The following is a 576,716-nucleotide window of genomic DNA, read 5'->3' as shown; positions in this document are numbered from 1 at the left end:
CCTGCAAGCAGTGGCGTTTGGTTATAGAAAGAGCAAGTAGGGCATTTCTTTACAATCTCCTTAGCTTGTTGCCATGTAATTGAAAACTCTTTCTTCAAACCTTTGCTATTAACATGATGTTTTTTATGAAATTCAGAGGCTTGTAGCACACTGCCAATCAATAATTGATCAATTTCTGCATTACCTTGTGCTAGAGGACCTGGCACACCCGTATGGGATCGGATGTGTGTTATGTACATAGGGCAAAGCCTGTTCCTGATCAAATCTTGAACTTGGAGAAACAATAAGGTTAGTTCAGTATCATCAGGTATAAATTCAGCAGCTTCAATATGTAAAATAACTCTTTCTGCGTATTGTGAATCAGTGACTATATTAATATGTTCTTTAAAATCCCTTAGCACTATAAGAATGGCATATAATTCCGCCTTCTGGACAGAATCATACGGACTTTGTTCCACCTTACCAAGTCTTCTGATTTGTAACCTGCCTTCCCTGATTTGTTGGCATCAGTATAGAATGTACGGGCTCCAGTTATTGGAGCATCATGGACGATTCGAGGAAGAATCCAAGAAGTTCTCTTTATGAAGTTAAGCCTCTTGCTTTTTGGATAGTTGTTATTAATGTCTCCCAAAAAATTAGCACAAGCTCTTTGCCATGGTTCATTATATTCCCATAATTTCTTTAGTTCATCAGCAGTGAAAGGCACTATAATTTCTGCTGGGTCTATGCCTGCTAGTTGACGAAGTCTCAGCTTGCCTTTTATAATTAACTCAGAGACCTTTTTCCACATAAGTTTTCAGTTTCTTACTTGGTTTATGTGGTAAAAAAGATCCATTCCAAAATAATATCATCTCTCTGCATTAAAATTCCTGTAGGAGAAATTTTTGATGGAAGTATGACAAGAATACAATTGAGCTCTGGATTCACCCTGTCCACATGTGCCTGTTGTAATTTTTTCTCAATCATTTTCAGTTCCTTTTCTGCTTCAGCTGTTAATTTTCTGGGACTGTTTAAATCTTTATCACCATCCAAGGTTTTGTTCAAATGAAATATTAGATCAGGCGTTATTCCAATAGCTGGTCGTAGACTGGAAATGTCTCCTAACAGTCTTTGAAAGTCATTAAGAGTCCGTAGGAGATCTCTTCTAATTTGTGCTTTTTGTGTCTTAATTTTTTGCAAACCTATTTTATAACCTAAATAATTAACAGAATCTCCCTTCTGAATCTTTTCAGGAGCAATTTGCAATCCCCATTTAGGTAAAAGTATCTTTATTTCTTCAAACAGTCTGTTCAAGGTATCCATGTTTGAATCGGATAACAAAATGTCGTCCATGTAATGGTATAGTATAGATTTGGGAAATTTCTTGCATATTATTTGCAATGGTTGGTTCACAAAATATTGGCACAGGGAGGGGCTATTTAACATACCCTGGGGGAGGACGGTCCAGTGGTACCTCCTCAAAGGTTGAGAATTATTATAAGTAGGCACTGTGAAGGCAAATTTTTCTCTATCTTCTTTTTGCAAAGGTATAGTGAAAAAACAATCCTTTAAATCAATACCTATGAGAGGCCATCCTTTTGGTAATAAAGAGGGCAAAGGAATTCCAGATTGCAGAGGGCCCATAGGTTGAATAACCTTGTTGATGGCCCTGAGATCTGTCACCATTCTCCATTTACCTGATTTTTTCTTAACCACAAATACAGGAGAATTCCAAGGGCTGGTAGATTCTTCTATGTGTCCAGCATCTAATTGTTCTTGTACCAGCTGTTCTAAAGCCTGTAACTTTTCCTCAGCTAAAGGCCATTGCTTTATCCATATTGGTTTCTCAGTCAACCATTTTAGAGGCAAGGCTGTTGGTATCTCTGAAGGGACATCAACTGCTTGTTCTTGTACAGCCCGAATGGCCGGTTTTCTCCATTTGTAATATCTTTTAATATTATTCTCGGAAATATAGGCTCTAGAAGTAGCAGGAATGTTAATTTCGGTATTCCATTGTTGTAATAGGTCACGACCCCATAAATTCTTTGCAATATTGGCTACATATGGCTTTAATTTTCCTATTTGTCCCTCTGGCCCTATACATTCAACCCATCTCATACTCTGCCTTACTCGAGATAGGGTTCCAATTCCCAGGAGCTGAACATTTACATTCTAAAGAGGCCAATACGGATGCCAAGATTCTGGGGTAATGATACTTACATCAGCACCTGTGTCCAGCAGGCCAGTAATAAAAATGCCATTTACACACACTCTCAGTTTAGGTCTTTGATCATTTATAGAAGTTTGCCAAAGCACACGTAACTTATCTTTCTGATCATTATTGCTTGTAACAGTAGGCATGGGGCTTCCTAATTGTCCTGATGAGGCACGTTCTCTGCAGAAACTGGAAATGACTGAACCATGTTTGCCATGGGGCCTGTGAGGTCCCCCCCCCTCACGTTTCCCGACTGTATCAGGTTGCCTTGTCTATCTCTTGTAGACCTGCATTCATTCATCCAATGTCTGCCTTTTCTACATCTTCTACATAAACCTGAAGGCTGAGTCCTCCTATTTCTGTTATTTCTAGAAGATTCATTATTATTATTATTTCTGAAAGATGCATCATCATTATTATTATTATTATTATTATTTCTGAAAACCTGTTGTCTACAATTCCTTTTCATATGACCCATTTTGCCACAATTAAAACATTTGGTATTCTGGTGTCTCCTTTTACCATTGGAAATTGCTTCTTCTACCCATGCTTCAGTGCCATAATCAAATGTATCAACATTGAGTGTATGCAAGACCCATTCTTACAAGGGCGCTGATCTGAGCTTTAAAGACCCCAAAATCCTTTTGCATTCCACATTTGCATTTTCATAAGCCAAAGACTCAATCATTCTACGTCTTGCTTCTGGGTCACATATCCCTATTTGTACAGCCTTAGTTAATCTTTGTAAAAAGTCACTAAAGGGTTCTCTCTGACCCTGTTTAACTCTGACAAATGATTCCATTCTCTGTCCTGGGTCTTGTACCCTGTCCCAAGCCCTTAAGGCTGCTGTAGTACACATGGAGAGTGTGTTTTCATCCAAATTAGCTTCTTCCTGAGGGTCGGAAAAGAGCCCTTCACCTAGAATTTTATCTAGGGAATGTCAATTCCCTTCACTTTTTCCTGCTGTTCTAAGAGTCTAGCCTCTTGCCTGAATAAGCATTTCCATTTCAATTGCGGTCCACTCTCAAGTACCGCAGAGCTCAGCTGGAGCCAGTCTGAGGGGGTTGCTCTGCTTGTCGTGGCCCAAGATCTTAGCATCTCTTTAACAAAAGAGGCTTGCATCCCAAAAGTCATGACAGCCTGTTTAATTTCCTTGAGGTCATTCATACGGACAGGCTCCCATGTATCCTCCTTGATGACCCTAGGGTTTCTGGAACCAATCACCGTCTCTGTTGTTATTACTGGAAAGGCAGGTAAAGCTGTAGGTAGAGCTTTGTGGAAATTGTCCTGGAGAGATTTACCCACAGATGGAGTTAAAATTTGCCTTTCTACCCTTTGCTCTTCTTCATCAGAATTTAGACATTCCTCAATCTTTTCAATTCTATTCACTATTGCCTTCTGCAATGCCTGAATCTCCTGTCCATATTATGTTCCAAAGCCTTCATTGAGGATTCTAAAGTTTGAAGTTTGTCCATTAGAGGTAACATCTCATCTTTGGACATAGTTTTTATGGCATAAACCATGCCTTGTTGTATTGACAATCTTTCCGTCAATCTGTCATAAGGTTTAGACAAAATCCGATTGTCACATTCATCAGTTTTGATTCTCTCAGTTTCATTTCCTACAGAAAGGGACTGAATCTTATGGTCCAAATCAGCTGTTCCCTCTTCCATAGTAATGAATTTCTCCTTAATATCAGCCACTAATGTTTCAGTTCCTACAGAAAGGGACTGAAGCTTACAATCCAGATCAGCTGTCCCCTCTTCCATAGTAATGAATTTCTCCTTAACATCAGCCTGGAGAACTTCAAACTGATTCTTGAGAAGATTGTTATCAGCCTGGAGAACTTCAAACAGATTCTTGAGAAGACTGTTGTCATTCTCAATTGTTTTTAAGCGTTCAATCTCTGCCTTAAGAATCCTGGATTCGTCTCATAAAGACTTTATCATATTTCTATTATCAAACCATTTGGTGCCAATGAAAACTACGAATCCCAGAAGGATCCATAGATGTGGGGTGATAGACACCTCTTGTAAAATCTCCCACATGGTACAATTAAAAAAACTGTTAAATTCTTGAATACTAACGTGTTCAGACATTTTATTTATAAAAGAAAATTTTTTTTACCTGCAATGATCGGTTCCTGCCAGTGATGGTCTCTGTGTTTTTGGAGCCTGTCCTGGAACTAGCTCTTGTAGACCAGGCTGGCCTCGAACTCACAGAGATCTGCCTGTGTCTGCCTCCCAAGTGCTAGGATTAAAGGTGTGCGCTACCACTGCCTGGCCGGCCTCAAACTCACAGAGATCCACCTGCCTCTGCTTCCCAAGTGCTGGGATTAAAGGCGTGTGCTACCACTGCTGGCCGGCCTCAAACTCACAGAGATCCGCCTGCCTTTGCCTCCCAAGTGCTGGTATCAAAGGCGTGTGCCACCACTGCCTGGCCAAGTCACTTTGTATCAGACCAAATCTTCTGCTGTGGCAGCTTTTGTTGCAAAACCGCAGGTACTTGAGCTTCTGCTAATTCAGGCAGTGGGGTTCCACTGCAAACTTAGCCAAGGCAGGCAGAATGGGCCTGTGTGGCCGAGTATGTCTCTGACTCAGCACTGGGGCCAGAGTCACGAACTAAAAAACAGCACCCGGGAGGGTGCTGTGTTAGCTAGTGGGCTACCCGCTTGAGTTGGGCCAAAATAGCCCATGTTGGACGCCAAAATGTAACGGCATAAACGAATGCAGACAGATTGTAAAAATATATATAGCTTTAATGGTGAAATAGACTTACAGAACCACCATTCCAGCAGAGACCAGGAAAGCAGAAAAGGGACGGCTGGGAGCATGCTTGCCAAATTTATAGGCAAACATTAGCCCGAGGCGAACACGCCCCCTAAGGGGCGGGACTTATCCCTACAATCATATGGTTTTTTTCTTTCAGTTTATTTATATGGTGGGTTACATTGATAGATTTTCGTATGTTGAACCAGACCGGTATCTCTTGGATGAAGCCTACTTGATCATGATGGATAATTTTTTTGATGTGTTCTTGGATTCGGTTTGCCAGTATTTTATTTAGTATTTTTGTATCAATGTTCATGAGTGGGATTGTTCTGTAATTCTCTTTCTTGGTTGAGTCTTTGTGCAGTTTTGGTATCAGCATCTTAAAAAGTGTTTGGCAGTGAGCCTTCTGTTTTTATTATGTGGAACACTTTGAGAAGTTTAGATATTAGCTCTTCTTGAAAGTTCTGGTAGACATAAGCACTAAAACCATCTGGCCCTGGGCTTTTTTTGGTTGGGAGGTTTTCGATGACAGCTTCTATCTCCTCGTGGCTTAGGGGTCTATTTAAATTGCTCAACTGGTCTTGATTTAATTTTGGTATGTGGTATCTATCTAAGAAATTGTCCAATTTTTTTTTACATTTTCCAGTTTTGTGGAGTACATATTTTTGTAGTAAGACCTAATGATTCTCTGAATTTCCTCAGTATCCATTGTTATGTCCCCCTTTTCATTTCTGATTTTGTTAATTTGGATGTTCTCTCTCTGCCTTTTGATTAGTTTGGATAGGGGTTTGTCAGTCTTGCTGATTTTCTCAAGGAACCACCTCTTTGTTTCATTGATTCTTTGCATTGTTTTCTGTGTTTCTATTTTGTTGATTTCAGCCCTCAACTTGATTATTTCTTGTCTTCTTCTCCTTTTGGGTGAGTCTGCTTCTCTTTTTTTCTAGAGTTTTCAGGCATGCTATTAGGTCATTGATGTGAGCTTTCTCCATTTTCCTTATATTGGCACTTAGTGCTATGAACTTTCCTCTTAGCACTGGTTTCATAGTGTCCCATATGTTTGGATATATTGTGCCTTCATTTTCACTGAATTCAAGGAAGATTTTAATTTTTTTCTTTATTTCTTCCTAGACCCAGGAGTGGTTCACTAGTTGACTGTTCAGTTTGCATGAGTTTGTAGGCTTTCTGGGCTTAGTATTGTTGTTGAATTCTAACTTTACTCCATGGTGATCTGATAAGACACAGTGAATTACTTAAATTTTTTTGTATCTGTGGGTGTTTGCTTTGTTACCGAGAATGTGATCAGTTTTAGAGAATGTTCCATGAGGTGCTGAGAAGAAGGCATATTCTTTCTTGTTTGGGTGGAATGTTCTATATATGTCTGTCAATTCCATTTGATTCATTACATCTGTTAGTTCTCTTATTTCTCTGTTACGTTTCTGTCTGTTTGACCTGTCCATTGTCAAGAGGGAGTGTTGAAATCTCCTACTATTAGTGTGTGGTGTTTGATGTGTGATTTGAGTTCAATTACTATTTCTTTTACATATTTGGTTGCTTTTATATTAGGGTCATAGATATTCAGGATTGAGACTTCATCTTAATGAATTGTTCCTGTTTGAGTATAAAATGTCCTTCTCCATCACTTTTGATTGATTTAATTTTGAAATTGATTTTGTTAGATATTAGAATAGCCACACCTGCTTGTTTTATAGGTTCGTTTGACTGGAAAACCTTTTATCAACCCTTTACTCTGAGGTAGTGTGTGTCTTTGAGGCTGACGTGTGTTTCTTATAAACAGAAGAATGCTGGATCCTGTTTATGTATCCATTCTCGTAGCCTGTGTCTTTTTATAGGTGAATTGAGACCATTGATATTAAGTGATATTAATGACCAGTGGTTGTTAGCTCTGGTTATCTTTCCATAGTAGTGTTTGTGTGTTTCCCTTCTTTGGCATATGCTGGTGGGAGGTTATCAGATGCCTGTGTTATTGTGGGTGTAGTTAGCTTCCTTGGGTTGTGGCTTTCCTTCTAGTACTCTCTCTAAGGCTTGGTTTGTGGATACTTACTGTTTAAATCTGTTTTTATCATTGAATATCTTGTTTTCTCCACCAATGGTGAATGAAAGTTTTGCTGGGTACAGTAGTCTGGGCTTGCATCCACAGGCTCTTAGTGTCTGCAGCACATCTATCCAGGAACTTCTCCATTTCTTTTATGGCTTCCATTGAGAAGTCAGGTGTAATTCTGATAGGTTTTTCTTTATATGTTACTTGATTTTTTTCTTTTTCAGCTTTTAATATTCTTTTTTTCTTCTGTATGTTTTGTGTTTTGATTATTATATGGTGAGGGGATTTTTTTTTGATCCAGTCTATTTGGTGTTCTGTAAGCTTCTTGTACCTTCATAGGTATATTCTTCTTTAGGTTGGGAAAGTTTTCTTCTATAATTTTGTTGAATATATTTTCTGTGCCTTTGAGCTGGAATTCTTCTCTTTCTTCTACCCCTCCCATATTATTTTCATGTTTCTTCTTTTCACGGTGTCACAGATTTCCTGAATGTTTTGTGTTAAGAATTTGTTGGATTTAGTGTTTTCTTTGACAACCGACTTTATTTCCTCAATAGAATCTTCAGCGCCTGAGATTCTTTCTTCTATCTCTTGTATACTGTTGATTATATTTGTCTCTGTAGTTCCTGTTCATTTACCGAGAATTTCCATTTCCAGAGTTCCCTCTGTTTGTGTTTTCTTTATTCCCTCTATTTTAATCTTCAAATCTTGAACTGTTTTCTTCATCTATTTGATTGCTTTTTCTTGGTTTTCTTGGGTTTCTTTGAGGGATTTATTAATTCCTTCCAGCTTTTTGTTTGTCTTCTCCTCCATTTCTTTAAGGGAGTTTTTCACTTCTTCTTTAAAGGTCTCCATCATTTTCATTAAATAACACTTAAAGTCATTCACTTCTATACCTTCTAGGTTATGATGATCAAGTCTTCCTGTTGTATGTCCACTGGGTTCTGGTGGTACCATGTTGCTTTTTAGGATGTTGGAGGAGTTCTTGCATTGACTCCTTCTCATCTCTTCCTTCAACTCTTATGTCTCTTATGTCCACCAAGAATTGGTCTTCATGGAGATCACAGGGAATGACGTGTTGGGGCAGGGTATATGGCTGTCTGGTAGACCAGCTCCCTGCTGGTGCTAGAAATGCCAAAGGCACCTGGAGAGGGGGGCCCTGGCCTTTCTCCCACATGGAGGTTTTAGGGAGTATTCTCTGGGGTCTCAGGGCCACTGTTGTCTCACCTCCTATACCCACCAAGTATTGGTTGATGTGAAAGTGTCATATATCAATCTGTTGATTTCATTGGTTAATTAATAAACTGCTTTGCCTGATAGGTTAGAACATAGGTGGGTGGAGTAAACAGGACAGAATGCTGGGAAGAAGGGAAGTGAGGCAGACTGCGGCTTCTCTCTAGGGCAGACGGGATGAAGCTCTGACCTGAGATGGACATAGACCTTCCCAAACCTGGGGGACAGGATAATTCTAACTGCTTTGTAAAATTCTCTGTTTTGCTGTCAGAGATAGACTGACTATAGCATTCCCCATCTTTTCTGACACCGTTAAATCATCTTTGTCCAAACTGTTCCCTGGAACCTCTTTGCTGACTATACCTGGTTATTGTTGGCTCTCTTCTTTCCACCTAAATTTTCCTTGGCTATTAATTCAGTTGAGTATATAATTGGCCTGATTAGCCTAGCTGTCACAACTATCATATTTTTTTCTTCACAATTATATGTCAGCTTTTACAAATTATCTGAAGTCATTACTTGGAGTATGTGGCACTCTAACATCTACTTTCTTGAAAGAGCAGATTCATGGCTTCTCTTCTAAGAGTCATTGCTATATTAGGTTGTGTTATCAATTACAGTTGGTGAAAATGTTTGAAGAACCCTTTGAAGTCTCTAAAAACAGAATCACAGCCCATGTTGACTCCTTGTCTATAGCCAGTATTTTCTAAAACCATCTCCAGACCCCTGCTCCACTGTGTCTCCATTCTGTATTATATATCTATGTCTTGCGGGGGGGAAATGTTGAGCAAGAATTTACGGAAGCACTAAATTTGCCATATAGAGTTAAATATACATTCATGTAGCTGAAATGTGATTGCTGGGAATTGGGGGTGGCAGCTCGTTCCTCCACTCACTGAATCATTTCACTGGCCCTAATTTTTACTGCCTCATAAATAGAAATATCCACTTTATCTGAGGTTTTGTTTTTCTAAGAAGTCAATCTCTGTAGTCAACTGCAATGTGAAAAAATTCCAGAAACAGATGATCCACAACTCTTAATTTTATTCCATTCTGAGTAGCATGCTGAGGTTTGGACCTGCTCGACTCCATCCATCCTGTGTGCACTGCATCCCTGCTCCATCAGCTACAAATCCCTTTTTGGTTGTCTAATCATCTGGTCATAGACATTCACAGTCAGGACTCAGGAAGAGATGAGTGCAGTTTCTGGGTTAGTATCTTTTTATGTTAGTACCCACAGGTCAGGGAAGGTGCTACACATCTCCGTTAACCATCTAAAGAATCTCACAGGTATCTCAATGACTATAGAGCTTGTCAGTATTAACTATCCAAGTTAACCCTATACCCAAATATATCACTTTAAAACCACAATCCTCCACCCTGATTCCCCAGAGGGCCACAGCAAATCCCATAATGCAAAATACGTTCAATACAACTTCAAGTCACATTTGCCAGGAAGGCGTCAAAAGTGTACTTTCTTTCCAATGCTATTTATGTATTTAGTTTATTATTGGCATCAATCTATCCAATTTTTAATATTTATTTATTTATTTATTATGTACACAGTGTTCTGCATGCATGTGTGCTTACAGGACAGAAGAAGTCACCAGATTTCATTACAGATGGTTGTGAGCCAACATGTGGTTGCTGGAATTGAACTCAGGATCTCTGGAAGAGCAGTCAGTGATCTTAACTTCTAGGCCATCTTTCCAGTCCCCATCATTTTTTTTTATATTTTGCTTATCTAATTTTGAGAGAGCACACATATGCCTTGGTACATGAAAGGAGATCAGACAATTTATGGAAGTTGCTTCTCTTCCATGTTGTGGATTCCTGGGATCAAACTCAGCTCATCAGGCTTGACAGCAAGCCTCTTTACCTGTTAAACTGTGTTGCCAGCCCTATGGCACTATTTTTCTAAATATGGATGACTCCCAATGGTTCATAATATATTGACATTCTTTGTCATATTGATGCTCAAGTTGTTCTGGATTTGTCTTGTCAGATCAGGCCAGCTCATAGGTGTCTCCATGATGTGCCACAGGAATTGTTGTTGCCGAAATGAACAGATTCTATTAGTAAGTTGGTGCTGGTAAAGGAAGAAGAAAAATGGAAAAGAATGAAGACATTTATTTTCCTGCTGGGCATGGTGAAACACACCTTTGATTCCAGAACTTGAGAGGCTGAGGCAGGTGAATCTCTGGGAGTCAGCCTAGTTTGCAGAGTGAGTTTCAGGACAGTCAGGGCTATGTAGAGAGACCCTGTCTCAAAACAAACAAACAAATGTAGTTCCGTTATTTATATTGACACTAAAGATTGAACTCAAGGCCTCATGCATGCTAAATACAAACTCCAACACTGCACTATGCTCTTAACCCAGAGGTTTCATCTACTGGACTCTTGAGAAAGTTCCCTTTGTTTTGCTTGATTTCATTGTGCAGTCGCTTTTGTTATAAAACTTTTTGAAACTTTGTGCACACGTGTATTGTGTGTGTGCATTTTCATATGTGTGAGTATTTTCATGTGAGTGTGGCATTCACTTGCACAGCATTCATATGAAGGTCACATGACAAGTTTAGGTGTTAGTCTTTGCCTTCCAACAAAGACCTTGGTTGAGAAAAAGTCCTTTTTTTAAAAAAAAAAACCTGTTTATTTTACTATTTTATATGTGAATGTTTTGGCTGCATGTATGTCTGTGCACTACATACATATAGTCTCCCAGACTGGAGTTGCAAATATTTATGAGCCACCAAGTGAATGGTGGGATTTGAACCCAGGTCCTCTGGTAGAGCAACAAGTGCTCTTAACTGTTGTACCATCTCACCATCCTGTTATAAAGTTTCTTATTTTTTATGATATGTGAAAAATTTTTAAGCCTTAATAAAGCATTCTGAATATGAAACAAAGGATGATTCAGGAACAAAGGAGATTAATGGAGTTATAAGATATGGGCTCCCTTGCATTAAGGAGTTTACAATATAGCTGTAGACAAAAAAAAACCTCTCTTAATGTTTGAATTGTAGACAAGGCAAGGCAAATATCAAGCAGTTTAACGCCACCCCATCAACCCACCCGGTGTCAACTTTGCTTTCTGAGTTCTTCCAGATACTTCTGAAAGTAAGAAACCCTAACTTCTCAGACTCTCCGCTCCCAGGGAGGATTCTGAGGACTAAAGAGTGAGTAGAAGGCAAAGCGAGACCACAGTTCACTTCCCTGAGCATGACAATATGCTTGCCTGAGGTTTGCTGTGTTCTGTGGATATATCTGTGCTGGAGGGCTGTGGTGGTTCAAGATACCTTTATGTTGGTTTAAATTATCAATCCATACAATGAAGAGCCATACTCTGTACTTAGCTCCTTCATAGTCAAAAAATGTGAAGAAAACACAATAATATACATAATCCAGACTCTCTGAATTTTCCGTCTTTACTTGGCTTATTTTTCATTATTCCTTTTAGTCTAGGACTATCTGTATTCTGTCTATTTAAAGACTTTACCCTTTTTGAAAGTGTTAATTTTATATTATGACTCTCTACACTCCTTTTCTTCTCTTTTTCAAGCCTTCATACATTTATCCAACACTATGACTCATATGGATTTGTTTTTATTGCCTATCTGTAATTCTCTACTGTCCAGGGGTGCTTTATGCTTTTAAAATGCTAAGCACTTAATCTAAGATGTGACATTACTAGGTCAAATATGGTAGATTCAGCATGTCTGACTCTGGCAGCAGCTCCATAGTGTGTCTCCCTCTGCCTTCCTTCTTCCAACATTCAGTCCAGTTTCCACACCCCCCTCCTACCAGTTATGCCCTATCAACAGGCCAAGGAAGTTTCTTTATTCATTAACCAATAAAAGCAACACATAGACAGAAGGACCTCCCACATCATCTCAGGTGATCAATCTTCTTGGTAACAGTGGATCCAAGGCTAAGATGGTTGCTCCTCAAGGTGCAGTCAGGGCCATGGTTTCAGCCACCCCACTGGTTACTCTGTTTTCATATCCAATCCTGTGCCTTTTTATAGGTGAGTTGAGCCCATTGACATTAAGTGATATTAATGACCAGTGGTTGTTAACTCCGGTCACTTTTTTAGTAGTAGGGTTTATGTGTTTCCCTTCTTTGAGTTGCGCTGGTGAAGGGTCTCTAGATGTCTGAGTTATTGAGGTCTTTGTTGGACTCCTTGGTTAGTGATTTTCCTTCTATTATTTTCTGTAAGGCTGGATTTGTGGCTACGTATTGCTTAAATTTGTTTTTATCCTGGAAAATTTTGTTTTCTCCATTTATAGTGAACGAAAGCTTGGCTGGATATAGTAGTCTGGGCTTGCATCCATGGTCTCTTAGTTCTTGCAGTACATCTATCCAGGACCTTCTGGCTTTCATGGTTTCCATAGAGAAGTCAGGTGTAAGTCTGATAGGTTTACCTTTATAAGTAAGTTGGCCTTTTTCCTTTGCGGCTCTTAATATTCTTTCTTTATTCTGTATATTTTGTGTTTTGATTATTATATGGTAAGGGGATGTTTTTTTTTTTTTTTTGATCCAGCCTATTTGGTGTTCTGTATGCCTCTTGAACCTTCATAGGTACATCCTTCTTCAGGTTGGGAAAGTTTTCTTCTATAATTTTATTAAGTATATTTTCTGGACCGTTGAGCTGCACTTCTTCTCCTTCTTCTACTCCAATTATTCTTAGGTTTGGTCTTTTTATTGTGTCCCATATTTCCTGAATGTTTTGTGATGAGAGTTTGTTGGACTTGCTGTTTTCTTTGATCAGTGCGTTTATTTTCTCTATGTTATCCTCAGAATATGAGATTCTTTCTTCTATCTCTTGTATTCTGCTGGTTATGCTTGTTTCTGTAGTCTCTATTCATTTACCTAGATTTTCCATGTCCAGCCGGCCCTCTGTTTGTGTTTTCTTCTTTGCCTCCATTTCAGTTTTCAAGTCATGAACTGTTTCCATTATCTGCTTGATTGTTTTTCCTTGCTTTCCTAGGGTATCATTCACTGATTTACTCAATTCCTCGAACTTTCTGCTATACTTCTCATCCATTTCTATAAGGGCATTTTTTATATGCTGTTTAAGGGTGTCAATCACTGTCATGAAGTCAGTTTTTTCTCCTTCTTCTTGATTAAGGTGTTCATGTTGTGAGGTCGCTGGCTTCTGGTGGTTTCGTGTTGTTTTTCAGATTGTTGGGTGAATTCTTGCATTGGCGTCTCCCCATCTCTTCCTCCCAATATTCTCCTATGGATCTTCTTTTACAGGATCAGGTCTTCTTGCCGACTGATGTACCTTCCCAGTGATGTCACTCCCCAGTGATGTTTCTCCTGGAGTCCAGTTCGGATCTCCTTGCTGCTTGGTTAGCTCACAAACAAAGGGCCCACCCTGCTTGCTGCAGGCAGGCTATGGAGACAAAGGAGCTAACGCCTTCCCCTTTGCACTCACCTTCGGGTTCAGTCCCAGCGCCCAGGCAGGCTGAGCAGGGAGGTGCTCTGTTGCCCAAGAAGGGAGGGATGGAGGGAGACAGGGGGTGGGGGGATCTGGATGTAAGCTGGATGAGATAGGAAGAGAGAGGAGGTACGGGGCAATATAGCCCCTGTAGGATGACCAGGAAGTGTAGGCGGGCTGTTCCCAGGTGCCGCAGCACTCACTCACCACAATGATGTTTCACTAGGTGCCCTGATCGAAACTCCGTGCTGCTTGGTTCGCTTGCAGACAAAGGGCCCACCCTGCTTGCTGCAGGCAGGCTATGGGGACAAAGGAGCTACCGAGCTCCCCTTTACCCTCCTCTTTGGGTTAGGACCCAGCGCCCAAGCAGCCCCACTGGTTACTCTGTGTTCTTGGAGACTGCAGTGTTCTGGGGTGGTTGCTCTACAATACATGGATGCTCCCATGGAAATAGCTTGTTTGAGGCTGTTTCTGTTGAGGTTGTTGCCTTGGGCCTGCTCTGGCACAGGTTGCTGTCTCAGGCTTGCTCAGGCAGTGGTCACTGGATCAGGCCTGCTCCAGCGAATGTTGCTGCCTCAGATCTGTTGCCTCAGAGTTCACCAATTCACACCCGGTCTGGCAGAAGTCTCTGGTTTGGGGTCTGCTTCCTCAGTGGTGTCTCCCTTGTATCTGCTCTTGTATAGTTTGCTGCCTCAGACCTTCTCTTGTGGAGGTTGCTGGCTCAGACCTCTTATTCTGGATATCAATCTTCTGTCTGATGTAGAGCTTGCAAAGATTCTCATTTTGTGAGATTTTTCTTTACTCAGTGGATTAGTTCTTTAGCTGTGCAGAAATATTTTTTTTTTTGGAGGTTCCTCTTATGAATTGTTGGCCTCACATCTTGGGCAAATAAAGTCCTCTTCAGAAAGTCCTTCCCTACACCTAATGTCTTATAGCGTACTGTCTTTGTTCTTTTCCTACAGTTTCAGTGTTTCACATTAAGATCTGTAATTCATCTTGTGCTAATTTCTGTGCAAAGTGATAGATATAGGCCTAATTTAACTGTTCAAAATGTGGACACCCTGTTTCCCCAGCACTCTTTGTTGAAGATGCTGTCTTCCCTCCAGTGCGTGGTTTTGGCACCTATGTTGAATATTATACAGCTGTAGTTCCACGTGCTTGTGTTTCTATTTCCTGTTTTATCCCAGTCATCTTCATCTACATCTGCTTTTGTGTTGGTTCTTTAGTATATTATATATCACTATGACTCTGTAATATAGCTCAAGACCTGGAGTGGTAATCCCTCCAGGATTGTCTTTACTGCTCAGGATTGTTTAGGATACCTGGTTCTATATGAACTTTAGGACAGTTTATTCTAGTTTTTTGAGAATGATATAGGGATTTTGATTGGGATTGCATTAAATCTGTAACTGGCTTTTGGTTGAATGGTTTTTTTCACATTGATTTTTCTATCAATCCATGAGCATGGGCATTTTTTCAGTTTCTAGTGTCTTTTTATATCTCTTTCTTTGGAGACTTAAAGTTTTCATTGTCGAAGTTTTTCACTGCCTCATTAAATTTTTTTTAGACATCTGTGGTAGTTTGAGTATAAGTGGCCCCCAAAATCTCATAGGGAGTGGCACTATTAAAATGTATGGCCTTGTTGGAAAAAGTGAGTCACAATGGGGGTGGGTTTTGAGATTTCCTATGCTCAGGATACTACCCACTGTCTCTGCTAACTTCCTATTATCTGTAAGATGTATCACTCTCAGCTACTTCCAGTACTGCATCTGCCTGCATGTCATCATGCTCCCTGTCATAATGATAATGGACTGAACCTCTGAAACCAAACTGAGCCACAGTTAAATGTTTCCTTTAAGAGTTGCCTTGGTTATGGTGTCTCTTCACAGCAATAAGAACCTTAACTAAGACAATATTCTTTTCTTTGAAGCCATTGTAAATGAGAATGTATCCATGATCACTTTCTCTGTATGTTTGTTGATATGTAGAAAAGGTGCTGCCTTTTGCAAGTTGATTCCATATCCTACCACTTTCCAAATATTGTTGATTGTTTCTAAAGTTGTTTGTAAGAAGCTTTGATATCTCTTAAATACAATATAATTTTATTTGCAAATAAACAATTGTATTTTAACAAGCAATGTTATGATGGAAATTCTTAAATCACATGAGTGTTGTAAGTTTGTCCATGTGTGCATGCAGATGAGCATGCACATGTATAAACCCCTGTAGATGCTGAGATGTAGATATTGAGATAATAAATCTTCTTTAATCACTCTCCACCTTGTTTATTTTAGACAGGGTCTCTCCCTGAACCTAAAGCTCACAGATTTAGGTAGGCTGGCTGCCCAATAAACTTCAAGGATCTACCAGCCACTGCCCTCTTCCACAATGGTGGGATTATAGGAATGTGCCACTGTGCCAAGATTTTTACATGGATTCTGGGGACTTGAACTCAGGTCCTCATGCTTGTACAGCATGCATCTACTGAATGACATGATGTAGGAGGGGGTCATCTGTCTATGTGTTACTTTCATTGGTTAATAAAGAAACTGCCTTGGTCTTTTGATAGGCCAGCCCTTAGGTGGGTGGAGTAGACAGAACAGAATGCTGGGAGAAAGAAGCAGACTCAGGCAGATGCCATGCTTCTCCTACCCAAGATGGATGGTAGTTAGACTCATTAGCCACAGTCAAGTGGCGATACACATTAATAGAAATGGGCTAATCAAGATGTGAGAGTTAGCCAGTAAGAGGCTAGAGCTAATGGGCCAGGCAGTGTTTAAATGAATATTTAAACAATTTGTATGCTGTTGTTTTGGGTGTAAAGCTAGCCATGCCTGCTTGCCTTCTCACCACAATGATATAACTCCCCAACCAACAATTAACATATTTCTGAACACTAGTATTTTTACAGCCCGAGGCAAGAATAAGCAAGCAAGTATGATGACCATATTAATTCGTGATAAACATGGGATAACTGCTTTCTACAATGTACTCTTCAGTTATCAGTATACATAATGATTCATTTATCTGCTTTTACCTAAAATAAATAGATAATTTAAATTTTTCCCATTGAACAGGTTTTTAGAACTTATCTTTGACCACTGAACTAGACCACGAGAAAGGCCTTAACCAAAAGGACCCACCAGTCAACCAAACAGCATGAAACCCTGCATTACTGATTTCTAAATTTTAATAGGAATTTCTCAGTCTTGTCATAATATTGAGATTTACCAGAGTCTCATTTTTACTGTCCATAATACTTCATTGTGTCTTTATTTTGAACTGAGGAAAAATAAGTTTGACCTCCCTTGATTTCCTTCTGATTAAATTCTGGAACCTTTGAGAACACTTCAGTGCTGAGGGGAGCCATGTACTGGCTGTGGCAGGCATAGAAGCTCCATCATTGCAACGTGAGATATATGGTTTTTTTTCTATATTTCTTATATCTTTATCTAGGACACCAGTGGTACAGACTGTAAGGACTTAGTCTGTATCACAGAGTGAATCTGACACAGAAGTGCCAGGGTTAAGACAAACCAGCATACTCAGCCACATTACTCACATCCATGATCTCAAATCAACATTTTACCTGTGAAGTAGGAAGCACTTTAGACTTTCCAACCAGCTAGTGGATAGAACTTATGTTCCTTGTAACCGTGCTCACCCTCTGCATGAAAGATAGGAATTTCTTTCTCTGTCCATTGATATTGTCTTTCTTTCTGTTTTTGGAAATAATAACCCAAGCCCTTTGTTATAAAATTATTAAATTAGTTACTGTCAGTTTTTATAAATTATATTCTGATGGAGGAGAGTCTTCTGGCTTGTGTTAATTTCATTGGTTAAATAAAGAGACTGCCTTGGCCCTTTAATAAGACATAAAATTAGGTAGGCGGAGTAAACAGAACAGAATACTGGGAGAAAGAAGCTGAGTCAAGGAGTTGCCATGATTCTCCCACTCCAGACAGACGCAAGTTAAGATCTTTCCTCGTAAGCCACCTCGTGGGCTACACAGATTATTGGAAATGGGCTAGTTCAGGTGTAAGAGTTAGTTGAGAGAAGGCTGGATATAATGGGCCAAGCAGTGTTTAAAAGAATATAGTTTCCATGTAATTATTTCGGGTATAAAGCTAGCTGGGTGGCGGGAAGCAGCCTGCTGCTCCTATTTCAACAATATTCATTTGAATTACTATTGTTGTCCAGAAATGGATTACAGGAATGGAAGAAAACCTCTTCCAAATTCCAATTTGTCTGTATTTTCCCATTTTCTTTATCTGCACCTTTCTTTATCTTCCTTGTGTGTGTGTGTGTCCTGTATTCTCTTGTCTGTGTCTTCTGGCTTTCCTTTGGTGTTATCCTGTCCCCTCCACTGGGACTTTTCTCATGTGCCATTGCAGAATGACACATCATAAACACAAGAATGCTGTGAATATGCTTCCTAGAATTCTTTCGATTCCAGCCAGCTCAGAGCTGGAAGCAACCAGAGACCAAAATAGAACTCAGAAGAAGGATCCACTCATAACCAGATCTGCTAATTCATGTTACTGAGTGTTTTCAGAGCCCAATATAATATGAGTTCTAAGACATCCTCAATGCTCTTCAGCATTTTAATGAAAACCAGTTTTTAGAACAGACATGATTGCACATAGCTTTAATCCTAGCACTTTGCAAGCATGTAGATTTCTGTAAGTGTGAGACCAGCCTGGTCTACATAGCAAGTTTGAGGTACTGGGGCTACACAGTGAAAATCATCCTCAAAATAAAAATAATCCATTACTTTGGGCCACTCTGTCAGAATGAAGAAATGTACACAATTTAGAAAGAAGGGGCCAATGGACCTATCAGTACCACTCCTCAGTGATGTGGTTTTTCTTTGTTCTAGCTTACTTTACATTTTCCTGACCAATGATGTACAAGTGACTCAAACTTGGACAGTTCTCTAGGATTTTTTGTTAATACTGACACACACACACACACACACACACACACAAAGAGAGAGAGAGAGGGAGAGAGAGAGAGATGATCTCTTGCCTTTAGTGACAGAAGTCTAATAGAAGTCTATCTGATTCTTTCTAATCCCACTGTTTTGTAATGGGCTCCCAGCATGGTAGAGACAGAGTATGTGCATGGAGTTGCAAGAGACCAGTAATAAGGAAAAGCCAAGAATAAATTCTAGATTTCTACTCAGTTCCCAGAAGAATGAGCTTCCATTGTTAACACTGGGACACAGACAGGTAGCACTTTGAGGTGACAATCGGGGGTTCTGTTTTGAATATATTGGTATATTCAAGAGAAGAGGGTCTATCCTTTGAGAAAGATCACACTTTGTGAAGGGGAATTTAGCAAAGGAGACTTTTATGAAGAGGTTTAGAAGGTGGGAAAAGTAAAATGGGAATAGTCATGGAATGAGGAAAGTCTCAGAAAGAGGTGGTGCTCAGCTAAGGCAAATGCTGGAAATTGGAGAAATTTGAGATCAGAGACACATTCATTGGATGTGGCAATATGGAGGTCATTGGTAAAGATAAGAAGGACATTCTAGGTCATGGGCATGAAAGCTAGTTTGTAGAAAGTTTAAAGAAATGGTGGTAACCACCAGTGTGAGTTCCTAAGGTGTTCATCATTCTGTCCTTTTGACAGAGAGACATATAGATAGTGCCCTCTCTCTCTCTCACACACACACACTAACATACATACACATGACATACAAAAGGTTACTTAAAAATTCTTCTGCCACATAGCCATCTACATAACAAGCCTCACTTGCCAGTTTAACAACCTTCATGTTCTGCCACCATTTGAAATGCATAAACAAATATGCACTAGGCAAGAGTTTCATACGGTCTTGATCCTAGATGTGGAATTAATTTTATGTGTCAACAGGACTTGTCAATGGCACATCAGATGCTTGGCTGTTCCTGTCTGTAAAGATGTTCCTGAGACTTTTCTGTTACCATTGTTAGACCTAACATTGCAGGTTATCAAGTAAGAATTTCCTACCATGCCTCCCTACCCTTAGGTGAAACATTCTGTTGTCATTGGTTTTGAATGAAAGTTGTACAAGTGACTCTCCCAGGTGTTCGAGAATTTAGAATAACACCATCAGGACCTCTGGGTCTAGCTCCTCTGTTGTAGGAGGCCACTTGTTTGTTTCCAGACTGTTCTGACTTGAAATAATCACTCAGAAACTATATTATTTAAATCACTACTTGACCAATCACTTAAGGGTATTTCTAGCTAGATCTTATATAGTTGGTTAATCCATTTTTAATCTATGTATTGCCATGTGGCTGTGACTCACCAGCAAGGTTCCTGCATGTTTGTCTCTGATGGTAGCTGCATGGCTTCTATTTGATTCCACCTACTCTCTCTATATATATCTTTTCTAGCCTGGCTATAGTCTGTTAATCCATTGGTCAAAAGCTGCTTCTTTATTCATTAACCAATAAAAGCAACACATATACAGAAGGACTTCCCACACCATTTCCCCTTAGGAATTCTACACACACACACACACACACACACACACACACACACACAGTTTAGCCACATTTTCTTTTGGCTTGCAGTATGCCACAGCTCCCTTAAGAGGGGTCTTTCTTATTCAGGAGTATCAGAAACAAACAAACAAACAAAAAACCCACACTATTTCAAACCAGTGACTTCCTGGGTTATGCTGCCAGCACAAACTGTGGCTCTTTCAGGAGACCAGACATTTAAATGTGGTTCATGAACAATGTGTTATAAACTGCTTAATAGAGTGACATAGACTGCTGCATACTTGGAACTGGGACAATGTACACGGCTTTCAGAGGCAGTGAACATGCTTCCACCATGTTGGACTGGGCAGAGTTAAAAGACAAAGCAGCCATGGCTTAGCATTTTAAGAAGCACTCCTGGACAGAATAGAATTTCAAATACACAACAGGACATATTCAGACATAAAAGACGTCTAAATGAGACACAGTGTGTCTAAAATATGTACATAGGCTTGGGAAAGAGAAGAAAAAGAGTAAGAGACAGTAAATGCAACAAAAAAAGAGTACAGACAGTCATAGACTAAAGGAGTAAAGATAACAAAATATTAAACTTGTAGAAAAACTAACAGAGTAAGAAAAATAAGCCATGTAAAGATAGAATATACACACAGTCTAGATTATGCATATCATTTTGTTTTCTTTAAATTATTTGGCTATGAAGGGGCTAAGTACAGAAAGACATTTCATTGTATGGGCTGCTAAGCTAGACCAACATACATTTTTTAAAGATATCTTGACTTCAAAATTTGGATCTTAGGTTTTGTTGCCTTGGAAAAGAGAATCTACCTTTGATTCCACAGAAGATGAGAACCTATGGATTCATGCCGGGCTAATGTGGTTTGATGGACGAAGACCCTCTGAAAGGTCACCATGAACACCCCCCAAAATTACTTTGCCCAACAAAAAGCAGTAAACAGTTTGGAGAAAACTATGCCCAAATTCCCAAATATTGTTTATAAGTGTTTGTTTACATTTAAAAGGGTATACACACACACATATATATGTGTATATATATATATATATATATATATATATATATATATATATATGCTATAGAGATTTACATTGGTATGGATCTTGATTAATTGATACAAATTTAAGGTGAATTCTGTTATATGTATATTTCTGCTCTTGATGAAGGTATTGTGTTTGTGCAGCTCATTTAAAAATGTAATATATAATTAATAAATATAGGTTAATAGATAATCATCAATAATAGTCAAGCTTTAGACATGTTAGAGTTTCTAGATGTACAGAGATACATTTCAGATGGATAGTTATTCTTCAAACCTTTCAAAGATTACAGAATATGGCATTTAAAATGTTTTAATAACTTAGGACTTTCTATGACAATGAGGCACACTGCTCCTGGAGGCACCAATCTACTTCAAGAGAATGATGGGTATCAATGAGCCACCTTATGGAGTTTGGTAGCCATTTGGGCAAGAAACTCTTCTTGCCTGGATTGCTTGATGTTATGCTGTATAAACTGGATATGCAGGACCCACAGAAAAATAACTGCTAAACTTGCCTAAAGGGGAGATGTTCCTTTAAGGTTCCCACTTCTAGAAAGAGTCTGCCAGACATTCTGCAGGACACAGAAGAAAGTAACTGACACACTGCCAATATAGCCTAAAATCTTTGAAATTTCCTGCTTAATGGGAAAGTCTGCCTGATACTATGGACCTGTGGGCTGAAGATCTTTGGGTGACTGTTCAGACAGTGAGATGTCTCTGTCAAGTCTAGAGTTTTGGAAGTTACTTACAATGCACTTCCTGTTTACTTAAGTAATATTATATCCTTCTGAAGTCTTTGATGAAGTTGAAGAATAGTTATAATTATAGTTTTCTTTAGTTATGATAAAAGATAAAGTAGATATAAATATTATAACTGTAATTCTTGCTTAATACCTGTTTTGTTATATGTAATTTTACTAAGTTAAAACCTTCCTTTTTACTTAAACAGAAAAAGGAAAATGGTGTAGGGTGTCCTTCTGTGTATGTGTTGCTTTTATTGGTTAATGAATAAAGAACCTACTTGAGCCTATGATAGAGCAAAACAGAACTGAATGATTATTTTGAGTCTGAGCAGCTGGGAATGAACAAGCTGCCTCTGACAACACTCTACCATCTACATAACTGTATGAATCAATTAGTTTTAATCTTACTTTAGATAATTGGTAGACAGACCAATAGCATTTCTTGATATAGTGTAATAAATTTTCTATTCACTTCATTTCTCTGGAGAGTCCTATTATCTGGAGTGATGCAACCTCAATTTCTTTTTAACAAAGGCTCACATATACAACAGGGATTGCTTTTTCTTTTTTGAATGTACTGTCTTGTAGATTCCTTAACATTGATCTCATGGCCAACAGCATTGTAACTCATTGTGAATAGAGCTCACTTGATATATGTGAATTCTCTATAGGTATATTGTAGCATTCTTGTGCCCAACAACCATAGACAGCATTTCAGCTCTGTGTTTTTTATGTACCACTGTTAGCAAAATCAATAAGAAGTACAGAAATATCAATAAACATAAGGATACATAGATCAAAAATGATGCTTTTTATAATATTTGATCTGGAACAAGAAGGCAGAGTATTACCTGTTCAGCCTGAGCTAGAAACATGTTCGCAAAACACCTAAAATTATTGAGGGGTTTTTGCCATCTTACATATGTAAGTAATCATGAAAGTGTCACTGTTAATTTTAGAATTACAAGCATATTTTCTCATGCAGATAATTTTGTAAATGTGAATCCATGAATGATAAAGATTGGTACCATACGCTGATGTTAAGGCAGACTCTACACCAAATCCTGCAGACACTACACCAAAAAGCAAGGTTAGACTATGACATCAGTATTTTTCCAGGTGGTAAATAAATTCATTCTCAGTATTTTGAGATTGACAGCAGAGGACAGGGATATCCTGCTAGGAAATGAGTTATTTGCTTATGCAGCTTATTTGTGTCTTGAGAACTTATTTATTTCCGAGTAGGTATCGGATGCTTCCATGTAGCAGTACTTCTGGGAACCTCAGTTATATGAAGAAGTGAAACACAAAACAATTGTTTTGTCATAGGTTTCTCAGTCCCCATAGTTATTCATGTCCCAGAGTCAAATATTTCATTTCTAAACTGGGTCTGATAGCAATAGGAGATGTTTCTAAAAATGTAAGTTGTAGATGACATAAAAATGAATGCATTTTGTTCTCAGGTCATCTACTTCCAGCTTGGCTTTTCTTTTCCCAAGTCCAAATCAAAGATGTAAATGAATGTTTCAGTTCACTCAACATTTGTGCTACAGAGAGAGACCAAAGTTCCATATAGGTAGTGTCCCAAATACACAAAAGACCTAACAGGAATCTCGCCTCTTTTTCAATAATTGTAAGTCCATGTCTTTATAGTGTTATCTTTCCACACATTAGCAGGCATGTGTCTTACTTCGGAATCCAAGGAACTTTCTAATCTCAGTTCATCCACATAGATGTCATAGAAAATGGTGGGCAAGACATATGGTAAGGATTTCAAATTTCCCCAAAATTCCATTGCATAAGCCAGGGAAAAAATAATAAGGTACCTGTCAGGCAGAATTGTCTCTGAATTTCTTTGTTACTTGAGCCACGAATATTTCATAAATATAGCAGCATCTTAGATATCTGTGATTATGCCACTTTGCTGCAGTAAAGAGATCATATTAAAAGACCAGCTGTGTTAAATTCTCTTCCTAATTAGTCTTATGATGTACATTTTTTTTAAGAATTGTCCCTTTTCTGTGGCTCTGTGGAGGAAGTATATAGGAATTAAATTGGAATAACCAACTCTACATCCTTCAAAGCTTTGGAGGATGTAAAAATTCCTACAGAGCCTCGAAAACATGCCATTGTTCTTTGAAATCTTTTACTATAAAGAAAGAATTCAAAGGGTTTTTATTTTGTCCATCTCATCACAGATATTCTTACTCCACAGGTCCGAGAGTGATGAGGATTTTTCCATTGCTGACAGTAAGACTAAAGGAAGAGGTTTGTCATAAGCTTTGTCCATCTACCTCTTTCATTCAGAATGCAAGAACCTGCTTAGATCCCTAGCAGGTTGACACTTGTTTCATTGGCAGAATTTTGCTGCTGACCCCTAAAACTGCAAAGGAGACTAAGAAATGAAGTATTCAAAATCGTCACTCCATCTAGTAGAGGGCATGGAAGGAAGCTCTGTGAATGCTACATGGTCTTCTCCCAGGTTTTCACAAGCCAGGGCCTTTTTACAGCTTGGATACTAGGACTTTTGTTCATGTCTGTTATTCTCTGGCTTGTATGAGCATTCCAGTTTATATATGTGGCCTTGTATTCTGAAAGCTTAGAGTCCTGCCAGGGGCAAACAAACACTTTGTGGAAAAAGTTTTGCTATTAAGCCATGTTTTTCTATTCTTTTACTTTATTATCTTCCTCTCAATATAAAAGGAGCAATGACTTTCTGTTATGCTTTGTCCCTGGAGGAAAGGTGGATGCAGCTCAGCACACGCAGTCATCATTCAACTCTGAGCTTCACGATGAGATTTTTAACTCCTTAGATAACACATGGTCTAAAAGACGTGCGCTTCTGATTTTCACAAAGCAGGTCTGATTAAGAAAGAAAATATACACCTTAGAAAACTACAGATTCAGAAGCTACAGGAGTGGAACATAGATTTTTATTAAAAATCAGCTCAATGAGAATAGCAACTGTTCTTCCTTCGCTTGGTGGAATAGATTTTGAAGAGATTAAAGGAGGTTTGAGGAAGTTAGGTGACCCAGGAGCACCTTCTTATCCTGCTGGTTAATTCCACCCTTCTGTAGTAAGCCTAGAAGGAGCAATAGCAATCTTCTGAGAGGTTTGGACATCCTCAGGGAGGCATTCAGGCTTGTCATTTCAAGTAGTTGGTGAGACTGCTGCTGCCTGAGTAGCTGATGGAATAAGCCTCCTGTATTGCCTCAGTAGAGGGACCTTAGAGTGGCCCCATCAAGTCCAGTGCCCTCATAGTAGATAAAGAAAGCAGGAGACAGTGGGAGAGTAAGTGCTGGGAAGAAGACGTGGAGGTACATAGTGAGGGTGTGTGGGTGGAGATAACGAGTAGATTGGGGCTGGGTTGTGTAGCTCAGCTGGTAAAGTGTTTGGCTAGATGCCAAACCAGGTTTGATTCCCTGCACGCACCCAATCTACATGTTGTGGCACATGTTTATAATCTCAGGCCTAAGGCGGAAGGGCAGGAGGAGTAGAAGTTCAGGATCATTCTCAGCTATATAGCAAGTTCTGGCCACTTTGGGATACATAAGACCCTCTCAGAAACAACAACAAAAACCAAAACCAAAAATGAGTAGACCCAGTGGTATGGCTAGAGGCCATGTCACTAATGATGTTTATCAGCAATTGATCCCAGTTCTGAATGCCTAAAGTCAGGTGGAATTGCCCTTCCCTTAAAAAGCCAGAAAGAGCCGGGCGGTGGTGGCGCACGCCTTTAATCCCAGCACTCGGGAGGCAGAGGCAGGCGGATCTCTGGGAGTTGGAGACCAGCCTGGTCTACAGAGCTAGTTCCAGGACAGGCTCCAAAGCCACAGAGAAACCCTGTCTCGAAAAACCAAAAAAAAAAAGCCAGAAAGAATCAGAGAAAACACACAACACCTCACACTCCATGCCTCAATGTAGGCTGCCAATGAGCACACACAGAAGAACAGATTAAAGAAAGAGATGGGAGTGGCAGAAAAGTGGTTAGGGTCTTAAAATTACTCAAAAAAAAAACCCCACAGGCAAAGTAGCCCCAGTGTGTGTTTCCAGATGTGTATAGGTGCTGTGGATCAGTGGCTAGGTTGAATGGGCTTTGGTTGTTGTTGCTCTTTTTGTTTGTTTTTCCTGCTTTTTTTCTTGTGCTGGGTAGAACCCAGGGTCTTGCACATGTTAAGCAAACACTCTACATCTCTAGCCATAGTTAAGTTTTATTACAAGTGGTACAAAAGTTTCCACTATATTATAAACAAATTGTGACTATTAACCTCAGGCCTTCATCATAAACATGTGAACCATTAACTACAATTAACATGAAACATGGACAGAGGGAGCATGATTAGAAAGTAGCATGAACCTAGAAAGGGAAGTCAATTTCTTTCTGGAAAAAAAGAGGAAACCATTCAAAGAGGAAATTGCATTTGAGACTCATTTTTATTTTTAGCTTAATACACAGCTTTTTATTTCTTTACTTTCTCTAATTTTGGAAGCTTTGTGATTTAGTGATAGAAGGATGATAGAGTCAGTTTTCCAGCTTAAAATACGTGCACATCAAGATCATCTCAATACTTTAATAAATTATACAAAAAGATAACGAGACAACACATGTGTACTCTTGGAACTAATGGTCAGTCCAGTCATAGCCTGACAAGGGACCTTCTCCACCCCTGAGGACACAGAGCAGTCCTTGTTTATACTAACACACCATCTTTCCAATGTAGCCAGCCTCTGTCCTTGATGGTTTCCAGCTGTGGTGAATGTGCATGGCCAGTTGTTAAAGCAGATGTTCACTTTCCTCACTCACCCACCAGCAGCTGGCCAGGGTCTTGCTGCTGATTCACAGAAACAATTCTCTGATTGTTGGTGGTGCCCCTCCCCAACTGTCATCTGAAGTCCAGACACACTTCTGTGGTTGCTCCCTTTTACACATATTGTTGAAGCAGTTTTGAAACTTATAACTATGAACTTGGCTTTTATCAGATATCAGAGATAATTTCCTTGGGGACTGACTCCAGCTCTCTGTCATTTGTCCATTGGCAAAGTTTTATGGACTTTGGGGAAAAAAAACAAATAGGCACTGTCTTAGTCACTATTCTATTACTGTGAGGAGATACCATGACCAAGGCAACTTATAAAAGGAAGCATTTAACTGGGGGTCTGCGTATACTTTCAGTGGTTTAGTCCATGAGCATCATGGTGGGGAGAAAGATGACAGGTGGGCAGGTACGCATGGTACTGGAGCAGTAGCCAAGCACAGGATGAGCACTCAGCTACTCCAATAACAAGGCCAGAGTCCCTAATCCTTTCCAAACTTTTGCCCATAAACTGGAAACCAAACATTCAAATATATGAACCTATGGGGACATTCTCATTAAAATCGTCACAGGTGCTTAGGAGTTTGGGTTGTACAAAGCATCCTTTCCAGACTAAACAATGAGTAAATCATGCTTCTTGAAACTCACTACAAAAACAAAAGCTTCAGCTGTGTAAGTTTCTTCACATCTCACATCAGTATTTAAAATTCAATGTTCATAAAATTTTCAGCCTCATCTTTTTTTTCTAGAGGTTTTAAAATTAGTTCAAGTGAGATATCAGTGACTGGAGAGATGGCTCAGTAGCTAAGAGCATTTCTTTGTTGTCCTTCCTGAAATTGTAAGTTTGGTTTTCAGAACTTATGTTGGGTGACTGTAACTCCAGCTTGGATCATCTTCTGGCCTCCATGGCCACCTGTATACTCATGGCATGTCTACACACACACACACACACACACACACACACATTAAAAATAAAAATATTTTTTAAACAAAGTAGGCTGCCCACTCATACTCTTAGAATTTTTTCATAGGATTCCTAATTTACTGTCCAAAAATTTATGGATATCAAATGTTCACCACTGAGGAGATGCATAGTTAAGCTATCTTCAGCTAGGTTCTATCTATTCATCTATCTGTCCATCTATCTGTCCATCTATCTATCTATCTATCTATCTATCTATCTATCTATCTATCTATCTATCTATCTATTTATCTATCATCTATCTTGTGGAGGCCCAAAAATGTGAGCCTATTTCTACCTTGTCTGACAGAGAGTTGGAGGTTGCTGTAAGTGGCTGACAAGAGTAGTCGCACATCCCAACTCAATATGTAATTGCTTTTGACATTAAAATAGCTCATACAAGTAGTCTAAGCAAATGTACTTCTGCTCCTTCTTTTGTAACAATGAGGTCACCTGGGGAGTGGCTGCCTTCAGGATACTTGGTCTAGGACAGCTTCACTACCTAAACAATAGAATGCTAATGATTTGATGTCTCAAAATGTTATAGTGATTAATTGTCTAATTGTCCTTTGTATCATGTTAATAAAGTCTTTTGTTACATTCTCCCTTCTCCACATTTGTATTTGGTTATAAAAACATATGGAAAAATAAATGTAGGTGATTTTAGTATTCACTCAATACTGGTATTTTCTATGGTTTCAGTTTTATTATTTTCACATGTCTCCATATTCTTTACTAATATTTCTAAATTCCCATGCCACTACCAGGGGTATTTTTGTCAAGGCTGGTTTATGGTTTGTCTTGGTCTGCTCTCTCTTAGGTCCCTTCAGTGATGAAGCAGGCTCTCAGATCCCCTCAGCACTGATGCGGGCTGTGTTGCAGGGTTCCAAGGATCTCACAGATGAAACGGCGGGCTTGAGGGCAGGGTGGGATGGGAGAAAGAAGGCCCAGTGGCAGAAACACTCCCCGCTGGCTCTCTGGTCCCATCAGTCCTGAAGCAGGCTGTTTTGAGGGTTCCAAGGACCTCCTGGAAGAAAAGGGAGGCTTGGGAGCAGGGTGGGGTGGGGTAAAAAGAAGTCAGCATCACTAACACACTGTTGTCTGAGGTTTTCTCTCCTGGCCAGTTCCCGTAATTGTTAAGTTCCAAAGAAATCACACAGAGGCCTACATTAAGTATAAACTGATTGGCCCATTAGCTCAGACTTCTTATTAACTATTATAACTTATATTAGCCCATTATTCTAGTATATGTTAGCCACATGTCTTGGTACCTTATTGAGTGAGGCAGTCACATCTTGCTTGTTCTGTGGCAGGGTTGGGAGCTGGTCAGGACAGAGAACCTCAGTTCAACAGAATGGTGCCCAACGTGTGGTCAACTACATCCACATAAATCTAAAAGAGCTCAGGAAGTAATTCTAGACATAAAATAATAGAGTTATGTATGACTTATTGATAACAGAACTTTCTCGGGTGGGCTCTGCTTGTTTCAGGTAAGCACTCTCATTTAGGAGAGGCTTCTTGACTCAACTTTACCTGTAAAACATTGCAGATCTTTTAAGAGATCCTGCTACAAAACATGTAAATGGTGTTGATGAAAAGCCTGACTGAATACTTCCTTTTGGTGGCAGGCACCTTGAAACACCATAGAGTTGTGGTAATAAACATGGCTCCAGCTGGTACCCCAGCAATGAGGCTGGAATATCAAAAAGCTAAAAAAAAATGGGCTGGATCCAGCCATCAAAACCATGGCTTTAATCCTACCCATATTGCTTAGCAAATTAAAAACTCATGTGGTAAGAGAAAAGGAGAGATATACAGTAAAGAGAGATTCAAAGACAAAGAAAACCTCTAAATGTTTTACAGTGTTTTAAAAATATATGCAAGCTTGGGAGAGTAAAGAAAGGGATTAAAGTTCTTAAAATAAAAAAAAAAGATAGTAGTTGGGTTTGCTGGTACACACCTTTAATCCCAACACTTGGGAGACAGAGACAGGCTGACCTCTGTGAGTTCAAGGCATGGTGGCATACACCCTTAATCCCAACACTTGGGAGGCAGAGGAAGGTGGATCTCTGTGAGTTCAACCACAGACTTGTCTACAGAGGAAGTTCCAGGACAGCCAAAGATACACAGAGAACCTGTCTCAAAAAGCCAAAAATTAAAAGTAAAAATAAAATAGAGCCATCTAAATATGAAAAAATACACAGACTGTATGTTATTATGCTCTCTTTGAATTTTTTGAATGCTGAGGAAGGAGCAACAGCTGTTTATTTATATTTATTTATAAATGCTGATGAATTAATCCAAGATAGGTATTTTGAAAATACTTTGACTTCAAAATTGAAGACAAAAGGTATGTTACTTTGGAGAAGAGGATTTGCTTTTGTTTCCACAGGAAATGAGAGGTTGTGGATTTATTCCGAGTCAAGAAAAATCAGGTTTGATCAAGGAAGACCACCTGAGAAATCTCTGGCAGGAACAGATGGCCCAGATGTCAGAGTTCTACATCCAGGACAGATTCAAGATGCTGCCTGAAGTGATCAAGCCTCACATGATACTCCAGTCGGGACTTGATCATAATTCTAAATTTTCTTTAGGTCTCCATAAGATTATCAGTGCCCCCAACCAACAGGAAGTAGCCTGGAAAACTATGCCCACATTCCCCCCAAAATGAACTATGGGTATTTTCCTTTGTTTAGAATGTTGGTTACAAGTTGTTATGGCTAATGGTCAGGAGAAAAGCTAAGTAAAGGAGATTAGATTAGATTCTTGTTATTTAAAATAAAAGAGGGGTAAGTGATGTGGGACAAATGTCTATATTCTATAAATTATATTTTAAATAAATGCTGGTTAGCCAGTAGTCAGGCAGGAAGTATAGGCGGAACAACCAGACAGGAAGTAGAGGACTGACAATGAGAACAGGAGAATTCTGGGAAGAAAGAAGCTCTTTCTGCAGTCAAGACCCTGCCACAGAACAAGCAAGATGTGACTGCCTCACTGAAAAAATACTGAGCCATGTGGCTAACACAGATATGAATAATGGTCTAATATAAGTTATAAGAATTAATAAGAAGCCTAAGCTAATGGGACAATCAGTTATAATTAATGTAGAACTCTGTGTGATTTCTTTGGGACTTAACAATTGTGGGAAACAGGCAGGACAGAAAACCTCAGATAACAAACACACCTCGCTGGGTGGCCAGAAAAGATTAATGAATTGTGGGGGCTAGATTCTGTCTCCCTGGTAAGGTCCCAGAGAGTGGCACTTCTGGCTGTCTGGCCATGTGGTCCGCTCAGCATGAGAGCAGGGTCTCTTGCAGGGTTCCAAGGACCCTGCAGACAAAAAGGCAGGCTTAAATCATGTGGTTTTTGTTTTTCATGTTGTTTACATGGTGGATGACATTGACAGATTTTCATATGTTGAACCATCCCTGCATCTCTGGGATGAAGCCAACTTGATCATGGTGGATGACAGTTCAGATATGCTCTTGAACTTAGTTTGCCAGTATATTTTTTGCATAAATGTTCATGAGTGAGATTGATCTGTAATTTTCTTTCTTAGTAATTTCTTTCTGTGGTTTGGGTATCAGGGTAATTGTAGCCTCATAAAAAGAGTTTGACAATGTTCTTTCTGTTTCTATTGTGTGGAATAATTTGAAGAGTATTTGTATTAGCTCTTCTTTGAAAATCTTGTAGAATTCTGAGCTGAAACCATCTGCTCCTGGGCTATTTTTGGTTAGGAGACTTTTGATGACTGATTTTATTTCTTTTTCAGTTATAGGTCTGTTTAATTTGCTTATCTGGTTTTAATTTAATTTTGGCAAATGATATTTATTCAGAAAGTTTCCATTTTTTTAAGTTTTCCAATTTTGTGGAGTACAGGTTTTTGAAATATGACCTGATGATTCTCTGTATTTTCTCTATGTCTATTGTTATGTCCCCATTTTCATTTCTGATTTTGTTAATTTGGATGTTCTCTCTCTGTCTTTTGGTTAGTTTGGATAAAGGTTTGTCTATTTTGTTGATTTTCTCAAAGAAACAACTCTTTGTCTCATTGATTCTTTGTATTGTTTTTTCTTTGATTCTATTTTGTTGATTTCAGCTCTCAATTTGATTATTTTCTGCAGTCTAGTTCTCTTGGGTGAGTTTGCTTCATTTTGTTCTAAAATTTTCAAATTTTCTGTTAATTCATTAGTGTGGGATTTTCCCAGCTTCTTTAAGTAGGCATTTAGTGCTATGAACTCTACTCTTAACACTGTTTTTATTGTGTCCCATAAATTTGGGTATGTTGTATGGTCATTTTCATTGAATTTTAGTAAGTCTTTAATTTCTCCCTTTATTTCTTCCTTTACCCATTGATGATTCAGGTGAGCATTGTTTAATTTCCATGTTTGTGGGCTTTGTGGAATTAGTATTGCTGTTGATTTCTAGTTTTAAGCCATGGTGATCTGATAAGGTACATGGGGTTATTCCAAATTTTTTTCTATCTGTTGAAGTTTGTTTTGTTTCCTAGTATGTGATCAATTTTTAGAAGGTTCCATGAGGTGCTAAGAAGAAGGTATACCCTTTTCTGTTTGGATGGAATATTCTATAGATGTCTGTTAAGTCCACTTGAGTCATAACATCTGTCAGTTCTCTTATTTCTCTGTTCATTTTTTGTCTGAATGACCTGTCCAGTGGTGAGAGTGGAGTGTTGATGTCTCTCACTATTAGTGTATAGGGTTTAATGTATAATTAAAGCTTTAGAAGTGTTTTCTTTACATATGATAGTGCCCTTGTATTGGGGGCATAGATGTTCAATATTGAGATTTCCTTTTTAATGGATTTTTCCTGTGACTAATGTGAAATGTCCTTCTTTGACTCTTGATTGATTTTAGTTTGAAGTCTATTTTGTTATATATTAGAGTAGCTACACCCTCCTGTTTCTTAGGTCCATTTAATTGGTATATTTTTTTCCCAGCCCTTTACTCTGAGACAGTGTCTGTCTCTGAAGGTGACGTGTGTTTCTTGTATGTAGAAGAAGGATGGATTCTGTTTTCATATCCAGTCTGTTAGCCTGTGCCTTTTTATAGGTGTGTTGCATCCATTTATATTAAGGGATATTAATGACCAGTGATTGCTACGTCCTGTTAATTTAGTTTTCATTGTTGGTAATGTTAATTTGAGCATTCCCCCCTTCTTTGGGATTTGGTGCTATGAGACCATCTATTGTTTGTGTTTTTGTTGATGTAGCCAACTTCCTTGAGTTGGAGTTTTCATTCTAGTATTTTTTGTAGGGCTAGGTTTGTGGCTAGGTATTTGTTAAATCCAGTTTTGTCATGGAATATCATGTTTTGTCCTTCTATGATGATTGAAAGTTTTGCTGGATATAGTAGTCTGGGCTGGCATCGATGGTCTCTTCATGTCTGCATAATGCTTGACCATCACTTTCTGCCTTTCATTGTCCCCAATGAGAAGTCAAGTGTAATTTTGTTAAGTCTGCCTTTATATGTTACTCATCCTTTTTCCTTTTCAGCTCTTAATATTTTTTCTTTACTCTGTATGTTTAGTGTTTTGGTTATTATGTGGCAAGGGGACTTTTTTTGGGATCCAGTCTGTTTGGTGTGCTAGAAACTTCTTGTATCTTCATAGACATATCTTTCTTTAGGTTGGGAAAGTTTTCTTCTATGATTTTGTTACATATATTTTCTGTGCCTTTGAGTTGAATTTCTTATCCTTCTATCCCTATTATTCTTAGGTTTGGTCTTTTCATGGTGTCTTATAATTCCTGGATATTTTGTGTTAAGCTTTTGTTAAATTTAATGTTTTTTGACTGAAGAGTCTATTTTCTCTATTGTATCTTCAGTGCTTGAGATTCTCTCTTCCATCTCTTGAATTCTGCTGTTCATGCTTGTATTTGTGGTTCCTGATCATTTTCTCACGATTTCTTCTTCTATAATTCTCTCAGCTTGTGTTTTCTTTATTGTCTCTATTTCAATTTTCAAGTCTCAAATAATTTCTTTCATATGTTTAATTTCTTTATTATGGTTCCTTTTAAGGGATTTGTCAATAGCTTCCAATTTTTTATTTCTTTTTCTTCATTTCTTTCAGGTAATTTTTCATTTCCTCTTTAAAGGCCTCAAAAATTCTCCTAAAGTTATTTTTTAGGTCATTTTATTCTGCTTCATCTATATTTGGTTGGTCAAGTCTTACTGTTATAGGATCTTTAGGTTTTACTGGTGTTATGTTGCTCTTTGAAGTGTTGAGTGTGTCTTACCTTTTCTACTCTTCTTTTCCTCTAATAGGTGTGGGTGGGGCCATCTGTGATTCTGTTAATTAATCTTCTATGTGCCAGTGAATCCAAGGCTCAGATGTTTGTTCCTTGTGGTACAGTAAGTGCCATGGTTTTAGTTACCCTGTTGGTTACTCTGTTTTCCTGGAGGATGCTCAGTGCTCCTGGGCTTTGCTCCACTCCCTTGGAGTTTGTTGTCTCAGGCCTGCTCTAGCCTAGGTTGTCAGCTCAGACCTAATTTTGTAAATGTCCCTGGACTGAATCCACTGCTGTTCCTGTGGAGCTTGCTTTCTCAGGCCTACTCTGGCCTAGGTAGCTGGTTCAGTCCCATTCCTGTAGAATTTGTTGCCTCAGACGCACTCCAGTCCAAAGTGGAATGTCTTTCCTCAGGCCTACTTTGGCCTAAGATATGGGCTTTGACCTCGTTCTGTAAACCCTGGTCTGGATCTGCTCTTGCAGAGGTCCCTGACTTGGAGTTGGTCCTGCAAAAGTCTCTGGCTTTGGTCTACTTCCTTGGAGTTCCCAGGCTTGAGTGCACCCAGACCCACAGAGGACCTCACTCAGGCCTACTCCCTCAGAAAGGTCCTAGAATTATGCTAGGACCTGAAGAGTTTTCAGGTGCCTGCCTATTCTCTTTGATGTCCCATACCAATTCCCAGACTCACAGAGGTCCTGGCTCAGGACTGCTCTCTCTGAGGTCCCAGACTCAGACCTGGACCTTCAGAGATCTCTGGTTCCTGCCTCTTCCCTCAGAGGTCCCAGATTAATTCCCAGACCCACAGAAGTCCTGGTTCAGGCCTAGTTCCTTGGAGGTCTTAGACTCATGCCCAGATCCACAGGCCTCCTGGCTTAGGTCTACTCCTTTGAATGTCCCAGATTCATATCCAGACCCTCAGTGGTCTCTGGCTCTGGCTCACTCACTTAGCAGTTGCTCCCCTTTACCTGTTCTGATAGATTTTGCTGTCTCAGGTCTGCTCTGGCCCAGGTCACTTGCTTAGTCCTCTCTTTGGAAATTTTATACATGTATACAATCTACCATCTAGTTTCATTCCATCCACCCTAACCCCCTCCCCACTTGCTCAGAATCTCTGAAAGTTTTGTGGAAGAATCCTACTGAGGCCTCATTGCTTAATATATGTAGATACCGTAACCCCTACTTGTTTCCTGTATAGTAAAGATTCTATGAATTGTCATTACAAAAAACACTGTAGTGCTCACCTATGATCAGTTCATCTTTTGTTAACTTTATAAATTTTAGGTTAATAAGATTTTATTTTAAAGATGTCTATCTTCACTGCAGCTTGACTGCAGGTGCCATAGGCTTGTGGTGTTCACAGTGGTTAGAACAGTCAGTTAGACTGGACCAGAAAGCCACTCAAATGTTCATCTCTGTCTTGGTGAATCACAAATCACCAGAGCAGATTTCAGAAGAGCTCAATAGTTCTCATGGACACTGTGACCCTCAGAATAATTAACTCCATTAAAAACACAAATAAGAAAATACTGATTCTCATAAAATTTCCAGCATAACAAAAGGAACTTTTGTCTTGCTTTGATCACACTGCCCCAGCTTGCAGCTGGCTGCCAAGCCTTCCCACCATAACTCAATTTTTGCCCTCTGGAATTGTAAACCAAAATAAACTCTTTCTACCTTAAGCTGTCTTGGTCATGGTGTTTTATCATAGTGAAAACATAGTTAATTCGGGTATGTGTCTTGTCTTTATAACAACACAATATCATATCAGTAGACCACAGTAATAACTGCATCTTTGTTCTCAAGAAAGGGCCCATACTGAAGAAAGAGCCTATACATACAGTTCACAGATTTTTCAATTGCTATGCCTTATTCTGTGGAGCCTTCTTTTCATACTAAATTATCTGGACCTGGAGAGAGAAAAAGAGTGGTTCAGGGTATTGCAGCTTTTATAGAGCCAGTGAAGGCATGGAATATGAATGGGGTTCTAATCAATGCACCTGAATCAGAATGGTATGTTGATCCACTGGAACCATTAAATGTTCTGTGTTCCACAACACTTCCCATTCTACAAGAATGCCATGGGTGTTTTTATTGTGAATAATAATGAAGAAGCACATTCTTCATATTGAGTTATATAGAGAGACACATATATGTATATATATTTACATTGATGTGAAAAAGAGAAAATGACAGTAAAAGTAGTTAAATTGGATAGAGGTGAACTAAGCAGTTGCAGAAAGATGACTGATAATAGTGTCCATTACTGCACACGTTTAACCCAGACAGATGTGTAAAACAAGAAAAAGAATGATGTTAAATATATAATTAAGAGTTCATGTTCCCCAAAAGAAGCCCTTACTTCAGAATTGGGATAACCTATGAGGTGCTTAATATGCTTAGACACTCCATAGAAACTAAATCAACATACTAAGACATTGAAGAGAAAATGCATTTTTAGACATAAGAGGACACATCTGTATTTGGGGTCTGATGATTGTCTTGAATTATTTTCAAAGTGTTTTGTCTTGGTAACATATCTGGTGTGTCCTCTTCCCCATAGCTTTCATATCCATATGTACTTAAGGGAGAAATTATTCTGTATGTTCCTCATTCAATTATACTTGACTCATCCCAGCATCACTTTGTGAAAGTAATTTGAATGCCAAGAATCTTGTGTGTTTCCTGACAAACTCTGAAAGACTTTATCCCACCCCCAGGAGCTAAGAAAATCAGTATTTTTTCACCTAAAATTCTAAGAAATTTTAAAAGAATTATGTTTACAATTATATTAGTATTTATTTACAACTTGGGATGATAAGTGTCCAAAATGATGAGGTAAATGAAGTAGCACTAAGTTTTGATGTTTTCTGATTGCCTAACTGTCCCCAAAGATAGGGATTTTAAAATGAGGTCATTGCTGGAATTAAAATCTCAGGAGTACTCTTCATGGTCTCCCACCAATTAAACATGTGAGTATAAGGATGTTCAGTCTGCTCCTTGCAGGATCGACAAGTTTTTGGACATTTGTCCCATTCTCCAGTTAAGTGCCTTCTCACTATTCATCAGGGTGGCTTCTGCCATGCATTGATTATTGAACTGGGTGGGGACTTAACTGGAATGGTGTCTTTCAGAGTCTCTTCCTGGTAGTCTGAAGTAAGAAATGGGTGATAGAAGGAGAGGAGAAGCAGGAAGGAGAGAAAGAAAGATAAAAGGAATTGTTTATGTAATTCCAAAAGTAGACATTGATGTCACTGTGTACATGACAGAGAGAAATCAATACATCAAATACAGAATAAACCAAAATGCAATGGGTGTAGTGAAAGTGAATGTTTCTGACCCATTAATGTAGTCAGTACATTCTATAAGCTGAGAAATTCATTGTGCAGTGTTACATTTGGATGCAATCACAAAAGATGTTATTTTCTCTTCAGGAAATGGAGACTAATGTAGTAGTGCTTTCTCATCGAGACTGTCAGCCTTAAATAGAGGCTTATCAAATAGAGGATTCCCCTCTGTATGCTGTGAATACCATTGGTTAATAAAGAAACTGTCTTGGGCCTACACAGGGAATAGAGGGAGGCAGGGAAAACTAAACTGAATGCTGGTAGAAAGGAGGCAGATCTTCCATGTAGCCCTGCGGGAAACAGACAGACAGAATTTTTCCTGGTAAACCACTGCCACGTGACAATGCACAGATTAATGGAGATGGGTTAAATTAATATGTAAGAGCTAGCCAGACATTCCTCAACCCCTAATCTTTCTGGTCATTCTGAAGGGGCATCTCTCCCCGGCTACTGCCTCTCTCTTCCTATCCCATCCCAGCTTGTGCCCAGGCTCCCCTTCACTTCTTTGGGGCCATAAGATCCCCCAGCTCAGCCTGTTTGGGGGCTGGGGTTGGTGGTGAGTGCAACCAAGCAGGAGTTCCTTTGTTCCACTAAACCTGAAGGCAGAAAGCTAGGCCTTTTGTCTGTGAGGTCACTAGCCAGCAAGGGGCACTGATCCTGTACCAGATGATCCAGCAGAGAGCATTTGAAAGAACAGATGGGCAGGTGCCAATGCAAGAATTCCTCCAACAATCTGAAAAACAACATGATAACCCAAGGACCCAGGGAACATACAACAGGAAGACTTGAACACCCTAATCCAGAAGAAGTAGAAAAAAATGACATTATGAAAATGATAGAGTCCCTTAAACAGGATGTGAAAAACTCCCTTAAAGAAATGGATGAGAAGAATAAAAAAATGATTGAAGAAATGAGTAAATCCGTAAAAGATACCCTAGGTAATCAAGGAGAAATAATCAAACAGATAATGGAAACAGTTCAAGACTTGAAAACTGAAATGGAGGCAATGAAAAAACACAAACTAAGGGCTGGCTGGATATAAAAAATCTAGGTAAATGAACAGAAATGACAGAGACAAGCATAACCAACAGAATACAAGAGATAGAAGAAAGAATCTCAGATGCTGAAGATACCATAGAGAAAACAAATGCACTGATCAAAGAAAACAGAAAATCCAACAAATTTTCATCACAAAGCATCCAGGAAATCTGGGACAAAATAAAAAGACCAAACCTAAGAATAATAGGGGTAGAAGAAGAAGAAGAATTACAGCTCAAAAGCCCAGAAAATATATTCAACAGAATTATAGAAGAAAACCTTCCCAACCTAAAGAAAGATATTCCTATGAAGGCGCAAGAAGCATACAGAACACTGAATAGACTGGATCAAAAAAAATCCCCTCACAATATAATAATCAAAACACAAAACATACAGAATAAAGAAAGGATATTAAGAGCTGCAAAGGAAAATGGTCAAGTAACTTATAAAGGTAAACCTATCAGACTTACACCTGACTTCTCTAAGGAAACTATGAAAGCCAGAAGGTCCTGGATAGATGTGCTGCAGAAACTAAGAGATCAAGCCCAGACAACCACACCCAGCCAAGCTTTCATTCACTATCAATAGAGAAAACAAAATATTCCAGGATAAGAACAAATTTAAACAATACGTAGCCACAAATCCAGCCTTACAGAAAGTAATAGAAGGAAAATCATGAACCAAGAAATCCAACACTGCCCACAATAACTCAGACATCTAACAACCTTTCACCAGCACAATGCAAACAAGGGAAACACACAAATTCTACTACCAAAAAAGATAATAATAACTGGATTTAACAACCACTGGTCATTAATATCACCTAATATCAATGGTCTCAATTCACCTATAAAAAGGCACAGGCTAAGAGATTGGATACGAAAACAGGATCCAACATTCTGCTGTTTACAAGAAACACACCTCAACCACAAAGACAGATATCTACTCAGAGTAAAGGGTTGGGAAAAGGTTTTTCAATCAAATGGACCTAAGAAACAAGCGGGTGTGACCATACTAATTTCTAACAAAATTGACTTCAAACTAAAATCAATTAGAAGAGACGGAGATGGACATTTTATACTCATAACAGGAACAATTCATCAGGATGAAGTCTCAATCTTGAATATCTATGCCCCTAATATAAAAGCACCCACTTACGTAAAAGAAACATTACTAGATGTCAAGGCAGCCATCAAACTGAACACACTAATAGTAGGAGACTTCAACACTCCTCTCTCACCAATGGACAGGTCAATCAGACAGAAACCTAACAGAGAAAGAAGAAATTTAATAGAGGTAATGAATCAAATGAACTTAACCGACATCTATAGAACATTCCACCCAAATAGGAAAGAATATACCTTCTTCTCAACATCTCATGGAACCTTCATGAAAACTGACCACATGCTCGGTAACAAAGCAAACTTCCACATATACAAAAGAATTTAGGAATCGCCTGTGTCTTATTGGATCACCATGGAATAAAGTTATAATTTAATGATAATTCTACTCCCAGAAAGCATAGAAACTCGTGGAAGCTGAATAGCCAACTACTGAACCACACCTGGGTCAGGGAAGAAATAAGAAAGAAATTAAAGTCTTCCTTGAATTCAATGAAAATAAAGACACAACACACCCAAACCAGTGGGACAATATGAAAGCAGTGCTAAGAGGAAAGTTCATAGCTCTAAGTGTCCACATTAAAAAATGGAGAAAGCTCACATTAGAGACTTAACAGCACACCTGAAAGCTTTAGAAAAAAAAAGAAACAGACTCACCCAGGAGGAGTAGAAGACTGGAAATAATCAAACAGAGGGCTGAAATCAACAAAATAGAAACACAGAAAATAATCCAAAGAATCAATGAAACAAAGAGCTGGTTCATTGAGAAAATCAACAAGATTGACAAACCTTTATCCAAACTAATCAAAAGGCATAGAGAGAACACGCAAATTAACAAGATCAGAAATGAAAAGGGGGACATAACAACAGACACTGAGGAAATTCAGAGAATCATTATGTCTTACTACAAAAGGTTATATGCCACAAAGTTGGAAAATGTAAAAGAAATGGACTTGTTTTTAGATAAGTACCATTTACCAAAATTGAATCAAGACCAGGTGAACAATAAAAGCTGTCATAAAGAAACCTCCTAACCAAAAAAAGCCAAGAACCTGATGAACTTCCAAGAAGAGCTGATACATACCTTTTCAATATAGTGCTTGAAGTTCTAGCAGTAGCAATAAGACAACATAAGGAGATCAAGAAGATTTGAATTGGTAAAGAAGAATTCAAACTTTCATTATTTGCAGATGATATGATAGTGTACATAAGCGACCCCAAAAACTCTACCTAAGAACTCCTACAGCTGATAAACACCTTTAGTAATGTGGCAGGATTCAAGATCAACTCCAAAAATTCAGTTGCCCTCCTATACACAAAGGACAAAGAAGCAGAGAGGGAAATCAGAGAAGCATCACCTTTCATGATAGCCACAAATAGCATAAAGTATCTCTTGGGGTAACTCTAACCAAGGAAGTGAAAGAACTATTTGACAAGAACTTTAAGTCTTTGAAGAAAGAAATTGAAGAGGATACCAGAAAATGGAAGGATCTCCCATTCTCTTGGATTGGTAAGATCAACATAGAAAAAATGGCAATTCTACCAAAAGCAATCTATAGATTCAATGCAATCCTCATCAAAATCCCAACAAAATTCTTCACAAACCTTGAGAGAACAATCATCAAATTTATATGGAAAACAAAAACCCAGGATAGCCAAAACAATCCTATACAATAAAAGTACTTCTGGAGGCATTACTTTCACTGACTTCAAATTCTATTACAGAGCTACAGTAATGAAACAGCTTGGTATTGGCACAAAAACAGAGATGTTAGCCAATGGAATCGAATGAAAGACCCAGATATTAATCCACAAACCTATGAACACCTGATTTTTGACAAAGGAGTTACAATCATACAATGGAAGAAAGAACGCATCTTTAACAATTGGTGCTGGCATAACTGGATGTCAACCTGTAGAAGAATGAAAACAGATCCATATCTATCACCATGCACAAAACTCAAGTCCAAATGGATTAAAGACCTCAATATTAATCTGACCACACTGAAACTGATAGAAGAGAAAGTCGGAAGTAGTCTACAACACTTCCTATGTAGAACCCCTGTAGCACTGACAATAAGAGCAGCAATGAATTAACGGGACCTCCTAAAACTGAGAAGCCTCTGTAAAGCAAAGGACACTGTCATTAAGACAATAAGGCAACCTACTGATTGGGAGAAGATCTTCACCAACCTCGCAACAGACAAAGGTCTGATCTCCAAAATATATAAAGAACTCAAAAAACTAGACTTTAAAATTCTAATTAACTCAATTAAAAAATGGGACACTGAACTGAACAGAGAATTCTCAACAGAAGAAGTTCAAATGGCCAAAAGACACTTAAGGTCATACTCAACCTCCTTGGCGATAAGGGAAATGCAAATCAAAACAACTTTGAGATACCATCTTACACCTGTCAGAACAGGCTTAGGCAGGTGGAAGAACATGGCGGATTCTGCCGACATATAGAGAGATGTTTTCAGACTGCACAGTGCTCTGCGTGTCAGATTTGGATGTAACTTGGATGAAAAGAGTTTCTGTGCTACATGCTCAGTCTCAGAGTTAAACTGCTTACTGCAGTGCCAATGGGGATTTGCTGTGTGCCTGGAACTGTGCTCAGCTCAGGGGCACCAAATGGCTCTGAGGCAGGAGTGGCTGCTCCATGCTGAACGGCAGGAACTACCATAATTACCATAAAAACAGCGCAGTTAAGGTTTAGACTGGGCAGGAAACAGGCTGTACCTTATTACTGTACTACCTGTACATGGTGCAACTTCAGTTTTTAGAACTGCTTAACATTTTAAGAAATGCTCCTGGATAGTAAAAAATTGCAGATTCACAATAGGATAGATTCAGACCACTAAATGAGTCACACTGTTGAATGAATGTACATAGGCTTGAGAGAGAGAAGAAAAAGAATATAGAGAATAAAGTTAATGGTTTAAAAAAAAGGTAAAGGGTAAAGTCTTTAAAGAGACAGAGTACAGATAGTTATAGATTAAAAGAAATAAAGAAAAATAAGCCACGTAAAAATGGAAAATTCACAGAGAGTCTGGATTATGTACATTGTGTTTTCTTTAAAAATCTTGACTGTGAAGGAGCTAAGTACAGAGAGACATTTCATTACATGGGCTGCCAAGCTAAACCAGAATGGATATAAGGGTATTACAATTTCAAAATTTGGGTCTAACAATATGATGCTTTGGAGAGGGTATTCTTTTGTTTTCACAGAGGACCAGACCCTGTGGATTTCTTCTATTCCAATTTGGTATGATAGACCACGCCCTCCTGAAAGGTTGTTGTGAACATCTTCAGAAAATTGCTTCGCTCAACTGCCAACTGAGATGAAACTAGCACACAGGTTATACCATGAAAGACCTAATTAATGACACCCCCATTCAGCAGGAAGCAGTTTGAAGAAAAAATCTGCACCCATGTTCCCAAATATTGTTTATAAATGTTCTTTTATATTTAAAGGGGGAAATGATATAGGTATGAATAATTTGCATTGGTATGGATTTACAGTCAATTTTGTTATATGTATATGTATTTCTGATCTTGATTAAGGTATTGTGATTGTGTAGTTCATTAAAAAATGTAATGTATAATTAAGAAATATAGGTTAATGGATAATCATCAGTAATAGTCAAGCTTGTAGTCATGTTAGTTAGATTTTCTAAATATATAGAGATACATTTCAGTTAGATAGACATTCTTCATATCTTTCAAAGACTGCAGAATATGGCATTTAATGTTTTAATAACTTAGGACTTTTCATGACAATGAGACATATCTGCTCCTGGTGGCACTAATCTACTTCAAGAGGAAGATGGGCATCGAAGATGATTCTTATGGAGTTTGATAGCCATTTGGGCAAGAAACTGCTCTTGCCTGGACTGTTGCATAAAATGGACACAGAGAACTCGCAGAGAGAGGACTGCTGAACTTGCCTAAAGGTGAGACGGTCTTTTGGGATTCATGACTCATGAAAGAGTCTGCGAGACATTCTGCAGGACACAACAGATAGTGACTGAACTATTTTTGAAATTGCCTGCTTGATGAAAATGTCTGCTGGATACTATGGGCCTGAAGGCTGAAGATGGATGCCCCAATGGTACAGAGGAACTTTGGGTGACTGTACAGGCAGCGAGATGTCTCTGTCATTTCTAGAGCTTTGGATTTCTTGTTTACTTAAGTAATATTATATCCTTCTGGAGCCTTTGATGGAGTTGAAGAATGGATAGGTAGTTATAGTTTTCCATTGTTATGATAAAAGATAAAATAGATATAAATATTGTAACTGTAATTCTTGCTTGATAACTGTTTTGCTATATGTAATTTTGCTATGTTAAAGTTAAAGCCTTCCTTTTTTTTGTTTAAACAGAAAAAGGGGAAGTGATGTGGGAGTGTCATATATCAATCTGTTGATTTCATTGGTTAAGCAATAAAGAAACTGCTAGGCCCATTTGATATGCCCACCCTTAAGTGGGTGGAGTAAACAGAACGGAAGGCTGGGAGAAAGAAGCTGAGTCAGTGAGTTGCCATGATTCCCCCACTCCAGGCAGAAGCAGGTTAAGATCATTCCTGGTAAGCCAGCTTGTGGGCTAAACAAATTATTAGAAATGGGCTAGTCCAGGTGCGAGTGTTAGCCGAGAAAAGGCTAGATATAATGGGCCAAGCAGTGTTTAAAAGAATACAGTTTCCGTGTAATTATTTCAGGTAAAGCTAGCCGTGCTGGTGGCCGGGTGTGGGGATGCAGCCCGCTGCTCCTATTTCAACAATAGCCTTTGCTGGAGAGGATGTGGAGTAAGGGGAACACTCATCCACTGTTGGTGGGAATGCAATCTTCTGCAACCACTTTGGAAATGAGTGTGGCGATTTCTCAGGAAATTCGGGATCAACCTACCCCAGGATCCAGCAATACTACTCTTGGCGATGTACCCAAGAGAAGCCCTATCATGCGACAAAAGTATTTGTTCAACTATGTTCATAGGAGCATTATTTGTAATATCCAGAACCTGAAAACAACCTAGATGCCCTTCAATGGAAGAATGGATAAAGAAAGTGTGGAATACAAACACATTAGAGTACTAATCAGCGGAAATAAAACAAAAAAAAACAATGACATCTTGAATTTTGCATGCAAATGGATGGAAATATAAAACACTATCCTGAGTGAGGTAACCCAGACCCAAAAAGATAAATATGGTATGTATTCACTCATAAGTGGATTCTAGCCATAATTAAAGGGCATTGAGCCTATAAATCATGATCCTAGAGAAGCTAAATAAGGTGAACCCCCCATAAAACATACAGTTATCTTCCTGGATATTGGAAGTAGACAAGATTTCCAGGCACAAATTCGGAGATTGTTGGTGAAGGTGAGGTGGAGGTAACTGGAGATGGGGAGAGATAAGTGAGAAGGGGAGAATGAAGAGAGCTTGGGGGAATGGGATGGTTGGGATGGAGGAAGGGTGGATATGGTAGCAGGGAAGTATATATCTTAAGGGAGCCATTTTAGGGTTTGCAAGAGACTTGATTCTAGAGGGATTCCCAGGTGTCCAAGGAAATGTCCCCAGCTTGTTCCTTGGGCAGCTGAAGAGAGGGCACCTGAACTGGCCCTATCCTATCATCTGGCAATGGAATGAGATAAAGACAGAGACCTACATGGGAGCACTGGACCGAGCTCCCAAAGTCCAAATGAAGAGCAGAAGGAGGGAGAACATGAGCAAGGAAGTCAGGACTGCGAGGAGTGAGCTCATCCACTGAGATGTTGGGGCTGATCTAATGGGAGTTCACCAAGGCCAACTGGACTGGGACTGATGGAGCATGTGATCAAACCAGACTTTCTGAACATGGCTGACAAGGAGGGCTGACTGAGAAGCCAAAAACTATGGCACTGGGTTTTGATTCTACTGCATGTACTGGTTTTATGGGAGCCTAGTCTGTTTAAATGTTCACTTTCCTAGACCTGGATGGAGCGGGGAGGACCTTGGACTTCCTATAGGGCAGGGAACCCTGACTGCTCTTTTGACTTAAGAGAGAGGGGGAGGGGGAAGGAGGAGGGAATGGGAGGAGTTGGAAATTTAAAAAAAAGTAAAAATAAAAAAGAACTAGCCAATAAGAAGCTAGAGTTAATGGGCCAAGCAGTGTTTTAAATAACATAGTTTCTGCGTGATTATTTTGGGACTGAAATCCAACAAGCAGTCTTCCTCCAGTAATTTTTAATTATGAAAGTTTGACATTTAGTTTAGCTGTGCCCAATTAGCTCTTGCAACTCAAATTAACATGCTTTGATTAATCTGCCATGTGGCTTTTACTCTTCCTCAGTATGACACATCCGACTTGGCACCGAGTCTGCTGGTGAAATTTTTTTCCTCCTCCTAGAGTACCCTCTCTCCCTGGAAGTCCCATCTATTCTTTCCTGCATATCTATTAGCCATTTAACTCTTTATTAAATCAATCAGAAGGTGCCTTAGGAAGAGACACATCTTTACAGTGTAATCAAATATTCTGCAGCAGACTAAGACTAACTCATATTGGTTTTGATGTATAAAACACAATTCGTTATAAAAGCACTTAGAGTACATCAGGATCCTTTAATTCAATGAAGGGAACAAGGTATACATAGTATGAAAATTTCAACACACACAGTCAAAAGAATGATATTCATTTGTAGAAACAAGAATAAACAAAACAAAACATCACAAACTAAGCTCAGTTAAACACAGGCTGAGCCACACCCACTGTTGTGCTTTACATGCATGACAGACAAATCTCTCTGAAATCATGAGTCCAAACAAACCCTTCACCCTTTAAAAATAAATTCTATTGATAGAATTCCATAAGGTACAAGTGGAAAAAGAAACCTGGCAAGATGAGCTTAATATTTCCCACTAAATCATCATCTTGCCAAGATCCCAATGATCATATGTCATCTGTCATCTCATCTCTCAGCATGTCACTATGGAAACTTAGCCCTGGGATGGGCTAACAGAATGACATATAATTTCTTCTTCACATTCAAATATAAAGATGGCTAAGACAGATATGAGTGAAATAAGTACTGCACATTTCTCTCATGACATTCTCCAGGAGAATGAAGGTAGATTCACCACTGTGACCAGAAGGTTTAAGCAGATTGAGGGGTAAGTCAGAGACTCATAACTTAAGGAAGTTCTAATAATTGATCATTGATTAATGATACCTCAGAGAACTGGCAGAATAATGTCCCAAGTAAGCCAGGAACATGGTGGTAAGAGGAGTAAACCAGGTAATGAACTTGCGAATGGAGACGGTAGTCAAAGGCTGCCTAATGGTGACATCATTCTGGCTCTTCCAAGCTCTTGTGTCTTCCAAGGAGTAGCTCCATACACTATCTTTCATATATACATTGTTTTTAAGCATGTGTTAATTTGAAAGCCTGAAAGAACATTTTAGGATGTCCCAAGAATATATTAACACCGAAGTCTGGATTATTAGCTATGTTGATGTATTTATTTATGTTTATTTATTTAGATCTTATCTTGCTACTTGAATTTTTTTGTTTTTTCTGATTTGAGACAGGGTCTTATGTGTCCCAGGCTGTAATGGAACTCAAGATCTTCTGCTTCCTTCACGAACATGTTTGTTAGGCTGCCATTCTCTTAGCTCAAGCAAAGATTACTATGAGGCTCACAGGTAGACTTTATGATCCTTCAGAAAAAGCATTTGTTCAATTATGTTCATATCAGTATTATTTGTAATAGCCAGAACCTGGAAACAACCGAGATGTCCTTCAATGGAAGAATGGATGAAGAAGGTGTGGAATATATACACATTAGAGTACTATGCTGTGGTAAAAAACAATAACTTCTTGAATTTTGCATGCAAATGGATGGAAATAGAAAACACTATCCTAAGTGAGGTAACCCAGACCCAAAAAGATGAACGTGGGATGTACTCACTCATAATTGGATTCTAGCCATAAATAAAGGTCATGGAGTCTATAATTGGTGATCTTAAAAAAGCTAAATAAGACGGTGAACCCAAAGAAAAACATATAGTCATCCTCCTGGCTATGGGAAGTAGACAAAATTGCCGGGGAAAAATTGGGATCTTGGGGGTGGGGTGGGATGGGGGTAAGGGGAGATGGGGAAAGAAAAATGAGAAGGGGAGGATGGGGGGAACTTGGGGAAACAGGATGATTGGGATAAAGGAAGGTTGGATAGGGGAGCAGGGAAGCACAAATCTTAGTTAAGGGAGCCACCTTAGGGTTGGCAAGAGACTTGAACCTAAAGTGGCTCCCAGGAGCCCAAGGCGATGTCCCCAGTTAGTTCCTTGGGCAGCTGAGGATAGGCAACATGAAATGACCCTATCCTATAGCAATACTGATAAATATCTTGCATATCACCATAGAACCTTCATCTGGTGATGGATGGAGATAGACAGAGACCCACACTGGCGCACCGGACTGAGCTCCCAAGGTCCCAATGAGGAGCAGAAAGAGGAAGAACATGAGCAAGAAAGTCAGGACCACGAGGGATGCACCCACCCACTGAGACAGTGGGGCTGATCTATTGGGAGCTCACCAAGGCCAGCTGGACTCTGACTGAAAAAGCATGGGATAAAACTGGACTCTCTGAACATGGCGAACAATAAGGGCTGATGGAGGAAGGTCATTGGTTAAAAAAATAAAAAAACTGCTTGGCTGGCCCTCATAGGTTAAAACATAAGTGGGAGGAGTAAACAGAACAGAATGCTGGGAGAAAGAAACTGAGTCAAGGAGTAGCCATGATTCTTCCACTCCAGGCAGACGCAGGTTAAGATCATTCCTGGTAAGCCAGCTTGTGGGCTATAGCAGATTATTAGAAATGGGCTAGTCCAGGTGCGAGAGCTAGCCTAGAAGAGGCTAGATAGAAATGGGCCAAGCGGTGTTTAAAAGAATACAGTTTCCGTGTAATTATTTCAGGTAAAGCTAGCCAGGCGGGCGGCCAGGTGCCAGGGACGCAGCCCCGCTGCTCCTAACGCAACAGAGTGGCGCCCAGATGTGATGGACTAAATCCACTTAAAAACCTGAGAAGGCTTAAAAATAAGGAAGAGAGAGTTTAACACAGATTTTTGCTGTTTGTTGGTGGCGTGCTGTAGAGAGATTTCCTGATTTGGCAACAGCAGCATAAAAAACGCTGCGTCATTTTAAAGCGCGGCTTCCTGGGGCTGTGCTGCCAGCATGAACTCTGGCTTTAAAGCATTTCAAAGGCTTTTTAGGAGACTGGATGTTTCTGTTCCCGCTTGGGATTGGAAGGAGAGTGCTCTGCTCCCCGCCTGCAACTGGGCAGCCGGCCGAATCAGGCTTAGGCAGGCGGAAGAGCATGGCGGATTCCGGCTCTGCTTGTCAGATTTAGCTGTAACTTGGATGAAAAGAGTTTCTGTGCTGCACGCTCAGTCTCAAAATTAAACTGCTGAGTGTGTCTCCAGTGTGGACTTGCTGTGTGCCTGGAACTGTGCTCTGCTCAGGGGCACCAAATGGATCTGAGGCAGGAGCGACTGCTCCCTGCTGGTCGGCAGGAACTACTGTAATTACTGTAATAACAGCGCACATAAGGTTTCGACTGGGCAGGACACAGATGGTACCGTATTACCTGTACATGGTGCAACTTCAGTTTTTAGAACTGCTTAACATTTTAAGAAATGCTCCTGGATAGTAAAAAAAATGTTACAGATTCACAATAAAACAGATTCAGAAATAAAAGACCACACTGTTGGATGAATGTACGTAGGCTTGAGAGAGAGAAGAAAAAGAATATAGAGAATAAAGTTAATGGTTTAAAAAAAAGGTAAAGTCTTTAAAGATATAGATTAAAAGAAATAAAGAAAAATAAGCCACGTAAAAATGGAAAATTCACAGAGAGTCTGGATTATGTACATTGTGTTTTCTTTAAAATTTTTGACTGTGAAGGAGCTAAGTACAGAGAGACATTTCATTACATGGGCTGCCAAGCTAAACCAGAATGGATATAAGGGTATTACGATTTCAAAATTTGGGTCTAACAATATGATGCTTTGGAGAGGGTCTTCTTTTGTTTTCACAGAGGACCAGACCCTATGGATTGCATCTATTCCGATATGGTATGATAGACCACGCCCTCCTGAAAGGTTGTTGTGAACATCTTCAGAAAATTGCTTCGCTCAACTGCCAACTGAGATGAAACTAGCACACAGGTTATACCATGAAAGACCTAATTAACGACGCCCCCATTCAGCAGGAAGCAGTGTGGAGAGAAAAAACTGTGCCCACGTTCCCAAATATGGTTTATAAATGTTCTTTTATATTTAAAGGGGGAAATGATATAGGTATGAATAATTTGCATTGGTATGGATTTTACAGTCAATTTTGTTATATGTATATGTATTTCTGATCTTGAATAAGGTGTTGTGATTGTGTAGTTCATTTTTAAAATGTAATGTATAATAGGAAATATAGGTTGCTAATGGATAATCATCGATGATAGTAAAGTTTGTAGTCATGTTACTTAGATTTTCTAGATATATAGAGATATATTTCAGATAGGCATTCTTCATATCTCTCAAAGGCTACAGAATATGGCATTTAAAATATTTTAATAGCTTAGGACTTTTCATGACAATGAGACACTCTGCTCCTGGCAGCACCAATCTACTTCAAGAAGAAGATGGGCATCAAAGAGGATCCTTATGGAGTTTGATAGCCATTTGGGCAAGAAACTGCTCTTGCCTGGACTGTTGCATAAACTGGACAAAGAGAACTCGCAGAGAGAGGACTGCTGAACTTGCCTAAAGGTGAGACGGTCTTTCGGGGTTCCTGACTCATGAAAGAGTCTGCGAGACATACTGCAGGATACAGCAGAAAGTGACTAACCTGTCTTTGGAATTTCCTGCTTGATGAAAATGTCTGCTGGATACTATGGGCCTGAAGGCTGAAGATGGATGCCCCAATGGTACAGAGGAACTTTGGGTGACTGTCCAGGCAGCGAGATGTCTTTGTCATTTATAGAGTTTGAAGTTTCTTAGTTCTTGTTTACTTAGGTAATATTATATCCTTCTGGAGTCTTTGATGGAGTTGAAGAATCGATAGATAGTTATAGTTTTCCATTGTTATGATAAAAGATAAGATAGATATAAATATTGTAGCTGGGCGATGGTGGCGCACGCCTTTAATCCCAGCACTCAGGAGGCAGAGGCAGGAGGATCTCTGTGAGTTCAAGACCAGCCTGGTCTACAGAGCTAGTTCCAGGACAGGCTCCAAAGCCACAGAGAAACCCTGTCTCGAAAAACCAAAAAAAAAAAAAAAAGATAGATATAAATATTGTAACTGTAATTCTTGCTTAATAACTGTTTTGTTATATGTAATTTTGCTATGTTAAAGTTAAAGCCTTTCCTTTTTGTTTAAACAGAAAAAGGGGAAATGATGGAGGAAGGTCATTGGTTAAAAACATAAAAAAATTGCTTGGCTGGCCCTCATAGGTTAAAACATAGGTGGGAGGAGTAAACAGAACAGAATGCTGGGAGAAAGAAACTGAGTCAAGGAGTAGCCATGATTCTTCCACTCCAGGCAGATGCAGGTTAAGATCATTCCTGGTAAGCCAGCTTGTGGGCTACAGCAGATTATTAGAAATGGGCTAGCCCAGGTGTGAGAGCTAGCCTAGAAGAGGCTAGATAGAAATGGGCCAAGCAGTGTTTAAAAGAATACAGTTTCCGTGTAATTATTTTGGGTAAAGCTAGCCAGGCGGGCGGCCAGGTGCCAGGGACGCAGCCCCGCTGCTCCTAACGCAACAAAGGGCTGATGAGAAGCCAAGGACAATGGCACAGGGTTTTGATCCTACTTCATGTTCTGGCTTTGTGTGAGACTAGCCAGTTTGGATGTTCACCTTCCTAGACATGGACGGAGGGGGAGGACCTTGGACTTTCCACAGGGCAGGGAGCCCTGACTGCTCTATGGGCTGGAGAGGGAGGGGGAGAGGAGTAAGGGGAGGGGGAGAAGGGTGGGAGGAGGGGGAGGGAAATGGGAGGCTGGGAGGAGGCTGAAACTTTTTTTTTCTTTTTCTCAATAAAAAATTAAAAAAATAGAAAAAGTTTTCCCCCTTCTAACTGCAAAAATTTTATACTTTCAAAATATGAAAATGTATTGATCTGATTATGCCTTTTACAATTGTTCTAAGTTCATTATGTTGAATCAGCTTCATTGGGTATGAACTCATTTTTTCCCCTATGCTCCTGACCCACACCTCTGAGCCACACCCATTCTGTGGATTTACATGTAGGTCCTTCCTTCAGGATTATCTGCCCCTGTATTAGTTATTGTTCTCTAGAGTCACAGAACTTACAGAATGTCTTTGTCTCTCCGTGAGTGTGTGTGTATGTGTGTGTGTGTGCATGTGTGTGAATTTATTGGAATGGCTTACAGGTTACAGTCCAACAATTGCTAGTTTGAATAGAAAGTCGAAGAGTCCAATAGTAGCTGCTCAGTCCCATGAGGATGGGTGACTCCTCTGGTCTTATGTATATTCTAGAATCCTCAAGAAGCAGGCTCCAATACCAGTACAAAATGGATGTGTTAACAAGGTGAGGGTAAGCAGAAGGACAAACCCCTTCCTTCTTCCATTGTCCTTCCAGCAGAAGGTGTGGCCAAGATTAAAGGTGTGCCTACCAGCCTCAAGGTCTGGATTAAAGGTATGTTTCACCAAGGTCTGGATTAAAGGTGTTTGACATCCAGTCTCAAGTTCCTAATCAAAGACATGCTGTTTTCTTGCCTCAAAATCCAGATCCCAAGTGTGCCTCCATTTCTTGATTATAGTTCATTCTAGAGAGAGTCAAGTTGACAACCAAGAATAACCATCACAGTCCCTAACTAAGTATCGCTCAGCTATTTTCCTCTAATTTATCAAATGCCTTCTAGGTCATTTGAAGGATGACCTGATCACTGAAGGACTACTCTAGGCTCCTAGTCTCCAGTTTAACTCACATTGGAAACAGGAAACAGTCCCTCACTTTTGCCGCTAGAGGGAGCACAGGTACTTCCCAAACAGCTTCCCCCTGTTCCAAGCCTTGTTATTTAGAGGGTTTCTTTTTGAAGCTCCAGCTGGACAGACACCATCTGTGCAGGGGGCAGTCTGTCATTCAAGCTTCCCATCTGGCAGAGGGGTAATAACAGCACACCAGCTTAATATTGTTTAATCTCCAACTGCAAATATTTTATACTTTCAAAGACAAAACAGCTTATGAGCAAGTACACTACAAGCTCTGACCTCACTTTCACTTTGTCTGCAGTTAGAGGCTAGAGGAAGATGCACACACAGAATCATTTCATTGTTGTTGTTGTTGTTACACTTCTGGAAAGAAGAGGAGGGATAGACAACAGTGGTAACTTTAAATTTCCCTAGGTGCTCTTCAGGACCCAGATCTAGAGCATTCTTGTGTTAGAGAGCCAGGGGATGCTGTGTTTTCTCAGATGCTTTACAGGAGTTGGTGAAGATAATGAGAAGACTTGCTTCTATCCCAAAAGCTGGGAAGATGTAAACTTGAGATGTCCTTAATCTGTAGTTTACAAGGAAGCAACCTGACAGAAACTCACAGACAAGAAGGAACTTGTTCCTGGCGGTGGTGGCCCATGTCTTTAATCCCAGCACCTGGGAGGCAGAGGCAGGCAGATCTCTGTGAGTTTGAGGCCAGCCTGATCTACAAGAGATAGTTCCAGAACAGGCACCAAAGCTACAGAGAAACCTTGTCTCAAGAAAAAGAAGAAGAAGAAGAAAGAGAAGGAGGAGGAAGAGGAGGAGGAGGAGGAGGAGGAGAAAAAGAAAAGAAGAAGAAGAAGAAGAAGAAGAAGAAGAAGAAGAAGAAGAAGAAGAAGAAGAAGAAGAAGAAGAAGAAGAAGAAGAAGCACAAACTTACTCTGTTTCAAAACGGTAGGCTCTTGGGTCCAGCTGGCTCTAAATATAGTACACACCTTTCTGGGAATTCTTTTCACATGGTTCTACCTCTCTGCCTGGCAAAGTAATGGCTTACTTTAGGTATATAAACAAAAGAGTGGACCAAAGTCTTATTTGGAAGTATTTTTAAACCCACTCTTCCTAAAGAGGAAAAGCAAGATGGATGAACATTGATCATGTCTGTCCTACCATCAAAGGCATGTGACCAGGCCATTCTGCTGTCCTTTGAGACCAGTTGCAGGGGAATGGCCTAGAAGATGGGTTGCAAATTCAGACTTCTGAATGGGACTTTGTGCTAGTTTCTTATTGCTGCAAGTTACTCAGGAGTGGGTGCTGCCCTCACTACCTCAACTCTGGTAACCAATTGGCCCATGCTGCCACTGAGTAATTTGCTGCATGCTGCCCACAAACCTCATTCAAGTGCTAAGCCTCTGGAAAGATCCAGAGTTAGTGTTGCCTGAACCAGGAAGTTACCATTTCTTATTCTGAGTCAGTAAACCTTTTCTTAAAGGGGCTGCGGAGCCCTTGCTTGCCATCAGCAAACAGAGCCCATCTGAAAAGAAAAATGCTGGCTACCAAGAGCCTGCACTAAACTATGTTTTGTTGTGTCTAGAATTCTTTTCCAAGCTCTCTCAGGTTTTATGTGGATGTAGTTGCCTATGTTGTGGCTCCAATCTGTAGGTGGAGGCTGCTTATTCATTTCCCAGCTGCTTAGACCTGAAATAATCACACAGAAACTCTATTATTTAAACACTGCTTAGTCTATTAGGTGTATTGCTAGCTAGCTCTTATATCTTAAATTAACCCATTTCTGTTATTTTATATATTACCACATGGCTCGTGGTTTACTGGTAAGGTTCTGGCTGGCAGCTCATGTCTTTCTCCTTTAGCAGCTACATGACATCTCCCTGACTCTACCTACTTTCTCTATATATCTCTTTCAGCCTGGTTATATTTTACCCTGTTAGAGGCCAACAAAGTTTCTTTCATAACCAATGATAATAAAATACATTCATAGCATACAGAAGAGAATCCCACATCAAGTAGGTGGAGAAGTGGATGGATGGATAGATGGATGGATGGATGGATGGATGGATGGATGGATGGATGGATGGATGGATGGAGAGGTGGATTGGTGAATAGGTGGAGAAGTAGATGGATGGATGGATGGATGGATGGATGGATGGATGGATGGATGGAGAGGTGGATTGGTGAATAGGTGGAGAAGTAGATGGATGGGTGGATAGATGAATGGATGGATGAATGTATGGATGATGTGTGGGTGGAAAGGTAGGGTGATGGGTGGTTGAGTATATCCCCCAAATAGTCTTTGTTTTCTTTGCTGATACTAGAAAAATGCTGCTTTGCATGTAATTTGTTTAGAGTCTGGTCTGCTAGACACTCCTAAAAGTTTCTTAGCATTTCAAAACTCAAGAGAACCAAACAGTTAAAGACAAAGCAGAAAGTGATTAGACATGGAGTGAAGGTCACATTTACCCATTCCCGAATAATTGTTCCAGAAGTAACAGATGTTATGTAATTCATTTTAGAATTTAAAATTGGCCTCAAAAAAAACTGAAAGAACAAAAGCCCATTTTCCAGGAAACAGACCTTATCCTTGCATGTTCATATGTGTGTACATGCATCTGCTTGTGTGCATGTCCAAACCTCTGCACATATGACAGAAGACTCTGAGGCATATAGAATTTTACCCCATGCTTTTGGAGGAACAAAATGTTCCTTCTGTGCAAAAAACTAAAAAATTCCAAGCAAACCTGGAAAAATCTGTTTTTGTCTGAAACGTCGTAGAACACTTTCTCAAGGATTTATGATGTCTGAGAAATTTTATACTTTGGGACACTTAAAGCCAAGATGGACAAAAGTTGGGAGTAGTTGGGAAAAATTCTACCTCTCTATGCCATTCTACCCCCAAATTTGTTATTTAATATGGGTCTAGGAAAATATGTTAAAAAAAAAAAAACCCCGAATTACAGCAAGGTTGCCAGCCATGGTGATGTGTCCCAACATGGAGAAGGTGCAGGCATGAAGATCACAGTGCTGTGTAACAAGAGTTTGTCTCAGAAACAAAAAAGCAGAGAGAGAGAGAGAGAGAGAGAGAGAGAGAGAGAGAGAGAGAGAGAGAGAGAGAGAGAGAGAAGAATTTGCAGCAAGGTGGTTGTACAGAAGAGAAAAATAACCTATAATGAAGCCACATATTCAGTCCAGGGACAGTAGGAAGAGAAACACATCAAGAGAAGTAGCCCTACATGACAACAGAGAACTTGATGTTTTGGAGAAAGGTCCTAGGTTCAAGTGAGCTCAGACCACCAGCTATGGTTCCTACTCTCCCTTAGTCCCCGTCTCCTGCCTTAAGATGGAATTATAACAATACACATTTTATTACAGTTGCCATGACAATTGAAAAAAATAAAAGGCGAAGACGGCGAGCGGCGCTGGGGGGCTGGCTCGGGCGGCAGCGTTGGCAGCTGCGGATGGGAGCGGGCCGGCTCGGCGCGCCTATGGAGCGCCAGGGCAGGGCTGCCGCCACCTCATCCGCAGCCGGCGAGTCGGCGTCGGCTGATGCCGAAGCGCGGAGGCGGGAGCCGCTGGGGTCCGGGGCGGCGGAGGGCGTGAGACGGGCACGGCCTGGCTCCCTCAGCGGCACCGCCTCGGTCGTCCGCCCGCGCGGCGAGGGCCTCCGGAAGAGGCGGCCGCATTTTCCATGGTTTGGCTTGGATATTGGTGGAACCCTAGTAAAGCTGGTTTATTTTGAACCTAAAGACATCACTGCTGAAGAAGAAAAGGAGGAAGTGGAGAGTCTGAAAAGCATTCGCAAGTACCTGACCTCCAATGTGGCTTATGGATCCACAGGAATCCGGGACGTGCACCTTGAGCTGAAGGACCTGACTCTGTGTGGACGCAAAGGCAATCTGCACTTTATACGCTTTCCTACTCATGACATGCCTGCTTTTATTCAAATGGGCAAAGATAAAAACTTCTCGAGTCTCCACACTGTCTTTTGTGCCACTGGAGGCGGATCATACAAATTTGAGCAGGATTTTCTCACAATAGGCGACCTTCAACTTCACAAATTGGATGAATTGGATTGCTTAATAAAAGGAATTTTGTACATTGACTCAGTTGGATTCAATAGACGGTCACAGTGCTATTATTTTGAAAATCCCGCTGATTCTGAAAAATGTCAGAAGTTACCATTTGATTTGAAAAATCCATACCCTCTGCTTCTGGTGAACATCGGTTCAGGTGTTAGCATCTTAGCAGTGTATTCCAAAGATAATTATAGGAGGGTCACAGGCACCAGTCTTGGAGGAGGAACTTTCTTTGGTCTCTGCTGTCTTCTTACTGGCTGTAGCACTTTTGAAGAAGCTCTTGAGATGGCGTCTCGTGGGGATAGCACCAAAGTGGACAAATTAGTTCAAGACATTTATGGAGGAGATTATGAAAGGTTTGGATTGCCAAAATGGGCTGTGGCTTCAAGTTTTGGAAACATGATGAGCAAGGAGAAGAGAGAAGCTGCCAGTAAGGAGGACCTCCCCAGAGCAACTTTGATCACCATCACCAACAACATTGGCTCCATAGCAAGAATGTGTGCCCTTAACGAAAACATTAACCAGGTCGTATTTGTCGGCAATTTCCTGAGAGTCAACACAATCGCCATGCGACTTCTGGCGTATGCTCTGGATTACTGCTCCAAGGGGCAGCTGAAAGCACTGTTTTCGGAGCACGAGGGTTATTTTGGAGCCGTTGGTGCACTCCTTGAACTATTGAAGATACCCTGACTGCTACTCGGAGGACTTCCTGAAACCTACCACAGGGGCATCTATGGACCTTTTTTTTCTTTTTCTTTTTAAGAGACGTTTTATCATCGTGTACTACCCAAATCAGAGCAAGAAACAAATGTATTTTTCTAAGTCATCAAGATAAAGTCTTAAAATTTTATCTAAAAATAAAAAATAAAAAAATAAAAATAAATAAAAGCAGTGCACAGAAGTGCTTTAGCATGGAGTGTCTTTTTAGATAGCATACAGAGTGCCATGGGTCTCCGCTTACATTGGCCTGAGAGGCCTAGCTTGGGCCCGTGTGTCAGAAAACTTATTTGAGCAATGCACGTCATTTAAAATATTTCTAGTAAGCCAGATATGCTCACGCCTTTGATCCCATCACTCAGGAGGCAGAGGCAGACATCTCTCCACCACATTAAGGCCAGCTTCACCTACATGGCAAGTTCCAGGCCAGGCAGAGCAAAACAGCAAAATAAATATTGTCTAGGAGCCACATTAAAACATGAACAGATGAAATTAGCTTAAAAGAATGTATTTTATTTCATTCAGTGTATCTAGATAACTATCGCCTCAGTAGATAATAAGCATGAATAACTAGCTTAGCAAAGCATTTTTGTTTGTTTCTTCCATGCTGGAGCTCGGCCCCTTACGTGTTCAGTCCATCTCAATTCAGATAGGTCACTTTTCATACAAAATCAAGGCCACCTGTGGTCAGTTACTAACGAATTGGACAATGCAGATCTCACATCTAGGCTTGCATTCTTTAGACATCCAGCAATGCACACAACTCCTTTTTGGCAATCAGTCACACAGAGTCGAGATGCAAACACCTCTACACCCAACCCCATTCTCATCTAACAACGGAAAATGCTGACATGAGGGTGAGGCATCTTCTTGTTTCTGTTCCTGGTCTGCACACACCATCTGCGGAGAATGCCTTTGCTTCATCTCAGCCTCAGGGAACCCGTTCCCATTTCATAGCATAGGAGTGTGTTGTGCATTACTCAGGAATTCTTCAAGGAGTCAGAGACAGAATTACGCTACACGGAACCAAGAGAAAATGTTTTTCCACTGGCTTCCCCAAGTTTAGATTAACTCGTCTGGGAGATTACAGAAAAAGCCGATGTTTCTTTCTCCATTAAAGGTGGGTGGGTGGATAAATGGATAATAAACACTTTCATGCATGAGTGGGTTGTTTGCTGGCTAAGTAACTTATTTTAAAATAGTTTTCTGAGAAATTACAAGAAAAGTCACCCCCCATTCCCCTACCCCCACTCCTTTGTGTTCCATTTCTTTCCCATCAATGTTGGTAGGAACCAGTAGGTGGCAGTCTGATGCTTCAGATTGTACATTCAGCCATTGGACCTGGGGAGGAACAGTTGTCAGCCCTCCACTTATAAGAAGTGTTTGGTTTGCTTGGAGTTTATAATTACAGAAGCACAGCACCATTAATGATGAAGTGTAAAGAAAACTCTACCTGCACTCACTTAAAATCTTTGCTTCTTATTTTCACTTAATTTTTTTTGAACTGCTTTTAGAATTGTTCTTCTATTTCACATTTTATTTATTTGTGTATAAGGGGGTGTTTATGTGCCACGACAGGGACAGGAGATGAGAGGATAATCAGCAGGAGCTCGTTTTCTCGTTCCTTCGTATGCATTCTAGGATTGTTGCTCACACTTACTTTGGTTTGTTTGTTTAGTTAGTTAGTTAATTAGTATCCACATGGGTGCATATGCTACAGCCCAAGTGTGGAGGACAGAGAACCTCTTGTGACAGTCAATTCTGTCTGTGCACAATATGAGCTCAGGGGAAGAAATTCAGATCCTCAGGACTGCTGGCAAATGCCTTTGCCTGCTGCTGCCTCTCACCAGCCCTCCCATTTGCTCCTCCTGCTCTGGAGATTACCCACTTGATTTGAATTGCTAATCCACACGCATAGAGAATGGTTTGTTTCCCCAGTTAGTAGCTTCCCCATCTTGTTAGCTTTCTGACAAACCGAAGGAGTGTTTCAAAAAACACTTTGAAAACTCTAAAACTTGGCTGAACCATATTATCCTCAAGGCAAGGTACATTTTAAGCAGTGCACCTACCCATGGCTTCTTCACAACTGCACTGAGATTAGTGTGGGTGAGAGACCTGCAGCCCCAGCAAGTAGTATGGATGAGAAACCTGCCCACCCATGTAGACAAAGTTTTGTTGAAACGTGCTGTCTTATTTTAACTAAATAGAATAATTAGGCAGCATCTAGAATACTGCCTGATTATATTGGTTCATTATTTTGGTTAATGGACAGGCAGATAAATTACATATGGTTCCTTAGAAAATTTCAAATAGAACTTAGAAAAACTAGGTGGAAATTAGTAAACACGATTTCTAGAAAGGTAGAGCAATGAGGGCTCCTGATCTTTATTCTTATTATATCACCAGTGAATTTCTAACTCAAGCCTTCTGTGAATTGATCATCTGCCCAGTTGCTTGCTTGCTTGATTTTGGTGAACAGCAATGTTTATTCTGTAAAAATCAATATGCAAGGCATGATGAGCAGAGGAAGATGAAGAAGGAAAGCTTTTCTCAGATTCAATGAAGAAGGCTTAATTGTCATAGCCCACATCTTAAAAGATAAAAAATGCCTGCTCTGTGATGGTTAGGGCAAATAAAGTATAGCAAACATTTTGAAATTATTCAACCACAAAAGGGAGGGGAGTCTGAAAGCAGCCACTATGTGGCTTGAAAATATTGAGTTAAGTGAAATCAGCTACTTGGATGACTTATTTCTCTGTGATGGTTAAGGTATAATTGGGAATGTTTACAGAAGAGTTTCAGGATGAGGTCAACGTTGAGTCAGTGGACTCAGTGCAGTAAGCATTTCTGCCCAATATGGAAGGACCTCATCTGTCCACTGAGAGCCTAAACAGAGAGAAGACAGAGGAAGAAGAACTATGGCAATCTTGCTTTCTGCCTGTGTGAGCTGGAACCTCAGTCTTCTGTGCTTGAACTGGGACATACTCTAAACCATCCTCTCCCTTCTCAGCTTCTAGAGTCTTTCTGGGTCTGGGTTACCTCACTCAAAATGATGTTTTCTAGCTCCATCCATTTGCCTGCAAATTTCAAGATGTCATTATTTTTTGTGCTGTGTAGCACTCCATTGTGTAAATGTACGACATTTTCATTATCTATTTTTCAGTCAAGGGGCATTTAGGTTGTTTCCAGGTTCTGACTATGACAAACAATCCTGCTATGAATATAGTTGAACACATGTTCTTGTGGCACAATTGAACATTATTTCGGTATATACCCAAAAGTTGTATTAATAGGCCTTGAGTCAAGTGGTTACCTAATTTTCTGAGAAATCACCATACTGATATCCAAAGTGGCTTTTCCAGCTTGCACACCCACCAGAAATGGAGGAGTGTTCCCTTTGTCCCACATCCTCTCCAGCATAAGTTGTCATCAGTGTTTTTTATCTTGGTCATTCTTACAGGTGTAAGATGGAATCTCAGAGTTGTTTTGATTGGCATTTCTCTGATGACTAAGGATGTTGAGCATTTCCTTAAGTGTCTTTCAGGAATTTTAGATTCCTCTGTTGAATGTTCTCTGTTTAGATCTATACTTCATTTTTTATTGGAATATTCTTGTTTTGATGACCAATTTCTCGAGTTCTTTGTACATTTTGGAGACCAGTCCCCTGTCTGATGTGGGGTTGGTGAAGATCTTTTCTCATTCTGTAGGCTGCTGTTTTGTCTTGTTGACTGTGTCCTTTGCTTTACAGAGCTTTTCAGTTTCAGGAGGTCCCATTTACTAATTGTTTCTTTTAGTGTCTGTGCTACTGGGGTTCTATTTAGGAAGTGGTCTCCTGCACCAATGCATTCAAATGTACTTCCCACTTTCTCTTCTATGAGGTTCTGTAGGAGGAGGGGGCCACTTGCTCTTGCCTGCCACCTGGCTAGCTTACACACAAAATAATCATACAGAAACTGTATTGATTAAATCGCTACTTGGCTCATTAGCTCTAGTTTCTTATTGGCTAGCTCTTATATTAATTTAACCCATTCCTATTTATCTGTATATTGTCACATGGCAGAGGCTTACTGGCAAAGATTTGGCATGTCTGATTCTGGCAGCTCCATGGTGTCTCTCTGACTCTACCTTCTTCCTCCTAGCATTCAATTTCATCTTCTCTGCCTACCTAAGTTCTGCCAAGGCCAAGGCAGTTTCTTTATTCATTAACCAACAAAAGCAACATACAGACAAAAGGACCTCCTACAACATTTCCCCTTTTCTGTTTAAACAAAAAGGAAGGCTTTAACATAATAAAATTACATATAACAAAGCAGGTATCAAGCAAGAATTATAGTTACAATATTTATATCTACTTTATCCTTTATCCTAACTAAGAAAAACTATAACTATAAATTCTTCAACTCAATCAAAGATTCCAGGAGGATGTAATAGTACCTAAGTAAAAAATAAGTTCATTGTAAGCAACTTTAAAAATTCTACAATTGACAGAGACATCTCACTACCTGGACAGTCACCCAAAGTTTTTCTGTAATGTTGGGGCATCCATCTTCAGCCTACAGGCCCATAGTATCCAGCAGACTTTTCTATGAAGCAGGAAATTTCAAAAACAGTTCAGTGACTTTCTTCTGCATCCTGCAGAATGTCTGGAAGACTCATTGATGAAGCTGGAACCCCGAAGGATCATGACATTGTTAGGCAAGTTCAGCAGTCATTTCTCTGTGGGTCCTGCATGTCCATTTCAGCAGTCCAGGCAATAGCAGTTTGTTGCCCAAATGGCTAACCAATTCCATAAGGAGTCTCTTCGATGCCTATTCTCCTCCTGAAGTAACTTGGAGCTGCCAGGAGCTGATGTGTCTCATTGTCATGAAAAGTCATACATTCTTAAAACATTTAAATGAAGGTCTCTGAAAGATTTGAAGAATACCTAACTGAAATGTATCTCTGTACATCTAGAAAATCTAACCAACATTTTTTTCTTTCTCTTTTATGAATAATAAAAGGGTTATTTATTTAAGGGGAAACTTACAAATCCCTGTCCTAGATAACAGTCCTCTGTACAAACAGAAACAGAGTCTAGCAGCTGAAAGTTGGAACCAGAAACAAGAGAGGGCAAACACATATTTACAGTTGCTTTTACAGTATAAGAGACCAAGCCCAAGTGGGCTGGTATCTTAAAAGCTATTGGCTGAAAGAGCAGAATGCGCTCCACAGCACATCCCCCATTTGTTTAAATAAGAGAGTTCCAAACCAATACAAAATTATATACACTAGAAACATATATCAAATATAATTAGAATTACAGCCAGAATAAACAAGCATATTAAGAAAGAAACATATGATAAATGTTTTAATAAACATTCTATCCTATGGAGTTTAAGACTTGAATAAGAAATGGCTTGGCTGGGTCATAAGAGTACAGTAACTATGACTATCTAACCGTCAACCCCATCGAAGGCTTAAGAAGGGAGATAATATTACTTTAAGCAGGCAAAAAGTAATATCAAGTAGCTTCCAAAGTGAGCAATATATGATGGAGCCAATTAGTTACCTGAGCAATCACCCAAAGTGTCATTTTGCAACATTGAAGCAACCAACTTTGGCTAAGGCCTAGCATAAATGACAGATCATTTTCTGAGGCAGGAAAATTTTCAAAACCATCTTACCCTGTCTTGGCAAGATTTAACAGTCCTGCTTATCCATTTCCAGAATCCACGTACCTTGTCAGTAGTTGAGGCATAGGCAGTTACTTGCCCAAAGGCTAGTTTTGCAAAGAAGTGCAAAGTCGAGTATCTTCAGTGCTCAGCATTCTCTCAGGAATAGATTGGTGCTGTTACAAGCAATCATGTCTCATGTCAACAGTACCCTAAGTTATTTACATGCCATTTTCTACAGATTCTTGAAGTGGTTGAAGATTACCTATCTAGACAGAATACAATCTCTATGTATCTAAAGAACCTATTGATCTGACTGTATGTACAGCAAACATGAACAATTATTAACCTATAATAATTAATACCTATATAACTTAAAAACTAAAGCTTCATGTCAGAATATTAAATAATCTATAAACAAATGTGCAACAAATGAGGAGACAATGACCTCAAAATGTAAACAATCTATGAGTATCTTGATCAGAGGTAGGAGTAATATATAACGCAATAGGACAGTATATCCTAAAAGTTGTATCAATATACAAATGTCCTAAACAGAGGTAAAAACATGCATTTATACAATCTGACACAATAACTTTGTGTAGGTATACAAATTATGTAAAAAATAACAAATATAACTTGAACTTTTATTAATATACAAAAACTATACCAATGTAATGTAAATTATCCATAAGTAATAGCTCACAAGTATTCACTCTATTACCCACTATTATTATCTCCCCCTTTTAAACAAACATAGTTGTTAACCCAACCCTCTATCTAATACAAATAATAATCAATAACCCCTAAACAGTGTTCCCAACTCTAAGGACAACTTGGGGATGGGGGCATCATCCTATAGAATTGCTTCCCTCTATCATGGGGTAATGTTCTCTTAGTGGGATTCTGTGAATATTAAATGGTGGTTAAGGTCCAAAATCACTTTCTAGTATAGTTGCAAACAATTTCTGAGCAGTCAATAGGGTTTTTTTTTTTAGTTCTTATTTGGAATTCTGGCCAGAAAGTCATGAGAAAGTGCACCATTTCAGCAGCTGGTACCCCCCTTCAGAAAAAAAATATGCTCTTATAGTAGTGTTGTTAGCATCACGATGTCATCTCAACTAGGTTGAATTATTGCTGTGGGGCCCCAGATGTCATCTCAACTAGGTTGAATTGTTGCTGTGGGGCCCCATCTTCTTCCTGGAAACTTCAAAGATTACTGCAGGAAAAGGATCTGTAGGAAAATCTATTGTTCATCATGGAAAATTTAAACATCATCCATACAAACAAACATTCAATGAAGAATACAATATAGACAAAATAGGCATGGAGAAAGTAAAATTTTTCCTAAAGTATTCCTTCTGTCCTATACCAAATGGGTCGTGATATGAGACAGAAACTCTGAATGTTCCTTTTAACAACAAGCTTGGATTTAAAAAAGTACTCAGACATTGTCCATCTCCAAAACCAGCTGAATATATTAATGTATGTATGTGTAAATGTAAGTGTAACCAGTACCTGGATTAATAGACCATATTCTATTTTCTAGATGCTCCTTAGTGGATAGTTATTTTTCCTTCTGTCAGCATTCAAACATCTAGGGTCTCTTTAAGCAACAAAAGCAACACACAGACAAAAGGACCTTCCACATGAAGATTCAGGGTGGCTGGCTTTATGTTGAGGTCTGTGATCCATTTGGATTTGAGTTTTGTGTATAGTGATAGATATGGATCTACTTTCATTCTTCTGCATGTTGATATCCAGTTATGCCAGCACCATTTGTTAAATATGCTTTCCTTTTTCCATCTTATAATCTTTGCTTTTTTTTCCTAAATCTGGTGTTCTTAGGTTTGTGGATTAATATCTGGGTCTTTGATTCAGTTCCATTGGTCCTCCTGTCTGTTTTTATGCCAATGCCAGGCTGTTTACAGTACTGTAGCTCTGTAGTAGAGTTTGAAGTCAGGGATTGTGATGCCTTTAGAAGTTTCATTATTATACAGGATTGTTTTGGCTATCCTGGTGGTTTGCTTTTCCATATGAAATTCAGAACTATTCTTTCAAGGTCTGTGAAAAATTCTGCTGGGATTTTGATGGGCATTGCAATGAATCTGTAGATTTCTTTGTTAAGATTGCCATTTTTACTATGTTAATTCTACCTACCTACCCAAGAGCATAGGAGACATTTCCACTTTCTGGTGTCTCCTTCAATTTCTTTCTTAAAAGATTTAAAGTTCTTGTCATACAGGTTGGTTTTCCACTTTTTTGGTTAGAGTTACTTCAAGATATTGTATGCTACTTGTAGCTACTGTGAAGGGTTATGTTATTCTAATTTCTTTCTCAGCCTATTTATCATCTGTGTATGATGGAGGAAGGTCATTGGCTAATAAAGGAACTGCCTTGGCACATTTTATTGGTTAGGACATAGGTAGGTGGAGTAAACAGAACAGAATGCCAGGAGGAAGAGGAAGTGAGCTCAGACTCCACAGCTCTCCTCTCTGGAGCAGATGCTTCAGAGAGACACCATGCCCCAGCTCCGACTTAGGCTAGAATCTTCCCGATAAGACCGGTGCTCACAGATTATTAGAGATGGGTTGATCGGTATATCAGAATTAGCCAGTAAAGGCTAGAGCTAAAGGGCCAAGCAGTGTTTAAATGAATACAGTTTGTGTGTTGTTATTTCGGGGCAAAAGCTAGCTGAGCAGGCGGCTGGGGTGTTGGGGACGCAACCCCGCTGCCCATACTACTACATGTGTAAAGGAGGGCTACTGACTTTTTGAGTTAATCTTGAATCCTGCTACATTTATTGAAAGTGTTCATGAGTTGTAGAAGTTCCCTGGTAGAATTTTGGGGTCGCTTATGTAAACTATCAGCAAATAGTGAGAGTTTTACTTTTTTCTGATGTGTATTCCCTTGATCTGCTTTTGTTGTCTTATTGTTCTATCTAGAACCTCAAGAACTATATTGCATAGATATGGAAAGAGTGGACAAGCTTGCTTTATTCCTGATTTCAGTGGGATTGCTCTCCATTTGATGTTAGCTGTTGGTTTGCTCCATATTGCCTTTGTTATGTTTACATATGTTCTTTGTAACCTGCTCTCTCCAAGACCATGAAGGAATGGTGTAATTTGTAGAAAGCATTTTTAGCATCTAATGAGATGATTATGTGGTTTTATTTTTCAGTTTGTTTATATGGTAGATTATGTTGACCAATTTTTTTATATTGAACCATTCTTGCATCTCTGGGATGAAACCAACTTAATCATGGTGGATGATGGTTCTGATGTGTTCTTGGATTCAATTTGCCAATATTTTGAGTATTTTTGCATCAATGTTCATGAGTGAGATTGGTCTGTAATTCTACTTTTTAGTGAAAGACCCTCGACGAAGACCTCTTTTCGGGAGGAGACCTCCCCAACGCCAAGGAACAGGCCGAGACCGCACGGATGCAAATCGCAAGAGGTTTATTGAGTAGACCCAGGTACCTGTGGGCAGCAAGATCTCTCAGAAGATTGCGCACCTGCAGACTGGGGGACGGGCTTTTTATAGGGAAGAGCAAAAAGCAAGTTTACAGAAGCAAAAGCATGGTTATCGGTCGACCAGAATGAGGCGGGGGCATGAATGGTTTCCTCTCTCAGCATGGGTGTCAGCAAGAAGCAAGTTTACAGAAGCAAAAGCGTGGTTATCGGAATGCGGCGGGGAGCATGAATGGTTTCCTCTCTCAGCATGGATGCCTGGCAACAATCATCCTGTTCTTATCTTATAGCTAACCTGCTATGTTGACATCTTGCCTTGCAGTCTTTCTATCTCTATCTCATAAATATCCTGCTCTCTCAAGAACATGGGATGTTTTTATGGGAGCAGGCTGGCTGCTGATCCGGAGAATTTTTTTAAAAGCAAACAGGACGTTGCCCCGGGAGCATGCTAGCTACGGGTTTTGAGGAGGAGGCCTGTAGGGTCTTTCATTAGTAAGATCTTTATGTGGTTTGGGTATCAGGGTAATTGTAGCCTAAAAAAAGAAAGTTAAAAAAAATAATGATATATGGTAAAAAAAAAAAGAGTTTAGTAATGTTTCTATTTTGAGGAATAATTTGAAGAGTATTAGTATCAGTTCTTCTTTGAAAGTCTTGTAGAATTCTGAGCTGAAACCATCTGCTCCTGGGCATTTTTTAGTTGGGAGACTTTTGATGACTGTTTCTATTTTTTTTTTTTAGCAATTATACATCTCTTTAATTTGCTTATCTGGTATTGATTTAATTTTGGTAAGTAATATTTATCCAGAAAGTTGTCCATTTCCTTTAACTTTTCCAATTTTGTGGAGTAAAAGTTTTCAAAATATGATCTCTTTATTTCCTCTGTGTCTGTTGTTATGTCCCCCTTTACATTTCTAATTTTGTTAATTTGGATATTCTCTTTCTGCCTTTTGATTAGTTTTGATAAAGGTTTGTCTATTTTGTTGACTTTCTTGAAGAACCAACTGTCTGTCTCATTGATTCTTTGTATTTTTGTTTGTTTGATTAAATTTGTTAATTTCAGCTTTCAACTTGATTTCTTACCATCTTCTTCTGCTGGGGGAGTTAGCTTCTGTTTGTTCTAAAATTTTCAATGTTCTGTTAATTCACTAGTGTGGGATTTTTCCAGCTTCTTGATGTAGACATTTAGTGTTATGAACTTTCCTCTTAACATTGCTTTCATTGTGTCTCATAAATTTGGGTATGTTGTGTAGTCATTTTCATTGAATTTTAGGAAGTCTTTAATTTCTCCCTTTATTTCTTCCTTGACCCATTGATGCTTCAGGTGAGCATTAAACAATGTGCTTGTTTGGAGTTAGTGTTGTTGTTGAATTCTAATTTTAAGCTATGGTGATCCAATAAGATACATGGGGTTATTCCAATATTTTATGTTTAGGTTTGTTTTGTTTCCTAGTATGTAGTCGATTTTTAGAAGGTTCCATGAGGTGCTGAGAAGAAGGTATATTCTTTTATGTTTGGATGGAATGTTCTATAGATGTCTTTTAAGTCCACTTGAGTCATAACATCTGTTTGTTTCCTTCTTTCTCTGTTGATTTTCTGTCTGGCAGACCTGTCCATTGGTTAGAGTGGGATTTTGAAGTCTCCCACTTTTAATGTGTGGGGTTTAATGTGTGATTTAAATTTTAGAAATGTTTCTTTTGTATATATGAGGCTGCCCTTGTTTTCGGGGCATAGATATTCAGTATTGAAAAATTTCTCTTTAATGATTTTTTCCTGTGACTAATACGAAATGTCCTTCTTTGTCTCCTTTGATTGATTTTAGTTTGAAGCCTAGGTATTGGTTAAATCTGGTTCTGTCATTGAATATCTTGTTAGATATAAGGATAGTTACACCAGCTTGTTTCTTAGGTTTATTTGATACGATTTTTTCTTCCAACCCTTTAATCTGAGGCAATGTTTGTCTGAGGTTGAGGTGTGTTTTTTGTATGCAGCAGAAGGATGGATTCTGTTTTTATATCCAATCTGTTAGCCTGTCTTTTCTAGGTGACTTGAGTTCATTTACATTAAGGGATATTAATGACTAGTGATTGCTAGTTATTGTTATTTTAGTTTTCATTGTTGATAATGTTAGTGTGTATATTTTTCTTTCTTTGGGAATCATCAATTGTCTGTGTTTTTGTTGATAGAACCAACTTCCTTGGGTTGGAGTTTCCTTCTGGTAGGTGTAGGGCTGGGTTTGTGGCTAGGTATTGGTTAAATCTGGTTCTGTCATTGAATATCTTGTTTTGTTCTTCTATAATGATTGAAAGTTTTTTGGGGGTATAGTATTCTGGGCTGGCATCCATGATCTGTCAATGTCTGCATAACATGTGACCATGACCTTCTGGCTTTCATTGTTTCCATGGAAAAGTCAGGTGTAATTCTAATAGGTCTACCTTTATCTGTTACACTGCTTTTTTTCTTTGCAGTTATTAATATTCTTAATATTCTTTCTTTATTCTGTATGTTTAGTGTTTTGGTTATTATGTGGCAAGGGGATCTTTCCTTGATCCAGTTTATTTGGTGTTCTGTAAGCTTCTTGTATCTTCATATGCCTATCTGTCTTTAGGTTGGGAAAGTTTTCTTCTATGATTTTGTTAAATATATTTTCTGTACTTTTGAGTTGAACTTTTTTTTCCTTCTATGCCTATTATTCTTAGGTTTGGTCTATTCATGGTGTACAATATTTCCTGGATACTTTGTGTTAAGCTTTTGTGAGATTTAATGTTTTCTTTGAATGATGAGTCCTTTATTGTATTTTCCACGCTTGAGATTTTCTCTTTCATCTCTTGTATTCTGCTGTTTATGCTTGCATTTGTGGTTCCTGATAATTTTCTCATGATTTCTGCTTCTATAATTCTCTCAGCTTGTGTTTCCTTTATTGTCTCTATTTCAGTTTTTAAGTCTTGAATGGTTTCTTTCATATGTTTGATTTCTTGTTCTTGGTTTTCTTTAAGGAATTTGTGGATATCTTCCAATTTTTTGTTTGTCTTTTTCTTCATTTCTTTGAGGTAATTTTTCATTTCCTCTTTAAAGGCCTCAAAAATTCTCCTAAAGTTATTTTTGAGGTAATTTTCTTCTGCTTCATCTATATTTGTTTGTTTGAGTCTTGCTGTTGTAGGGTTTCTAGTGTTTACTGCTGTCATGTTGCTCTTTGTGGTGTTGTTCTTACTTTGTCTACCCATCTTTTTATCTGATTGGTATAGTTGGGGCTGTCTCTGACTGTGGTGATCAATCTTCCAGGCAATGGTGTATCTAAGGCTCAGATGGTTGCTCCTCGTGGTGCAGTCAGGGTCATGATTCCAGTCATCCCGTTGCTTAATCCACATTCCTGAAGATCACATCTGCTCCTGGGGTTTACTCTGCTCCTGTGGAATTTCCTGTCTCAGGCCTGCTCTAGCCTAGGTCTCTGCCTTAGTCCTGCTTCTACATATGTCCCTGGTTTGAGTCCACTTCTGTGAAGGTCCATGGCTTGGGCTTGGTACTGCAAAGATCTCTGGCTGTGGTCCACTCCCTTGGAGGACTCAAACTCAAGTGTGTAGGACCCACAGAGGTACAGGCTCAGGCATACTCCCTCAGTGGTCCCAGACTCATGTTGAGACCCGGAGAAGTCAAGCATCATTTTTTAATTAAATTATTTGTTTTTTTATGTCAAGTTTCTTGAGTTTTTTGTATATTTTAAAGATAAGCTTTTGTCTGATATGGTGTTGGTAAATATCTTTTTCCATTTTTTTAGGCTGCTGTTTTGTCTTATTGACCATGTCCTTTGCCTTACAGAAGCTTCTCAGTTTCAGGAGGTCCCATTTATTAATTGTTTCTCTCAGTGCCTATGCTACTAGGGTTATATTTAGGAAGTGGAGTCCTGTGTCAATGTATTCAAGTGTACTTCCCACTTCTTTTATGAGGTTCAGTGTTTACTACCATTTATAAAATGCAACAAAAAACAAGGCTCTGAAAAGATGGTTCAGCAGTTGGTAGCACCTGTTGTTCTTCAGAGGACCTGATTTCCATTCCCAGCACCCACTTGTAGACTCACAGCCATGAGTAGCCCCAGTTCCTGAAGATAGAGTGCTTTTTTTTTTACCTCTATGGACACCAGGCACACACACGGAGCACATACACACAGGCAAAACACTCACACAAATCTCTCTCTCTCTCTCTCTCTCTCTCTCTCTCTCTCTCTCTCTCTCTCTCTCCCTTTCAAAAGATAAGAAGTAATGTCTTAAGTGTTCAATAGAGTGTTCTGAACAAAAGAAATGGTGTCACCAAAGGCTTAGGCCAAAAAAAAAAAAGTACAAGGAACTGTGAGATCACAGGAATTACCCCAGTTCCCTTATGTAAAATTTTAGTAACCTAAGGCTGACAGGGAAAAGGGCAGGTCTGGAAAGCCAGTATGAAGTGGGAATCCAGGGCCAGCATAAAAAGATAAGTACTTCAAGTCACTCTATCCTTGGGTCAGAAGGTTTTTGGGCAGGAGTCAGGGAGTTCAAGGGGGTGCATTTTCATGAACAGGGCTGTAAAATGCACTGCTAGTGTAGTGTGCTGCAGCAGTAAGGGGCTGCAGAGAGTCATGGCAGAGCTGCAGACCAAAGAATCCTTTCTAATAGGAACAGAAATGGGGGAGTTGAGTAGAGAAACAGCAAAATAAGCCCCAAAATGAGGCCACCTCTAGCCTAGAAGAGAGCCTGGCAGTGCTAACTGAGCCTCCTTCCAGATTGGATGGCTGTTAGGGTTGACAGCTTCTGAGGGCTGGTGAGCAATGCTCAGGAGTCAAGCACTCTGCCCATACTAGTGGACTTGTACCACCAATAAGGTTGAATGCCTGCAATGTGCTAAATAGACAAGAGAGAGTTGAAGACTTTTGTGTCAGCTGACCATGGGCCAGGGGTACCTGTAGCTTTGCAGTTTGCTCAGAAAGTGCACGGATTCTTGAGTCAGACAGTCTGGACTTAGATCTCACTCAGGTCAGCTGCTTCCTCTCTCTCTCTCTGAGACTCTGAGAACTCTCCTAAATTCAACTGTATCTCAAGTTTCAGTCTGTGTAAAAATGTGACCATGACATTAACAAAACCTATTGAGTTAATTCAATGAGGACTAAAAATGACTGTCCTATGTGTAACCATTTTTGATCCAGATAATTAGTCAATGTGTGAAAGATAATTTGGGGATTCTTTTTCTTTCTTTCTTTCTTTCTTTCTTTCTTTCTTTCTTTATTTCTTCTTTCTTTCTTTCTTTCTTTCTTTCTTTCTTTCTTTCTTTCTTTCTTTCTGTCTTCTCGCTCTCTCCCTTTCTTCTTTCCTTCCTTCCTCTTTTAACTCCCTCTTCATCCTCTTTTTTGGCATGGATCTATAGGGTATGCCCATATGCATGTGGGCACACATGTGTGGATTCACATGTTCATATGTACATGTATGTGGAAGACAGAGGTTGATGAAAGGTGACTTTTTTGGATCTCTACATTTGTTGAGGCAGGGCCTCTTGCTGAACCCAGGACTTGCCAGTTCTGCTAGTCTAGATAGCCAGTTTGCTTTGGCGATCTTTCTACCACCTCCCTGCACTTGACTTACAAGCAGGCTGCCACACCAGCCCAGTAGTTAGGTGGGACTTGGGGTCTGAATTCCAATCATCATACTTACATAACGAACTCATTACTCCTGCGCCACCTCTCCAGCCTCTGCTTTTTCTTCATTAGTCTTATCATCTGAAAATGCATTTATTACATATAAATATGCTATGTGTATGAATATGTTAGTATAATAAACTAATGTATCTTGGACTGACCTTGTACTACCAAAACCTCAGTGTTATGAGAATAGGGACTTTGGTGTTCAGCTGGCATTGTGTGCATACCTATAGTCCCAGAGCTTGGGAGGCTGATGCACGAAGATTATAAGTTAGAGACCAGCATGAGCTACATAGTGAAGAACCTGTTGGCAGTGGGGATGAGGAAGGCAGTAATAATTATTTAAAAATAATTAACTGCATTAACTGGTGGGAAGTTGGTTCAGAATTGAGACCATGTTCCAAAAGACAAGGAGAACAGGTAAAAAGGGAAGGGAAAGGAAGAGAAGGGGAGGAAACACAAAGGAAGGGGAGGGAAGGGAAAGGGAGAGTGGTGACCTAGAGAGAGTGCTGTGGTGGAGTATGACCAGGGGAAGAGGTGGATGAAAGCAGGAGGTAGCAAAGGTTAGGAGTTCAGGCTACGGAAACATCAACAGGACTGATTTGGATCCAGGCCAGGAAAACACATTCTCAGTCCATCTATTCCAGTTTTTCGCCTCTGCAATTGACTTTTAGAAAAGTACATTTGTCTAGGTTAGAGTATATTAAATTCAAAAAAACTATCTGTAAAAGTCTCATGTTTATTCCACTGCCTTATTTTTCTCACCATTTTTCTATCACTTGTATTATTTTTGATTAAAATTTCAGGGGTTGTTCTATATGAGATTTTTCTTATTAAATAAACCCCACTTGGATGTACTCATTCATTTAAATTATGTCCAAGAGCTGGGCATGGTGGCTTATATCTGTTATCCCAGCACTCAAGACTAAGGCAGGACTAATTCACTGTGAATTCAAGGTCAGCCTAGGATATGTAGTGAGTTCTAGGACAGTCTGGATTACAGGGTGTGATATGGTCACCAAAGAATGTTGTTGTTGATGATGATAAAATAAATAATGTCCTGTTTTCTGGCTAATGAATTGCTTACTTATAAATTATTTTCTGTCTTCTGATATCTTTTGATATTTTATTATTTCTTTTCTTCTTTCATAGGGTTCTGGGTGCTTAATAATTAAACAAAAATACAACATTTGTTGGTCATGTTCCTAGAGCCTTGATAGACAGAGAGCAAAGAAGAGGGCCAGACAGACATCCATAGCTTCCACTCTGCTTCATTTTGTAATTTAAACACAGCCTTCTTTGATTCACTCTGGTCCTTTCTCTCTCCTCATCCATGTGCATTGCCAGACTGCACTTTGGTCTGAGAGATGGGTTTCCCACCCGTGATATGCAGGCTAAAAGCTTCACAGTGACAAAATCAGGGTCACTGAAACTGTGTGACCTGGGTCCTCACCCAGGTGTCACCTCCTAGCTGAATGAGCCTTATCAGGTCATTTGGCCCAAGCCTAAGTCACACCACATACTCGATGTGGCAAGTGACATCCTCTGCTTTAAAGAGCAGCAGGACTTCATGTTGCTGTGGTCAGAGGGCCCGCCAGAAACAACTCCAGAGAAGAAGGGTTCATTTTGGCTTGTGTTTGCAGGGGGTGGAGTCATCCCAACAGGGAGGGCTTGGTGGCCTGGTTCAGTTTGTGGTGGAGGGGTGGAGACTGTTCACAACATGGCAGACCAAGAAGCTGAGAGTAGCAAGAACTCTGGGCCAGGCTATAACCTTCAATGGCCTTCACCTAATGGTCTGCTCCCCCAAAGTCCATCTCTCAGGGGTCCTAAGATGCCTAAGTATTCTCACCTGCTACGAACAAGTCTGTAAGGAACAATACAGAACCAGACCTTACTAGAATGTTCACTAATTGGACTTGTTATACGTTTTGAAGGACATTTGCCCATAGCTTTTGAACCTTACCCACATTGTGGCTTAAGTTCTATTTTTAGTTTATGAAAAGGATAATGTAGACATGAAGGTATTACATTGAATATCTGTGAAAACTTGATTTCCTCAAGCTCTGCCATATGCTTTCTTTAAGAATAAGCTACTCTTAGCAAAAATTTAGAATCCATGAGTGTTTGCTTAGACTACACAAACACCACTTACCCCTGCTGTTTTCCCACTAGAATCTTTACATATATGGTTTAATGTGTTACTCTTCCCATTCTGATTTTGTATTTTCTAAATAAATTCTTAGATTAGAAGGCCTTTAGGAAATGAGGAATAAATCTCTAAGGCTAGAAGGAGAGTGTGTAAGCACTTTCTCATTCTGTCCTGTGGAACACGGAGTAACACCAACCAGAGATGCTCATGTCTAGTCCCTGAGTTTGCAATGTCACCTTCCAGAGATATCCATGTCCTAATCCCTGAGTTTGCCATGTCACCTCCCAGAGTTGTCCATGTTTAATCCCTGAAGTTTTCCATGTCACCTCACATGTAAAACAGTCTTTACAGATGTAAATAAATTTAGGCCTTGGGATGGAGATATTATTTTTTTCTGAAAGTTTCATTAGCCATGAGCTGAAGCAAACCTTTTTTCTTTGTAAGTTTATTACCTTAGATATTTTGTTAGAGTGATGGAAAGCTGGATCACTCATGTTTATCAAGGTAAAAGTTTACACCATTATCATTTCCAGATGAAACTCCATTTCTATTCAATTCTCCCACTTGAATGTTAGGGGAAAAGTCACCCTTAATCTTTTCCTAAGCACCTGAATAATCTTCTCTTTGATTGCCATAATTTCTGTGTTTCCAAATTCTCTGCAAAATTCCCCTTTAGTCGGGTCTTATCCTTCCAGACGCTACCCCATTTCTTTTATAAAGTTGGAGCCATTCCAACACTTTGGATTTGGGTTCTTACATTAAGAGCATGCTTGAGGGGCTGGAGATGGTTCTGTGTTAAGGAGCACTTGCTACTCTTCAGAGGATCACTGTTCTGTTCTCAGTATCTACATCTGGAAGCTCACAATCACCTCTAACATCCAACTCCAGGAGTTACTATGTCCTCTGATGGCCTCTGCAGGCAATCACCTCTAACATCCAACTCCAAGGGTTATTATGTCCTCTGATGGCCTCTGCAGGCAATCACCTCTAACATCCAACTCCAAGGGTTATTATGTCCTCTGATGGCCTCTGCAGACAATCACCTCTAACATCTAACTCCAAGGGTTATTATGTCCTCTGATGGCCTCTGCAGACAATCACCTCTAACATCTAACTCCAAGGGTTATTATGTACTCTGATGGCCTCTGCAGACAATGCTCTCACATTCACATGCCCACACACAGCCACCCCCCCCACACACCTAAAAATAAATTGCACCTTTGAAAAGACAAGATCATGTCTGAGTAGATGAATTATCCAATTTTCCAATTTTCTTCACTGAAAGCAGTTTCTTCTTGTGACCTTGATTTTAGCTCTACCCATTAACTTTCCTGATTTTTAAGAATCTTTTATGATGGGAAATGCTAGGACAACCCTATCTCACTGAGACTCTTGGTGTACACTTTCTCCTGCCAGTTACTGCTTGCAAGCTATGAGCCTTTGATGATTACCACATTCATGGCTCATATGGTCTAAGCCTCCACTTGGCATGGCAATGCTTGACAAAACAGAAGAGAGAAGGGTGGCCTTTCCTGTGTGTATGCTCTGTGCATCACAGCAGGTAACAGATACCTTTTCTGAGGTCTTTACCTTTCCCCCAAGTGTTCTGAATACATATTCCAAAATACAGGTTGATTCTTGAAGACATGTGAAATACAGACCACACTTGGAATATAATGAGTGAATATTATGATGTTCTCTGGGAGTTCTTCTGTCAAGAGTAGATGATGGACAGCTACATTTGCAGGGAAAACTGAGTCTAACTTTTTTTAATCTCAGAAAAATGTAGTTTCAATATTCTTCTTTCCATCCATGCTGAGGTATCTGACTGTTCAAACAAAATAACTTGGCCTCATTGTAGGAAGCTTGTCAGTTTCAAATGGAAAATAATCAGTTCAAAAGAGGATGGGTGGGATTTTGTCTTCCTCCTTTTCATCTTAACCAGAGAAAAGTAAATTTTGGCTGAAAGATGGCTTGGCAAGAACTTTGACTCTTTGAAGTATAGCTCCTGTGAACTGCCTGGAGAGGAAAGGACCCTGGGGCATGCATCTGTACATCTGTCACAGCCTTGGCAATCGACACTGGCCTGGGGCTTATGTCACCAGAGAGTTTCCACTAGAAATGCCAGCAGAAGTCCTCTGTAATAAGCAAGCACTAGTAGTTAGCTGTGAACTTTTATAAGACTGCATCCTTTTCCTGTTCTCCATAATTCTAGGGTAATGGGAATGAATGAGAAATTTTAGGGGAGAGAAGAGAGGGAGATTAGCTAGAATATAGTATACAGTGCTTGTATGCACATGCATACTTACACATACACTATTCATGCACACTTGTACACCCACATGCACACACACATGAACAACACTTTCTTTATTCATCTATTGATGGACATCTAGTCTAGTTCCATCCATATCTTGACTTGTGAATGTTGCCACAATAACTTTGGTATCTCTGTGGCATCATGACTTGCTTTCCTTTTGGTATATTCCTAGGCATATATGGCTGAATCATTTGGTAATTCTGTTTGGTTTCTGAGGAGCCTTTACACTAATATCCAGAGTTTACATCCTCATCAAGTGTGCAAGTGTCTGCCACCATGCCAAGTCCAGCTGCTAACATCTTCCTCAGTGTTTGATTTCATGGTGGTACCCACTTTGGATAGAGTGGGGTAGAACTCAATGTAATTTCTGTTTTTCTTATTTCCCTCATGACTAAGGATGTTGAGCACTATTTTTATACGTTTATTGGCCATTATGTACTTTTTGAAGAATTGCCTATCTATTTGCTCACTTACTCACTGGGTGATTTTATTTTATAGGGTTTAATTTTTTCATTTCTTTCTTTTTCTTTTCTTTACTTTTCTTCCTTCCTTCCTTCCTTCCTTTCTTTCTTTCATTTTTTTTCTTTCTTTCTTTTTGAAACAGTATTTTGTGTAGCCAAGGCTTGCCTCAAACTCTAGACTTTTCTGCCTATGACTCAAAAGTGCTGGGATGACAAGCATACAACTTGGCATCTGACTTTAGTTCTTTATAGATTTCTGGTATTGGCCTCTGTTAATGAGTAGTTACTAAATATTCTCTCTCATTCTACGCACTTTCTCACTCGCTTTCTGTTACTGTGCAGAAGTTATCTCACTTCACATGAACCCATTTGTTAATTCCTGATGTTCTTTCCACAGGCATAGGAGGGAATAAGCCATATATAGGGAGAGGCAAGAACTTGCTCAGAAAGTCATTGCTTATCCCTATATACTGAGCTGTTTCCTGCTATTCCTCTTGTCATTTCAAAGGTTCATATTCAGAGTTTAGTTTGAGATCTTTGATTTATTCTGAATTCACTTTGTTCAGGAACCTGGTCTTTATTTGTGTGCATATGAATATCCAGTTTTCCCAAACTGCCAAATTTGGCAATACCATTTGCCAAAGAGAAAATCTCTATTCTAACATGTTTTTGGCAACTTTGTGTAAAACCAGGCATCTGTTAGCTACATGGGTTGATTTCTGGGTCTAACATTCTAATTCTTTGGTCAACATGTCTGTTTTGTTTTTATGCCAGCACCATGCTGTTTTTGTTACTATGGCTCTGTAATGTATTTTGCAATCAGTTATTGTGATAACTCCAGCATTGAGATATTCATTTATTAAGTTTCAATATGAATTTTAGGACTTAAAAAATCTGTAATGAAGGTAACAGGAATTTTGATGGTTATCACATGGAATCTGCTTTTGGTGCTGTAACTATTTTTATGATGTTGACTCTACAGATCACCGAGCAACAAAGGCATTATTAACATGTGGCACCTGCTTCAACTTCTTTTTTATTTTTTTTCATTGTAGAGTTCATTTATATCTTTTGCTAGACTTACTCTTAGGTCTTTTATTTACTGTTTTTGAAGCTGTTGTATACAAAATTGTTTTTATTATTCGGTATTATTTTTAAATTAAGGTGAAGATATATGACAGCTTTGTATTTACAGTTGAATTTGAGCATAATTTACTTAAATTTTCACCAGTTTTCTTTTTAAAATGTGAAAAAAGCAATTGTAATATCTACGAAGAATCTTTATGGGCTTCCTTAAAAATGTACATTATATAATAACTGTTAGTCTTTAAAACACGGTTAAAGCTATTTAATATATTGTGTAGATTAACTCTAAATTTCATCAATTTTTAGTTTAGAAAAATATATTGTTGTTAGAACGGAATAGTGAAATAACCTACTACTATTGCTTATAAACCTATCCGACATTTTATGTAAATTAATACATTTTTTATAAAATTGAGTGCACATATACTTATAGCAATTATATTTTCTTGAATTATTATTTTTTATTATTGTGTGATGGAATTTTATCTCCTCTGATTAATTTTGGTTTGGGGCCTAATTTCCAAATTCCCATATCAATGCTTCATGATTTTCAGCTTTCATTACCTTGAGAGATTGACTTTTCTTCTGTGACTTTGTCTCAGTCTTTGCTGGTGAACTGTCTTCCTTGGCGAGGGAATATAGGTTTTTCATTAAAATCAAGTGAAATTGTCTACTTATTTTACTTGGCGTGTTGAGACCATTTACATAATAATACTGCAAGAGCTTTGCTAGTTCCTGTGATTTTATAGACCTTTTGTTTATGGTTGCATTATTGCCTATTATTGTCCCTTCCTGAAGCCATTAAGGTTTTTTTTTGTTGTTTTGTATTGTTTTGTTTTTAAAGTATGGGATATTAGGCATTTTTTTTACTCTTTTTCTCTCTGTGATCTTTTTCTCAAAACCATTCTCTTTAGCAGATACTTACAACTGAAAATCCTCCTTATAGTGTTAAAGATTTCCTTGAGGCTACTTCTGTCAAATTAATAGAGTTTTATATTTGCCGGACAAACAATTTGGAGAGATATTTTAAAACTCAATAAGTAATAGGAGTTGTATGTGGGGATGGACAAGTAAATAAACATTTTCAAATTAAAAAAGCATTTGTAAAAATAATTGGCAAAACAAATCATGGCCACACTCTCTGGGTTAGAAGTAGTTTATTCATAATGGAGTTGGCTAGTTGTTTTACAAAGAGTATGTATTCTTATTCTTGGTGAGATCAAATTGATTCATGATAAGCTCAGTGGCATAGCAGGCATGAAGTCTGGGAATGATCTCCAGCACTGCATAGACCAGACACAAGGATACAATGCCTGTAATTATAGCATCCAGACTTGAAAGCAGGGAGGAGGGAGGGGTCAGAAATTAAGGTCATTCTTCATCACATAGCAAGGTGGATGCATTTTTTTGCTACCTGAGCTACCTGACACCTTATCTCAAAAAAAAAAAAAAAAAAAGAAGTCCTGAGTCTTTGCCTAACCCAAGGTCAGCCTGTTCCTCATGAGTTTTATTTGAATAGTTTTATAGCATATATTAGATCTAAGATGCATTTAAAAGAAATTTCTGCATGATATAAATATACATCAAAGGCTGTTTTTGGTTGTGTGTATCAAATGATTCTTGTCACTTAAAAATGTTCTTTTAAAAACACCAAATTATCTTTACATTTCACTAAAAGTCAATTAGCCTTGTGTATATGGGGATATTGTTGAATTTCATTTGGTTTTACAGATAGATAGATAGATAGATAGATAGATAGATAGATAGATAGATAGATGTACATATATATGCATGTGTGTATGTATATATATATTTATATCCATATATATATATATTAGATTCTACAGTTTTTATTTTGAAATTTATTATCACTTTCACTTTCTTCATAACACAGGTGCTAGGATGATTGCTCAATAGTTAAAGTATTTGTCACATGGCATGAGAACTAAGTTTTGGTTCCCAAAACCCATATAAATGCTGGATGGACATAGCAGTCACCCTGCAGTTCCAGTGCTCAGAAGGTGGAGATGGCATCCCTGAAGCAAGCTGGCTGGCCAGACAAAGGTCATTGGCTAGCTCTGGCTTCAGTTGAAGTTCATTATTCCCTCAATGAATAATGGGAAGAAGAATCAAGAAAGACACCTGATGTCAACCCCAGGTCTCTACATGCACTGGAACACAGGTATACTTATACACCAGACACATTGGCCCTCAGGAACTACATATACACATAGATGCGCATCACACACATGCATAGAAGGAGAAAGAAAAATATTAGACTTCTATAGATATCCTCAATCAAACTATGGGATGGTTATAATGGGATAATTTGTCTTATTGGGAATTGTTTTTACATCCCAATCAACATATAATATCCAACTACAGAGGGCTCCAAAAAGCTTAGTGGGGTGTGTGTGTGTAAGAACAAAGTGATCTTTGCAATTCTCAAAGGAATTCTGAAAAGAAAATGCTATATAATATAAAACAGTATTAATAGTAACTGCATATTACTACAGAGAATGATTTTCTTCTATTACTTCATTAAAACTTGAATGACTGAATTTACCATTGAAACTCCTTCATCATAAAAGTCAACAGGTTAAATTTTTCTTAGTCTCCATATACTTAAAATTTGTGTATCTAGAGAAAATCTCATTTTCCATGGAGTGAGACAGGAAGCAGAGAACAGTGTAGGTCATTTGGGCTGTCAGTCCTCATCAATCTCCTTGTTTGAGACAGGGTCTTTTATTGTTCACTGCTGTGTACAAAGAAGACTCTTTTGTCTCGGCTTACCTCCGGGTTCGGGAACATCCCTGAGGACAGACACTACTGCACCAGCTTTTACAAGGATTCTGGAGATTTGCACTCGTGTCATCAAGCTTGCACAAGTGTACCAAGCTTTTTCTTTTGAACCACCAGCCAGCTCCCAAATCATGACATGGAGACTTCTTATTAGTTATGAATGCCCAACCTAAGCTAAGGCTTATTTCTGGCTAGCTCTTTTAACTTAAATTAGCCTGTTTCTCTTTATCTACCTTTTGCCTCGGGGCTTTTTACTTTTCTTTCCTACTGTATATCTTTCACTGTTTCTCATGTCTGCTGGCTTGCAGCTGCCTGGCTTCTTGCCCTGGGTGTGTCCCTTCTTCTCTCCTCCCTCTCTCTCTTCTCTCTTCTATTTGTTCTTCTGCCCACCAGCCCAACCTATCCCTCTGATGCCTACCTATTGGAAATTCAGCTTTTTATTAGACCAATCAGATGCCTTAGGCAGGTAAGGTGCAAGAAATGCAATACATGCTTACATAATTAAACAAACGTATCATAAACAAAAGTAACACAACTTTACACAGCTAAGGTAATATCCCATAACATAAACAAATGTAACACATATTTAACACATAATTAAACATACATCCTGACATCATTAAACAAATGCAGCACAAACAAGTGTAACACACCTTTATACACTTAAAATGCAGTTATACAATTAAATACTCCACAGTATAAACAAGTGTAGCACATCTTTGTCTAGTTAAAGTAATATTTCACAATACACAAGTTCTGTACCCACTGAGTCATTTCCTCAGCCCTATTGTAAGAGGACTAAGGCTCATCATTGGCAACGATCATCTAAAGACATATTGCTAATAAATGATGGAGCTGACAAGTGGGCCTGGGATCACTAATCTTAAACTGAGGTTCATGAGGAGTGTGGGGAAAAAATGAAGCTAGGGAGAGAGAATAAAGTCACAATTTGAAAGAATATGCACAAAAGCATATTTTCTTCTGTACTGAATAGCTCAGGGTAGAGCAAGGATGCTAGTGTAAATAATTTATTCTTACAAAAGCTGTAGGGTGGAGTGAAATAATGGGCCAGGGAGCGCTGTAAGACAACAAGCATGGCAATGATTGACTAGAGACTGAACTCAGGCAGCCTCAATGATGGGCCATCTCAAGAGAAACTTCACTGTGTCAAAAGGTTATGGGTAGCTCATACAGTCCATAATAAAGCTCACAATGAGGCTGGGCAAATGAGTAGAAAACAAATGAAGTGCCACAGAAGGACTCTGGGCCACAGAGCAGCACACGCCTGCTCACTGGAGATGTCTCTATCTCTGGGCCACTAGCAGAAGACTCAATTCATATTCAGGCTATAGACAATTGTAGGCAGCACTTCAAGGTCCTAGTTCTGAAAGAAGAAAAGATGTCCTATAATCCTCCATGCATTTGGGAAGAACTACATGGTGGCAGACACATGTAGTGGAGGAAGCGCTCTTCACCTCATGGCAGAAAAGAAGCAGAGAAGAAAATAAAGGGAGTCATGGTGAAATAAAGCTCCACAGACAAGGTCCCATGTCCACTTCCTTTGACACCAATTTCCAATAGTGCCTTTATATTATTATTAATTAACTTAGGTATTTGTAGAGGGAGCTGTGGGCTGCATTTCTGCCACCTGGCTCCTGGCCGCCTGGCTAGCTTATGCCCCAAAATAACAACACACAAACTGTATTCATATAAACACTGCTTGGCCCATTTCTATTAATGTGTGTAACACCATGAGGGGGTGACTTACCTAACCCATATTTAGAAATCTGTGTAGCACCAGTCTTACCGGGAAAGATTCAGTATGTCTGACCTGGCGGCTGGCTGCATCGCGTCTGCCCTGGAGAGAGGGGCATGGCGTCTGAGCTCACTTCCTCTTCCTCCCAGCATTCTGTTCTGTTTACTCCACCCACCTATGTTCTAACCTATCAGGCCAAGAAGTTTCTTTATTGATTAACCAATGAAATCAACAGAGTGACATGACACTCCCACATCAGGCATTAGCTCCTATATTAGGGTAGAGCCTGAGTGACTTAATTGTCTCTGCAAATAGCCTCACAGACACACCCAGACTCCACTAATTGCTTAGGCATTCCTTCATCAAATTTTCAATCATACTTGGACTCCGGTGGGAACTCAAAGGCCATCTCCTGTGAAGACTCATTAACAGAAAGATTTCCCTAAGTCAGAAAAATATTCAAATCCTAAGAACAAGTACATAAGGCTTTCTGAGAAATTAGAAGTTAAACTAGACACATAACAGTACAGCCACTCATGGGAAATATAATTTAAAGACTTTGAAAAGTTCTAGGCTATAGCTATGGATTCATTATTGGTACACTAGATGTAATCTATAGATCAGCTATCTGAATACTTCTGTCCTACAAGACAGTTTAAATATTTGGAATGCAACTATCCTGTCCTTGAAAATAAAATTCAGTAGGGTTTTCCTTCTTCCTATTCTTATAAACCCAGGACTTTTTAACTCCTGCCTTCATCCCATATCTCTGGATTGGCATAGATACACGGTAGTCAGCAGTTATCTTCTCATTCTTCCTCAGGTTAGTGGTTTCCTCTGAATTCTTGCTCTCTGTTTTGCTCTTATCACTAAGTATAGCTCATTTGCTGTAAAATGATTTCAAAGTGTACCCTCGTTCTTTAGACAAGGAAATTAAAGATGACAAAGGCCAAAATCCTTGTCCATTGCAAGAACTCAAAATAAACTCAAGCCTTGGAACTTAGTGGTACAAAGATTAAACATTTTGAGGAAAATCAGCCAGTTGGAAATGTGCTGGGGCTGGAAGTGGGGAGGTTGAACTGCAGCTACTGGTTGTTTGCTGAAAACCCCTCATGGGAATCCTCCCAGACTCACCATTAGCAGTCCTGACTCTCGGTCAACTGACATAATTTTTGACTCCCATTGTTGTGAGTCTGAGACACATTCAGCAAAACCATACTTTAGGTTTTGGTCATTTCCTAGGCTGATGACCTGGTACATCACTCTCTTGACATGCCAAGGCAACCATGCAGTGCATTTTCCTCTGAAATAGGTAGTTCATAAATTAATTGATATGTTAAATATTTTATTATACAATATACATTGTGTTAAATAATATTTTATGTGCCGAGGAAGACATTCAACTGATGGTGTTTCTGCCTCTACCTTCTGAGTATGAGGAACTACAGACATGTACCACCATGACCAGCTTGTGTAGTGCTGGGAAGCAAATTCAGCAGAGCTACATTCCCCACCTCACTTCTGAGTTTTTGATACTCAGTTTCACCATGCAGTCTTGACTGGCCTGACAATTACTATGTAAGACAGGTTGTCCTTGAATTTTGGAGGGGTCTCCTACTCCTGCCTTTCAAGTGCTAAGACAATAGGTGTGTGTTGGCATGCTAGCATTCTCTCTCTCTCTCTCTCTCTCTCTCTCTCTCTCTCTCTCTCTCTCTCTCTCTCTCTCTCTCTCTCTCTCTGTGTGTGTGTGTGTGTGTGTATGTGGTGTATATAGGTCAGAGGTTGACTTCAAGTATCCTCTCTGTCACTATCCACCTTACTTTTTGAGACAGTCTTGTCACTGAATCTAATGCTCACTGTTTTGACTGACTGACTAGCAGCAAGCACCAGAGATCTTGTTGTCTCTGCTCCCCAACATTGGGGTCACTGGTGGTGTCTCTTGGTTTTTGTCTACTTGACACAAGAATAGACAGACTCTCAAATGAAGAATTGCCTGCATAAGATTGGCCCATAAGCAAGTCAGTCAAGCATTTTCTTGATTAATAATTGATTTGAGAGTTCCTATCCCATGGTAGGTGGTACCATCTCTGGGCTGTTGGTCCTTGGTTGAAGAAGGATGCTAAATAGAAATCCCATATTAGCTCAAAATTGAGTATAATAAAGGGTTATTTATTTAGGGGTAGAGTCACAGATCAAAGTCCTCTGCTTGAATGGGGAACAGCAACCCAATCCAGCAGCTTGAAAACAAAGAGCGAGTGTGTACTTTTCATCAGCATTTATAGTATAAGAGGTCATGCCCAAGTGGGCTGGTAACTTAAAGGTTACGGACTGAAAGAGTTTCTACAGCATCTCCCATTTCGTTTAAATAAGAGTGTTCTAAGCCTATTACAAAGTTATATACAATAAGAACAAATAACAAGTATAGAAATTAGAATTACAGCCAGCATAAACAATTTCAAGCAAGAAACATGTGATAAATGTTTCAATAATTATCCTATCATAAGGAGTCTAAGTCTTGTATTATAAATAACTTGTTGAAGTCATGGGAGAAAAGTAACTACAACTACCTAGTCTTCAACTCCAATAAGACCTGAGAAGGGAACTATTATTACTTGAGTAAACAAGAAGTGCAACAAAGCAAATTCCAAAATGTGCAATAAATGACAGAGACAACTGGCTACCTAGGCAATCACCCAAAGTTTCATTTGCAATATTGGAGCAACTAATTTTGACTAAGGCCTAGAATAACTGACAGATCATTTTCAGAGGCAGGGAAATTTTCAAAACTGTCTTGCCCCGTCTTATCAAGATTTGACTGTCTTTTGTTTTTATATCCTGCTTTTCCTGTTCAGACACCATGCATTTTATCAGTGGTCAAAGCATGGGCAGTTCCTTGCCCAAAGGCCAGTTTTTCCAAGAAGAAAACAAGCTCCAAGTGGAGTGATTTTGGTGCTCAACATTTTCTCTAGAATAGATTGATGCTGACAGCTGCAATCATGTCTCATGTCAACAGAACCTTAAGTTATTTAAATGCCATATTCTACAGTTCTTTGAAGTGGTTGAAGATTACTTATCTATGCAGAATGCAATCTCTGTGCATCTGAAGAACCTGATTAATCTAACTTTACGTATGACAAACATGGATGACTATTGACCTATAATTATTACCTATATAGCTTAAAGATTGAGACTTCATATTAGAGTATTAAACAATCTTTAAAAACTGTGCAATAAATGAGGACAATGACCTCAAAATGTAAACAATGTACAAGTATCTTGATCAGAGGTAGAAATGTACAGTATAATATGATAAATATATCTTAAAATTGTATCAATATACAAAATGTCTTAAGCAGAGGTAGAAGCATGCATGCATACAGTATGACAAAATAACTTTGCCTAGGTGTACAAATGTTGTAGACAGAAATGGGAACATATTCAATATAATTTGAATTTGTATCAACATACAAGAACCTATACCAATGTAAATTACCTATAAATAATAGCTCATAAGTATTCACTCTTACTATTATTATTGGTGTGAATAAGCTCACATTAATCTACCTATTATCCTATTCAATTTTCCTTTTTTTCAAAGAGATCCCTGAGCCTACATAATTTCCATCTGAAACTCCAACCCTATACCAATGATAATCAATCCCTAATTGATGTCCCTAACCCTTAGGACAAACTATGTTGGGAGAGGGGATGTCATCCTCTAGAATTACTTCCAGCTGTTACGAGGGCAATGTTCTTTCTATGGGATCCTGTGAAACTAAAATGGTGGTTAAATTTCAAGATTACTATCTTGTATAATTGCAAATAGTCTCTGAGTATTCAGCAGGAATTTTCTGAGGTTCCTATTTGGAGTACTGACCAGAATGTTGTAAAAAGGTGGACCATTTCAGCTAACCAATTTGGAACTATCTTGAGCAGCTGGTACCCAAAACCAGTCTTGTAGTAGTGCTTTCAGCATCATGACATCATATCAACCAGGTGGAGTCATTGTTGTGGGGCCCAATCTTCATGGAAACTTCAAAGATTACTGCAGGAAAATTCATTGTTTATAGTAAAAAACTTTGTAGTAAGGAGGTCCTCTTGTTTGTCCCAGCCACCTGACTTGCTTAGCCCCAAAATAACCACACAGAAACTGTATTAATTAAATTACTGCTTGGCCCATTAGCTCTAGCCTCTTATTGGCTAACTCTCACATCTTGATTTAACCCATTTTTATTAATTTGTATATTGCCACATGGCAGTGGCTTACTGGGAAAAATTCAGCATGTCTGACTCTGGCAGTTCCATGGCAGCTCTCTGACTCTGCTTTCTTCCTCCCAGAATTCAGTTCTGTCTTCTCTGCCTACCTAGTTCTGGCCTATCAGGCCAAGGCAGTTTCTTTATTTATTAACCAATACAAGCAACATGTAGAAAGAAAGACCTCCTACACCAAAACTTAAACATTATTTATATAGGCATATATTCAATGAAGGGTATGATAGAGACAAAAATAGTTACGGAGAAAAGTAAAATTTTTCCTAAATTCTTTCTTCTTTCTGTCCCATACCAGATGGCTCCTGACATAAGACAGAAACACTGAATTAACAACATACTTGGACATGAATAGAGAAGAATAGAGCCTTTGTCCAACTCCAAAGGCTTTTGATTTTTAAGTGAGTCATGACTAATATTCTATTAGGCAGCATATATATATAGTGATTCTTACCCTCAGATGACCTGGCCTCATAAGTCATGATTCTCTTTGCTTGGTGATCCTATGTGGATAGTTATCTTTTCCTCTTTAGGCATCTAGATGTCCAGGGTCTCTTGACTTTTTGAAGATGAGTATTTTCCTGCAAAGACAAGAACAGAACCCTGCCCTACCACTTAAGAGGTTTCCTTACCATCTATGGTTGTCACCTCTGTGGATGAGTTGTCATTTCTCTTTCTCAAGAGGTTTCTCTTTTTTTTAAACAAATCTTTATTATTTTTGAGGGTATCCACAACTTTTTTTCTTCTGTGGAAACAAGAGTGAAACCCATTCCCTAACATAACACATCTGCTGGTTTCCATTATGAGGTCAACACATCCTTGAAATACACTGCTGATTTAACTCAGAAGTGTCTCTCTGTTATTGTTGTTCCTTTCTCATTAGTGTTAAGAAAAGTCAAGGTTAATAAAGCATTATGTCATCTATCTCTGGAGGTATTTTCCATCCCTTTCTATTTGTTTAACGTATCCTTTATAGTTCAATTCTATCTTTATATAACTGTCTGACATGTAGGATTGTTTGGTATACCTGCAATATGCTTTATATTATAATAAGCAATAAACTGTTTTATTGTCTTAGAGACATATGCTGGAACATTATCTGTCTTTATTTGTGCAGGTATAGCCATGATGGCTATAATTTCTAATAAATGCATGATTCAGAATCATCCTTTTCTGAGATCAAAGTAGTTGCCCATTGAAAACTTGAATAAGTGTCAATGATGATTTGTACATATTTTAATTTTCCAAAATCCACAAAGTAGAACACATCCATATGCCAGATTTCATTTCTTTGAGTACCCTTTGAGTTATTCCATGTAGTGGTGGTGTTCAGTTATAGAAAGAGCAAGTAGGATGTCTCTTATAATTTCCTTAGCTTGTTGCCATGTAAAAGAAAACTCTTTAATTCTTTGCTATTGACATGTTTCTTATGAAATTTTGAGGATTTCAGCATACTTACCATCAATAATTGATCAATTTCTGCATTATCTATGATAGAGGACCTGGCAGACACACATGGGATCTAATGTGTGCTATGTATATGGAACAAAGCCTATTCCTGATTATATCTTGAACATGTATGAATAATGAAGTCAATTCTGTATCATCTGGTATAAATTCAGAAGTTTCAATATGCAAGAGAACTCCTTCTGCATATTGTGAATCAGTAACTATATTGAGGGGTTGTTTAAAATTTTTTACCACCATAAGAATGTCATATAATTCTGCTTTTTGAACACAATTATAAGGGTTTTGTTCTACTTTACTTAATTCTTCTGATTTGTAAACTGCCTTTCCTGATATATTTGCATCAATATAGAATGTATGGGTCCAGTTATTGGTATGCTGAAAAGGAACTAAGTACTTCTCTTTTTAAGGATAATTCTATGACATTTGGGATAATTGCTACTAATCTCTCAGAAAAAAATTAGTGCAAGCTCTTTGCCAAGGTTCATTGTCTTCCAATAATTTTCTAATTTCATCAGTAGTAAAAGGAACTATAATCTCTGCTGGGTCTATTCCTGCTAGTTGACAAAGTCTCAATTTTCCTTTTATGATTAATTCAGAGACTTTTTCCACATAAGTTTTTAGTTTTTTATTTGGTTTATGTGATAAAAAGATCCACTCTAAAATAATATCTACCCTTTTCATTAAAATTCCTGTAGGGTGTAGCGAGCTGTGTGAAGCCACATCTGATAATCAGCTCTTAATTATGCCTAAGACCTGACTTATGCTACTATCACACAATGATCATCAGTTGCTTGCATATGCGTGGGCCTATGGGCAGTGCCCACCTGGCAACCTGGGGTTTGTAGCCCATCCTACTTAAGGGCTGGAAGAGGTTTGCCCAGGAGGGGAAAGGGGAGAGAGGAGAGAAAGAGAGAGGGGAAGTGTAGTAATAGGAGCGGCGGGGCTGTGTCCCCAGCACCCTGGCCGCCTGCTAGCTTATGCCCAAAATAACAACACACAAACTGTATTCATTTAAACACTGCTTGGCCCATTTCTATCTAGCCTCTTCTAGGCTAATTCTCACATATTAATTTAGCCCATTTCTAATCATCTGTGTAGCACCGGTCTTACCGGGAAGATTCTAGCCTACGTCCATCCTGGGTCGGAGCTTCATCGCGTGCGTCTGCCTGGGAGCAGGGAGCATGGCGACTCACTGACTCAGCTTCTTTCTCCCAGCCTTCTGTTCTGTTTACTCCTCCCACCTATGTTTTAACCTATGAGGGCCAGCCAATCAGTTTCTTTATTTTTTAACCAATGACCTTCATCCATCAGGGAAGAGAGAGAGAAAGTGAATAAAGTCCTGGAATAAACTGCAGTGAGAAGAGCTCCGGTGGTCGCGTCATCCTTGCTGGACGAGGTGGGGCATGATAGTAGGGGAAATTCTGGAAGACAATATGACTAGAATGTAATTAACATTTAGATTCACTCTATCCACATGTACCTCCTGTAATTTTTCTTCAACAACAATAAGTTCCTTTTCAGCTTCAGCTGTTAATTCCCTGGGACTATTTAAGTCTTTGTCACCATCTAAGGTTTTGTTTAAATGAATTATTAGGTTACATATTATCCCAACAGCCAGTCATAGACTGGAAATGTCTCCTAACAATCTTTGAAAGTCATTAAGAGTCTGCAACTGGTCTCTCCTAATTTGTGCCTTTTATGTTATAATTTTCTGCAAATCTATTTTATAACCTAGGTAATTGACAGAATCTCCTCTCTGTATTTTTTCAGGAGCAATTTGTAATCCCCATTTAGGCAAAACTTTCTTTACTTCTTCAAACATTCTTTCTAAAGTATCTATGTTTGAATCAGATAGCAAAATGTCATCCATGTAATGGTAAATTATAGATTTAGGAAATTGTTTACATATTATTTCCAATAGTTGCCTTACAAAGTATTTGCACAGGGTGGGGCAAATGAATATTTCTTGTGGGAGGATGGCCCACTGTTATCTCTTAGTAGGCTGAGAATTATTATAAGCATGCACTGTGAAATCAAATTTTTCTCTGTCCTTTTTTTGTAAAGGTATAGTGAAGAAACAATCTTTTAAATCAATAACTATAAGAGGCCATCCTTTTGGTAATAGAGAAGGCAGAGGAATTCCAAATTGGAGAGGGCCCATAGGTTGAATTACCTTGTTGACAGCTCTTAGGTCTGTCACTCTTCACCATTTACCACATTTCTTTTCAACAACAAATATAGGAGAATTCCAAGAGCTGGTTGATTCTTCAATATGGTGAGCATCTAATTGCTCATGTACCAGCTGTTCTAAAGCCTGCAGTTTCTCATCTGTTAAATGCCACTGTTTAATCCATATTAGTTTCTCAGTTAAACATTTTGAAGGCAGGACCATTAGTACCTCTAAAGGTACTAATTCGGCATACAAGGATCATATCTAAATATAATAAAAACAATATACAGCAAGCCTACAGTTAACATCAAATTAAATGGAGAGAATCTCAAAGAGATTCCACCAAAATAAGGAACAAGACAAGGCTGTCCACTCTCTCCATATATCTTCAACATTGTTCTTAAAGTTATAGCAATAGCATTAAGACACCATAAGAAGATCAAGGGGATTCGAATTTGAAAGAAAAAAGTCAAACATTTGTTATTTGCAGATGATATGATAGTGTAGATAAGTGACCCCAAAAAACTCTACCAAAGAACTTATACAGATGATAAACACCTTCAGCGATGTGGCAGGATACAAGATCAACTCAAAAACCATCAGTAGCCCTCCTATACACAAAGGATAAAGAAGCAGAGAGGGAAATCAGAGAAACATCACCTTTCACAAATAGCATAAAGTATCTTGGGTGTAACACTAACAAAGGACATGAAAGATCTAATTTACAAGAACTTTAAGTCTTTGAAGAAAGAAATTGAAGAAGATACCAGAAAATGGAAAGATCCCCCCATGCTCTTGTATTGGTAGGATAAACACAGTAAAAATGGCAATTCTACCAAAGGCAATCAATAGATTCTATGTAATCCCCATCAAAATCCCAACAAAATTCTTCACAGACCTTGAGAGAATAATAATCAACTTTATAAGGAAAAATGAAAAACCCAGGATAGCCAAATCAATTCTATACAATAAAGGTACTTCTGGAGGCATTACCATCCCTGACATCAAACTCTATTACAGAACCACAGTAATGAAAATAAATTGGTATTGGCATAAAAACAGAGATGTTGACCAACTGGAATCAAATTGAGGACCTGGATATTAAGTGATCCAACTGCCCTCACTCTCCCTGTCTGACAGTGGCATTTCCTTGTAGTCTGTAATTGACAAGGATGTTTGTATTCTTTCTGGCCGGTGGGAAGGAGTAGAGGTATAAAAGGTTGCTGGACAAAATAAAGGTGCTGTTCTTCCACCTGAAAAGAAGCCTCCTTTTCTCAATCCTGGTACCCCCTGCCAGTCTCGGCTTTCCAGGCTGTGCTGGCTACAGCAGTTGACCAATTGGAATCAAATTGAGGACCTGGATATTAAGCCACAAACCTATGAACACCTGATTTTTGACAAAGAAGCTAAAATTATACAATGAAAGAAAAAAAAAGCATCTTCAACAAATGGAGCTGGCATAAATGCATGACAACCTGTAGAAGAATGAAAATAGAACCATATCTATCTCCATGCACAAAACTCAAGTCCAAGTGGATTAAAGACTTCAATTTAAATATGACCACACTGAACCTCATAGAAGAGAAAGTGGGAAGTAGACTGCAATACATGGGCACAGGAGACCACTTTCTACATAAAACCCCAGTAGCATAGACAATAAGAGCAAAAGTGAATAAATGGGACCTCCTGAAACTGAGAAGCTTCTGTAAAGCAAAGAACACAGTCATTAAGACAAAAAGGCAACCTACTGAATGGGAGAAGATTTTCACCAACCCCACATCAGACAAAGGTCTGATCTCCAAAATACATAAAGAACTCAAGAAACTAGACATTAAAATTCTAAATAACCCAATTTAAAAATGGGGTACTGAACTGAACAGAGAAACCTCAACAGAAATTTCAAATGGCCAAAAGATACTTAAGGACATGTTCAACTTCCTTAGCAATTAGGAAAATGCAAATCAAAACAACCTTGAGATACCATATTACACCTGTCTGAGTGGCTAAAATAAAAAACACCAATGATAGCCTATGCTAGAGAGGATGTGGAATAAGGGGAACACTCATCCATTGCTGGTAGGAATGCAAATTTGAGCAACCACTTTGGAAATCAGTGTGGTGGTTTCTCAGAAAATTGGGAGTCAACCTACCTCAAATCCAGCAATTCCACTCTTGGGAATATACCCAAGAGATGCCCAATCATACTACAAAAGCATTTGTTCAATTGTGTTCATAGCAGCATTATTTGTAATATCAAGAACCTGGAAACAACCTAGATGTCCCTCAGTGGAAGAATGGGTAAAGAAAATGTGGCACATCTACACATTAGAGTACTACATCTTGAGTTTTACATGCAAATGGATGGAAATAGAAAACACTATCCTGAGTGAGATAATCCAGACCCAAAAATATGAATATGGTATGTACTCACTCATTAGTGCATTCTAGCCATAAACAAAGGACATTGAGCCTATAGTTCGTGATCATAGGAAGCTAAGTAATAAGGTGAACCCAAAGAAAAAACATATATAGATCCTCCTGGAAAATGGGAGCAGACAAGATTACTAGGCAAAAGTTGGGAGCATAGGGGTGGAGGTGAGATGGGGTAAGGGAGTGGGGGAGAGAGAAGGGAGAAGGGAAGGATTGGGGAGAGCTTGGGGGAGTGGGATGGTTGAGATCGAGGAAGGACAGATATGGGAGCAGGGAAGAAGATATCTTAATTAAGGCTGCCATTTTGAGGTTGGCAAGAGGCTTGACTCTAGAGGAGATCCCAGGTGTCCATGTGGATGTCCCCCAGCTAAGACTCTGGACAGTGGAGGAGAGGGTGCCTGAACTGGCCTTGCCCTATAGTCAGACTGATGACTATCTCGAATATCACCATAAAACCTTCATCCAGTGACGGATGAAGATAAGAGACAGAGACCCACATCAGAGCAGAGGACTGAGCTCCCGAGGTCCAATTGAAGAGCAGAAGGAGGGAGAATATGAGCAAGGAAGTCAAGACCACGAGGGGTTGGTCCACCTACTAAGACAGTGTGCCTTATCTAATGGAAGTTCACCAAATCCACCTGGACTGGGACCGAACAAGCATGGGATCAAACTGGACCCTCTGAATGTGGTTGACAATTGGGACAGACTGAAGGGCCAATGATAATGGCACTGGTATTTGTCTCTACTGCATGTACTGGCTTTTGGGACCCTAGTCTATTTGGATGCACACCTTCCTAAGCCTGGATGGAGTGGGAAGGGCCTTGGACTTCCCAAAGGGCAGGGTACCCTGCTCTCTCTTAGGACTGGAGGGGGAGGAGGAAGGTTGAGTGGAGGAGCAGAAGGGAAATGGGAGGAGGGGAGGAAGCGGAAATTTTGTATGGTGTTATTTATAAAGTAATAAAAATTATTAAATAAAAATAAACAGATATAAAAACTGAAAATTACACAGAATGACATTAGGCCCACACATACTCAACTTTGTAAAATCTTAGTCTTTTGTCATGTTGTTGAATAAATTTTAAAAATTAAAAAAATTAATTTAATTATTTGTATATGTACATGAGTGTCCACATGTCAAGTAGAGATCAGAGAATAATTTTAAGTTCTATTTCTGCTATGTGGGTCTTAGTATTGAACTCAAGTCATCAATTTTGGGACAAGTAGTTCACCCTCTGAGCCACTTAGGTTCAATTCTATGAGATTTTACAAGACTTTGTACTATCTCAAATCACCCTAACATCAACTAAGCCTCTCTGCCGCACCGTGCCTTGGAGAGTGTTATACATGCTTTAGCCTTGAAGATGGTTTTCAATACATTTAGAAACTTACATATTTATACAAACAAACACAAAAAATTTTTTTGGCAATGTTAATAATATTTCATAAAACTATTTTAAATTTATTTGTTTTCCCTTTAGAGAACACTTCAAGCCTGTCTCCATTTGACTCCCTGTGTGATTTTACTGCACTAGGTTCTATTCTTATCTGAGGAGCCATCAGTAGTGAATTCCTGCTGGAGTTAGGGGAAAGCCACATTGTCAGGCTATTCCAGAAAATGATGCCATCCACAGGTACATACTGGCAGCAGTAACTGGGCCCAGGAAGTTATGAAGAAGAAGAAAAAGTCAGAGAAGGAGGAAGAAGAGGAAGAGGTAAAAAGGAAAAAGAGGATTAAAAACATCAATTTGGGAAGGGGCCATACAGAGGCATGGAGGGAAGTGGAGAGGGAATGATAAAAACACATCATGTGCATGTGTGAAATTCTCAAAGAACAAAAATATGTTTTTAAAAATTAAATTTTGACTAAGTATTTGACACTTCTGAGCACAAAAAATCATGTTTTTATTTTATAGTCATCAATGCTGAAAATACTGATTGATATGAATAATAGAACACAAAATGGAAGAAGAATATTTAGGGTCATTATAGAAATTATTGGGAATTCTGTACTAACCTCAAGGCAAAATTATTTTAACAGTGTGTGTGTGCTGTGTGTGTGTGTGTGTGTGTGTGTGTGTGTGTGTGTGTAGTTAGGGATGTTTCCAAGAGCTTGGGTGAGGGGTTATTTATGGCACACAAACAATATAGCAGTGGCTACACCCCTGAAGGAAAAATCTCTTCCTCCCTCAGAGCCCATTATAACATGTATGGCCTCAGGAGAGGGTGGTACCTTGTAACCCCTTCCCCATCTGAAGCATTGAGCTTTGGAAGCAAGGTCCACTATGTATCCCAAGCTGCCCTTCACTTCTCAAACCCACTGCCTCAGCCTCTCAAGTGTGGGGATTATAAAAGCTTCCTAGCTACAATCAAGGTTTTCTTTTGCTTAGTTTTCTGTGTGCTTATTTTGTTTGTTTCTTTCTTTCTTTTTTTTCTTTTCTTTTCTTTCTTTCTTTTTTTTTTTTTTGAGACAGTGTCACTGTGATGCTCTAGCTGGCCTAGGGCCTGCCATAGCCCAGAGTAGCTGGCCTCAAACTTATGGCAGCCCTCCTGCCTCTGCCTCCAGAGGCTGGAATTACAGGCAGGTGTCATCATGCCCTCTTGATTATGCTCAATATATAAAACTGGAATTTTACTCTAAACTCTTTTTAGTTGTGCTAAACCTTTGCTTTCAGTTTTTTTTTTTTGTGTGTGTGTGTGTGTGTTATCTTCAAGGTAACCTCTCTCCAGCTGCTCCCATTCCCCCAAGCCATGTGCACAAAAGATTCACTCAGTCCAAATTTTATGTGTGTATCTGAGCTTGGCTGCTAGGGAGGAAACTTCTGCTTTTCCTTCTCTCTAGATTGATTTAAAAAATTAATTCCACGTATTTTATACATGTCCCACTCTAAAAAAAAGTCTCTGGTCAAATGGAAACTGTTTCTCCAAAACTGGAAAAAATGACATTCTAAGAAATGAGATTAAATTTACTTGCACTGCCAAATTTCTACCAGACTTTAGTTACATTATTTCCCGTGTTATTCTAATTTCACAAACATATAAGTTTGCATAATGGAACATCACATAACTGCATGCAACCTTTTCCTGTTATTTCTGAATAATTTATTTGGTTGAGAATTTATAATGTGTGTGAAACAGGGTCATATAATTACAGAAATGGTATGAAATCTGTACTCTCCAGAAGGCTGGAATTCTAACACATAGGGTCGGGTTCTGCAAAGTGTCACAAGCACAGGCTTTCTGTCTGATACACATGGGCTCAGGTCTTAGATAGATTTTGGATGTTTTACACAGCACTTAAGTTGTCTGTGCTCCAGTTTCCTTAAAGCAATGAGGAAATGATAAGAACTTCCTGGCAGCGTGGCCTGAGGCCTAATGTAATCACAAACTGTAAAGTGTGCGTACAATTTAAGTGCTCAAACTGCCCCCCTTCCTACATACACACACAATATTACGATGAATTTTTCTAGCTACATCTAATAATTTCAAATAGGTTTATACGATTCATTTTCTAAAGTATTACTTAAACTATAAAACCCATATAAACTTCCAACTGTGACACAGCAACTTTAAAACACCCAAGCTTCAGAAAGATCTTTAATGATATCCTTTTTACTTTACTTTTTATCATAAATTTGGTAAGTCCAGTGAGGATAAAATGTAGTTAATGTAGGACTAAGGAGTAGAAATTAGAAGCACTGAACATAAGACCTAGTTGGAATTTTCACACTCACACACACACACACGCACGCACACACACACCCTTGAGAAGCTGACTGTGTATAGTCCTCAGATATTACCTCACTTGATTAAAGCACAGGGTTAATGATATACAGCTGTGCAGACTCCATAGTTTCTCTAAGGCTGACAGTATCCTCGTGTCTTTTTGCGGTTAGGAAGGGAGCAGGTGGAGAGGACGGGCAGTGAATCCATACCCACACTGCATTATATTCCTTTATACAGGATGGTGCAGAATATCTAATTTCTAAAACTTTAAATCCTGAAATTAGTGCCTTCAGCAATACAGAGAAATAAAATGTGAGAATGCAAGTTGTTCTGATTTTCTGTTTTAAAACAACCAATAAACTAAGAATTGACTTTTTTATTTTTTGGATGTTTTCCTTAGCTTACTTTACAGTTCCCACTGAAACTTGCTAGGATGGGGGAAGGGCATATTTGGGGAGAAATGGTTCTGTTTTGGAAAAGGCAAAGGACCAGTGGATGTGGATGATTGCAAGTCCTTTCAAGTGTTAGTGGCCCAGTCTTCAGCCCATGGTGCTTCTGAGAGGTGCTGGGGACCTAAAGAGGTTGGACTTAGCAAAACGATGATAGGAAGCTGCTGGTGGTATGTTTTTGAAGTTTTCCCTGCCCTCCCTCACTGTTCTTCATGGTGGTCATGAGGTGAGCAACTTGTCTTCCCTGTCCCACCATGGGGCATGGTGCCACAACAGGCCCAAAGCAGCAAAGCCGTGCAACCATGGACTGTAACTTCTGAAGCCACAAGTCAGAGCAAACACTTCTTAATTTTAAGTTGCCTATCGTAGGTATTTTGTCACAGTGATGACATACGTGAATACAGTGTTCACCTGCTGAGTGGCGTGGGCGAGGACTGTCATTGGAAAAGGTGGGGACAACATAGTCAAAGATCTGCATCATATTATTGTCAATTGTAAGAATATTGCCCCCCAGCCGCCCCCTGCCTCCAGTTCATTTGATTCTTTATTCCCACTGTATCTATTTAGAACTTCCACCTTCTAAACCTTTGATTTTTTTTCCTCCTCAATTTATTATATTTCTGGTTGGGCTTTGTATCTTGATTTGACTTAAATCAGTATTTTAATAATATGAGACTTATTCTCAGCTCTCTCAATTTTTCCATGTGCAGTTATTGATCCAGGAAATGTTGAACTAGTGCCCAACTGTTTCACTGATAAAACCAGGAAACCATCTGTTATGACTTAAATCTGGAATCTGACCCATTGCTTAGGTTTTTGAACACTTGGTCCCCAGATGGCTGTTAGAAGGTGGTAGAATATTAGGAGGTTAAGCCTCCTGGAGGGAGTGGTTCACTGCCTGGCCTCACTATTTGTTCTTTCTGTTTCCCGTTCTACTGAGATGCCAGGAAGCAACCAGCACTCATTCCCACCATCAGTGAACAGCTTGCCATCAGTCACCCTCTTATAGTCTAAGGGCACCTGAATGCACATATGTATACACACATAAACATAAATAAATATAAATATTTTTTAAAATGTTACATATTGTACTTGCCACATCTAGAGCTGTCATATGGTTCTTTTATTTTTTTAAGTACAATGTAGTTTTCACTTCTGTGCTGAGATTGTCCTATGTCATCTCTTACAAACATCATTCCTTTGTATCTCTTGAACATGCTTATATTAATTAATATTCATGTTGCATTAATTTGCACAGCTTCTAATTATAATGTCTTGGTCAAATGAAAATGTTTCTGACAAATTTTTTCTCTAAGGGTTATATTTATCTGTTTCTTCTTATTTATGTTAAATTATTTATTTATTTATTTACTTCTCTATGCCTTGTGCATAAGACACTTGGGAATCTCTCATATTCCCTGAAGAGAGTTGATTCTGGTTCTGGGCAGCTAAAGTGTGACTGATCAACTCCCACATGTGGATGCTTGCATATACATACATACATAGATCTGTTTCTATGTGGATGCTTGCATATACATACATACATAGATCTGTTTCTATGTGGATGCTTGCATATACATACATACATAGATCTGTTTCCTTTATTTTTAGAAATAATCTGGAGTTTTCTGCTCCTACACTAAGGCGACCCACCCAGAGCAGTGAGTGCCTGCCAACCGGGCAGGCCTCAAGGACCCCTGAAAGGGAGACCTGGCACCTTCAGCTTGTGCTCCAGGGGTGCCTGTGCGCTCCTGGATCTAGCCCCGCCTGCCCGGTTTTTCCTTTTGTCCCGGATCATCGGGCTACCAGGTGGCCCTGTTTAGGTACTGAGGAGTTCCATCTGGATGGGTGAGTGTGTGCTATCCAGGGGCGGATTGTCCCGGAAGAGAGCACAAACCCCCTCCCCCAGCTCCTTCTGCAGGGCTGTCTTTCTTACACATGAGCCCCCAAGTCTGCGTTTTCTGCTAGGTCCTTTGCTCAGGAACAGTTTTCTGCTCCTACACTAAGGCTACCCACCCAAAGTGGTGAGTGCCTATCCAACCCCCCCCCCCCCCCCGAAAGGGAGCACGCGCACCTTCAGCTTTTGCTGTAGGGTGTCCTGTGTTCTACTCGTCCCTGCCCTGCCCCCCAAGTTTTCCCTTCTGTCCGCAGGTCATTGGACTACCAGGCGTCTATGTTTCGGTGCTGAGGAGTTCCATCTGGACCAGACGGTTCCTGCTTCTACACTGAAGAGATACACCCAGAGAGTCAGTCACAGCAAAGACTGGACCAAGACACCAGGCCTCTCCTGGCTCCATTTGAAGGAAGAGATGGGAAGGCGCCAAGGCAAGAATTTCTCCAACAACCTGAAAGGCAACATGGCATCACCAGAATCCAGGGATCCCGAAATGAGAAGAATTGTACACCCTACTCTAGAAGAATTAGAAGAAATCGACTCAAAAGTGAATTATATGAAAATAATAGAAGACCTTAAACAGGAGGTGAAAAACTGCCATAAACAATTAGAGATCACAAACAAAAAAGTAGAGGAAATGAATAAATCGCTCAAAGATACCCAAGAAAACCAAGAGAAACAAGAAAAAGCAATCAAACAGGTAAGGGAAGCGGTACAAGACATGAAGAATGAAATGAAAGTAATGAAGAAAACACAAACCGAGGGAAGGATAGAGATGGACAATCTGGGTAAACAAACAGGAACTACAGAGACAAGTACTACCAACAGATTACAAGAGACAGAAGAAAGAATTTCAGACACTGAAGATACCATAGAGAAAATAAACACACTGATCAAAGAAAACAGCAAAGCCAACAAATTCTCATCACAAAACATTCAGGAAATCTGGGACACAATAAAAAGACCAAACCTAAGAATAATTGGGATAGAAGAAGTACAGCTCAATGGTCCAGAAAATATATTTAATAAAATTTTTTAAAATATTTATTTATTATGTATACAATATTCTGTTTGTGTGTATGCTTGCTGGCCAGAAGAGGGCACCAGACCTCATTACAGATGGTTATGAGCCACTATGTGGTTACTGGGAATCGAACTCAGGACCTTTGGAAGAGCAGGCAATGCTCTTAACCTCTGAGCCATCTCTCCAGCCCCTATATTTAATAAAATTATAGAAGAAAACTTTCCCAACCTAAAGAAGGATATTCCTTTTAAGGTTCAAGAAGCATACAGAACACCGAATAGACTGGACCAAAAAAAACCCATCCCCTCGCTATATAATAATCAAAACACAAAAGATACAGAATAAAGAAAGAATATTAAGAGCTGCAAAAGAAAAAGGCCAAGTTACTTATAAAGGTAAACCTATCAGACTTAAACCTGATTTCTCTATAGAAACAATGAAAGCCAAAAGGTCCTGTATAGATGTACTGCAAAAACTAAGAGACCATGGATGCAAGCCCAGACTACTATACCCAGCCAAGCTTTCGTTCACTATAAATGGAGAAAACAAAATTTTCCAGGATAAAAACAAATTTAAACAATACGTAGCCACAAATCCAGCCTTACAGAAAGTAATAGAAGGAAAATCACAAACCAAGGAGTCCAACAATGACCACAATAACTCAAACATCTAGAGACCCTTCATCAGCACAACTCAAAGAAAGGAAACACACAAACTCTACTACTAAAAAAGTGACCGGAGTTAACAACCACTGGTCATTAATATCACTTAATGTCAATGGGCTCAACTCACCTATAAAAAGGCACAGGCTAAGAGATTGGATACAAAAACAGGATCCAACATTTTACTGTTTACAAGAAACACCCCTTAACCACAAAGACAGGCACCTACTCAGAGTAAAGGGATCGGAAAAGGTTTATCAAGCAAATGGACCTAAGAAACAAGCAGGTGTGGCCATACCAATTTCTAACAAAGTTGACTTCAAACTTAAATCAATCAGAAGAGATGGAGAGGGACATTTTATACTCATAACAGGAACAATTCATCAGGATGAAGTCTCAATCCTGAATATCTATGCCCCTAATATAAAAGCACCCACATACGTAAAAGAAACATTACTAAAACTCAAGGCTGTCATCAAACCGCACACACTAATAGTAGGAGACTTCAACACTCCTCTCTCACCAATGGACAGGTCAATCAGACAGAAACCTAACAGAGAAATTAGAGAAGTAATGGAGGTAATGAATCAAATGGACTTAACAGACATCTATAGAAAATTCCATCCAAATAGGAAAGAATATACCTTCTTCTCTGCAGCTCATGGAACCTTCTCGAAAATAGACCACATACTTGGTAACAAAGCAAACTTCCACAGTTACAAAAAAATATTTGTAACCTCCTGTGTCTTATCAGATCACCATGGATTAAAGTTAGAATTCAACAACAATGCTACCCCCAGAAAGCCTACAAACTCATGGAAACTGAACAGTCAACTACTGAACCCCACCTGGATCAAGGAAGAAATAAAGAAAGAAATTAAAGTCTTCCTTGAATTCAATGAAAATAAAGAAACAACCTACTCAAACTTATGGGACACTATGAAAGCAGTCCTGAGAGGAAAGTTCATAGCACTAAGTGCCCACTTAAAGAAAACAGAGAAAGCATATATTGGAGACTTAACAGCCCACCTGAAAGCTCTAGAAAAAAAAGAAGCAGACTCACCAAGGAGGAGTAGAAGGCTGGAAATAATCAAACTGAGGGCTGAAATCAACAAAATAGAAACACAGAAAACAATCCAAAGAATCAATGAAACAGAAAGCTGGTTCCTGGAGAAAATCAACGAGATTGACAAACCCCTATCCAAACTGATCAAACGGCAGAGAGAGAATATGCAAATTAATAGGATCAGAAATGAAAAGGGGAACATAACCACAGACACAGAGGAAATTCAGAGAATCGTTAGATCTTACTACAAAAGCCTGTATGCCACAAAACTGAAAAATGTAAAAGAAATGGACACTTTTTTAGATAAATACCATATACCAAAGTTAAACCAGGACCAGGCGAACAACCTAAACAGACCTGTTAGTTGCGAAGAATTAGAAGCTGTTATCAAAAACCTCCCTACCAAAAAAAAAGCCCAGGACCAGATAGTTTCAATGCGGAATTCTACCAGAACTTCCAAGAAGACCTAATACCTATACTCCTTAATGTATTTCACAATATAGAAACAGAAGAGGCATTGCCAAATTCCTTTTATGAAGCTACAGTTACTCTGATACCAAAACTGCACGAAGACTCAACCAAGAAAGAGAATTATAGGCCAATCTCACTCATGAACATCGAAGCAAAACTCCTCAACAAAATACTAGAAATAATCTGTCAGTTCTGAGGTAGAGGGTTATTTTTCTTATAAGTCATGGCCTTTCTGGGTTTTCATAAAAACCCTGGGGTATTTATCAAGGCCTTTTAACATGCAGGTTTCAAAATTTCTAATTCTGCTTGTTCTATAATAGGCAAGAGCTGAAACTGCTCCCTGATCAGCCTTTTCAGTTTTTTTTCCCAGCTACTAATCTATTCAATGTGGGTCCAGGTTAAAACTCAGCAGAGAACTAAAGAGTATATATTCAGGTGTTGGTGCACCCTCCTTGGTGGTTTCCTCCATTCCAACATTATTTCTGTCAATATCCAGACACTCAAGTGTCTGCACATTCCATCCTCATGCAGAGTACTCCAATAAAACTAGGATTCCTTCTTGAGTTCCTGACACTCAGGAGCAGAGCAGGCAAAGAGCATAATTCTTGCATGTGCAGCCCCAGCGCAAAGGAGCAGGGACAAGAGAGCAGTCTTAAGGCAGAAGCCACATGAGTAAAGTATTCATGCAAAATAGACCTGGTTTTTGTTGCTTCTAATGCCTTTGGATTATTTCTCAAAACCATTCTGGAATCCAAATTGTTGAAATAAACATTAGAGTGTAGTAAGAGCGGCGGGCCGCTTCCCCCCTCCCAGCTCCCGGCCACCGGCTAGCTTTACATGGAAACTGTATTCTTGTCGACACTGTTTGGCCCATTAGCTCTAGCCTTTTACTCGCTAATTCTCACATCTTGATTAACCCATTTCTAATAATCTGTGTAGCACCACGAGGTGGTGGCTTACCGGGAAGGATCTTAACCTGTGTCCATCTTGGAGAGGAAAGCTAACAGTGTCTGCCCAACTATGCTTTCTTTCTCCCAGCACTCTGTTCTGTCTACTCCACCTATCTACGTTCTGACCTATCAGGCCAAGAAGTTTTTTTATTAATTAACCAATGAAAGCAAGAGATAGATAGAAGACCCTCCTCCATCATTAGAGTGATACAGGGTAGTAAAATGAGCAGAGGTGACTGGCTTACACCAGGGCTGGTAGGGTGCTTGTCATCCCAGCCACCCTACTAGCTTATGCCCAAAATAATCACATGGAGATCTGTATTAATTAAATTGCTGCCTGGCCCATTATTTCTAGCTTCTTATTGGCTAACTCTCACATATCGAATTAACTCATTTTTATTAATATGTATTTCACCACGATGTCGTGGCTTACCAAGAAAGATTCAATATGTCTGACCTAGCAACTGGTTCTATGGCAGCTCTCTCTGAACTTGCTTTCTTCCTCCCAGAATTCAGTTCTGTATTATCCACCCATCTAAGGGCTGCCCAATCAAAGGCCAAGGCAGTTTTCTTTATTCAAGCAATGAAAGCAACACATAGAAAGAAGATCCTTCTACACCAATACAGATATTCAATTACCAATATGAAACCTTTGCAACAAGTGGTCTAATTGGTGAGTGTGAGCAGATGTGTATGGTCAGTGCTGCTAAGGGGTGCAGATTGGGAAGTTATTAGCAGTGTGTCACTTCATCATCATGTCACCCTGGAGTAGAGAGAAAGTGCAACACAGAATAAAGAGTCTATGGTCACAGTAAGCTAGTCAATATCCAAAAGTTTAAGGCACACCTTCCATTATGTCCTTCTTCATGGATTGTGTCTAAATGTTGTTCAAGCTAAATAGACCTGTAAGAGAGAATCCATATATTCACTGTGAGTGCCCAGCCTTGGGCAGATGGGCCTGGGTTGGATAAGAAAGCATGTTCAGTAAGGCAGGAGGTGCGAGCCAGTAAACAGTGTTCCTCCACAGCCTCTGCCTCAATTCCTACCTCCAGGTTTCTACCTTGAGTTCTTGCCCTGACTTCCCTTCATGGAGGGCCTTAGCTTATATAATGCAGTAAAATCTTTTCTGCCCTAAGCACCTTTTAGTCATGGTCCTTATCACAACAATAGAAAGCAAACTAGAACACCTCTATCAAATGAAGTACTAGATGCTTGAGTCAAATAAGAAAACATTCATGGTTCTCAGCACAGAACAACACTGTATCCAAGGACAAAAACATCTTTGCCGATTGGCTGTAGCTTACATTGGTTTCAACAGCTCGAAGAGACAAAAGCATTTTCTTTTTCACCAGGTCAGGGATGGAGTAACCCCACACTAAATTCCACTGCTTTCCTCTTATCTTGTAAGGAGTTATGATCTAAGCTACTTTTTGTTCATGGAATTCTTCTAGATACCTTGTTGTGTTGACTACAGCCAGCGCACACACGCACACTAACATCAGTGCACAGTGACTCACTTACAAGGCAGTGTTGTGTTGACTACAGCCAGCGCACACACGCACACTAACATCAGTGCACAGTGTGCTCACTTACAAGGCAGTGCTTTGGGCATCAAAATTCCACTTGGGTCTTGACTCAAAAATCCGTGTTCTAAACATGTCCCAAGATGAACTATGATTCACCCCCTTTCACAAAAATAGAAGCCTCAGTGGAACAATTGGAGATAGATTAAACAACCCCTGTAAAGCAAGTAATTAAATGAACAAATCAAAATGAAGCCATACATTTGGCTCTTTAAAATATCATTGAATTAAAAAATATTTTCAGTTATTTGTTTTTCCAACTCTTCCTATTAACCCGTGTATGGAAGGCACAGTTTTTCCTTTGACATGCCAGGGACTGAACTCTAGTTCTTTGCACATACTAGATAAGGGTTGTGCCAGTGATTTGTAGCTGTGACCTAAAAAAGTTCCTTGTTAAGCGGAAGACAGTGTTGGCCTGCCTGGTTTTCTTTGCTGGATATATAAGAAGAAAGACAAATACTTTCCTTCTGCTAGTCTAAAGCAGCTTCCCACAGTTTGGATACAACAACAACCAAGAAAAACCTCTATGAAAAGTTGAAATCAAACCTTGCCAAATCTGGGCTGTGATGAGCTATTTTTATTCCTGGTTTAAAGCCATCTGGTTTCCCTTCGATGGTTCATGTCAGTATTTTTTTCAGCGCTGCTGGTCACATGGTCCCCTTTCCCAAGTCAAGGCTGTGACCTAGGGAGGAATGTGTCCAGACCCTCCAAGGCATCTTTGACCTCTTCATCTCCTGCTGGTGGTGGGTACTGTTGATTGGCACATTGTTGTCCCCTAGAGTTAAGTCCTGGGCTTAGTAGCCACCAGAACTTAACTCTTTCCTGTATCTGATGACAGAACTTCTCCTCTGAGGGATCTGAGAGAGCCTCACTAAGCAGGCAGAGTCTGGGGCTGGTTCACCCTTGGGTGAACCTGGTATTGACCTTTGTTGTTTGCTTTGACAGCTCCTAGCTTTGCTGCTTTTGTAAAGTGGAGTAATGTGCCAGGGGAGTGTTGAGGAATGAGTTGCTTGGAAACAGCAAAACCATGCTAGAGGCACACGGTTTTTAAAGATGTATTTATGAGGCAGACTGGGGAAGGAGTGCATCATCTGGCTCTATTCCCATAATTCCAGACACGGTTTCTCTCACAATCCTTGTCACCTGGCACTGTTGTGGAAGCCTTTCTCAAGATCTACACCCCTTTTAATGTGAAGCCTGAAATGCTGACTGTCAAGTTTTTTGACCTTATTAACACATTTCCATGCAATTAATATTTGCAGAAAGCCTGAAGGACTTCTACCACGTGGAACATTTCTGACTGTGTTCAGAAATGAGAGGAATGAAAACCAGCAGCGGCAGTCATTCTGAGCAGCCCCACTCTTCAGGGCAACAGTGGCCGTTTTCATTCTGCTGAGCTGATTTCTATCCTATGGGTCTTTTGGTGGCAGAGGCAGGACAGAAAGAAACATAGCAATATCAGTATGAGATTATAAAAATGAGAATAGGGATTTTTAACAGACTCAAGAACACTTCCACACAGTATACCACCTACCAATAGCCTTTGGTGTTCCCTTTCACAATGTCAATCACATGAGGAAAACTGTAAGTTCATGTTGCCTCAGAGGTCTAGAGGAATGAGCCCATTATGTTCTGTATAATTAACTTTATTGCTACATCCCAGAATGTTCTGTGTAAATATGTTACTAATACTAGTAGAGACCATTCTTTATTCTCTGTATTTCTGCTACCGATGTTTCTATTATTTATTTCAGTACTGCTTTCAACTGATAGTTAGTGGCCACGTGGCCAGCTCCGTGCTAAATTTTATATTATATGGCTAAGAACAGGTTTTGGGGGCTAAAAATATGGTTCAGTGGCTAAAGGTACTTGTTGCTAAGAGGGATCATTTGAGTTTGGTCCCCAGAGCTCACATGACAAAAGAAAAAAAAAACTGACTCCTACAACTTGTCCCCTGACTTCCACATGAATACCATGGCATCCATACACCCATGCACAAACACATGCATAAATAATGTACTAACTTTTTTTGAAATCGGGTCTCACTATATAGCGCTAGCTGTCCTGGAACTCACTTCGTAGACTCACAGAGATATCCCTGCCTCTGCCTCCTGAGATTACAGGTGTGCACCACCATGGCCATGGCTTTGGGGGTCAGTGAATAGAATGTTTGTTGCACAAGCATGGGATTAGCCCTCACATCCTCTATAGCCCCCTTCACAAGCATGGGATTAGCCCTCACATCCTCTCTAGCCCCTTCACAAGCATGGGATTAGCCCTCACATCCTCTCTAGCCCCCTTCATAAGCATGGGATTAGCCCTCACATCCTCTCTAGCCCCCTTCACAAGCATGGGATTAGCCCTCACACCCTCTCTAGCTCCCTTCACAAGCATGGGATTAGCCCTCACATCCTCTCTAGCCCCCTTCACAAGCATGGGATTAGCCCTCACACCCTCTCTAGCTCCATTCACAAGCATGGGATTAGCCCTCACATCCTCTCTAGCCCCCTTCACAAGCATGGGATTAGCCCTCATATCCTCTCTAGCCCCCTTCACTCTTTTCTTCTTGAATAGTGCCCTCTTCCTTTCATATCTTTTTTGAAAATGTAGATTCCATGCATTAGAAAAATCGTGTTAGATTTGTCTTTCTATGTGTTTTTTATCTTAGCTAACATCTGTAGCATACTTTCTTTTGGGTCACCAACCAGCTCCCAAATTATGATATAGAAACTTATTATTAGTTATGAATGCTCGGCCTTATTTTATACTTGCTTCTTGCTAGCTTTTTTTTAGAACTTAAATAACTTGTTTTTCTTCATTTATGTTTTGCCTCAGGGCTTTTTACCTGTCTTTCATTCTGTATGTCTTACTTTCACTGCCTACTCAGTGTCTGCTGTCTGGCTCAGTTGGCCCCAGGTGTGTCCCTTTCTTTCTCCCTCATTCTCCCCTCTCTTCTCCTGCAAGCCTAAATTCTTCTTTCTACTTATTCTCTGCCCACTAACCCTGTCTATTCATCTACTGCCTAGCTATTAGCTGTTCAGCTTTTTATTAGATCAATTAGGTGCTTGGGCAGGCAAGGTGAAACAGAAACACATCTTTACATATTTAGACAAATGCAGCATAAACAAATGTAGCACATCTTTGCCTATTTCAAGCAATGGTCCACAACAAACATCAGCATCAGCATCTGCATGAGTGCATTTTCCTACAAACAACAAAATTTTATTCTTCTTTATGGCTCACAAAAGTCTATTGTGTATATATGACACATTTTTAAAGAAACACCTTTAAATTTAAAAAAATCAGCCTACTCAAACTCCTGTGTGGCTAGAGTGTTTTAAGACTGAACATGAGAAATTGTTTTATAAGTAAAATATAGTTTTATTTTTTGAGGCAAGATATTGATATAAGATTGGACTTTAACTTGCAATCCTTTCATCTCTGTCTTTTAAATGCTAAGATAACAAGCATACATCAACACATACCACAAAGACAACAGGATATTGTAAGAGGAAATTGTTCAACCCAATGCAATAGAAAACAATAGGGCAATCACTGAATTAGAACTTTAGAACAAACACAGTGTGCTTATGAAAAACAAAGATAACAAGGATGGAGTCCACCCCAGATACACTGTTGCACCCATGAATGCATACAAACTTCTGTCTTATTTCTTAAATGCTCTCTAAAGTCTGGAAATTTACCTGGGAGGAATGGTACACACCTTTACTCTCAGCACTTAAGGAAGCAAGGGGAGCTCTGTGAATATGAGGCCAGCCTGGTCTACATAGTGAGTTCCAGGCAAGCCAGAGCTATACAGTGAGGCCTTATCTTGAACAAACAAACAAAATCCCCCAAATGAAAACACAAATGAAACAAAGTAAGATCTGAAGTTTGAAAATAAATACCTTCATTATCATATACTTTTAAACGTTTTGTCCACAGTCTGATTATATATATTTTTTTTCCTTGATACCACATACTGTAGTGGTTTGAATGAGAAATGTCCCCATCCCCCATACTCTTTGGCATTTAAATGTTCGATCCTCAGTTGGTGGTAATGTTTGAGAAGACTTAGGAGATGTGACCTTCCTGAAGGAAGTCTGTCTCTGGATGTGGGTTTTGAGAGTTAAAGACTCATGTCATTTGTAGTATACTCTTTCTGCTCTGTGCTTGTGATTCAAGATGTGAGTGCTCAGCTTGCTGCTCTCACCATGCCTGCCTGCTGTCACATTCCACATTATAACAAAGTCTAGCCCTCTGGAACCATAAGTAAAATAAACTCTTTCTTCTATAAGTTGCCTTTGTCTTGGAATTTTATCACAGCAATATATACTCATATATTCTATTTTATGCATCTGAATTTTTTTATTTTGAGACTCCATTGGATTGTGAAAGAAGACCATAACACTACTATGACTACTATTACCGAATAATAAATGTTGAGGTAAATCATGAACCAGTTATTTACAGTCATTCCTGGTACATATGTGTTTGCTATTGTCTAAAACCTTTCAGGGTGCTACAACAAAAGATTAAAAACTAGCTAGCTTATAAGCAACAGAAATGGAGCTGCAGAGAATGGCCCAGCATTTAGGAGTACTTACTACTCCTGCAGAAGACCCAGGCTCAGTTCTCAGAACCCACGTTGAGCAGGTTACAAATATCTGTAACTCCAGCTCCAGGAGCTCAGACACCCTCTTCTGGCTTATACAGCATGCATATACATGTATGTATACATGCACAGACACAAACACAGAGATACATATAAACACACACACACATACACAAAGAAGAGTAAGCAGCAGAAATTAATTTACCACAGTTTTGGAAACTAGGATGTTTAAGACTAAGGGGCCTGACAGGCTTGGGAAAGACCTGTGCCCTGGTTCATAGATGACATTTTCCAGTTGCGTGGCTGCAGGGACAAATTAATCATCCAGAGCATCTTTCAGAAGATTCCCAAGACTTATAACCTCCAAAGCATCTCTATTCCTCAATACGCTCACCTTTCATAAAATGCCAGTGTGAAAATTGGAAGGGGGACACAGACATTCATATTATAACAACTACATTACTGTTGGATCCTCATAGCTGTCTAAGAGGGAAATGCAGCCGCTATCCCAGGGAAATGGTGAAGAAGGGATTTCCTGCCTCTTTTCCTGTTTTGTTCATGGAGTATCCTCACCATCATGGTGTGAATTTACCACATTTAAATCCAAGTCCTAGTATCGCAACCCCAGGACTGATAAAGGTGGAATGTAGTGCCCTGACATTGGACCCAGCAAACCAGGCTGCTGTGGTTCCAGTACTGGAGCCAGAATTTTATTAGTTGCCTCCTGGTTATTTCATAATTTTGAAAGCAGCAGTGCTTCTCATGCTTGTGATTTATGTATGGCAAAATGAAACGCTAGTTTTGGTGGGGATTCCATGGTGGAAAAACAAGGGTAGAAGGAAACTGTGAGATCACATACAGAGGTGGGTAAACATGGGTCACCGACTTTTCCTGTTTGTGGCAGTGAGCTGCAGCTGCTATAGGCTGACGGGTTCATATCAGAGTCCCCGGTGCAGCTGAGACCAGAATCTCCTCACACTGCAGAAAAGAACTGTAGGAGGAGCCAATGAGTCAGCTTGAACCAACATTTGGATTTATCAAGGAAAAGATCTCATACAGACTTAACTATGGTGAGAGAGTGAGAGGAAGTTAGCACTGACTTCTCAGGAATGTCTTGTTTGGGTCTGTGAGGGGGCTTGGGAGTAAAGGGCTTGTCACCAGGCCTGGCAAACCGAGGTGATCCTAGGGGTCCACCAGGCCTGACAGCCTGAGGTGATCCTGGGGTTTACCTCAAGTGTTGGAAGGAGAGAGCCACCTGGCTGAGTTGTCCTGTGACCTCTACATAAATTACATACATGCTACAGCAATGCTCTCTCTCTCTCTCTCTCTCTCTCTCTCTCTCTCTCTCTCTCTCTCTGTCTTTCTCTCTTTCCACACTACATATATAAATAATTATAAAAAGTAAAAATTAAGACAAATGTCACGTTTAAGTGTCTTAAAAATAGCTATCTACATATATGATTTTGGTGGCTCTTTAGCTACAATGTTCAAAGTAACATGTTCTAGTTCCTTGTTTATCCACTGAGCTTCCATGTAGTGAATGTTCTAGTAAGGTGATTTCTGAGCTGTGACTTATATAGGTTTACAGACAGGTAAGATAAAAATTTCAAAAAGATCAAAGGACTCCTTAAATATAGGGGTTAGGACAAGGCTCAATATGGTTTGATTGTAAATGTGTTTAATGATATCATAATATTTATCAGAAAAAAATAGATTATTGTCCTGTCGTAGGTGGCTTGGAAATTCTTGCAAGAGACTCTAAACCCAGAGTAAGGAGATCTTTTCCATTTGTAGGTCCTTTTAAGCCCACACCTACCCACTCTACTCTCAGTTGATTGACATAAGTAGAATTGTATTATCATTTGAAATTCATAGTTTTTCTTTATTCATGTCTGCTGAAGGGATTTTTGCCTTTCTTAGCTTAATTTGTAGTAATAGGGCGGCGGGGCTGTGTCCCCAACACCCCAGCCGCCTGCTAGCTTATGCCCGAAATAACAACACACAAACTGTATTCATTTAAACACTGCTTGGCCCATTTCTATCTACCCTCTTCTAGGCTAACTCTAGCACCTGGAGTAGCCCATTTCTAATATTCTAGGCAGCACAGCTAGGTGTGCTTACCGGGAAGATTCTAGCCTACATCCATCCTGGGTCAGAGCTTCATCGCGTGTCTGCCCAGGAGCCGGGAGCATGGCGTCTCTCTGAGGCGTCTGCTCCCGAGAGGAGAGCTGTTGAGTCTCTGAGCTCACTTCCTCTTCCTCCCAGCGTTCTGTTCTGTTTACTCCTCCCACCTATCTTCTAACCAATGAGGGCCAAGCAGTTTCTTTTTATTTAACCAATGACCTTCCTCCATCATTAATTTTCAGGCTTTTGTAGAGCAAGAATGTGTATGCAGGAGATGCAATGGTTTGAGTGTGATCACTGAATGTGTGTGCAGGAGATGCAATGGTTTGAGTGTGATCACTGAATGTGTGTGCAGGAGATGCAATGGTTTGAGTGTGATCACTGAATGTGTGTGCAGGAGATGCAATGGTTTGAGTGTGATCACTGAATGTGTGTTCAGGAGATGCAATGGTTTGAGTGTGATCACTGTCTAGTCTTGTTTCTCATTAGGAAGCCCTTTAAAATGATCATTTCTTGTTTCATTATAAAAAATATAAAATTAAAAAACAAACTTTCAACTATTTCACTTTCAAACCCTTCCATTCTTCATTCCTTCCTTTTCTTTTCTTTTCCCTCTTCAATAAGTTAATTTTCCTAAAATGATAGCTTTCCTCTCAAGCTAAAAAATCTCCCACAGCCCATATTTCTCAACCTGCCAATGTAGGTCACCACACTGTGGTGGCCCTTCCCCACCAAAGTCTTTCCTGGTTCCTAACATCGTCACTGTCCTCTAAACACATCCAGTTCACTTTTGCCTAGAAGGTTTCATGGTCAATCCCAGAGAGAATGTCCTCTCTCAGGTACTTCCAAAAGTCTCTGTCCCAACAATTTTTCTCCCTTGAGTTCATGGCCATGTTTCACTCTCTTTCTCCAGAAACAAGAACAGACTCCCTCTTGGTGTGTGACTGGAAAGGTGGTAGTAAAGCCTTCCCTGCCTGATACAGACTAATTCCCTCTCCCGGCAACAGAGGTTGCCCAACCTCTTCAGCTTGCTCTGTGTTTCTCATCTTTGCATCACAGTGGCTGAAGGCCTGAGCCATTCCAGAGAGGAAAGATTGATTTTGTGTCAAGGTTTCAAAGAATTTCAGTCTTTCATGGCATAGAAGGCATGGCAGAATGGCCACAGTGGTGATGGAAGCTTGTGGTGTCAGCTGGTGTTTAGTGACAGACTAGGAAGCAAAAAGAGCACATCAGAGGCAGAGGTGTGACTTACAAAGGTCCACTTCTGGTGACCTTCCCTACTAGTTGGACCTTACCTCCCACAAGCACCACAATCTTCATGTCACAAGCTGTGAGGAATGAGCTGAGTGTTCACAGCAAGAGCCTGTGGTAGGTAGGGGGTGGACACTTCAGTTCAAACCTTAACCAATGTTTTCTATTTTCAGTATTTAAACTTCTGATTCTAAGTTTGAGGTCTGCCTACACTACAGAATAAAACCATGTTTCACACAGCACACACACACACAGAATTTACATTTATTCATGGCAGTCAGTATAGTATATAATAAAGCTGACTTAGGGTATTATCTTAGTTAACTTCAGCTGCCAATTGACACAGTCTAGAGTCATTTGAAAAAGTGTCAACTCAGGGGCTGCTAGATCAGATTGGTTTGTGGCCATGTCTGTGATGAACTGTGTTCACTGATAATTGACAGACTGTAGAAGGCACAATTAGATTATGGAAGGCACATTAGATGGAGGGGACAGAGGCTATGTGATATTTGGTTCTGCCTTTACTGAGTAAGGTCAGACAAGTGAGAACCTTCCCAACATATGGAAAGACAAAGTTGTGCACCTACAGGTGCTTCCATTGTCAGGAATCCTGACCTGCACCGAGAGTCCCAGTGTCCTGTCCGTCAAGCCAAGAAGAAACACCAACCAAACACCCATGGAGGACTCTTGCCTTTCGGGCACTATGCTTTGCTTTCCTATGTGGTGGGTGTCATGATCCCCTTCGTTCTGGCTGAGGAAACTGCAGTTCTAGGATTCTGCCAGGAATTGGAGTCTTTATTCCAAGATAAACAAACTAGCAATTACCATAATAGTTTGAAAGTTCCCTGTATGGGGAGAAGTATGTATGGTGAGATGTGAAGGGCTTGAGATTGCCCAAACTGCTGCTCCCCAGAGCCTGACACCCAGAGTCAGAGCCAGGGCCATGATGTGTCTGTACTGCACGGGCCCTGCTACCTTCACAGCATCACACATTTGTTCTTTTATTGCGACAAATTCCTCAAAGATGTTGGTGAAGTTTCTCATTCTAACCAAAGCAGTGCATGATAACAACCTCCAACAATGCAAATGAGATATCTTGAGGAAGGTGCCTTCCCTAAGTTGTGCTGGTTCACTCACTTCACAGGCTAGCAGAGGTCAGAGGGGCTGACACAGCTTTAAATCATTAACCCTCCCTGTTGTCTCCTATCTGCTCTGCATAGCAGTGAACACTTCAGATTTCCCCCATTTGACACAAGTTTCGTTTTGTTTTAAATAAAATGCACACTGATTAAAAGTCGTGGTGAGGATATGTGGCATCTAATTCATCTTTATAGGAAACAGTGTATAGTGTTTTTATTTCATACAATGTATAGAGATTCCCAGCCAGCCCGCAGGCTTTCTAGTTGGCAAAAGTGACTAAGATACTCTCTGGTTTTGGATGTCCAGCCTCAAGTGTGAGGAAAAAAGAATTGTCAATAAAGCCTTCTTTTTAATCTTTGTTGTCATCTGTCCACTGACTTTAGCCTGACGGTGGGGGAACAGCATAGGAGCAAACTAGATCCTCTGAATGTGGGTGATGTTGTATGGCTGGGGCAGACTGTGGGGCCACTGTCAGTGAGACCAGGATTTATCCCTACTGCTTGTACTTGCTTTTTGGGAACCCATTTTCCTTGGAGGGATACCTTGCTCAGCCTAGATAAAGTGGGGAAGACCTTGGTCTTGCCTCAAAGCAATGTGCAAGATGTTATTAATTCCCCATGGGAAGCCTTAGTCTCTCTAAGGAGTGAATGGGGTGGGAGGTGTCAAAGGGAGTGGGGGAAGCGGAGGGAGCGGGAACTGGGGAAGGAGTGGGAACTGAGATTGTTATGTAAAATGAGAAAAGACACTTTTAAAAAAACAATAGAAATTTAAAAAAAATAAGAATTAATCTTTGTTGTTTGGTTTGATTGGGTTTGAAATACACTCTTTGAAGTCAAGGTAGGCCTCCAAGGTCACACCCCTCCATCTCAGCCCCCTGTGGTGGGTCACAGGTGTGCCATCTCTGCCCCCTGTGGTGGTGTTTCAGGTGTGTCATTGCACCCCACAACCCTCTCTTCTGGTGCATTCTAAGCACCTCAGGTGCAAGGGGCCTTCAGGGTCCACAGCTCTTCTCTGTGGTAATGGCTAACCACACACACAGGCTCAGGTACAAGTGTGATCATTCGGCCTCAGACCCTTGGGCCTGATGAATTCCTCCCCAGGCTGAAGCCACAGGCTTTTCTCTGTGAGGAGATTGAATTGTGGACCTGATAGGTGCAAAGCTTGAGCAATGATGGAGCCCAGTGGTTCAGGTAGAGCATGGAAGAGGAGTGGGGACCTCACCGAGGTCTTTAGACTTCAGACCTTCCCCTGAGTCCACTTTAGTAGGCTCTCTGTAGATGTGTCTACACATTGACACACATTTTCTTCTGGCAGGATTATTCAGGTCTCCATGAATCTCTTTTCTGTCTTAAGTAGCTCACATTTCTATAGTATATTTACTAGAATCCATGGCATCAGCATTGGCACACTTTTATTAAAACCCACATGTCACTCAGATTGCCTCAGATTTCCATGACATCCCTTTTCTGTTCTAGGTTCCCATTTATGACAGACTATTTTCTTGTTATGTGTCTCTTTAGGATTCCCTTGGTTACTGTTGTCTCAGAATTTACTGCTCTTTTATGAGTTTCTTAGTTTGGAGGAGTATTGCTCTGCTGTGACTTGGTGGTGGTCTCATGACTAGACTGCGGTCATGGGTTTGAGGAGGAAGACTACATGCTGACAGCATGCCTCCTAAGCCATCCATCGAAGGTAGTGCCAGTCCAGTTTCTCACTCCGATCTTCCTCTCTGCTTCTCACCTTTCCATACTCACTCTTGAAAGTGGCCACTGCATCCTAATCGCACTTGAGGGACACAGAGAGCAGCTACAGCTACTTCAAGGTAGAAGATTTTCTATTAATACACAGAATTCTTTTTTCCATTAAAAACATATATTTCAAATTAGTGTAAGTCAGTAAACATAACTTTACATTATATATTACTTTAAAGTACGTCCTATAAGTTTTAAAAGTAAACTCTTCAAAATCATCTAGTTCAGTACACATCAAGTCCCTGTCTCAGACAAAACAAAACAGATCTAATACTGGAGGTGAAACTCAAGTATCTAGAGTGGTGACAGTAGGGTCAGGTGGTTGATGACACTGAGCCAGGCATGGTGTGTGGCAGATTGTAAGCAAATTGCAACTCTTTGGGTCACACCTGGCCCTGTCAAGTGCTGCTAAGCAGGAAGATAGGCCATCTTCCTGCTCCTACTTCAAAGCAGGCACTGGTGAGCTGGACTTTTCCATGGTTTTTGAAATGGAGACAAATGAGTTCATATGTTCACATATTTTATGCTTGTTCAGCATAATCTCTGGAGGAACGGGCTGGTAGATGAATCATTATTATCAATAAGGAGCCAGCCTCAACAATATACTGAGATATCAGATCACCCCATTGGCCTTAATGTCTAACTAGAGTGGTCACTCAGTACTCAACCTTGGTATGCCGCCCACTTTGCCTTTGTTCTAATAAAGCTAATAGTTTATATTCTTCCTTTTCTGATCTGATTTATTAGCATGTTGTGGGAGCCCATAGAAGTGAGTCCACTCCATCTTGACTTAGGGTTAGAGAGTTCAAACTTGTTTAGCTCCTTTAAGTCAAACAACAGGCCTAAGGTGAAGTTACCATATGCCTTTCCTAGATAACAGGAAGCTTGGCTTAAGGTGTAGCCACTGGATGTTTTGCTCCTCAATGTTTTGAACTCTTGTTTGTTCCTTGTATCAGGCTAAAAAAATATTTTTGCCCTCTCCTTGGGTTTAAGGTATAAAATGGTTATGAAAAATAAACTTGAGGCTGTAGTACTCGCTGACAGTTCTCATGATTCTATCCTATATTTGTTTCTTCTATGTCTCTGTTATTTCTACCTGCAATTTCTCAATCCACATGGTTCCTTTCAAGCAAGAATGAACGAGCTGGGTGGGACCCAGCAGCAGATGTCATTGCCCAGACATGCCTACAGCAGCATGGAGATGGTCAGGTAATATGTTTTAATTTGGCATTTTGTAGATGTACATAACACACCTGCTTCGCCTCCCAAGTGCTAAGATTACAGATGTGTGCGACCAGACCTAGCTTCTTTAGTCAATTTTTTAGCAACATCATGTGTATTCTACAGTCGGTATTGAATAGATATCACTATTCATTTTTGTGGCACATGGAACCATCTTAAATATTTTTGAACCTAAACTCACAAGTATCAGAAGTTTGCCCTCCCCCTGCCTTGTAGTTTTATGGCTGTTTTGCCAAGGCCAAAGTTCCCAGCCCTCTGTGTAGAGCAAGGAGGTACTTAGCTTTTAAGTGGAGAGTCAATTTGGAAGCTTCTGATGTCTAGGTCAGCATTAATTAATTAATGATGATGTAGTCAAGGCTGTTTCTGAGGAAAGCCAAATAACTCAGGAGTGACTTTGCCTGCTGTGCTCCACTGGGATCTCCAGGCCGAGAGCAGAGAGGCAACCCAGCCTAATTAAACACAAGCTCCTCATTACTTAACTCGTAAGTGCACACCTTTCCATCGGTGCCGGTCTTTCAGAGTACCAAGTCTCACCACCGTCATATGTGTTAAGATTCTATATTCCTTGTTTGGCTGTACACAGTGATTATGGCTAGCAGTGATGTGTGTTTTGGGTGACATGTGAAAGTGCTCTCAACTGTACCAGGATTTGATCTGGGCTGGTGGGCACCAGCATGTAACCCAGGGACTTCAGCATGGCAAGAATTCTGCCACTGGCATGCACCCGTAAACATCATCCTTTAGAAATTTGAGGCAGCTTAGGTAAGCTGTTCTCCTGAATATAAAGGTAGTATAGGCAGGCCTCAAACTTCCAGCCTGTAGTCTCCCAAGCCATTGGGATTATAGACCTATGCCATCAAGACATGATTTTAAGATTTTGTTGTTGTTTTATTTTTAAAGATAAATGAGATTTAAGTTTGTTTTCTGCAGACCAAGGCAATGGCTTAATCTTCAAAGTGGTTGACTGATGAACTTGGCTAAAGGTGAGACAGTACTTCAGGGATCCTGCTTCATGAAAGAGTCTGCCAGAAATTCTACAGGGCACAGAAGAGAGTGACTGACAAACTGCCAATACAGGCAGAAATGTCTTTGAAATTTCCCGTTTTATGGAAAATTCTTCTGAATACCATGGGCCTGTAGGCTAAAGATGGATGCCCCACTGTTACAGAAGAATGTGGGTGACTGTCCAGGCAGTGAGATGTCTCTGTCAATCCTAGAGTATTGGAGGTTGCTTGCAATGCAATTCCTCTTAACTTAGGTAATATATCCTTCTGGAGTCTTTGATAGAGTTGAAGAATAAATAGTTATAGTTATACTTTTTCTTAGTTGAGATAAAAGATTAAAGTAGGTATAAGTGTTTTAACTATAACCCTTGCTTGATCACTGTTTTGTTATATGTAACTTTACTATGTTAAAAGTAAAACCTTTTTATCTGAATAGGAAGGGGAAATGGTGTGGTAAGTCCTTTTGTCTATGTGCTTTTATTGGTTAATGAGTAAAACTGTTTCAAACAGTGGCTTAGCAGAATAGGGCAAGGCTGGAGTTCTAAGCAGATAGAGGAGAAAAGAGTAGGCAGAGTCAAGGAGAAGCCATGAAGCCATCGCAAGAGACAGACACTGGACAGAACCTTCCCGATAGGCCACAACTATGTGGTGATACACAGATTAATAGAAATGTGTTAACTTAAGATATAAGAGCTAGCTAGCAATACACTTAAGCCACTGGCTCAAAAGTATTGCAAATAATATAGTTTCTGTGTGATTATTTCAGGTCTGGGTGACCTGTAATGAACGAGCAGCCGCTGGCAACACGTCTGTGCTGTGTTTTAACAGGGGGAGTGCTTCACAAAGTGAAAGGTCCATGAAGAGCAGGAGTGGGAGGAGCCAGGAAAACTGAGCTTTTTTTTTTTTTTAAAGCTAACCCAGTCCTGTAATAACAGCTTAGCTCACTCCTGGCAGTGATTGTCTCCTGACCATGACCTAGTCATCTCCTACAGGTTCCCCTCCCAAGACAGTCCTATTGGCAAGGGAATTTCATCAGGACCTTCTAGCTTTCATTGTTTCCACTGAAAAGTCAGGTGTAATTCTGATAGGTCTGCCTTTATATGTTACTTGGCCTTTTTCCTTTGCAGTTCTTAAAATCTTTCTTTATTCTGTATGTTTAGTGTTTGAGTATTATATCACAAGGGGACTTTTTTTTTTGATCCAGTCTATTTGGTGTTCTGTAACCTTCTTGCATCTTCATAGGTATATTTTTCTTTAGGATGGGAAAGGTTTTTTTTTTTATTATTTTGTTGAATATATTTTCTGGACTTTTGAGTTGGACTTCTCTTTCTTCTGCTCCCACTGAGTTTACTGCCTTGGGCCTGCTTGTGGCTCAGGCCTGCTCCTTTGGAGGTTTCTGACTGGGGCCTGCTCCCCCAGCAGTGGTTCTCTTGTACCTGCTCCTGTGAAGGTTGCTGCCTCAGGTCTGCTCCAGCTGAGGTCTATCTGTATGGAGGTCACTGCTTTGGGCCTGCTCTGGAGGATGTTGCGGGCTCAAGCCTGCTCCTGTGGAGGTTGCTGCTTTGTGCTTGCTCTGGCTGAGATCACTGGCTCAGGCCTGTTCCCACAGATGTCCCTGGCTTGGGCCTGCTCCTGTGGAGTTCCCTGGCATAGTCTTGTAGAGGTCTGTGGATTAGGCCCCAGCTGTCTTTCTTAACCCCATCTTCTCAGGGCTGTTAGATGTCAGTTGACACACAGATGTCCTAACAGAAACAGCAGGTTGCAAAATGTACAATTTCTAAAGAGTTGCCAAATAGAAATAAGAATCATGAACTCCAGGGGCTGCCAAAAGTTTAGACTGATGTGTCTCATTCTCATACTATAAACAGCACAAATCTCTCAATTTAATTTGTTGGTTTTGTTTACTCTTGTTTTAAAAACAAAGTGTGGCTATGTGTCCAAGATGGCCTTAAATTTGCCATCTTCTTGCCTCTGTCTACCAAGTGCTGGTACTAAAGCCATGTGCTACTATGCTTGCTCTCAAGAACTCGTTCTTAAGGACAGTTTCCAACAGTCAAACCCTACTAGGTCAACCTAGTCTAATGTGGTCAAGTCAACAAGGGAGAGTGTGATAAAGGCACCTCCAGGGGACCTCACCAAGCAAAGAGAGGAGAGTCATGTGTTTAGACAAGGGATTGGTAAGTGCATAGAGTGGAGAAGTTGGCAAGATGGCTTAGTGGTAACAAGTTGTCTTCTGTCCTCCACTTTTGCACACACACTAAACAAACAAACAACATCTAATAAAAGTGAGGGAGAAAGCCTTGTGATAGATTCAAAGCCAAATATGGTATGTAGCTGTTTCTTCTGAATTTAAAAGTTCCCTCCTAGGAGCCAGGTCTAAGATTCAGGAAGTAAAGGAAATTTGCAAGTCCCAGGAAGCTCAGAAAGACACAACACAAGTTAGCACCTCTCTCCCCAACAGACACAATGGCTGCTGGAGTAGACTCCCTTAGATGTTGCTAGATACTCCCAACTGGAGATAGACTCTAGGGATGCAGATCGAGCTGGTGTGGGTTTTATGATGATGAAGCTGCTTTAAGTCACCTGTGCTCCAATAAGTAACTCCAATGAGCTAGTTGGTCCAGCAGACTGGACTCCAAAGAACTGTTCTCAGTGTCCTAACTGGAGTGCATAGAGCTTTATGAATGCCTCTCAGGAAGAAGCCAGGACACACAAGCCATGAGCAAAAGCTCACTAACATGTAGCATTATTTTTGTTAAAGGACAACCTACTTCCTTGGTAAATATATAAATTAAGATTGCTGTGGTTGAGCATTGTGGAACACATAATCCCACCTACTGTAGTGGCTGAGGCAGGAGGATTATTTGAGCCCAGTTCAAGATCACCAGTGGGTTACATATTAAGAGGCTTTCTCAACAAACAAAAATATACTCCCCCCCACCACAAAAAACACAAGTAAGCAAAAAACCAAGCCCAAACAAAAAGAGCTAGGTGTATTTACAGATGGAATCCCAGCACTTAGGAGTAGAGGCAGAAGATCATCCTCCGCTGCACGATGAGTTTGAGGTCAGCCTGGGCTACTACGTTTTTAAGAAACCTGTATGAAAAGAAAAAAAGGTAACTTGAATTTCTAAATAGAACATAGGTTGGCCTACCCATGTGCAGCAACCAAGACTACTTCTCTAACTCTGAGACTGACAGGCAGAGGTGTGTATTCCGTGGATCTCATACTCAAATAGCACCACACTTGAATGTGGCTTATGGGAACGAGATTTTAGCCTGTGTTCTGAAATGTTTTTAGAGACTGAAATGTTTTTAGAGATTCATATCAGCACAGCAAGATGTACATAATTCTGACTAAAACAACAAAAAGCCAAATAGATGTAAAATGCTGAAGTTGCCTGAACAAGGAACAGAAACAAACCTTGAAAGGAATGTAGTCACTTGGTGACTTTTAAACATCCTTCACTTACAATAAGACCCTGAGAGGTGGAGGAAGAGCTGTGGGGTAAAGCTGGATTTTACTCTGAAGAAGCAATGTTGTGAGTCTTCTGACTTCTATAATGTTGTCCCTAATCTCACTGGAGGGGGACATTGGTAGGACAGCAAGGGTAACTCACTGTTTAGAGTGTCTGAACCTGACCTGAGCTGTCTAAAGTTGAGAAGATGCAGGCATTGGTAGAGTGGAGAAAGAACAGAGAGAGGGCCTATAGAGGGCAGCAGGGCTGCTCTTCTGTGAAGGGAAGAAGGCATGTCTATGCTGCTTCTTGGGAACCAGAAAGAACAATCCACACAAAGTGTACTTCAGGAAAGGAGAGGCAATGCCCAGAGCCTGCGAGGTGCAGCCATGTGCACAAGTTCAGGTCTCTAAGAATGACTGAAAATACAGGAAAACATAAGCTACAGTCAACATTGGACAACTCAGAGAATAAACATTCGGGGAAACAGCACTGGGCAAATAGGAATGTGTCAATCCTGTATCTTCCTCCTCCTTCTTCTTTCTTTATGAACTGGAAAGAGGATTCTGGGGATGTAAAGTCAGATTTTCTTTCTGTCGAGGAAGACAGAGCCTGCCCAGCTGAAAAGTGTTGTGTGGGAGGTCCTTCTGCCTTTGTGTTGCTTTCATTGGTTAATACAGAAACTGCTTTGGGGCTGTTGATAGGGCAAAATTTACGCAGGCAGGGAAAACTAAATGGCATGCTGGGATAAAGGAGGCAGAATCAGAGAGACATGCCATGGATCCACCAGATATAGATGCTAGAAATTTTACCCAGTATGCCCTGCCACATGGCAATACACAGATTAATAGAAATGGGTTAAATTAATATGTAAGAATTAGTCAATAAGGAACTAGAGCTAATGGGCCAAGCAGTGATTTATTAATACAGTTTCTGCGCAGTTATTTTGGGGCTAAGCTAGCTGGGCAGCTGGGACAAACAAGCAGCCCCTCCTTGCAACAAAGTGTGGATTTTGTTTGTTTTGTTTTGCAGTGCTTGAGATCAAACCAAGGGACCCCAGACACCTAGACACACCTCCATGGAATTCCACCCCAAATCAAGGGCTTATTTTGAAGGAAGCTACTGTTGACCAAAATGTTGCTATTCACCTTTAATTGGGGAAGAAAGTGACTACAATATTTTTTATTGCTTATGAACCATCAGAAAAGTTACCAAATTGTCTCATGCTGGGTCAGATCTCTTCCTCCAAGGTTTCTGCTGAAGGGACAATGACATCCTCTGCCATCCATCCCACTAGTATTTGGTGATGTCACGATGGTCTCACTGTGTGGCAGCAGTGTATTCATTCACTCACATTCATTAAGTCTTCAAGGAGAGGTGTTCTTCAGAGAGGGAGGCCAGCTGATAGAATTGTGGAGAGCAGAGGCTTGAAACTGGGCAGGGAGGTTGGTAGGCGTCAGGAAGTCAAGCGAAGCAGATTTGCAGAGAAAGCTGGCTCCCCTCTGAGCCTTTGGTTTTGGCTTCTGGATCTCCCCATTAGTGTAAAACAAAACAAAAACAAAAACAAAAAAAAATGAGAGTTTTATCCACCTCCATTTGTTCTCACTATTATATAGTTCATCAAGCTGTTGAAAGAAATACCTAATTACCTAATTTTCTATGGCCTGTTTCAGAATTTGTGAGATTGAGAGAATTCCAGGGTGGACTATGTGTCACACCTCAGCCTGGCTGGACATGTGTGTGCATCCTTCCCATTACTTGGATTAGCCACAGGCCATTGATCCCTAACCCCCGCCCCTGCCTCCTTTGGCTTTTAATGTTCAAAGTTTGTCACATCACGGCACTCTCATTTTCTTATTTCTTCCACCAGCTGAGCTTTCCCACTCTATCACCCACAATTCTATGTCATTTTTCTTCCTTTTTGGCCAAATATTTATTAAATACAAAATTCTTTGTGTTACTGAGTACTGCTGTAATAATTCTACTTATTTTATGTGTTGCATAAGTATATCGGAAGGATAGATACACCTCAGTCATCCTGTGAACTGCTTCAAGAGACGGAAGAGTGTAGAGATTGTATTTTCCTCCATCATCGAAAAACTCACCCATTGCATATTTCCTAAGTTTATTTTCCTTCCTTATCTATTTTTCTATTTTTTTTAAAAAGTTTGTTTTATTAAAAACTAGGAAAGTAATGCCTACTTTCTATGAACACAGACAAGCATTAAGAAACTCACTTCTGCTCTCACCAAAGGTGAAAACATCCATGACTTCTTTGCTGTCTCACATCTTTCTGAATTCTATTCAGCATTTAAAATAAATCCCAGCGACCTCAATAAATTAATATGATATTGAAGATGAGATGGTATTCAACAAAAGGTCTTACAAAAAACAAGATGGTAGGAGCTCATCCCCTGCTCAGGGAACCCCACATCCAGAGAGCTCTCTTCTGAGGTTGCTAGCTTCCCCACTGCACCGCCTCCTGCTGCCAGCCACCTAGGCTTGAGAAGTCAAGGGCAAATGGAGCAGCGGGGCGGGGCGGGACGGGGCGGGAGGGGACGGAGAGGAGGAGCTACAGTGCTGCTACCAATCAGGGCTCTGTTCTGTTTGCCCTTGCCAACCAATGAGGGAGCTCTGAGAAGACCTTACCGTAGGCAGTCCTTGAGCAGTATTGACCCACAGCTTTTGCGGCTCTCGGCCGATAGGCCCATAGATCCCGCCCTTCCAAGATCCCATCCTACTAGACTCCGCCCGTCGACGCCCGCCCCCACATGACCCCGCCCCTCGAAGCTCCTCCCCTGGGCCGGGGCCGGGGCGTGAGGTGCGGGGGTGCTGTGGGCTGGTTCGTCCTGCTCTGCGGCGGCGGCGGCGGCGGCGGCGGATCGGATCAGCCTCCTGATTGTCTCAGATCTTGAGCTACGGAGCTTAGCCGAGCAGGTAAGGGGCCGGTGGACAGCGGCGCCTCTCGCGGTCCCGGCTCCTGCGGCTGCGCTCCCTGGAACCGCCGCCGGCCTCCAGGCGCCTCGCGCTAGCACCTTGCGGAGAGGCGGGCAGAGGAGGGGGTGCAGGCGCGGGCGGATCCTGGGACTGTGGGGCGCTGCGGGACGCGGCAGCTGAGCCAAGGCGGGAAGATGCGAGAGATGAGACTGCGGGGTACAAGGACCTGCTAAGTAGTAAAAAGCCTTTTTTATCTCCTTCGGCCAGAAGACGTCTTTACTTGAGTCCTGTTTAATTCAGGTTTATTAGGCTCTAGGCATTGCGAGTTCACGGAGTTCACCGCGATGTTGTTTGCTCTTTTACTTAAAGTAGCCTTTTTCCAAGAATTTGTTTGGGGACGTTTACTTAAGTGACAAGTAGACCCAGCACTGTGACTGGTGACTCACCTTTCTCTGGGCTGAAGCGGGGAGGGAAGGGTGAAAGGAATGGGGGCGGAGTGTTCAGCTGGTGCCGGTGCGGGTTCGAGAGTACTGTGGGGGTGGACCTGCCGCTGCCATGCCACGGATGGGAGTGAAATTGTGGTTTTCCCCCAAGTTCCTCCCTCCCTCCCTCTCAGTCTCTCTCCCTTTCCCTTCTTTCTTTTCCTTTTCTCCCCCTCCTTCTTCAATCAACAGCAGTGAAACAGAAAAGCCTTTTAAAAAGCAATCTGTGGACTTTAGGCTACAGGACTGCACCTGCTGCTTGAACACTTGTCAGACACATCCTAGGCAATTCAATACGTGATTAAAATGGTCTTGGAAAAAGTACCTTGAGTGACTGTTAACTTTTCTTTAGCCTGTCCAGCATGCCATCTGCCCACAGGTGAAATGATACCGCCCACTGAGGTTTAGAAGGCTAGTGTCTGTGCGCAGTGATGCCTTTAAAGTGCCTCCTCCTTGCCCAGGTGCACACAGGTTCCCTTAGGTGTGTTCATAAAGCTCACAGCACTTGCCAGTTATTTTTCCCGGGGACAACTGTGCAGAAAATGCCCGTTTTACAGTCACAAGAGCTCTTGTGACGAAAGAAACTATAGCGCGGACACTTAACTAGCACTTTATCTGAGATCTGGGTAAGACTTGAATTTATCAAGCACAGTACGGATCAGAGATGGTCATTTTCAAGAAATACCATCTTTTAGTTTTTCTAGGCAGCTACTAAGATAGTTTGAAAGTCCCCAGAAAGGTAATTTTCCACACAGGCAATGATAATAATAATAATAAAAAGAAAAAAACTGATAGTGCTTCATGAGAGTCTATTGAAATATTTTGGGGAGGGGTCTTTGCAAATCCACTAGTTTTCCACTGCATATCTAACTTAGCTGTGTCTTTCAGGAGTTTTGTGAATTGGTCTGAAAGAATGAGGATGCATTTTGATGGATATTGATTATAAGATGACTTTGAGCAAAGTTTTTACATTTATGGAAGGATTAAAAATGTAGCAATAATTTTTTTATTAGAATAATTCAAGCATAGGAATTTAGGTAGCCACTATGGGGTGATGTCATGGCTTGGGGAACTCTAGAAGATTGTTAGGTTTTGTTAAAGGAATTAAGAACATTGAAACATCTCATGAATTATTAAATGGAATTGTTCTTACGAAGTAATCCTTTTTGTGTTTTATGTAACACACTGTGCTGTATTACAGGCATACTACATTTTCTTATAACTTACTGACCTGCCCTATAGTGTCTAGGTATCACCTCGGCTGTAATGATGGGGATTTGGGAGTGGGAAGGTAAACAGGCTCCCACCCTCAGGGGAAGGAGGCTCTTGGGAGCACTGCCAGGCCCTGGGATGTGTGGGCACCGGAGGGTGAGCAGTTGTAAGTGGTAGCACAGATTAAAAGCTGCCCTGGAGTCAGCTGCATAGAGTGCATTTCCCTTTTGAAGCAGCATCCAGGCTAACCCACACTGCAGTCAGTTTAAGGCTCTCTAAGGGCCAGACTTAGGTTAGTTAGGTGTGCTCCAGTCTTTGACTATGTTTTCAGTTTTGTTTTTTCCCCTGTAGGCTCTCGCTATGTAGGTCAGCCTAGTCTCTCCAACACCAGCCTTCTTTACACTCAGCTTCAATGTTTGGAATGAGTGGAATCTTGAGCTTTCTCAAGCTAATGAGCTGGGAATGTATGCGGACAGCTTTAAGCAGTGTCCATTTGCCTATGGTGGGTGCTTGACTGTATAACTCAAAGTCTTCTTTTTGAGAAGTACATTGATGGTAGGTGAACTTTACAGGGCATGCACTTGTGCTGCTCAGGTTAGGAATGTAGACTGGTCACAGGGTTTGGCTCTGAGAAGAGCAGCAGCACTGGGGAGCTGTGAAGGGCAGGAACAGCCACATTGTTAGTTGACTCTGTGACTTAAAATCTCTTGGAAAGGGTTTTCCTGTATCTGTAGGTAGAGAAGTCTGAATGTCAAGAATCAGTTAGTTTTGAGGGTTGTGACTTCTTTTTTGGCGAATGGAAGTTTGTTATCAAGATTTGGAGTTGAACTCAGGCTTAAAAGGATTATGGAGCCATGGGCCAGATTTGCCATGCTTCCACTGACTGTATTGCTTAATTTCTTCCTAATATGTCTTCTGATGTAGTGTATTTTAAATTTAACTCGGTCCCTAGGAAAGTACAGAGTATCTGGTCTCTTTCCTGGGGACCCCCTCACCCACATTTGGTACCGATACCCCCTTAGGTACTAATCTAAGGCTGGATGCTCAAGTTCTAGGTACAAAATGACCTGTAGTTGTGTGTAGCCCGCATGCTTTGAACCATCTCTAGATGACAAGGACTGCAGATTCTTTCCTGTAATACAGCACAGAGGGCACCCGAGTAGCTGCTAGGCTTTGTTGTTTAAGGATGATGATGGAAGTCTGTTTATGCTCCTCTTCTGACCCACACTTAACTGGATCCTGAGATGGGGAGATGCACAGGTGAGAGGCATGATTGTGCCTGGCTGAGTTTTTTCCAGGGCTGCGTTGTCTTAATTTTTTAAATTACACTTGTATGTTCATCTATTGCATGTGTACATGCATGCATATACTTGCCACAGTGATTCACTGAACTCTGATTTGTCCTTTTTTTAAATTTAAAAAAAAATTTTTTTAAAATGTGCCATAGTCAAAATACAGATTAGGCCCTTTTTTCAGGTTTGGGAGAGAAGTTGATGAGAATTTGGGGCCTGTGGGTATTGAGGAAATCAATTGACATTGTTTTGAAATATTTATAGTCATTTAAACTAGGTCAGAACCCTACATTTAGGGTTTTTTCAAAATGGTGATCATTTTACCCTCAACACAAAATGTAGGCTAGTGATTCTCAAACCTTTGTGGACTGTGAAAATGTGGCCCGCTGCCCTATTCCAGAGTGTCTGATTTGATCCCTGCTTCTTGTAGTTCTGGTCATTTCCAAGTTTATGCGATGCTGCTGACATGTGAAAACTATTTTATGAATCCTAGGAGGAAATACAAGCGTCATTGTTGATACTGCCTTTGGGGCTTGAAAGGCTGATCTGAATGTAATCCTTACCCCTTCCTAAGTTAGTGCTTCAGGCAAATCACACACAAACACACACACACACACACACACACACACACACACACACACACCCCATTTGGTATTTTCATCCATGAACATAATGCGCTTAAACCATTCACATCCCCATTTCCCCTTTCTAACTTCTCTTGGCTTGCCCTCCACAACACATCCTCCTCCCAACCTCATTTCTATTTCTCCTTCCTCCTTCCTATTTAGTCCAATTAGTGCTGCCTAGATGTGCATGGGTATGAGATTATACACTGGCAACCTACCAGGGGCCATAGCCCTGAAGAAAATGGAGTCTCCCTTTAGTCTCTTGGCAGCCCTTCACCTGTCAAAAACTCCTCACTTGGGAGTGGGTCCTTGTGGGCCCCTCCCCTACTCATGGTGGAGTGCTGACTGGCTTGATCTTGGACAAGTCTTTGAGGTCCTCAGCAGCTACTGTGAGTTCATGATGCAGTGGCCCTGCCATGTCTTCTGTTATTTACCTAAAGTGTAAATGCTGGCATTACAATATTGGTATCAAATAGATTTTTATGCTCCTAGCATTGTGCTTGGCCCCGTGATAAGCATGAAATAGGGTTGGCTTGTAATCACAGAAATCAGCTAGGGTTTGAAACAGTGAGAGTCCCAAGTCTTATAAATTAAAGGGAGATCCTTACAGACAAGGGAATTTTATATTTATCCTCTGCACCACACTGGGAAATAGTATATGAACTCAATTACTGTTGTGGAATAAAGGAACAGTTTTTGAGTTGTAAAATATTTGTATTAAGGGTGCCTCTCTCCAAGGTTGAATTAATTTGTAAGAGTATTTTGGACTCTCATACTAAGCCTTGTGGTCAGTGCTTAATTCAGCAAGTTTTGTTTTATCATATTTTTTTTAAAAGTGATGGTCTCTTTATGCTTTGTGTGTTTTTGTCTGTTCATGAATACACATGTCTGTTCACGTGCTTGTGTGTATGTGTATCCAAAGGACAATCATGGGTGTGGTTCCTCAGGAGCCACACACCTTGTGTTTTGAGTGCTCTCTTACAGGTCTATGGCTTACCTAGTAGGTGGCCAGCCAGGCTATCTCCACCTGCGCCATGGAGGGCCTGCACAACTAGCTTTTTTACATGAGTGCTGGGATTGAACTCAGGACCGCATGCTTGCACAGCTCTGTCTTCAACGTCCCCACTGTTTTAATGCTGTCCTGGAATGTTCTAGCTTTATGTTCAGTTTCTTCAAATGTCGGGATCACAGGCATGTGCCACCAAGCTAGCAATAATGGGGTTTTTAAGTTTGTTCATGAGTCAAATTACGGAACGTTCCTGGTGGTCACCTCTTTGACACTGCCTACCTGTAGCAGTTTGGGACCTTGAATGCAGTTCTTAGAGCCTCCATTTGTCACATGCCTGATTCATTTCTTTCTGCAGATTTGGGCACCACCATCTCTTTAGTGATCTTCTACAAAGTAGAATCCCTTTCTTTATGACTGTCACATTCCCTTGTTTTTATTTATTTTTGACAGTTGCCATAACTCTTACTTTTGCCAAGTTGTCATGGTTTCCAGCATTAGATTGTACACTCTGAGATCAAGGATGTCACCTTTGATCCTGGGACTCCCAGCATGGGGTACAGCAACTGGTAGCTGTTGGTTAGCTGAAGAAATGGTTCCTCTTGGACTTCCCCTCCCTTCTCTGAGTTGGCACTCAGTTACTGCACGCTATCATGGCACGTCATCAGCACTGCTCATGGACTGTGTTGCTTGCTTGCTTCCTCTTCTCACCGATTCCTGGTCATGCATCTCTGTTCCCGCTAACTCGGTAGGTGAGAATGCCTTGTTTGGAAGCACTGTTGGCTTATGACCTGCCATGACTGTTCAGGCTCACTCCACATTCTTTTTTTTTTTAATTTATTTTATTTTATTTTATTTTTTTTATTGATAAAAGGAGAATAAAGAAAAAAAAACAAATTTCCACCTCCTCCCAGCCTCCCATTCCCCTCCCCCTCCTCCCACTCTTCTTCCCCTCCTCCCACTCTTCTCCCCCTCCTCCCACCCCTCTCCCCATCCCCCCACTCCTCTCACCCTCCCTCTCCAGTCCAAAGAGCAGTCAGGGTTCCCTGCCCTGTGGTAAGTCCTAGGTCCTCCCCCCTCCGTCCATATCTAGGAAGGTGAACATCCAAACTGGCTAGGCTCCCACCAAGCCAGCAGATTGCATAGGATCAAAACCGCGTGCCATTGTCTTTGGCGTCTCATCAGCCCTCATTGTTCGCCATGTTCAGAGAGTCCAGTTTTATCCCATGCTTTTTTGGTAACAGTCCAGCTGGCCTTGGTGAGCTCCCAGTAGATCAGCTCCACTGTCTCAGTGGGTGGGTGCACCCCTTGTGGTCCCGACTTCTTTGCTCATGTTCTCCCTCCTTCTGCTCCTCATTGTGACCTTGGGAGCTCAGTCCAGTGCTCCAGTGTGGGTCTCTGTCTCTATCTCCATCCATCGCCAGATGAAAGTTCTAGGATGATATGCAAGATATTCCTCAGTATTGCTCTAGGATAGGGTCATTTCAGGTTCCCTATCCTCAGCTGCCCAAGGAACTAACTGGGGACCTCAGCTTGAGCACCTGGGAGCCCCTCTAGGGTCAATTCTCCTGCCCACCCTAAAGTGGGTCCCTTAACTAAGAATTGTGGTTCCGTGCTCCCCTATCCAACCTTCCTTTATCCCGGTCCTCCTGTTTCCCCAAGTTCCCCCTCCTTCCCTTTTACCTTATCTCTCCCCATCTCCCCTTACCCCCATCCCACCCCACCCCCAAGATCCCACTTTTCTCCCCGGCAATTTTGTTTACTTCCCTTATCCAAGAGGAATATGTTTTTCCTTGGGTTCACCTTCTTACTTAGCTTCTTTAGGTTCGCCTATTGTAGACTCCGTGACCCCTATTTATGGCTAGAAACCAAGTATGAGTGAGTACATCCCATGTTCATCTTTTTGGGTCTGGGATACCTCACTCAGGATAGTGTTTTCAATTTCCATCCATTTGCATGCAAAATTCGAGAAGTCATTGTTTTTTACCGCAGCGTAGTACTCTAGTGTGTATATATTCCATACTTTCTTCATCCATTCTTCCATTGAAGGGCATCTAGGTTGTTTCCAGGTTCTGGCTATTACAAATAATACTGCTATGAACATAGTTGAACAAATGCTTTTGACGTGTGATAGAGCATCTCTTGGGTAAATTCCCAAGAGTGGTATTGCTGGGTCCAGGGGTAGGTTGATCCCGAATTTCCTGAGAAACCGAAACACTGACTTCCACAGTGGTTGCACAAGTTTGCATTCCCACCAGCAATGGATGAGGGTACCCCTTCCTCCACAGCCTCTCCAGCAAAGGCTATCCTTGGTGTTTTTGACTTTAGCCATTCTGACAGGTGTAAGATGATATCTCAAAGTTGTTTTGATTTGCATTTCCCTGATTGCTAAGGAAATTGAGCACGACCTTAAGTATCTTTTGGCCATTTGAACTTCTTATGTTGAGAATTCTCTGTTCAGTTCAGTGCCCCATTTTTTAATTGGGTTAATTAGCATTTTAAAGTCTAGTTTCTTGAGTTCTCTATATATTTTGGAGATCAGACCTTTGTCTGTTTCGGGGTTGGTGAAGATCTTCTCCCAGTCAGTAGGTTGCCTTTGTGTCTTAGTGACAGTGTCCTTTGCTTTACAGAAGCTTCTCAGTTTTAGTAGGTCCCATTTATTCAATGTTGCCCTTAATGTCTGTGCTTCTGGGGTTATACCTAAGAAGCGATCACCTGTGCCCATCTGTTGTAGGGTATTTCCCACTTTCTCTTCTATCAGGTTCAGTGTTTTCGGGCTGATATTGAGGTCTTTAATCCATTTGGACTTGAGTTTTGTGCACGGTGATAGATATGGGTCTATTTTCATTCTTCTACAGGTTGACATCCAGTTGTGCCAGCACCATTTGTTGAAGATGCTTTCTTTCTTCCATTCTATACTTTTAGCTCCTTTATCGAAAATGAGGTGTTCATAGGTTTGTGGGATAAAATCCGGGTCTTCTATACGATTCCATTGGTCGACTTCTCTGTTTTTATGCCAGTACCACCCTGTTTTCATTACTGTAGCTCTGTAATAGAGTTTGAAGTCAGGGATGGTAATGCCTCCAGAAGATCCTTTATTGTATAGGATTGTTTTGGCTATCCTGGGTTTTTTGTTTTTCCATATAAAGTTGATTATTGTCCTCTCCAGATCTGTGAAGAATTTTGATGGGATCTTGATGGGGATTGCATTGAATCTATAAATTGCCTTTGGTAGAATTGCCATTTTTACTATGTTGATCCTCCCAATCCAAGAGCAAGGGATGTCCATCCATTTTTTGGTATCCTCTTCAATTTCTTTCTTCAATGCCTTAAAGTTCTTGTCAAATAGATCTTTCACTTCCTTGGTTAGATTTACCCCAAGATATTTTATGCTGTTTGTGGCTATCGTGAATGGAGAAGCTTCTCTGATTTCCCTCTCTGCTTCCATATCCTTTGTGTATAAGAGGGCAACTGATTTTTTGGAGTTGATCTTGTATCCTGCCACATTACTAAAGCTGTTTATCAGCTGTAAAAGTTCTTTGGTGGAGTTTTGGGGGTCGCTTATGTACACTATCATATCATCTGCGAATAACGAAAGTTTAACTTCTTCCTTTCCAATTCGAATCCCCTTGATCCCATTATGTTGTCTTATTGCTATTGCTAGAACTTCCAGCACTATATTGAAGAGGTATGGCGAAAGTGGACAGCCTTGTCGTGTTCCTGAGTTAAGCGGGATGGCTTTGAGTTTCTCTCCGTTTAATTTGATGTTAGCTGTCGGCTTGCTGTATATAGCTTTTATTATATTTAGGTATGACCCTTGTATCCCTAATCTCTCCAAGACTTTTAACATAAATGGATGTTGAATTTTGTCGAATGCTTTTTCAGCATCTAATGAAATGATCATATGGTATTTTTCTTTCAGTTTATTTATATGCTGGATTACATTGATAGATTTTCGTATGTTGAACCAGCCCTGCATCTCAGGAATGAAGCCTACTTGATCATAATGGATAATTTTTCGGATGTGTTCTTGGATTTGGTTTGCCAGTATTTTGTTGAGGATTTTTGCGTCGATATTCATGAGTGAGATCGGCCTGTAATTCTCTTTCCTGGTTGAGTCTTTGTGTGGTTTTGGTATCAGAGTGACTGTAGCTTCATAAAAGGAATTTGGTAATGACTCTTCTGTTTCTATATTGTGAAATACATTAAGGAGTATAGGTATAAGCTCTTCTTGGAAGTTCTGGTAGAATTCCGCATTGAAACCATCTGGCCCTGGGCTTTTTTTGGTAGGGAGGTTTTTGATAACAGCTTCTAATTCTTCGCGACTGACAGGTCTGTTTAGATTGTTCACCTGGTCCTGGTTTAATTTTGGTAAATGGTATTTATCTAAAAAAGTGTCCATTTCTTTTACATTTTCCAGTTTAGTGGCATACAGGCTTTTGTAGTAAGATCTAATGACTCTCTGCATTTCCTCTGTGTTTGTAGTTATGTCCCCCATTTCATTTCTGATCTTATTAATTTGCAAATTTTCTCTCTGTCGTTTGACTAGTTTGGATAGGGGTTTGTCAATCTTGTTGATTTTCTCAAGGAACCAGCTTCTTGATTCATTGATTCTTTGGATTGTTTTCTGTGTTTCTATTTTGTTGATTTCAGCCCTCAGTTTGATTATTTCCAGTCTTCTACTCCTCCTTGGTGAGTCTGCTTCTTTTTTTTCCTAGGGCTTTCAGGTGGGCTGTTAGGATTCCAATATGTGCTTTCTCTGTTTTCTTTAAGTGGGCACTTAGTGCTATGAACTTTCCTCTTAGGACTGCTTTCATAGTTTCCCATAAGTTCGAGTATGTTGTTTCTTTATTTTCGTTGAATTCAAGGAAGACTTTAATTTCTTTCTTTATTTCTTCCTTGATCCAGGTGGGGTTCAGTAGTTGACTGTTCAGTTTCCATGAGTTTGTAGGCTTTCTGGGATTAGCATTGTTGTTGAATTCTAACTTTAATCCATGGTGGTCTGATAAGACACAGGTGGTTAGTAATATTTTTTTGTAGCTGTGTAAGTTAGCTTTGTTACCGAGTATGTGGTCTATTTTCGAGAAGGTTCCATGAGCTGCAGAGAAAAAGGTATATTCTTTCCTCTTTGGGTGGAATAATCTATAGATGTCTGTTAAGTCCATTTGCTTCATTACCGCCATTACTTCTCTAATTTCTCTGTTAGGTTTCTGTCTGATTGACCTGTCCATTGGTGAGAGAGGAGTGTTGAAGTCTCCTATTATTAGTGTGTGCGGTTTGATGGCTGCCTTGAATTTTAGCAATGTTTCTTTTACGTACGTGGGTGCTTTTATATTAGGGGCATAGATATTCAGGATTGAGACTTCTTCCTGATGAATTGTTCCTGTTATGAGTATAAAATGTCCCTCTCCATCTCTTCTGATTGATTCAAGCTTGAAGTCAACTTTGTTAGAAATTAGTATGGCCACACCTGCTTGTTTCTTAGGTCCATTTGCTTGATAAGCCTTTTCCCAGCCTTTTACTCTGAGTAGGTGCCTGTCTTTATGGTTGAGGTGTGTTTCTTGTAGACAGCAGAATGTTGGATCCTGTTTTTGTATCCAATCTCTTAGCCTGTGCCTTTTTATAGGTGAGTTGAGCCCATTGACATTAAGTGATATTAATGACCAGTGGTTGTTAACTCCGGTCACTTTTTTAGTAGTAGGGTTTATGTGTTTCCCTTCTTTGAGTTGTGCTGGTGAAGGGTCTCTAGATGTCTGAGTTATTGAGGTCTTTGTTGGACTCCTTGGTTAGTGATTTTCCTTCTATTACTTTCTTGTAAGGCTGGATTTGTGGCTACGTATTGCTTAAATTTGTTTTTATCCTGGAAAATTTTGTTTTCTCCATTTATAGTGAACGAAAGCTTGGCTGGATATAGTAGTCTGGGCTTGCATCCATGGTCTCTTAGTTTTTGCAGTACATCTATCCAGGACCTTCTGGCTTTCATGGTTTTCATAGAGAAGTCCCGTGTAAGTCTGATAGGTTTACCTTTATAAGTAAGTTGGCCTTTTTCCTTTGCGGCTCTTAATATTCTTTCTTTATTCTGTATATTTTGTGTTTTGATTATTATATGGCGAGGGGATGTTTTTTTTTTTGATCCAGCCTATTTGGTGTTCTGTATGCTTCTTGAACCTTCATAGGTACATCCTTCTTCAGGTTGGGAAAGTTTTCTTCTATAATTTTATTAAGTATATTTTCTGGACCGTTGAGCTGCACTTCTTCTCCTTCTTCTACTCCAATTATTCTTAGGTTTGGTCTTTTTATTGTGTCCCATATTTCCTGAATGTTTTGTGATGAGAGTTTGTTGGACTTGCTGTTTTCTTTGATCAGTGCGTTTATTTTCTCTATGTTATCCTCAGAATCTGAGATTCTTTCTTCTATCTCTTGTATTCTGCTGGTTATGCTTGTTTCTGTAGTCTCTATTCGTTTACCTAGATTTTCCATGTCCAGCCGGCCCTCTGTTTGTGTTTTCTTCTTTGCCTCCATTTCAGTTTTCAAGTCATGAACTGTTTCCATTATCTGCTTGATTGTTTTTCCTTGCTTTCCTAGGGTATCATTCACTGATTTACTCAATTCCTCGAACTTTCTGTTATCCTTCTCACCCATTTCTATAAGGGCGTTTTTTATATGCTGTTTAAGGGTGTCAATCACTGTCATGAAGTCAGTTTTTTCTCCTTCTTCTTGATTAAGGTGTTCATGTCCTCCTGTTGTGAGGTCGCTGGCTTCTGGTGGTTTCGTGTTGTTTTTCAGATTGTTGGGTGAATTCTTGCATTGGCGTCTCCCCATCTCTTCCTCCCAATATTCTCCTATGGATCTTCTTTTACAGGATCAGGTCTTCTTGCCAATTGATGTACCTTCCCAGTGATGTCACTCCCCAGTGATGTTTCTCCTGGAGTCCAGTTCGGATCTCCTTGCTGCTTGGTTAGCTCACAAACAAAGGGCCCACCCTGCTTGCTGCAGGCAGGCTATGGGGACAAAGGAGCTACCGAGCTCCCCTTTACCCTCCGCTTTGGGTTAGGCCCCAGCGCCCAAGCAGGTGGTGCTCTGCCACCAAGGAAGGGCGGAGGGAGGGAGACAGGGGGGGATCTGGGTGTAAGCTGGATGGGATAGGAAGAGAGAGGAGGTACCGGGCAGTACAGTCCCGTAGGTTGATCAGGAAGTGTAGGCGGGCTGTTCCCGGGTGCCGCAGCACTCACTCACCACAATGATGTTTCCCTAGGTGCCCTGATCGAAACTCCGTGCTGCTTGGTTCGCTTGCAGACAAAGGGCCCACCCTGCTTGCTGTAGGCAGGCTATGGGGTCAAAGGAGCTACCGAGCTCCCCTTTACCCTCCGCTTTGGGTTAGGCCCCAGCGCCCAAGCAGGCAGAGCAGGGAGGCGCTCTGCCACCAAGGAAGGGGGGGGGGAGACAGGGGGTGAGGGGGATCTGGGTGTAAGCTGGATGGGATAGGAAGAGAGAGGAGGTACCGGGCAGTACAGTCCCATAGGTTGATCAGGAAGTGTAGGCGGGCTGTTCCTGGGTGCCGCAGCACTCACTCACCACAATGATGTTTCACTAGGTGCCCTGATCGAAACTCCGTGCTGCTTGGTTCGCTCGCAGACAAAGGGCCCACCCTGCTTGCTGCAGGCAGGCTATGGGGACAAAGGAGCTACCGAGCTCCCCTTTACTCTCCGCTTTGGGTTAGGCCCCACGCCCAAGCCTCACTCCACATTCTTGCTGTAGTTTCATATTTTCTGACTTCATAATTTTTTTCCAATCCAATGCAACAGGTGGAACCATCCAGACACAGAGGGACATACTAACACTCTTGTTGCTAACAGCCATGTGTTCTATCATATGCTTGTTAACCCTGTTGGATTCCCTTCCTTCTTTTTGATTTGAGCATTTATTTATTTTTACTGATTTTTCTACAGGATTCACTGTCCTAACTTATAGAAATCACTCTCTCCTTTGATTTAGATGTTTGCAGTGTCTTTTTCCCCCTGAAGCCTGATCCGTAACACTGTCAAAAAAGTCTTATTTTACATTAAAGTTTTTTTCTTCAAAATTCTGTTCTGAACAAAATTGTCATTTTGTTACCAATCTATTTTCACTTCCTTCCATCTTGTTTAGAAAATATCTTCCCTTTAAAAAAGGCATATTTTTACATTTAAAAAAGTATCAAGATTAATTTTCTTCATTAAATTGTCTAGAGGGTGGTGATGGTAATTTTGTCCTATACTAAGAGACATTTCTCCCCCTCACCTGTCTTTGAGTTCTCTGTGTTTTTCTGCTCTGTTCCTGTTCCAATTCCACATTTTTGCTTTAAATGCTACTGCAGTTTGCGGGCGGATAGATGGCTGGAAGGATGGGTGGATGGATGATTGACAGATGATTGTAGAGAGACATCTAGAAAGGAGAATGCCTCCTGTGTTGCTTTTCACTAGGAAACTGTGCCAAACATTTTGCATTTAATTTGTTAGATGTTTGGCAGTGCTGAGTTAAAATTTCCAGTCAAGTCAGGTCAACTTGTTAATATCTCTTTATAGTTCCCCAAACACCATACCTTTTGGGAATATTTTGCTTTTGGAAAGAATTTTCAGTTGACATTATCTACTTGCTTATTTTCAGGAAGGTGAGTCCCAGTTCATGCCTGATGCTTTTTACCGGGTCATTTTGTCTGCAGGAGCTGCATTCCCAGATCTCAGAGGCCTTCTGTCTTTCACTTGCTGCTATATTCTTCACACCTGGCAGCTTGTTTTCTTTTAATTAAATATTTCTTATTTTAATTTTTATGTGTATGGGTGTTTTACTTGCATGCAAATCTGTATACCATGTATATGTCTGGTGTCCACAGAGGGCAGAAGAGGGCATTGGAGGGCATTGGATTCTCTGGAACTAGTGTTACAGGCAATTTGTGAACTATTGTGTGGTTTCTGGGAATCAAACCCATGTCCTCTGAAAGAATAGCCAGAGATCTTAAACTATTGAGCCATCTCTCTAGCCCCAAGCCTGATTTTTGTTTTTTTCATTAAATGTGTATAGCATTTGCTAGTGTGTATTATGAGCCATATATCCCTACACATATAATATATAACATTTTAATACCTAAAAAATAAGAACTGACCTAAACGTGTATATCATTAGTTATTTATTATTCACTGTGGGGATTATTACTGCAGGTTGGTAAAATACAAAATTATGTACCTAGGGTAATTCTACTTTAGTGATTAAGAGTAAGTTTATGTTTGTGTAAAATCCTTTTGGCTGTCTATAAATAGCTTTAATAAATGATTGCTCTTAATGTCCATGTTGAAATGTTGTTGAAAAGTTTTTGAAAAGCAACTTGAATAGGCATTATGATTATACATGAGTTACTTTACAATGATTGTTTCCTAAATTTTCATAACATTATAATATTTTTTAAGAAAGAAAACAGGTTTAAAAACAACTGCATAATAGCTGGGAGTGGGGAAGGAGTATCGTGTCCTGGTTAGATTTATTTATTTATTTAAGTCAACTTGACAAAAGCCAGAGTCATCTGGGAAACATCAGATTGGCCTGTATGCAAGTCTGTTGGGGCATTTCCACGATTACTTACTGATGTGGGATTGCCCAGCCCACTTTGGAATTCTCACCATTAGGTAGAGGGTTAGGAAGTCTGTTGTGAGACTGTGTCTCCTAGAAACTAAAGGAAAGCAGTACCTATGATATGGCAACAACATGGCTGACCAAAAAGAACAAAATCTCACAGGACCCCACTTGGCAAAGAACTACAGGCACCAAGGACTACTAAAAGAAGGAGAATTAGCTTTCCCCAGGCATGAGTCTCTAATTGGTTATCTAATTCCAAGTAGTCAGCCATAAGATCATATACATACAAGTAACCCTACAGATTCAACAGGTTGTATTTATATAGTTATGCATTTTCATATATATCCATAACAATTTTAAAAAGGTCATGAATTTAGAAGGAGTAGAGGGGAGGGCTATGGTAGGGGTTGGATGGAGGAAAATGATGTAATTATATTTTAATTTAAAATAAATTTAAAAAGAAGTAGGTTCAATTAGCCTTGGGGAGCCAGTCAATAAACAGTGTTCCTCCATGGTCTCTGCTTCAGGTCCTGCTTCTAGGTTTCTGCCCTGAGTCCTGCCTTGACTTCGCTCTGTGATGGGCTACAGTTGTAAGCTGAAATAAAAGCCTTTTCACTCCAAGTTTCTTTTTAGTTCTGTTGTTTGTCACAGCAATAGAAACCCAACTAGTACAGGTAGTGAACATAGATTCTGACCTGAAGATGAGTGTGTGCATGGATGCTCATTGTACTAACTGTCCCTCTGTCTTAGTGTGTTCAGATCTTTCCCCAAAGAGTACATGAACATGCAATAAGTGCAGCCAAAAAGCTGCGTGCCTCAGGTTTACTGGCTTCCCATCAATGGCCAGATCCAGAATATTTTCAGGATGCTCTGGTGGGTGGTAGTAGTACTACCTATACCAATATAGACCAATAGTCTATTATTGGTCTCAACTTGTAGTGTTTTGTTCAGAGGACAAAGCAAAGGTCAGGTCATGTCTGAAGGTTCACTGGACAAAGCATAGCCTTAACCTTGTATCTATCTTATTGGAGCCAAAGTTTTTAAATTTTGAATCAGAATCACTACACTCACAGGTATTGATTTATCTGTCTGTTGTCTATCTGCCTGTCAGGGGTAGGACACTTCTGCAAGAGTGAACCCAGGGCTTCATGCATGCTAAGCTCATGCTTCCCCACTGAGCTATACCTCCAGCTATTTATTTATTTGTTTTTTTTTTTGAGACAGGGTTTCTCTATAGTTTTGGAGTCTGTCCGGGAACTAGCACTTGTAGACCAGGTTGGCCTCGAACTCACAGAGATCCACCTGCCTGCCTCTGCCTCCTGAGTGCTGGGATTAAAGGCATGTGCCACCACCGCCCAGCTCAGCTTTTTTATTAAAATGATTTTGATATGCTGGATGTCCTGAAGTTCATAAGAATCCATATTCCTGGGCCTCTTTGGTATAAGTGGCTGATAGCATCTTTTCCAAATACAGTTTAGGGCTAGCTCCTCTTACCTGACTCCACCTCAAGTTGGTGATCCAGATCCATCCTTTCCACTAACCGCTGAAGCCTACTTTCTAGAAGCAGGGACCTGCTGCTTTTAGACACATCTCTGCTGTATATCTGCAAGGGAAATTGTTATTTTTTAGGGTGTTTGTGTATAGTGTACATGCATGTTATGTGTGGGGGATGAATGTGTATGTGGAAACCCAAGGTGACTGGGAGTTTTCCTTAATCATTCTTCACCTTGGACTCATTGAGGCAGGCTCTGTCAGTTGAACCCAGAGCTCAATGATGAGGCTAGTCTAGCTGGTCAGTTTGCTCTAGGTATCCCCTGCTTTTTACCTCCTCTGCATTGAGACTCCAGGAGGGCCACCACAAGCACCCCAGTGTTGGAAATCTGAAGTTGGTCTTCATGCTTGCTTACCCTCCAAGCTGTGTTGGCAGCTCCTGAAGGGAATTTTAATATGGCTAGAAAGACAGTGTCTCTAGACCCAGCAATGCCTGACCCATGAGATGTTGTTACCTTTGTTGATACATGTGATATCACAGTGAACTCAACCATGAACACGCTCATCTACTCACTGGAGAGCTTGGGTGGGGCAAGTCAGGTTACTCTCAGGAGCTGTGAGAAGGAAGCAAACGCCTCAGTCTGTACTCCCACACTTCTGCTCGCCTGTCTCTAGAACAGGTTTCTTTATTCTGGGTCAGACCTGTTTTCATCCCTCCCAGATTCCTTCTTATAATCTGAGTGACTGCTGAATACACAAGTGTTTTCTTCCTAGAGGAGGGCAGATTATCAGAGTGCCCTGTGCACTCTTGACCCCTTCTGGGAACAGTTGGCTGTGGCCTGCTGCTCTGGTTTTTTTTCCTTCATTTCTCTCCAGGGTGTTTCAGAACTGTGGCCTCAGAAAAGTGCTTTTTAATTATCAGAATGTGGACTGATTGCTGAACCAAAACCAGGGTTTGTTAAATGTTTTCAGCCCAGAACCTTACCCTTTGCAAATGACAGCTATAATGGTTTTGATGTGACGTATTTTCTGGATTTTTCTCTTTTCCAAGGTCTACAACTGGGTAACTAAGTACCCTATTTTTTGCATAAAGATAAAGGGCCCTTTAAGATTGTGAGTTGTAGGAAAAGATGGATAAGTTTGGATTTGGCAACAGCTGAGCAATGCTATAACAGATCAGAGCCTTAGATAGTATCTGCTGCTCATCTGTCCTGCCAGGAACTGTGGTGAGCAAACTCTGCCAGGGTATGTATTCATAATCTGTTCCCAGTTCTTTGATGTTGTCTTTTCATTTTACAAATGGAAGGATTGCATCATGAATTGTATAACTAATGGCCAGGTCAGGAGATTCAAACTTAAGTGACCCATACTCTAGGACATGAGAGACCAGAAGGTGACAATGGCACAGCTGAATTCATGTTGGAAACTCATCCCTCTCCTATCAATTTTTTAACTACTCTGTAATCTTTCCCCCGTTGGGTCCTAACCACTATCTAGACAAGTGCACAGCACACCCACATTGGCTGGTCCTTAAACTTTTTCTACCACTGTGCACAGTTTAGTGGTAGACATCCGCTCCAGAGAAACATAAAGGAGACACATAAATCACTGCAATCATGAATTTGTTCTGCAACTCATGCTTGCTGTGATAGATGGGAAATTGCTTTCCAGTATGTGAGAAGATGCGCATTTTCCTGAACTCCTACCCAGTGATCCCACTTTGTTCAGTTTGAGGTATGAATCTATAGTGCTTCATAGCAATGCCATATGAAGCGTGGGATGTACAGTGGGGTCAGATTGGCAGGAGCTCACTGGTGGTGCCCAGGTAGATAATGGTGATGGGTGGAACCGAGGAGTCAGAGGGGTGGGGTGGGGATGGGTAATGGAGTTTTGGGCAGTGTAGATTAGATGGCTGAATGTCATATCTTTGACATCTGTGTCTTCTTGGTTTCTAGCACGAGTTGCCCTGAACTGCCCCATAATTGTGGGACTTTAAGGTTTTGCTTGCTTGTTTAAATACCCTCTCTAATGTATGCCTTTGGGTCAGTTTTGATTTCTTTTTGGCATTGCCTGTTGCTTCACTGTGCTCCTAATCTGCCACTCCTCAAAATCAGAATTTTCAGTATCCTTCTTTGACTTTGAATGTCTCAGAAGTAGCATGTGTTATCTGATCTATTCTCTGCTCTCCAGCCAGTCATGGTATTTTAAGGTGTCATGCCTGTCAGGAGAAGGGAATGTTCATATGTTGACAGCAATGATTAGAGACCCAGAAGCATCCTAGAATGTCAATGGCTTTGTTGGCTTCCACAGATGTGAATCAGGTAGCCTTTCTCTGCCTCGTTGTTCCCAGTGAAGTATGCTACTGCCTGAGATAAGGCCACATAAGACGTCATGGTTCCAGTTGAATTCCCAGGAACTCTGTCTGCTGTCCCTGTTGAACAGAACGTAGGTCCTTCCAGGCCACATGCTTCACTATGAGGGGAAAGATGGGTTGCCATTCTTTTCAATAACTCTGCTTGCAGCCCCTCCTGTGTTCTGTAGGTCTGAACCACAACTTTTCATTGTGTAATCAATGTCTACTGTCCTACACCCAGTTGAAAACCTTAGGGCCACATACCCTAATCATGAGGAATGTGGACTGTAAAACTAACCCTGTAAACTCGGGTTCCTATTACAGCTCTGATGATCACTGGTCTGATGAACCTGGGCGAGTGTGGTCAGCTTTTCCTTACAGTGACAAATACTGAGTAAACCAACTTATAATTTATGAAGGTTAATTTTGCTAACAGTTTTGGATGGCCCATCCTGTGATCAGTGGGTTGCCGATTTTAGGACTGTGGAAAGACAACACTTTGTGTTGGGAGGCACAGAAGGAGTGGGAGAAAGAATGGGGTCCTGCTCTTCTCTTCAGGGGCATGCCCTTAATGACTCAAAGGCCTGTTCCTCACCCCGGCCTTACTTCTGAAGGTTTCTGTCTTCTAATAGGTCCAAATTGAAGATCATGGCTTTTACATACAGACTTTTTGGAGGGCATTTCAGACACATGTAACTGAGCATTTCCAGGACTCAGTTTTCCTCTGTGGATCAGGATGATGATTAAATTCACTTTAGATGACAGACATGAGGATGATTAAACAATATAAATCACAGCATAGCCCCTGCGTGAATCAAGGGGCCCAAATCGACAATTGTTATTTACTAAATTCTCTTCTGAAAAGGTACTTCTTTTCCCCACTTCTGTCTTGGAGTCAGTAACCAAATGACTTCTTTCTCATATTTCTTCCCCCTTCATGGTGGACAATCTTGTCTAGATTGCAGTCTGCTGCTTGCTGACCTGGAAAGCCGTATTGTGGAGTATTATTTTAAGGTGTGCTACATTTGTTGATGCTGTGAAACATTTGTTTAATGATGCAGAGATGTGATGCATTCTTTTTTTTTTTTTTTTTTGGTTTTTCGAGACAGGGTTTCTCTGTAGCTTTGGAGCCCGTCCTGGAACTCCCTTGGTAGACCAGGCTGGCCTCGAACTCACAGAGATCCGCCTGTCTCTGCCTCCCAAGTGCTGGGATTACAGGCGTGCGCCACCACCGCCCGGCCTGTGATGCATTCTTTTATGTTGTATTTATTTAACTCTGAAGCTATGTTGCTTTGCCTGTCTAAAATACCTGATTGGTGTAATAAAAAACAGCCAATAGCAAGGCAGGAGAAAGGATAGGCGGGGTTGGCAGGAAGGGAGAATAAATAGGAGAAGTCTGGGAAAGAAGAAAGATTAAGGAGCGAGAAAAGAAGGAGCCAGCCACACTGCCAGGCACAGAATAAGAAGGAAAGAAAAGATGTACAGAAATAAAGGTAACAGTTCAGAGGCAAAAGGTAGACAGAATAAGTTAAGAAAAGCTAGCTAGAAATTAGCCAAGCTAAGGCCAGGTGTTTATAAGGAAGAATAAGACGCCATGTGTGTTTATTTGAGAGCTGGGTGGTGCGACCCTAAAGAGCAAAGAGACAAAAGAGTAAAGAGAAAAAGCAACAACTACAAGCAGCCAAAGTCATCTTCCTCTTTAAAGATGGCCTTTGGATCTGCCACACAGAGTTTTAACTGCTGTGCAACTTTAAAAAGCCAACCAACCACATGGGAGTCTACCTAGCACTAATTTCTGTTACTATTTTTTCTTTTTGTTTAATTAATTTTTTTAAAAGAACATTTTGTGTGGTTCAGGGTGGCTTCAAATCCACTTTGTAGCTGAGGATGACCCTGAACTCCTAATCCGTTGGTCTCTGCTCAGCAGATGCTTGGATTGCAGGTGTACACCACTCTGCCTGTCCATTGGTCCATTCTCTTCTCTTTACACAGTGTATTAGTTACTTTCACCCTACTGTGCCCAAATGCCTGGCAGAAACAACTTAACATTGTTGTTGAAGGCCGCTTGTTTGCTATTGGCTGCTCAGACCCGAAATCATCACACAGAAATCTGTATTAATTGCAATACTGTTTGGCCAATAGCTTAAAGCATATTGCTAGCTAGCTCTTAAGTTAACCCATTTCTATTAATCTGTGTATCGCCATGTGTTTGTGGCCTGCTGGTAAGAATCCGTCTGGCATCTGTCTCCTCTGTCTGTCTCCTGCGGTGGCCCCATGACTTCTCACTGACTCTGCCTACTCTCTCCTCTTCTATCTGATTGGAACGCCCGCCTTACCCTACTAGTCTGCTAAGCCACTGGCCCGAAACAGCTTTATTCATTAACCAATAAAAGCAACACATAGACAGAAGGACTTCCCACACCATAACACGAGAAAAGCTTATTTGGCTCGTGGCTAAGAGGGATTTTAGTGGGGAAGGCATGGTGGCATGATTCAGACCATGGTGATGAGCATGGCAGCCAAACTCTTACACTGGCACCAGGGCCTGCATGTGACCTTCAGAGGCCAGCTCCGAAGTGACTTACTTCTGCCAGCTGGGCTCCTCCTCCTAACAGCTCCTCAATATTCAATGTATTGCCATAAGCTGGGGACCCATTGTTAAAAACATGAGCTCATGTGGGCATTTTAGATTTAGACACTAACATCTATATGGTAGGGTTAGCTTTCTCTGTACAAAGACGGAAGTGCACTCTGAGAAGGGAATTTTCCCACTCCTGCTGTATAAATTGGCACCGTGTATTGCTTCACTGGGTATGAGCCAATTTGTCTCTCATAGGAGCATTTTGCTCTTGTTATGTGACCTTCATTTAGTCTGAGATGACTGTGACTTTGGAAGTCACACCCTCTTCCTCTCTGGGCCCTAACTTGTCTTTAGCAGTCAAGATAGCTGAGAAGTTTTACAATTTTGTCCAGTAATCCAGAGAGTGTTGAATAATAGTCTCTTATGCATTATTCCCATTGAAATAATCTTTTTGCCTTAATATTCGAAGTTCAGTGACCCTATATTGCTGCTTTTTCACTCTAAAGTGTGAGAGTGGAGAGCACATGGACAAGAATGTTCCTCTGTTCCTATCCTTGACATATAGGGATCTTAGCAATTGTTCAGAGTCTCTGACTGGCTGGAAGGAAGTAGAATATAAAGTTACAAAGTAGCTAGCATATGTTCTTCTTTCTCTGAGCCATGTTGACTCTGGGTGGGTGATGGCCAGGTCACCTGTTGTCCTGGGTAGGTGTGATCAGGTAACCTGTTCTGGGGAAGGTGTGGCCAGGTTACCTGTTATCCTGGGTAGGTGTGGCCAGGTTACCTGTTGTCCTGGGTAGATGTGGACAGGTCACCCTGTGTTACTGAAGAACATTAGAGAAGCACAGAGCAGCCTCTGTGTCATGATGATGCCTGATTGTAATTCCATCACTCAGAAGGCAGATGCTAGAGGATTATGAGTTTAAGGCCAGCCTGTGTAAGACTGTCTCAATAAAAGAAGAGGGGGCAGGGAGTGAAGGAAGCACAGACTACCTAAGCTTTGCTTTTTTCAGCTTCCCCCTCTCACATTTGTTTCTCCATTCCTTGGCTCATGATAATGGTGGTTCTTAGGAATTATAATCATGGTGTAGTCTTGAGTTTTCTCGGGGTAATGATGAAGAGGCCTTAAAAGTAACAAATTGAGAGGAGGAAAAATAAATAGCATCTTGATAGTCAGAGAGTTTGCCTTTATTTTTCCTTAGTCCTTTTCTTGTATTCATGCTTGAGTGACTATGAATCAACAATTTTAGAAGTAATGTGTGTGTTTGTTTAGTTTGTGCAGGATTGTGTATGCCTTTGTGTGCCTGTGTGTTCCTGTGTGTGTGTGTATGCCATGGCACATATGTGGATATCAGAGGACAACTCTGGGTTCTCTCCATCACCATGTGTGTTCCCAGGATCAAACTCAGATCACAGTGCTGGTGCTCATCCCTGAGTGGTCTCGGCTCCTGCCATCTCTGCAGGAGCGTTCTCTACAGCTCAAGAATAGATGAAAGGTTCAGGAACAGCTCAGTTGAAGGGAAGCAAACTGCTGGTAGATATTTGCATGTGGATGGCTTGCAAAGGGAAGGGGTGGATTGCTTGAGTGAGGGAAAGGGCAGCGGGAGACACTGGATTTGCCCAAAATTTCTTTAGTGGCTCCTTCTCTCTGGAAGCTTCCTCCTTGAGGTAAATACATTTTCTTTTGGGTGAATGAAGGCCCTGTTGTAGATTAACTTCAGGAGGTGAAAGTAGAATTCTTGTGTGTTTGGTGGCATTGGTCTATTTCAGGAACTCTGCTCCAAGTTCAAAATAGAAGTTGGCTGCATGGTGAAGAAGGCGTGTCTCTGTCTATCCTAGAGTTACTAGGTGGGATAGCCAGATGCGGTTTTGGGATGTTGTTGTAATAGGAGCAGCGGGCTGCTTCCCGCCACCCTTCATTTGGTCTGAGATAATTACACGGAAACTGTATTCTTTTAAACACTGCCTGGCCCATTAGTTCTTATTGGCTAGCTCTTACATATTGATCTAACCCATTTCTAATAATCTGTGTAGCCCACAAGGTGGCTTATCAGGGAAGATCTTAACCTGCGTCTGTCTGGAGTGGGAGAATCATGGCGACTCCTTGATTCAGCTTCTTTCTCCCAGCATTCTGTTCTGTTTTCTCCGCCTACCTAAGGGTTGGCCTATCAAATGGGCCTAGGCAGTTTCTTTATTAATAAGAAATCACTCCCACATCATTTCCCCTTTTTCTGTTTAAACAAAAAAGAAAGGCTTTAACTTTAACATAGTAAAATTACATATAACAAAACAGTTATCAAGTAAGAATTACAGTTACAATATTTATATCTACTTTATTTTTTTATCATAACTAAGGAAAACTATAACTATCTATCCATTCTTTAACTCCATCAAAGACTCCAGAAGGATATAATATTACCTAAACAAACAAGAAATCCAAAACTCTAGAAATGACAAGAGACATCTCTCTGCCTGGACGGTCACCCAAAGTTCCTCTGTACCTTTGGGGCATCCATCTTTGGCCTACAGGCCCATAGTTACCAGCAGACATTTCCATGAAGCAGGAAAATTTCAAAGACAATTCAGTCACTTTCTACTGTGTCCTGCAGAATGTCTCGTAGACTCTTTCATGAATCAGGAACCCCAAAGATCATCTCACCTTTAGGCAAGTTCAGCAGTCCTTTCTCTGTGGGTTCTCTGTGTCCAGTTTATGCAACAGTCCAAGCAAGGGCAGTTTCTTGCCCAAATGTTTATCAAACTCCATAAGGAGTCTCTTCGATGCCCATCTTTCTCTTGAAGTAGCTGGTGCTGCCAGGAGCAGACGTATCTCATTGTCATGAAAAGCCCTAAATTATTAGAACATTAAATGCTATATTCTGTAGTCTTTGAAAGATATGAAGAATGCCTATCTAACTAAAATATATCTCTATATATCTAGAAAATCTAACTAACATGACTACAAGCTTTACTATTATCGATGATTATCCATTAGCAACCTATATTTCCTATTATACATCACATTTTAAATGAACTACACAATCACAATACCTTAATCAATATCAGAAATACATATACATATAACAAAATTGACCTTAAAATCCATACCAATGTAAATTATTCATATCTATATCATATCCCCCTTTAAATGTAAAAGAACATTTATAAACAATATTTGGGAATGTGGGCACAGTTATTTTTCTGTAGTAGGAGCTGCGGGCTGTGTTCCTGCCGCCCCAGCTCCTGGTCGCCTGGCTAGCTTATGCCCTAAAATAACAACACACAAACTGTATTCTTTTAAACACTGCTTGGCCCATTAGCTTTAGCCCTTACTGGCTATTTTGATATCCCGATCAACCCATCTCTAATAAACTGTGTAGCACCGGTCTTACCGGGAAAGATTCAGCATGTCTGACCTCGCGGCTTGCTTCATTGTGTCTGGCTCTGAGAGGAGCTGCATGATTTCTGAGCTCACTTCCTCTTCCTCCCAGCATTCTGTTCTCTTTACTCCTCCCACCTATGTTTTAACCTATGAGGGCCAAGCAGTTTCTTTATTATAATTAACCAATGACCTCCCTCCATCTATCTTCTGTGTGCCAGGTACTGTAAGAAGCACCGTGACATATCTGCAGACATTTCTATGTGTTATGTGCACACATGTACACCTGGAAAGATTTGTCTTTAATATTGTTTGTAACAAGAGAGCAGGAAGCAGATAATCATCCTGAGACTGGGTAGGAGGTTGTTTAGATAGTAGAAATCATGGTGTAGACTCACATTTTGGTGGCATTGCACATGCAGGCAGGAATGACGTGTATAGGATGTGTTAACAAGATGGCCAGACAGGGTGATTGGTTGGTGTGAGTGGTAAGGAAAGTGGGACTTACCAGTGACTCTAAGATTTGTAATTTGGTCATGCCATTGGCAGAGGGGCTTTGTGGGCAGATGAGCAGCTTTGGGAGGAAGCAGAGATGTGTTGAATTTGAAATGCTGGTGTACTAAGGGAACATGACACTTGACTAATATGCTGGGCCTGGGCTAAAGGTAGTTAGAGAAGACAGGAGATGACAGCGTGAAGGTGATAATTGTCGCTTGTTTTATTTCCTTCTTTTTCTTCTTGAGACAGGGTCTTGCCATGCTGGTCTGGAACTCACCTCGGCCTCATGAGAGCTGGTATCACAGGCTGTACCACCAACATTATCTGGTTCAACAATGCCTCAGGAGTCTGTCATGTAAACACCTTAACTGACTGATTCACCAGGATCCATTGAGTTCCTATTGTTTGAAAGACCTGGACAAATACTTACATTTTTAAGTATAACTAAATGGAAGGTAGCCAGGAGTGGACCAACCATGCAGGAGGTGAATGCTGAGGGCCGCTTATAGCTCCTGATGATGATTCTTTAGAAAGCCAGGAACAGAGGGTGGGGACTTAGTTTCCCAGGTCTTTTAGTGTCTGTTAGAGAATTATTGCTCAGGTGCCTGCTTGCAGCCTTGGTATTTCAGTGTGGGGATTGTGAGTTCTGTGTAAGCCCTGGGTCGTGTGTGTGATTGAATGATTTATAAATCTATTTTATTGGTTTTGTGGGTTATGGAAGCCAAGCAATTGAATTTATTAAAAAGCTATTAGAAAACAGGTAAAGTTTGGAATTCCTGTTATTTTGTTTCCACACTAATGTGGGAAATGCTTTTGATGGTTGAAGAATATGAGCAAAGTTCAGGGAAGACAGTAACTAGAGTGTACTTAAAATATTTAATTTATTCACTCTGTTTGTGAGTGTATGAAGTAGTGTGAAGTTGCACTTCTTCAATTAATATTATTTTTGATGTTGCTGGAGATAAAATTTACTTCCTTGTGGCACGAATCCAGTTAATTACGTGAGAGATCGTTTACGTCTGCCGATGCTGAGACCGAAGGGACAGTCCTCAGGCTGCCCAGACTGCACACTCCACTGAATTCCTGTCTCTTCCCCTTTATAGTCCTCTCTCTGCCCGTCTCCATCTTCCTAGTGCTGGCATTAAAGGTATGTGACTCCCAAACAATGAGATTAAAAAGGTGTGAGCCACTACCTCCTGGATCTGTTTCTGGATTGACTTTGTATAGCCTATGGTAGCCTTGAATTTACAGACTGCTTCTGTCTGCTTCTGTCTCCTGAGTCCTGGGATTAAAGGTGTGTGCCACCACTCCCTGACCTCTAGAGGTTTAGTTTTGCACTCTGATTCCCAGGCAAGCTTTATTTATTAGAATACAAATAAAATATCCTGGCACATACTAGGCCTGTAATCTACCACAGAGCCAAACCTCCTGCCCGAAATAATTCTTTGGAAGAAATTAAAACACAGCCACTGCAGGTTATAATAAGGTCAACGACTTTGCTTTGTAAGTGTTATTCTAGTCTAGTCCACACCACTAGCTACAGTGCTGCATTCAAAGATTCAAAAGCAGATGGTGGGGTAGCCCTACTAAGCATCCTGATGTCATTTATTGACACTAGAGGAAAAGTACCATACACTTTGTTTTAGAGGACTGTAGCTTCTTCTCTGTCACCACAGCAAAAGTGGCTCCGCTGGCAGGATCTGTGAACTCAGCAGATTTTCCAGTGTTTTTTTCTTTTTCTTTTAAACTTGTGACTGTATGATAATTTTTACACACCTTTCCTAATGAATGCAACTAAGTCCTACTGAACATTTAAACAGCAGAGCCAAGGGGGGTTGCATGTCATCAGAGCCCTGTACATAGTTAACTCATCAGATACATGTGCCGCTCCTCAGTGAACTACTAAGATGAAGTTGGAGTTGTCGTTCATAATTCTTTCTCTTATTTTTACAATTACAATAATGTTTTAAAAAACATTTAGAGCAGTGGTTCTCAACCTTCCCAATACTGTCACTCTTTAATACAATACCTCATGTTGTGGTGACCCCCAACCATAAAATTATTTTTGCTGCTACTTCACAATTGTGATTTTGCTACTGTTATGAATTATAATTTAAATATGTGTGTTTTCCAATGGTCTTAGGTGACCCCTGTGAAATCAGGACATAGGTTGATTTGGAGCTTCAGAAGCATTGGCTTCCTGAATGAATATAACCATGTTTAACATCCTAGGAACTCTTGCTAAATGAAGGTGTGGTCAGTGGTTCAGTGGGGTTGGGTTCAATGCTTCCCTTGCCTGTGTTGAAGTTCCCCTGTTTGGGACCAGCTTGATGAATTTTACCAGGAGCTGTTTACTCTTTGAAGTGTACTGCTTACCTGAGAGCCTAGTGATTTCTGTTAGCCTTAAATTACCAAATGGAGATGCTACAATGGATTTGGAGAACTCACTCTGTGATGGTGCAGGGTTTTTTTCTTCATTTTTTAAGAGAAATTTATTATTCTCTCATGTATTATACTTTGACTGCAATTTCCCCTTCCTTCCCCTCCCCTTCCCATCTCTCTCTTCAACGTCCTCTTGCCTGAGATCCACATCCCCTATCTCCCTCAGAAAAGAGAAGGCCTCCCAGGGACACCAACCAAATTAGGCATAACAAATTACATCAAGATCAGGCCCATATTCTCAGATCAAGGCTGGATGAAGCAGCCCAGTAGGAGGAAAAGAGTTCCAAAGGCAGGCAAAAGGGTTAGCGACAGTCCCCATTCCCCCTGTCAGGAGTCCCACAAGAACACCAAACTACACAGCCATATATGCAGAGGACTTAGACCAGCCCCAAACAGGCTTCCTGATCTCTGTGAATCCACATGAATCCAGGTCAGTTGATTCTGGGGGTCGTGTTCTTGAGGTGTCCTTGACTCCTCTGGCTCCCTCAGTCCCTTCTTCCCTGTCCTCTGCAGGCCTCCCCAAGCTCAGGTTGGTGAAGGAGTTGGCATCTGTCTTTTCAGTTGCTGAATGAAGTTTCTGATAAATTCTGCTAGACTCTGGTCCCAGAACTCTCTGCAGGCAGGACAAGAAGTATGTTGGAGGTTTTGTGTCTGGGGTGATGTCCCAACCCCTTGAGGCCTTGCTTGATACAGGGTACAGAAGATGGCCGGTTCAGGCTCCTTGTCCCCATTTCTAGGAATCTTTGCTAGGGTCACCCTAGTAGATTCTATAGTGTTTCCATGGCACTAGGTTTCGACCTCACCCCCAGAATGCCCCTTAATTCCAATTGTCTCTGCCAGTATTTCTCCTTCCCTCTGCCCTCACTTGATCCCTCCTGTTGCCAACCTTACCCACTCCCAAATTCCCTGAAATTTATTCTATTTTGTCTTCCCAGAGAGATCTTTGCTTTCTCTCTTAAGCCCTCCTTGTTACTTAGACTCTCTGAGCCTGTGGCTTGTAGCATGGTTCTCCTTTAGAACTAATATCCACTTATAAATGAGTACACGGTGGTGAGTTTGAAACTATCATCTCGACACACTCTAGAATCAACCACTGGGAAAAGACTGTCAATGAGGAATTGTCTAGATCAAGCAGACCCGTGGGCATGCTGTGGGTGATTGACTCAACTGTGTTAACTGATGTGGGAAGGGTAAGACAATGGTTTATATCATCCCTGGGTTTATGTCCTGGACTGTGTGTGTAGAAAAGGGGCTAACTGCATTTATCTTCTCTCTGCCCTTGATTGTGGATGTGATCATTTTCAGCTGTGAAGGCGTATTCGACCGGTGCACTAGAGTTAACCAGAAAAGCTCAAAAACAACAGATATAATTTAATAATTGGAAACGGGGAAATTCACACGACTGGGGTAAAAGTTCCAATGTCCAAAAAACGGGTCCAGCGAACACCGCACTGTTGTTCTTAATTTTAAAAATGCTCCAAGATCCCCGCGGCAGTAGGCAGCAGAAATGGCTGCTGGTCCCAGAGCGGCGGCCCGAGTGGTGGCAGTGGGCCATGTGGCGGCAGACAGTGGCTGGTCTCAGAGCAGTGGTGGCGGGCCATGTGGCAGCAGGCAGTGGGCCCCAGGCAGAGACGGCTGCTGGTCCCCGAGCAATGGCTGGTCCCAGGCAGGGAGACACATGGCAGGCGGGCAGAAGACAGAAACATGGATAGACAAGACATGCAGGGTGAGGTTGAATGTTTATTCAGGGGGTTATGGAAGGAGGAAGGGTGAAGGGAGAGAGAGAGAGAGAGAGAGAGAGAGAGAGAGAGAGAGAGAGAGAGAGAGAGAGAAGAGAGAGAGAGAGAGAGAGAGAGGGAAAGAGGAGAAAGAGACAGAGAAGGGGGGAAGCAGAGAAGTGGGGAGAGAGGCAGAAGCGAAGCTGCCTCTCCGAGAAGAAGATGGAAAAGAGAGTGAGCTCAGGCCGGAAGCTGAAGATCAGCCTGCCTCAGTGGTTGGGGAGGAGAATGAGTGTGGCTTGTCTCTTAAAGGGACCAAAACCATAACATTCCCAGGTCTTCCTTATAATAAAAAGCACGCATGTCAAGGAAGCAGAAAAGGAAGGGCCCAAGATGGCGGCGGGCAGGTCAGAGGTAATGGGAGTGGGCGTGGCTTGTCCCTTAAAGCGACAGGAAAGCACAACACGCACGAAGAAAGCAAGCACACCTGGATTTCCAGGTTTTCTTCCCTGGCCCCAGGCAGCCACACCCTAGCCAAATGTGATTGGCTGAGCTTCCCCATCACAGCTGCTTCAAATTCCTGACTTGACACTCCCCAGTAATAGGCTGTAATCTGGACTTGTAAATTTTTAAACCCTTTCTCCCCTAAATTGTCCCCCCGCCCCAGGGTATTTTATCATAGCAACAGAAATGAAACTCAACTAAACTACCTGTTTTGTAGAGAGGAAAAGGCAGAGTCCCAGGGAATGTGGGCTTAGCTAGTGCCATGTTGATACTCTTTTTGACATTGTATCTCCCAACTCTCTGTAGATCTTTTCTTTTAATCAGATTCCCTGTGTAGGTGTTAGCACTCTTCATTAGTCAAAGTTTGAACTACAATTATGTTTGTATGTGGTTTGACATACTAAATATTTTATATTTTAAATATTCAAACTTTGGAGATGGTGTTTCTGGACAGTTATTCCCTTATGTTGGTGGTGATTTAGAAAAGACCATAATCGATCTACTTCTGTGGTACTGTCTGGAGATACAGGGTCAGCATGGGAATCCAGCTTGGGCTTACAAACCTGGTCTAGACTCATAAGCAATTCATTTAAATTCAGGCATAACTGGTTGAGCATCTACTGCTATCAGTCATAGTCTGAGGCTGTGAATCAGCCCTGTGCACAGAAGCTTCCGCCAAGGTGCTTCCTGTTAAGGGAAGTGTGTGTCCTCAGCACATGCATGGAAATGATTCTCCCTTTAATGTTTATGTGGGTTTCTGGGACTGAACTCATGTCACCAGCCTTGGGCAATAATTGCCATTAACTGTTGAGCCATCTTGCTGCCCCTTCTCCTCCTTTTCTTCCTGCCCTCTCCTTTCCTTTCCTCTCCCCATCCTCCTCAGAGCTTCATGTCTAGGCCAGACTACCCTGTAACTCATGATATTTGTGCCTCGGGCTTTCAAGTGCCGTGTTGTAGGAGCTGTGGGCCTCTTCCCACAGCCCGGCTCCTGGCTGCCTGCTGGCTTATGCCCCAAAATAATTAGACGGAAACTATTCTTTTAAACACTGCCTGGCCCATTAGTTTCAGCCTCTTAACCCATTTCTAATAATCTGTGTAGCATCCCAAGGTGCGCTTACCAGGAAGATTCTAGCCTACGTCCATCTTGGGTCGGAGCTTCATTGCATCTGCCCCAGAGAGGAGAGCTATCGAGTCTGAGCTCACTTCCTCTTCCTCCCAGCATTCTGTTCTGTTTACTCCACCCACCTATGTTCTAACCTATAAAATGGGCCAAGGAAGTTTCTTTATTAGCCAATGACCTTCCTCCATCAGTGCTGGGATTATAGGTGTCTACCCCTGGGCCTAGTGTCCTTCATCTGTTCTTAGAGCTAGATCAGTAAGATTTAAATGTCCAGGGAGCCTGCTCCATCTGCCACCAGAGGTCCTAGGTCAGTCAGATGAAGAAAGTTTTATGCAAATGAAGTATTTTATAATCACAGTCTCTACGGTCTCAACTACACAGAGGAAGCACTTGACCTCCAGACAGTGCGTGGAATAATCGGGACAGAAGACATGGAATGAAGATGCCTGGCCTTCCTGAACTCCTTCTGTGTGTGTTATAATTGGTACCAGTAGCAATTTATGAAGACAAATGAGTGGGCTGGGCTCCCAAGTCCAGTTGATGAGTGGAAGAAGTGAGAATTTGAGCAAGGAGGTTAAGACCATGAAGGGTTCATCCACTGAAACAGTTTACCTGAGCTAATAGGAGCTCACCAACTCCAGCTGGACTGAGAAGGAAAAAGCATAGGACTGAACTATTCCCTCTGAATGCTGTTTACAGTTGCATGGCTGCGGCAGACTGAGGGGCCACTGACAGTGGCACTGGGATTTGTCTCTACTGCATGTACTGGCTTTTTGGGAACCTATTCTCTTTGGATGTATACCTTGCGCAGCCTAGATATAGTAGGGAGGGCCTTGGACCTTCCACAAAGCAAAGTGCCTTACCCTCTCTTAGGATTAGAGGGGAGGGGGGCTGGGAGGGTGTGTGGAAGGAATGGGAGGAAAGGAGGGAGTGGGAATTTGGATTGGCTTAAATTGGATTAAATTTGATTAGATTAAAAAATCTAATAAAAAAAAGACAAATGAGATCATCAAGGCAGAATGCCAGCCTCACATTGAGGAGATTTCAGGAGATGCTTGGTGCTGTTAACTTCTACTGTCTCATCACCATGAGTATCCGAGGAAGCAAATATCACGTGCTGAGGTTTAATTGGTCATCGTATTTCCTAACTACACAATTCTTAGGTGTTTCTGTTTTATTTTCTGTGGCAATGAGAAATTTGTGAGGATAAAAACATCCCACCAAGAATGTACTCAGGAGACAGAGAGGCCCCACCTCTCAGCAAAGCATATGTTATGGTGCACTAACCGAGGGTGTCATCACTGAGAGGGGCCGTGCCTAGGTATTAAAGCCATGGGCTGTCACTTTGAACATCTTTACTATGTCTGAATGTCAGTTTTATGAAGTAGTTATGGAGTGAGTGAGTTCATATGACTGAGGTGCTTAGAATGGTTGTGTATTTTAAGAGAGTCTCACTGTATAACCATGACTGTTCTGGAGCTCACTTTGTAGACCTTGGTGGCTTTGAACACTCAGAAATCTGTTTGCCTTTACCTCCTAAGAACTGGGATTTAAGGTAATGCTACCATGCCTAGCTCTAGAATAGGTTTTTGTTTTTTGTTTTTGTTTTCTTTTAAAGCTCTGTTACTTTATGTTTTTGAAAAATATTGACTCTCAGAGTAAATACTTTTTATTTGTAACAAAAAGTATTATTTTTTAAAAGACAAAACTCCATTTCCTTTAAAAACACCAGCCCCTTTTGTCATTTTACCCTTCTTTAGGTACCACCAGATGGAAGCATCACAAGATGCAGATTATTTGATGTGTTCTGTCGCTTAGGGAATGTCTTATGAGTCTGTGTGTTATAAAGATGGCCCAGTCTGGAACTGCGCCAGTCTCTTTTACAGTATTTGATTTGTTTGAGGAGATGAATGCTTTGTTGGCCATAGCTGTGATGTGGTAATTGATCATCCATGTACTTGGAAGGTTCAGATACTGTGGGAGAGCAGCGGATGTGATTAGAGGTGGAGCCCCTTTAGTGGTGTTATTACAACCCTGGAATATTGGGTAGCATAGATCTGATTTGCACTCTGGCCTTATATTCCCGAGTGGTGGGGAACAGCAAACCAAGCATCTCCTTTTTATCTATCAGTTAAGCCCTTCACCTACAAAATCAGAGGCCGATGTGGAGGGGGCCACCTGTGTGAATCTGAAATACGAGCTCGTAAAAATTCCTGTTTTTGTAATAAATGTATGCTTTAGAAATGTAAAAATGTGTGTTCACATTGTAAGATAACTGACGAGGTGCTCCAGCTTCATGTCGGGACCCCTGCCTACACAGAATGTTAGTCAGTGTTGCCCTCTGGCTCCTATGCTCTGGCTCCTTCTTCTCTCAGAACTTCCTCAGAGCTAGGTTCATAGTGGACCCTCTCTGCGGCCTGGCCTTGTCTCTCAGATGACTGCAGCCTCTCTTCTCCATCCTGAGTGGTTCATGCCAGGGTTATATTTCACCTTCCTGGAGAAATTCCCCATTTACCCAATGCAAGAAGATATGCCGCTCACTACTCCCAGTTGTTAGTCTCTCATAGAGAACATTCTCTTTTCCTTTATTGCTCCTCTATTTCGTAATGTTCTTTGCAGTAGCTGGTGCACAGTAAGTACTTTATGGTTGTTGACTCATTGTGTTGACACAAAGAACAGTGAGGTTCTGTAAATAAGGGGCTAGATAACAAATATATTATTCATGCTTTTAGACCTCTTGCTTCAAGTGCTCTGCTTACCACTGAAATTCAGTAGTGGCTCAGGTGGTATGTAAGTGAGTGGATACGGGTGTGTTCCAGTAAAACTTAATCACTAGAAACAGTGATTGCCATCTTGGACTTTGCTGGCCCCTGAACTAAGTAGGTGGCAGAACAGATTGTGCAGGATGTACTTTAGTCCTGACATCTCAAGTGACATTGATGGGCTTCATGACTAAGGGTTTAGGATGAAGCCAATCCAGGCAGTTATAGCAATTGCTTTAAACATTGACCTGAATGAATTGAGACAAAAACATATACTGATCATATACTACATACTACATGCTAGGTACATGAAACCAAGTACAAAGCTGGGGATAGATAAAGACTTTGGTCTTTGAATGGATCCTGCCTGTTAGGAGGTAAGCTAGCAATTAGTCACATTGCCCTTAGAGTGTATAGATAGGGTCTCAGAGAAGAGAAACCCATAAGAGAGGAACATTCTAAGAAAGTGCATTTAGAATGGAATACCAGGAGCAGAGAAGAAAGCCAGCTTTAGCTGAGGACCTTTTCTAAAATGCTATCCACGTGTTCTGTTAAAAACTTTTGTTTTGTTTTGTTTTTTCGAGACGGGGTTTCTCCGTGTAGCTTTTGGAGCCTGTCCTGGCACTAGCTCTGGTAGACCAGGCTGGCCTCGAACTCACGGAGATCCACCTGCTTCTGCCTCCTGAGTGCTGGGATTAAAGGTGTGTGCCACCACCACCCAGCCCCTGTTAAAAACTTAATGTATAACAAAACTATGCGAAGGCATTATGAAGACCCAGAGCTTAAAGGGGGAGGGGAACTTGCCTTTGAAGTTTGAATATAAACTCCTTTGACTTCACAGTCACACTCAGGTTTAGGTCCTCAGCCTACGTCTTTCTTTACAGACTTGCGTAAAGAACTTCTTACTTGAGAGGCTCTTGTGAAGGTGGATGAGGGAAGCTTCTAAGTTTCTGAGCATATAAGCACCCATGCTTGAAGGTATGCAGGAAGCTGTATTATAGAGTAAGCATTTGATTCAAATACAGGTCTGAGTAATTCAAAACTACAGTCTAATGTACGTGTCATTATCATTAAAATATTGCATGCATACATTTTTGCATTATGTGTATTACATTGGTGATAAGGTTAAAATCCACACTGTTGTGTTCCTTAGTTTGTCAACAGTAGATGCTCCATGGAGCTTGAGTGTTTGTTGGGATTTTCCTCTGCCAAATGCTCCATTGGAGAAAGAGTTTGAAGGTGGAATTAATTTTTTTAAAGATGTAAAGATGCTTGTTGTTTACCTAGTTTAAGACAGCCACAGCAACCAAGCAAACAGTACCCCTGCCGGCGCCTTCCTCTTAACAGCAGGTTTGTCTGTCCCTCAGGATGCCCAGTCCTATGTGTTCTACTTCTCTTACTACTTCACTCTGTGTCCTTGGTCACCTTTCCACCGTGTAGTCAGTCCTGCAGTGAAACTGGTGGAGAGGATGCCTTCTGGCCAGTCAGTTTTGGATTCCTAGGTACCAGCCGCACATGGTGATGCAGGCTCTGCCTCCATCCTGAGTCCCCTTCCTTCTTCAGCATCTACAGTGGTGCTGTTAAACAGATTTTCTAAGCTCTGGTTGTAATGTCTTTTCCTCACAGTCTCCATCCCACAAGTTGACCTTCAAGATCTTTGTTTTTTAGTTTTATCTTCCACCTTTACTTAAGCATTTACCATGTGTGTTGTCCCGACTATCAGAAACAGTTTCCTTGTCAGTGCTTCCCACTGGCAGTGTTCACTCAAGCTGTTGCTGTAGCATAGATTAATACCTGGTCTCCATCATACTGTTTGCGCTTTTCTTTGACAGCTGATACGATGGTGAATGCTCACTGTCAGCTTGACTGGAGTAGAAATCACTGAGGGGACACTCCTCTGGGCATGTCATCAGGAGCCTTTCCAGAGGTTCAGCTGAGAGAAGGCCTATCTTGAAACTGTGAAGTCGCTGTGGGCCCGGGTTCCAGGCTGAAAATGTCACTTGAGTGACTGCATCCTCCTGGGCTTGTTTTCTGAATTGCTCAGATGGGAGCAGATTCCTGCTGCTGACCGTGATGGCCTGTAACCTCAAATGTGGGCTGATAAGCCCTGTCGCTCAGTTGGTCAGAGTACTGAGACAAGGAACTAACATAGTTTGAAGTGACATATATATTTAGCTCCTACACCCTAGGGATTTGGGGATTCAAGGATGGTGTCTGTTTGAGTTGATCAAAGCAAACCCCAGCATTAACTGAAATCTGTGTCCTCAGGAGATTTTTCCTGGTCACCACCATCTCATCCTTCTAGCTGAGTCACTTCAGAGCTGAACTAGATTTCATGCCTGCATTATACACCAGGGAAGGTGTACTCATAGTACTACATCTGGATTCAGCCGACTGCAGATGCGAAATCTTAAGAAATAAAAGCATTTGTGTTGAACATATACAGACCTGATTCTGCTTGCTGTTATTTCCTAAAGAACACAGAAAACCCAGCTATTTTCATGGTGTTTCTCTGTCTCAGATATAAGTGACCCAGAGACAATTAGCATGCACCAGAGAGCATATGCAGGCTATGTGCAGACACTAGACCATTTGAAGAAAGTATATGAGCATGTGTGGGGTTTGTCATCCTTGGGAACTATACATCTAATCTACCTAGAGTACTGGAGCCAGCACTTGGGCCATGGCTGCTTCTTGTCCCAGGCCTTAGTTAGGATGGAACTTCTCCCCAGGTTCTTGGACTGTTGGTCTTAATTTCTCTTCTGGAGATGGAATCTTGCCTCTGACGATCGGCCCAGAGGATCCCCTTCTAGATTTCAGTAGTGTACCTACCTGCTGACGCCATGGCTTCCCACATCCCGTACTTGCTGCCCTTCCCAGCTTTACCCAGTGGCCACCTTACTCCTTCAGTCACAGGTCCTCTGCCTGACGCTAAGCTGGGTCGCCTTGTGCACTGTCTTCACCTCCCATCTTTTCCCATCTGCAGATCCCCATCTCCAGGGTCCTTCCACTTCCTTCTGATTGCTCAGGTCATGCTATATGACCAAGTTTTTGATATTTGGGTCCTGAGCCCAATTGATTGATCTTTACTATCAACATTGATAGAAAATGTAGCTCTGGGAACTTCTAAGATCCAGCAAGTAGAAGGGACACTTGAGGTTGAAGGGTTTTTTTTCCCTATAGCAGCTACCCTCTGAATCCCAAAAGAACAGTTTTCTGAATATTTGTCTCAAAACTGATGCAAGTGGCCCTGCCTTTCCTGGCCCCAGCAGATCACTTTCTACTTCCTCCACTTCAGGAGCTGTTGCAGCTGTCCGCTCAGACTGTGTTGATGCAATGCAATCTGAAGACAGAGCGCTGGAGAGTCATGGATGTTCTGTGAAATGTTTTATAATTACATCTGACGTATAGGTGCCCAGACATCCTGTAAAGCACACTCACATTTCCTTTTGTACTGGAGGTTTAGCCTTCTAAAGACACTAGAAGAAATTCTTGAGTGGATCTCTGGAGTGTGCTGAACTTGAGACCCGTGTGGATGAGGTGGAGTGCCCATCAGCCTAAAGAAGCTCGGCTACAGTGCTTATGTGTATCCCCATGAGCTGCCATTTTAAAGGGATAGAAGGCAAAGTACACATTAGTAAACATCTTTCCCTGTTTTTAAGATATCTTTTCTGAAAGGCATTGGTAGACTCAGAATATATTGCTGGTGATTGAAAACATAACAAAATTAGATCAGATTCTTCCCACTTGATCCTTATTTTAGATGTGATAACAGTAGACTCCACCTTGATCCTGGGACAGGATGATGCTGATATCATGTTCATTGGCAATCGTTGGTGACTAAATGCTGGCTGGTAGTTACTGTAGGTCAGCTATATGGAAGACATTTAATTGCAGCAGCACTATGAGAATGACATTGTCTCCGTCAAGTGCTGGTGGTGCTGCTCTGTGCCAGTCACTCCAAGAGTTGTTACATTTACCTGTTCATTTGATTCATCAGGGTAATGCTGTACTAATGAAGTTTTCCTTTGTGTTTTCAATTCTTTTTTTTTAATTTTTTTATATTTTTTTTATTGAAAAAAAATTCCGCCTCCTCCCAGCCTCCCATTTCCCTCCCCCTCCTCTCACTTATCTCCCCCTCCCTCTCAAGTCTGGAGAGCAGTCAGGGTTCCCTGCCCTGTGGAAAGTCCAAAGTCCTCCCCCTCCATCCTGGTCTAGGAAGGTGAACATCCAAACTGGCTAGGCTCCCACAAAGCCAAAACATGAAGTAGGATCAAAACCCAGTGCCATTGTCCTTGGCTTCTCAGCAGCCCTCATTGTTCGCCATATTCAGAGAGTCCGGTTTTATCCCATGCTTTTTCAGTCACAGTCCAGCTGGCCTTGGTGAGCTCCCAATAGATCAGCCCCACTGTCTCTGTGGGTGGGTGCACCCCTTGTGGTCCTGACTTCTTTGCTCATGTTCTCCCTCCTTCTGCTCCTCATTGGGACCTTGGGAGCTCAGTCCAGTGCTCCAGTGTGGGTCTCTGTCTCTATCTCCATCCATCGCCAGATGAAGGTTCTATGGTGATATGCAAGATATTCATCAGTATGGCTATAGGATCGGGTCATTTCAGGTTTCCTATTCTCAGCTGCCCCAGGAACTACTGGGGACATCGCCCTGGGCATCTGGGAGCCCCTCTAGATCCAAGTCTCTTGCCAACCCTAAGATGGATCCCTTAATTAAGATATGTGCTTCCCTGCTCCCCTATCCAACCTTCCTTTATCCCAATCATCCTGTTTCCCCAAGTTCCCCCCATCCTCCCTTTCTCATCTCTAACTGTGATTAATGATGTTTGCATCTGGTGATTTCTAGTATCTAGGTCACCTGTGAATTTATTTCCTTTCTTTTAATTAAGGATTTATTTTTATTTATGTGTATTTCTGTGTGTCTGTGCCTTCATGTTTGGGTGCCTCAGAGGCCAGGAGAAGATATTGAATTTCCTAGACCTGGAGTTGCAGGCAGTTGTGAGCCAATCAGCATGTGTGCTGGGAACCAAATCAGCCCTCTGCAAGAACAGCCAGCAAGCACTCTTTAACTGTTGAGCAATCCCTCTTCAGGCCCCTGAAGTTGTTCTTATTGTTCGTTTGTCTTCTCTTGGTTCTGTTTCTTGATACGTCTAATAACTTTAGGTCAAATATTGGACATGCTATCCTGGCGATACTTCTGTAAGATTTCTTTAGCTTCTTACACAGACCAGAGGAACCCCCTCGAGCTCAAGAGAGCTGGAGCCAGTCGGGGCTGTGTTTCAGGCCAGCTTATTTGCATTCTCCTTGTCCAGATCTCTCTACTGGGTACTTCGGTTGCATATAAAATCTGGTGGAATGTAAAGTGTCCTCAGATTTTGTTGGACCCTGGACTCCTGTATCTTCTGTCCTCATGACTCTGCTCATATAGTTCTTAGCCTTTAGTTCTCCTGGGCCTTGGTTTGCATAGGATCTGTGAGCATCTTGAGAAAATATTCCTCTAGCCACATAACCTTCCCCCAGCCCCTACCCCAGGATCATGGCCAAAGTCCTCTCTGCTTTGCTGACTCTAAACTTTAGTGGTCACCTCCTCAGCACTGTTGAGCTCTTCTCACATCTGCGTTTCCTCCTTCTTCACCTTTTTTTCTTTTCACAATGCTAGGATTTGAACCCCAGAATACGAGGTGAGTACTCCATCTCTGTGCCACATTGTAGTCCTTTTATTTTGTTTTGAGACAAACTTTCACTACCCTGGCTGGCCCAGAACCTGTGTTCCTCCTGCTTTACCCTCCAGTTTGGGCAATTTTGTGAGCTGAAAACAGCCTTTTTTTTTGTCTTTCTTATCTTCCACCATCACCACAGGTGATACAGTGATGTGGTGTTGTGTTGTGTAGGGTGTAAATTGAATTTGTTAATTTTCTTGTTACACTTTTACATGTGTTTGACATTTGATATAACAATTAGCCAGTCTGATTTTGATGGAATTTTATAGTGACATTTTCTTAAGAAAACATATTTATTTCTAAAAAGAAATTATTGAACCCAATTTAATTTGAGAATATTACCTGGTAAAGGAGGTCCTTCTATTTGTGTATTGCTTTCATTGGTTAATGAATGAAGAAACTGCCTTGGCCTAGTTGATAGGGCAGAACTTAGGTAGGCAGGGAAGACAGAACTGAATGCTGGGAGGAAGAGAGGCAAAGTAGGAGAGAGATGCCATGGAGCCGCCAGAGACAGACATGCCGAATATTTCCCCGAGCCACCAGAGACAGACATGCCGAATCTTTCCCCGTAAGCCACTGTCATGTGGCAATATACAGATTAATAGAAATGGGTTAAATCAAGATGTGAGAGTTAGCCAATAAGAGGCTAGAGCTAATGGGCCAAGCAGTGATTTAATTAATACAATTTTTGTGTGGGAGGCAGACGGACCCGGACGGCGCTAGGCAGACGGACCCGGACGGCGCAGGCGGACGGAGGACAGCCGCCGCAGCTGGCGGGGACCGGTGGCAGCAGACAATGCAGGCCGCAGGTGGCGGGGACCAGGGTGGCAGCAGATGCAGGCGGCAGGGACCGAGCGCAACACCGAGAGCAGATCGCCCCACTACAATTAAATCAAAGAGGTAGGCCTTTGGTTGGCGAGGTCCCTGGCAAAGGAGGAGCCAGGTCCTATTCCTGAAGACCCTTCTGAGGGGTGAGAAGGATCTTGGTCCCCGGCAGGAGACAGGAAACAGAGCGAGGGCATTTTGTAAGAGGAGCCCCTGGCCAGCAGGGAAACCTGAACCAGTTTTAACAGACCCCTTAGATAGCATCGATAGGAGGAGAAGGGCAGGTGCCAAGGCAAGAATTCACCCAATAATCTGAAAAACAACATGAAAACACCAGAACCCAATGATCTTACAACAGAAGGACTTCAACACCCTAGTACAGAAGAAGTGGAAAAAATTGACTTTATGAAAGCAATAGAGTCCCTTAAACAACATGTGAAAAATGCCCTTATAGAAATGGATGAGAAGTATAACCAAAAGTTTGAAGAAATGAGTAAATACATACATGATACCCTGGGAAACCAAGAAAGAACGATCAAACAGGTAATGGAAACAGTTCAAGAATTGAAAACTGAAATGGAAGCAAGGAAGAAAACACAAACTGAGGACCAGCTGGATATGGAAAATCTAGGTCAACGAGCAGAGCCTACAGAAACAAGCATAATCAATAGAATACAAGAAATAGAAGAAAGAATCTCAGATTCTGAGGACACCATAGAGAAAATAAACGCACTGATCAAAGGAAACTGCAAATCCAACAAATTCTCATTACAAAACATTTAGGAAATATGGGACACAATAAAAAGACCAAACCTACGAATAATAGGAATAGAAGAAGGAGAAGAGTCACAGCTCAAAGGCCCAGAAAATATTTTTAACAAAATTGTGGAAGAAAACTTTCCCAACATAAAGAAAGATATTCCTTTGAATAGTCAAGAAGCATACAGAACACCAAACAGAGTGGTTCAAAGAAAAACTTCCCCTCGCCATATAATAATCAAAACACAAAATATACAGGTTAAAGAAAGAATATTAAGAGCTGCAAAGGGAAAAGGGCAAGTAACTTATAAAGGTAAACCGATCAGACTTACACCTGACTTCTCTATGGAAACCATGAAAGCAAGAAGGTCCTGGATAGAAGTACTGCAGAAGCTAAGAGACCATGGATGCAAACCCAAACTACTATACCCAGCCAAGCTAATATTCACTATCAATGGAGAAAACAAGACATTCCAGGAGAAGAACAAATTTAAACAATACATAGCCACAAATCCAGCCCTACAGAAAGTAATAGAAGTAAAATCGCAACCCAAGAAATCCAACATTGCCAACACTGCCTAGAATAACTCAGGCATCTAGCAACCTTTCACCAGCACAACTCAAAGAAGGGAGAAACACAAACTCTACTACCAAAAACAATAAGAATAACCAGAGTAAACAACCACTGGTCATTAATATCGCTTAATATTAATGCTCTCAATTCACCTATAAAAAGGCACAGGCTAAGAGATTGGGTACGAAAACAGGATCCAACATTCTTCTGTTTGTGAGAAACACATCTCAACCACAAAGACAGGCATCTACTCAGAGTAAAGGGTTGGGAAAAGGTCTTTCAAGCAAATGGTCCTAAGAAAAAAGCAGGTGTGGCCATATTAATTTCTAACAAAACTGACTTCAAACTAAAATCAATCAGAAGAGATCGAGATGGACACTTTATACTCAAAACAGGAAAAATTCATCAGGATGACGTCTCAATCCTGAATATCTACGCCCCTAATATAAAGCACCCATTTATGTAAAAGAAATATTACTAAAACTCAAGGTAGACATGAAACCACACACACTAGTAGTAGGAAACTTCAACACACCTCTTTCAGCAATGGACAGGTCAATCAGACAGAAACCTAATAGAGAATTAAGACTATTGGAGGTAATGAAGCAAATGGACTTAACAGACATTTATAGAACATTCCACCCAAATAGGAAAGAATATACCTTCTTCTCTGCAGCTCATGGAACCTTCTCGAAAATTGACCACATACTTGGAAACAAAGGAAACCTCCACAGATACAAAAAAATATCAGTGTCCACCTGTGTCTTATCAGATCACCATGGATTAAAGTTAGAAGGCAACAACAATGCTAATCCCAGAAAGCTGACAAACTCATGGAAACTGAACAGTCAACTACTGAACCACACCTGGGTCAAGGAAGAAATCAAGAAAGAAATTAAAGTCTTCCTTGAATTTAATGAAATAACGGGACAACATACTCAAACTTATGGGACATTATGAAAGTAGTCCTAAGAGGAAAGTTCATAGCACTAAGTGCCCACTTAAAGAAAACAGAGAAAGCACATATTGGAATCCTAACAGCCCACCTGAAAGCCCTAGAAAAAAAAGAAGCAGACGCACCCAAGAGAAGTAGAAGACTGGAAATAATCAAACTGAGGGCTGAAATCAACAAAATAGAAACACAGAAAACAGTCCAAAGAATCAATGAAACAAAAATTTGGTTCTTGGAGAAAATCAACAAGATCGACAAACCCCTATCCAAACTAACTAAATAATAGAGAGAGAACACGCAAATAAATAAGATCAGAAATGAAAAGGGGGACATAACCACAGACACAGAGGAAATTCAGAGACTCATTAGATCTTACTACAAAAGCCTATATGCCATAAAACTAGAAAATGCAAAAGAAATGGACATTTTTTTAGATAAGTACCTTATACCAAAGCTAAACCAAGACCAGGTGAACGATCTAAATAGACCTGTTAGTCATGAAGAACTAGAAACTGTTATCAAAAATCTCCCTTCCAAAAAAAGGCCAGGACCAGATGGTTTCAATGCAGAATTCTACCAGAACTTCCAAGAAGAGCTAATACCTATACTCCTTAATGTATTTCACAATATAGAAACAGAAGAGTCATTGCCAAATTCCTTTTATGAAGCTACAGTTACGCTGATACCAAAACCACACAAAGACCCAACCAAGAAAGAGAATTACAGGCCTATCTCACTCATGAGTATCGACGCAAAAATTCTCAATAAAATACTGGCAAACCGAATCCAAGAACACATTAGAAAAATTATCCATCATGATCAAGTAGGCTTCATCCCAGAGATGCAGGGCTGGTTCAACATACGCAAATCTACCAATGTAATCCACCTTATAAATAAACTGAAAGAAAAAAAAACCATATGATCATTTCATTAGATGCTGAAAAAGCATTCGACAAAATTCAACATCCATTTATGTTAAAAGTCTTGGAGAGATTAGGGATACAAGGATCATACCTAAATATAATAAAAGCTATTTACAGCAAGCCGACAGCTAACATTAAATTAAACGGAGAAAAACTCAAAGCCATCTCACTAAAATCAGGAACACGACAAGGCTGTCCACTCTCTCCTTACCTCTTCAATATAGTGCTTGAAGTTCTAGCAATAGCAATAAGACAACATAAGGGGATCAAGGGGATTCGTATCGGGAAAGAAGAAGTTAAGCTCTCGTTATTTGCATATGATATGATATTATACATAAGCGACCCCAAAAACTCTACCAAAGAACTCCTACAGCTGATAAACACCTTTAGTAATGTGGCAGGATACAAGATCAACTCCAAAAAATCAGTTGCCTTCCTATACACTAACAATAAGGAAACAGAGAGGGAAATTAGAGACGCATCACCTTTCATGATAGCCACAAATAGCATAAAATATGTTCGGGTAACTCTGACCAAGGAAGTGAAAGATCTATTTGACAAGAACTTTAAGTCTTTGAAGAAAGAAATTGAAGAGGATACCAGAAAATGGAAGGATCTCCCTTGCTCCTGGATTGGGAGGATCAACATAGTAAAAATGGCAATTCTACCAAAGGCAATCTATAGATTCAATGCAATCCCCATCAAAATCCCATCAAAATTCTTCACAGATCTGGAGAAGACAAAAATCAACTTTATATGGAAAAACAAAAACCCAGGAAAGCCAAAACAATCTTATACAATAAAGGATCTTCTGGAGGCATTACCATCCCTGACTTCAAACTCTACTACAGAGCTACAGTATTGAAAACAGCTTGGTATTGGAATAAAAACAGAGAAGTCAACCAATGGAATCTAATAGAAGACCCTGACATTAACCCACAAACCTATGAACACCTGATTTTCGATAAAGGAGCTAAAAGTATACAATGGAAATAGAGAGCATCTTCAACAAATTGTGCTGGCAAAACTGGATGTCAACCTGTAGAAGAATGAAAATAGATCCATATCTATCACCAAGCACTAAACTCAAGTCCAAATGGATTAAAGACCTTAATATCAGTCTGAACACACTGAACCTGATAGAAGAGAAAGTGGGAAGTACTCTACAACACTTGGGCACAGGAGACCACTTCCTACATATAACCCCAGCAGCACAGACATTAAGGACCTCATTGAATAAATGGGACCTCCTGAGACTGAGAAGCTTCTGTAAAGCAAAGGACACTGTCGCTAAGACACAAAGGCAACCCACTGACTGGGAGAAGATCTTCACCAACCCCACAACTGACAATGGTCTGATCTCCAAAATATATAAAGATCTCAAGAAACTAGACTGTAAAAGGCTAATCAACCCAATTATAAAATGGGGCACTGAGCTGAACAGAGAATTCTCAACAGAAGAAGTTCAAATGGCCAAAAGACACTAAAGGTCATGCTCAACTTCCTTAGCGATCAGGGAAATGCAAATCAAGACAACTTTAAGATACCATCTTACACCTGTCAGAATGGCTAAAATCAGAAACACCAATGACAGCCTTTGCTGGAGAGGTTGTGGAGAAAGGGGTACACTCATCCATTGCTGGTGGGAATGCACACTTGTGCAACCACTTTGGAAATCAGTGTGGTGGTTTCTCAGGAAGTTCGTGATCAACTTACCCCTGGACCCAGCAATACCACTCTTGGGAATATACCCAAGAGAGGCCTTATCATACAACAAAAGTATATGCTCTACTATGTTCATAGCAGCTTTGTTTGTAATAGCCAGAACCTGCAAACAACCTAGATGCCCTTCAATGGAAGAATGGATGAAGAAAGTATGGAATATATACATATTAAGAGTACTACTCAGCGCCGGGCGATGGTGGCGCACGCCTTTAATCCCAGCACTCGGGAGGCAGAGGCAGGCGGATCTCTGTGAGTTCGAGACCAGCCTGGTCTACAGAGCTAGTTCCAGGATAGGCTCCAAAGCCACAGAGAAACCCTGTCTCGAAAAACCAAAAAAAGAAAAAAAAAAAAAGAAAAAAAAAGAGTACTACTCAGCAGTTAAAAAAAGGACTTCTCGAATTTTGCATGCAAATAGATGGAAATAGAAAACACTATTCTGAGTGAGGTAAGCCAGACCCAAAAAGAGGAACATGGGATGTACTCACTCATATTTGGTTTTTAGCCATAAACAAAGGACATTGAGCCTATAATTAGTGATCTTAGAGAAGCTAAATAAAGAGAACCCAAAGAAAAACATATAGGCATCCTCCTGAATATTAACCTTCATCAGGCGATGAAAGGAGACAGAGACAGAGACCCACATTGGAGCCCAGGACAGAAATCTCAAGGTCCAAATCAGGAGCAGAAGGAGAGAGAGCACGAGCATGGAACCCAGGACCGCAAGGGGTGCACCCACACACTGAGACAATGGGGATGTTCTATCGGGAACTCACCAAGGCCAGCTGGCCTGGGTCTGAAAAAGCATGGGATAAATCCGGACTTGCTGAACATAGCGGACAATGAGGACTACTGAGAACTCAAGAACAATGGCAATGGGTTTCTGATCCTACTGCACGTACTGGCTTTGTGGGAACCTAGGCAGTTTGGATGCTCACCTTACTAGACCTGGATGGAGGTGGGGTTCCTTGGACTTCCCACAGGGCAGGGAATGCTGATTGCTCTTTGGGCTGACAAGGGAGGGGGACTTGATTAGGGGAGGGGGAGGGAATTGGGTGGTGGGGAAGAGACAGAAATCTTTAATAAATAAATTTATAAAAAAAGAAAGAAAAGAAAAGAAAAAAACAATTTTTGTGTGGTTATTTCGGGACTAAGCTAGCCGGGCGGCTGGGAAGAACAAGTGGGCCCTCTCCCTACAACAATTACGTGTAAAGCTTTAGAAAAGTAATTTCCCGAAATATTTTTGATTGCATATGAATGTGGTTTTTAATAATTTACTACTGTTTTAGAATTCATTATGTTCAAGAAAATTTAACCCATTTTTCTTCACTTTTTGTTTTGCCTACAGTGTTTATTTTAAAGCTAAAACAAATAACAAACAAACAATTGTGTGTGTGCGTATGTGGTTGTGTGTGTGTATGTGTGTGCGTGTGTGGTTGTGTGTGTGTGTGGTTGTGCTTGTGTGTGTGTATGTGTGTGCATGTGTGGTTGTGTGTGTGTGTATGTGTTTGCGTGTGTGGTTGTGTGTGTGTGTGTATTTGTGTGCGTGTGTGGTTGTGTGTGTGTATATGTGTGGTGTGAAAACACTCATGGCAGTTGTTCTGTTCTCCTACATGTGGGTCTAATCAGGTGTCTTAAGCACCTTCTAGTCTTTATAAAAATATTATTTTTCCATGTGTATGATATGTGCACACAGTTTCCCAGCTCCATGTGACAGCACGGGTGTGAGGGTGGAGGGTGACCTTCATGCATTCTTTCTTCCGTGGTGGAGACAGCAGCTGCTCTTCCTGCTGGGCACTCTTTCGGACCCAGCCTCCCTACTCCCCATGGAACTCTTTCGCACATTCTTAAAATGAAGATAACCTAAAAATATTTGAAGCATTTATGTTGAGAAACTGTAATACTGAAAGTTTCTTAACTACTTTCTCTACTAAATGCTTTAAGGTAGACATACTTTATTTCCTGTCACAAAAAAATGTTTGTGGATTAGAACTTGAAAATAGTAGGGTAAGAAGGCAAGCCTAGAAGCCTCCAACTAAGTGTGTTGTTAATAACTGTAAGTAAAAGATGAGTTCACATGGGAATATGAGGTTGTAGTTAATTCTGTTTTCAACACATACCCTTCATTTACTTGAGATATTATTAAAAGAGGCAGTGGTACCAAGTACACACTGCAGTGCCCCAAACATGGCTATCTCATGCTATGCCCCTGAACATGACTGTCTCATGCTATGCCCCCGAACATGGTTGTATCATGCTATGCCCCCGAACATGGTTGTCTCATGCTATGCCCCTGAACATGACTGTCTCATGCTATGCCCCTGAACATGGCTGTCTCATGCTATGCCCCTGAACATGACTGTCTCATGCTATGCCCCTGAACATGGTTGTCTCATGCTATGCCCCTGAACATGACTGTCTCATGCTATGCCCCTGAACATGGTTGTCTCATGCTATGCCCCCGAACATGGTTGTCTCATGCTATGCCCCCGAACATGGTTGTCTCATGCTATGCCCCTGAACATGACTGTCTCATGCTATGCCCCTGAACATGGTTGTCTCATGCTATGCCCCTGAACATGACTGTCTCATGCTATGCCCCTGAACATGGTTGTCTCATGCTATGCCCCCGAACATGGCTGTCTCATGCTATGCCCCTGAACATGGCTGTCTCATGCTATGCATGAGATAAGTTTTTGAAGGTTGCAAGGGCAAAACAAGAATCCTTTGTAGTTACATTGTAATCATACTAAATAAATTATGAAACTGGCTGCAGGACCACATGGTCACTCTAAACCTAGGTACAGCATGGCATTCAAAATCTTGTAACTTGCCAACCTGACAAGGAACTTTGAATACTATGTTAGGAACCAGCAGTGGAGAAAGGAAAATTTAAAATGTTTTATTTATAAGATAGAGTTTTGGTTGGTCTGTTGATGGCTCTTGAGATTTAAGGGAGAAAACTCCTAGCCAGGGGATGAGTAAATCCCTGAGTTTGCTATCAAATGCATCACCAGAATGCAGTGGCTGAGGTATTTGGATAGTTATGGTGGTTTGAATGAGAATGGTCTTTATGGGTTCATATTTGGATGCTTGGTTCCCAGTTAGTTTAACTGTTTGGGAATATTAGGAGGCACAACCTTGTTGGAGAAGGCGTGTCACTGGGAATGGGCTTTGAGATTTTAAAAGCCTACACTATTCCCAGTCAGTCTCCCTACTGTTCCAATGCCACATCTGCCTGTCTACTGCCGTCCTTTCTGTTGTGATGGTCATTGACTCACTTTTTGAAACTGTAAGCCTCTGTAGACTGTCTTTTCTATAAGGTGGCTTCGTTATGCATGGTGTCTCAGCACAATAGAAAAGTAACCAAGATAAAACTGTTCCCTGGAGTCCTTGGAAGAACATTAATTATAGTCTAGTGAGTTTAGAGTTTGTCATGGTAAATGAATACTTCAAAGCAAATAAGGTGCGGAAGTACTGCACACTCCTGTATACTGATAGGGCAGCTACACTTGTAAGACATGAAGCTTATTTTGAAAAAAAAAAAAGATTCAAATCTTCCATTTTTATTTTCATTCCTGGAGAAGCTTTCATGGAATGCCAGCGAATTCTAAATCAGATCCCTTTATTTTCTGATGTCATAGAACTAACAGATTTAACATCCTCACCCTAAACATTGCTACTGACTCAGTACCCTAGTGAACTTTTAAGATTAAGGAACTGCTTAAGTTTTATTTTTAATGACTTAGTAATTCAAAGTAAAAATTCAACTTGGAAAATGCCACTTTTAAGCTGGTTCCACTAGATGTGGCAGGCATGAGGTTCTCTAAGATGAACAAAACATCTGTTTGAAGGAAAATATGTAAGACTTTATGAGTAGTTTGATCTCGTCTGTTTGCCCTACCACAAAACACATTTATTTTATTTTGAAAATGTATTACTTTGTTTAAGACAGGATTTCACATAGCTTAGTTTGACCTCACATTCACTATGTAGCTAAGGATGACATTGAACTTGTGATCGCCCTCTCTCCACTTCCCAAGTTTGGAGGATTAGATTACAAGGTACATCATTACCCACACTCCAGTTTATGGGGTGCTGGGGAACACAGAGTTTCTGTGTGCTAGGCAAGCAACTCTGCAAGCTCAGCTACACATCCATCCCTGAAACATATTTATGTTTTCATCATAAGTATCTGTGGTGAGAAACCACTGAAAAGTGAAAAAGTGTGGAAAATAGTGCTGAAAATTTTAGCCCCACTTTATCTCTGAGCTCTCCTCCGTGTTCCACTTTGCATTCACCCATGCCTTGAACCCTTGCTAGATTTGTTCCTGGTTGTCTCTACCTCTTTCCCTGCCATAAGTTTGCTTTGTAATGTTGCTTAGTAACAATGCTTACCTGTCATGCAAAGTGTGTCTCTTGTAGATAGTTCTAGAAGAAGAGAACCTGGCTGTACTCTATTTCTTCCTACATGTATTTGCATGTTACTAAGTTCTTAGATTTGCTAGAATTTCTTTTAAGGCTGAAAGTCTAAGTGGCTTGTGGGCACTGGTGGTTAACAGGGTCCTGGAAGCCACTGCTTTCTCAGTGGCTCAACCACAGCAAGAGAGGTCTGTTTTCAGGAAAGATTTCAGCCTTTGATCCTGTTTCTCCATTCAGCTCCCTGCATCACTCACTCTTCTCCCTCCACTGAAATCACCACTGCCCCCATGCCACCCTGAATAGAATGTCCTCCTGCCCAAGTTGCTCCATATTTCAAGATGCCCTTTTAGGCTAGCTGACCTGCTAGGCACAGCCCTCTGATGGTCAGAGCAAAGAAAACTGCTGTGACCTGCAGAGAGGAGCGTTTCCAAACCTTTTTGGCTCTCAAAAAAGGTTCAGTCAGAGAGCTGACTTAGAAATACAGTGTTTGTGCCTGCATGTCATGCTTATCATCTCCCTCCTCAATAACCTCTTCTTTATGGCCGCTGGCAACTTAGAGATAGCCACAGCTGCTCAAACATGTGCACAAGAGTGTTCCTGGGCCACATCTCAAGTGTATTCCACTAAGTCCTGTCGTTGGGCTTCTAGGACGAACTCAGGAAGACTTTTCTTCCGTTTTTTTTCCATCTTAAACATTGACCCCCAAAGTACTTTTGAGCACAAGAAATTTAGAGCAAATGAAAATCCAAAAATCTGGAGAGTTTCTACTTTCCATTTTACTCCCGAATAACCAGAAAAGCTGGATACATTTGTGATTATGATGTTTCCAGTGTGGTACTCCCCCACCATTCATAATCATGCTCTAAGCCATGACACAGAGCCCTGATCTGGGAGGGCTTGGTAGTTTCCCTCTTAGAGTTGGGTATGTTTTCCTTCTTGGTCCATTTGGCTCCTCTCCCTGAGGTCACCATCAGGTTGTGTGGATGTCTGGGCAGGCTGCTTGACTGCCAGCCAATTCTGCACTGTAGATGATTAAGAAGCGAGTTTCACCTTGTTTCCTGCCAGGTCTCTTGTGATTATGAGTCCTGTTTAGCACGTATATAGTACAATTAGTCAAATACAAACCACCCTTCTTACATTGAAATTATGAACCTATTTTTGTGGATCCTTGTGTAATATTTTTTATTTGCACTTGGGCTAATTCTGCCTGGTATGATTTGAGTGTGTGTCTCATCTCTTTATTTACCATTTAAGGTCTAGTAACTCTTGGGCTCCTTGCTATTAAAGGTGATAAGATCAACATTATCTCACGATGATTCAACCCCTTCATTGGCTGCAGGGCCATGCCTTGCAATGCCTTGCAACATTAATTTAATGCTCAGAGCAGAAGCATGGTGGTTCCAAGTAATTCCTTTGCCACCAATTGTGTGCCATAACATTGTCATTTCTTCCCGAATGACAATCCCACTCCCCTCTCACTAAGCAGTCTTTTCTCTGTCTTGCCTACAGTGGTTTATTTATTCTTTAGAGAACAGGTTAGATAAACACAGCCATTGGCTCAGAAAACAGTTCTGTTTAGCCTAAGATTTGGCTCTCATACAACTGTGATTTTTCCCTTAGACATCTTGGCTCAGTTGTGACATTAGTGTTCTCAGTTGTAGGAGATGGTAGAACCGTGCACCATCACACTGCTACTAGGAGATCATTATCCAATTGAAGAGAATTCCCATAGTGCCTACAGCTGCACCCCCTTTTAGTAGTTGGCAGGCAATGTGAGCAGTCCTTTTGTATAATGGTGAAACTTAAGTAAGTTTTCATTCTGAATCATCATGTAGACTTGGGAAGTGGAAGGAAGTCCCCAGTGTGTTTTTCATGGTGTGTTTGCAAGTAGTGGGGGCACAGCTTTGTTTTCATCATCTGATTAATCCAACTCCTACTCTTGGCTTTCTCCCAGTGCTGCTGAAATCAAGAGTTCTTCCCATCCTGTCCTCCCCTTCCCCTTCCCCTCATCCTTCCTCTCTTTGCAGTCTGTTTCTTATTTCAACTCAATTTCTTCATTTCTTTCCTTGTTTAGTTTCCTGATGTTTCCTCAATCTGATTACCCACATGAGCATTCTCAGCCACCTTTAAAGCTGCAATTGTAATCTCAATCACTAAGAGCATTTTGGGGCAGGGTTGGCAATCCTGTTTGCTTTGCCAATCATTCCTTCTTGTTAGCTTGGCCAAAATAAAACCCATTCTAATCTTGACAGAAATATGGAAGAGAATTTTTATGTACCAACCTAGGACTGAGGCCTTAACTAATTACTCATTATCAATAAACAATCAGGAGTCAGTTATTGGGTAAGAGCCTGAAAGATCAGAGAAGCTGGGGAGCAGCCACCAAGTCTCCTACCTATTCCATTCCTTCCTCCGAAAGGGCTGAGATCTTCTCTCAGTCCCGCTTTATTACATCCCATCTCTCATCCTCCAAACCTATATAAGCTACTTTTGGTCAGCTCCACCCTCTGACTCCAAGCAAGCTTTATTTGTCAGAACACAATCACAATATCACACAGCACAGGACAGAGTTAGAGCGACAGGAGTAGCAGTGCTTTTGCTTTTGCTTTTTGTTTTTGTCTGAAATGTGTGTGGGAAGTGAAGGCTTCCCTTTTTGGGAGGTTATTTGTTGACTGCTGTTTCTTCAATAGGTTCAGATTTGAAGCAGTCACAAGAGTCTTTGGAGTTTTCACCAGAAACTTTGTCAAGTTGGAAAGGCAAATCCTATCTGGTAGATGTTTAGTGCACCTGTCAATTCCGATAGCTCTTTCTTCATAGAACGGAACAGTGCTCCATTGCAGGATCTCTAGAAAGCGAGGACCTTGAGAGGCTGTGTGCTTGAGAGATGCCAGCTTCTTATGTAACAATTCAGGCTTTAGCAGGCCAGACATTTTACACCACCCAGGCAGCTACATTACTCCAAGGTGTTTCCATTCCTCCTCTTTTGGGTAAGGATGGAATCTAGCCATGATTAGAATGTGCACAGGGGATGCTTTGGTACAGGTGACTTGAGTCTCTAAAGTTGAGCACAAAGGCAGAATAAAAATCTGTACCCACAGAAGACCATTTTAGAGGTGGAATTGGTTTTAAAATAATGAAATCTTTGTAGTTTGATACTTCCTTCTAGATGTCTGGCATGGTGCCATGTTCATCATTAGTTTAATCATTGTTCCTTAACTATAAGCAATGCACATGGTAACTCACAAGAGAATGTGTTGGACAGTGCTGGTAAACTCCAGTCAGTTCATTGTTAGTCCTTCTTTGATCCAGCAAAACCAGCCCTGAGCAGAAAGGAGGAGCTGGCTTAGAGCACAGGAAAAGCCAGTATGTGAGTGACAAGTGGGGAAGGGAAGTTGCTTTGTCACTTCCTTGGTTGATCAAAGCACCACCCTTAAACTAGTAAGTTTTGTTGCATTCTGGTGTAGCTCCATCAACTCTTCGTTGTAGATTTACTTGATTAATTCTGGGGGTAACTTCCTTACAAGTTAAATTTTTGGGCCAGAGGGCCTAATCATATTGAGAATTTTGGTATATTATCAAGTTATTTGTTTTTCTTTTTAATTCTTAAATTGTTTGGCAGTTTCAATTATTTATGAAAGGACTGTTAGTCATTTCCGCTGCAGTCCCTCTCTCATTCACCTTCTCTCTCCCCTGGGGCCACCCTTCTCATTCGGTCCCCACTGTTTTCACATCTTCTTTGTATAAGTCTAATTAGAATTTGACTGAGTGTGTGTCGGGGTTATTTACTGGAACAAGGGCAATTTAGAAGTGGCTATGCCCCTGAATGAATGACAACCTCCTCCACAGCCCTCAACTGCCAGTAGTTCCTCAGGAAGAGGTGGGTGCCCCCTGTCCCTTCCCCAGCTCAGGGTGGAATGCTGTGGGGCCTGACCCTGTGCTTGTATCTATAGCCACAGTGCCTTCCTGAGTGAGCTGGCTGTGTTCTGCCCAGGAGACATCTTTTGTTCTATCCCTGCCCATCATCTTGCCTCTTCTGTTATTCTTTCCACTCCACAGTGTTCCCCGAGCCTAGGAATGGAGAGGTATGGGTTCTGCATGGCAGACCCCTGGTCCTCTGCAGAAGGAATCTCCTCTGATGAATGCTGGCACAGCACCAATCACAGATGCTGAGCTAGAGCTAGCCCTTGAGGACAGACACTGTGATTTCTTCCTCTGTGATTCTCCCCCCTCCCTTTTTTTTTAAATAAAAGAGATGCTTGCTCACATCAGGTCCATACTGAATAGTTATTTTAAAATTAAATTTAAAATTTACAGGTTTTAACATTTCACCTGTAGGTTGTGATATTTGCTTTCCTTAAGGGTTCACTTTCCTTTTGCTAAATAAAATCAGGGTGCCCTCTGCCGATGGAGAAAGGCATTGCTGAATGGGAGCATTCAGCTTTAGGAGCAGACAGTTTCTAGTTAAGCTTGTTTCTTACGTTTCTTCTGCTCACACTGCCTGTCATTGGGCCTACGCATGTTCATGCGTAGTTAAAGCCACCTTTCGGAATAGGCAGAGCTATAGTGACAGAGACACTGAGAAGTAGAACAGCCTAGCACACTCAGGGATGTGGGAAACACTCTGAGGGGGAGCTATCAGTGTGATATTTGAAAATGAGTTTAAACTTAGCAAAAAGATTACTTCTTAATGCATTTTAACTGTATCATGAAAGTGCTCTGGAGTCACCATCTGGTTTTACTTAGAGCAGTCATGTGACCACACGACTGTCTTCAAAAGGTGGTTCTGGCAGTGATGGACAGCTAGGGCTAGGGATGTGTTGGCCTGGTGTGAGGACTGCTCGTTAAGTTTGCCAACCAGAGCGTTGTGAGACACAGAGCTTTGAAATATAGGACACTGGGAGCCATGAGCTTTGGTTGATGTCTTTTGATTATTAGCCTGAGGAGAAGGCTCAATTGGTAAATTGCTGACACAAGTGTAAGGGCTGGAGTTGTTAAAAATACCAGGACAGTTTTAATTATAGTGCTGGTGAGGCCAATCCTCGGGGTCCCTGGAAAACAGTTTAATGTTCTTTGTGAGTCTCATGCTTGTGAGAGACCCCATCTTTAAAAAAGGAAGGTGGATGATGCTGATGCTGTCTTCTGGCCTTTACACATGCACCTTCATACACAAGTGTACCTACCAGCACATAAAAACCCACAGAATGCATAATAAAAGTATTAAGATTCAGAAATACAGGAAAGGCACTACTACTACAGGGAGCATCCATTTACCCGTGGAGACCCAGAGTGTGTGACATTTTGCCACACACTGTTCACCCAGTCTCTTTCTGCTGAAGTTTTTCTGAGTAAATTGCTATTACCATCACATGACTAAATACTTTAAAAAGCATGTCTTCAAAGAGCTTGCCTGTGGAGAGATAGGGAGTAGAGTCAGGAAGTCAGGTCCTGGATATAAAGATTGTGGTTCTATTTCTTTCAGTAAGAAAACCATATCGGCTCCCCAGCTATTAGTTTATGGTGATGTAGCATTGCCTGTTCTGAGTTCTTTGGAGACTGTTGTGTAGCAGATGCTTATTAAACTTTAAGCCAAAACTTAAAAGGCCAGGATGTCATAGTTCTTGGCAGGCAATGGCCTGGGGTCAGATAAGAAGGGGGAGCTTCTGCTTGGGAGGAGAGAAGTCTGGTTAAAGGGAGGTGGCCAGACTTCTTCCACCAGGGCTGAGGATCGAGTCCTCTCTTCAAGCCAGAACCCAGACATGTGGATGTTTTGTGAGCACTCAGGCCCGCGCTGCAGATAGGCTGTGATGTTGCACAAACAGTGACGGCACACGAGCACCAGGCAGGTTAGCTGGCTCTTGTCTGGAGGACTTAGTACTGGGAGACGGGACAGGAAGTGTCAAAGAGCAGAGGGCACAGAGGCTGACCTTGATACCTTCAATTAGTAGAGAATTTGCTTGTCATCCATTTGGTCCAGGAAATACTTTTTAGCTATGAAAGGTGGTAATGAACTGTCTTCTTCGTTTGAGCAGAACTGGAGAGGGGTGGATGGTTGGACTAGTAAGGTGAATAGTATGTCCCACACCCAATGCACATTATGTTTATGCAGCAGGGGCTCTGGCGTTCATCTGTTCATTCCATCCATTCAGCAAGTGACTCATGGGGCTGCCTCTTTGTGGGTCACAGTTAGGAGTTGAGCAGAAATGGAGCAGTGAGTAATCACAGATGGAATCCTGCCCATCTGTGATTTGTACTCCAGTAGGAAAGATGTGTAGTAAATATGATACTTGAAATAGACATGCAAATTTGCAAATTTAGAAGCAGGGAGAAGTGGGAGGTCTCAGTAAAGAGCTTGGTAAAGGAGGCCTGGAGATGCCACCTGCAGCCCGCATTGCCTTACTTATCCAGGTGCAGAAACTCCTGCTCAAAGTCGGTGTCATTTCCTATGTCTTGTGTGGGCATGTCTCCTCTCAAGAAATGTGTGGAAATGACTCACAGCTGGTTCCCATATGGGCTTAAGCATTTTTTATTACCCCCTCCCCCATTTTAGTGCAGTGCCTCTTCTGACCCTCAGATTTTCTTCTTCTTGTGCTGTTGGAATGGAGCGAAGGCTCTCGCACATGCCAGGCAAGTGCTCTACTGCTCCGTTATGTTCTCGTCCCTGGATTTCTGACATGCAGTTTGTCACACTGTCTCCTTATTCTGTCCTGTGTGTCTGTGAGTTGGCTCGGTGATTTTGTGTGGTTCTGTGAAATGTGCTTTTGGATAAATACTCCCATAGCTTTTGGACAGTGACTGGCATGTTACTTTCCGTAGCAACTTTCCATAGCAATTTTCATTCTGTTTTCACCAAATTGGAAATGTTAAGTTTTTCCTTTTCTTTTCACTTAATTCACCCTGGAAACTGAAGTGCTCTGATCTAGAGTCATGGCCTGTAAATTAAAAATTTACCGAGTAGAGTAAACAGATTGCAGCAGCTAATATGAGTGAAGGTTAAATGCTAACATTATCAAGTAAAACAGTATTAAGATATTAAGTTAAGGTTTTGTTTGCGTCTAATGGACTTTGTGAGCCTCTTCAAGATTTAAAACATGGAGTGCCAATACAAAAAAGACTACCCTTTTGCTTAGTGTTCAGTTGGGGTTTTGAGTGGTGTAATTCCATCTGCCCTCGGCTTTCAAAATCAGTGAAATATGAGCAGAATCATGGATCTATGCTTCTACAAATGGTAATAGGGTTTTTTTCCAAGTGCAAGGCTAGGTCACTGTGGAGAAAAACCAGTTAATACAAATACTCGTTATAAATAAACAATGCTTCTCGACTACATGTACCATTGCATCACTGCTTTTGATAGTCTCAAAAAACACACATGTCACAAATGGGTGTCACCATGACAATTTTGTGTTGCATTTAGTTTAACACCTTTAGAGCTGTTACTAACTTGAACATACAGTTAATTTGCCGTTAAAACATGCTAGTTTTAAAGCAAGAATTAGATTTTGGAGATCTTTATTTACTGTGTGTGTGTGTGTGTGTGTGTGTGTGTGTGTGTGTGTGTGTGTGTGTTTTACAAAAATCTCACTATGGCATGCTGGCTGGCCTAGAATTTACTGTATAGATCAGATAAGAATTACAGGCATATACCACAAACTGAGTAGAAATGTCTAATTTTTTGGTTTGGTTTTGTGTTTAGTTTTTGCATGGGTATGTGTAATGTTTGCATAGTCCTGTGTAGGTGGGCATATTTGTGTGTGGGTTGATGGTTAAGTGTGTACCCATGTGTGGAGCTCAAACTTGATGTCAGGTGCCTTCCTTGATCACTCTGCACTTTGTCTATCAGCACAGATCACTTGCTGAGTCCAGGACTTGCTATCTCCAGTGTAACATGAGGACGTGCTTGTTGGGGTTTCTGTCTGCCTAGTTCCCCAGCCATTTAGTCACAGAGAAAATCACACAGAGTTCTCCATAAGTTATAAAACTGATTGGCCCATTAGCTCAGGCTTCTTATTAGCTTTTATAACTTATATTAACCCATTATTCTTATCTATGTTAGCCACATGGCTCAGTACCTTTTTCAGCGGGGCAGGTCACATCCTGCTTCTTCCATGGTCTGGGCAGGACTGGGGAGGAATGAGCTTCCTCCTTCCCAGCATCCTCCTGTTCTCATTGCCTCACCTGTACTTCCTGTTTGGTTGTCCCACCTATACTTCCTGCTTGGAAAATCAGCATTTATTTAAAACATGATTGACAGAATACAGACAGTTCTCCGCACCACTCCAGGTCATCTTGGCCCAGAGATCCCTTGTCTCTTGCTCTCCAGAGTACTGGAGTTACAGGTGCTGCTGTGCCTGCCAGACTTTTATGTGGGTTCTGCCTGAATGAGAAGCAGCTTATCTACTGAGCCATATCCCCACCTTATAATCAGCTTATTTTTAGACTACTTATTATTTGTGTGTGTGTATATATATATATATATGTGCACACATATATGATGTATATGTGTTTGTGTGCATGCCATGATGTGCATGTGGAGGTCAGAGGACAATTGTATTAAATTGGTTTCCTTGATGTACCTATGTGTGGGTTCCAGGGATCAAACTTTTATTCAGTAAACCATTCATCAGCTCTGGAAAACTTATTTTTGACAGTTATCATATATAACTTAGGAAACCTAAAAAACTAACCAATTTGTATGATTTTGTTATAGATTGTTAAACACATAAAATCATGTTCCTAATTTTTTTAACTTTAGACTTTATTTTTGACACTATTTCATTGAGCCCCATGATCATTAATTTAAGAAATACTGTAGTATAAACATGACAAACTATTATTTATATTTATATTATTATTTATTATTTATAGTGCTGAGGCTAGAGAGATGGCTCTGTAGTTAAGAGCACTTGTTGCTCTTGTTCGGGACTAGGCTTCAGTTGTCAGTACAAGGAGGGTTCCAGGGGAGGAGCAGGGATGCCCCAACCACTGCCTGTGGAAGCCCTTGTCAGAGTGGCATGCCTTCTTGTTCAATTGTGAAGGTTTTCAGTTCCTCCCGTGGGATTTTTCCTTTCTGTTACTTTGGCCTTTGTCTCTCTTTGTGAACACTAGCAAACTTCTTTTTTTGAAGGCCCAAATAGTAAACACATGCTAGTTTCACATACTATAATAATTGATCCTTCACACCTTCTAAGTGTGGACATAGCATCAACACAAATCACATCTGCTGATGTTACCATTGACCTTCCCAGGGATGTCTAGAGTGGTTCTTAACCTATGAGTTGTGACCCCTATGGTGGGGGGTTACATATCAGATATCCTACATATCAGATATTTGCATTACAATTCATAATAGTAGCAAAATTACAGTTGTGAAGTAGCAAAAAAAATCGTTTTATGGTTGGGGTTTACCACAACATGAGGCAGTGTATTAAAGGGTCGCAGCATTAGAAAGGTTGAGAACCACTGCTCTAGAGTATCTAGGAGCCCATAGTACTCAGGTATCAACTGAGGAGAATCAGACTGTAGAATCTGAGTATCTGCAATTACTTGCTTGAAAACTCCTATTTTTTATCATTAGCAATGCATACTATTAATATTTATGATTTTTCTTGAAGTTCCAGAGTCACTTATTTTTAGGTAATTCAGTTCCCAGCATCCACATTTTAGCCCATAAGCATCTGTATCTTACAATTTCAGTGGATCTGCATCCTCTTCAGGCAACCACTGGCATTTGTCTGGATTACTATAGTTTATTTCCCACCTGCTCTTTTAAGTAAGAATGGTTCACCCTGAAAGAGTGATTGCCTCTCTTTAGAGGTGAAAGTCATTGCACAAGCGTGTTTCTGATGGCTGTGCTGTCGCTACGTAAATGGGGCTTTATACATCCCCTTTATTTTGTCACAGGTTGTTAAAAAGGTGGCCAGCCAAATCAAAATTTCAGTGCCATTCTGTATAGAGATAGAAAATTATTCTTAATTCATATGAAAACACAAAAGACCCTGAGTAGCCAAAGCAATCCTAAGCAAAAAGAATTCCACAGGAGATAGCGCCATAACCAATTTTAAGTTATAATTCAGAGCCATAATAATATAAAGAGCATGGTACTGGCCCCTGAACAGACACAGATCAGTGGAATAGAACTGAAGATCCAGATATAAGTCCATGCAACTTATACACAAAGGATAGAGAAACAGAGAGGGAATTCAGAGAAATTTCACCTTTTATGATAGCCACAAATAGCATAAAGTATCTTGGGGTAACTCTAACCAAGGAAGTGAAAGATCTATTTAACAAGAACTTTAAGACATTGAAGAAAGAAATTGAAGAGGACGCCAGAAAATGGAAAGACCTCCCATGCTCTTGGATTGGGAGGATCAACATAGTAAAAATGGCAATTCTACCAAAGGCAATCTATAAATTCAATGCAATCCCCATTAAAATCCCAACAAAATTCTTCACAGACCTGGAGAGAACAATAATCAACTTTATATGGAAAAGCAAAAAACCCAGGATAGTCCAAACAATCTTATACAATAAAGAAATTTCTGAAGGCATTACCATCCCTAACTTCAAACTCTATTACAGAGCTGCAGTAATGAAAACAGGGTGGTACTGGCATAAAAACAGAGAAGTCAACCAATGGAATCAAATAGAAGACCCAGATATTAACCCACAAACCTATGAACACCTGATTCTCGACAAAGGAGCTAAAAGTATACAATGGAAGAAAGAAAGCATCTTCAACAAGTGCTGGCAGAACTGGATGTCAACCTGTAGAAGAATGAAAATAGATCCATATCTATCACCATGCACAAAACTCAAGTCCAAATGGATTAAAGACCTCAATATCAATCTGAACATACTGAACCTGATAGAAGGATGCTTAACATACACTTTGGAGAATATACACCATTTTCAACAAATAGTGCTGAGCAGGTGTTTGGAGTCCATATGTAGAAGGGATGAAATGAGATTCTTATCGCTCACACTGCACAAAAATCAAATCTAAATTAATCAAAGACCTCAACCTAAAACCTGACTAACGGAGTAAAAGGTAGGAATGCGAGTATGTGACAAGATGCAGACATGGGCAAGGACTCTCTAAGTAGCACTCCGGCTGCTCAGGAAATAAGGCAACAGTTGGCAACAGGACCTTATGAAGTTCGTTTAGCAAAGGAAACTCAATCAGGTGAAGAGGCAGCCTACGTGATAGGAGAAAGCCTTTACCAGCTAGTTATATATCTGACAGTGAGTTAGTATTTAGAATACATAAAGAACTCAAGGCACTATCAACATGAAAACAAACAACCCAATCAAAAATGAACTATGAATCTGAACAGAGATATCTTTAAGGAAGAGATACAAGTGGCTAACAAACATTTATTCATTTATTTTCTAAATATTTATTTTGTGTATAAGTGTTTGCCTGTGGAGTGTGCAGATCCCTGAATTGTAGTTACAGATGGTTGTAAGCTGCTACATGGGTGCTGGGAATTGAACCTCGGTCCTCTGCAAGAACAATTAGTACTCATAACCACTGAACCATTTCTCTAGCCCTTATAATAAACATTTAAAAATATTCAGTATGATTAGCTATAGGGAAATGGAAATTAAAACTACTTTGATTTTCATCTTGAGATATGCCAGTCAAAAAGGCTATTATGAACTAGCCCAGATCCCACGGTTAGTGCCCAGGCCTGCTCTTGCCACCCACACCTTTTAGCAGTTGACTTCTAGGCTTCCCCAGGGTCCTGCATCTCATATTCCAGCCTAGTTCCACCACCTTCTTCTCCACTGTAGCCAATACCTAGGCTTCCTCTGGGACCCGCCCAGCCTGCATCCACTTACAGGACCCTGTGTGCTGCCTGTAACCCTACTCCATACTCATATATACCAAGACTTCCTCCAGGGTTGAGTTTGGTGAATACCCATGACCTTTTCAACCATGCATTTTTATAATCTACCAGATTTAGCCTGGGCTCAGCAGTAAAGAGCTCTAGTCTTGAGTTAGGATCCTCCCTACCTAACTGTCATACCACAGGCCACTCCCAAGTCATAGCATATCTAAATGTCCTATTGTGACCTATCTACCCCCATACTCCAGGCTTGGACCAGGAGACACATCCTGTATTCCAGCCCAGCCCCTCTCTGCCCACCTTACTCATTGCACCTAATGCATTCCTAATCTCTAGACCCAACCTGTCACACATCTTCCCATCTCCCCCACATTGCTCCATTCATAACAGACTCAAAACTAAAAAAGGAAATTGTAGGAATACCAACAATATGAACAATCAAGCCAATATTTTCTTTACAAAACCTGTAGAATAGCTTGCCAGTGAGAATTACTCAGGTGATCCCAGGACACAGAAATTTAAAGGAAAAATCATAAACTGCCTCAAAGGATTTAAGGAGTTTAAAGAAGACAGGATGAAATACCTCAATGAAACCAACGAGAAAGAGCCGAAAGAAGATAAGTACCCAAGCGATGCCTGAGAAAATACAAACATGAGGCTGATGGGAATGATGGAGACAATCTAAGAGTTGAGAATAGAATTCAATCAGGACATAAGAACACTGAGAAGGACTCAAGCTGAAATCAAGACGGAACTGAAAAACCTAATAGCCCAACTAGAAACCTTGAAGGAAAAAGCCTTCCATGGATAATGAATCAAGTAAAGACTCAATATCAGGTCTTGTCTTGAAGGTAAAATAGAAGATCCAGACTAAATAAACAAGGAACATGAAAAAAAAAAAACATAGGAAAGGAATACAAAGGAAATGTAGAACCCCAGGGAAAAGAAAAAAGAAAAAACCCTTGGAATTATCCACATGGATGAGGGAGAAGACTCCCAAATCAATCACATAGACCAGATCTTCAACAAGATCATAGAAGGAAATGTATCCAAATTATGGAAAGACATATATATGGGAATAAATTATGGAAACACACACACACACATATATGAAGCATACAGAATACCAAATAGACAAAACCAGAAATAAAATCCCCAATTGAGTATCATAGTTACAACACTAAGTGTACATAACAAAGAAAGTATGGAAATCTGCAAAAAAGAAAAAAATGGAAGTCACATATAAAGGAAAGCCCATCAGAACAACAGCTGAGTTTTCAATGGAAACTTTGAAAGCTAGAGGAGCCTGGAGCTGTGCATTCCACATCTTAAAGGATGTGTCAGCCAACCTGAAATAATATAACCAGCAAAACCATCTGCTATAACTGAAGGAGAAATAATTTTTTCCATGACTTAAGCAGCCTAAAAATTTTATAAACAACAAAACAAACCTTATTTCAGGCTGAAGAAAGGAAGGAACATAGCAGAGAGCATGCGGTAATAAATATGAAACCACAATTATCAAAACACAAAATACCACTGAGAATACAAACAATACCACAAAAAATCAACAACACAATGACCACAATTAACATATACTCTTCAGTAATAACTTTAAACATCAGAGGCATCAATTCTTCAGTCAAAAGACACAGGCTGACTGCATCAAGAAACAAATCTCATCTATCTGCTGCCTATAAGAAACACATTTTAGTTTTAAAGATAGAGTAAAATGATGGACAGAAGTACCCAATCAAATAGTAAATGTCACCATTCTCTTATGACATAGACTGTAAACTAATCAGAAGAGATAAAGAGGGACACTTTATTCTTATCAAGGGAATAGTTAATCAGGAAGTCAATACTATCTTAAATATATCATTCAACAAACCCAGGGGTGCCCAGTTTAGTAAACAATAAACTATTGGAATTAATAACACAGAGTAACATTAATCCATTAATAGTAGGTGATTTCACTACTCTATTTTCTTCAATAGATAGGTTATCTGGACAAAAACTAAAGAGAGAAACATCAGAATTGACATCATTCATCAAATGGACTGAACAGATATCCACAGAATTTTTCTATCCAAACACCAATCAAAAGATTATACATTATGACCAACTTGGCTTTATCCCTGAAATTCATGGATGGTCTAACATATGGAAGCCAATAAACTATATAAATGTGCAAAAATCACATGATCATCTCAACAGCTGTAGAGAAAGCCTTTGTCAAAATCCAATATACCTTCATAATGAAAGTCCTAGAGAATATAGGATTAAAGGGACATACTCCAGCATAAAAAAAAAAAACGCTATGCACAGGAAACCCACAGCCATATTATCCTAAATGGAGAAGAGCTTGAAGCAATCCATTTGAAGTCAGGAATGAATGAGACAGGGCTGTCTACTGTCTCCACTCCCTTTCAGTATTGTCCTCTAAGTACTAGCTGGAGCAATAAAACAAGAAAAGGAAATTAAAGGGATAGAACTAGGAAAAGAGGTCCAACTATTCCTATTTGCAGATGGCACGATACTATACATTAGAAATCCAAAAACATCTGTCAGAAAACTTCTAAAAATGATATCAAATTCATCAGTGTTGCAAGATACAGAATCTACTTGCATAAATGTAGTAATAGGGCAGCGGCAGGGCTGTGTCCCCAACACCCCAGCCGCCTGCTCGGCTAGCTTATGCCCCGAAATAATTACAAGGACACTGTATTCTTTTAAACACTGCTTGGCTCATTTCTACCTAGCCTCTTCTAGGCTAACTCTCGCACCTGGACTAGCCCATTTCTTATCATCTGTATAGCACCGGTCTTACTGGGAAGATTCTAGCCTAAGTCCATCCTGGGTCGGAGCTTCATAGCGTGCATCTTCCCTGGAGCAGGGAGCATGGCGTCTATCTGAGGCGTCTGCTCCAGAGAGGAGAGCTGTCGAGTCTGAGCTCACTTCCTCTTCCTCCCAGCGTTTTGTTCTATCTACTCCTCCCACCTATCTTCTAACCAATGAAATGGGCCAAGGCAGTTCCTTTATTAGCCAATGACCTTCCTCCATCATTTGACCTTCCTCCATCACATAAATAAATAACAGCTTTTCTAAACGTGAACAACAAACATATAGGGAGGGAGGTGATGGACAACAGTCACATTCACAATAACACAAAGAAAATATCTTGGAATAAACCTAACCAAGGAAGTGAAGGGTCTCTACAATGAAAACTTTAAACATCTGAAGAAATAAATGAGAAAGGTACTAGGAAATGGAAGGACCTCCCATGCTGCTGGATTGGTAGAACTAACATTGGGAAAACGACCATTCTACCAAAAGCTGTTTACAGACTCAGTACCATCCCAATCAAATTTCTCATCTCATTCATTGTGGAAATAGAAAAAAAAAACTATCCTAAAATTTATATGGAACCACAACATACCCCAGAAAGCCAAAATAATCTGGAAAAGAAAAAAGAACAATGCTGTATGATTATAATTCCACATCTTAATATAATACATCTTAATAATATAGAGTCATAGTAATGAAAACAATATATAGTACTGGCACAAAAATAGACATGTAGACTAATAGAACAAAATCGAAGACCCAAACATTCGTACAAGTAATTTCAGAGCCTTAATAATGGATGATGTTGTTAACAACTATGCTGGTAAAAAGAAAGCATTCTCAACAGATGGTGCTGGGAAAACTGGATGAGAACATGCAGAAGAATAGGGTTAAACCTGTATCTGTCACTGTGCACAAAACCTAAACCCAAATGGATCAAAGATTTAAAACTGAAACCCGAAACACTGAAAATACTAGAAGAAACAGGAGTGCCCTACAAGATATAGGTGAAGGAAGGACTTCTGAGTAAGACTCCATTTGTTCAAGAATTAAGACCAGTAACTGGCAATGGGACTCTGTGAAACTAAAAAAATTAACATAGCAAAAGAAATAACTAACTGGGTAAAAGTGAGGCCCTTTGAATGGGCAAGGATCTTTGCCAGCTATATATCTGACAGGTTTAATACAGAATATACAAAGAACTTAAAATACAGAGTCAAAAAACAAAAAAGTAATCTGGCCCATTTAAAAAATGGGTCTGGGTTTTGAATAGACTCATTCAAATTTATGAGACCAGAGCAATAGTTCTCAAAAGACAAAAACAAACGAATAACAAACAAACAAACAAAAAATCCTGAAAGCTAAAAAAGATCTCAAAAAAGGTTCATCATCCCTATCAACGAGGGAAATGAGATCTTTAAAACAACTTTGAGATTTCATCTTACCCCAGTCAGAATGACAAAGATTAGTGGAACAACCAATAGCAAATGCTGGAGGAGATGCGGGGCAAAGGGAACTGTCCTTCACTGTTGATGGAATTGCTATCTATGCAGCCACTATGGAAATCAGTGTGGAGACTTTTCAATAGCTAAAAATAAATCTACCATATGACGCAACTATACCACTCCAAGCGAATTAATATCCTACCCCAAAGATACTTGCACAGCCATGTTCATTGCCACGGCATTTACAATAGGTAGGAAATGGAAACAACCTGAATGTCCTAGAACTGAAAAATAGATATTGAGAACATGGTACATATATACTACGGGACAGTATTTAGTGATAAAACAAGACTATGAACTTTGCAGTTAAATGAATGGAACTAGGAAAGGTCATACTGAATGAGGGTAACCCAGGCCCAGAAAGACAAATGTCACACATTCTCTCCTATTGAAGGCTTTTAGCTCCAAATCTTTAGATGTGAGTACATAGTTGGTAGTAGCTACAGAGACCAGGAAAGTAAACTGGAACCATTGTCTGGATTCGGGGAGGGGGCGAGTTAGAAACAATAGGGAGGAGAATACCAGGGTGAAAATATTCATAGGGAAATGATGAAGAGGGGCTTAACTGGTGACATAGCTCAACAAGTGAGTATGCTTGCTGTGTAAGCCTGAGCAACTGGATCAACAAGTGAGTGTGCTTGCTGTGTAAGCCCGAGCAACTGGATCAGATTCCCATAACTCATGGTGAAAGGAGAGAATATCTCCAACATTTCCCTAGGAGAGAATATCTCCAACATTTCCCTAGGAGAGAATATCTCCAACATTTCCCTGGGACTGCCAAGTGGCTGTTGTAACATTCCTGTTTCTTTTTTATTTTTATTGAAAGAAAAAAAAAAGGAATTCCGGCCGGCCTCCTCCCAGCCTTCCATTTCCCTCCCCCTCCTCCCACTCTTCTCCTCCTCCCCTCACTCCTCTCCCCCTCCCTCTCCAGTCCAAAGAGCAGTTAGGGTTCCCTGCCCTGTGGAAAGTCCAAGGTCCTCCCCCCTCCATCCATGTCTAGGAAGGTGAACATCCATACTGATAGGCTCCCACAAAGCCAAAACAGGAAGTAGGATCAAAACCCAGTGCCATTGTCGTTGGCTTCTCATCAGCCCTCATTGTCCGCCATGTTCAAAGAGTCCGGTTTTATCCCATGCTTTTTCAGTCACAGTCCAGCTGGCCTTGATGAGCTCACAATAGATCAGCCCCACTGTCACACTGGGTGGGTGCACCCCTCGTGGTCCTTACTTCCTCATGTTCTCTCTCCTTCTGCTCCTCATTGGGACCTTGGGAGCTCAGTCCGGTGCTCCAGTGTGGGTCTCTGTCTCTATCTCCATCCATCGCCAGATGAAGGTTCTATGGTGATATGAAGATATTCATCAGTATGGCTATAGGATAGGGTCATTTCATGTTGCCTATCCTCAGCTGCCCAAGGAGCTAACTGGGGACATCGCCCTGGGCACCTGGGAGCCACTCTATGTTCAAGTCTCTTGCCAACCCTAAGATGGCTCCCTTAATTAAGTTATGTGATTCCCTGCTCCTCTATCCAACCTTACTTTCTCCCAATCATCCCGTTTCTCCAAGTTCACCCCATTCTCCCCTTCTTAGTTTTCTCTCCCCATCTCCCCTTACCCCTGTGCCACCCCTCCCCCAAGTTCCTAATTTTTTGCCCGGCAATCTTGTCTACTTCTTATACCCAGGATAACAACTATATGTTTTTCTTTGGGTTCACCTTCTTATTTAGCTTCTTTAGGATCACAGATTATAGACTCAATGACCATTATTTGTGGCTAGAAACCAATTGTGAGTGAGTACATCCCATGTTCCTCTTTTTGGGTCTGGGATACCTCACTCAGGATAGTGTTTTCTATTTCCATCCATTTGCATGCAAAATTCGAGAAGTCATTGTTTTTTACCGCTGAGTAGTACTCTTAATATGTATATATTCCACACTTTCTTCATCCATTCTTCTATTGAAGGACATCTAGGTTGTTTCCAGGTTCTGGCTATAACAAATAAGGCTGCTATGAACATAGTTGAACAAATGCTTTTGTCATATGATAGGGTATCTCTTGAGTATATTCCCAAGAGTGGTATTGCTGGGTCCAGGGGTAGGTTGATCCTGAATTTCCTGAGAAACCGCCACACTGATTTCCAAAGTGGTTGCACAAGTTTGCATTCCCACCAGCAATGGATGAGGGTACCCCTTCCTCCACAACCTCTCCAGCAAAGGCTATCATTGATGTTTTTGATTTTAGCCATTCTGACAGGTGTAAGATGATATCTCAAAGTTGTTTTGATTTGCATTTCCCTGATTGCTAAGGAGGTAGAGCATGATCTTAAGTGTCTTTTGGCCATTTGAACTTCTTCTGTTGAGAATTCTCTGTTCAGTTCCATGCCCCATTTTTTAATTGGGTTAATTAGCATTTTAAAGTCTAGTTTCTTGAGTTCTTTATATATTTTGGAGATCAGACTTTTGTCTGTTGCAGGTTTGGTGACGATCTTCTCCCAGTCAGTAGGTTCTCTTTTTGTCTTAGTGACAGTCCCTTGCTCTTGGATTGGGAGGATCAACATAGTAAAAATGGCAATTCTACCAAAGGCAATTTATAGATTCAATGCAATCCCCATCATGGTCCCATCAAAATTCTTCACAGATCTTGAGAGGACAATAATCAACTTTATATGGAAAAACAAAAAACCCAGGATAGCCCAAACAATCTTATACAATAAAGGAACTTCTGGAGGCATTACCATCCCTGACTTCAAACTCTATTACGGAGCTGCAGTAATGAAAACAGTGTGTTATTGGCATAAAAACAGAGAAGTCTTCCAATGGAATCATATAGAAGACCCGGATTTTAACCCACAAACCTATGAACAGCTCATTTTTGATAAAGGAGCTAAAAGCATACAATGGAAGAAAGAAAGCATCTTCAACAAATGGTGCTGGCACAACTGGATGTCAACCTGTAGAAGAATGAAAATAGACCCATATCTATCACCATGCGCAAAACTCAAGTCCAAATGGATCAAAGACCTCAATATCAATCTGAACACACTGAACCTGAGAGAAGAGAAAGTAGGAAGTACCCTACAACAGATGGGCACAAGAGACCGCTTCCTATGTATATCCCCAGCAACACAGACATTAAGGGCAACATTGAATAAATGGGACCTCCTGAAACTGAGAAGCTTCTGTAAAGCAAAGGACACTGTCATTCGTGTGTCTTGAATGCATAACACACACAGATTTTCTTCATCATCATCGTTATCCTACAAGTACTTGCAGTTCTGTGATCGGCCACTGGGTGGCAGGAGTGCCATAGAAGCTTTGAGTAGAGCCTGGGTGGAACTGAACATTGTGAGCATGTAGACCTTCATATAGTTCCCTGTTTCCACGTGATCAATGCCAGGAAAACCTGATACAGTGTGATATATAGAAACAAGGTACAACTGGAATAGTGAAATCTCAAAAATAAGCCTCTTTAAAGGCGAGCTGTAACGGTCCTGTTGGGTATTGTAAATACCTGAGGTGCACTCGATACGGCTGCTGTGGTGCTGGCATTCAGGTCTTCTCTTTTTTTATGGAAAGATGGATTGAACTTCAATTTAAGAATATCCAGTAATCCCTCTCAGGACATACTGTAACAGCTGGTATTTTTGTGTTGTAGTAAATCGGCTCCATACGACAGTCAGTAATAATTACGGCTGTGTTCTGATGAATTCCAAAGCATTTTCAATCAGTTTAGCCAAAGAAAACAACATTATTAAACAAGAATTTAACCCAATTTTAAAGTTAAATCCAGCAACACTATTTTATTCCACAAAATGCTGAGCGTTTTTCTAGTTAGGGTTCTTTAAAACTTTTTTTAAAAAATGCATAATTGTAGGACGATTATGTTGTATAATATATACTTAGAAGACTATCACTTTGTGATAAATGCACAGCATTGGACAAGTTTAACTTTGACTGTTTGTTACGAAAATCCAAGAAATGCTAAGTCCTTTCGTGTGTGGTAACACTGGATTAAAAAGATGTTTTGAAGTGGGATATCAGGTTTTTGTCAATATTCCTGGAATGGGAATGTACCACATTCTATAAATTTTTTTTGTTTAGTTTTAGGTTCTTTTTCATTCTATAAAATTTTACTTTTTTGATAAAAGTATTAATTAGGTTATGTGACATATGCAGTTCATACATGTGAAACACTGAATTCTTCAGGTTGCATTGTGTAGAAAGTATAGACTGTGTATTTCTGTGTGTGTGGTTACTGACAGCCTGTGCCATGCAAATTCTGACTTTTTGTGGCCTAAAGAGCAAACTTATATATGTACAGGCACATGGCAAGCACTGTATCTGCTTACATCATAAAGCCCTGTTGCTAGAAATATGTATGCATACACTTTATACATTTTAAATAGTTCTCTCTCTCTCTCTCTCTCTCTCTCTCTCTCTCTCTCTCTCTTAACAATGTATTCTTTTTATCAGTGGTTTTTCTGGAATTCTTTTTGGACTTGAATAACTTCATCTGTCCCCTTATATAAGGAATATTTTATGTAGTTAAATCTTGATCCTGGTTATAATAATTTATGAGACCAAAGCAAAGTTTCCTTTTAAGAGTTTTGGAGAGAAGGCAGTATGGGAGCTGGGCACGAGTGAAGCCTGACTTGCCCTCTCTTCTATTTTAAAACTTAGCTCAGTGAGTTACATTTTTACTTGGAATTTAAATACCTACTGCCGTATGGGTGTGTAGTATGTGTGTTCTCTGTTTGCCTTTAGTGTAATGTAAAGCAGATGGTAAGACATTACAGCAGATAGTCAAGTCCAAGAAAATCTGTTTGATCGTGGACTTTTTCAAATATCAGTTTTCACTGTGACAAGTAAAATGCTAATTTGGAAGGCTTTACTGGAATTTAGCTGTTGTATTTTTCTCAAGTAAAAGCTGGCAAGCTTGTTTGTCGTGACTCTGTAATATGAATCAACAACTTAGAAGTTTTAGGAATCAAAGTGAATAGTTTCCAGTGTTTGCACCATCTGCTTTCCTTGTTGTCTTTAAGATATGGTAAAATATACTTTGGAATGACTGAATTTTCTATATGGAGAACTGGGAGGGGGAATGCACTAAAATGTATTATATAGTTATGATTTCAACAAAAGTGTAAATGATATGTGCTTTCCGTTGTTGTCTGCAGTCATCCAAATGTGAAACACATGATGGACTCTTTCTTAAGTGTTAGGTTGGATGGGTTATAGTCTCACTGCTTTTTTCTATGCTTTAATTTTATAATTCTATTACCTGAATTAAAGAAACAAACTATCACAAACCAGCTTTTACTGTTTGTTTACTCAGTGCAAGGCATTGTTGCTTGTTTTGGCATATTTAATTACTATGCGGTTCTAAGTTATTATCTTTATTTGCACATATGGAAATTAAGGTGTAATAAGATTAAATAAGTTACTGACGACCGTAGAGCCAGCAGGATTAGAGGTGAAGCCAGAGTTAACCTTGTACAGCTTTTTCACTGTGTCCGCTTCCTGATTATTTTTCACTCTCCCGTTTCCTGATTATTTTGAGATAAACTTGTACAGCTTTTTCACTGTGTCCCGCTTCCTGATTATTTTTCACTCTCCCGTTTCCTGATTATTTTGAGATAAACTTGTACAGCTTTTTCACTATGTCCCGTTTCCTGATTATTTTGAGATAAACTTATGCCAGTATCCAAAGCAATGTATTTTCCAGGATATATCCAGTCTAACTTTAACTAAAAGGTTTAGCTTGTATTGTTAGCCCTTCTGTGGATCTGTATCATTGCTCTCCTAGCTAAGTAAGTCTGTGAGTATCTGCTCGGCCTGCAGTAGAGAACTTTGCAGCTGTTGGACTATTAAACCCATGGAAACACAGAGTTGTAGTTGCTGGTAACTCAGATAGTCTTTGTTACACACTGGGAAATGTAGCTAGAATTAAGGTAAGAGAGAGGAACTAGTTGTACCGAGTCTTCTGAAAGGTCACAGTGCCATCAGCAGCCCCTGAAGCAAATGTCAGAATTTTTTGGAAGCTTTGACACTTGCAGTGGCAGTATCTTTACAGTTCAAAATCACATCAAAATCAGAAACTCCCCTGGTAAATATCAGCCTGTTATTGCAGAAAAAATCCATAGAAGAATTATGATCTCTCTGGTATTGTTGTAATGAGACTGCTTGTTGGTTCCCGGTTGCTCAGCCCTGAGATAATCACACAGTAACTGTATTATTTAAATCACTGCTTGGCCCATTAGATCTAGCTTCTTATTGGCTAACTCTTATATCTTAATTTAACCCATTTCTAGTTATCTGTGTATCGCCACAAGGTCATGGCCTACCAGCAAAGTTTCAGCACATCCGTCTCTGGCAGAGGCTCCATGGCTTCTCTCCGACTCTGCCATTCTTTCCCCCAGCATTCAGTTTAGTTTTCCCTGCCTAACTAAGTTATGCCCTGTTGTAGGTCCAAAGCAGTTTCCTTATTCATTAATGGTAATCACAGCACACAAAGGGGAATCCCACATCACTGGTATATTGTCCAATACAAGTTTTATAGAATTAGTTATGTGATGTTTGATTTAGTGATATTTGGGTTTTTATGTGTATAAATGTTTAATTTTTTTTCTTCCAAGGGGCTAGTGAGACAGTTGGCTCTTTCGTGAAGGACGGCTGCAGGTCATTGAATTTTCTGGAGCTTCCCAAAGCAAGAGAGTGGAGAGCAGCCACACACCTTTAGCCCGCAGCATGCCAGCACTGTCAACTGGATCTGCTGGAGAAATGGGTATGAGAACCCAAGGGGACAATTTTCCCTACATTCTTACTTATTAGTGTTGTTCCCACTGACTGTGGCCTTGTGGGAGCAAATAAATCATATTTCTTTCTCTGTGACCTACATGAGAGGCATAAAATAAGTCCTAACAAGCTCTGGATTAGACAGAAATATTGTGGGATATTCAGGGTGCTTCCTTCACCAGGTGGTGGTGGTGACGCATGCCTATTCCCTTGTCTTGCTTTTGGAACAACACCGTGCATTTAATTGCTTAAAATGAAGTATTTGAGAATTCCCAGTGTTCTGGCAAATACTGGTGATTCCCACCTACACTGCCATCCCTCACATTTAACAGCAGGCATGAAATGTTTGCCATACTTGCTTCGGACCTCTTGCTTCCTATTTTGTTTCTCTGCCTTCATTCTCTCTCTCTTTCTCTCTCTCTTTCTTTATGGTTTTTACAAATACTGTTTATTTTAATGAAGATGGTACAGATGATGTCCCTTGAATACCCATGTCCGAGGCCAAAAAGTACAAACAGAATCAAAACGAGCAATGTCTGTTGCGTATACTTCTGCAAGAGTAACTTTCCTACTAACTGCTGATGGAAATTACAGCTTTCCTGGGATCTTCAGACAGCCTGCCATACTCTTCTCTCCGGTGAAGACATCCTGGAGTTAGCTGTCACTCTCACTGTATCTGTCATCTTGACTACAAACGTGATGCTCTTCTTTTGGTCCAGACCCTCAGATTTTAAAAGTAGCTTCAAGCTGAGGAAAGGTCATTTTTCCACAGTTCAGGTCTCTGAAGACCTTCCATCTCCCACTGAAAACCACAGTCCAGGAATGAAGCAACTGCATGCTGGAATTTCAGGGCCAATTGGAAAGTCACAGGAAAGCTCCCATTGGTCTATCTTTTTTATCATCACAAATCTGAAAATGCACAGTCTTGAAATGGGTGGCCTCTCTCTGCACATATGGAATTTTTTAAAATAAGAAGGGCAATATTAAGGGAGCTGAGGTCTAATCACCAAAAATCAACACAGTAAAAACAACCAATAGTGAATATTGAACGCTTAGAGTTCAGATTATCAGATTTTTCAGATTACCAGATTTTCTAAAGAGATGGAGTGCCAGTATTTAGTTTTCATTTTGAATACCACATTACAAAAGAACTGTTTTTAAAAATAAAAAAGGATTGAGGGAAAAGGGGGAAAAGAAAAGAATTATCTAAACCCTGAAATAACCTCCGTTTGCTCCTGATAAGCTTCTGTCCCATCTTCTTCCTCCTCCATTCCCAGTTCTTTTGGAGTATGATTATCAGCAATTCTCTGACAATCAAAGAGAAAGATGAGTGAATTTACTGGAGCTCCCTGTCTTTGACAGTGAGATGTGTTGTCATTTTCATATTGAAATGTATCTCACTACTATCCTGTCCAATAACTTTGAGTTTAATGTATTCTCCTTTCTTCTTATCCCCTAATTTTTCAGTTGAAGGTTTTACCTCTTTTTCAGACATGGTGATGGTGGCTTCATCAAGGGGTCTCCGAGGTACCACAGGGGCCTCTGGCAGGCAGAACCTCACTTTGAGGTTTACAAACCTGTCTCTTCCCACAGCACAACACCACAGCTGCAGTGACTTCTGCTATGGCTTGCCTGCTTTTATTCTCTTACTCTATCACCAGAGATAAAACACATCTGGAAGTCCCTAGACATCAGTAAGAAGTTATATGAAAACTGAACAGTGGGCTGTTGCTATGACTCACTGGGTAAAGGCACTTGCTGCCAAGCCAGATGACCTGAGTTCACTCCCTGAGGTCCACATGATAGAAGGAGATCTACTTCTGAAAGTTTCCCTTTGACCTTCACACTCTGTCCATGCACACCTACTGACCCTCACTCACAATAAATAAGTAAATGTTAAAAACAATGACATCTGACTACTCAATAAGTCCCATCAATTGCAAAATTTAGTGGCCTATAGAATATTATTTGTATTTATGAATATTTCTTAGACATAAAACACATCACATATATAAGAACATCTCCTTTCTGGCCCGGTTTAGCAGGTAGCTTTCTTGCTATTAGCACTGCTCGAATATGGATTTCTGGGTGTGTTTTAGAACTGTTCAAAATAAGGGGGAGGGGCTAGGGCTGAAATCACTAGAGTGTATGTTTTAATGTGCGTGAGCACTGGATTTAATTTTCAACACAAAAAAAGAATGATGCGGGTGGGAAATAGGTTGTGCAAACATTTACTATGGGTTTGTTTTGATTTGTTTGAGACAGGGTTTTTCTTTGTGTATCCTAGAATAGCCTTTAAACTCACAGTCTTCCTGCCTCAGCCTCACGAGGTCAATGAGCATTGTGAACGACACCATGCCCAGCTGTGCCTTGAAGTTTTAAGACTCCTTTAAAGAAGTGGCAACATAACGTAGCTGAAAACAGTGTCCCGTATGCCACTGAGGTCGTGGAGTCCTGATCTCAGGGACATTTCCACCCCACCCATTCCAGTCATGGGCACCACATTTACTCTGTCCAGTTGCTGTTCTGCCAGATGTCATTGTTTTCACTCTGCAAGAGCAGTCTGGCTTGTCTCTGTCCGTCTGCAGCCATTTCTCCTCCTAGTGACTTAGACTGTGGACTATTTTTTGTTGGAAATTTTACTTTTTGTTAAATTCTGTTAAACTAGTTTCTTTTTTTAATCCCTCAGGATGTTAATTTGCAAGTCAACTCCTTTAAATATTTTCTTTTTAGTTTTTATTTAGTTCTGTGTTTTGTTGAACTATGTAAGATGAATAATTGAACTTTTTGTGGTGACAGGGTAATTATAGCTAAAATTTTTCTAGCCATCAATGCATTGCGGTTGTGCAGTATATTTTATGCTTCATTATTCACCAAGATTGTGTTACCTTAATTGATAGCAAAGTATTGCTAATGAGGTTTAGCTCACAGGCTGGTGCGAATAAGCGTTTATAACTGAGCGCTGTCATTCACAGAAAATAGCATAGACAGTATGGAATTTATAAAGAGCTTTTCCACACAGCTGTGTCACTTAGAGCACAAATGTCCTGGCTGTGACACCTGCTTTCTCGTGCTTTTGAACCCGTGTGCCTGAAGATTTGAGTTAGGTGTAGAAGACATGACTGTTCCCAGGTCAGTGCATGCACAGATGCCACAATGGGCTGTGTGCACTGTATGTTTACTGTTCCTGGGTAGATCTCCTGTACTGGTGTAGTTGAAATACTCATGTCATATTGCTTAGCAACATTGTTGATATTATCTTGCCATTGAGTCTCCAAGAGAATCAAGTTAGAGTTTTACAAATGGCCATGGGCCCAATCACAGAAGAAAGGCATCTGACTTTAGTGTCTGTACTTGTTATAGTCACTTGGGAAAATGCCATGTGTATTTGTGGTTTCCAGATGTGTGTTTTGGTGTGTGCACTTATGCACAACGGAGGCCAGAGAAAGATGTAGGCTGCCTCGGTGTCCTGTTCCTTTGAGTAGGGTCTCTCACCAAACACGGGGCTAGGCTGTGGGGAGCCAGCAAGCAAGCCTTATTCATCCTCTTGTCTCCTTTCCACATTCATGCACTCACATGTATGCACCACACACACACACACACACATGAACCACATCTGGCTTTTTATGTGGGTGCTAGGAATTCAAACTCAGGTTTTTGTGCTTACACAGAAAGCACTTTTACTCTCTGACCTATTTCCTCAGCCTCCACAAATGCTTTTTAATGAAACAATCTTAGCATTCATCTATCTTCCTCTTTCTGCTTATTTAATGAAGAAAAGAAAATGCATTTTGTAAGTACAACATGAAAAGATTCTCGTCTCCTCAGTCTCGCTTCTTTTCTCAACTTGGTAAGTATTCTTCGTGAGCTGTGTGTGTGTACTCAGTGTTTCTTATAGTTCAGATGGACCTCAGTTGTAGAGCGCATGGTTAGCATGTGTAAGGCCCAGGGTTTGATCAGTGGTACAAGAAAAACATATGTTTGACTCTTATTAAAACAAACAGTCAAAACCTCACAGATTTTATTATATGCCACAGATTGTATTATTCTGTTTCTTTCCTCTTGCAGTGCTTGGGACTAGAATCCTGTGCATACTAGGCAGGTACTCTGCCTCTGAGCTACATCCCCAGCCCTGTTCTGTAACCATGTAGAGCAAATGCTGTTTGCAGGGAGTATATGAATGTATACAGTGTGTCATGCATGTTTATTCACATATCTGCCGACATACCTGCATTGTCTGTAGACTCATGCTCCTTCATGTGACTTACAATGTCATGATCCACAGTGCTGTAAGGTGCATGCATGACGCAAAGTGCTGATTTTTGCCCCTGTTGTAAATATTTGGGCAGGAAAGATGCATACATATAATAATGTTATGAAATTAATTTGCAGACTTGTTAAGCCAGTTAGTCATGTATGGAGTGCATTAGAGATTCCAGCCATTCTTGCCAGTGTTCAGTGCTATTAATCTTTGTAGTTGCTGCCATCTGATGGGGTACAAAGTGTTAAAGGTGGGCTATTCCTTCTGTGAAACATATTTCCATTGTTTAATATACTTTCCTGTCTGGGACATGTCTATTCAAACCTGTTTTCAACCATTGTGCTGTCTTACAGTGTTCTAATTGACTTGCAGAATTTCTTATCCTGTATTTTATATATTAATTCTTTGTGCCATTTATTTTTAAACTTCCCCCTCAAATAGTCCCAATTCATTTAGAGAGTTGAAAATCAGGTAAGCACATCTTGGTTATTGCTTTTCCCCCTTCAACTTAAGTATGTCTCCCCTTGCCCTAGACCATGTATATTTTCTAAGATTTCTTTTAATAAATTTAAAGATTGGTTTTTACACATGAAATTTTAATCTGACTGCAGTTTGAATGCAGAGTGAGGCAGAGAGCTAACCTTCTTTTCTCACATAGATTGTCAACCATCTTAGAATTAATGACCCTATATTCTATTCTTTCCACATAAGTTTGTTGTTTTTCCTTTACCATATATGAGTACCATGCATATTCTTGGTTCTCTTTCTGGATTATAACGAACTGTTGATTTCATCTTAAAATTTTAATAATCCAATTTTTATTATAAGTTTAGAATTACAAAGGTTGTGTAGAAGGTTGCACTGTAGCACACACCCAGCTTCTCCTGTTCTTAGCCTTCTGCATTCAATTATGTGCCAAACTCCTTTTGATTGATGAACTGATACATATACACTGACTCCAACCAAAATCCACTCCTGTTTCCTTAGTTCCCACCTCATGGCCCCTCTCCCTTTGGTTCCAGGCTGTCATTTAGAGCAGCTACACAAGTTTGTGACTTGTTAGGCTTCTCTAGGTTTGACTGCCATCCTTAGTGACTTTGAGGGATGCTAGTCAGCATATTGTAAGGTTCCCTGAGTTTGAATTTTTCTTGTGTTTTTCTCACAAAGGGATGGAAGTTATGTGCTTTGGTTAGTCAGTAACTGAAGTAAGCACCTATGAAATCATGGGAAAGGGTCTTACTGTGAGCTGCTGATGCTGACATTCCTCTGTCTATCAGTTGCTCACCTCCCCCTCTAGGGTGAAACAACTATGTAAGTTTCCTGGATTCTTGTCCTTTCCTCCCCATTCATTCACTTGTTCATTGTTGGTATTGACTTTAGGGTTATAATCCAGCACTGTTTTATGTTGTTACCCCAGTTAGGCCAGCTTTGCCCATTGGAAGTTCTTTCTGTCAGTTCCTTTGAAAGCCTCTGTCAGTGTGGGCTTGTCTAGTACTTTCCTACTCTGACAGCCAAAGGGCATCAGCTCATCTGCCCTATTCCTCAAGTAGCCATGTCTCCAAGGAGCCTAGTTTTTTTTTTCTGGGGGGAGAATAGGATTAGAAATGGAAACTTGGGCAGTTGTTTTGGTTAGGATTTCAATTGCTGTGAAGTGACAACATGAACACGACAATTCTTATAAAGGAAAAACATTTAATTGGGGTGGCTTACATTCCCTGAGATTTTGTCCATTATTGTCATGGTGTAACATTGTGTTGTGCAGGCAGACATTGTGCTGGAGAAGGAGCTGATATTCATTCATCTTGACTTGCAGACAACAGGAAGTGGTGTGAGACACTGGGAGTGATTTGAACACATACAAGACCTCAAAGCCTGCCTCCATAGTGACACTCTCCATCCAACAAAGCCATACCTCCTAATAGTTCCATTCCCTTTGGGGTCATTTCCCTTCAAACCACCGTATTCCATGACCTGGCCCCCAAAGACTTGTAGCCATATCATAATGCAAAAATACATTTAGTTCAACCTCAAAAGTCTCCACAGTCTCATATAAGAGTCTCAAATTTATATAAAAGTCTAAAGTTCTAAGTCTCTTTTGAGATCCATGCAATCTCTAATTGTCATCCTCTGTAAAATCAAAGTCAGAAAGGAGATCACATGCTTCCAGAATAATGGTGCAGTATATACGTGACAATTTCAGAATATAGTGAAGAGGGAGCATAGGGAGGAAATACTGGACCAACTCAGTACTGAAAACCAGCTGGGAAAGCTCCAAACTCCGCATCTCCATGTCTGATGTCAAAGTACTGTTCAGATCTCCAATTCCTTTCATCTTTGTTAGCTGCAACACACTTCTTTCTCTTGGACTAGTTGGACTCCCTGAGAGAAGTTTTCCTCAGCAGGTATCTCTTGACTCTGGCATTTCTAACATCTTGGGTTTTCCAAGGCAATCTATGTTTCAGCTTCACAGCTTCACACAATCACCTCTCTAGGCTCTGACACATGCCTTACCTTAGTGGCTTTCCTTAGTCGTGGAGGGAGATTCCATACCTCCTTTCTTCTGTCCTTCACTCCAGAAACACACGGCCAAAGCTGCCAAGTTCTGCTGATAATTGGGGCTGGAACATGGGCCCCTTGTCCAATTTCATCTTTGCTACCTTCCTATTTTCGATAGTTTCTTTCGCTGCCTAAGATTGGTTGTATTGAAACTTTCTCTGTCAACAATACTGGCCTTGAACTCACAGATCTTTCAATTTCATCCTCAATCCTCAGCCAGACTCTTCAGACAAGGGCATAAAACAGCCACATTCTTTACCAAAATATCACAGGAATTACCTCTAGGCAACATATTAAAATTCTTCTTCTCTGAAACCTCTTGAGCCATCTTCCCACAGTTCCAACCACTCTCAGCACCACTGTCTTCCATGCCCCTACTGATACGGCTCATTAAGAGCACTTAAAAGCATTCCACTGCATTCCTAACCCAAAGTCTGAATTCCTTCAAACAAAAACACGATCAAACCTATCACAGCAATACCTGAGTCCCTGGTACCAACTTCTGTCTTAATTAGGGTTTCAATTGCTGTGAAGAAATACCATGACCATAGTAATTCTTTATAAAGGAAAAGCATTTAATTGGGGTGGCTTATATTTTCAGAGGTTTAGCCCATTATTATCATAGTGCAACATGGTGGCATGACATAGTATGGAGAAAGAGCTGTGATTCCTTCATCTTGACTTGCAGGTAACAAGAAGTGAACTAAGACATTGGGTATGGCTTGAGCCCATCTCTAGAGTGACACACTTCCCCCAACAAGGAATACTTCAACAAGACCATACTTTTTAATAGTGCCACTCCCTTTGGGAGTCATTTTCTTTCTAACCACCACAGTGACTTTAGACCCTCTCAGCAGATGTCTGACAGAGCAGAGACATGGATATGTATTTACTTACCCATGTCTAAAGACCCATAAGGCTATACAAATATTTCTGTGTAGGTCAATTGTGATTGTAGTCAGCTAATGTAAACATTTGCTGATATTTTTATCTCTACATTAGTAAGTTGATAGTTTTAGGCTTTACCCTTTGCACATCTGTAAATTCCTTCCTCAGGAGAGTGATCCCACCATTCATTCAGTTACTCATTCAGATATAGGGTATGTGGATTGCAGTGTGAGAACTCTCTAGCTGTGGAATATGCCGATCTTCAGCTAGAGTTTATCTTACGATTTTTATTTCTGTAATAGAGCGTGGTTTAAAAGAATCTTATAGAATCATGCCTTGGCTGAATGTTAGTTTTAATTTTGTAATTTCATCAAATATTATTTGTTTAAACATATAATATAAAATATATTTGTATAGAAATGAATGTAAAACCTTTATAAGCACAGTTTTAAAAGAGCTAGTAACACCAACGTCCAGTAGGAAACTGGAGACCTTGGAAATGCTCACTTCTTAGCTATACCCCTTGGGAGACGGGGTTCTGGGAAACATGCTACCTGCACACTTTACTGTGTTGTTTATGATTTGTCTAAGTAGTCCTGTGCAATGTGGTAGAATTTTGTTAACTCCTGAACTTTTTTTAATTTTTATTGAGTTATATATTTTTCTTTGCTCCCTTTCCTTCCTCTCCCTTCCCCTTCTCTCCTCTCCCATGGTCTCCATGCTCCCAATTTACTCTGAAGATCTTGTCTTTTTCTACTTCCCATGTACATTATATTCATGTATGTCTCTCTTAGGGTCCTCTTTGCTGTCTAGGTTGTCTGGGACTGTGAATTGTAGGCTGGTTTTTCTTTGCTTGATATCTAAAGCCACTTATGAGTGAATACATCTGATATTTGCCTTTCTGAATTTAGGTTGCTTAACTCAATAAGATGTTTTCTAGATCCATCCATTTGCTCACATATTTCAAGATGACATTTTTTCCCCCTTTGTGTAGTACTCCATTGTATAAAGGTACCACATTTTCCTTACCTATTCTTTGGTTGAGGGACATTTAGGTTATTTCAAGATTCTGAGTATGACAAATAATGCTGCTTTTAATAGTTGAACACATGTGCTTGTGGTATGGTTGAGCATCCTTTGGGTATATATCCAAAAGTGGTATTGTTGGGTCTTGAGGTAGGTTGTTTCCTAATTTTCTGAAAAATCACCATACTGATTTCCAAAGAGGCTGTTTCAGTTTGCACTCCCACCAGCAATGCAGATTTTACCCCACATCCTCTCCAGCATAAGTTGTCATCAGTGTTCTTGATCTTGGTCATTATGAGAGGTATAAGATAGAATCTCACAGTTGTTTTGATTTGCATTTCATTGCTCAAGGATGTTGAGCATTTGGAGATTAGCCCTTTGTCTGATGTGGAGATTTGTCTTGATGGAGATTTTTTTTTCCCATTCTGTAGGCTGTCATGTTGTCTTGTTGACTGTGCCTTTTGCTTTATAGAAGCCTCTTAGTTTTAGGAGGTCCCATTTATTAGTTATTTCTCTTAGTGTCTGTGCTACTGGGGTTCTATTTAGGAAGTGGTCTCCTGTGTCAAATGAGTTCAGGTACACTTTCCACTCTCTCTTCTATGGAGTTCAGTGTGGCTGATTTTATGCTGAGTCTTTGATCCATTTGGACTTGAGTTTTGTGCATTGCGATAGATATGGATCTATTTTCATTCTTCTACATGTTGATAGGATCCGATTCTTAATGGACAATTATCTTCATCAGGTAGGTGACTTGTGGGCATGTCCATGGGGCTTGTAGGATTGTCATGATGTGAATTAAAGCAGGAAGACCTTCCCATTGTTTGTGGTACCATTTCCTGGGTTTGGGCTCTGAACTGCCGAATAGAGAAATTGCACTTGTTTCTCCTCTCTTGAATGTGGATGCGACCAGATGCTTCAGGTTCCTGCCTTGACTTCTCTGCTGTGAGGGACTGTGAACTACAATGAACTCTTTCTCCCCTGAGTTGCTCTTTGTCAGGGTATTTTATCAAAGCAAAAGAAATGAAACTGGGATGTACCTTAATTGAAAAATATTTTGTTGTTCAAAAATACGAAGCTGTTCAGAGAGTCAATTTTTGTTGTTGTTGTTGTTTGTTTTTGTTTTCTCAAGACAGGGTTTCTCTGTAGCTTTGGAGCCTGTCCTGGAACTAGCTCTTGTAGACCAAACTGGCCTCGAACTCACAGAGATCTGCTTGCCTCCTCCTCTCGAGTGCTGGAATTAAAGGTGTGCACCACCACTGTCCGGCTGAGAGTCAGTGTTTTTGTCAGTAGTGCTGGAGACAGGTGGAGGGGGTAGTTGCTGAAATTTCTTAAGTAAGGCAGCAGGGAAACTTGCTTAGTTTAGCCTTACACGCCTCCCCATCTACCTCTTTTTGCAGTCATTGCTATCTGACACCATTTCACCCCTAACCCTGCTGTTTTGCCATCTAAGTTCATGTAACATCTGAAGTCTTTTATTGTCATTTTCCCACCATTTATGGTGTTATTATCTGCCTTCTTTTTTATACTATTTTGAACTATTTCTGATCTCCTTTATTGCCAGTGTTGTTTTCTTTCAGCAGTGAATGCCCTCTTGGAGGAGTACTGTTTAGCTAATATTTAGGTTATATATCAACGTGAGTCTAGTTAAGAAATCTTATTAAATTTGTTTCCATCACTAAAATTATGATTTTTTAATCCTTAATGTGGTAGGTTGAATTTATTGAGGATATTGGACACATTGTGAACTTCAATGCTAAAAGTGGCCATTTCAAATCATGAAAAGTAGATGTTGTTTGTTCTACCAATGTCATGAAAATACTGTGTGTGATGGTTTGAATGCATATGGTCATGTGTTTGAATGCTTAACTTCTAAGGAGTTATTCGGAAGTGTTGCCCTGTTGGAGTAGGTGTGGCCTTGTTGCAGGAAGTACCTCACTATGGGGGTAGGCTTTGAGGTCTCATATATGCTCAAGCTACACCCAGTGTGGAATAGTTTACTTCCTGTTGCCTGCAGATCAAGATGTAGAACTTTCAGCTACTGTTGAAGGGAGCTGCAGGCCTCTTCCCACAGCCCGGCTCCTGGCTGCCTGGGTAGCTTATGCCCCGAAATAACAACACACAAATTGTATTCTTTTAAACACTGCTTGGCCCATTATATCTAGCTTCTTCTCGGCTAACTCTCGTACCTGGACTAGCCCATTTCTAATAATGTGTGAAGCACCCCAAGGTGCGCTTACCGGGAAGATTCTAGCCTACGTCCATCCTGGGTCGGAGCTTCATTGCTTCTGCCTCAGAGAGCAGAGCTATCGAGTCCGAGCTCACTTCCTCTTCCTCCCAGCATTCTGTTCTGTTTACTCCACCCACCTAAGGGTTGGCCTATCAAATGGGCCAAGGCAGTTTCTTTATTAAATGAAAGTAACTCCTCCATCAAGCTACCTCACTAGGTAGCACCATGTCTGTCCACAGAATGCCATGCTTCCTCCCATGAACTATAAGCCAGCCACAATAAAATGTTTTCCTTTATAAGTACTGTAGTCATGGTATCTTGTCACAGCAATGGAAATCCTAAGACACTGTGTTACTGTTCATTTAAAACAAACTAGTCCTCAAGGATTGGTCAGATATATTAGAGCACACTGAAGTCCTAGCACTTGGGAAACTGAGGCCGGAAGAGCATGATATCGAGGCCAACCTGGGCTACATAGCAAGATCCTGTCTCAAAAATATGAGCTGGACCAGAAAGGGTTATATAGTGAGACCTTGTCAAAAATAAAACACAAAAAAAGAAATGAAAATGATCCAAACCAACCCCAAACCCACGTGTGATGACTTTCCCCCTCAGTGGTAGTTTCACTGTGGAAAATCCAGGCTCTGCTTGGGGCAGTTTTCTTCTAGCACTTTCAGGAGGTGCACACTGCATTTGATTGCATCATGTTTCCAGTTTGCTTCCATAGCAGGGCAAGGTTTCCAGGCATGTAGCAGCTTGCTGGTTGTCATGGGGAAAAAGAGCATCTGGAGGACCTATGTCTGCATTACTCTTCTAATTGCTATTTTGATGCTTCCCTGAACTCATTCCAAGTCTTTGCTCTGTTTTAGTCAGTGGGATATGTGATTCTGTATAGCTGTAATTGTGAGAAGTGTTAATTTCCCAAGCATACATGATACTAAACATCATGAATGGATGCTGTCTGGAGTGTTGACAAGCACTTGCACAGCGTGGGGATTTGTTTGACTCTGGGAAGGAGACTAATCACTCATATGCCTTTGATCATAGGACCACCTTCCTCTTGTTGGGAACGGTGTCCTCTTTTATGACGTGCACAGGTTCATTAAGCAATGTATTTGGAGCCTGAGGGAAGGCACAGCTACCCCATCAGCCAGAGGATCCCAGGATAGACTGCTGATCAGTTGGTTCGCAGCTGGGGCAGCCGTGGGCTCCCATGCTTTGTATAACCTTATGCAATAATGATAGGACTAACTTTCTACAAAATGATACTACTATCACAACTTTCCTTTATTGTTAATCCTAATTTTTATCATTATAAATACACACTACACAAATTACCTGGATTCACTGATTTTTTCGATCCATGCATGCATCATACATGAATTGACTCTGCTTCCCCTTGTTGCAGATTTGACTGTAGGAGACAAGATTCTACTCTTTTCTTTGCTAGTGTTAAATTCCCAGTGAAAGCAGCTTGTGAACCCTAGGAGAGACCACTCAACAGACTATACCCTAAGAAGCAGGAATTGATCTATTTTCCTATGTGATTCTTCATAGGCATGAACTTTAAAGTGGTCATTCTTGCCTCCTCATCATCTTCTTACTTAGGAGAAAATGCTGTAAGTTCCTTTTGAAGAGAAGGGCTGGGGAGTTGGTTTAGTTGGTGAAGTGGTTGCTATGAATGTCTGAGGACTTGGATTTGAACCCCAGAACCCATGTAAAGCTAGGAGCAGTAGTGAGTATCTGTAATCCCAGTGCTTCTATGAGTAGATGGGAGTGCTAGGCAGATAAGTCCCCAGAAGCCTGAGGGTGAAGTAACCTGGCTTACATAGTTTAAACAACAGGAGAATTTGTCTCAAACAAGGTGAAAGACCAGGATGGACACCAAAATTTGTCTTATGATCTCTGCACATGTACCGTGGTAAACACCCACCTGCGCGCGCGCGCACACACACACACACACACATGTGCACAAATCACATACAAATGATCAAATAAAGAGCAAAAGAGCACTAAGTGAATTAAGTTAGCCATTGAGATGGCTTCCAAACCAAATAAAAGAGGTATCTGGGTAGACTATTTTTATAATAGAGTTTTAGGTACATGTTTTTCACACACAGTGCTTACCTGGTCAGCAAACAACAAGGCTTTATTTTGTTGTAGCCTTAACAACAACTTTAACAAAGTAAAATTTTCTTTTTCTTTGTAAAAAAAAAATAGCACAGTTCAGAATGTGTAAAGTTGGCATGTTTGCATTGTTTCTTGATAACGTAAGGATTTAAAGGAATTAGAACTAGAAAGACTAGGCTCACATCAGTGCTGGGGAGAACTGTATTATTCCCAGCCCCCTCCCCTTTGAGACAGGTCTCTGGCCTCAAACTCACACTGCCTCCTGAGTGGTGGGGTTAATGGCCCCACCACACATGCACGGCAAAAATGTCTCTTACACTGAATTTTCATGGCACGATTTGGATGCAGTAAGATGGCTGCTTTTAATATGGAGGCATGTAGCTTAATGGACCGTTTTCATGAAAGCAAAACCCCAGAGTTGGGTGCCCTTTGCAGGAAGCATCCTCACTGCCTAACCGAGTTGAAACAACACCTTATTCCTTATTCAGCTCTTTGGAGCCTTAGCTTCGCCAGCCATTCTTTTGACTGAGAAGAAAGAATTTCCATTACCAGGTTCTCTTGAAAGCAAAATTTCATGTTTAGAGAAGAGTTGGGTATGGGTGGAAAGGTTGGGAAACATCGACTCCTCTGCTTTTAGGGACAAATCACTAATTTGTTATTTTTAACACAAATAAAACATGTTTATAGCTGGGATTATTTTTTAAATCTATGTATGGAAACACCTTAGTTTTTACTAGCCAACAATATCTTCTCTCTGATGACAATGGGTCTTGATACCTTTTGAAGTATCTTAGGATTTCACTTTGTGCATAGCTCAGCAATAGGATTTTTGGGGATGTAGTGAAGGATATTCCAGGACAATGCTTGAAGAGAGAAGCATTATAGATGGTCCTATCCCCTGTGCTTGTGGGATTTTCTTGCGCTTGATACTTATTAATAAGCCTTGAGAGTACAGATGCATGATACAGCTCCACTTTCTACTTTATCTGGTTTAATTATATGTTAACATTTAATTAACAGTAATTTCCAAAAGATTAAAAAGTCCTATTGTGCCATAAATAGCAAATGTGATGTTTTAGTTGTGTGTTAGTTGCTTTCTATGCTATGATAAAACATCATGACCAAACAACTTGAGGAAGACAGTTTATTTGGGCTTATGGCTAGAGGGGGATAAGGGTCCGTCATGGCAGGGAATCATATTATCAAGTGCCAGGCATGGTTGCAGGAATAAGAAGCTCACATTTCAACCACTAGCATGAAGCAGAGAGAGCAACTGGAAATGGTCTGGAGAGTTTAGACTCAGAAAGACTGTCTCTAGTGACATACTTCTATCAATAAAACCAGGCCTCCAAAACATCCCCCAAATGGTGCTGCTAATTGGTGACCAGGCTTTCAAGTCCTGTGAAGGACATTTTCATTTAAAGCTCCACCACTTGTCTATCCACCCTACTCTGTCCTTGCTGGCTCAGTCACTGGTTTGATATGATGTAAATAATTAGAGGGTGGCTGTTGGCTGTTGGATATTGGTCTGTAAGTTTTAGAAGCCAGTTTTACTTTTCTATGCCTGTATCTTTTGTGTGAACAGTGCCAAGAAAACATCAAAGTTCTTTCATGCTTGTTTTGGTGGTATTGGCATACTTTATACCAAGCCACAGGCTACTGACTTGAAGTTAATTGCACATAGGAACCTCTTAAAGCCTAGAGATAGCTTCTAAACACGAATGTTCTGTGTGACTGTATGCACTTGCTTTCTGTTAACTCGCCCTGATTTTATAGACTTCAAGGTAATTGAATGAATTGCCTATTATTGTTATTAACAAAGCTACAGTATTGGGATTATTTAAGTTGTTCTGCATATTTAAAAATCTCAGTGTGCCAGATGCCTTAACGTTGTTTGAAGTTGAGGGATAGTGTAACGAGGACACTCTTTCTGTTGAATTCAAGTATTTTAGTCCTATAAGCCCTTTTGGAAATAAACTGTGCTTTAAATGAAAAAAATTGAGGCCCATTAGGAATGGCACTAAATAGTGCTGATTATTTTACCTTTAAGAAAGTGGAAAATTTACTTGGTGTCCCATTTTATTAATACCATAAAATTTAACAGTGTTGTTCTGGGCGTTGATATGCGTTCTTTACTGGTTATTAGCCCCAGGTTATAGTGAAACAGTTTGGTTCACTGCCTGTTCATATTGGGTAGAATGCAAATATCAAAACTGAAAAAAAGCAAATCCATAGTTGTTCCTGGTTGCCAAGTCTTTTGCTGAATACTTTCTAAACGTTTTGGTTGCTTCTTGTGTTCAGGGCAGCTGAACACAGAGGACTCCCTTTTTCTCATTTAGCATAGTCTTTATAGCTTCCCCAGACTCGAGCTGGTAATGAAGCTATGAGGGATATGACAAGAATGATGGCATTAAATTTCTCTAGACTACCAGTAAATGTTTCCACCCTGATGTCAGGAATGTAGAGCATCTGGAATCTGCAAGTGGAGTGAACTGTTCACTGCAGGGACACTTTCTGCAAACTCTGAGCCATTTTTTCCCCAGGGAGCCACTACTGTCTTGTCCAGAATGTTGTATTTTTACAGAAGCAACTTCCTGCAGCTGGAATACTCCTCCACTCGTGCTTCTGCATTTTTTAGCAGTTTTCTTTTTAGGTCTGTCATTGTTTTGAGAATCTGTGCTACGTTTTAGCATTAAATAAATTCTTTTGGTTAGCAGTGAGTTATGTTTGACAAATATAGTGAAAAACAGTAGAAAATGAATCATTCTAAATAATTTATAATTTATATGATGAGATTGTGGTCTGCACTTTGTGGTCTTTTCCCTCAGGTTTTCAGAGCATCTGGGATATGTACAATGACACTTTTTATATTGTCGATGGCCTAGATTTATTTTCTTAACAAATGCTATAGGGGTTAGGGAGACAGTTCAGTCAGTAATTTGCCTGCCACGCAAGAATGAGGGTCTGATTTTGGATCCTTAGCTCAATAGCAGGGTGACACAAATCTCTAATCCTGGTACGAGGGGGTGGGGGATGGAGACAGCAGACCCCTTTAACTTTCTAGCTAGCTGTTTTATCTAACCAGTGAACTACAAGTTTAGTGAGAGACTGTCTCAAAAAGCTAGGTGCGGACTGATTGAAAAAGACGATTGATGTCCACTGCTGGCTGCCATAGGCATGAGCATGCATGCACACACACACACACACACACACGCACGCACGCACGCACGCACGCACACACACACACACACACACACACACACAACACATACACATACACAAAGCAATAGAGAGGAAATGAGAAGGGATTGTAGACATTCTCTGTTTCTGTGTCTCTGTGCTCAGTATGTTTGCCCTGGGGACCAGAGTTCACTCTCAGGTGTCACCAATCCTCAGGTGCTGTAGGCTGTTTTCCTATTTAAGGACCATCTGGCTCACTGGCCTGGGGCTTGCTGATGGGTTTGGCTGGCCTCTAAAACCTTGAAATTTCAAGCGTATAGCATCACAGTTTGTATTTTTTTGTTTGTTTTTTTGTTTTTCGAGACAGGGTTTCTCTGTAACTTTGGAGCCTGTTTTGGAACTCCCTTTGTAGACCAGGCTGGCCTCGAACTCACAGAGATCCGCCTGTCTCTGCCTCCCGAGTGCTGGGATTAAAGGCGTGCACCACCACCGGCTAGTTTGTATTTTTTAATGTGGGTTCTGGGGCTCAAACTCAGGTCATCACCAGCCAAATTATCTTCCCAGCCCCCACATTTTTTGTTTGTTTCTTGAGATAGTGACTAGTGTAGCCAAAACTGGCCTTGAGCTCCTGTTCATCCTGCCTCCACTTCCCGAGCAGTAGATTGCAGGAATGCACTAAGACTTCCAGCCTCTATTAGTTTCAAAATTATTGAAATCATGGCTTTATTTATTTATTTAGGCAGGGTTTCTCTGTAGCTTTAGAGCCTGTTCTGGAACTACCTCTTTAGTCCAGGCTGGCCTTGAACTCACAGAGATCTGCCTCTCTCTGCCTCCCTAGTGCTGGGATTAAGGGCGTGCACTACCACCACTCGGCTGTGCCACCACTGCCTGGAGAAATCAAGATTTAAAATTAAAGTAAATCTGTCAGTGCATGTTATATAGATCTCATAAAGATCTCATAAAGCTGTGTCTTTGCTCCACTTGTTCAAGATGTACAGCTTACCAATGGAGTAAACAGTGCTGGTTTACAACAGCCCTTTATTCTGAAGGCTCATTTCTACAGAATCATATTGTTTCATGTTTTTGTCTCCAAATACACCCTGCTCCCTGCTCCCAGCCCCCAGATACCTCCCAAGCATCCCTGTCTCATTTGAACCCAGACACCTTTCTCTTGGGTTCTTGTGGTCCCCTCCCTCTGTACAGACTTGAGGCTAGCTGAATTGTTATTCTCATGTCTGCTTCTCACTTTGCTCAGGCCTCCTGTGTACACTGCATGTTGGTTATTACTTTTATCCAGGCGTTTGGTCTACGTAAGCATAAATGAATCACCTCCACACAAGATGGTCTAGTGAAGCCCCAGCTAGCGTGTTTTGCTTGGCAATTTCTTTGGAAACCAGGGTTTTTTCTTTCTGCTCTGCTTATGGGTTGCTTTCATGTGGAATAGGTGGCTTGTCCTGACTTTATAGTCATCTTGATGAAAAATGGCTCTTGGTTAGATAAGCTTGGTAGCTGGGAAGTTTTCTTCTTATGTACTCACCTGTTCTTGTCTTCCCATTCCCTACTGTCAGCTCCACCTTAATGGTGAAGATTATTTTAATAATAAAGATGAGTTTGTGCATCTGTTCCTACCCACCTACAATGCCTCTTTGTCATTCATGATTTATCATCACCATCACCATTCTGTGATTAGGTTGATATAAATTGTTTTCCCCCCTAACATGCATGTGTACCTGGAGACAAATTTTACTTTAGGCTGTCAGCCCTCTCTCTCTCTCTCTCTCTCTCTCTCTTTCTCTCTCTCTCTCTCTCTCTCTCTCCCCAAAAATATTTACATTATAATTCATAACGGTAGCAAGATTACAGTTATGAAGTAGCAATGAAATAATTTTATGATTGGGGTCACCACAAGATGAGGACTATACTGAAATGTGAAGGGGATAGGAGAATAATCAGATCCTAGATACACTCCTGAAATCTCTGGTGTGTCCTGCTGCTCCTGGGAGTGGAACACTGCTGTACTTTCACCCAGGAGTGGAGTTTAGGTGTCGGTATGTCACAAGGCTTGCTTTGTCTTTTTGGTAATCTTGAGCCCAAAGAAGGGACTGTGACAGCTGTTACAGAGCTGGTGTCAGGTAGTTATAGCTTCAGGGTCGAGCAAGTACTGTCCTCTGTGGCTGGAATAGAGCTCCTAAGGAGCTCTGCGCTATGCTCTGAAGAAAAACTATGTCAGATTACTGCTCAGAATTTCAGCTTTAAAATTATAATATCTGTCTTGTAATATACATAGTAAAAATGAAAGTAGTTGCCTCAGCCCCCAGTTTCTCTTCCTTGGGTTCACATGACTATCAAGTCCACATAGATTCTACAGGTGGCTCTCTGTCTACTTAGGACTGCAGTTATTAGGGAGTGGAGATGAATTTTCTCCTCAAAGAGACTGCAAACTTTACATGACCATGTTGCCAATTGTGTGTGTGTATGTATGTATGTATATACATCAGTTTATAAGTTTTGTGTCTGTTCCTTTCTTCTGGACTACTCTGTCCTTCTTTTTAAAGCTATAGTTATTCTCTGCTGACCTTACTCTCAGCAGATGACCATGTTGGCTAGTAGACTGAAAATACTGTCATAAACACAAAGGAATAACCATAGTGTCTCCTCCAGATTTGCCCTCTCATATGCTGTCACCCTCTGGAGGGCACAGAGAGATGCAGACAGCCCACCCAATTTTCCTTTCTCTTTTATAGGGGACTGTGCTTCTCACTCACTGGGGTGTAAAGGATGGTAGATTTTTTTTTTCTGCTGTACCATTCTGTTATTGTTAGTACACACATCTGCTGATGCGACCATTCACAGGTGACTGGATATTGAAGCTGGGGTCTTGCATGTTGTAGACAAGTGCTCTACCACCACACTATATCCCCACCCTTCTTTCCTTTTTGAGACCAGTCTCTTGCCCTGCATTTACTCTGTAGTGCATTCTGATCTTAAACATGAGTTGCTGAGGGACTGCATTGAAATGTGAGGGGAACGGGAGGCCATCCAGATCCTAGATACACTCCTAAATCTCTGGTGTGTCCTGCTGCTCCTGGGAGTGGAACACTGGTATAAACTAAGATTATAGGACTATGCTAGTAGACCTGAATCTTATTTATCTTTCAAAAACAATCCCTCTATCCACTTGGAAGTAACAGTCTTCTTCTAAGGACTGTTTGGGTTTACTATCTCTCACAGGTTCCTGATTTTAGCCTCCTTCCTCCAGTCTGCTATGTCAGAGTTAAATCCAGAGACCAGTTTTCAGACCTTCTTGTCCCTGTGTTTATAGGGTGGATTGTTGATTCTTCCTAGACTTGGTTTTGAGATTCCAACCCTGGGCCTCCTCTCTGAGAGGTTGTAGGTTCCTCCTCTACTTGCATCATGCAACCTTGGAAAAGTGGACTGCTTTGTGCCTTCAGCCTCATACTCCTAGTAGTGTTACCAGGACTGTGGATTTAGATGCCATTTATGTCCCAAGTGCTGTCATTAGCTTCTCCTGCTCTGTTACTCTCCTGATGTCTATGTCCATTGTGTGTCTGCCTGCTGTCTGGTAGCTACTTTAAATTCATCATGTCAAAACCTGAGCAGCCCTCTGTCCTTGGACCTTCCTTTTCCATCGTGTCCTCTGTGGTGCTGCTCCTCTCTCTGCCTCTACTCTGTCATGCTAGTCTTGGTCCACGTTACTGTTCTCCCAAGGTCTGTGTGGGCGCACGCTCATAGCCCAGCAGTCTGCAGATGGAGACAGGCAGGCAAATTATGAGTTTTGAGGCCAGCTTGGGCTACATACTGACACCATGTCTTTTTTTAAAAGTCTCCTGATATAGTCTAGTGGCTAATTAACTTAAAATGTTAAAAGATCTGATTAACCAAGGTGATGGCATTTGGTGAGTGTGTTGCAACTTCTGTGAAACACTCGTTTATCACAATTATGAATTTTATGAGTTAGGTCAGTCTTCCTACCTTCCCCAATCCCTGATCAAATCACCTGTGTCTGATGCAAAGGGAGTAGGATTATGGTAAAACATGTGTTTGCTTTCACAGTCCAACTGTTCTAAACATTGATGCTTTAGCTGATTTCAACTTATGTGTTCAGTGCTGAATGACCATCTGATATGGGGTGTCCTGTATATGTGTTTCTTTTAGTGTTTGATGAATAAAGCTCTTTGGACTAAAGCTTAGCGGAGCAAAGCCAGGCGAAAAATCCGAACAGAGATAGTGATAGATAGATAGATAGATAGATAGATAGATAGATAGATAGATAACGCAGAGTCAGGAGACACCATGTAGCTGCCGAAGGAGACAAATACTGGATCCCTACCAGTAAGCCACAGCCTCATGTCTATACATAGATTGATCAAAATGGGTCAATTTAAGATGTAAGAGCTAGCTAGAAATATGCCTGAATCATTGACTGAACACTGTTGTAATTAATATAGTTTCTGTGTGATTATTTGTGTCGGAGCAGTCAGGAAACAGGAGCAACCTCCACTTACTGATGGCACCCATATGTTTGGGCCTAGCCTGCGTGGCCAGCCACATACTTGCAGTTTGGGTGCTTGTATGCCGGTTCAGGGTTAGGAGGAAAGTAGCTGAGAGCATGCCTGCAGCTCACCACCCCGCCTGGGAAAGCATGGTGGATTCCTGCTGCCATACACTGAGACATTTGCAGGCCAAGCAATGCGCTACATGGCAGATTTAGCTTTTACTCAGATAAAAAGGGTTTATGTTGCATGCACCTTCCTAGAGTTGAGGTGCTGAGTGCTGCTCCTACCTTACTATCCCAGAGCTGGCAGTAAAGGTACCTCTTCCATATTGAAAGGCTGAGAGAGGCGGAGGCAACACCCAGTGATGGAGGAAGGTCATTGGTTAAAATAAAAGAAGCTGCGTGGCTCTCATTGGTTAGGAGATAGGTGGGAGGAGTAAACAGAACAGAACGCTGGGAGGAAGAGGAAGTGAGGTCAGACTCGACAGCTCTTCTCTCCGGAGCAGACGCCATGCTCCAGGCTCCTGGGCAGACACACGCGATGAAGCTCTGAACTAGAATCTTCCCGGTAAGACCGGTGCTCACAGATTGTTAGAGATGGGTTGATTGGGATATCAGAATTAGCCAGTAAGGGCTAGAGCTAAGGGCCAAGCAGTGATTAAAAGAATACAGTGTCTGTGTAATTATTTTGGGGGTAAAGCTAGCCGGGCAGGCGGCTGGGGTTTTGGGGACGCAGCCCCACCGCTGCTCTTATTACTACAACCCAGGGCCACTGCAACTACATTGCTTGTATGCTATGAATATGTTTTATTAGCATTGGTTATTAAAGAAGCTGTTTTGAAATGGGCGGTGGTGGTCCACGCCTTTAATTCCAGCACTTGCGAGGCAGTGTCAGGTATATCTATGTGAGTTCGAGGCCAGCCTGGTCTACAAGAGCTAGTTCCAGGACTGGCTTCAAAGCTACAGAGAAACCCTGTCTCGAAAAACCAAAAAATGAAGCAGCTGTTTTGGCCAGTGGCTTAGTAGAGTAAAGCCAGGCAGGAAATCCAAACAGAGATATAGACAGAAAGTAGTCAGAGAGATGCTACATAGCCGCGGAAAGAGAAAGATGCTGTCTGCAAGCCAGATCCTTACCAGTAGCCCAAAAACTCGTGGCTATGATACACAGATTAATAGAAATGGGCTAATTTAAGATGTAAAAGTTAGCTAGAAATATGCCTAAGCTATTCTATTGGCCAGTGTTGTAATTAGTATAGTTTCTGTGTTATAATTTGGGTCTGAGTAGTCGGGCAGTCTCTGCCTGTACCCATCAGCTGACTGGCCTGTGTCAGCTCCACTGCCCAGATTGTCTCTCTCCAACTTTGTCTTTCTCTCTCTCTCTCTCCTCTCTCTCTCTCTTCTTTTCTCTCCTCTCTCCCTTCTCTCTCTTGAGCATGTTAAACAAATGTAATACAAATAGACAAAAATATCATCAATCCAAGCCTTGGATTTAATAGGATTTGTCTTTCAAATAAAGCCTTGATTTAATAAAGGCTCAATTTTCATTCATCAGTAATTTTAATTGTATCCCAGTGTGAAGCAGTAGAAAGCCACCCCTCCCTCAAAGAGGAGACACGCACACTTAGATCAGTCTGTAGAAGAACCAGTTAACGTTTCATTCTCCTCTCGGCCTCAGCTGCAGATTTCATCGTCTTCTCTGTGAAAATTGATGTGACCTTGAAGTACTTTTCCTTATTGCCACTCTCAATATAAGTTTTGTCAGTAGAGGGCGCTGGCAGGACATGCAGCAGGAAGAGGCTGCCCTTGATCTGTGGTTTGCATTTGCTGAGTTTTGCTTCTGTCATGGGCTTCTCAACAGCCCATGTGGGAGTCTCCAATGACAGTTACCCACTTTGAGTTTTAGCTACACACCCACAAAGAGATTATTAGTGAGCCTTATGGACAGGCCTGGGATGCTCTCTTGGGGGCTCTATGTCACTGTGTGCCAGTGGGTGCTCATTGTCTGTGGGCTCAACACCATCTTAGGCAAATGTTAAAGATACTTTAAAAAAATACTTAAATGATTCCGTTGGGGAGATAATGAAACACACACCTAAGTAAGAAGGACAAATCCAGTCAGCAGAATACAGTTTGCAGTGGCACTGCCTCACAGTTAATGAGAATAAGCTGGATCTCAGACAGTTTGCCCAGAAGTGGAAATGGTTTGTTCTAACTCTAAAAGTGGCACCAGAAGTGCGGAAGTCATTGCCTTAAACATATTGGTTCAGTGAAACACGTGAAGGTAGAAAGAGTGAGAGAGCCATCCTAGTGATTATTTTATTTATCTTCATTAAAATTCATGACTCTAAGTATAAGTTAGATGTCATTAAAGGTATGACATCTTGTATCTGTATAGCAAAGAATGAATTTGATGTTTAACTTATTGCCATATTGTGAACTAATATCAATATATGTATATAGTTTTCAGTTTAATTGTGTATTTGTTTAATGAAAAGATATATTTTGGATATATATTGTCTCAGGAAAAGAGTAGACTTTTTTATTTATGGCTGTTTCATGTTTGGCATGCCCACCTAATTGTCTGTCATCAATCTGTCTTATCTAGCACCAAAGATCGTAAGAATACTGAAGGCATAGAGTGGTGTCTTCTCAATTTGGGGAGCTAGCACAGTGCTCTGAATATAAGACTCAGTAAACTTCGATTCTTAGGAATTTACTTTAAAAAGACTTAGCCCATTTTGTGCTGCCAAACAGAATATAGTAGTTTCCAAGGACTTTTCTTTCTGTAGTTTTCATTATCTGCCATCAATTGTAATCTGAGAATATTAAATGGAAAATTCCAGAAATAAACAACTCATAAGCTTTAAATTGTGCACCTTCCTGAGTAGTGTGATGAAATTCTGCAGCATCCCACCTGAAGTGTGAATTAGCCCTTTGTCCAGTGTGTTCACACTGCATAGCCACCTGCCCCTTAATCATTTATTTAGCCTCACTTTAGGATCCACTGTCATAATATTATGGTGCGTCTTTCCACCACGTAGCCTTTATTTTATGTAATAGTCATCCCAAGGCTCCAAAGTATATATAGGAAATGGTGCATCAGGATACACATTTATATATACTATCTGCTTTCAAACAATGCTCTGGGATCGTGGATAAGTGCGACCAGTGCTGGACTAATTAGTAAGACATTTATCATCTCATGGTTCTGAAGAACTAGTTGAACACTGATCGAACCGTGTGGGACTTAACGGGGCAACTTCACAGTGTCATTAGTTGGAGGGAGGGAGAGGAAAGCAAAGGAAGGACTGAACTTGCTTTTTGTAATGAATTCACATCTACCATGTAAGGAACTGACTTAGATGATAATAATGTTAATTTCTTCAGGCACTGTCTTCATGGCCCAGTCACATCTGATTTTTACCTCCCAACATATTATGTTGGTGAATTACCAACATGTGCTTTTGGGAGGAGGGGATTCAAATCATAAACACCTACCTCAGGTGTTACCTCTTTCCTGGTCTCTTCTTCCTCCTAGGCAGGAGCTGGCCCTCCTTTCCCTTACACGTCCCTTGCTGGCTGCTCTGTAAGGCCCAGGGGCCCGCGACCCCATCGGTTTTGTGCTTTAGAGTACACAATCCATGCCTGCTTTAATTGTTTATTAGGATAACTTGTTGAACTTGCATAATTATGAAATGTAAAGTAAACTTTATTATGCCAGATTATTCTCAGAAACCGAGTGGGTTAAAAAAATTAAAGACATATCCTCTGGAAACGTTCTCTGTTTGAGAACATTTGGTTGGACTTTACGAGTATTTTTCACTGCTGGGACTCAAGTATAGGTTTATCTTTAGTCCCAAGTCAGGACAGAAACTCCACTTTGTGTGACTTCTAAAGCCTGCATTGCCTTCTTGGAGACTGTGCGCCTCTGGCCTCTTGGCTTTGCCATCATGCCTTTAATTTATGATTGACATTAGCCTGGCTCGTCTAGCATTGGTCATGGCTGCCAGATCAGGTAACTGAAGGGACTGTGGTTGTCACTGGAGTGCCAGATTGTGGTGGTGACATATCAATAAGGAGTATATATTGCTGGAGGAACAGAAAACTCAGATTTATGAGCCTTTGCTAGAAGGAAAATGTTTTTTAAAACTTGAAGTATAAAATGGCTTGTTTCACAAAATATAAACAATACTTGTATAGAATTATCACTTTGCATGTGTAAAGTGGCATGCTGTAGTGTGAACTTGGAATGCCTGCTGAAGCTGTTTGACTCTGAACCATGGGGATACAGTGGTGCTTTGTTCTAGAGAAAGATGCATCAAGGAAAGAATGTTATTTTATAACAATGCCTTAGGCTCAGAGCCCCATAATTCTGTTGAAATTTTAATACAACCATTTGACCTTAGTATTTTTTGTATTGCTATTTTTATTTTGAGATCACTAGAGAGTCGCATGTTGTTTTCAGAAGTGATACAGATGTGTATGTAACCCGTTTCCTTCCAGTGCTATCATCTTGTCTGGCAGCTGGGAAATTGTCACTGATACAACCTGCTATGATTTGAGTGTATTCCTCAGATTTCATGTGTTGTGAGTTAAGTTCCAGGGCTGACAGTTTGAGGGAAGTGAGGCCTTCGATAGGAGGCTAGCCCAGTACGGTTCTTCCCTCATGAGTGAGCTAATGTCCTCTTTGCAGGAGTGAGCTTGTTGTGAACAGCGTTCTGTCACCTCTCGCTCTTCTGCTTTCTACCGTGAGAGGACATAGTGCAGATGTACTCCTGAGCTGCCCCTCCTTCATGCTGGGGCCCAAGTAAACTTGCCTTGTTCATTAATTATTCAGCCTGTGGCATTCTGCTATAGTAATATGAAAGAATCTCCAAGACACTTAGATTCACCAGTTTTCTGTTCATTTTTATGTGTTTGTATGTCTCGTTTTACATGTACAACTTACCATTTGCCTTTTTAAATTGAATTTATTCATTTATTTTATATCCTAACTTCAATTTCCCCTCTCTTCTCTCCTCCCATTTTCCCCCTCACCCCCTCTGCCCCACCCCAATCCGTTCCTCTGTTTCTGTTTAGAAAAGGGCAGGCTTCCCATGGGTGTCAACAAAGCATGGCATATCAAGTTAACGTAGAACTAAGCTCCTTCCTTCATATGAAGACTGGGTGAAGCAACATAGTATAAGGAATATATTCCCCAAAGCCTGCCAAAGCATTGGGGACAGGCCCTGTTGCCATTGCCAGGAGTCCCACAAGTAGATCTAACTATACAACTGTCACACATATGTAGAGGACCTAGGTCGGTCCCATGCCGGCTCCTTAGTGTCTATGAGCCCAGGTGAGTTGTCTCTGTGGGTTCTCTTGTGATGACCCTGCCCCCCCCAGGCTCATTTAAACACAAAGGAAATAAGGATTAGATAAATCACACGAAATGCTTAAATGTAGACATGAAAATCAAATATTGACTTATTTTGATTTTTTGTTAACAATAATAATTAGCAGCAAGTTTCATTTGAGTTGCCTAAGGACTTTATTATGAACTTATCACACACCAGGGGCTTCTGGTGTGTTGTCTTATGTGACCTTCCTAGTGATTATACCATATAAATTAGGTCAAAGTTGGTTTACTATACTTAATTATCCCTGGAATCATTTTCCAAGGAATAGGCATTTTTTAAAACAACTCTTGAAATTAGTAGGGAAAAAAAAACCTCTTTTGTTTTCATCCTTTTACATTTTAAGTCTCTTCCATGACTGCTGATCCTGGCAATTGTTGAGTGTGGGGATGTATCTCTGTGGGAGTTAGGAAGGGAGGAAGGGTGAGGGAGTACTGTCTTATAGATGGAGTAATGGTGAGATGTTTTAATGTCTTTGTATTGTAAAGAAGACCTAGTTTATACAGAGTGCCAGGTTTTAAAGAGAATTAATGTGAACTATCACAAATACTTAAAAGTATAATTATATTTTTCCATAGTCTAATTTAGCGTTATTCTTACTACCATTTTTGGCTAAATACAGCCTCGGGGGTGTTTGGATTCACTCAGATACCCATTGTTACATATCTGACTTTACAGTGGTGCCACATGCATGTGCCTGTAAGTTAGCACTGATGCGTGTTAGAAAGGTAAGAGATACACTAATCAGGAGTCCATAATTTACTGTTCTTTGCTTGTTAAGTGTCTTGTAAAGCTGTCGCTATGATGGATGTCAGCCCTTACTCAGACTAGGGGTATGTTGGTGCCTCAGGAGGTCTTGGTGTTTTTGTAGACAGCAGACAGAAATAAAATGAATTTTGTCCTTTTTACCTCCTGTAATCCTGCTAGAAAATGCACCATGTGCTGGGATCTGATATTGACTTCTGCCAGGTCACCTCCCTCAAGAGTCATGGGCAAGCCCCACTGCAACAGCCTGCTGCTTTCGACTGAGACGAATGGCTCCTGTGGATGCCGCACTTCTGTCTGCCAAGAATGCCACAGCAACCTGCATCTGCCACCAGAGGGGAAGCAGAAAACTCCATACACTGCAGATATAAACTACATTTTGCACAGTCCCTTTGGGGGAAAAAAAAAACCATAGTCCACAGTGATAGAACAGCCTGTAAATCACCATGTGGGGCTGATTTTTGTCCTACGTGGCAGAACTTTATTTGCATGTTAGATAATGCAAATCTTTTGAAGTTTTATGTTATTAGGACTTCTTTGCAAACTACAAAGCCATTTGGAGCTACTCTATCCATTTTCTCCTAAGGAAGTTTTTCCTCCTCATGACTCATTCCACTCCATGGCTAATAAGAGGGGAATGTAATAACGGTTAAAGGAAGGAATGCATGCATTTTCTACCTTTTTCCTTCTTTCTTTTTTATCTCTCTTTCTTTCTTTCTTTCTTCCTTTCTTTCTTTCTTCCTTTCTCTCTTTCTTTTTGAGCACTGTACGCATTTTCTGTCTTGGGTTATGTAAACTTGCATGACTTTAAAATGCTGACAAGTGTGGAAGGTAAAAAGCTCTCCTGTTAATATATACTTCTTTGGAATTTAAAAATCAAAACACTTGCTCTGCTTCTTGAGAGAATTGATTTTGCTTGATGGCCCAGAATACAAATCCAGTAAAAATGACATATTTCAGCTGTCACTTACACATACACCTTCAGTGAAATTAATGAGATCACCCTAAGATTGCACTTTGTGTTTTATTTTTACTTTATAGGTCTGTATGAGCTGTTGGCTGCTCTGCCCGCCCAGCTGCAGCCACATGTGAATAGCCAGGAGGACCTGACCTTCCTCTGGGACATGTTTGGTGAAAAGAGCCTGCATTCACTGGTCAAGGTAAACCACACTGATGTCAAGTTCTCTGAGTGCCATCTAGTAAACCAGAGACAAAATTGTTACTGTCTGAAAACAAAACAGCCTTGTTATGTTTCACGGCCAGGCGTGGAAGTTGTTAAAAATCTTACCAAAAATACATAGATGACTTCACGGAAGGGCACGATGTGGCCGTGCAGGCATTAGTAGCGGCATGCGGCTGCCCTTGTTTAGACAAAAGACAAAATAGTGACAGGAAGGTTGAGACTCCGTTATGGTCGCATTTGTGGGCTGGAATTTCACTTAAATAAACAAATGTTCACAGCAGAAATTAGAAGGGATATGTGTTCTGAGGTCAGAAACGGCAGCAGTCCAGAAGCCACATTAATTTAAAATAATTTCCTTTAACAAAGTCAACTGAAATTCTAGTATGCTGTTTCTTTTATCGGCCTGACTCCATTGAAATGGTATTTTGTAGAGGAATACAGTGGAGCTATTATGAATAAAAACAGTTTTTGGAGCCCATTTTAGGGAAAGCATCCTGCCACGAGAACTGTCAGCCACAGGGAACCAGATCCCGTCTTACAGAAACACTGGGAGTGACCAGCTCTCTTAAAATAGTAAAATGAGAATAAGAAGCTCACTGGAAAACACGCTGCTCAAACTTCTGGAAATATAAACTGAGTTTTCTCTCATTTAACTCAGGCTGAAAGAAATGCCTAGTCTTTCTTGTGTCTGTAGGAGATAGAAGACCATGTCTCCGTGAAATCTGGACCTATACTTTATTCAGCTAACTTTGTTAGGGTTGTCTGTCGTGAGGGGAGGCTTTTATCTGGTACATAGTATTCAAAAATGGACCATTTCTGAATTGCCACTGTTTACAGAGCAGAAATGGTCTATGTGTTTCTTTTCCTGAAATTTGTCTCTTTTGAATAGCAACAATACTAAAGAAACTAATGTCAATACGTGGTCCTCCCTAGCAGTACATTTTACAGCCTAGAGTTATTCATTAATTTATTTTTTCATAATAATTCAATTACTGAGGTATCTTTATGCTCTAATTCATTTTAGGCAGCTTAGTTAATTTCTTGGGATGGGTGAGAAATGATCTTGGGCTTATAATTTAGAAGTTCTCATGCCTTAGTATAGTAATAATAAAAAATGCTTCTCTGTTGAATGTGTGGAACTGGAGTAGCTACAGTTGCATGCACACTGATTTTAGCATTTGCTGTAAAGAATAACATGTATTTGAACTGGCATCATCCCTGTGTCACTAAGTAAACATTCCCCCAAATAATAGATGCATGTTTATTTGTATTTATTTATAACATAGCTGTAATTTCATTACCTAAAATAGAAGACAGAATGTGTGTCAGCAAGTTTACAATTTTTATAAAACTGTTACCATCTCAGTTCTTGGATAGTTATGTATGTTAGGCAGATTTATTACATATTGAGGAAAAGGTTATCAGAGCACATAAAAAGTGAAAGAACTCCAGAGGTTGTGGTTACCGCTGTTAAAAGGATGAAACTAACGTATGGAACAAATTCCTACATACATTGGACAGTGAGTCTTCAAAATAGGCTATTTTCCAAAGTGTCTGTCAGTGGCAAGTGGGTAGGAAGCATCCAAGACGGTGCTAGTATCTGGTTTCCTAAAAACAAAGAGGCCAATGGATGGATGTTTTGGCATTTTAGATAGCTCAGTTGACATGTGTACTGTTCCATATGTTTTCAGTAATTGCTATAAAATGCATTTTTTCAAATGAGTCTCATTTGATGCCACTCGCATAGTATTTGTGCTTCATCCGTCCTGTCCTCTGCCCCCAGCTCTGATTAGATGCAGCTCTCAGTTGTGTCCTCTGCCTGACCCATTCTATTAGTTTTAAATATGTAAAGTCTAAAGCGCCTCCAGGAGGCAAACTCATGGGATCTTAGCTTAAAACATCTGGAACAGACCACTTAACTGTATTCCAAATGCCTCTAGTTAAGGCTGGAGGACAGAAGCCTTTAGCGTTTGTACATAAATCTTTCTAGAGCCAAAGGAATTTGTTTGAAAAGATTTGTTATAGAGTGAACCAAAATGTGCTTGGGTTTTATGCTCTTGCCTGAAGTTAAAGCTGTTACTGTGTGATTTAGAACTGGAGAATGCAAAATTTGATTTTCATTCTAGCACAGAATTTTCATGGTCCTTGTAGTGTGTGTGTGTGTGTGTGTGTGTGTGTGTGTGTGTGTGTGTGTGTGTGTGGTGTAAATTGCCACACAGTGTTAAAGGTTTAAAATACTTGTAACTTTGGCATCTGATGTAAAAATACTCAAGAAGAACTGCACATTACAGTCTTAGTGACAGGTACTGCCCTCTACTTTGGACATTGAGATTGGTACTGGAAAGAAAGGTGATCCTAGAGGGCTTGTCCAACTTTTTGATGATGTAAGCCAGTATTACCACCTATAAAGTTGATGCTCCAAAGAGGCACAGTTGAGTTAACAAAAAAAAAATCACAAAGAAGTCTCAATATTTTAAATGAGTTTATGATTTTGCACTGGGACACATTCATAGTTAGATGCACCTACAGGGTGTCCGCTGAGCATGATTTTTAAAATAAAAGCTGAAAATAAAAAGCACAAGGTGTCATTCTGTTGGTCTCAGGAGGAAGGCAGTGCTGAGAGCGTTTGAGAGCTCTCATGTCTGCTTGGTGGGACCTGCACATGCGGAGGACTAGGAAGCATCATTCACTCAGTCTAGCCAGCACAAGAGGACACATCTTTTGCAAATGCACAGAGTCCACATAGCGTTTGTTTTATGCCCTAACTTCATTTCTAGTTTTATCTTCTGTTCTTACCACTTTAAAAAAATGAATGAGTGCTCATTACTTAATTTTCTTTAGTTGTGTATATATTTATAATCTGATTTAAATTCATTTTAGAACAAGATAGGGCGTAGAACTTGCTTAAATATTGAATTTCTTTTAAATTGGGTTGCACTTGTATCTCCTCAAGAAACTTCTCTTTTTAACTCAAAATTTTGTTGGCTGTCTAAGATGTGAATACCCAACCATTATGACTTTACACTCTTACACATGTTCCTCCAGCCTTTAAGTAGTTATGTGTGGGAGGACATGAAGTAAATAAAAGTTCGACTGTTTCAACAAACATTGATTTGTATTTTAAGGGAGATTTTTCGTGCACAACAGAATTACTGTGCTTTTTTTCTGGATTTCAGTGTTAGAACAGCAATGAGACTTGTGGAATTTCAGTCGGTAGAGTGCTTGCCTTAAAGTTATAAGGATCTGAATCTGATTCCACAGAACCTATGTTATGTATTTATAATGCCAGGACTAGGAAGGCAGAGGTTCCAGAGATTCTGTGGTGCTAACCCAGCCTGCTTGATGAATTCTATGTCAGTAAAGACACTGTGTATAAAAATCAAAGTGGTTGGTACCTGAGGAATGACACCCAAAGTTGTCCTCTGGCGTTCATGAATATATACACCCTACCACTCCCTTACTATTATCTTCAATTAGAATAAATACAGTTAGACCTGCACATCACTCATGTGCCCAGTCCCAGTCTTAATAATGATTATTGATGAATAATTATTACTATATAACTATTGTATTTCTGTCTTTGTTGAGTTCTTGCTATGTGCTGAGCAATTTCTAAACTATCTGCTGAGAATTTCCAAGATGAAGACACAGTCTTTTGTTTAATCTCCAGTTTTTCATGGCATTATACATAGGTACTTGTCAATTACAGTGTCTCGTGATAAATCACATGTGTAATTCAATATTAGCTAATATTAGCTCCAGGATGGGTTCCTTGAGGATTCGATTTCCTCAGCTAGACCCTGCCTGCTTAGCAGAAGTTTCTTAGGCAACTATTTATGGGGGGTAGTGGGAAATTAGACAAAAGGAGTAATGTGCAGCTTAAGAGGTAATAGTGAGCATTTTGCCTTTAGAATGGGGCGTGTTTGTCTGGCATATGAATAATGTAAAAATGGGGCGTGTTTGCCTGGCATATGAATTATGTAAAATTGTGAGTAAAGCCCAAGAAGGCAAAGATGTTCTCATCAGTGTCTCTGTAAACCCAAGTCAGTGGCGGCTGTTTCCTTGAAAGAGTAAAAGCAGGGGAGTAAAAAATACCTTTCTTTCTTTCTTTCTTTCTTTCTTTCTTTCTTTCTTTCTTTCTTTCTTTTTGTTTAAGCTCTTATTTTTAATTTTATTTATTTATTTAAGGGAGGGAGAGATTTTATTTTAACTCACAGTTCAAAGGTTATTGTTTTATTTACTTTATTATGTATGTGAGTGCATGTTTATGTGTGGCTATGTGCCCATGAGTATAGTTATCTATGGAGGCCAATAGAGGGCTTTGGACTCCCCCCTGCCATGAGAGGGGTTATAGATGATTGTGAGCCATTGAATATGGGGACCTAGGAACTGAACTCAGGTCCTTTGCAAGAGCAGTACATGCTCTTAACTACTGGGACAGCTTTCCAACTCATTTTCTTTTCGAAATAAATTGGCGTACTATAGAGGCTAGATAGGGCATGGCATTTCCAAGTCAAAGATGATGACAGCAAAGCATTGGTTTCCAGTCTGAGAGGTGCATGCTGGCTCTGCTGTTCTCTATCATATTGAGACTCCTCTTGTTCTGTGATCCACTCACCAGTGTCAAGCTGTTGGGTGTTGGGAGGAGATTCAGGAGACATCTCTGAGAGTTCTCTACAAGCATATAAGTTCTCATACATTTTGACTATCTCCCCATAGGAAATGAGAAATATTTTGGATGTTTGCTCAGTATTTAGGATATAATAAAATAATTAGACTCATGCATCTGGAGTTGAGGATAATTACATTCAAGAATGTAGGTAATAGGTTTAGGTTAAAGTACAGAACATCCTTTAAATCACCATGTGACTGTTAATGATCACTTGCATGCATAGATGGCCTCATAATTTGAGAGTGACTGATATTTTTGTGTGCATATGACTGTGATGAATGTACGCTGAAGACAGTACCTAACTGCTTTCTTTGAATGTGTACCTGTGTTGAAATTTTCTCCATCATTAAACAGTGCATGCTTGCATATGTAAAAACACTGACCAGAACCAAGAATGCTTAGATTTTACTCTTATAAATCTTGTAAAGTCTTGCAATTTTATGCTACAGTTAGGTCTGTAATATATTTTGGTTTTGGGGGAAGGTGTGAATTCTAGGTCTAGATTAAAATGTCTGAAAAGGAAGTCAATAGTTCTGATAGTTGCTGAATAACTGTCTTTTTCTCCACTGAAATATCTTTTTTTTTTCATCTATACCATGCTGTCTTGGTTACCATAGTAATCTACCTTACTGAATTCTGCAGTAAAGTAATGCCAATTCTCTAATTTTGCTCATGGTCAGTACTGTTTGGTCATTTGGGGTCTTTTTCATATGAACTTTAGAGTGAGTTTGTCAGTTTTCTGGGCTCTTGATTGGTATTATACATTTTTGTAGATCCATATTGAGTATTTTGCAGATTCAAGTTAGATCTACAAAATTTTCTAGGAGATTATATTATAACAACACCATACATCCCTGTCCATGCAGCTGGAATCTCTCTCAATTTATTGAGATATCCTTTGATTTCTTCATTTGAGTATTCCCTAGTTAGATTCTGTAGATATATCTTGTTATGCTGATGCCTGCATATGTTTTGCTTTGGTGGTATAGTTTTAAAATTGTCGTAATTTTCTTCTATGACTGTGATAAAATGCCATGAGTGAATCATACTGAAGGGAGGGTTTATTTTGCGCTTATGGTTCCAGAGAGGTGAGTCCATCGCCATCAAGGTAGGGCAACATGGCAGCAGGCATGACAGCAGGAACATCTGAACTCACATCTCTGCCTATAGACAAGAAATAGGAAGGGAAAACTGGCATAGCATGTGGCTTTTGAAACTACAAAGTCTGCCTCCAGTGACGTACTTCTTCCAGCAGGGCCACACTTCACAATCCTATCCCTAAAGTGCCTAAAACTGGGGACCAAGTATTCAAATGCCCAGGACTATGGTGGCTGTGTTATTCAAACCACCACTAAATGGTATTGTGTATTTAATTTTTTTTGCTCTTTATTACTTCTATATAGGCAAGCAGTTGATTGATTTTGTATACATTGAGTCTATATCCTGTATATTTGCTATACTTGGCTTTGAGTGCCCAGAGTTTTGTTGCTGTTGATTTTTCACTCAACACCATCATGTCACCTATAAACAAAACTTGTTTATTTTCAATATATATGTGTGTGTGTGCATAATTTCTTATTTCATTTTTTTGTCTTATGATGTTAGCTAAGAATCTTCTGCAATATTGAATGGCAGTGGCAGGAATGGCCATCTTTGCCTTCTTAATTGTTTCAGGGAGAAAAATTGTTTAGTTTCTCACCATTTTGAATGACATCATAAAGCGGGACATTAGCACTTAAGAACACTGGCTGCTCTTCTAGAGGACTTGGGTTCTGATTTCAACACCATATGGTGGCTCACAAACCACCTATAATTTCACTTCCTGGGGGTCGAGTGCCTTCTCTGCCTCCTCAAGCAAAAGCATGCATGTGGTACAAAGACATCCACAACACTGAACTCAAGTTGTCAGGCTCGTTGGTATGTGACTTTTCCTGAGAAGCCACCTTGATGGCCTCCAGCCTTTAACTTTCAATTGCTGTATGCTTTAGTTTTGATATAGGATATACTTCCCAAAGGCTCATGTTTTGAAAGTGTGGCCTCCACTGGGATGATGCTGAACACTGATGGGCCCTTTAAGAAGGGAGAGTTTAATGGGTTCTGAGCTGGTTCCTGAGGGTGATACCCTGTTGAAGGAAGCCCTGCTTGTTGGTTCCCAGCTGCCCTGCTTGCTTAAATCTGAAGTAATCACACAGAAACTGTATTAATTAAATCACTGCTTGGTCCATTAGCTCTAGCTTCTTATTGGCGAACTCTTACATCTTAATTAACCCATCTGCATTAATCTGTGTATCGCCACGTATCAGTGGCTTACCTGCAAAGTTTCATCATGTCTGACTCTGGCAGCAGCTCCATGGCATCTCTCTAATAACTCAGTCTTCCTCCTCCCATGCTATAGGCCAAGCCAGTTTTTTATTCATTAACCAATAAAAGCAACACATAGACAGAAGGATCTCCCATACCACTGTCCTCAACAGGGATTAAGGTAATTCTCTAGAGCTTCTGATTAGTTCTCATTGAGTCTGAGCCCTGAGTTGCACTCTGACTTCCTACCATGTCTCAGGATCCTTATTTCATGTGACATTGCTGTGATGCATCCCAAGTGCGTGACTGATGGATGATGCTGACTTCTAAATCTGAGAAGGGAAACCTTTTGTCTTTAAAGTACCTCCCTCGAACCGGGCGGTGGTGGCGCACGCCTTTAATCCCAGCACTCGGGAGGCAGAGGCAGGCGGATCTCTGTGAGTTCGAGGCCAGCCTGGTCTACAAGAGCTAGTTCCAGGACAGGAACCAAAAGCTACAGAGAAACCCTGTCTCAAAAAAATCCAAAAAAATAAAAAATAAAATAAAATAAAGTACCTCCCTCAAGATTTTCATTGTAGTGAGAGAATATTTAGAGTGATCCATTCAAACTATTCATGTTTAGCACCATAATTTGTATATATATTGGGTTAATATTTATCATGCATCAGTAGTTTTATATTCAATACATTTGTTAGTTTTAAACTTTCCCAGCTGGTAAGAGTTGCCATATCAGAGCACACTCAGTTCTTTCTCTTTTCCTTCCTTCCTTCCTTCCTTCCTTCCTTCCTTCCTTCCTTCCTTCCTTCCTTTCTTCTTTCTCCTTCCTTTCCTTTCCCTCCCCTTTTCTCTTTCTTTCTTTCTTTCTTTCTTTCTTTCTTTCTTTCTTTCTTTCTTTCTTTCTTATTTCTTCCTTCCTTTCTTCCTCACTTTTCCCTTCCTTCCTTCCCTTTTCTCTTTCTTTCTTTCTCTCTTGGTGCTCCCGTCAAGTCTCTTACTTACCCATATGCTAGAATCTCCGAATTGTTACCATTTCTGCTTTATACAAACAGCTGTGCATTATCCAAGCAGTTCAGAATAAGAAAAAGCAAGGGTTCCAACTTACCCTCACTTACTACTTTCCGACATTCTTCGGTATTTATGTAGATCTCAGTTCTAACCTGAGCTTCACATGATCTTTTTCTAATCCCTGAAGAATGTCTCTTAATACTTTTTATGGAAGGCAAATTTACTGGTAACAAATTCCTTGCATTCTTGTTTGAATCAAAAGTTCATACTTCCCTTCTACTTGTGACATGTCATTTTATTGGATGCAGAAATTGTAGAGTGGGATTTCTTTTTCTTCTAACATGTAAAATATTTTATTTTCCTTTGCTTATTTGATTTCTGATGGAAGACTGATGCTAATCTTATCAGGGAAGATGAGGGTCACTAAAGATAAGGATCATATGGTGGTCCTTGTGCCAGTCCCCCACCTTTCAAACTTCTTTAGTTTTGGTCCTCTGTGCTTTGAATGAGATGGGTAAAGGTGTGGGTGCTTCAGAATTTGTTTTCATGTTTATAGATTTATTTATTTAAATAAATAAATGTAACATAAATTATTTATTTAAATAATTTATTTAAATAAATAAAATATTATTTAAATAAATAAATTACAACAGAAATGTAAGTGACACACCTGGCTGCTGTGTTCTTTTTAGCGATGAGCACATCAAAGGCAGCATTTGTTTCTATACAGTCATTCTTTGATTTCCAGAATTTCCTGTGCAAAGCTCTTCATTCCCTGCATACACTACCTGCTATGGCTGGTTGTACACTTTCTCCATCTAAACATTCAACATATTGGGTCTAGTTTTTTTTAAATTCCTTGTCTCATTTATAAAATCTACTTTGTCTGGCTTTCCTCATTACTCATTTTGTTTCTTTAGGTCTTCCTTTCCTGAAGTTATCACGCCTTGTACATTTTTCTGACTTACAGGATGACAGGAACTTGAGTGATTAGGCCTTTACTGTGAGTTTCATGTTACTGTGGCTTAGAACTGGGTGTGCCTACCTTAGTCCCAGAGATCTGGGTTTCCTTTGTACCCTTCTCCTCTATACTCTCAGTCCCTTTGTCTTTGGATTTTCTTAAAAACCCTCCTTAATATCATGCCTGAAATTTCTCACCTCTAATCCACTGGGGTTCAGTGCAGACTTACCCATGATGGTTGGTCGTGAGAGGACAATTCTTATTAAGAATTTGTCTTTTTAAAATTTTTTTAGAGATGGGTCTTTCTAGGCATTTGTATTTTAATCATAGTGATTTCCCCTCCTACAATGGAAGTTTCCAGGCCCCCTTTCCCCAAGATCAGCCATGAAAATTGGTGGCTCTTATGGAAGAATGTGTGGGGACCCTTCTTGGGGACCTCCAGGAGATTTTAATCCTCAAGCCAGACTCAGACTGTAATACAAACTCTCAGATCAAACACAATCTAGTAAATATATCTATGTATATATGTACATGTGTAGGCTATACAGTGACTACAAAGAGTTAAAAGGGCAACAAGTATCAAAGAGGCCTGAGAAGGCAAAGCTGAGGAACAAATAGGAATAGAAGAGTCCTTATATTGATAAGACAATAATAAACATTGATAACATGTGTTGATAAGCTGCAGGAAGGAATCTGAGAAAACAGATGTGATCATGTGCATTACACATTTGAGAGAGAATCAGTAAAGAGATGAAAAAGCAGGACTAGGTGCAGATGAAGGAACAGGTGCAAAGATGGATAGTAGGTCCAGCTGGGGAGCACGAGCACAAGCAGATGTCAGGAGAGTAGGTCACTCTAGGTGACCAGATGACAGGCTGATAGGGGTCTTCACTGTTTAGTGCTGAGTTCCACCTCTTTCTGGGGTCTATTACACTCTTGATCAGATGTGTCCAAGTAAGTTCTTGGGCCTGGTTTTCTTTGTAAAGTTTTAATACATTTGTGTGCCCCTATTGTGTCAGTTTAGCTCTATTCATTTATAGGGTGGCACCCTTTCTACTCCAAGGGAGAGGCATTTTTAGTCTTTGGGCCACCAGTTGTGCTGGACATATGGTACAGTCCATGAGTACACACAGATACAAGGTCACCCTCCATCTTCAAAGTGGGGTCAAAAGTGACTTGTAAAAATGGAGTCTCTCAGGGCAAAGTACAGCTACAGCCTGAAAAACTGCTGTTTTATACAATCTGGAGTAACTTAGGGAGAGCAGAGCAGCCTGTCCTCAATACCCACCAATAGACTTGTTTCTGAACTTGAAAACATTGCAAATTAGCACAATTTTTTGCTGACTAGATTCATTTCCACTGGATAAAGCATGAAGTAGGCCTCCATAGTTCTCCATGAAAGATGTTGGAGACATACGCAATTAATTCCTTCATTTCTTTTAAAAGTACAATGCTGTATTTGGTTATCAGTTCCTGTTAAACAAGTTATACATAGAACTAAGTTTAGGCAACACTTGTTGCTATCTTGGCAGTCTTGTTTGTCCATTAATGGAATACTTTGAGGCAGCACACATTTCTGTCACTAGGGTCTCCCTCTGGCTTCCTTTTGGATTACCAATCCTAGTGCTGGCCATTAAAAACAGTCACATGAGAGACCTAGGGTGTAGTGTAGAAGATGGGATTTATCTACTGTGAAGTGGCCAGAGTGGACAGTGGCCAAGGGCACAGTTAAACCTATATACATTTATGGCAGGTTTGATACTCTATTTCTAGTGTCCCTGGGACAGACAACCGCCATTGAAAGTGTTTTCTTACCTAATGCTTGCCAGATTCATTTTATCAATACTCAAGGGAATAGACAAAGCTTTTGTTTATGTCCTTTACTAGAAGGCATCTGGCTAGAGAGTGATTTTAGGCCTTGCCAGAAATCCAGAATGCCACATCTCTACCCAGGGACAGAGATCCAGCACAAATTCTATTCTTCTAGCCAGCATTAGTGCCTGTGGTCCCAGTCTTGGTTTCAGAAGCTGCTGGTTAGAAAGGAAGGGTCCTTCTGCAGGGATCTCCAAGCCTGCTGAGATCTAACTAGCTACACAATGGTTTTATCATTTTTTTCTATTTAGTTATTGTCAATATCTCTGATTTTATCAAGCAATGAGAAGCTTAATGGCAGTCATTGGGGTGATATTCCTATGCTAGTGAATTAGATTCTAGACTGAGATAATGGTATAAGATATGTACAAGTTCAGGCCTTTCTGGAAACACATCAGTGTGGGGAGATAGTATGGTGTTATGTTTAGAGAGCAAACTCCTGCGGAAAGGTTTTGTTACTTGCCTCTGAAGTATTATTTGCTTTGGGTGGGAGGAAGAAGAAAAAGACTGCCAGACACTGTGAATGATCCGTGGCCACCTGGTCTGACAGAGCCTCTCGTTGGACCTCAACAGCTGGGAATGCTCCTGTGCCAATCAAAGGTAATTGTCCAACCAGCTCTGTTGGAGAAACCAGATGGAGGTATTTCATGTTATAGGTTACAGTTTTCTGGCACAGGAACACGTACAGCCTGCTGAAAATAGGAATTCCTGGGGCTCTGGGTAAATTGTTGTTTTTGAAATTCATACTCTCCAAACAGTGGCCATATGTAGCCCTTCTTAGGTATTTGCTGGGGAGGAGAGAGTGGATCAGATCCAGGTTTGTGGAGCCATGTCTTCTGCCAGATCTGTCTTCATATAATGGAATAGTGCTTTCTGGGCGATAAGAGTGCATGTAGCTTTAAAAATTCATGGTCAAAACAACCCACTTACCGTGTATTTAGCAGTAATTTAATGAAAAGGAATCTATTAGCCCCACAAAAGCGTATCTTTCCTAGAACTGTTTCCTTGAGAACAGTCATTCATTAGAATGTTTGGAGTCAAGAAATCAGCAGGGCAGGGGCCACATCAGAACCGGCACTCTGAGACAATGGGGATGTTCTTTCAGGAACTCACCAAGGCCAGCTGGCCTGGGTCTGAAAAAACATGGGATAAAACCGGACTCACTAAACATAGCGGACAATGAGGACTGCTGAGAAGTCAGGAGCAATGGCACTGGGTTTTGATCCTACTGCACTTACTGGCTTTGTGGGAGCCTAGGCTGTTTGAATGCTCACCTTACTAGACCTGGAAGGAGGTGGGAGGTCCTCGGACTCCCCACAGGGCAGGGAACCCGGTCTGCTCTTTGGGCTGATGAGAGAGGGGGAGTTGATTGGGGGAGGGGGAGGGATATGGGAGGCAGTGGGGGGGAAGAGACAGAAATCATAGATAGATAGATAGATAGATAGATAGATAGATAGATAGATAGATAGATAGATAGATAGATATAAAAAAAAAAGAAATGGCACTCTACCAAGTATTGACCATAGAACGAGAAGGCAGGTGTTTGTATTCTGCTGCCTTGAATCAAATGAGAATTACAAGTAAACCTCTTACATAAGCTGGTTTGGACTGAATTACTGGTTAATACTCCTTGAAGTTTAGTTAGGTTCCACAGGTCCCTATGAACCACCACAAAGTGAAAGAAATGGAAGTCCAGTATGTAGCCAAAGGGCAGGGCAGGGCAATTTCCATAAAGGAGTGTTGGGTCGTTGGGTCTTTTTTTAAAAAAATTATTTATTTATTTATTTATTTTGAGTGTTGGGTCTTTAGGACAGCATTTGTGGTTCATCTCCACTGGGTTCCAGCTCCAACACTTCTTCCTTCTCTGCCATCTCCTTCTCATAAGTCACACTGTTGGCTACACTAGGTCACATCTATGAGTGTTCTGTGTGTTCCAGCTCCAACATGAGCCAAGATCTGGCCCTGTGTAGAGGGTTTATTTTTTATTTATTTATTTATTTATTTATTTATTTATTTATTTATTTATTTATTTTCGTGTAGAGGTTTTTTGACTTGGATTCTGGTGATGCTTATTATAAGGATTGATTATTAATGTATTAATAAATCAAATGCAAATGAATGAATGAATATATGTACTAATGGATTAGCGAATCAAATGTGAATTAATGAAGGAATATATATGTGTGTGTGTATACTTTAAATGGTCTAGTGCATAGTGACTTATTACTGTGATGAGACTAATTAGTATTACCTTCATCATCTCTATTTTAAAACTCTTTTGCAAGCCAAGCTCCTCTACACACCATTCTTCCAATATTCCTTTGGCTGTCTGGCTACTTTTTCAGAATGGTCTTTGTACATTATTGTTTTTATGCCTTTATTTTTTGTCTTGTTTAAAACTTCAGTAAAAGCTTGATAGCAGTGTGTGATTAGAAAAAAAGTTCTTGAGTTAGCCAAATGTGGTCTCTAAATTTTCCTTCAGTTAAAAATGGTACAAAACATTTGGTGCATTAAAGATGAGAACAGTGAATTAAAAACTCCTATATACATCTCACATCTTAGGGAATAAATCATTGTAGTTAGTGTCTGCCATCCAGTAATATTCTTCTCAAGTTTGTATTCACGGACAGTGTAGTGTAGGCTATTTTTCTGTTTTAATACCCTTTGTAAGTAGACTCATTTTTCTGTACCCTGTACCCAGTTTTTCTTTCTTTTCTTTTCTTTTTTTTGGGGGGTTTTTGAGACAGGGTTTCTCTGTAGCTTTGGAGCCTGTCCTGAACTGTCCTGAAACCAGGACTTGTAGATCAGTCTGGCCTTGAACCCACAAAGATCTGCCTGTCTCTGCCTCACAAGTGCTGGGATTAAAGACGTGCGCCACCACCGCCTGGCCAGTTGTTCTTTTTTTGTTTTTGGTCAGATGTATCTGTGGTCCTATAAGCACCTCCAATTATTCTTCATTGTTATCGAGTGCATTGTGTGATGAAATCATTTTTGTGTTTGTTTTCCAGCCTATTTTCCTGTTAATGGGCATGTGTGTTGAGAATTAACCTACAGGCTAAAAACCCCATTCCAGCTACTGCCCATCCCTAGCAGTGCTCGAATGGATAGATTTTCATGTTTTCCTGACAGTTTTGACTGGAAATGCCATCTTTTAGTTTTGGTTCACTTTCATTTGAATACTAGAGGTTGACCATGTGTTTCTGGGCCCTCTCTGCTCCTTTTTATATTCTATGTCTCCCTGACCTTTGGCAGTTTACTTTTTCCTAGTTCGTTTGTAGCAATCACATGGTGGGTCCTGATCTTGGATCTCTGTAGTACAATGTAAGTATCTGTATTTCCTTCCTTCTGCCGGGTAAGTGTTGAAACACAAATCCCTGCACACAGGGACCCTGCAGAAGGTTTTCTGGCTGTCAAAGGTGTAGAAGCAAAAGCTTTATAGATCCTTCTCGAATGCAAATTGGAACCTTAGCTCTCCAGTCTTACCGGAAACACACACACCAGAGTTTGAGGTGTTTGTAGCCCCCAATCCAGTCTGAGTTTTATTTGTGTTTTCTGGCTCCATAGGGGTCCTTTGGAGCTGTCCGCCATGACCTCATGTTCACATTTCATGGTAGGAACGTGTATAATGTATTTTTAGGACTGTGAATACTTAGGAGTAGCTTGCTCATTGAGTTGCGTTCTATTGGGCATCATCTGTGTCTCAGCTGCTCCCGCATATCCCTCATTGTTTAAAAGTGTTGTGGGGTTTGAGAGAGGCTGCTAGATTAAAGGAGATGGGAAAATCTCTTCCAATCTGATTCTCCCAAGTGGTTTGTTTCCTATGAATGTCACAAAAATGTAGATGACCTCTTTGAGACACAGTGATAGAGACTCACAACTTAATGGATTGGTGGACTGCGTTGTAGCTGTTTGTAGATAATTGACTTAATGTAGTTTGACTTTTAGTCAATTCAAATTGTGGCATGAAATGTGTTATCTTTCTTACAGATAGATTGTAGTTCGTGAAGATTTTCCTTATTAAACTGGTTTAAAATGAATGCTACTTTTAGTATTTTAATCTCTCTGTTTTCAATATGTCATGTTGTGTATGTCTGTAAAGATGCTTTCTGGTGATATCAAAAACAAAGGCAGGAGTTGATTGTTTTAAACTTCTTTTCATGCCACATATAATATTTTAAAAAACTTGAATATTTTTAAATGAAATATTTTTAAAAGTTTGAAAACATTCATAAGTTTTGGTGTGAATCTGTGACTGAGGCATTAATAATTATTATAATAAGCTTACATCACTATAAGAAATCTAGCTATGAGAGTGTAGGCTTTTTTTTTTTTTTAAGGCAGGTAGTAGCCTTCACTAGGCTGGAACTTGATATTTAGATCAAGCTGTTTTCAAAATCACAGAGATTCTGTTGCCTCTGCTTCCTGAGCGCTGGGGGTTAAAGGTGCATTAGTCTCTTTCTTCCTGTGTAGATGAAGTAAAATTAGTATAGAACGGCTCACTCTAATTCATTTCTCCACTTGTCTTTCTCTCCCTCTATCCTTCCATTCTGTGGGAATGATATTCACAGAAGAACACTTGACTGTCCTGCCTCTTGATATTAGTCCTGGCCATGCTGTTTGTATAATGTGCATGGAAGTAGGACCTGCTGGGCAGACCGCCATTAGAGCCAGTGAACTGCTTTCCTTATTTTTGTCTCTGCCCCTGTGCTGTCTTGTATTTCAGGCATTGGGCACTCTCTCTATTTGGGTCTGAGCATGTAAGGGCAAGGAGCAGGGTTCTCTAATGACAAGAGTGTGTGGTGGTGGTGGCGTGTCAGCTAGGATATAAACCTTCATTGGACTTCAGGATTCGTTATTTGCACAATTTAGCATGTTTAATTCTAGCAAGTGTCTTTACCATTTCGTTCCCAATCTGTTTCCCAGATGCAGCTTGGTTGGCAAGACGCTGGAATTCAACACAAATGCAGTCATTTACATTCCATGAAGTTAGGTATTTTTGAGTGATTGCTGTGATCTGACAGTTGCTTGGTTAGTTAATACTCATCTTCTTGTCAAAACGTCGTAACTTTTGTATTTTCTTCCCTGATAAACAAGTTTCTTTCATACCCATTGTTACGGGGTTTGAGGAGGAGTGCTGTGTGTTATGTTACTTGAGTGTTCCCGCATCATGAATGAGAGCAAGTGTGTGTCATCTCGGATCATCCCTCATCACCAGGAAAATGAAAGACAAATATTCTTCTCTTCCACCCTGATAAAACTGTGTTGCTGGGGCAGCCAGCTTCCTCTTTCCATCCTTCGCCTCCGCAACCATAGCTGGATTATGGAAAGCACCTGGCATGTCCTGATTCTGGGTTTTTGTTTATACTTGCTGTGTTAATTTCAGTTGTGTGTACCCAGTTCTTCAGAAAGCAAGTGCTGAAGAAAAAAAGAAAATTAGACACTAGGTCCCAAAGACCCATATCTTCCCAAGGGAACTTTGGGAATGTGAAACAGCGAAGACACTGGTGAGGATTAAGATCTTGTGAATAGGGGGCTGGAGAGATAGCTCAGAGGTTAAGAACACTGACTGCTCTTCGGGAGGTTCTGAGTTCAATTCCTAGCAACCACATGGTGGTTCACAACCATCTGTAATGAGATCTGGTGCCCTCTCCTGGCATACATGGAGACCTTCAGGCATACATGGAGGCTGAACACTATGTACAAAATAAATAATAAATAAATAAATAAATGTGATAAATAAATAAATAAAAAGATTCCAATTTTTTTAAAAAAAATTGTGAATACAGAACTCAGAAAGTTTAGTGGCTGTGACAAGACAGCTCTTCTTACTTCCCTCACTGGGTAATTAAATATCACAGTTTTCCTTGCAGGGAACAAGCAAGGACTTTGAGCAGCAAAAATATATAGAAAGAACAGTGGCCCTAGCGTCTCAGTCGCTTTTATCTACAGTGAATACTTGGTGCTTCTGTTCTCCTTTGTGCCTGGAAAGCCCATCATCTGAGATTGCTTTAGCCTTCATTTTATATATACTTTTCTGTTTAAGTTAAAAACTAAATGCAGTTAACCAGAAACTTAAAAATACATTCTGTCTCTTGATAGCCATTGTGTAAACAGTTGTAAGAGATACAGATGATAGAAATTTTATTCTGTTACTCGATGAACGAGACATGCATCTTCGTCTTTTAATTCATGTAAACCCGGGCTAGGTTGATCCCTGTTGTGTGTTTAGGGAGTGAATTTCAGGCTATCGTCATCTTCAGATGCCCACTAGATGGCACCAGGCCTTTAGTTAAATTGACCTTGTCCATTTGTCATTGATGGGTTAAAAATAAAAGAAGGAAATTTAGGCTCAAGCACTATAAAAAATTTGTGAATTTCTCTTATGTCATGTAAAGAGCTGTGGAGCTTTGTGGTAGAGGTATTTATGGTTGATAATGTACTACATTTCCAGAGAATCTGATTTTATTATTTGGCTCTTTCATATAAAGTATATTTAAATGTATAGTGTGTGAGGCGATGATGATGCTACAGCGGTAAACATGGGCTTGGTGATCTTTTGTCCTCACTATGGGAATCTGACTCAATCATACCAATAAGTAGACACGACTACTAATAAATGAGATTTGCTACTTAAACTATGGAAGGGATGGAGAAATAATATTTGCTCAGTTTTCTGTTGAGTAATTACTGAGCTAACTAACAGAGGACTGGTTTGCTTAAGAATTACCAGGTAGAACTGATCATAGCAGGCGCCTGTGCTTCCAGCCCTTGAGAGTCTAAGGTTGGAAGATTATGAGCTTCAGACACAACATGTTTCAAGACAGCATGAGCTACATAGGGAGACCCTGTCTCCAAAAACTTGGGGTAAAAGGTACATTAGGGAGGTAAGAGTGACTTGGGGGAGAACTTTCATGGTATGGGGTTCAGAGATCACCTGTACCCCAATCTCTTATTTCGTTGATAGTTCTCTCTGAGTATTTTTCTCTCATCCTTCTGGAACTTCTTTGTGGTAGATATTGTTGATTGGAATTATTATCTTAGTTTTTCTTCAGCTTTTTTGCCTCCTGAAGATGTCCTCAGTGTTTTGTTGTTTTTTTTTTAAGAATTGCAGTTAAAATTTAAATTGCAGTAATTAGTGAGGGGTATTTGGTAACTCCTCTTTTTTTAAGAAAAGAACTTTTAATCTTTTTCCATGTAATATAAAATCTTTTTGAAAATAACTGATTCACAAACTACTCACTTACTCATTGGGATCACATTCTTTGTGCCTTTGAAATCTCAAAGGGCCTTGTTCAGTCTTCCAGCAACCCTAAGACATGCACGCTGATCTTTGCAGGGAGGCTGTGTTGACTTGTTATGCAGCCAGTTAGGATGTGAGGCTGGTTTTGAACCTATTTTGTCTGACCTAAACTCTGTTTTTTTTAACATTGTGTTATTCTCATACTAGAGAGGTGGCTTCCCTGGCATGAACAAAACCCTGGGTTCAATCCTCAGGACTGCAGGGATGTTGATAATCCCAGCATTCAAAAGGTTGGAGGCAGGAAAATCAGAAGTTCAAGGTCACGTCACCTTCAGCTAGGTTAGGTCCCTGTCACAAAAAGAAAAGAACTCAGAAGGATGGTTTCAGCTTGGCTTTGTTTTATAATTAATCCTGGTTGTGTTCTATCCTTTTTCACTCTGGGACATTCCCCCTCCCCCCCTTTTGGTGTGTCCATCCATTTTGTTTTTCTCTTGGAGGCTTACCTTAGGTATCTGGTATCTACTGATGTTCCGTTTGTTCGATCCTTGACCATACTGAATAGTTAGCAAGACAGAAGCTTTAACTGCCATGCTGGAATAAAGGCCCAGGCATGCTGCTAGTCATGCTCTAGATGCATGGAGCAGCACCCTCCAACACAAAAGAATGCAGCCTGGAGTGTGTACCCAGGTCGGGAAACCCAGCTTTAAGGTATAGGAAGGGAGGATTCTTGTGCTCTTGGTGTGCAGTAGGAAAGGTTGTCACTCTAGAACTTTCATAATTTTTCAACTCTATAGCTTTTCAGAAAGCATGACACCTGCAGCCTGGGGCTTAGGATCAATGGGAAAATCCCCAGTTCTTGCAACTTTCTCTTCCTCCAATGCCTGCAACTCTATATTGAGCAGACTGATCATCTATGCTGACTGATTCTTTCCTAGTCTCCCAGTTTGTTCTAGTTTTACTCAGTGATTTTCTTTTCCTAAAAAGAGCTTGGTGAATTCTCTTGCCTTCTGACTACTCTATTTCCATTATTTGTAGTTGAAAATATTTTAGTATGAAGCTAGGGAGACAACTTAGCAGATAACCTGCTTGCTTTACAGGCATGAGGACCTAAGGATGCCCAATACCCTCCTAAAAAGTCAAGTGTGGTGCTGAGTATCTGTAAGCACATTACTGGGAAGACAGGAGGATCTCAGGGCCTACTCATCAGCTAGTATAGCCATTTGGTGAGCTTCAGGTTCAGTGAGAGACCTTGCCCCCAAACCCAGAGTGTGGAGAGTGATAGAAGACACCTGACATTACCCCTGGTCTCCACATGCATATACTTGCAGACACATGGCCATGTGTGTCCCGCCCCCACTATAAATAAAAAAAATTAAAATAGAGAAGAAAGTGTTTTAGTACCCTGTAGAGACTTTGACTCTGTTGCCTACAACTCAGCTTTGTTACTGTGACTATTAGTGATTTTACAATCCACAGTGGTATACATCATGATTTATTTAACCGTCCTTTCCTAGGATGGACAGATTTATTTTTTCCTTTTTAATTATTACTAGGTTAGTTAGTTTTCAAGTATAGTTTATGTGGGGAAAGGTAGTTCAGTTTTTCTTTAACTTTTTAATTTTCTCAGTTGTCTTGCTGAAGAACTCTTCTCAGTTATCACGTAGGGTTATCATGAATGAAGGATGATTTGATGGCTCATCCCACTCTTACCGCCCCATCCATTGCTGTTCTTTATGATACTCAGGGCTCCCCATCCTTGGCCAGTGGTAGCCCCTCTATCAGGAGCCTGTGTTTTTGACAAAACTTCACTAGGTTCTGATTGCAGCTTTGCTTTCTTGGTAGACAGAGTGGCTGGGGATCGTTCTACATATCCCCCACTCTTCTGTACTTGAAGAAGCCTGGAATCAAGGGTTTCTCCTGTATTGTCCTAACAGTGACCTAGACATTCATTTTCCCAGCAATGAACAACTTCTCATGTGCAACCTATAAAGGTAGACCTATCAGAATTACACACGACATCTCAATGGAAACAATGAAAGCAAGAAGGTCCTGGGCAAATGTGCTTCAGACACTAAGAAACCACAGATGCAAGCCTAGACTACTATATCCAGCAAAACTTTCAATCACCATTGCTGGAGAAAACAAGATATTCCATGACAAAGCCAGATTTAAACAACATGTATCCACAAACTCAGCCCTACAGAAAGTACTAAAAGGAAAATCCCAACCCAACGAAGCTAACTGCACCCACATAAACACAGACAGCAGAAAACCTCCCACCAGCAAAACACAAAGAATGGATACACGCAAACACTACTACTAAAAAAATAACAGGAATTGACAACCAGTGATCATTAGTATCTCTTAATATCAATGGACTCAATTTACCTATAAAAAGACATAGGCTAAGAAAATGAATATGAAAGCAGGATCCAGCGTTCTGCTGTATACAAGAAACACACCTCAACCTCAAAGACAGACATTACCTCATGGTAAAGGGTTGGGAAAGTTTTCCAATCAAATGGACCTAAGAAACAAGAGGGTGTAGCTATCCTAGTATCTAACAAAGTAGATGTCAAACTAAAATCAATCAGAAGAGATGGAGAAGGACACTTTATACCCATAAAAAGATGAAGTCTCAATTCTGAACATCTATGCCCCTAATACAAGAATACTCACAAATGTAAAAGAAACATTACTAAAGCTTAAATCAACCATCAAACACTACACATGAATAGTAGGAGACTTCAACACCCCCTCTCTCCAATGAATAGGTCAACAGGCAGAAACTTAACAGAGAAATAAGACAACTAACAGATGTCTTGACTCAAATGGACTTAATAGACATCTACAGAACATTCCACCCAAACACAAAAGCATAAACCTTCTTCTCAGCACCACATGGAACCTTCTCTAGAATTGATCACATACTCGGTAACAAAGCAAACCTCCACAGATACAAAAAAATCGGAGTAACTTCCTATGTCTTATTGGATCACCATGGATTAAAGTTAGAATTTAGTAACAATACTTCTCTCAGAAAGCCTACAAACTTCTGAAAATTGAACAGTGAACTACTGAACCACCCCTGGGCCAAGGAAGAAATAAAGAAAGAAATTAAAGACTTCCTAGAATTCAACGAAAATGAAGGAACATACCCAAACCTATGGGACACTATGAAATCAGTGCTAAGAGGAAAATCCATAGCACTTAAGTGCCCACATAAAGAAAGTGGAGAAAGCTCACATTGTGACTTAACAACACACATGAAAGCTCCAGAACAAAAAGAAGCAGGTGCACCCAAGAGGAGCAAAAGCCAGGAAATAATCAAATTGAGGGCTAAAATCAACAAAATAGAAACAGAAAACAATACAAAAAATCAATGAGACAAAGAGCTGATTCTTTGAGAAAATCAACAAGATAGACAAACCCTTATCCAAACTAATCAAAAGGCAGAGAGAGAACATTCAAATTAACAAAATCAGAAATGAAAGGGGGACAAAACAACAGACACTGAGAATATTTAGAGAATCATGAGGTCATACTACAAAAACCTGTACTCCACAAAATTGGACAATATAAAAGAAATGGACAATGTTCTAGATAGATACCATATATCAAAATTCAATCAAGACCAGGTGAACAATTTAAATAGACCTATAAACTTCAAGGAAATAGAAGCTGTCATCAAAATCCTCCCAACGAAAAAGAGCCCAGGGCCGGATGGTTTTCGTGCAGAATTCTACCAGAAAGTCAAAGATGAGCTCTTACTCCTCAAAGTGTTCCCCATAATAGAAAATGAAGGAATACTGCCAGACCCCTTTTATGAGGCTACAGTTACCCTGGTACCAAAACCACACAAAGACTCAACCAAAAAAGAGAATTCTAGACCAGTCTCACTCATGTACATGGATGCAAAAATACTCAATAAAATATTGGCAAACCGAATCCAAGAACACATTTTAAAAAAATCATCTACCATGATTAAGTCGGCTTTGTCCCAGAGATGCAGGGCTTGTTCAACATATGAAAATCTATCGAAGTAATCCACCATACAAATAAACTGAAAGAAAAAAGCATATAATCATCTCCTTAGATTCTGAAAAACATTCAATAAAAATCCAACACCCCTTCATTATAAAGGTCTTGGAGAGATCAGAGATACAAGGAACTTATCTAAACATAATAAAACCAATATACAGCAAAAATAAAAGCAATATACACCAAGCCAACAGCCAACATCAAATTAAGTGGAATAACTCAAAGCAATTCCACTAAAATTAGGAAGAAGACAGGCAGTCTATTCTCTCTATATCTCTTTAACATAGTTCTTAAAGTTCTGGCTCTAGCAATAAGACAACAAAGGGAGATCAAGGGGATTCAAATTGGAAAAGAAGTCAAACGTTCATTATTTGCAGATGATATGATAGTATATATAAGTGACCCCAGAAACTTTACCAGGGAACTCCTACAGCTGATAAATACCTTCAGTAATGTGACAGGATAGATCAACTCAAAAAAAAAAAAATCAGTAGACCTCCTATACAGAAATGATAAAGAAGCTGAGAAAGAAATCAGAGAAACATCACTTTTCACAATAGTCACAAATAACAAAATATCTTGGGGTAACACTAACCAAAGAAGTGAAAGACCTATTTGACAAGAACTTTGTCTTTGAAGAAATAAATTGAAGAAGATATCAGAAACTAGAAAGAGCTCCCATGCTCTTGGATATGTAGGATCAACATAATAAAAATGGCAATTTTACCAAAAGCAATTTATAGATTCAGTGCAACCCCCATCAAAATCCTAACATAATTCTTCACAGGCCTTGACAGAACAATACTCAACTTCATATGGAAAAAGAAAAACCCCAGGATAGCCAAAATAATCCTGTACAATAAAGAAACTTCCAGACGGATCACCATCCCTGACATCAAGCTCTATTAAAAGAGCTTGGTACTGACATAAAAACAGAGAGGTTGACCAATGGAATCTAACTGAAGACCTGGATATTAATCTATACACCTATGAACACCTGATTTCTGACAAAGAAGCAAATTTTTTACAATGGAAAAAAGAAAGCATCTTCAACAAATGGTGCTGGCATAACTAGATGTCAACATGTAGAATAATGAAAATAGATCCATATCTTTCCCTATGCACAAAACTCAAGTCCAAATGGATTAAAGACCTCAATATAAATCTGACCACACTGAACCTTATAGAAGAGAAAGTGGGAAGTAGCCTTCAATGCATGGGCACAAGAGACCACTTCCTAAATATACCTCCAGTAGCACAGAAACTGAGAGCAACAATAAGTAAATGGGACCTCCTGAAACTGAGAAACTTCTGTAAAGCAAAGGACTCAGTCAATAAGACAAAAAGGCAGCCTACTAAATGGGAAAATATCTTCCCCAACCTCACATCAGACAAAGAATTGGTCTCCAAATTATATAAAGAATTTAAGAAATTAGACATCAAAAGTCTAAATAACCCAATTAAAAATGGATTGTAAAACTAAACAGAGAATTCTCAACAGAAGAATCACAAATGGTCGAAAGACATGTAAGGAAATGTTCAACATCGTTACTTATCAGGGAAATGCAAATCAAAACAACTACAAGATATGATGTTACAAATGTCAGAATGGCTAACAACAAAAACGCCAATGACAGCTTATGCTGGAGAGGATGTAGAGTAAGAGGAACACTCATCCATTGCTGGTAGGGGTGTAGACTTGTACAACCACTGTGGATATCAGTATGGTAGCTTCTCAGAAAATTGGAAATCAACCTCCTCAGGACCCAGCAATACCTCTCTTGGGCATATACCCAAAAGATGCTCAATCATATTGCAAAGACATTTGTTCAACTATGTTTATAGAAACGTTATTTGTAGTAGCCAGAACCTGGAAACAACCTAGATGCCCCACAACCGAAGAATGGGTAAAGAAAATGTGGCACACATTAGAGTACTACTCAGTGATAAAAACAATGACTTATTGGATTTTGCTTGCAAATGGATAGAACTAGAAAACACCTTCTGAGTGAAGTAACCCAGACCCAAAAAGATGAATATGGTATGTACTCACTCAGTGCATAGTAGCCATAAAGAAAAGATATTGAGCCTTGATATTGAGTTCTTCTTAACAAAAACAAATATAGATCCACCTGGAATGTTGAAGTAGAAAAGATCACCTGATAAACTTGAGAATATAAGCGGGGAGGAAGATTGGAAGGGAAAAAGGAGAGGAAAGGGGGAAGAGCAAGAAGAACTTGAGGGTGCAGGATAGTCAAGATTAGCAAGAAACCTGGCTTTAGAGAATTTCCTAGGAATCCACAAGGATAACCCCAGCTAAGACCCTAAGCAATAGAGGAGAGGGTACCCGAACTGGCCTTGCCAGTTGGAGTCAGACTGATGAATATCTTAAATATCACCATAGAACCTTCATCCAGCAACTGATGAAGAGGAAACAGGTAGAGACTCACATCCGAGCCCTGGACTGAGCTCCCTAAGTCCAGTTGAAGAGTGGGGGGAATGAGAATATGAGCAAAGAGGTCAAGACCATGATGGGTACACCTACTGAAACAGTCTACCTTGGTATGGGAGGTCTTTCTGTCTATGTGTTGTTTTAATTGATTAATGAATGAAGAACTGCTTTGAGCCTATAACAGAGCAGGGTGGGCCAGAGCGAGCTAGGCAGGGCAGACTAGACTGAATACCTGGAGAAAGAAGGGTGGAGTGAGAGAGACACCATCGAGTCTCCACCAGAGTCAGACATGCTGAAACTTTGCTAGTAAATCACTGTCACCTGGTGATACACAGATTTAAAGAAAGGGGTTGAATTAATATGTAAGAGTTAGCCAATAAGAAGCTAGAGCTAATCAGCCAAGCAGTTATTTAATTAATACAGTTTCTGTGTGTTGATTTCAGGGCTAAGCTATCCAGGCAGCCAGGAACCAACAAGTGGTCCCCCCTTCCTCCAACCAATTGGCACCCATGTGGCCAACTAAAATTCACTTAAGGGGGCTAGAGAGATGGCTCAGAGGTTAAGAGCACTGACTGCTCTTCCGGAGGTCCTGAGTTTGATTCCCAGCAACCACATGGTGGCTCACAACCATCTGTAATGAGATCTGGTGCCCTCTCCTGGCATACATGGAGATCTTCAGGCATACATGGAGGCTGAACACTGTGTACATAATAAATAAATAAATCTTTAATAAAATAAAATAAAATTCACCTAAAACCTGAGAAGCTTAAAAAGTAATTTTAGACACAAAAGAGTTAAGCACAGCTTCTTGGTAGACAATATTTTGCTGGTGGCATACAGCTCATTTTAGAGAGGTTTTCCTGATTTAGCCATAGCAGAAAAAAAGCTGCGCCATTTTGAAATGCTGGCTTTCTGGGTCATGCTGTCAGCGTGAACTCTGACTCTTTCAGGCAGGAGGTCCACCTACCGAGCATTTGAGTGGGGTTTGTGAGCAGTGTACTGCAGCTTGCCTGGTGGCAACATGGACTGGCTCTGTACCTGGAAGTGGGGCAGCTCTGAGGCACAAGTGGCTCCGCCATGTTGGACTGGACAGGGCAAGCAGACAGTACCATATATATCCTAGTAATGGTACATCTTAAGTTTTAAGAAATGCTTAGCATTTCAAAAAGCAGTCCTGGACAGTAAAGAATTACAGATATGCAATAAAGACAAATCCAGATGGAAAAGAACTCTTAACAGGTCAGTGTTGGATAAATGTATGTAGGCTTGGAAGAGAGAAGAAAAAGAATATAAAGAGTTGGAAAAGAACTAAATCATTTTTTAAAAGTCTTTAAAGAGGCAGAGTACAGACAGTCATAAATTAAAAGGAATAAAGAAAAATAAGCCACATAAAGATTGAATATACACAGAGTCTGGATTATGTATACTATTGTATTTTTTTTTAATTTTCTGTTTGTGAAGGAGCTAAGTACCAAGAGACATTTCATTGTTTATGAAGAAAAGTAGAGTGAGAGAGATGCTATGTAGCCTCACCAGAGACCAGACACCAAAACTTGAGCCAGTAAGCCACAGCCATGTGGTGATACACAGTTAATAGAAATGGGTTAAACTAAGATGTAAGAGTTATCCAATAACAAGCTAGAGCTAATGGGCCAAGCAGTGATTTAATTAGTTTCTGTGTAATTATTTCAGGTCTAAGCTAGCCAGGTGGCTGGGACAAACAAACACCCTCCTTCTAACTCCTGAGCTAATGGGAGCTTACCGACACCAGCTAGAATGGGAAGGAACAAGCATAGGACCAAACTAGTCCCTCTGAATGTGGCTGGCAGTTGCATGGCTGGGGCAGACAGCAGGACCACAGGCAGTAGCAACAGGATTTATCCCTACTGCTTGTCCTGGCTTTTTGGGAACTTATTCTCTTTGGAGGGATATATTGTTCATCCTAGATATAGTAGGAAAGGCCTTGGACCTTTCCCAAAGCAATGTGCCTTATCCTCTCTGAAGAGTGGATGGTGAGGGGCAGGAGGTATGTCAAGGGAATGGGAGGAAGGGAGGGAATTTGGATTGGTATGTATAATGAAAAAACAGTGTTTTCTTTTTGTAAAAAGAAGGAAGGAAGGAAGGAAGGAAGGAAGGAAGGAAGGAAGGAAGGAAGGAAGGAAGGAAGGAAGGAAGGAAGGAGAGAGAGAGACAGAGAGAGACAGAGAGAGAGAGAGAGAGAGAGAGAGAGAGAGAGAGAGAGAGAGAGAGAGAGAGAGAGAGACTTTTTGGAAATTCCATCAAGGTAATCAGTGAAGTAATTATTTTTCACATATTCACTCTCTCATCATGGATTATTGTGTTAATCCAGGACCGCCAGGTCCACAGTAACTAACCACCAACCCAGAAACTTTTCCTCTGGAAGGCCATATTCTGTTAGTGTTGGTCTGGAAAAGGTTTATAGAACCCCTCCCCCCAGATTCTTACCTCTTTTTTCCTCCCTCCTTCCCTCCCTCCATCCCTTTCTATCTGCCTTTCATACTTCCTGCCTGCCTGCCTGTTCTCCTTTTCTTGTCCTTACATTAATAGTTAAGGGTCTGTTTGTCTGAAACTAAAATCTCAAGTTTGTGATTTCTTTTTTGCTACCTTAATTACATTTGCTTCTTTGACTTCCAGTACAAAGTGCTTGTGCCCAAGTCTGAGGCCAGGATAACTTCCCTTTATAGTGTTTTGTATCAGTGCATATGAGCTATTTTCCTTCATGTCAAGTCTTCAAAGACTGTGTTAACTTCTCAGCTGTTCTGTTTACCCTCTCCCTCACCCGTGCTCACATTCTCAGTTGTTTTGTTTTTTGGTTCCATCAAGCTCTGAAATACCCTGTCATGCTCACCACACTTTCTGCCTTATCTCCTACTTTCTGAGAGTGAAGTTCTGTTTTAACATGAAGCTGTATGGACAGTTTTCCTGGTCTTAGGAGTTTCTTAAATGTATCCTTGCTGTATCTTAGTTTTCTGGTTTTTCTTGAGTTGCACTTACGCATAGTATGATTTGTTCAAGTATTAGACATTTTGACTTTGATCATTTACCTCACTGTTCTGGTGCTCAGGGTGGATACTCGGGCCTTAGACATGCCGGGCAAGCACTTAGATCCTTAGCTCTGTTTTGGCATGCTGCATTGACTATTACACATGTTATTACTTTGCTTCTGTGGTGTGTACGCTTGTATATGTATTAGTTTAAGTTGTGTTACATTCACTTATTATGCTGTGGAATATTGTCTAATGAGTCAACGATGTGTTGCATTTATTTCACTTTGTAAAGCTGCGTTACTTTGTCTGTCTAAAACACCTGATTGGTGGTAAATAAAGAGCTGAACGGCCAATAGCTAGGCAGGAGAGTAATAGGCGGGGTTGGCAGGCAGAGAGAATAAATAGGAGGAGAAATCTCGGGAAGACAGTAAGGAGTTAGGAAAGGTGAGGGAGACAAGGACACCAGGGGCCAGCCACACAGCCAACCATGGAGTAAGAAGGATGGAAGGATATATAAAATAAAGGAAGGTAAAAAGTCCAGAGCCAGAACATAGTTAAAGAGAAATAAGATCATTTAAGTTAGAAAAGCTGACTAGAAACAAGCCAAGTAAAATTCAGACATTCATAAGTAAGAATAAATCTCCATGTATTTATTTGGGAGCTGGATGCTGGGCCCCCAAAGAGTAAAAAGAAAAAGAAGAAGAAAGCCAAACAAAAAACAAACAAATGAACAACTACATATATACATGTATCCATAATAAGTTCTTATTAGAATATACTTGGAAATGTCACTGCAAGGTAACAAAATATCAGTTCAGCTTTTATTCTCATAAGCAGCCCTGGCATTTCATGCTGTTCTATATACATGCTAACTCTGGGGAAAACAGAGTTATGATTCAATCCACTTTGAGTGACTGTGGCAATATTTCCTTTGCTTAAATTTCATCCCCTGGATGACCAGAATTTTGTGTACTTTTCATATTTATTGGCTAATTTGGGTTCCCTATTTAGTGAAGCACTTGTTCAAGTCTTCTACCAACTTTTAAGTTGCCTATTTTCTCACTAATTTGTAAGAATTCCTTGCAAATGGCTAAATAATGTTTAATTTTGGATCAACACTCTATTTTACTTGACTCCTTCCCAATTGGTATCCTCTGCCCCATTTTGGATGGTGTTGGTGATCATACCCAGGTCTTGCTCATGCTAGTCAATTATGCTGTAATGGAGTTGGTCCTTCTGAGACCTTTCCTTTAAATGAGGTCTTCATGAACAGAAGTTCTCACCATACAGTTTATTCATCTTTCCCCTTTAAAACTAGGGCTTTTGTTGCCCTGCAAACTTCAAGGTCACCCAAATAATTTCCTGTATTAAGTTTTCAAGAAGGTTTATTGCTTTACTTATGTACACACAGACTCAGGCACACGTGTGTGCACACAGCACACATATATGTGTACTGCTGGGATTGAACTCAGAATTCTACACGCTCTACCACTCAGGTATAGCTTTATCCTTGTTCTACCTTTTTACAAAATTTTGACACAGGGTCTCAAAGGAGCCTAGGATGGACTTGAGCCTGTGATTCTTCTCCCTCGGTAGCTACAGTTACAGACCTGTGCCACGAGCACTGACTCAGAGGGAGAGCTGCAGTGTGCTTTAGCTGATTTTTGTTTACAGTGTGATGTAGGGATGTATTTTCTGTTTGTTTTTTCTAAATGGTTATTCAATTGGTACAGTACTATTTAAGGGAGGGGCATCCTTCCTGACAGTCTTGTAGCACTGGCTCTTTGATTAATCCACTGTCTGTGTTCATAGGCTACTTCTTCTGGACACTCTATTCTTTGTGCTGCTCCACATAATGTTGGTATCACAATGCCTCGAAAAGAGAACGTGTTAATGTTGTGGGAGGCCTATTTCATTTGGATACAGTAGATACATTTATAACATTAGCTCCACCAACTCTCAATTTTTGTACAATTTTCCAGTTATCTAGATTTTTAATTTCTTTCAGGAATACTTAATAATTTCTTTGTACAAATTTTACTGGCTATAATTTTCCCTATGCACTAAAAATTTAAATTTTAACAGTTTGGTGTTACTTGTACATTGAAATGCATTCTGTTGTTCTAGTTTAGAATAAGAATTCCTTTAGATCCTCAATTTGATAGATTAATTCATAACTTTTTATTACTTTATCTGTATGCATTTTAATTAACTTGACAGCTTTGTTACTTCTATTATATTATTCTGTCTACCTAACACCTGTTTTTATCAACCAGTTGATCTCCCTGTCATCACTATCATTATCATCATAATCAATGTAGCATTTATCATCATCTGTCATCTAGGTATATATCACCAAAGAATCTTATCTATCTCTCAATGTCTATATATCTATCTGTTTTTTCCTCTAAGACTTCTAGAACACGATTGAAAGTGAATGATAGTAGTGAATCTTTTTCTTTATGCATGCATATTTTCCTTCCTATCTATCTCTGAATCCAAACATCCCTGTCCTGCACCTCTAACTGCCACGTTCCTTGGTCTCTTTGAGATGATTGTTCTTATCTGACGGTCCTTCCCTCCTTGGAAGAGAACTTCTGTCACCTTTTTGTCCTCCTTGGCCTTTTATATTTATTAAAATTTATTTTATTTCAATCAAACCTATAGTATATAGACAGTCAGTAGTGTAACAGTCATAATTTTCAGATGTGAAGGTCGAAGAGGTCAGTCAAACAAAGTATACCAAGTCTACATACATTAGCACTCAGTATTCCTTGGTATTAAAATTATTGGCAGTCATTGGAAGGTACCATATTCATTTATTTAACAGAATAAACACCTATTTGAATAAAATATTAAAGTTGGCAGTGATTAAAAGAAAATAATAAAAGTAAAATTAATTTATTGCAAGTCTGATTCATATTTTGCCAGTCACATAATTAGATATATGAGGAGCAATCAGTGGTGTAGCTGGTATAATTTTTATAACCTAAAGTGCTTTTAATATTGAGTTCCTTAATGATATTAGCTTTATTTTGATTCCTTGGAGGTTGATGAAAAATAGTGTTCATTTTAACTTCACAGTCCACTTTCTGCTGCCACCCATCCCAAGTGCGACCTGAGCCTGTGGTGTAAAATCTGGAAACCTCACAGTAGCGGCTTTTTCAGAGGCAGAAATTTAATACATATGTGCCTGGGACAGGGCAAGTGTCTAGGGTGAACAGTCTCAGCATATTCTGTGTGGAGTTTCTGAGCTTTCCCATGTCATAGAGTGGCTAAGGATTAAATGGAATCAACTTAGGTATGTTTTGGAAATAGTTGTATAAAATTCCAACCGTAACTATTTCTAAATCACAAATTTTACTTCCTATCTTATTTATTTCTGCTAAATTTTAAAATCCACAACATGGAATAGTCCTAATGTACATTTGGATGAAGTGATACTTTGGAATTCACAGGACGGCTTCATTTGGCATCTTACAACTTCATGAAAGTGGGTTGCCAGAGTCTGTGACATCATCCTCTTTGTGGGCCAATGAAAGTACATTGCATCCTTTGTGATCTGGCAGCTTTGGGAGCTTGAAGAGACCTAAGCACAGGATCTTGTGTTCTGGTTTAGCTATTGCTGCTCCTTCCTCAATGCTGTTCAGTGCATCTAAGGAGTCCCTTATATTCCAGGATTTGGCACAGCCACTCACAGAAAGATGCTTAGGTTTTGAGTAATTGCATGATACCAAGAGATTAGCCACTCTCACTGTTTGCTCCCAAAAGAAAAACATGCCAGAAAGGGAAGATATATCTAAATTGTAAAAAGTTGGCCAATTCTAAGGGACTGTGCAAAGAATGATAAAATTATGAAGCTCCATGCAAGCACATCACTACAACTAAGATTAATGCAGGAGGTGTGGCTGAGTTACAAATGATTTAACTGTGGATTCTGCAGAGTATTTTACTTGCCAGGATTAAACTATGGTATGCTTTAAATGTCTGGTTTCAAATTTAGATTTCAGGTGATACGGCTCAGCAGCTAGGCCGCTTGCTGGTCTGGGAAAGGGCCCGAGTTTGGTACACAGTACCCACTTGGTAACTCATAATCATCTGTAACTGTTCCAGGGGATTTGGTGCCCCTTCTGACCACTCCAGGCTCATGCAGGCATGTGATGAGGCATGTGGTACAGAGGACCTACACTCAGGCACACACATACAAATATATAACCGAAAAATGTGACTCCATGTACTCATAGAGTAGATTAAGTTATAGCTTCTCTATCCAGTGTGATAACATGTTTTTGCTTTTGAACATTTCTGGGTTCACTTGAAATGTCCTCAGTTCTCTGGTTTGGCCTACTTTCTGTGTTGCCACAAAGTCTAACCAGCAATTTTTCTCCAGCTATTAAAATGTAAAACCATAAGGAAAGTGGGCTTTTCCCACAGCAGAGGAGCCCTATGCTTAAAAATTCAAAAGGAAGTAGAAGAGACTTGTAGAAATTTCCCTTACTTTTCAGCTTCTGGTTGTCATTAATTTTACTCTTTTTAGAAAATTGACTAGAAAGCCCTCTATTGAATATGAACTTCAAGATAATGGGCTGTGAGTCATCTTTTAACCCTTCTATCTGCATGTTGCTGGTGAGGCATAGTGCTTAATTCTAGTAGACACTTCCTAATTTGGACCTTAGTACATAAGTGACATCTATAGAATTAAAACTTATTTTCCAATTTCTGTGTTTATAAGCATGCTTGAGTGTATGAACATTACCATGTACATATAGGTGGCTGTGGAGACCAGAAGCAGATGTCAGAGTCCCAGAAACTAGAGTTACAGGCAGCTGCTCTCTGCTGGATGAGAGTACTGGGAACACAACCCAGGTCCTCTACAAAAGCAGCAAGTTCTTTTGACCACTGAGCCATCTCTCCAGCTCCCATTTACAGAATTTAAAATTTTTAATTTACCCCTTGAACCATTATGAAATATTTGGCTGAAGTTGTATAAATCAAATGTTTACTAACTCAGGATATATAGGTTTTTTTTTAAGCTATATTTTACTCCGTGAGACTTGTCTAAGCCTCTTCTTGAAATCTGAAAGTAAAAGGGAGAAACCGTAAAGATACTGTGACAGTCAAGTTTCTTTATAAATAAAAAGAACACATATACTAAAAGGGACTTACTAAGTTGGCTTACACACTTCTAGTTGGGTGCCCCAATAATGGCCATCTATACACTGGAAAGGCTCAGAACTTCTAGCTGTTTGATCTATGAGGATGGATGCTGGAGGATTCCTGGAGTGCCACTCTTCTCAGCCCACATTGACACTGGAAAGCTGAAGAGGGTAGGTTCTCTAACACACATTAACAGGGGGGAAAGGTGGGTAGGCAAAAAACAAAGGATTGCCCTCCAACTTCCTTATGTCTGGGCTGTTGCTGCAGGTGTTACCCACTCTATTGAAGGGTCTTTCCTTCCTCAGTTAATCCTTCCTCAGAATCCCTTATTAGAACAGGTTAAAAATGGTTGCAGTTGACAGCAGATTCAGTCAGTTGACATCCAAGACTAACTAACCATTTAAAGGACATGATTCCACAGGGAGCTGCAGACAGAGATGATTAGCAATGACCTATGATGTATAGTGAAAAAGTGAACTTCAAAAATGGACTTGTGCAAAGGACATAGTTAACAAGACAAAATGGCAGCCTACAGAATGGGAAAAGATCTTTATCAACCTCCCATCGGACAGAGGACTGATCGCCAAAACGAAGAACTCAAGACAATTGACATCAAAAGAACAAATAATCCAATTAAAAAAAATGGGGTATAGACCTAAACAGAGAACTTTCAAGAGAGGAATCTAAAATGGCTGAAAGACACGTAGGGAAATGTTCAACATACTTAGTCATCACAGAAATACAAATCAAAACAGCTCTGAGATTTCATCTTACACCTCTCATTGCCAAGATCAAGAATACTGATGACAATTTATGCTGGAGAAGATGTGGGGTAAAAGAAACACTCCTGTATTGCTGGTGGGAGTGCAAATTTGTACAGCCATTTTGGAAATTAGTATGATTATTTCTTAGAAAATTAGGAAACAATCTACTTCAAGACCCAGCAATACTACTTTTGGGTCTATACCCAAAGGATGTCCAATCATACCACAAGGACATGTGCTCAACTATGTTCATAGCAGCATTATTTATAATATTCAGAACATGGAAACAACCTAGATGCCCCTCAACTGAAGATTGGATAAAGAAAATGTAGTACATATACACAACAGAGTACTACTCAGTGATAACAAATAATGACATTTTGAAATTTTCAGGCAAATGGATGGATCTAGAAAAAAACCATATTGAGTGATGTAACCCAAACCCAGAAAGACAATATAGTATGTACTCACTCGTAAGTGGCTTTTAGACATAAAAAAAGAAAAGAAAAACAAGAACCATCCTACAGTCCACAACCACAGAGAACCTAGACAACAAAGAGGACCCTAAGAGAGACATACATAGGAAAGAGAAAAAGACAAGATCTTCTGAGTAAATTGGGAGCATGCGGGTCACAGGAGAGGGGAAGGGAGGGGAATGGAGAAAAATATATAGTGCAATAAAAATAATAAAAAATATTTTAAAAAAGAAATCAGAAATGTACTTGTGAATTTAAAGGCTTGAATTACAACTTTGTTGTACCTGAGGAAAACTGGTTAAGTATGAAATATGTCTTTAGAAAATAGCAGAAAAGAAGACAAGGCACAATATATCATAATCACATGTCTCATTATGTTTAATATAAATACGGTGTTTAATATAATACAGTGATAGAAAAGCCAGGATGTGATTTGTGTGTTTGACACTACATTAACATAATAGTACATGAGCCTGGAGAGATGTGATAGGACTTGGAGTGTACCATATTTGTAAACTGTGTACCAATGGTGCTTAACTTTTTAGAACCTTAGCTAAATAACTATCTGTGAGAATTCGAGGTGACCCTGTGTAACATGAGAGTGCATAAACTTCCAGCCATTGGTGCTGGAGAAGTAAAGGAGAAAACCAAAAACCACATCAACACTGAAAGTGAGGCATTTAGTATACATACAATGTCCAAGAAGGGGGAAGCTGTAAGAGATGGAAGTGACCTAACTTTTGAGTGTTTAAAAGTTAAAATTTTAGCTTCATAAGAGAAAGGATAAAAGTAATGAAGACTTGAGCATTGTACCACATGATTCAAATCCTACTACTTAAGAAGCTGAGGTAGGGCTTTCATGAGTTTGGGGCCAGTCTGGGCTACATGGATAGACAGTGTCTTTAAAATTTCAAAAAAAAAAAAATCAATAAGCACAATGTTCATCCTGAGAGATTTTAAAAGGACAGTAGAAGCTACTGTAGAAAGGAGGAGCTGCTGTAGTGTGACGGAACTGCTGCGTAAAGACGTAGAGACCCAGTGAACCACTCTACCAATTGATGAGGGAAGTCTGGACCGTCTTTTGGGTGGATTTTTAGAAGGGAAAGGAAAATAAGATGAAAGCAGTTTTTGGAGGGCAAAGCTAGTCATGGCCTCAGAGTTAGGAGGGACTCAAAGGGTCGTTAGAAAATACTCGCCACCTTTCAATAGGGCATTCTATTGTGACTCCTCAAGGGATTCAACCATTGCTTTGTTCCGAGCCTTTGTGATGTACTAGTGCACAGACACATCAGTGGTGTGCTTGCATCTCTGTAGCAGGACTTTTCTTACTCCTCCAAGCCAGAGGGCAGTGAGTAGAGGCTGCGGAGGAAGAAACAGCCATCAAGATTCATGGGTGTTATGACTGTTTCTAAAGCAAATCTTCAGGTCAGTTTAACAGAGGTAAGCAGGTGGCTAACTGCAAGGTCTATGTACCTATTCAGTTGTAAATCTAGATATCTGCAACCAAGAGAAAGTGAAAAATTAAAGCAACAAAACCACCCTCTTTATAGTAGCAGTAGAAACTCTGAATAACTGTGATAGAGGATATTAAACATCTGTGCACAGGAAGTCATGAGACTTCTCTGAGGCACAAGTGCATAGAGAACGGGAAAGCTCAACATAAAGCTGCCTCTTTTCAAGTGTGGCTTCAGTTTATGTAGGCCAACAAAAGTCAGCTGGGAGAGCCTGGTGGTCAGCTGCTGATCTGTGACAGGTAAGCCTTCTACAGCAGTGGTTTTAATAATTTAACTCCAGCCTAAAAGCTGCTGTGGTACTTTCATTTCTTAGGGTTTGTAACCATGTTCCTCATAGGAATTATTCATTTGCATAGAGCTATTGCAGACACTTCGCCTGGAGGCACAGTACTCATTGCTTCCAGTACTTTCCTATAGAAGGCTTTTTACTGTTGTTGGTACCATCATCACCATCACCTTTTGGACATGTATTTGGAAAAAGCAGACTCAAAATTCTGCGTCTCAGCTATGCTTATGAACAATACCGTACTCATAAACTCTGTGATTCAGAAGTCTGTGAACAAAGGCATGATAAGGATCTTATTGTAACTTGAAAAATAATTCTGAATTGGATGAACTTTTCAGTGCTTAAAGAAATGCAATGGCGCCAGGCATTGGTGGTGCACGCCTTTAATCCCAGCACTTGGGAGACAGAGGCAGGCGGATCTCTGTGAGTTCGATACCAGCCTGGTCTACAAGAGCTAGTTCCAGGACAGGCTCTAAAGCTACAGAGAAGCCCTGTCTCAAAAAAACCAAAAAAAAAAGAAAAAAAGAAAGAAAAGAAAAGCTACTACTCATTTCCTCCTGACAGTGTTCTTCCTCAGAGGAAGCCTCCCTGTGGGCACAGCCTGTTTACAACCCTGGGTGCAGTCATTAACACATTAAAAGAAAGGAGAAGGCATATCAGGGTCAGGCACAAGTGCCCAGCAGGATGAACCACAGGCACTGGGTGGAAGTAATACCTCTTGAGGACTCTGATGTAAATTTGCCTAAATGCTTTTCCTAAAGATAAGTGGGTTTTGTTCCCTTTTCTAACAGGGTAATAGGTTAACTAACCTGTTCTGTTGGAAGCCAGAGTTAATTGGCATTAAGTTACAATTTTAGCCTTTTAATTCCTACAGTAATTAGAAATTGTTGATAATTGCAAGCTTTTTAAATCTTATAGTTTAATAATATTTATTAATAACTATTGCTAGCCATGTAAATTGTACTGCTGTGTGGCTAACAGTATTAATGGAAGTGCATGGTATTTTTTTTCTGTGTCTTAATTTTTAACAGTAAATGGATTTATTGTTTATGGCGTCCCCATTGCTGTTATAAAAACAATATTTGACCCATAGTTTCTTAGTCTTGGCAAGTGTTATTTTTAACGCACTGTGAAGTTTAAAGGAAAGTAGAGTAAACATGCCTGTGTTTCAGAACCAAAGGGCAAACTGCATACTGGAGCTGCTTCAGCTTGCACTGGAGCTGCTGGGGAAGGGGCCTAACTAGGAGTAGGTGTGGCTGTCCCCTCCTGAGATCTGGGCCAGGCATAAATGCAGAATTGTTTTTGTGTCACACACAGAAATTGTTAATTTGCTATGGTTACTCTATTAATAAATGGGAGGTAAGGGAGATTCTTCCCCTTAGGGAAAGAACAGAGACGAGACCTACCTCTTCTGCAGTGTGGTAGGAAGAAAAGATTCCACTCTAAGGATTTGTAACCACAGACCAGTTGGTCCAAGTCCGGCAATTTTGCACATGGAAGCAGCAGAATCGCTGGCTGAGATTACAAAGTCAGTGACCAGAAGAGAATTGAAACGTCTAATTAAAACTATTTCCAAAAGGATCTGCTCCCAACCTCTGAGGCCTTTGTAGGAAACCCTATGAAAGACCAAGCCTAAGAGAAATAAATGAACTAGAGAAATAAATAAATTATCAGAATGTTGAGAAAAAATGAAGTTGGTTTTCATGGAGTGCAAGTATCTTGGCTAATTATAAAAGCCATGTTAGAGAATGAAGGTCTGGCATCAAGAGTTATCACAGAAATGGATAGAATAATTGTTCATTTAACCAATCAGCATAGAGCTACTGATAAGCTTTTTTATTTTAACATTTATTTTTACTTGAACTAATTTTTTAGACAGGATTTTCTTTGAATGGGCAGGCTGATGTTTTATATTTCTGGACTTTGGCAGATGCCCTGAGTAAGTCTGTTGTAGCTGGGGTAAAAGCGGGTTCAACTGTGTCCAGCTGTGTTTCATTTTAAAAAATACTTATTTCTAAGCAGGTGGCTGTAGAGGCCAGTGGATCAGAGTTCCCCAGAGCCAGAGTCAGTACAGGACATAAAGTGGTCTGTGCGGGTGCTGGGAAGCAAACTGAGTCCTCTGCAAGAGCAGTAGGTCTCTTAACCACTGAGCAGCATAGTGAATCCTGGGATGTGCATTTTAAATAGCATTAAAATTAGTGGGACAAGATTAAATGGGTGTCTTAGTTACATCTCCTCTTGCTGTTATTAACTAGCTGACAAAGACAACTTGGGGAGGTAATATTTTGGCTCACATTCAAGGCTGTGGTCCCTCATGGCAGGGACTCACCACAGCCAGAGCCTGAGGCAGCTGGTCACATTGCCTCTGTAGTCCAGAAGCAAAGAAGAACAAATGCTTTTTCCTTATGCAGTTCAGGATCCGTGGAATGCTGCCCTGAAAGGCTGTGTTTTCCCACTTCAACAAACCTAATCAAGATAGCCTCCCCTTCCATGGTCATAGACTAGTTCTAGCTGATTCTAGGACTCCTCAGGTTGACAGCTGAGATCAACCTGCCTTTTGGGAAAAGATGAAACTAGAGCCTGTCATGACTACAGTGGAGAGTTTCTTGCACACCGTGACACTGTAACACTGTCAAGAAGCCTCAGGGTGGAAAGGCACAGTGCATAGCCAAAAGGAAAAAGCTATATTCAATGCTTGTCTAGGGCCACTGTATTATTTAAGACAATTGGCAAGTAGAACAAAAGCAGAAGTATTTAAATGGTGATTATTAACTGCACATCCATGTGTTACAGCATTGCCTACTTTGGAGATATAGATAATAGCAGATATTGTTTATAGATGCATGCTTGCAAGTGTATAAGGAAGGCTATCGTACTTTCAGGATAATTTTTTCCTCCTGGATGACATGACAAAAGAGAAGAAGTTGAGTTCGTAATCATCGTCTAAAGTACGTAGACTGACCATCTGTTTGGTCTTGATACTGTATACAGGTGTTCCATTTTTTTTTTTGAGATGGGATTACACTATGCGTATAGCCCAAACTGGCCCTAGACTTGGGATTCTCTTGTCTCGCTATTTAGAATGTGGAAATTGTAGGTATGTGCCACCGTGCTTGACTGGCTTCTTTTCTATAAGGTTAAGCTCATTTCAGAAATGAAACATTATATTAGTTACACCTCTCATTACTGTGACAAAACACTGAGAAAAAGCAATTTAAGGAAGGGTTTGCTATGGCTCACAGCTGGAGGGACAGCCCATCATGTGGGAGCTCATGGTGGGGGACCTGAAGCAGCAGGTCCCATTGTGCCACAGCAAGGAAGCAGAGAAAGGTGAACTGGCGCTCAGCTTTATCTCCCCTCATTAGGTTTGGGACACAAGTCCATGGAATATTGTATTTAGAGTGAGTTCCTCCCACCTTAATTAATCCAGAAAACTCCCTCATAGATATGACCAAAGCTTTGTATCAAGCGCTACACAAACTTGAGTTTTATATGTAATGCTTTTTAGAGTTTTGTTTTGGGGCATGGAACCCGGGCTCTGAATATGTTAGGCAAGTATCTTCCACTTAAACACAGTTCCATCTCTACATTTGAGAAACTTCTAAAGGAGGGCTGGAGGTGTAGCTCAGTGGTGTAACACTTGCCTAACATGAACAGGCTCTGATTCTATTCTTAGCAGCCCTTCTCACATTTTAAAGCTTAGGAGTTTTATACCACTTATCGTGACAAAAATGAATATAAGAAAAATCCTGTGGAGTCTTCTCACGTTCCTCATCATTGTGTATGTCTCATGACTAGAAAGCAGAGGGGCCATGGGAGGAGAGAGCAGGCTATGGCGGTTGATAACTGTACCGTCTACTCCATCTCTTTGCCATACTTCCAGTAGTGCAGCTGACAGTGTGCTGTACTGATTGTTCTAAAGGAATTCTGAAATGATGATAGAAATTAAATTGACAAAAATCTACAGATTGTCAGTGCTAGAGAGATGGCTCTGCAGTTATGAGTATTGTTTTTCCAGAAGACTTCAGTCGAATTCCCAGCACCCACATGACAGTTTATAACAGTCTGTAATTATACATACATTCAGGCAAAACACCAGTATACATACAATAAAAATAAACTCTTTATAAAAAAATCAGATTTTCACCAACTTCCATGTGTAAGAAATGCATTTACCAAGTGGTGGTGGCACACACCTTTAATCCCATCGCTCAGGAAGCAGAAACAGGTAGAGCTCTGTGAGTTTGAGGCCAGCCTGGTTTACAGAGTGAATTCTGGGGTAGGTTCCAAAGCTACAGAGAAACCCTGTCTCGAAAAACCAAAACCAAAAAAAAAAAAAGAAAGAAAGAAAATACATTTATCTGTAGCGTGTAGTGCATGTAGAGTGCTCACTCCCACAGCTTCTCTTGCCTTTTTGAGTTTTCTGAGTGCAAAGGTTAAAGATGTCTACACTCTTGATTTATGCTATTTTTAGATTGGCTCAGAATCCTCATGGAATAGATGTTTCAGTCAATGTTTTTATAAACAAACAAAGTTCAAACACAGTACTATGGTTTATCATTTGTTTGTCAAAAATTTTTATGATGCCCATGACTTATTTTAAGGTTCAAAGAATTAAGATAAAAATAGAAAAAGAAATGATAGAATAATTTAAAATGTGCTTCCCTGACAATATATAATCTCTGCGTTAGTTGAGTGATGGAATGAAAGGCAAGAGAGATAACCCAATAAGAAATTGTAATGATGAAAAGGTTAAAAGAAAGGTGAGTACGTTTTAAGAGTGTCTTTTCTCTGTTCCCCTCCCTGCCTCTCCCTTTCCACACAACCCTCCCACAAGGTTTCCATGATCTCAATTTACTCAGGAGATCTTGTCTTTTTCTACTTCCCATGCAGATTAGAGCAATGTAAGTCTCTCTTAGTGTCCACATTGTTGTCTAAGTTCTCTGGGATTGTGTTTTATAGGCTGGCTTTCTTTGCTTTATGTTTAAAAACCACTTATGAGTAAGTACATGTGATAATTGTCTTTCCTCATTCAAATGATGTTTTCTAGCTTTATTCATTTTCCTGCAAAATTCAAGATGTCGTTATTTTTTTCTGCTGTGTAGTACTCCATTGTGTAAATGTACCACATTTTCCTTACCCATTCTTCAGTCGAAGGGCATTTAGGTTGTTTCCAGGTTCTGGCTATGACAAATAATGCTGCCATGAACACAGTTGAGCACATGTCATTGTGGCATGATTGAGCATCCTTTGGATATATACCCAAAAGTGGTATTACTGGGTTTTGAGGAAGGTTATTTCCTAGTTTTCTGAGAAATCACCACAGTGATATCCAAAGTACCAGCTTACATTCCCATCAGCAATGCAGAAGTGTTCCCTTTTCCCCACAACCTCTCCAGCATAAGTTGTCATTAGTGTTATTGATCTTGGCCATTCTAACAGGTGTAAGATGGAATCTCAGAGTTATTTTGATTTGCATTTCTCTGATGATTAAGGATGTTAAACAAAAATGTAGAGCTCAATAAAAATCAATTAAAAACAAAAACAAAACAAAAAAACAGCCCACACATAGAGGGCCGTTAAGTTGTACATGCCCGATGTCAATGGACAGATGGCCAGTGAAACCAATGTTCTTAACTCCAACCACTGTCAACACACATTGGGGTACTTGATCTTTATTGATCTGTTTTTGAAAATGGTAAGCAATAATTTCAACAGAAAGAATCAAAAGAGGGTGTCAGTCTTTTGATAATTGCATTATCATTTTGCTCTGGCAATTAAGTCATATAGAAAACATATACCTCCCATCTAGAAGAAAGAAATAAACTTTTGATTAGTAATTTGTTCTGAAGTACAATATTCCATCTTGGAGGGAAGCTCTTTAAAACTCAAGAATCTCTAAAGGTTTACCTATTAAGATTTGTAAGTGAACAACCCACAAGTCTCAAGAAGTCCCTGAAATTTAAAAGATTTGCAAAGTCCATTCCTCCTGAAGGTCATATAGTAGTGAAAACAGACTAGTAGAGGAAACCCTTCAACTTGCCAAGCTATATGCAGGTCATGCTACGGGCTCTGGGATCCTAGCTTTCATTAGTCATCATCCATGCTTGAGCAGGTTTTAATGATGCATCTGCCTTTGAGTTGTCCACACGTCTGTCAATAATCCAATAAATGCAACATAAACTGGGGGGGGGGGGGGGGAGTGTCTTGTCTTAGGTAAATTTTAAAAGGCCAGATGAGAAATGAGTTGTTCTCTAGGACGTACTGTTTTCTGCAGAAAAGAGAGGAGCCTCGAAAGGGAGAAATTACACTAACCAGATGGAAAGAAATCAAGTTGGACAGGAAAGTGCCTCTCCAAAACACATCAGACCCAGTGATTCTGAGACCAGCATTAGGTCTGAATCAGGAGAATGTAATGCAGATGTTTTCAAAACACATGAAAAGATAGAACGCTTCCACATTTTAGAACCAGTTGTTCTAGTTACAATTCTGTTGTAATAAACACCATGATTAGCAACAACTTAGAGAGGAAAGGTGTATTTCAATACATATATTCAGGTCACACACCACAGTAGCTCAAGGAAGAACTGAACTTCTTCATGGTGGAGAATGCTGCTTACTACCTAGTTTTGCGGTTCACGCCCAAAACCAGCCCAGACCTACCTGCCTAGGAATAGGTTCACCCATAGTGGGTTGGGTCCTCCTACAGCAATCTGTAATCAACACAGTCTCTCATAGACATTCCCATAGGCCAGTCTGATCTGAGCAGTACCTCCATTGAGGTTTTTTCTTTTCAGGTGACTCTTCAGTGTGTTAAGTTGAGGATAAAATCAACACATTAGTAAATATAACACTGAATGAAGACAGTGCCAGAAAGCAAATGTTTGCCTCAAGAAGATTAATGGTGAAATTCTAAAGAGAAATAAAACAGAGGAATTCCATAGTACAGTAAAAGTATAGTATAGCAATATTTGCTCAAAATACAGTGGGTAAAATCAAATACTTTTAAATATTCTTGATGAATTTATAATGCTGAGTTCACATGATAGTGTGCACTTATTAGGTGAAGCAATGATGTATCATATTAAAATGGTGTCGATTCTCATCAGTTTTATTTTTAGGCCCAAACATAGACTGTTAGCATCATCAGATTTGAAGACAGAGCATATAGCTGGCTCTGTGGCTCTTGCACAATAGTTTTGTTGTATTTGGGGACTTAAACTTTCCTTTAAATTGTCTTCCCCCACCCCAAGCCTTGACATTCTCATTACTTATAAAAAAAGGGGGGGAGGGTCCATTATTGCTTGAAAAAAATGAAGTACCCCCAATCCTACTAATTTCCAACTCTTCCTGGCATTTAATAATCAGAATTGCCCTATACCTCACATCTATATTTTATATAAATAAAGTAGCCAGGGTAGTGGTGCACACCTGTAATTCCAGGGCTTGGGAGCTCAAACAGGAGCCTGCCAGCTTGAGGCCAGTCAGGATTATGAGAGACCTTATCTGTGAAAACAAATGGTGCAAACGACAGCAGACTAGAAGAAAGTAAGCAGAGAGGTTTCCATGTGTTCAAGAGTGCACTGTTAGAAGAACACTAGGAGCACTGGAGAAAAATTATCAAGCAAGCAATACCAATGTGATGGAGGAAGGTTATTGGTTAATAAAGAAATTGCCTTGGCCCATTTGATAGGCCAGCCCTTAGGTGGGTGGAGTAGACAGAACAGAATGCTGGGAGGAAGTGAGGCAATTGTCATGCCTCTCCTCTCTGGGTCAGACACGATGAAGCTCCGGCCCAAGATGGACATACGCTAGAATCTTCTTGGTAAGCTACCACCTCGTGGTGCTACAGATTATTAGGTATGGGTTAAAGCAAGATATGAGAGTTAGCCAGTAAGAGGCCAGAGCTAATGGGCCAAGCAGTGTTTGAATGAATACAATTTGTGTGTTGTTATTTCGGGGCATAAGCTAGCCAGGCGGCTGGGAGCCAGGCGGTGGGAAGCGGCCCGCAGCTCCTCCTACACCAGTTGTTTTTTTAACTGTTAAAAATTAAGATTATAATAACATTTCCCTTTTTCCTTTTTTCTCTCTAAACCCTCCCAAGTACCCTGTTCTTTGTTCTTTTGAAGTCAAGGCTTCTTTTTCTTTAATTGTTGTTGATGGTGGTGGTGGTGGTGGTGGTGGTGGTGTGTGTATTCCTAAATATATAAATATAACTTGCTCAGTCTGTATAATGCTGCTGTTAAATATATACGTTCATGGCTGACTATTTGGTATTGGATAACCAGTTGGTATGCTCTTCCCTGGGGAAGACTTTCTCTTGCTCTCAGTGCTCATTACTTGCCTACAGTTTTTTGCATAGGGTTGAGAGTTTGTGAGCCTCCATCCCAGTCCACATTGGCCTATCTATTGGGGTCATTCAAATGTCAGCAGCTAGCAATGAAGTCTCACAAAAATGGCTTCTTAAACAAGGCCTGAGCAAGAATCAGTCTTAAAATAAAAAGAAACCAAGTGAAAGATCACAGGAATAATTTATTTAATCACATCCAGATGGTTATGGTGGCAGTGCCTTTCCACCAGTTTAAATGCCTCTGTACAGTCAAGGAGGAGTTTAGTGTCAATGACAGCAGGACAATTACTGACTAAGTTCCATGCATCATTTGATGATTGAAGCTTCATTTCAGGTTACATGTGTAACTAACATCAGATATCAACACCAGATTTCCTTACTAAAACAGAGCATTTACTTTAAAATGTGTTCATTTGTAGGTGACTGTAGCTTTCTTTCAAAACTCGTTGCATGAAGGTAACCCGTGGCCTCCTAGCAGAACCCGGAAATGTGGCGTTTCTCTTTGTTCTTGGGAAAGTTCCTCGAAAGAATGGTAGTTTGCAAGCTCAGGCATGCTGATTTGGCTGAAAGCAAATCAGACGGGAAGCTCACAAAACAAATATGCAGAGTTGTGTTGGACCAGTTTGACAAACAGTATTTCAAAGAACTTGGGGATTCCTGGAATACAGTAAACTTGTTGCTTTCAAGGAAGTCCATTCAGAGATCTAGGCCAGAGCAGGCCTGAGGCATGGAACTCTGATAAATAGAACTGAGCCAGCAACCTGGGCCAGAGTGTGCCTGAGGCAACAAATTCCACAGGATTAGGATTGAGCCAGCAACCTATGTCAGGGCACACCTGAGGCAGCGAGCACCACAAGAGCAGGACTGAGCCAGTGACCTGGGCCAGAGCAGATCTAAGATAGAAAACTCCATAGGAGCAGGTACAGGGGAGAAACTGCTGAGTGAGTGGGCCGGAATCAGAGACTGCTGCGGGTCTGGGATGAATCTGGGACCTTTGAGAGACTAGACATGAGCTAGGATCCCTATGGGTCTGGGCCTGAGTCTGGACCTCCGAGGGAGTAGGCCTGAGCCAGGACCGCTGCAGGTCAGGGCGTCATTCTGGGATCTCCAAGGGAGTAGGCAGGAGCCAGTAAACTCTGTGGGTCCGGTTGTGAGTCTGGGACCTCTGAGGGAGTAGGACTGAGCCATTCTCGGATCTCTGAGGGAGAAGATCAAAGCCAGAGACCTTTGCAGGACCAACCCCAAGCCAAGGATCTTGCAGCAGCAGATCCAGACCAGGGACATTTACAGAAACAGGTCTGAGATGGCAACCTAGACCAGAATAGGCCTGGGACAGCAGACTCCACTGGAGAGGAGCGAACCCCAGGAGCATTGAGCGATGAGCGACTCCAGAAATTTGGAGTGTCCAGAGGTGTAACTAGAACTAGGGCACTGACTGTACCATGAGGAACAACCATCTACTGGCACCTAAAAGATTAATCACCAGAGTCACAGACAGCCTCAACCATACCAATTGTGTGAAAATTGATTAGAAAAGGTAAGAACATATACAACACCACAAAGAGCAACACACCACTAAAATCTAGAGACCCTACAACAGCAAGAATTGAACAACCAAATATAGATGAAACAGAAGAAAATAGGCAAAAAAATAACTTCAGGAGAATGTTTGAGACTTTTAAAGAGGAAATGAGAAATTTTCTCAAAGGAATGGAGGAAAAGGCAAACAGAAAATTGGAAGACATCAGTAAATCCTTTAAAGAAAACCAAGAAAAAGCAATCAAACATATGAAAGAAACTATTCAAGACTTGAAAACTGAAATAGAGGCAATAAAGAAAACACAAGCCAAGAGAATTATAGAAACAGAAATCATGAGAAAATGACTAAGAACCACAAATGCAAACATAAACAGCAAAATACAAGAGATGAAAGAGAGAATCTCAAATGCTGAAGATACAATAGAGGACTCATCAGTCATAGAAAACATTAAATCTAACAGAGTCTTAACACAAAATATCCAGGAAGTATAGGACACTTTGAAAAGACCAAACCTAAGAATAATAGATATTGAAGAAGGAGAAGTTCAACTCAAAAGCACAAAATATATATTTAACAAAAGATCTCAGATGAAGACTTTCCTAACCTAAAGAAAAATATGTCTATGAAGATACAGAACACCAAATAGATTGGATCAAAAAAATGTCCCCTAAAAACTTAATAATCAAAACACTAAACATACAGAATAAAGAAAGAATATTAAGAGCTGCAAAGGAAAAAGGCCAAGTAATATATAAAGGCAGACCTATCAGAATTATACCTGACTTCTCACTGGAGACAATGAAAGCCAGAAGGTTGTGGTCAAGCATTATGCAGACATTTAGAGACCACGATGCCAGCCCAGACTACTGTATCCAGCAAAACTTTCGATCACCATAGAAGGACAAAACAAAATATTCCATGACAAAACCAGATTTAACTAATACCTAGCTACAAATCCAGGCCTACACAAAGTACTAGAAGGAAAACTCCAATGAAGAAAGTTGGCTACATCAACAAAACACAGACAATTGATGATCTCACAGCAGCAAATTCCAAAGATGGGAAAAATACACAAAGTATATTACTAACAATGAAAACTAAATTAACAGGACATAGCAAACACTGGTCATTAATATCTCTTAATATAAATGAACTCAACTCATCTATAAAAGGGCACAGGCTAACAGATTGGATACAAAAAACAGAATCCATCCTTCTTTTCCACACAAGAAACACATCTCAACCTCAAAGACAGACATCACCTCAGAGTAAAGGGTTGGGAAAATATATTCCAATCAAATGGACCTAAGACACAAGCTGATGTAGCTATCCTAATATCTAACAAAATGAACTTCAAACTAAAATCAATCAAAAGAGTCAAAGAAGGACATTTCATATTAGTCACAGGAAAAATCCATCAAGAGAAAATCTCAGTAATGAACATCTATGCCCCTCATACAAGGGCACCCTCATATGTAAACAAAACACTTCTAAAGCTTAAATCATACATTAAATCCCACACATTAATAGTGGGAGACTTCAACACTCCACTCTCATCACTGGACAGGTCAGTTAGACAAAAAGTTAACAAATAAGAGAACTAACTGATATTATCACTCAAATGGACTTAGCAGACATCTATAGAATATTCCATCCAAACATAGAAGAATATATCTTCTTCTCAACACCTCATGGAACCTTGTCAAAAATTGACCACATACTCGGTAACAAAACAAACCTCAATAAATACAAAAAATTTGGAATAACCCCATGTATCTTACCAGATCACCATAGCTTAAAATTAGAATTTGACAACAGCACTAATTCCAGAAAGCCCACAAGCACATGGAAATTAAACAGTGCTCACCTGAGTCATCAATAGGTCAAGGAAAAAATAAAAGGAGAAATTAAAGACTTTATAAAATTTAATGAAAATGACCACACAATATACCCAAATTTATGGGTCACAATGAAAGCAGTGTTAAAAGGAAAGTTCATAGAACTAAATGCATACATAAGAAGCTGGAAAAATCCCACACTATTGCATTAACAGAACATTTAAAAACTCTAAGACAAAAAGAAGCAAACTCACCCAAGAGAACTAGATGGCAGGAAATAATCAAATTGAGAGCTGAAATCAGCAAAATAGAAACAAAGAAAACAATACAAAGAATCAATGAAACAAAGAGTTGGTTCTTCAAGAAAATCAACAAAACAGACAAACCTTTATCGAAACTAACCAAAAGGCAGAGGGAGAACATCCAAATTAACAAAATCAGAAATGAAAAGGGAGATATAACAACAGACACAAACATACACACACAAAAAAAAATCCAGAGAATCATCAAGTCATCTTTTGAAAGCCTATACTTCACAAAATTGGAAAACTTAAAGGACTTTCTGGATAAATATCACCTACCAAAATTAAATCAATACCAGATAAGCAAATTAAAGAGACCTATAACTGTTGAAGAAATAGAAACAGTCATCAAAAGTCTCCCAATCAAAAAAAAAAAAAAAGGCCTAGGACCAGATGGTTTAAGCTCATAATTCTACAAGAGTTTCAAAGAACTAATACCAACACTCCTCAAATTGTTCCTCACAATAGAAACAAAAGGAACATTGCCAAACTTTTTTTATGAGGCTACAATTACCCTGATACCCAAACAATAGAAAGACATTACTAAGAAAGAGAGTTACACACTAATCTCACTCATGAACATTGATGCAAAAATACTAAATAAACTACTGGCAGATTGAATGCAAGAGCACATCAGAACCATCATCCACCATGATAAAGTCGGCTTCATCCCAGAGATGCAAGGATGGTTCAACATACAAAAATCTGTCAATGTAATCCACTATATAAACAAACTGAAAAATAAACACCACATGATCATCTCATTAGGTGCTGAAAAAGCTATTGAAAAAATACAACATCCCTTCATGATAAAGGTCTTGGAGAGAGCAGGGATACAAGGAACATACCTAAATATAATAAAGGCAATATACAGCAAGTCAACATCAAACTAAATTAAGAGAAACTCCCAGCGATCCCACTGAAATCAGGAACAAGACAAGGTTGCCCATTCTCTCCATATCTTTTCAATAGAGTTCTTGAAGTCCTAGCTAGAGCAATAATACAGCAAAAGGAGATCAAGGGGATTCAAATCCTAAAAGAAGAATTCAAACTCTCAGTATTTGCTGATGATATGATATGATAGTTTACATAAGCGAACCCAAAAATTCTACCAAGGAATTTCTACAGCTCATAAACACTTTCAGTAATGTAACAGGATACAAGATTAACTAAAACAGAAAAAAACAAAAAAACAAAACAAAATCAGTAGCCCTCCTGTACACAGTTAATAAATGGGCTGAGAAAAAATCAGGGGACGATCACCTTTCACAATAGCCACAAGTAACATAAAATATCTCAAAGTAACTCTAACCAAACAAATGGAAGACTTGTATGACAGGAACTTTAATCTCTGAAGAAAGAAATTGAAGAAGACACTAGAAGGTGGAAAGATCTCCCACGGTTTTGGGGGTAGAATTAACAAAGTAAAAATAGCAATCTACAGATTCAATGCTATGTCCATCAAAATCCCAGCAAAATTCTTCACAGACCTCAAAAGAACAGTACTCAACTTCATATGGAAAAGCAAAAAACCCAGGATAGCTAAAACAATCCTGTATAATAAACGACAGTCTGGAGACTTCACAATCCCTGACTTCAAACTTTACTGCAAAGCTGCAGTAGTGAAAACAGCCTGGTATTGGAAGAAAAAAAAAAAACAGTCAGGAGGACCAATGGAACTGAATGAAGACCCAGGTATTAATCCACACACCTAGGAACTCCTGATCTTTAACAAAGAAGAAAAAAATATCAAATGGAAAAAAGAAAGCATATTTAACAAGTGGTACTGGCATAACATGTAGAAGAATGAAAACAGATTCCTATCTATCACCATGCATAAAACTCAAGTCCAAATGGATCAAAGACCCCAACATAAAGCCAGCCACACTGAACCTCATAGAAGAGAAAGTCAGAAGTACATTTGAACTCATTGGCACAGGAGATCACTTCCTAAATAACACAGACACTGAGAGAAACAATTAATAAATGGGACCTCCTGAAACTGAAAAGCTTCTGTAAAACAAAGGACATGGTCAACAAGACAAAATGACAGCCTAACAGAATGGGAAAAGATCTTCACCAACCCCATATTGAACAGAGGTCTGATCTCCAAAATATACAAAGAACTCAAGAAATTGGTCATCAAAAGAACAAATACTCCAATAAAAAAAAATGGAATACAGACCTAAACAGAGAACTCTCAACAGAGGAATCTAAAATGACTGAAAGACACTTAAGAAAATGTTCAACATCCTTAGTCATCAGAGAAATGCAAATCAAAACAAATCTGAGATTCCATCTTACTCCTGTAAGAATGGCTAAGATCAAAAACACTGATAACAGCTTATGCTGGAGAGGTTGTGGGGTAAAAGGGAACACTTTTGCATTGCTGGTGGGAGTGCAAACTGGTCCAGCCCTTTGGGATGTCAGTGTGGCAGTTTCTCAAAAAATTAGGAAACAACCTTCCTCAAGACCCAGTAATACCACTTTTGGGTATATATCCAAAGGATGCTCAATTGTGTCACAAAGACATATGTCCAACTATGTTTATAGCAGCATTGTTTGAAATAACCAGAACCTGGAAACAACCTAAATGCCCCTTGACTGAAGAATGGATAAGGAAAATGTGGTACATCTACACAATGTAGTACTGCACAGCAGAAAAAAAAAAAAAAACCATGTTTAAATTTGCAGGCAAATGGATGGAACATCATTTTGTGTGAGGTAACCCAAACCCAGAAAGACAATTATCATATGTACTCATTAATAAGTGGTTTTTAAACATAAAGTAAAGAAAACCAGCCTATAAATTGCAATCCCAAAGAACCTAGACAACAGTGAGGACACTAAGAGAGACTTACATAGCTTTAATCTACATGGGAGTATAAAATACAAGATCTCCTGAGGAAATTTTGAGCATGGGGACCTTGTGAGATGGCTGAAGGGTAGGAAGAGGGAGGGAAGGAAGCAGAGAAAAATGTACAGCTCAATATATTTATGAAGTCCATTCACAGCTGAGGTTTATTTAACCTTTCATTCATGTGATGTCTTCTTACACTATGCACTTCTCTTTCAGATTCAGTTCATTTCCTGTGTTTTCTAGCAGCTACTCTTGTCCTCCCGCTCAGCATACTAACATACATGTTATTATTTTCTTTAAAGCTATGTTGCTTTGAGGATTTACTTACATTCCTCCTTTAGGGGACTTACTATCAGTCTTGTATCTTTACTCCATTAGACTTTTAGTATTTTTGTAATAAAGAAGAAAGTTTACTGGGGGAAAAAATTGTTGCACATAAAAATGAACCTTCTTTTATTTGTTTCTTTGAGACAGTTGTATCCTCAAACACCCTGTATAGCTGAAGATGACTTGACCTTGTGTTACTACTAAGTGCTGGGATTAAAGATGTGCCTCTTAAGTATTTACTCTTGTAGGAAGCATTCTGAGAAGTGGCTATAGTAAAGCTAGGTGAGTTTTATAAAACTTTAATGTAGTGAGTGTCCTGCAGACTAGTGCTAGATAATTGTTTAAATAAAATAAATTTAGCTCTCAGGATGCCTGAGTTTTGTTTCAAATCACAATTTTCTGGTTTCCTAAAAATTATTCCATTTTTTACATTCCTTACAATTTGTGATAAACACTTAAACTTTAAATGCTCCAAGATATTAAATTCAAAAACATTTTACTCTGCTCATTCTGGTAATGCCATAACTCTCACAAACCTTTCCCTGATGTCCTACCTTTTATACCAAGTTGCCAAAAGTAATAGGATCTGCTCTCAGCAGGAACGTCTAGTCAATCAAAAGAAAATCTCTCTTGCAGACTCCTACAAAGGGTTGGCTAACTTCAACTATAATTAGCAGGAGATGGTGAGACATTGTTTTTCAAACACAGGAGAGAATAGTTTTCTTAACTATAAGCAAGAGTAGGCTAAAGTGAGTTCAAAAGTATTTTAAATGCTAAGGAAAAAACATAAATGAGGATGGTCACTTCACATACTGATCAAAGAAGGTTTTACTTCCTATACCACAACATATTTTAAAAGATTTATTTTATAATTTTATGTCTATATATGTGGATGTGTTTGTGTATGTGGGTATGTGCATGTATCAGGGCCATGGAGGCAGAGGTGGTGGAGCTGGAGTTTCAGGTGGTTGTGAGATACTTGATGTGGGTTCTGGGATTTCCACTTGAGTCTGCTGTTGTGTGGAGCGGCGGGCCACTTCCTACCGCTTAGCTCCCGGCCAACGGCTAGCTCTATCCAAAATAATTACACGGAAACTGTATTTTAAACACTGCTTGGCCCATTAGTTTTAACCTCTTATTGGCTAGCTCTTACAAATTGATCTAACCCATTTCTAAGATTCTGTGTAGCACCATGAGCTGGCTTACCAGGAAAGATCTTAACCTGCGTCTGTCTGGAATGGGAGAATCATGACGTCAGTCTACTCCGCCTACCTAATTTTCTGTCCTATTAAAGGGCCAAGGCAGTCTCTTTATTTATCCAATGAAATTAACACAAAACAGAAGACTCTCCCCCATCAGTCTGCTGCAAGAGCAGTATGCACTCTTAGCTGCTGAGCCATCTCTCCAGCCCAAATATTTTTAAGGAAACTTGGTTGCCTAATTCTGCATACATTCTTGTGCATGTATCTTGGGTCATGGTGATGAGACCTGGCAGCTGGATTGGTTTTACTTTGTAATATTATTTACCTGTTATTTGTAGTATGGAACATGGTGTTATCAACCTAAACAGTGAAAATGTCTGAGCTCAAGGAAAATCCCTTTAGTTTCTTTGAGATTTGATTTGGAGCAGTGACAACAGTGACGGTGGGGAGGTAGGTTGTCGGAACCCATCCTGGGTAAGGTACATGTGTGCCTGGCTTCATTAGCCCTCAGAGGCTGCTTTCCCCACTTTGCCACCTCTGCAGTCCAGCCAGTCGGACTAGGGCTGCTAGATTGCTTATCTTTATTGTTGTTTTGTGGGAGTATAAGCTATAAATGAAACTTGAAATATTTAGGTAGTGTAGCTCACTATCAGTGGGCTCTGTTTAGGAGGAGAAGCAGAGGTTTAGTGCTTTTACGTGCTCTGTTTGAGGATGCTTTTGCCATTTGATTTTTGGTAGTAATTGATGGATTAGAGACACATCTTCCATCTTCTAGGTTGATTTGAACATATGACTTTAAAAATTTGGGGAGATCTGATTCTCTTCACAGTAGTGAAAGTATTTAGGTATTTATGATTCTTTGCCAGCAGGTGAACTCATACTGCTCTCATTTTCTTCCAGATTCATGAAAAACTTCACTACTATGAGAAGCAGAGTCCAGTGCCCATTCTCCATGGGGCAGCAGCCCTGGCTGATGATGTAAGTGTGCCGTTCTTGGTTCCAAGCAGGACTTACCCCGTGGCAGACAGATGTGTGTTACCCTTTAAGTGAAAGGTGGAAGAAGTCACAAATGTTTCCCAAATCCCTGTCATCGCCAAGCATGTGCTGATGCTGTGTAGATTCCTATCTACTTTCTTTTTCTGAATTTGTACCTAAAGCTATCCTGGTATTATGCCTTGGTGACTATGTAATAGAAATTGTAGGCTTTAAATTTTATGCAGTAAAAAGCTGTCTGGCATCAGTGTTCTGTGAAAGTCACACAAGGAGAATGCTTTGGAGAAATAAAGACAAATGAGATAGTTACATTGCTGACAGTACCAAAAATGACAGATACTAGGAAAGGAATTGGGCATATTAAATCCATAAAAGGCAGGATTGTTTTTAAAATGGATTATGGAGTATAGTAATGATTTATGGATATTAGACTATTCCAAATTACCTTCATAACCAAAAAATAAATTTAGAAGCATTTGGCATTGATGGAGTAGTTAATTTCCTGTCGCTATAATTTTATTTTAAACCTGGGGAAGGAGAACTCACTTGCTGATTTCTCCTGCTAACTCTCAGCCTCGGATGAATTGAGAACACACCTGGATAAGCTGTAAGGGCGCACAGCTAGACAGGGGTGTGTGTGCTGGTGTGTGGGAGTGATGAGTCCAGCTTATTTGTTGCTCTTCAGTTGTGCTTTCATTGTATAAATCAAACTATAATTCAGTGTTGCAGAATTTCAGGGTCTTATATCACAAACTATTCAATATCTGCCAGAGCAGATTTCTAGAACCTCATATATGAAATAAAGCCTTTGCAGCTAACATCCAAGCGGGTCTGCTTAGCCTCAGGCTTGTCCCTCTTGTTTCTCTGCAGACACAAGTTTGTTTTAACATGTCACGTAAAGAAGTATAATTGTGTAACATAGAACCCAGACTTTTTAAAGGTGAATAAAGGTGTAAAGATAGTTGTATGAGTTGCTGCAGTTGCAACTCAAATAAGCCTTAAAAACAATTATGAAAACACAGAGCATAGAGAGGTTTGGAAATGCCTGTGTGGAAACAAATGCCTCCTCCCAATCAAAAGATAGCAACTTATTTTAAAGATTTATTTTTACCATTTTTATTTGTGTATGTGCGTGCATGTGTGTGTGTCTGTGTACATGCAGGCATGTGTGCACAGGCATATGTGCATGCCTGCAGGCACCAGAAAAAGGTGTCCAGTTCCCCAAAGTTACAAGTGGTTGTGAGCTGCCTGATGTGGGTGCTGGGAATCAAACTCAGGTCTCTGGAAGAGCAATAGACACTCTTCACTGCTGAGCCTTCTCTCCAGCCCCCAGTTTTGCTTTTGTTTGTTAAATGAAAAGAATCCAAAGCAGGGACTATCACTTGGCATCAGAGTGTGTAGCAAGCAGATGCGATGCCATGGACTCACGCTCCATAGTCTCCAGAAATAAACACACATTAGAATCTGTGTCATTGTGATAAACTATGGTGTTTAATTCACTGGAGTAGTAGATCTAATGTTAAAACACATGTATGTAAGAGTAAAGAGCTGCTTGCATAGGTTAGTGCAATTGATAAATCTATCAATTTCATCTGATTGTTTCTTTTGTACATTCCATCTACAGAAAGCTCCTTTCCCATAGCTAAGAACCACCTTGTCTTGCCAGCATGATGGGGGTAGTAGGGGCAAATGTTGGTTCCATGTTGTGTTTTAAGAAGAGATATTGAATATATATTCTAATAACACACCATAAATTTCATGATTCTAAACTTTTTTGTACTGTTTGAATCTTGTTCTAAATGTGTCTGTGTCTATTTCTTACAGCCTAAAATTGACTAGTAATTTTACTAGGAAGTTCTCATTTTATATTTTACCTTGTTTTTTTTTATAATCAGAAAATGGTGATTAAATATATTTATGGGTGTGGTTTAGTACCTTTGCACACACATACACATTTCATAAGGATCAACTCAAGCCTGTTTGCCACCTCAGCATGCTTCTTTATGGTGAGAACATTCCACATCTCCTAGTGGAGAGCAGGAATCAGGTTCAAAATTCCAGTCTTTTCTTTTGAACCCACGGGTAGGCCTTCTTCATGGTTACAGAAAAGTACCACTGATATTGTTGGTACCAGAGTTGTTATGAGCTGATATGCATTCATGGTGAACTTGGCTTGTAGTTAATAGACTTCATAGACTTCATAGACTGTTAACTATGAGCCAAGACTGTGTACAGAACAGTAAAAGCTGCAGGCCATTGATTCTGTGAGGAGCATTCGAATTCTTTTTACCCCAGCTCTGAACAGCATAACTACTGTGGGTTTCTGGAAGTCCTGAGGATTTCACCACCTCATTCAGAAGTTGTCTTTTTTTCTTCTTTGTGCACTGTCAAAGCTGATCCAGTCCTTTATACAAATGGCCCTTTGTCTGCATGCAGAAGACCATTCACGCAGGCAGATGAAGTGCTGGGATTTGCCCTCCTGGCAGTAAATCAGAAGGCGAACTGGCTGATGGTATTGCTCCAGCTGCACTAGGCGTAGGATTGGATCTGGTCTGCTGTGGGCCTGGAAAGAAGAGCACAGGCTGATGGTCTGCTTCTTTTCCTGGTGACTTATCCTGATGCTCTGGAAAGCAATGGCACTGAGCAAACCAGAGTCAGTCGTGACACAGTGAACCTGATGGTGTTCTGCGAGCTGTCACTCACATCCATGCCCTCTCCCTTGCAGCTGGCTGAAGAGCTACAGAACAAGCCACTAAGCAGTGAGATGAGAGAACTGCTGAAACTGCTGTCAAACCCCAACGTGAAGGTGAGAGCACACTGCATCTTCTCAAAGGGTGCTGTTCAGGGGGCTTGTGATCAAGGCACTTTGAGCCTGCATCTCCACGTACATGCTCCTTCAAATAGTGTAGTGTCCCAATACCCCAAATCATAGTGAGGAGAAAGAACTGAGCTTCTTAAAGATTATGATGACGAAATTAAACTGTACAGGACTGTAACTGCAGTTCAGAATCAGCACTGACAAGTTTGATTTGGTTTGAAAATCAGGTTTCCATTTGCTGTAGTGGGCACACTACACGGTGTGACTTTGGCCTGGATTACTCTGCTTGGCTCGTTGATGACAGTGCTTGATTACAGGAGGATTTCAACATTTCTTTTCCTCCTTCCTTAGCATCTCCCACTCCCTATTCTTACCAGTTCATGTTTCATGATGTCATTCCATGTTATAGAGCCAGAGCAGTTTCAAATATAAGTTAATTACAGAACGTTGGTGACCAGACCTCAGGTCGCTTGTTTTCACCAACTTTGTAATTTTATCACTTATCTTTCCTCCAGATGGATGTATCTGGAGAAGGAGAATCATAGTTTTGCTGCTCTTTTTCTTTCTTTTTTTTTTTATTGAGAAAAAAAAATTTCCGCCTCCTCCCAGCCTCCCACTCCTCCCCCCTCCCCCCACTCCTCTCCCCTTCCTCCCACTCCTCTCCCCCTCCCTCTCAAGTCTGAAGAGCAGTCAGGGTTCCCTGCCCTGTGGTAAGTCCTAGGTCCTCCCCCCTCCGTCCATATCTAGGAAGGTGAACATCCAAACTGGCTAGGCTCCCACAAAGCCAGAACATGAGTAGGATCAAAACCCTGTGCCATTGTCCTTGGCTTCTCAGCAGCCCTCATTGTCCGCCATATTCAGAGAGTCCAGTTTTATCCCCTGCTTTTTCAGTCACAGTCCAGCTGGCCTTGGTGAGCTCCCAATAGATCAGCCCCACTGTCTCCGTGGGTTGGTGCACCCCTCTTGGTCCTGACTTCCTTGCTCATCTTCTCCCTCCTTCTGTTCCTCATTGGGACTTTGGGAGCTCAGTCCAGTGCTCCAATGTGGGTCTCTGTCTCTATCTCCATCCATAGCCAGATGAAGGTTCTATGATGATATGCAAAATATTCATCAGTATGGCTATAGGATAGGATCATTTCAGGCTCCCTATCCTCACCTGCCCCAGGAACTAACTGGGGACCTCACCTTGGGCACCTGGAAGCCACTCTAGGTACAAGTCTCTTCCCAACCCTAAGATGGCTCCCTTAATTAAGATATGTGCTTCCCTGCTCCCCTATCCAACCTTCCTTTATCCCAATCATCCCGTTGCCCCAAGTTCTCCCCATCCTACCCTTCTCACTTTTCTCTCCCCATCTCCCCTTACCCCCCTCCCACCCCACCCTTAAGATCCCGATATTTTGCCTGGCAATCGTGTCTACTTCCCCTACCCAGGAGGATAGCTATATGTTTTTCTTTGGGTTCACCTTCTTATTTAGCTTCTTTAGGATATCAAATTATAGACTCACTGACCTTTATTTATGTCTAGAAACCAATTATGAGTGAGTACATCCCATGTTCATCTTTTTGGGTCTGGGTTACCTCACTCAGGATAGTATTTTCTATTTCCATCCATTTGCATGCAAAATTTGAGAAGTCATTGTTTTTTACCGCTGAGTAGTACTCTAATGTGTATATATTCCACACTTTCTTCATCCATTCTTCCATTGAAGAACATCTAGGTTGTTTCCAGGTTCTGGCTATAACAAATAATACTGCTATGAACATAGTTGAACAAATGCCCTTGTCATATGATCGGGCATCTCTTGGGTATATTCCCAAGAGTGGTATTGCTGGGTCCAGGGGTAGGTTGATCCCGAATTTCCTGAGAAACCGAAACACTGATTTCCAAAGTGGTTGCACAAGTTTGCATTCCCACCAGCAATGGATGAGGGTACCCCTTCCTCCACAACCTCTCCAGCAGAGGCTATCATTGGTGTTTTTGATTTTAGTCATTCTGACAGGTGTAAGATGATATCTCAAAGTTGTTTTGATTTGCATTTCCCTGATTGCATAAAGAAATGTTGAATTTTGTCAAAAGCTTTTTCAGCATCTAATGAAATGATCATATGATTTTTTTCTTTCAGTTTATTTATATGATAGATTACATTGATAGATTTTTGTATGTTGAAACAGCCCTGCATCTCCGGGATGAAGCCTACTTGATCATAATGGATAATTTTTCTAATGTGTTCTTGGATACGGGTTGCCAGTATTTTGTTGAGGATTTTTGCGTCAATGTTCATGAGTGAGATTGGCCTACAATTCTCTTTCTTGGTTGAGTCTTTGTGTGGTTTTGGTATCAGAGTGACTGTAGCTTCATTAAAGGAATTTGGCAATGACTCTTCTGTTTCTTTATTGTGAAATACATTAAGGAGTATAGGTATAAGCTCTTCTTGGAAGTTCTGGTAGAATTCCGCATTGAAACCATCTGGTCCTAGGCCTTTTTTGGTAGGTAGGTTTTTGATGACAGCTTCTAGGAGCTTGAACAAGGAGGTTGAGCATGACCTTAAGTGTCTTTTGGCCATTTGGACTTCTTCTGTTGAGAATTCTCTGTTCAGATCAGTGCCCCATTTTTTAATTGGGTTAATTAGCATTTTAAAGTCTAGTTTCTTGAGTTCTTTATAGATTTTGGAGATCAGACCTTTGTCTGTTGCGGGGTTGGTGAAGATCTTTTCCCAGTCAGTGGGTTGCCTTTTTGTCTTAGTGACAGTGTCCTTTGCTTTACAGAAGCTTCTCAGTTTCAGTAGGTCTCATTTATTCAATGTTGCCCTTATGTCTGTGCTGCTGGGGTTATACATAGGAAGCGATCGCCTGTGCCCATATGTTGTAGGATACCTCCCAATTTCTCTTCTGTCAAGTTCAGTGTGCTCGGACTGATATTGAGGTCTTTGATCCATTTGGACTTGAGTTTTGTGCATGGTGATAGATATGGGTCAATTTTCATACTTCTACAGGTTGACATCCAGTTGTGCCAGCACCATTTGTTGAAGATGCTTTCTTTCTTCCATTGTATACTTTTAAAATGAGGTGTTCATAGGTTGTGGGTTAAAACCTGGTCTTCTATACGATTCCATTGGTCAGTTTCTCTGTTTTTATACCAATACCAAGCTGTTTTCAATACTGAAGCTCTGTAGTAGAGTTTGAAGTCAGGGATGGTAATGCCTCCAGAAGTTCCTTTATTATATAAGACTGTTTTGGCTATCCTGGGTTTTTTGTTTTTCCATGTAAAGTTAATTATTGTCCTCTCAAGATCTGTGAAGAATTTTGATGGGACCTTGATGGGGATTGCATTGAATCTATTAATTGTCTTTGGTAGAATTGCCATTTTTACTATGTTGATCCTCCCAATCCAAGAGCAAGGGAGATCTTTCCAATTCTGGTATCCTCTTCAATTTCTTTCTTCAATTCCTTAAAGTTCTTGTCAAATAGATCTTTCACTTCCTTGGTTAGAGTTACCCCAAGATATTTTATGCTATTTGTGGCTATCGTGAAAGGTGATGCTTCTCTGATTTCCCTCTCTGCTTCCATATCCTTTGTGTATAGGAGGGCGACTGATTTTTTGGAGTTGATCTTGTATCCTGCCACATTACTAAAGGTGTTTATCAGCTTTAGGAGTTCTTTGGTGGAGTTTTTGGGGTCGCTTATGTACATTATCATATCATCTGCAAATAATGAAAGTTTAACCTCTTCCTTCCCAATTCGAATCCCCTTGATCCCCTTATGCTGTCTTATTGCTATTGCTAAAACTTCACTATATTAAAGAGGTATGTAGAGAGTGGACAGCCTTGCCGTGTTCCTGATTTTAGTGGGATGGCTTTGAGTTTCTCTCCGTTTAGTTTGATGTTAGCTGTCGGTTTGCTGTAAATAGCTTTTATTATATTTAGGTATGACCCTTGTATCCCTAATCTCTCCAAGACTTTTATCATAAAGAAATGTTGAATTTTGTCAAAAGCTTTTTCAGCATCTAATGAAATGATCATATGATTTTTTTCTTTCAGTTTATTTATATGATAGATTACATTGATAGATTTTTGTATGTTGAAACAGCCCTGCATCTCCGGGATGAAGCCTACTTGATCATAATGGATAATTTTTCTAATGTGTTCTTGGATACGGGTTGCCAGTATTTTGTTGAGGATTTTTGCGTCAATGTTCATGAGTGAGATTGGCCTACAATTCTCTTTCTTGGTTGAGTCTTTGTGTGGTTTTGGTATCAGAGTGACTGTAGCTTCATTAAAGGAATTTGGCAATGACTCTTCTGTTTCTTTATTGTGAAATACATTAAGGAGTATAGGTATAAGCTCTTCTTGGAAGTTCTGGTAGAATTCCGCATTGAAACCATCTGGTCCTAGGCCTTTTTTGGTAGGTAGGTTTTTGATGACAGCTTCTAATTCTTCGCGACTAACAGGTCTATTTAGATTGTTCACCTGGTCCTGGTTTAACTTTGGTATATGGTATTTATCTAAAAACGTGTCCGTTTCTTTTACATTTTCCAGTTTTGTGGCATACAGGCTTTTGTAGTAAGATCTAATGATTCTCTGAATTTCCTCTGTGTCTGTGGTTATGTCCCCCTTTTCATTTCTGATCTTAGTAGTTTGCATATTCTCTCTCTGCCGTTTGATTAGTTTGGATAGGGGTTTATCAATTTTGTTGATTTTCTCTAGGAATCAGCTTTTTGTTTCATTGATTCTTTGGGTTGTTTTCTGTGTTTCTATTTTGATGATTTCCGCCCTCAGTTTGATTATTTCCAGTCTTCTACTCCTCCTAGGTGAGTCTGCTTCTTTTTTTTCTAGAGCTTTCAGGTGGGCTGTTAAGTCTCCAATGTGTGCTTTCTCTGTTTTCTTTAAGTGGGCACTTAGTGCTATGAACTTTCCTCTCAGGACTGCTTTCATAGTGTCCCATAAGTTTGAATAGGTTGTTTCTTTATTTTCATTGAATTCAAGGAAGACTTTGATTTCTTTCTTTATTTCTTCCTTCCTTGATCCAGGTGTGGTTCAGAAGTTGACTGTTCAGTTTCCATGAGTTTGTAGGCTTTCTGGGGGTAGCATCGTTGTTGAATTCTAACTTTAATCCATGGTGGTCTGATAAGATGCAGGAGGTTACGAATATTTTTGTAACTGTGGAGGTTTGCTTTGTTACTGAGTATGTGGTCAATTTTCGAGAAGGTTCCATGAGCTGCAGAGAAGAAGGTATGTTCTTTCCTATTTGGGTGGAATGTTCTATAGATGTCTGTTAAGTCCATTTGATTCATTACCTCCATTAATTCTCTTATTTCTCTGTTAGGTTTCTGTCTGATTGACCTGTCCATTGATGAGAGAGGAGTGTTGAAGTCTCCTACTATTAGTGTGTGCGGTTTGATGGCAGCCTTGAGTTTTAGTAATGTTTCTTTACGTACGTGGGTGCTTTTATATTAGGGGCGCAGATATTCAGGATTGAGACTTCATCCTGATGAATTGTTCCTGTTATGAGTATAAAATGTCCCTCTCTATCTTTTCTGATTGATTTAAGTTTGAAGTCAACTTTGTTAGAAATTAGTATGGCCACACCTGCTTGTTTCTTGGGTCCATTTGCTTGATAAGCCTTTTCCCAGCCCTTTACTCTGAGTAGGTGCCTGTCTTTGTGGTTGAGGTGTGTTTCTTGTAAACAGCAGAATTGTGGATCCTGTTTTCGTATCCAATCTTTTAGCCTATGCCTTTTTATAGGTGAGTTGAGCCCATTGACATTAAGTGATATTAATGACCAGTGGTTGTTAACTCCGGTCACTTTTTTAGTAGTAGAGTTTGTGTGTTTCCCTTCTTTGAGTTGTGCTGGTGAAGGGTCTCTAGATGTTTGAGTTATTGTGGTCATTGTTGGACTCCTTGGTTTGTGATTTTCCTTCTATTACTTTCTGTAAGGCTGGATTTGTGGCTACGTATTGTTTAAATTTGTTTTTATCCTGGAAAATTTTGTTTTCTCCATTTATAGTGAACGAAAGCTTGGCTGGGCTTGCATCCATGGTCTCTTAGTTTCTGAAGTACATCTATCCAGGACCTTCTGGCTTTCATGGTTTCCATAGAGAAGTCAGGTGTAAGTCTGATAGGTTTACCCTTATAAGTAACTTGACCCTTTTCCTTTGCGGCTCTTAATATTCTTTCTTTATTCTGTATGTTCTGTGTTTTGATTATTATATGGCGAGGAGATGTTTTTTTTTTTTTGTTTTTGGTCCAGTCTATTCGGTGTTCTGTATGCTTCTTGAACCTTCAAAGAAATATCTTTCTTCAGGTTGGGAAAGTTTTCTTCTATAATTTTATTAAATATATTTTCTGGACTGTTGAGCTGTACTTCTTCTCCTTCTTCTATCCCAGTTATTCTTAGGTTTGGTCTTTTTATTGTGTCCCAGATTTCCTGAATGTTTTGTGATGAGAATTTGTTGGTTTTGCTGTTTTCTTTGATCTGTGTGTTTATTTTCTCTATGGTATCTTCAGTGTCTGAAATTCTTTCTTCTATCTCTTGTAATCTGTTGGTAGTACTTGTCTCTGTATTTCCTGTTCGTTTACCCAGATTTTCCATCTCCATCCTTCCCTTGGTTTGTGTTTTCTTCATTACTTTCATTTCATTCTTCATGTCTTGAACCACTTTCCTTACCTGTTTGATTGCTTTTTCTTGTTTCTCTTGGTTTTCTTGTGTGTCTTTGAGCGATTTATTCATTTCCTCTACCTTTTTGTTTGTAATCTCTAATTGTTTGTGGCAGTTTTTCACCTCCTGTTTAAGGTCCTCTATTATTTTCATATAGTTCACTTTTGAGTCGATTTCTTCTAATTCTTCTGGAGTAGGGTGTACAATTCTTCTTATTTCGGGATCCCTGGATTCTGGTGGTGTCATGTTGCCTTTCAGGTTGTTGGAGGAATTCCTGCCTTGGTGCCTTCCCATCTCTTCCTACAAATGGAGCCAGGGGAGGCCTGGTGTCTTGGTCCAGTCTTTGCTGTGATTGACTCTCTGGGTGTATCTCTTCAGTGTAGAAGCAGGAACCGTTCCCGTCCAGATGAACTCCTCAGCACCAAAACATGGACGCCTGGTAGTCCAATGACCCGAGGACAAAACGGGGAACTTGGGGGGCAGGGTGGGGACCAGTAGAACACAGGACACCCTGCCGCACAGGCTGAAGGTGCATGTGCTCCCTTACCGGGGGTCCTTGAGGCCTGCCCCGTAGGTAGGCTCTCACCGCTCTGGGTGGGTAGCCTTAGTGTAGGAGCAGAAAACTGTTCTTGAGCAAAGGACCTTGCAGAAAACGAAGACTTGGGGGGCGGGGTCGTGTGTAAGAAAGACAGCCCTGCAGAAGGAGCTGTGGGAGGGGGGTTTGTGCTCTCTTCTGGGACAATCCGCCCCTGGATAGCACACACTCACCCGTCCAGATGGAATTCCTCAGCACCTAAACAGGGCCGCCCGGTAGCCCAATGATCCGGGGACAAAACTCCTGCTCTTTTTCTAAGGAAAAAAAAAAGAATTCACAAAATCTGGTTGTATAAAGTCTTGTATATATTTGGATACAACACTGTTGCCATTATTTATAAAAATATTGTCTCATATGAATTCCATAATTAAATGATGGATTATTTGGGGACGAATACTGAGATTTCTTTTTTTAATAATATATTATTATTTTTTTTTAGAATTTCATAAAATGTATTTTGATCATGTTGATCACCCACCAACTCCTTCAAGATGAAAAACCTGATTTTACACTTCTGGGAGAAATGCCTTTTTGAGCCAACCTCATTTGCTTTTAAGTTTACATTTTTAGAAAAAAATAGTGATGCATCAGAGTTTAAGTAATATATGCATAAACTGTAATATCTTATTCCTAGAGAAAATGTACAAATACATGACTGTAAAGAGTAAATGGACTATAAATGGTACCCAAGCCTAATTGATTTGTAAAGGCTCAGAAAGTTAAAGCTTAATTCCAAAGCAGGATAAGATTGAAACAAACGTTGCTTGATGTTAAAGTGCTTCCGGAAGGTTTGCAGTGCTCTGAAGATTGCTTCATTTGGCTTTATACTGCCTGTAAGAAATGACCATCAGCCACGGCCGGCTGTGGTAAACTGTGAAAACTTGGCTAAATTTTTTAGTGAGACTGTTGTCTTGGTTCAAAAATGCGACTTCCCACAGGACAGGGAACCCTGATTGCTTTTTGGGCTGGCGGGGGGGGGGGCTTAATTGGGGGAGGGGGAGGGAAATGGGAGGCGGTGGCGGGGAAGAGACAGAAATCTTTAATAAATAAATAAATTTAAAAAAATGCGAAGAATTGAAAGCAGCGTTTCAATGAAAATTTTGCTATTCTCTCCAATAGTGTTTGAAGTGAAGTCAGCTAATATGGAATCATTCTGAATAGAAAACAGTATTTGTGTTATTCCATGGCATTGTGAATATCTATATGGTAAAACTTCATAGTGAATAATTAAACTTTATCATGTGGAAAATATGTTAGATGGATGACTGTTTAGTTTTTATTTTATTTTATTTTTATTAAAAATTTCTGCCTACTCCCCACCTCCCTTTTCTCTCCCCCTCCCCCCACTTCCTCCCCTCTACCTTCCCCCTCCCTCTCCAGTCCGAAGAGCAGTCCAGGGTTCCCTGCCCTGTGGGAAGTCCAAGGTCCTCCCTGCTCCATCCAGGTCTAGGAAGGTGAGCATCCAAACAGGCTAGGCTCCCATAAAGCTAGTACATGCAGTAGGATCAAAACCCAGTGCCATTGTCCTTGGCTTCTCAACAGCCCTCATTGTCCACCATGTTCAGAGAGGCCGGTTTTATCCCATGATTTTTCAGTCCCAGTCCAGCTGGCCTTGAAGGGTGGATATGGGAGCAAGGAAGTATATATCTTAATTAAGGGAGCCATTTTAGGGTTGGCAAGAGTCTTGACTCTAGAGGGGTTCCCAGGGGTCGAGAGAGATGTCCCCAGCTAGATCCTTGGGCAGCTGAGGAGAGAGAGCCTGAAATGGCCTGATCCTATAGCCATACTAATGAATATCTTGTATATCACCATAGAACCTTCATCTGGCGATGGACGGAGATAGAGACAGAGACCCACATTGGAGCACTGGACTGAGCTCCCAAGGTCCAAATGAGGAGCAGAAGGAGGGAGAACATGAGCAAGGAAGTCAGGACTGAGGGGTGCACCCACCCACTGAGATGGTGGGGCTGATCTAATGGGAGTTCACCAAGGCCAGCTGGACTGGGACTAGTTTTTATTTTTATAAAGCAATATGACCATAACCTGAGCGCAAAGTTAACATGAAAGATGTATTTTCAAGAAATATACATGGAGAGTGGATGGGAGCCAGAAATGGTATTTCAGTGAGCAGCCTCACTCCATGGCAGCCAGGCTTGTGACGAGTATTTTTCTTTTGTTGTCTTAACATTTGACATTAGTTTCCTTGAAGGAATTTATATAGCTATCACTTCTTGAATGTCACATTTGTGGGTAATTCTTTTTAAAAGCCGATCTTTTAAACAAAATTTAGGTTTTTTAAAATATAACCACTTAATTATTATCTTGGGAAGCAAGATAAATACAATATCTATACAATTCTGATATAATGTAAACACTTTTAAAATTTTTAGTGGATAAAGGAAATTACTTAATTTTAGACTTCTGTTGTTTTTTAACTGTTTAATTGACTGTACTGAGGAGGAGAGACCTGAGATGTATCCCCAGAGTAGTAATAGTTTTTTCCCAAACATACTAAGATATGCTCAATCAAATACACACTCACTATAGAACAATAATATATAGATCCCACATGCTTGCTACATTTTCTTTGGGTTAGTTTTATATTACCTTTGGTAATTTGCAAGTGAAATGAAATATATCTTCAACCATTGTCTCTTAGATGTCTATTTAGTGCCTGCTTTGTGCTCTGCAGACCCTGTGGGTGTAACTTGTAGAGGATCTGTTTGAATAATGAATTTGGTAGGAGAGGTGCCCCTTGGGCAGAGAAACACAGCAGATGATGTGGAATGACGGAAATGCATGTTTGGATTGAAGAAGTGGATTAAGGGTGGGGTGGGGTAGACAGAAGAGGGTGAGATGTCTGTAGTGGATTGGGGGTGGAATGTGAAGAGTAAATGCTTTGGGTAAAATTGAATAGTACATAAAGTCTTAATAACAAGAGGTTGTAAAGGTTGAAGCTGCAAAATAAGATCCCCTGGGCTGACAGCACTGTCTGTTAGAGGAGAGGCAAGAGCTTGAAGCTGAGCTTGCCCAGTGTTGTCTGCAATTCCAGTGTTGTTTTTATCAGTCTTCCTTTGCCTCAGTGGCTACTCTATGGGAGATGAATGATGTGACTACCCTAGTTGTAAGCATCTTTCTATGTGGTGGTGGCACACACCTTTAATCCCAGAACTCCAGAGGCAGAGGCAGGTGGATCTCTGTGAGTTCGAGACCAGTCTGGACTACATAATGAGTTCTAGGACAGGGTCTAAAGCTACACAGAGAAACCCTGTTTCAAAAAACAAACAACAGGGGCTGGAGAGATGGCTTAGAGGTTAAGAGCATTGCCTGCTCTTCCAAACGTCCTGAGTTCAATTCCCAGCAACCACATGGTGGCTCACAACCATCTATAATGGGGTCTGGTGTCCTCTTCTGGCCTGTGGACATACACACAGACAGAATATTGTATACATAATAAATAAATAAATATTTTTTAAACAAACAAACAACAAAAAAAAACCCAAAAATTGGATTTCATTCTGAGTGTAGGGGAAATCCATCAAAAGGATTTAAGTAGAAAAGTGACAGGATCCCTCCATGTGTAGAGTACAATGAGAAAGCAAAAGCCCTACTGAAGAGGAAAGCCAGTTAGGAGTCTGTTGAAAGGACTCAAGTGTAACATGCTTGTGGCTCTGGTTCACACAGGGCATGGGACATTTTAGAGACATAACTCTATACATAATGTTGAGATAAATGGATAATCAGAGGCAAAAAAATCCATACTACAATGAATTCCAAATAGATTCAAGGCTTGTGTATGTATGTGTGTGTGTGCGCGCGCACTCGTGTGCATGTGTTATATTTTTGTGTATTTCAGTGGAAGCATATTTGCCTAGGATCTTTGATGCTGGGGGTTGATACCTTGCAACAGGTATGCACACATACACATATATATGAATGGGAAATGTTAGTTATAGGATCACAGAACAGAGAAGTAATCTCAAGCATGGAAGCAGAGAGACATATATACAGACAGACAAACATATCTACAGAAGAGCAGTTTTTTAAACATAATGAATATATTATGCAAATGATTTAGATATTTATCATTAGTAAATATCTAAATTTATCTAGCACTGTGCTTACATCATTGGGGAATTTCAAGTAATTTAAATTCAGTGAAAATTAAGCAGCATTGGAATTTTTATTTCTTGATAGTACTTTTGTAAGTCACCCCTCCCCATATATGTGTGTTTGTTTGTATGTGTGTATTTATTTGTTTGAAGGTCTGTACTTGCTGGGTTTGTGTGTCAATTTGACACAGGGTATTGTATGTGTGTATTTATTTGTATGAAGGTATTTGTATGTACTGGATGGTTTCGTATGTCAATTTGACACAGGCTAGAGTCATCAGAGAAAAAGGAGCCTCAGTTGAGGAAATGCCTCCCTGAGATCGAGCTGTAAGACATTTTCTCAATTAGCAATTAATGGGGGAGGGCCCAGACCATTATGGGTGGTGCCATCCCTGGGCCTGTAGTCCTGTGCTCTATTAGAAAGCAGCCTGACCCAGGGTACATGTGCCCCACTCCCCATCTCAGCACCAGCAAGACCACTGAGCCCTACAGTAGTAGTACTCTGGTGGAATTCCACTGCTTTGGTGCACTTCCCACAAGCCTTCTTGCCGGCTGGACTGCCACCACCCACTGGATCCTGTTTTCCCAAGACCCACTCCACCATCCAACCACACACACCTCATCATTCTCCCTCCCTACAGCTCCAGGAGACTCCATAAGCCCAGGTATATTCCACACAAGTCAGAAGAACATCACCTCTCCACTAGGTTCCATATTCTTGTCTACAATTTCAGATGAGGACTTCATCTTCACAGGAGGACTGGTTGGATCTAAGCATTGAAGGCTCCAGAAACATCAGCAGAGACACCCTTCTGGACCTAAAGAAATGATAGTCACCGGAACCCTTGGCTACCTAAACCAGAAGATCAGAGAGGGAACAGAAAACAAAGGAACAAACATCCTTTCAACAAAGACAAGTTCAAGAATCAGCACCTTGACCTGTATTCATCCCAAATACAGATGCGTAAACACCAGTGTAAAAACACATTCAATAACAGAAAGTGCAATATGGCATCACCAACAGCCACTAGTCTTATAATAGCAAGACCTGAACATTCCAATGTCTCTGAAGCACAAGAAAACAACCTTAAAAATAATTTTATGAAGATGATAAGAGGTCTTTAAAGAGGAAATGAAAAATTCCTTTAAAGTATGAAGGCAAATAAAAAAAATTGAAGAGATCAATAATTTCTCTAAAGAATCCCAAGAAAATCAAGAAAAAACAATCAAGTAGGTAAAGGAAACAGTTAAATACCTGAAAATGGAAATAAAAGCAATAAAGAAAACACCAAGGGAATTCTGGAAATGGAAAATCTGGGTAAGCGAACAGGAACTACAGATACAAGTATCACCAGCAGAATATAAGAAATGGAAGAGAATCTCGGGCATTGAAGATATAATCAAGAAAATAATCAAAGAAAATGTTAAACCTAAAAAATTCTTAACACAAAAAAATCCAGGAAATCTGGGACACCATGAAAAGACCAAACCTAAGAAAAGTAGGAATAGGAAAAGGAAAATCCCAGCTCAACGGCACAAAATATCTTCAAAAAACCATAAAAGAAAACTTTTCCAACCTGAAGGACATCTCTATAAAGATACAAGAAACATACAGAACACTAAATAGGCTGTACTATTAAAAAAAAGTTCCCTCAACACATAATAAACAAAAAACATACAGAATAAAGAAAGAATATTAAAAGCTGCAAAGGAAAAATGCCAAGTAACATATAAGGGCAGACTTATCCGAATTACACCTGAGTTCTTAATCAAGACTGTAAAATCAAGAAGGGCCTGGGCCAGACATCTTGCAAACACTAAAAGATCATGGATGTCAGCTCAGACTACTATACCCAGCAAAACTTGGTTGTGGGGAGGGGCGTTTTGAGGTTAGGTAGAAACCTGACACATGAGAAACTCCCACAATTCTACAAGGATGATCCAACTAAGACTCCTAGCAATGGATAGGTAGCCTAAACTAAAGATACTCTCCTGTAATCAGATTGATAACCAATTGTCATCAGAGAGCTTTGTCCAGTAATTGATAGAAACAAATGCAGAGATCCACAGCCAACTACTGAAACAAGCCTGGGCAATCCTGTTGAGGATAGGGAGGAAGGATTATATGAGTTAGGGGCCTCAGGGTCATCAAAAGGGGACCCCAGAAGCAGCTGGCCTTCTCATTGTGGGAGCTCACAGACTGTGGACCAGGGTGCCTGGTCTCTTTGTGGTACTTCTAGCAGTGGAAGTAGGGTCTGTCCTTAAAACTTTGACTGGCTTTTGGGAAATTATTCCTAATGCTCAGTTGCCTCACCCAGCCCTAATACAAGGAGAGGTGCTTAGTCCTACCTCAACTTGATAGGCCATGCTTTGTTGATACCCATGGGAGGCCTGCCCCCTTTTGAATAAAGGTAGGGGAGGGGGCAAAGGAGAAGTGTGGAGAGGGAATGAGAAAAGGGAGAGGGGAAGCTGTGGTTAGAATGTAAAATAAATGAAAAAATTTAATAAAAAATAATATTCATCATTTTTAAAGGAAAGGAAAGAAAAAAGAAAAGAAAGCAGGCTGAGCAAGTCATGAGGAGCAAGCAAGTTAGCAGCTCTTCTCCACAGCCTCTGCACCAGTTCCTGTCTCCATGTTCCTGCCCTGTTTAAGTTTCCTGTGGAAATATAAGCCAAATAAACCCTTTTCTCTCTAGCTTGCATTTTGATTATAGTATTTCATCACAGTAATTGAACCCTGACTAAGACAAGATCAGAGGACAATCTTAGAACAGAGGCTACTGATTGCTGCTTTGTAGACCAGGCTAGATGACTCCTGACTCTACTTACCACCAGTAGTGCTGGGATTACAGAAGCCAGTTACCCTGCCTGGTTTACTTGGCTTCTGCGGAGTCACACACAGATCCTAGTACTTTCACAACATGTGTTTTATCCATTGAAACTTCCTCCCAGTTCGGTTACACTCTTTCTGCTCATATAATTAAACTTTTGATTCCTATTGTTATTGAAGGTCTAAGATTGTAACCTGTTCATTTCCCCTTTTACAATCACTTGCTGCTGAAGAGTGGTCACTCTTTCTCCTATGACTCATTGCTGTGAGCCTTTAATAATTAGGGAATGATTTGTTATTTTGCAGCATAAATTTGCATGAGGACTGTCAAAAAGTTTAAAAATCATGCCCAATGTTATCTGATCTACTATCATCTAAAAATAAATTATTTTTATGAGCCAAATGTATACAGAACCACTTTTAAGAACTTATAGTCTAGAAAGAGCAATAAAATACATGAAAGAGACAATAGAAAAGTGAAAAGGGTGAAAGTCATGAGTAGCCAGGTGTTTGCTGCCATGCTGCATAGGCAGGAGTCTTGCTCATGAGCACTGATGACTGACTGCATGCTTTCAGAAAGCAAAAGGCTGTCATTAATGGATACAAACTACACACACGCTGCTCTTATAAAGGCAAATTAACCTGTATCATCCTGGTGCTCATTTTGATAAAACAGTGATGTGATACCTTCCCTTGAACATAGTATTATAATTTTGGGTATTAGGAAAAATTTGGCAGATTAAAAAAAACATGCTGAAATAAAAAATGAAGATTTTGTTTTTAGTTTTCTGAACATTTACTTACCAGAAATTACTCACTGTGTGAGCCTGAAAGATAGATGAGGCTTCATTAAAGGAAGCTGTCGGAAATGCTGAGCTCTTTTCTGGAGGGATAATTCAGTGTCCCACAACCTGATGAGCAGACAATTCTGTGCACCTGACAGACGCTCAGCATAGCATTGACTCCAGGGGTTCACAGCAGTGGTGAGTTACAGGCCTGGTGTTCAATTTCCTGCAGACGCTTCTTAGCGACAGGTAAAACCATCAGCTGTGATTGGTGGTGATGGCACATGGAAACACAGCTTTTATTTCAGTTCTGCCTTTTGAGAGGAAAGTCTGTATGTTGAAACATAAAATCACTTCAGTGAAAATAGGAAAATGGAATGCCAAATGACTTCTCACTGTCCAAACTACAAAGTGTTGCCAAGCAACAATATACTTAAAGCAAAACTGCTAAGCATGATGAACTTGGAACAACAAAATTCTGTTGAAATTTAGACATAGAAATGAGTCCAAAGCCAAGAAGATAAATGTTGTAACTATATTATTTAAAAATATTCTAGTTAGCTATCTGTTGTTCTCACCATGTGGAATGTGGTTGACAAAGGCATTGAGATGGTCATTTCATTGCTATGTCCTTCCCTGCCCTGGGTGGACCATCATCTTCCTCTCATCCGAAAGATTCCCTATAACATTTCTTCCAAAACAGGTCGGATGGCGATATATTAAAACCACCTCGTCTCATTGAAAAGTCTTCTTTGCTAAAGGATATCTTTGCTGGGCATATAATACTAGCTTGACAGTATTCTTTTCGGGTATTTTAACAATGTTACTTTGTTGTTTTGTGATTGATGGAAGTCACTATCACCTTAACTCTTTTGTATGAAATGTGCTAATTTTTTCTGGTATATGACTTTAGAATTTTCTCACAGGTTTTAAGCAGTTCTGATGACTTAGAGTTCCTTTCCATGTGCACAGGTATTTGAGCTTCATGAGCATGTGATCGTATTATTTTTTCACCAAAAATTTTCATACTTCTTTAGTTTCTGAGTACCCGCTTACAGTTATTTAAAATCCCACAGTTGCCTATAAGTCCATCGTGTGTGTATATATGCATCCAGTGCTTTGGTGGCCTTGAAGGCCAAATGCCTTATGACTGGAGTTACAGACAGTTGTGAGTTATCATGTGGGTATTGTTATACTCAGGTCTTCTGGGAGAACAACCCATGCTCTTAACTGCCTAACCCTTTCTCCAGCCCCTCCCTTAATTTATTTTTATTCTTTTTTTGCTTTGGATTGTTTATATTACTTTATCTTCTAGAGAATGCCATTCTCCTTATGTAACTATGGTATGGTATGTGTGGAGAGGTATGTGGTGTGGTATGGTGTTATGTGGTGTGTGTGTGTGTGTGTGTGTGTGTGTGTGTGTGTGTGTAAGTGTACACATTTCATTGCCCACATACAGAGGTTAAAGGGCAACTTTCAGTACTTGGTTTTCATTTTTCACCTTGGTTTGAGGCAGGGTCCCTGTTGTTTCTAATGATCTACAGCATGCACTTGGCTTGCATACCCACAAACTTCCAGGTGATTCTCTTTTCTTCACCTCGCATTTAGCAAGTGGAGTACAGGCATTACAGATAGTCACTACCACATGTGGCTTTTCATGTGGGTTCTATGGATACTGAACTCAGAGGTCATCAAGTTCGTACATACGTACTTTAACCCACTGAGGCATCTCCCCAGTCCCCAATAGTAGCTTTTAATATCCTGGACTACTGTTTGCTTGTATCTACTTATATTGCTGAATAGTTTCAGAGTTTTGTTCCATTACTTTAGTTTTTCATCCTTATGAGTAATGTTTTTAACCTTCTTTGGCATGCCTGGTAAATTTTGGTTGCTCTCTGGTCATGTGATATTGATATTGAGTATGTAGTCTTCTTATAGACAATATCTGTGATAATTTTTCTGTCATACAATTAAGTTACTTGCAAGAATTTTGACCCTCAGAGTTTTACTTTTACATTTTGTTCAGTCAAATGTTGCCGCTTTTAATCTTGCGTTTATCTTCATAATACCGAAGTAACGTCTGCCGGGCAGCCCTCCCCAGTCATGAAGTTTTCCCCTATACTAAAAATCAGGAGTTGTCCTTGTCCTGTGCAAACTTCAGAGATTCTTGCAGACTGTGCAGGATGTGTTCATCTGTTTCCTGTTTCTGCATGATCATTGAATATATTTGAAAAAGGTTGAATGTGTATTGTGCGGTACAGAAATTTCTTTCTGCTCAGCATTTCCCAAGTGGTACAGTCAGCAGCTGCTTCCATAACATCGAGTATAAATAATCAACACATGGTTTAAAGTATATGAGAAGATGTACATAATCTATATATACGTCTCATACCATTCTGTGTAGGGAGTGAGCATCTGAGGATTTTATATTAGTTTGGCTGCTGGAACCAATCCTCTCAGATGCAAAGGGACAGTTGGTTGCATAGGTTAGTCATTAAAGTTGTTTAATTTCAAAATTCATACCATTTTGTTATCCCAGAGCTTCTGAGTGCTTAATAGCTGACATAAACAACAAAATAACATAAAATATTAAATATAATACATGTACAATTATGAAAAGGAATTATTTAAGCTGAACAAAAAAGGATGTGATAAACACATAGAAAGACTTTAAGAGCATGTTAGAGTGGATTTCTCTTAAAATGGAAGGCAGCCATAGATGAGTCCTGATGAGCCAGAAGTCACTCTGACTACATCATGAACTGTAAATTTGAAAGTAGGTGACAGTGGGTGCAGCTGGACCACACGAAGCAATTATAGTGTGTTTTGTAGGCATGGGAATGGCGATCTGGAGGTGTCTGTCCCAGCTCTCCACCTTGGTGTTGTAGTATGACACAAGCCATAGATAATACAGGAACTCTCTACTATAACAGTTCCCATCAAACTTCACAGAAACAGGTGGTATATTTTGGTGATCTTATCTTTGAGTTGGGTTAGATAGATGAAAATACGTTTTAAATATATTTGGGAAGTGTATTTAGTAAGCTACATGTTGGGGTGGAGGGGAGAGGAGAACATGATCTCTGGCTCCTCCTACGTACCTAGATTTTAACCCTGAGTTCCTCTTTTCTCTCAGAAATCTAGCCTATCCTGTTCTGCTTAGCTATTGGCCATTCAGCTCTTTATTAAACTGATCAGACAGACTTCGCCATGGCAAAGACACATCTTCACAGTGTACAAAAGGTTTATCCCACAACATTTGGCTTTATTTCGTACTTCAGTGAATTTAGGATTTTGTCTCTGATGAGCTCTTTACGAACTGTTGGTTTTACAGGCTTTGCTGTCAGTACATGATACTGTGGCTCAAAAGAGTTATGATCCTGTATTGCCTCCTATGCCTGATGATATCGATGATGAAGAAGACTCTGTGAAAATAATCCGCCTGGTCAAGAACAGAGAACCCCTGGTGAGGAGATGTCAGGGGGGAGCTGAATGGGATGGGTGTCCAGCACTCACACTTGTCTTTGAGCTATGCTGCTTCTGAGTCCCAACATCTTAAAACAAACTGGGCATTTACATCCAGAGAATATGGCTTAGGACAACTAGCAAAACTCCAAGTAAAATAATAGCATCCTAACTATAGCCTTGAAAATATAACCTACTAAATTTGTAAGAGGAAATTTAGCATGTAGCCAGGTATGGCTGGTTGGAAATTAAATGATGCAGTTGAAAAACATTGCTTTAGGCTGTTCTTGAAAATTGATTTATTTTAAAATTATGCAGAGAAATTAACCTGACACCTAACATTTCACAATATACATAGAACTGTTTGTTTTGGCACTGGAATTCCTGTGATGTTGGACCATATCAAAGGACCTGAGCCTGGGGGAGTATTGCCCCATTTGCAACCAAGGGTCGACTTTCCATAGTGTTGCTATGGATCTCAGGCAGAAAAACATCCTAAGTAATCCCAACGGATATTTTGCCTCTGTGTGTGTGTGTGTGTGTGTAGTGTACATATATATGTATGTGTATGTATGTCTGTATATGTGTTTATGTCTCTGTGTGTATGTATGCATGTTTGTATGTATGTATGTGTATGTATGTCTGTGTGTATATGTTTATGTCTCTGTGTGTATGTATGTATGTTTGTATGTATTTATGTGTGTGTATGTCTGTGTGTATGTGTTTATGTCTCTGTGTGTATGTATGTATGTTTGTATGTATGTATGTTTGTATGTATGTCTGTGTGTATGTGTTTATGTCTCTGTGTATGTATGTATGTTTGTATGTATGTCTGTGTGTATGTGTTTATGTCTCTGTGTGTATGTATTTATGTTTGTATGTATGTCTGTGTATGTATGTATGTGTATGTATGTCTGTGTGTATGTGTTTATGTCTCTGTGTGTATGTATTTATGTTTGTATGTATGTCTGTGTATGTATGTCTGTGTGTATGTGTTTATGTCTCTGTGTGTATGTATGTATGTTTGTATGTCTGTGTGTATGTGTTTATGTCTCTGTGTGTATGTATGTATGTTTGTATGTATGTCTGTGTGTGTTTATGTCTCTGTGTGTATGTATGTATGTTTGTATGTATGTCTGTGTATGTATGTCTGTGTGTATGTGTTTATGTCTCTGTGTGTATGTATGTATGTTTGTATGTATGTCTGTGTGTGTTTATGTCTCTGTGTGTATGTATATATGTTTGTATGTATGTCTGTGTATGTATGTATGTTTGTATGTATGTCTGTGTATATGTGTTTATGTCTCTGTGTGTATGTATGTTTGTACGTATGTATGTGCACCACATCTGCACTCACATTGATCCCCTGGGACTGGAGGTATTGCTGGCTGTAAACTGCCATGTAGGTGCTGGGAATTGAGCCTGGGTCCTCTGGAATAGTAGCTCAAGCTCTTAACCACTGAACCATCTCTCCAGACCCCATCGTAGGATATTATATGGATAAAATGAAGTGAGAAAGCATTCCAAAAGTAAAGCAATGCACAGTAGATAGTTTAAAGAAAAAAATTGTTTTGCATGAATTGGAAGATATAAGATTTCACCAATCTTTAAACTGTACTGAAACACCGGGGCTGTGTAGCCTGGGTTTTGGTATGTTAAAAGGGACCTCTGAGGACAGTTGCCATGTCTGTTCCTCCCACTTTGTTCCTTTCTCGTTGTGATAGTTTCTGGGTTTTCCAGATGAAAGTTATTTCACAACTCTACCTTACAACACAGCTTGAAAATCTGCCTACAAATGCTTTTTTTCCTTCTCCCGCCTTTTTTGCCTTGAAAGGGTGCAACCATTAAGAAAGATGAACAGACGGGGGCAATCATCGTGGCCCGGATCATGCGGGGAGGAGCTGCAGATAGAAGTGGTGAGAACCAACCTCTTTACTCATTGAATAAGGACATTATGTATGTGGGGAGGTGGAGTCCACAGGCCAATGTGTGACCAGATCTTGGTGTACTCCACACCAGTAGGAGACCCATTCTCAATGACAGGTAGTTCATGCTTGTGAGGAATGATGCCAGATTTGACCACAGGCCTTTACACAGACTTGAAATACATGGCATGTACACACTCACACTACATAAAAGTAGTAAATTATTTTCTAGGGTATCAATAATGGGCATTTTTAGATAGAAATGAAAATACTGTTATTTGATTTACTATACTCATCATCAGAGAACAGCATAATCAAAGCATATGAACTGTGAAAGACAGTTTCTTTTCTTATATTTAAGTTACTTTAAGTAACAGCACGGTGTCATTTTGTGACACTGTTGATTTACCAGGTTTTGTATTTGTCAGGTCTTATTCACGTGGGTGACGAGCTGAGGGAAGTGAATGGGATCCCAGTAGAAGACAAGAGGCCTGAGGAAATAATACAGATTTTGGTAAGCTGTCAATTCATTGTAAATCTCAGTGAAAATCGAATCACTGTGCTTTAGGCTTCTTAGTCTGATTTGGATTCGGCCCTCCAGATCCGAAGTGCTGCACACACTTAGAAACACTTTTGTACATGCAGTGTCAAGATTTTCACTTACATGAATGGAGGAAGCAGTAACGATCTGAGATAAGGTTACAATATATGCAGGATTTCAGGCCAGTGTGAACAGATGGCGTCTACACTGCTGTTCATGAGGCTTTTGCCTCTGCCCACCCACCCTCATTGGTGCTAAAACTTGAGTGAAATTGTTTTTGGAATGGGAATTGTTAAGTCTTACATTCAGGTGTCAGGGTAGGAGACTGCCCCTGGATATATGAACATGCAAACCTACAGAAATAGAAGCTCCTTGCATACCTCAGCACAGCTGTCATCACATTAACAAGGAGGTCTGCCCTCCTCTGAGACAATCAGCAAGTATCTGTGGGTCATGTGAGTAGGCACTCAAACTGACTTTAAGTCTTTCAGTGGACTTGTTGTTCATGATGTTTATCCCACTACCAGAATAAAACTGACCTGACTGTGCTTGGTTTCTTTTTCTGATGCATATTGCTGCCAAATGAATCCCATATTAATAACTACAGAAACAACAGCATCTGGTATCAGCTTTTTATTTCACCAAATATGGTTACCAACACTTAGATGCTGGGAGTTTGTCTTTGTGTGAACCGCTGTAGGCACTGACCCTTGTGCTCATTTCTAGCCTTGTTCATCATTTTGTGTGTTTCTGTTTTGATGGAACTTAACATGAATGGCAGTTGATGTATTGCTACCTTAAGTGCACAGGATTGAAAAGTGCAAAAATGGTCTTTAAATGACCTGGCATACTTTAGAGCTTTCTTGTGTTTCTGGAATTTCTACAAACGTACTCTTCTGGTTTGGTCTAAGTAGAATGCTGTACATTCCTAGGCATGTTTAGCTCTCTACCTATCTGTTTTATTTCCCTCCAGCTCTCTAATGGCCCTTTCTTTGATCCCCAATACCAGAGTCAGTCCCAGGGAGCAATTACTTTTAAGATAATACCCAGCACCAAAGAGGAGACAGCTTCCAAGGAAGGCAAAGTAAGTCTTCAAAATACTGTTTGCAGTGGGGAACTTAATGTTATTTTTTTCAACTAATACATATATACTTTGAAAATAACCATTTCTTTTTTTTTTTTTTTTTTTTTTTTTTTTTGGTTTTTTGAGACAGGGTTTCTCTGTGGCTTTGGAGCCTGTCCTGGAACTAGCTCTGTAGACCAGGCTGGTCTCGAACTCACAGAGATCCGCCTGACTCTGCCTCCCGAGTGCTGGGATTAAAGGCGTGCGCCACCACCGCCCGGCAAAATAACCATTTCTTATGTCTAAGTTGCAAGAATGCAGACAGCTTCACATTTTTCTCTCCCATGTATTCCTCACTTCCAGCTGTTTATCAAAGCCCTTTTTGACTATGATCCAAAGGAGGACAAGGCGATCCCATGTAAGGAGGCGGGGCTGTCTTTCCAAAAGGGAGACATTCTTCAGATTCTGAGCCAAGATGATGTGACTTGGTGGCAGGCGAAGCACGAAGGTGATGCCAACCCCAGAGCTGGCCTGATTCCCTCCAAGCACTTCCAGGAACGGTGAGCTGCTGGCACAGCATGGTGACCTTTCTTCAAATGACTTTCCATTCCCTGCAGAATATCACTCTAGCACAGTTATGATAAAATGAGCTCCAAACCCTGCCTGTGAATCTGTTTTCCCTTGGGTTTGGACTTGGAGCACTGTTTCGTCTAACTCATGACTAATGGCCAAAAGCAGTATGACAGTACTAGGTTCTCCTAGGTTATTGTGAAAAAAGCAGGCACTAGCACATTTAGTATCTGAGTGTGGGCTGCAAGGAGAACACATAGTCATTTCGGGAAAGGAGAGTAACTTTAAAACTTGAGAAGTATCAGATTTAGTTCATTTGAACAGATTGCCTTGTATTCCTTCAAGAGCTTCCTTGTGAATTTTATATTTTGGTGCTGTGTTAACCTTGAACCTGTGCTGAAAGTTGATAGGCCCATTGACCTTTTCTTTCCCCAGGAGACTGGCGCTGAGAAGACCAGAAATAATAGTCCAGCCTCTGAAACTTTCCAACAGAAAATCATGTAAGTTTGTTAATAAGAGTGCATGGAAACCTGATCTTACTGTTGGTTTCTGACTGTTAAAGCAGGTACCTCAGGGAGGTGCTCTGGGAGGGGGATCATATTAGCCTGCAGGAGCTCTTGGGCCATCATTTCTCAGAAACCCAACAGAGAAAGACACAGTACGGACAGTAATATGAATCTTTGCAAGAAAAAAAAATATGGTAGGTTGTTCATTGTAATGTCTGAGACAGCCATCAGTAACTTCGACTCTTAAGGACTGAATCAATAAAGCCTACCGTACAACTCTGTTTTTGTTTATTTGTTTGTTTTGTATTGCCCTAAGCCAGGAGGTTTGTGGTAAATTTTATTTCTCAGTAAAAAAGAAGGACAAACAAAATAAAACTATAGTTTTCCTGGGCATAAAAGCCTTCATGCCTAAGAGCAACCATGCTTCTTAGTTCCTTATCTACAAGTCACAACTGGGAACTTGATTCCATCTGCACAGAGTTGACAAATTAAACAGAAGGAAAATGAGAGTAAGGACTTACAGAATTACTGAAAGAGAGGGCTTGGGGACATTCTGTTTTTCAGTTTATCCTTCCTTTACCTTTTCTTTATTTTATACCCTCTCGGGTCTCCAACTTATACACTTCATCTCTCTAAATGTTCCATGTGTCTGGGCATTTTAAGACAGAAAGAGAAACAAAAAACTGTCTTCCCCTTTAAAAAAAAATAGAGATTGCATGTTAAACAGTGAAATGAACAAATAAATGACCCTGAAATCTTATACCAACATCTGTTTTTAGTCTTGTTGCATTTTTCACATCTCCTGTTATTTCCTTCAGTTTGCAGACACATACAGCTCAGGAATCACGTAGTAAGAAAGCCAAGCTTCAGCTAAGTGTAAATCTCACAGCAAGCCAGTATAGACATACACCAGTGAATAAAAAGCTTGTTTGCTTTTGCTGTGTCTGGGTGGGAGGAAGACACTCTTGCTGTAATGCATGTGGTGGTCTGAAAAGTCAGAAGGTCTAAGGCTGATGATGCATTATTTCTAAGTGTTTTTTTTAAGCTTTTTCCTTGTTAGCTTCTCTAGCTTCAAGGAACTGAGCCTGGATATTGGATGGGAGTTTGCATAGTGGGAATATATTCAATGCTTGTTAAATGAAATATGCCACTAAACAGTGAGGGAAATGAGACTTCACTCAAATTTGAAAATGTATTCAGCTTTTAACTAGAGGGAACTTGGAAACATATCGTTTGAACTAATTGGGAATTTTCATCTATTTTGAAAATGAGCTGTGTTTCTTTAATGAACTATAAAGAAGGGGTCTCTTCTTAATTGCTCTCTCAACTTGGTATAAATGCATGTGGATGTGAATGTGTGTGACTATGAAGGGAGAGTGTTGGTGTGAGCATGAACTGTAGTGGAGGCTTTTGTCCATTGTTTGGCATCATTTCATTTTCATGTTAATATTTAAATATTTGGATCTGTTGCATATTTATTCCAAGAAGTATCTTTATCAAATTATCACCTTAATTTGTTTGTTTGGTTGGTTGATTTTGTTTTATCTCTTGAATTCCACTCAGCACAGCCTGTGCTTCCTGTCCCAGCACTGCAAAACGAGAGAGACAGAAGTGGGCTTTCTGGCCCTTCCTACTTGCTCTTTCTTCTCCTCCTCTTTCTCTTCCCACCTTTTTTCTTGAACTCTTGGTTCTTGGGTTTTTGAGACAAGACCTTGCGGTGTAGCATCAACCTCATGAGCTTTTTGTCTCAACTTACAATGCTGAAATTAAGGCCCGTGCTTCTGTATTTTCCTTTTTTAATACCTTGATTTTTATTCACTAAGAGATGTTATTTGCTTTTTTATTGTTCAAGTAAATATTTCCAAGATTATGCAAATATACCACCAGCATATTTAAAAACAGCATTGCTCAGAGAGCCTGTATCTTTTATTCTCAGAGATTGAAGTTCCGTTTGAAATTTCTGTGGCTATTGTCTACAGAAATGGTTGTGTTAGCTCTGGATATTTTCAATGACAAGAAAAAGCATGTTAACTTATGTGTCATTCTGGTTTGTCTGTGTAGCCTTTGTGAGTACTGCCTGCCTCAAATGTCATACCCTTTCCCACACTACAAGACAGTTTTAGGAAGAAAAATAGTTGGTAGAAATGATGTTCAGTTCTTGAAAGAAAGTAATTGATGGGGCTGGAGAGATGGGGCGGCAGCCATGAGCCCATGCTGCTCTTGAGGAGGACAGGTCTGAGCTCCTGCACCACACAGCTCACAGTCATCTCTTCCTGTAGCACCTCTGTCCTCCTTGGACACCCACATATATATGTACATACACATACACACTAATAGAGCTTTTTAAAAAAGTATTCTTCAAAGTAGTGATTTGTAATTTTATGAAAAAATACAATAATGAAACAAAGTTTTTGAGAATAGGGTCTTATATAGCCCAGGCTGGCTCTGAACTCTCTGTACACCCAGGAATAACCTTGACCTCCTGATCCTCCTGCATCTTCTTTCTGAGTGCTGGGTTTAACAGTGTGCTGTACCACATAAATAGTTTCTGAAGTGCTAGACTGGAACTTAGGGTGTTTTGCTTGTTATAGAACACTCTACTGGCTGAGCTATATCCACAGTTCCTAAAATGTTTTGAACTAAAATTTAAGTGTACTTCAGACCCAGGAAGTACAGCATGCACTGACTTAGAGTACTAAATTTCACCATGTATTAAAACACATTAAATCACTCAGTTACCTCTTATCACAATGTGATGCTTTATGTCTGTAGTTTTACTCCTTATTTTATTCCTGTTTCATACAACTGGGAAAAAAAAGAGTTCATAGAAGATAATTCCAGAGCCCTATAGTGACTCAGTTAACATTAACATAGAACACAAAAGCAGGCAAATTCTAGTCATGTTATCTTTTCGTGTGTCTTTGTACTAGAGTTCTTGTTCTTGTCTTCAATGAAAATGAAACCAAGAAGATACTAATGAGCTCTCCAGACTTTGAAACTAGCATTTTTGTACAAAACTCCAGGAGCATGTGTGGGTGGCATTCATCCTTGGTGGATCCATAGTTCTCCTTAAACCAAGAATTCTCAATATGTATCCAGAAAATAGGCTTCTCAAACAAGAGTGTTTGCTTCTTCAATAGTCCTGAAATCTAACACAGAAAGAACTCTTACAATGAAAGTATTCTTAAACCTTGGGAGCTCGTTAAAGGGACCCATCCCCTCTTCTCTCTTTGCCTCCCACCCCCATTTTGAAAAAATTGTTTATACAACAAAAAACTAAACTATAACCAAAAATATTCCCCACTGTTTTCACAGAGTAGCTCTGTACCTGTGACACAGACAGAAGGACCACCTTTGGGTTATTTCATCAAAGAGGCAGCAGCTGCTCAGGTCCTGGATCTGGGTTAGTGTCTCCAGTAGTAGCACAGGGGAGTTCTTGATGATAAAGAGTTGGCAGCTTGTAGTTCCTATGTTGCCATAATTTATTTTGTACTTCACTTGCATGTATATGAATAACATATTTGCTCCATTTACTCAGAACACACTCTATTCTGTGAATGGAGCCCAGGACCTTGTGTGTGCTAGCAAATGTTCTACCATGAGCTATATCCTAGTACCTCAATTAGCTTGTAAGAAAGAGATAAATTTATTTATTTGAAATATTATTTCTTTTCTGTTGAAATACAGACATGTTATCTAAGAATAATCTTTATAATTGTATCCAAATATGATCTATAAATTAAGTATTTATGGCCTTCAGAATGGATGGGTAGGGAAACCTCTTTTTCACATAGATTATTTTACAGCAGAATATCAAAGTATGATTTTTATTTTTAGTACTTAATTTTCCTTTATAGTTACCAAAGTATAATACCTCAATATTTTCAGACATAAAACTGAATAATACTAATTTAAATTCTTTACTTTAAAAATAGCTCTGTGGAATTTTTAGCATTATGTAACTAAATCTGCAAAAATTTTTGATATTTTAAAACATAAAATCACAAGCCATTTCACTTTAAGCATTTGTGATTTGGGGCTTGTAGACACAAAAGTAAATATTTAAATTCAGACAAAGAGCATCCATCAAAAGCAGGTAGGACCTACTCTTTATTAACTGACAGACAATGTCCAGTGAAAGAGTTTTAAAAAGCAAAGCCATGCCATTTTCTGTACATGGCACCAATATTTAAGGTCACATTTCAGGTTCTGAATGTTGATGTAATGAAGTATTTCTCATTGAGCACATACCTTCCTAATGCCATCTTCAGTGTACGTAGTGTTTTCACACGTTATGTCAATTTAGAAACAGAATGTTTATGCTGTTAAACACTTTTGTATATATTAAAACTTTGTCAAGCATTTGCTTAATGTTGGTAGCAGAACAGAAACACATAGAGTTTCCTGTCAGGGGCTAGAGAGATTAGTCAGCAGCTGAGCGCGTAGACTCTTGTATAGACTACAAGTTCAATTTCCACACCTATGTCAGGAAGCTCACAACTGCCTATACTTTCAGCTCCAGGGAGATCTGATGCCTCTAACTTCCTCAGACACCTGCATTGCCATACCCACACACAGGCGCGTACTTTAAAATATTGAAGACCCTGTGAATATCTTCTCTTTTTGTTAGCTTTCCAAAACATGAAATACCTGGGATGATCAGCTTCATCAAGTGAAAAATTTCTCTTGACTCACAGTTTCAGAGGGTCCAATCCATAATCACTTGAACTCCTTGTTTTTGGCCTGTGGCCAAGAGGCAGTCATGGCTAAGGGTTGCATGTGAAGCAAAGATATTTATGTTGTAGCTAGGGTGTTAAAGAGGAAATTGGTTCTTCTGTCCCCTTCATGGGCACATTTCTGGGGTTCAGAAGTCCTCCCACTAGATCCCCTTAGAAAGCTTCCACTTTCTCCATAGCTTGGCAGTATGGCCTTTGGCAACCTGGGTCCTAGCTAGAACAGCCTAAGCTCTAACACCCTAATCTTCAGTGATACTGTTAGGAAGAACCCACAGGTCAGGGCTTTGTGGGAAAGGCTGCTGGTGAGCTAGACTGTCAATTTTACAACCAATTGTTCACATAGTGCCACCTCACTAAATTCTGTTCATAGCTGATGGTGTTACTTCTGAAACAATCTCAGAGAAGATTATTCTAGTTTGAAGGGTTCCAAGCCATAGTGTCTTTTGCAGTTCTTAATGGAGTCCCAGTGGCATGTCGGCAAGGAAGAGTCTACTCATGAGTTGGGGGCTGATCTGTGGTCATGGATTATTCACACTTCATGAGAGGGCTAAGGGGATTTAGGACAGCAGATGCCACCTTGCTGACTGGGTAGGAAGTGGACTGCAGCTCTGCTGTGTACAGCTCATGGCACCCCCTCTCTGGGCTCCTTGGTGGCCATTCTTCTGTGTTTTTATAGCCGCCAGAGCTTGAAGCCAGTAAGCCATAGAATCCTGATAATATGGGGGCAGGAGCTAACCCTCCAACGCCCTTCTGGGAAGCACATGTGGTTGTTGAAGCTACTGGGACAGGGCAAAAGGAAGAAATGTTGGAGGTGATAGCGATATACAGGAGACATGGAGGAAACAGGGAGACCCCAATTCTCCACTGGTGGTGTTTCCTAGCTCATCTTGAATAATCACAAATTGTTTCTGATGTGAAAGTTTGGGGTTTGGGGTTTAAACCTGTGTGGCCAGGCTTCTGGGTCCACATCCTTTGTATTTCACTACATGGGTATTTCAATCTGTATAATGGGCCTAGTAGTCCTCATGGGATTGTTGGAAAGCTAAATAGCTTACCCCAGCTTTCTTCTGAGATCAACACTTTGCATATTTTCAAACCATTTCATTTCAAATCATTTACTTTTTCCACATGAAATCCATCAGCACAACTTGCTATTGGATGTGTTTCCAGTTTTACTATGCCCCAAAAAAATCATAGCATCCTCCCCAATAACTATGCGGAGAAATAATTCTCTAAATTTATGCAGCATATAAATTTCTGACCTCTTATTGGAATATGAAATAAGCACACAATATGTAATATAAAATGTTAATTGTGAGTTGGTTGTTGGCATTTCAAGTTTTTGTTTACCTCATGACCTTAATCATCTGATTACCATGATACTGAATCTTTAACCAGGGAGTAATGTTCAACTTATCTTTTTATTCCTATCAAAAGACTTATACAAAAATTTAGCAATCTACTTTACAATACGGTCTTGTGATTTTTACAGTGATGGATTTTTTTGTTGTTGTTATATTTGTTTGTTTGATGAAATAGGGTCTTGGTATCCAGTCCTGGCCTGGCACTCACTTTGTTACCCAGGCTGGCCTGAAGCTCACAGCAGTCCTCCCACCTCAGCCCACTGAGTGCTGGATGACAAAGGTGTTTTAACGTCACATAATACAGTAATTCTCACATCGTCTTGCATGATCTCTCGCCTCAATGCCTGGTGTTGCTAACTCTGATCATGCAGTTTATTCTTTGTTGTCTGATCATTTTTTCAAGTGCATTTATCATATCAGACCTAGTGAGAAATATGCATAAATCCTAATTTGTGTAGCTCATAGTTTGAGCCTGAATTATAATCTTTGCTTATCATATTTGCTAACAGTGATCAGTCGAGTAGAGCTGTTACAGTCTGATGACCCAGCGGCCTTCGCCTTCCTTGAACCATTTCCTACGGGTGCTATCCCGTGGCTTTGGGAGGTTTTCATCACCCATATTCACTCTATATTAAGCCATACTGGGAAAGATATTCCATCTTGACTAAGGGTGAGATTTGCCAGTCCCTTTTCCTGTCTTTACTGGAGAAGTCTTCTAGTCAACCTTTTAACTTGCTATCTAGTTAGTAATCCAAGAATACAGGATTCTTTTTAAATTTACTTTTCATTGTGGTTCTTCAAAAATTAAAGACAAGTCTGGGCATGTGGCACCTACCGGTAGTCCCAAAATTTGGGAGGCAATGATATCAGGGCTCTTGCAAGTTCAAGATCTTGCTCTGCCTAGTGAGTTCCAGGGTCACATATCAAGACTCCAACTCCAAAAATAAAATAAAAATAAAACTTCTAAATCATTCAGCAACCAATATCTGTTTGGCAGATATCTAAAAGGATGAAAGACTATGCCAGCAAGATGACTCAGAAAAGGGGCTTGCTATATATGGCTGACAGCCTGAGAATCCCCAGAATCCACAGAAAAGTAGAAAAAGAGGTCTCTATGAAGTTGTCCTCTGACCTCCTCATGTGTGCTGTGGTGTGCACACAAATAATAATAACAAATAACAATTATTTTTGGAAGAATAACACTTATTGTAGAGATAACTGTGTACCCATGTTCATTATGGTACTGTTTGCGGTATAGCCACGTTACAGATTCAGTCTGGGTGCCCATCAACAAATGAATGGGAGAGGAATGTGTATACTTGAAGGCCTTTGCTAAGTCATAAAGAAGAATAAAATGTCATTTACTGGAAATGGATAAATGGCATGCCATAATGTTAAGTGAGAAAAACCACGTCACAAAAACAAATACAGCAGTATTTTCTCAGGTGGAGGCTAAGGGGAAACAAAAAGCTAAGGAACTAGGAGGAGCAGGGGAATATAAGAGATGTGGAGGAGGACAGGGTAAAGATGCGCAAGAGTTAATTGAGGGAGGGGTGAGCGTGCGTGTGGTACAGGCCAGCATGGGCTATACAATGTTATGTCTCAAGATAATAAAAAATAATAATAAAATATCTTCCATGAAGTAATATATGTGATAATTGCCTTGTCAGGATATTGTTGAAATTACAGAATACTTAGACACGTTCAGGGGAAACATGCTTGTTTCTAAGACCTTTCTTTATTTGATTGTTTACTGTTCATGAAGCTTTTTTAACATATTTGAACAGGTTGATATAAACCAACGAATCTACTAAAATAAGTGAAATTCCCTTATTCAAGGTATTATTTTGAGTAAAAAGGTTGACAGTTTTTTTTTTCTAGTTATTTTGTTTTTCATTTGGTCGCTGACTATAAGCTCTATGCCCACTCGGTGCCTTTACTAAAATGCATATATTCTGAACATGCAGATCGTACCAATATCTAATATTGAAGTGTTTAAATATATGTGTTTTCTCTCCTTTGACTTTTCTAAGATGAGGAATCAGTTGAATGTGGTAGGTAGATTTTATTTCAGTTGTTTTGTATGGATCTTTCTACTTCCATTGTGTTTTCTGTCGGTTTAACCATCTTCTTTCTCATTTTCTTTATGCTTCTCAGAGGAAATTAAAGGTACTTGTACAAAAGTCTCCCTGTGTGGTTAACAGTTTTATTTAGCGAATATTAGTGTAGGACTAAATCAGATATGTTGAGCAATTGTGGCACCCATGCTCCATATGAGTACAAACTTTCATCTTTCTGTATTAAAAATCATGGTTCAACTTGGTTTTGTAAAGAAATGTAGTGGCTTTTTTCCCTTCGTGTAAAAGAATTACCTAACGTATGGTCACAGTTTTCTTGGCATGCTTGTGTCTCTGTCATCACCTTAAATAAAGGAAATGGAAAAAGCAGCGCTGCCCATGCTGGTTGTGTGGTGACAGGCAGGTGCTCTGGCCCTCTAGGAGCCTTGGTGTCTGCATGGTCTAGTCAGGGTGTGTTGGTAAGACTGTTCTAGAACAAACAGCACCTACTTCACTGCTTTTAGATAAATGTAGGTCAGAAATCACCCAATTCCCCCCAAAGAAATAACACATTCTTTAGTTTAAAATATTTTATTTGCTCTGTTGGTTTTTTTTTCTTTAGAAAATAGAATGTTATTCTTCTTTCCCTTCTCAACTTGGGATCCGTATCTGTCAATAAGGGTGTATTCTAGTCTCACCTTCCTGTCTACTCCAGCCAGCCAAAGTAAACGCGGTGTTTTACATATTATCCGCAAACTGATTTATAAAAGTAAATTTACATTGGGAGTCAACTGGTGTAATTTTCTTTACTGTAAAAATATAAACAGTTCGGATAATTTAAAAAATCATTTTCTTTGGAACTGCATCTGAAGAAGGTCAAAAGAAAAAAAAAAGAGCAACCCTGGATGAGGTTTCAAAATACCTGATCTTTATTAGAAAACAAAATGTTTTCTAAGAGTGCCGCCATCAGGGCTGCTTCATGCTGTGCGCTACATGATTGTTTCCGGTGATGGACTTTTGGCATCTGTGGCTGGGCTCCTAACCATTCTGCTTTGTCTCCTGACTTCTGTTCTGTTGGCTTTTACAATCCACCCAGAAGATGCTGGATGTGATGGTAACAACAGCGGAACCTACCTAGGTGAGCAATTGGTTGTAGAAGATGATTTCTTTGATTTCTGTTGCTTTCTTCAACATAATGACATTATTTCCTTTAGCATGTTTGTGTGATCATGCTCCAATACTTAGGCAAGCAGGAACCTTGTATTACAGGCTCAGTGGGCTAGATACAGTGTGCTGTAGCTGTTATGCCACGAACGCTCCAGACAGGTTTGCAAGAATTCTATGCTTTTTGGTAGAGGATGAGCATACACTGATTGTGTTAATAATTTTTCTCAATAGCAGTTTCTGAACTTTTCTAAACAGTTGAATTCACTGGGCTTGTCCAAAGCTCTGAATAAATTTCTTTCTCTCCAATCACTTCTTCCACACGTCTTATAACATATTATTTCCACAGCCCCATAAATAACATAAATACAGTTGAGACTTATTATTAGTCTCTAATGTATGTTGTCAGAAATAATTTCTAGTTTGGAGATTCTGGGGGATGTTGTAAACAGAAGCAAAGGTGGCTAGAAATCGTTAAAGGCAACAAAATGTCTTCCTCTGCATTTTGCCTCCAGCCTCTCCTACCCTTGCTGTATTTAGCCATCGAGTTCTGTGCTCAGCAGTTGCGAATGTGTGGAAACACAAGGCCGAGCATCTACCTTTCAGCCTCCTTTTAAGACTAACACTCATATGCGTGGTAAAAGATCTTTTGGATACTGAGGAAGTTGAACAAATACTGTGCTAGGTATTTAGTATCTGTATAGTCTCCAATACATCGAGGTTGGGATATTCTACCCATTTTCTGACAATTAGACTGAGGCTGGGAAGTAAATGGTGTTCACCTAAGAACCAAAAGACACAATTAATGCTTCTGGCTTCATCCCACATCTGCATAAAGATTACAGCTCTAGTCTGCTTCTCTGCTGCTGCCTTTTGGGTTTTGGGTTTGTAAAACATATCAGAAACTCCAAACACAGTATTCTCAGTTCTCCTAATAAAGATCAAACTAAAATTATGGTCTCCTTGTATGCACATCACCTGAATTTACAGAAAAGTCTTAAGATTTGGGACACCAGAGAGAACCAGGACGTTTCTTCCATTGTTTTCTGTTGTAATAGGAGCGGCGGGGCATCCCCGGCACCCAGGCCACCTGGCTAGCTTATGCCCCAAAGTAACAACACACAAACTGTATTCTTTTAAATACTGCCTGGCCCATTAGTTTCAGCCTCTTAACCCATTTCTAATAATCTATGTAGCACCACGAGGTGTGCTTACCAGGAAAGATTCAGCATGTCTGACCTGGTGGCTGGCTGCATCGCCTTCTGCCTCAGAGAGCAGAGCTATCGCGTCTGCCCAGGAGAGGGGAGCACGGCGTCTCTGAGCTCACTTCCTCTTCCTTCCAGCATTCTGTTCTGTTTACTCTACCCACCTATGTTCTAACCAATAAAATGGGCCAAGGCAGTTTCTTTATTTTTTAACCAGTGACCTTCCTCCATCAGTTTTCTTTCCAGAGCAGCGCAGTGTGCCCAGTGCTCTGTGGACTGGCACCTCCCTGAAATCCTTAGCAGCTTCACACAACAAGCATTTAGGCCAGTTGATCTGAGATAGGCTTTGGTTCTGCCCAGGCTCAGCCTGGTGATTGTTGTGGTCTGCTGGCTGGAGTCTGTGTGATTTGTGGGGAGTTTAACTGAGTGAGCTCTTTTGTTGCACACACACAAGACCACATGTAACAAATGTGTTGTGTGTGTGTGTGTATGTGTGCACGTGCGCCCGCGTGTGAACGCATGTAGGTCCTTGCACATAAAAGCCTGAGGTCAGTGTCAACCATTCACTAGCTTATTTTTGGATACAGGATTTTTCACTGAACATGGAGCTCACAGATTTGGCTATAGTTAGTTGGCCACCAAACGTTAAAGATATGCTTGCCTCCCCCACATACCAAGTGCTAGGACTATAAGTGTATTCCACAGTGCCTGGCTTAGGTGCTGAGGATCAGAAACTGGGTTCTCTACCTACTGAGCCATTCTCCAACCCTTTATGTAGTCTTCATGCCCCAGGAAACTTTCCAAACAGGGTTCTCAGGGTTCCTGAGTCCAGCAAGAGAAAGCAACACTTTCAAGAGTGTTCCCATTAGTTAAAGTCTTTTAGGGATCAGAATAGGTCTCCTGGCCAAAGTGGAGTCAGTGTGGGAGGATGGCCTAAGAGCATGGCACTGGGAGTCATGAAGAGATGCACAGCCATTACCATGTGTTTTTAATTTTAAAAGCAGAGACAAAAAGGTCATTCTCCCTGTTGGGAGGTTAAGTAAATTATATAATTATTGGAGCATAAAATGTAAATATTTGGCAGTGAGGAGAGGCAGCTATATATAACCTATAAGATGGTAGTAAGTACTGAGAAGAAATTAGAGTAGTCAAGGAATTGTCTCATTAAAGAAGAGAGTCTCCCTGAAATGATCTTGTTAATCAGAAAGCTGGAGTGGGCACTGTGGGGAAATAATCATCAAAGCAATGGGATAAGCAGGGGTCTGTGCAAGAGGGCCTGTGTGCTCAGAGCAGAGTGACCAGAAGCTCAGTCTGTGCAGCAGGATGTGACAAGTGGTGGGTTGAGGATCTGAAGGGGGCAGGGCAGAAGCAGAGAAACACTGTAGTGATTTAGTTAAGAAATGATGAGCTTTGAACAAGGATATTTCCACTGGAGGTAGCAGGAAGATCAGATTCTGGACTTGTACAAGAGTTGTCTATGAGTATATGATTCAGGTCATTGTAACTATAAGAATGGAGTTAAATGTTTATGGAGATAGGAAAGATTGGAGGAGCGATCTGCCTGAGTGTCCTGTTTGGGGCACAGAATGTTGAAGGCATCCTTGTGGGTTTGACAGTGGGATGAACATGTGAGGACCAGAAGTCAAGGCCATCAATGTGGAAGTTGTAAATAGCAGAGTCTATTAAAACAGTGAAGCTAGATGAGACAGCCAGAGGACCAAGTGGTGCCCCAGATGAGAGAAGAGCCCCCAGGAAACCAGGATTTAAGGGGGAAGGAATGATGCTGCCAAGGAATCAGGATGAGAACTGAGGACAGTGTTAGCTGTGATGGAATGCACCTTTTCACAATAAAAACTGATAAACTGGAAGGGAAGGTCTTCAGAAAGGTACAGGGATCTCAGTCTTCTAGCAGTGTTCCTTTGTCCTCATTCTGGCATGGCATTCCCCTGCTTAGAGGCCCCTCACCCACATGGTGGTCTGCTTTACCACTCACTCCCAGGACAGACATTTTGAATATTATTATTTTGTACTAAGAGGAATTTCCACAGTCATCTTGACCAGATAGCTGAGCAATATGGGGTTTGGGGGAGGAGACACTGTTACCTTCTGTTTATTCATTTTTGGCTTAAGGATTTTCTATCTTTTATGTATTTGGGAGTTTTGCCTGCAGGTATGCCTGTATGCTGTGTGCATACAGTACCCACAGAGGCCAGGAGAAGGCAACAGATCCCTTGGAGTTAGAGTTTCAGGTGATTGTGAACTGCCATGTGGGGTCTGGAATTTGAAGGAGATTCCTCAGGACAACCAACCAGTGCTCTTCTTGCTGAGCCTTCTCTCCAGCACCTTGATTTTGGCTCTTTTTGAGGCAGGATTGTGCTCTTTGGCCAGGCTATCTGATTCATGATCCTTCCGCCTCAGCTTCATGAGTATTGGGATTATAGTCATGAGTTACTCCACTTGGCTTTTCTAGTACTTTAGATCTGTTTCTGGTAATTGTTGCTTTAAAGAGAAAAATCACCTTTGGAGAGTTTGTTGGTCTATTTTCCATGTCCATTTTTTCTCTAAAAGAAATAATCCAAATGGCCTAAGTCAGCCAGATGGAACGGGCTCTTAGCATTGCAGTCATTTCGTGTGTCTCTCTAAGAGATCACAGCATTCTGTGATAGGCACACACTGCTACTTCCCGAGACACATTGTAGTGAACTTGTTTGGAAGAACGTTGGCTTGTACGGGATAGATTTGTATCGATCCTTGCCACATCACACATGCCTCTGGCTCTGAGATATCTATGGAAAATCACCTAGGAATGTGGTCTTTATGTATGATCTTTCCCAAAGATTAATTAGAATAGCTGAGGTTGTGGTTTGTTTTAGGGCCATACCCTTCTCTGTCACCCACTTCCATATCCAGAGAAGGAAAATCAGACATTTTCTGCCTTGCAGAAAGGCCATCCTTGGACCAGTCTTTGATTCCTGCACTGGATCATAGCCTCATGTATTGACACAACTTGGGGGAAGACATTTGGTTATTTTCACTTTAAGTACATGAAAATCAAGCATGAAGCTGTAGATGGTTAGCTCGCTAATCTTATACCACGACTCACTTTCTGAGAAGAGGCTGGAAGGAAGACTTAAAGGTAAAAGCGTGTCATTCCCCGCCCCCACATGTGGTAGCTCACAGTCACATCTGACTCCAGCTGCAGGGTAGCAGTGCCCTCTTTTGGCTTCTGGCTTCAGTGCTGGGATCACAGGTGTGTACCACCTGATAACTGGTGCTTTAAACCCCAATTAGCTGAGGCTTCACTGATTGGATTGACTGTGGAATGTGATTCTGACTGGCATGGAACCAGTTTCTTAAAGGTCAGTGTTGTCATCAGTGAAAAAGATTGGGCTATTTTATTGGAAAGCAGGAAGAAGCTGGATGGCTGGACAATCATTGTGAGCTGTTCGTATTATATGTAATGTTTTATAATTACATGAAGATAAATCAATAGAACGCTGTAAAGAGAAATTGTAAATGGTAACACATTTTAAAGCTGAATCCCTGTAAGTCAGGAGCTGCCCATATTATAGATTGATATTGATAGATACATGATGGGTAAGTGAATATATCCTACATGTGTAGATGAGCAACATATAGAGATTGTCATTGGTTGGCACATGGTATGCATGTTTGTTCACTACATATTTACACAAATGACTGGGATTAAGGCTCTGCAGGATTCTTTCACTTTGCTGTGTGATGTGGAAGCTGGTGCTCGGACTTCTATACTCATTCCCCAGCAGAAGAGCTTTATAAAAATCTGTTTCTTTTCTTGCCTTGGCCCCAAACAATCAGTATGAAGCAGTTTCTGACATTGGTATGAATTACTGGATATTTTCCTCTGGCTAATTCATTAGAGGAATCTTGCTGTAATCAGTTCAGGGGCACTGTGCATCAAGCATGTGTTTTCTAATTCTTTGCTGCAAATGATTTCCTGAAGAATTGAATTTTTGCTGCTTCTGTCCTTGCTGGAGCACACCCTGCATTCTTTTAAAACAAGATCAGTTTTGGGACCTAGACTGCTCTTTCTTTTTAACCAAAGTGTTTAGCCTAAAGTTAAATAATAAAACCAGAACTCTGTGACGTTCCTTTTTTTAAAAGATGCTATCTCTCTATGTCTATGTGCTTTTCTAAGGCAGGCTCTTATTTCTCCCCATGGCTCCCTTGTGTTTAAGAACACACCTGATTTAATAAATTGAATGAAAATTCCTATTTAGCCAAGTATTCTACTCACTTATTACAGAGTGCTGTGCTGGAAAGTGCCCTGTTCTTAAATACACCACTGTGATGTTTTCCATGAGATAGAATTCATGAAGAGAATATTTAGAAGCATTTCCCCCAAAAGTAATGCAGGTTCTATCTTGAGCACAAAAGAACTCTGCAGAATCTCAACGAGTCTGGACTCCTGCTTGGAAACACTTCTTTCCTGACAGAAATGATCCCTACTTGGAGAACTTTAGGTTGTAAGGATAGTCTCAAACTGAGAAAAAAATACTAAAGTTTCAGATCCAATTTTCCCTCTGTCTGGAGCTGCAGCTTTGGACCTGCATACTGTATTTTGTCATAATTTTGAAAGTATAAGTAAGAATTCATTTCTTTATTAGCTGCTTGGCAAAAAGTTAAATCCTCATACAGTTTCTCTGTTTTGTGTTTTGGGGGTGATGTTTTGGTTTCTTCCAGTTGTTTATTTCAACAATAAATTTTGGGCATTACTGTGATTAGAAAATTTTAAAATAGAAGTTATTTTTCCTTTGGAAATTGCACTTCATATCTTCGTTTAACTTTCAGGGTTGTAACGGGGACTTTGAGTTTCTGTTTTATTTTTAGCTTGAAATGAGCTGGATGGTTCAAGGACCATTGTGGATTTGAACGCAGCTCACTGCAAAGGAAGCTGTGAACCTGTAACGGGCTGGAGGTGGGTTTTCTCTTAACTTGTTCGAAAAACTCTTTCCTCCCCCACTCCCAATGCAATAAGAACTCACAGTATGTGTAGCTTACTATAATCATGACATAGCTCTTTATTGATTTTCTCTGCACTGCGAGGTGGCTGGAGGCTCATGCATCCAGACCTTCCAGATCTCATTGATACCTACATTTCTCTGTTCATACTTTTTCTTCTGTGCATTTCAAGCCTTCACCCACCAGGATTGCTACTTGTCACTTTAAGATGCGCTTGGTTATCACTTATTGTCTGTAGGGTAATTTTAACTGGACAAGTAATTACCAGCCATCAACTCAGCAATGAAAAAGACATTTGACCATGTGGGCATCTTTTTATCAGTGATACAAACGAATCTGATGTGTCAATATGCCTGTGCCGATTTGATGAGGGCACCAATCTTACAGTCTAAATGTTTTGAGGACATGCTCACTGTTTCCTTGTCAAGAACCTAATATTGTAGAATAACTTCCAGCTGTTTAGTTTTTATTAGTGTCTCCGCAGGGTTTTAAAAATCTTCTTTTAAACACTCCTTTATGGTAAAATTTACTCTTTCTTATAATTTAGATATTAGGTAAATATTTGCATGGTTAAATTGTTCTGATTTTTAAATGCAGAAAAAACATTTTTCATATGATGTTTTTGGCAGTACTCCCAGTATATAAAAATGGGAACTATATTTCTCTATATTTAAAATGGAGATAAAAGCTGTAAAATGCTTAGTTTTAGACTCCTTTTAGGAAAAATTGAGCATTTTATTTTGACTGTGTCTGCATCTCGATACGGTTTTTTCATACATTAAGGATACAGAGATGGATTCTTTTAGAAGTCTCTGAGTTTTGAGATACCCGTGACATATTTACACTGCTGGTATTCAAGAAGATTTCACTTTCTCTTTTTGTGCTCTGAACATCTGTGAAATGTAATCCTACGAAAAGCCTGTTTAAACATTAGCAATGCATAGCGCCTGATGTTATCAACCAGGGATTGGTTATGTAAAACAGTTGAAGTCAGAGATTGAAACTGTCCTGTCTGACACATCGCAGGTACATGATGGGTAGATTTATTTTCTCTGAGTAAATGAAAAGCCAAGGTACACAGCTCAAGTCGGTGTCTGACTCTGAGCTGTCAGTGGGGTTTGCTCGGCCTAAAGGATTTCAGAGTTCATTATGAAATTGGCATTTTAATGACATGTCCTCCTAAAGGGCGCAATTCTATTTTTTTAAAAAAACATGAAGTGAGATCATAAAAATTTAAACATTTGCTTTTCATTGAATTTATTTATGAGAGCGAAAGAAGATAGTGACTGCTGATTTCATAATAACCACCAGACGTTTTCTTCTAGGTTGAGTTTTTAAAACAATGTACTTTTTTGTTTTCACCTTTTTTTCTGGCTTTCTGTCCTCTTGGTCTTGATTCCTTGTACTCCGTTATGCTCTTATAACATGCCATTGGTTTCGCTTTCATTGTTTTCTTTGTATTTATATTTATTGATTATTTCCAACCATCATTTATACAGAAACTTGGTGTTTGAATCAAAATTCGGGAGCCTGGAACCTGCTTCTGAGATAAGGAATGTACATTGTGTACTTTGTTGAGAGAAACCGTACAACTGTTTCTGTCCAGACTGACTTCATTTGTGCGGCCATATATTATAAACTATTTTGTTTTTCTACTAAATTGTAAAGCCACACAGTGTGGTGAGTTTGAATAATAAAGTCGTTTTCATAACCTTCTCTACCCAGCACAGCCATTGTTTTTCTTTAAAGTATTTTCTTCTGCATCTCTGTGTTCGTAACACTTTTTACAGCAGCAGAGACAAAGCTGATGTGTTAAGTGCAATTAGTATAGCCTTTCTCATCCTTCTAATTTTTATTTTGCTTCTGTGGTACTCTATAATTTATAATTTTAATGGTTTCAATCCTATTTCTCTGGGAGGTTATTTCATCATTTAACTGTTTCCATATTTCTATGTATCTGTTTTCTAAATTATTCTTACTGTTAAAATTAATATCAATGTGTAGAGTTGTAGAGTAGAGAGATGTACTGTTTCCCACAATGTTAAAGCTTATTTTAGTAACATGCGGTTAAATTCCATGCACAAGCATTATGTTTGATACTCTTGGCTACTGTGTTATACGGGTACAGAATGATGCAAGTTTTAAGAATGACCAAATTACAACTGATGTTTTTGTTTTGTTTTATTTTGCTTTGTTTTGGTATAAAAATGGAAAAAATCAAACCAGACATTCTAGGTCTTTGAAAGAATCCCAGGTTACAGTAAGGATCCCGTGTTGTGAAAACACTGTAAACTCTAGTCTTTGAGAACTGCCTTTTGTGTTCCCGGAGGATGAGTAACTTCTAGAGGCCAGTGACATAGTCTTGTATTTTTTGTGCTTTACAGCTTACCTTGAATACAAAGGAACTCGAATGCTTACTTAATTTGGAAAGGAAAAGAAAACAGCCCACTAGGAAAACCCTTTTAACCCATAGGTTAACTGATGCCTTTCTTTGGTAGTTGGCTTGTCCTTCTCCCTGTCCCACATGTGAAAGCAGGGTGGCGTTTCTCACTTTATTTGTGATTATTTCATTGTGGAATACTTAAGGCAGACTTTGCCCATCACTCTTTATTATGGTGAAGGGGAAGGGTACTCACACTCAACTCCCCTCCTAGGGTTGCTGAGGAAACTGAATAAATTAACCCAGTTCCAGTGCTATGAGTAGTGCCTGTCACCTGGTGAGTTCTCAGGAAACCCACCTGCTGCCACCACTAACCAGGGGATGAGCTCAGCTCAGATCGCGAATCCCCCTTTTTTCCCTGTCATGAGGGAAACAGTGTAAAGCCTCTGCATGTGTCTCAACATGAAGTTGTATAGGGGTCCTTCTCCTTCAGAATTCTTTAGAACCATTAGTTAATTATTTAGGAAAATAGAAAGTTAACAGCCACACTTCACGGGCTTGATGTCATGATTATTTCTCAGTGGTTCCAGATGGGATTTTTAAAAAAATGAAGTATAAAGCCGTGTATCCCATTTCTTAAAGTTCAGAAAAATCTAAGAGAATATTTATTGGAAGTCAGAAAGCAGAGCCCTTAAGACAGTGGGAGAAATCAAAATCAAAGGTACATATTCCAACACAATTTAGGATTTCTTTAAAATCAGTTCAGTGTTAAGGGTGACCACTTTGGGCAGAGGGCTCATTGTCTTGCTGACATTTAGCTGTGTGTATGGGAATGAAGGGCTGACTCAAAGACTGATCAGTGAGCACTAACCGAGCAGTGACATAAGAAATGAGAGATGCAAAATGACATGAACATGTTCAATCAACTACCATCTGTAATAACAGTGATGTGTGGCATTCCCCTGGCCACAGCACTGAAGGATCTAAAGAGCCACGAGAAGCTGTTGTGGGAGGACGGTTAGATAAGCAACAGGTCTTGTTATTGGCCCATTGGAAGAATCCTGGGCAGGAAGAGTCTCGCTTCCTGTGGCGTAGCCTCAGGAAATCACGGGTGATGCTTACAGCTGGACCAGGGCTGTGGACTAGCTGTTTCAGATACCAAGCAGCTCTCTTTATAGTCTCCCCTACATAGTGAATGTCTTTAAGTAGAGCTGTAGGGTTAGATGATAAATTGGCAGGTGGCTGGGAATTGTCACTACTGTGAAGTATTAGATAACACAGCTGCGTCCTCCTCTGATGTCACTTTTCTATTGTAATAAAACCCGTGTTCCTTTCAAAGATACGGATTTCTAGCAGCTGTGGATAAACTTCCCTGGAAACAAACCTGTCCATAAAAATGTTGAGCCTGTTATAAATTACGAAAATATGAACTATAAGGGAAATACATTTCATGTGCAACTGTTCCCTTACGTGAATTCCTTGATAGAGTTCCTGTCCCTCTGTTCCCGAAGCCTCCTGGCTGAGCACCGATGGCTAAGGCCAGCTTACCAGATGCCGTACTTACAAATGCTCATCTGAGAAGACCCCCTGCTTCCTTTCAGTTCAGCATCACGACATTTAGGCTCACTTTAATAAGGGAACCCAGAAAAGTCCAAAGTCAGGAAGTTCTTAAACAACCCCCTTTCCTCAATATAAGTCTCAGAAACTCAGCCATGGGGCATTGACAGGCGGACGCTCATTTACAGCTGGAGGTAGGAAGTCACAAGCTGTGGAAGGACAGATTCTAAAAAAATAAATTAGAGTGTGAGTGTGTTTGTGTGTGTTGGTTTCAGTGTTTAGGTGTGTGTACGTGTCTGAGTGTGTGTTGGTTTCAGTGTTTGGGTGTGTGTACGTGTCTGAGTGTGTGTAGGTTTGGTTTTGGGTTTTTCTTGAAAAAAGATTACAATAACAAAGTTAGGTTTTATAGCTTGTTAACTCTTGGTTCAGAGCTGAGAATTTTTCTTCCTGTTTTCTTTGCATGCATATGTTAACAAAAATATGTTAAAACATAAAGTGTGCAAATAATACATATACCTTTATGATGTGGAGAAGTAAGTAAAAAAAATTCTAAGACTGGAGGGAAGGATGCTCTTAAAAATTAAGTTTGGCAACAAAAATTACATGAATTCCTAGAAAAGAATGTAATAAAAAAACAGTTACTGCATACTAAGCCTTTCTATTGCGTTCCTTTTAAATGGGCAGTCAATACGGCATTTAAAATAATTGTTTGTTTATAAATTGTAGCACTGGAGACAGGGAACCCAAGGCCTCATGAAAGCCGCATGCTATACTACACAGTGACACCCCAGCCCCAATTCACATATTTAAATCTGGCTTTCATTTTACTATTTTTCCTTTTTTTACAAGATCCCACTTAAAACTGATTAATGAGCCTCCAGATGTAGTGTTCTCCTTTTTGAGAGAGACTGTGCTATAGGAATCCACATAAAGGCTCAGTCAGATAGTGGGAGACACAATACAGCGTAGATCTACAAGAGACTTGCACAAGTCTTTGCTGTGGGCCAAGACTGACTAGCCTCTCCTTTACCACCCTGGGAGGAAGATGCTGCTGTTATCCATGCTTTTAACTACAGGAAAGGAGCCTTACAGAGAATACTAGAATTGCATAGATTCATGGCTTGTATAGCAGGGGAGCACTTCCAGTCTGTGTCCCTCACTCTCCCCCTCCCCCCCAGCCTTTATGGATCTCCTTCTCTCTAGAACTCAGTGGATACCTGTTCTCTGTAGCCGCATGACCAATTTTCTCCCTGTGTTTTGTAAATGGAGTTTCTTGGGCAAGGTTGTTCTAGGACATGGCTTGTGAAAAGCTGAGGGTGGGGATGAATTCCAGGGTAACAGTCACCAGCCTGTGGCCTCTGCTGTCCCACTAGCTCAAAGTCCTGTGCTGTACAGAGTCCTGTCCAACTTCAGGTCTGGTGTAAAGTCTCCTCACACCCTGCTTCCTTGGTTGAAATTTACAAACATGAACCATAGCGTGAGTGGGCTTGTAGTTGCTGCAGCTTTCTTTTAAAAGTAAATCTAGTGAATTCTTAAATACCTGTTCTATGTGAAACCCTGCAGAGCAGGTACCGCCACCCATCCCATGGAGCACACCCTTATCTTTTTCATAGTCTTACTTTAGAATCTCATTGCCTCCTCCCCTCCTTCCCCTCCCTGCTCTCACCTTCCTGTTTATAGTGGGAGTATAAGAGCACCCATGAGTTGTAAAGACCCCACTAGCTAAGTGGTTTCTCAGAAGTCAGGGTTTAGCTACAGTTTTCTCATTGGAATTTTCTCCAGTTTCAGCCATTACTCAAAATCTAGAGTGATGACTTCCATACCAGAAAGAATCCTGAAGGGATTGCGATTGTAGGACCTGCAGTTGGAACTCTGAAACACCACCCTCTCATGTCATCCTGTCAGAATAATCAATCACAAATCTTGTCACTGGTGACAGAGTTGGGAGCACAGATAAGCAGACTCTGCCAGCTTAGGCAGAGACTGTTCTGAAATCACTGGTCAACATGCGATTTCCCTGGGGCATGCTGTTTGGAAGGTGGGGCTGGGGAACGGACCCTTGGATGACCAGGTTTTTGGCATTTCCTCAGTGTCCTGTGAAGAGAGGAGCATACACATACAGCTTTTTCCCTTAAGCCCTTCACAGATTGCTGCATTCTCTCCTGTTTGACTTTAGGATTTTCCCCTGCTGGGACCAGGGCAGCATGCTGGCCTCTGCCTCACTTGCATTTCACTCTTTCTGTGGGATGCCAATGGGTTTCAGGAATGGTCCCATTCACTTCTCTTTATCTCTGAGGGAGCTATGGTGAGACTTCTTGTATGAAGTCCTTTGTAAGTAACCTTTCCTCCCAAATAACCTAGGATTGCCTCAAATCCAGAGTTAGTTTTAGAGAGTCACTGAGTGACTTTTATTAATCCATTCATTCTTTGGTGATTTAAAATTTTCTTGTTAAAATATAAGTTCACTGTACATTGCAACAGTATTTGCTGATTTTCCTTTTATTAAGCTGACACCATAAGGTGTCTCAGTTAACTCCATATATACTCTTTGATTTTTATACTTTTCATTTTTTGAGATGGTTTCATGTAACCCAGGCTGGCCTCAAACTCACTATGTAGCCGAGGATGACCCTGAACTTTTGGCTCTCCTGCCTCTACTCCCAACTGCTGGAATTTCCTATGTGTAGCACAGATCCCATTTGGGGGCAGTACTGTGCTAGGCATCCCACCCAGGGCATCCTTCATGCCAGGCAAGTAGTGAACCAACTGAGCTCCACTCCAAGCCACAACTGTTGTTACTTTAGTATTGCCTTTCTTTTTCCTTTTACTTTCTCAAACTCAAGGAAATAATTATTCATACATATGTTATTGTTTCCTTTTTGTAGCTTGAGGTCAGGGAACCCTGATTGCTCTTCGGGCTGATGAGAGAGGGGGACTTGATTGGGGGAGGGGGAGGGAAATGAGAGGCGGTGGCCGGGAGGAGGCAGAAATCTTTAATAAATAAATAAATATTAAAAAAGAATAAAAAAAGAAAGAAAAATTCAAAGTATTCATCTAATCTACTTTATTACTTTTTATTTTAAATTTTTATTATATTTTTTAATTTCATGTATGTGTGGATATGTGTGGATGTGTGCATGCCATAACCTGCCTGTGGAGGTCAGAGGACAGTTGAGTAAGTCAATTCTCTTATTCTACTCTGCAGGTCTAGAGCTGGAACTTGCCTCAGCAGGCATTGTTTCACCAAACCTCAATATTCTTTTTAAAGCAAATATAGTTTTGCACCTATACAGGATACTTGAATTTTATTTTATATTGTGGAACTAATATAGAAGGCTTTTAATATTTGACTTGAAGAAATTTTAATTTTTAGTTTGAAACACACTAAACAATTTCTAAGCATATATGTCTATTTTTTTTATTTGTAGCTGGTTTTAGAAGAAGTTTCCGTCTTAGCAGAAAAGATAAAAAAACTAACAAGTCTATGTATGAGTGCAGAAAGAGTGACCAGTACGACACAGCGGACGTGCCCACATATGAGGAAGTGACACCATACCGGCGGCAGGCTCATGAGAAATACAGGCTCGTAGTCCTGGTCGGTAAGTATCTGTTTTGTTTGTAATTTTGAGCAAGTGAGGAAAACACTAAGAACTTAAATTTGAAGCTTATTGTAGTTGAAGTTTTCAAGCTAAAATTCCCTACGTCTTGAACACCCTGCCTTAGTTTCTGAGGCGAAGTGTTTGGCCTTGTTTCCGTATTGTGATGGCACTTGGAAACATACCTCAAGAGTGCATGGGTGTACTTGTGGAGCCTGTGTTGGAGATGGATTAGCAAATGCACTGTAACACAAGATGCGTCAAGAGCACTGGATATTTATATATTTGTCAATGAATGATTGAATGTTTGTTAATGAAAATTTGAATATTTGTTAATGATGTTCTGTTCCATTCATTTCGAGGCAGTAACCATGGTGTAAGCTTCCTATAGCAGTAGGTCCATCATAAAGTAAGTTCTAATAGCAGAGTTCCAGGAGGTTTCAAACATTTACAAGTCTATGGGGGAGCATTGGGTTCAGTCCCCAATACTGTAAAATGTGAGGTTCAGGCAGATCATTTATACCATGGTTAGTTTGACTCGCATTAACCTTCTAGCCAGTGTCTGTCCAGCCTTCACTGTCATAACCCCCATGACCTTATGTTTGTCTGTCTACCTCCCTTACCTGGTTTTTCTTTTCTTTACTTTTTTTTTTTTTTATTGAGAAAAGGAAAAAAAGTTTCCGCCTCCTCCCAGCCTCCCATTTCCCTCCCCCTCCTCCTAACATTCTCCCCCTCCCCCTACCTCCCCCCACTCCTCTCCCCCTCCCTCTACAGTCCAAAGAGCAGTCAGGGTTCCCTGCCCTGTGGAAAAAGTCCAAGGTCCTCCCTCTTCCGTCCATGTCTAGGAAGGTGAACATCCAAACTGGCTAGGCTCCCACAAAGCCAGAACAGGAAGTAGGATCAAAACCCTGTGCCATTGTCCTTGGCTTCTCATCAGCCCTCATTGTTCGCCTGTTCGAGAGTCCGGTTTTATCCCATGCTTTTTCAGTCACAGTCCAGCTGGCCTTGGTGAGCTCCCAATAGATCAGCCCCACTGTCTCCGTGGGTGGGTGCACACCTCGTGATCCTGACTTCCTTGCTCATCTTCTCCCTACTTCCGTTCCTCATTGGGACATTGGGAGCTCAGTCCAGTGCTCCAGTGTGGGTCTCTGTCTCTATCTCCATCTATCACCAGATGAAGGTTCTATGGGGATATGCAAGATATTCGTCAGTATTGCTATAGGATAGGGTCATTTCAGGTTCCCTATCCTCAAATGCCCAAGGAAATAACAGGGGACATCGCTTTGGGCTCCTGGGAGCCACTCTAGGTTCAAGTCTCTTGCCAACCCTAAGGTGGCTCCCTTAACTAAGAATTGTGCTTCCATGCTCCCCTATCCAACCTTCCTTTATCCCAATCATCCTGTTTCCCCAAGTTCCCCCCATCCTCCCCTTCTCACTTTTCTCTCATCATCTCCCCTTACCCCATCCCACCACACCCCCAAGATCCCAATTTTCTCCCCGGCAATTTTGTCTACTTCCCATAGCCAAGAGGATAACTATATGTTTTTCCATGGGTTCACCTTCTTATTTAGCTTCTTTAGGTTCACCAATTGTAGACTCTGTGACCCTTATTTATGGCTAGAAACCAATTATGAGTGAGTACATACCATGTTCATCTTTTTGGGTCTGGGTTACCTCACTCAGAATAGTGTTTTCTATTTCCATCCATTTGCATGCAAAATTTGAGAAGTCATTGTATTTTACCGCAGCATAGTACTCTAATGTGTATATATTCCACACTTTCTTCATCCATTCTTCCATTGAAGGGCATCTAGGTTGTTTCCAGGTTCTGGCTATTACAAATAATACTGCTATGAACAGCAGCAGTATTATTATATGAAAAATGCTTTTGTCATATGATAGGGCATCTCTTGGGTATATTCTCAAGAGTGGTATTGCTGGGTCCAGGGGTAGGTTGATCCCGAATTTCCTGAGAAACCGAAACACTGATTTCCAAAGTGGTTGCACAAGATTACATTCCCACCAGCAATGGATGAGGGTACCCCTTCCTCCACAGCCTCTCCAGCAAAGGCTATCATTGGTGTTTTTGATTTTAGCCATTCTGACAGGTGTAAGATGATATCTCAAAGTTGTTTTGATTTGCATTTCCCTGATTGCTAAGGAGGTAGAGCATGACCTTAAGTGTCTTTTGGCCATTTGAACTTCTTCTGTTGAGAATTCTCTGTTCAGTTCAGTGCCCCATTTTTTTTTAACATTTTTTTATTGATAAAAGAAGAATAAAGAAAAAAAAAACAAATTTCCACCTCCTCCCAGCCTCCCCTTTCCCTCCCCCTCCTCCCACTCTTCTCCCTCTCCTCCCACTCTTCTCCCCCTCCTCCCACCCCTCTCCCCTTCCCCCCACTCCTCTCCCCCTCTCTCTCCAGTCCAAAGAGCAGTCAGGGTTCCCTGCCCTGTGGTAAGTCCTAGGTCCTCCCCCCTCCGTCCATATCTAGGAAGGTGAACATCCAGACTGGCTAGGCTCCCACCAAGCCAGCAGATTGCATAGGATCAAAACTGCGTGCCATTGTCCTTGGCGTCTCATCAGCCCTCATTGTTCGTCATGATCAGAGAGTTCAGTTTTATCCCATGCTTTTTTTGGTAATAGTCCAGCTGGCCTTGGTGAGCTCCCAGTAGATCAGCTCCACTGTCTCAGTGGGTGGGTGCACCCCTCGTGGTCCCGACTTCTTTGCTCATGTTCTCCCTCCTTCTGCTCCTCATTGGGACCTTGGGAGCTCAGTCCAGTGCTCCAGTGTGGGTCTCTGTCTCTATCTCCATCCCTCGCCAGATGAAAGTTCTAAGATGATATGCAAGATATTCGTCAGTATTGCGCTAGGATGGGGTCATTTCAGGTTCCCTATCCTCAGCTGCCCAAGGAACTAACTGGGGACCTCAGCTTGGGCTCCTGGGGGCCCCTCTAGGGTCAATTCTCCTGCCCACCCTAAAGTGGGTCCCTTAACTAAGGATTGTGGTTCCGTGCTCCCCTATCCAACCTTCCTTTATCCCGATCCTCCTATTTCCCCAAGTCCCCCCTCCTTCCCTTCTACCTTTTCTCTCCCCATCTCCCCTTAACCCTTCCCACCCCACCCCCAAGATCCCACTTTTCTCCCCGGCAATTTTGTCTACTTCCCTTATCCAAGAGGATAACGATATGTTTTTCCTTGTGTTCACCTTCTTACTTAGCTTCTTTAGGTTCGCCAATTGTAGATTCTGTGACCCCTATTTATGGCTAGAAACCAATTATGAGTGAGTACATCCCATGTTCTTCTTTTTGGGTCTGGGATACCTCACTCAGGGTAGTGTTTTCTATTTCCATCCATTTGCATGCAAAATTCGAGAAGTCATTGTTTTTTACCGCAGCATAGTACTCTAGTGTGTATATATTCCATACTTTCTTCATCCATTCTTCCATTGAAGGGCATCTAGGTTGTTTCCAGGTTCTGGCTATTACAAATAATACTGCTATGAACATAGTTGAACAAATGCTTTTGACATGTGATAGAGCATCTATTGGGTAAATTCCCAAGAGTGGTATTGCTGGGTCCAGGGGTAGGTTGATCCCGAATTTCCTGAGAAACCGAAACACTGACTTCCACAGTGGTTGCACAAGATTGCATTCCCACCAGCAATGGATGAGTGTACCCCTTCCTCCACAGCCTCTCCAGCAAAGGCTATCATTGGTGTTTTTGACTTTAGCCATTCTGACAGGTGTAAGATGGTATCTCAAAGTTGTTTTGATTTGCATTTCCCTGATTGCTAAGGAAATTGAGCACGACCTTAAGTATCTTTTGGCCATTTGAAGTTCTTCAGTTGAGAATTCTCTGTTCAGTTCAGTGCCCCATTTTTTAATTGGGTTAATTAGCATTTTAAAGTCTAGTTTCTTGAGTTCTCTATATATTTTGGAGATCAGACTTTTGTCTGTTTCGGGGTTGGTGAAGATCTTCTCCCAGTCAGTAGGTTGCTTTTTGTCTTAGTGACAGTGTTCTTTGCTTTACAGAAGCTTCCCAGTTTTAGTAGGTCCCATTTATTCAATGTTGCCCTTAATGTCTGTGCTGCTGGGGTTGTAAATAGGAAGCAATCTCCTGTGCCCGTCTGTTGTAGGGTACTTCCCACTTTCTCTTCTATCAGGTTCAGTGTGTTCTGACTGATATTGAGTTCTTTAATTCATTTGGACTTGAGTTTTGTGCATGGTGATAGATATGGATCTATTTTCATTCTTCTACAGGTTGACATCCAATTCTGCCAGCACCATTTGTTGAAGATGCTTTCTTTCTTCCAGTGTATACTTTTAGCTCCTTTATCGAAAATGAGGTGATCATAGGTTTGTGGGTTAAAATTCGGGTCTTCTATATGATTCCATTGGTCGACTTCTCTGTTTTTATGCCAGTACCACACTGTTTTCATTACTGTAGCTCTGTAATAGAGTTTGAAGTCAGGGATGGTAATGCCTCCAGAAGATCCTTTATTGTATAGGATTGTTTTGGCTATCCTAAGTTTTTTGTTTTTCCATGTAAAGTTGATTAATGTCCTCTCAAGATCTGTGAAGAATTTTGATGGGACCATGATGGGGATTGCATTAAATCTATAAATTGCTTTTGGTACAATTGCCATTTTTACTATCCTCCCAATCCAAGAGCAAGGGAGATCCTTCCATTTTCTGGTATCCTCTTCAATTTCTTTCTTCAATTCCTTAAAGTTCTTGTCAAATAGATCTTTCACTTCCTTGGTCAGATTTACCCCAAGATATTTTATGCTGTTTGTCGCTATCGTGAAAGGGGAAGCTTCTCTGATTTCCCTCTCTGCTTCCATATCCTTTGTGTATAAGAGGGCGACTGATTTTTTGGAGTTGATCTTGTATCCTGCCACATTATTAAAGCTGTTTATCAGCTGTAAAAGTTCTTTGGTGGAGTTTTGGGGGTCGCTTATGTTCACTATCATATCATCTGCGAATAACGAAAGTTTAACTTCTTCCTTTCCAATTCGAATCCCCTTGATCCCCTTATGTTGTCTTATTGCTATTGCTAGAACTTCAAGCACTATATTGAAGAGGTATGGCGAGAGTGGACAGCCTTGTCGTGTTCCTGAGTTTAGTGGGATGGCTTTGAGTTTCTCTCTATTTAATTTGATGTTAGCTGTCGGTTTGCTGTATATAGCTTTTATTATATTTAGGTATGACCCTTGTATCCCTAATCTCTCCAAGACTTTTATCATAAAGGAATGTTGAATTTTGTCAAATGCTTTTTCAGCATCTAATGAAATGATCATATGGTGTTTTTCTTTCAGTTTATTTATATGATGGATTACATTGATAGATTTTCGTATGTTGAACCAGCCCTGCATCTCTGGGATAAAGCCTACTTGATCACAATGGATAATTTTTCTAATGTGTTCTTGGATACGGGTTGCCAGTATTTTGTTGAGGATTTTTGTGTCGATGTTCATGAGTCAGATTGGCCTCTAATTCTCTTTCCTGGTTGAGTCTTTGTGTGGTTTTGGTATCAGAGTAACTGTAGCTTAATAAAAGGAATTTGGTAATGACTCTTTTGTTTCTATATTGTGAAATACATTAAGGAGTATAGGTATAAGCTCTTCTTGGAAGTTCTGGTAGAATTCCGCATTGAAACCATCTGGTCCTGGGCTTTTTTTGATCGGGAGGTTTTTGGTAACAGCTTCTAATTCTTCGCGACTAACAGGTCTATTTAGGTTGTTCACCTGGTCCTGGTTTAACTTTGGTATATGGTATTTATCTAAAAAAGTGTCCATTTCTTTTACATTTTCCAGTTTTGTGGCATACAGGCTTTTGTAGTAAGATCTAATGATTCTCTGAATTTCCTCTGTGTCTGTGGTTATGTCCCCCTTTTCATTTCTGATCTTATTAGTTTGCATTTTCTCTCTCTGCCGTTTGATTAGTTTGGATAGGGGTTCATCAATCTTTCTGATTTTTTCCAGGAACCAGGTTTTTGTTTCATTGATTCTTTGGGTTGTTTTCTGTGTTTCTATTTTGTTGATTTCCACCCTCAGTTTGATTATTTCCAGTCTTCTACTCCTCCTAGGTGAGTCTCCTTCTTTTTTTTCTAGAGCTTTCAGGTGGGCTGTTAAGTCTCCAATATGTGTTTTCTCTGTTTTCTTTAAGTGGGCACTTAGTGCTATGAACTTTCCTCTTAGGACTGCTTTCATAGTGTCCCATAAGTTTGAGTATGTTGTTTCTTTATTTTCATTAAATTCAAGGAAGACTTTAATTTCTTTCTTAATTTCTTCCTTAATCCAGGTATGGTTCAGTAGTTGGCTGTTCAGTTTCCATGAGTTAGTAGGCTTTCTGGGGGTAGCATTGTTGTTGAATTCTAACTTTAATCCATGGTGATCTGATAAGACACAGGTGGTTTCTAATATTATTTTGTAACTGTGGAAGTTTGCTTTGTTACCGAGTATGTGGTCAATTTTCGAGAAGGTTCCATGAGCTGCAGAGAAGAAGGTATATTCTTTCCTATTTGGGGTGAATATTCTATAGATGTCTGTTAAGTTCAATTGATTTATTACCTCCATTAATTCTTTAATTTTTCTGTTAGGTTTCTGTCTGATTGACCTGTCCATTGGTGAGAGAGGACTATTGAAGTCTCCTACTATTAGTGTGTGCAGTTTGATGGCTGCCTTGAGTTTTAGTAATGTTTCTTTTACGTATGTGGGTGCTTTTATATTAGGGGCATAGATATTCAGGATTGAGACTTCATCCTGATGAATTGTTCCTGTTATGAGTATAAAATGTCCCTCTCCATGTCTTCTGATTGATTTAAGTTTGAAGTCAACTTTGTTAGAAATTAGTATGGCCACACCTGCTTGTTTCTTAGGTCCATTTGCTTGATAAGCCTTTTCCCATCCCTTTACTCTGAGTAGGTGCCTGTCTTTGTGGTTGAGGTGTGTTTCTTGTAAACAGCAGAATGTTGGATCCTGTTTTCGTATCCAATCTCTTAGCCTGTGCCTTTTTATAGGTGAGTTGAGCCCATTGACATTAAGTGATATTAATGACCAGTGGTTGTTAACTCCGGTCACTTTTTTAGTAGTAGAGTTTGTGTGTTTCCCTTCTTTGAGTTGTGCTGGTGAAGGGTCTCTAGATGTCTGAGTTATTGTGGTCATTGTTGGACTCCTTGTTTAGTGATTTTCCTTCTGTTACTTTCTGTAAGGGTGGATTTGTGGCTACGTATTGTTTAAATTTGTTTTTATCCTGGAAAATTTTGTTTTCTCCATTTATAGTGAACGAAAGCTTGACTGGGTATAGTAGTCTGGGCTTGCATCCATGGTCTCTTAGTTTTTGCAGTACATCTATCCAGGACCTTCTGGCTTTCATGGTTTCCATAGAGAAGTCAGGTGTAAATCTGATAGGTTTATCTTTATAAGTAACTTGGCCTTTTTCCTTTGTGGCTCTTAATATTCTTTCTTTATTCTGTATGCTTTGTGTTTTGATTATTATATGGTGAGGGGATGTTTTTTTTTTTTTTTGATCCAGCCTATTCGGTGTTCTGTATGCTTCTTGAACCTTCATAGGTACATCTTTCTTTAGGTTGCTAAAGTTTTCTTCTATAATTTTATTAAATATATTTTCTGGACCGTTGAGCTGCACTTCTTCTCCTTCTTCTACTCCAATTATTCTTAGGTTTGGTCTTTTTATTGTGTCCCATATTTCCTGAATGTTTTGTGATGAGAGTTTGTTGGACTTGCTGTTTTCTTTGATCAGTGCGTTTATTTTCTCTATGTTATCTTCAGAATCTGAGATTCTTTCTTCTATCTCTTGTATTCTGCTGGTTATGCTTGTTTCTGTAGTCTGTATTCGTTTACCTAGATTTTTCCATGTCCAGCCGTCCCTCTGTTTGTGTTTTCTTCTTTGCCTCCATTTCAGTTTTTAAGTCTTGAACTGTTTCCATTATCTGCTCGATTGTTTTTCCTTGGTTTCCTAGGGCATCATTCACTGATTTACTCAATTCTTCAAACTTTCTGTTATACTTCTCATCCATTTCTATAAGGGTTTTTTTTTTACATGCCGTTTAAGGGCCTCTATCACTTTCATAAAGTCAGTTTTTTCTACTTCTTCTTGATTAAGGTGTTCATGTCCTCCTGTTGTCAGGTCGCTGGGTTCTGGTGGTTTCATGTTGTTTTTCAGTTTGTTGGGTGAATTCTTGCATTGGCGCCTGCCCATCTCTTCCTCCAAATGCTCCCCTATGGATCTTCTTTTACATGATCAAGTCTCCTTGCCCCCTGATGTGCCTTCCCAGTGATGTCACTCCCCAGTGATGCCCCTGGTGCCTAGATCAGATCTCTGTGCTGCTTGGGTAGCTCGTAAACAAAGGGCCTACCTTGCTTGAGGAGGCAGGCTATTGAGACAAAGGAACTACCGCCCTCCCAGTTGCCCTCCCAATTCGGATTCGTTCCCAGCCCCCGAACAGGCTGAGCTGGGAGATTTTATGTGGCCAAAGAGGGGAGGGAGGCAGATGGGGGGGGTGGTTCTGGATGCAAGCTGGGAGGAATAGGAAGAGAGAGGAGGTATCGGGAAGTGTAGCCCCTGCAGGATGACCAGGAAGTGTAGGAGGGATGAGAAACGTCTGAGTTCCCTGTCCTGGTCTGCTGCCGCGGGTCAGAAACTCACTCACCCCAATGATGGCTCTCCTGGTGCCCAGATCAGATCTCTGTGCTGCTTGGGTAGCTCGTAAACAAAGGGCTCACCCCAATGATGGCTCTCCTGGTGCCCAGATTGGATCTCCATGCTGCTTGGGTAGCTCATAAACAAAGGGCCTGCCTTGCTTGCTGCAGGCAGGCTATTGAGACAAAGGAGACTTGGTTTTTCTTTAAATGTGGTCAGAGCTTCGTCAGCTTTCAGGACTGAAGCCAACAGTTTTGCAAAACTTTGGGGGTAGAAGAGCATAGTGTCTCTTGTTAATTCTTTCAAACTGAGCACGATAGTTTGGGGAATGAGCATAAGTGGAAGAGTGAGGAATCTTAGCAAGGTGAGTTATTAACTGAGGCTGATGGTGAGTGATTTGGAGGAAGGGATATGGTTTTCTCACACCAAATAACAGTAGAGTTGACCACTAACCTGGCAGATACTGAAATTATTTGCTTTGCTCAGAAATACATGTAACACGCTAGATTCCAGTCCACGCAGCACCCAGAGGTCATGACTAAATCCTTCCGTGCTGAAAGGAGGCTCCTTGAGACCCTTTAGCCCTACTGTCTCTCCTCTGTTCTAGTAGGCATCTTAGCTACATGCCTCCATTCCCATCAGCTCTCCTCCTCAGCCTTTGAGGCGATGCACTGTTATAAAATGGGAAGATCAGTATGGCAGCACCATTTCTGGTTTTCCTTCCTTCCAGGTGAGCCTTACAGTATCTTGGAGTTATCATGTTGTTATAGCTTTGGTGTTTCCCTTGGGAAAAGAAGACACTTGGCCATTTTTGTTCTCCTCTAAGCACTGACCATGAAGCCCTCTCTGCAGGGCTGAGGAAGAGTGGATAGTTGAGTGTGTCATTAATCTGTGTGGTAAGTCAGAGAAGAATGAAGAAAGTCAAGGTGTAGAGATCTTGAAGATGGTTGATGATTGTCGAAAAGAAATAGCCAACCCCTTGTTGTGGGAGCTGCAGGCTGCATTCCGCCACCCAGCTCCCGCCACTGCCTAGCTTTACCCGAAATAACAACACACAAACTGTATTCTTTTAAACACTGCTTGGCCCATTATATCTAGCCTCTTCTCGGCTGACTCTCGCACCTGGACTAGCCCATTTCTAATAATGTGTGTTCCACCACAAGGTGTGCCTACCGGGAAGATTCTAGCCTACGTTCATCCTGGGTTGGAACTTCATCGCGTGTGTCCAGGAGAGGGGAGCATGGCCTCTGAGCTCACTTCCTCTTCCTCCCAGCATTTTGTTCTGTTTACTCCACCCACCTATGTTTTAACCTATGAGGCCAAGCAGTTTCTTTATTACTTAACCAATGAAATCAACAGATTGATATATGACACTCCCACATCAACCCCTATTCTCCTTCAGAGGGATAGGAAGCACAGGGAACTTGTACACATAAGACTTGTAAATCAATTACACAGTCCTCCATAACAGAGTATGCCATCTTGAACTTCCCTTTGGAGAGGGTGAACCAACAGGATGATGTCATGTCAATGAAGCCAAAGATTTGAGATAGTTAGCTAGTAAAGATAAAAGGGTCATTTTGGTTTCCAGTCAAGACAGGGCCACAGTGGGGAACCTCATAGCTGCCCCCAGGTAACAAATTATAGTCTTAGTACAGGCACCCCAAAACCCTACATAAAATGACTTCTGCTGTATGCTACATTGGAAATATAAATTAATTTCAAGTGATTGTATGGCTTTTAGCCTGTGAGAGACAGAGCTCCATGGCAGGAGCATTTGGTAGCATGGAAATGCTCATCTCAGCAACAGAGAGGGAAAAGGAGAAGAAAGGAGCCTCTGGGAGCACTCTTAACAAAAATGCCTCAGTTTCCTCATCTGAGACACAGGGATGTTAAGAGCTTTGCTAATCTAGCAAAGACTAAGACCTGTTCCTGACAGCTACTGAGTGAAAAGCTATTCTTATGTATTACATGAAATATATTTAAAATAAGTTGAAATGTTCTTGTCTGCTGATTTTGAGCCTCAGCATTTGAATTGTTGTTAAGGTAGATTATTTAGCAGCTGACCATCTGAAAGAAGCACTTGGGTAATTGATATATGCTTTGGAAATTCTGCATTGTTCTGAGTTAACTGTTTCCGTTCATTATTGCATGCTGACGACATATGTCTGTTACTTCTTTGACATGTGTGGCAAGATGCAGCGACAGAATTGCAGCTTCTTTTACTCTAACCCATGCTGTCAAGTCATGGAGAGTCGTAACCTAAGCCTAGAGAGTGTTAGGGAAGCATCACTGGGAGAAACAGAGTAGTTTATCTCACTAGTGTTATGATGCAGTAAGTGATCTTAGACACTGTGTTGAAGACATCAGAGTAAACCAAGTTTATTTTAATGGTGCCATTCAAAACTACAGCATCTGAGACCTATGAGACTTGGTCAGAAATACTTGATTTTCACTTATTTGGGCAAATATATTATTCCTCAGTCACATTTTAGTTCTTTATACCTCAGTGATGGTTCGGTTAGATTCCTTTCTATGTTTAAAAATATTTCTTAAAAAGTGTTAGACCAAACGCTGGATCATTTAGCACATTGTCCTATACTAGGTATCATATTTCATCTTTAGTAAAACCTGATCTTTTTCAAAAGTAAAGCAATAAGATCAAATGATGTTTGTGGGTTTGTGGGAGGAGAAAAGCTGTGGTGCTAAAAAAGCCTCAAAAACCCTTTTTGTGGCTTAAGCCAAAATGAGGGCAAAAATTCATCTTGTGGCTATTCAGACAATTTGTGACTTCTTCTGTCTGATCATTCGGCATAGGTAGGAAAACAGTAATAAATGGCTGTATATTTCACATTTACAATGTGAGCAGTAAATACTATTTGGTCCTCCTTTTGGCTGAATCATACATGCTGCACCAAGACTGCTATCAAAAGGTGCTTTGACTGAATGGCCATTTGTAAGACTGTCGTCATTTCCCACACAACAATGGCAGTGGCACACCTCTATACAGCAGAGTAGAAGGAGCACTCAGAACCGACTGGGAAGGCTACAATTCCCACTGCTTTTGTTGAACTGTGATTGAAACCTTGTAGGGTCTGCTTTGGAGGTGCGCATATAGCTACTCTAAAACTGAAAGTCACAATCAAATTTATGAGTGTGTGGTAGGCTTAAAATTATAACCTATGCAGAAGAGACAAATATGTTCTTTATTAGAATCATAGTTGGCTTTTTATGCCTATAGTCTATCTTAAATATTTATACTTGGGATTCATTTCTGGGATAAGATACAGTTCTTTTCATTGAACTGGTTTTTAGTAAGCAGTCATTGTCTGAGTATCAGCCTCTCTAGGTTACAACAGGAGCCTTTGTCCTCAAGCCGTCTATATCCCAATGGGCGAAGATGAACCAAAAATCTATTCATGGTAACAAAATGCTAATGATAATGGATATGGCCATTTATGTCACCACTGGAGGAGGTGAGTGCTACACAGGGAGGTGACATGCAGTGCTGCTTAAGGGAAACTTTGAGGCTGGGACTAGAACAGAATCGATTTTGACTGAGATCATGTTATCCCCAATGAAAGGTCACCTTCAAAAAAGTTAGGAGGGAAGGGAGTCACCATTACCTATGCCCCTTGCTTTGCTAAGGAAAATGGCTGTGGTTGGATTTTGACCTTTCACTTATATTGTTTTCTTCTCACAGCTGCCATGGAAAGGGGACGAGAACTTAAGTGTGTCCACACATCTGTTCTAACCGACGTCTATCAGCACACTTTCTCTTCTCCGTTTTCCTCTCCTGTTTTGGCATTTGTTTTATGGACTGCTGCCTCATTAAGAACACTCTTCTTTCATGAAAGTGACAGAAAAATGAGCTCTGGCTTGATTCATCATAAATGTAGCTCAACTTTTGTAGAGTTTGATTTGTCATTCTCGAACACAGAACTCCAGCCACCCACTAACATGATCACCCCGTGGACACTGATCAAATGTAATAGCATGACTGTTTTTGTTTTATGCCTAGAGCAATAAAAGAGCATTGCTACAATATGATAAGTAGACACTTTATAGTGTGTGTCTGATCTGAGAGATACCTAGGGGATTGGTTGAATTTATCTTGCAGTAAATCAAAGGAATGAGCATTTTTTTCAGGTAACAGTGCAGATTGGGTCCCTATGGCAGACTCCAATAATTCTGGTATTTTCCTCTGGATAATAAAGAGTAACAAGTCTGGCCAAGTACGATAAAAATGTCTGTAGGGAAATGCGGAAGAATTTCTTGTGTGAAGCAGTGTAAGTACTCTGGGGTTGAATACATAATAGAAGCCATATCCATGTCAGTCACTCTCTGTGTAATAGACTGTTTCTGACTTGTGCCAAGATGTACAAAGAGCAGGAAAAATCATAAATAGTACTTGGTCAGAGCCACACATGTTCTTCCAATATTCCACTTAATATTGGGCATAAATCCAAATATTAAAAAAGAAGTATAGATAAACAAAAAGGATTTTGTCACTAGTGTGTTACTGCAGTGATTACATGTATAGTTTGTCCATCCCTGTTCATTTATCGTTGCATGTTTACTTGATTTGCTAATAGATTATTAATATAAATCTTTCATGTGTAAGGTACTGCCTATATTTAAATTATTTAATTGAATGTGATATTCATCAACCTTTAAGAAACACTATACACAAGGGCTAGGGGTTGCTCAGTTGAAAAAGCACTTGCTAAGCTTAAGAACTGAAGTTTGGATCCCCAGCACCCACTAAAATCTGAGTGGACTTGGTGGCCCTCCTATAACCTAGCACTTGAGGCAGAGACAGGGGATCTGTGGGGCAGCTGACTAGCAAAATCGGAAGTTCCGGGTTCAGTGAGAAACCCTGCCTCGGAAAATAAAGTGGAAAGGATTGATATCAATCTCTCTCTCTCTCTCTCTCTCTCTCTCTCTCTCTCTGTCTGTCTGTCTCTCTCTTTCTCTCTCTGTCTCTCTCTCTTTCTCTCTCTCTCTCTCTCTCTCACACACACACACAAGAAACACTATACTAATATTCTATAGCAAAAATAAAAGTCATCTTGTATTCTTCCCTAGACTGTAAATATATATGTATGTATACCATATTTCACTTCACTGATTTCAGTAAAACTATTTTCACCATAAGAGTTCATCATCCTTATCATAAATATTCATCCTGAAATACACTGCCACATAAATAAGTAGATAGTTGGAACTCCATTGTCCAGTGAGAGATGAAAGTGTAGCCTTGCAGTTAGGTGCCCCTATGAGAACATACTACCGGTGCACTTTTGCAGAATTTACTCTAGTTTCACAGCTCCATTTAAGGCTCTGGCATCATGATACTTGATACTTTTGCTATTCCTTTAGTATTTTTTGTTGGATGTGACTGTTTTTGATTCACAATATAGATCTTTCTTGAGACCCCTGTTGAAAAGTGAAAACCATGTCAATCACGAGTTAATTTTGAATGTGCACTGTGCTAACATTCTGATACAAAATTAGCATCTATTACAGGTGATAAGCATATGAACCAGGTGTGGTGTCACATGCCTGTGTGCCCAGAACTCTGGAAGCAGAAGCAACCAGATCACAAGTTTGAGTCCAGTTCAGTTTACACAGTGACAGCCTCAAAACAAAATGAACCAGAAATGAAAAGTCCTTAAGTATGTTTGTGAAATAAAAAGTTGAAAACCTGAACCAAGGGTGGTTAGGCATGATGTAAGTAGTATTGAGGGGTGTTAGAGAAGGGGTATCACATTCATGGGACATTCTAATACATGCATCTTCAATAGTCTTAGCTTCAGGGGCCCTAGGTTAATATCAAATCCAGCCTGGGCTACACAACAAGACCCTGTCTTGTAAGGCAAGCAAACAAATAAAAGTAGGGGAGAAGTTTTTCTATCATTTTATTGATACTGCATATGACTGTATTTCTTTGGCTAAAATTAGCCAAATTAGATTTTTTAATTAGATTTTTAAATTAGATTTTTAAAAGAAAATCACATTTTTGCCTATTTTCATTAAGGTAGAATACCTAAGTTGAAATTTTATTTAATTATTGTTTTTCAAAAAATTTCTCATGATCTGATGTACATGATACATTTTTTTCTTCCCTGATTTTGTAAGTTTTTACAAAATGCATATTTTAAATTTTGGCTAGATAGATTTATTTTTATGTGTATGAGTGTTTTGTCTGCATATCTGTCTGTGCACTACCTGTATGCAGTGCCCTCAGATGGTTATGAGCTACTTTGTGGGTGCTGAGACTCAAACCCAAGTACTCTGAAAGAACATCCAGTGCTCTTAATTGCCGAGCCATCTCTCGGGCCTGTTGGTTTATTATATGGGGATTAAATTTGTAGTATTGAGCATACTAGGTTAGTGTTCCACCACAGATTTCTATCCTAAGCCCTATGAAATGTTTGTACAATGAAGCATATCATTAATTTATATTTGTTCTGTAAGTTTTCCTGGAACGACAGGGCCAAACATCTATCACCCCAAGTAGGACACTGACACACACCAAAGAAACAGCTCCCTACAAGTTATCACAGGAAATCAATGGATTTGTTGGGGTTCCTTACAAGGGCATAGGTGACTCTGGGTCAGCAGGCCCACCCCAGCATGGAGGATGACTTAAGAAAAGTACATCCTCAGAGCTCCCTACACATCTCAGGCAGCTCCACCCAAGATTCTCCTCCCCATGGCAGTTAATGCACTGCTCATGAGAACCCGATGAGGGCCTGGGAATTGTACAGTTTTTTTGGCTTCCTGAGGGCTTCTCACTTTCAGGACAGACATCCCAAGTTCTGTGAACCTCCCTCCAGGAATGAACCGGCTGCAGATGGCATTCCGGGCTTGACCATGAGCACTCTTTATTTTTAGATGAGAAAGTGCATCAACCTTAGTTTGCCATCTCCATTTCAAACTAAAATCAATTCAGTGAGCTCTGGGACTTTCGCTTGTGCATCATTGTGTTTGAGATTCCAGAATCGTAAATGAAAACTACCATAACACATGCATCTAAGCTGTCCAGGTTTGGTACACACTTCGGGTTATTCAGCCTTCCTAGAGTGTGTCGGACGGAGTATCTTCAGAATGTGTGTTGAGAGACCAGCAGATTATATTGATACCAGTTTTGTTAGCCACAAGCATAGACAATCACCACTCAAAGTGTGGGCACTGGGAAAGAGTGAACAAGTCCAGGGCATTGGACGCCATCACCATAGACGGCGCAGAGCCTGACTTCATGTTTCATCTACATTGTTTTAGAGAGAGTGTAGGCAGTGTGGGGAAATGTAGACTTGTCAGTCACAGGAGCTTTGGAATAACCTGGGAGCCACATTCCAGTGCACCCTTTCGAAACAGACATGACTTCTCATGAAGATGACACTTTGAGAGATGTGTTGAAAGTTCTTAATGGCCTGCATAACAGATGCCTGCCACATGGAAACCTCTCTTACTAGAGTTCCCATCAAACCAAAGCCAAATGAGCTGAAGATTTTCAGCATAAACTTTGATCCATTTTATCATTAACAAGAGCCATTGAACATAAACTGTACAATCATATAAATGTGTTTCACCAAGTGTGGTAAAGGTTCATATATTGAAGGGCACAGTGAATTCTCTCAGCAGAGGCACATGTATGAGTTAACTTGCTCATACTTCTCCATTCTAAATATAAAGAAGCCAAGTAAAAGTGATGTGATTGTGCCCGCTGGGATCGGGGGTATTAGGATACAGGTGTGAATGTGGGGTTTTGTTTCTGATTGTTGTTTTTTTTTTGTAGTCAATAAGAGGCTTTCTTTCCCAGAATGGGTGCAAAATGAGCAGCAGCCCCACAGGGAAGTTGCCTTGTGTGTGTCCGATAAGCAGTTTCATAAAAAGAGTGATTTTAAATTCTGTCCTTTGGACTTTTTATGAGACTGTGTCTATGTTTGTAGATTATGATCTAGAATAATCTAAAACTCATGAAATTCAGATCAAATCCTTTTTTCTGGTCATTCCTGATGGGAGTGAGTGTGGCTTTATAACTGGGTAGCTGAAATTGGTTTGTGAGGGTGAGGTCCATAGTTGTCATATGGGACTGAAAGTAAGTGTGGCCAGAACTTAAGAGTGACATCCTGGGATTGGCATAGGATTCCCTACTGAGTAAGACAACTAGTTTTTGCTCCTGAGTTAAAATAAATCATTGGTTTTAGAGGCTGGGGGGGGGCGATAATTGTTCTTATTTATTGTCATTTGAGTAGTGTGTGAAATAAGGAGCGTTCAACTTCTCTTCAAAGAGTCTTTCTAGGAAGAGCTAAGGACTGAGACATATGAAAAGAACCGATTTCCCACCATATTCTTTCCTGGAGCAGGGCCCTCTATGCTCTACTATTTGGCATACTTTGGGGGCATAAGTAACCAGTTACTTATCTATAAATTGACAGTACACACAGTGGTATTCCATTGAAGCACTCTTTTCCTTTTTCTTTTTTCAAGAATATATTCCTCATATGTTGGTGCCTTATGGAATACATAGCCTTCGTGTGGTTTCAGTAGCACCATCGGTGTCTGTCTGCTTGCCACTCCCCACAGAGTTCTCTTCCTAGTGTCAAGTTTTACCATGTGGACATTTACATGAGAATCTCAGTCCTTTCTTCCTTAGTGTATTGTGAGCCTTTGTAGAAAGCAGAGAACTAGAATTCCTTCCTAAAACTCACTGCACATAGCAGCACTCATCACCTTCTGCTCTTGCTGAAGATTAAGAGTCACATTCAGTATATGTCCTGAATGTATTACCTGACCACTACATCCAGGCACCCTCAGCCCGCATGCCTGTAGTTCACTTGTGCTTTACCCCCATGAGACACACATTGCATGACATTTAACCAACTGGTCTAGACCCTGAGGATGTGAGACACTGGTAGCACACCAGCCTAGCACATGTGAGACCCAGGGCTCTTGTTCCAGTAATGCTGTGGGAGCACAGTCTGCTCCTTCAGGCAATAGCCTTTAAGATACCAGCCCACTTGGGCATGGTCTCTTATACTGTAAAAGCAGTTGCAAAGCATTTTCCCTCTCTTTCTTGCTTCTGGCTCCCGCTTTCAGCTGCTAGACTCTGTTCCTGTTTGTGCAGAGGACTGGTATCTAGGACAGGGATCTGTAAGTTTTTCCCTTAAATAAATAACCCTTTTATTATTCAGATCTGAACTGGTGTGGGATTGTTTTGTGACTTCCATCTTCACAGTAATACGAAACATATTTAAGTGTATATAATTTGCCAACTGTAGAAATAGTAGGTGAGTGAGGCAGGAGATGTCTTTGTATTCACGGACCTCACAGTCTGTTAGAGGATCAAGGCAAGTAAGCAAGCGTGTGTAATTAGTGTCATAGGTCCTTTGAAGTGGGAAAGTGTAGGAAACCTGTGAACTTGGTACATAACCCAAAGTTAGCGTAGGGCTAGAAGCCAACCTTCTGTGGCATTGGCTGCACTTCCATCACTCAGGTTAATGTTCTCAAGCCTAGTCATTTGTATTTTTTCACTTTGATACACTTGGCACATTGTCCTCTTGTTAGTTAAGGTTGCCTTCCTCTTTCTCTTCATGATAGTCACCTTTGTCACTATAGCAAAATATTTGAGCAAACAACTTAAAAAGAATAAGATTTCTTTAGGATCACGGTTATGTGGTTCTATCCATGGCCAGCTTATGCCATTGCTTTGAGACTCTGGGCCATGCAGATGCACCAGAGTGGAAGGGCATTGAGGGGCAGGTCACTCACTTCATAGTAACCAAGAAAAAGAATGAAACTGAGAAAGGCTCCAAGGTCAAGGTATGCCTTCTGACTTGGACTCCACCATTCAGCCATTGATCAAGCCCAGCCCTTACAATCCAATCACATCAACGGCCATCCAAGCTTTTAATGTAACTTTAGGGAGAACACCTCACTAGCAGATCCACAACACTTCAGTAAACCTGGTCATGATGTTTATCCAAATTCTGGTGTCCACTCTATCTGGACCCAGGGGCCTTGTTTCAGTACTTGTTTGTACCCTGTGGTTCTTGAGCCCTTAAATCTGACCTCCTAAGTGGATGCAGACATCTGACTTTGTTGCATGTTTTCCTTCTGGTCATGCCAAGTGTGTTTGTACTGAAGCACAAGTCGTATTATCAGAAATTACATTCTTATTTTCTCTGTTATGCTGTTGCTAAGGGAGCATATTAATTTAGAAAGGGGAACTATATGTTCTAGTAAGCTGTAGTAACTGTTACCATCACTCAAGCATGTCTTTGCAGTTTCATCGAGTCTTAGAGAACAGAGGGAAGTTTACAGAGAAACAGGCTCCTGTCAGCCATGTAGAAAAGGTAAAAGATGTAGTAGGACAAGGTGGGGCTAGAAGTGCCAGTGGGGATGGAAGGTACGGTCCGCAGTCCTGCCCCTTTACCTGTCCCCACACCCTCCCATCCACTCACAGTGCCCACTTGGCTGGCCTCAGCTCTGTGTACCTGCAAGCACATCATTATTCTTTTCTTAGGATCTCTCTGCCCCAAAGATGAGGAGAAAGGGGAGATAAAGGATGCAAAGGCAGGCACCTGTGTGTACTGAGTTCTTGTCCTTTCTTCCAAGAAAGGGAGCTTTGTGATGCAGACTGAGGGCACACTTGACCTTGCTGAGGTAGGGTCGCCTTGTCTAGTATCAGAGGAGAAGTTTGGATAGGAGCAAATGAGGACCTAGCTCAGGACAGGCTGGCTTCTGAGCCAATATTCTGTCTACTTCTATCTACAGTTCATCCATAGACCTAACCACAAGTTGTATGAGGTTTAAGATGGGGAAGGAATACTAACCCTGAGGCTGATACCTTTATGACTTTTGATTTCAGGCCAGTGTTCACAGCCACTCTTTGGTGGTTTTCATTAACTAGTCATTCTCATTAAATGCAAGGTGTATCTGCCATCTTTCTTCTTCACCGTACATGCCATTTGCCTTCCTCATCATCTGTGTCTGTGCATTTAATTGGTTTAAATGGGTAAGGCCTGTGGCAACTTTCAGATGTTTAGAGCTGTCTGGAATTCTGTAGGGTAAGATGTCATGACAGAGCTCTGTGCACATATAAAATGCATAATTGCACACTTAAAATGCTTGATTAAATTTGTATCCAAAATTAGGTCAAGACCAATGATTTTCTTTTATTGAAATCAGAAAACATTTTAAAATGAAACTATCACTCAGGACTGTACAGTACAATTTGTAGATGAAAATATTTTAGGCTGTTGTAAATGGATTACTAGGTAATACACTAAGTTATTCTCTTTTGTTGATTTTTATTGATCGCTACATTTTTCTCTGGTCCCCTCCCAGCTTCTCCCCTCCCCTTCAACCCTCCCGCTAAGTTATTCTTGAGTATGTTTTAAGTAGTCTAGAAAAACAGGTAGGCGTATAAACTATTCTGAAACAACTCTAGGAGCCCAGTTCTTTTCATTTGTACAGATTAACTTGGAATGCAGGATTAGAACCTTGTTCTCAGTTTCTCTGCTTTGTTTTCAGGTCCTGTCGGAGTTGGGCTGAATGAGCTGAAGCGGAAGCTGTTGATGAGTGACACCCAACACTATGGAGTGACAGTGCCTCGTGAGTCCTCTAGCACATAGTGCTTCTCTAATGACATTAGTAATGGTTCTTAGTGATTTAGGGTTCTCAACATTTCTCCTCTAGACCTGTGTTCTAGAGCTCCTCAGCTCTGCACAGCGCCATCACATTAGAGAAGGAACTGAGGCACCAGAGACTCAAGGGATTTCCCCACACTCCGCACATTATTGACGGGTTATTTCTTTATTTCAGTTTAGCTGCTTGAGATGTTTATGGTGACTTAATGCATAGGTGACACCAACATTTAGTTACAAATTATCTTATAAATAAAAGTCTTACTGTTCTGTTCCCCAAAGTTCTAGTGTTTTACCAAGGTTTTTCACCAGTTTTATGATTAGAAAGACCAAACCACAGAGAACCTGGGGAGACTTCTCATAGCACCAATGTTTCTTAATTACCTTTCATGTGTAGCAATTGGCAGGTAGTGTTTCAAATAGGCTTTCCATAGCTTAATTGACCAAACATGGTAAGCTTCTTTTAGTTATACAGAATTAGATCTATTTTTATAAAAATGGTTTTCATATGAAATACGATACTTGAAACATTTTGATCTCCAGAATAAATGCCATTTGACTACTTAATATGTTGATGTTAGAAAGCTGTCTGAAAGGCCAAATTGGAAAGTTGGCTTTTTTAAGTGGTTTTAGTGCTGCATTTAAAGAAAATCATTTGTGTATTGCCCTTAGCAATGTTCTCTCGTTTTGGAAGAGTTCAACTGTATTTTAAAATTAGAGTGCTCTGCTACCTCCAGTTACTTCTTGTTATTACATTTTTCCAAATTACTGTTTGTAATCACTTTTAGCTGTAAGTAAGGGGACTTCTGGTTTTCAACAACCAAGATGTAGTAACATGTAGAATGGTGCAGGTTGGTTTTTTTTTTTCTTTTAATTCCCTTCTCTTACAGATGTTGAATTCCAATGTACAGGTAAATAGAAAATTTTACCACCCAATTGCTAACTTTATCAGGTGCATAAGCATGGGAGAAACCTAGAAAGTTCAAACCAGATTTATCACTTTCCTGCTATGTCGTCCCCTTCATATCCTCCACACCGCAGAGTAGAACAGTCATAGAGGAGGAAGTGGGTAGGAAGGATGCTTCATTAGGAGGAGGAAGTGGGTAGAAGGATGCTTCATTAGGAGGAGGAAGTGGGCAGAAAGAATGCTTCACTGAGAGGAGGAAGTGGGTAGGGAGGATGCTTCACTGAGAGGAGGAAGGGGGTAGAAAGATGCCTCACTGGGAAAAGGAAGGGGGTAGAGAGGATGCTTCATTTGTACTTGGAATAAGGTTTATGACATCGCTTTTTAAGTTAGTTACTTTTGTTCAGTGCCTGACAGTACCAGCCTCAGAGAGCAAAGGAATGGATTCCATCCTGGTGGGGAAGGCAGTGGTCATAAATGTGGCTGAGACCGTGTACTTAGTAGAGAACCAGGAAGCATAGAGCAAGGCTAGAACTGTAGGCTAGCCTATACCTTCAAAGGCCTGTTCCTAATAATCTACTTCAGCTAGTCAGGCCTCATCTCCTGAAGGCTGCAGAGCTTTCAAAAATGATCCTACCAGCTGTGGAACAGCAGAACATGGGCTCTTGGGGATGCTTCATTCTCAAAACATGACACTTATTCTCTCCTATGTAGCACTATTCCTTCAAACTACTGTATTCCAGTAAATAGTAAAACCTAGTTTCCTTTGAGGATAAGTACTGTATATCAGATGTGGTCTGCTATGATAGTTGTAGTGTTGCTGGGGATTCCAAAACAAAGCCGTTGGCCCTCAGATTAACCAGACACTAGGATTCTATCAAGAAAGTTCCAGGGTTTGGACTTGCCAAAGAGACCCTCATCTCACTTCCTGCTTACATTCACTTTTGCACATGTTAATGCACAAAGACTCCTATGTAGTGTTTCCCAGGCCTGGATTACCCTCAGGCTCATAGAAGTAAGTTCTGTGTCTATAGCAAGCATCCCCAGTTTTGTGATGTCGGGCATGCACAGCTGGAGCAGCGTCTCAATGTTCCAGTTAGTTCAAGAGTGATTTATTTGAGGATCAAATTTGCAGTTCCAGATTGTATTGCTTTGCAAAATACTTTGAGCAGACCTTGGAATTTTAGGGAAAACTTCCTGTTTTGATTACAGTAATATTCTGTTTGATGCATACACGTATAACATCCATTTTTTAAACACATGTTAAATAGCCACTGGAGTTGGTGGATTATGAGAGATGTGGAGCTGTGGCGCTTTTGTGCATTGATGGGAACTCAAGTCAACACTTTAGAAAACTAAGTACAATAAAACTAAACAAATACCATAGGAGCCACAAATTTAATTTCATTCCCAGTGGACATATGTGGGCCATCAACAAAAGACATTTACTCTGATGTTCTTAGAAACATTCTTTTTTAATTAATGTTTTATTAATTTTTATTGAGCTCTGCATTTTCTCTGCTCCCCTCCCTGTCTATCCCCTCCCCCCTTCCACCCTCCCCCAAGATCCCCATGCTCCCAATTTATTCAGGAGATCTTGTCTTTTTCTACTTTCTACTTCCCATATAGATTAGATCTATGTATATCTCTCTTAGTGTCCTCATTGTTGTCTAGGTTCACTGGGATTGTGATTTGTGGGCTGGTTTTCTTTGCTTTATGTTTCAAAACCACTTATGAGTAAGTACATGTGATAATTGTCTTTCTGTGTCTGGGTTACCTCACTCAAAACAGTGTTTTCTAAATGCATCCATTTTCCTGCAAAATTCAAGATATTGTTATTTTTTTCTGCTCTGTAGTACTCCAATGTATAAATGTACCACATTTTCCTTTATCCATTCTTCGCTCAAGGGGCATTTAGGTTGTAGAAACATTCTTTATGAGTGTCCAATAGGCTGAAAGCTACTTAGGTGCCACCGCTAGGTAAATCACAACTTATTGCATGTTGAATGCACAGGGATAGCACTCTGTAACTGCCTATACCATGAACTCATTCCATAAAGAGTAGACTGAGGAAGAGTGATGCAGATCTTTGGGAGCACTGGAATGTCTCAACCCAAGTGTGCACAGTCTGGGGAACTTGGTGCGAGACACTCTCATTAGTCACTAAAAGACAACCTAAGTCACTAACTCTTGAGTTCACTGTCTGTCAGTGTTATTAAAGACATAGACACAAGAAAGTAAGCAAAGTAAAAACAAATTTTGTTAAGGCGAACTCAGAGAAAGTGAGACATGATGTGTGTTTGTTTGTTTGTTTGTTTTTATGAGGAAAGTAGAGGGAACTCTGGAGAGGAGGTGGAGACCCCAGAGAGTAAGAGCCATTGAGCTGCTGACTTAGAGTCTTTCATTGGGCTCAGAGCAGAAAATGGGTAAGAGGGAGTTGGTTCCTGTTAAGATTGGTTAATTCTCTGAGTATGTCATGGGAAAGACCACATAGGGAGCCCTGCACACTGTGCATGTTCCCTTGATGCAACCCAGGGAGATAATAACATGCTGTATCTGAGCTGCTTGCTCAGTTATGGTGATAACTCTGTTAGCTGATGGCTTTGGCTATCTGCCAGGTAGTAGCTCCTGTCAGCATTGCAGCTCACTGACCTTACAGGCATCGCTGGTCTCTGAACTTGGCCAAGTCTTCTGCACATTAGTTAAACTATGCTTTCTTCACATGTTTCCATGACCAACTTGTAGTGTTAGCATGAACCATTTTTCTTTACTGTCTATGGAGAGTCAACTCTTACCATGGCTATCAAGATATATTGTCCTTGGTTACCTATAGTTAGTTCCCTGTCTGCAAGGTGATCCAGGATTGTCTCCTTTCTGGGATAAGTGAAGGCATCTTAGAAGCTGATCTTACTTATAGTTTAGTCTGTTATAATTAGCTGCAATAGAAGCAAGGATATACAAAAGCTGTCTTGAGTGTCCTCCTTGGTGGAGCTCAAGAGAGTGGAAGTCAGTGGACCTGGTGACACTAACTCTGCTGTTTCCCCAGATCCTTTCCTCCTTATCCGGTCAGCTGGGTCATTTCATACCCAGTTGTAAGCCCTTGGTGTTTCCTTTCTTGCATTTTAAAATGTTGTATATACTGTTAGAGAACCTGTGGAGATGTCCTGCCCTATCAAAAAGCGAAGGCAGTTTCTTTATTAACCAATGAAAGTAACACATAGACATATGACCCTCCTCTATCAGGCTAGAAAGGCAACTCAAGTGGAATTCATGAGGCTGGCACTGTTCCGCTTTGTGTTAGAGCACTGATTGTATGGTTGTGCTGATCTTTGGATTTCATTAGTCTTTGTAAAACACATACACACACACATGCAATATCTACACGTGTTCATATAAGTCTTATATGTAAACTTTCCTGTGTCCTGCTCTGGTTTTTAAATGTTAAATGGAACTTCTTGTAGTTGAATTAATTATAATTCATTGATGTTTGGCTTCTTGGTTTTGATGCTGTTACAATTAGGTCCGTGTAACTGGGGAAGCTGAAGGAACAGGGTATGGTACCAGTCTGTACTATTTTTATAACTGCTTTCAAATATATTGTTTTTCCAGTAAAACAGGCAGCCACATGTTTAGTGAAAGTACTCATCTTAAAATGTGTGTCCTTGTGTGATTTTATCATTTGGACTTAATATAACTCAGTGGGCAAGGATATCACTAGATAATTTATGAGGCTACGGTCAGGTACGCATTTCATAATGCATGATGGCATCATGCAGCATGTGACTGTATTTTAAAGGGATACTAAATCTAGTACACACTGTTATTGTAGGGGAATGTGTTACAACTGTGAAGTTGCAGAGATAGCCTGACCTATCAGGAAACAAGGCTATACTTAGAGCCACAGTAGGATGGCTCTGGAGGGCTAGAGCTGCAATAGGACAGCTCTGGAGGCTGGAGCCTCCTCACTAGGACAGCTCAGCCCTGGAGGAAAGGGATCCTGACTTATCAGGAAGCCAGGCTACCTGCAATGGAGGATGGTCTCCCCACAGGATGCAGCAATGCTGCTCTTCTCATGGAGAGCCCGCTATAGTTGAGCTCTGCTCTGCTCAGCCCCCACTTAGGGAGTGTCCCAGCAAAGTTCCTCTGTTCTGCTCCACCTTGCTCAGCCCCCCTCAGGGAGGATCTCAGCAAGGTTTTTCAGCTCAGTCCCCTAAGGGGCATCCCAACCAGGTTCTCTGTGCCAGCCAGTGAAGACCATTACCCAATACTCTTTTGAGATTTATTTGGGAAGGAGAGTGACTGTCTCTGCAAGGAGGGATAAAGGGTAGCCTCCAAGTGAACAGGCTGAGAGGCTTATATAGGGCTTCTTAGAGGAGTAGTTTTCCAAGGGAGAAGAGGGGTTGTTTAGTTTTCCATGCTAAGAGATTGGTTAGTTTAGTTGGTAAGGGGCAGAAATGGCTCTGATTTCATGGTCAAACTGTGTTTCTTTCACTGGTCCTTTTTAGACTTTTGACTCTAATCTTGGGACCATTGTGTATTTTTTTTACTGGCTCTGACGTAGTATGATTTTTTTGGCACTGGTTCAGTGTCAGGGCTTTTTTTTTTTTCTTTACTGGCTTTGGGGTCAGTCAGAGTGCTCAGTGATTGGTTGATTTCCTTCTCCAGTTGTCTCTATTACCTTACAGTTTGGCTCAAACAGCTGAAAGTTAACAAACAAAAGGCTCTGTGGTAGATGGGCATTACATTCAGATCTGTGCATTCCACACCCTTAGTCTGGGTTTTGAACACCTTTCATCATTACCCACACTTCCTGCCAATGTTTTCATAGAGCTCAAACTACCCATGCTCTAGAAGATGTAACCGTCAAAAGAATGCTTCATTTGCCGCCTTCGAAATCTTCTCACAGGCATTTTGACGGCTTGTTACTGAGTTGAAGACTTCCAATTAGACCTGAGATACTTCTCAGTAAAGAAGTAGGAGCCATGGCTAACATTTGGAGCTGTCCTCAATGTTCTTTTCTCCTATTTGCTCTGATACCTCTGAAAGTTTCTAACCTGGTGCGTATAGGTACAGAGGGCTCTGTATATTAGGGCAATGGTCCCCAAAATGGGTGCTGTGCATGCTCAGTCATGATGTAAATCTCTTACAGTTGGGCAAGCACAGTATTTTCTTTATTACTAGAAAATTCGTGCAGAGAAAAGTCTCAGTTTTTGACTTCCAGTGTTGTGGGGTTTTGTTTGGTTTTTGTTTACTATTTGGTAAAGGAACTCTGGGAAATATCAACAGCAAAAATAATAAATGAATTTAGCCCCATTTACAAAGCAGAAAAAGTACTCATTTAAATAATATTTCTACTCTTGAATACGTATCATGAAAGACACACTCAACAAAATCATTTCCTACTGTGAAGTGTGGTGCTTGTTTTCATGATGGAATAAAACTTATCAGTCCTTAATCCTGCTTTGGAAAGACTGACGTTCCATTAAGAACAGCACTACTTCTTGGTGTTCCATGGGGGAGGGGGGAGTGACTGTTGAAGGACCTTTATAGTAAAATATATTTGTTGGTTTGGTAAAGAGAATTAGGATTTAGAACATAACTGAGATATTTGGCCTTAAAAATTCATTGCTTTGTGGCCGGCATGACAGCTTTGCAGATAAAGGAGCCTCCGACCAAGCCTGGGAACCTGAGTTTGGTCCCCAGTACCTATATGGTGGAAGGAGGGGAGCAACACTCTAGCAAGTTGTTCTTAAACCTCCACGTGCACACCGTAGTGTGCACCTCACAAATAAATAAACAAATATTAGGTTAATACATAAGTAAATTTTTAATCATTTTTTAAGTGTTGCCTTTCTCAGCTCATAGTTTCCTGTTAAATATTATAAAAGATACAATTGAATATGTAAAATGAACATGGTTCTTTGTCAGCCTCTGTCTGCACATGTGCAAGCGTCATCACAGGCACAGCGAGGAATTCTCTCAGAAGAGTTCCCGCTCTTCCCCAGACCGCCAAGTGCAGCTCTACTCTCATCACTTGGAGATTCATTGTAATCCTCAGTATTTTGTGTTGAATTACACAGTGAAAGCTGATTTGGTTTTGCACAGACAGGTTTTTCATTTTTTTTTTCCAGTTCAGCATGAGTTTGCCACATTCTTGATGATGTTTGATGCCTCAAACTTCAGCAATTCTTGGGTGGCATTTTTTGCATGGAAATGCTACAGTCTCTCAGCATGCTCACCTGATGGTGGCTACTGAGGTTCCTCCATCACCCTCACTGTTGACTATTAACAAATACAGCACCAGGGTGAACTTTGTGCACAAGAATTTGGAAAAACAGGTTTTGTTTCCCTTGAACAAGCAGGAGGATGGTTGGACTGTAGGCTTAAATGTGTTTAGAAACTACAGGACGCCTGGTAGGGTGATGACTCCACTGGGAAGCTGCTTATCTTATAAGCAGGGTGTCCTGATATCAGTCACCTGACACAATGTAAAAAACCACCAGAGGTGATAGGAAGGCAGAAACAGGTGAATCCCTGCGGCTCTCTGGATAGCTAGCCTAACTCTGCTAGGCGAGTTGCAGGTTTAGGGAGGGGCCTGTCTAAAGAAACAAAGTGAATGGCTCCTGAACAATGATACCTTAAGTTACCCTCTGGCCTTCATATACATCATGGTGTCTGTGTGTGTGTGTGTGTGTGTGTGTGTGTGTGTGTGTGCGTGCACACACACACACACACACCAAAAACAAAACAACCCTTTAATTAAAAAAGAAACCTATCTCACTACAGTTTTTACTTTAAAGCATTTCTATTTTATTAAACTAGGAAGAAATAGTGTACTGGAATGTTGATTTGACTGTTGATCACTTTATTCCTGAAGTGAGCATGGGTTTGTTTCATTTGAGAAGGTCTCTTCTTTGCTCGTCTTTCCTGAGGCTATTTTGATTGATAACTCTTTTCATTCAGTTATGTAAATTCTGCTGGCTTGAATCTGAGCTGTACATACAAAGGCAGAAGGTACTTTTAGACCAATGTTGGTTTCTAAAGAGAATTAACATACTCCCCTCTCTACTTCTCCACTTTTCAGTTCCCTCCACACTCTTAATTCACACACACCTTGCTAATCTTGCTGAGCAGGGGTTTTTTGTTGTTGTTGTTGTTATTGTTGGTTTTTTTAGTTGTTTGTTTGTTTGTTTGTTTGTTTAGAATGACAATACCTTTTTCAACCAAGGTGCATCTACCTGGGGACTCAGGTGCCATAACTCAAGGGACTCCAAAAGTTAATTGGAATGGTGGCTCTGCCTTTTGCTTCCTCACGCTGTAAATATTAATGACACAGACAAATGGGAGCAGGTGAAGTGAAAGAAGCCTTGGTTTAGATTTGTTTTCAGCATTTATGTGTCCAGCTTGTATTTCGCCATGGGGTATGACATTAACACAGCTACCAAGATGTAGCCTCAGTCTTTCTTAACTGTCTCATATCCAGTTCTGTATCCATGGGGTGATCTGGGATAATCTCTTTTCTGGACTGAGGTAACCTTCTTCATTAAAAGCCATCTTTCCCCAGTTAGGTAAGCTGCACTTAGCTTCACTGAAAGCATGAATATTTGAGAGATCATCAGTGTCTTGTGTACATCCCCAGGGTTTCATGGGAGTCAGACAGACAGACAGCCTGCCAACATTGGCCTTTCTTCCTCCAGGCCCTGTCCTTTCTCTTACCTACTTAGCTTGGCTGTCTCATGACCAGCTACAGGCCCTCTCTTTCTTGACATTCCCTACCTCACTCTTTTAAATCTAGCATGTTTTAAGTTCCGCATGTGTTTTCAGTGTAACATTGGTGAGCAGTTGCATAGCCCTTTTCCCTAGTTCCCTACAGTAATCTAGTCCCTGCCTTGTTACCAGTATGCCGTGGCTCCCCATGCAGGCCTCCGTATCCTTCCTGTTTTGTGTATTTTCAAGGTTCTCAGATAAGTGACAGGCATCCAGGACTTTTGATTCTAAGGGCAGGGAGAGTAAAGCTGCAGTGGGGTTTCATGTGTGTCCACATTAGAAAGTGTTGTGTTTTGTCATTGTTTTTCCACTAGCCTGTATTTTCTGCTTTTTTATACTTCTCTCGAAAATAAGTAGGCAACATTGTCAAAGGTTGTGAGAGGCTCTTGTTACTAACTTGGCAGCAGTTGTAAATAATTCATGGAGGTATTTGATTTCATTTAGTTGGTGAAACAGAATACTGAAGGTACATGCCATGTACTGTGTGAAGAAAGTTTACCTTCCACCCAGTGAACACTGTGCTTACTTTAGCAAAGTAAATAAATAAATAAATAAATCAGTATACAACATGATAAACAAGTTATTTGCAAAAGAAAGATGATTTCCTGGGGTGTGGGTTAAACTCTACACATATGACTACTTTTATGTATTTACTCATATTGAAGATTCTTCAAAGGTATGAGTAATGATCAGACCCGTGGTACAATTGTAATGACAGTGGAGAACTCTGAATTTATCCTCCACTGTACTTTGCCAGTTAATTCACTTTTTTCCATATGTTTTTAAAAACATCTTGTATAGGAAACTAACTTAATGTACTTGTTTTTTTTTTAAATACTTTAACTGATGTAGACTTCTCAACTCCTTTTCTATCAAATCACAGATACCACTAGAGCAAGACGAAGCCAAGAAAGTGATGGTGTGGAATATATTTTTATTTCTAAGCATTTGTTTGAGACAGATGTACAAAATAACAAGTATGTGAAATTTTGTTGAATTTTTTCTATTGCCACTGTGTTTAAGCTGTTGCCCGCATATCTAATTTTAGATAGCCCAGGGTTCCCTTCCATTTGAAATGCATTTCAGTTATTATAGTACTGTTTGAAGTCCTTATAAAATGGTAGTTTAGTTAGTAATTACAGATATTCATGTCTAGTTTTTTTTTTTTTTAGTACCTAGGAGCTACTACATTTCTGTGCAGCTAAATCCGTAAGAATTATTTTGAAGCATGAGTAAAACTTCCCAGGGTATTTCTGTGACTTTTTTTTTTCCAGTCCAGTAATTGAATCTCAACAAATAACTTGGGCAGGACTTTATTTTAAAAATTAATGGCCAGCTATATGATATGCTTTCGCCATAATCTTCATGCACACCTAAGTCTCATTGGCACTTCCAGCACTGGAGTAGAGCTGGCATGCTGCACACACCGTCTCCAGCTAACTCCTACCCCACCCTCCCTCAGTTTTCCATTGCTGAGGTGTGGCTACTCAGGGCGTCAGAAGTAGGGTGTATTTTCACGCAGTATTGTGGGATTTTATTGAAACATCAAAATGCTTTCTTCAAGTTTGGCCCTATGACTGTGTTTTTATAGCACATAATCGCTGCCCTGGTTCCATTAGCCACCTCCCAGCTCCTGTGGCTGCAGTGCCCAGCTCTGTTACTCTGTAGTGTGCAGTGAAATTCCAGTAGTTTCTATTGTTTGGCTTACTCGCTGTTTTATTGCCTTGCATTAGTTCTGAAAGGGGGTGATGGAAAACGTTAACGCTCTACTGAACCAAAGTACTTTTTTGGGCTTAAGTGTAATACAAGCAAGTGTTACTGATTTGAAAATGTAGGAGATTTTTTTCAAATTGACATTTGCTGAAATGCTTGGTTCTGTTTATTTTATTAAATACAGCAAAAAAATTTTACATGTTCAGCAAAAATACCTTTTGCCTATGAAGTATAACTTGCCACCTGTTTTTTTTTCATATTCACAAACCATCCTGATGAGTGTCTAATTTTCTGCAGGTTCATTGAATATGGTGAATATAAAAACAACTACTATGGCACAAGTATAGACTCAGTTCGCTCTGTCCTAGCTAAGAACAAAGTTTGTCTACTGGATGTCCAACCTCATGTAAGTAAACAAAGCATGCAGTTCCTGTCAGTCTCCTGCCGCATGTCAGAGTGAGCTTCATATAAAGTCTGCTCATTTAAATGTAGGTTGGTTAAGAAAAATAAACACATAATGTTATTAGAAAATAAGAGGGAAAGATGCCCTAAGGTCAGTGTTTATCTGTCTTGTTTTTATTCAGTCGAGTTTGCTGGCTATTACATGTTTATTTGGGATCTTTTAAAAATGTTGCATACATAACATGCTTTGTGTTACGCCTCATCTCAGTGTTTATAATCTGACAGTGGCATTTTAGATCATCATTCTCTTGTGCTAATCTGATCTTGTACACAATGTAGACATTTAAAGCCTGGCATAGCTGTGAGGCACTGTTCAGTAATATCTTGTCTGAGATGCCTCAGAGAGACCTTGTGTATCACCCAGGGGCCTCTTGTGAACTAAGAAGGCCAATGGGTGAAAACATTCAATTCCTTATGTGATATTCTTTGTCCTCTGATTGGTACTCAAATCCAGCATTACCCTAGTCTTCCTGGAGCTGAAGATTCTCCTTTTAATGGTGGTAGTATTCTGGGATGCTTAGCCTCCCAATTATAGAACTTCTGCACCTCTTATGGATGAAGAAGCTAGAATTATAGAATCCTTAACATCACCTTGGAAGCTACCTTCTGTCCAGGCACCAGGAGGAAGTGGGGCATTTCTTCTTGTTCTCAACTCCCTGTCTGTGTACTGGACCTGGTTATTCCCAGACTCACTCAGTCCTTTCCTCATCCTCGCCATCACTATATCGCTCCCCTCAACACATAGAGTTCATCTACTTAACCTCACAGTGGGATAAATGAACTATTTAGACTATGGAGATTTCAATAATATCTCTCAGTTCTGACAATCCATCACACTTGACAATTCATCAGTTCAGTCTACAGGAGTCAACACTTAAAATCCAGATGAGAATTGTAGGAGACAGAGGGGTCAAAGACACCAGGAAAACCCAGTCTACAGAATCAGCTAAGGAGGCTCATAGGGGCTCAGAGACTGAAGTGGCAATCACAGAGCCTGCATGGGTCTGTGATAGGTCCTCTGTATATATGTTATGGTTGTATAACTGTATATTGCTGTTTATATACATTTAGTGGGAGTGGGGTCTCTGACTCTTTTACCTGCTCTTGAGACCCATTTCCTCCTACTGGGTTTCCTTGCCCAGCCTTGATATGAGGATTTGTGCCTAGCCTTTTTACATCTTGTTATGCCATGCTCAGCAGGTATCCCTGCAAGGCCTGCTTTCTTTCTGAAGGGAAGTGAAGTAGAAGTAGATCTGGGGAGATGGGGGTGGGGATAGGTGCTGGGTGGGGAAACTGTGGTTTTCATGTATTGTATGAGAGAAGAATAAAATAAAAGAAATAAAAACAACCAAGGTATGTTGGTATATACCTGTAATCTAGCACTCTAGAAACTGAGGCAAGAGTATTAGGACTCCCAGGCAGGCTCCTATGCAATCCTACACAGTCCCAGACAAACCTGTCTCCAAACAAAGCAGGACTCTTGATGGGGAAGGGGAGGTGCTGGTTAACCTCACAGAGAGCAGAAAGACTGCACAGACTCCAGCTTCTAGCAGAGGGAATGTGAAAGAAATGGACAGCTTACAGACTGCCAACCTCATCACGTCTTTTAGAAGCTTGGTCTAGGACCTAGTGTTCTAATGGCTTTAGTCACTGTCTTCCATAATAGCGATGGTTAATTTCAAAACATTTAAAGTATAAATTGCCTTCTCTAGTTGCTTTTCAGTGATATTGTCACCTTAGTTCTCAGGAACTGATTGAATAATAACCTGACATTAAAGAATAATTTTAAGAAATTTTCTCCTTAGAAAAATCCAAAAATACATGAAATTATGAAGAAATTTGAAAAATCTTTTCTCTATTGCAGACAGTGAAGCACTTAAGGACACTGGAGTTCAAACCCTATGTGATATTTATAAAACCTCCATCAATAGAACGTTTGAGAGAGACAAGAAAAAATGCAAAGATTATTTCAAGCAGAGATGACCAAGGAACAGCAAAACCCTTCACAGTGGGTATTATGTTGGCTAGCCATTGGATAAGCAGCACCAAAATGCTTGCACGCAGTACTTAAGAACACTGTTGCAGATGAAGTTATGATCTAGACTCCTATAAGATCATAATGTTTTATTCTGCATGGTTTGAACAATGGTGTTGTGAATTCTTCTTGGTTCTATGAACTGATATTCTACTTTGTGGAACTGGGTATGGTAATCCACCCCTGTTACCTGAAACACTCAAGATGCAGGCACAGGACAATTGAGACTTAGAAATCATTCCCTTCTGCCTGAAATATTTGAAACCAAAGTGTTCTGCAGTAAGATTCTGTGTCTCCAACCAATATCCACATTAGTAGTATTAACCACTGTTTCTGAACTTCCTAGCACACACAAAGCTCTGGGTTTACTCCCAATGCCACCAAATGAACCAAAGAAAATACGTCAACAACTAAAGTTTGGTCTTGCGCACGCATACTGAGTTAACAGCAGCCCTGATATCTATGCTAATCGTGATATGCTCCTTAATGGTGCATTACAAATGACCCAGAAAGCCTGAAAAAGTAGTGATAGGGAAGGTGATTTTGTTTTTGGCTTGGTTTAAAGTCTAAAATCGCAGCTTTCAGTAAAGTCATTGTAAAATGTTTCTATTGATGTGAAATCATGTAATTGTCTAGTTGCTTAATCTGTTACTTGTTTTTATAGGAAGAAGACTTTCAAGAAATGATTAAATCAGCACAAATAATGGAAAGTCAATACGGCCATCTTTTTGACAAAATTATAATAAATGATGATCTCACTATGGCATTTAATGAGCTAAAAACAACATTTGACAAACTAGAGACTGATACCCATTGGGTCCCCGTGAGCTGGTTACATTCATAACTCAAGAAAATTTCCTTAATTGTGTTTTTTACAAAGTGCATGATTAGGTCAGCTACCATGTTTTTGATAGGATTTTCTTAAACCTCTATCACTGTTATAGATATAAAGTCTTTATAAAATTTCAATGTGGTTTTGTTTATATCTTTTTTTTTTTTTTTTTTTTTTTTTGGTTTTTCGAGACAGGGTTTCTCTGTGGTTTTGGAGCCTGTCCTGGAACTAGCTCTGTAGACCAGGCTGGTCTCGAACTCACAGAGATCCGCCTGCCTCTGCCTCCCGAGTGCTGGGATTAAAGGCGTGCGCCACCACCGCCCGGCACCTGTTTATATCTTTTAGAGCCTTATTTGAATCATATGACTGCACAATCTAAAGGTCAAAATCGGCACAGTGTAAAACTTTGAATTCCCTGATTGCCCTTAGTTCTGTCTCTGTTGTGAGAGGCAGTGTATCAGAGTTCATGCCCCACCTTTACTTGCTGCCCTTCACTTTGCATGCTTGCAGTTGACAGCATGGACTTAGCCATCTTGGGCAGCTCCACAGGTTTGATTGAGCTGGAAATAAGACCCCATCCTATTACTGCTCCTGTGCACAGAGTATGTTCTTTGTGTGTTTTATGTTCTTTGTGTGTTTTTTGCTCACATATTATAGCTTAGGAAATCCTTTGGAGTACATATAGATGCTGCAAATATTCTATAAGGGAAAATGGATCCTTTTTTTTTTTTGTAAGTTGAGGGTCTTACTATGCTCTCTACACTGGCCTTGAACTCAGCCCTCCTTGCCTCAACCTCCCAAGTACGGGTACATGCCACTGCAACAGGTTTGGAAATAGATTTAAGTAATATTATAGATGTAGACCAAAACCCTTCCTTGTGGTTTAGTAAGGATAATTATTTTAGGGCAAGCAATGATCACAAAGCAACTCCTGTTTTAACCAGTTACTTTTCAGAAGACATTTTTGTAGTCAAAATGTTTTATTCTCTTGCTTTGGAAGTTCTCAGCAAATTATAAGAATGAGATACATATTCTAAACGTGTAACACACATAGTTAAGGAAAAAGTGATCATGTTTCCATACTGTGGAATCACCACATGTTTAAACTGTGCTACGGTGTGTTCTAGAAACCTTATATTGTGTTAACTTTTTTTGATCAAAATGATTATTAACATTGGCCAGATTTCATCTCAACCTATTCTGAAAGAAGATGTATTTTTTAAATGTTTAGATGACATTGCTCCTTTTTCTTTGATGCTATAGGTCTCCAGCGAGTGAATAATTTATCATATTACAAATCTATGGTTCAAAGAGCTCCTGCCATTCCTGTGAGCAGTGTGACTCAGCCAATAGAAAAACCATCACATCTATGACTTTAATACAAAAATATTTTTGTTGCTTTGAAGAGCGTTTAAATGTCATGCTTAAAGAAAAATAAAATATAGGGAAATTTTATATATTTGTGAGATATTTGAAAGACATATTTTTAGTTATCAAATAGGGTTATTCATAAAAGAAATTATATATAAAGATATAATTTAAAGTAGTAGTTTTATAAGCAAGGTCAGCATTCCATGTAAATATTTGACCTTGTTGCAGGTAGATCCCCACATGTTACATGTTCACTGTCATGTGATAGTGTCCTTGCTAACTTTCCTTATGACATGTCGGATTACTGTGAGAAGCAGACACAGAAGTTACTCTAGAGACCTCATTATTCATTCAGTCCCACAGCCAGATCATTGGACTAATGAACATAGTCTATGCAAGTTCTGTATTTATGAATTAAATGATAAGCCATGCAGTTTAAACACAGATAGGATGACTAGCAGATTCCTGTTCTGAAGCCAGTGACCTGTGTGGCCTGTCTAGAAGCACAAGTCTTAGAGAATTGGTTTGTGTGGAATATTGGGGAATGCCTACACTTCTCATAAAGCAAGTTTCTGTACCAAGAATGATGAGGAATGCATACCAGCATAGGGCATTCTGTGGATACTTTAGGTATCCCAGTTTCCTTACTCCAAGATATCTTTGTTGATTTTTTTTCTTTCTTTTGGGGATTGTTGTCTCCATTTTTTATTTTAGGGTAGAACTTGTATAGTGCAGTGGAAATTTTGAGTCCTTATAAGTAGTATAGGTGATGGATGGAATGTTATGAAAATATAAATATCTGTATTTTTTAGACCAGAGCTAAACAACATTTTTTTAAATGATGAAAATAAAAGCAGTTTAAGAAATCAGGTGTCATGTAGGCTTACCTGTGCTTTGATGCTTTCAAAGAGATTGAATTAGAATGTAATAAGCCAGGCCAACAAAGGGCTGTGGATCCCTGTAGTAAGAGGCAACCTCTCTCTGCTCTCTGGCCTCAGCACCCCTACCACCGAGAAGAACTCTCCGAGCTCTCAGCAGCCTGTTCCTGGGATGGCATGGCAGCCACTGTTAGAGAAGAAACAACTGTTTCAGTGTTTGTACAATTAAAATTGAACTTTGCGTGTAATGCTGTTCTCCTTTCCACCTCCCAGTTAGAGCGGTCCAAATGTAAAGAGATAAAATTGAAACAATAACCATGGTTTCCCTGAGTAATGTGGAAACTTGGCATCTATAAGGCTGGCATTCCTGGTACTATATAATCATTGAGTGTGCCTAAAGTGTAGTCATTTAAAATGAGCAAACATGTAAATTCAGATTACAAAACTATGGAGTCAAAATGTCCCTAAAGATGCAGATTTTTATTTATTTTCCTTTGGCCCATGATGAATTTATTGATAAATGTAATGGAAAGTTTTTTAGTCTTAATAAAATATCTTCAAGCAATATATCTACTTGAAAGTTGTGTAGTACTTGAGTACGCTATAATTGCTCTACCTGTGTTGCTTTTTCCACGGTGGAACAAATTCCTTCCTTCACTATGATGTAATTTATTTGATCTTTCCATGCCTAAAATTGAATGTTATATTTCTTTTCAAATAATGCTTTCATCAAGATTATTGGACAGATGGAGCTCGTTGGTCTTAGTCTGTAAGTGTAGCAGTTTGAAGATGTACAGAAGGAGAATAGGATGGGTGGTCCAGACCAGTGTGTTGGGAATGCCCATCCTCACCTTTCCCGTCTGGAATCGGGATGCTACATCCTCCTCTTGATTTAGTTACATGAAACGGACCTTGTCAGCTGGGCATAGGAGAACTGTCTTCTACCTTATGGAGCACCTAATTGATAATGGTCTTGCTTCAGTCATTGTAGTTAGCCCAGCCCTTCTTCCACGGGAAGATTTATGATATAGCACTAAAGAGTCTGATTGATCAGGTGAGTGATCAATTGATTTCTATAGGGCTGAATCGAACTTGGGGCATTTCACCTGCTAGTCATACATATAACTACCACTGTATTAAGTCCCCAGCCCTGAATCTAAAGTTCTTGTTTGATTTCTGGTTTTTATGATTACCAGCTTTGAGATGTTGGTCTCATCATCATTTCTTGCCAGGAAAATGTGGAAAATATTATCAAACATCTGCTAGGTTTTCTCTGGTCATAAAGTGACAGAATTCGTGTGGAATACTTAGAACGAAATGAAGTACAGAAGTACCCAGTGATGGTGAATTGCGTTTGATGGCGGTGCTTTCCATCAGAGTTTAATCCTAGGTCAGTGTTCTTCATCACCCTGAGTAATAAACTCATGAGTCACAGCAAGTAATTTCTGCAATAACCTTTATTTTGGGGGAAGCTCCATTGCATTCAACCATGCAACACATTGTAATTAATAGGTAATTCTTAGTAGGACAGAAATCACATCTTTAAGCCACTGGCTCTGGTGTAATATACTTAATAACAATTTGGAAGAAATACCTCCTGGTTGATTCAGTGTCCTTTCTTCTGTCACCCTTCTTAAAGTCCTGGAAGGCAGGAACTATTTTGGTTACCATCCACCTTGTTTACCTACATAATCACTGTCTGACTGAGCTGTATTCATCATGGAAAGCCTGAGTCATTTGCCGTATGCTGTGGGAGATGCTATCTATCTCATACTTGATAATAGAGAAACTGGGGTCCTTGTGCCTTCATTTTTTTCCCATTGTAAGATAAAATACCCCAACAAAGTTAAAGTTGATCCAAATTAATCATGACAGACTTGTATGACTATTGTGAGTTAATCATGCTACCTATTTCAGGTTCCATGATCCCTTGCATTGGAGCTAAGAGAAATATCTGAGTTCAACACAAGTACACAACGTATAAGTCCATACACCCCCACCCGTTCTTCCTACCCAGAGTGCTGGGCTTAAAGGCACATGCCGCTATGCCACGATGCCTATGCCATCATTCCTGACTTAAGTTGGCTTTCTTTAGTTTAAATTAAAATATAATTACACCCCAGCTTCCTCTCCTTTATGAATTTCATGCCCTCACACTTTTTCAAATCTCTACCCTACTCCTTCTTTATTATTGTTTTACACAGATACACACAAAAATACATGCATACATACATACAGCCAGCCAAGTCCATTTAGTGTTGCTTGTGTGTAGATGGCTTTAGGACTGGCAAGTTGGTATTAGATACCCACTTAGGATGCTTATCCCTGTAGAAGATGTTTTTCCCCTTCTCACCAGTCATTAAATGACTTCATCTAGGGTAGGGCCCCATGATACCCCCTCTTACTTGTTGGTGTGTCAATCGGTTGTGTCATTGTTCTGGTCTTGTTAGGTGACCATACTGTTGGAATTTCGTGGGCATACCTTCCCTGTCATCTCTAGAAGGCACAGTCTCAGCAGTTTTCCTGGTCCTCTAGCTCTTATAACCTCCTCCCCCTTACTTCCAAAATATTTCCTCTGCCTTAAGTATAGGTAGTGTGTAATAGATGTGTCAATTGAAGCTGGTCACCTTATGGTCTGCTATTCTCTGAGCTTTGTTTGGTTTCTGTGATGTTCTCTGCCTGCTACAAAGAGAAAGTTTATAAATGCGAGTATAAAGATGATTAGCATTTAAATTAAGTTAGGACATACATGTAATACAATGTTCTACGGCAGTGGTTCTCAATGTGTGGGTCACAACCCCTTTGTGTAGTCAAACAAATCCTTTCACAAGGGTTGCCTAAGACCATTGGAAAGCACAAAGATTCACATTATAATTTAAAACAGCATAAAATTATAGTTATAAAGTAGAAATAAAAATAATTTTATGGTTGGGTCACCAAAAACATAGGAACTGTATTACAAGGTCACAGCAATAGGAAAGATGAAAAGCACTGCTCTATGACTCTTTCAAACATCCTTAGTGTTATTTATATTCCCTCACTCCTTTTCCTCTGTAGTCTCCTCCCTAGTTAAAGCCTAGCCCACATTTTCCCCATTTCCATCTCCATATCAACTCTATCCTCCTATTCGTCTTTCCAGGTCCCTTTCCTACCCCCATGATCCCCTTTATTTTTGCTTTCCTGGTTTCTGCTGTAACTGGGTGTAGTTAGAAACAGCAGATGAGAGAGAAAATTCAGCATTTGACTTTCTAGATCTGGGTGACCTTACTCAGTGTCCTACCTACTTTCTAGTTCCATCCAACTATCTACAGATTTCGTGATTTCACTGTTCTTGACAGTGACCAGTACTCCGTGGTGTATACACACTACTACTACCATTTTCACCATCTATTCTTCAGCTGAAGAACATTCAGGTTGTTTCCATTTCCTAGCTATTGTAAATAGAACAATAAGAACACAGCTAAACACGTGCCTGTGCAGTATGATGTTGAGTCTTCAGGCACGTGACAAAGCGTGGTGTAGCTGTTCATATAATAGGTTTATTTTGAACTTTTTGAGGATTTTCTGCAATGCTTTTTAGGGTGGCTACAACCAGTTTGAGGGTCCCCTTTCCACACCTCGTCTCCAGCATTTATTTTCTTCTAGCCATTCTAATCTCAAAGACATTTGCTTTCTGTTGCTTTGATAAACACCATGAGCAAAAGCAGCTTTGGGAAAATGGGTTTATTGAGCTTACATATCCACATCACAGTTCACCATTGAGAAAAGTCAAGGCAGGAACCCAATCAGAAATTTGGGGGTAAGAACTGAGGCAGACACCATGGAAAAGTACTGATTCTGGTTTGCTCTTCATGGTTCATTAAATAGCTTCCTTGGGCCACACAGAATCATTTGCCCAAGAGTGTCACTGCCCATAGTGGGATGGGCCCTCCCATATAAATAATTAATTTAAAAAAAAATGCCCATAGACATGTACAAGGGACAGTTTGATGGAGGAAATTCCTTAGTTTTGATTTTTCTCAGATATGTCTAGGTTTATATCAAGTTGATAAACTAACAGTAGAAATAAAATAAAATTTTAGTTTATCCAGAAAAATAACAATAAGGCTGTCAGAATCTATGGAATAGAATCAAGTCGGAATGAAATGCTTATAAAATGCTTCGGGAGGTATAGAAAAAATATTGGCTTCGGCAACTTGGGAAAGAATAACATGAGTAGGATTTTGGCTCTGTTACTGACTTTTCTAAGAATGCATGATCATGTAAATCAAAGATTATACCTCCTCACACACACACACCCTGCCAAAACTTAGGCTTTTTGCCCATTTGAAGCACAATACGACTACTAGCAAGGCTCCTGGTGGTTTTTGCGTCTTCAGTGTTGCATGTCTGTGCACTCTTGCTGTGGTGTATGCACTGGCTGCACACACTTGATCACTTGCCTTCCAGGGAAGTCAGTTGAACATTTATTAATCAAAATCTGTATTTCCATGACAGTGTTGTGGGAGGCCCCCTTAAGAGTTTGTGAGGCCCCAGAGCACCCCCCCCAACAAGAGGCTCTTGTTTGTCCTCTTGGTTGCTCACCAGAGCTGGAGGATAGGATTGGATTGTACCTCAGTTGTAAGATGCTGAAAAAACAAGCTGGAATTGAGCTGGTGACTTCCTCCCTGCTGGCTAGCTTTTAAAGACTGGAAGGTGGATCTTACCCAGCCCTAAACCCAATGAACCACAAAAATAGCAACCTACTGAGCAAGATGTGTCAACCTGCAAAATAATGGCACAATTGTTGTAGAGGTACCCAGTTTCTCTTTAGTTTCTTTTTAGTTAGATATGAGGAGGGAACCTATTCCTTGTACTGTGTGTCCAGTTAACAACCTGACTGGAGAGGTCATCTGCTCAAGAGAGGAATTTGCTATGGTTGTTTAACAACACAAACATCAAGCTACATCCTGAACATCTGTGCTTATTACACTCATACACAAACACTGCTCTCAGTCTTAACCAGAGAAACCTCTCTTTGAAATGAATGTTAATGAATGCATAGATTCATAACTGACCAAGATGCTTAGATAATCTAGTGATTGAGAGCTCCCTGCTCAAAGACTCAGGGAAAAGTATGTGTATGTTGGGAGAGGGGGTTCAGGGAGTTTATAAGAAGAAGAAGGTAGGATGAAGGGTTTGGAAAAATCCTATCTTCTCGACTGGACACAGTTATTTTCATCATGAAGTCACAGCACTGGGGCCATACAAAATTAGGCTTGTGAACAATTAGTCATGAATGGATAAGGGACCCACTTGATGCTACCCCTTATGGCTGAATTATTAGCTAGCCATAAGTCTGGGAGAGGGTGAATCATGGTCTTTAGGGTGTAACACTGTTGAACCCACCAGTCCCAAACAGATAGCTCCAAATCCATGGTTACACAGATTAACTCAGTTATCTGATTAACACAGATTAACAGATTAACTCAGGTTAACTCAGTGATTCACAAACAAAAACAAAAAAAAAACCCTGAATGAATATAATAAAGAGCAAAGAGAGTGACAAAGAAATTGTGTACATATATGAAATTATTTTCAAAATTAAAAAATATACAAACTGTAACAAACATCCCTTCAAATCCCGTAAATCTGGGCAACCCCCCACCCCACCCCACCCCCACCCCCAAACCTGTCTGTTTGCCTGTGAGCTTCGTGGAACCCTGAAACACAGTTTGCTCTAATACTGAGGGGACCTAAGAGGTGAGTTAGTGGCCACATGGCTGGACAGCCAGACATCCCACTCTCTGAGACCTCCCCAGTGGGACAAAACCCAGGGGCTCCTCCCCAACTCCCTTGGCTTTTCTAGCCAGCCAGCAGGGAGCTTTCCTGCAGCTAAGCTAACCTCCAACCCACCCTGCCCCCAAGCCACCTATTTGTCTGCAAGCTCCAAGGAACCCTGAAACAGGCTTGCTCCAATAATTAGGGGGCCTAAAAGGGCAATCCAAAACAACAACAAAAAAAAACCTCCCAAATACTAGACAGCCACAGCAAGGACTGAACCGAGACACCGAGACACTGCAGGCCTCATTTGAAGGAATAGATGGGTAGGTAATGCAAAAATTCCTCCAACATCCTAAAAAACACCAGACCAAGTGGACAACAAGAAGACTTGATCATCCTAACCCAGAAGAAGTAGAAGAAAACAACATTAAACATAACTTTAAATGATGAAAATGATGGAGAACTTTAAAGAGGAAGTGAAAAACTCCCTTAAAGAAATGAGGCAAACAAAAAGTTAGAAGAAATTAATAAATCCTTCAAAGAAGACCAAGAAAAAGCAATCAAACAGGTGAAGAAAACAGTTTAAGACTTGAAGACTGAAATAGCGGTAATAAAACATAAAGCAAGGGAATTCTGGACATGGGTAAACAAACAAGAACTACAGAAACAAGTATAACCAACAATAAATAAAAGAATTTCAGGCGCTGAAGATACTATAGAGGAAATAGACTCATTTGGTCAAAGAAAACATTAAATCCAACAAATTCTTAACACAAAACATTCAGGAAATCCAGGACACCATGAAAAGACCAAACCTAAAAATAATAGGGATAGAAGAAGGAGAAGAACTCCATCTCAAAGGCACAGAAAATATATTCAACAAAATTATAGAAGAAAACTTGCCTAACCTAAAGAAGGATATCCCTATGAAGGTACAAGACACAGAACACCAAATAGGTTGAATCAAAAAAAATCTCTTCATATAATAATCAAAACACAAAACAGAATATATAGAGAATATTAAGAGCAGCAAAGGAAAAAGGTCAAGTAACATAAAGGTAAACCTATCAGAATTACACCTGACATCTCAATGGAAACAAAGCCAGAAGGTCCTGGATAGATGAACTGCAGACACTAACAAATCATGGATACAAGCCCAGACTACCATACCCAGCAAAGCTTTCATTCAACATTGATGGAGAAAACAAAATAATTCCATGACAAAAATGGATTTAAACAATATGTATCCACAAACCCAGTCTTACACAAAGTACTAGAAGGAAAACCTCAACCCAAGAAAGCTAACTACACTCACAATAACACAGACATCTGATAACTCTCACCAGCATAACCCAAAGAAGGGAAACACACAACCACTACTATCAAATGATAACCAGAGTTAACAACCACTTGTCATTAATATCATTTAATATCAATGAACTAAATTCACCTATAACAAGACACAGGCTAAAAAAAATGAATATGAAAACAGGATCCAGCCTTCTGCTGTTTAAAAGAAACACACCTAAACCTCAAAGACAGACATTACCTCATAGTAAAGGGTTGGGAAGAGGTTTTCCAATCAAATGAACCTAAGAAACAAGCAAGTGTAGCTATCCTAATATCTATCAAAATTAATTTTAAACTAAAATCAATGAGATGAGATGGAGAAGGACACTATATACACATAACAGGAACAATTCATCAAGATGAAGTCTCAATCCTGAATATGCCCCTAATATGAGAGCACCCACATATGTAAAAGAAACATTACTAAAACATAAATCGCACATCAAACACCACACACTAATAATAGGAGATTTCAACACTTCTCTCTCACCAATAAACAGGTCAACCAGACAGACACTTAACAGAGAAATAAGAGCACTAACAGATGTAATGAATCAAATGGCCTTAACAGACATATATAGAACGTTCCACCCAAACACAAAAAAATATACTTTCTTCTCAACACCTCATGAACCTTCTCTAATATTGATCACATATTTGGTAACAAAGCAAAGATCCACAGATATAAAATAAAAAAGCAGAGTAATCCCCTCTATCTTATCAGATCAGAATGGAGTTGAAATTTAACAACAATGTCACTCAAAAACCCTACAAACTCATGGAAACTGAACAGTCAATTACTGAACTACCCATGGGTCAAGGAAGAAATAAAGAAAGAAATTCAAGTCTTCAAATTCAACAAAAATGAAGACACAACATATCCAAACCCATGGGACACTATGAAAGCAGTGCTAAGAGGAAAGTTCATAGCACTAAGTACCCACATAAAGAAAACAGAGAAAGCTCACATTAACGACTTAACAGCACAGCTGAAAAGCTCTAGAAAAGAAGAAGCAGACTCACCCAGGAGGAGTAGAAGACAGGAAATAATAAAATTGAGGACAGAAACCAACAAAATAGACACACAGAAAACAATACAAAGAATCAACGAAACAAAGAGCTGGTTTTTGAGAAAATCAACAAAAGTGACAAACCCTTATCCAAACTAATCAAAAGCAAAGAGAGGACATCCAAATTTACAAAATCAGAAATGAAAAGGCGGACATAACAACAGACACTGAGGAAATTCAGAGAATTATTAGGTCTTACTACAAAATTGGAAAAAGGAAAAGAAATGGATATTTTTCTAGTTAGATACCATGCACCAAAATTCAATCAAGACCAGGTGAGCAATTTAAATAGACCTATAAGCCACAAGGAAATAGAAGCTGTCGTCAAAAACCTCCCAACCAAAAAAAGCCAAGGACCAGATGGTTTTAGTGCATAATTCTACCAGAACTTTCAAGAAGAGCTAATACCTATAATCCTCACAAGTGTTTCACAAAATAGAAACAGAAGAGTCATTGTCAAACCCTTTTTATGAGGCTATAGTTACCCTGACACCAAAACCACACAAAGACCCAACCAAGAAAGAGAATTACAGACCAATCTCACTCATGAACATGGTTGCAAAACTTCTCAATAAAATACTGGCAAACCTAATCTAAGAACACATCAAAAAATTATCCATCATGATCAAGTATGCTTCATCCCAGAGATGCAGAGCTGGTTCAACATATGAAAATCTATCAATATAATACATCACATAAATAAACTAAAAGAAAAAACAATATGATCATTTCATTCGATGCCGGAAAAGCATTTGACAAAATTCAACATCTCTTCATGATAAAGGTATTGGAGAGATTAGGCATATATTATAGATAAATATAATAAAAGCAATATACAGCAAGCCAACAGCTAACATCAAATTAAATGGAGAGAAACTCAAAGTGATTCCACTAAAATCAGGAACAAGACAAAGCTGAGCACTTTCTCCATGTCTTTTCAACATAGTATTTGAAGTTCTAGCAATAGCAATAAGGCAACATAAGGAGACCAAGGGGATTCAAATTGGAAAGGAAGAAGTCAAACTTTCTTTATTTGCAGATGATATGAGAGTATACATAAGTGACCCCAAAAACTCTACCAGAGAACTGATAGATATATCTTTAGTATCTGATAAATACCTTTAGTGATGTGGCAGGATACAAGACCAACTCAAAAAAAATCAGTAGCTCTCCTATATACAAAAGATAAAGAAGCAGAGAGGGAAATCAGAGAAACATCACCTTTCACAATAGCCACAAATAGCATAAAGTATCTTGGAGTAACACTAATCAAGGAAGCGAAAGACATATTTGACAAGAACTTTAAGTCTTTGAAGAAAGAAATTGAAGAAGACCAGAAAATGGAAAGATCTCCCATGCTCTTGGATAGGATCAATATAGTAAAAATGGCTATCTTACCACAAGCAATCTATACATTCAATGCAATTCTCATCAAAATTCCAAAACAAGTCTTCACAAACCTTGAAAGAGCAATAATCAACTTCATAGGGAAAAACAAAAAAACCAGAATAGCCAAAACAATCCTATACAATAAAGTAACTTCCAGACGCATTACCTTCCCTGACATCAAGCTCTATTACAGAGCTACAGTAATGAAAACAGCTTGGTATTGGCAGAAAAACAGAGAGGTTGACCAATGGAATCAAATTGAAGACCTGGATATTAATCCAAACACCTATGAACACCTGATTTTTGACAAAGAAACTGAAAATATACAATGAAAAAAAGAAAGCTTCTTCAACAAATGTTGCTGGCATAACTGGATGTCAACATGTAGAAGAATGAAAATAGACCCATATCTATCACCATGCACAAAACTCAAGTCCAAATGGATTAAAGACCTCAATATAAATCTGACCACACTGAACCTTATAGAAGAGAAAGTGGGAAGTAGCCTGCAATGCATGGGTACAGGAGAGCACTTCCTAAATATAACCCCAGTAGCACAGACACTGAGAGCAACAATAAATAAATGGGACCTCCTGAAACTGAGAAACTTCTGAAAAGCAAAGGACACAGTCGATAAGACAAAAAGGCAGCCTACTGAATGGGAAAAGATCTTCACCAATCTCACATCAGACAGAAGTCTGATCTCCAAAATATATAAAGAACTCAAGAAATTAGACATTAAAATTCTAAATAACCCAATTAAGAAATGGGGTACTGAACTGAACAGAGATTTCTCAACAGGAGAATTTCAAATGGTCAAAAGCTACTTAAGTACATGTTCAACTTCTTTAGCTATCAGGGAATTACAAATCAAAACAACTGTGAGATACCATCTTACACCTGTCAGAATGGCTAAGATCAAAAACACTAATGATAGCTTATGCTGGAGAGAATGTGGAATAAGGGGAGCACTCACCCATTGCTGGTGGGAATGCAAACTCATGCAACCACTTTGGAAATCAGTATCACGGTCTTTCAGAAAATTGGAAATCAACCTACCTCAGTGTACCCAAAGGAAAAAAAAAACCCTGGAAATTGGAAACAGACAAGATGGCTTGACAAAATTTGAAAGTGGAGGGCTGAAGGAAGGTGAGAAGGGGAGGGCTGAGAAGAACTTGAGGTAATGGGGTAGTTGAAATGGAGGAAGGACAGATATGAGGAAGCTTTTATTTTGTTAGTAAGACCTGGCTCTAGAAAAATTTCCAGGAATCCACAAAGGATGACCCTAGCTAAGACCCTAAGCAATAGAGGAGAGGGTGCCTGAACTGACCTTGCCCTGTAGTCATACTGATGATTATCTTAAATATCACCATAGAATCTTCATCCAGCAACAGATGGAAACAGAGGCAGAGACCCACACTGAAGCACTGGATTGAGCTCCCAAGGTCCAGTTGAAGAGTGGAAGGAGTTAGAGTGTGAGCAAGAAAGTAAAGACCTTGAGGACTTCACCCACTGAGACAGTTTACCTGAGCTAATGGGAGCTCACCAAATCCAACTCTATTGGGAGTGAACAAGCATGGAATCAAACTAGTCCCTCTGAATGTGGTTGATAGTTTGGGCAGACTGAGGGGCCACTGGCAGTGGCACTGGGATTTCTCTCTACTGCATGTACTGGCTTTTTGGACACTATTCTCTTTGGATGTATACCTTGCTCAATCTAGATGTAGTAGGGAGGGCCTTGGACTTTCCACAGGGCAGGATGCCTTGCCCTCTCTTAGGATTGGAGGGGGTGAGGTGGGAGGGTGTGTGGAAGGAGTGGGAAAAGGGGAGTGAGTGGGAATTTGGATTGGTATTTTTTAAGTAATAAAATAAAATAATAATAAAAAACAAATCCTGTCAAATACAATATTGTACCTGATAATTGTCCCCAAAGGTATTTTGAATAGACCCTGAAAGACAAAACAAATCTAATAAGATTGAAGAAAATAATGGACATTGTTACAGATGTAAACACTGAGTTAGGAAGAAAAAACTGATAGTCTCCTGATATACAAAATTAAAAGGATGAAGGATAAAAAGTGAAAAGGGTGTAGAGGCATGGAGAGTAATATATTTGAGGGATTCCATGTCTACCTGATCCAATTTCCATTAAAGAGAGAAGTTTAAATACACTCATGAAACATTCCAATGAAAATGCCCTCCCTAAACTGAAAATTTTGATATAAAATCCCCACTTGGTGTCCTGCTTTGGTGCTGCAAGTTGCAGTGATTCTTAAAATACATAGTACTGGGAAGAAAAGAGAAGATGGAGAACGAAAGAGAGAGGAGAAAGAAACAATCAATAAGGAATTTTTCTATTCATGAGAACACAGCCTGGTATTGGCATAAGAACAGACAGGAGGACCAATGGAACCAAATAGAAGACCCGGATATCAATCCACACATCTTCCAACACCTGATTTTTAACAAAGAAGCAAAAAAATATCAAATGGATAAAAGAAAGCATATTTAACAAGTGGTGCTTGCATAACTGGATATCAACATGTAGAAGAATGAAAATAGATCCATATCTATCACCATGCGCAAAACTCAAGTCCAAATGGTTCAAAGACCTCAACATAAAGCCAGCCACACTGAACCTTATAGAAGAAAAACTGAGTATATACTTGAATGCATTGGCACAGGAGACCACTTCCTAAATATAACCCCAACAGCAAAGACACTGAGAGAAACAATCAATAAGTGGGACCTCCTGAAACTAAAAAGCTTCTTTAAAGCAAAGGACACAGTCAACAAGACAAAACAACAGCCTACAGAATGAGAAAAGATCTTCACTAACCCCACATCAGACAGAGGTCTGATCTCCAAAATATTCAAAGAACTCAAGAAATTGATCATCAAAGGAATAATCCAATAATAAAAAATGGAGTACAGACCTAATCAGAGAACTCTCAACAGAGGAATCTCAAATGGCTGAAAGACACTTATGGAAATGCTCAACATCCTTAGTCATCAGAGAAATGCAAATCAAAGCAACTCTGAAATTTCATCTTATACCTGCAAGAATGGCCAAGATCAAAAACACTGATGCCAACTTATGCTGAAGAGGTTGTGGGGTAAAGCAAACCCTCCTGCATTGCTTCTGGGAGTGCAAGGCTAGTACAACCCTTTTGGATGTCAGTGTGGTGAGTTCTCAGAAAATTAGGAAACAGCCTTCCTCAAGACCCAGCAAAGGTCCAAAGGATGCTCAATCATGCCACAAGGACATGAGCTCAACTATATTCATAGCAGCATTGTTTGTCATAGCCAGAACCTGGAAACAACCTAAGTGCCCCTCAACTGAAGAATAGATTAGGAAAATGTGGTACATTTACACAATGGAATACTATACAGCCAAAAAAATAATGACATCTTGAAATTTGCAGGCAAATGAATGGAGCTAGAAAATATCATTTTGAGTGAGGTAACCCAGACCCAGAAAGACAATTATCACATGTACTCACTCATAAGTAGTTTTTAAACACAAAGCAAAGGAAACCAGTCTACAAATCACAATCCCAAAGAACCTAGACAACAATGAGGACCCTAAGAGAGACTTACATAGCTCTAATCTACATGGGAAGTAGAATAAGACAAAATCTCCTGAGTAAATTGGGAGCGAGCATGGGGACCTTGTGGGAGGGTTGAAGGGGAGGGGAGAGGCAGGGAGGGGAGCAGAGAAAAATGTAGAACTCAATAAAAATCAATAATTTTTTTTTAAAAAAAAGACTTGGTTGACTGTGGATCGTGGTACAGGGCTTGGCCCTGTCCACTGACTTTCTTCTTTATGCTGGTTTTATTTTCAGACAGGTTCTCCATTAGAGATTGAAAGTCAGCTGTACCAGGAACCAATTTTAAGAGCTGAAAGAATAGGAGGTTTCTGGGAACTTTTGATGCAGACCTGATGTTTGCTTGAACTGACAAGACTGTTCTGGGCTCCAACCCTATCTGAGGTGCCTGAGGTTACAGAAAGAAGTGGTTCCCTGAAACAGTGGTATTTGCATTTGTTAGATGGACTGTTAAAACAACTTCCTGGCTACTGGGCCCCACTACAAAGTACAGTTCAAAAAAATCTGGGAGCTTCCATTTTTAACAAGGCATCAAGAGATGCTAAGACTGTTAGTCCTAGATCCAGCTCTGAGAACTACTGCTCTGTGGCACCTGTGATAAAGAGACACCAGAGGTGATATGTGTACTTGTCCTGGCCAGTATTTGTTAATTGTGTGCCTCTAAGTTCAGACTTAAGTCACATCCTTAGTTGAATGGTCTTTGGAGATGGGGCTTTGGGAAATGAGTATGGTTGAATGAGCACTGAGAGTTGGACCATCTTGAGGACCTTAGAAACTTTTGAGGAGCACAAGAGCATGCTCTCTGCATGTGGAAACACTGCATGCAGGCATCTGTCTACAAACCAGAAAGAAGGCACTTTCTAAAGACTCAACAGATAGGCACTTTGAATTTGGATTTATGATATGGGATTCCTCCCTGTATGTTGTGAAGACCATTGAATAATAAGGAAACTATCTTATACCTGCACAATAAGCAGAAAAACTAAACTGAATGCTGGGAGAAAGAGGGTGGAGTCAGTGAGAAGCCATGTAGCCCAGCTGGAGACAGACACCAGAACTTTACCTGGTAAACCACAGCCTCATGGCAATACACAGATTAATGGAGATGGGTTAAATTAAGATATGAATTAGCCAGAAATACACTTAACATAATGACCAAACAGTAGTGCAAATAATATGGTTTCTGTGTGATTATTTCAGGACTGAGCACCTGGGAACTAACTAGAAATCTCCTGTAACAAATTGGCATTAACATGGCCAACTAAAATCCACTTAAAACCTGAGAGAGTTCAGAGAATTCTAGGCAAAAAAAAAAAAAAAAAAAAGAAAAGAAAAGAAAAAGAAAGAAAAAAAGAAAAAGAAAAAAAAACATAGTTAAGTATGGCTTAACACCATGTCTCTTTAAGAGAGGTTTTCCTGATTCAGTGGTAGTAGGTAAAAAAAGCCATGCAGCTTTGAAATTGCAGCTTTCTGGGCTGTGCTGCCAGTACAAACTGAATATTTAAATGGGGTTTGTGAGCAGAGTGCTACAACTTTCTTATTGGCAATATAAACCTTCTACAAGCCTGAAAATGGGGCTGTGAGCATGGCTCACACTAAATAGACCTCCACCCCACCATATTGGACTGAGTGGAGCCAAAGGGAAAAACAGCCTTAGAAGCGCTTAGCATTTTAAGAAATGCTCCTAAACAAAAGAGAATTACAGATACACAATAAGACAGATTCAGACATAAAAGAACTCTAAATGAGTCACAGTGTTGGACAAATGTACATAGGCTTGGGAGAGAGAAGAAAAAGGGTATAGAGAGTTATAAAAAGAAATAAATGGCTTTAAAAAACAAAAAGTTTTTAAAGAGACAGAGTACAGACAGTTATAGATTAAAGGAATAAAAATAATAAAATAATTATTAAAAAATAATAGAGTAAAAATAAACCACATAAAGATGGAATATACACGGAGAGTCTGGAATATATATATATAATTGTGTGTTCTTTGATTTTTTTTGACTGTAAAGGAGCTAAGTTCAGAGACACAATTCATTGTATGGTATTGTATGATAAATTAACATAAAGGTATCTTGATTCCAAAATTTGGGTTTAAGGATTTGTTGCTTTGGAAAAGAGGTTCTGCTCTTGTTTCCACAGAAGATGAGAACCTGTAGATTAATTCCAGACTTATGTGGTTTGATGTACCAAGACCACCCAAAGGATCTCCATAAACACACCCTAAAATTACTTCATCCAACAAAAAGCAGGAAACAGTTTGGAGAGAAATATGCCCAAATTCCCTAAATGATTGTTTATAAATGTTTGTTTACATTTAAAGGAGAATATTATATAGATATGCAATAGAGATTTGGATTGGTATGGATCTTGGTTTATTGATACAAACTTAAGGTCAATTTTATTATATGTATTTCTGCTCTTGATTAAGGTATTATGCTTGTGCAGCTCATTTAAAATGTAATGTATAATTAAGAAATATACATTAATAGATAATCATCTATAATACTCAAGCTTGTAGTCATGTTAGTTTGATGCAGTGTAATAACCAGGCTAGCTTATATAGAGATATATTTAAGTTGGATAGGTATTTTTCAAATCTTTCAGAGACCTTTAGAATATGACATTTAAGATGTTTTAAGGACTTAGGACTTCTCATGACATCAGACACATCTGCTCCTGGCAGCACCAATCTACTTCAAGAGAATGATGGGCATCAAAGAGGCTTTTAATTGAGTTTGTTAGTCATTTGGGCAAGAAACTGCTCTTGCCTGGACTGGTTGATGTTATGCTGTATAAACTGGACATGCAGGACCCATAGAGAAATGACTGCTGAACTTGCCTAAAGGTGAGATGGTCTTTTGTGAATCCTGTTTTATGAAAGAGTCTGCCAGACATTCTGCAGGACACACAAAAAAGTCACTGACAAACCTCCAATGTATGCGGACCTGTCTTTGAAATTACTTGATTTGTTGAAAAGTCTGCTAGATACTATGGGTCAGTAGGCTGAAGATGGATGCCACAATGATACAGAAGAACTTTGGATGACTGTCCAGGCAGCAAGATGTCTCTGTCAATTCTAGAGTTTTGGAAGTTGCTTACAATGGACTTCCTGTTTACTTAGCTAATATTATATTTTTCTGGAGTCTTTTATAGAGTTGAAGACTATATAGTTATAGTTTTCCTTAGTTATGATAAAAGACAAAATAGATATAAACATTTTAATTCTTGCTTGATCACTGTTTTATGTAATTTTACTATGTTAAAGTTAAAACCTTCCTTTTATTTAGACAGAAAAGGGGAGGCGATGTGGGATTCCCCTTTGTATGCTGTGAACACCATTGGTTAATAAAGAAACTGTCTTAGGCCTTCATAAGACAGAACTTAGGTAGGCAGGGAAAACTAAACTGAGTGCTGAGAGAAAGAAGGTGGAGTCAGAGAAAAGCCATAGCCTTGTGGTGATACATAGATTAATAGAGTTGTGCTAAATTAAGATATGAGTTAGCCAGAAATACACTTAAGATATTGGTCAAATTGTATTGCAAATAATATGGTTTCTGTGTGATTATTTCAGGGTCGAGCAGCTGAAAACTAACTAGCTGCCTCTTACAACAGATTTATCGGCTTCTTGGACAGGGAGAAGCAAGTGTATTTTGTCCAAACTGCTCAGGGCTTGGCAGCATTTCAATAGTGGCCTAAGAGCACTGATGATAATACGGAAAAAAATAGAAACTGTATTGCCAATGAGCATGTAAAACGGTACAACTACGCTGAAAAACTGCAGTTTATTCAAAGCAAATACATGAATACCACAGCACTGAGCAAATGCACTCTTGGCCATTTATATCAGAGGGAAAAAAGTTTCCACATGGAATACAAAGAATACATTCTAAAATGCAGGATTGTATAAGAGAGCAGTACAAGGCGGCACCCAGAAGAACTGATTCTGTGTTGTGTGTAGGGAATGGAAATGTTCTTTATTATGATTGGCTTCCGATTTTACTATACAGACCCTGCCTGCATGCCCTGTGTATGGGTACAGGCAGCCCCACCATCATCTTCATGGACTTTCATCTTGAAGCCCAGGATGCAGAGCACTTGACACCACAGCACACCTCTTAGCCAGGGTACCACACCTTCTCCTTTAGGGGCTGCGCTAGTCAAGGAGATGCCGGGGGACTAAGGGTAGGAATGGAGAGGCAGAGTGTGTCAGCATGCACTCTTTACCTGTTCTCTACCCCACCCTTTTCCCCTTCATTCAGGATGACATTGTCCACTTCACCCTGCTCCTCCTCTGAGACCTGGATTAAGGCTTCTTGCCTTTAAAACAGCACTGCAGCTTCTTGCCAAGGAGATTGTTGATAGTACTGAGGGCCATAATGAAACTACAGTTCTGGTTGCCATCCTGTGATATTTTTGTCAGGCAAGTTGTTCTCTTTAGCCTACTGGAGCATACTATCAAGATTCTCCATGATTTTGGAGGGCCTCTCTGTTGTCTTCATCTTATGATTGAGGCTCTCATGAAGGTAGTCTAAAGCAAGCACGAAGAGCTGGACCAGCACAAGGTCATGCTCACTCTTGGGAGTCTTATCTTCCCCCTAAGCTGTACATGCCTCCTTGCAGGCTAGTTGATCCCACAGTTGAAAACTATAGCTGGGAGCATGGTACTGGCTAATGCCATGGCTGTAACTATACTTCTTCTAGCCTTTATTTAGCCCGGAGTTCCACATTCTCTGTTCATATTCACAAGTGGGCCCAGCACTGGTGTGCACGTATATTGATTACAGAGTGGTTTGAGATATCGATGAAGGCTTTGTAGCTCATGGCAGTGTGTATCTGACCCTGTGATGCTGGAAGCTGCTCTTCTCCTATATCTGAAGCTGTGAATTGATAACCTTTGTCCATTCTAGAAAAAAAAATAAAAAGAAAGAAAGAAAAAAGCTCTTTGAAATCTTTTGGAATTTTTAAAAAATATATTTATTTTTTATTTTATGTACATTGGTGTTTTGTCTACATGTATATCTGTATGAGGATGAGACCTGGAGTTACAGACAGTTGTGAACTGCCATGTGGGTGCTAGGAATTGAGCCTGGTGCTTTGTAAGAGCAACCAGTGCTCTTAACTGCTAAGCCATCTTTCCAGTCCCCACCCGTTTGAAATTTTGGAGACTTTGATCACATATCTACCAGGTCTATCCTAGCAAAACAGCTGACAAGTGAAAGCAATCAAGATCTGGGAGATTTTGAAGACATCTTGCAACCTTCCATCAGGCTGGAGGCCCAGAAGACAACACAATGATTGCTAACTGGCTTCTGCTGGGCTCTCATGCTTAGCCACTTCATACACTGTTATGTAATCCATCAGGAAGCCTACAGTCCATAGCATGGCCTTGGCCATGGGTGCTCCCTACTCCTGCCACACTTTCTAACAACCTGGCCTTTATGGGTAACAAAATGTGTCTTTGTTAATAAACTTATCTATTCATATACTTATGTAATTACATAAACAGTACAGTATTACAGAAATGGTTGTGTAAATAGGGTTCTTCTCTGTAAAAAATTAAATGCTTTAGAAAGATGTAATATCTGGTTGTTTTACAGTTGGCCTCAAACTATAAAAATTAGGGGGAATAATAAAAATGTGAAAAGATTTGTCTCTCATATATTTCACAGAATCTTTGAAATTCTCACTTCATATTATAATTTAGAAAGAGAGGATCTTTGGATGTAGTTCCGCTGTAGAGTGCTTGACTAGCATGATTGAGGTCCTAGGTTTTGTCTCCCACACTAGAAATGTGAAATTATACAGAGGCCAGCAAAATGTCTTAACAGGTAAATCCTGATGACTTGAGATCAAGGCCAAAGACCCACATAGTGGAAGAAGAAAGTTGATCTATACACATGTGCCATGGTATGTGTGCACAAATATGTGTACATGCACACACTAAATAAACTTTTAAAATAGTATAATATAAAATGCAATAAAAGATAAACAGAAGTGGAAAATCCCACATGCCCTGATGCTAACATTTATGTGAAAAAATATTTGAAGACCACAGATCCACACAAAATTGTGTTAGTGAGCAGTAGGTAAGGTAAAACATTTTTTCTATGTTTTTATACTTTTAAATTTCTTTTTGAATAGCAAGTGGTTTTACTACATTAGAGAAGTTCTTATGTCCGTCTGGGGAGAGCTTTCTGTTGATTGGTCACTGGCCTGGATATTCAATCTGCAGGAGCCCTTTCAACACTGAAAATGTTCAATTCTTCATGAGCTAAGCTAGAGCCAGAGAAGGCAGGAAGTGGGAATTGCTGTAACAGCAGACAACTCAGGCCTGAATCCCCATTTCTCATCCATCCTCACACCTTAGGTCAAGCATTAGTGACAAAATGAATGGGAGACAAGGCACATCTGCATCTGTAGAGAAGACATAAAACTGGCAGATAGTATGGGTGAGAATCGATGTCTAGGTTGATGAAAAGGACATATCATTCCCTCCCAGGAGACATACCACCAATACAAGTGGGCAGAGGCTTTGCTGACCTCACTGGACCATGAATCAAGATTGGAGTTTGTTCCATGATCCAACAAAATTTCTTTACTCATTGAACTTTGTTTTCTACTTGCTTCCAAGCAGATACAAAGAGCAGTCTTTTTGCGTGGGATCTGGTAGGAGGCAGTGTCTGAAAGGGAATTTTAAAGCTCAACCAGGAGCTGGAGAGATGACTCAGAAGTTAAGTTCTCTAGCTGCTATTCCAGAGCACCATGGTTCAAGTCCAAGCACTAACATGGTGACTTACAACCATCTATTCTAGGGGAATTCAATACCCTCTTCTGGTCTCTGCAAGCACCAGGCACTTAAGCTGTATACAAACATACATGCAGGCAAACACCCATACCCATATAAAATAAAAATCAAGGGACAACCTGCCTGTCTTCTTCTTTAGAGAAATTTTGAGAAATGTCATTCCTTTTTTATTCCTAGCCAGTGGCTTTTCAAACACGGAGGCTTTAATGCCCCGCTGATCTGTTAGTGCCCCTCCCAGGCGGATGCCATCAACAACTACCCAGCTGGGCTTCCACTTATCCTGTCTCTGATGTTGTAAAGTTTGCTCTGCCCAAAGGCCAGTGGATGAATCACAGTGAGACAGCCAGACTATAAGCCAAACGGGCCCTTTTAAAAGTGTGCAGGCACAAAATGAAATATCACTGTACATATTGTGGCTGAGTAACACTGTCAAGATGGCAAAAGCGATCAGGATAAATTGACTTACTCTGAGCAAAGGCACTGTTTGGAAGAATCTCAGGGCCCTAAGGTGACACAGATCCTTCCCAACGGACCACACTAGAACATAGCCAGCCATGCTTGCTTATACTTAGAGCTATTGCTCACCACACTGCCCCCACTCAGCTGATAGTCCGTAAACTGATCATGACAGTCATTGATGGAATATGAGGGCAAGGAAAAGGGAAAAGCTACATTGCTTTTATTCCCACTCTATTTTTTTTTTTTTTGGTTTTTTTTTTTTTTTTTTTTTTTGGTTTTTCGAGACAAGGTTTCTCAGTGTAGCTTTTAGAGCCTGTCCTGGCACTAGCTCTTGTACACCAGGCTGGCCTCAAACTCACAGAGATCTGCCTGCCTCTGCCTCCCAAGTGCTGGGATTCAAGGCTGACTCTGACGGGGAGGAGACAGTCACTTTCTGGAACTTTAAATCTCTGACTTGTGTCCCTGTTGGTTGTTGAGTATGACAGCTTGGTGACCAGTTTCCTCCACCAGGCCCCTCGGTTTCAGATACACCCATGGCTTATGTTCTGTGGTTGGACCCTGATTTGTGCAGTGGCTATTCTACAACCGTAGAAGGGAGAGTTGAAGTTTGTGGGAACACCACTCCTGTGTTGCTGGAGGTCATTGTCTGTCCCATACATAACAAGGTTACTTGTTATTGTTTTCCTTGCATTCTCAACATTTCTTCTGTTTACGACTTAACATTATACTTGAGCTTCTCAAGGGAGTTTCTTGTTTTCTACTTATTACAGCACAGCACGTTCCAAACCATTTTATTGTGTTCCACACTTAAAAAGCCACCTGGATGAGCCCCCTCTCTAGTCTTTTTGTTAAGCTATCTTTAAGCCCCCTTGCATGTTTTTGTAATGTGTCAGGCAGACTCTGTTACGACAGAAAAGTTTCAAAAGACTTGTGCAGCTGGGAAGTTTTTGATGATTTCATTTTATAAGTCCTTTGGAATGAACGTGGGCATTAAGAGGTACAATGAACACAGCATCAGTTTAACAAGATCTGAGTGGCCTTATTTTTAAAGAGAACTTAACATTTCTAGACATTGGGATTCCACCAGTGGCTTTCTCTATAATGTTTAAAAAATGGAATTTAGCAGACATATATAATGTGGAAAAAATAGAAAAGCTGTCGTAAATCTTTTGTATTAAAGTGTTTTCGATTGCTTTAGAAGGAAACAGGACGCAAAGATCCAGGTGCTGTTTGTTAGAGCAGGAGGCTCATGTCTCCACATCCTGAAGGGATAAAGTGAAAGAAACTGAAGCACACAGGTCACGTGCTTGCGGGAACCCCGAGAAATCAAACCCATCTGGCCTCTGCGTAAAGCAGGGCTGCCAAGCTCCTGCTGAAGCAGTGGAGACTGCACAGTGACCCTTCTCTGTTTCTGGCCACTGGGGCTCCATACAGTCTTCAATGGGGCAGCCTGACGGTGGGCTGCTTAAGCTGTTTCTTCATGCATCTGTGCCTACTCACCATGACATTGAACTCAGCTACTAGGACCTGCAGCATGTTATCCCCAGAAAATGGCCATTCACTGGATCTGGAAGGGTTAGATCTCTGAGGCAGGTGTTGGATCTCCTCAGCCTGAGTGCTGGTGTATACTAGGTATGCATCAGTTGTGCCATGGGCTGGAGTGTTTTCTTTTGAGGGACTTGGTATAGGAAATAATTTTCACTTTAATATCTTGACTTAAAATATTTACATATATCAGGAGAATTTATGTTCTGTTTTTCCTCTTTTAATAGTGGTGTACAGGTACAATATGTATGTCTGTGTGTATTCACGTATGCATGTATGTGGCCACATATGTGTGAAGGTGCATATGCCCATTGGTGCTCATGCACACGCATGCGCTGTCCTCTATCACTCTCCTTGTGGATACTACCAAACACTCATTGATTCAGCTGCTTCAGCTGGCCAGCTTTCTCTGGGCATGTCAACTCTGACTCCTAAGCTATGGGATTATAAGCAGTCTTCTAGACCCAGGGCAATTATGTGGGTGTAAGAGATATGAGCTCTGGTCTGTATGCTTAGTGCTTTACCCACTGAACCATCTCCCCAGTCCTGATATCCCCTTCTTCACAAGTACTTTTACAAAGTTTAAATAAATTATGGTATGTATATAATTTTGTATAATGATTTGGAAATGTAACATTAATGTGCAGGTTTATAAAATGAAGAAGTGAACCTTTTATGTTTATATTAACACTTCACTCACAAATTTCATCATTTGTGGAAGTAGTCATTTGTGTGTAGAGCTTGCCTGGATTTCACTCTCAGAACTGAAGCTCCATGTGCATTGAAGGCAAACCTGCGAGAAACTCTTCAGTATTCTTGGTGTCATTTTTCCTTCCCTGAGACAGGGTTTATGATGTTGGCCTGGCTGGCCTGGAACTCCCTGAGATCTGCCTGACTCTGCCTCCTGAGGACTGGGGTTAAGGATGTGCCACCACCCTGTCTTGGTGTCACTTTTTAGAGTTTGGAAAGTGGTGTTAACCTAACCATCTACTCCTTTAGCTTTTTCAGACAGAGGTGTCTTACTGTATTTGAACACATTGGATTCGTTCTTCATATCATGGAAATCTGATTGTACAAGTCCACATGAAAAGAGAGACTTTGTTTTCTTCCAGTTGAGGCATTTTCTAAAAATGAAACTTTGCTGCTTAGATTTCACCATCTATTACATTTCCTATGCACTGATCTAATACAGAGCCAGTTATTTATCAAACAAGATGATAGAACAGCTATGCGCCATGCCGCCACAGCTCATACACATTGTGTTGAACATTTGGGATGTAGATTGTCGTAAAGTGGCTACTCGATAATATTCAGCATAGACGACTAAAGGGCTTACAAGGCATAATGATGTGGTCACTTGTATGCCATATAAACAATGATAATTGTGTAACAGACACAGCACTTACTATGACTTGCACAGTTATTGCTTTAAGATGCAGGATTAATTACATAGGGGCCGAGGGGTAGACTAGAAAGCAAGACTTTCTCTGTCTACACTAGTGTTACCCTGGTGCATTAGATCCCTGGGCAAAGGCTCAACTACTGTAAACATCTATCTCTTCCCCCAACATTGTTGTTCTCTTGAGATTTTGAGGGTCCTAAGTTACAACTCTGAGTTTGACCTGGTTCCTATGCTGGAATTTCTAAAATCTTTTTCTATTTGCAATACTATCTTCCCTTCCGATCTTGGCCCTAGATAGCAAGCAACCTGTCCCCAAAGTCAGAAAGTCCTACACCAGATTCCAAATTATCTGATTGTAATGACTTAATAGGAAGAACGGATGTCTCTCATAGCACATGAGATGAACAAAACTTTATTTAACTTAAGAAGTCAAGATTACAATGCTTACCAGTCAGACACTCACCTCGAGGATGCCAATTACCCAGCATTCACTCTTTTAGAATGTCTTTGTGTTAATTAGTGAACTATAGTTCCAAAGGCCTTTGTCCTCATCTTGTCTTCTTAATTTCGAAAGATCAAATGAATCTTCTTTAGAAAATAGAATTTAAACTCTTGGAAGTCAAAGTTTTATGTCTCTACAATAACAAGTAACAAAGAACACTCAGTATTGAAGTCAAAATAATGCTCAGATGACACAATTTCAGTAAAGTGTAGGATCTGCTCAGGCTGTGTTGTCCTTCCTTTCATCTGTAGGTCGATGTTGCATCAAGTGAATGTATATGTTTGCTGATAAATAGTTTGGGGACTTTCTAAGAAATATGATTTCTATATCCTGTTTATTTTGAGTTCCTTTAGAGCAATTCAATTTTCTTTTTAAAACGTAAGATTAGATTTTTAGGCAATGCCATATTCCTCCTTAAATAATTTATGAGATACACATTTATGAAATTATGTGAATTCCTATAAACAATTAACAAATATTTAGCACTACAATGCAATACAATTAATTATTAATGCTGGTAAATATTAATAGTAATAATTGTAATAAAGTATTAATATTTAAATAAATGCTAATAAGTTGAAACAGTTTTTAGCAACCTTCAAGGTTCTGTCATTTTGTATACTATTTATAAAACTTGTTTTTGCAGTAGTTGAGATTGATATTAGGAACTTCTGGTGCCAGGCAAGTGCTCCATCATCCTCAGTCATTTTTGAAGTTTTATTTTGAGACAGGGTCTGGCTAAGTTGCTCAGGTTGGTCTTGAACTTGCTATGTGCCCCAACCAGGATGTAAACTTGTGCTCCTCCCACCTCAGCCTGCAAAGTATCTAGGGTTACTAGCCTGAGGCCTGGCTCCATTTTTATTTTAATTTTTTTTTACATACCAACCCCAGTTCCCACTCCCTCCCCTTCTCCTACCCTTGTACCTTCTCCTAAAGAAAGGCCTTATCCTCTCTTTAGGAGTCAAAGAAGTCTACAAACCAAGTTGAGGCAGGACCAAGTTCCTTCCCCCTGTACTAAGGCTGAACAAGGTACCCAGCATATGGAATGGGCTCCAAAACATCAGTTAGTGAATACAGGATAAGTCCTGGTTCCACTGACAGGGGTCCCTCCAAAAGATCAAGCCACATAACTGTCACCCATATTCAAAGGGCCTAGTTTGGACCCATGCAGGTTCCCCAGCTGTCAGTCCAAAGTCAGTGAGCTACCATTAGCTTAGGTCAGCTGACTCTGTGATTTTCCTCATCATGATTTTGATCCTCCTTGCTCATAAGATCCCTCCTCTCTCTCTTCTGTCACACTCCAGGAGCCTAGCCCAGTGCTTGGGTGTGGATCACTGCATCTGCTTCCATCAGTTAGTTACTGGATAAAGGTTCTATGATGACAATTAAGATAGTCACTAATCTGATTATAGGGGAAGGCCAGTTCAGGTACCCTCTTCACTATTGCTAGGAGTCTTAGCTGGGGTCATCCTTGTGGATTCCTGGGAATTTTCTTAGTACCAGATTTCTCCCTAGCCCCATAATGGTTCCTTCAATCAAGATACCTCTTCCATTACTCTGCCTCTCTGTCCCTCCCCCAACTCAGTCATCTTGACTCCTCATGTTCCCATCTCCATCCCTTCCCTTCTACTCCCCCTCCCAGTTTACCCAGGAGATCTTAACTATTTTCCTTTCCTGGGGCCCTCCATGTGTGTCCCTCTTAGGGTCCTTCTTTTTACCTAGCTTCTCTGGGGTTGTGGACCATAACCCTTCTATATAGAGATGATAAATGGGCTAAGAAAGAAATGCAAATATAATTATTGTAGACAAATAGAAATGGAACCATCAATGCAAACCCCATTATATATGAAACACAATTTTTTTAAGGAAGAAGTTTCTTTGAAATAATCCATCTAAAAAAATGCTAAAATTTTGACTAGAAATAGCTCCCTAGTTGTTAGGACAGGACTCTCCAATGGTGTTTTAAATGGCTAAAGAAACAGGTTTATTTTTTACAGCATTAAAATATACAGTTACCACTGACAGTTTCTCTGGCCTCAATTAGTATATATATACATATTTCAAGTAAAGTATTCATTTTATTAATTTATGATGAAAGACATTTAACACTAGCTTATACCTGTTGGTACTCATATTTGTAAAGAACTTCTTGTGTACGATGTTTAAAAGAAGTACTATTAACTTCTAAAGTTCAAAGAGGACCTGAAAATTTGCAATTAAATGATCCAGAAAAAAACCATAAAAGTGGCCAAAGTAAATAAGCATCTGTCATACAAAGGGGGGAAAAGCAAATAGTCAATAAATGCCAGCATCATGTTCAGTCTCACTAGTACTTAAATGTCAGCAGGAGTGAGCAATTATATTCCCATCATGAGCAAAATGTAACAACTGAGGACATGGAGTGCTTTCAGGCTGTAGTTATATAGTGATGAACTGTGAATGGATTTTAAAAATAGAACCTTTAAAAAGTCATGTGTAATTTTTTTTTAATGTTCAGATGTCTCTTCCTTTTGCTACAGCAATCCTACTTTTAGGGATGCATCCATGTCTGCATCTACATGTGTGTGTTGCATGCGCATGTGCATGCACATGCATGCAGTCACGCATACAGAATTATAAAAGCACAGAAAGCTGTAAAAATGCACACTTTTGATATTTATTTTCAATAGATAGAGTCTCACTATGTAGACCAGGCTGGGCTCAAACGACAGAGATCTAAATGTGTGTGCTACCTTGTCCATCTAGTAGCCTTTTTTTTAATTTAAGGGTCAGCATTACCAATAATATAGTCATATTATTGAATTCTAGATTGACTTATAAGGACAACATTGCATGACATATTACCAAATGTAAACACTGATCAAATGCACAGCTAACACTGATGCTCACTCTCAGACTTGTGGTGTCTCTATGTATCTTCCAGGCCTCCTTACAAGAAGTTTATCTTTCCCAGTTCTAAAAAAGTTCCTTCAAAAGTAAATTCCTGAGAGAAATGACCATCTCACTGGTAAAAAGTCATTTCAAACATTGTCAAACAAGATACAAAAATGGAAACAAAATGTTGTAGCTTTCAGAGATAAACTCAAGGACTTTTGACAGAATTCTGAGACACATGTTGTGAAATATGTTTAGTATTATTAATAAATGAAATGAAACTTTGACAACTGTACAGAATGACTGCCTAAATTTGAATAAAGATCAAGGAAGCACCTAGAAAATAAAAACATAGTAATTGAAATGAGCAAATAGCACCCAGAAGGTGAGCTTCGCAGCAGATTAAACATAGTTGAAGAGAGATTAATAATCTCAAAAACAAATCTTTACCAGAAATGATGCAAAATATATCACATAAATGACCTTCAGAATGTAAGACAACAAAGAAAAAGATGGGTGGAGAAGGGATGTGTCTAATAGTGGTTCTAAGAGGAAAAGAAGGAGAAAAGGGAAACAAAGGCAATATGTAAGAACAAGATCGCTGAAAAGTGTTCTCTAGATTCAATCTGAAGATCAATAAAAATCAGGCATGATAGAAACTAAACAAATCTACCACCAGATAAACCACGTGCAAATGAACAGCAGGAGACCAAGAGCAGATCCCCATAGGAGACCAAGAGCAGATCCCCGCAGGAGACCAAGAGCAGATCCCCACAGGAGACCAAGAGCAGATCCTCAGAGGAGACCAAGAGCAGATCCCCACAGGAGACCAAGAGCAGATCCCTGCAGGAGACCAAGAGCAGATCTCCACAGGAGACCAAGAGCAGATCCCTGCAGAAGAACAAGAGCAGATCCCCACAGGAGACCAAGAGCAGATCCTCAGAGGAGACCAAGAGCAGATCCCTGCAGGAGACCAAGAGCAGATCCCTGCAGGAGACCAAGAGCAGATCCCCCCAGGAGACCAAGAGCAGATCCCCACAGGAGACCAAGAGCAGATCCCTGCAGGAGACCAAGAGCAGATCTCCACAGGAGACCAAGAGCAGATCCCTGCAGGAGAACAAGAGCAGATCCCCACAGGAGACCAAGAGCAGATCCTCAGAGGAGACCAAGAGCAGATCCCTGCAGGAGACCAAGAGCAGATCCCTGCAGGAGACCAAGAGCAGATCCCCACAGGAGACAAAGAGCAGATCCCTGCAGGAGAACAAGAGCAGATCCCCACAGGAGACCAAGAGCAGATCCTCACAGGAGACCAAGAACAGATCCCCGCAGGAGACCAAGAGCAGATCCCCGCAGGAGACCAAGAACAGGTCCCCACAGGAGACCAAGAGCAGATCCCCGCAGGAGACCAAGAACAGATCCTCACTGGAGACAAAGAGCAGATCCTCACAGGAGACCAAGAGCAGATCCTCACAGGAGACCAAGAGCAGATCCCTGCAGGAGACCAAGAGCAGATCCCCGCAGGAGACCAAGAACAGATCCTCACAGGAGACAAAGAGCAGATCCTCACAGGAGACCAAGAGCAGATCCTCACAGGAGACCAAGAGCAGATCCCTGCAGGAGACCAAGAGCAGATCCCCGCAGGAGACCAAGAGCAGATCCCTGCAGGAGACCAAGAGCAGATCGCTGCAGGAGACCAAGAACAGATCCTCACAGGAGACCAAGAGCAGATCCCTGCAGGAGACCAAGAACAGATCCTCACAGGAGACCAAGAGCAGATCCCTGCAGGAGACCAAGAGCAGATCCTCACAGGAGACCAAGAGCAGTTCTCCACAGGAGACCAAGAGCAGGTTCCCACGGGAGAAACAATACCTTTTACCATTCTACAAGATGATGTGTTTTTCTCTTAATAGCACTGAATAAATCCAGGAGAGTGTGAACTGACATGCTTAATGTACAAAAGAAAACTTTTCTCAACATAAAATTCTACACCTAGGAAAAAATTGTCTTTTCTGCATGATGCCAAAGGACGACATTTTCAAGTCACCAGGAAGTGAGTGGAGTTTGCTGTTAAGAAGATATTTGCCAAAGGAAACGCTCAACCCTGTTAGAGATAGAATGGGGGTGATCTCACATTCACTATGAGATGCACACAGAGGAAGAAGTACCAAGAAAATATGACAAACTCAAATTTCTATGCACCTACTAATACAAAAACAAAAGTCTTCTGTGCAGGTAGCTTTAGCCAATGAGACAGAAGCGGAAAGCTAGCATATTCTTTTAGAGGATAGGGTACTGCCTTTCCCATTTTCTTCGTTTTCTTGATAAGCAGTGGATCTCATAGACTTGACTCTGCACAGTGGGCAGAGGCTGGGTCACAGAGAGGCTGCAGAGCAGAGACCTCCCCACAGAACTTGACTGTTCACCCCTAAACTGTTCACAGATCACAGTGAGTTGTTACTTTCGCTCTTCTGGAAAATACTTCTTTGGGAGTCTGGGGTTTGTTGCTTGTTTCTTTGTTTGTTTGTTTTTTCCAAAACCTGATTTTAGCTAATCTGGAGTGAGTTTACTGATGTCACAGAAGTAGACACTTCTGCAAAGGAAGGAAAAGATAGCCTCATTGCTTCCCTTACCCCTGTGTGCTCCTGAGATATTACTGTAACACTTAGGCAATCAACACGAGGGAAGAAAAAGTACATCTGTCAAATGGCAAGCGATGCTATGTGGCATATGTTTTCTTAATCTGTGTTTCTGTGCCTACACTCCTCTGATTAGCCAGTTAGGAAGGAAGCAAGCTATTAGATGATTAATTTGCTTCATTTAGACTTCCCCTTTCTCTTCCCTACTTTAGGTACTTAATATCTGTAAAAATTGCCAAATGGTCCATTTGTGCTTAATGCTTTCTATAGGAATTTAATTGATTAAAAAGTATACTCCTTAGCAAATATAGACATTTTGGTTCCCATTCTAGCATTTCTGAATGCAATCTGTCTGATTTTGCTTCTGAGGCCTTTGCTGTTGTTTTTCAAACCAGCCACAAGTCCCAGGGAAGAAATGTCCAAGTGCAAGGACTTGCCAGGTGACATAAGAATGAGAAACTCAGAGGAAGGCTTCAGTGTTGGAAAACAAAAGGCTGGTGACATCACTAAATGCTCCTTCTGGCACTGTCTAAAGTAAGCAGGTCCTGGCAAACATTTATTCTTGAGACCCATGATACAGCTCATCAGAGGAAGTAACTTAAGACCTCAAAGGCCACTGGAGCATGGCAACTCAACTCTGGGGATGCCTGAACTTCTTTGAAGGATGTGTGGACGTAAATGGTCTAGGGTATAAGTTTCCAGTCTCCAGATTCTTTAAAATTATATATCTGTGAATGTTCCCACAGTCAGTGTCACACTGACTTTCTTGTGCTATCTCCTGCTTTCAATTTATCTCCTGCTTCTCTCACTTCAAGACTTTAGGATATATTTTAGACAATTAAGTCAGAAGATAATTTCTCCATCAACCATATTCTGCTTATTTTTTTAAATGAGTAAATTGTGTCAAGTGGCAAAGCTAATTTTCATTGCATTTTTTAATCCATCCTTCCATTACTTAGAAAGACACATGGGGTTGACTTTTATGTCTTTAATAATGCTGCAGATTTGAAGGGTAAACGCATCTAGCCACCTAAGAATGCTTCTTAACTCAAAATTAGAAAGACCCTCCTTTAGCTATGTTTGTGTTTCGTATGGATACATGATTTACTGTGCATCTGGAAGCCATTCTCCTGAGAAGTCTTCACTGTTTCCCTTGGTGATACTGGGAGACATCACCCGGATATTATTAATCCTTGGTTTGTTTTTCCAAAATATCAAGTCTCATGTTAAATTCTTTATTCTCCAGGAGGGTTTCTAGAATAATCACTCCTTGGCTAGACCACAAATCTTCTATACCAAATAACCTTGCCTGCATTCCAATGTGCTTTGTTCCCAGAATAAGTGTGGCTGGACACATAATGACTTTCAAATTTCTATATAATATTCTGTATTCTTATTAAAATAAAGATGCATAGAATAAAGTAGAATTCATATCTATCAATTTGCTTTAAAAAGATTTAAGGAAACTAAAGAGAAATAATTTTGTTGGTTTTTTTAGATTTATTTTATTTATGTGCATGTGTCTGTCTGTATGACCATATGCCAGATATGTATGGATACTTAGGAAAGCCAGAGGAGAGTGCTGGACACCCTGGAACAGGAATTACTGGTAGTTGTGAGTCACTGGATATGTGTACTAAGAGTTGAATTCAGGCCTTCAGCAAAAGTAGTATGTGCTTTTAACCAGTGAGTTTCTCTCTAGCACAAAGAAGAAAATTTGAACTATTAATTCTACTACTCATCCAGGATACTTTTGGTAGAGGCTGGATATAGCAGAAATGATAGCAATGATAAGGATGCACTTGATGAATGAGTGTTGACATGAGCTTCAGCAGATTGAATTAATATTTATAATCCTTCCTTGTGCTTTCATAGGAATACTATATATCTTTACAATGACCTTGTGGTAAACAAATAATCCCCATTGTATTAACCTTCTGTTCCTAGAGTAAATGCCTGATGTAATTGAATTAAAAAGAGGAAAGGTTTAGTTACCTTACCATTTTGGAGACCTCAGTTCATGGTCTTTTGGTCCCATTGCTTTCATGTTATGGTGAGGAAGCATATCACCAGTATAGAGAAACCCCAATCACCTTGAGTTTGTGGGAAAAAGTGGCAGAGAAAGCAACCATGTTTCCACAATTCCTTTTGGCAGCATGACCACAGTGATCTGTAAACTTCCATCAGGCCCCACCTTTTAAAAGTTTCACCACCTCCAAACAGTACCATGCTAGGGATCAAGCCTTAAACCCATGAACCTTTGAGTGGGTTTATACAAATTAAATTACCTACTCTTTGACTTTAGGCTTGGCCTCTTGACTTCTTTTGGTCAGTGAGGAAGCCTTTGAAATGATCCACAGGACAAGAGCATGCACCAGGTATGGCTACCATACCTTGGCATAGTTTATAGCATGGGACCTGTGGAAGAGAACAGCTTACAATCAATGATGCTCTGAGATTGCAGCCAGAGCACCCAATGACCCACAGCTGCTCAAGCATGGTATAAATTTACAGATACCACTGAGCTTTGAAGCAGTTTATTGCACAAGTATTATTGTAACAACAGTGGACTCTGGACAGAAACATCACCTCCTCTGAGGGCAGCTTTCTTACCATCAGAACTGAATTCATCTCCTGACAACTGAGTGGCCCCAGAGACTACAGAGCAAAGACTAGGTGGTGATGAGCCCTGGGTCTCCTTCCTTTCTTTGTACTCTAATTGTTTTATTAACTCTTTTTTTTAAAGTTTTTTACTGGTATAGTTTCATAATTAATGGGTTTCATAAGGATAATTTCTTTCAAGTGTATCAGTACTCTGAGTAATAGTTTTGTCTATACCCCTTACCATACTACTTTCTTCATCTACTACTTCATTCTTTTCCCCAGCCTCCCCCCATCCATCTATATGAAATCTAGAATGGATAAATGTGAGAAAACACATAATATTTGTTTTTCTGAATATGGTTTATTTCAATTACTATTATCATCTATCTTCAGTTGCATCATTTTTCAGGAAATGAAATGACCTAACTTTATTCTTCTCTATGCTTAGGAAAACGCTATTGTGTTACCACAACATCTTCTCTCTATCTTTCCATCTGCTGATGTATCCTTTTCCTAAAAGTCACTGGGATAAACCACACCCAATCATTCTCTTGCATATTGCTCAAATAGTTTCATATTCCTAAACAATTTACTTGAACAGTGATGGTTGAGCCTCTGTTTTGTAGAGATCATCATTAAATTTTACTATGGAGTAAAGGGATACAAACAATCTCTGTAGCCACACTTCTCCTTTCTAGGCCCTGCATCCTATTGTCCTTACACTAAGAGAATACAAAGTAAATCCTGTATAAGCAATTGTTGTACTTTATTTTATAAGGAATTATTTACTGGAAAAAGGTATATCCATAGTCAGAACAGAAGCAACATTCTAAAAACATACTTTTGAGACAGGACCTCACTCTATTACCTTGGCTGGCCTAGAGCTCACTTTATAGAATAAACTAGCCTAGAATTTACAGAGATCTGCTTGCTTCTGCCTTCAGAGTTTTAGAACCCTGTTTTAAAGCATGTACCCCTATGTCCTTATGAAATTGATTTAAAGTATTTTTTATACATAGTTGGTTGAATCCATAGATGTATAACTGACAGGTTGGGGGACAGCGGGATTTGATTGAAAATCTCTGAAACATGTCAGTTTTTGCTTTCAGATCTTCTGCTTGGAGATGGAAGGGAAGGATACCAGTACAACCCTCCATACTCAGTGTCTGTGGTCCTGCTGCATTGGGTTATACCTGGAACCCAAGTCATAGGATCTTTTGCTGGAGGAAAAACATGTGAGGTCCAGCTACTTAGAATGTATGGCCCTCCTGCTTTCTGCCCTCTCACTCGCCAGAGTTCAGACTCGACGAGTTTTTCCAGAATCTGTGATGTATAAGGTATTTTTCTGTTGTCTTTCACTACACTTACTCAGTTTTCTTGCCTCTGTCTCTGCTAAGCCACTTGCACTCTTGTTTTCTGTCATGCACATTTTACAGATATTGTTTTATCTAGTTCAGCCCTTCCACTTTCTTGTTCCACCATAAGATGAGCAAATTTTGAGCATATCCATGATGCCTGTGCATGGCTGGAACTCCATGGCTAGGTAGGAAGGTTACAAAATACACTAGGGTTTCCCTAAAAGATCAAGATAGTGGTGTAGGATGAAAGCTTCCAAATTCAACTATGGCCCTCCCCAACCAGTTTGGTGGTGTAATGTGAAGATTATCCGATACATCAATGACCTTACTTATGACTTACTTGTTACTTCAGACTGGGGAAATATCCATCACATTCAACTAATTTCTTTTTTTTTGTTTCTTTCTTTTCTTTTTTTCTCTTTCTCTTCCCCCCACTTTTTTGTTTTGTTTTTTCAAGACAGAGTTTCTCTGTAGCTTTGGAGCCTGAAGAAGGATTCTTAAAAGAAATCCCACACTAGTTCAGAGTTGAGAATAATAGACAGTTATTTATTTAGGGGTAGACTCACAAATCAGAATCCTCTGCTGGAACGGAGAACAGAAACTGAATGCTAGAGCTGGAAAAGAGGCTGGATGCATGCTCTATATCCACATAAATAGTATAAGAGGCCACACCTCAGTGGGTGGGTAACTACTGGCTGTACAATTTCCTACAGCACATCCCTCTTTTTTTTAAATAAGAGAGTTCTAGGCCTAATACAAAATTATATACAATAAGAATAAATATATTCAATAATTATTCTATCCTAATAGTTTAAGTCTTGTATAATAACTTGGCCAAGTCATGAGAGGAAAGTAACTACAACTATCTAGTCTTCAACCCCATCAAATATCCGAGAAGGGAAATAGTATTGCTTGAGTAAGCAGGAAGTGCAATCAAGTAACTTCCAAAATGTGCAAGGAATGACAGAGACAATTGGCTACCTGGGTAATCACCCAAAGTCTCATTTGTAACATTGAAGCAACCAACTATGGCTAAGGCCTAGAGTAACTGACAGACCATTTTCAGAGACAGGAAATTTTTCAAAACCATTTTACCCTGTCTTGACAAGATTTGAGAGTCCTGTTTATCCATTTCTTGATACCACGTACCTTGTTAGTGCTTGAGACATGGGCCTGAAGGCCAGTTATGCACAGAAGAAAACAAGCTCCAAGCGGAGTATCTTTGGTGCTTAACATTTTTTTCGGGAATAGATCGGTGCTGTGAGGAGCAATCATGTCTCACTTCAACAGAACCCTAAGTTACTTAAATGCAATATTCTACAACTCTTTGAAGTGGTTGGAGATTATCTATCTATGCAGAATACAATCTCTATGTATCTAAACAACCTGATTAGTCTAATTATAAGTACGACAAACATAGGTGACTATTGATCTACAATTCTTAATACCTATATAACTTAAAGACTAAGACTTCATATTAGAATATTATACAATAAACAACTGTGAAAAATGACGACAATGACATCAAAATGTATCTAGATCAGAGGTAGAAATGTACACTGCAATATGATAAATATATCCTAAAATTGTATCAATATACAAAAATGTTTTAAGCAGAGGTAGAAGCATATGACAAAATACAATACAGAATACAATATGACAAAATAACTTTGCCTAAATATACAAATATGATGGATGAAAATAGGAACATATTCAATATAATTTAAGTTTGTATCAATATGCAAGAATCTATACCAATGTAAATGGCCTATAAATAATAGCTCACAAGTATTCACTCTATTACTCACTACTATTATTAGTGTGAGTAAGCTCACACTAATCTATTATTCCATACAATTTTCCCTTCTTTTCCTTCAAAGAGATCCCTGAGGCTACAAAATTGCCCCCCCCGAACCCCCAATCCAATACCAATTATAATCAACCCCTAAATGATGTCCCTAACCCTGAGGACAAACTTTGTTGGGAGAGGGATGTGTTCTTCTAGAAATACTTCCAGCTGTCATGGGGGCAGTGTCCATTCTATGGAATCCTGTGAAAGTAAAATGATGGTTAATTTCTAAGATTACTGTCTGATATAATGCAAATAGTCTCTGAGTGTTCGGGTAGGGTTTTTTCTGAGGTTCCTATTTGGAATTCTGGCCAGAACATTGTAAAAAAGTTCACCATTTCAGCTAACCAAGTTGAAACCATCTTGAACAGCTGTTACCCAAAACAGGTGTTATGGTGGCACTATCAGCATGATGTCATCATATAAACCAGGTGGAGTTGTTGTTGTGGGGCCCCATATTCTTCCTGGAAACTTCAAAGACTACTGCAGGAAAATTCATTGTTCATTGTGGAAAACGTAAACATTATTATATAGATATATAGAGACATATATATTCAGTGAAAGGTATGATAGAGACAAAAATAGATAAGAAGAAAGATAAAATTTTTTCTAAATTCTTTTTTATGTCCCATACCAGACAGCTCTTGACATGAGACAGAAACTCTGAATTTTTCTTTTAACAACATACTTGGATGTAGAGACGGACAGAGCCATTGTTCAAATCCAAAACCAGCTCTATATATTAATATATAGAGATATATATGTGTGTGTTTAAATGTATGTGTATCAGTTACCTCATGTCATAAATTGTATTCCTTTTTCTCGATGATCCTTAGGAGAATTCCAAAGGCTGGTTGATTCTTCAATATGGGAAGCATCTAGTTGCTCTTGTACCAGTTGTTCTAAAGCCTGCAACTTTTTTTCAGCTAAAGGCCACTGCTTAACTCGTATTGGTTTCTCAGTTAACCATTTTAAAGGTAGGGCTGTTGGTACCTCTAAATGTTTGCTAATTGCTTTATGTTCTTGTACAGTCTGAATGACTGGTGACATTTATGTATAGTACCTTATAATATCCTTCCCAGAATTATGAGTTCCTGGACTACAGGAATATTAATCTAGGTATTTCAGTGCTGTAGCAGGTCATAACCCCATAAATTTACTGCAATATTAGCCACATATGGCCTCAGCTTCCCTCTTTGACCTTCTGGCACAAGGCAGTCAACCTATCTCGTGCTTTGTTTAACTTGAGATATGGTTCCAATTTCTAGTAATTGAACATCTGCCTCTTAAAGAGGCCAATTTGGATGCCAAGATCTGAAAGAATGATACTCATATCCACACCCGTGTCTATCAAACCAACAAGTACAATGTCATTTATATGCACTTTTAGCTTTGGTATTTGATCATTTATAGAAGTCTGCCAGAATGTAATCTTCCTAATTCCTATTGGAATTTTTGACTTGTCCCCTATGTTTATGTCTAGAACAGTATTGTCTTTTACAGAAGGTTCTGGATTTTTTAATTTTCTTGGTGAGATATGTCCTCCACAGTGACTGGGAATGACTGGGCAACTTTTGGCTTGGGGACCTGCAAGAGGTCCCTGAAGGTGTTTCCCAATGGTATTGGGTTGCCTTGTCTGTCTTTCATTGATCTGCATTTATTGGTCTATTGTTTGCAACACCTTCTACATATACCTGACAATTGAGTCCTCCTATTTTTGACATTCCCATAGGAGATATTATTTCTAGGAATTCCTCATCTACAATCTCTTCTCAGATGTCCTACTCTACCACAATTAAAATATTTGGCATTTTGATGTCTCCTCATTTCTTTGAAAATTGATTCTCCTACCCAAGATTCAGTATTATAGTCAAATGTCTTAATGTTCATTGTATGCAGGATCCATTCATGCAGAGTGGTTATATAACCTTTAAAGGCCCAAGTGTCTTTTTGCATTCTCAAGATCCAGAGATTCAATAAGTACTTGTCTAGCATTTGGATCTGTTACTTCTATTTGTACAGCTTTAGTTAATCATGGAAAAAGTCACTAAAGGGTTCTCTCTGGCCTTGTTTAACCCTGGTATATGATTCAATTCATTTTCTTGGCTCTTGAATATTATCCCAAGCATTTAAGGCTGCTCTGTGGCATAGGGACAAGATGTGTTCATCATAAAGAACTTGAACCTGTGGGTCAGCATAAGTGCCTTCACCAAGATTTTGATCTTGGGAAGTCTCAAGGCCTTTTGCTTTCCCATGTTGTTCCAAAATTTTTGTTCCTTCCCTGAAATAGCATTTAAACATTAACTGGGGCCATTCAACTAACTGAATTCAGTCATATGGTGTTGCCTTGATGCTAGAAGCTCAAGTCTTTATCATCTCCCTACCAAATGTGGATTGCAAGCCATAAGTTAAAACAGCTTGCTTGATTTCATTTAGATCATTTTTATCTATCTTCTTTGGATCATTTGGGCCTTTAGAACTTGATGCTTTGTCAGAGTAGATTACAGGGTAGAAAGCTAACCCTGGGTAAGTCATCTCTGGCAGCTACTTGTGATGTTGAATCCTGTCCTGCCTTCTTTCTCTGCTCATCAGCTCTGATAATTTCCTCAATTATTTCAAATTTTTTTACTATTGTCTTTTGTAAAGCCTGAATCTCCTGGCCTGTGTATATTTTTAGTGATTTCATTGAAGCACCTAGCCTCTGGTTTTCATTCTGCACATGTGATTCCAAGGTCTGAAGTTTCTCCTTTAAAGATAACACCTCATCCTTGGAAATCACTTGGATAGCATACAGATTGCCATCCTGGAGAGATAATCTATCTGCTAACCTATCATAACTTTTTAACAAATTTTGATTGTCAAATTCAACAGTATGAATTCTTTCAGTTAATTTCTCACTACCCTTAGATATGGATTCAATTTTGTCTGTGTAATTAATGTTATCCTTTTTAATAACATTAATTTTTTCAGGTAACTTTTGATTTTAATTGTATTAATCCTGTCAACTAACTGTTCATTATTCATCTGAAAAGACTGTATCATTCCTAAAAGTGCCATTTTTTTCTTAATGATAGAATATAAAGAAAAAAACTGAGTCCCAATATCCAATAAATTGAAGTATCACCATAACCATATAAGCCTTGTAGAATACAATCCATCTCATTAACAAAAAAGTTACTAAAAGTTTCAATATTAATGTAATCTGCCATATTGATTTATTAATTACCTGTTATGTGATCTGGTAAACTGGAATCTTTATTGTCCAGCAGATGTCATGGTTGCAGAGTTGCAACTAGAAGCAATCCAACCAGTCACAACAGGAACCATCCTGAGCCGCTTTAGTTTTCTGCCTTGGTATTGGTTAAATACTGAGAAATATGCTTTGCTTGACAAATTAAAAGCAATTACATGGACCAAGAAACCCAGAACTGAAAGCTGCAGAAGTCGACATGCGGTAAGGAACTGCACCAGGGAACACGGCAGTAGTGCATGTTCTTTGGAAATTTCCAAGATGCTGCACATAGTAAGCTCTGCTGTGGTGCGGGTTCTACAAAAAAACTGCTTAGGTAAAAGCAAGACAAGAGGGCGGGGTTGAGAGACTTTCTGCGCCATGGACTGGCTAGGTCTTTAGGCCATTCACCTGGTAGGTGTGGAGTCCCAAATCCACATGGGTGCCAGGTGAAGGACATTTAAAGGAAATCCCACACTAGCTCAGAATGAAAACAATAGACAGTTATTTATTTAGGGGTAGACCCACAAATCAGAATCCTCTGCTGAACCGGAGCACAGAAATCGAATCCCACACCCGGAAAAGAGGCTGGATGTGGGCGGTTACATCAGCATAAATAGCATAAGAGGCCATGCCCCAGTGGGCAGCTATCTTAAAGGCTATTGGCTGTATAATTTCCTACAGGAGGAGCCTGTCCTGAAACTTGATCTTGTAGACCTGGCTGGCCTCAAACTCACATAGATCTGCCCACCTCTGTCCCATGAGAGCTGGGATTAAAGGTGAGTGCCACGCCCACCCCCCTCCATCCTGTTTCTTTAGATGTCTTTGAAGATTGTAACATGTTCACCCTGCACCCTCCATATTTCAGTTCAAGATATTGGTCATTTGATCATTTCCTTGCCCATGTTTTCCAGCCAAAGGAGCAACTTCCTGCAGAACATGTGAATATTAAGGAAGGGATAGGTGAAATGTCCTTTACTAATGAAATTGCTTGAATCAAAAATGTCAATTAATAATACAATCTTATTTTAAAATCAAAACCACTTGCATGGTTCATATAAAACAACCTATACACTTGTTCTTGACATACATCCTAAGTTTAATTAATTTATAATTTCAATTCTCCCATTGTCTTAGTTAGGGTTTCTATTGCTGTGATGAGACACCATGACCATAACAACTCTTATATGGGAGAACATTTAATTGAGGTGGCATCTTACAGTTTCAAAAGATTAGTCGTTGGTGGGACATGGTGACATACAGACAGACATGGTGCTAGAGCAGAGAATCTTACATCATGGTCAAGGGCAACAGGAAGTGAACTGAGACACTGACTGTGACTTGAACATACATGAGACCTCAAAGCCTGACTCCACAGTGACACACTTCCTCCAACAAGGCCACACCCACTCCCTTTAGAGGGATATTTTTTCAAATAACCACACCTATGTTATATGTCTTTGTCTATATATCATTTTAATTTTTTACTACAGAAACACAGACTCATTGTGACACGTCAAAACATAAAGAGATATTTAATTTAAAAACAAAACAAAATGAAACAAAAAAAAACCCAAAATTTATTCCTCAACAATTATCTTTCAAAGCACATTGCTGATTTTCTGTGTTACTGTTCACAGTTTGAACACATACCTAAGAAATGAGTTGTAGGATTATTTCACTAATTCAAGATTCAGAAGTCAGCCAGTCATGGTGACACATGCCTCTAATCCCAGACTCAGGAGCCAGAGGCAGGGTAACTGCAAGTTTGAAGCTAGCCTGAAATAAACAGTAAGATTTGTGCTTCAAAAAACTAAACCCACCAACTAAATAAACAAAAATACAATAGACAATTTGGCCCAGAGTGAGGAAAACATCTGTGTTATGAAAATGTAAATCTTTGAACTGGAAAACCAGTGACCTGACTCACCACTATGACCAAAATACCTAACAGTGGCAATGTAAGGGAGGAAGGGCTAATTCACCCATGGTTTTTATGGTAAAGAGTTCATGCTGGAAGGCATATGTGAGAGCAGCTGTCCTCACAGTATCAGGGTAGTGGAGAATACAACATTTAAGGGCTCCTTGTGATAACTTGCCCACCCCCACAGCCAGGGCCCACCCCCACATCCAGGGCCCACCCCACAGCCAGGGCCCACCCCACAGCCAGGGCCCACCCCACAGCCAGGGCCCACCCCACATCCAGGGCCCACCCCCACAGCCAGGGCCCACCCCACATCCAGGGCCCACCCCCACAGCCAGGGCCCACCCCCACAGCCAGGGCCCACCCCCACGGCCAGAGCACACCCCCACAGCCAGGGCTCAGCCCCACTGCCAGGACCTACCTCCACAGCCAGTTAGGACCTACCTCCATAGTACAAAAATCAGTGCCACAAACCCTGGAAACGAGTCTTGAAAACACAAGACTGTGGGGGAGAATCTAGCTTTGACTAATAACAATCAGACTGAAGGTAGAGGAAATGGATAGATGTCCATGGATGAGCTCTTTGGAAAGTGATCCATGATCCTCTCCTCTGTACTTACTGCCCTCCCATATCTTACCTCAAATCAGAGAGAAAGGGAAAGAGAGGTTTAAAGAGACCACTCAAGGCAAAACTGTGTCCTTTGCCCTGTGTAGTAGGAGCAGACAGGGAGAGAGAGAGATCCTCATGCCTGAGAAGTCATGGGAATGAGAAACAGATTGAGTGGAGGAACTCCAGGAATAAACAATGGAGAAAAATCTGTAGTGCTAGGCTAGACCTGGGGAAGTTTTACAGGGGAAGTTTGCCAAAAACATCATGTAAGCGTTCGTGAAGGTCATATTTAGGTGGAGTCAGTGGTAGCCCAGTAGTGGATAGAGGTCCTGGATGATGGTAGCCTGTAGTAGGACCCTAACTGACAGTAGACATAGTGATCTGCCAGATTCCTGAGACTAGGTTCAGAACGGAGAAACTTGTTTTGGTAATAGAATAAGACATAGTAGTGGAAGGGAACCAAGGAGAGGCCAAGAAAGAAGTCCTCAAGAGACTGGAGCAGTGGGAGGATAGTCTTACGCCATAATGCTGGTTTTAGAGCATGCTGGAAATTGAACTTAGGACTTATTGCATGCTCAGAGAAAGCTCCACCAACTGAGCTACACCTCCAGGCCCTCCTCCCCCAACAAAATGGTTTCTAATACCACAAATCATATCATGCATGCCATTCATTGCTTAAAATCTTCCTGCAGAGACATCTGTGATAGCACACACCTGCAATTCTTATACTGGGGAGACAGAGGCAAAAGATTTATGAGTTTTAGGACACACTAGGAAATCCTGTCTTAAAACCAAAACTACAGGCAAACAACAACAACAAAAAGACCTTTCCATAAACTGCAACCACCTCCTCCTCCTTTCTCTTTCTCCCCCTTTGGCCTTATTATGATTTAAAGGGTTTACCTAATACATCCTGTACTTCTCCTGGACTTATACTGAACGATTAACCCGTACCAACCCATTCACCTTTTGTCTTCATTCATCTTTGTATGCTATGTCTCATGACACTAGCCTTTTTCTGTTTTGGAATCCTGCACAGAGATCACTGTGTTCATGTTTTGGCCAGAGTTTTGACAACTAATTTCCCAGCTCCTGTTAATCAGCATCAATTGCACTGGTGTAACAAAGGTTTTGCTTTAGTGGCTGACTAGACACCACATGTTCTCACACAATGGAGTACATGAGGTTCCCAATGAAGTGGTGCCAGCACCGATTAGTATTAAAAACATTTGAGTGTCAAGAAAACTTGACTGTGAGGAGAAGGAGCAACTTGACTTCTAAACCGTGGGGCTAGGTGTTCAGTGTATACCGACACGGAATAGCAGGGTTCACATGGAGGCAGACGAGGTTGGACTCCTTTGATTCTTCATGTGCTACATAATTTTGTGTCAACTTGACACAAGTTAACTTCATCTGAGAGGAGGGAACCTCAGTTGAGAAAATGCCTCCATAAGATCAGGACATAGGTAAGTAAGCCTATAGGGCATTTTCTTAATTAGTGATTGATAGGAGAGGGCCCAGCCCATTGTGTATGATACCACCCCTGGGCTGGTAGTCCTGGGTTCTACACGAAAGCAGGCTGAGCAAGCCAAGGGAAGCAAGTCAGTAAGCAGCACCCCTCCATGGCCTTTGCATCAGTTCCTGTCTCCAGGTTCCTGCCCTGTTTGAGCTTGGGTTCCTGTCCTGACTTCATTTTGATGATGAACTGTGAAGCAGAAGCAAAAGTTGAATAAACCTTTTCCTCCCCAAATTGCTTTGGTCATCATGTTTCCTCACAGCAAGAGTAACCCTAACTAATATATTCTATGAGGCCACACAGGACCTGAGGATTTGATCTTTGTCGTTAAGACTTCATACAGTTTTCCCTCATCACCCCTGAAGACTTCTTTGAAATGATCCTGCCCCACAAGACCTAATCACAGTCTAAGTGACTGTACTTTCCTTCAGCCACCTCCATGGCAGTCCTTGTCTGGTTAAGATACTGAACACAAACCAGTTCTACTTGAGGCCTGGTGTAGTCTGGAAATGGTCACATTACCAGCCATTCCCACACAAATGAATTCTTGCAATCTGACAAGCTATGAATTTGCACTGAATTTGAAAGACCCTACAGACCCCCCCTCCCGTAGCTAGCATGCTCCCGGGGGAACGTCCTGTTTGCTTTTAAAAAATTCTCCGGATCAGCAGCCAGCCTGCTCCCGTAAGAACATCCCATGTGCTTGAGAGAGCAGGATATGTCAACAAAGCAGGTTAGCTATAAGATAGGAACAGGATGATTGTTGCCAGGCATCCATGCTGAGAGAGGAAACCATTCATGCCCCCCGCCGCATTCCGATAACCACGCTTTTGCTTCTGTAAACTTGCTTTTTGCTCTTCCCTATAAAAAGCCCGCCCTCCAGTTGGCAGGTGCGCAAGTCCTCCGAAAGACTTGCTGCCCACAGGTACCTGTGTCTACTCAATAAACCTCTTGCGATTTGCATCCGTGCGGTCTCGGCTTGTTCCTTGGCATTTGGGGAGGTCTCCTCCCGGAAAGAGGTCCTCGTCGAGGGTCTTTCAAATTAAAGTCGTTCAGGACTAAAACACCTAGCTAGCCCTTGGACTTCTAGCTATGATCATAGAGTTCATAAGGTTTTTGTAGAAGCAATCAAATTAAAATGAATGCAGTGGAGAAAGTTCTAGTCCAATAGGACCAATGGGAACACTTACATGAAGGTAGGCACACAAAGAGAGTGCCATATGAATGTGAAGATGACCCTCCATCTGTCAGCCAAGGACAAGGCCATGGCATGAACATTTCAGCCCCAGGGCAGCTACTGTGCCTTGATTGAAACCTCCAGGTTCCAGAACGGCAATAAAATACATCTAAGTTATTTATAATACCAGAGTGATCCCTTTTCTGACAGCCCTATAGATGCTAGCAAAGGATCTAATATCTATCTACTACGTGCCAGGCAGGGGTGGCACACCCTAGCCAGGGTAGGTGGTATCAAGGAAACATGGCTGGCAGATCAAGTCTTTTCCTGAGAACTCCAGTAGATTTTTATATCACATGGAGAACTGAGTTGTGGGCCCACATCCTACATGAAAGCCGTGCAGGAGGGCCTTTGTATGGCACGCTTCTGAGTGGGTTCTTGAAGTTGAAGGCTCTTTTCTAGGAATACAGCTACTTGTAATCCTCAGACAGGTGCTACTATCTTTCTCCAAGAAAATGAACTCTCTTTCTATTGGCTTGTGCAACAGAGACAGGAAACAGGCTAACATTCATTATGTGATTTGACAATTTTGTTCTTTCTGTGTGTTTGTCACCTGCTTAGATCTTAGGGACACACACTGAAGGAAACAGCACTTCTTGTGGTTTTCTTGCAGTGCTAGGAGACAGGTGACAAGCCACAGAGAAGTTCTGGGAAGTCTTTCTTGGAATGAAGGATGTAGAGGAGTCTAGATTTTTCTGCAGGTGAAGGTTCCACTGAGTAAAATATTTCATCCTCAACGACATGGATGCTTTCAAAATGGAAATAAAAGAGCTCAAAAATTCTGAGAGGCTAAAGTTTTCTTCCTCCTGTCTCCAGAGGTCTGTAATTGAACTTGGACATTGTAGACCTGGCATGCAATTCCTTATTATCACTTCCCATTTTCCCCTTTGATGTTTGGGGACTGTTCAACTGTCTTGTACCTTAATTCATCTACTGCATCTACATACCTGGTACCCTAAGAGAGTATACTGTTCATTCTCGGTCCACAACCAGTATGGTCTTTTTTTTTTTCTTTTCATTCTCTAAGCCCCCTGGGTTACCTTGCTGGTAGAGGGATTACAAATGGGGTCAAGAACATCTCAATGAGGCAATGCTATTGCAGAGGGCCAGAGTCTAGTTCCCGGCCCTCAGAACTGCCTGTAACTCCAGCTCTGGAAGATACTCTCTCTTCTTTTGGCACATGAACATACGTTCTCACCCCCACTATACATAATTAAAAATACAATAAATCTCAGAAAATGTATGTTAATGAACAAAGACAATGCTTTCTTTTCTTTTGCCGATTGAAGAGAGGTTTTCATTTCTCTTCAGTCTTCTGCAGAAGGCTAATTGTTGAGTATATTTAGCCCTGTGTGTCTGAGTTCTATCATAGTTACTTTAATAATAAAGGAACTACACACCTCCGATACCCTAAGAGAGTCCCAGTGCTATTTTTGAGGGTTTTAATGGATTCAGTACTTAGAATACCCTTGTCTGGAAGCCTGTGAAACATCACAGAATATTCTAACGCCTCTTTTCTGAGGGCTTTCTGTTCTATTTTTTGTAGTCTTTCAGAGATGGTGGAGTGGGCTGGAATGAGTCTTGGGGTTCTGCAGGCAGCAGGAGGAATCCCAATGTTTTCAGGGTGCAGGGCTGGGGAGCTTCAGGATTTAGGGGCAGCAGTGCAGCGGGAGCAGGAGGCAGGGCTTGTGGGTTTCCCCCAGGGCTGCGGCGCTGAACACTTCAGGGCAGTGTTTACGTGCATCCTAGCAACGGCTCGCGCGGGTGCCTGGGTGCCGGGCGACACTGCAGGTGAGTGGCCGCGGTGGCATGCACAGTGTTGGGGCGCGCAGCCTAAATTTCCTTCGGACCTCTCTGTCCTTGGTTCTCCTTTCGTCTCTGCTCCATCCTACTGTGTCCCTCTTGGTCCCACTGTTGTGCCTCTTCAACCTTCTCAGGTCTTTGTCTCATCCTCTACCCAGCCTCTCCAGTCTCTCGGCGGTCTTCTTTCTCTCTACCTCTCTTCCACCCTCTCGGTTCCTCTTCCTTCCTTCACTTTCCTCCTGTCCCTGAGTTGGCCTTCCACTCCTCCTTTCCCGCCTCTTCCCAGTCTCCTCTCCGCCTTCTGCTTGGCTTCCTGCTCTCACCTTGGCCTTCACCGCCCACCGTTCCCCCATATCTTCACCATATTAGTGCCCTCAGCACTTCAGCCTCAGGTTTGAAATGCGCCTGCTCAGTGCCTGGGTCCTGTATCTTCACACCTACAGGGTCGAGTTAAATCGCACCTTGTTTATGTCAGTTCTGAAACTTCATTTCCTAGGGGATGCTGAATCGTTTCTTCATGCATAGAGTGGCCAGGCATGTCCTGGCTCTCCATCGATAATACACTTGGAGATTTACATAGTCTCCGAAGAACTGGATTTGTTACAGAGATTATTTTCAAAATTGTTGCGTTTTGTTAATGATAGAGAAAGCTTGGAGGGTGGCATAAAAGAAAAATTCTATTAGAGTTGAGAAAACTAGTAATTAGTCGTTACAATTTTACAAACACACACATACACACACGTATACTTTGTTCTTTTCTAACTCTGAACTTGGAAACATTAATTCAGAGATGCTTGTTATATATTTGCTGTAGTCGTTAAGGTTAAAAGAACTAATGGATTGTTGACAATGGGGCTGGGAGACACTGTCTTGATAAACTGTAAGAGTTTGTTTGAACACCATCTGTTTTCCTTTTCTTTCCTAAGAGTATTGCTCTTGCTTTCTGGATTGTCCCAGAGTCTAAGGCATTCTTAGGGCTCCAGTTAATGCGCTAAAGAGGCTGTCCATTGGAGGGCTCCTCGTCGTTGATTGGGAAAAAGAATCTCCATAGATTTAAATGTAAGTTAAATTTACATTTCTATAAAAATTTATTGTAAGTGAAAGAACTTTTTGCATGTCTCAGCTCCTTTTAAAGTGTCTTCTAAGAAATCACCACAGTGTTGCCTGACTGCCATAGTCACGTATAATCTATAACACTCAGTTCTTTAGAAAGAGTGAAGGAAAGAGATGGTTCACACCCTGCAGGTACGATTTTGGAAGCAAAGATCACACTTATAATTAAATAGAGGCAGACCGTCCCCTGAAGCTTTTATGGATTAGATAAAGCATTTGCACATTTCCATTGTTTATACTTATTCTCAAAACACTAGGTAACTAAAGTGCCAGGCACACATGCTTGTGCATTTGACACCAAAGCACTTTCCATCAATTAGGAATAGAAAAAAGAAATCACAGAAAAATCTGTACATCATATTTTGCTTCACCAACAACTAACTCTCTCTCTCTCTCTCTCTCTCTCTCTCTCTCTCTCTCTCTCTCTTTCTCTCTCTCTCTCTCTGTGTGTGTGTGACTGTGTGTGTGTGTGTGTGTGTGTGTGTAGACAGACAGGGGAGAGAGGGGAAAAACAGAGAGGGAAGGGGAGGGGAGGGGAGGGGAGGACAGGAGAGGAGAGGAGACAGAACGTTAGAAGAGACAGAGACTCACAGGAAAGTGGTTTTCTAAAACACCTGGATATTATAACAAATACCTTGTAATGACACCTTAGTATTTTGAAACCAAGAGTACAGATAATAGTATTGTATAGGTAATATAATTTTAAACACTGATAATGCTCTGTGAAGAAAAAGAATTGTAAATGTTTAAGCATCACTATATTAGAATATCTTAAGGAGTCATCCACTCTGAGATAGAATTACCTCAATGTGGTATGTCTGTCTCCAAACTCAGGCTGATACCAGTGGTCAGAATGTAACTTAAATTTTCCGGCTGACATTGTCATGACAGTGTGATTTTCCAAGGTGTTGAGCTCTTGACTAAAACTCCACATGGAGCAAAATATGCAAACTTTTGTTTCATTTATATGGTATTTCCAAGCCTGAAGTATCCAGTGCACACTAAAACTGTGAAAACTGGTTTGTTACTTCCATAAAGTGGAGGGAAATTCTAGACTGCCGTATTGCTTATTTGAAGTTTTCCAAATACCAAAGTTTTTCAGCAGAGTTCTTCCTACTGGGCATAAGAAGAAGATTTGTATCCTTGGCACTAACCACTAAATGCCAATAATGTCTCTCTTGCTCATTTTGTAGCAACAAATAGGCATGTCTACAATGTTGCTCTCCTGCCCCCCAGCAGGAAATGGTCCTCTGGGGAGAGCTGCTGAACTCCTACTATTGGATTTCAAATTTTAATATGGTACAGAAAGTAAAATATCCACTATTGTGTCAAACCTTGTGTTTCAAAGCCTTTTTAGGACAATCTAATATTCTGGAGGGAAGGTTTTAACAGCCAATGGCTTTACAAAATATAGATGATCTATAAATAATATTATTTTTAAAATAAGTTGTGACTTTGTTCTTATTGAATGTTTCAGATAAAGTCATATTTTTACATACTAATTTCTGTTTAGCTAAAGTAAAATATATTTTATTTGGATTTGTTTTAAATTTCTTGCTACACTGTTTTGATAACCTGTTTAAAAAAAAGACTAAAAAGTCTCTGCCCAGTCCCCACATCTGCCGCATTTACTCTTAAGAAAACAATGCTTCTGTTTTGCACACGATCTACAAACAGGATATATGGGACTCTCTCAGATACCCTGAATAAGCACAATATATTGTATTAACTCTCATCAAAAATTAAAATATTTAATTTTCAACAATTCACAGTCACAGTTTGATCCTATTTTTTATTAACCCCAGAGGCATGTGAGGGACTTAAGGCACTTGGAAGAAGGCTTTTCCTCCATCACTGCGCCCGTTCAGAAACTATGACTTTGAGAAAGCCAAAACAAAAAAATTAGTTTAATTGCCTAATTCTAAATGATGTGTAGCTCAGATGAAATGTGCACTTCTCACTAAACCCCCAACCTCTTTTAGGCTGGGAAACAACACTCTCAATCTCTGGTTCTGTTTTTCCATTCTTGAAGTTCTCTTTTTGAGCTTTCTGTCCAGCTGTTCTTTTTCTTAGACCCTTGGAAATTAAAAAGGCATTATTAACTTTAGGGCAGGCTGATATTGGAAACTCCTTCAATACGAGTTAGTTTTATGTAGTTATGCTTAGCTGTTTTATCGCATTGAAGAAAGTTTAGATTGTTAAAAATGTAGACTGTAGGTTGGATAGTACTAGAGTAAAATCTTGAGGACAAAGAATGTTTGTATGAGAATGTGGAAGCCTCTAACTCCTTCTGTTTTGTTGTAGTTTGTGTTCTGTGGTTGGCTTGGAGTATTAACAGACCCATGGGTGTGGCGTTGACCAGATCGGCACAGTGGACAGCTGCAGGGTATGGAACTGGAACCCTGGAGATCACCCCACTGAACGAGTCAATATTGAATGAAATTAATAAGTTTGTGGAGTCTTTCATTTATAAATATCCCCAAGAGGCAAAATTCATTTTTGTAGAACCACTTGAGTGGAAAACAAATTTGGAGCCCTCAGCATTTGAATCAGGTTATATTATCAGGTAAGTTACTTAGTTGCTTCTAGAATTTAGTGACAACTTTGTATAGAGTTTCACTGACTGGTAGAGGAGTCAGGCCTAATAATAATTCCCTAAACTGGATATTGCAGAGTGGACATACAAAGGAAACTTAAGAGTATTTCAAGTGGCAAACATGGGAGTTGTCTACTTTTTAATGCAAATGTCATTCCTTTTGATAGAGGATGCATTTTCCAGATCTCAACTTCCAATGTCCACTCCCTTTTCCTGCTTGCCTTTCCACTCATCTATATGACCTTCTGGATATTAATAGTTCCTAGTTTGTGATATAGCTAAATCATTATAGTATTTAACCATATCATTCCCTAGAAAGACAAGAGGAGGGTGGAGGATTTTGCTCAGTGGAAGAGAAACTAGAACCCCGGGCTGGGGCCATGTCAGAGCTGCACCTACCGCTCCCCACCCATGATCCTTAAGGGAGGAAATTCTTAGCAACCTGCTCAAAAATGCAATTTACAAAGATTCGACCACTAGCTTAAAGGGTAGGGTAACAGTTCATCTCTTTTGAATATGTGTGTGAACATGTGTGTGTGCATATGCATACTTATATGTGTGGACTTATAATTGCCATGGTTAGAAATACACATATGTTTCACTGTGTGCTGTAATGTGTGTGTTTACTTGAGCATGCACCCTCACTTAATTATGTAGCTTGGTCACTCTCTTTCTTGTTACTTGTCCCTTTTTGAGATTTCCTTTTCTCCCTTAAAAACTGATCTCATAAAAAGCAATTTCCCAGTTCTCTGAAGCTTCCTGCAGATAGCTTTCTTCTTTCCCTTGGGATTGTTTGGACAATAAAGTCAAGATTTCATTTTCACAATTGCAAACCCATTCCTAAACTGCATTGAAGAGCCTTTTCTTAATTTTTTAATTTTTAATGGTATGGTGCATATTCCAAAGCTCACTATCTGCCCTACTGTTGCTCATTTATAGATGCCCAATTTTTGGTTGCTTCTACTTAAGTTCATTTTTTTTAAGTTTGGAAGATGGACTCAGCTGCAAAATCTATTAGAAACACATTAACTACTTTGTACAGAGATGGTTTTAGAGCAGATGACAGAAAAGTTGTCATCATACCTGGCCTCTGCACTACTTCTGTGTGCCAAGTCCAAACATGACCACATCTGTCTTTTTAGTGTTGGGATGCAATATACTCCTCAAATGTGTCACTGTTTTTCTTTCTTTTGAACAAATTCTTTTGACTTAGTTCCCATATGTAGACTTTGCCTGCGGTCTTCCTGCATGCTGTCCCCCCCTAAGTGGGAGGCTTGGACATTTTGATACCATGTGTATCTTGAAAACAGTGGCCCCTTGACTACTTTACTTCTGTAAAATTTGTTAAGAAACTTTTGCTGTCAATTGTTTTTGTTTCTGACCTTTACTGAAGAAACCTTTGATGTTGGATGAGAGAGGTTCAGTAGTATCACTTGCTGGGAATTAAACCATGCTTGTGTGGCTCTAATGAAAACCAGATGGGTACTGATTGCCTATAAAAAGGCAAAATTTACAGATAAGATTCTGTTCATAGCAGAAAATACTAAATGCTTTGTGTTTAACTCTAACTCTTGCTTCACACGACAAATTAAGGAATGGTCAATAACCTAGAGTCACTTTCCTGTGACTGTAAGAAAATACCTGAGACAATCAACTGAAAGGAGGAAAAACTTTGATACTTCTTTCTGCCTCACCCCCTTTTTGGGAACCATGATGAGGTAAAAGAAATATGTGGTGGAAGAGTGTGCCTCATGGTACCTGGAAAAAGATGAAAGAGTTGGAAGACACAAAGTCCCAATGTCTTCCTCAAGGTCACACCTCTGGCATCTTAGTTTTCTTTCTTGTTGCTGTGAGAAAACACCTTGACAAGAGAAACGTAAGAGAAAGATGGTTTGTCTGGCTCACAGTTGTAGGTAATAGTCCATTATGGAAGAAGAGTCAGACTAGCAGGAGGGAGCTAATCACATCACATGCAAGGTCAGAGAGCAGAGAGGGATAAATAGACTCATGCTGCTGCTCTGTCATGGCAGTGTCAACCTGATGCAAACCCAGACGTATCTGGGAAGAGAGAATGTCAAGTGAGTGATTGCCTCCATCAGATGTACTTGAGGACATGTCTGTGGCAGATTTTCTTAATTGCTAGTTGATGTAGTAGGGCCCAGCCTGGGAAAGTGGGGTTGGATTACATAAAAAGGGTACCTGAAAACTCCAGGAGAACCAAGTCAGTAAGCAGTGTTCCTGTATTATTTCTGCTTCATTCCTTTCTTTTAGGCTTTCTTTTAGGCCTGTAAACCAAATAAACCCTTTCTTCCCAGGTTGGCTCTGGTCAGTGTTTTACCACAGCAACAAAAAGCAAACCAGAACAGAGACTGGTGCCAGGAAAATGGGGTGATCTGTGATGGACCTGGCCATTTGGCTCTTATACTTTGGACTCTTGTGGGAAGAATGTGAAGGATTTTGGAACTTGAAGCTGGAAATGCCAAGAGTGTTCAGCGCTTACTGAGCTGTTGTAGGAGATTGGAACATGAGAATATCAAGAAGACACTGGGACTTTGTGTCTTCCAACTCCAACAGATGATGGAGGCTAATGAAATTTCAGGGGGATGCTTGAGAGTCCCTCAAAGACTCTTGGGAACATTTGTGTGATATTTTCCATTGGGAATCTGTGGTTTCTGGTCTTTTGGGGCAGGAGAATCAGGTATGGCTGACAAGAGACTAGCCTCACTAATTTGAAACCTTTACTTTGCTAGAATAATCAATGCAGCTTAGCTGGAGCTGAAAAAAAATCATCTGAGATTAATAAAAGACCAGAATTACCGAGGTACAATCTTCTAGGAAACACTTCCTCGGAGTTCGTACATAGAAGTTGTGGTCTATAGGGGCCAAGACTGCATCTCAAAGTGGATGCTAATGTTGGCAATGTGTAAGACTTTCCCATGTGGTATGGGTTTTGAAGGCATCAAAGAAAGGAGCTGAGGTTTGGTATCATGAAAGGCTAATAGAGGCCATTGGCATAGGTGCTACCCTAGTTGTAGTGAAGTCCCCAGGATTGAAAGGGTCTTGGGAGAAAACTGAGGCTTGGCACGATAAGAAGCCATTGGTAAAAATAAAGTCTTGGTTGTAGTGGTGATTCCTGGATACTGGAGATGCCAAGAAAATTTCATGACCACCAAGGATAACAGTACATATGTAGTGGAGCTAGCCTGAGACTACCAGACAAGCTATGTATGCTGTAAAAAGCAGAGATGGATAGGTAATAATAATCAAGCCTGTTGGAGCCCAGAAGATCATGAGCAAGTCCCAGATGTCAGATTGTAATTTTGCTCTGGATCATTCTCCTTGGATTAAAAAGTTTGCAACTTATTTTGGATTTTTCAGAAACTCACAAAATGAGATTTTGGATTGTTAAAGAGACTTTAGACTTTAAAAGTTTTTATAATTTTAAAGACGTTTAGACTTTTAAAGTTGGACTGTGTTTTATAGTTTAATAGTAACACAAGGTCTTGGGGATAAAGAAAGGCTATGGTTTAAAGTGATGTATGAACCTTATCAAGGGATGTAATATCATGGTTCCTGCCAACCTGAAACAAACATATTCCAGTAGAGAGATTCTCATCTGAAGAATTACATCTATTAGACTGGCCTAAGGGCATTTTTAAATTGTCAGTTGATGTAGGAAGGCCCAGCCCACTATTGGTTATGCCATTCCTAGACAGATTGGCTTGAAATGGGTAAGATAGCTGAGAAAACCAGGAGAACCAAGTCAGTAATCAGCCTTCCTCTGTAGTGTCTGCTTTAGTTCTGACCTGTAGGTTCCTGCCTTGAACTCCTGCCCAGTCTTCCCTTCATGTACAGGAATATCCTTCAATGCTTGAGCTGATGCTTCTGCTGTGACAATCTTTTGTCCTATGCCCCTTGTTCTACAAGTCAGCTTTCTCTGCCTCAAGTCTGCCCTGTGGCTAAACTGTGTCTTGTGCAGCTATTGATGGGACAATTATTCTTTAACCTATGCTGGCCTGTATGTGTTCTTTGTGATAGCCAGTTCAAGTTTGACCTGCCTTCTCCTGGTGAGTGAGCAGCTGATACTCAAATCCAATCCTTTAGACGTGTAGAAAAAAATAATCTTCTTCTTCATCCACCCTTCTGTTGTCTTTGGTACAGGTTCCTTTTGCTTTTGATTTGTTTTATTTTTTTTTCTGAGACAGAGTTTCTTTGTGTAGACCAGGTTGGCCTTGAACTCACAGAGATCCTTCAGGCTCTATCTCCTGAGTCCTGGGATTAAAATCGTATGCTACTACTGCCTAGTGTGGTACAGGCTCTTATTGAATAGATGAATGCAATGTGTTCCTCCTGGAACTACACCCTACATGTTAATCCTGCAGGAATGTTTGCCAATAGTTCTCCAGTGTAGTTTATTTTGGGGGAAATAGTTTTCATTTTCAAATAAACTAGTGTTCTCTTCTTGTTAATGTTTGGCATTTTTAATTGTTATGAATTAGACTTGTTCTAGAATATTTTCATTATGTATACAAGACTGGTGATGCTTACCCTATATCTCCCTTCCAGCCCTGAGCACCCTCCTCCTACCCACAATTCTCATGTCTGTCTGCCTTGTTTTGTGATCCATTGAGCTTGACAGTTGTCTGTGTGATCACAGGCTTGGCATAGGCTTGGTGCCATCCACTGGAGCTTGGCAGGTTCTTCTTTACCATGCCGATACCCTGCTTTCACAAGCCTTAATTTTTCTTTCTTTCTTTTTTTTTTTTTACTTTTTTTCATCACTTATAAATAGGGTTGAATTACATTCTCTTCAGGGTTATTTCCAACCTTCAGAACTGTGTGTTGTGGGAGGCAATTGTACTATCATGAAATGTCTGTTTCCTTGGTCACAACATACAGGTTGCTTTGTTTTGTTTGCAGTTTTGGTGATTGGAGCCCACGGTTCTACACATGTTAGGCAAGTGATGTGTCATTGAGCTGTGCTCCCAGCCCTGTTTAATGTTTGCTACTGAACACATTTTTGTGTGTGTGTGTTTTTAACCCCTAAAATACAAATACCTTCTGAGTCTCTTTTCCTGTGCTATTGTTTAGTTGTACATTTATGAGTAATTACTCTTTTGGAACATTAAAGTCATGTTGAAGCTTTAAAATATTTTAGTATATATTTTAATATATATCTTCCTGCATTCCTGATTTGTCGTATCAATGGAGTATTTCTCCAATTCCAGTTTGAAAGTCTCTCTAGTTGGACAGTGGGCTTCATTGTCAGCACCTTCTTTTGTTTAATATTTGCTAAGTTTATCTGTTATTAAACATGTATATGGTGTGTGCGTGTGAGCATGTATGTCAATATCAGAGGGCAGCTTTTAAAAATTGTTTCTCCCCTTCCATCATGTAAGTTCCGGGGATTGATGAGTCATCAGATTTGCTCAGCGGGGTCTTTAATGTGTTGAGTCTTCACTCCAGCCCAGCCCATTCTTCTTGAGTGGGGTGCAATGTTTTTCTTTCCAAGATGTTCAGATGTTAGAAATGATGAAACTGAAGTTTCCTTTTGTGCACCCTGTGGTGCTGTCGCTCTCATACCTTTGCTGAATTATAAACTTCAGGTGGTAAGCAGTGAGAGACACCCCCCACACACTTGCCTAGTTCCCACCATGAGTTTCACTAGCCCAGTTCAATGGCTTTATGTTTTTGGCTGTCAGTCTATAGCTCATCCCTATGATCATCAATTTACCACAGAGTGACCATTCTTTTAAAGGAGTCAGTCACCTTTAGAAATGGCCTTCATCTTGCAGAGTATCCCAGGAGCTCGTTATGTGGAAAAGACAGTTTCCACACAGATGTCATGACCAAGTTGGCATGTATTGTATGCATTCAGTTATCCCACAGATATTTAGTCAGCATCTTCTAGATGCAGTTACTAATTGAGGCACTGGAGATGGGTACCAGGCAGTACCACACTGAGAGAGATCCTGTGGTAGCTTATTGTTGCTGCCACAAATGACCACCAGACCAGCTAATCTTCCGGCAGGCAGCATCTAAAATGAATCTGCAGGGTGAAAAATATCAAAGTATGATAGGGCACATTGATTCATAAGACTGCAGGAGAATATGTTCTTCCTGTTCATAACCCCTGCAAGTTTCTTCCAGTTTTTGGCTTGTGTCCATACAGAGCTGTCACCCAGCTTCCATCCTCTTAAGGATCTTTACCTCCCTGTTTGCTTCTAATAGTACAGAAGCAGAGTTGTCTTCCTGGGTCATACTCCTTAACTTAGTTTGCCTGCTTGTCTATCAGTTCAATCCCTTGTTTCCAAAGGGATTATTTTGGAAGGCTATTATTCTGTCTCCCACTGTCTCTTTCTCTGCTTAGTGCCAGTTGACTGGGGTAAATGTCTCTCAAAGACTCCTGTGATAAAGTCTTGGTAATCAAGGAGATGGAAGGAGCTTTAAGAGATATGCCAACTAAGAAATGCCCACATTGCAGCTTCGGTACAGACTGTGGGCTATTCAGATGCAAGCACCTCTTGGGGGTATCAACATGTAATGAAATAATGTCTGCAGTAGTTGGTTGAAAGACTAGACATGTAATTCATGCTATAAGTAATAGAAATCTATCAATATCACTCATGAAACTCTTATTTAAATTTCAACCAAAAATAAAAAAATGGATAAAGCACAAACCTGGAAAACTAGGGAAAGGCCATTGGGGATAGATGGGAGGTGGGGATCGGGGGAGGAGAGGAGGGAGGGAAACTGTGGTTGGTATGTAAAATGAATGAAAAAACTTAACTGAATAATTTTTATTCTTGAAACGGAAAAACTGCTTACAATGCTAAGGACACAGAAACTGAATTATGGGGTTCAGACTGGGGGGATAGCCTGCAGAAGGTCCTAGCTTGCCTTTCTGTTCGCAAACACGAAGTGGTGGAGGAAATTCCCAACCACTAATTACTGTGGCATAAAAATTTTCACAAATAAAGTAACATTGGAGAACCCCAGAGTGTGAGGGCCTTGGTGGGAGCTTGTTCAAAAGACCCCAGAAAACAGCAGATTCTTTGAGACACAGACCTGAAAACCATGGTGAATGGAGTTCGGAGTGAATTCTAGGAACTGTGGGGATGATGTCTCCAGGAGGACTGGTGCCCACAGTGGCTGCTGGGAGCTTTCGAGTTGTCACTGAGCAGGAGAGCTTCCAGTCAGAGTCAGTTCTAGTTCCTGGAGATTGGGGGTACAATGTAGAAATATCTTCATAATGTCTTCTGGTATGAAGATAACTTCAGTTTTCTTCTCTCCACCCCCATTTTGTAGTGAAATGACTGCCAAATCAGAAGAAGTTGATAAAGACGGGGAGCCCCTGCTGTTTCTTTCTGTGCCTCACGTTCAAGTCAGGAGCTTTGGGCAGCTGGCACAGTTGTTATCAGCTGCCAAAGACAACAAGCTGCAGGAGGCCCAGGCCTGTATTGAAGGTGATATGGACTCTCCACTTGGCATTTGAGCTTTCAGACACACAATCTTGGAGGAAGGGGAGACCTTTACTATATTTACTTCAAAAAAATCTACCATGTAAAAGATTAAAAAGTCATATGTACCATTTCATGAGGATTGTCATTCATTTCCCTTGGCTGAGCTGTTAGTGCCCACACCCAGTTTCTGCTTTACATGGAAAGTCTGATGTGTCAGGAGCAGCCTTCTAGGTTTCTCACTTTTCACATACGGCTTCTGGAAGACCCAGTGCCCTGTGGTATGTAAGCTCATGTCAGAAGACAGGTTCCAGGACCAACATGAGTCTACCTCCTCTTGGAAGACCAGTGCCCTGTGGTATGTAAGCTCAGGTTAGCAGACAGGTTCCAGGACCAACATGAGTCTACCTCCTCTTGGAAGACCGCATTGTGCATGACGTCTGTTTCCTCCAATAGGGATTTGAGCTTGTTCCCGGGCAGAGACAGATCTTCTCATGTTCCTCTCTTATTCCTCAACCATCACAGACTTCTTCTGTGAATAGTTATGTGCATTCAGCTCCATGAGAGAGTTTCTTTTGTTGAAGAGATACACTAACCTCATTATCATTCACCCATAAGTGTCTAATGTGGAAAGTACTGTGGTAGTTACCTCTTAAACTTGGGTTACACACATTTCCCATCAGGAGAAACACCCACTCATAGGTAATGATGTATCCTATGTCTTTGTGGGCTTAGAATAGGTGACTAGTGAATTACAGGAATGTGGTTAAAACTAAATTCTGCCTACTTCTATGTGAGGTGAGAGAATGCTCCTTAAAAATAAAAATGTTAGGGCTGGAGAGATGACTCAGTGGGTAATCACACTTGTGCAAACATTAGGAATTGAGTTCAAACCCCAGAACTGACACAAAAATCTGGGCAGAGGTGACCCTGGCACTGTGGGGATGAGACAGGCAGGGGTCTCTGGAGCTAATTGCCAGCTTAGATCCAGGTTCAGTGCAGACTCAGTATTCAGGAGGGCAAAGAATGATAGAACAGAGTACTGCCATCCTTCATGTACCTCTGCAAGCATGACTGTGTGCAAGCAGCTTCATTTTATCTCATTCCAGCTGCTCATTGTATAGCCACCTATACAACAAAGCTACTACTTTGAGTAGGGATGAAATCCCGAGTGCAGAGTCAGATTCAAGACAGTTAGCAGAAAAGACATAATCCGGGGACCACTGTATACTTGTTTTAGCTAACTGGTCATCATTCTTTGACAAATTTTGTCCTTTCTGTAAGATCATGCTATGTAAGGTTCATAGCACAGGATCATTTGCAAGTCAGATCTTCCCTTGCTGTTTATTTTTTGTCTTTTTAAAAATATTTATTAAACAACAGTCACAAGGAGGGTCAGTTGAAGTGCTTGACGTGTGGCCTGTTCCTTGGTTCTGTTTCTTGTCTCACATCAAATCATACAAAGCAATCTTCTATGGCACAGCTCACTTTCTGTTGGCAAGGTAAAGTCATCATTTCAGTGTTGTTAGACTATTAGAATTTGTCTTATGCACATTGTCCCTCCACATCCTAATAATTTCAGAGTTTCATTTTTCTAGAATGTTCTGTTCTAAACCAAGTTTCTCTCATTTCCCCTTACTTTTAACTATATTGTTTTTGACTTTTACAAATTCCACTTTTTGCATCCCTGGGATCCAGTTTTGTTTCTGTATAACCCTGGCCAGGAGTTTTTACTTGTCTTCCACAGCTTGGAACACAGGCAAATGCTGGCTACATTGATTTTCCCAACCCTTATCATCAAGAGGTCAGACTGTGTGCACCAAAAGGCACTGATAGGTTAGGCACTTCAAGCATGTGGAAAAATTGTAGCAGACCTGTAGAGAGAAGGAAACGTTCTTGGGAAAGAAAGAGCTTAGGAATGGGGAACAAAGGCAGGCATAGACAGGTGCAGACAAGGAATTGGAAACAGTTGCAGGCATAGCTTTTGTAGGCAAAAGTATTCTCTTCAAACCAACTCCGAGCATGTTAGTTGAATGTATCTACTGCACACAGTATCCTACAGTCAACAAAAGAAGGGCGTTAGTCTTGGTTTTGGTCTTACTAGAAAGAGGATATAACACAAGGATATAACAGCTGATATAACACAAGGAAGAGCATATGAAGAGGTTGAAGACAGCTCCTAATACAACAGACTCTCAGAAAGAGAGAGGAACCTAACAGGCTTGGCCAGAGATAACTGAATTCAAGGAGCTAGTTAAGGAGAATTTGGTGGGATTTTTTAGTCTTTGTATCTGGATAATCTTTAATATTTATATTGATAGATTTTTTTTATCAGCTAACAGAGACCCTATCGTGAAAATCTTGGGCTCGGATTATGGTGAAACGAAAGAAGATTCCACTACCTTAACTATTCTTGATACGATCAACAAAGACAATGAAACGTATACCAAAAGGAAAATTGCCATCCTGCTGAAGCAACTGGACCTGCATCTGCTCAATCATTCCCTTAAGCACATCTCACTGTGAGTGTGAAGAGAAGCAGTTCAAGACTAGTTACAAAACTATGCTTTCAGTATTGTAGAGAGGAAGTTACTGCTGTTGAGTTAACATTTCAGTTTACAGGAACAAAATGTCCAGTCTATTGTATTTATTTATACAAGATCTAATGACAATTTCTTACCAATGCTAAGATAGTCTAATGGGGTTTTCTTCAGGCCAGAAGGCTTTAAACACCTGGTTATTTTCAAAGACTCTTTAGATAACTGCACATATCATTAAGTGGCAATACAAATAGCATGCAGGGTTTATATAGGACAACTTGTGCTTATATTTCTAGTATTTTTTAGTCTGTGGTGCTCTTATTATGAAATGAATACTTGGGAGTAGGCAAGATGGCTCAACAGATAGAGACAGATGCTGCGAAGCCTGATGACCTAAGTTCTACCCCTTGGTGAAGGGAGAAAACTGACTCACACAGCTTATCTTATGACCTCAATGGATGGCCTGTTGCCTGCACATGTGCCCACACACAGGTACACACAAATAAAGAAGCAATTTTAAAAGAAATTGACATTTGTGTGTATTTAGTGTTACTGTAGATAGGATTTTCTTTTCTGTTTACTTTTTATTTTTTCAAGATTTTAGCTATGTACCTACTGTATGTTAGGACTTTCACTCTCATAGCTCCATTTTTGAGAAACTCTTTCCCCTCCCACTGGTTCATTGGTCCCCTTTGTCTCTCTGGACATTTTGTCTTCTACTTACAAGTCATACATGTATACACATGATTTTCTTCATCAATATAAAACCTAGGTTTTTAAAATGGTTAAAATGACTTCAGTATTAATTGCAAATAGGCACCCCCACCACCACACACACACGTTATGGGATGTATCCATGTGTTTCATTTTGATTCTGTTTCAAAGCACTTGATTTTTTAATGTTTGTTTCAGAGAGATCCGTTTGAATCCAGCGACATTTAAGAAAGACATTGAGCTGCTCAAACGTTTTTCCGGAAAAGGGGAGCAGACAGTGTTGGAGTCAATTGAATACACTTCAGGTTTGTGACTTCTCAGGTTAATTTGACATGATTTATATTTTCATAACTGTGTTTGAAACACTTTCCCATGGTTGTATTCCAGTTGAATATTCAAGATAATGAACTCTCTTATATCTCACAACACCTATTTTGTTGAAGCAGATATACTTTCAACTTGCTAAGTTGAACTCCTCCTACTTATGGTTTCAGATTATGAATATTCAAATGGCTGTCGTGCCCCACCATGGAGACAGATTCAAGGGGATATTTGTTATGTGCTGGTGAAACCGCATGATGTGGATACTCTGTGCATCACCTGCAATGCAGAAGGAGTGTTTTTAAATGGTGTAAGTACTTTTTAAAGAAACATAGCAAAACAGGATGTCTAGGGTTCTGTGCTAAGCATGTGAGGGATGGCTTATATTGTGGGTTGCGTCCTGATGGTTGTAGACAAAGGAGCATTGCTCTGAGAGACAGAAGCCTGATCCTTTTCCATTCATCTCCCGAATGAATTCCAAACCATCTTAGAATCAGCACTGCAGGGCATGGAGCCAGGTTTTGAAAAAAAGGGCTTAGAAATAACCCTTCCCACATCTCCAAGATAACATTCCTTTAACAGAATTTGTTACATGTGGATTAAAGCTAGAAAAGGGCTAAGGAATAAGACGGGCAATTTTGGAAATATCTGTAGTTTATATCCCAAGAGTTCTAGGGCAAGGGAACAGAAGGGGGTCTTCAGTGTTGAAGCGAGGAGCAAAAGCCCCAGCTGTAGAGAGTCCCCTTCTTGGCAGCACTTATTTCGGTGGAGTTCAGAGAGAGTCTTGACAAAGCAGGCCTTAGCTTGGAGGTGTGGATGCTGCCCAGTTTGTGCTGATACCTTTTGAGGTGACAACCTGGGACCTGAGCCTTTGAAGGTGGAGCACCAGGCTCCCCTAATGATATCTTGGAGACTCTGGGAGAAGCAGAAACTGGACACTGAAATCAACTATTACATGGGGAGCAAGAAAAGGAAAACTGGGTTGACCCGCTGGGACAGTGGGCACTTTAGAAGAAGTGACATTCTTCCTTTGATCCTTGCTGTCTGAACTCAGACAACAAATCAACCTACCAAAACAGAAATTGAGTTTAGATTCTAAGACTAAGGATGAAAGTGATAAGCAGCATACAGCCTCTGAGATCCTAGGTTAGCACATGTGAATTCTGGTCTCTTTTTGAGTTACTGAACTCACTAGGAGGAGCTCAGCCACCTCCTCAGTAATCTCATCTTTGGAACCTTAGGTGTGAATTTGGGATTTACAAGAAGGTTTCAGGTCCTGACTGAGAACCCCCCCCCCATCACAGCAGTGACTTCGCAAGGTCTTAGGCCCTGCCTGTGTTGGTTTGAGGGTCCTAGTACCACCTCTAGGAAGACCTTATGGAATCTTCTGGCACCTTTGAGTGCTTTTCCCTCATTAGTAGTTAACTTGACTTATTTCTGCATGCAGAAAATAGGTCATAATTCTGCTCATTGGTTTGTGTGTTTTTTTAGAAAAGTAAAATTTCTAGTAGAAAATATAAAAGAAGAAATGATTTCTTTTCACTTGTAGAGAGGAGCAAGCAGCTTGTGTTTCTATCAAGGATTAGATTATGAAGCATTAAATATTTCTTTCAGATGTAAAAGAAAAATTCAAACACACAAACCAGAAAAACTTCCAATTCCCAAATATTAAAAACAGTATAGTTGTGCTGGTTGAGACTGCTCATTAGTTTCCCAGAAGTCCGGACCCAAAATAATCACTCAGAAACTGTATTATTACAACACTGTTTGGCCTATTAGTTCATGCTTCTTATTGGCTAGCTCTCATATCTTAAATTAACCCATTCCTTTTATTTTATATTTTACCACGAGGCTCGTGGTTTACTGGCAAGGCTTTAGGCGGCTGTCTCTTCCAGGGCTACATGGTATTTCTCTAACTCCACCTTCTCTATCTGCTTGGAATTCTGGCCTTGCCCTATTCTGTGCTGCAATAGGCCCCAAACAGCTTCTTTATTAAACAATGATCTTCACAGCATACAGAGAGAAATTCTACATCACCTCCCCTTTTCTGTCTAAATTAAAAGGAAGGTTTCAACCTTAACATAGCAAGATTACATACAACAAAACAGTTATCAAGCAAGAATTTTAGTTACAATATTCATATCTACTTTATCTTTTATCATAACTAAGGAAAACTATAATCATAACTATCATTTCTTCAATTTTATCAAAGACTCCAGAAGAATTTCATATTGCCTAAGTAAACAGGAAGTGCATTGTAAGCAACTTCCAAAACTCTAGAATTGACAAAGACATCTTGCTACCGGACAGTCATCCAAAGTTCTTCTGTAACATTGTGGGCAACCATCTTTAGCCTATAGGCCCATAGTATCTGGCAGATTTTTCCATGAAGTTGGAAATTCCAATGATAGTTCTGCCTATACCGGCAGTTTGTTAGTCACTTTCTTCTGTGTCCTTCAGAATGTCTGGTAGATTCTTTTTTTTTCTTTCTTTCTTTTTTTTTTTTTATTTTTGAGACAGGGTTTCTCCGTAGCTTTTGTTCCTGTCCTGGAACTAGCTCTTTTAGACCAGAATGGCCTCAAACTCACAGAGATCCTCCTGCCTCTGCCTCCCAAGTGCTGGGATTAAAGACTTGCGCCACCACCACCCGGCTGTCTGGTAGATTCTTTCATGAAGCAGGAACCCCAAAGGACTGTCTCACCTTCTTTATGCAGCTTCTGTGGGTCCTACATGTCTAGTTCATACAGCATAGCATCAAGCAGTCCAGGCAAGAACAGTTTCTTGCCCAAATGGCTAGCAAACTCCATAAGGAGCATCTTTGATACCTTTCACCTCTTGAAGTATATTGGTGCCACTGGAAGCAAATGTGTCTCATTGTCATGAAAAGTCCTAAGATCTTACACATTTTAAATGCCATATTCTGTTAGTCTTTGAAAGGTTTGAAGAATAACTGTGCATATGAAATATATCTCTGTACATCTAGAAAACCTAACGACTACAAGTTTGACTATTATAGATGATTATCTATTAACCTGTATTTCTTAATATATATTACATTTTTAAATGAGCTGCACAAACATAATACTGACACCAAGAATAGAAATATATATAACAAAATTGACCTTAAATTTATATTAATAAAGCAAGGTATACAAATACAGAGTATCAATGTATATAGCATATTCCCCTTTAAATGTAAGCAAACATTTACAAACAATATCTGGGAATTTGGGCATAGTTCTCTCCAAACTGCTTTCTGCTTTCATTGGGTTCATGAAGACCTTTCTGAGGATATTGGTCCACCAAACCACATTAGCCTGTAAAATATCCACAGGTTCTCATTTTCTGCAAAAATATAGGCAGAACCTGTTTTCCAAAGCAACATATCTTTAGACCCAAATTTTGAAGTCAAGATACCTTTAAAACATATATGTTGGTTTACCTTAGCAGCCCATACATGAAATGTCTCTCTGTACTTACCTCCTTTCACAATCAAAAAATTAAAATAAAATAGAATTATATATATTATATACATTATATATTATGTATAATATTATATATATTCTAGACTCTCTGTGTATACTACCTCTTTACATAGCTTATTTTTCTTTACTCCTTTAATCTATGACAGTCTGTACTCTGTCTCTTTAAAGACTTTGCTTTATTTTTTTCTATATTCTTTTTCTTCCCTCTCTCTCAAGCCCATGTATATTTATCCAACACTGTGACCCATTTAGAGGTCTTTTCCATCTGATTTGTCTTTATTGTGTATTGGTTATCCTTTTCTGACCAGGACTGCTTCTTAAAATGCTAAGCTGCATGGCTAGGATTAAATTGCTTTGCCTTTTGGCTCTGCCCAGTCCAACATGGCAGATGTCCCTTCACTGCCTCTGAGAATGCTAGGTGGGAGCCGTCCTCACCACCTTAACTCTGGTAACCAGTTGACCCATTCTGCCACCAACTAACTTGCAGCATACTGCCCACAAACCCCATTTAAGTACTCAGCCTCCTGAGAGAGTCAAGCATGACCAGGAACTTATGCTGAGTCAGTAAGCCTTCTCTTAAAGGAGCCACAGCACCACTGCTCACCACCAGAAAACAGATTCCATCTGAAAAAAAAATGTGACCTCCAAAAAACTCTGCTTTGGTTCCTATTTTTATGGGTCTAGAAGCCCTTTTAAAAAAACAAAACAAAACCTTTTTTAGGTTTTATGTGGATCTATGCCCCAGACAGTTGGTACCATTCTGTTGGTTGAGACAGTTCATTTGTTTCATGGCTGCCCAGACCTGAAATAACCACACATTAACTGTATTAGTTCAACACTGCTTGGCCAATTAGCTCATGCTTCTTATTGGCTAGCTCTTATATCTCAAATTAACCCATTCCTATTATTTTATATTTTACCATGAGGCTTGTGGTTTACTGGCAAGACTCTGGGTGTCTGCCTCCTCTGGCAGCTACATAGTGTCTCCCTAACTCTGTCTACTCTCTCTTCCTCTATCTTCTTGGAATTCCTGCCTTGCCCTATTCTGTGCTGCAATGGGCCCAATGAAGCTTCTTTAGTAACTAATGATATTCATAGCATTCAGAGGGGAATCCTACATCATACTTCTTTGCAACTTCTTATGATAGAATAATACAGTAAGGAAGAAAAGGAAATGAAAAAGGTGGAGGTGGGTGGAAGAGGAGATAAAAGCAAAGGGAGAAGAGCCATGAAGTTCTATAGAGGCACTAGCCCTGGAAAATAAACTCATAGCAATCTGCTACACACAAACAAGTCTGAGTGTGATACACACAGGCTTTTCTCTGGTGAGATTCTAAGCCTTGGTCCTTTTGTGACTTCATCAGTTAAGGTTCTTGAAGTCATAATGTATTTTCACAGTAGGGGAGAGCAGAGGAAGGGACACCACTGGAGAGCAGAGCTCTGCGTGCACAGAGGAGGTACTCAAATGTGGGGAGGGGCAGACGGATAAAGGGCTGAGAAAATGAACTCAAGAGGAAGGATGTTGCCTATACACATCATACACAAAGACTGCCAAATGCATCTTTTAGCAAAATAATCATGAACACGAGATGAGGATTTGTAGGAGGTAGGGGGAACTGATAGGGATGAAAATGAGATAATAAAGGCTAGAAGGGAGCATAAATGAAATGCATTCATATATGTATGAGATTGTCAAAACAAATTTAATTAATAAAAATACCAACACATATACATAGGCTGTGACATTCTGCTCTGGTTCCTCTCTTGAATGTTCCATTAATCATTCCATCAAACCTTTCCTCCCAAAGGGCAAAACAGAAGAGGAGGGACAAATTAATTATGAGAGACAAGGCGAAATTTACAAAGACCTTGTTACATGTTTAAAAGACAAATCACCTGTATTTTCAGAAAATATGTCTAAGCAGGTAAGCTCTGATATTCCTTTTATATTACTTGACTACAACTTTTTATAGCCTTTCCATATTTTCATTACTCTAAACTCAAACTGTATACCTGTTAAGTAACATCATACTCTTTCTTTTAATTCTTATCTCTGGTGAACTCTGATATATTTTGTTCTACTAATTTACCTCGTGCAGGTGTTTCATATCAGTGGGATCACAGGATCTACTTAATATCTGTATCTATGTGAGAGAAATCATATCGAGTACCAAAGGGTACTGACCCTTTGGTTTATTTCACTTAGCTTGTTATCTCAAGGTTTATCATGTTTATATATCCATTCCTTTTTATAGTTTCGTTCTATTTCACTTACATATATGCTCTACTGTCTTTGCTTCATTTCCTGCCATAGATATAAAATACCACCACCAAAGCAACTTAAGGAAGAATGGGTTTATGTTTACTCACAGTCCCATGTTATAATCCAGCATTGCAGGGAAGACAGTAGATACAGGAAAGAGTTGGTCACATTCACATTCAAGACCAGAGAGAGAACAAATTAATGCAGGCATGCTTTTAGTGCTTAACAGGCTTTCTCCGCCACCACACAGTTCAGTATCTCCTACTTAGGGAATGATGCAGCCCACACTGCAGGTCTTCCCACCCAATAAACATGATTGAGATAATCTCCAACAAACAAGCCCACAAGTCAGCTTGATCTTGTAGATTCTCTTCCCAGCTTAGTGTAGATTGTGTCATGTTGATAATTAAAACTAACCAGTACACACACATTTGGATTTACTAAATTGGGCTTTTCTACCCCATGAACACCAGTCTACAAGAATCCATTTGAGTTTGTACTTTTTTGGATGGCCACTTAGAAGTGGATTTTTTTTTTGACACATGGTAATTTTATGTCATCCTGCATCATTTGAAATTTTACAAGGAGTACAAGAGCAGTGATGCCCAAGGAGTCCATTTATTCCCTATCCCCTCCAGCATGTATTTCATATTGTTTGATAGAATCTTAGTGAGTTACTGGTGGGCCTCTGATATCTAGCCTCTTATTTCCTTTTATCTCATCCTACTACATCCTTGCTTGACTTTCTGAAAACATTTTATTTCTTTTAAATATTGCACATGTCTTTAACTTTTAAACTTTCTTATAAGATTATTTTAATTGCCTAGCTTTGCTCTTTGACGATTTCATACATGAATATAGAGTGTCCTACTTACTTTTACCCTATCTTCTTTTGTCTCCCTCCCACCTCTGTCACCCCAATACTCTTCACCACCCTGTCATACCCAACCCCTTCTTCATGCCTTTTTACTTTATCTTGAGATCTATTGATTTTAAATGTCTAAGTAGTCACAGTTTGGAACTTCCTCTAGAGCCTGGTGAAATCACTGCTTGGAATACAACTGAAGGCCATGACTGTCTAACCCTCAGAATTCATTAGTTGCTAATAGTGCAACAGGGAGGATCAGGACCCCATGATCTATGGTTGGCGGTTGACAGGTCCAGCCTTGTGTAGGCTCATTAATAGGTAACCCCAGCTGCTGTGGAAGCAGGTTTTGCAGTGCTGTGCTCTGTCCCAAAGATGGCATTTGCAGTCCTTCTGATCTCATTGGCTTTTACATTATTTTCACGCCCTCTTCTGTAGTGTTCCCTAAGTCATGGAGGGGTGATATAAATGTTATGTTTTGGGGCAATGCTCTAGTCTCAATATTTTTATGAAATTTGTCAACCATTCCCCAAATTATTATTAGTATATTAGCTTCTCTCAATATATTGCTGATCATTGTTTTTGAAGAAGCTTTCTTTTTTTTAATAGCAGCAAGGTATATTTATTTTATCTCATTTAGGATTTATATTTATTTATTTTATTTTTTATTAAAAATTTCCGCCTCCTCCCCGCCTCCCTTTTCCCTCCCCCTTCCCCCACTCCCCACACCCCACTTCCCTCCCCCTCTCTCTCCAGTTTGAAGAGCAGTCAGGGTTCCCTGCCCTATGGGCAGTCCAAGGTCCTCCCCACTCCATCCAAGTTTAGGAAGGTGAGCATCCAAACAGGCTAGGCTCCCACAAAGCCAGTACATGCAGTAGGATCAAAACCCAGTGCCATTGTCCTTGGTTTCTCAATACGGAGAAGCTTTCTTTTTGTATTTTTCTATTTTCAAGAGAGACAGACTAAGAGGGAGGGAAGAAAATGTAGAAGAAAAAGAAATAATTTGGGAGAGAAAGAGATATTTTCAGAAACTCATTAATACAGTTTTTAGAGACAAGCAAATCTGACTGAGGGAGGTCAGTGTAGTGGGCTGGAGTACAAACAAGTGCAGAATCATGCCTGAAACCCTAATTCCATGATCCATTGAGCTGGAGACTCAGGCAAGGATTTCTGTTTCCAGCCCAGGGAGAGTTTCCTCTTTGGAAATCCTAGCCTTCCCTCTGTAGGCCTTCATCTTCCTGGGTGAGGTAGGCTCACATTACAAAGGGCAATCAACTTAGTCTACTGATTCAAATGCCAATCCTTGCTAAAATTACATACACAGCAATATTTAACTTGGTATGAGCAAAAGCATTAGGCACCTTAGTCCAACCAGACAGAGACAAACAGAACTATTTTTACCTAGTTCTGCTATTTTTTTTACCCTTACATGCTTTTAACAGTGTGAAAATGTCAGTGATAGCCCCACCCATCCCTCAAAGTCAACAGTGCCATCCTTGCACTCCCTTCCTCTGGGCTACCTGTCATTACTAGAGGTTTCTGTTTGGTTTGCTTCATGAGACAAGATCTCAATAGATAGGGACAGCTTTGATCTCAGGATTCTTCTCCCCAAGCCTCTAATTACCAGGATTACAAACATGTGCCATTTCTAACTGTGAAGGATTTTATTCCAGCAGTCCCCTAGCATAGGATGATATTGGAGTGTCATCAATGGTAGTTCGAATTCTCCAGAAAACGCTAGTCTGATGTTTCACCCGGGTGTATAAACTGTTGCTGCAGGAAACAACTCTTAGGTTGGTGATATTCAAGAGTTAGGGATTCACTGGAGTGTTCCAGTTTTAGGCATTAAGTAGTTCAGAGGTGCCACTGTAACCATTACTCTCTTTTTAAATAAAGGAGATTAGATTCAATGAGGAACAACAGAGGGATCCTCAGGTTTATGAGAAATCCAAGACAGAAGATGTCCAATTACCTGCAACTAGTTCAGAGAAGAATAAAATGGAGAAGAACCAGATTAACTTTGGGAAAAGTCATATGACCAAGAGACTGGAGCCAAGCTTAAACTGGAGAGCAACTGTTGATTACAAAGAGTATGTAGTTGTTTACATGGGTTTTCTGATGAGTCTTCAATCACTATACAGTTTCCTAATTTTTCCTGGAATTGTACATCTTGTTAGAAAATAGAGTATATATTTCCCTGTCTTTGCTATGTGATTCCTTTTTCCTTCTTTGTATATCTGAAACGGAAGGAAGTAGCAGGACGAGTGCTTGTATTCTGGCCACTATGATGGAAGAAGAAAAACACAGCTCTCTTTTGTGTAGTAGGTGAGCAAGAAAAAGTGATATGAGAAAGAAGCAATGCTAAAATACATTGAGAAATAACATTAAACATATAAATTTAAAACATATGATTATAGTTATGTGGAGTTCCTCAAGAAAATTTCTGTAGCAATAGTACAAGCGGAACTGAAATGCTTTAGGGAAGAATGGACAGTGGGGTACTTTGGGTTACTATTGCTTTTACATAACACCATGAGCAAAAGGAACTTGGGGAGAAAGGGGTTCATTTCCCTCACAGTTACACATAACAGTTAATCATCAAAAGTAGTGAGATCAAGAACTTACACAGGGTAGGAACCTGGAGGCAGGAGCTGATACAGAAGCCGTGGAGGGGTGCTGCTTATTGGCTTGTTCCTCATAACTTGCATAGCCTGCTTTCTTATAGAACTCAGGGCCACCAGTCCAGGGGTGATTCCACCCACAATGGACTGGGTCCTCCCACATCAATCCCTAATTTAAAAATACCTTGCCACAGCCTTGCCTGCCTACAGCCTAACCCTATGGAAATATTTTCTTAATTGAGAATCCCTCTTTTATGATGACTATAGCTTGTGCCAAGTTGCCATAAAATTATCCAGTACACATCCTAAAGATAAGAAATACAGTTAGTAAAATTATAAATTATAGCCAGACCGTGATGGTAAACATTTTTAATTCTAGCACTCAGGAGGCAAAGGCAGGGGGATCTTTGTGAGTTTGAGGTAAGCCTGGTGGTCTACAGAGCTAGTTCCAGGACAGCCAAGACTACACAAAGAAACCCCATTTTGAAAAGTAATAACAAAAATTGAAAAAATTATTGTTATTTAAAGGCTTAGAAAATTACTCAGACAATGACAATAAAGTATTTGCCTTGCAAGTATGAGAACCTGAGTTCAATCCCCAGAACTCAAAAATAAAAACAAAATATAACAGACATAGTGGTATGTGAGTGTAATTCTACTGCTGAGGAATCTATGGAGCCCGCTGACCAGCCAGCTTAGTCACCTTGCTGTATCCAGAGCAGTAAGATACCCTGCTTCAAATAAAAGGTGACAGCGCTTTTCTCTGACCTCCACATGTGGAATATGTATGTATATGTAGATGAATTCCCCCCCCCCCACACACCACATTGTATGTGAGTGTCATTGCTACTCAAATTCTGAAGCTGTCAGAAGTTCCTAGAGCAAATCTGTTGTGTTTCCATTAGCAAGTTATTTATTTTAGAAAGGTGTAAATGGTTGATTATGGCTCATGATTTTAGAAATTTCAGTTCAAAATCTCTGTAAATGATTGTTTTTTGGAATCCAGTAAGTGTGCTAAATGTCCACAGTGAAGAACACATGGCAGAGTATGACTGCTTACCTTGTAGTCAGGAAACAAAGAGAAGTATGGTGGGTGGCCAGTCCCAAAGACCTCTCGTTAGGTTCCTTCTAAAGATTCCATATATCAGTATCTCAGATCAATTTTTTCCCTTTTTTCTTTCTTTCTTTCCTTCCTCCCTCCCTTTCTCCCTCCTTTCTTTTTTCCTTCATTTCTTCCTCCCTTCTTTCTCTATTTCCATCCCCCCTCTTGCTTTCTTTCTTTTAATGGAGTCTTATGCTATAGGTTGACTTCTAACCTGTGGTAATTCTCCTCCTTCAGCTTCCTGTAGGCATGAGATATATGACTGACTGGCTGGAGTCAAGCTTTTTTGGTTGTTCAGAGGCTACTCGTGATCCCAACTAGAGCAAGCAGTTCACAAACTTTAGCCAACAAAACACAAATGCCAGCCTGGATTACTAGCACATGGCATAGTCACTCTTATATTCAATGTGACATGGTTGGTTTAATAACCTTTTCTGGGATTCTGAAGCATCAAGGGTGTGGTTTGTTCCAGCATTAAATGCAGAGGATCTATCTCCAGGAGAAAGGTTCTGTGGGAAGAGAAGAGGCCCTCACTTTTCTGATTTCCACTGACTTCATTACCTCTGTAACTATATGGAAGGGCTCTGCAAAAAACATATGTGAGTCTCTGCTAATGGGGAAGTGGATTTTAAAATATTGTCTTTAATTATGAACTACTGTATGTAATGAGAGCTGAGTATGTGCTAAGGAGCACACTAAGCCTAGAAATTCCTGAAGATCCTGAAGAGTCCCTACAGCACTGTTGGCCAGTGTTGGTGAGAAACTAGTACCTGTGACTGAGAGCAGTAAGCGCTCTGAGGAGAGGGCTAGGATGACGATTTCACTGAGCCATGGCAGCCTGTGAAGACCCTGCTACTAGTTCTTAGTGCATAGCATATTTGACAAAGGGCTGCTGCTTATTTTATTGTTTTAAAATGGAGTCTGGAACCCAGGCTGGCCTTGAACTCGGTCTCTGGAATGCTAAGATTACAAGTGTGTACCACCACAGCCAGTATAACCAAACAGCACACAACATTTTTTTCAACACATAAAACACATATCTGTGCTTGAAGAACAAATACGTACCTGTAAGTGTGAGGCGAGGCTGGAATGTGCTAATCAGTGTCAGGAAAGTGCATTGTTTGGGTTCATGAAAGTGCTGGGGCCATCTGTATATACTTTGATCTTTTATATCCTATTCGCCAGCACAACATACTAAAGTTCTGTTTTGTTATTTATTTATTTAGCCACAAAAGCTCCATAAAGGATAGCCAAGAGGAAAAACAAGGAAAATTTGAAAAGTCATCAGCATCTGTTTCCTCTGGCCGTGCACAGTTACTCCGGTACGTTCCGATGGGTATGGCTATGTTCTTACAGCCACCACATATAATGTCCAATTGCCATGACATTTACAGGCCTCCTCAGTACTATACAATGACCCCAGGATACTTAACATGCTGATGGTTACTAGTGATGTCAGTAAAAGTGAGGGTGCTAGATTTCTTTAAATATATTCCAGGGTATACTTCTACTGTGGCTCTGTGGATCACAGGGAGTGCTTGCTACTTACTAACATCTAAGGCCAGCTATGAACATTGGGTGTAATTTTCAGTTTAGCAAAGAAACAAAATAATGAGAAGGGTTGGCCATTGGTGTTAGAGGGTTTCAGAGCAGTGGCAGGAAGAAGGGGAGCGATTCCCATGCAAACAATTGCATACTAGGGCTGAAACAGGACTTAAGACCCTGAACTGCATTGATGTGGGCTTTACTTTCAGGTTCACTTAATAAATTTATTCAGTGTGTTTAAGAACTTTTAAAGCTTTTGACTTTGAAATAATTCTAGACTCAGAGGAAACTGCAAAGGTAGCCTACTCAAACCCTCGGCCCACCTTCCTCCAGTGACAGCACAGTACGGTCACAACACCAGGACATGAACATTGTTTCAGTGTATATGTGATTTACACATACATAATAGGGTAAATTATCATGATGAACACAGCAATCAGAACACAGAACTTCACCAGCATGTGGGGCTCCCTAATTCCCTATTACGGCCACATCTACTCTCTCGCTTTTAACTCCAGACAACTGTTTGCCTCTTTTCCACCCTAATAGGCAGTATCTAGGCTTGAGTGCCATTTCAAACATTGTTTTTCATTTATCTCTACTGTTCCACCCTTTCCCTTTCTGTGGGTTACTTAAGTATTTTGATTTGTCTGTAGTCTTTTCAGATTTTTATAGTTCTGCATAAGCTTTGCTCAAAATTGGTTTCTGTGTGTGTGTGTGTGTGTGTGTGTATGTTTGTGTATACTGAATACAATTTGCTAGTGTTGCCTTTTGGCAGATGTGTAGAAGAAGCCTTGCCTTCCTTCTGAGGCTCACAAGGTGTTGATGTCATCTGTTGCTCACTGTCTGTAGACCAGTTGCTATATTATTGTTACAGTCACGGTCATGCTGTAGCTTACACTGTGGACTTGTTGCTTTTCATAGTAAGGGTGGTGAGAAGGTTGAGGAGACTGCCAGTGAGAGCTCCTCAGAGAGCGAGGAAGACGAGGAGCCTCCGGACCACCGCCAAGAAGCCAATGCTGACTTGCCATCGGAATACTGGCAGATTCAGAAGCTGGTGAAATATTTAAAGGTAAGAAAAACCTTCCATGCTGTGTTTACAGTATTCCGTGGAAATCCATTGTGAAATTCTCAGGTAAATGGATGGAGCTGGAAGTAATAATTGAGTGAGGTAACCTGGACCTATAAAGACCAGGACCGCATGTTCTCTCTGATGTGTGGATACTAACTTTGAACCTTTAGATATGTGTGTAAAAATGGAGTATCCACAGAAGGCAATACACTAGTGAGGAGATAGAGATGGCATGCAGTTGGTATGACAAGGAAGAGAAATAATAGAAAATGAAGGGTTAAATGAGATAGGAACAGGGCAGAGCAGGGGAGGGCAGGGCAGAGGAGTACAGTAAGGATAAGAAACCCTGAAGACCCTTAAAAATCCACATGGAAACCTACTTTAGAAGCTTACCAAGACATAGACATATGCAAAAAGGAGCTTAAAATGGAATTATCTTATAATGGGGAGAAAATGTGTCTCCCATACATTGCAGTACTACAGTACAAGTTATGGTTTAATTCTTTTCAAGGTGTTGGTCAGTGAGGCCCCATGGACACTCCTCCCCAAACATTACAGGATATTTCCATTGCTCTTGGTTACTCTAGAACATAATGATAATACTCTATTATTGAAGACATCATGTATTTGAGTCATAGAGCATGGAGAAACAAAGCTGATACTGATCTGGAAGCTTCATCCCTGTTTGCAACTTTCATAATTTTGAAATTTTCTATGCGTATTACCAGGGAAGAAAAGTCATCTACACTCTTCCTAACAATGAAACTAATGAACTACAATAATGACTGGCCTGGTAAAATATGCCACTGATTCAATAATGGCACAAGTGTTATGGGAATAACCAACTACTTTCTAATTGGCTTAAGTCCATCTCTACAAAAGGAAACTCATGCCTAGTACCACTGAATAGATCAAAAAATCCATGGTTGAATAGGTCATAGGTGCTAAGCAGGATCTAACACTATTATTCTGCTAAATGGACATAGTATTAAACTTCTCCCTAAGTTCATATCTTTATATCCATATATATGAGTGTATCTCTCAGCCATAGGAGAAGTTTATTTTTGCAACAGATGGTGATTAACCGAAACACAGACCCGAGCTGTTCAATGTGCAGAGTAAATTACTATAGAGTGCTCACATCTAAACTTGAAATCCGTATGTGATAACATACCCTCCCCATACGGCTCAACGGTGATCACCAAAGATTGGATGTAAAGATTGAAAGAGACAGAGGTAGTGGATCACTGCAGTGGAACGATATTTGTCAGATGTGGCATGGCTTTTTAACATATGAGTTCACAGCATCTGTGACTTCCTGAACAAGATAAATCAGCTGAAATCTCTTTGTAGATGGGGAAGGGCCTCGTGAAGGCCTACCCTTAGCAATTCACAACTGATGGCTTCAGGAAAAGAGTCAGTTTTCTTCAGAGACGTGTCTCCTATGCGGTCATCTATGCTCCAGTATAACTCTGCACATAATGGCTGCATTCAGTGGACTCAGTGGTTTGTTTGTTTGTTTTTTTTAAGAGTATATAAATTTGGGATTACAGGATATAGCCACCGCATCTGACACCGTAACTCTTATTGTATCAGGTAGGGAAAAAACTGACATCAGTGAACATCACAGGCCACAAGGCTGAAGTTGGCCATCTTGAGTATAACAGACCATTCTGGTTCATACCTGGTGCTTTGGGAAAAGAAAAGGACAGACTTGAGGTTTTCTTGCCATCCATTGTCTTTTCCTTTTTCATGAGTCAAAGAAACATGAGAACAGCCAAGAGGTGGGACAATGGGGTAGGCAGAAGCATGGTTTTTGATGTTGGAAAGATGTCAGTGGGACCCTATGTACCAGCTTAGCAGCTTCAGGTTATACAACGTTTATTGACTTCAGCTTCCTCATTGTAAAAGAAGGGGGAAGTGTTTGAATGTCAGGATCACAATGAATGTTAAATGTAGCATAATACATCTGAAGTGCTTAGCACAGAGTCCACGGTAATGCTGACAGTGATAATTATTTCTACAGTGTATGATCATGACCATAGATGTTGCACGGTGTGGAGTCTTGTTCTCTTGCCCAGGTGGCCCTCAAGTTTTGCTTTAAAATTTCTAGCAAAACAATAAAAAGAGGAAAATACAGGGAGTTAATATATTGAAGGATAGACTTACTATCGTTAAGTAAGAAAAGCCAGTTGTCAATGATACTGGTGCTAAGAACTGGAAGAATTTTAGCCTTTAGGGTCGATTAGGAAGGTACTGGGCAATGGAGCACATGGCATCCCAGATGGCATCCTGGGACCATAGCAAAGTGTCTCCTAATGGCTTGGTTATAGAATGCTACCTTGAGTTATTCAGCTGCTTAGGATAAATCCATATAGTTGGGGGCCAAATGGGGATGTGCTGTTTCTGTCCCAGAACAGCTAAGAAAAACATTTATTGATGAAGTGCTACTTAAGCTCACACAAGTTATTCATCAGGAAATCATGTGCAAATGTGATACTTTTGGCCAGACACTAAATTGCTCAGAATTCTTATAGCTCCCACAGGTAAATATGCTTAATATAGCCAATAAGAAGGAAAGTAGATCTACAAATGGTTTCAAGGTTTTTGACACAGGTAACTGTTTTATACAGAGACACAAAAGGATATTAAAAAGTCTCTGAAATGCAAAATTGGAAGTCTCTAGGTAATCTCAAAATAAACATACCTGATATTTTAATTTATAAAATTATAGCTCCAATGTAGGCTTAAACTAGCAAAGAAATGGTAACGTTGACCTTACTTTCTCCTACCATTTTCCAAGGATAGAATGTCAGCGCTGTTGAAAAATATTGATGAGCTCATTAATATTGAAACAGGTCAACGAACTTGAGCTTGTTATTTATCCAGCCTATGAGCTCAGATCCTGGCATATAAGAAAAGGGAGTTGATATTGAAATATTAGGCTTTAACCTACACTTCAAGTTGAAAATTTTACACACACACACACACACACTCTTCTTCTGGGTCTTTAGAACACAATTTAATTTTTTAATTAATGATTACACTACATTTTTATTTTACTCAGCAAACATCCAACTTCTTTGGTCCCCCTAGCTGATGAGTGTATAGAACCCAAGTACTAACCAGGGTGACCTGCTTAGCTCCTGAGATCATGCATGTTCAAGATGGTATCCTGTGTAAGGCAATCTAACTCTTAGGGAAGTGCCACCATTCTATTTAACCCCCTACTGATAAGTACCTACGTTCTGTGTTTTGTTACCATGACAGCTCAGGTGGTCTAACTTCTCAGCTGCTTCTTCAGTAGAGAGGTGCTATTTAATTCATTTCTTATCAGCAGGCTATCTTGCCAAGGATCACAAGCTTGACCCTCAAACTTCTGCCTAAATGGTGCAAAGGCAGGTGAAGTTACTGCGTGCAGTGTTCCTCTGTGCTTACTCTCAGTCTCTGGACAACAGTTTAGTCTTACCTCCGAGTCAGAGTTCCTTCAGTGGACAGCTCTCCCAACTCTCCCCCACCTTCTTTTAGCTCCCATACTCCTTAGAGATACACTTACTTTTATTCTTGCACTTGCTGTTTTGACATAGCTAACTCCTTCATCCACTGGCTTTAAAATCTTGCAAAAAAAAAAAAAAGATTTTGATGATTTCTAATAATTAGAGGCACTGGTGTCTTAATGTCTGCACTACAGTTCTTCGGAATCCCTAGCTTCCCAGTGATATTTCATTCACTTCTAAACCTGATATGTGGAAAAACTCCTGAAATCAGAGAATCAATTGTTGGGAAAAGAGGGTTTATCATTCACAAGAGTTGTTACAAATTGATACAGATGGATAGATTTTCTCTGGTAAAGTCAGAAGGGGCACAGGAAGTTTGAAATTCAAGGTTTGACTTTCAAACACATTAGTGTACATGGCCTTAACTGAAAAATGAATGACTTCACCCCAGGATAAAAGACTGCAAATTTATTTCTATGTCAATTCTGTTTGGCTTTAACTATAAATTGAAGAGAAAATAAAGGCAATTGAGGTGATGCTAAGAGCACAACCTTGTTAGTTTTGAGGGATTTCTGGTGGCATCTGGGATTATGTTTTTCTCACCAATTGGCATTTCCTGGACTGTTGCCTGGGGAGGACATATGTGCCACTCTGGTCTCAGTTTTAGGCTCAGTAAGGTGACATTAAGATCAATGTTGGAGACATTAAAGTGTTGTGCTCAGTGGGTCTGATCCTTGCACGCTTATATAATAATAGAGGAACACGGGGTGGGGTCCGAGGGCTATTTATTTAGATGCTCCCTTCCTTGAAGAGTTCTGCTAGAAGAGTGGGCAGAGGAGCTCCACTCTCCAGCGTCATACACAGGAGACCACTCTCCACTGTCAGACACAGGAGACCACTCTCCAGTTTGATACACAGGAGCACTGCTCTCCACTGTCAGACACAGCAGACCACTCTCCAGCATCATAGACAGGAGACCACTCTCCAACATCATACACAGGAGACCATTGCCCAGCGTCATACAAAAGGAGACCACTCTCCATTGTCATACACAGGAGACCACTCTCCAGCATGATACACAGGAGGCCACTCTCTACTGTCATACACATAGCATACCCACATGCATTTCTTATCACATGATTCATGTACTGTGGAAGTCACTCTTCTGTTCAGTTCCATATCCACACGTTTAGAATTTAAGGCTATGAAAAATAAAGGTGTCTGGAAGTCTCCAAAGTTAGTAGGGAGGAGATCTGACTTCAGACTGACATCTGTAAGACATTCTTCAGAAAGACCATCAGGCTATAGCTACAATAGAGGCACCCAGGACTCAAGGGGCGTTCTTGGCAATAGATGTGCTTCCAGTTTAAAATTCTTTGTTGAAGATGCTTTACTGGTGTTCCATTCCTAACACACACACACACTTCCCCTTAACTGGTTAACAAGTTCTGAGTGGTAATTGGGAATTAAATGTTTTTTTTTTATTGTAGGAATTTGATGTACTTTGCAGTCAATTACACTTAATTAAATTCCATTCCCATTACTTGTGTCTTAGATTTGGAGTGGCAGGTTTGATCCTTGTTTCATTGGTGGAAAAGCTGAGAAACCCTTTGCTACAGGCCACACAGAAGGCGGCTGCGGGCTGGGACCACATCCAGCTTCTTCTATCTTTGTTGCCTGTTGCCTGGTGATTCTGTCCCACTGTCAAGAAACTCAGAACCCAGGAGCCTTGTAGACATTGCTTCATCTTCTCTCTCATCTGCATTGCTTCATTTGAGTGAGAGACTGAACAGGAGCTTTTATAAAAGGACTTGGTATCCGTTTTTGGAATGCAACATTGGCGTGTTCTTTGACTAGGTTTTAAGGAGGGTGAGAACAGTGGCAGTACAGTTGTTCTTAAAGGGGCCATTTAAACATGGAAAGCAGTGGTCACTGTTCACGAATCCAGTAAATTGAAGCTGTTAAAAAAGTCTTGCTGTCCAGAGTAATATTTTTAAGATTGTGCAAGCTATCTCACCCATGTGGGTTACCTTAAAAAAATCAGTACTCCGAGATAGAGTAAGTGCCTTTGAAAATGCCCTCTTAGAGGGTCTGGAAGGATGGCAGGGTGGCTCGTGTTTGCAAGTGTGAGGACCTGGATTTGGATCTCTAGCTGGGTACAGTACCACAACACTGTCACCTCAGAGCTAGAGGGTGAGTAGACAGGTATCTCCCGGGAGCTCACCTGCAGCCATTCTAGCCAAAACATAAAGCAGGAGTAATTAGGACAGTCTGATGTCAACCTCTGACATGTGCTTATGTCCCCACCCCGATATCTGTTAGGAATTATGCTTAAATCACTTTATCTATAAAAATTCTACATAGTAGCTCATATTTATGTTTTCATAAATGTTACCATGTTTGAATGAATACATTTTATGTTTTTGGACTACGTGAAATATGTATAAGCTCATATCATCCCCAAAAGAATTTGTCCCATTGCATTTTTTTTTTACTTAATTGATTAATTTATGTGAATATGGGTGAACACACACGCATAAACACACACTGTGCAAACAGCACAATGTAAGTACAGAGTTCAGAGGACAAGTTGCTGGAGTCAATTCTGTCCTCATACCTGTGGGTCCTAGAGATCAAAATGATGTCATCAGGTCTCAGAGCTTATGTCATTTTGTGTTTTGGTTTCGTTTTTGGTTTTTAATCACAAAGGAGATAAAGAAGGGAGAAAGCACAGCCTCCCCAGTGGTGACTCTGCACTCCACAAATGAATGACATTTTTAGCTTTCAGCTTTTTATCCCCCTTTGCCCTTCTGTATTTTATAAATTTGGGGGAAGCGGAGTAATGAACTGAGTGTGCTAATACAGTGCTACTGACTCCTGACCACTGGAGCAGCCAGCACACACCGTCACATCACCACATCAGCCTAACCACCAAGGTGGCAATGCTCAAAATGTCCAGCTAGGCACAATGGCACTTGCCTGTAGTCTCAGTGACTCACTCTGCCCAGGAATTGGAGGTCAATGAGGGCAAGACCCCCATCACAAAAACAAAGATACAAGCAAAATATCAATTCTCTCTCTCTCTCTCTCTCTCTCTCTCTCTCTCAAACACACATACACACATTCTCTCTCACACACACACAAACACGCTCACACAAGATATACACACTCTCTCTCACACACAAACACACATTCTCTCTCACACACACAAACACACACACAGACTATCTCTCTCTCTCTCTCACACACACACACAAACACGCTCACACAAGATATACACACTCTCTCTCACACACAAACACACATTCTCTCTCTCACACACACAGACTCTCTCTCTCTCTTTCTCTCTCTCTCTCTCTCTCTCTCTCACACACACACACGCACACACACACACACACACAGAGTAAAATTCCTGCAAGTGTTAGTACTTGCACTTAGAATATTCAAGGCTTTGATTTCCATCTCCTGCACTCTTTCTCCCCAAGTGGGAAAAGAAATCTTGGGGAAATTCCTGGGCTTTAACTCATTTCCTCATTCATCCTTTGTGCTTCATGAGCAGTTAGTGTGAGCTAGTCATTTAGTTATTCATAAGATATTTGTGTTGTATGACCTGAGCATGTAATAGATTTTTGAGGAAATCCATCTCTGGTGTGTCTGTTGTACCATATTTGTTCCCCCAAAATGTGCTTTCTCCAAAAATTGTTTGATTGGAGAAAATTTGCTCTGGCTGATTCCCAGTTTGTATAATGTGAAGGACCACTTTGCCTTTTGTTTTTAAAAATATGACTTCATGTTACAGATGCTTTTATATGAAAAACTAAACAGGAGTGAGTGGTGCCCAATTTAGCCTAGCTCATGTACTTTACAACTGCATGTAGACAGATCTGTCATAATCATTAGTAGACACTGTGTGTTTGCAGGAAAATGGGAGCCTCATAGCCCTTCTTGGTCCACTAGCTTTTGAGATTTGTGCTAGCAAGGCTGTCAAGGCTGTGGCTCCTTTCCCAGCCTTGCTCTCTGGGTGGGTGTGGCTGTCTGCTGTGGCCTGCCAATATTTCTTCAATGCACAGAACAGCAGCATATGTAACTTATATAGTCCCTCTTTGGTTTAAGCTCTTAAAAATTATAGGAACGGTAAACAAGTTAGCATGTTCACTGTGAAAATCCAAGTCGAATGAATGAAGGCTTTTTTACAGATATTTCATAATTTATACAATAAAGCCACACCCTTATGTTTGCTTTTTGAGACAAGATCTTACTCACTAGTCCATGATGACCTGAAACTCAATATTTAGTGTGGGCTGTCTGTGAACTAATGGCAATGCTCCTGCCTCAGTCACTTGAGTGCTGACATTATAGGTGCAAAAGACCATGTCCAGCTTACATTGTTCTTTTTATATTTAATATTGTGCTTTGGTTTGGTCATTTTAATTATAATATAAAGTTTCATTATAGGTAAACATTAATTTGTTTAACAGTTCCCTTTGTGGCAACATCTAATTTTTACTCTAGTCATACTGTAAAATCTGGATGCATCCTCGATACATGCTCTACTTCTACGGGAGAGAGTCTTTGAAAGGTACTACAGGAATGAGCAGAGAATACAAATTCTTGATAGCTCTAATGTAGACTTGTCTAATGTGTGGAAATTTTCACTTGAATAAGATGTGAATACATTTAAGTCAGGTATAATGATACACACCTATAATCCCAGTAGTATGAGACTGAGGCATTCAAGGTCAGCCTATGTAGATGGAGTTTCTGTCCCACCTGCTCCCACAGTCATTCAGTCCCAAAGAAACACACAGAAGCATATAACAATTATATACCTATTACCTCAGTCTTATTATTAACTAGCTCTTACAACTTAAATTAATCTATAATTCTTGTCTGTGTTAGCCATCTGGCTCGATACCCTTCATCAGTGAGGCATTCTCATCTTACTTCCTCTGCATCTGTTTGGTGTCTGCAGACTTAGCCTTTCCTCTTCCCAGAATTCTTCTAGTCTTGTTGCCCTGCCTATAGGCCTGTGTTATATAAGAAGTTCAAAGGGCCAACCTTGACTATAAACCCAGACCCCATGTGGTGGTTAGCCTGGGAGACAGGCCTCTCTGGGCTTGCCAGTGGAGGATTATCTTGAATAGGTAAAGTGAAGCAGGGCAGACTCAGTGTTGGTGACTTTATTCTCTAGACTGGGATCCTGGACTATATAAAAGGAAACCATGAGGTTAGAACATTTGTTCTTTTCTCTTAGTCTCCCAAATGTGGGTGTGATGGGACCAGTGCGTCAATCTGCCAACTTGATAGACTGTACCCATGGAAAATGGTGAACTTAAGACTTTTATCCTTTACATTGCTTACACCAAGGTAGCTTATAACAGCAACAGAAATCAAAACTGAGATATTCTGTCTTAAAAAGAAGTAATGGGAATCTGCACGATATGCTCGCACTTAAATAATTCAAGAGGCTTGGGCTAGGGAGATCAATCAGTGGATGTTTGTTTCACAAGTATGAGGATTCAAAATGGGATTCCTGGAACCCAACCCTGATACCCACATAAATCATCAAATTATATATATTACAAATGTTTGTATATCAATTTATCCCAATAAAGTTTTATGTTTGTGAGTGTATTATTATATAGATGTGTTCATATGGGTGTATACACATAGGTGTGTGCAGGTGTGCGAGTGTGTAAGGTCAGAAGTCAACAACTCTGTCTTCCTTAATTGCACCCCACATTAATTTTTGTGACAGGGTCTCTCTTTGACCATAGAGCTCACTGATTTCAATAGGCTTACTTACCAATGAGCTCCAAGGTTCCATTTTCTTCCCCTAGTCCCAGTGCTGGGGTTAAAGGATCCACACATGTTTTTCCTGTGGGTTCTGGGTTTCCAAATTCAGGTCCATGTGCTTATGAAAAAAGCACTTTACTCTCCCCAGAGCCAATAAAGTTGTTTTCAAAAGGGAAGAATATGTGTACCCTAGAGTTTGAGAAGGCCCATTTCTATTTATTTATAGACTTCTTGTTATTAATACCAATATGGGAATTTTTTATACTGCCCAATTTTGTTAATTTTTCTGAGGATATATATTCAAAGTCATTTATTTTAAATGTTATCCTTGTGCATAACTTCTTTACTGAATTATTTCATTAAATATTGTAATTATTGAGCTCATTCTCTTGTAACTTTTTAGGAAGGCAATTACATTAGCTACAATTTTTCCACACTGTAGTCACTAAAATGCTCCAGTAAGCTGTCAATTGCCACAAATGTCCCTAGCTATTTTAAAGAAATGCATATAGAAGCCTTGTATTGATGCCTATCCAATTTAAGTCAAAAATTTTGTAAGTTTCTGTAGTGATAGCTTGATTCTAATTTTCATTAAACACACACACTTTTCTTTTGCTTTTAAAAAATAAACATTATTTTCTCTTTTTCCTTGGTGTTCTGCTGAGTCTTAGGTTTATGAGTGCTGACTCATCAGTATAAAATAGATTTGCAAATAAACAGAAGGCCAAGCAATGGATTTTTACTGCTTTGACTCGCTTGGTCATATGCCAGTCACTTGAATACCTTTAGCCATTTCTGATCCTGGCAGACTCTCCAAGCTCTGTGGGCACTGGGCCCTCTGTCATCATTAATGGGCAGACACTGGAAGAGGTTCACTTCTCTTGGTTTCTGAGTGTTTGGAGGGAAAATACTGAGAAAATCAAAGGCCAGCTGAATGTGTGGTAATGGCTGTGTGGCTTCCTTACCAGGCATCCCTCTGTTTCTTGATTGCAGGTTGTGGGGAATGGTACAAGAGACGTGTCTGGCTGGGATTATGCCTCTGTGGTCCTTGCTGCATCACTGGGTCAAGGGATCCCTGACCATATGTCCCCATGAGGACGCTGCATCTCTATTGTCTTTGGAGTTTCCTTTCCAAGCAAAGGAGAATTCAACAAACTTTCATTTCCAAAGTGCCCTTGTGGCACACAATGAATCACCTCAGCCTCCCACTCTAGGCTCCCTCTTCTCTCAGAAAATTTTCAATAAGCCAAATGTTTCTGCACGTCCACTTTTAGCGCTTCCAGCTGGGAACTCCTGCAGCTGGGGCAATCTTTTAGAGATGTCATTGGCTCATCCTGGCCAATCTTGAAATAAAGATTAAAATCCATCTGGGTACGGTAGTACACACCATAATCCCGCTATTAAGGAAGTAGATGCATGAGAGTCAGAAACTGAAGACCAGCCAGGGTTGCAGAGGGAGACACTGTCTCAAATATTAAAGATTAAAGCCTTCAGCTTGGCCCCTGAACAAGAACTATGGTTGCTCTCTTGGGTTCTTGGCTCATTGTGTCCCACATCATTACTCAGGATTATTAGTTCACGTTGATCGTAAGAGCTCTTAACTAGGTCTTGCTACACACTACCCAGGGCTTCTGAATATATACCATGCCCCTTCCTCTGCTACCAGTGAATTCCTACTTTACACAGATTTCAGTTTAGGCATGCTTCTTTCACGTGATGATGGGCTAGATTCATCTGTGTTGCCCATGTCTCTGGGTACTTTCCAGACAAAAATTTTACTCCTTCTAACTGCATAGAATTTCTTTAAGATTTGTAGACACTCCAATATTATTTTTTTTACTTGAAGACTTTTATAATAAGGTTTATTTTTCTCATTTATGTTTTAATTTAAAAATTAAAACGCTTTCTCTTCCATTAACCCCCAAATTCCAGGAATGCCAGGATCAAGTCTGCTTTTGTTTACTTGTATCTAGTGCTTATCATCAGATTGGGCAAATAGTGAGCATGCTAACAAAAAGATACAAAATAATTTGAAGCAGCTCAAAAGTATTATTTATCACAACAAGTATTTTTCCTCATAGACAGTGAGACGAGGTCTTACACTGTACTGTGAATAGTATATTATTTCTGATTTCAAAGATCTTATTGTTTAGAAAAATAGCTTTATTCATTTTGCTTTTCAAAAAGAAATTTTGAGCTGGGTGATGGCTCAGTGGAAGTAAAGCCCTTGCTGTGCATGTAGGAGGCCAGGAGATGGGCTCCATAACACTCCTGTAAATGCCAGACGAGCTTAGGGACCTGCCTATATTCCCAGTATATGGGAGGCGGAGCCCCACAGCAAGCTAGTGAGCCAGAGTATGTGAATTGGCAAAATCAAGTGTGAGACTGTGCTCCAATATATGTAAGATGGAGAGAGCTTCTGGCCTCCACATGGATACAAACATGGGCACTTACACACAAGTGAACATCCACACACATGCAAAAAAATGTTATATAAAGTACTAATTCACTCAAGGTTTTACTGTAAGCAAACAGTTTGCTCACTGTAAAGAAATAAAAGCAATTTAAAAAATTTCTTTCATGCATGTAAAAAACCAGAATGACTTGCTTAGCAGTTCCCATGACCAGAGTAGATGTTTAAATTTGTTCAGCCAAAACATGGGTTGAAATTGTAGCTAGAGTCTATGGTTAGTATGAGTAGTCCATGACAATCCACACCCAAACAAATAAAAAAATAATATTCATAATAAAATTATGTAAAGAAAAGCAAAGAGGTTAAGGAGGGGAGAGAGAAGGAGAGGAGCAACAGGAGCATTTATTTTAGCTCTGTATGTTGTAAGCTGATGTAACAGTGGACAAACACCTCCTAGCTGAAGAAAGAAAGATGAATTACAGATGGTGGAGGCTGGAGACGTGTGAGGAGGCACAGGGCCGGAAGTCAAACAGCAAAAGAATTGTATTCATTTCAGAAATGGAAAAGTTTATGGGATACATTTCTGAATCCCCTTCAGAAGCTAGTAAAATATATTTTTCTATGTTTTCTCCAGCTTTTAAAACTCTACAGATGCAAGTGTGTGACAAAATGTGAAAATTAAGTCTTATTATGTTCTCGGCAGATTTAATTGTAAAGGTAGACAAAGGTGTGCAGCTGCTGCTTGGCTAGATGTTTATGGGTCTAGACAAAGCAGAAGGAGCCCTCAGAATTCTTTACAAATCTGGTATTAAAAGGAATGGCAATGACTGTTAGATGTTTTGGCTCCCGTCTACTGGTATTCATTCTGAAAGATTTATAATCCTTTTGGGAGTGTGGTCAGTGACAAGAGTCGAAGGAAATCCTGAAATGTGGAAAAACTAACTTTTCCTAATATAAAACTGTTCTAAAAAAATCCCTCAAACCTATGAATATGTTTCCAGATTTTCAGAAAAAGTTGATTTACAGAATTTTTTCTATAAGGCTCTAACTTCATATCAATAAATTTGAACCTTTTCTTTGATTCTGACATTGGTCTAGAAATAGATAATTCAGAAGATCACACCTTTTGGGTGCTTGTTATAAATAATGAATTTTAAACCCACATAAGCTGCTGCGAGTGTGTGAGTGGTATAGCACTCAAGAGTAGAGACGACCCTAGACGGACAGAGACTGAGCCAAAGACAAACCCAAAATCCCACCAAACAAAAGAGAAGCAGATCCAGAAAAATCTGGATCATGTGCACCAAGAATGTCCCTACAGAGCATTCTGGATCCTTGGAGATATCCTGGGGTGAGAGGGGGCTGTGACAGCGACTAGATACTCTCCTATGTCACCTTCTCTTCCTCAGCCATGACCAAGTTTATTTTACCTGCAGTCCTTGGTTTGAATTCCCAAACACCCAGTAGAAGAAACTTGTTAGGAGTGTTCAGATTGCTTGTGGGACATCCTGATGCCATTTTAACGATGAAAACACAGCCATGTCCGAGGAATTCCTTCCTTTCCTGCCTTCACCCTTTTTTGTATTATTCTGCTTCCTTTACCAGCCAAAGGACTGGATGATACTCATACTCACTCCTCTTTGTGATTACTGATTGCTTTTCTGCCCTTGTTTTCTAGATGGGAAACAGCAGTAGAGTATCCTGCCCTCAAACAGTGGAGTTAATAACCTGATAATAAGGAGGGGAGGACTTACCATTTCACACCTTAAAGCCGGCTGTGGGTAAATGGTGCCCACCTTCCTCTTGCCAGTCAGGAGCAAGAGAGCAAAGCTATACAACAACAGACTTTACATGTAGGTGCTGAACTGCTCTTGTAATGCTAAACTTCCTCTTTATTTATTTTTTGGATTACCTCAAGAGAGGAAATGTGGCCAACACCACCTCTACACTTTTTAGAAGCACAGGGCATTTTCTTAGGACAAACAAGCAAAAATCTAAACATTCTTTTCCTCAGCCTTTGATTAAACCTTTAAATAAACCCCTCTTAGTTTCTTGTCTGAAAAGCAATAAATTGTTTTAACTTCACACTGAGGAACTGTGTACATGCATGTGTGTGACCTGAAGGAGGCAGCTTGCTGTTTGCCATTTCTGTGAAGCCTTTATGTATTTTCCATTACATAAAATTGCATCTTTAAATGTTAGTTTTAATATTTATATGCTACAATATGGATTAGTAGAAAATACAAATGTATCATAAATACATGTTTTAATGTGAATCTGTAGTATTCATAGTCTCTATTTTCTACATCTGATGGTCTGCTTTCTGAAGCTTTGACACAATATCAGGACTTATTAAAGACATTTATCTCTCACCATTTTGGAAGCTAGGAAGTCATCCAGTATCAGGCACTGGTATCTGGGAATGGCCTGCTTGCTGTGCTCATGGGGTGAAAGGCATCCATTGAGAGAGGTTATACTCATGTTAACTAATCCACCCCACACTGGCATTAAACCCCTCATGGAGGAAAGATCCTCATTGCCTCACTAATTTCTCAGGTGTTATATTTTTAATTCTGAAGAAGGGCAGTTTGTCGCTGCCCTCCACCTATGACAAGTCTTGATGTTTCTCTGCTGAGTCATTGAGTCACTCAGGCATGCAGGTCTGGGTCCTTCTTTGTATTGCACACCTCAGGTCTTATAGAACCAATTTCTGATTCCACACAGCCCTAGATGCACCTAATCTATGTCCTGCTGTTCTGCTGCATTCCATGTGGTTTCCTGTTGTATGAGGGTCGTCTGTCTATGTGTTACTTTCATTGGTTAAATAAAGAGACTGCCTTGGCCTAGTTGATAGGGCAAACTCAGGTAGGTGGGGAAGACAGAACAGAATTCTGGGAGGAAGAAAGCAGAGGCAGGCAGAGAGCTGCCCACCATGAAGCTGCCAGGTCAGACATGCTGAATCTTTCCCGGTAAGCCACGGCCTCATGGTGACATACAGATTATTAGAAATGGGTTGAATCAAGATGTGAGAGTTAGCCAATAAGAGGCTAAAACTAATGGGCCAGGCAGTGTTTAATTAATACGATCTCCGTGTGGTTATTTCGGGTGTACGCTAGCCGGGTGGGATGGAACAAGGAGGCCGCACCCCCATTTACAACAGTTTCCCTCTCCTTTGTGTGTCTAGACTGTTCCATGTACACAAATGAAGGAAAAACAATTTTTTTCCTCTATGTTCACACTGAAAGTCAACATAAAAGACTTGTGTGACTTCAAAGAGTGTGAGTGTTTTCCCCACAGGTGAGCAAGCAACTCTGTGACAATGGATGCCTCTTCTGAAACTGAGTGACTTCATTGGAGGCTCTCCAAGATGGAATTTTCTCAGATGGCTTCTGAGGCCCATGACAAGGCCAGCTATGATCCCTGCTTCTCACTGGTTATGAACAGGATTCTCACAACACTCCCATCAAGTCTGATGAAAACATGCTCACTTGTTGCTCTAGTTGGTTTTCTATTGCTGTGATAACTACCATGATGAAAAGCATCTCTGGGAGGAAAGGGTTTATTACAGCTTAGTGTCCACCATGATGGGAAGTCAAGGCAGAAACCTAAAGCAGGAACCTGGAGGCAGAAACTGAATTAGAGGCCATGGAAGAATACTACTTACTGGCTTGTTTATGACTTGCTCAACCTGCTTCCTTATACAGCCCAGGATTATTTACCCAGGGAAGATACCACACACTGAGCCCTTTCACATTAATCATCATCAATCATTAATCAAGAACTTGCCTATAGGCCAGTCTGATAGAGGTATTTTTCTCAATTGAGGTTTTTGCTTCCCAGATGACCTTAGTTTGTATAAACTTGACAAAAACTAGTCAGCACACTGGTTTATTACAATTATTATGTTTCGATGCCCATGAAGAGCTGTATTGGGCAAGGGTTTCTAGGCCTTTTCTGTGCATACTCCTTTCTTCCCAGGAACACCATATTCTTTGGGATTTTTATGGAGACTGACTAATGAAATTATTAACCTCCAGGCTTGCTCTTCTTCCCAAAGCTAATTGGTAGAGCAATCTTTGTAAGAGAAATGTTCAGATGTAGATTGTGTTTCCCAGTGCACTAATCCAGAAGTGGGGTGAGGGCATTTACTACCTCAGTATAACACTTCCACCCTCTCCTCGCTCTTCTAAGGTGTGCCCCATGGACTCTCTTTAATGCCTGCTATCACGCAGTGTCACAGCTGTTTAAAGGAGCCCCACTGTAAATGTTGGCACGTAACTGGAGTAACATTTTACGATGCTCTGTGAGGCGTTCCCATGCTTTGGCTCACCATAATTCATTTAACAAATTATAACCCACTCAGAGAACCTTTAAAAATTTTATGTGCTGTGGTTGAGGAGACACTTTCCTAGCTTGTAGATTTGTCTGTATGGGAATGTGGCTTTATTTAACTATTACATGGTGTTGCATCTTCCTAGGGGGGAAATCAGACAGCAACAGTGATTGCTTTGTGTTCCATGAGGGATTTCAACTTAGCTCAAGAGACCTGTCAGCTGGCAATTAGAGATGTTGGAGGACTTGAAGTCTTAATAAATCTACTTGATACAGATGAAGTCAAATGCAAGGTAAGGACTTTCATGATGGCCGAGAGCCCTGGGTCCTTCACAGCTCTCTCGGAAGCTCTGGATGGCTAGCACATCTTTTGGTTTCATTTGTAATGTACTATGATTGTTGATGATCTGTAACTGCATTTTCTTGTTCTCATTTTCTTCTTTATATTTCTTCTATCTGCTTGTGTTTCTGAGAGGAGAAATTCTGTTTATGTAAATAAAGGAAAATGTAGAGGATGTGTGTAACCTCCAGGGATGGAAAGTTTTTCTTAAGAACCTTCATTGAGGAGGACTTTTAGGTTAGCTTAGACTTAAAAAGAAGTACTTGGGTATATATTAAAGCCTCATTCATCTGTCACTTTCATCCCCCCACATAGATTGGTTCATTAAAGATCCTGAAGGAAATCAGTCATAATCCTCAAATCAGACGTAATATTGTTGACCTTGGGGGCTTACCAATTATGGTTAATATACTCGATTCTCCACACAAGAGTCTCAAATGTTTGGCAGCTGAGACAATTGCAAATGTGGCCAAGTTCAAGAGAGCCCGACGGGCAGTAAGACAGCATGGAGGCATCACCAAGCTGGTGAGTACCACCATTACCATCTTCAGATTCTAACAGACACCTACACAGCCATATCTTATGCTCTGGACACCATTATGTGTGACCTGAGAGTCTTTTTTATTTTTTGGCACACATCTTTAAGAACGATGTCCACATATTTACATTAGCAAGAGCCATAAAATAATGTTCAGCTTTGATTTTCAAATAGAGGATTTAAAAAATATTGTCATCTAACAGGATCCACTGAGATAATAAGGAGGTGGAACTACCAAAGTAGTACTGTAGCTCAGTGACAGAGAGATGCCTACTCTCTGTGAGGCCCTGGGCTTAATTTTTAGGGTGATAGAGAGATGTGGTGTCTGTAGAAGTGGGGTGGGGAGAAAAGAGGGCAGAGGACAGGGGAGAAGAAGAGGAAGAAGTGACAAGGCTTGTGGTAGGAGATAGGTTTGGTAGCCCCAGCTTCTGATATCAGGACTTTCCTCCATGGCAGTCAAACTGCATTGTTTGTTAGAAACAACTGAAAGCAGCCTGGGTGTGTATAGTTTTTATCCAGTGAAAGTTATCTATGTGCTTCTGAAAAGCACCTGTATTCAGCAACAGCATTGTGTTTTGGAAAATTAGCAATAACAAAAGGAGAAGCTATATGTTAATTAATATTATATAAAATCATAACAGGATCAAATAAATTGATATCAAATTTTAAAGAACTGTTCACCACATATAAATCTGTACATACAATTAGAAATACACACAAAGAGCTGGTCACAGAGGTGTCTCTGAGTGACTGCTGAGTTTTCAGAGGAAAGCTGTAGAAACAAAGAAAAAACATGAATTTCCTCTTGGATTTGTCAATTTTTCTTCTGCATATAAGACTTACTTTAATCATTGTGAAAAATGATTATTTCAGTAACTACCATCAAAAGAAAAGGTATAAACTCTTATCTTGTCAGCAAAGACTTTAGAAAAATAAACATTGGGAAAGAGTGATAGCTAAGTGGATAGGAGTGCCTGCCTGTCATCAACCTGAAAACCTGGGTTTAAACCTGGAACCCATATGATGAAAGGGGTGCATGAGCTCTAACATATCGTCCTCTGACCTGAATGTACACACACACACACACACAGAGAGAGAGAGAAAGAGAGAGAGAGAGAGAGAGAGAGAGAGAGAGAGAGAGAGAGAGAGAGAGAGAGAGAGGAGAGAGAGAGGAAAGAAAAAGGAGAAGAAATTAAACATAATTAAAAGCTTTAAAAGTAAATGTAGTATAGGAATGCTGGCGCTGTGTCTACCCTGGCTTTTGTTTTACTGGACATGTCTACCGCTACACTTTAACAAGGATGTGTCTTACCCATCTCACCATCTTCCACACTATTCGGAGCTGTACCATATAAACTACACATAAAGGTTTGTGCATATCTGTTGGATGATTCCTATTTCAATATGTGTGTGTTTTATTTTATGGTTCTCGCGTTTAATATTAGGACCTCATACAAATGCTTTCCTACTGAGCTGAATCTCTTGTCCAAAATTCAAAAATATAAAGTGAGAAGTGAAGTGTGTTCAGATATCTACTAAAAAGAGGCTCAGTGTTTTCACTTGTAATCAATGGAGTACTATAAAGTATAATTGCTTCAGAAGTGAGATAGTTTTAAGACTGTGAAGGTAGGTAAACATATGGCTTGAGCATTGACAGAGACAGAGGTTTGGGGTCTGTGGATGTTAGCTGTGTAATTTCTGTACAGTTCTTTCAGCTCTCCCTTGTTAATTTTTTATCATAATTAAGGATGTTCTAACCGCTCAGGGCCATGCTGTACAACTCTGAGTACCTGAATTCAGATCTCAGCACCTATGTAAAGCTGGACATTGCAACGTGCGTCTATAATCCTAGTACTCTCATGGTGAGATTGAATGTGGAGAGAGGAGAATCCCCAAAAGCTTTCAGACCAGCTAGATGGCATACACCGCAGTAAACAAGAAACCTTACCTCGAATAAGATGAAAGTGAGGACTGACACAGGAGGTGTCTGTCTCTGACCTTGTCCTCTGACTCCACAGATGCATTATTATGTCATATCATGCTTTCACTTACAGATGAGCACACACACAAACCCACATGTATACATACTCAAACACACTATACACACATCAAACATACACACATTTTTTCGTATTTAAATGTTCGAAGAAATGCAATAATTACTGAGTTCAAATTACACGGTATAGGTTTCCATTGAAATGACTTTTATCACTTATAAGAATGAAAAAATAAATACAAAATATGGGCTTTTGAGTCTCACATCACATTTGGGAACCTAGTATTTATCCAATGGCACTAATCCAATAAGATAATGACTCTCATTTTAATGTGATTTCAAATAGTAGCCAAATTAGGAATAGAAATTTGGTCAGTACTGGATGACTGAGTTGGAGTGAGTGGGTTGAGAATGTGGTGGTGTGTGCAGGGTACAAACAGAAATAAATGCAGATCTCTGACTTGGAATATACCACAATTGAGTAGTGGTAAGCATCAAATAAGGAGAACACAGGTATCTAAAGTACTGTGTGCATGTTAGGTGTTTAGCTGAAGCCAGCCAGTTTTGGGAATGGTGGAGAAATAAAAGAGGGTTGAGCAGTCAGTCCTAAAAGGGAGAATGTCAGGAAAGGCTGGAGGGAGATGATGCTTGAGGGCTTGTGGAGGGTGTTTGCTAAACAGACACGCCACGAAGTTCATTTCAGGAAGATGAGGCCAAGTTTGACAGAGAAGTTTTCAAAGTTGCTATTGTTTTAATGTGGCCAGATCCATGGCAAGATGGCTGAAGTGGTGAGATGAAGACGAAGGGTGTGCTTCTCACTGCAGGGCCTTATCCAAAGAGTGAGGGGGAACTAAGTGCTTTGGACTTCAGAGGGATAATGAGAATAACTGCTACAGACAAGACATTGCAGGGCTCTCTGCCTTGTGCCACCGTCTTAGAATTCTTTTTCTCTGTGTGATTCCCTTCTTGTATATCACAGCTGAAAGCAATGGCCATATTCCTTGCCTTCCCCTACCTGTACTCTGTTGATCTTTGAGAACTAGCTAAATAAATGAAGAATTTGAAATTGAGATTGAGAGCCTGCTTAGGAGTGGGTATCCTGTTCTAAATTTGGTCTGAGTGATTGTGACTGCTTGGTGAATAATCATGAGGTTTGGCCAATAGCGGAAGAAGAAAGAGTGGATGTGTAAACAGTGATTTCTACCTTCCCAGATAAAGGCTGTGAGCCCAAAGAATGATAGGTACCCTCATCTGGGGAAGCCTGGCTTTAATTCCTCCACAGGGCATCCTGACCTACTACTGTGTTCTTTAGTAAATTGTTTCCCCTTAATGGCTTTGGTGACTTTGGTCATTACAAAGAAAAAAGGAGGACACTGGCAATTTAGTTTAATGGGTTCCATTAACATACATGCAAAGCTGTGCCCTCCCCCATGGTATTAAGAGTGATAAACCATCTGACTTGCTTTTCAGTCTTACTGGCTTTGGAGAGCTTGGGTTTCTAAAATACTGGCAGTGATAATATGGGTTATAATAGTATTATTAGTTTTTTGCATGTAAAGGGGTTTTGCCCTACAGTCTAGGCCAGCCTCAAACTTATTAACCCAGGTTGATTTTATATTCATAGTCCTGCATCTGACTCCTGAATGCTGAGATCATTAGTAGGTCTACACCACTATGCCTGATTTATAAATAATCTTATTATAAATACTAGACCTTTACTAAGAAAATAATATCTTGGAGAGTATTTTCTCAAAGAAAGAAAATATGAGTCCCCAGATCCAGAGCACAGTGGTATGGAATGTTTTCTTCCTTTGTTTCCACTGTCTGTAGTTTAATCTAAGCATATATAAAATAGTTTTACTTTTGACAGTTAATCTTAGTAGCAACCTGAATGATAGATTCACTTTTATTTTTAAAACTTCTGTGTTTGGTCTGGTGGGATGTCTCAGTGAGTCAAGGCACTTGCTGCCAAACCTATCAACCTAAGCTCCACATTATGGAAGCAAAGAACTGGTTCCTACAAGTTGTCCATTGACCTGCACATGTGTATGCTGGTATGTACATATCCATATGTGTGCACACATGTACATACACACACATTTAAACATACTCAAATAATAAAGAATAGAAAAGGTGACTGTGTGCGTTATATACATCTATTCGTGCAGGTTGCCCTGTTGGACTGTGGACAGAATTCAACAGAACCGACTCAACCAAGCCTGTACGAAACCAGAGATGTAGAAGTGGCTCGCTGTGGGGCCCTGGCACTCTGGAGCTGCAGTAAGAGTCACTCGAACAAAGAAGCCATTCGTAAAGCTGGGGGCATCCCCTTGTTGGCTCGGCTACTGAAGACTTCTCATGAAGACATGCTCATTCCAGTGGTGGGGACCTTGCAAGAATGTGCATCAGAGGTGCCCAAGCCATTCTGCCTTATCTGTTTGCCCTCTTCCCACCATCCTTTTCTTCCTTGTTTGCTTTCCATGTATGAATACAGGGTTGTGAGTGTGTGCATGTGTGCTTGCAGTTGTGTGGGAACATGTATGTGGGTGCACATGCAGTTGTGTGGGAACATGTATGTGGGTGCACATGCAGTTGTGTGTGGGAACGTGTATGTGGGTGCACATGCAGTTGTGTGTGGGAACATGTATGTGGGTGCACATGCTTGTGTGTGGGAACATGTATGTGGGTGCACATGCTTGTGTGTGGGAACGTGTATGTGGGTGCACATGCAGTTGTGTGGGAACATGTATGTGGGTGCACATGCTTGTGTGTGTACAATAGGCCAGAATCTGAAGTGTTACTGGACTACTTTCCACTCTGTTTTCTGAGGAAGTGTTTCTGATTGAATCAGAAGGTCACCGGTTTGACTTGTCTAACCAGCTAACTTGCCCTGGGAATCCTGTCTCCTGAGTGCTGCAATTGAAGGCAAACATCTGTGCCCTCCTGGCTTTTAAGTGGGCATTGGTGATTGAAGCTCTGTCCTCATGCTTGTGTGGGCCCTCATACCAGCCTACTTTTCTTTCTTTGATTAAGAAAACAATCTAAAATTTGACATGAAAGTTAAGGATACTCCTCACTAACTGTCAGCTGTTATTTTTTTAAGAGAAAGGAAATCAACTAATAATCAACACTAACTAAATAGTACAGAACTTGTGCCATTCATTTTCAGTGTTGGAGAATTCTGTCATTGCACAGATATGGGAAAGCTCAGGATTTGGTGTCTGATCAATTTGTTCAGCGCAGCCACTCATAAATGTAAATTATGGTCACATTACATACATGTAAATATTTATATTTTTATACTTCTAGGAAAACTACCGAGCTGCCATCAAAGCAGAGAGGATCATCGAGAACCTTGTGAAGAACCTGAATAGTGAGAATGAGCAGCTGCAGGAGCATTGTGCCATGGCCATCTACCAGGTGGGCTGCTCTCCAGAGGCCTTCCTTGCTCCTCTAGTTAAAGGCACTGGTTCTAAACTCATAGCCTCTTCCTCTGGGGAGCTGTGTGATTTGTGCACTGTGTCTCAAATATCTGACAGAAAAAAGAAAGGAAGGGGTGATTTGGGCTTGTGGTTTCAGACACTGTAAAGTAATCATTGTATAGCCAGTTCAGTGGCAGGAAGAGTGGTGGAGGCTGTTCTCTTCAACACAGACTGCCAGCAAGCAGAGAGAGAGAGAAAAACAGAGAGAGAGGGAGGAGAGAGAGAAGAGAGACAGAGAAGAGACAGAGGAGAGAAGAAAAAAAGTGGGCAGGATTAGCACACTTCCCAAATACTGGCAGAGACTTATTTCTTCCAGCTGATCCTGCCTCCTAAAGGGTCCCCAGCCTCCTCTCAAGCTAGTGCCACAGCATGAAAAACATATAGCACAGGGCAGAGTATGGATTTCAGAGCTAAATCTTAAGGGACACTTGGGAAGCTGCAATTTAGCAAGTATCCCAGGGGTCTTCATGTGCTTATAGAGATGAGAACGACTATAAGCTGCTGTGATGATGACATGGACTCAAACATACATCATAGTCTGATTATTTAAATTCAATAAGATATACATATCTTTCCCACTTTCTCCTAAATTAATTTACTTAAAGTAAAATAGCTTATTTATATATAATGATCCTATGATGTTTTATACAACTCTTTTCAAAATTTTGGGAAATTTTTCTTCTACCAAAATCAGATAATAAATGTTCATGGATATACGTGGATGCTCTCAGTGTGTGGACATCATGTATATACATGTTTTTGTTTTGAGTTTACTTATTTCAATTTCCATTAATTCTGTGTGGGTTGCCTCCTAGTATACCATTAGAATGATCAGGAGTGGGGTGGCCTTAAAAATGAATGTCTGGCTAGTTATGGTCATGCCAGCTTCTCTCTGATCAAGGTAGGCCCAGAGGAAGGCCCTGTAGGTGAGCATAGTGAGGGCAACTGCAAATGCAGTCAGAGACAGGATTCAGTTCTTTTAGGGATTATGTTCTGTTCTTTTTTCTAAGGCTTCAGCAGCTAACCACAAACCATGTGGCTTCAAAAGAATTTTGTTTTCTGGAGTCTGGAAGTGTGTGGTTAAGGTGTTCACAGGATAGTTTCTTCAGAGACCTCTGTCAATGGCTTGCAGCTGACTGTCTTGTCCTGTGTCTTCATGCCATATCTGTGTCTGTACTGTAATAGCTCTTAAAGGACAACCGTCTTTTAGGTGCTCATCACAATGATTTCATCTCACCTGAACTTCCATTTTAAACCTCACCCCACACAGCCATATTCTGAGGCACTGGGAGTTAGACCTTCAGTTTATGAATTTTGAGAGTATAGTTAAACTCATAGTGTATGTGTGTGTGTCGGGGGGGGGGGGAATCACTACTGAACCACAGTTGAAATTACAAGAGAAGGTTAATCCCAGGTAAAGTAGTTGTAAAGTCATGATTCTCTGTTGCCATTTGAGCTCCTGACCTTTCTCGGTTCTCTTCTACTATTCATGTGTCCCAGACCTAATTCTTTGCTCAGGATACAAGATCCTTGGAAATGTCAGTGAGTTCCCTGCAACTCTAATGCACATTGTTATGTAACAGACATAACTTGTATTGGAGAACTCCCACAGATGAACCTCTTTGACCATCACTGAATGCTTGAGATGCCTTATCTCTGACAGCCTCTGGTTTGACTTTTTGTGCAGTGTGCTGAAGATGAGGAAACCCGGGACCTTGTTAGGCTGCATGGAGGACTTAAACCCTTGGCCAGTCTACTCAATAACACAGATAATAAAGAACGATTAGCCGCTGTCACTGGGGCAATCTGGAAATGCTCCATCAGCAAAGAGAATGTGATTAAGTAAGTAAGGCATTTAAGATTCTATAATATGCTATAATAAAATGTAATCAAATGGTGCCTTAATAAAGAATTGGCTCTGACTGTAATTGATAATATGCATTCTGAGTTAAGGGGTAGAATGCAAAGGCATTATGAATAAAAGGTCCTTCCCCATTCTTCTACTCAGCAATTTTATGTGGATCAGGGACTGGCATGATCTTTCTGGGTACATGTGTCCTTGTGAATGCATGAGCATATATGTGTGCAAGTGTATACATCTGAAACAAGAAGAGAGTTGGATGTCTTCGTCTGTCACCCTCATCTATTCCTCTGAGACAGGCCCTTTCCCTGAGCCTGTGCTTGGAATTTTTCTTATCAACAGGACTGGAAGCCAGCAATGCCTATTGGAGCTATGGCTGCTGGTGGACACCACTCGCCCCGTTCGCTAGTGCATGCTTGTATCCAAACTATGGTTTCTAACTCACTGCAGAGCTATCTTTCCTCCCTTATTTTCCATTTTTAAAAGGTAAATGAGTCAGCTGATGGCAACTAAGTACTCTTAAAGAGTAGTCACTTTCAATTATGATTTTATTTCATTTTATTTTAATTATTTGTAAGGGTTTGGGGTGTTGGGGATCAAACCCAAGGCCTTGTGCTTGGTAAGCAAGCATTTCACCATTGAGTTAAATACTTGGCCCTTATATTTCTACATTTTTAAAAACAAATTATAGGATACTTATCAATTTTATTTATTTTGATTTTTAAACTTTTCTGTGTCCATTTATACATAGTCCCCATGAACACCCTAAGGAAACTTTTTCTCTGTTTGGTGTTTTCTTTAATAAATTTGCATGTTGTAACAGAAAAATCAACTTGCTTAGTAGTATATGATAGAATTATTAGCAGAGTAAAAGTAACCCCCATTAATACAAACTTTATTAATGGTAGCAATAAAAATTCATCCATATTTTGATACATAAACAATGATGAAGTTTACTAGAAAGGAGAAAGAATGTTCTATATAGATATCAGGAATTCTCAAATATGTTATTTTATATATGCTTCATTTGATTTAAATACATACTGAAAGAGATCAAAGTAAATTACATGAAGACAGATACTAAAACTTCCTAGTGATTTATACTGAAGTCACCTGAGAAGACCAGTTAAAATGTTTTATTTGATATTTATATGTGTATATAATGTTTAATTTAGATCAAATAATTCATCCCCATTCTTACCTCTCCATTTTTTTCCCTTGTCCTCTTCCTCCTCCTAACTTTATGTGCTCTGATTTTTTTAATGCCCGCAGAATCCGTTAGTGATGCCTGTGTGTGCATGGGTATAAGACCATATACTGAATATGCATAGCTTCTCAGAGCCACATACCTGAAGAGAATTGACTCTTGCTCTCTCAGTAGCTCCTCACATTGGGTTAGGACTTTATGAGCCCCTCCCCTGTCCTTGATGGTATTTTGGACAATCTTATGAATGAAGTCCCAGGCTATGTGAGTTCATCTATATAGCTGTATTGCTATGTCCAGCAAATACCATTTGACAATGGACATCTCCTGGTTCTTACAGTATTTCTGGCCCCTCTTCTATTAAGATGCATGAGATGAGGAGGAGATAATGTAGAGCTGAATACTCCACAGTGACTTACTGTGTGCTCATTGACCTGCATGTACTGCAAAAGAAGCTTTTCTGATTAGGGTTGAGAGATGCATTAATCTGTGAATAAAGATTGAAACTTAGAGTACAGTTCATTTCATCATGACTTCCTCTTTTAGAACCCAGTGGACATCTTTTCCTGTTCCTGATCATAGTGGAAGCGTTTTGAGATTTTCTCTGTTTAGCACGCTGTTGGCTGTCATTGTACATTGTTTGTTCATGTTTAGATATGTCCTTTGGAGTCCTAGATCTTCTAGGACTTTTATAATGAAGGGATGTTGGCCTTTTCTGCATCTAATGAGATGATCACATGGTTTCTGTCCTTGAATCTATTTGGTGGCTTGCAATTTCTGGTTTCCACAGATCAGAACAAATCACTTTTAAAATCTGAGTTGCAATAGCTCTACTGCTCATTTTGATATACAATGATGCTATGTATATGGCAAAAAGGTAATATATAATGTAATTCATTTTTAATACATGTTTAATATGAATTGTTCATGTAAACCAATCTCTATGAGAGGAAAAATCTTAGAATGGATTTACAGGTGTTAAGATTCATATGTGACCATAGCTGTCCCAGAGGCTATCCAATGTCATGATCCAGAACATGGGTAGATAGCAGGTGGTTGGGTATGGCCATGAGCGTTACTGCTTAACAAGTTTTGGATCAGCCTTTGAATTGTGGAGGTTAAATGCGGTCTACTGTTTGTTATATGGATCAAATGAGCATTGAAAATAGAGTAGTGAAAAATGCATGGCTAAATTAATATAATTATTTGGAATGACTGTTATTTTTCTGAGTACCTTTTCTGCTGACTTTGGACTACAAACAACCTTCTTTCTCTGAACTTAAGGTTTCGAGAATACAAGGCCATTGAGACACTGGTGGGACTTTTAACTGATCAGCCTGAAGAAGTCCTCGTGAATGTGGTTGGGGCCTTGGGAGAATGTTGTCAAGAATATGAAAACCGGGTCATCGTCCGGAGGTGTGGTGGCATCCAACCTCTTGTGAACCTCCTGGTTGGAATAAACCAAGCACTTCTTGTGAATGTCACAAAAGCCGTGGGTGCATGCGCAGCAGAACCAGAAAGTATGGTGTAAGTGGCCTGGGAGACGGGAGATTTTAACTTGAAATGTATGGGGAATGTTTGGATGGTCATCAAATGATCAGTCTCATCACATAGATTTTATGTGCACATATGATAGACAACATGTTAACACATGAATATTCATGACTTATCTAACCAAAACATTACCTTGAAAGAGAAGTGTGGCTGAGCTGGGCACTGGGAGGTAGTGGGCTTCCAAAAGCCAGTAATTTTTCACGTGGAAAACATGCAATCAGTAAAATTTTCACTGCCCTTTACAGAACAATTATCTTTCTGTCTAAAGATTTGAGGAATATTTCCTAGTATCAAATTTCTTGTTTCTAGTCAATTCAGAAAATGTATTTGCATCACCTATAAAATGGCAAAGAAAATGATAAGAATTTTAAGTGGTAACCTTAATACTTGAGTAAATTATTGTGAATTAAAGAAAGATAAGATTTAAATGTAAATTGGAAATATTTGGAAAAAACAATTGGTATTGAATACATGTGGACCTTTTCTATAGTGTAACAGCAATTTACATGGTATGTGTATTAACCTAATATATGAAATCTAGACCTGCTATGATGTATACAGGAGGGTGTGCCTAGAGCACATTCAGATACTGTTGGACTTGAGTACCTGCATGGTTGGATAAACAAACGTCAGAGATTCTGGAACCAGGCCCCAGTAGATACCAGAGGATATATGTATATCTTTCTTTATATATACACATCTCTATCTACTTACCTAGATATATCCACCCACCTATGTATGTATTTATTTATGCATCTACCTACCTGCCTACCTGTCTATGAGAGGTTTATTTTAAGGGGTTCATTCCTGTAATTGTGGAAGCTTGGTGAGTTCAAAATTCAATAAAGGTTGGCTTGCAGACTGGAGATTCAGGCTAGTTCTGTGTTGGCAGAATTCCTTCTGTCCAGAAAAGATCAGGTGATAACCACATGGGTGTTGAGGGATGATCTGTGGTTTTCAGTCTGCACCTCAAATGTTAAACTTATGCAAAATATCTTCCATAGAAATATGTTACATAAAGCATTATATATATATATGGGCACTGAGATCCAGTTAAATTGACACATACATTTTTGCCATCACTAGCACATTTTTTGTCAGTTTGGCACCAGTATGCACAAGGGATATTTAATCTGTACGTAAAGACAATAAGGAGGCTTTACTTTGTCCTTATTTATCCATGAACAACTGGAAATATATCCGTCATTTCTCCAGAGTTCCTTGTTGGGTGTTTGTTCTGCTCCTCAATTTCTATGAATTTAATCACTACTTATGTAAAGTAAACAGTATTTAAATACGAGGGTACAAAGTTAGCAAATCTGTTATAAAATGAAAGGAACAGAGGAAGGGCGTGGTAACATATAACCCTCCATAAGACATTCATAACAAAATAAAGACATAGCAAAGAGGACTACAACTTCTCAAGAGTTGTCCTCATTGTTACTGGTCACATGATCATAAATTTCACTATAAGCTTCCTCTGCTATTCTTAGCAAGTGTAGTACCTGGCTATGGTTCTTTATCTGTTTAGTGACTCAATTTTCCATTCCTAAAGTGTCCAGAGCCTTAGTGGTTGCCTTAGTTACTTTCTTTTGCCATAGTAAGACACCACGACCAAGGCAATGTGTATAGAGGAAAGAGTTTATTTGACGGTTATAATTTTGAAGGGTGAGCTCTTGACCATCATGACAGGAAGCATGGCAGCAGGCAGGCAGGCATGACACTGAGGCAGTAGCTGAGAGTTTAATCCCCTATCCACCAGAATAAGGCAGAAACAGAGAATTATTTGGGGATGGCATGGGCTTTTGAATGAATCTACTGATACACTTCCTCCAACAAGATCACTCTTAATCCTTCCCAAACAGTTCCACAAAGTAGGGATGATATATGCACCTATCGAGGCTGTTGTCATTCAACCTACCAGGATAGCTTTGATTGGATTGAGTTGCCACAGTTTTCCATTGATTTTAAACACATACTATAGCAGTACTAAGCTGAGTCAGGGGATCTCCAGTCTTTCAGATATATTCTTCCTTTCCCCTCTAGTCTCACCCTAATGGCTCTTTGTTAATCAGTGTTTCCATAGTGTGCTCACTTTCTCCGCTACATCATTGGTGTTACACAGGGTCACACACACATAACCTGCACATCAGATATTTACATTATGATTCATAACAGTAGCAAAATTAAAGTTAGGAAGTAATAATTTTATAGTTGGATCACCACAACATGAGGAGCTGTATTAAAGGCTCAGGAAGGTTGAGAACTACTGCTAACAGTTGACTATTTAAATGTTCAGAAGTGGGTAAAGATATGTTCCCTAGACAAACAGGAAGTAAATGTTTTGTGGAGTTATGTGATGATACTATCACAATGGCTAGTAGATAAATTCAGATAATTTTTCTACAGTCACAGAATTCAAGAAGTTTTGAAAAAAATTAATAACAAGAACCATTTTAAGAAGCCAATTTTTGCAGAATAAAAAGAGGACAGGGGTCAGGGAAGATGGCTTAGTGGTGAAGTGTGGCTGTAGAAGAACCAGCATCCATGTTTAGGGCCTCGGCACATGATAAAAAGCTAGGAATGGTGGTGTGCTCCTGTGATCTCAACGCTGAGAGGTAGAGGCAAGAGGATTTGGGCACCACACTGGTAAATCAGTCTAGCCAATTAGTGAGCTCCAGTTTCAGGAAAGGATTTTGCCTCAAAAAAAACATGTGAAGAATGGTAAAGGAAGATACCAGCATCTACCTCTGGCCTCTACCTGTGCCCTTCACCATGGTACATGGGTGTGTGTACCCAGAGGATCCAAGTTTATTCCAGAATACACAATTTAAAGAAGCTTAGGGCGGTGGAGTGGGCTTGTAATCTCAGTGCTGGGGATGTGGAGATAGGTGAATCCTGGGCTCTCTGGCAGGCTAGCCCAGGCTACTTGGTGAGATCCAGGCCAATAAGAAAACCTGTCTCAATAAAAGGTAGTCAGCACTAGAGAAACAACACACAAAATTGGCCTTTTACCTCCATATGCACAAGCACACATGAACATACCCAGCACTGGGAGGGCAGAGAGGAGCTCCTAGGAGCTCACCGGCCAGCCCTATAGCCAAAATGGCAAGCTTCCCTCCAGGTTTTAAAGATAAACCTCTCCTTTTCTAAGTCTCTATCAGGTTTAGATATACTAAACTTGTCATACTGTTTCTGGCTAAGGTTCTTCCTCCAGTCTTGAGACCCATTGCATCTTCTGAAGAGAACTACTCCACTTGCTTTCTGGATTCCATGTCTACTGCTCTGTTATTATTTCTATTATTGTCTTCAATGGCACTGATGTGAAGATGAGCAATTATAATTCAGATCTTTTAGTGCCATGTTAAGTTTGAATTTTGTTTTAAAGTCAGTTGAGAGCCACTGAACTAGTTTTGGTGAACAGCAGCTGTATGTGTCACTGATTCATAGCTATGGCTTATCCTTGGGTCACATAAGTGTCTAAACATGTACAGTCTCTGCACAGTTTCACTGACTGCAGCGGAGTACATGAACAACTCTCAGTAAGATGAGGGATGCCATCTTCATAATAACTGTCTGGTTATGGAATCATGTGACTTCATAAAATCCTGATGATGGAAAACTCATTGACTTTTTTCAGTTCTATAGGAGGCTCTCATGATAATAACCACATAAATTGCTTCATATTGATTAGAAGTCTCCTTGGGATGTGTAAAATAGCACAACAGATATTAAGTCTTTGAGTAAATAGGTGTGTTTATAATGAATTTTCCATTTTTATTTCTTTCTTTTTGTGCAGATATGTGTATGCACATTTGTGTGTATAAATATCAGTGTGAGCATACAACAGCATGCATGTGGAAGCCAAAAGACAGCATTAGCATGTGTCAGTCCTCAGGTGAAGACTGAAAATCGACATGTAGAGTAAACTAGCTGGACATAAAGCCTCGTGGATCTATTTGCCTTTTTCCCCAGCATGTAGTTATAAGCAGACACCATCATACCCAATTATTGTTTTCATGACATGGGCTCTAGGGATCAAACTCAGGTCCTCCTTCTTGTAAGAGAAGTACTTCTATGACAGTCTTAATTACTTAGACACCATGACCAAGATGATTTATAAAAGAAAACAGTTATTAGGGCTCATGATTCCACTATAACCATTACATTGAAGAGCAGTCAGGCATGGCATCAGAGCAATAGCTGAGACCTTACATTCTGATCCACAGTCAATGAGGTCAAGAGAACTAACTGGGAATGGCTTCAGTCTTTTGAAACATCAAAGCCTGCCCTTCAGTGACAAACCTCCTCCAACAAGGCCACACCTCCTAATCTTTCCCGAACATTTCCACAAACTAGGGACCAAATTCAAACAAATGAGCCTCTAGGGGCCACTCTTGTTAAAACCACCATACTGATTCAGTCATCTCCCTAGCCTTTGATAACTTCTTTATGAACTAATAAAATGTTTGTGACATTTGTATAACAATATAACTGTCAAAATATTATAGAGTTTTAAGGTCTATTCAAAGCTATCATGGCTTAGATCTTCTCACTCACTGTTTTTTTTTTTTTTTTTTGTGCAATTGATCTCTACAACTGAAACTTAACATGGCTTAACAAGTTCTGTTAGCTGTGCTTTCCTATCTGTCTTCTTACATAGCTTGTAGTTCTTGGAGTTTTGGCTTCTTAAGGGCAGAAGTTATATTACTTGGTACATCAATCCTTGCTATTTTTGTAGGTTGTGACTTTTAATATTCCAGTTGCTGTTCTTGCTCATATTTAATGCATTTGGAGTTGTTTTTCTAATTTGCATGATACCAAGATGTTATCTCTGCTTTCCTAATTGTTTGTTTGCCTGTTACATCTTAGGCTAAACTTTTTCCTTCCTTCCTTCCTTCCTTCCTTCCTTCCTTCCTTCCTTCCTTCCTTCCTTCCTTCCTTCTTCCTTTCCTTTTCTTTCTTTCTTTCTTTCTTTCTTTCTTTCTTTCTTTCTTTCTTTCTTCCTTTCTCTCTTTTTATTAAGCTCTACATTTTTCTGTGCTTTCCTCCCCTTCAACCCTTCCCCTCAAGGTCCCTATGCTCCCAATTTACTCAAAAGATCATGTCTTTTTCTACTTCCCATGTAGATTAGATCTATGTAAATCTCTCTTAGTGTCCTCATTGTTGTCTAGATTCTCTGGGATTGTGATTTGTGGGGTGGTTTTCTTTGCTTTATGTTTCAAAACCACTTATGAAACAAGTTAAAAATGGTACTGAGCTGTCATGTGGGTGTGGGGAACTAAAATCAGGCCCTCTGCAAGTGCAACAAGCTCCCTTAATCAGAGTATTTACCCACTGATGGAGACTATATTGGTTCGTTTTTAACAGCTGTACACAGTGCTGTAATAAACATAGATCCGCACATATCTCTTTGACCCCTCCGATACCTCCATTTGATTATTATTATTATTTTGGATATAAAAGTTAACAACTGTTGCTTAATCTCCAAAATTCTCAGTGTTTTCCATATGCCATGCTGTTATTAATTTCCACTTAAGAAAATAAGGGTTGTGATTTCAGTTTTTTTTTCTTTTTTGGCTTTATTTCCCAGGTATGTGGCCTAATTTTGTAAATATATACTTACACTAGGGAAAAATACATATTCTGATGTATTTTTATAAATCATTATAAAATGCTGATTATAGTTGGGATGTAGTTGAGCAATAGAGAACTTGCCCAGAATATGCAAGACTCTAGGGGGTTCAATGTCAACTAAATGAAATGTTTAGTCAGAGCAGACACATGCATTGTTCAGTGTTGTCTATATTGTTTAAAGATGTCAGAGCAGATAAATGCATTGTTCAATGTTGTCTATATTGTTTAAAGATGTCAGAGCAGACAAATGCATTGTTCAGTGTTCTCTATATTGTTTAAAGGTTGATTTCGCCAGGTGGTAGCACATGCCTTTAGTCCCAGTACTCAGAGAGGCAGAGACAGGTGGATTTCTGTGCATTCAAAGACAGTCTGGTATACAGAATGAGTTCCAGGACAGCCAGTGCTACACAGAGAAACCCCATGCAAAGGGATGTATACATCTGTATACATCTTTTTTATAAAATCACAGTTATAGATTGTGTTTTTTATATTTGTAGCTTTTTTCTCTGTTTGGAATTCTTTTCCATGCCCACTAAGAAGCTGCTTCTGAATGCTTTCTGTGCTCGATGTCCCTGCACTTCCAGATCTTCCTTTATTAGAAGCTGCTTTCTGTGCTCGATGTCCCTGCACTTCCAGATCTTCCTTTCTTAGAAGCTGCTTCTGTATGCTTCTGTGCTCGATGTCCCTGCACTTCCAGATCTTCCTTTATTAGAAGCTGCTTTCTGTGCTCGATGTCCCTGCACTTCCAGATCTTCCTTTATTAGAAGCTGCTTTCTGTGCTCGATGTCCCTGCACTTCCAGATCTTCCTTTCTTAGAAGCTGCTTTCTGTGCTCGATGTCCCTGCACTTCCAGATCTTCCTTTCTTAGAAGCTGCTTCTGTATGCTTCTGTGCTCGATGTCCCTGCACTTCCAGATCTTCCTTTATTAGAAGCTGCTTTCTGTGCTCGATGTCCCTGCACTTCCAGATCTTCCTTTATTAGAAGCTGCTTTCTGTGCTCGATGTCCCTGCACTTCCAGATCTTCCTTTCTTAGAAGCTGCTTTCTGTGCTCGATGTCCCTGCACTTCCAGATCTTCCTTTCTTAGAAGCTGCTTTCTGTGCTCGATGTCCCTGCACTTCCAGATCTTCCTTTATTAGAAGCTGCTTTCTGTGCTCGATGTCCCTGCACTTCCAGATCTTCCTTTATTAGAAGCTGCTTTCTGTGCTCGATGTCCCTGCACTTCCAGATCTTCCTTTCTTAGAAGCTGCTTTCTGTGCTCGATGTCCCTGCACTTCCAGATCTTCCTTTCTTAGAAGCTGCTTTCTGTGCTCGATGTCCCTGCACTTCCAGATCTTCCTTTCTTAGCGTTTCTCTCCCTTTGCAGATGTTCTACTCACCCTGCTGGGGCACTGACTCATCCTTAAATTATTCAGGTTTTTGTTGTAGTGACAAGATTCCTGAGAAAAATAATTTAAAAGTGGAAAAGTTTGTTTTGGCTCCCAGGTTCCATAGCTGTCTCCAATGATAATTTCAAGTTATTGTGAAAGGCATCAGCACGGCACAGGGAGCACAGTGGAACAAAGCTGCTTAATTTCATGGTGCCAGAAGATATCAAGGAAAAAAATGGACAAAGGAAGAGAAAAAGAGGCTCCTATGGACAAGGTGTACCCTTCAAGGACATGTCCCTTGTCATTTAATTTTTCTAAATAGGCCCCACTTCCTACTTTCTACTACCTCTCTCGCTTCCAATAACTCCGTCAAACTACCAACCCATGAATTGACTAATGTATCAATTAGATCAGAGATCTCGTGAACTGGTCTCTTTCCCAACCTCCACCTCTGAACACTCATTGGATCAAGCCTTTGGGAGACATTTCACATTGAAACCATGACTACGCTGATGGATTGTCCAGACACTAGATAGTCTCTGCTCTCCTGTTCAGCCACTTGTACCTCATCTTGCTCAGCCTCTACTGCCGCATGCCAGGCTGCTCCACTATGCCCTTGCTCTCTTTTCCGTGTCCAGGCTATCATCACATCTCTCTATGTTCTCAGTAATATCTTCTCCATTACTCAAGAATTATTCCGCGATTGCTTTTATCTCATTGTCTAGAGTCTTAAACTTTATGACTATTTCTTCCTACCCCCAAGAGGTTCCCACAGCATCACTCTTGGTTCTAACCCTGTACTAGGATGAAGTTACATTGCCTTCTACTCTAGATGACTGCTTGCTTTGCTTCACATGATGGCTGTATAACTTGGGAAAGAGTGAGAAGTTTTACTGTCAGTTTGAGGATATTTTTCATTGGATACAGAAGTCTAACTCTGTAATTTTTTTCCATATCTTATAAATGTCATCCTGATGTCTTCTTGTCCTTTTTCTGTTAATAACTCAGCTTTCAGGAGTATCATAGTTCTTTATGCCTGATGTCCTCAGAATTAATGTTTGTGTCCCACCAAAATTCAAATGTTGACAACTAATTCTCAGTTTGGTAGTGGGACTTGGAAAGTAATTAAGTCTTGAGTTTAGAGGATTCATGAATGGAATGGAGCCTCTTTAAGAAGCCCCAATAAAGATTCCTTACCTCTTTGTGCAAAGTGAAGACACAGAAGGAGACAGCTTCTATAAGCCAAGCAGTCAGCTCTCACTGAGTACCAATCTCCTAGAGCATTTATGTTTGACTTTCCTAACCTTCAGAGCTGTGGGGAATAAATGCTGTTTACTGGCCAGCCCTGCTTCTCACAGTCTGCTTCAGCCTGAATGGACTCAGGCATATCCTGTTTCTCTGTTAATTTCAAGACTGAATTTTAATAATTTGAATATGTGTGCACAGATGTGGTTTTTTAATAATAATTATTTTTTTCCTGCTTCAGTTTACTGAAATCTTTGAACCTGTGAATTGATGTCCTCTGTCAATTTTAGAACAATTTCAGTTATTGCTTTCACAAAAATCCTTTTTTCTTCATTCCTTGCTACTCCAATAATACATATATTGTCTTTTCAATATCATTCCCCAGGCATCTGACTTCTGTTTCTTTCTTCTACCTCACTTCTTGTCTACTTTTTCTCTTTGGTTTTCAGTGTGGATTTCTTTAATGATCTGTAAGTTCATAGTGCTTTTTGTTTGCCATGTCCAGTTTGTGTACTCCATCACATGAATTCTTTACTTCTAATAACTAGTGTTTCTTAACCTGGTATTCCTATTTATTCTTTATGCACATGGGGGGGTCGATGCAGAGACTTTAATTATACAAATGCCTAGGCAACAAGAATAAGAAATAGATATTCAGTAGGTTTTAGAGTTCCTACATGTACAATTAAACCCCACACAGTCCTGGCAGAGGTATAAACAATCAATAGATAAGCCATATATTACATTTTACATATATATATATGTATATACATATACATATATATGTTTGTGTGTGTGTGTGTGGTTTTGTATGTATTTATACAGCTGTCTATATATCTATCTATTAAATTTTAGGATAAAATCATTTTTTTCTGTAGGAGAAATAGATGCTTAAAGAAAATTGAAGTAATTAACAGATTATGGGTAGAGTAAGATATACAAATGCAAAATATTATTTTATTGTTTGGAGGCATGGAAGTCTATTCTGAAGATATGTTAAAGATTAAAATCACAAAATAAACAAGTGGTAGATTTAATAACATGAAATGTACGTAAATAAAGGATAATTAAGAAGGAAGAGAGTATGTCAGCTTGAAGCAATAGTCACAATTGGCCCTAAAACAGAAGGATGAAATACCTTCTATCTTGGGGAACTTGAGCAAGCTGTAGTTGATGAGGGGAAACTATGGAATGTCAGCTGCTCAGACTGAGAAACCGGGAAAAGCCTCTATTTCACAATTTCCAATAAAATAATTCTGCTAGATGAGAATTATAAAATGCCAGTGCTACACAATACGGAGGGAGTATCAGGAGAACGCCTGTCAGGGTGACACACCTTTACTGCAGGGAGCTCTGAGGGTCGCCAGCAAAACTGAACTGCTTAACAGAACAAAGCTTAGCTTTGGAGACTGGATGACAAAGCATCTGTTGCTGTGACATTTTTACAAAGCGTGCAGCATTATGATTTCAAAATACATTGGTTTTCCCAGAAAGAACCAATAGCCTTGCCCATGCCCTATGATGCAAAACTAGTTGTTTATATCTGTGGCCTTGGTGGGCACGGAAGCCAGCCAGACATCTTCCAGTCCTGGTAGTGTTAATGCAACACAGGAGGCTGGAAGACAGAAGCAGCTGCATCTTTTTCTAATTTGGGCATTTTCTGTCCATTTTTGCTTGGGGTGGATTGATACAGGATCCTGTGTACTTCAGGCTGGTCTCATGTGCTCTAGGTAGTGGAAAATGATCTTGAACATAATCCTCTTGCCTTCATCTCCCAAGTACTGGGGCTTCAGATGGTGCCACCAAACTCAGTATTACTATTAATTTTTAAAAAAAGAAAAAAGCCAAAAATCCAAATCTAGTCATTGCCCTAGAACCGTTATTCTGCCAACAGTTTGATCTCCATGGTAAAGTAGACAATCTTGGAAAGGCAAAAGTCAGGCTTGCTTTATGACTTCAGTGATAAAGATAATATTCCCTTGATATGAATTTGAGGAGAACTAGCCCCACTGGAAATGAATTCAAAGCAAGTTGGCAGTCAAATTTAAGAGCTACAAAAGGGGGGTGCGTGGAAAGTGGGTGGTTATTGAAATTACTATCGCTAGTGCTGCCACCACTGCTCCACAAGAAGCAATAAACTTGCAAAGCAGCTCTGCATAAACATGTGCTCGATCTAGAGACAATTTCAAATACAAACACTTCTGGTTAGGATGGAGCCATGTGCTCTGTGAGGGTGAGGGTTTTGAAGGAATGTACGGGTGTTGGGAGAGACTTCTGGTTTACTGAAGAAAAAAAAAAGAAATGAGCAAAGACTGTCTTGTTTCAGATCTGCGTAACCAGTGACTTAGCTGCAGTCACAGCCCTGTGCATGGCAGGCTGTCTAGAATGCCTCGTCAGGGAGGTCACCTAGTACTTAAGGAGAAAACACATCACTATGGGCAAAACACTGTGCTGGAGTTACAGAAAAGGAGGGGGTGCTGATTCCTACCAAAAGCTTAACAGGAATCCAGGAAGCCTGTAAAAGGGGATTTTGTTCGTTTGTTTGTATTGTTTTACTTTCCTATGTTTGTGTGGGGACAGGGTCTCCTATATAGCCAAACAGTACTGGAACTCCAGATCTTTCTACTTCAGCCTTCCAAGTCTGACTCATGGGCCTTGGACACCAGCTCACACTGGCTCTGTTGTTGGAGAGTAACTTTCCTGTGACCCGGAACATAGCATTGTCTTTCTTCACTTGGTACATAAGCACACATTTGCTACAGCAGTGGTCCCTAGTTCTTCACTAGACTGTGCTTCTCTGATGGACAATTAACATGCAGCTAGTTCTTATCTGCAGACTCTGTGTTCATGAATTCCTATTTACAAATAAAGGTTAGAGGGCTGGAGAGATAGCTTGGTGGCTAAGAGACCATACTGCTCTCGGTGTCAGACACAGCAAGTTGCTGGGAATGAGCGATTCATGCTAAGGCTGCAGCAGGGGAGGGATAGAGTGGACTTTTAGAGTTCGCTTCTCCTGAGCCAGCTACTATGCATGCAAATATTTTGAGTGGTATTTTCCTCATACCATGCTGTCACTCCCATGCTTCTGAGTCTTTTAAGACCTTAGTAATGGACCACAACCCTTATTCCTTATAATGAAGCAGCTGATAAATTTCTGAGGCTATGGAGGAAAATAGTGAATTTTTGTAGCTAATTGTAAAGTTTTGTCTGGGGGAAAAATTATGTCTTTCTATGAGTAAGTATGTGTAAATGCACATACATGCATTTGTATAGTATATGTATATGTTCCTGTGTGTGCACATGTGAGTGTGCATTTGGAGGCTAGAGGCTGACATCAAGTGTCTTCCCAGATTGCTTTCCTCCTCATTTTATTTACTTTAAATTTTAATTAACTTTTTCCAAAAAAATGCATGTATTCCTCCTTTGTGTCTGTGGGTTGGTATGTTCCTGAGCAGAGTATTGAATCTGCCGGAGCTGGAATTACAGGCAGGAAATTGTGAGTCACCTAGCATGAGTGCTGGGAACTGACCTTGAGTCCTCTGGAAGAGCATCAAGGGTTCTTCAGTGCTGAGCAATCTCTGTAGTGGGAAGAATTATTTTCTTAACAGCCAGTCTATGTTGCTATACGCTGTTAGCATTTCACAAAGCTGCCCATAACTACCTGGGAATGCTGGGTAATGCATAGTTTCCTCTGGAAAACTCATCTCAAATAATCAAGAAATATAAATTTCTTAAAATGTCAATTATAAAGGAGGAATTCGAATGGCATTTTAAAATCCAGTAGAATTTACTCTACTCGGGGCTAAATACTACATGTATTCAACTGAACCGGAGATGAAAAGTCAAGGGAATTATGATGGTCCTTATCTTTCTTCATCTGCTTTGCATTTAATGCATCTTTATGAACAAAGCCGTGTTTGTGAAGGGTATTAAGGTTTGTTTGGCCTTCCCCTCCACCCCCAGCACTCTGCAGACCTTTTTGCAAGGTTATGTTCCATGAACTGATTGATACATAAACATAAGACAGATGCTGCAGAGATGGTTCTGATGATAACTCATTTTCAGCTAGTCATGAAGCTATTTTGATTACAGTATGTTTAAGTAATTACAACACAGTCTGCTGTGCTAGGCTTACTGCAATGAGAGCACATGAAAACAATGTATGTGTTCTGCATGCCCAACAGAAGATGCACTGTGGTGTGATGATTTTAATTCCCGAGCTTAGGTTAGGACTGGAGGAGTTTAAAATATGTCATAACATAAGGTGCGTCAACTAAACACAGACTAAATAAAAAGGTAACTGCACAACTCTAAGGCATAAGTGTTTGTTTTGGAGAGTATTTAAATGCTATTATGTGAAGGAACCAGTACTTTTTACATAGAGGTAACAGTCTGTGGACAGCTGATTAAGACATTATGTGGCTTGATTCTAGTTTATGTGAATCATAATTGTTATGCAGGGTGCTTTCCGGGTCATGAAGATTGAAACTAAAATGAGAGAGCTTGATCAGTCAATTGTGTGTAAATACCACTGTTCTGGGAGGATTGCTCAAAATAGACCCCAGTAGAATGCCCAGGAAGAAACTAGAATTGTGTGGCTAAGGGAGCCACTTGAATTTTCCCACCCACTTACTGATTATAGTTCACACCATGGTTTTTGCCTTCTCCACAGGATAATTGATCGTTTAGATGGAGTTCGCCTGTTGTGGTCCCTGCTCAAAAATCCACACCCAGATGTGAAGGCCAGCGCAGCATGGGCACTCTGTCCCTGCATCGAAAATGCAAAGGTAGCAGTGGTTGCAAATCTCTTTGTTCTAGAACTTGTAAGCCCTCGAATAGTGTCAGCACCATACTAGTTTATACGGACTCACTTTTGGTCAGATTTATATTGTACAAAAAGAAGGCTAAATACTTATGCTAAAGCAATTTCCAGCCATTCTTTCTTCTGGTTTCCTGAAAAATGTCACATGAAACTAGGCAAAGGTAACAGCAATGTACGTTTGCTCCTGTCTTTGAGGCAATGGGAAAGTTGACTGTATTGCATTTTCTGTTGCTTAAAAAGAGGACAAATTGGGAGACCTGTCTGGGTCCTGCCTCGGTGAGTTCATAGTTCCAGGGTGGGTGAGCGTGAATTAGAAATATTAGGCAAGAGGAACAGAGATATGGGAGAAATACAGAGACATAGAATGGTACCAAGACATAGGATAGTCAAGACCTATGGTAACCCAGTGAATGCTGAATCTGCCTATGATTATTTTCCACATGCTTATATACCCCAATCCAAAGGGGGGAAGAAGGAAGACTGCTTTAACAGGACACGAATAACAAACAGAACTATTGCCTGAGACATCAAGCCACTGTTTTCCTGACTTAAGCATTCTGATGTTTTAGGCAGAACGTGCAGCAACAACACCGTAGACCAAGTATCCTATAAGCAGCCACTCCCGGGGTAAAATTAAAAATGAAGAAACAGAAATGTGCTTGAATTCTCTGACCTTAGGTCAAGGTGGAGTAGATCCATCTCCACAGGGCATCTTAGTATCCAAAACACCAAGTAACCACACCCTAGGTCAGAACATCTGTTTGTAGCCACTCCTTAAGTCAGACTTATTGTTAATAGCTTTGAAAGAGCAAGACCTTCAACCAAAGTGGAGTGGACGCACTTCTGTGGGCCCTCACAGGGACTTTGGCTGTTTTCCTAGGAGTTACAGCAGCAGAAACAGTGGTGTCCTTGAAAAGGTCACTTTTCTGAACATTAATGCCAAGATCAAAGGTTTCTTTATTTGTTGGAAGAATCTATTTATTTATTAGTTGTTTTAGCTTTCATTTGTACATTTTATTATTTTTTTCAAAGATCTCTTCTTAGCCCTCTTTTTGAGGAGCTGGGATGGAATCTGGGTCTCATGCATGCTAGGAACATGCTCCACTACTGAGCTACTCTTTGTATTTGCTAGGGCATAGAGTCATGCTCAGGTGCCATGCTCAGCTTTCAGGCAAGCCTTGAACCTGGGATCCTGCTTTCTCAGACTCCTGCATAGCTGTGACTTTAGGTGTGTTCCACGAAACCCAGCCTGCCTTTTTCACCTTTACTTCACATTTTTCAATTTATCTTAAAGACTCTTGCCACTGAATCTTTTATAAAGAATTAATTTTTATAAAATTTTAGTTTGGCCTAAATATAACTCTAAATGTGAAAAATGAGTTGTGAAAAAAATTTAAAAATGGTAAAGATCTCAAGTGTTCACCTAGAGGAAAATGGACAATAAGATAATAGTAATACAAAATAACTTTATTTAAGTAATGTGTTCATCAGTGTTGCCACATTTCACAAATGTATTAAGCCAAGTGGCAAACTGCAATAGATGTATGATGTTATTTCTATTACAATGAAAATAAAAATTTAATATAAAGTTTAAATATTAGTTAGGAAGCAAGAAAGTAGCCTATTGGTTAAAAATTAATATATGCACTTGTAGAATATTTCTTACCAGTTCTTTCAACTGATTGCTCAGTCCTTCATTTATAAATGTTCATAAATAATGAAGCAGTAATATTTAAGAATATTAGTTGTATTAAAAAGACAAACCAAGATTAGCAGAATGCACTTTAGAGGCCACAGAGATAATGCAAGGTGCAGAATAAACGTTCAAAAATGTAAAAGCTAAATATCCTTGGAAAGTTCTACTGCAGAACACTATGTCTAAATATATTGTTATAACAAAAATTCTGAATAAGGAAAGTTTTTTAAAAGTAATAGTTACTTGACAAAATAAACCCAGTATATAGTAGCTTGCACCTGCAATTCCAGAGTTTAGGGAGGCTGAGGAGGAAGTTTCACCATGAGCCCAAGGTTATACATCAGCCTGGGAAATAAAATGAGATCTTATCGTAAAAAAGAGTTTTTAAATTATTTACTAAAACAATTCATTTAGTAGTAGAAATAATTATTCCTAAGATTGATGTGGCTAGATAGATATCTGGAAGATAAAGTAGAGCAAATAACCAAGAATATGAGTGGAAGTAAAAAGAAAACAAGACATGAAGACATGTGAAAAGGAAGAGAGGAACTCGGGAGAAGAACTAGTCACTATTTTTTGAAAAGTTTCTGTAAGTAAGATACTCTCTAAATTGGAAAGATTCACAAGTGCCAACCAGAGAAAACAGTAGACAATTGTCTATATCTGTATGCAAATTTAAATATTCTATCTAGAAATTAAAGAAACAAAGCAATCACACCAACAATAGGCCTAACAACATCCACAATATGTTTTCCTGTAAATTGTCATTGGTTCTTTGAAAATTTTGTATACTGTTTTAATTATATTCACCCCCTCCATCAACTCCTCCAAGCTCTAGCCCCTCCCATGCCCACCTAACTTTGTGGCCTCTTTTTTTTTTTTTTTAAAAAAAACCCACCTTGTCAAATTTGTGCCGCCCATATTGCCCCAGATATGTGGCCTTCCACAGAAGCATGGTTGACCTCTGAGGGGCCACATCCTTGAGTAAAATTGACTCCTCTCCTCCAGCAGCTATCAGTTACCAGTAGCTGCTATTCTAGCTGTGGGACTTGGTGCCCACCTCCTTTTCCATGCTGGAATTTTAGGTGGTTTGAACTTGCCTGTTGGCACAACTCTGAAGTTTTGTTGTAGAACTGCCTTTCTGAGTCCAGAGAACACTGTTTCCTTGTAGTCATTCTCTGCCTCCGACTCTTACAGTCTTTCTGTCTCCTCTTTCACAATGATTCCTGAACTTTGGGAGGAGGAGGTGTGATGTAGATGTTCTTTTTATGGCTAAACATTCCATAGTTTGTTGCTCTCTGCATCTTGAGCTGTTGTGGATCTGTGTTCATCACCATCTACTGGAGAAAGAAGCTTCTCTGATGAGAGTTGAAAAATGTTTTAATCTCTGACTATAAGAATAAGTCATTAGGAGATAGTTTAATACTATATAAATTAAACAGAATAATAGTTCTAAATTCTCAGGTAGGGCCTATGATCTGTCTATCCACAGGTCTTGGCTATGATAATGGTGACAGGTATGGGTTTCATCTCATAGAGCAGACTTCAAATCCAATCAGAAACTGATTAGTTACACCCTTGGCATTTGTTCCATCAATGCCTGGCGAGGCCAGTCATCATTGTAGCTCTCAGATTTGAAAGCTAGGTAAAATTGATGATTTCTTTTCTCCTCTGTTAAATGTGTAGCACCTCTCAGCACTATGAGCCCTAGCTAGCAGGGACGAAACTTCTCCAGGTTAGTGGCAGTTTGATGTATCCATGTTCTGATTCAAGTCTGTAGTATCTTCAATAATTATCTATGCTCTTACCGTCATGCTCTGGAGAGCCAAGAACATTAAAAATAGCCTGTAGTGTTTGTGGTCTCTGGGACCTCACTAAGCGGTAACCAATTCCCAGCCCTGGGTGTTTTGTTAGCCTATGGTGTCTAGTAAAAGCTTTGTCACCCTGTTATAAGGTACCTCCATCTAAAGGTGTGTGTGTGTGTGTAGTTCAGAAACTTCTACAGCAGTAGGTTTCCATGTGATTTTTTTCTGAAGGCCTTTAATGTGACTTATCACTCCCATCCCTTTCGCAATTTTTTTTATAAATTTATTTATTTATTAAAGATTTCTGTCTCTTCCCCACCACCCAATTCCCTCCCCCTCCCCCAATCAAGTCCCCATCCCTCGTCAGTCCAAAGAGCAATCAGGGTTCCCTGCCCTGTGGGAAGTCCAAGGAACCCCCAACTCCATCCAGGTCTAGTAAGGTGAGCATCCAAACTGCCTAGGCTCCCACATATTAGAGTACTACTCAGCAGTAAAAAACAAGGACTTCTTGAATTTTGCATGCAAATGGATGGAAATAGAAAACACTATCCTGAGTGAGGTAAGCCAGACCCAAAAAGAGGAGCAGGGGATGTACTCACTCATATTTGGTTTCTAGCCATAAACAAAGGACATTGAGCCTATAATTAGTGATCCTAGAGAAGCTAAATAAGGAGAACCCAAAGAAAAACATATAGGCATCCTCCTGATTATTAACCTTCATCAGGCGATGAAAGGAGTCCCTTTCGCAATTTAACCTGTCCTCTTTATTTCCCTGTAAATCTTATACCACTGCATTTTATCTCCTCTCTGTTGAAATCCCCCTCCTATGGTCTTTTACTGATTTTTCTGACCTCCGTGGGCATTCCAAATGTTTCCAGATTCTGTCTATGACAAATAATGCAGCTATGAACACAGTTGAGCACATGTCTTTGTGGTACAATTGAGCATCCTTTGGATATATACCCAAAAGTGGTATTACTGGGTCTTCATGAAGAGTTTTTTTCTACAGAATGGGAAAAGATCTTTACTAACCCTGATCTCCAAAATGTACAAAGAACTCAAGAAATTGGTCATCAAATAATCCAATAAAATAATCCAACAAATAATCCAATAAAAAAATGGAATACAGAACTAAACAGAGAACTCTCAACAGAGGAATCTAAAATGGCTGAAAGACACTTAAGGATCCTTAGTCATCAGAAAAATGCAAATCAAAACAACTCTGAGATTCTATCTTACACCTGCAAGAATGGCCAAGATCAAAAACAATGGGAACAATTTATCACTGTTTTGGGTTAATCTATTGTTTTCTCTCTAATAGTATTTCTTTATGAAATTGGGTGTGCCCGGGTTGTGTGTATATATTTATGGTGTAATATTCATTTGGCAGATTTTTTTCTTCAAATGAGGATAAAGTGTTCCTCAACTCTTCTAACTAGTTGTAGTTTTCAGTCTATTTTGTCAGACATTAAATAGACCTGCTTCTTTCTTAGTTATATTTGCTTGCAGTAACTTTTTCTATCTTTTTACCTTAATGTGACGCTTACCTTTGATGGTGAGATGTGTTTAATGGAAGCATAAAAACCGAAAGTTTTTGTTTCTAATTCAATCTGACAACTTGTATCTCATTTATGAGGAATTGAGACCATTAGTATTAAGAATTATTTTTGAAATATATGTATTAATTTCTGTCATTTTGTTGATTTTTTGATGAGTCTCATTGTCTTGCATTATTTATTAATTCTCTTGTGACCTCTGGGGTCTGATTATTCTTTTCATAGTGAAGTATTCCTCCAGTATCCTTTGTAGAGCTGGCGTAGTAGTCATAAATCCCTTTAATCTGGTTTTGTCATGGAAATTTTTCTTCTTCAATTTTAATGGGTAATCTTGCTGGTATAGTAGTCTGGGGTGATAGTAGTGTTCTTTCAGGACTTGGGATACACTTTTCCTGGCCTTATGACTTAAAGGTCTCTATTGAATAGTCAGGTGTTTATTGTCATGGACCTGCCTTTATAAAAGTGAGTTGGCTTTTCTTGCTGCTTTCAATACACTTCTTAATTGTATGTTTTTAATGTTTTAGCTATAATGTGTCATGGAGAATTTCTTACCTTGTCCTGTCTATATGGTAATCTGTAGGCATCCTGTATTTGGTTGGACATGTGTCTCTAAATACGGGAAATTTTCTTCTATAGTTTTACATATTTGCTGCATATTATTCTTTTTCTTTTTCCTCTTCCTCTTCTCCTCCTCCTCTTTCTCCTTCTTCTCTTCCTCCTCCCACACAAGATAGCACTTAGTGTCTTAGACAACTTCTTTTTGCCTACAAGATGTAGAACTTTTATCTACCTCTCCAGCACCATGTCTGCCTGCATACTGTCATGTCCTGCCATGATGACAATGGACTGAACCAAGCTGGCAGATGACTTAAAATCATGTAGGCAATGGGAGGAACATTAGGTATGACACTATTTTACAAAGATAACATTTCTAATTCATACTATTATTATTCATCCATAGTGTCCTGTTTCTCATAGACTTCATTTCCAAATCTTTCTATTTATCTTCTACTAGGATTAAGAGAAACCATCATTTTCATAGCAGAAATTAGTACAATCATCTGTCCTGAATGTCTGGCTGATTTTCTGTGCTAGCAGCCTAATGAGAACTTCAGTCAAATTGTAAACATCAGTCAGAGCACTTCTCTTGACTACAAACCTAGTCTGGCCCAATTCATGGAAAACATTCCCCTCGGTCTATTTCTCTTGAACGTTACCTGTTCTCTGCCCATTCCCCATCCCTACCAACTTAGTATCTGAATTTTTGACCTCACATTCTTGTTACCTGTTCCAAGGAAAGAGAGACATGTGAAGGGAGCCCCTCCTGGCAATGTCTCTCATTGATACTTTACTCTCCTCCCATCTGCACTTGTTTTTTTGAGTACCATGCTTATCGGAAGAGTTTTAAGTAAGAATGGATAATTTGAAAATGCATGGGTGGATGAGTAATGAAACTATCACAGAGCCTAGAAAAAAATAACCAGAATTTAACTATATACAGCAGCAGTGTGACTTAAAGATCAAATATAAGGAAAAAAATTATCAAGAAATACAGTCAAAACTGATACATAAAGAGTTGGCTTGTGAAGAAGCAGTCAACAAAAATACTGCACTTATTTTCTTTGCTTATCTTTGACAACTGGCACAGTTGTAAGTGAGCTTCATCACAAGAGGAATGTGACTTTGGAGGAAGATGGCATTTTCTTTCTTTCAGGTGGAAGTGTCCAGTCATTTGATAAATGAATCTAGATATTTCTGGAAGTGTGTGTGTGTGTGTGTGTGTGTGTGTGTGTGTGTGTGTGTGACTATGAAGAGGGAGATGGGTGTCAAGGTAGATGAAGGGGAGAGGAAGCAGAATGAGAAGAGACCCCACCAACAGTGCTAAGGTAGGAAGGAAGGCTAAGGAGTGATGGCCTGACTAGGAAAGGGGATTACATGACAGCCCAGGGAAGCCCAAATCAAGGAGAGGGATTGTTACAAAGGTCATTGGCCCAAAGAGAGTAATTATTTAAAGCTTTAAAAACTGAAAAGAGGACATTAAATGTGAAACATTTATGGTCACTGGTCATCACTATTCCCGCTGGGAATTTATGGAGGTAGTACTAAAGTGAGCTCAGAGAAGGAAACAGAAAGAAAATTAGTAATTCTATCTAGAAGGTTAGTGATAAGGAGACTACCTGAAATACAAAGGGTAATTAATATTTATGTGACAACTTTATTATACGAGACATATGTGTGTCTATAATCTATCTGTCAAGCTATCAAGTTATCTATCATTTATCTATATTTTTCACTCGTTATCTATTTAGCTATATATTAAACTATCATCCTTCCATCTATTGTATAGACAGGACTAGGGAGAATTCCAAGGTGGGGACCGGAAGCCCTGGCTATTGCTGTCTTAATCTTACAAGCACATTGATTAAGCAAAAGAACAGTCCTTGTATGTAAAAATCCTGAGGGGAGTCCAACAAGCTCAAAGACGAGAAACTCCTGGAAGAATTACTGACACGGGCCATGAGCACATGGCCCTCCTGAGGAAAACTCTCTTCCAGTTGTAGGCCTGGCTTTGACTCTGCAATCAGAAGTTAGAAAGTTAACAACAGGACCTGGTTAACGCCCTTAATGTGAATTTAACTTGACGTCATACTTTCCCAGCAGATTACTAATTCAGTCCTGTCAATAAGGACTTGGTTTTTCTGATTGGGCCGTAGAAAGGGCCATAGACATTTATATGATTTCAATAAACTAAAGTCATAGAGTCAAAATGTTGATGTTATTTTATCACATATATACTTGAGGAAATTTTAGATGCTAAAGTAGATGGCGAAAATAAATTTTCTTCAAAAAATGTATTTGAGGGAAAGTTTTATAACCATTGGTCTAGCATGGGAAGTTTGGTCCTTGAAGTTGGTGAAAGAAAGCCTGATTTGCAATGGTTTGGACTTTGTGAGGGTTCCCTTTCCCAGGGCTGGAAGGTGAGTGAATATTGGGTTAGTCTTCCCCTTTGCCTCTTTTGACCACAAAATTTATTCTCCTGAGGCTGAGAGCTAGTCAGGCATAGGGCACAAAATAAATCAGAGAGCAGGCAGAAATAACTCATATTTATATTTAAAAAATATAGCATGTCTACATACTGCAGTCAAGACACAGTCTGAGGAAGTACTAGCTAGTAAGACCGCTTCTGTTTCCGGAGTGTGCCGTCTGTCCGAATGCGGCTACTGGCAGATGCAGGCCCGATTGAGCACTTGAGGTGTGACTAAAATAACTCTTGCAGGGTCGAGAACAAGCTCTCTTACCTAGGCTAGCCATTGACTTCCAATAGTCCTCTTGTTTTCCTCTCTTGAGTACTGCAATTACAGGTGTGGGACTCCATTCTGCCTCCAGATCATTATTTGGGGGGGGGGGGGTGCTGGTAGTATTTTACCATATGACTATGTAGTTATTTACTTACATAATCAAGTTTCTAGTGTTTAAAAACAGAATGAGGTGAAGTAAAACAAAATTTCATTGGAGCCTTCAGACTGTCCTTTCATATAGAAAAAAGTTAAACTACCTATGCCTCATTAGTAGAAACTTGGGTGTAGCTCCCCAGGACCGTGTCAATAAACACATAAACTCAGTGCATATTTGAACCAACTTCCTTTGGGATATCACTTTACTGTGAATATGCACAAGTGTCTTCTGCTCTGCTCTCTCTCTCATCCAGAGCTTTTCCGTGTGATTACACCCAGATTTGCACTTTTAGCCAGAGTTCTGTACACTGTTTTACTGTGTTCAGATGAGTTGAAAATTTTTGCTGATGAGATCATAAATCCTGAGGGATGGGCAAGGAACTTCACTCGAGTGTACCAGGGTTTCTATTTTGCAGTAAAATGAGGGTACCGGAAAAAGCCTGGCAGATGCTTCTTACATGCTTCCATCTCCTACCTAGGTATGCTTTGGCCCCACATTTCTCAGGGAAGACTTTCTCCTCTATCCATTTGGTGAGGAACCCTGGTCTCAGTTTTCACAGGTGATGCGTTGACAAGCAATTTTACATTTGCTAATCCTGCATTTCAGGATTCGACACCACTGTGAAATAAGTAACTTCATTGTTTGAATTCGTGCCTCCGACAGTAAGACTGCAGGAAGCAGTATGTCAGTCATAGATCAGAGCTGGGTAAAGGGGCTAAAAGGGCTAACCCTGCTTTTAATCAAACCATTGGTGTGTCAGGGACCTTGCCTCAGAGTTCAAATGTCATGAAACCTAAGAGTCTTTCATAGAGTGTCCGAGGGTGTGAACAAGGTGACATGTAGCTGTGCAAACAGATGTTGCCTAGTTTGTGTTGCAAAGACATATTCATTAGAACACATTTTTCAGATTGATTGCTTAAGAAACTAAGATGCAAAATTGCTTCTAGTGAATATTTTACATCTTATTAGAAAATATTGACTTCTCCTTATCCACGAAACAGCTCATCAGCAGGGTCCAGAATCAAAGTGGTCAGTTATGAATGCTGGATAGCGAGTGAGTGGTATATGGTACATGCCGGCATTGCGCCTTTACTACTCTCACTTGGTTATTGCGTACATAAAACAAATGTTGTGCTGGACTTTTATAGCCATAGTAAAATGATTGACCTTTTCTCGGCATACAACTGTCTTAACTCAAAGCTAAACTATTTTTTCAGTTGGAAAATTCAGACATTTTGATAATTTAGAGATATAATGTACTAGGTGAAACGTATTTTTCCTGATGGCTTTGCTACCCATTATTCATGTGGTTAAAAATTCAAACCATGAGCCAATCAGCCTGTCTAAACATGAATGAATGTTAAGGCAGGGGATTGGCTACTCAGTGTTCTTCAAGCTATAAAAGTTACCTGGTTACAAAACATTCATAAACACCTTCTTAAGGAGTTTAATTTAAAAGCTTATTATTTATGTTTTCCACACGAGGATTTAGAATTTTTTCAATTATGGTCAATTTTAAAAACCCACAGAGATCCTAAGATTTGATCTCTGAGTGATGCTGGCTGCAGACTAGTACTCTGTAATGTGAGTAGTGCGCTCTCACTGCGCCCTCAAATACGCCTGGAGAGGGATGCAGCCGAGGAACAGGTGCCCGGCGTTTTGAAGTTGTAATGCGAAGACGACAACCCCTGAACCTGGCAGGCCACATGAACTCAGTCCCAAACGCTGTGTAGCCGCAGCACAGAGTGCACTGCTGAAAAGTAGCAGGAGGCCGTGAAAGAGTGCGGACTCGGGTCTTCACGCACAATCCCTCCATGCCTTAGGACATTATTTATAAGAACTCTGTTTCTTTCTAAACAGTTGTCATTCAAGTATTTCACTAGGCAATATTTAAAGTAGCTTTCTCAATTCAGTTTCTTTCCATTAATGAATTTTAAAAGTTTTCATTGAGAAAGAATGAAAGTTTAAATATATTTACTTTTCAGAAGAAGCACTATAAAAGCATGATTATTTAATTTTTGAGAGCTAAATCTGCATGCATTAGGTAGGAAACAAATATGTTTATTTTAGAATAAGCCATACGGAAGGCAGTTATAAAATCAGGAAGGAAACTCCCATGTTCTCCAAATGTGTCCATGAGATCATTTGGTCTCACAGCTTTCTTAAACCTGATTTTGCCTCTTGTTTAGAAGATTCTGTCTGGCTTTGAATATTGTTCTTGGAGAGGAAAAAATTCCTCAGTTTTTTCAATTCCAGTCACATAAGGAGCAGTTCCACCTGAGAAGCCAAGGAGGGCCTGCTGCATGTGCTCCCCCAAGGAGAAGTTCATTTCTGTAAGACATGCTTGGGCAATTTCAGTCAGGAATTCAGTGGATGGAGCCAACTTCCTGACCACAGGTGTGACAGAACACAGCTGACCAAACAGGACAGGAATGTGACATCACTGTTTAACTTCAGATGCCCAATGAGCCATGGCCACTCGGGTAGCCAGGGAGAACCCAAAGAAGGCCTGTGGAGGGTTGAGTTTCCCCAATGTCCACTGCTTTACATAAACACAACCAGGAGCGTTGACACGGCCAAGCTTGGCCCACAGAATGCACAGCTAACAAGAATCATCCTCGTTAAAAAACAGCCAAGCCTCTGTAGAGTATTTATGCTTGTGGTATTGCATGGTCTGGGGCTCTGCTGGCATTTTAGCTTAGCAAATACTCCTAGATATACATACTCCTCTTCTGACTCCCATCCCCCATCATCTCCTCTCTCTCTCTCTCTCTCTCTCTCTCTCTCTCTCTCTCTCTCTCTCTCTCTGTGTGTGTGTGTGTGTGTGTGTGTGTGTGTGAGAGAGAGAGAGATTTTCAGGAGGAGACATGACAGCAAATACTAACTATGGGTGCTAAAAAGCCTATCATCCAGCATTAATATACATTATAAGTTAAACATTTGAAAAGACCATTTTCAGAGCACTGCTGGAAGAGTCACTTGCCATGAAGCTTGTCTGCACCTTCACCTGGATTTCCATCATACACACCTTTTGCTTTTCAGCTATGATGGACTTGGGAGTCTATTAAGGAGTGGAATTGCCATTACGGAAAGTCAAATCCCTTTAATAATGAGTGCATACTTGGTGACTGACTCTTTATTAAATTAACCATTATGTCTATAATTGATCTTATATATCGGTCCCAAATGCCCAATATTTCACACAGTGCTTGTCATCATCAGAAACTGTGTATGTCAAGACACACTGATAGACATATCAGGAGGACCCCAGGTACCCTGTGTTGCCCTTTGACCTCAGCAAGGGGCTATCTGCTGAGCCCTGTGCTCTTTGGCCACCCCTCTTTCTATTTTCATTCATTTCCCTTCTTGGGCACCTTAGATTCTATGATGAATCATTGCATTGACTCCATTCTGCATACTTCTACTCCATTTACCTTCTTTCTGCCCATTGCCCATGCCTGGAAAAACCTCATCTTTGGGAACACTCCTCTGTGGTGCATGTTGCTAGAGAGAATCATGTAGTCGCACTCAGAATTCCCAGGCTGAAATGAATCTGTGTAACTAGAGTGTGAGGGACCAACTCCTATGAACTTACTTCTGTCACTCTCTGGGCTTCTCTAGTCTCTTAGAAATCCTGCCTTCCTCTCCATGATTTAGGATTCTGTAACAGGATTTATGGAAGTGTGTTACCCATGGGGGGGCTACCTTTCTTATTTTAATATCTGTGAACTTACCCTATCCTTAAATCGTTTCTGATAAGAAAACACTCTCATCTTTGTTTTCTTTTGGTCTCCCACGTGTTTCTGCTTCAAATTTGTGTAATCATTATTATTAACATTATTTTACTGTTCTTAACCTTCATTTTATGTATGCTCACTATTTCTGAGCTACATCCTCAACTTCTAGGCTATTGTCTTATTTACTATTTATTGGTTTGGGTATTTAGATACTTTTCTATCTATCTGTCTGTCTATCTGTCTATTTGGTTATTTGGCCACTTTATTTCTTTTATGTGAATGGTTTATGTGTGGTGTGCAGATATAGTGTATGCATGTGGGTATATGTGTTTATGGATGCACAAGATGGTATGAATGCATTTTAACTTAGAGGTCTTCATCTAGTGTTCACAGCTTTATTCTCTTGAGATGCAGTCTCTCACAGAACTTGCAGCTCACTAGGATGGCAGGGCAGAAAAAGCTTAGGATTTGTTTGTCTTTGTCTTGTCCCCAATGCAGGCATATGGGGCATATACAGTGCTGGGGATTCAAACCTGGGTTCTCATACATACACAGCAAGCAGTCTTACTACTGAGTCATCTCTCCAGGTCCCCTTTCTCTCTTAAAATGTTCCTCTCCATTCTTTTTTCTCTTCTTAGATTTGAATTCCAGGTGTCTCTTCAAACATCTTATGGAACTTGGAAAAACGTGTACTAGCCATTTTATATATTTAAAAAAGGTCAGTGTGTTTTGAAATGTAGAGGGAACATTCTTTCTTCCAGTAGGTAGTTTAAGTAAGGGGTTAATAAGTTTGATGGGGGGGGTTACATTTAGAGGGGCAGGATCACAGTTTCTCCAACTCTCAAGACCTTAGAGGTAACAAACAAGAAGCTCAAGTTTACAGCAGTTGATTCTTCAGCTCTGCCTCTGACTGCTTGAGAGAACGCTTTCCCAGATCTTGTCAGAAGTAGAGTCAGGTAGGGGTGGGCTTCAGTTGGGTTATCTTCACTCTGGATCACCTTCCTTCCAAAATGCTCTGTAAAGGGGGAAATCAAATCTTTATTACTGCAGATTCTAGGAAGAAATACTTTAAAAATATTTAGATATCAGAATTGCAGGATTTCAAAGGTTTAAGGCCCTGGGAAGCAAGGCCACTCGAGCACATGTATCAGAATTGCAGGGTTTCAAAGGTTTAAGGCCCTGGGAAGCAAGGCCTCTCGAGCACGTGTATCAGAATTGCAGGGTTTCAAAGGTTTAAGGCCCTGGGAAGCAAGGCCACTCGAGCACATGTATCAGACTGCAGTCACTGGAGTGTGCACCCAGAGGATTGGGCCTGGCACAGTGTGGAGACTCCATCTTTGAGACCTGGCTGTAGGTCAGCATGCCAGATAGCAAGACTGAATATTCACACACCAAAACATGGCACTGTGAAGTTACCAGATGGGGAGTCAACTCTATTTTCTAGTTTGAACAGTGAAGGCAGAGAACACAATGGGAGCCTGACTGATTTCCAGTCTTCTAAGCAAAATTTCTGTGCATGGGAATCATTTATGGAGATCATCTTTGTACATGGAATTATCTAACTTCAACTCGATGGGCTGGAGGTGTAATTCAGTGGAAGAGCTCTTGTCTAATGTGCAGGGTGCCCTAGGTTCAATCCACAACACACACAAAGCATGTTAATTCTAATTTGACATGCCATATTTGTGAAACAAATGACTATTATCTTCTCTTTTGGGTTGAAACTGTTCTTCTCTGGCATACTTTCTTTTCTGCCCAAAGGATCATATTCTGACAACTGCCTCTTTCCCACTATTTACTAAAAGATTTTGTCCATTCCTGTATCTCTAAGGACTAAACTTTATGAAAGAAATGGCCACAGGCTGGTCATTAAGTTTTCTATTTTCATGAATGTAAAAGTCTATGTGTATATACATTGCCTTTCAAGAAATGAATACAACATTTGCCAGATGTGATGGCCCACACCTTTAACCCTAGCACTTGGGAGGTAGAAACAGGCATGCGTCTGTGAGTTTGAGGCCAGCCTGGTTTATTTAGTGAGTTCCAGGACAACCATGACTATGTAGAAAGACCCTGTCTCAAAAAGAAAAGAAAAAAAGATAGAGAGAAATGAATAAGGTTTGAATATGAATAACCTTGCTTGGAATACCTTTATCAAATGTGAAGGAAGATCCTTCTAGATGTTTTTAGACCTAGCTCAGTATGCAGATGACTTTGGCTACATTGAACTTCTGACTTTTGTATCTAGGACTTTTGCATCGGGTTTCATGTTTAGATTTTTTATCTATTTTTGAGTTAATTTTTGCTAACATGGATGGTAAGGCCCAACTTCATTGCTTTTCATGTTGATATCCAGTTTTCCCAGCACTTTTTGTTGAAAAGGGTTTCTCTCATCATGGGATAGTCTTGATGTCCGTGTCAATGATGTCACATCAACACACAAGTCTGCATCTGGCACTCTACTCTGTCTCCACATACTCTTATGGCTGTGACCTTCATGCTTCCGTTTCTGCAGTCCTGTAATGCATTTTGAAATCAGGAAATAGGTAATATCCATTTTCCCCTATTAAAGATTGCTTGGGTTTGTTCAGCTTCCCTAAATATAAAATTTAAAATTTATTTATCTATCTCAAAAAAACAATTACTAAGATTTTTATCTTAAATTTTTTGTGTGTTTATGCATGTTGTGTGTGGATTATGTATACACATGTGTGTTCAAGGCAAGACATGAATGAGACCATCAAAGATCAATATCAGGTATTGCCCCTGCCTTCCACCTTGTTTGAGACACATTGTGTGCTGCTTTTTCTGCCCAGCTGGCTGGCCCACAGCTTCTGGGACTCTCCTGCTTTTCCCTCCAATCTTACCTCACGATCACTACACCCAGATTTACATGATGTTTTATCACTGTTTTATTGCTGTGAAAGCACATCATGAGCAAGGTTAACACTTACTTTTAAAATATTTTTGTTTGGAGGCTTGCTTACAGTTTCAGAGGTTTAGTACATCATTACTATGGCAGGGAACATGGCAGCATGAGGCAGGAGCTAGAGCAGTAACTGAAAGCTACATCCTGACCCATAGGCAGGGAGAGATTCTGGGCTTACCATGAGGTTTTGAAACCTCAAAGCCTGACACCCTTCCTTCAACAAGGCCAAACCTCCTAATCTTTTTAATCTTATCAAATAGTGCCATTCTATTTACCATAGCATTTAAATAGATTCAAATAGATAAGTCTATGGGGGGCCATTTTTATCCAAACTACTACACATGGGTTCTGAGGGGTTGATCTTAAGTCCTCACTGCTGTGTGGCAAGCACTGGACCCACTGAACCCATCTCCTCCTGTGGTGTATTAGGATTTTGATGAGATTATCCTGAGTCTGCATATCACTTTGTATAGAACCAACATGTTAACATTGTCTTCTAAGGCCGTAAACACAGAATGTATATGCCTTCCTCTACTGAATATTTTTACTTTTGTTGTTGTCATAAACAGAAATGTTTTCCCAATTTTCATGTGAAATGGTTGACTACTCCTGTTAATGAATGTCAGTTGATAGCTGTTATATTTCTTTGAGAGGAAAATTCCTTGTTATATTCTCTTGACTCAGTCAGTTGTCAGTCCTACAGTGTTTTACTGCTCCTCAGTTCTGTGGGTGAGATCTTGCCTCTTTCCCTCTAATTTGGGTAATTTTGATTTGCTTTCTTACCTCATTGTTATGAGTACTTCTGTGCTTTGTTGGTTAGAACTGATGAAAGTGAGTATTTATTTTTTGTTCCTGAACTCAGGAGAAATTGAAAGATGTGAACTGCATGGTTCTCCATAGAGGGATTTTCTTAGTTTGAAACAGTTTCTTCTCCATCTAGTCTAGCTGGGTTTTGTCTCTGTTAGTCACGAAAGAGCATTGACCTTTGACAGATCAATGCTTTTTTGTGGCATCAGTTGGGTGATTTGTACATTTACCTTCTTTTTGTTTATGGATGGATTATATATATTTATTTTCCTTTGTTTCACCATTCTCTTATTCAAGGAACATATCTCACATTGTTGTGATGTATCATTTTTTACACCCGTTCAATTTGGTGTTGCTAGAACCTCATTACAGAATTTTACATCTGTATTCATAAGAAATGCTGGCCTGTTGGTTGGGATTGTTTATACATTAGAATTTTAGCTCTGCTATTAAAGGGCCAACCTAATATAGTGAGCTTGGTAATATTCTTTCCCTTTTAATTCTTTGAAAGACTTTAGGAAGAATGGATTTTAATTCTTTGAACATCTTGTACACTTCTCCCACAAAGTCATCTGGCTTTGTACCCTTTTCTTTGGGACACTTCAAAAATGTTTTTGTCAAGATAAGTCTTGCTAGGTTATGTGTTTCAGGGAATTTATCCATTTTGAGTAGGCGTTATATTCAATCTGTTAGCATGTAATTGTTCATAATATTCTCTTCTAATCCTTTTTATTTCTATAAAATTGTCCTAATATCCCTTTGTTCATTACTGATTTTACTCTTTGATCTAACTCATGATTTTTCTTAATCAAACTCATGGGTTTTAAATTTATTAATCTTTTTAATAGCTTGTTCTTTATTTCATTGTTCTCTATGTTTTTCTATTTTCCTTGTGAAGTCTTCTTTGAGTCATTATTTATAAATGCATTGTTAGATTTCACAAAATTTTAAATTTTCCAGTTTTTCCAGCAATAGCTTTCCTTGTTTATTCTACTTTGTTTAAAAAGATTCTTCATATAATACAAGTTTTAAACATTGTAAAGACTTTCTTAATATCCTAATGTGGCCTAGTTGGAGAATATCTACTATGCATTTGGGACACCCATGCATCCTGCTTCTGTGTGGAGTGCTTGCTGTACTGCTCATACAAGTTCAAGTCCCATTTCCTTCTTTGTCATTCTAGTTCTTCCCATAATTAAAAAGTGCAACATTGGAGAGACCGCTGAGGGTCTGGACATGAATCTGGGACCTTCAAGGGATTAGACCTAAGCCAGGACCCCAGTGGGTCTGGGTATGAGTCTGGGACCTCAGAGGGAATAGGCCTGAGCCAGGACCTCTATGGGTCTAGACATTAGTCTGGGACATCAAAGGGAAGAGGCAGGAACCTGGAAACTCTGTAGGTCCCAGCTTGAGTCTGGGACCTCTGAGGGTGTAAGCAGGTTCTCTGCAGGTCTAGGTGTACCTGAGTCTGGAACCTCCCAGGCAGTAGACCAGAGCCAGAAACATTTCCAGGTCCCACTCCAAGCCAGGAACTTCTGCAGGATGGGATCCAGACCAGACTTTACAGAAACAGGACAAAGCCAGCAACCTAAGCTAAAATAGGCCTGAGACAGCAAACTCCAAGGGAACAGAGCAAAATGCAGGAGCACTGAACTATTACCAGGAACACAGAGCAAACAACAGGATAACTAGAATTCTGACACTAACTGTACCACGAGGAACAACCTTCTGAGTTTTGGATTCACTGGCACCTAGAAGATTATTCAACAGAATCTCAGACAGCCCCAACCACACCTATTAGAGGAAAAGATGAGTAGAAAAGGTAAGAACACATGCAACAACACAAAGAAAAACACACCAGTAAGACCTGAGATCCCTACAACAGCAAGACCTGAACAACCAAATATGAAAGCAGAAGAAAATGACCTAAAAAATAGCTTCAAGAGAATGCTTGAAACTCTTAAAGAAAAAATGAGATATTCCCTTAAAGAAATGGAGGAAAAGACAAACAAAATATTGGAAGACATCAGCAAATCACTTTAAGAAAACCAAGAAAAAAATTCAAACATATGAAAGAAACCACTTAGGACTTGAAAACAGAAATAGAGACAATAAAGAAAACAGAAGCAAAGGGAATTATAGAAACAGAAATGATGAGAAAACCATCAGGAACTACAAATGCAAGCATGAACAGCAGAATACAAGAGATGGAAGAGAGAATCACAAGCACTGAAGATACAATAAACAAAATAGACTCATCAGTTAATGAAAACATTAGATCCAACAAAAGATTAACCCAAAATATCCAGGAAATATGGAACACCATGAAAAGGCCAAATCTAAGAATAAAAGATATAGAAGAAAGAGAAGTTTAACTTAAAAACAAAGAAATTATATTTAACAAAATCATAGAAGAAATCTTTCCCAACCTAAAGAAAAATATGCCTATAAAGATACAAGAAGCTTACAGAACACCAAATAGACTGGATCAAAAAAGAAGTCCTCTTGCCACATAATAATCAAAACACTAAACATACAACATAAAGAAAGAATATTAAGAGCAGCAAAGGAAAAAGACCAAGTAACATATAAAGGCAGACCTATCAGAATTACACCTGACTTCTTATTGTAGCCAATGAATGCCAGAAGGTCATGGTCGAGCATTATGCAGACATTAAGAGATCACAGCTGCCAGCCCAGACTACTATCCCCAGAAAAAGTTTAAATCACCATAAAAGAAGAAAACAAAATATTCTATGACAAATCTATATTTCATCAATACCTAGCCACAAACCCAGCCCTACACAAAATACTAGAAGGAAAACTACAACCCAAGGAAGTTGGCTACACCAACAAATACACAAGACAATGGATGGTGTCATAGCAGCAATTCCCAAAGAAGGGATAAATGCACAAATTAACATCACCAACAGTGCAAACTAAATTAACAAGAGATAGCAATCACTGGTCATTAATATCCCTTAATGTAAATGGAATCAACTCACCTATAAAAACGATTGGATAGGAAAACAAAATCCATCCTTCTTCTGAATATAAGGAACATATCTCAGCCTCAAAGAAAAACATCATCTAAGAATAATGACTGGGAAAAATATATACCAACCAAATGGACCTAAGAAACAAGTAGGTGTAGCTATCATAATATCTAACAAAATCGACTTCAAACTAAAATCATTCACAGGAAAAATTCATCAAGAGGAAATTTCAATACTGAGCATCTATGCACCAAATATAGGGGCACTCTCATATGTAAACAAAACATTTCTAAAGCTTAAATCACACATTAAACCCCACACAATAATAGTGGGAGACTTCAACACTCCCCTCCCATAACTTTATAGGTCAGTCAGACAAAAAAATGAACAGAGAAATAAGAGAACTAACAGATATTATGACTCAAATGGACTTAACAGAAATCTAGAGCATATTCCATCCAAACAGAAAAGAATATACCTTCTTCTCAGCACCCCATGAAACCTTCTCAAAAATTGACCACATACTTGGTAACAAAACAAAACCCAACATTTACAAAAAAAAATGGAATAACCCATGTACCTTATCAGATCACCATGGTTTAAAACTAGAAGTCAAGAATCCCAGAAACCCCACAACCAGGGAAATTAAACAATGCTCACCTGAATCATCAATGGGTCAAAGAAGAAATAAAGGGAGAAAGTAAAGACTTCCTAAAATTCAATGAAAGTGACCACACACATATTCCAAATTTCTGGAACACGATAAAAGCAGTGTTAAGAGGAAAGTGCATAGCACTAAACACCTACATAAAAAAGTTGGAAAAATTCCACATTAGTGAATTAACAGAACATTAGAACAAAAAGGAGCAAACTCACCTAAGAGAACAAAAAAGCAAGAAATAATCAAATTGTGAGCTGAAATTAACAAAATAGAAACAAAGAAAACAATACAAAGAATCAATGAGACCAAGAGTTGGTTCTTCTAGTAAATCAACAAAATAGACAAACCTTTATCCAAAGTAACCAAAAGGCAGAGAGAGAATATCCAAATTAGCAAAATCAGAAATGAAAAGGTGGGACATAACAACAGACAGGGAGGAAATATAGAGAATCATCAGGTCATATTTCAAAAACCTGTACTCCACAAAATTGAAAAACTTAAAGGAAATGGACAACTTTCTGAATAAATATCAATTACCAAAATTAAGTCAAGACCAGATAAGCAAATTAAACAGACCTATAACTACTGAAGAAATAGAATCAGTCATCAAAAGTCTCCCAACCAAAAAAAGCCCAGGACCAGATGGTTTCAGCTAAGAATTCTACAAGACTTTCAAAGAAGAACTAATACCAATACTCCTTAAATTATTCCACATAATTGAAACAGAAGGAACATTGCCAAACTCTTTTATGAGGCTACAATTACCCTGATACCCAAACCACTGAAAGACATTACTAAAAAAGAGAATTACAGACCAATCTCACTCATAAATAATGATGCAAAAATATTTAATAAAATACTGGCAAATTGAATCCAAGAACACATCAGAACCATCATCCATCATGATCAAGTCAGCTTCATGCCAAAGACACAGGGATAGTTCAACATAGAAAAATCTGTCAATGTAATCCACAATAAACAAGATGAAAAATAAAAACCACACAATCATCTCATTAGTTGCTGAAACAAAGTACAACATCCCTTCATGATAAAGGTCTTGGAGAGAGCAGGGATACATGGAACATACCTAAACATAATAAAGGCAATATACAGCAAACCAACAGCCAACATCAAACTAAATGGAGAGTGTGATATAAAGAAGTGGGCCATGTTCCCGGCGCCCAGCTAGCTTAGCCCCCAAAATAACCACACAGAAATTCTATTCATTAAATTACTGCTTGGCCCATAAGCTCTAGCTTCTTATTGGCTAACTCTCACATCTTGATTTAACCCATTTCTAATAATCTGTATATCACTACAAGGTCGTGGCTTACCAGGAAAGATTCTAATCAGTGTCTGTCTTAGGGAGGAGAATCATGGCATCTGCCACACTTCTCTTCTTCCCAGCATTTTGTTCTGTCCACTCTACCCACCTAAGGGCTGCTCTATCAAAAGGCCAAGGCAGTTTCTTTATTCAACCAATGAAAGCAACACAAATACAGAAGGACCTCCTACACCAGGAGAGGAAACTCCCATTTGTTCCACTGAAATCAGGAACAAGACAAAGTTGTCCACTCTCTCCATATCTATTCAATATAGTTCTTGAAGTCCTAGCTAAAACAATAAGACAACAAAAGGAGATCAAGGGAATACAAATTGGAAAAGAAGTTAAATTCTCACTGTTTGCTGATGATATGATAGTTTACATAAGCAACTCCAAAAGGAACTTCTACAACGCATAAACACTGTCAGTAATATATCAGGATATAAGATTAACTAAAATAAATCAGTTGCCCTTTTGTACACAGATGATAAAAAGACTGGGGAAGAAATCAGAGAATCAACACCCTTCACAATAGCCACAAATAACACAAAATATCTCTGAGTAACTCTAAACAAGTGGAAGACTTGTATGACAAGAACTTTAAATCTTTGAAGAGAGAAATTGAAGAAGACACTATAACATGGAAATATTTCTCATGTTCTTGGGTAGGCAGAATTAACAAAGTAAAAATTGCAATCTTACAAGACACAATCTACAGATTCAATGCAATGCCCATCAAAATCCCAGAAAAATTCTTCACAGACTTTGAAAGAACAGTACTCAACTTCATATGGAAAAACAAAAAACCCAGGATAGCCAAAACAATCCTGTACAATAAAAGAATTTCTGGAGACATCACAATCCCTAACTTCAAACTCTACTACAGAGCTATAGTACTGAAAACAGTCTGGTATTGGCATAAGAACAGACAGGAAGACCAATAGAACCAAACAGAAGACCCGGATATCAATCCACACATTTTCGAACACCTGATTTTTAACTAAGAAGCAAAAAAATATCAAATGGAAAAAAGAAAGCATATTTAACAAGTGGTGCTTGCATAACTGGATATCAACATGTAGAAGAATGAAAATAGATCCATATCTATCACCATGCACAAAACTCAAGTCCAAATGGTTCAAAGACCTCAACACAAAGCCAGCCACACTGAACCTTATAGAAGAAAAACTGGGAAATATGATGGAGGAAGGTCATTGGTTAAGTAAAAAGAAACTGCTTGGTCCTCATTGGTTAGAAGATGGGTAGGAGGAGTAAACAGAATGGAAGGCTGGGAGAAAAAAGCTGAGTCAGAGAGTTGCCATGATTCTCGCACTCCAGACAGACAGAGGTTAAGATCATTCCTGGTAAGCCAGCTGGTGGGCTACAGCAAATTATTAGAAATGGGCTAGTCCAGGTGCGAGAGCTAGCCTAGAAGAGGCTAGATAAAAATGGGCCAAGCGGTGTTTAAAAGAATACAGTTTCCATGTAATTATTTCAAGTAAAGCTAGCCGTGGGGGCGGCCGGGTGCCGGGGACGCAGCCCCGCCGCTCCTACTACAACAGAAATATACTTGAATGCATTGGCACAGGAGACCACTTCCTACATATAACCCCAACAGCAAAGACACTGAGAGAAACAATCAAAAGTGGGACCTCCTGAAACTAAAAAGCTTCTTTAAAGCAAAGGACACAGTCAACAAGACAAAACAACAGCCTACAGAATGAGAAAAGATCTTCACTAACCCCAAATCAGACAGAGGTCTGATCTCCAAAATATGCAAAGAACTCAAGAAATTGGTCACCAAAAGAACACATAATCCAATAAAAAAAAAATTGAGTACAGACCTAAACAGAGAACTTTCAACAGAGGAATCTAAAATGGCAAAGAGATACTTAAGGAAATGTTCAACGTCCTTAGTCATCAGAGAAATACAAATCAAAACAACCTGAGATTCCGTCTAACACCTGTAAGAATGGCCAAGATCAAAAACACTGATGACAACTTATGCTGGAAAGGTTGTGGGGAAAGGGGAATACTCCTGCATTGTTGGTGGGAATGCAAGCTGGTAGAACCCTTTTGGATGTCAGTGTGGTGATTTCTCAGAAAATTAGAAAACAACCTTCCTCAAGACCCAGTAATACCACTTTTAGGTATATAGCTAAAGGATGCTCAATCGTGCCACAAGGACATGTGCTCAACTATGTTCATAACAGCTTTGTTTGTCATAGCCAGAACCTGGAAACAACCTAATGCCCCTCGACTAAAGAATGGATGAGGAAAATGTGGTACATTTACACAATGAAGTACTACACAGCAGAAAAAAATAATGACAGCTTGAATTTTGCAGGAAAATGGATGGAGCTAGAAAATATTATTTTGAGTGAGGTAACCGAGACACAGAAAGCCAGTTATCACGTGTACTCACTCATAAGTGATTTTTAAACATAAAGCAAAGAAAGCCAGCCTACAAACCAAATTCCAGAGAACCTAGACAACAATGAGGACACTAAGCGATACATACATAGATCTAATCTACATGGGAAGTAGAAAAAGACAAGATCTCCTGAGTAAATTGTGAGCATAGAGACTTTGGAGATCTTGGGGGAGTATTGAAGGGCGGACAGGAGAGGCAGGGATGGGAGCAGAGAAAAATGTAGAGCTCAATAAAAAGAAAAAATAAAGTTCTCACAAAAAATAAATTAAAAAGTGTAACATTGACATTCTCTATTGTTATCTAAGGTGACTTTTTCTCTCTTCCAGTTGGTCAATATTTGCTTCCTATCTATCAGACTTCTGATATTTGCTGAATACAAGCTTCCCTTTATTACACCTTAGTAAAGTTATTCTTTAGCTTGTCAAAAATGTACTTATTCTCATGTATATTGGTGTTTAACTCCATGTATGTCTGTGTACCACATGCTTGCCTGGTGCATATGGAGAGCGAAGGAGGGTATCCGTGGAACTGTAGCTACAGATGGTTGTAAGCCACCATGTGGGTGCTGGGAACCAAACCCAAATTCTCTGGGAAATCACCTTCAGCCCCATATATTTTTTTCTGTCTTTCACAACAATTTTGGCTTGGTCTATTTGCTATCTTTTTTCTCTTGTTTAGTATTTCATAAATATCTTTTCCTAACCTTTTGTTTTCAACTTGTGCATAGTCTTAGATCTCAAATGGATGGATGTCTTGTATGCATCATATTGTAGGAGTATGGCTTATTTTGTTACTCCATCTTGACATTCTTGATTGAGAGTTAATTCTATTTAAAATGATTATTGACAGGGAAGTACTTATTTTTGCTATTTTGTTGCTTTTTTCTGTGTGTGTTTTATAGCTTTTAACGTATTAAGGAAACTCTTGTTTCCTTAATTACTTCTGTCCTTTGTGCTTAGTTAACTATTCATAATGACTATTTTGATGATTTTTCTCACTTGTCTTGTGCATGTTTTATATTTTCTTAATGGTCACCATGGAAATTGTAAAGCTGTGACAATCTGTGTTAACTTGATAACATTTTAGTTTCAATGACATATAACTCTACTTTTTCTTCTCATAGATTTTATGTCATTGGTGTTATAAATACCCAGGAGTGTACTTGACATTATTTTCTGCATTAGTTTTCAAATCTTGTAAAACAAAAAAAAAAGAAGTAGAAAAAGAAGAAAAAGAAGCAGAAGCAATACAAAATTGCTGCAAGAATTGTAATTATAATTTTCTTCTCTTTTCCTTTACTGTAGACCTAGATATTTTCATATGTCTAGATTTCTTACATCTGTAGGCTCTCTTACATAGCAGGTCTACTGGTAATTGCCACTGGTTTTGTTAAAGTTTGACATTCTTGTAGGACTATTTGCCATATATAGAATTTTCAGAAGACAGATTTACCCTTTTCTATGTTAAATGTATCATGCCTGTCATTTGGACTGAAGTCTTCTTTAGAGACATTTATAATGAGGTCACTTGTATATGACTCACTGATTTTTTTTCCCTTGCCACATTTGGAAACTCTTTATCTTGGAATTATTTGAGTATTGTATGTCTTGTTGATGCTTCTTTGACTTTAATGTTTGTATATCTTACCGTATATTTGGAATATTTTAGCCTGGAGTTCTTCAGATAGTGTCACTTTCTGGTATTCATCATTTTTCTTCTTTGATGTAATATTTTCAAGAGAACTGCAGTGGGGACCCACAGCCAATTCATGATCTCAGGGGGCAGAAGCCACAGAGGCAAAATGGAAGGTGCACAGAAATCACAGGCACCAAGTTTCACGAACATCCCAGGGCAACACATCACAGGGAAATGGAAATGACAAAACGTGTGCCCACAACTAGTTGGAAGTTCAGACATTATAAATCAAAGTGTGTCTATACTTCCTGATCCTGCCTTACCAGGCACATTTCCTCTCTGCCTGTTAAGCTTATGTTACAATCCTCTGCTAAATTTTTCCATGCAGGCATCATATTTTAGGTTCAGAATTTCTGTTTGGTTCCATTCATAGAAGAATTTCTATTTTCTGACATTTTCATTTTCTGACAGTTTTCCTGGTTTCCTCTAGTTCTTATTTTTACTTTGGGTATACTTAAGTTTTAAAACCTTTGTCTAGTAAGTCTTATATATTTGCTTCTTTAGAATTGGTTTCAAGACATTTATTTTGTTGTTTCAGCTAATTTCTGCCTTTTTATTTCTTTGTATTTTGTCATATATTTGTTTAAAATTGAGTTTTTGAAAATCAGGAACCTCTAAAAGTATGTATAGACTGGATTGGACAATATGTACTATGTTACCAGCTAGTAGAAACTTGGTATTACCCAGAATGAAAATGCCACGCTTCTTGGGTCTTTTATGGGCATATATTTGATCTGAACCTTTGTACATATATTTATCACATATACTTAACTATTTTTACATGTCTGGATTTCTCAAAGAACCTCATCCCCACTTCTAGTAGTCATGCATGTTTTGTTGTTTCCATTTGCCTTTATAGTATTAACCTGTGACATTTGTGAAACTAAGGTCCTATCAATTTCCATATACCTCCTATCTTCCCTGTACCCTCTACCACCAGAGATCCTGACTTGGCCACAGTGCTCTTTGAGAGCTCTGAGTAAAATAAGATAGAAATCCCTTAGGCAGCCTATAGCCACAATGTTGAAAATAATCTCCATGCTGCCTTTTGCAGCTCCCTAAAAATTGAACTGTGGTCTCCTAATGGCACATGCTCCACCAGGGAAAGGGTAGAGGAAGCAGGTATGATACTGTGAAGGACACTTTCTATTGGTTTGGCAATTTCTTCTTTGCTTTGGATTTCTGAACTGTTTTCGAGAGTTCCAACAGGCTTGCTTTAGTTACTCTGTGCAGGTGTTTACTGATTTATGGGAAAATGTGAGCCTGTCACTTCATAGTCCACCATATTGATGCTGTGTCCATGTTTTCTGGAAAAAAGGGAGCCTTTAATGTTAACGAGGTTTCCAAGGGATGGCTCATTTTGCTGCTTTGCATCTTTCAAGATTCTTTGTCTTGCCACGGTTGGCCTATGATAACTTAGACCTCCTTGAGTCTATCTTACATGACATTTCTCAATTTACTTGGATGCATAGATGAAAGGTTTTAACATACATACAAAATGTTCGGCAATTATATTTCAAACATTCTATCTGCCTCTTTCTTTCTAGAACTGTCACATGTAAATACTGATGTACATGATAGTGTTCCAGGTCTCTGAGATTCTGTCGAGTCCTCTTTATTCCTTTCCTTTGGCTCCTTAGATTACACAATCTTACTTGAGCTGTTTACTGAGTGCCTCTTCCTCTTGCTCCTTTGATCCTTTTTTCTTTCATTTATTAATTTTTCACCTACACTGAATAATTGCTACCCCATAAAATCTATTTAATTCTATTTTAAAATTTTAAATCTTTTTATTTATATTCTTTTATTCCTTAGAAAATTGTCAAAATTTAATTTGTTTAGGTATGATTTTCCTTAGTTTCATAAAAATATTGACAATAGATAATTTCTATTGTAAGGCTAACACTTTACAAGCTTCCTAGAGTCAGATTTTCCTAACTGCTATTTTCCTTGGAGTAAATGTTCTACTTTCTTTGGATCATGGTTCTCAACTTGCAGGTCATGACCCTTTAGGGGATCACATATCAGATGTTTAGTTATGATTCATAACAGTAGCAAAATTGCAGTTATGAAGTAGCAATGAATAATATTATGGTGGGGTCACCCCAGATGAGGAGCTGTATTAAAGGGTCGCAGCTTTAGGAAGGCTGAGAGTACTCCTCTAGCTGTCTCGTAATTTTCATTGTTCGAGACCAGCCTGGTCTACAGAGCTAGATCCAGGACAGGCTCCAAAGCCACAGAGAAACCCTGTCTCGAAAAAAACCAAAAAAAAAAAAAAAAGAAAACACTTTAGACCATGATTTCAAGACACTGAAAAATCAAATTCATTCCTTTCTAGAGATTTTTGTTGTTCTCTCTCTCTCTTTCTCTCTTTCTGTGTGTGTGTGTGTGTGATGTGTGTGTGTGTCTCATTTTTTTTTGTCTGTATTACAGATTACTAGTTCTGTGCCTGATCCCTGAGGTGTCTGGTTGGCCAGTGCACTCATTCATTATTTGTAGAACTCTTTCTCAGTGGCCTGGCATGTTTGTGTTTTCCACCCTTTAATAACAGCCACTGTGGCACATTATGTCACACACTCAACGTTCCATTTCACTTCTGTCTGCATAGAACCTCAGGATCAGCTAAGATAAACAATGCATGTATATGTGGTGTTTTCCTCTCTCCAGGATGGTGCTGGAAACTTGCTAGGCCATTTATGAGTGTCTCATTTCCAAAACCTTTCTAATGTTTTCTCCAGGTTCTTGTTTGCCTCTGTGGATTTTGTCAGCTTCCTTCCAGGCCAAGCCATCCTCCACCTCTATGAATGAAGATGGCTCGTTTCCTTTTCATCCCCCTGTGTTTGCTTGGCTGTTCATTTTGCTTGACAACATGCTTGAAAGGATAATGAGTGGCCAGAGCAGGAGCTGGGAATGGGGCAATTTAGAACACTGAAAAACCAACTATTCTTGCTGAACGTTCTTGAGTATGAGTTCTTTATTACAAGCCTTCCATGAAGTTTGAGAATTATTGGGGGAAAAAAATTCTGATTTTTCTATTTTTTATTGTTTTTGAAATTAACATAGAAACTAGTGTGCCATTATGTTTTCTTTTTTAATTTTAGTTTTTTAAATTTCATTTTATATCCCATCCACAGTTTTCTCCCCCACCTCTCCTCCCACCCACCTCTCCCCCAGCCTTTCACCTATCCACTCCTCCCAATGGTTAAAAGCTCCCATGGTAAGTGAACAAAGTCTGGCATATCAAGCTGGGGCCGGACCAAGTCCCCCCCTTAAGGCTGAGTATGACATCCCACAATAGGGAATGGACTCCAACAAGTTAGCTTATGTACCGTGGATAGATCCTGATCCTACTGCCAGGTGCCTCACAGATAGTCCAAGCTTCACCACTGTCTCCCACATATGCAGAGCCTAGTTCAGTCCCATTGAGGCTCCACAGTTGTCGGTCTAGAGTTCATTAGTTTCCATGAGCTTGGTTCAGCTTTCTTTATAGATTTCTCCATTGTGATCTTGAGCTCCCTTGCTCATATATTCCCTCGTCCCTCTCTTTGACTGGACTTTCTGAGCTTGACCTGGTGCTTGGTTGTGGATCTCTGCATCTGGCTCCATCATTTTCTGGATGAAGGCTCTGTGATGACAGTTGAGGTATTCATCAATCTGATTACAGGGAAAGGCCAGTTGGGCTCCCTCTCTGCTATTTGATAGTTGTCTTACCTAGGGTAATCCTTGTGGATTCTTAGGAATTTCTCTAGCACCAGGTTTCTCCCTAACTGCACAGTGACTCTCTTTGTCAAGATCTCTCTTTCATTTTTCTCCCACTCTGTCCCTCTCTCCTATCAAATGTCCTGTTCCCTCATGTTTTTATCTCCCATTCTCTCCCCTTTACTACTGCCCTCTTCATCCCTGTCCCCACTTTACCCAAGAGATTTCATCTAATTCCAGTTCCTTGGTCAATCTATGTGTCCCTCTTAGGGTCTTCCTTGTTAACTAGCTTCTCTGGAGCTGTGCTTTATAGTCTGGCTATCCTTTGCTTTACATCTATTATATACTTAGGAGTGAATACATACCATGTTTGTCTTTCTGAGTCTAGGTTTCCTCACTCAGGATGGTTTTTTCTAGTTCCATTCATTTGTCTGAAAATTTCATGATATTATTTTTTTTTACAGATAAGTAATACTCCATTGTATAAATGTACAACATTTTCTTATCCATTCCTCAACTGAGGGGCATCTGGTTGTTTCCAGGTTCTGGCTATTATAAACAATCTTGATATGAATATAGTTGAACTAATGTCCTTGTTGTATGAGTGTGCCTCCTTTGGGTATATACCCAGGAGTGATATTGCTGGGTCTTGAGGTAGATTGATTCCCAGTTTTCTGAGAAACAACCATACTGATTTCCAAAGTGGCTGTACGAGTTTGCACTCCCACCAGCAGTGGAGAAGTGATCCCCTGACTCCACATCCTCTCCAACATAAACTGTTCTCAGTACTTGTAATCTTAACCATTCTGACAGGTACAAGATGGTATCTCAGAGTCATTTTTATTTGCATTTACCTGATGATTAAGGATGTTGAGCAATTTCTTATATGTTGTCTCCTTTGCCAATACCTTCAAGACTACTTCCCACTTTCTCTTCTATCAGGTTCAATGCAACAGGATTTATGTTGAGGTTCTTGATCCAACTGAACTTGAGTTTTGTGAATGGCAATAGATATGGATCTATTTACAAACTTCTACCATGTTGACATCTAGTTATGCCAGCATCTTTTGTTAAAGATGCTTTCCTTTTCCCATTGTACCTTTGGACTTCTTTGTCAAAAATCAGATGTTCATAGGTGTGTGGATTAATGCCATGGTTTTTAATTCAATTCCATTTATCCACATGTCTGTTTTTATGCCAATACCAAGCTAATTTTATAACTATAGCTCTATAATAGAGCTTGAATTCAAGGATGGTGATACCTCTAGAAGTTCCTTTACTTCTACAGGATTGTTTTTAACTATCCTGGGTTTTTGTTTTTCCATATGAAGCTGAATATTGCTTTTTCAAAGTCTGTGAAGAATTGTCCTGCGATTTTGTTGGGGTTGCACTGAATGTGTAGACAGCTTTTGATAAGATTGAATGTGTAGACAGCTTTTGATAAGATTGCACTGAATGTGTAGACAGCTTTTGATAAAATTGTCATTGTGTTTTCACACATCAGCTTTTGCTCACTTTTTTTCTGGTGATCTTGCTGTGGGCTCCCATGTTTGGAGGGCCTTATGGTAGCCTTCCAGGCATGTGTCTTGTGTATTTGTTCTTCAACTAAACAGAGGCAATTGAGGTCATCATTTTGACCCTGATGTTGCAACATTGGAAGCAGTAACAGCACACTTTGATCCATAATCACCATCACACATTAATTAGCCTTCACAGATTTAAAATTAATAAATCTCTAACATTGATATTGAGAGTTGGATACTTGAGTTTTTAAATTACTTGAGATGATTTTGTTCAAAACAAGGACTGAGGAATAGTTAGTTTGAATCTCACAATACAAAACATAGTATCAGATATTCCTGAGATCTTTGATTTGCCCAGGATTATACAAATAAAAAACGGTTTCAATTATATAAGGACATGCAAAATTATTACCTAATAACTGTTAGAGGTGTTTGTCGCTTCATTTGCAGATTTTAAACCAGCTCTAAATATGTAGTAAAAGGCATGCTGCCATTTGAGTTATTACTTTGAACACATTTATAAGAGTAAATAAATACAATTCAATAAGTTTCCTCTTTTCTCTTCCCTCCTCCTACCTTCTCACCTCCATCCATTCCTTTATTTTCTCTTCATAAAAAGGTGGGCCTCCCCATGGATATTCAAGTCAGTCATGGTGTATCAAGTTGAGATGAGACTAGGCACCTCCTCTTCTATTAAAGTTGGTTGCAGCAATCCAGTAGGAGGAATGAATTCCAAAAGCAAACAGCAGAGACTGCTCCCACAGTTAGAAGAGTGGTAGCTTCAAGTTTATTTTATTAGACTAACATTTTGATCATGTAAACCATTGGTAACAAACATATTCTCAAAATAACACCAAAATAGCTCAAAAATTATTACCATATATTAGGTACCTTGATATATTATCTTCCTCATTCTCTTTCTCTTTTTACACACACACACACACACACACACACACACACACACCCTTTAACAACCTTCAACTTTCTGGATAAAGACATTAAAGTTTAGAGAGGAGAAGTAATTTGCTCAGTGTCATGCCGTTAATGATCATGGACCTAAAATGTATCTCAAATATTCAACCCAGTGTGTGCAAACATCAGAATGACCTGTATTCTTATGTTGCCAGCTCCCATGCCCATGCATTTTGATCAAATTGGTTTTGGATACAGCTTGGATATCTTGGTCTATTTCTGCTGCTGAACTTACCTCACAAAAATTAAAACAATAAAAAAAATTGTTTTCTATGGTACAGGGTAGTCAAGATCAAGGCATTGACACCATGTCTGTTGAGGGTTTCTCTCTGTTTCTGAGATGGTACACATGGCCAAAGGCAGAAGGGCAAGAAGGCAAACCCCATTCAGTAGACCTCTGCCCTCACTACATAATCACCCCTAAACATGCTCTTACTACTGTCACATTGGTGATAAAATTTCAGATGAATTTTAGGACCCAAATCATAATATTGAGCTGAGGAAATTTTAAGAGTTCCCAGAGTAGTGCTAATATGCAATAAAGCTCAAAACCCAGGTTTGTTTTGTTAAAAAAAAATATATCAACTACATTTTTGCCTCTCCAAGGAATTTTCTAAAACAAGAATCATCAAATGCATTGCTTACATCAAAAGATTCAACCACCTCTCTTAGTTTTTCCAAGGTCTATACAAAAATAAATTCTACCAGGTGAAATCTACATCCAAAAGCTTGTATCAATTATATGGAAACTAGTCAATTTAATTAATGCCATAAAGGGTATTTAAAATCCCTTAAGTGCAAGATAAGGGTGTTGTGGATATGTGGTAATTTATGAAAGGCAAGGACAGATTTCAGCTGGCTTCAAAATTAAACACAAACACAGCAACCTGACTGCTGAAATTGCTTGTACAGTTACTCGGTTCACAGCAGAAGTCCCACGTCTAGATCACAGAAGATAAGAGTCCCAGCACACTCTTCTGACTGGACCACATCTGGGAATCCATGTTAAATTCTGGGTGTGTTTTAAGAGGAACGTCGATAATCGAGAGAGGAGACCTATGAAAACCATTTAATATGGAAAATGGTTAAAGATATATGAATACAAGGCAGATGGGACAGCTGTTTTCATACATTGGGAAAGCATTCACACAGATGAAGCTTTGATATAGTCAATGTGTTTTCCATGTGGCATGAGTTTAATAGACTCTTTAGTGCTAAATGGGTATGTGGACCACATAGGTATAGAAAATGGGACACAAGAACTACAGCTTAGAAAACAATCTCTGTAAAACGAGGGCTCCCTGTTTGGGGGACTTAGTATTTCATGGGAGCAATTCTTCCTTTTGTGATTAATATTTTAAGTGTTCTTAGTCTGGTTCATGCAACTTAGGGTTTAGAAGTGTCTGAACCTAAACAGAAATTCACTTTCCTTTCTAAATCTGTGTTATAAAATACATGTGTTTGTTTATTTGTTTTAAATTTTAAATATATAATAACTTTAAAATACATACAAATGTGAATACACAAAATATATGCAAATATATGTGCATTGAGTTTCTGAATCACATCGTTTTAAGATGTGTATTTGTTTAATACCTTTCCACTACATCACTGGTGTAGAATGTTGTGTCATTAAATCTGCAAGCGTCTGGTATACAACAGCACCTCACAGTTTAGAGTTCCTTATTAATGCGATATTCACCCAAGTACAGGCAGCACAGAACACTGCTAAGTGGGAAACAAATAAGTAACACCATTTTTCTGGAATGTTTAAGCAGATTATCCTGAATTAGGTTGAGTTAGGGGAAAATTAGAGCTGTTAATTCTCATTATTTTTTGAGGGCCAATTGGATTAAAACTTCCTTCACAGTAAGTCTGGATTGTAATGCTTGCCGCATGTCTTCTCTTGAATCTAATTTGTATTGCCTTTGGTTCATAGGGAGAAGGATGGCAGACAATTCTCTGATTCTGGTTTTCTTAAAACCTGCATTTGAAAGTGGAAGGAAATTTGAATTTAAAAGTAATTCTTTTAGGCTGGGGGATTTGTTAGCTGCTGGGATAGAACAAGGGTCTTATTGTGACAGCCTTCTACAAGTAACACACTGTTCTCAAGTATACATGGGTTCTGCTGAGACTTCTAAAAGGTTTAAGTCACTACATTTTTAGGGTAGGATGTCCCTGTTGAGTTTTGGATTCTCTAATATGCTTTTCAAATGTGAATGAAAGGTTTTGAAAGTTTTATATGCAATGTGCTATTTTAAAATCATTTTGAAGTACTATGCTATGTATCATACGGCATCTTTTTTATAGCTCTCTGATTGAAAATTTTTGTCTTGAGTCATATTCTCCTGGCCTTGTGCATGCTTTAAAGTCATATTATGTGTGTGTGTCATGTCTGCAGAAAACCGCCTGCTCATTTTGCTGGAGGTAAGAGAAAGATTCCCATACCTGTGTCTGGAGCACTCTCTACCTAAGCACACAGCTTTCTGTTCTATGCATTCATCAGCAAATAAGATCTTAATATTTTCCTACCAGTTAACTTTTTAACAAAATGTTAGTATTTTGCAATCTTTACATCTTTGTCTCATTTGTGTATCCCACTTGATCCTGTTTAATCCGGACTTGACACCTTCTCCTACTTCTTCAACAGCTCCACCTCTAGTAGCACAGAGGGTCTTTTTTGCCTTCCACTGGCTGTTCACTCACAGAACTTCACATTGTTGGGAGTGACGGCTCCCCTAAGCTATAAGGGGTCTTCTGAGCACCTTAAGCCAGAGTTAAAGTGATAAGTACAATCATGAGTGCTTAGGTTCTGTACTCAGTATAGAGCGAAACATACTCAATTTCTGCATCTTTCTAAGTAGATTTACTATTGGTTATTCTTGGCGAATGTTGAAAACCAGGTCTGTGCCGGGAGGTCCTAATACTTCCTTAGGCTATTTTGTCAGAATCAAGGGAAAGGCATGTGTATGGAAATCCTTCCTAAACTGCAAACAATTAGGCAGCATTATTTTTATTATTCTTATTTCTAAGGATTTCTCTTTACAGATGCATGTCTGAGTTGTGTAGAACAGGATTGTACCATGGTGAAACTGGTGTAGAGCAGTTTCTAGGATATTTGAGGAGGTGGAAAATGCGGTGACTTTGCCCAGCTCTTCAGCATTAGTGCAAGACAGCTTTGGCAGAGTAACTGTCTTTTCCACTCTCAAATATACCATCTCCCTTTCCAGAGAGACTACGTGAGGCAAGATGTCATAAGTTTAAAACCTTTAAATCTGAAAAGAAAAGAAGTTTTACCTTCAGAACAAATAATCAACTCTTCAGGGACCAGGGGCACTCAGAACTGGCATTTTTATTGTCCCTAGAACTGCAAATTCCTTAAGACCGAGGAGGGCCAGGATGTGGGTCTCAGCTGAGATATTGGCTCCCTGGGTCTCATACCATCCACCTTAGGAAGTTCGAGGATGAGAGACAGATGTAATCATATTGTCATTCTCCCCATTAAAGCCCCAGTGCCCCAACTGATGCAGAATTGGGAAGCTGATAGATAGATCCTTGAGGCTTGCTTCAGAGAACTAAGACTGAACCCCAATTTGACTCATTGACGTCAACTTACCAATTTAAAGTCCAACATTCTTTTCTTTTAGGTGTTTGTGACTATGAGTATTTATGTATCTATCAATCATCTAGCTAGCTAGCTCTGTTTATTATTATTTTTGGCAGCGCTCAAGATTGAACTTAGGACCTTGCATACGATAGACAAACGCTCAACCACTGATCCTCATCTCCAGTCCTATGCTGAATATTTTCTTTTTTTTTATTTATTTTTTTATTTTTTTTAATTTTTTTTATTTTAATTTATTTATTTATTAAAGATTTCTGTCTCTTCCCCGCCACCGCCTCCCATTTCCCTCCCCCTCTCCCAATTAAGTCCCCCCCAGCCCGAAAAAGCAATCAGGGTTCCCTGTCCTATGGGAAGTCCAAGGAACCCCCACCACCATACAGGTCTAGTAAGTTGAGCATCCAAACTGCTTAGGCTCCCACAAAGCCAGTGCGTGCAGTAGGATCAGAAACCCATTGCCATTGTTCTTGAGTTGTCAGTAGTCCTCATTGTCCGCTATGTTCAGAGAGTCCGGTTTAATCCCAGGCTTTTCCAGACCCAGGCCAGCTGGTCTTGGTGAGTTCCCAGATACTTCTCTCAATCTTAAAAAAAAATCCATCAATATTACTGAAGGTCAGCTGAGTAATGAACGGAACTGTAATCCCCCGGGGATTCTGCAAAGATGGCCAATGTCCTCAGTTTCTTTTTCTCTTTGCTTGATGATGTTTTACTGTTCCCAAGGCAGGGTCTCACTATATCACTAAGGCTGGCCCCAAACCCAGGCTCGTTTTCCTTTGTCTCCCAAGTGCTAGGATTAGACATTTGTTGCTCTACCTAGCCAGGCATCTCTAGTCTTAGAAAAAGAGGCATGAGAAATATCACTGCAGCACTATGAACAAAAGGCTGCAGACACTTCTGCTGCAAATATCAAATCATCTGTTGACTCAGCCTCTTCACAGAGCCATAAAGACAGACTACCTCCCTCATCTTATTCTGCCTTTCTTGGTGTGGTCAATTTTGATAATACTTTAAAAAGTAGTAAAAATAAAACTTTTCAAGAGACTCAACTGACATCATCTCACTTCTCACTGGTGATGCTTGGACCCTTAAACAAATAATGGGGGGTTGTCCTGGAGATCCATGATAAGCTTTGGCCAGTCTAGGGTCACCCTGGATTAGAGAGAGTTTCCTCTCCCACTGCTGTATGGGTGGCTAGGGGAATGGTTTTTGGGTGATGTGGGTGTGGGTGTGTGCTGTGTCGGGAAGGAGACATAATCCTGCATAAAGGTGCCTCACATCAGAACCCTATTGCAATCCACTCTGGACTTACATTTATATCCAGAGGAAAGATGGTTAGGATACCAAACACAAGCCTGCATATGCCCATTTATCACAGTGATATTCATATTGGTTAAGATATGACACTGATTTGAGTGTCCATCAACAGATAAATGGGTGATGCCAACACACAATGGAATATTATTTAGTCATAGAGAGGAATGAAGCCTTGCATTTGCACAAAAATTAATGGAACTGAAGGACATTATATCAAGACATTATATCAAGAAATAAGCCAGGATCAGAAATACCAAATATTCTCTTAGATACAGATGCTAGAAAATATTAACACCTTACTGTTTTGTGTTGGATGATCAAAGAATTGTGTGTGTGTGTGTGTGTGTGTGTGTGTGTGTGTGTGTGTGTCTTTGTCATATGTCTGTGCCTCTGTGTGTGATGTTGCTGTGGATTGAAAGCAGAGCTTTACATACAACCAGGCAAGTCTTCTACTACTGACCTAGGATTTGTATTTTTTAAGTCTAGCAGTGAGAGGAAGATGTGTCTTTATGAGTAAGTTTTCTCAAGGATTTTATTTCCGTATGCTCTTGGGTTTTACTTTCTTGGAGAGAATTCTCTAAAATTACACTTTAAATTCCTTTTCTACTGTTTTGCTCCTTTTGGGGCTCTCATTTGTGTGCTGTTTTCTCTGTTCATTCTTCTGCAGTTTTGTGCTAATTTTATTTGTATCTTCTATTTAAAAAATAAAGTCTTTATTCTTTTATGTTTTCCTACTAAGTTAGTCTGATTTCCAAAATGGATCTTTCTTTCCTTCCTGATTTTATTTATTTATTCATTTAAGACAGGGTTTCTCTGTAGCTTTGGAGCCTGTCTTGGAACTAGCTCTTGTATACCAGGCTGACCCCAAACTCACAGAGATCCGCCTGCCTCTGCCTCCCAAGTCCTGGTATTAAAGGTGTGTGCCGCCACCAGCCATCTTATTCCTAATTTTAGATTTTTCATTTCTATTTAAAACTTGTTTTGTTTGATAATCACAAAATATACAAATTGTTGTAAATCAAATTTCTTTTTCTTTTTTGGTTTTCATTCAGTTCCTTTAGTAACTAGGATCTAGGGTGTAGTTCAGGGATTCAGTGCATATCTAACATGCACGAGGTCCTGGTTTCTATCCCCAATATTGTCAAAAGACTAACAACATCAACAATAAGTAAAATAACAATGTTATATTGTTCATCTAGTTTGTTTTGTAAATCTTGCTTCTTCTGTGTATTCTTATCATCTGTAAACACATAATATTTTTCTTCATTCCATATGGCTTTGTTATTATCAACTCCTATTGAAAATGATTTCAGTTTTGTCATATTGATCAATTTTTGCATTTATATGTGTGTGTGTGTAAATGTGCGTATGTACATACATGAGTACACTGGTATATGTATGCATGTATGTGGGCAGCCTGAAGTTGAAGTCATGTGTTTTTCTCAATTGTTCTACAACATATTTATGGAAGAAGAACCTAACCCTGAACCTACATTCAGTAATTCTACTGTCTATTGGTCTAATAGTCAACTTGCTCTGGGATCCTCTGTGGTTATAGGCTGAGGCCTCCTGCCTTTTATGTGGTTCTGGGGACCTGACTTCCTATACTTTATTCATAGTGCTTTATTCATTGAGCCATCTCCCCAACCTTATGTTGCTCATTCTTAAGAGAAGTGATATTTGCTAGTGTTTTTATTTATTTATTTTGAGGAAAGAGTGGGAAAGGATGGTTTGCATATTTGGTAGCTATTGAAGTTTTTGATGTAATTTTTCCGGCTTGATAGCATTCTAATGCTCAAAATTTAAATGGCTCCCATATTGATCCTGTCTGTTTCCACGGCAATGGGAGAAGGTTGCATTGCCTACTGAGTCTTGCTTGGCTCTTGTGTTTGGGTAGATCGGGCTTGTTGTCCTGGCTTCCACCTTCCACTAGAAGATTAGTTTGGCTTATTATGCATGTGGGCTTATGTGGGGGGTCTCTGAGGCCTTCACGGCCTACAGAGTGATAAGTCCTAGGATGCAAGAAGGCAGTTCAGCTCAACGCAACTCAGCAGACAGTGTTGGTTCAAACTTTCGATGTCTGTCCCAAATAGTTTATTTTAGGTATACTTTTAGTCATTATATATCAATATTTATTAATTATAAAAATTGAACAAGGTTTATGCAAATAAAACTTAAAAGAAGATATCAATGTCTATTGGGAAGTAGAAATTTTGTTTTTTTTTCATGTACACAACCAACCAACTGGAGATTTATACTATCTGTTTTTGCTTCTATTTGTTTAATTTAAACTCAATAGTAAACATTTTTTGATAAGTATAAATATTGCACTTTTTACTTAACATAAGAATAACTTGGGTCCAAGGGGCTACATTATTGAGCACTGCTGTCAGCTACAAATGACAGAATTGCTATTCTAAGAAAACAGAAGTGTTCATCGGTACAAATGTTGTTTTATGCAGTAGGTTGTTTCCTACACAAAGATAATAAGAAAACACATTATGAAATTTGTTTACAGCATAGAGTGTCTCCGTTGTTAACAGAAGCATCTCACAGGCTAAATGAGCAAATCCAGAAAACAGAGTTGCTCACTGAATCAATATTTATCAAAGTCTGTTGACAGCTATTATGAATTAGCATCTACTGTACTTTTTTTAATCTGACTTCATTATTTGCAGCCTGCATACCTAAATTAAACAATTCTGTGGAGGGGAAATGATTTTTATATGAACTTTATTCAGATAATGCTTTGCGAATGGAATTCTTTCTGGAAAAGGGCATTGAAGAATATACAATTCAGAACTGTAAACATTTTTTAAAAAAAGGGAAAAACTAACCAAGAACAAGAAAGACAGATAAAATAGAAACTTGAAGTCTTGAAGGGATGGAGGGTGACTGGGGTACGGGGAAACTCGCGTGCACATCGGACAGAAGGGAATTTTGTGAAAACAACAGTGTTAAATGACTTATATAATTAATTCGAAATTCATAGCAATCAAGATATGTATCATTTACTTCACAGGTACAATAAAGAGATGCCTACAGATTTACATTATTTAATCACAGCAAAATTTGGTGCAGATTATTCTGGTGATAATCAAGTCAATTCCATGACCACCACAAAGCATACATACATCTCTCTGGAGACCACAGTACGTTAATACACACCAGGCATGACTACACTGACACTCTGAAAAATCTGTAAAGACAAACTGACTGAGAAAAATGATAAAGGTGTGAGGGAGAATTTGGTGCTGGGAAATCTCCTGCCACACAATTGTGGAAAGGTCACCAGGCCAGAAAGCACATCCTCCCTAGCCTTCTGGGCAGAACACGGGTTTTGTATTCCTTCCTTTGAAGGAACAACCCTGGGTGTTTAGCACACCAGGTTCACTTAGTCCGTGTCTGTGACATCTGTGACAAAGACACCTGTGCCCCCTACAGGCTTGCAATTGGAAAGTCCGTGATTGTGAGCAAGTGTTAACTGTGAGACGCTAGTGTGTCTAGTGAATAATAGATCACTGCCCACCTAAAATTTAAAGTTCAAGGTAAAGGATAAAGACACCATTTACTCCCTATAGTGGTCTATGCTTTGAGTGAAGTATTTTAGGAGTCGCTTAACCCCAGTTCTCAGCAGATATTAGAGATGGTCAAGTTGAGGCTAGAGATGAAGACCGGGCCTACAGGAACCATGCTTTGGAGCTTCGATTTTATCCTACATCAGGCTTCCAAGGAAGAATTTAGGAGGTGTGAGGATGTGAAAATCAAATTAATGGTTGCTAAAGCACACATGACATCTTGCCTTTACACAGGATATAATCTGTCTTATAAGGTTCGGCATCTGTAAATCAGTTTGAAATTTTAAGTCAGTTTTAAAGATCCAAACTAGAACTAATCATACCTACTGGGCAGGATTGTTGTAAAGCTTAGTTGGGCTAACAGATTTACCGTTCATATAGTGTCTCAGAGATGTTAAACCCCATTATTTGCGCCGGGCGATGGTGGCGCACGCCATGCCTTTAATCCCAGCACTCGGGAGGCAGAGGCAGGTGGATCTCTGTGAGTTCGAGACCAGCCTGGTCTACAGAGCTAGTTCCAGGACAGGCTCCAAAGCCACAGTGAAACCCTGTCTCGAAAAAACAAAAAAAAAAAAACATTATTTTCATAGGTCCCTAGCCCTTAAGGTAAGGTCTCTGCTGTTATCCGCCTGCCCTAGGTGTGCTGTCTGTCCCTTCCCTTTTCTATTGCCATACCCGGCTCTCATAAAGACAGTGTCCTGTGTCAGGCTTTCATGAGATTTATACACTCCTTCCTCAGCCCCATGCTGGCACTACAGGTTTGCACCACCCTGCCTGGCTGGGACCATGTCATTTCTTAATACACGTTTAATTCCCCCACCAGATGATCTCACCACAATGGCCACATCACAGATTTTTTGATATAAGCCCCTTGTAACCCCAGATCATTGTCGAGGCCCTTTTGTGGTCATTCGAGGAGATGTCAGAAAGTGCAGTCCAGAGCTTTGGATGCGTTCTTGGCCGTGGCTGAGGAGTTCACACAGGCCACTCAGAATTTTTCTTTCAGCCCATACTGGAAATATGGGACTATTTGGGAGCCCACGTGGAACCACATTTTTCATATTTTTGTGCTTCATGTTTATTATTTTGCTGCTAAACTGTCCCCAGGCATAGTTCCTATGGTTTGTAGGCATAAGAAGGCTTTGCTGTGGTTTTCAGAGAAAATATGTGTTTGACAAGCTTCTATACGTGAATTATAGTGCTGTTGGCCATGGTGATAACATATGTATATACCATATATATAAACATATATATATATTTATATAATACAGATATATAAATACCATCATGATGACTCAGTTGGTAAAGTCACTTACTACTAAGTCTAACCCCTAAGTCAGATCCTCTGGATCCACATGGTGGGAAGAGAGAACCAACCCCTGCAAGCTGTTCTCTGACCACTAGTGTGATATGACAAGCATACCCCCCCCAATAAATAAATAAATAAATAAATAAATAAAGATAAGTGTGGTTGTTTAATATATAAGCTGAGGTGTGCTCAAACTGAAAAATACATAATAAGCTTATATATTGATCAGTTGACAAAAATATTGTCCCCAGAATTTGTCAGGACCTAACTCTATGTTTCCCCCAATGTGCCATGGCTCACTATTGTTACTTCAATGTTTGCAGTGACTTTATATAACTGCCTGCAGATACAAAAACCAGCTGCATTTTGTTACCTTTCCAGTAGCTCCTATGGTAAATATTCAAACCAATCTGTGTATACCTGTTGTGAACATATTCACTACAATATATATAAACATACACATATATGTATAGAGTTTGAAAATATAGAAATCTACTAAATTTTTCTTTTATCTTAAAATATACCTAACAGCCTTATTATTAATTTCTTCCTTTTATAAACTAGCCTAAAGGAAGGTATTTCTCTTTCCCAGGACGCTGGAGAAATGGTTCGTTCCTTTGTTGGTGGTTTGGAACTTGTGGTCAATCTATTGAAGTCAGATAATAAAGAGGTCCTGGCAAGTGTCTGTGCTGCTATCACCAACATAGCAAAAGACCAGGAAAACTTGGCTGTCATTACAGACCATGGAGTAGTCCCTCTGTTGTCCAAACTTGCCAACACAGTAAGTAACATCTTGTTTTCACGGGGTGCTCTCAAATCACAGTGCAAAACTAGGAAAGTGAAGTCCAGAGACCTGAATCCAGGTTTAGTGTCCATTGCTTATGAAGTGTAGGATTGTACTCAACTCATTGAGCTTCCCCAAACTTATGGACACAAAGGCATACAATACAAACAAAATATTAACATGCAAAGTCTGATAAATAAAAGCCTTTTTTATTATTTGTTGTTGGCAAGCAAAGTTGTGGCAAATATAAGTGCTGCTATGTAAATGCTAGCTGTCATCTCCCCTGCTGCTTAGCATGTAGTTGTTCCTCTCCAGTTTAGAGGCCTGAACTGTGACAGTCTGGAGCAAGAAGGCTTTAACAGTACTACACTATTTATTCAAAACTGACCCCACCATGCCCAGAGGTATCTGTATGAGCAGAGCTAGAGTACCAGATGGCAGCAGCAGGACAAAACAGAAATGCAGTCACTGGCAGAACAGTCAGGGTATGACACCCAGCACTTCTAAGAGGACCTGTCAGATGCAGAGGACGTCAAGTCCTCTGTGTCAAGAGAACAGGACAATGGAAAAACCACAATATACTCAGTTATGCTGTTCCTCTATGAAGTAATTCTAAGTAAAAGCCAAGTTTACATAAAGAAAATGCATAAAGGACAGTAGAAAATCAAGTGGATGCCACTGTATGGGCTGCCCTGTCCTCTCCCGTTCAGAAATTAAGGTGATATTTTGGGGGTGTCTCTACAGGTAAAAACACTTGCCATTCATGTATGAGAATTAGAGCTCAGATCTCCAGCACCCACAGACATGTCAAGTGAATGTACTGGCCAGTCTGTAATCCCAGAGCAAAGGAAGCAGAGATGAGGCATGCACATGGCAAACTGGCTTCAAGTGAAGAGCCCCCACCTCAATTTGTAGAGTCAAAAGTGATCAAAGACAACACCTAAAGTCCACCTCTGGCCCCCAGGTACACAGCCCACACACACATGTATACCTATACAGATGCAAACACGTATGAATGCCATGCACATGCAAAAAAGGTGCAATGGGAAATAAATGTAGGTTGAAGGAGTAGAGTTAATCCACTCATCCCAATCAAATTTGTTCTTGAAGAGTTTCCAATATTCTAGAAATCGTTTTATTCCTAAGTAACAATAATTCATAAGTTCTTTTACATTTTATTGTGTATGCACATGTCTGTGTTGTGTATGCATGTGTGTATGTGCCATGATGTACACATGGAGGTTATATGACGCCTTTCACCATGAGGGGCCAGGATGGAACTCAGGGCGTCAGTCTCAGGGGCAAGCCGTTTATCTACTGGTCTCTCACTGGTCCTGATTTGTAAGGTTTTCCTATGGGCAATCAAGCTTCCTGGAACAAATGATCAACACTAGACATCTGTCTCATCTTTGATAGTGTTGTTTACACGCAGCTCACAGAAAACTCAGGAAGGCTGGGCCCTTTAACCCCAAGATTCAAGAGACAGAGGCAGGTAGATCTCTGAGTTGGAGACCAGATAGGGTTACCTACAGAGTTCAAGGTCATTAAGAACTACATTATGATACCCTTTACCAAAAAAAAGGAAAAAAATTAAAGAAAGAAAACCCAAATGCTAGTTCCTTCAAGGTACTTCCTAAATAGCCACTGAGTGTTTCTGCTGACTCCCTGGCATCTTCGTGGGTGATAGGCATGGACTCAGCTTCCTGGAATCTCTGCGATGCACACTCATTTCTTCCCCTTGTGCAGAACAACGACAAGCTGAGGCGCCACCTGGCAGAAGCTATCTCACGCTGCTGTATGTGGGGAAGAAACAGAGTGGCCTTCGGGGAGCACAAAGCGGTGGCTCCATTGGTGCGTTACCTAAAATCGAATGACACCAACGTGCATCGAGCTACAGCTCAGGCCTTGTACCAGCTCTCAGAAGATGCTGATAACTGCATCACCATGCACGAAAATGGCGCTGTGAAGGTACGCGGTTGGAAGTTGGTGCTCTAGTGCATGCTTGCAAATGTAGGAACATTGTTCTACTGAAAGGGGGCTGGGAAGATGACTCAGTGGGTAAAGTGCTTGCTTCAAACTGCTCAAGCAGGGACACCTGAGTTTGGACTCCAGGAACCCATGTCAAGGCCGGGTGTGGTACTCTGAGGAATTGGAGGGTAGAGACAGGCAGATCCTGGGCACTCAAAGAAGAGTCAGTCTAACTGAAATGTTGACTTTAGGCCTTCATGAAATATCAACTTCTGACCACATACACACAAAGAATAGAGCATGCCCATGCATATGGCATCCCATAATACAGCCTTTTACTAAAAGGGACGTTTGAATACAAAACTGTTCATCAGGTCACAGCTGCATCTGAGCCCTGCTTATCATGATTTGTATTATAAATATGTGTGGAGATGGAATTTCCTTAATCAGAGACTGTGTTGGGGTCTTAGTAAAAGAACCATCCCTGAATTTGAATTAGATTAGACAATGTATAACCCATGGACATTGATTAGCATTCATGATTCTCTATGAAACAGTTTCCCTAACACCTAAATGAATAATAAATGACAGATACATCCACTGCCATTTGTGAATGGCAAGAGAAGCGGCTGGAATGATTCTAGACTAAGGTTCAACTGCTTTGACATCCTAGCAAAGGATTAATCCAAAGATAAACAAATTGTTTAGTTTTGTTTCTGCATCTGATTTTATATACTTTTAGCTAACATATACTTATGAGAGACTTTCACACAGACTTGAAGTATACGTATGTATTTGAACATTTTGATGTTGATCCATGCGAGAGTGCTCAGGTGTGTGACACACATCTAAACCCAGCATTCGAGAGGAGGCTAAGGCAGGAGGACCACGATTTTGGGAATACTCTGGGATAAGTGGTGAGACAGAGTCTCAAAAACCAGAACAATCACCCCCAAAGAAGCACAAATAAATAAATAAATAAAACACATTAAATCTTTTAGACTGCTCTGACCTATATAAAAAAATAAAAATATTCTGTTTGTAACTTGTCCCCTTGCATAACATAATTTTGTTTGACACATTAATTCTGAGCCTCTGTCAACCAGATGCATTTGCATTTGAAATATTTTGACAAGAGTGAGAAACCTCTAGTTAGTCATCTCTATCAAATCTAGATGCATTGGTGCAAAACATCTTATGAAGAATAATACTTCTAAAACACCAGCTGCAATTTTCAGTCGATTATTTTAATTTATCATTAAAACTTTTTATGGTTAGAAAATGAGATGTTAATATTTTTTACATTAAACCCAAATTATATTTAAATGTGCCAATATTTCCATTATAAATATGTTTTGTGGCACGTAAATTAGATATTTGTGCTTTTTCAAGCAAAAATTAAAAGATCTGTCATGAAAAGGAACTTTGTGACTATCACATTTTTACAGTAGATCATAAAAAGAAATCAGCTTGCTAAGTCAGGTGGCTTCAGGCTGACATAAGTGTTGTCCCTTTATATGACTGCATTCACACTTTGAAAAAAGAGATGCCTGGTTTTCAATCATGTGTCCTGCAGCTGAACATTAGCCGTTGGCTTCCATGTGTGTACACATGTATGTGACCCCAGATGTCCATGTGTGCACACCCATAAAAACTTACACATACACCACACACACAAATAAATACAAACATAAGATGATAGAAGCCTGGCTTTATATGGAAGGTATCAAAACAGATGTAGACTGCCCAGCTAAGTTGGCCTTTCTTCATTCCCACCCTTCCCAGAGCACCAGACCTCACAGAACCTCAGGAGGATATGCCCCCCACTTGCCTTTGTAGCCCATAGGTATGGCTTCATGGGAGCTTCTAGATTAAACAGTTTAGGAGCTACTTTGACATAGCAGTAACGAAAGCCTCCTGTTGAATTCAGACCCCATGGTAATAAAGAGGATTCCAATAGATGAATAAGACAAGAAAACGTTGGTGTGTAGCGAGGTATTTCAGGTCCGTGCGGTAACTATGCCACGCTGCCATGTTAAACACGTAGCAGCTGGGGTTATTGTTGTTGATTTACTTTATGTCCACTTAAGTTTCATTCATTCTTGTTTTCCTGGTTTGGTTTGGTTTGGTTTGGTTTGCTCTGTAAGTGGCTGAAACTGTCTTTACCAGATGGTGTAAGTAGGAGGCGAGGAGAGGGTCATCACACTTCAGGGAGGCCCGGGGTCACGAATAAGGGTATACTCGCCATTTTCACCACTCAGTTTAGAGAAGCGTGGGGAGTGGTTTCATTCTCACCTTGGGGACATGTAAACTCAGAAGAGGACCTGTCAAAAAGAACTTGAAAAGTTAACCGGTTACCCAGGAGTTCTAGGACCAAAGGATGAATGGGTTTCAGAGGGTTTTAGGTTTCAAATCAGTCAAAAATGTCAACAAAAATTTCCTAATTCAGTTATGCTAAAAAATGATCCTGTGTCTGAGGCTTCCCTGGTTAGAACATCTTTTAAATTTACAAATGACTCCCTGCCCTAAATATAATGGGATGAGAATCACTCCGCCAGACCTCTGTGATTCAGGGGCTTGTATCTATCATTCCAACCTTGTAGCTATGGATGCAGACATCTGATGAACACTAGATTGAACATATTGAAAGTCAGATACTTCATAGCTACTTCTTAATGGGTGTGGTCTCATCTTGAGGTGAATAAGAAATTGCAGAGGAAATGGACAACACTAACCCCTCGCTAAGGCAGAAAGAAGGCATCAAATTGAAGGCAGTGAGCATCTATGGAAGGCACTGAGTCTCTCCCATGGTGGCGTGTCATTTGTTTTCATAAATGTTGTACCAGGCAAGCAAAAGCTGCTATGTGGCTATAACATAGGGAAATTAAAATGAAAAAAAATTGCAGAAAAAAATAATCAGAAATATATCACATGTTGGCAGAGAAAGTCAGGAGCAATTCAACTTGGACAGAGCAAAAAGGGTTACCTTGGCTACCTCCTAGACTCTAGTCATGTGATGGCCAGGGAGCAAGAAGAAAGGATCCAGAAGCTGCCCCATGGAGAAAGAAAAGCGACCCCTTTTATATGAGCCAAGTGCCAGGACTTTAGAGACAGTTCATATAAGGATCGTCAGAGCCTATGTGATTAATAGACTCTGTGTGTCTTCTATCCATCAAAATTCTTAGTTAAACATTATCATTTCAAACCATTTTCCCATATCTCAGATATTCCAAAACATAAGAATTGTCCACTAGTGTAGGAATGGCAGTCTAGTAAATACACACCACATGGAGACATTTCTCTGATTAATGTGTTTTCTTTGTATTTTAAAATGTGCTCAATTTGTATTTTCTCTTTGATTATTATGAGTGTTCAGTAAGATTATATTCAAATTTAATACTGTTTGCATCAGATGTTTTTCTTATTTCACTTCTTTAACTTTAAGAGATTTTATAGCATGATTGAAGGATAATTGCCAGAAGCATTCATATGTTTAAGGTGTGCACTCCTATAAGTTTACACACACACACACACACACACACACACGGGTTCTCCCTGCCCCTGGGACCATGTCCTTAGTATGTCTTCTGTTTGACTTTTACTTTGCTTAATTATTTTCACGTTCATCCAGATACTTACAAGTATTAAGAGTTCTCTCTTTCTCCCTCTCTCCCCTTCCCCTGCCGTGTGTGTATAAAGAAGGGGAGGCAGAGAGAAAGAGGTCTATGCATGTGCACATGTATGTAAGGGTCTACTAGGCCATGGATGTATATACAGAGGTCAGAGTTTGATGGTGTTTAGTGTCATTTTCCAACCCCATTGTTTGTTTGTTTATAGATGAAGTCTTTATGTAGCTCTGACTTGGCCTCTATGTAGACTAGGCTGACCTTAAACAGGATATACATTCTGCTTCTGCCTCAGGATATCCAGCTTTAATCCGTGGTGCTCAGCTACAATGCACGCTATTATTCCAACTTTCTTGTATCTGTTGAGACTTGCTTTGTATACAAATGTATGGTCAGTTTTGAAGAAAGTTCTAGGAGGGCAGAGAAATGTTGTTTTTAACTTTTACAAGCACCTCTAACCAAGAGCCCACTCTGTCAGCTACCACAAATACATGAGTTATATATATTTTTAAAACAGGAAAATTCTTAATCAAATCAAAGAAATAAATTTAAAAATCTAAGTTTCAACTGGAAAAGAGAGTATTAAACCCACCCTCACTGTCTTGGCATAACATGAGCAACAGCATCAATTTTTAAAGCCACGTAACTTGTTAGGATTGAGAACACACATGATATTCTTATTATAATTAGAACATTGTCCACAAATATGTGTAGGTTGTGTTCTGTGGCTCAGTATGTCAGCGTTTCTCACAATGTTGAGCACAGGGAAAGAGAAACTGTTCTTCAAAGGAAACAGAGGAGCCCAGAGAGTATAAATCTTCTGAAGAAAAAGCTGAATTCATACAGTAAGGACTGATTATGCATTTAGAATGTCCCAGTGTGTGATATCATGAATGTACACATGGACTTAGGGTAGGCAGGAAGTTGAAGAACTTGGCTTCTCAGTATCTGTGTGTACAGTCATTTTAGGCTATTATTTTATTTGTTCCTTATAAAATGTAAATAAGTAGAGCATGCTACTTAAAAATGCTCTCTTCAAGCTGAAAATAGGAACAGATAGGCTCTGGAACAGGGCGCTACATTTCCTGTCAGTCTGACTCATATTACCTTTGAAAGGCTTTAAAGGGAGATTGGTGTCATGCTATCTGATGGTCTTCTACAACATCTGCCCTGTTATCCCGGGAACAGGAAAACACAATGGGTATTTAGTGGACAAGGCCACGGTGGCTTGGAGGCAGCTGGCATAGGTTCTCCTTGCATTAGACCCCTGCTGTTGCTCAGATGGCCAAGGACTGCAGAGAAATGTTGCTACATCCATGCTGTTCATTATGGGTTCACGACAGCATGCAACAATCTCACCTGCGTGCTTGTTAGTTGCGTAGACTCTCGGCTCCACTTGCCTGACAGATTGAAATCAACACTTCCATAGGGTTCCCAGAGGAGCCACATGCAGCCAAAATTGGAGCAACACTAGACTCAAGAGAGCCTGTCCCTTACACAACTCTAGACAAGGTTATGTATCTATACTAAGTGTTCCTTCCATGGCTGGAGATCAGAAATCCAGACTCACACACATTAATTTTTTTCCACAAAATTGACTTGATATATATGAAAGTTGACTTATATGTGTACCACTAAATGAATTTCCATATGTTTTCCAGACTTTTTATATTAAATAATTTTTTAAAGAATTCTAGTTTAAAAGAAGTGTGATCATTGATTTCTCTAAGTGCTCCTTAACTATTTCATATGATTATCCAAAACTACCTATTAGATGAGTCCCATAAGACTTTGATTCAGTAAAGTAAACTTTCTTTTTCTGGTGTTATTGACATATTTCTTCATATCTCACAGAAACATTACTTTCTTGTAATGGCCTAGAATTTGATGAGCTTGTCCACAACTAGATTATTAATCTTCTTAAATAAATTACTCCTCCTTTAAACTCTAATTTTCAGTACCAAGCTCTCCAGCTACCTCTTAGTAAGAACAAATTCAGATGCAACCACTTTCTGCCAGGCAGCTGCTCTTTCCTCTGTTTTTCTGGGTACCCCACTACAGCACCCACTACAATCACATAATGTGCAGACAATGCACATATGGGTTACTAGCATGGCTTCTCCATTATTCATTACCAGTGGTTCAGGTGGTCTTTTTCTAACCTTTGGAATTTTCATGCACAGAACTGTATGTAGATAGGTGGTTGGTTTCCATTTTATTCCAACACTTTGTTATCATAATGAATGGTTTCAACCTATTTTTTAAAACTGTTGCACTGGATTCTTTTCTATTTTTTCTATATCATTCCTCTTTGATATCAAAAAACAGGGAGAAGAAGTATGGATTTTGGGTTGGCTGGTAATAAATGACAAGTTCTTTCAAAATTCATGTCATAACAACCGCCCGCACACTATCATCCCCATGTTTGTATCTCTAGCTTGTCCTCCCGAGAAGTGTTAATATATGTCAGATGGCTTTCATCATGTCTTCCACTGAGTTTCTTTCAGGCATGCTTAACTAAAGGGATACGTGCTTGATAATTAGATGATTACTTATTCCCAGTGCAGTCTGACTTTTCATTCTGTAACAACCTCACCCCATCCCTCAGATTACATGCTAGTAATCTTTAGGGTTTTGCCTATGCTTGCCATATCTCTTGCTGTTAGGATAAGCACTGGTTTCTAATTTGTTCCAAAAAATTTATTTAAATTTATCTTAGATACCATTCTCTAGCTTATTCTAAAGAATATATAACATGTTACCTTGAACATAACCACACTCACTGTTTACAACTTCTTCTAATAAGAATTCAACATTCTGAGGAACTTGCTATGAGTAACTTTTATACACTTTTGCACAAATCACAAGAGTGGAAGTAAGTGTGCTGCCAGGAACACTCTTGGCATGTCTGTAGTGGATGCGATGACCAACTAGTGCTGGGCATATACCCAGAAGCAGAGCCGTGGTCAAGAAGCATAGGTATAATTAGTTTTAGTAATTAAGTGATTTTTTTAACTCCGTTATTTCATGCCAAATGAGAGCGCAAATTAGAACTTAGATAAATAGTATTGCTTTTTGAGAATTTTAGTTAACTGATTTGATTTTCTCTCATTGTTATTTAAATTTAAAGACTTCACAATAGATAATTACTTTGGGGACAACTATTTCATGTTTATCTATTCAAACATGATCCATGGCTTTATAGGCTCTTCCCTTGCCTTCCTTCCCTCCTTCCTTCCTTCTTTCTACCCATCTGTCTTTCTAGATGTTGGTAATTGAACCCAGGACCTTGAACATGTTAGTCAAGCAGTCTTCTACTGAACTATACATCTGGTCCCTACAGAAATTTTTCTTACAGACAGTTTTATGTGCTCTTCAGTTTCCTGTTTATTCTATCCTTCAGAGGACAGAATACAGCCGAGTGCCTTAAGAGCAGGTATACTTCAGAATGGGGTCTGTCTACAACTTTACTGAAACCAGAAGAAAACACACTACTTGCTATTTGGTGTCAAGAATAACCACTTAGCTACTTGAGAGTTCTAATCAGTAACGTGTTGGCTGCATAGGCAAGAAGATCTTAGTTAAATCCACGACATCCTTGAAAAAAATATCCTGGGCATGGTGATGTATGCTTGCAATCCCAACACACTAGGGAGGTGGCACCAAGGAAAAACCTGGTTCAGCTGACTAACCAGCTGAGGCACCTGTGTGAGCCCCAAGTTCTACTGAGAGACCCTTACTCAAAAAACAAGGTATCTGACTCTAATAAGGAATGACACTCACAGTTAACATCTAACCTGAACATGCATCTTGATGATAAGAACTATCTGGCAAAAAGGATAAAACTGGACTTTGAATTACTTTCTGTCATTGTTCTTCATAGAAATACTATTCAAAAAGACAGATTTTGCTCTGGCTTCCTAATTACCATTTGTCTGAAAAATAACAAAAAAAATAGTTTAAAGTTTTAGTTCTTGGCTTTAGCTTATGTGATGAGCAGAATAGTCCTCTTACAATTTATTGTCCTTTCTTCCTTCATTTACTTTACTATTTTTTAAAGAATCTTGCCCTGTTTGCCAAAGCTAACCTCAAACTTGCCTCAGCTTCCAAAGCAACTAGTATTAGAAGGACCTATCAATGTACCTGGTGTGTGTGTGTGTGTGTGTGTGTGTGTGTCACAGGGGAAAGTTTAACTTAAACAAATTGTCTCTGGTGGTTACAAACAGATCCTTCCCTGAAGAATGGAGCACAGATGAGCTTTTGTGTTGTAGAAGGTGCCCCACCACAGAGCCTCATGACCAGAGCCTATCACTGGGCTCTATCAAGAGTATTTCAGACTAAATGAGTGAATAAAGAAGTAGACAGGGGCCCGGTTATACGGGGGACTTCAAGGCCACCTAAACATCAACATCACAGCAGGGATGCAGTCCTATTGTGTTTTCAGAGAATAGATCCCAGGGATGAGAGGAATGAAGCAGGTCCACCCAGGAGATTGATGCCCTCTCACTGTATGAGAATAGGTGACATAAATAGGCTTGAGGGTTGTGTGATTTTCCTGAGGAGATGTGGGAAAAAGCCCCCCCCCAACAGTGCACTGATGAGACCAAGAAAGGATTCTACTAAGTCTAAGTTGGTGAACCAGTTTGGTGTTTGCAGTGCATCATCTGAGAGCCCCACCCATCTAGGGCTCTGGACTCCTTGCAATTGTTTTCCTAACCTTGGGGCAGGGTCTGTGAACTCTGTAACTTTTTGGTCTTTCTTAACTAGTATGTGAGACCCTCTTCCCTCTAAGCATGAGTACTTCAGTGCTGAGGGAACAACAGCCAGAAAGGGTTCCAGAGACACCGAGGCTCCTCTCCCAGAACTGTCTTGTCTTAGACATGATTTTTCTGGGGGCTTGTGTGGAGCAACTGGGGTGTCTGTGTTACACACCGTGGAGAAAGACACAGACGCATGTGCCTTCTATAACAATACCAACTAACGGTGTAGACAAGAGAAAAGGTAAACACTTTTACAGAAGGAAGAGTCACAACTTGGAGAAAACTTTGGGAGTCCTAATATCACTAAGAGACAAACTTGGGCAAACAGTCTTCATCTTCCTTTCGGCTAGTTCCTAGGATTCAACAAGAAATGATTCTCCACTCAATAGTAAGGTCTTTCTTAAACAGTTTCCACTGCACAGAGGGAAATAACCACAGAGCTAATACTCAATAGCAAGTCTATATTTTAGGAAAGAACTTGAAGTCACAAATTATTCGTTTGATGAATAATTAGAAAACATTAGAATGTTAGGCTTAATCATGAGGAAATTTGATGCTTTCCTTTGACTACCAAATACTTAATGGTTGATATCAGTATGCTAAAATGCATGTTTCAGAATAATCTATCTTTAGATTAAGAGTCGCAATCAATCATCACAGAGGTTGGTCTAAGTGCTTCGTTCTTGTCTCGTTCGATCTCCACTACCCTTGTGACACAGGCATAATCTCCACTTTAGAGATTGAGGACTGTAGCTGAGCGTGCAGATGTGTATCTACAACCACAGAACACAGGAGACTTAGATGGGAGCATGCTCCAAGCTCAGGGTCAGCCTTGTCTTGTATAATGATTTCCAAGCCAGCCAAAACTATTTAACATGACCCTGTCTCGGACTTTGAGATGGCTCGTGTGGTAAAGGCTCTTGCCACCAAGACTAATGACAAAAGGTCAACCTCAGTTGCCATATTCAAGCTGTGACATGCGTGCACACTCCACTGCCTCCACCAAAAATCAAAAACAAAAACAACAATAAAAGGAAACAAAACAAAATGAAAAGTGTAAAAACAGTAACAAACCAAAAAGAAAAAAATTAGAGATATAGTTGAAGTTCCATTTATACAGAGCAAGATCTATACTGCAAGCAATACAAATGACTCAGAGAAGCTTAGGAATCGAGGAGAATTTTCATGGGCAGGAAGCTACAGAGCCCTAGGAAGGCACTGGGAAAGGGACTTGAAAGGCTTCCAGCAGTTTTTCATACCTGTCCTTCCTCCCCTTTCATACCTGACACATTTTATTATTTCTCTGCTGATTGGCTTTCTCTCATTGTCCACTGCTTCTCCTGAAGTTAGACAGTCACCTGAAGTGGCTGTTTCTATGGGTAATTCAAAATTCTCAAAAGAGTGACTCTGATTGGTCCACTTTAGGTAAGCTATTCACTCCTTGTCCAGTCAATTGTGGAAAAGAGAAGCATGATACTTTACAAAATACTTTTCAACACTGGACAGTGGGAGAGACACACAGAGCATCAAGGCCATTTCTCCTGAGTGGGAATCTGAATCCTTAGTCCAAATGTCAGAGACATTCTCCATCTTCTATTGTGCATGAGCTAGAGGGTTTTAGAGTTTTCATGAGACTGTTGCACAGATAGTATTTTACCTAATATTTTACTTCCAGAATGTTCTAACTTTTTGTTAAGATGACAGATTCTTGCTGACAGCTTTGGCTAGATTTATTATTTTATTTTTTACTAAAGAAGTCTTTTATATGACAAGATTCATAAGCTAAATTGGTATAAATTATAAAATATGAAAGGTGATTATAATTTGTATTGAGAATACTCCAAGCCTGTATTTTAATAATAAACCGCTTTCTTTTCTTCCTCCTCTTTTTGCTCTTTGTGATTCTATGAGACATGCTATTTTATCCTCAACCTAAACTGTAAGGAAAGGTACCCCTTCACTCTTTAAATCTATGCTACTCAGTCTTTATTTTGTATATAAACCTGTTTTCAGAATACTCACTTGCTGTGGGGTTTCAGACCACACAGGTTAAATGCTCTTTCACATCCTTCACTGTTGACTACAGACTCAACTGAAACCTGCAGGTTATCTGTCAATCACACCAAGCTAAGAAAGCTTTGTGCCCTCAGAAGTGACTAAAAGTGCTAAGGACATCATCAGTCAGAGCTCGGGGCTGGTAGAGCCCCAGAGAAAGGACAATTACCCAGCATGGCCCTGGGTTCCATTCCCAGCTCTCCAACAGTGAATGAATTCAGTCCACCAGGTTGCATTTAAAAAACTCCATAGTAGGAATGTATACCCCTCATCATTTATTTCTGTTCGTTTTAGAAGAAACTACTTTACAAAAACAAACCACTTCCTTAGAGCTGTGTAAAGCACTTCTCACGCAGCGAAGCCAGGGTCTGATGCTCAGTCTCTGTGCTGAGGCTGTGTTTTCAGGGCTGTTACTTACACATAATAAGGCTGCTCCAGAATCACTGCCAGCTAAGGAAAGAATTCGGGCCTGAGGATATTGGATTCCATGAAAATATGATTTTGTGTTGGAGAGCTGTTCCCCTTCTTAACATCATCATGTTACCACAGCTAGGAATGCTAGGCTGCAGCAGAGGTTTTAATCACAAGTCGAGGAAAATGATGGTGCAGGGAAACTGATCTCATCTGAACTGCAGTCCATGATGCCTCAGATTTAAGTAGGTTTGGGTATCCGGCTCAGGATTTTGTAAGACGATGCCAGTGTGTGTCAGACAGGATCCTCCTGAGCTACGTGTCCATTAACACTAGTCAGTGGTAGCTGTGAACCATGGACGGACAGGTTTTTGCTACTGTTTTAGAAAATAAATGACACAATTCAAGAAAATAAAATCTCAGCCAGCTCCGAAGAAAGCATCAATCCCCACAAGGAGAGACTATTCGGGATCCTCAAAACCTATGCAGAAGGTGCAGGAGAACAAGCTTATAGCTGCCTTTCAGGGGAGGGCACCCTGCTGATTACATTGACCAATCAGAAAGCCAGCAAGTTGAGGAATCCCTCAGAAGTGATAAAGGAGGAAGTGAAGTTTCCTATCACCATTTTCCTTGTGTTCTTATCTAGCCTTCAGGAATGTTGGCCTTGTCCTTTCCTCCCAGCCTGGCCCTTTTGCTAAACCACAGAGCAATAATGACAGCTCCACATGACCTGCCTACACAGTGCGTCTGTCTTGGAGCCTGTGAGGAGTGTTGTTTTTCACTTTAAAAAACATTGTAAGAACAAACACTTTCACTTTAGTAATTGGCTGCTTCTGGGCCCGGTGCAAGAAGGCAGGAGGCCAGCTCATTATTCTGGCCCTCCACTGACCCAAAACAGTTTTCTCCAATAAAAAAGCAAGCCACAGATGCTGAACGTAAGATTTACTACCAATAGTGATGGCGTTCCAGGCTTCATGAATAAGCAGCTTTTAGAACTGAGAAAATAGCTTCTGTTTTCCCTCAAACACAGCAATCCTTTTATATACCAAAAGTAAACAAGGCTTGAATTAGCACCTTGGGGTCTGTAGTGTGCCAGAATATGCATGCATTAGCAGTCCCATCTAAGACTCCTTCTTTCCACCTTTTTCAGGATCAGTCAGGTTTTATTATTTAAAAAAACTAAAACACTCGTAATAGGATATTCAGGGACTTTGTCATCTGTATTCTCCGCCTGTTGCTGTGGTGTAAGATGTTTCTGTATTTGTCATCTGTATTCTCCGCCTGTTGCTGTGGTGTAAGATGTTTCTGTATTTGTCATCTGTATTCTCCGCCTGTTGCTGTGGTGTATGATTCTGTATTTGTCATCTGTATTCTCCGCCTGTTGCTGTGGTGTAAGATGATTCTGTATTCTCTGCCTGTTGCTGTGGTGTAAGATGTTTCTGTATTTGTCATCTGTATTTGCCGCCTGTTGCTGTGGTGTAAGATGTTTCTGTATTTGTCATCTGTATTTGCCGCCTGTTGCTGTGGTGTAAGATTCTGTATTTGTCATCTGTATTTGCCGCCTGTTGCTGTGGTGTAAGATTCTGTATTTGTCATCTGTATTCTCCGCCTGTTGCTGTGGTGTAAGATGATTCTGTATTTGTCCTCTGTATTCTCCGCCTGTTGCTGTGGTGTAAGATGATTCTGTATTCTCTGCCTGTTGCTGTGGTGTAAGATGTTTCTGTATTTGTCCTCTGTATTCTCCGCCTGTTGCTGTGGTGTAAGATGTTTCTGTATTTGTCCTCTGTATTCTCCGCCTGTTGCTGTGGTGTAAGATGATTCTGTATTTGTCCTCTGTATTCTCTGCCTGTTGCTGTGGTGTATGATTCTGTATTTGTCATCTGTATTCTCCGCCTGTTGCTGTGGTGTAAGATGATTCTGTATTCTCTGCCTGTTGCTGTGGTGTAAGATGTTTCTGTATTCTCTGCCTGTTGCTGTGGTGTAAGATGTTTCTGTATTTGTCCTCTGTATTCTCCGCCTGTTGCTGTGGTGTAAGATGTTTCTGTATTTGTCATCTGTATTCTCCGCCTGTTGCTGTGGTGTAAGATGTTTCTGTATTTGTCCTCTGTATTCTCCGCCTGTTGCTGTGGTGTATGATTCTGTATTTGTCATCTGTATTCTCCGCCTGTTGCTGTGGTGTAAGATGATTCTGTATTTGTCCTCTGTATTCCCTGCCTGTTGCTGTGCTGTAAGATTGGGCACAAACATAAGAGTACAGGTGCGAAACAAAGATTTCACTTGAGGAATCAACTTAATTCTGATTTCCACAAACGTAAGTGGAAACAAGTATATGCTAGGCCTAAGAGTAATTGAACATGGGTCAGTGAGATGGCTCAGCAGGTAGAAGTGCTGGCTGCTAAGTCTGATGACCTGAGTTCAATCCCCAGGGTCCACACAGGAGGAGAGAAATGACTACCTCAAGTTGTCCTCTGAGCCTCACTTGTGTGAATTCCATAGCACACGTGTGAATAATCACACACACACACACACACACACACACACACACACATACACACACACACACACACGCACACACAGAAAACAAATACAATAAATGTTTTAAAGAGTGACGAAGCACAAAGGCTTTCCCTGATGGACTTGTTTATTCCACTCAGTTACAGTGTGTACTACAATTCCGTTTACCTATAAATAATAGCAAGCAAAATATTTCCAAAGTTTTTGTTAGTGTAGACCAGCTTTAAATTTGGAATCTCTAAGGAGAAAAATAACTAGCAGAGGATCCTTACACCCCTTTCCCCTCAGTGAAAACCAGCGTTCAGTGTGATGGCCTGGTCTGTTTGTCCCTTACACGGTTTATGAGAAATCAGCAAACTCTCATGGCTTTGAGTGGCAGCGTTTTTACTGGGCCACCTTTTCCTGACAATAGGAAACCTGACCAGATTTCTGTGAAAATAGATTTCCAAGAAATTGTTTCTTAAATGGCCCGGTGCCAGAATGCCCCTGGCATTTCTTGTTTTATTTTTGCAGTCACAGAAAAAAAGTGGAAAAGCTCATGAAAACTATTGTCTCAGCTGAAGGAGGTAGTGATAGTTGTCTAAGATGTGTGAAGTAGCTATATCATCTGAGAGCATCATCGGGGGAAGGTCAGGGGTCAGAGGGCACTGAAGGTGGGCATATGAGATTCCTTCCTGATGCTGTTTTGCTAAAAGAAGCAGAAAGGATGCTGTATTGACAAGAAATCATCCCTCTGCATGAACATACCTCTTGGTCCCTGAGCTACTCCCTCGGTTCCTTTAATATAACTCTCAGAAATCCGTTCAGTGGGCAGTTTGTGAGCTCAAACATTCTCCAAGAGCCTGAATTAAGTAATGTAGCAGTCCATTTTTCATTGCCATAGGAAAATGCCTGACGCTGAATGATTCAGGTTGAAAAAAAGTTGTTTTGTTTTGTGTTTTTTTTTTTTTTGCCTCAGTTTTGGAAAGTAAAGTTTAAGATCAGGCTCATTGATTTTGCTTAGAAGAAGACATTGTGGTGCATACAAGGAGACGGCATGCAGCCCTGGGGCTGGAGTGTGGGAAGGGCCAGTCATGAAGTTTTATAAAAATCCTCTTGTAAGAATTAAGTCCATGAGGGCTGGGTATTCCTTGTGAGAGTATCACAGTCAGTGACTTCCCACGGGCCCACTTCCTAACATCCCCAAGCTTCTAGAAAACATACTTCTACAGAACAAATCACATTATAGACACAGCAAGTAACATCAATCCGTTGTCTTATGCAGAGTTAGTGCAAGGCCCCTCTTAACTTCTTCATTCATCTATGCTTTCCCACTGTGTAGTCCAGGCTGGCCTAGAACTTGTGATTGGCCAGCCTTCGCTTTCTAAGTTCTATGGTCTCAGGTATCCACTACCACCCCCACCTCAGCCATACTCTTTAGATTCGATGATTACTAAATCAAGTTTCCATATTTCAATATCTCTTCAAATTTTTACTCTGATAATTACTCAACTAGAATGCAAATTATTAACCAATAGTTTATTATTATTCAATTAAAAACAATGATGATACTTTAATTTAATAACATATTAAATACATAATATGTGTGTAGCTTATTGACCATTCACATTTAGATATCCTAAAGGAATCATTTCCTTTCACAAAAAGACCAATTATATTTGCTTGGATCTTAAATGCTCCCCTTCCCCAGGCCTGTGTATCAAGGAGCCCTTTCCCAATTTAAAACTATTGGTAACTGAACTTTTGGTAACTATTGGTAACTGGAACATTAAGGACTAGAGACTAGAAACTTTCAGAAGTCCAGAAGTCTTTAGGTCTTTGGGACTGCTCCTAAAGGCAACAGGTAGACCCGAGTCCTTCCTATCTCCTGCCTTCTCCTCTTGGCCCGGAAGTGAGAGATTTGATTGTCCATGCTACATCACTACTGAAGCCACAGCATCAGAACCAAGCAACCATGGATTGCTTCTCTGAAACTGTAGGCTAAAATAAACCTTTCACCTAGTAAGTAGATTGTCTCAGTGATTTGTTTTAGTAACACGAAGCTGACTAATGCAGCAAACCAGAAAAACAAAGGCACTGAGACACAGAGGGTAGACTTGGGGACAAACTCAGCTAGAGGCTGTTTTCAAGATTAGAGACATTCGGATTATCAGATCTGACTTGTAAGATCTGATAATGGCGTGTTTGAATATTAGAAGGGTTTCGAAAGAGAACAATTGCAGATGGAATAACGACACATGGTACACTATAGATCATTCAGTACATACAAAGTATACAAATCTCCCCAAAGTATGTGTCCCTTCAAATGTGGAAATCTAATGAATACTGTCATTCATGTGTGTTTGATGTCAGGCTGGCTTGAATTTGAATCTGGGTTGTAGGTGTTGTTGACAAGTTCATGAGAAATGTCTGCAATATGCTTATGTATTTGAACATGTGATCACTGATTGGTGGTACTGTTTGGGAAGGTCTAGGAGGTACATCTTTGCAGACGAAGCATGTCACTGATAGCCTCGCTGCATTTCCAGTTTGCCTCTGCTTCTTGATGTGATCTCTCGGCTTCCTGCTCCTATCTGCCATCATGCCTACTGTTGGTTGTCATGCTTTTCTGCCTGTTTGGTTAGAGTTACTCCTAGATATTTTATGCTTTTTGTGGCTATTGTAAGGATGATGTTTCTCTGGTTTCTTTCTCATCCATTTGTCATTTGTATAAAGGAGGGCTACTGATTTTTTTGAGTTTATCTTCTATTCTCTTACATTACTGATAATGAGTTGCAGAAATTCCTTGGTAGAATTTTTGGGATCGCTTATGTAAACTCTCATATCATCAGCAAATAATGAAAGTTTGACTTCTTCTTTTCTGATTTGTATCCCCTTGATCTCCTTTTATTGTCTCATTGTTCTAGCTAGAACCTCAAGTAGTATATTGAATAGATATGAAGAGAGTGAACAAACTTGCCCTGTTTCTGATTTACAAGGCTACAATTACCCTGATACCCCAACCATGTCCCAACCAGTGGGAAACGAACCAAGGTCCCTGGGCCCTGGAAGAGAGAGGAATGAAGAGACAAGAGACACAAGAAATGGACAGCAAGTCTGTGTTCTGATCAAGCTGCCAACTTTATTTTTTCTCAGGAGCCTTATATAGCAAAAGGTCAGGGGGAGAGTAGGATGCTGGAATGTCAGGTCTGGAGGTGTCAAGTATCTGATAGGAAGAGATAAGGAGATGCTGAGGGTCTGTAAATATTTACTAACAAGGGAAATGCTAATTACTTCTGGTGCCTGGGATCCGCAGGTCTGCAGGAGATCTTAACTCACAGGGAGATAAGGGTTATCCTAGGCCTGGAACTTGCACTACAGAGGCTTCTGAATAGCTTACTTAATTTGTGACTCAGATGGCTATAACCAAATACAGGTCTTTGCTTCCAGCACAACCACACAAGTACATTATTAAGAAAGATAATTACAGAACAATCTAACTCATGAACACTGATGTAAAAATATTCAATAAATTTTTGGCAAACCGAATCCAAGAATACATCAGAAAAATCATTCATCATGACCAAGTATGTTTCATCCCAGAGATGCAGGGATGGTTCAACATATGAAAATCTGTCAATGTAAACCACCATATAAACATGAAAAAAAAGTACATGATCATCTCATTTGATGCTGAAAAAGCCTTGACACAAAATAATTTTATTGTTTACTTTTTCTATTGTGACAAAATACTTGAGAAAGTAACTTAAAGGAGGAAATATTAATTCTAGCTTATGATTTCTGAAGGTTCAGCACATGGTGGCTTGATCCTATGAACCTGGGTAGGAGTATTGGAGAGGATGCTGTTTAACCTGATGGTGGACAAGAAACAGAGAGAGAGAGATAGGAAGCCCCATGAAGGCTCTCCCTTTGGGGCCTACTTCTTCATCTATGCCCCACTTCCTAAGGTTCCCATAGCATTCCAAAATATTACCATAAGCTGGAACCAAACTAAGCCTCTGAGGGACATTTCAAATTGTGATTGTAATAAAATCCATATTTGCTGGAAAATGATGGCTGTATCTTCCTTGCAAAAACCTCTCTGGGCAGGCTTCTATTCAGAAGCCTGTCAATCAGTCATGAAACTGGGAACCAACTACATAACACAGCTTGATATGTAGCTGTGCTCATCCTTGGTCATACTTGTGGTCATCCACCTGTCAGCTTCCCAAATACTGTGACTACAGGAGTGAGCACCACAGACAGCTTCTGCCGGTGTGCAAGGCAAGTGCTTCCCTTAACTGCAGCCCCTGCCTTTTTCTTTGCTGTGAACATGGCGTTCTGTAATCTGACCCCTGCCTATCCCTCCATCATCATCTTGGCCTTTCTTCTGCATCTCCCCTTGTGGTACAAACTGATAGAGGGCCACATATGCATCCTCTTCTCTACTTTTTCCTGGCAGCACATGGCAGCCAACCAAAGACCATGTGTTTCACCCTCTCTTGAACCTCAATGTGACCATATGGCTACATTCGTATTAATAGGAGGTAAGAAATAGAGTCCACTACTTGTTTCTTCCCGTGCATGGAACACATTGTATTCATGAGTCCCACTCCTAGTTCTGAAGACTGTGTAAACACAGTCACTGTAATAGCTTTGAACTCTGAGATCGGCCAACACATAATCACGTGATGCTGCAAGCCCTGAACCACTCACTCACAGAGTCCTGTTCAGCTAGAGTATCCCATAGCTGAAATACTTGCACCAAAATATTTGGTGTTGTTAATTAATTCCTGGCTTGGCTGCAAGGTAAAAGGCGAAGGCAATTACGCGAGGAAAACACACAGACACGCGGCGGTCCCACGTGGGTGCACTTTAATGGGGGGAGGGGCAACAGGCAGGTACAGGTGTGTGAAACACTAGGAAAACGGAAGAGGAAGGGCCGAACTCGTAAAGACCTTCGCTTTTAACGGGGAATGCAAAGGCTTTTGGGAAATGTCCGTATCCAGGAGAATGCTGGGAACTGTAGTTCGGCAAAAGAACAACATTACACCCTTTTGGTTTGATAAAAAAAAAATTGGGGAACCTTGAGGGGTAGGGAATGGGGGCATAGTCCGATCTCTCATGGCTGCTTCCTGCTGGCTTTGGGTGTTGAGGGGTCCAGGGAATGTTTGATTATTTTGGCGATGTCCCATTGGCCGCTGGTGACTGAGGTCTCTGGTGTCTGACGTAGCTGGTTGAAGAGATCGGCTGTCATCTGAGGTAGCTGGTTGAAGAAATCTGTCTGGCTCTCCTGAGTAGCTGGGTCATCATTAAGATGCTGGAAGGCAAAAGTTGCATTAGTGAAAGGAAGAAAATTAAAAAGAAAAAAGAGGTTAAAAAGTGTGGGGGAGATACTTATCATTAATGGTCCGCTTGTGCTTGATTTGTTTGGGTAGGTTGGGCTGGCATCCTGGAGCTTAAAGAAACTGTCTTAAAAGAAATAGATTCTAACCATGCATTTCTTAACATTTCAGGGGCCACTGCTGCAGTCAGTGGCTGGCCTGTTATGTTAAAGAGTTTTGTAGAGGAGAATCTGCTTACCACTTGACTCCGTATTTAATGAGGGTACCTGCAATGACAGCTAAACGGTTATTTTTGAATTTAAAGAAGGGAGGGTGTGTTAACACAGCGACGGATGGGGACCAGTGTTTTCCTTAGACTGTGGTAGGGGAACTGGATCAGGTGTCCTTTGGAACTTAAGAGAACAGGCTCCAGTTTGAGTTACTGTATATGAAGGATTATCTTGAGCTGTGGAGATAAACGGTTTAAGATGTGACAGGTGAATCCAATGAGGATTCCTTCAAGCTTGGCAGCTGTGGGAGTTAAAAGAATTACTCTGAAAGGGCCCTGCCATTTAGGGGAAAGGGGTGAAGGGCGCTGGCCTGGAGGTGAGAGTAATACCTTATCTCCTATTTTAACTGGCAGTGGACATGTATTAGCACATGGTCGAGGTAGTGAATGATCTGTGAAGTCCCACAGTAGTGAGCGTAAGTGGAAAAGGAGGGGAGTGAGCAGGTGGTCAGGAAGGGGAGAGATCTCCGATGAGAAGCCGGGGGTTAAGACCGGCCGCCCGTACATGAGTTCAAAGGGTGAGATGAGGAGAGGGCCCCTTGGAAGGGCTCGGAGCCGCAAAAGAGCTAAAGGTAGGAGCCTTACCCAGTCCAGGTGAAGCTCTTGTGACATCTTAACGAGGGCTTCCTTTAAAGAGCGGTTAGTTCGTTCTACCTTACCTGATGACTGAGGATGGTACGGTATGTGAAAGTTCCAGGGGATTCCGAGTGCTTTTGACAGATTTTGAGAAATCTGAGAAGTAAACTCTGGACCGTTATCTGACTGAAGAGAAGTTGGGAGTCCAAACCGAGGAATAATCTCTCGGAGAAGAATATCAGAGACTGTTTGGGCCCTCTTGTTAGAGGTGGGGAAGGCTTCAACCCACCCAGACATTGTATCCACCAGAACCAGGAGATATTTAATTCTCCTGACTGTGGGCATATGAGTAAAATCCAGCTGCCAGTCAGTTCCCGGAAGGGAGCCCCTTGCTTGGTGGGTAGGGAAAGGGAAACTATGATATTTAGTCCTGGGATCTGACTTTTGGCAGATCTGACAGGAGGCAGTGGTGGCTTTTAGAAACCTGATGTCCTCAGGCGTGGGTTTGATATGTGTTTTTACAAAGTGAAGCAGAGCTTTTTCATTAGGATGAAAAAGCTGATGTAGGTAGGACAGGATCTGTTGAGTGTTAGGAGATGCCTGTGGGGTTGTGGGCTGTGCTGTGAAGACTCCCTGAGGTAACTGAGGCAGGTCTGAGCTAAGTGCTGCTGTCTTAGCTGCTCTGTCAGCCCGATTATTTCCCTTGGAAACAATCGAACTGTCAGACTGATGAGACCGACAGTGAATAATTCCTATAGCTTTAGGAAGATAGGAGGCCCTCAGCAAGTCCATAATATGCTCTGAGTTGGTAATAGACCCTCCCTTCGCTGTGAGAAGCCCGCGTTCCTTCCAGATGGCCGCGTGAGACAACAGGATATGAAAAGCATATTTAGAATCTGTGTAAACATTTAAAGATTGTCCCGCGGCTAACTGAAAGGCACGGGTGAGGGCTATTAGCTCAGCCTGCTGATTGGTAGTATGAGCAGGGAGTGCCTTTGCTTCGACTATCTCTGTGTCTGACACTATGGCATAACCTGCTTTGCGGGTCCCGTCACATAGAAAGGAGCTGCCGTCCGTGTACCAGGTGTGAGTAGCCTGGGGCAGACTGCCCTCCTGTATATGTGAGGGGTGGGGCAGTAGGTCCTCCAGGACCTCAATGCAGGAATGGGATGGGGAATTATTAGCACTAGGTTGAGGTAGAAGATTTGAAATGTTGAGGGGTGGGCAGCACTGGAATGTGAGACTTGTGTCTTCCACCAGCGCCACCTGAAGCGAAAGAACCCGAGAAGGAGGTAGGGTCTGTAGGCCTTTGTAAGTTAAGAGGTTAGACAGGTTATGATGAGAGAAAACCGTGGTAGCTGCTCCGAAGGTTAGCTTTTTTGACTCACGAATAAGAAGTTCCGCAGCTGACAAGGCCCGTATGCAGGGTGCCCAGCCCCGAGTGGTGAGGTCCATCTTCTTTGACAGGTAAGCTACAGGTGTGAAGGAAGGTCCCAGTTGATGACCTAGAACTCCCAGGGCATAGCCCTCTCTTTCTGCTACATAAAGGGAAAAAGGGCGAGTTAAATCCGGAAGATGGAGGGCTGGGGCCTGGGTGAGGGCCTGTTGGAGTCTCCGGAAAGGTTTGGTGATGGGGTGAAGCAGGGGCTCATGCATAGAGCCGAGAGCTGCTTCGTATAGGGGGTGGGCGAGGAGAGAGAATGAGGGAATCCAGGATCGCAGGAAACCGGCCACTCCCAGGAATGACAAAACCTCTTCTTTGGTGGAAGGAACTGCAAGAGATTGAATTAGTCTTTTTCTGTCTAGGGTGATAGCCTTTTGTGTTGGGGTTATGGTTAGCCCCAAATACGTTACCTGAGTGGTGGACAATTGAGCCTTAGAAGGCGAGACTCTGTAGCCCTTTTTGGATAAAAAATTTAATAAGGTGGCGGTGTCAGTCCTGCTAGTCTCCAAAGAGGGGCTACATAGCAGGATGTCATCGACATAGAGTACCAGTTTTGATTTAAGGAGGGACAGTGAGAGCAGATCAGAGGCCAGAGCCTGGCCAAAGAGATGTGGGCTGTCCCGGAATCCCTGTGGGAGAACGGTCCAGGTTAGTTGAGTGGAGAAATTAGTATCAGGATCTGTCCAGGTGAAGGCAAAGATGTTCTGAGACTGAGGGCTGAGAGGAATAGAGAAAAATGCATCCTTTAGGTCTAAGACTGAGAAGTGGGAGGTCCCTGAAGGAATGTTAGACAGAAGTGTGAGGGGATTAGGTACCACTGGGTGTAAGGGGACAACAGCAGAATTGATGAGCCGGAGGTCCTGAACCAAACGATAAGTCCCGTTAGATTTTTTGACAGCCAGTATAGGAGTGTTAAAGGGAGATGAGGTGGGGCGAAGTAGCCCCTTCCTCAAGAGATCAGAGATTATAGGTTTTAGTCCTTTGAGGCTTTGGGAAGGAAGCGGGTACTGGGCTTGGGTGATATACCCAGTAGGGTTTTTTAACTGAACAACGACGGGGGGGGGGTGTTTAGCAACAGCTGGGTTTTGGATGTCCCAGACGAGAGGGTCCACCTGAGAAGCCGGGAGGGGAAAAGGCATGTTAGTATCAGGGGGTCGCGGAGCCAGGAGAAGCAGCAGCTGTGTCACCGACGAATCTGAAACAAAACGGGTGTGGGTCGCAAAAGAAATGGAAGCTCCCAGCTTGGTCAGAAGATCCCTTCCCAAGAGTGGGACTGGACAGGTTGGTAGAACTAGGAATGAATGAGTGAGAAAGATACCTCTAAATATGCAATTGAGAGGTGGAGTTTGGAGAGGTAGATAAGGCTGTCCCCCTACCCCGACAATAGGGGAACTTGAGGGGGAGGTTGGCCCCCAAAATTCCCTTAGAACCGAATATGTTGCTCCGGTGTCCAAGAGAAAGGAGATGAGGCGTCCCGACACTGTAAGAAGTACCCGCGGCTCCTGGTTGCAAATGGGCGTAGCAGTCGGGTTGTCGGTAGAGGAGCCCGGGAACCTTCAGTCTTCCAGAGCCAAGCCCAATAGGTCAGCCTGGGGGTCCTCTGGGGCGGCTGCCCCCGCATCATTGAACGAACGAGGGCAGTCTGTGGACCAATGACCCTCCCTGTGACACCTTGGGCAGGGGCCCCTTGGGTTGCGATGGGGATTGGGGCATGCCTTTGCCCAGTGACCTGTCTTACCACACTTGAAGCATGGGCCGGGGGGCGAGGGGGCCACGCGCGGAGGGCGGGCAGTGGAGTCCATCATCTCGGCTGGCCTGGCGGGTGCCGTGATCACGTGGCAATGATTTCTGGCCTTGTCATTCCTTGCGTGGTAGATCTTGAAGGCCGTCTCCAGGACCTGTGCCTGTGGGGTTAGGGGACCCTTCTCCAAACGCCTGAGCTTTGCCCTGATGTCTGAGTAGGACTGGTTAACGAAGTGGGTCATCAGGAGCTGTCTGCCCTCTGTGGATTCTGGATCCATGTTGGTGAACTGTAACATAGCTTTGGTAAGGCGGTCAAGAAATGCAGAGGGATTTTCTTTAGTGTCTTGGAAAATTTCTGCGAGTTTAGAATAATTCACTGGTTTAAGAGCGGCCTTTCTTAATCCCACCAGAAGGCAGGTTAGGAACCGGTCTCTGGCCAGAATGTCCCCAGGGGAGATGTAATCCCAGTGGGGTTCCTTGTCAGGTACAGCCTCTGCACCAGGTGGGTGAGAAGGCTGAGTCTGATGTACTTCATCCGCATGCAATCTAGCATGCTCCCAGACACGTCTGCGTTCCTCAGGAAGTAAGTTGTTACAGAGAATCATGTAGATATCATGGTAAGTTAGATTGTAAGATTGGGTTAAATACTGAAACTCTTTTGTAAAATTAGTGGGGTCAGCTGTGTACGACCCCAGTAGCTTAGAAATATGTGAAAGTTCCGATAAAGCGAATGGTACATGGACCCGAAGCAATCCCTTGCGCCGGCCACCTCCCTCAAGGGCAGGACGGAAACTGGTTTGAGTTGAACAGAGTTTGTTGTCGCCGCCGCGGCCGCTGCCGCGGCGGCGGGGGCAGGGGCGGCTGAGGCTCACGAGCGCGTGAGGGGAGGGGTGAAATTAGGTGCAAGGCGGTGGGTGGGGTTAGGGCCTGAGGGGGTTTTGGAAGGTGGAGGGCTGGGGCGGGGAGGTGAATCGGATGATTCCGAAGTTGATTTGATGGGCTACGCCTCCTGTAACAAGAAATTGTTAGCTGTCTTCGTACTCGATGCCGTCTGCAGGAGACGTTGGGTGAAGCTGGATCAGAAAGGCTGGGATACATGAGACGGGGGGAATGGGATTTTTTGGGGGGATTTAGAGGAATGGGAAGGCGACCCAGAAGGATATTTATGCCGAGCTCCTGGAGACCTAGGAATGAAGCGTTTAGAGGCATGGGGGGAAGGTGTAAGGGAATCCTTTCTGTACCTAAAAGAAACCTTTGAAGGGGGGGGTATGGGAGGTAGCCCCCGATTGGGCAGGGCGGGAAGGAGTGGCCCCACGAGGTCGGGGGGGTGGGTGGTCGTCAGCGGGGTCCATGGTCGGAGCGGAAGGTTGCGACATGGCGGGAGCTGAGGGTTCCTGGAGGGAGGGCAGGGCCAAGAACATGTGAGCAGGTGAGCAGTGAGACGAGGTAGATGGGTCAGTCTTCAGGGCCATATAGAAAAAAGCCATTATGTACAGTAATTCTTTCCATTTAGCTGATCAGTGACAGAAATTGGCCAGTTCCCGTAGAATGTCGGGGTCAAATGACCCTTGGGAAGGCCAGTGGATGGAACCTTTTAAATTGTATTTAGGCCAAGTTTTGGAACAAAGCCGTATTAACTTGGATAGTTTTATGGAGGGAATGAGGGCATGAGGCTCCAGAGCTTCCAGAAGCTGCCCGAGCGGGGAGGATGGAGGGATTGGTTTTGAATGCTTAGAGCCCATAGCTGAAGCGCAGCTCACCCGCAAAAAGGTACCCAAAAAGTACCGCGAACACGGCAAAGCCAAGAACGTGGGCGTCCCCGAGGTTCTTGGGGCGTGCTAAGACTTAATTGACCCGAACCCAACAACCGTACGGGGGAGAAAAAAGCCCCGGCTGGGAGGAGACAATTAAGCTTTTTAGGGCCTGCGTACGGCCCGGGAGGCTCCGCACCGAAGCGGGGCCGGAGACAGGAAAGAGTAGAAAAAAAGGAGAAAAGGGCCGGGAGCACCGAACTCCCGGTTGCGGGTTGACGCAGGCCTAAGCCAAGGGCAAGAAGCAAGGGGGGGTGGGAAGGGAGGTTGGCGACCCAGTCCGGGACACAGCAGAGAAAGCCGGCCGGACAGTCTCTGAGCGCCCCGGGGGAAGGGAAGCCAAGTTAGGTCAACTCACGGATGAGGATGAGGCCGTGGCAAACAGGTGAAGGTGAGTGCTGGCAGTCGGTTCAGATGAGTCAAACGGCAGCACCAAATGTTGTTAATTAATTCCTGGCTTGGCTGCAAGGTAAAAGGCGAAGGCAATTACGCAAGGAAAAGACACAGACACCCGGTGGTCCCACGTGGGTGCACTTTAATGGGGGGAGGGGCAACAGGCAGGTACAGGTGTGTGAAACACTAGGAAAACGGAAGAGGAAGGGCCGAGCTCGTAAAGACCTTCGCTTTTAACGGGGAATGCAAAGGCTTCTGGGAAATGTCCGTATCCAGGAGAATGCTGGGAACTGTAGTTCGGCAAAAGAACAACATTTGGGATTTCTTGATATTTTAGAATACTGCCATATACCCCAGAGGTGAGATCTAAGTTTAATCACTTGTGTTACATACACACATAACCTAAAGATAATTTTCTTTATTTTATTTTATTTTGGTTTTTCGAGACAGGGTTTCTCTGTGGCTTTGGAGCCTGTCCTGGAACTAGCTCTTTAGACCAGGTTGGTCTCGAACTCACAGAGATCCGCCTGCCTCTGCCTCCTGAGTGCTGGGATTAAAGGCGTGCGCCGCCACCGCCCGGCAAGATAATTTTCTTTAATTTTTTTTATCACACCTACCATTTCTGGGTTGTCTCATGAGGTGAGATTGTGGAATTTTCCTCCCATGACATCATGTCAACAATCTAAAAGGTTCAGATTTGGGAAGAGTTTTGGATGTACCGAGAATGCTAACCTGCACAAAGCAAAGCAAGTTTTCAGCTTGTTGCACTGATGCATCTGGGGGATCTTTATGTGAAAATACTAATGTTTTATCCTGAATTCAAATTAATACACATGGATTATGTCCTGGCAGTCATATGGGTGGGTAAGCCCAAGTATATCCATGATGGGAAGTTAAATGGGGCTACATGTTTTGTGAAATTGTGGCTTGCATCTGTGTATACTAACAGCCCTGACTTGGGCCTTCCCAGCGCTTTTTCTGGACCTAGAATGTTCTCCTGTTTCCACATCATACATTATGCCTCCAGTGCCTATATTTCATGTTTCTGATCTTCTGTTGAGGCTCAGCCGTGCCTATGTTTACTTCCTTCTGCTGCCCGTCCGTGGTTTCCTAGGCCTTATTTTCTCTGTGGTAGTGATGTCATTGGTAAGCTCCATAAACCAGACAATTCTGTCAGTCTGTCCCTCCTGCAGTCCCAGAAAGAAATTCAGCAGTTGCCATGAGCAGAATACCGCCTATATTTGTTTACAGAAGCACTGAGCTCTTTCCCCATTTGTCCCTACCACACAATGTAAATCCTATCATGTAAATGTAAAGACACAATAAATAGGATCTGGAAGAGGATAGACATTTACAATAGTTTTCTTCTGTGGAGCCACATAAGCCACAGACTTTTTGAACTTTTCAACAATAGACGTTTCTATAGTGCACTTTGCTCTCAACTCTCTACTTTATGTGCTGCTAGAGAAGTTAAATTTCTGTCAGTTCATCCTCTGGAAAAGTAAGGAGATAAATTTGACCGGTCATTGTGATGTCTGCCGATTGCCAGTTGCTAATGGTTTTATACTGCTGGTGACTTTTAGGGACACCACAAACTGGCCACAATGTCATAGTCTTTCTTCTGCAGTTATAGCTGGCAGCAAGAGCACAGGCTGTAAATTTAGAAAGTGTTGCTCCAAGCTTGAGAATGTGCCACAAAGTCACCTCCAAATATGCCGTGTAGCGGGAATCTGGGTGACTAAACTACCCTGTAGTGTGTATTTTGTAGTATATGAAAACTTCAAAAAGCATGGCAGAGCCAACTGAAAGCCAATTAGCTGGGTTGAGGTAAAGTATTCCCCACAGATTTCACCTGTCCCTGCCAAGTTGGACAGCCATGTTATGTGATGCGTTCTCTTTATACTTTGGGGAAATGATTTCTAAAACAAGTTTTACCCCTTATTTAATGATCACTAGGATAACTTTCTTGACCTCTGTTTCTGTCAGAGTAAACAGGTATGCAGAAACAGAGATGTTGGATTTGTATGTTGAGCACTTTGACACCAACCTCGCCTCTAGGATGAGGGGCAAAGGATAAGGTTTGCCCTGCAAAAGGATCCTACCAAAACACACTAAGTCCTTGGACCTATGTGTTAAGCAATACAGCATAAGGGGAAAAACGGTTCCATGGTTCCTTGTCACAGACATTCTGGTAATTTATGGTGTATGCTGATAGTTTATGATCTCCATTGCTTGTACCATTCAGAATGAGCAGAACAAGGTATCAAATGTGTTCTGAGTGACCATGGAAAAGTTCTGTATCAAAGCCATTGGGACATCAGAGCCACCTGTGTCTCCACGCTTCCTATGACACTGCTCACAGCAGCAAGGTTCGTGGGTGAGTGGGGAAAGAAAACATGGCATGCATTGACGGCAGTATTATTGAGTCATTAAAAAAAGGTCATGCAATTAGCAGGAAAATGGATGGAACTGGAATCTCCATGTTCAGTTGAAATAAGCTGGATTTACAAAGACAAATATTACATGTTGTTGTCATCTGTGGAATCTAAAAAGAGACTGAAAAGTAAAAGAGAAATGATTAACTCAGAAGGGGACCAGTGTGGGTGTGCATGCAGATGATGGAGGGATACATATGATCAAAGTGCTTTAAATGCATAGGTGAAAACAGCACTGTTGAATTCACTATTGCCTGCCATCACTTGTATTTCACAATGTACACTTTTCTGTAGACAAAAAATCAAAACACTACACACAGGGGAAAAGGACTATTTAGAAAATATGCCACAATTATTTAGAAAAAAAGTTTTAGGTGGGCATAAATGTATGTCTTTATGAGGGGAAGAGAAACTGAGCTGTATGTGGTTAGGAACCAGACTGGGAGACAGAGGACAAGTGATAGCTCATGTCAGCATGAGGACCCAGTCGAGGAAGCACCCTGCTGGGGCAGCCTTACAATTATTCTCATTGGATAATTTATAGGAATTTGAAACAGAGCATGCACCATGATATTACACCTGTGTATTTCAAATAGCTCTGAGAAATATCAAGCCAGAGAGACAAGGAGTCATTAAGCCCAGGTAAAAGAGTGGCTGGTAAGATCCACTGTACATCAGAGAAAAATGATTCAAGTATATTGAAAAGTGATTGTAAATTGCAATTAGAAAGAGATCCAGAGGAATAGTTTTTAAACTATTTTCTCACAGTTTGCTAGAGATGCAGAGGCTAGACTTAGTTGACTTAGCCCCACAGGATGCCAAGATTTAGGATTTAATGATGCACCACCATGTCTAGAGGCATAGAATGGTTCTAGTACCCTAGACTTCATGTATCATGCAAAATAGGTAGGTGTATGCTCTCTCTCTCTCTCTCTCTCTCTCTCTCTCTCTCTCTCTCTCTCTCTCTCTGTGTGTGTGTGTGTGTGTGTGTGTGTGTGTGTGTGTGTATACCAAAAGTTGGGGTGTACAAAGCCTAGAGGCCTTACTGAGTGGAATCATGGAGCCATCACCTGGGAGTTCAGCACTGAGTCAGAGCATTATCTCCCAAGGCCGAGTTGCAGGAAGGAACACCAGCGGTTGCAGCCAGGTTTTTTGAGACAGGGTTTCTCTGTCTCAAAACTTTGGATCCTTTCCTGGCATTAGCTCTGTAGACCAGGCTGGCCTTGAACTCACAAAGATAAGCCCATCTCTGCCTCCCAAGCACTAGGGCTATAGGTGTGCACCACCAGCGCCCAGCTGAGCTTTGTTCCAATAGAAAGAGCAAGTCAGTTCTGTGATGCTGATGAAGAAAAGTTGTGTCTTTCCAGCTTCATGTTTTATTTTTTCCATATTAATCTGCTTCTGAAAACCAAAATTAGATCCAAATAAGATTAGGAAAGTGGTTTAACTAAAACATTTTGCCTCTTCTTCAGTTCTTTGACTTTGTTTCTTCCAAAGAGTATCTCTCCTACTTCTACCCCAGTGGGAGGGACTCTCACTGGTTTTGACTTTCTTTTAATAACATGCTAAGATATTTTAGAGATAAATAAAGCAAATGTCACATTAAAAATCAGACTGATTGTCACATAGAGTCCTTTGTGGGAGTTGGTATCCCCTTTCATATGTGCACAATGAGAGACGCCTTCAAATTTTCCTAGTTAGTTGGGAATTAACTTTACAGTTTTATATTTAATTTTTGTGAATTCTTAGAGCAGTGTTGTAAACACACAGAATCTTTTGGTGCAAAAATTCCTGAAGTAAGGAACAAACAAAGAATTTATCCTGTTACCTTCAAAATAATTCTATGTTAAATTTGCAGCTGTAAATCTTTGTCTGAGTTGAGTCAAGATGTTATTCCCGGATTTTAATGCTTTTTAAGAAGGCAAAGCTATAGGCAGACAATACCCTAGCTTGCTGTCCCTCAGCTGCAAGCTTATCTGTGGCTGACTTACAGAGACCATTTACTCCCACTTTCTGAATATTTTTACCAAGGTCCATTCTCTGTGCCTGGATACTGGTTTCCTAAAACGGGAGATTATAAACTGCCATTCCTCCTGTCTGCTGCAAACCGTGTCTTGTTTGCTCAAGGGGGTTAGGCACTGGGGATTAACCCCAGGGCCTACTGATGCTGCATGCAGGCTCTCCAACAGAGCTACAGCCCTGCCTCTGCATCTTCACTCATTTCCTAATGTGCTAGCACGCCCCTGCATCCACTATGGAGCCCACAATATCAAAGAATTGACACCTATGAAGAGCACTCAGCCAACCACGATCTGGCTTTCACTTCCAAAATTCAGACTGCTCTGTCAATGTTATCAAACATTTCCAAATGTCCAGATCCCAGGGACTCTTTCCAAGTCCCTTAACCTCTGCAAGGATGACATAATGTTGACTCTATTCTTCCCTTAAATTGTTGTGCTTCCTTAATGACCCATTCCATGGCCTTTGGGTCCAATTACTGCCTCTTGAATGGTACTTTACTTTCCCAGGTCTCACTTCTTCCTAGCTAGTCCATTTATTAGAACTTCAAAAAAACTGTTTAATTGAGAAAATAATTTATTATCTACGTTTGTGAGGTATAACATAAGTTTTGACACACACGCATATACACATATTGTAGAAATGTTGAAAACTGACTAACCAGTTGTGGTAGCTTAAATACAAATGGCCGCCATGGGATCATATATTGGTACGCTTCATCCCTAGTTAGTGGAACTATTTGGAAGGAATATGGAGATCTAGCCTTCCCGGTTAGCTCTCTGCCTCTTGTCCGGGCATCAGAATGTAGCTCTCAGCTTCTGCCATGCTCTGCATCATAATGACCATGAACTGACCCTCTGAAACTGTAAAGAGGCCCCAGGTAAATGCTTTCTTTTTCAAGTAGCTTTGATCATAATATCTCTTCACAGCAATAGAACAGAAACTAAGATACCGTCAAATCTGTCCTATTATTATTATTATTATTATTTAATAGTGTTTTTTAAATTTTATTTTTCAAGACGGGGTTTCTTTGTGTTGCTATGACTGCTCTGGAACTCACTCTGTAGACCAGTCTGGCCTGGAATTTACAGAAATCCACCTGCCTCTGTCTCCTGAGTGCTGGGATTAAAGTCGTGTGACACCACGTCCAGCTCCCATATTATTTTTTATAATTAAGTCTACTTAACTACATTTTCTTAACTACAATATAGCTAAGTATACTAAGATATTTTGAATAGACATTAACTGTAGTCTCTGAGCTGTTTGAGCACTAGTTTTTTCTTCTGCCTAACTAGAACTTTAGTCATTTTGTTCAGTATATTGTTTTCTGTATCCCACACTCACCCACCAGTCTTTGAGGATCACAACTCTCTCTGCCTCTGTGTATTGACTTATTTTATACTCCACATACAAATGGAATCATGTACTTGACTATCTGTGTCTGTTTTTTTCACTTAACATGATATTTTCCTGATCCATCCATAGTGACATAAATTTCAGGACTCCCTTATCTTAAAGGCTGAAAAGCATTTCTTCGTATGTGCCTCCTGCCTTTGCCATTTCGTCCTCTGCTAGACACTTAAGGTGCTTCTATGTATTTACTCCTGTGAACAAGCTTCCATGGGCCTGGGAGTGCAGGTGTCTCCCTTTGATTCTGTTACATTTGGACATGTGCCTGGAAGTGAGGTCGCTTGAAAACCAGCCAGTTCTATTTCTAATTAGGGGGTACCTTCCAATTCCTTTCGATAACAAAAGGGCTCCTCTTCACTACCTCCTTCAGAGCAGTGTGTCATCTCTGCCTGCAGGCATTCTGGCAGAGGTAAAATGTTGCATCCTTGGGATGCTTGCTTGCATTTCTCTGATGACTTTGGAACTTTTTCATTTCCTTCTCCTTTTGAAAAGGTTTATTTTTACATTGGATTGTCTACTGATTTACTGATTTGAGTCTCTCATACATTTTTATTATTAACCCTTTATCGGACACATTATTCAGAAGTACTATCTCTCAATGTGTAGCTGTCTGTCTTTTTCATGGACTGCTTCCTTGGTTCTTCATACAGAAACTTCTGGTGTTGAGGAAATCCCATCTGCCCACTTCAGCTTTGCTTGCCTGAGCTTCTGGGTTTGTTTAATAAACAAAGCAACAAACAAACCAAAACAAACTGAAATAAAAACCACAGACCAATGTCAGTTTCCCATGCTTTTTTCCAGTAGTTTAACAGGTTCAGTACTTACATTTGTAACTCTTAAAAGTTGGCTATTTGTTGGATCTTCTCTGATTGTTAGTTGTTCATGTTACTCATTTTCGGTTTTTATCTCCTGCAACTTTTACTGAGTGGTTTGAATCTTTAGGGTTTTCTGTGTAAGGTTTGGAACTCTACTTGCTCGCGTGACTAATTCTCACCATGAAAACAACAAACAAATCAGAACAGAAACATCCTTATAAGGTTATTGTGTATGTCTTGGGGTTACTATTGTTATGATAAAACACCATGGCTACAAGCAAGCTGGGAAGGAAAGTGTTTCTTTCCACATTCTAGTCTATTGCTGAAGGAAGTCAGGATAGTATCTCAAGCAGGGCCGGAACCTCGAGGCAGGAGCTGATGCAGAGACCATAGAAGGGTGTTACCTACTTGATTGCTCACATGGCTTGTCAGCCTGCTTTCCTTTAGAACCCAGGACCACCAGCCCAGGGGCAATACCACCTGCAATGGTCTGAGCCCTCCCTCCCACATCAATCACTAATTAGGAAAATGCTCCACAGGCTTACCTACAGCTTGGAGTCATGTTCTTATTTGAGGCTCTCTCCTCTCTGATGACTCCAGCTTGTGTCAAGTTGACATGAAACTAGCTGGAACAGTGTACAAAGTCAAAATGAATAAATAAAAGGAATATATATATATATATATATATATATATATGTATTGTAGCAAACTCAATAGCAGGCACAATGGCACATTAACTGTAATCTTGGAACTCAGAAAGCTAAAGCATGAGGATCGTGAATTAAAGGCAAACCTGGGATGTATAATAAGATCTTGCCTCAAAAAAACAACCAACCAACCAAACGAACAAACAAATAAACAAAAAGGCAACAACTTCCAGGATGAGTATTAGTTGTGTAATTCTCTGAAAGTCCTTTCACCATTCTTTTTCTTTCTTTCTGAAAAAAAAAAAACATCCTATACCATATATTCTGATCATGGTTTCCTCTCCCCCAACTCCTTCCAGATCCTCCTCATCTCCCCACCAACCAACTCCATGCCTTTTCTCTCTCTCTCTCCAGAAAATAAAAGGCAAATAAATGAACACCCCAGAATTAAAAAAAGAAACACACACACCCCACAGACAAAAAATGTACAAAAATACAAAATCAGAAACCATACCACATAAACAAAAGACCAATAAGACAAAAATTCCCTATGAAAGCAATGAGACAAAAAGTCTACAAAATTGAATTTGTTTTGTATTGGACATCTGCTGCCAGGCACGAAGTCTGATGAGTGTGGTTAATGCACCCAGTGAGCCTGTCACCATTCCTAAGGCAGGCGTTCATTTCAGAGTCTCTTTTATTACTCTGCCTTCTGTGCTTGAAAGGAGGAAAGCCCCTCCTGCATTCTGAGGTGTTTTCTCTAGGCTGTACCTCTGAAATTAGCGCCGGGTCTTCTTTGTATGCTAAGGCTTGGCCTAATCAACAGGTTCAGGCAAGAGGGTATCATAGCTCAGACCACACCCGTGGAGCTCACGAGAAGAGGTCAGACTTGGGGTATGCTTTCAAAGTAGACCCAACAGGTTTTGTTCATGGCTTAAGTAAAGGCTATAACACAAAGAGAGGAGTCAAAGATATTCCACAATTTCCAGTTCAAACAACTGGGGAAATGAATTGGCTTCAGTGCAGATAAGGAAGCCATGGGATGTCAGAGTTTATGTAGAAGGGTAGAGGCTTTAGTGTCGTCCATGTGAAATTGGAGGTGCCATTTTTTTTGTATCTTAGTAGAGATGTCAAGCAGTCAAAGAAGTATCTAAGAATTGAGTTTAATACTGGAAGCTTAAACTTTGAAGGAGTCACACAATGATATTTCATACACACACACACACACACCATCTCACACATATTTAAACAGTCTCATGAGATTGATCTTAAAAAGGACACAGAAAACCACATAGACATTCAATGTCTAACCCAGGTGCAATGTGGCCAGTAGACCTGTAGTAGTATCGGGACATGTTCCTTTGTGTCTGTGGAAACCTGTGGGACATTCTACATAAAGCAGTAAATTAACTTCCTGAATCTAATCAGAATTTCTGCTAAAGTCTATAAGTGTTAGATCCAAGGAACCTAACAAATAAAGCTGAAGCAAAACAAAGATCTGGACCAATAGGGGAAGGCTGAATCGGAGGGCTGCTGAATCGGAGGGCTGCGAAGGAAACAAGAACAAAGGGAACAGAGAAACAAACACGCTGAGCTGATGTTCAGATTGCTGAGTGGCCACTGTCTAGCAGACCCAAGGAATCAAAACAAACCAATCAACAGCGGGCAGTAGAAGCAGTGTACAGCAGGGATGCCTAGGAGCACATAGGAACTAACAGTGCTTGGTGTTTCCAGGAGGACAGAGGGTGTGGGCTGAGTTATAACCCTACCCCAATCAGCAGCTGACTAGAAAGAGGGACTGTGTGCTGCGTGTGGAAACTAAGACATCCCACACCCGTGGAAGGGGAAGATGAATCTCCAGCCAGCATTCATGAATCGGCTAGCAAGTAAAAACTGCATTCCAACTACCATCAAGTTAACGACTACCTGAAGAACACAAATGAGGAGCTCCAGAACCCTAGATCACTCTGGAGCAGAGCAGAAAGCCAACCAGCCAAAATATCAGCTCAGAGTTTTAGTCATGCAGTGAATGTGACAGAGACTGAAGTGGATGGAAATAAGCAGAGCATGACCGAGGGAAGAGAAAGTTCAGTTGTTAGCATCCTTAGTGTGAGCAAAAGCCATTGTCTCTATGAAGCTAGAAAAAGCTTCTGTTTTTGCTTAAAAAAAATATTCAGGACACAAAAAAATATTCAGAGCTGAAGAGTAAAGTTTAAGAAGCTGTCTCCCAAAAGGACAGCAAAATTATGAAGGCGTAAGCAGGAAAGGAAAGGAGCCAGTGTCAGTGCACCGCAGAGACTGAAATGGGCAGGGACTCGGGATATCCTGGAAAACTTTGGGAGGTGGCGCACAGCTAGAGGAAGAAGGTCACTGGGAATATGTTCTTGGGTATTGTGTCTCATTCAAACCCTTAGTCTGTCTTCCTCCTATCCACCATAAGTTAAGACATGTCTGTCCTATGCTTCCTTCACCATAATGATCAGCCTTGACCATGGTCCAGAAGCAACAGAGCCAAAGACTATGGACCAAAAATCATTCTCTTTACATTGTGGTGCTGGCATTTTGCCCCAGCAACAAAAGTCCAATACGATAATGACATTTTAGAACACAGGTACAAAGAAAATAGAATGATTCTATAACATTCAATGGAGACAGCGACATTACAGTCAAACCAAAAGAACAAAAAAACAACTTCACAGCAATGGAATTGACATTGAAACAAGGAGATACCAAGTGTCGCCTGTATTTAAAATCTTAACACTTACCTATTGTTTAAACTCCTGTTTCCCATCCCAGAGAGATCAGTTCATTACTACCATGTACTTAACGCCTCTATTCACCAATGAAACATCCTTGGGATTAGGGACCAACTTAGAGGAAACTAACTTGAATAAGAATTTAATAGTCTATTTTTATCAATATAAAGATTGCTAAGTTTGGCATTTCAACTTGTAATTACTTTACAGGACATTATTGTCTTAATTTTCAATATAATTAGACTTACATTTCTTAGTTGGGAAAAGAAAATAGATCCCTGGCAAAGAATTTTAATCACTATTTTAAGTTTCTGTTTTAGGTTTTTGAGACAGGGTTTTACCTTATGAACCAGGCTGGCCTTGAACTCGTGGTCCTCTTACTTCAGTCTCTGGAGTGCTAGGGCTGTAGTTAAGTACTACCAAACTCTGCAAAGTGTTAGTCTTTTTGCTTCACATCTTCCAGCTTCAGAAAACAGCCACACTGGGAAGACAGGATAAAATTGTTTAGAATTGCATTTGTGAGTTCATGATACAGCACTTAGTGCTCAGTGTTGGATTTAATCCCCACATCCTATCAGGAAAGTACCTGGCAGATTCTAATCTTACTGGTAGCACAATGAGTCTTAGAGAGCGGCTCCAGGCCATGCACAGTTAGAAGAACTTAAAGCCAGGCTTCAAACTGAGACAACAGAGCCAGCATCAACTCAGACAAGCACTACATCGTCTATGGGACCATTTCCACCAAAAGTCTATGTCACTGGAATTTGATCTGTCCAATAGAATGCAATTCTAAAAAACTTATCCTATCTTTCCTTTATATTTTTAGTCAAGAAAATATTATCTGTACAGACATACTTTACACAACACAAAGACAATTTGAGGAGAAACTTGAAGGTATTTCAAATGCCAACACAAATGGAGCACATATAGATTGCCAAAACCTCTTTCTCTACTAAGCAGCATGGAGCGGAGTTGCTTTCTCCTCACCCAAGTAGCAATCAAACCATTCCCCATCCGTAGTGTTCCTTCGAGGTCACTGTTTCTTGTATGGATCCCAGTTCTACTCCTTGCTATACAGATCCAGCAGGTTGACCTCACGTCTTAGTGTCTGGACACAAAAGCTTTCTGCTGAGACACCTGAACAAAGCAGTATAGCGCCAGGCACATTGGAGGACAGCTGTAATTCCAGCACTGGAGAGGCTGTGGCAGGAGGTTTTCAAGTTCAAGACCAGTCTGGGCTGCATAGATCTTTTCTCAACCCCAACTGCTGTGTGACTTTCCCCAGGGAAACATATTTACCCCAGAGAAGACATGGATGTCCAATCAGAGAAATGATTACATTAAAGTCCAGTGTGAGAGAATGGATTAACTGGGGCTCTTTATAGGAGCTTGGTAGGCTAAACAGCAGCTGCCTCCTCAGAAGGGTCATCCAACCTGGGTGACGACTCATAAAAGCTGCACCTCTGGGGCTCAGTAAGACTTGCAGCACCCTCCACTGCAGGTCCAGACTTGAGGGGGATGTTTATGACTCTCACAACTTTCTGCACTTTTCTAAGCTTTGTAGTTTGATTGAGCTTCCTGAGTCATGAGCTCCTTTCTTCCTCTAGGAGAGAGGATTTCAACTGAAAGAAATAACTACATAACATTCGCTCTCCCTTACCCCAAAATTAGGGAGGAAAATCCCCAAAACAAACTTACTCAAATGTGAGCAGATGGCTGGAGAGGAAGGACACCAGTTCAATAAAAGTGGCATTTACTTTCAACTTGTAAATGTACATCTCAGGTCACATAAACATATACTTAGTCTATTTTCTGTTACTATAATAAAACATCACAGACAGAGTAACTTATAAAGAATAATTATGAAGGCTGGAAAATTCCATATTGGGAAACAGAATTTGGTGAAGCTGGTCTTGCTGGTGAGGACTGGCAGCAAAGCCCCAAGGCAAAGAGGACATCACATGGTAAGATAAAGACCCTTAATTCAGGTCACTCCTCTACTCATAGAGCCACAGTCCCATTGGATTAGGGCCACACCCGTATGGCCTCATTTAACCTTAATTACCTCCTGCCTCTAAATACCATGGATTAAATTTCTACCCTTTTAATGCCTCACCATAAGGATTACTTTTCAACATGAGTTTTGGAGCAGACATTCAATCCATAGTACATGGCGTGCTCCTTTGTCAGCTGTGGAAAAACAGACGCCAGGCAAGAGCAGGGTCCACAAGCCTCTCTACAACAGCCAAACAGAACCGACATTTCCATTTCTGTCCCAGCCTGCAACAGAACAATGTATTGTGAAGACCTGAGTTCGGGTACAGTGTCATCTGAATTGAATTAGCCAGGCTCAGAGTCTGACTGTGGTGGAGCTTTGGCTGAAACAACAGCTAGGCCCAGGCCGGATGAATAGCCACTTTGCAAGCAGAGGTGGTCATTAATGTGCCGTGTCCTCAACAGAAAAAGAGTCAAATCAGCTCTGGACACTTAGGATCCTGCTGGAAAATCCTGTGCCGTGTGTATACACAGGTACTTTGGATCTCACCCAGCTGTAATTAAACCCCCCTTTTTTTCCAGACCCTACTCATCCAAACAATGTGTACAAGAAAGTGTGTTATCATTCAAATGAGTCCATATGTTTCATACAACTGAAACACAGCATAAAGCCGTGAACTGTTAAATACGAAAGTAAAATTGGATGCAGGCACTGGTTGGTTCCCAAGCTACCGAAGTCTCACCTTTCAAGAGATGTGAGCCACAGGTCACAGTTGTATACTCAGGGCACAGCCTCAAGATCAAAGCCTTCTGCACTAAAGGAAGTGTTCGCAGTCCTCCATGCCAATCCACAAGCCACCCATTGTGGCCTCCCACGTCCTTGTTCAGGCCAAGCTGTAAAACGTTATGTGTTTGAATGATGTTTAAAAGTGCTCTGTGCAATTAAGTTTTAAAGCAAAGAGGCTGCTTTTCTTTCGGTGTATATATGAAACTCCCCATAAATGTAAAGTCCTTGGGTGTGTTTGGGGGAGGGGATGATTAAAAAGAGCAAAGCTTTTGAAAGGAACAAACACTTCAAAAAATGAAACCTGAGGTGTTTTCCCCCCCTCATAATATTAAAAATGCCTTTATAGTTGGAAAAAGTCGGTAGATCAAAAATACATACAGCAAAAAGAGCTATACGGACTCCATGTTACTCATGCCCAATTTGCATCTGCTCTCCAAGGGAAACCCCTGCTTTTTAAGTATAATTATCACGAAAGATTGTAAACTGCCTTCTCCTGGCGCTCTGGCCTCGTGATGTGAGAACAGGCACTGCTCTTTGTTAACGGTTGGCTCACCAAATCCAGGGCAAAGTTGCTGACTTGTGGCTACTTATCCTAACTTTAAAGCATTCCTCCCAAGTGGGTTTGTTTGTGAAGCTCTTAGAAAAATGAAAACATAGCCCAGAGACCGATTCCAAACCAAGGCATGTACATGGGTCCACATTGTTCACATGGAAGCTTGGGGGAAGAACAGGTCCTTGCTCAGTCTGTAAAACAGTCTGGGCCCAGCCAGCATGTCTCACACAGCAAGACATGTTACCACTGACAATAGAGTACAATTAGGTTCCAGGAAAACAGTGGATTCAGTCGTACAGCTAAACCAAACGTGTCCTTAGAGCGCCTCTTAGATATCAATCAGGGCACTGCCAAGTGGCCTAGTGGTTAGGATGCGGCCCTCTCTCAAATACCAGGATGTTCATATCCTTAGTAGAGAGAAAATTCTGAACTTGCCACTCTATGCTCTTGTTTGAGAATGTTCCTAGCTTAGTAAAATGAACAGTGCAGGCTACTTTTATTGGTAAAGTCACGGTGTGCCTGGCACATAGCAACGTGGTAACTAATAAAACCATTCACATTATGCAAACATTAGGTCACCTATAGATCTGGTGCCAGAGAGACATGCAAGGTAAATTTAAGGAAGCACAACCCACCACATGCACTATGTTTTTCCTCGTTAACTCTGTTTTTTTTTTTAGAGAGAGAGAGAGAGTGCTTGGAAGCCAAAGGATAGCAACAGACAATGTCTTTAGGCATTGTCTACTTTGTTTTTGAGACAGAGCCTCTAACTGGGCTGGAACTTGCCAAATAGGAGTAAGTCAGGTTGACTGACTATTTAGCCCCAGGGATCCCACTGTCCCTACCTCCCCAGTGCTGGGAGTACATGTCCAACTCTTCAAAACACAAAACATAAATAAACAAAAACCCAGGTTCAGGTGACTGAGCTCAGATTTATATGCAAGGCAAGCACTTTACTGCTTGAGCTATCCCAGTCTGGGTTAGACTTTTAAAACAGTAGTTTATGAAGTTCTTTTAGCAAAAATATCAGTATGCATTCTTCCTGGATATAGAGCTAAGTGGCATGCTTTATGTAAGAACTTAGGCAAACTGAATTGCCTAAAGAGAAGCAGTCGCCCTGCTGCATTGTTGGCTATAAAAAAAAATTACTCAGAGTCCCATGAAGGGCACTAGCCTGGATGAGACATCTAACATAAAGTTTGTGAATGGGCAGATGCTCACCTTCCAAACCTTTTAAAGGAGCCTCCCTCACAATTCATTGGTTTCTTTAGGAATTGTGTAACGGGTGTTCAGGGTTTGTTAATAAACACAGTTGATTCTTGAGAGCCCGAAGGGGACTACAGACAACAATGTGGGCTGAGGGAGGAGAAGCTAAATGTGTGTTTGATTCTGACAGGCATCAGATCAAGGGTTTCCTTTCCAAGGGAGCCTGGCAAGGAAGCAACGGCAGATGTCCAGAGAAGCCTGGGTCATGGGATTCGATAGCAGGATCCTGAAACACGTGCTGGAAGAGCCAGACTAAACTAAAATTCCTTCTTTCTCTTTCCTCCCTCATCGGCCAGGGCTAGCCTCCAGCAAATCAAGCAGTCCTGGAAGTGGGTGAAGTAATCACCAAATGAATACCATTTACAGAGCTCTAGCTCTGGGCTGGGCACTGGGTGTGCTGAGCAAATGTGTTATCTTCAAAGTGCTTGGTGGTCCAGTCCTGATTGGAAGTACAGTCTGCAAAGAAGCCAGATAACTAAGAAACAAATGAAAGCCCCTTTCCTCCCTTCCTCCTTCTTCCTTCTCCTTCTTCCGTTCTTTCTTCCTCTTTTCCTTCCACCTTCCCTCCCTCCTTTATCCTTCTTCCTTCCTTCCTCCTTCTTCCTTCTTTCTTCCCACTCCCTCTTTCCCTTTCTAGGTCCTGGGGCTCAAGCTCAGAACATCAGGCCTTTACCCTCTGAGTCATATAATCTACCCAAACCACATTTAAAAGAAGATAGAAAGAACCATTGAGAAGAAAGAGGTCACAGACATGGAGCATCTGATAGCAAAATATCCTAAAGAGAAGGAACTGAATAAAGAATAGAAGTGTAACAAAGGCCTTGGAACATGGGAAAGACCTGTGCCCTAACTGGAGCGGAGGTGGCAGCGCTGTGATGAGGTACCACTCGGGTTGTAGTTTGAAGAGCTGCTCCTACGTTGTGGCTTCTGTGGAGTGTCAGAGTTCCCCTAGGTCATATGTTGAGACTATGGCTGCTAGGTGGAGAGATTGAAGAATGAAGACCCGAAATAGACTCTGAGAAGCATGATAAAGGGAACCAAGAAGAGAAAAAGACAGGTTTAGCTTGCTAGGCAGTGGAAGAACCCACCGTGGTTGGATTTACAGAGGATTTGTCTTACTGTTTATATACTACCTCCTGCCAGGCTTGAACACAATTGATCATTCTGGAGTGAAAGCTGGTTATGTGAAAAACTGACTTTCCTGAGTGACTGTCTTGTCAGGAATTTTAAGAAGCTAATAAAAAAACGACTGCAGAGCCTGCCTGTGGAGACCAAGCCAAAGAGCATGGACTATTGAAACCAAGAGGCCAGTATTCGTGATAAAAACAATCAGCTGCTATGGACCTGCCATGTCATAATGGAAGACTCCGCAGCCAGAGAGTTGTGTTGAAAAAATGAGAGCCAGAGTGTGACGCAAGAGATGGGGGGCTAAAGAGATGTGAAGGTCAAGGAACAGAGAGACCAGATGACCTTCAATACTCCAGTCTGTTCCAGATGTCCTTATATACAATCTGTAAATTTTTTACATATTTTTAATTCTCATAAGGCATAAATCCACCTGGGTTGGTGCTTATGAATGATGCGAGAGTACCACTTTTATTTTCGCTTTGGGTAACCAGTGTTTCTTGCACCATGCGATTCTATATTTCTTCCCTGAATGGCCATTGAATTAGTTCCTTCTTTGTCGCACCTCCCCCTTTTCACTCCTTGTCTCCTCTGAAGTAAGCCATACCCTTGAGCACCCTCTCCCTGTAGTCCACAGTCTGAACACTGCCATGAAAGGAAACTTTCTAAAAATACAGAGGTGGCCATGTCACTCTCCTAATTAAAATGATTGAATAATTTCTTTTGTGAGAATACAATCCAGAATCACAAGTGTGGCATAGGTGGCCCGTCCCACAATGCTTCTTTTTTTTTTTTTTTTGATAGTCTTTGCTGATAGAGTCATCTTCATTTCCTGGCATTATCCACATTTGTATTCCAGTACTTCTGTGTAGAAAATCTAGAATCTAATTAACTTTTAAAACGTCTTACTGAGTTATATCTGCTAGCTTTAAGAAGTTCTAGTCAGTTTATTTGGCATTTACTTGGCATCTGATCTCTATACGCACTATGTTGATATCATAAATTTCCTTCTGTGTTTACAGTCTAGCAGACAGAAAACAAGGACCCGATAGCTATGGGAAGGCTAAGTGCCCAAGTGTTGTAGACACTTGAGTCAACTGCCACAGCCCCAAGTGGCAGGAATGGCTCTTTGCTTGATGAAAATCAGTTGTGGCTTTGTGGGACAGTTGTGTGGATACGGAAGAAAATAAACTTCTTTAAAAGTGAATAAAAGTTACAAAGTCATAGAAGAAGGCGAGAGGGTACTTTAAGTAGAGGAGTGGTATCAGTTAAGGCAAAGCAAGTGGGGAATGGGACCTTGCTGTCTACACTGAAGGTAGAGTACACAAACTTCTTGGCATTGGGGGCAGTCTACTGAGGGACTGAGGGATTAGGAAATCACTCTCTTAGGTGAACCAAACTTTAATCTCAGGGATATTGAGTATAAGAAGATGTGCCAGGTATCTAGAGATAATAGGCTGCTGGTTTGTGGAAAGGCTAAAAGCTTGCCAGAGAGACACCAGAAGGAGACCTATTGCATTGAAGCGGTAAGAACATACAAGGAATTCCGGCCCTATGTAAGCCTGTGCATTCACTCGAATGGGGTTTCTCATACATGTGTATGTCTCTGTGTGTGGCTGCCGAGGGCAGAGAAGTATGTCTGCTGTCCTGTTTCATTACTCTCAGCCTATTCCTTTGAACCTGGAACTCACCGTTTCAATGATGCTATCTGCTGCCCACTGTTGAGATTACAGGCACAAGAGGCCATGCCTAGAATTACATGGGTTCTGGAGATCCACATTTGGGTCCTCATGGTTACACAGTAAGAATTCTTAACCACAGAGCTGTCTACCTAGCCCCTCTGTTGCTTCTTTAAAATGCATGCTGTTTTAACTTATTTCTATAGCCTAGCTATGTCTTTGGATTAATGGTTTTCTTCTTTTCTCTCCTCCCACTTGGTGTGTGACAGCTTCTATTGGATATGGTCGGGTCTCCAGACCAGGATCTCCAGGAAGCTGCTGCCGGCTGTATATCTAATATCCGCAGATTGGCTCTGGCTACAGAAAAGGCGAGATATACTTGAAATGTGAACCCACACAAACTACCAAATAACAAGGTCATACCACTCCCTCTGTCAGGAAGACAGAGTCAAGAAGCATTTATTAACCAGTCCTTCAAACAGTCTAAACAAAAATCACATAGACTAAGACAGAAATATTTTTCCTTTAAAATCACAAGAATCTTTTTCTTCTATTTTATGAAAAGTAAATATGTAATGAAATATAAAACCAATAAATTTGTGATAATTTTCCAATAATTTGAGGGTAAATGTATACATTATTTATATAGTTCAACTCCACTTTTGCATCGGCAATGATTTTAATAAAAACTATAGCTTTTCTCCAGTGTGTGGTTCCAGACGCACCCGTGAATGCCTTCAGAATGCCTCTTATGCTAAACCGATCTGGCTGTCCTGTGCTTACGGCTCGGTCTGCTTGATCGCTTGCAAACCACAGGAGAGTTCTGAGGAGATGTGCTGATTTCACAAATGATTATTAAATAGAATTCAGCCTAAGCAGCTGCTCTTAGCAGGAGCATTCTGAGGTCATCCCAAACTTCTCCTGTACCATCAAAGACCCAAGACAATAATGTGCAACTGTCACCACATGGTGACATGCAAACCGCAAGGACAAGGGGTCCTTTTACTTTGGGACACACCGAGTGTAAACGACGATATGTTTCATCTCCCTCAGAGAGAGTCACCGACACTTTTATTGAAATTATTTATGCTGATGTAAAGAATATTACTGCACATCCAATCACTCCGAATTTCTGAACGGATTTCTAGCACATGAAGTACTTTTTAAAAAGTGGCTACAAAGGATTAGTCGCCCTATATCAGGCTAAGAAACATTAGAACACACTTTTAAAAATCACATATGTAACCTCTGTGTTCTGAAATGTTTGGGAACTAACTGTCCCAACCATCTAACACTCGCCAGAAAAACAGCTTCGTTTGTGTCAGCTCGGAGAGCCAAGGATCTCCCCCAGAGAATGCTTTAGCAAGCAGGCAAGGTCGTTTTATTGAAGAAATATTAGACACCGTATATGTCATCCTTTGGAGAAAAGCATAAACTTAACTGAATTCAATGTAAATAGCCTGTGCGAGATGAGCAACGGCAGAGGTTCCGGTAAAAAGGCCAGTGCTTCTGGGATTTCTAAAGTCTTATAAAAACCCATTTTCTTCTCTGCTTTTGAAGGAGAATATAAAGGAGAATTCTGCAAAGAAGGAAGCAGCACTAATCCTAAGGACTAACTTTACAGAGTAAAGCGTGCCTGTCAGTTCCAGATAGATATTTCTAAAGGTTTCACAGTAACCACTTTTGTTTGACAGCATTAAAAATCACCTAGGGGCAGTGAGTTGTGATAACTACAGGAAATGAATGATCGTTAGGTTGTTACTACAGTGACCTCAAAAGTTCACCATCAGCTTTGGGTCTTAAAATATTCTTGTGTCTCTGGAATCGAAGGGAAGCAAGATAAAAAAAAAAATAATGGTGAAGGGAGGGGACGTGTGAATACTGACAGGAGGATTGTGTTTTATGGTGCTCATAGCATTTGTTTTAGAAGCAATAGAGCCATTTTAAAGACGCCGCACACTTAGAAATGGATAAAAGCAGTATTCAGATTTTCTTACGTGTTTTCTAAGTAAACAAATCACCAGCAGTGTAACGCCTTTCAGAATATGATGTTGATCTCAAAGGCCAATGTTGGGCTTACTTTGTAAAATGGGGTTATAGAAAATGCTGGTTTTACTAGAAAAATGTCAAAGCCTGCAAAGCACCCTCAGTTTTCAGATGACGTGGATGAGGCTGATCAGCCCCTCCCCTGGTCAGCAAGTATATGCAGTGAAAATATTTATAGGTTTGATTTTCCTTTCTATGGATGAGGGTTTTGTGATATTTATTTTGTGCTAGTGAAGACTTTAATTCTCTGTGTTTTTTATGATAAGTTTCCTTTTTAGGCTTTATTTTAACAGTATGTATAGAGAACACAATACGCCCTCCGGCTTCTTCAGTTTGGAAGGGGTTTAAGGTGGAAGGAATTTTAATTAGATTTCCTTTGGGAAACCGTAGCCATGATCTTCCACCTTTCCCAGTCATAATTTACTGTTATCGGAATGACTTGCGCTAAAAATAATTTGTTTCTTTTTAAACATTTTCTGTGTTCTAAAAATAAATTGACAGTTCTCTTAGGGCACTGCCTCTTGAGTTCTGCTTCCTCATAGACTGGTGTTACTGATGTATCTCTAAAGCATTCATACAGAACTGAGAGATTGTGATTTAAAACTACATGGACAATGCATTTCCACTTAAGAAGAATCTTGGTTGTTTAGAAGAGCAAAGACGTCCTTTTTTCCCCTTTACTTGATGTATTAGGTCAATAAGATAAAATTTCCCAGTCCAAATAGTTTAACTGCTTACTCTAATTTCATTCCATGAAAATTTGGGATAGGAATAACCTATGCTCATTACTGAAATTCATATTAAGAAAATCATGTGTTAAACACTTCACTACTTCAAATTCAACAAACGTTCTCAAACCAATGGTCCAAGTGTACTGAAGAGTAAAAACAGCACTCTCTTTCTAAATGAGAATAAACTAGAAAGTGTTGGTTCTACTCTGGTGCTACTATATTCAGGTTAGATATTTAAACTATATTGCATAGTTTATTTCTTTCATGGTGGGGTATGTACCGTGATGGAGATATGGAGGTTGGAGGCACCTGTGGAGCGTCTTGGGAAATGTACTTTAGCCATCAGGTCAAGCAACATGCACCTTTACCTCTTGAGCCAGTATTTCAGTATTGGGTTCTTTTAATCTTGATTAACATGCAGGAGACAATAAAATAGATTCCTTATATCTCAGTGGAAGTGACTATCAAAATAAGAACACCCAGTAAGGCATTCCAAGACTTTATAATTCTGTGTGTTTTGCTCCGCCACATGGTACCACCATCATGTTCTGCCTTCTTAGAGGCCTAAAGCACGGGGACCGATTGATAATGGCCTACAACTAACAAGGTAAACCTTTTCTCTTTAAAATTTAATTTTTCCTAGATACTTGTTGTAGTGCTGGAACGTTGACTAGCAAGCTAGGTATACAATAAAAAGTTAGTTATATGATAACAAGCTAGGTACATGGTAACAGAAATGCTGAGAAGCTTTGGTTCCTTCTTGTGCAGTCCAACCACACACGGAAAGTGTGTCTATGAGTGATAATCCCATAGGAAGTTTTTCAAAATATATTATTAAATTTCAAAACAGGATCTGAAGCATATATATACTGCAAGGGGTTTTGTTTGTTTGCTTGCTTGCTTGATTGATTGATTTTAAGTCATGAGCCTAAGATAATGCTCAGTGGGTAAAGGTGCTACGAAGCCTGATGACCCAAGTTTACTACTAGGGACGCACATGGCGGAAGAAGAAAACTGAGTCTCACAAGTTGTCCTTTGACCTCTACATAGTCACTGTGGCAGGATTCTCCCCACTTTCCCACACACAATCATGCACAATGAACAAAAAGGTTCTATTCTGTTTTTACAAGATTTTAGAAATGACGGAGGGCTGACTGGGCTAGGAGGGAGATTCACATACATGTACAAAACTGCCAGATAACAAAATTAATAAACAATATATAAGTGTATCTATTTAGTCACAAAGAGAAAAGACCTTGAAATTTATACAGCAAATTATAAACCTACATGCATCCTACATGATAGACAGAACTGATTTGTTTCCTGTATTTTTTTTTTTTTTTGTGTGTGTGTGTGTGTGTATGTGCATGTAGGTGCCTGAGGAGGCCCAAAGAGGGTGTTAGCTTCCTTGGACCTGGTAGGAGTTGAAGGTGGCTGTGAATAGCCCTGCGTGAATGCTGAAAACTGAACTGCAATCCTCTAGAAGAGTAGCAAGCACTCTTAATGGCTGGGCCATTTCTTCAGTCACTGAACATCAACTTCAAAGGGGATAGCCTGAATTTACAAACAAAATATAGAGTATATACATAAAATAATTGTTTTTTTCTGATAATTTTTGAGAATTTTACATGAATACTGTATACATTATGTATTTACATCATTTCTACTCTCATTCCTCCCATCCAGCTCCTCTGGTACCCTCCCATCTCCATCCTCTTTCAAAACAATGACCTTTCATTATATAATAAATAATAATTATTTATATTTTATATTTTTACATTTAATATGAAATATTAATGTATGGAAACATAATTCATATTTAACATTGGATATGATTTAAATTATTAAATAATTTATATTATTTAATTAACAACACAGCATCATGAATACTTCTAGTGCTACTCAATATGTACATGTGTTTAGGGACTGGATAACCTACTCTGGAAGAAACCTGACTCTCCCTCTCTCAGAAGCCACTAATTGCCTGTAAAAAGAATTGAGATGTTGAAAATAGTAACTTTACCATGTGTGAAATTCTAAAAAAAAAAAAAAAACAAAAAAAATCCTGTAAATAAATAAAAGATCTCTCTCTCTCTCTCTCTTTGTGTGTGTGTGTGTGTGTGTGTGTGTATGTTTCACTAATCATGTCATGCTTAGCTTTTAAAAATATTTTAATGGCCAGGTATTGGTGGCACACGCCTTTAATCCCAGCATGCATGAGACAGAAGCAGGCAGATCTCTGTGAGTTAAAGGCCAGCATGGTCTATAGAGTGAATTCCAGGACAGGCTCTAAAGCTTCATAGAGAAACTCTGTCTCGAATAGAACCAAAAAAATAATTTTATGAATTCTTTAAGGATTTCATATATCTGTATAATATTCACCCCATCTCCTCCCCTTACCACTTCCCAGATCTACCCTAAACATTGTGTGCTCTTATTTTAGTCTATGACCCAATAAGTCCAATTTGTGTTGTTCATATACCTCTGGGTATGGAGACATTCCCTGGAGCTATCTACAAAACACCCATTTGGAAGAGTTTTAAATCACAAAACTGGCTTAGTGCAACTAAGACATCCCGAAGTGGTCAGACTGTTAATTTTGCCATTTATTTGTCTTATAGTTAAACTTAGGTATTCACATTCATTCTGTAATAAAAGGCTGCAGGGGGCTGGAGCGATGGCTCAGAGGTTAAGAGCATTGCCTGCTCTTCCAAAGGTTCTGACTTTAATTCCCAGAAACCACATGGTGGCTCACAACCATCTGTAACAAGGTCTGGTGCCCTCTTCTGGCCTGCAGGCATACACACAGACAGAATATTGTATACATAATAAATAAATAAATAAATAAATAAATAAATAAATAAAATTTTTAAAAAAAAGGCTGCAGGTCCCCAGTGGCAGGTCCGGCGCAGGGAGCCAGGTGGGTAAGAAACAGAGACAAGGATAGGCATGCTATGCAGAGTGAGGTTGGATATTTATTTTGTGTGTTATGGAGAGGAGGGGAAAGAGGAAAGGGAAGAAGAGGAAAGAACAAAGAGAGAGAAACAGAGAGAGAGAGAGAGAGAGAGAGAGAGAGAGAGAGAGAGAGATGTAGTAAGAGGTGCGGGCTGCTTTTTGTACTGCCCAGCTCCCAGCCGCCCAAAATAATCACATGGAGATCTGTATTAATAAAATTGCTGCCTGTGCCATTCGCTCTAGCCTCTTTTTGGCTAACTCTCACATCTTGATTCAACCCATTTCTAATAATCTGTGTGTCACCACGTGACTGTGGCTTACCGGGAGAGATTCAGCATGTCTGACCTGGCAGCTTCATGGTGGGCGGCTCTCTTTCACTCTGCTTTCTTCCTCCCAGAATTCTGTTCTGTCTTCCCCACCTACCTGAGTTCACCCTATCAACTAGACCAAGGCAGTCTCTTTATTTAACCAATGAAAGTAACACATAGACAAAAGACCCTCCTACACCAAAGGGGGGGAGAGAAGGGGATAGAGGAAGGGAGCCATGGCAGCAGCTGTCTCTTTGGGAGAGAAACAGAAAGGGAAAGAGCTCATACTGGAAGCCAAAGGAAGATCTGCATCCCTCAGCAGTGGGCAGGGGAGAGAGTGGGAGGGGTTTGCTCTTAAAGAGACAGGACAAACCATTGCAAGTTCATTCATTCACTTTCTGTCTCTCTCTCTCTCTCTCTTGTATCCCAGGTTACCTCAGATTTAGTATCTAGCTTAGGGTGACTTTGAACCTCTAAACCTCCTTGCTCCATTTTCCTTGTGCTGAGATTATGAGCATGCAACCACACCCAGTGTGTGTGATGCTGGGGACTGAACCCCAGGTTTCATGGATGCTAAGTCAGCATGTCTGCCAAGCAAGCTACACATCCATCCCTGAACTCTATTTTAATATCGTAGAAGAATGTAATTGTGAAATAACAAGAAGGATCTCTGATAGATCACTCATACAATGTTGTTGTTTTAGTCAATAGAAAATGATTTTGACTGATTTTGTTTATTCTGTAGATATCCAAGATGAACAATATTATGTTGACCTCTTTAAATGTTCTATTTATGTATATTATCAACCAAAATATACAGACTATAGAACATATCTAGTAAGGCCCGAAGACTTCATCTTCCTTTAAGATATGGTGGGTTTGCTTCCCACTGCTTCATTATGCTCAAATTGCTTCCTCAATCCCCTCTCATCCCAACTTTTGTTTTCTCCACTCTAACCTCTGCATCTCATTTCCATTCTCATTTTTTCTGACAAAAGACTTCTCCAGTTCTAAAAGTATTTTATGCTTTATTTTGTGTAATTGAGAAATGTAAAATCAATATTTCAATTTTGTTTCTGTTGTAATCACCACAGCTGATTGGAAATCACAAGCAAGATGAACTTCTTGTGTTCCTGATCCACTATTTTCAAAGTTCCAAATAAAACCAACACATTCTTTAGTGAATCTGTCAGGACAAACACGAGCTATTCTCTCTCCACTTTATGCAATCTTAACCTATTAGCTGCAAAGAGATATACTTTTAGTATATCAGGACGGCTTGGGTAGACTTTAAGGCTCTAAAGGCTTATCCTGGCTATCTTATCCATAAGGATTACTTCATAAATGTGTGTTTGTGGATGTGTGGAAGAGAACTGATGCTTAAAAGCTGAGCGGTGGTGGCGCACACCTTTAATCCCAGCACTCAGAAGGCAGAGGCAGATCTCTGTAAATTCAAGGCCAGCCTGGTCTATAAGAGCTAGTTCCAGGACAGGCTCCCAAGCTACAGAAAATCCCTGTCTCAAAAATAAACAAAAAAGGGGGGAAAAGCAACTCTTAATCACTCTAGAAAAAAGACTGGTTGACGCCAAAAGATATGTTAGCAATTACAGGCTTCAGCATCTACCAGAACGAGATTTGGCAAGTAATCCAAATCAGAGAAAGGCAGTAAGAAGGCAGGTTTTGGTTTTGTTCCTTGTTTTTTTTTTTTAATACTACTGCTATGATGCCAAATAGCTTTCATCCTCCATGTCTGGGAGAACAAAGAGGTAGAGATTTGGAGACTGGAGAAGACAAATAAATGGCTTCTCCCTGTCAGCGTGCTGTTACTGTTATTCAAGAGAAATTCACATTCAAATATAAAATGTATCAGATATATTGGCTTTCTGGTTCCCAGTGCTTATAGAAGGTAGAATGCATAGAATTTTTCCTATTATTTCTGGCTTATTTCATCTAGCAGAATGGATTACAGATTCTCCCATATTGTAACATGTGTGCAAATTTTCTTCTAATACAAAGCTGAGTAATATCCTAGTGTGTGCATAAAACACATTTTGTTTACTTCTTTGTCTATTGATGATCTCAGTGGCTGGTCCCAGCATTTGGGCTATTGTGAATGGCTGTACATAAGTACACAATTGTCTATTCAGGACCCAGCTTCATAGTCTTTTGGTTATATACCAGAATTTCAACTGCAGTTTGGAAATGTTGCTAGTGCATAGTTGGCTGGGCCAAGCGTTTCCAGGTTCCTAATGCCTTTTTCAAAGAATTGATGTGCACAGATTACAAAGCACAAGGAACTTATCCAAAAGAAAAGTGATAGCACAGATCAGATGCACTGTAAGAGCCTCCTGATGAGGTCCACGAGGAGAAGGAGAAGTTGGTTGCAAACAGGCATGGTATAGGTGGGTCTCTTTTGATTGGCAGGTTTGGGTTGCGTAAGTCTTTCTTTACTGCGTATGCCCTTTCCCATGGTGCATGTGATTTTAATCATATGCACATACAATTACACACAGGCATAAGATGGTCAACAGAGAAAATATGGCGTTTTCCCTGAAAGTTCACTTAGAGAAACAGTTGCCTAACTGCCATGCACCCACAACTGGCTCAGGCTGAATTATTACCCTTAGTTCCTGGATATGTTGCAGGATGTTTTGAGCAGAAAAGGGACATTAAGAAAAAGTTTCTAAGGAAGGAGCTACCTTTTACATTGTTAGGAGTAGGGTGTACAGGCAGCTTGATGCAGGTAAAGGTGTCAGGCTAATAAATGCATTGTTAGTAGGTGTAGTAGTAGTAGTAGATAGGGGGTGGTATAACCTAAGTAAAATGAAATCTCATGTTACTAAACTACACCTGTGCTTGCCTGTGTCCGGAATAGTATTTTTTAAAATGAGCTATTCAAATCTACAATAAAAAAAGATACTTTGGAGTGTTCTTACCAGCAGTGTCAGTAAATTCGAGATAAACCCACACATAAAGTCTATGTGGGGCTCCTACTAAACATGTCAATGGTTTCACATTTGCTGAGTCATTAGACAAGAGCCCCAGTGAGTATTGTTTCTCCAAGAGTCACGTGCTGAATCTGCAGTTTCAAGATAATGGAATTAAAGCTTGGACCTTTGAAGAGTGACTAAGGTTGGTACCCTTATAAAAGAGGCTCTGGGGAGCCTGCAGTCTCTCTGCCCTTTTGTGTAGGAGAACACATGGAAGGCACTATGCCTTGGCAAGAAACCCTGACCAGACACCAAATCTTCTAGGGCTTCATTGGCAGACCACCCAGCTTTCAGAACTGTGAGCAATAAGTGTCTGTTGTTTATAAATTCTGCAGCCTAAGGATTTTGTTGCAGCAGCCTGAGCAGATGCCCACTTAAGCAACTGCAGTCAGGCTAGTGTATCTTTATTTCCCAGATGCCCTCGGAGTGCAAAGTAGGCATTTAAGAAAGTATAGTCTTAATTTGGGAATGACAATGAAGTCTCACAACAAACTCACCATTAACCAAGATGTCCTAAAACACCACTGGAACCCTCATTGTGTGACAGTCACATGGTCCTGAAGGATATGAGCAAGGTTTCCGCAACTCTGTGCACAAACTGGTACGTTCCTTATTTCGTTAATTCATCTATCTATCTATCTATCTATCTATCTATCTATCTATCTATCTATCTATCTATCTATCTATCTATCTATCTATCTATCTCTATCTATCTCTCTCTCTATCTATCTATCTCTATCTATCTATCTATCTATCTATCTATCTATCTATCTATCTATCTATCTATCTATTCATCTAGCTATCATCTCTCTCTCTTTCTCTCATCTATCTTATATATTTATTTACCTAATCTATTTTTATTGGTTTTCTTGTACTAAGAGAAGAAGAATCCAGAAGCCAAGAGCCTCTCCAAGGCCTGTGCTGCGTCTCAGAGTGATACTTCTTTGGTGCGAGGTGAACGTCAGTGTTTGTGCAGTTTATACGATGATGTAATGCAAACTGACAGGCATGCAGTTCTAGATGAGGACAACCCACTTGCATAAGCCGTTGTGTGCTTTTACAGTCTTACACATCACACCTTTCCATTTGCAGAGAAACATGTCCCAGCCAAGCCGAGACCTGCCTGAACACTGTGCATAGAGAATGTCTCAGTCAGACCCCAAGTTTGCCGCTAAAGAGATGCTGTGTGGGGAAGGGGGGCTGTTTTATGTTTTTGATTTTCCCACGTTTCGACAGTTCTTCTTAATCTTCAGTGCAAGGGGTAAAACATTAAGAGATCACTGCAATTATTCTGTCTTGTTTGAAGCTGACGCTGATGTAAAACAGAAGACAAGCAAGTGCTTTTAATCTGTGAGGTCAGTTTGTTTGGGCTGTTCCTTAAACTGAACTAATTATGAACTAAAATAACAAACTGGAAGGTGTAAGGGAAAGGGGAGTGTTTTCGTCTCTGCTTATGTGTTGTGAATGTGTGGGACAGATGTTTGAGACAGCTGTGGTAAGCCAAGACTCATGGTCTATCTCCTCAGAGTCCTAACACAGCTCTTGCTCAGAGGGCCTGTCAGAGCCAGACTGACTTTGCTGAGGTGTGGCCAACATTCTCCTGTGTTGATAATATGTTCACACCTTCCTCAAAGCAGGGACGGGTCTTACTCTTGCCCTTTCAGCAGAGGATTTTTGTTTCAGAGAAGGTGCAAAAGAATCCCTCAGAAGTACCAGAAAAAGCCTCCTTTCATTCCTGTTTATCACACAGTCCCGGCATCTAGTAACAGAACTCACATGTCCATGGCTTCTCTTCCCTCCATCCACTCTCATTTCAACCCTGGCCAGGTATCCCCTCCATTACTCTTTTTTAAATATACTCTACAATACTGTGATATATATGTATAGATCATATATACCATATGTGTATATTTACATGTGCATATATATCAAAGTATATGTATGTATGCTCAGTATATATGTATCTATTCACATATATTTACCTAGAGGTGAAAAGATTGTGTAACTTCCTTTAAGATAATAGGCACGTGGACCCTCTCTGCACTTAGCTCACTTAATCCAATGCTGCACTCTCAGCATTTCTCCCTTCTCTCCAGTTCTGTCCTTCCTTAACCCTCTCTGTGAGGAGGGCATTGCTATAGTAACTATGGAAAGAGACAGACAGGCCATGTTTCCTGACTTAAGCCACCCAATGATCCCTTTGGAAGCAATGATACTCCGTTGCTCACAGGTATTCTGCAGTGTTGGCTGCTGCCCACTGTTGGGCTCTGGAGTCAATGACTAGTACCATGGTGGTGTCTGGAATCCCTCTCATGGATCCTAGTCAAGAGTTTCCTGTCCATTTGGGAATGGTGGTGGTGTGCACTTGCAGCATCAGGAGGCTGAGTCAGAGGAACTGAGACTTCAAGGACAACTTGGGATAGACTATCTTAAAAAAATAAACAAAAGCAAATGCACACCAAACACACAAACACACAATAACAAAAAGCACAACTAATGGGCTGGAGAGATGGCTCAGGAGTTGAGAGCACTGGCTACTGTTATTCCAGAGGACTCAGGTTTGATTCTCTGCACTCTCATGGCAGTTCACAACTGTCTATAACTCCATTCCAGTTCCAGGATATCCGACGGCTGCTCTGTCACCGTCTGCTGCCAGGCATGTGTGTGGGACGAATGCCCATACACATAAATAAAATTTAAAAAGAAGCAAACAAAGGAGGTCAGCACCACAGAAATGTTTCTCCTTACAGCTATCTGACCCTAGGACTTCAGGCTCTTCTTAGGTCTGGGCCTTCTCATTGTTGTACACCCTCCTAAGAATCCAAGAAATGTTCCCACCCATACAGAACCATGCCTAAGGACTTAAGCACTGCCCTGAGCTTATTGGTCAGCAGTCTTCCTTAGTCTTGCAGAGTATGATGCTTTCTCTGAGAAGCTATCCTTACCCACTTCTCATTTCTCCAAGCTCCAAAGTGGGCCAAACTCTCAGGCACAGTCTTACTTCCTTCTGTACTTGTATTCTTGGACATTTCCTTCCCCAACAGAGGGATTTAACCTTCCTCTGTGTGGCAGAAATTCTGTTCAATAGCTTTCTGTCTCTTTCACTGAGACACATACTGCAAAATTTGCTTCCTTATATAGTAACTAAGAAGTCAAAGAAACCTACTGTATCCCGAGAGTCCAGTTTGGTAGATTACTATTTGTGTGCGGTCATGATTTTGAAAACACAGTTCAAAACTCCAAGATGAGCTGAGCTCTTTCTTCTGGATGCCATTCTGTCTTCTGTTTCTGGCAAGGCATTATCTTCACTTCAGTCTTTTGGCTTAAATAAAGGAAAGGCCTCAATGGCTGTAAAACACCCAATAACCAATCAAATAACAACAACAACAATAATGGAGTCTAGAACTAGTAAGGAGTAAGAATACATCATATGGCATGTCAAAATACCATCTCCTGCCATCAATCAAGCTGAAGGATGTCCCACTCGAGTGTGAGACTTGCTTTCCCACTTCCACAGCACAACTCTTTGCTTGCTCCCTTTCCTCTGGTATTCGCCTTCTGCCTGCTTTGCTGCTGTCTGGCTTTGCAGATTAGTTGGTGTAAATGGCTTCTCCTTTGGAGGTTTAATGAAGGGGAAATTAACTGTTTTCTAACACTGCATCTGAACTCAGCACTGGTCTTTCCACAGCATCTTTGCTCCAATGAGAACCAAATAAATGCACAGAATTGCATGCAGAAGCTGTAAACTCTGTCAGCTGAAGTCAGCTTCTGCTAAAGGGATGTGCTCTGGTTGCTAGGGTCATGGAGGATGGGTTGCAGTGTTCTGCTTACTTTCTTCAGGAGAAATTTTATAAAATTGGCTTAAACCTCAAAGAGTGGTTCCAGTGGCTTCCAGGAACCCTAAACTGCCATATGACCTCACTATCTTGATCAGCTACATTTTCAACTCTCTCTGTCTCACATCTTGCATGTGGGGATATGTTATCCTTCTCGTCATTGTTCCTGTGATCTTGATTATATAACGCAGACCCTTTCTCCCTGATTTCCCACAAATGACACTTGCCATGAGTAGGAAACATTAAGTAACCATGTTAGACTCCATCTTAATGTCTGTCTTTCCATCCAAGTTTTTCCTCATTGTCAATGCACTCTACCCTCATTGCACTAGTTACTTTACTTGTGACAAAATATCCTGCCGAAACAACTTAGGAGAGGGTATTTTTCTAGGTTCACAGTTTTGGGGGATTTCAGTCTAATGTGCCAAGGAAGGCTTGGCAGCAGGATCAGTTCAGTTGGTGTTGATGGGAGCTTGAGGCAGCTCGCCAAATCACAGTAGCAGACAGGAAGCAGAAAGCCTGTACATGAACCCAAGGTGAATACAACTTTTTTTTTAAATTTATTTATTTATTAAAGATTTCGGTCTCTTCCCCGCCACCGCCTCCCGTTTCCCTCCCCCTCCCCCAATTAAGTCCCCCCCCCCAGCCCGAAAAGCAATCAGGGTTCCCTGTCCTGTGGGAAGTCCAAGGAACCCCCACCTCCATCCAGGTCTAGTAAGTTGAGCATCCAAACTGCCTAGGCTCCCACAAAGCCAGTGCGTGCAGTAGGATCAGAAACCCATTGCCATTGTTCTTGAGTTGTCAGTAGTCCTCATTGTCCGCTATGTTCAGAGAGTCCGGTTTAATCCCAGGCTTTTCCAGACCCAGGCCAGCTGGCCTTAGTGAGTTCCCAGTAGAACATCCCCATTGTCTCAGTGTGTGGGTGCACCCCTCGCAGTCCTGAGTTCCTTGCAAGACAACTTTAAGATACCATCTTACACCTGTCAGAATGGCTAAAATAAAAAACACCAATGATAGCCTTTGCTGGAGAGGCTGTGGAGAAAGGGGTACACTCATCCATTGCTGGTGGGAATGCAAACTTGTGCAACCACTTTGGAAAGCAGTATGGCAGTTTCTCAGGAAATTTGGGATCAACTTACCCCTGGACCCAGCAATACCACTCTTGGGAATATACCCAAGAGAGGCCTTATCATACAACAAAAGTATATGCTCTACGATGTTCATAGCAGCATTGTTTGTGATAGCCTGGAAACAACCTAGATGCCCTTCAATGGAAGAATGGATGAATACAACTTTTAAAGCCCCTCTCAGTGACCCATTTCTGCTAGTTAGCTCACAGTTTCTATTGGCTCCAAAGAACAGCTTCCAGGAGAGACCAAGTGTTCAGCTTATGTGCCTGTGGGGAGCATTTTGCATTCAAACCATTACAGTGCTGTCCCCCTAGACTAAAATGTTTCTGTGTCAGT

The 576,716-nt window shown here is 40.3% G+C and overlaps 2 protein-coding genes and 2 pseudogenes across 2 annotated transcripts; 3 read left to right on the top strand and 1 right to left on the bottom strand.

Annotated features, from left to right (window-relative positions):
* The first annotated feature begins 55,948 nt into the window (after positions 1-55,948).
* On the top strand, positions 55,949-57,425 carry LOC142848517 (pantothenate kinase 2, mitochondrial pseudogene; annotated as a pseudogene).
* A 66,611-nt stretch (positions 57,426-124,036) lies between these two features.
* On the top strand, positions 124,037-363,354 carry Mpp7 (MAGUK p55 scaffold protein 7). The gene is made up of 17 exons (XM_075970767.1): positions 124,037-124,323; positions 196,130-196,278; positions 224,276-224,394; positions 277,486-277,563; positions 280,304-280,384; positions 298,707-298,838; positions 300,672-300,753; positions 301,191-301,276; positions 302,313-302,387; positions 302,730-302,926; positions 303,372-303,436; positions 326,335-326,505; positions 346,712-346,792; positions 356,379-356,472; positions 357,506-357,614; positions 359,535-359,678; positions 360,370-363,354. Exons 2-17 carry the CDS (start codon positions 196,242-196,244, stop codon positions 360,547-360,549), a joined length of 1,731 nt encoding a protein of 576 aa, XP_075826882.1. The 5' UTR covers positions 124,037-124,323; positions 196,130-196,241; the 3' UTR covers positions 360,550-363,354.
* LOC142848569 (small ubiquitin-related modifier 1-like) lies at positions 197,492-197,784 on the bottom strand (annotated as a pseudogene).
* A 44,921-nt stretch (positions 363,355-408,275) lies between the features above and the next one.
* Odad2 (outer dynein arm docking complex subunit 2) lies at positions 408,276-562,996 on the top strand. Its single transcript, XM_075971115.1, has 21 exons — positions 408,276-408,313; positions 409,252-409,384; positions 411,743-412,004; positions 419,343-419,500; positions 421,830-422,016; positions 422,947-423,053; positions 423,243-423,379; positions 428,363-428,479; positions 431,579-431,772; positions 434,632-434,727; positions 435,875-436,022; positions 452,207-452,353; positions 452,716-452,925; positions 457,103-457,345; positions 458,244-458,354; positions 460,104-460,258; positions 462,766-463,008; positions 475,958-476,072; positions 517,813-518,001; positions 519,751-519,972; positions 562,654-562,996. Exons 3-21 carry the CDS (start codon positions 411,781-411,783, stop codon positions 562,765-562,767), a joined length of 3,117 nt encoding a protein of 1,038 aa, XP_075827230.1. The 5' UTR covers positions 408,276-408,313; positions 409,252-409,384; positions 411,743-411,780; the 3' UTR covers positions 562,768-562,996.
* The last annotated feature ends 13,720 nt before the right edge of the window (positions 562,997-576,716 follow it).

This window comes from Microtus pennsylvanicus, chromosome 4 (genome assembly GCF_037038515.1).
Source record: "Microtus pennsylvanicus isolate mMicPen1 chromosome 4, mMicPen1.hap1, whole genome shotgun sequence".
NCBI classification, from domain to species: domain Eukaryota; kingdom Metazoa; phylum Chordata; class Mammalia; order Rodentia; family Cricetidae; genus Microtus; species Microtus pennsylvanicus.
This window is presented reverse-complemented; position numbering and strand designations above follow the sequence as displayed.

Excerpts from the sequence above, each read along its gene's own strand:
- Mpp7 (XM_075970767.1), top strand. The coding sequence starts at position 196,242 with ATGCCAGCACTGTCAACTGGATCTGCTGGAGAAATGG. Across the intron at positions 298,839-300,671 it reads TCAAGAACAGAGAACCCCTG|GGTGCAACCATTAAGAAAGA; the intron begins GTGAGGAGATGT and ends TTGCCTTGAAAG. Across the intron at positions 300,754-301,190 it reads AGGAGCTGCAGATAGAAGTG|GTCTTATTCACGTGGGTGAC; the intron begins GTGAGAACCAAC and ends TGTATTTGTCAG.
- Odad2 (XM_075971115.1), top strand. The coding sequence starts at position 411,781 with ATGGGTGTGGCGTTGACCAGATCGGCACAGTGGACAGCTGCAGGGTAT. Across the intron at positions 423,054-423,242 it reads GTCAATTGAATACACTTCAG|ATTATGAATATTCAAATGGC; the intron begins GTTTGTGACTTC and ends TTATGGTTTCAG. Across the intron at positions 458,355-460,103 it reads GTGCCATGGCCATCTACCAG|TGTGCTGAAGATGAGGAAAC; the intron begins GTGGGCTGCTCT and ends CTTTTTGTGCAG.